This window comes from Triturus cristatus, chromosome 12 (assembly GCF_964204655.1).
Source record: "Triturus cristatus chromosome 12, aTriCri1.1, whole genome shotgun sequence".
Lineage (NCBI taxonomy): Eukaryota > Metazoa > Chordata > Amphibia > Caudata > Salamandridae > Triturus > Triturus cristatus.
The window spans coordinates 71,090,099-71,666,814 of NC_140595.1; the positions used below are offsets into that span (position 1 = coordinate 71,090,099).

The 576,716-nt window shown below is 44.8% G+C and overlaps 4 protein-coding genes and 1 non-coding gene across 6 annotated transcripts; 2 read left to right on the forward strand and 3 right to left on the reverse strand.

The window, feature by feature from the left end:
- Positions 1-2,402: 2,402 nt before the first annotated feature.
- SPPL2B (signal peptide peptidase like 2B) lies at positions 2,403-118,715 on the reverse strand. Of its 2 annotated transcripts, none has more exons than XM_085639663.1 (16): positions 118,522-118,715; positions 114,717-115,562; positions 73,303-73,422; positions 66,257-66,439; positions 64,481-64,570; positions 61,714-61,853; positions 59,711-59,853; positions 58,574-58,670; positions 58,044-58,160; positions 49,898-49,979; positions 48,498-48,572; positions 47,558-47,620; positions 40,504-40,603; positions 11,853-11,930; positions 8,354-8,514; positions 2,403-5,011 (listed from the first exon to the last, which is right to left on the reverse strand). In XM_085639663.1, exons 2-16 carry the CDS (start codon positions 114,765-114,767, stop codon positions 4,748-4,750), a joined length of 1,764 nt encoding a protein of 587 aa, XP_085495789.1. In that variant the 5' UTR covers positions 114,768-115,562; positions 118,522-118,715; the 3' UTR covers positions 2,403-4,747. The 2 variants fall into 2 exon arrangements, with proteins under 2 accessions (XP_085495789.1, XP_085495790.1); XM_085639664.1 differs by having other exon boundaries at positions 8,286-8,514.
- A 590-nt stretch (positions 118,716-119,305) lies between these two features.
- LOC146772542 (U6 snRNA-associated Sm-like protein LSm7) lies at positions 119,306-131,086 on the forward strand. The gene is made up of 4 exons (XM_085639665.1): positions 119,306-119,452; positions 124,526-124,616; positions 127,986-128,057; positions 130,689-131,086. Exons 1-4 carry the CDS (start codon positions 119,321-119,323, stop codon positions 130,829-130,831), a joined length of 438 nt encoding a protein of 145 aa, XP_085495791.1. The 5' UTR covers positions 119,306-119,320; the 3' UTR covers positions 130,832-131,086.
- Positions 131,087-175,160: 44,074 nt separating this feature from the next.
- On the reverse strand, positions 175,161-175,282 carry LOC146772543 (U6atac minor spliceosomal RNA). The gene has a single exon (XR_014974899.1). It is a non-coding gene; the product is annotated as a U6atac minor spliceosomal RNA (small nuclear RNA).
- Positions 175,283-176,200: 918 nt separating this feature from the next.
- Positions 176,201-187,446, forward strand: LOC146772544 (kelch-like protein 23). The gene is made up of 3 exons (XM_085638548.1): positions 176,201-177,132; positions 180,874-181,285; positions 183,995-187,446. Exons 1-3 carry the CDS (start codon positions 176,205-176,207, stop codon positions 184,308-184,310), a joined length of 1,656 nt encoding a protein of 551 aa, XP_085494674.1. The 5' UTR covers positions 176,201-176,204; the 3' UTR covers positions 184,311-187,446.
- A 2,549-nt stretch (positions 187,447-189,995) lies between these two features.
- LOC146772545 (ceramide synthase 2-like) lies at positions 189,996-434,512 on the reverse strand. The gene is made up of 11 exons (XM_085638549.1): positions 434,017-434,512; positions 344,237-344,410; positions 309,143-309,260; positions 288,756-288,874; positions 260,677-260,734; positions 234,526-234,576; positions 229,581-229,673; positions 225,457-225,585; positions 210,672-210,778; positions 198,601-198,757; positions 189,996-194,277 (listed from the first exon to the last, which is right to left on the reverse strand). The coding sequence occupies exons 2-11, from the start codon at positions 344,407-344,409 to the stop codon at positions 194,077-194,079; spliced, it is 1,206 nt and encodes a 401-aa protein (XP_085494675.1). The 5' UTR covers position 344,410; positions 434,017-434,512; the 3' UTR covers positions 189,996-194,076.
- Positions 434,513-576,716: the final 142,204 nt, after the last annotated feature.

Here is a 576,716-nt window from a genome sequence, read left to right on the forward strand (position 1 = left end):
ATTTTTCTTTTCAGGAGTGTACGCATGCCAATAGTTTGCAGAATTAACACTTTGTAGCTGGATTTGTTTATGCGGTGACGCAGGATACCGCTCTTCACGCATGCTCTTTCCAAGCGCAAAACTGGAGAAGATGTTGACAGTAACTATTCACCTGCACTCACTCTTACCGAAGCCACTTACTTGATATGGCAGTAGTAACATGTATGCTCCACTAGTACTGCTAGCGTTAACAAACAAGTAAGAAAGTGTCCACCCCGCCTGTAACGCATGCGGGAATTGAAGTTCTGGAATGAGGTTAGTTAATAATCATACATTAGCAAGCAAATGTTAACCCAACTTATATAACTTGCCATGAAGATGGTCGGTAGTAAAAAATTCCACTTTGTTTTTTTAATACTGTTGTGATTTTATTTGATGCTGCACCTAACACGACGGCAGCTCTTGATATTACGCAAACAAGTGTGAATCCTCCATCCTTAAAAAAGGTCACACAAGGCAAAGCAAGGCTGCAGGTACAGCAGAAAATTGAATGGTTGATTAGCATCACTTGCAAAGTAATGTAGCTCTGAAAAATAACACTTTCGCGGTAAACCGAGAAGCCATCTTGGTGAGGTCTCTTAGCCTTGGAGCATGCCCAGAGGCATAAAGAGCTAACCATAAGAGCTATGCTGATGGTGCCTCTCCGAGATCGTTCCCTGTATACATATGCGGACCATGTTCAGGTGTGAGCCTGCAGTTCCATATGACCAGACCTGCCAAACTTAAGTTTAACTTGTGGATTCATGTGAGGGCTGACCAGTGCAGACAAAGCTCCCGTCTGGATCAGGTTGTTTATAGGCATTACATGGTCCCTGAGAGCGTGTGAGGCAGGGCCGTGATCTTAGTGCAAAAAGTTAAAAAAGAAAACAACAGAACAGGTCAATGCTCATTTCTCCTCCCAGCCGCCTGGCTCAATGTAAAAGATGATGAGAAAGAACCTCCACGTCACATACACTACATGAGGATTTGAGCTTGAGAAAACTAGGGATGCATACAACTATCAAGGATTACAGCTAACTTTTCACGGTGAAAATGCATAGAAAACACACTTGCTTAGCCTCCACCACACGCACAAAGTTAGGCTGATTAATACAGCACGGAAGATTTGCGCTCAAGAAAAGCAGGGATGTATACAACTCAACAAGGATTACAGCTAATTTTTCACAGTAGAACGTCCAGAAGACAACGCCTATGTTGCGTTATGTTTAGTAACATCACAACTGGGATTTGTACGTGTGCAGTGAATCAGCTTAAAGCCCCGCCCCCTGCAAGTCATGCTTGTTGAGAGTAGCCAAAGCACGTAAATAAAAAAAAAAATATGATGAAGCATGAAGCGATGCGGCCTGCCATGGAGCGAGTGTCTAACAGCAGATTTGACTTGTTTACGTGATGGAAAGCGTTATCTGTTGTTTCCTAAACAGTGTGCTTGGAGCCGCACCCCTCGCTATCTTTTACGCGCACTGGGGTGCCACGAAACACATGTTGGGAACCACTGAAAAACTGTTAATTTGAATTAAACAAAAAAAAAAAAAAAACACGATCTCAGAGGGATCCTGAAGGTTGGCAAGCAGTGTTGTGGGAGGGGTTAGAGGGTCGGCATGCTCAAAGCGAAAGCAACTAATTAACAATAATCTGATGAAGCATAAAACAAGGCGGCCAGCAGGGAGGGAACATCTTTAAAAGATCAAGCGTTACGTCCATGATCAGGTGCCACAAAAACACATGGACTCGGATTTGCTGAAGCGGAGAGCAGAGAGCCTGTTGTGCCTGCAACAGCAGCTAGGAGAAAGTGATTAAGAAAACACTGCTCACAAACAGTAAACAAAACATACAGAGTAACAACACATGTAACAGGGGTAGACCAGTAAACATCTGTTATTCAACGCCTTGAGACCCTAGCTTGGGTGATACGTGCGCTTTACAAACTCACATGTTATGTTAAACGGGAGGTTACAACAGGAGAAAAGGAGTTACTCAGGAGGGACTACTAAGCCTATTAACGAATCAAAAGCCCCCATATACAAAGGACAGTAACGGGAGCCAATTAAAAAGATGGGCGGAAAGTGTGCATAGCCTAAAGTCCATACATGAATACAGCCCGTCTCGAAGAGAAAGTGCAAGCGCTGCCTAGGCGAGATGTAATAAGGGAACTGAAGACGATAAATTGCTGTATAAGTGTGCACACAGTATCAATCTGGCAAATATCTGGATTGAACAGCTTTGAGAAGCCGATTTCTGCCCAACCGATACCCATGCGTTACATGACGAGCAATCCCACTCCTAAGGTGTACAATGAAGTAAACATGAGCGGTTCTAGGTGCTAAGATAAGTAAAACATCCACAAGAAACAAAGTAGACTATAAAACATTTGAAAAAGTATTTTTAATGCAAATTGAACATACATGATGGATCACTGACCTTTACCTTGAAGGACAGTGTTGGGAGGCACATGACCGGATTTCAAGTCTTACATTCAAGTAATAAAAATGTAATAAATTAAAAAAAGATCAACACTGTAGTGAACATAAAATCCTCCCTACAGATTCTCCTCGCTGCAGATCTTATTCTCCATCTCCAGGTTCTAAAGTTTATTCACTCTGTGAATTGCTTAAAAAACAAACAACTGCGCGTTCCATACATCGGATGAAACACCCTTTCTTTTCATATAGCACAAAGCAAAGACTGCAGAAGAGGGCCATGCTTCAAATGTGTGTACCACTTGCGGCTTCTTTTGGAACCAAGCCATAAAACGGCATCAGCGACATTAACAGCAATAGGAAATGGAGATCATACTTGCTTAAAGTGTGGCAGCCCTGCTCTTACAAAACAATGCTCTCTTTGGCAGCGGCTGCATAATCAACAGAGACAAATGATCCAGGCTGCTCATCTACAAAAGTCTTGTATGCCACCCCCAGATATTTCTACACATCTCACTCTGCCAACTAGCCCTTGCAAGATAACCAGGCAACCAGTAGGACACCCTTGCAGGACATCCATTGTTCATTTTTATGAGGGTTTTTGGAGGGGGTGGGGGTAGTGGGATATGGCTCACTGCTAAGAGGTGAAAATTATCCTTTGGAGAGGATAAGTAGTGACTATTCCACCTCCCCCATCCAATGTAGCTGGACACCCATGAGCTGGCACCCATCAGGAGAGAAGGCTCGGGACATGCATACAAGCACAGAGTTAGGGCGTACTCCGGGCTGCCGTAGAGGGGATCTGTCTCAACAATGAGTCACAAAAGTTAAAACCGAAGTAGCAGAAAGTAATAAAAAGTAACTGGCTTTTGGACATGGACAGCTATAAACATGAGGGAAACAAGCAAAAAGAAGAACTTCTGAAGGATTCGAAAGTAAAGTCAGGAACAAAGAGAGGAAGTGAAAAGCAAGGGTGACCTACAAAGGATACTATATAAAAGCAAATGAGAGAAACTGCACAGGCCACAGAAGAAAAGTGAATGGTATGGAAAGAAAAGGTGGAAGAAATTAAACAGGTAGAAAGCATTGAGGTCAGAGCGAGAAATGGAATGAAAAATGCAAATATTGCTGTAGACGAGACAAGCAACAAACACAAGAGAAATATGGAGAGCAAAGTAAAGAAAAAACAAGGGCAGAATCTTCTGAAAAATGGTTAAAAAAGAAGAGATAGGAATAGCGGTACAGATAAAAGAGATGAAAGCAGAGCAGTAGGCAAAGTCGCATAAGAGAATGAAATCAAGAAAAGGAGAGCGGCAATAGAATGAGGTGATGGGGCGAAGTGCTGAACTGAAACATCGAGCTAAACAATGGAAAGGACACTCACAGCTGTAGAAAGACAAGCCAGAGGAGAAACATTCCAGGATAAAATTAATAGATCACATTGTGGAAGATGAAAATTCACATGGGCAAGACATGCTGAGGAAACCAGGAGACAGAATGTGGTAATTGCTAAGGAGCACAGATGGAAAGCTATGCACTTCTTTGAGATTGGTAGATCCAAATGTCAAATGCAGGAGTTACATTAATGTGAGACTAGCGGAGAAGAAAATAAGACGTACTGGGGTTCTATTTCGGAAAATATTCCAAAGCTGCTACATACCTGAACAGCCAAATACCACCCAATTGTCCCTATAATCCAGGTGTCTCTTAATTAACCACAGATGCAACTTTGTACGTCCCTCAAGGCCGGAAGCCAAGGCTATTTTGCAAGTATGAGTCCTTTTTCATATCACTTAAAAAAATAATAATAATAATACCGAAACAAAAGTAAAGTGCTATAAAGGGAAAATGCTAAATCCAATTGTTACACAATCTCCCTCCCCTATTTTTATCCTTTAAATCCTTCCTGTCAGTCAACTCAATCTCTACATTTTTGCCGGATGGTCATCCTATGCTGAAAAAAAAGCCCAAAAACTAAAGCACAACAGCCAAAAGCGCAGAAAATACATTCAGAGAGAAAAACAATTGTGATTCTACTAGCCTGGTATAACGGAATAGAAAAATAAGTTGTAGTTATTGACTAAAATTTTATAGCTGAAGTTCGTACATAGGAACCTTCTTAGAGTATAATCAAAAAAAAGCACCATATCTCATGAAGACGATCATGACCTATAAACACTTCCTTTAACCTATGCTTCAGAGATTGAACATTTCCAGACATTTATTATCAAAATTCCACGTGAAATGCATCGCGGCATGGCGTAGAAGCTTTATTGCCCCTCTCCTTTGCTCTAGATCTTTTCTGAAAGAGCTTCATTTTCATGTTCATCAATATCTGGCTTTACAGGCTCTTCGGAATGCCGCCTGCAATCCTCCTCGATGGACCCAGCCTGGTCCTCTGGACATGGGGAGGAGTCTGTCAGTTCTTCTACTTGAAGCCTGGGATTGGTCAGCTGGTCCTCTCCCTCAAGTTGAGAAGAAGGTCCATCTGAATCTTTAAGGGGTTCGAGGCAGCCGACAGGAGCCATGACCAAAGGGGAAGGAGGCAGCTCCTTCTGCAAAACAGGAAGTTGGTAAACTATGGTTAGGTGCCTGCAAACCACACTAAGAAGATATTACACTGAACAGGAGGAAGCTGCAATGAGGACTGATGGGAAGATGGAGCTTGAGACATAAGACACAATCTAAGGTGCATTCTTTTTAATTATTCTATTACAGCGCTTTAGATCATATTGAAAAGTTTAGGATGGAGAAGTTCACACGGTGGTACACGTAAGGCTAAATGGGTAGGATATACACTCAGGCTTTCCAGCCAAGACAATTGCTCTTACCAAGTACACCACCAATGATTTCTCCAACCATTATAAATAAGAAGGGAATGCACAGCAAATTAGGTTTTACTGGGGTTATCTCACAATAACAAGGAGTAGTTGCTTGCAGAAGAGTGGTTAGGTATGGCAAGTCCCTATTCCTACATATCTAACTACTATCTCTTGCGCTGATGATGGCACACCTGCCCACCAGCTCACAAGATAAATGTGCATTCTGTCTTAGAATATAATGTTGTTGTGATGTGAAATTTAACTCGGGAGGCAACATATTGCATGCCGCTCGGACTACTCCATAGAATGACTTTCTGTGCATTGGCTGTTGTGTTTTCAGGTATTGTGTTTTCAGGTAATTCTAGAAGTGTTGGCTGACAGCTAATGCTCCCTGAACCACTGGAGGTGGTGAGTAGGTTGATTAGGAAGGGTATTCACGCAACAGGCGGTGTTTATGTATGAGGCACCAGATTTCGAATGTGATTCTGGCTGACCTCAGTAGCCAGTGGAGTTTACTTACTATGGAGTAATGTGGTCCTATCTAGCCACAGAATTAACTAGTCTTGCCACAGAATTTAGAACAGCTCTGAGTGGAACAAGGGAAAGTTGGGGTGCTACTGCCAGGCCGAAGTGGATTCTTACGACTGTACTGCAGTTTTCAGATTTTGATGGGGATGAGGGGTTGGAGTTTTTCAGGTTACTCAGGTGAAAGTTTTCAAATTTTGCCACAACGCGCTATTTATAACAAACACTGGACAGCACAACAATCTATTGTGTTGGTAACAATAGGGAGTGAAGTCCAAGATGGTGTGAGCTGTGCACAGGAAGGACAGCACATCACCAATAAGGCACTCAAATGTGCTGTTAAAAGCAACCGGAGCATCCAATGGAGTTTGGATACATACTCAACAAATGTGGTCTTTTACGCTTTAGCGACTTTCTTTATGGATCTTTTTTTAGTTCAGATATATTTATGAAGATGTAAAGAGTTTTAAAACTAACCAGAGACATAAAATGCAGGAGCATCTGCAGGAGGAAATAAACCAGAACAATGAGACAATGAGGGAGCGGACAACCAAGTGAAGTCAAAGAGCTATGTCCACAAAAAGCAGTAATAAGGCACCGGGGCCTTCCACAGAATGATGCCTCTATGTAGCATTGAAAAGATCAGTAACCTGAAAAGAATAGGACAGTCCAAAGGATTAAGCTCCCAAAATTATTGCTGTCGCAGTGTTTACTATTTACGTTATGAGCAAACCCAATTAAAGTTGAATGACCACAGAGGTAGTTAAAGCCAGTTACAGCAACAGGGTTGCGAAAACCTCGGTTTGCCCTTTGCAAAGCAGTGCCGACTTGCTTCACAAGGAACAGTCCATCTCAAGATGCTGAGGCCTCAACCCTTGGAGAAAGCACCCCAGAGAGGCAGATAGGCTGCTTACCATCACAAGAGCAACACTCGGCCAACGCTTGGCACAGCTCTCGGAAATATCAACTGAGGTAAGACTATTTGCTCTCCAAAGTGACAGACTCCAGAGAGGGTGGCACTGGTAAACTCAGCTTACTCAAGTGGTTGGTCTTCAACATTTAAGACAAAGTATTTTAGCGATACACGCCTTGCGGGACAAATGGTTATTCTAAAGGCTCTCTGCACTCCTGGTGAGTCAAGGATGGATGGTGATCAGCAGGTGAGCATTTGCGAACTGGCGGGCTGTCAGTGGTATTACTCAATTGGACTGTGCAAGATTTAATTACGAGATCACATCTAAAACATCAACATTCTCCACCTTAGAGAGAAAGCCTAAATTTTTCTCATCTCCAGTTCGAGGATGAACAAGGCTTATGGTAGCCAGACAAATACTCAATTCACAGAGACAGGTTAGACGATCAGCCACCTAGTCCAAAGAGGACAGTTTTAATCAAGAATCCCGTGGGATAATAGAGTACAGCGTCTCTTTTTAGTAATTAAATTGGCACCTTAAGTTAGCATTGAAAATATGATGCAAATAAAAAAAAATTAAAAAATTCACACCATGATGCAAAAAACGATGCTCATTGTGAGGTGACAAAAACACAGACAACAAGGACAGACAAGAAAAAATGAACTGTATATTCTCAAGTAGTGAAACCATCTTTAATGAGTTAAGAGGCTAGTTCACCCTCCTGCCACCCCCACAACCCATACGCAATCATTAAAACACTTTGCTGAACAACTTGCAAAATCTAACTTCAGAAAATTAGGAAAAAAGAAAAACTTAACTACGAGACTCTTTCGTAACTACAACTCCATTTTGTTTTTTTGTCTGAACAATACTAAGTCGTCTGTCGATGCTACTACTGCTCATCTAAGGCCTAAGGAGTTAAGAGTGCTATCCTCCACAGGCAAGCACAAGTCTGGTCTGGTCGCTGGCCATGTGGCACGCTTACACTGACCCTCAGCAATCGTCAACGGGCCCATGGTAACATGCAGTCAGAAAGCAGCACAGATCCCTCAATTGTGGTCTAATCTCTTGAATAATAGAATATGGACATTTGAAAAACAAATAAAGTGGTGCTTTCATAGAAAGCATTTACATTCAGAGTTTCTGTTTTATGGTTAAAAAAAAGTCAGTTCTTTAAATAAAAAAAGGGAGGACTGAATACATTATGGAATGCCTTCACCAACTCTCCACAAGTGTATCTAATTTAGCTGGTAAATTAAATATTCCAGCACATCTCAAATAGAGATTAAGGTCTATCATGAATGCACTCTTTTCACCTCAAAAGTCTTCTTAAAAGTCTTTTCCAATGTTATACTATATTACATTACGAGAAAAAAAAATGTGCTTTCAGTCACTGCCAATTTCTAATCTCTATCAAAGTCACATTTAATGATTTTAAGCAGTCCACATAAACTATAATTCAGTTAGGGAAGAATGACCGACAGTGGAAAACAATACACTACAAATGAAACAAAAAATGAGAGGTTATTTGTTGAATAGGGTTATAATACTACAATGCTTTACTCAACTTTAATTTTTAGTAAGAGTTTAAAATATTAGTATTTCTTGTAGACACTCATATCAAACTGGTATTCACCACAAAGCCGCTGCCCGTCCAAAACATGGTGAATTCCTTGCGACATAATGAGACGGCAAAGCTGGTGATCAGAGTGCAGGGCACCAGGTACAGAAGAGCCGGCTGACCCATTTGCATCAACGCCAAGGCCACAAAAGTCACGAGGAGTCCAATTCCGTAGGCTGCGTAAGACAAGAAAAAGGCCATTGCTCTTCATCAATCCAGCCAGCAGAAGACAAACATAAATAAGAACAGGCACAGAAATGTGACGTAAAGCAGGTCATCCTTTTGAGACAGCAAGGGTTGCCAACCAAACTAAAGCTTGGGTGGAAAACACATGGACATGTCTGGGGAAAAAACATAACAGGAGATTTCCTCAATCTGCGACAGGCTTCAATGGGGCTAGAAAGGACCCAACAACACCGAGCATGGCAAAAGAGTCTGTACTTCTTTCTCACAGTTACATCTCCCAAAACAATATTGTGAGCAATATATCCATTGAAGAACAGGTTTGTGTCTGGGTGATAGAGGGACTTTCTAAATTTTTGAGGTGGGACAAGGAGGAAAAGAGTTGTCTACAATCTCATCTGCAATAGCAAAGGATATGTTCTCTTTGGAATGTTTAGCAAACAAATTAGCTCAAAATAATATTAAATACAACAGATTTAAGTCATTAGCATGTACAAAAAGTGGAATTTTTTACCATACTTGCTATGTTCAATATTTGTTCAAACATAATGTGTGGAAAGTATCAAATAATAAACGTATGAGATATAGGGAAATCAATCTTATAATATTTTTCAACATGTTCAATAAAGAATTAAGTTAGCATTTCAATTTCTTGTAAGTGTCCAAGAAGACAGAAAACCTGAGATGCAGAGGGTAGGAAACAACAAGGAGCTGGCTTTGATAGTGGAAGCAACGCAGAGCTGGAGGGAGAGGCAGTAGCAACAGAGAGTGGACAAGAGGGGGCTAGTGAACAGGGAGCGGGCAGGAGTGGATAGGAGGGGTGGGATCTACTAGGAGCTGTCAGGAGGGGGTGGGAGCTACACAGAGCAGGCATGGGGGAAGCTACAGGGAGCAGGTGGAAGCTGCAGGAGGAGGGAAGCTAGGTCAGCGGGTAGGAGTAGGGAAGTTACAGGGAGAGGGAGGGGGGAGCTACAGGGAACAGGCTGGAGGGTGGGATGCAACGGTAAGTGGATCGGGCGAATTAGAGGGGAGCGGACAGGAGGGGTGAATCAACCCAGATTGGGGAAGCAACGGTTGGGGGGGATATACGGGGAGTGGGCAGGATCAGAGATGCAAGAGGGAGCGGGTTGAAAGCAATGGGGAGCTGTCAGGAGTTCTGGAAGAAACAGGGAGCAGGCAGGAGTGCAGTAAGCAATGAGAAGTGTGTGGAAGTAGGAAAGCAACCGGAGCAGGTGGGAAAGTGGGAAGCAATGAGAGCTTAAGCAATGGGAGCAAAAGAAACAAGGAGCAGGCAGGAGTGGGGTAAGTAATGAGAAGTGGGTGGAAGTAGGGAAGCAACCAGAGCAAGTGGAAAAGTGGGAAGCATTGAGAGCTTGAGCAACGGGAGCAGGCGGGAGGGTGAGAAGAAAAGGGGAGCTAATGGAAGGGGTGGGAGCAACGTGTTGTATCCTGTTATGTCTTAGTTTCCTGCTTCTCAGCCAGTATGAATGCAATGTAATAAAATGTTCATGAGTGCATGGTTTGTATGAGTTGTCACCTGGAATAAGTGGGGCTGAGCGGCAACATACTGCTCCCGGTGGGCATTCTGACCATCTTACTTGAAACTGAATAAACCAGCTCTTATAATCTACACAACTGGCTACTCGACTTATTACCTACAAGGGCCTTACTCCGCTTTCAAAAAACAACGGTGATCGGTCCGGATGTGGAAGCAATGAGGAACAGGCATAAGGTCTGAGCAAACTGTGAGATGCCCGAGGGGTCAAAGCAATGGGGAGAAGGTGGGAGTGAGGAAGCAACGAGGAGCGACAAGGAGGCGGAAGCAATGGGGGAGGCAAGAGTGAGACAGAGGGTGGAAGCAAAAGAGAGAAGGTGGGAGGGAAGCCGTGGGGTAGTGGGGAGGAAGACGGAAGAAACAGAGTTAAGCAGCGGGCAGAGTCAGCAGATTGGTACTCCAACATATAAAGTGATAGTGTAGCCTACTCAGGGTCTGATCAATGCAGGGACAGCCCATCCTTTTAGGTCTGTGTTTAGAAATTGAAAGATTTCACTCAGCACGCTCAGTAGGTGCATTTGTAGATTAATGTGTAAAACTGATCATCTAGAAAGCAGGTTAGTGTCAAATTCGACCACTAAGCCTTTAGCAGTAGATACTGGAATGGATAAGTTACCAATTTTTATAACAATACAAGACTGACAATTCACTGTTTTAACTAACTAGGACTACTTTGTTTTGTGAGTTTTTAGGTTGAACCAGTTGCTTCCATTTTTAAAACTTGGTGAGCAGACCTAGTTCTTATAGACACAACAGGACGTGGTGGAAAAAAGAACATCTGAAAATGGTCTTGTTTTGTCAACGTAGTCTGTGCCAAAGTCTGGAAACATAGCAAGATTAGATATAGGGGGCCTGGTACACAGAGAAGGTAAACATAAGTCAAACCTGCCTGCCTATACACTTCAGAGTGATTAAATCCAGTAAACATGTAGGTAGTTTTTATCCCTCATAGGTGTGATAACGGTAAGCACTACTCGGGAATAGAAGAGGTAACGGACTACGTCGATAATTTTGCGGAGATCAAACGGATCTCTTGTTGAGTTCCAAATGGGAATGTGCACGCAAAACTGAAGATCGGGAAAGTGACCTTAATTTTGTGACTGCTCTTTATGACATTCCAGGCATAGGACTAGAAATTCAATGCTCTAGGGCAGAATATATAAAGGAAGCTGTTTATATGGGAAATTGAAAAATACAGAAGTACATACAAAAACATTTCGTACATCATCAGAAGATCCGTAATTCCACAAAATCTACAAAATTGCAAAGTGCAGTACAGTATATATAGTATGTACACAAAGTGTCTAGTTAATATTGCATTACACGCCATTACTTGTAACATTCTGTGCCTTTGCTCTCTGCAAAACATTTCAAAGTGTGAGTCAAATAGCAATCACAGCAGAGAATTCATATTATTCAGGAAATTTATCAGGCCAAGAAACTACTATTTGAGTTGTCAAGGTCCTTTCTTTTATAATAAATGTGACATCAACCATATCCTAATGTTATGTTGAACCACCATAGATGTAAAACATTTTTTTTTATACTGTCACACATACACTAATAGAAATTCAAAATCAGGTTGATACAGGAATGTTGTCCTAGCTGATTTTTTTAAAATAACATTGGAATATTTTTTTAATCCTTCTTGCACTGATTATCAGCGTCCCCAGTGGACTTTTTATATGCAATTTTCAAAAATGAAAAATCAAGTTGATACAACATAAAAAGTGTAACATTATTTGATGTAGTTACGTCTGTTCCCTTAATACGAACCAATTGTGCAGGCTACAAAATATATCCTTGAAGACTGCATCTGAATATCAAATCTGTGGCAGTAGGCGACCAATAATCCTACCAAAAGAAACAAACAAGAAACATATTACAAATGTTCACAATTCATCCATCGGAATAAGAACATGATCCAACTTGCAAAAATTAAAAACTGTGAGTTTGAGTCTAAGTCAATCATTCATTCATTTCGTTTGATGGTATCAGGGCTTGCTATATTCAGAAGAAGTGTTTATTGCATTCTGTACATCTAACATTGCACAAACTCTCAGCACTCAACAGGGTTAAGGTATAGATTCTTCAATCAGAATGTACATATTTTGTGGAAAAGCTAAAGCAAGCTCATGAGTAACAATTTGTTCTTTTATGCACCCAGCTCTCGAGGGCCTCTAGATGTCTAAAGTCCTAACCACCAACTGCAAATAGGACTGCCTCCTAACTTGTGCACTGGCCACGATACAAGAAAATGAGCCACCACACAGAAATGACAATGTTACCTACCTCATAATCATCTGTTCATAACTTATAGTGCTGTATTCACATGCTCTGCGTACACCTGCCATCTGGTGTTGGGCTCAGACTTTGCAAGTTGTTTTTGTTTGAAGGAGTCTTTTCGACTAACAAGATAAAGGACAGTTATGAAGAGGCTCAAAGGGAGCACATATTAAGTATGTGAGAACTAGGCTCATGTCCCACTGTGGCATCACAAAAGGAAAAGGAGGGAAAAGGCGAGTAATGCCATTGAGAAATCTGTGGACAACTGCCTGAAAAAGGCTGAAAGAGCAGAGAGGTAGCATTTAACAGTGCTCAAAGCAGAGCCCTGCAAGGCCAAAGAGAGAAGAAACAATAGGACCTCAGAAAGAGGGGTCCACAGCTTTCACTGTGCACCATGCCACAAATTTGTTCCACCGGCAGGCGTATACAGTTAAGGTGAGGGATGCCTGGCTGCCAGAATCACATTACAAACTTCAGGAGGCAAGTCAAATGGAATCCACTGTCGCCGCTCAATCTCCACGCAAGGAGGTGGAGGCTGGACAGATTCGGGTGGAGGACCGTTCCCTGTTGCTGCGACAGAGGATCCTACTGACGAGGCAGTCGGATCGGAGGATTCACTCTCATACTGAGTAGCTCGGGATACCAAACTCTTCGAGCCCAATCCGGTGCCACAAGAATAACTTGGGCCCGGTTGTGTCTGATTTTCTTCAGCACTATGGGTATAAGTGGTATAGGCCGAAAGGCGTACAACAGACCGCAACTCCACTCGCGACGAAAAGTGTCTCCGAGCGAGTGCCGCTTTGGAAACTCCAACGCGCAGAACTGCTGGCATTGCGCGTTCTGTTTGGTGGCAAATAGATCTAACCAAGGTTCTCCCCATTGCTGAAAGAGACCTTGTGCCACCGCCGAGTGAAGATGCCATTCGTGATCCATGATGCACCAGCGGCAGAGTTCGTCCGCCCCGGCGTGCACAGAACCTGCCAAGTGTTGAACCACCAGTAGAATGCCCTGGCAGTCCAGCCATGTCCAGAGGTGCTGAGTCTCTTGACATAGGGTCCACGACCCCACCCCGCCTTGCTAGTTGCAGTACCACATGGCGGTGGTGCTGTTCGAGAACCCCTGCACTACTGTCGTCTTGATAGAGGGAAGGAATGGTTCGAGGGCAAGCAGGACCGCCGTAAGCTCCAACTGATTGATAAGGACCTCGGACTCCGCTGGAGACCAGAGGCCCCTGATCTCCACCTCCCCCATATGGCCCCCCCATCCCCGGAGGGACACATTTGTTACCACTGTGTGCTTAGGTTGGGGAAGGAAGAGGAATCTGCTGCTGACCCAACTCATAGGCCAAATGATCCGGACGCGCTGTTCAGGAAGATAAACCCGAAATCGCAACGTGTCCAGAACCGCTCCGATGAAGAGGAGCTTCGGATGCGACTTTGGCACGTGGATGGAGAACCCCAGCAAATGGAGGAGGTTGGCCATAGTTTAGAGGTGTGAGACGACTGCTCGGGGCGAGCCTGCCGTCAACAGCCAGTAGTTGAGATAGGGGAAGACTGAAACCCCCGCCATCACTTCTGTGAACACCCGAGGGGCACTCGTAAGGCTGAAAGGAAGTACGGTGAACTGAAAGCGGGAGCATTTTGAACTTTTCCTTCCGAAGGAAGTAAGTGACGTACCGGAGGCCTAAAAGAGGACGCAGGCCTTTGTCCTTCTTTGGAATCAAGAAGTAGTGGGAATATCAACCACGGCCAACTACTGGCGTCGGAACGCGCTTGATGGCCCCCTCTGGCCAAGAGGACCAGAACGTCCTCCTGGAGAAGCGCCAAGTGATCCCCCGACATGCGGTGGTACAGAGGGGGCACTGCCGGAGGGGCAGTCCTGAATGGGAGGGAGTAGCCCCCTCCGGGCTATCTGCAAAACCCAACTGTCCCAAGTAATGGTGCGCCAGTGGGGGAGGCGATGGCGAATCGTGCCGCCCACGGCCGTTTGGTGGACCCAAAAATCCCGGTCTAGGAAGGTTTGTAGGCCGTGGTGGCAGGGACGGTGGCGGACTGATCCAGCCGCTGGCTCCGTGACCCACCTCTGTGGGTCCCCTTTCAGCGGCTGCGCAGAGAGTGCTGCTGTGCAGGCCTTTGGCTTTGAAAAGGAACGCGTTTGTGCGCCTCGTCGCTGCCAGTAAAGGAACGAAAAGCAGACCCGAGGGAGTGCGCGCCGCGGAAAGGCCCAAGGACTGGGCCTTTGCCGGGAGTCCTTAAAACGTTCCAATGTGCCATCCGGGTTGTCAACAAAGAGGCACGTGCCATCAAAGGACATGTCCAACAAAGCATTCTGGACATCCACCGAGAAGCCAGTGGCTCAGAGTTAGGCGGAACAGCGGAGCGCCACAGTTGTGGAAATTTCCCTGCCGAGGGAGTCGGCGGTATCAAGCCCACCACGTATAGTAAACGTTGCCGCATCTCTCCCCTCGGAAATTGCTTGGGAGAGTACCGTCCGAGCATCCGGACATCGAGGCAGCACCAGCGCCACTGTGTCCCACACAGAGTGGGAATAGCGGGCCAAAAGGCACGCAGTATGCACTGTCCCGAAGTGGCAGGGCAGAGGTAAAACCTTGTTCCCAGACCGCTCAAATTTTTCTTGGGGTACCCTATCTGGATGTGCGGAAGGGCATGCGCTGGGAGAAGCAGAGGCCTGGACAACCAGACTCTCCGGCGTCGGGTGGTATGTGAGGAAACTGGGGTAGCCCGGGGCCGGGCAATCCCGTCGTGCCACACTCCTATCCACAGGAGTAACAGTGGGAGGCGTGGACCAGGCACCCAAGAGGATGTCTGTAAGAGTGTCATTAAAGGGCAGCAGCGGCTCCTTGGAGGAGGCCCCTGGCCGAATCACCTCAGTCAGGAGATTGGTCCTGAGAGACACCGTAGGGAGCTTGAGGTTAAGAGCCTCAGCCGCCCTGCGCAACACCACAGAAAATGTAACATCCAGCTCCGTAGCCACGGAGGAAGGGGACAGTGTACCGGGGCGTGGAGATAAATCCAGAACTCTCAGATCCTCCACATTGGCATCTTAGTGTGGTGCATCCTCACACTGAGCTGCGAGAGGGTCCTCAGACCCCTCCCAGTCTTTGCCGTCAGCGGCCGGCTGTTTGAGAGGCCGAGAAGGCAAAGGAAAGGGAGAACATTTCCTCTCCCGGGCTAGAAAATGGTGGACAATAGGTCAATCCAAGTCCGTCATGGTCCGGCCATGGAGGCAACGGCGCAGTGTCCGAAGCCGGGCCCGGAGCCAGCCGGCGGCACTGAGGCCGGAGCCAGCCGGCAGGCGAGGCCAGAGCCAGCCGAGGCCAGGAGCCAACGGTGGAGCCGAGGCCAGGAGCCAACGGCACCCCAGGGTATCTTGCCGGCGTAGCCGCAGCCATAGGTGGGGGCACGGAGGCAGAACCACCAAACGGTTCCACGGGGCCCGAAGGAGCTCCGGAGGGACCCGAAGGGGCAAATAAACAGCCCATGGCCGATAGGAACACCTGTATCCGGTGTCACGTACGGCCACGGGGAAGGCGGATAGGCCGCAGGCAACAGCGAAGGCTCCACCGGAGCTGCGGGGGAATGACCACCCGCCCCCCTCCACCGCGTCCCGCGACCGGTGAGGGGTAGGCGAAGAGCGACGCCGTGTCTTCGACCTGCTATGGCGCTTTTAACTTACCTGACCCCGATGCCGATTAACAATGGTGTCGGCTCCGCGACCGGCCCCTCGACTGCCCACGGGCAGGGGACCTTGAGCGGTGCGGAGGAATTGCCAGGCCTCAAAGAGCTGTCGGAAACGCTCCAGCAAGTCTTCGGCGCCATGGCCCGACAACCGGGGCACGTCTCAAGGTTATGGACATACCCGAAGCAGAAGAGACATGACATGCAGGTCCTCTGACATGTTTCGACGGCAGTCCAGACAGGGCCGAGACCCGGACATCCCTACCGCACCAGAATTCGAGTATTCGACAAACAAGAGAAACAAGTTTCAGAAAACAAGTCAAAAATAGGACTAGGAGTACCGCTATCAGAAGGGGTCCCAGATATCCGGGAGGCAAGATGGCCGCCGTGGTGTAGGCTGTGTCACAGCCCGGCTCCCTCTCCTCGCTTTTGGAGAAGATTTCAGAACGGTGATTAATCCCGGAAAAAAAGGGCTGGAGAAATATCTGCATGGAACTCCACATCTAACTAATTTTGTTACTAATCATTAAACTTCTGAATGTTCGTCGGCGCTCCCAAACCCTTCTTTGCCGCCAAAATCTGCAACGGTTGGAAGGTACTTACCAGCCGATACTGGAGAGAAGTCTGTGCTCGCTTCCCCACTGTTCACGTGTGGCGTGTCCTTCGGAGCTCTGTCGGTGGACGTGGTAGCAGCGTTTGGTCCAAGATGCCGCCGAAATCGACGACGCGTAGCGCGAAGACCCAGGCAGCAGCTACGGAGAACTTTCTGCCGGGGGAGCCAGCAGATGGTGCGGTGGGCGCGCAGCGTTCGAGCAACCCACCTCCGAGGAAGGGGGATCGAGGTGCAGGAAAAGAGAAAGCCCGCGCGGGAAAGCATGGAGGAATGACTTTGCCGGAGTTGTTTGGTAAACAGACGGCTAAGGGAGATACTTTGTTGCAGACTGAACGGAATGAACAGACAGGTGAGACATGTTTGACTCTTTCTGATGCTGGCAACATTGTGTCCGGCAGTATTTCACCGTTGGCAGAATCTGCTGCTTTACCTCCACCTATCCCGGAAAAAACAGCTTCAGTGGTGGCGCAATTAACAGATGAAACCCGGGCATTCTCTGAACCTTGCAGGGGGGTTCTGGGAGTTGAAGTATCTAATACCTCTCTCTCTAAAGACTCAATTGATGATCTTGTTGGTTTAACAGCTGAAACAGTCCCAGCAGAGTTGAATAAGGAAGTGCTACTACAGGTTAATGCTGGTTCTCAAGAAATCACTGAGAATTTCTATTCCCTGTCTGATTTTTCATCGGATGAAAGCAGCAAGGAATGGTCTGAGAATGAGGCAGAAAATAGCACGGAGAATGAAGCTGACTCAAGTAAGGTCTCTCCGATTACTACAGTAAAAAAAGTTAAAAAAGGAAAGGAATGCCCTGTAAATGGTAATATATCCATAGGATCCATAGGATCTACAAAAACTGGCCCGATTTCGGAAGAAACTTCTGCTTTTGGTACTGAAAGTGATTCTGCCATACAACCATCTGAACATGGGATTACGTGGTCAACAATTTACAATACTATGTTGGATCATAGGGCCGAGATCAAAGCAGAAAATGTTCGTATGCAAGCAACCTGTAGGAAAGTGCAAAATTCTGTGCGACGGGTAATTAAGATTTGTTCGGACACAGCTTTAAGAATGACTGAAGCAGAGTCAAGAATCTCGGCTCTAGAAGATATAGTAGCGGCGCAGAAAACTGAAATCAGCACTATATGTGATCATAAGGATGATGTAGTATTCAAACTGGCAGAATTAGAAAATCAGGCCAGGAGAAAGAATCTTCGTATTTTGGGCGTTCCAGAGAAAAAAGAAGGAGTCGATGTTCGAAAATTTGTGTGTGATTTATTTGTTGAAGCCTTTCCGGAACTTATTTCATGGGACTGGTCTATAGAGATTCAGAGGGCCCATAGGATTCCTTTTAATGTGAGGAAAGTGAGGTTGGGAGAGGCAGAGAAACCTCGCGCTATTTTGGTTCGATTCAATAACTTTCTGGCTAGAGAGGCTGTGTTTGGCCTGGCTAGACCGGATAAGAAAAGACTGGCAAAAGATTGTTATTTTTTTGTCAGACCTGATTTTTGTAAGGAAACTGTTTCAAGACGCTGGCATTTACGACAGTTAATATCTAGGTTTCAAGAGAAAGGTGCTGTCGTCTATTTGCAAAATCCTGCCAAGCTGAAAGTTATGTATAAAGGCCAAACTAGGTTTTTTTTCCCGAGGTTATGGCCGCTGAATTTCTACATTCCTTGTAACATAGGATTTAATATGTATAAGGGATCTGGTCCCTATTAAGGTTCTCCTTGCAGCTGGGGGAGGGAAAGCTGTAGACCATCTTATTAGGGCTGCTTGTCCCTATGCCTCATGTGGTGGTTTGGGTGGGATGGGTGGGTTGGGTGGGATGTGGGGGGCGGAGGGGAGGTTTGGGTTTCTGGGGTTGTGGGGGGGTGTTGAGGGAAGGGTGCACGGGGGGTGAAAAATCATCAACTGCCTGGACACACAAATTTTTTGAGTTGGGAAATTCTAATTTTCATGTTAAGGGTAAAAAAAGCTATAAACAACATATCTTAATTACTTCGGTTGAGTATTGTGAGAAGATGTTGGTCTTATTAATCAAACCCGGTTTCTCAAATTGGTCTCATGGCTAAGAAAATAAAAATGTGTTCACTTAACATTTGCGGGCTAAACGATGTGAAAAAAAGAGGTTTTTACTAAATTTATTCAGATTATAAATGTTGATTTACTTTGCTTACAAGAAACTCATATTCCATGGGCTAAAAGGAACTGCTTGAGGAAACTTGGATTATAACTGATCGCATGTTCTAAACAAACAGGAGTGAAGAGGGGAGTTGCTACCCTCATGAAACGAGGTCTGGGGGTATGTGTCAAATCGGCAGTGGATAAATGGGGGCGTTGGGCGATCAGTCTATGTCAGATTGGACATTGCAGATTTACAGTATGCAATCTTTATGGACCTAATCTGGATGATACGGAACTTATTCATTTTCTTAACCTCGAGCTAGCTCAATGGCCTCAGCCTTTAGTGTTATGTGGAGACTTGAATATCCATCTCGATGCTAATTTAAATATTAGGACATTTTCATCATATAAGGGTAGGAAGCCCCGTTTATTTACAGCGTTAAGGGATTTAATTATAGATCATGGTCTGTTTGATACTTGGAATGCAACTCATGTGAATGACTTAGGATATACTTTCTATTCCGCTCCGCACAAAAAATTCGTTAGATTAGATTATTTTTTTGTCTCTTTACAATATCGAGGTAAAATTGAGTTAGAGATTTTACCTAAACTTATATCTGATCATAATCCTTTAGTTTTGGGATTTTTTATTGATGCACAAATAGATAATAGACAACCTCTATGGTCTTTTGAACGGAGCTTGCTCGGAGATAGGGAATATCGCCAATTTATGGTTAAAGTGTTACAGGAGTTTTTTTTGCTCAATAAAGGCACAGCATCCATACAAACTATATGGGATGCTTTTAAAGCAGTAGTCCGAGGGGAAACTCTTAGCTTCTCCCTATCACGACGTAAACAACTGTTAAGTAAATATAAAGAAGATTTTAGGATGGTTATGTTATCCGAACAGAAACTGGCTGAGACAATTAGGTTGGGTAAGGATCTAGAATGTGCTCAAAAAGAACTTGCTGTGAATAGGGCTAGAGCGTATTCTAATCTGGCGGATAAAATAGCCTTAAAATATAAACAATATAAGGAGCTGGCATACGAATTTGGCGAAAAAACTGGAAAAGTTCTGGCTAAAAGAATAAGGCAAAAAGCTGCATATAATGATATAACAAAAATTAGAGACGTTAATGGGGTTTTGCAAGAAACGAGAGAAGGGGTTCTGGGGGCGTTTCAAAACTTCTATCAATCCCTCTATAAACCTCCGTCTACTGAGATTTTAGACTATGATGGGAAGGATTATTTGTCGGGTATTCCAACCACAGGACTTACCGAAGCACAGGCAATATGTTTAAGGGCCCCAATAACGTGGGAGGAAGTTGAAAGAGCTATATTAGCATTAGCTCTGGGCAAAGCAATGGGTCCGGATCAGATCCCTTTGGAGTTCTATCGTACCTTTAGGAATATGCTAAAAAATGATTTATTGCTAGTGTGCCAACAAGCTTTTTTGGGTAATTCTCCGGCTTCTTGGTCAATGGCCACTATAGTAATTTTTTTGAAGAAAGGGAAGCTAGATACGGATATGGGATCTTATAGACCTATATCCCTCCTTAACGCGGATAGCAAAATTTACTCCAAAATTATTGCAAACAGATTAAATAATCTTATGCCTCTACTGGTATCTAAGAGACAACATGGATTTATTTCACGGCGTGATACGATAGATCATATTAAGAGGATTATTTCTTTATTAGATTGGGCGCAAGCTACGAGTTCTTCTGTCGCAGTAGCTTTATTGGACGCTGAAAAAGCGTTTGACCGGGTATGTTGGAAATGTTTGTGGTCAACTTTAGTTTGGAAGGGCTTTCCGGTGGAATTTATTAAGGCTATTCAGGCTTTATATAAAAATCCAAAAGCAGCGCTTCGTATAGCAGGCCAACTCTCTGGTAATATCATAATCACTAGGGGGACAAGGCAAGGCTGTCCTACATCGCCTCTGCTATTTGCTTTGTATATCGAGCCATTTTTAAGTAGCCTGGATGATAATGCTGGAATAAAACCAGTTTGTATACATGACATAGCTTACAAGGTTTTTGCATATGCAGACGATATAGCTATTGTTACCTCAGATATTAAGTCTGCCCTCCCCAAGTTAATACAAGCTTCGGAGTGTTTTGGTAGGTACTCTGGATATAAGCTTAACGTTGCTAAGACCCAACTGCTTCACTCAGAGTTTGGATGCCCACAAGATATGCATTTCGAGGCGGAATCTATATATCTTGGAATAAAAATAACTGCTGATATCGACAAAATTGTTCAAATAAACACTGATACTGTAATTGCCTCTGCTAACAAAACCTTAGAGAAATTGGATAACCTTCATTTATCACTATATGGTCGCAGTAACGTTTTGAAATGCTTATTTTTCCAAAGTTCTTGTACCTATTTAGAACTATCCCACTCTTATTCTCTATGTCCATATTTAATCGGATTGAAAGAATGTGTTCCAGGTTTCTCTGGAGCTATCATAGATCTAGAAGAGCTTTAAAAAAATGTACTTTACCTAGAGATAGAGGGGGTTGGGCAATTCCTAATTTTCAATTATATTATTGGTCCATTTTTTTTACAGAATATGGGTGTCTTATTGTCTAAAGAAATTTATTTGGATGAGGCAATAAGACCTTCAATCTATGAGATGCTACTGGGACAGGAAGCTCGTCAATGTTTAGTTCGCATTATTGAACAGAGTTATTATAAGAAAACCAAATTTAAAATAGTTTTAACCGTTTTTGAGATCTGGAAGAAAATTAAAAAGAAAAATTGGATTTACTACTAATTTAAACTATTATACACCTTTAATTAATTGCCCTTTGCTACCAGATATCTTTAAAGACCCTATTATGCATAGATGGCATCGGGCTGGCATAAGTCAACTGGGTGATTTGATGGAGGGCCAACATATAGCGTCTTTTTTGTCTTTACAACAAAAATATGGTCTCTCACGATTAGAATTCTTTAAGTTTTTACAAGTTCGGAGTTTTTTTAAATAGAAATTGTTCTGAAAATCAAAATGTGTTTCAGAAGGTCAAAATTATTGAAGCACTTCGGAAACGACCAAGAATTGGCCATATTTATCAATTGTTGATGGCGAATTATCAAGATGACATACCGATGCTGGAAGATAAATGGATAAAGAAATTTAATGTGCAAAGACTTGACATGCATAGAGTTATAGAAATTTCTCTTAAAACGCTTTATAATGGATCATTAATGAGTCAACATTTTATGTCCATGTATGATTTATACTATACACCTGCTAAACTAACGAGATGGGCACCAGGTAGAGTGAACAAGTGTAACTGTTGTGATTTAAACGCTGCAGACACGATACATATGTTTTTTTTGTGTCCAAAGTTAAGTCAATTTATTAGAGACATAGAGAATTTCTTGTCAAACTATTTAGGTGTCCAAACACAAATATCAGCAGAACTTGTTATTTTGGGTGTACAAACTAGCAGCGTTTGTTTAAGAACTGATTTGGAGGATAGATTTTTATTTATATGCATGTCAATCTTTCGTTGCTGTATCACTACGCACTGGCTGGATGTTGAACCACCCGTCTTTAGCTACTGGCGAGCTAAATTACTGTCTGTTTATCATTTGGAAACTGCTGTTTATAAAACAAAGGGCAAGAATAGAAGGGCACTTGGGTTAAAATTATGGTCTCCAGTTCTCAATTGGCTATGAATAGAATTTTACGTTTCTGTATTGGTTATGTTGTGATCTATTTGATGATATAACTAATTGGCTCACATTTAATATAATGTTTGTGTCCTGGCTTTTTGATGATATAAAAATCAATAAAGAAAATGTTTTAAAAAAAAGGAGTACCGCTATCCTCTTGGATCTGCGCTTGCTGGCGCGGAAAAAGAAAGAACTGACGTCAGCGTGCGTGGGCGCGTCGAAGTAGCTCCGACGACATCTCGACGGCTACGACACCAGCGATGTACGCAGAGCCGCACGACGACGCCTACCGACGCGCAGGGGTACTGCTGACGAGGGACTTTCCGAATCCAGTCTGACGCCTTGGGATATTCTAAGGTAAGGAATCTATCACTAACGTGTCTCTTTCAGATCTGGGAGACGAGTCAGGCTGAACCAACCAGAGGGCTCAGGTATCATGGTGGCAGGCTGGAATGATCAGTCAGCCAGCACACTAGAGGGCTGGCAGGTGTCAGGGGGTACTCTAGGTACCCTCTGGGTGTATGTACTAATAAATATATCACTAGAATCAGTGTGGGTTTATTAATACTGGGTGTTTGATACTAAACACCGTGTTTCAGTAAAGCCATTATGTAGTTGGGAACTCGTTTTGACCAGTGCCCAGTACATACCTTAAGATGGCTTGCCTGCTCACTTGCAATATCCAGTAATAGAACTAGACATCACAGGGGCATATCTGCTCATGCAGATAGGTCCTCACATAAAATATAATGCACCCTGCCTTAGGGCTCAAAGGCCTGCTGTAGGGGTGACTTACATTTATTAGATACAGTGACTTTGGCATCACACAAAAGGAGTGTGCTATGTCATGTTTTCACTTATGGTTTGCACCATGTCACCCAGCCTACAATGGCAGTCTGAGTGGAATTTGTGTGTGGGTCCCTTAGGAAGGCACTTATGCCCTGGGTACCTGGGATACCATGTACTAGGGACTTACAGGGGAGCTAATGTCCTTAGCCAACTGGAGCATAATTAGACAACACCTTGTTTTGGGGAAGGAGCACTGGCACAGAGGTCTGGTTAGCAGGCCTCAGAGCACTGTCAGCGTCGAAAATCCGCATCTATGGGTTCCAGAGTAGCGTGCTACTCGCCGAAATAGTGCTTAAACACCTTATATGGGGTAGTAAGCGCTATATAAATGCAAACGTTTTTCCTGGTCTATCTCGTCTATATGTTTCTCAATCCAAATAACGGACTAACATATCCACCACTCAAATTACTTTCCTATTTCACTATACTAATTCACCACTAATCTTTTATGGGTTCCAGAGTAGCGTGCTACTCGCAGAAATAGTGCTTAAACACCTTGTCAGGGGTAGTAAGCACTATATAAATGCAAACCTTTTTCCTGGTCTATCCCTCCTCTATCTTTCTCAATCCAAATAACGGACTAACATATCCACCACTCAAATTACTTTCCTATTTCACTATACTAATTCACCACTAATACTTTAGGGTTTCCGAAGTAGCGTGCTACTCGCTGAAAAAGCGCTTATATAAATGCAATTACAATACAATCTAGTAGCTAAAATGGGAACAAAAAGTGGGGAGGATAACTGCAACAAAAGCCTAGTTTCCTTCACAAGGTACGTACCACTTGAGCCCAGAAGGCAGCAATCTTAGGGCATAGCCATGGAAGAAGTCCGCCGTAGGGGCAGCACATCTAAAGCAGATGGGGTCAGATGGTAGCCCATATTTGAATAGGCTGGCAGGATCGTGATATGCCCCATGTAAATATTTGAAATGGATCCGTTGATACTTCCCATTAGAGAGATATCTTTTGTAAGCGCACAACAGAAGGACAATTGTTTATCAGTAATATCGAGGGCTAAATCAGCCAACCATTGCATACGGGTCTGCCATTCTGGTTCAGAAGCAGCCTAAGAAATCATAGAGTACATGTGGGTTACAATGTGTGTGGGCACGTGATTGGCCAGCAGGAAAGACAAGCGCTGCAAATCCTCTGTGGCCTCAGGAAAAGCAGGGAGCAGCTTCTTTAAGACATATTTGAGGTTAATGTAACTAAGCACATCTCCCACAAGAGAAGAATTTGAATCAATGAATTCCTCCAAGGAAAGGAGCTTATGATTAGGAAACAAATCTCCCATTAAGCGAAACGGTTAACGTCCCAACACAGTAAAGAGCGCCGAATAAGAAGCGACATGTGGGAACAGATAATGGGCGACTTCAGCCTGCATTGCAAACCGGGAGCAAAGTCCACTGAGGTCTGCCAGCCACATCAACGCCCAGCTCGAGCATTTAATCGTATAAATCTCCCTATCTGGACGGGACGATTGGGTGTAGCGATATACTTGCATAGGAGCCAGATCCGACAAGCCACATTCTAAATCTACATGCAGTGCCCAATGGACATTATAGATACAATGGTGAGCAAACTGTGCTTGTGCCACTAGATAATACAATTCAAAATTCGGTGCCTCAAAGCTCCCCTTGTCATAAGGCTTTTGTAGCCTAGCCCACCCAATCCTTGGTTGCCTGCCAGCCCATGCTAAGGTAATCATAAGGGAACGTAATTGAGAAAAGAAGGATTTGTGAAGAATAGGGATATTTTGAAATGGGTAGCTTAGGCAGGACGACCATTTTCATTAGGGCAACTCTACCAGCAACCGATAGGGGCAACTTAATTCACCGCTGAATTGAGTCTGTAATCCAAGATTTACACGTACCATAGTTCGCCCTCATAATGGTATCTATTTCTCTGTGGTACATGACACCAAGATAGCAAATCGGTTCTGTCGTCCAGCATAGGGGAAAGTCAAGCTCCTGTTTGGCAGTGGAATTTATGAGAGGCACTAAGAGTGATTTATTCCAATTAATTTGAAGCCCAGACCACCGCCCATAAGCAATAATGTCCCGGATGAAGGGTAAGTTGTCAGCAGGATTGCAGACAAAAAGCTGAATTTTCTCCGCGTACATAGATAAAAAGACATTCAGTCTACCAAATCTAATGCCCCTGTGGTGATCTAGATCTCGCAACAGGCAAGCCAAGGGCTCCATAACAATGGCAAAGCGGAGAGGCGATAAAGGACACCCCCTGCCTCCTGCCCCGCTCAACAGGGAGCAGGTCTGCCAATAAATCATTCACCCGCAACCTAACCCGTGGAGTAGTACAGATAAGCCAAACCCACTGTAAATAGGCCTTACCCACATCAATTCACTCAAGGACTGCGTACATATAGCACCTTTCAATAGAATCAAATGCTGGAGCAGCATCTAAGAAAGTCTGACCTCGAGTTGGGGATCCAATTGGTGTGTAACAGCAAAAAGAGTAAGGAGATTGTCTGCTATGGAGCGGCGAGGGATGAACCCCAATTGGTCAGGACGGACTAAAGCATACATCAACGGTAGAAGCCTATTAGCAAAGAATTTAATAAGGAGTTTGCTGTCCACGTTAATGAGGGATAAGGATCGGTAAAAGCCATATTGATTAGTGGGCTAGCCTGGTTTTAGAAGCACAATTCTAATAGCTTCTGCCACAGAGCAAGGGAGGCGGCCCGTCCTGAAAGATTCCTCATACACAGCGAGAAGAATTGGGGCCAGTTCCACAGCATAAGTTTTGTAAAACTCACCCGGGAGACCATCACTCCCGGGAGCTCTCCCATTATTTAAGTGAGCAATAACCTCTTTATTTTCTTCCGGCGTAATTGGTTGATAAAGACCCTTCCCTCTGATCAGAAGTGGGCCATGCCAGAAAGGCATCATCCAGGAACTCATGGATAGCAGGCGGAGGGTCCAGAGCAAGGGAGCTGTTTAAGTGTTTATAATAAGCAGTAAAGCCTTCCAGGAGAGCTCTCGAGCCATGAAGCAGCTGTCCATCCTCTCCCAAGATTGCATGAACATGATTCACCACCCAATTAGGATGAATCATTGATGCAAGGGTGTCCCCAAGACTGTTTCCCTCACCATAGGAGTGGGAACCCTAATACTTGCTACAGAAGCATATCTTCCTGCCAGCCGCAACCTTGTATTCCCAATTTAAAATGCAGAGATTCCAGGACTTGAATGTCCCTATCTCGAACTTATGCCTCTTCAAGTGCCTTGATAGCACATTCTAGCTGCCGCAGCTCACCTCTAAGGGAGTTCAGGATTCCACCACTTTTGCTGATGCATTCTCCCCGGACTACTACCTTACAGGCCTTCCAGAGGGTCAAGGCCAAGCTCACAGAGCCCTCGTTTCCACTTAAGTAATTGCTAGTGGCATTGCGTATTTCTCCCCTAAATACACTATCCAGTAAATTCTCCAAGGGGAGCTGCCAGAGTCTAGTGGGTGGCACCTTTCCCAGAAGCTCCAGTAACAGAACCACTGTGGAGTGATCTGATAATGTTTGGGCCAAGTGAGTACAAGCAGTAGTCCACCCAATCATGTCCTTAGTGCCAGATCATGCATCCAGTCTAGAGGAAGAGCCATGTACAGATGAATGAATTGTGTAGTTACGAATCTGAGGGTGTAAGGCCCTGCAATTATCAACCATGTCTTTAGCCTGGAGCAAGTCAGCCAAGACACCACCCGCCTTATTATGGGAATGAGTCGTACCCCTGGTGCAGCCCATAGATACGTCCAAGACTGCAATATGGTCTCCCCAACTTAAGCCACGCTTGCACATGAAGCGAGCAGAGGCGCAAAATGATTTGTGCAAAGAAATCAGGAAAATCTACATTGGGGGGCATACGATTTCACTAAAGCAACATGTACAGAGTCAAACATTACCAGAACCAATAAGAACCTTTTGAACCATACGAGCCTTATGGGTCAGAAAGTGTGAGCAGATAGTGACAGTTGAGTGATCTGTGAATTAAAATAGCCACCCCTTGTGAATCGGCTGAATAGGAAGCTAAGTATCTATGATCCCCACCAGGACTTGGCCAGAGGTGGCGTCAAGCCAGGAGCAAAATATGTTCCTTGAAGAAAGGCCACACTGATATTATGACAAGTCAGATAGGCTAAAATGTGGCAGCATTTCCGTGGATTGCCAAGGCCTCTAATGTTCCATGCAACACATTTTAAGGTCATGTGGAGGCTTGATAAAAAAAATAGCTGGCATGGAGCTGGTACAGCCTCTATAAAGACCGCACTGGGCAAGTCGGCAGCTCTAGATATAGAGTAAACAGCAGGAGCTAAGGGGAAAGCATGTTGAAAACAAACAGTAACAAACCCTCTGACATACCCTCACCCACACTGGGCCACAATCTCCCTGTAAATGTACTCTAGTCGAATAACCTAATCAAGTACAGAACAGCAAATACCTATGCAGCAAAACAAACAGGCATATAGTCTAGAAGGGCCCGAGAACCTAATAACCAATAGTTCTGTACAGTCCTCACAAAAGCAGGGGGAACAATAGTACCCTTTACCCAGACGGATTTTTGTTAATGGCAATTAAAAAGGCACGGGTCAAAACCCCATGACTGTATTGAACAAGCACACCACTCAGCAAAGCTAATCGCATCCGCCTACAGATGAGATCCGGCTGAGCACATTCAACATCACTCAGACCATGAACCCATTAACTGGAATCAACTGAAGGAGGACTTAAGGCAGCTCTGCAGTAATTATGGAGCAGGAAAGAAGTCTCCTTTGGCTCAGAAAAATCAATGTCTTGCCCTTGAGTGTGAAACGGAACCCGGCTAGATACAACATCGAGCAGGAGATGTTGAGTTCCTGTAGCTTTTTCTTGAGTGGAGCAAATTTGCCCTGTGCATCGTGCACACTCTGGGTAAAGTCAAAAAAGATATATGAGGACATGCCTTCATAAGTGAGAGAGTGAGTCTCCCTCACCAGAGACAGGATAGTATGACGATCTTTATAATTAAGCAATTCAGCAATAACAGGTCATGGAGCGGTGCGCGCGTTCCACAACAAGCATGCACTAGAGGGAGTCAGATTAAAAAATATCTCCTTCCTCCCCATCGCTGTAGTTTCAGCAACGCCCAGAATGCAGAGGTTGCTTCTGCATGAACAGGCCTCCAAATCTTCATTCTTGAGTTTGATACATTCCATTTCCTTAGCCATTTCTTTGATCACAGAGTTATGTTGTGCCATATCATCTATCTCTACGATTCTATGCTCTGTGTGATCAATGCGCTGTTAGGGACGATTGAAGCAGAGGCGTAACAAAGGCCCCCGCTGTGTGGGGTGGCACTCTGGCTTACCCATACAAGAGGGGGCCCCCTCAGCCCCTACACATGTGAGTGTGTGGGGCCCCTTTAGCATATCTTGCAGGGGCCCCCCCGTCACGTTTTGTTACGCCACTGGATCGAGGCACTCCTTCATGTCATCCATATGGCAGGTGAGGGAGTCAATTTTCGCATCAATAGTGGAGAGGCTTGTTTTCATCTCCCGCTATAGGCCAACAACTTAGTTGAGGTAATAGCACCACGCGCTACCGCTCTTTCCTCACATGGGTCCCCTCTAGCATCCACTGTCTGTTTATGACTTTTGCAGGCTTCCAAGGTTAAGTCATAACGGTTTATCATGCTTGCCCACAGCGCACGAGATGAGGGGTGACCAGTACAACAACCAGTCAGAGTCAAGTCCGACTAAAACAGGCAGCAGTCGGCAGTAGTAAGAGCCGAATAAGGAAGAGCCGTCTTCTCACTGTAGAGCGGCAAGCCGGTCCATCTGCTAGAACAATAGGCAGTTGTTCACGCACCAGGCTAGCAAGGTGGCCGCTGAGTACGGGGGGGGGGGTCGCAAAGCCCAGGCACAAGAGCAAAACTTTAGTGTCTCAGCAAGTCTCACCTCATCTGAGGAACAGGCCACAAGAACTCCAGGACAACATCATAAGGCCCTTAAAGGCCCCCACAGGGCACCAGGGGTCAGAGCACCTCGCAGGTACTCCCCCATTGCACTGCAGAGGCTGGTGCCAAATGGCGATCAGTAAGGCACAATATCCAGAGTCTGCCATGCACTCAGTAATCTAGCAGGTAGGCTGCTTTCCGCAAGGGAATCACACCCAACGAGCGGCTAAAGTTCTGGAGGCATCATCAATATGCCCCCAGTAGGGAATGAGGCCAGGAGAAGTGAAGAAAAAGTTTCCAACACGTTAGAATGGCATCACAGGCCCACACAGTTCACCAGGTGGCAGAGAATTGCACAACCCTTCTCCGCATTTCAGGAGGCCGGAGCCCGAGAGGGAAGGCCAGCTGCATCAGGATAATCAAAGTTATACTGGATAGTTAGTAGCCCTGGGCCTCCTGGCCAAGCATATCAAACTCATGGCAGATGGTGCAGGGACCTCTGGCGCCCCCTCAGCTTCACTGGACCTCGCCCTGCTGGCTCTCGTGGCAGCTGCCGCCCAGGGGTGTACAGGCCGCACTACAGACACGCCTCCTCCAGCAATGAGGAACCGCATCGCTGCAGTGGCCGGCAAACAACGGACAAGCCGCCTTCCTGCTTCAGGACAGAGAGTTAATAAATTATGGTGGCAGCAGCGTAGTAGGAAGGATGTTGCGGAAGGATTAGTGCCTAGGAGCCGATTCACAGAACCACCACCATTGAGACAAGGCCTCTCTATAGCACTCCCTAGGGTTTTTTTTAAATGTGTAAGGAGTGTAGGGCCCTTTGGGCAAACTAGTCTTCGTGAGGAAAAAAAGACTGGTAGCTCAACTGTTTGGTTGACATGGAAAGGAGAGACCACCTTAAAATGGAAATTAAGCTAGTTTCTAAGCTCAATCCTGTCTGCACGTAATGTGAGGCTCTATAACTAACTCATATGCCTTAGAGAGCTATCAAGAAAACTACTTTCAAGGATAGGAGCTTCAAAGAACAGGAGGACAATGGCTCAAAGTGGATACGCGTGAGTCTTGTGAGCACAATATTAATATTCCAGAAATCTGCAGGTGGAACTCTGGGTGGGATACATCTTTTAAGGCCTTCCATGAAGACTTTAATTACTTGGATTCTAAAAGGGAAGAGTGTCCCTCTTTTACAATAGTCGCAAGGTGCAGGCTTGTGCTGTGAAGGTATACAATAACTCAGATTTTGTGGGTGGAGCAAATAACAGACATGTTCTGGTTTGCTAGTTTTAGGGGGTGTAGGTGTTTGGACTTTCAGTAATCAACCAACTTTGCTGCATAGTATGCTCTATCAGTGGGTCTGCGGGCTTCCTGTAGGGTGTTCATGTACTCCTGTTGGAGGCTTAGATAGGGAAACATTAGGGGCACAGGTGCCTAATGGCTCGATTGAGTTACCTTGGGTTTTGGGGAGCTTGTGTGGGGAGAAAATGGACATCTTGACCCAGAACTGTCAAACTGTGGAGATGCACTTCCCAGCCAACAAGAGAGGAGTCTGTGGGGATGGTCACTTGCAAAATGGGGTCGCTGAAGGGCCTGCCATTCAGAAGGTTGTTGCTGCTCCAACACTACAGAGAGATCATCTCTAGTAAACACATCACTCTTCGGACTGAAGGACGACGATTTGGCTGAAAAAGAGATACAGAAGCTCCTAGAAAGCTAGCACTCTTTGAAGGTGAAAATATGCCTTGCCAGTGACATCACTGAGAATCCATCGTAAAAAAAGGCTGAATTTGTAGAGGGTGATGGTGGAATTTGCTGGCATTTACAGTAAATCCCAAACATTGGGGAAGGTAGATGGCACATTGAGAGTGTGCTAGGCACTCTTGTCTGTCCGCGCTCTTGATTAGCCAATCGTCTAGATTTGGAAAAGTGTATGTGTCCTCACTTCTGAGGTGAGCAGCCACAGCTGCTAGGCATTATGTAAACACCCATGAGGCTGTGGGAACCCTGAAGGGTAGCACCTCGAATTGGTAGTTTTGTCCACTTACCATGGAATGAAGGTAGCGCAAATGAAGGAATGAACGGGTACGTGGTAGTAGATTTCCTTCAGGTCATGAAGTTGCCTTGCTGCTGTAAGGAGATAACATACTGTAGAATTCTCATACGGAAATGTTCGAACAGGATGTATTTGTTAAAGGGGCCTGAGGTAGGGAATTGGTCTGAGTGAGCGTCCTTTTTGGGGATATGAAAATACGGGGAGTAAACCCTTCTGCCCAGACGTTTTAAGGGCAATAGCTTAATGCCTCAACCCCCCTGCCGTGTGTACCCCTTCTTGGATGAGACAGCAAAGTTGTTAAGTGCTCAGGGTGCGTGGAAGAGGTGGAATATTTGGTGGGGTTTAGTGGAGCTCTAAGGAATATCCATGTTGAATTATGCTTGAAACATAATGATCTGAGGTGTTTTCGTACCAGCGAGGAAGAAATTGTTACAATTTTCCCTCAACAGGTGTAAATTGATTGGGAATGATGAATGGCAAGTCAATGTTTTGAGGTGGAGGTTACCTTAGTGAGAGTACTTCTAATCTCGACCCTGTTAGAGTTACTGCCCAGTGTGTTCCACATCCCTTGCCTGCTTGTTGGTGGTAGGATTGCTGCAAGAGTAGGTAGGACTGAGGCTGTTCTGGAGAAGTGGCCTTTGCTGCGACGCTGTACTGCTGCCTATAAAAGAGAAGTGGATGGTGTTTGGAGGTCCCGTATAATCTTAGATATCTTATCTTTCTTAATTTTTATCAACATTTGGTCTGCTTGTGGACCAACGAGGTACCCACCATCAAAAGGTTCAAAAGGTAGATTGATGGGGTGTTCGTGCACCTGTGGATTAACGCCAGAGATATGGAGCCATTAGTGCCATCATAGTATGACAGAGTTGTTCACCTCTAGGCTGCTGTATCGGCAGCATCCAATGGGCACCATATGGTGGCCTTAGAGATAATTTTGCCCTCTGATTCAATTTCCTCCACCCTTTTCGTAAACTGTTCTGGGAGCTATTATAGCAAGCCCTTCATCTCCTTCCACTGTCCCCTATTCTACTGTGAGGCGAGACCCACGAAATAAGCGATCTGCCAATGTGTGGCGACCCCACCTTGACCATTTTATTTGCAGCATCAATACTTTTGCTCTCCTTATCGGGGGCATCCCCCAGTGGCTTGTGCAACCGCACGTTTACAGGTGGTGTGCACCAACAGAGTCTGGAGGAATGTGTCCTATCGCACAGGTTACTTACTTGTGTAACAATATATCTGTAAGAGACATTGGTTAGTGATAGATTCCTTACCTTAGAATATCCCCAGACGTCAGACTGGATCCGGAAAGTTTTCGGCAGCAGTACCCCTGCGCGTTGGAAGGTGGCGTTATGCGGCTCCGCGTCCGTCGCTGGCGTCGTAAGCGCAGAGATGAAATCACGGAGACTACTTAAGCACAACCCATGTACGCTGATGTCAGTTCTGTGCATGACTTTCTGCGCCAGGAACGCAGAGCCATGCAAGAAACTGACGACTGGTGCCATGAAACTAGGGCCCTGAAAGGGATGACCTTAACCCTAGAAATCAGTTCGCAGAACGGGGAGGATGGGTGGGGCGGTAAGGAATCTATCACTAACTAATGTCTCTTACAGATATATCGTTACACAAGTAGGTAACTTGTGCATCTGAAAGAGACATGTTAGTGATAGATTCCTTACCTTAAAATAGATACCCCAGCAATACTAACCCCGGTGGAGGGTCTGCGAACCAAGATCACACCAGAAAGTCACAGAGAACAGAACGACCAAAGAAGCCGTCTCTCCGGACTTGGCTGTCCAGGCAATAATGCTTGGTAAAAGTGTGCAGCGAGGACCAAGTAGCTGCCTGACAGATGTCCAGAAGGAACACCGCGTCCCAAGGCAGTAGTGGCTGCCGTTGCCCTGGTAGAATGGGCACGCAGCGCCAAAGGAGGCTCCTACTTAGCCAACGAGTAACAGGCTTTGATGTACAGAACGACAGCAAGAGATGGTCCATTTGTGCACGGCCTGACCTTTCCTGGCGCCTACATAGCCAACATAAAGTTGGTCATCCACCCGGAACTGTTGTGTGTGCTTTAGATAGAACGAGAGCTCCAGACAGTGGAGCCTCTCTTCCTCTTTTGAAGGATGCGGAGGCAGAAAGAAAGTGGGAAAGTGATGGTCTGCCCGATGTGGAAGGGCATGACAACCTTTGGCAAGAAAGAAGGACGAGTCTTTAAAACCACTTTGTCCGGATGAACAGAGAGAAAAGGAGGTTTAGAAGAAAGAGCCTGAAGCTCACTCACTCGTCTGGCAGAGGTGATAGCTACCAGGAAAGTCGTCTTGAGAGTGAGAAGACGTAAGGGACAGTTATGAAGTGGCTCAAAGGGAGCGCACATCAGATAGGTCAAGACAAGATTTAAGTCCCATTGAGGCATGATGAAAGGCACGGGAGGAAACGTGTGTGTAATGCCTTTCAGGAAGTGATTAACAACCGGGGACTTAAAAAGAGAAAAGAAAAAGAGAAGGCTGATCTGGAAGCCGTAGAAAGGCAGAAATGGCCGAGAGATAACCCTTGATATTGCCCAGAGCAGAGCCCTGCTGGGCCAAAGAGAGAAGGAGCAAAAGAACCTCGGAAAGAGGGGCCAAAAGGGGATCCACAGCCTTTGCCGTGCACCAAGCCACAAATTTGTTCCACCTGCAGGCGTATACCACTTCAGTGGAGGGACGCCTGGCTGCCAGAATAATATCACAGACTTCGGAAGGCAGGTCAAAAGCTGTCAACTGTCGCCGCTCAATCTCCACGCATGGAGGTGGAGGCTGGACAGGTTCGGGTGGAGGACCGTCCCCTGCTGCTGCGACAGAAGATCCTCCCGAAGAGGTAGCCGGATCGGGGGATCGCTCGCCATGCTTAGTAGCTCGGGATACCAGTATCTTCGTGCCCAATCCGGAGCCACAAGAATGACTTGGGCCCGATCGCGCCGGATCTTCTTCAGCACTCTGGGCAGAAGTGGTATAGGCGGAAAGGCGTACAACAGACAGCAACTCCACTCGCAACGAAAAGCGTTGCCGAGCGAGTGCCGCCTTGGAAATTCCTACGCGCAGAACTGATGACATTGCGCGTTCTCTTCGGTGGCGAATAGATCTAACCAAGGCTCTCCCCACTGCAGAAAGAGACCAAGCACCACGTCAGAGTTCAGACGCCATTCGTGATCCGTTGTATACAACAAAGACCTGTTCACACTGTGAACCAATATTTCATACATCCGGATTATTGGCCATAAATATTAGACCCTCATTTGTAGCTTGCGATTCTGTCGTCTAAGCTATTCTACGGTGTGGTTCATTAAAAAGAAGAAAGAGACAAATTGCCTACGAGGAATGTCAAATTAACTATTTATGTATAATAACCTTATGTCTCCCACACCCAAATGTGGTGAAAAAGGAGTGAGCAGGAGTGTTGGTGCCTCACGGTAGCGCCACCAAGGAGGGTTAAGCAGGATGGTACTCGCCTGCTACCTCAATTTCTCATCACCAGTTCCTGGGCTGAGTCAACGCCAGTTTCGAACAGTTACACGACTCACGTTTGGAGTGGTACATTCCTCGTAGGCAATTTGTCTCTTTCTTCTTTTTAATGAACCACACCGTAGAATAGCTTAGACGACAGAATCGCAAGCTACAAATGAGGGTCTAATATTTATGGCCAATAATCCGGATGTATGAAATATTGGTTCACAGTGTGAACAGGTCTTTGTTGTATACAATGCATTGAGTGGGGGATGACCTGTTCTCTGCCCCTTTAGCTCCTTTTTGTAGACTGGCCATTCGTGATCCACCATGCACCGGCGGCTGAGTTCAGACGCCCTAGCGTTCAGAGAACCTACCAGGTGTTGAACCACCAGGGAAATGCCCTGATGTTCCAGCCATGTCCAGAGGCACAGAGCCTCCGACAGAGGGTCCACGACCCCACACCGCCCTGTTTGTTGCAGTACCACATGGTGGTAGTGTTGTCCGTGAACACCTGCACTACACTTCTGCTCTCAGTGCAAGTCAGATCGCCCGAAGCTCCAAAAGGTTGATATGGAGCCGGGACTCCGCCGGAGACCAGAGGCCTCTGATCTCCGCCTCTCCCATGTGGCCGCCCCATCCCAGGAGGGACGCGTCCGTCACCACTGTATGCTCCGGTTGGGGAACGGAGAGGGATCTGCCATTGACCCAATTGCGATTCGTGAGCCACCACTGCAATTGTCGTGCAGTGCCCTCCGAGATCTGGACGTGATTGGACAGAGTGCCCTGATGTTGTGCCCACTGGAACTTCAGGTCCCACTGCAGAGCCTGCATATGCCATCTGGCATGTCGCACAAACAGGAGGCCATCAGGCCCAGGAGCCGGAGGGTCATCCTGACAAACCTGGGATAGAGACTGAAAGATTGGAATCATAGCCTGAATATCCTGGACTCGCTGCTCGGGAGGATAAAACCGAAACTGCGTCGAATCCAGAACCGCTCCGATGAAGGGGAGCTTCTGAGAATGACTCTGGTGCGACTTCTGCTCGTAGATGGAGAACCCCAGCAAATGCAGGAGGTCGGCCATAGTCTGGAGGTGGGAGACGACTGCCTGGGGCGAGCCCGCCTTACACAACCAGTCGTCGAGTCAGGGGAAGACTGAAATCCCTGATCTGCGCAGATGAGCTGCGACCACCGCCATCACTTTCGTGAACACCCGGGGGGCACTGGTAAGGCCAAAGGGGAGCACAGCAAACAAAGTGCTCGTGGCCTACTGTGAACCGCAGGTAACGCCGGTGGGCCGGCAGGACGGGGATATGAAAATATGCGTCCTGTAAGTCCAACGCTACCATCCAGTTTCCGGGCTAGAGGGCAGCCAAGACCTGAGCTAGAGTCAACATCTTGAACTTCTCCTTCCGGAGGAAGCGGTTAACGTTCCTGAGTCCAAGATGGGAAGCAGGCCCCCTTTGTCCTTCTTGGGGTCCAGAAAGTAGTGGGAATAACAACCACGTCCTACTTCTGGCACAGGAACGCGCTCAATGGCCCCCTTGGCCAAGAGGGCCATGACTTCCCGCTGGATAAGCGCGAAATGGTCCCCCGACATGCAGTGGTACTGAGGTGGCACGGCTGGAGGGGCAGTCTCAAAGGAGAGGGAGTAGCCCCTTCGAACTATTTGCAGCACCCATCTGTCCGAGCTAACGGCACACCAGTGGGGGAGGTGATGGCGAATCCTGCAACCCACCGGCGTGGGGTGAGGCCCAAAGCTCGGAGTAGGAAGGCTTTGAGGCGGATGCTGCGGTAGTGGAGGTTGACTGACCCGCAGGCTGGCACCCTGTGCCGCCGCAACGGGAACCACGTCTGCAGCTGCGCTGTGTCGGGGTGCCCCTTCCGTGGCCACGAAAGGAACGAAAAGCAGACATGGCCGGGCGCGTGGTGGAGAGACCCAAGGACTTGGCTGTAGCCCGGGAGTCCTTAAAACGCTTCAGCGCACCATCTGCCTTATCGCCAAACAGGCGAGTGCCATCAAAGGGCACGTCCATAAGAGAACTTTGCACATTCCCTGAAAAACCAGTGGACCGCAACTAGGCGTGGCGACGGAGGGCCACTGTCGTGGAAATCGCCATACCCAGTGAGTCCGCGGTGTCCAATCCACACCTGATGGCGAACTTTGCTGCATCTTTCCCCTCAGCAACAGCTTGGGAATGCACTGTCCGAGCCTCCTCCGGACACTGAGGCAGCACCTGCGCAACCGTGTCCCACACAGCGTGGGAATAGCAGCCCAAGAGGCATGCGGTGTTCACCGACAGCAGCCCTAAGCTGGCAGATGAAAACAGTTTATTGCCGAACTGTTCCAGCTTCTTGGATTCCTTATCCGGCAGAGCGGTAGGAAATGCGCTCTGGGAAGTTGAGGCCTGGATGACCAGGCTCCCCGGGGTTGGGTGGGTAGACAGAAAATCAGGATCACCCGAGGCGGGGCGATGGCACCTGGCTACGTTCCTATCCACGGGAACCCCCGTGGCTGGTCTATAGCAGGTGACCATCAAGACGTCAGTTAAGGCCTCATTGAACGGAAGCAGGGGCTCCAAAAGAGCTTGCCGCTGGCTGAGGCACTTCAGTGAGGAGATTAGTCTTGAGGGTCACCGTAGGCAGGTCGAGGTTAAGGGCCTCAGCTGATCTACAGAGCACCACAGTGTATGCAGCCCCCTCCTCCGTGGCCACCGCAGGAGGAGAAAGAAAACCAGGGTCAGAGGAGAGGTCAAGGCCACCTGCATCCTCTAGCTCTTCTGTCCTTTCCACCACGTCCCCTTCCTCCACTGCTCATTGGAACAGGCTGCGGAGGTGGGGGGAGGGACAGGGAAATACAAATTGTCGAATGGCGCCGGACGGCGTCGGTCCGGCTCAGTGTCCCAATTAGGGGCAAAATTGTCCGGAAACCCGGGCAAAGGCAGTGGCGGAACGAACGGAACCCACTGCGGTGCCAGGATCGGAGCCACGGGCGGACAAGGGAGGGCCCTCAACTGGGACCGCGGGGCCCGAAGACGCGTCGGCGGGAGCCCGAGGCCTGAAGAGGGCGGTCTATGGCTGCAAGAAAATCTTGCACCAGGGCAGGAGTCGCCGGCAGACCCGGATAGGGCAGGTAGGCCGCGGGACTCACAAGCTCCAAAGGAACCGCGGGGGCAGTACCCCCGGCCCCCTCGTCTGCGTCCGGAGACCAATGGGGGGACGTCTGAGAGCGAAAACGCTTCTTCGACTTCTTATGTCGTCTCTTACCCGATTACAAGTGTGAAGGCTTCGACCCAGAGGAGTGATGATGATGGCTCCGCGATCGGTCGCTCGATCGACCCCTGGACCTCGAACGGCACGGAGACAACTGCCGGGCCTCTAGCAGCTTACGGGACCGCTCCCGGAATGCCTTCGGAGCCATGGCCAGACAGTCGTAACATGACCGGGAGTCATGGTCGCGCTCCAGACAGTAGAGACAGACGCCATGGGGGTCGGCCACCGACATCGTGCGGCGACAGGCCCCGCAGGACTTCAACCCAGGCATCCCTACGTGGAACCAGGAGTCAAAGACTCAAAAGGAGAAGACAAAAAGTCTCAAAAGTATGGTCAAAAAGTGACTAGGGTACGTGCTCTAACCGGATCTGCGCTTGCTGGCGTGGAAAAAGAAAGAACTGACGTTAGCGTGCATGGGTGGTGCCTAAGTAGTCTCCGTGACGTCATCTTGGCGCTTACAACGCCAGGGACGGACGTGGAGCCACACGACGCCACCATCCGACGCGCAGGGGTACTGCTGACGAAAACTTTCCGGATCCAGTCTGACGCCTGGAGATATTTTAAGGTAAGGAATCAATCACCAACGTGTCTCTTTCAGATATAAAGGTAGGATTAGTGGGAGAAGGTCTGTCTTTTTATCCATGCTCGAAGTAACCACCCAGGTACTGACAGACTCTGACTGTCTGTGGTAGACTTAAGCATCGGAAGAAACTGCATAGAGTGGTCCACCTTTGAGAGTGTTTTTACAAGGAAGTCTCTTCCTCAGGGATGACGTGCATGCCTACCCTGTGGTAATCTGCAGCTCTTTGTATGACCCCATGATATGCGACTGTTCCATCTTTGGAGGAGGATCTGAGTGGAAATGACTAGGTTTGTTTCCCTTGGAGGTTCTACGTAATAATATTGTGGGCTGCAGATAAAACAGTAGTCATCTGGTGTGGTATAGATACTGGGGATGTCCGTATTCAAGTAAGAATGTGGCGTCCCTGGTGGAGATAGTGATGGTAAGCGGAGCAAGTTGAGTTTGGGGGCCTCGTCGGTACGTGTTCCAACCCGATGAAAAAAAACATTTTAACAATGGAGTTAATGCCCATGCACATTATTACCAACTAAGGGAGGAGTCACAGGGCACTCCATGACTTGAAAAGATTTATTTGAACAAAATCAACTTGTAACATCTATGACCAACACTAGATGGCCGATGTATGCAGAGCATGTGTATCTACGGCCATACATGATACGAAAATATGGATTACATTTTGTCTCTGAGATGCACTTAATTGGCAGGCTCACTCTACATATGAAGTAGCCTGAAACTTCAATACTCGATTAAAAAAATACAGCACAAAAATGTGAATTGTGTTCTTTTGGTGCTGCCTCAGTCCGATACTGGGTCTACTTTTCCAGAAAGGTTTGGAAATGTAACTAGAACCACAAGATGTCATTAAGCGAACATAGTCGAGCGATTAAACATTATGTTTTTTGTATATCACATGTTAATTTTGATGTAGCTGGCCTACAAATGATTTTCCAAATATGGAATTTCTTATAGAAAACAACAACGGAATGTTGCCTTTTACCATCTGATGGTCTGCAGTAAAAAGTAGAAAAAGGCATTTAATGAGGTAGATTAAAATAAAAGAGTTTTCAAAATAAAAAAGCTTTGCTTTGTTGTAAAGCACTTAGCCTGTAGCACTCACATTTTTGCAACTGCTGACTTAAAGGCACAATCATCAAAAGGCCCAAACAGGAATTATAAGTGTGGCATCTGCTAGCTTTCATGATTGCTGATTAAACCCAAAGGGCAATGGTAAAGCTGTAAACAGAGGTTTGTGGTGGTCATTATCTAAATGCCCTGTCACGCTTAGAGACTACTTTAATGGAGTGTAGAAAATCAAGGAGGCACTTGGTGCCCTGTTGACTGAAACCTTTATTCAACAGAAATGATGTCATATCCACAAAATAATATTCCTTGTCTGCGAAATATGGAGCTTTTAAACTCTGTTTTTGTGCAATAAAAGCACCAAACTTATGTATGTGTTATTAAAAGGAGAAGCCAATTGGGACTAGAGTTAGAGTCCCAAACGTGTAAGAGGTTTAGTTCTGAAACTGTTCCTTTTCAGAGAAATAAGATTACATAGGCTACCCAGACGGACGCTGAAAACATGCATACAAAAAGTTATGATTTTAGAGTCAGATATTTACTTCTTGGCCATGTGGAATGAAAGATTACATGTACACCAATGTCTACAACCTTACAAGGAGCCTTCCCTGATTTGGTCCACCTCACTGCAAATTGTGAAATTTAAAAAAACACCATGGGCTCCCCTCATTCCTTCACCCAAGAGACATGGGTACAATTGTTATGCCACCCTCCTGCTGCCCATTCTTCACATTACCTGGAACTAGGACGTCTCCAAAACCAAGGAGAGAGAATGGTCTGTCACACAGTGCCAAGGGTGAGAAGTTAAGTCTGGGTACTTTTAAGACCATAGGAAGCTGCAAAGAGGAGGAAAAGATGGATTAACAAAGTACTTTTGGCAAAACAAGGCATTGGAAAAAATGAAAGAACTAGGCGAGAGGACCCTTGCTAATCATACTGGAGAGCAAGCATTTGGTACGCACCGCATTCTTCACTTTCCTCTTAGGTCATTGATGCCACTAAATTATAGCCCAATGCTTATGGGGTTCCAGGGCACATAAATATGTCAATGGAACACGGCTGCAAGAGCAGTTAATTTGTATGCCAACCACAGTGATGTAACCACAAGGGGTACAATAACACCCAAAAAGGAAGGCAATAAATGTAATTGAGGTTTAAATCCACACGACAAACACCCAAACATCCTGGACCCTGCTGCCCTTCACATATGAATAAATAGATGAAGTTGACAAATGTAATATGGTAGGGGGCAAGAATATTTCACAATAACAGAAAAATGCCCTGAAAAACCCTTATGACCAATAAGTAATGTACATTTCACGCAAAGCCACTAAATCTAGCGGGAGAACCAATGGCTAAGGCAATGGAGGCGGTATGCCCGATTGTGTGCTATAGGTTTTGGGTAGGATGTCACATATGTTGGGTGGGTGGTAGATCCTTTTTAGGTCGAGCATTCACACTTTAGTATATACTTATATGTGTATGTACTTTGTGGGCTCTGGAGATCAGCCCTGGGACTGGTCTGCTTCCGCTTGGGGACTTTTTTTCTGTTCCACTGCCTCTATTTAACTGTCTTGATAGAAAACGACCAGTAGGGGTCAGTAAAATACCAGAATTGCTTTCTGCTGAGGGACTTTCTTTTTTTAAATTTTTCTGGCAACTGCCTCTATTTACCTTTTTGAAAAGAAACGACCAGCAGAGGTCAGTAAAATATCAGAACCACTTTAGCAAGCTCTAGATTCCAGTCCACAGAAATTCTCTTCCATGAACACTCGTAGACAATAATATTTTTTTCAAATCTTGTATTTTCAGTGATATGACCACCGTAGGCCCTGATTTTATAATAAAAACAGAGCTTTGACTATACCATTCTCAGCTGAAAGACAATATTTCTCTCCATGTGTTCCCATACCTGGCGTGTCACGCAGTTTGGTGCTTACTTTCCCTCCATGTTAAAGAACAGTAGATGTTTCAGCACCCAGGCTAATGTGCTGCATAGCTAAATACATATAAGGTCCCAAAGGCGAGACCACTTGCATTGCAAATGCTTGTTATAAGGATGTCGTGACTATCTGTGATGGTGGCGCACAACCATATGTGTCACATACAGCTGCCCATGGGGTCTACACTTCAGAAATCTGGTTAAAGTCTTCAATATAGATGGGGCTAAGCAGGAATATACACTCAGCCAATCCTCTGCCCATCATCAGTGAAAGGTAACTGCATCAGAAAGCCATCTATTCCTAGCGCAGATGTTGGAGTTGAGATGATCAATACACAATTTAACTTTTACATCTGTTCAAGTCATTCTCGCCCTCCCAAGGGAAGAGGAAAGGAAACTCAGAATGTAGTAAAACTCAAACCTAGGCCAGACAACCTTTTACCTGTAGTAAAATTTAGGATATTTTCTGGCCTTCAAGAGCAATTAGTTTGCACTTGTTTCACCGTTGCCAAGAACTCTGCTAACAGACTAAAAGAAGGGTAGCTAAGAGCTGAATTTTCAGGACTATTCTCTGAAAGCCAACATGAAAAATAAAGTACAGCTTGAGACAGCACTGTCCTGGGGGAAGAAGGGAAGCTGATCTACTCTGACTGAACTTCCTCTGACCTGAGGGCAAGTGCAAAGTCCAGTTCTCTCAATGGCGTGTACTAGACCGAATGAAGGAACTGACTTAGACTGGCCATGAAAAAACACTCACAAGGGGCAGGTTTCTCATCTATCCAATACTGAAGAGCCACACGTAAGCTTGAGCAGGGACTGTACCCATAGAACAGATTTACAACATTCAACTACCTGCGGATAACAGAGTACGCAGAGCCTATGTATCAAAGGTACTCGGCCTAATGGACAAAAGCGATCCCACCTACTAATCCACTTGCAGCTCCAATGACTCACCCACCCTCCCTATTTTCTCAACAATGTTCTTCTGTCCAAAATCTGTTCATAGGTGCAGATAAATCCAAAGCAGTTTCCAAGCCTTCAAAGATTATAAGAAGGGTGGCCATTCACAGTCTCACTGCACCCTTTCTTTTGATTTTGGACCAATCAGTCATGAATACTGGAATGAAACCTATAGCTGGGTTAGTACCTTTCGAGAAGCCTTATTGAATCTTTTAACTGATAATGACAGAACAGGGATAGGCAGCCAATTCGCAAGGTGACATCATTAACCTTCATTCATAAATCTGTATTTGTTCAGAGCAGAGGTGGCTTGCATGCCTTCAACCACTACTCATATTAGTGCAGCTCAAAGCACTAAACCATTACCACCTCCTTGTGCACGAGTATCAACGTGAGTTTCACACACATACACCTCAACATTCAATCAAAAAGGAATGGACGGTACTGAATTTTTTTATTCCCACAAGCTCAATGAAGAGTAAACATCAGCTTTACGGAGAAACATTACGCTGAGACTCACTGAAAGGAAAGAAAGGCAGCACAGGTGAATAGCAAGTAGACGCTATGTGGCGATAAAGGACTCTTCTTATTTAGTTATCTTGCAAGTTCATATAAATGGGTTTATTAAGAGTGAGCCTGGAGAAGGGTCAGATGAATGTGAAGGCATCCAATTAAAATTATTTTGTTAGCCTTATATATGGACCCAAACGTTGCTTTCTTTGGATGAATGATACAATTCGATAGATTCAGACCACACTCTAGTGCTGTAAAGAAAGACATCAGCCATTACCATGGAGGCGGTGACCGATATGGGTCAGCAGGTAAAATTTGCATTTTGCAGTAAGTACCAACAAAGAAACCTGCCCGAGTCCTCCAAGAGTGGACCCTCTGATTTAAGCATCTACCTTTAGGTGCATCGAGATTATAAAAAGCAATGTGGCAGAAGGGTGTGGCGATGGTGTATGGTATGCTATACAAAAACAAGTAGAATACAACAGGGAACAAAGAAAATGATCCAGTCATTTATTTACGGCTACAGAGCGTTTAGCTATATCTTGCAAGACATTGTTACCATTAAAAACGGTTATATGGACAGGACATTAGATGATGACAACAGCACACAAACATGCTACAAAGGCTTCTCATAAACAATTGACAGGTGTTGAAGGCAGCAATATTTTCTAAAGCACAACCTAAAACACTTAAGCACAACGTAAGAAAAAAAATCTGACAGGAAATTAACTTAAGACAAGTGTCTAAACTCCAAGGATTCACAACTAGCCGTAACAAATTCTTTTTGTAATCAAAAACGAACGTAAACATACCTATATTAATAGCATAATATTGGAAGGCCAATACAATTAGTGGGCAGACATTGTTCCTAAGAATGCCTTACAAATATAACATCTATAGAGTGTATTTTAACTTTAAATATCGGTCCATTACGAAATCTTAAGATACTATTCTTCTCTAATAGTACAATGTATTTACTGTTTACGCCCAATTCCAAGTATGGGCAAAGACCACTTCTTGAGTACAAGGAGTTTCTCTTCAAATTAATTTACATCAGTGATACCCAAAGTAGAGCCCAGGGGCCGCTTGCGGCACTCCTGGGCTTCACATGCGCCCCCAGCTGAACAACGCACTGGACTGCTTGAGACAGCACCAACAGTCAAAAAGACAAGAAATAAACAGGCAAGAGTTTATTTACGTGTTAACCAAAGTAAAAGAGAGGAAGGAAATAAGGTGGCGTTCAGCACTTAACTTAGGAGCACATTCATTTTTGAAAAAATCTTGGAAAACGTGTAATAACGCATAATGCAGTTTCTTCATAATTCAAAAGATATATTTCATGGACATGCAGACATGTTTCACATTAGTACATCAGATTTTATCCGTGCATTCAGTAGTATATTTTTTAAAACTGATCATTTAAGAAAATGAATGTACAAACATTCACGCCTTCTCCTACTCGTACAATGCCAATAGCGAACTAAGAGGCAAGTCGTTTGTTACATGGAACCCTGTGGGAGGCCTGGGTTGTTATTACACATGGACAACATCACAGTTTATTAAACACAAGAGAAGGTTTTGTACAGTGGAGATCTTTTTGAAAAACTCTTTATCAAACATCGCCCAGCATACAGCTAATACAGTAACTGAATTGCAGCAATCTTTTAGCATACATTTTGATCAGAGCAGAGAATATATCAAGATAAGGACCTGCTTATGCATGTGGAATGGAGCCTTTATGGCTATTGACATTTTCAGTCCACGGCAGGTAATTTAAAATGCGGTGCTCCCCCTTCCCAGCACCCCCCCACTTAGTACCCTCAGAAAGCGGTGCCTGTTGCCCCACACCTTTTCCCACTTCTTGGGCCGGCCCCTGCTTTGAACAACTGCATGCTCCGCCCGGTGTCACCAGTACAAATCAGATTCCCAGTCTTCGACTCGTGGGGGAAATCACTGTACCCCAGGCCCGGGGAATACAGTGCTTAGCCACCCCATCTGCAACCATCAGCCAAATCTTCTGGTATTTTGGCCAGGATGCCATCCCTGTTATAGTCAAAAGGAGCCATTTTGCGTCTAGGGGAACCCCTAGAGCTGGCACTCAAGTCATTCTCTGTACTACTTCTCCCCAATAGAGTTGTATTATTGGGCACCCCAAAGGATTTTAAATAATGTGTCTTCCTGCCCTCACCCCCACAGGCAGAGAGTAGAGTCTCCCAATCCTATCTTCTGAAGTAGCACTCTAGGGCAGTATGATCTATATAGGATTCTCAGTTGCACCAATCTAAAATGGGTACAAATCGCTGTCTCTCGCGGTCTTTGCAGGGCCTTTGTCCAATCATCATCGTCGTCAAAGGCTCCAGGGCTCTCTTCCTAGGCTTTCCTCAATGCCACCATTGGGTTAGGGGAGTTCTTAACCAGCTTTTTGTAAACAGTAGAAATGGCCCTATCCGTTTTCGGTTCTGGGAGTAGGCGATCCCCAAGTGGCGCCACCTCTGGCAATTGCTCCCCCGACACTATATGTCTTCTAAGGACGTGCCCAAGCTGTAGGTCTCAATATCGCTCGTTCTCTGCCATTTCATATTCTTGATGTAAGACCTCAAACTTTACTAGTACTTGCTCTCTCCAGATATCACCTAGGCGCTCTATGCCAATCAGGGCCCATTTCGAAAAGCCCATAAGTTCGACCTCTGCGAAACCATAATAGAGTTTGAATAGCGAGCTTAACCCCTCCCCAATCCTAAGTCGTTAGTGGCTTCTCTCCATGCTCACCACCGTTTGGGTATGTATTGGTAAGTTTTGCTACCATTACCGTCGATACAGAACAACCCGCATGGCCCCAGCGGTCCATAGTCTCTTTATCCACCCAGTGCAATGGTCCATCGTGATCAGCAAACACCCAGTCGTTGACTTCCACCAATTGTCCAGCTAAGATTTATTTAAATATGTCCGGGACTGCCAGTCCCCCCATCATATACCCCATTTGGAGCTTACAGTGTACATCTTGAACTCATGTATTTCAATGTGCTCTTATATGTTAGAACGAAGAAAAAGGAGGCAAAATGAAATTTGACAATTGCCTAGGATCACACAGGAAGGCTGGGATTGATACTAGTTTTTCTGGTTTTACATTGTACAATTCCGCTTCTTTCAGATTCCTTAATGAAGTTACTTCTTTTTTTTACACTGGACTTTCTCAAGGTGATTATAGCAGCAAAGAAGCCTTACCCCAAGGTGCAGTACAGGGATAGCGATTCAGAGACCACATAACAGTATTGTCAAATCTATGACTTATTAGAGAATAGTGGCTTCCTTTAGAGGACAGTATGGAGTGCAACCCTCAAAAGCACTCCATGACTCACTGACCACACCATGATTTGCTTTACCTACAAGCACATAAACTCCTTCCCCCACACAAAGCCCCACTTTCACCGTGCTGGCATTAATGCGGCCCTCTGGCACATAACAAACCATACTTTCTGGCCCTTTGGAAAATGTTTGCGAGTACCCATGATTTAGATGCTACTTTTTTCAGAGTTGACTGTGCCAGACCAACACCTTCTTGGATTCTCTCAATAGCTGACAAGCAATGGAAGAAACCTCAACTGTCTCCTGCCTTACAAAGTTTTAGAATCTGGGCCACGAAGAATATTTCCAAGGAAAGGCAGGCAGGTAGTGTCAACAGCACCAAATAATCTTGCACCGCAGCAACCTACGAGCTAACAAATCCTCAAAGGTTGGATTGGCTAGCACTGAATTCATAACATGAAAACCACATGAATCCTTGCACAATGGGAGAGTTACTTTGCACTAAATACTCCACAAACAGTCAACGGACTATTTCCAAGGGATTGCAAAGCAGCTGCACAGCCTCCTGCTTTATGCAAATTACATCAAAATGCAAATCACCATTTTGGAAGATCTGGATGCCAAGGTACCCTTTTACCAGAAAATCTTGCATGGAACAGATATTTTTCTCCTGCAGGGAAGTGCACGATTTTATTAAGCTCTGGGATCTCATTGACACATTAGCATGAAGGGGAGATTTTTAGGTGGTTACATGTCTTAGAGGGAATATTGAGCACGCTCCTTGAAAGGGCACACTCCCTTTGCCCCGTGTAATTCATTTTAAAACGAGAGTCTGAACGGTTACTCTGTAACGCTAAACCATCACAACGCGGGCTGTGTGTTGATCACTAAATTAAGTATCCATCCATGCTGCTGTAATGCCATCTTCATATGCTATTTGGTGCCACAGACTCTAAACCTTTTAGACAATGAGAAAATCCGAACAACCAAGGCTTCCATGCTAACGTTGTCTACAAGATTTCATAAAGTGAACTATTTCTGAAAACTGAAAAGGAGTTTGATACAATACCTTTTCTTGCGTGGAGGACCCAGACGGGCCTGCAGCCACCTCCACCATTATGCTTTCACCACTCTGGGAAACAATAAAAGGAGCAGTTGAGTCAAAATCAACACATGACCTTAAAGTCCATCAATCGATCTACAAACAGGATGACAGCAGTCAGGTACAGAGGGTCAGGGGGACACACTTTTACATACAATTTTACCTGCGGACATCTACATCTTTAATAGCACAACATTTCACTTGCAATAACTGTTTCTAGCTTCACATAAGATACCACTAAATTACAGTACCACTGGAGAGGGCCTCACAACGAACAAGGATTTAAGATTAGGATTAAAATAAATTAGTATCAACGTTCTGCAAAAATATAACAACTGTGTATTTGTATAGAAGCATTGTTTACTTAAGCAGAATATTCCCAGGTTAGGACCCCTTAAGTAGTCTGGTGAGGCTCTCAACAGAAACATATTTCATATGTTGCCACAAACAACTGAACAGTCACTCCAAAACCCATATTACAGTAGCAGACAACCTTCATGTATTCAGTATGTAATTGAAATCCCAAAACAAAAAAGTCTATATTATCCAAACGTGTGCCAGTTGTGAATGGCAGCAAAAGTCAATACACCTAATGGACTCTTGTTAGCAAAGGCCATTGATAAATACATTCTGGTAAACAAATGGTTGCCCCACAGTACAAATGCATGTCCCACAGTACAATTGGAAGTAGAAGTGTGAAGCAACAATGAAATGGACTTCAGTTTCCAAGGTCCCCTCCCTTATGTTGACTTCTGAGTAAGTTCTACTTCAAATCAGATGCCTTCCACTGTCAAAACATATATTATGATATACATATTATTTTTAAAGTAAAACTAAGTGAGAACATGTTACGATATAGTGCAGAGAGTAAGAAGGAGTAACGTTTATTACAGTGCGAAGAACCTACCTTTGTAATAAATGGAGTGATGAACACAAAAAACACATCATAGATAAAAAGTACTACTAGAAGTAAAGTGCAGGCCTGGGAGAAACAACAAATAAAAGAAATTAGTGGTTACTTCAAAGAACGTGGGGACTAGACAAAGAACAACGTTCATCTCAAAATTCATGCTTCGCCTTTACTGTCAGTAATGAATCGCTTAACCACAGTTGCAATCATTTAACAGTTGTATTTGCTTACTAAACACAATGTAGCATTAAAAGGTGGTTTAATAATACATTTGTTCTTTAAAAAAAAAATAGCTACTTAAAAGGTCTGCCATTTTAAAATGCTGTAAAAAGTGAAACCATGATCCAGATCAATGATAACCCATTTTATTTACACATTTGACAAAGTTAAATGTTAGTTAAGTCCTTCATCCGGATTTAATCCGGAAACTGCCATCATTAACAATGATTTCTGCAGAGAGCAAATTCATCCCCCTGCTACCTAAAAATAACTTTATCTTTATAAGTAATCAATGACAACTATTTTAAGTGAATAGTTACATCTCTTTTAAAGCCAGGCTGACTCTTCCCAAAACTCAATGTAGTTCTCTACATTGACTCACCAACCCAGAGCTCAACACTACACACAAAACATAATGATACGTAACCTAATTATCTGTGAACTGATGAATTAGTACCACAAATTTTTTCGAACAAGAGACTTTATTTTTCTGGATTTCTCATCTGCAAAGGTGAATGTTTTTGAATGAACAGAGTATGTAATCTCTGGCCACTTCCTAGATCTTGGATCACTTGCAACTCCACCTGCCCAAGAATTAAGGTGCACAGATGCATCAACAATGGGAGAACAGGTCTGTGGGACCAGGGGCAGAAAAGATTAGGATTAAAGTGGTCAATACACTCCAAAGAGGTTATCTTTGCTTTAGGAACACGTTGCCATTCCCAGCTATCCTGCCATACTCAGGTGACCCATAAACTGGAGTACGGCACGGAAGAGATCTGGATTTGCAAAGTCTTGCTACAAACGTAAGGTGACCTTAATCTGTGCAGCTTAATACTTTTCCTTTTGTTCTAGATATTCTATGGGGATACATTAACACATCAAAACCCATGCCAGGAAATCACACATATTTATGTAAATCATATTGAATCTGATCAAAAGCGTTTGGTTTGTGCCTCCATTCTTGGTGGCTATATGATGATATAGCCACCAAGAATTCATACTTCTAAAAGATAGTTCTAATACTCGAGTGAATGCTTTCCTCAATCTCGACAATCGTGGGGGCAACCCAACCGAGGCTCATACAAAATCCTACAATATTTACGTTTATGGCAATTTTTCTAACCCAAATGCGTGCCCATTCATTATTTTGGTAATCCACTGGCCGATTATCTTACCTTGAAAGTAGGCAGGCGTATTGTTTTCAACATATAGAGGCAAAAGGCGATTCCCAAAATGTCTTGAAGGATCCAGGCCCACCTAAGAAAAACAGAAACATAACTGATGGTGTTGTGCCTGTTGTATGGATCACACAATCTGTAGAAGGGCCGGGATTAAAGACTGCCCATTAAGTAGTCAGAAGAAGACAGATTCTCTAGGCTGGGAAGGGTACCTTCTTCAGGTTTTCAGTATAACAAATCAATACATAAATGACCCCTCACTTGAATACATTTTATTCAGTTTCATAACATTAACAATAATTGTGGAATTCCTAAAACCAGTCTGGAAAAGGCCTTTAGTGATATACATCTAGAACTTATATTGTAGACAGGATCACACGTTCTATTCCAACATCACTGATCGAAGCATTCCACAGTTTGTAACATTGATACTCCAGTAACCACAGTGGCACAAATATCTGAACAAACACTTCAAATATTAGGCAAATCAGTACAAGCTGTAAATAGTTAAGATTAGGTTGTCTCAACGTGGAAAGGGTGACTTCCAAAGCCTATTTGCTGGTGTGAAATGCATTCTGTCCTACCATGATCAAGTCATTCTTTTCTGAAGTGCAGATCTCCAGCTGTACGGAGCTCTGCACATGGAACATGCCACAGCACCGCACACAAAATAATTACGTACTTGTTAGCATATTAGACCTTTAATGGACACATTCACTTTTTTTAATAGTTCATGTGTTTAATCTAGGCATCATCAAAATTTATTTTTACATTAGTCCAATATAAGCAATGACCGGTATGCATACTTCTCTCATTTACGTACACCCATGTGCCTCAACCAGGTTGTTCCACACCTAGCCAATCGGTGTAATTTTGCCTGAACTCCTCAGACAAATTTCATTTTAATTCATTCTTGCCTCAGTGGCAAGAACCTTAGATATGTTATGATTGGGTGATGCTGGGTATTTAATGTAAATCTATGAAAGATTCAAGTGCTAGTGAACTACACTTACACGTAAGAAATTCTCCTCTAGCAGGAATATTCCATTGGCTGATATGCTTTTATGAACAGATAAGAAACCTGCGTTATGAGGGATTACCAAAAAGCGAGTTCATTGCTCTTTGACATAGTCTGATGCGGCCCATCATATGGCAGGCTACTGTCCATACGAAGATGGATTTTCCTTTGTTGACCATACCAAATGCGCCCTCTGACAGGAAGGGCGGATCTGGACATATGGCTGTTTGAACACGCTAAAGATAGGTCAATAAATGTCTGCTCTACGATACGGTCAGAGACAGAAATGCTGGCAGAAATTATTTGCATAATTTCAAACTGTGAACACAAGAGAAAGAGTGCCAACATTTTCTAGTTACACAGGTAGTCCTTCCAAAATCACTCATTTATAGATTGTACACATGGTCCCATACTAATGCAGACAAATATACTGCATTTATTTCTAGAAATGCATGGAGTGCAAGTTCTTTAGTGCATTAATGAAAAGAATCTTCAGGGCTTTAATGAAATGAGTGAGGAAAGGAATTTGCGAGAAGGCACATGACAAGCCTGCACAACGATTTGCAAGACCACAGAGTAGGTCCAATCTGTTACTACGCTTAAGATCGCCGATGAGGTGGCCTGGTAATTCATTCTTGGGTCTGGGATTAATTTTTGCTAACAGGAGTATATTATGTTTGAATGCTCATATGCATAATTTGTGACCGTATTTTTCCTAGTCTGTGGCTGTAAAACATGTCGGTCACATTCTTGGTCGCAGTTTAAATGGGTCCATCCTTAACTCTTTTTCAGGACAACAGGAAAGGATTAGGTATTTTCTTTTCTTTTGGCTAAAACAGAGTGGCCAAGAGACTGAAAATAAAACCACTAAAGAAAATCGGATGATTAAATGATTGTATATTAAACTGCCATTTCAATTTCTTGCGTGTGCTTAAGGTTGTGATACAATTTATGATTTTTTTTTGATTGAACTGGGGAAGTTGGGTGAATCTTTCCCCCTTTGAGAGCACCGCGGGTTGTTACTTGATCTAATTAGAAACTGTGTACGGTCTAGTGAGCGCTAAGGTCCTCTCAGTCACCCATCTTAGAGCTTCTTTCTTAAAGAGACCACAGACCTTTTTTCCCCCTCAGCTGTGGTCCTCATGCAGTCAGGAAGGTACCTGACAATTTAAGTGGATCCGCTGAGAGTTGTGAGGAGGCAAGAGTTTATGTTGTGTGATCTGTACAGTTCAATCATGTTGAGTAGCAGACTGTCTTTTCCATACAGGCTGGGGGTGATTCCATTGTTTGTGAAACTCTTGCTGCAACAGACTCATGTAAATTCTGCGTGAAAAGATCAGTGATGCACTGGAACATTAGGCTCAGTAAGACGTAGAACTGCCAGAAAGCACAGCTGTGTGCATACGGAAGACTCTTGTGAGCCTTCAGTACTAAATGGCATAGGTCTATGGTGCGAAAGTTTTAATTTACTATGTCCAAAACTATTTGGCATATTGAGTAGCGAGATATGTGATGCAAACTCATACTGCATGCACCAATAATTCCACAAATTAAAAGGTTCTGCTGAGTTGCAATTCTGCAGGAAAAAAACAGTAATTTCAAGATTAAGTTACTCACTGCCTCAGAGGTTTGCAGCACCAGCCTGGTAAATCATGGTGATTCACATGCTTCAGGGACTTGCAGCAAACCTATTTTGAAGTTAAAATGTTATTAAAAAGAAATTTTGTTTTACTTTCTTTGGGCGAGGTCCAACTTAGCCAAGGAGCACTATATGAGGGGCTTATGTTTTTTTTTTTAGACAGAAAAAAAGCTCAAATGATCAACTGCTTGCCTCACTGGATTCCTTTATGAAATAGTCACTTCAGTTTGTTGCAACAGGAGCGTCACAAACAATTTTGACAACCACAGGCTGTAGAGAAGATAGCATGCCTTCAAGAACCTTGAAAGGTGACAGAACATAGAAGACCGCTCTTCAAACCCTCAGCCAGACCCACAATAAAGTGGTCAGGTGCCGCTCTGAAATGATTGTGCTAAGGCATCTCCATGCCTACTTCCTTTGAGCTACACAAACTGTGGTCCACGGACCCCCAGGGGTCCATGACACATTCCCAGGTGATCCACAGGCAGCAGTTTTAAAAGCACTGCAAAGGTCTTTTTATAATCAACAGTTTTCAGGCAACAATGAAAGTGTCAAGATACCGCTGTAATTAATGTATCTGCTGGAGGGGGATGGGAGTTTTGTCCAGTGGCAGCTCTGATTCATCTAAAGTAGTGCAGAGGGTTGATATGCCTGCTTCAAAGACGTGTAGCTTGCATTAAAAAAAACAACCTATTTTATGTGCATAGCTCAGTGGGTGACAGCTTTTGTCGCAGAGAGTCTTTTGTTACTGTGCCATTCATAGCTAAGTGAGCTATGAACTGCCAACAAAGAGCTGCATGCAAACTGCATGGTACCAGTTAGTAAGTTCTGTATTTTCCCAGTCTTTCATTATCCTGATGCTGCTAAAAAGGTTTGTTTTGGTAGAAATCAATTCTTATCATTAAAGTCAACGCTAACCACTGTGTTATGTTCTGAATCCGGAGTTTGTGCTTCTCCAGACCAAGCACTCTTAAAACAATGCCCACCAGTATGGAAGGCATGTGAATCCGGTAGGAAGCTTGCTCTGTATATACTACACCAAAGTGAGGTATAGTGAGCACAGAGTCCAGTGGGACCCCCAAAGGTAGGTGAAGTTAAGAATTAAGCATTTGTTGTACACATTCGGTCAGCAAATGAATTCACACACTCAAAGACGGAACTTCAGACCACTTGTTTTTGTATGAAAATATTATTTTAGACATTTTATTTTCTAGAACCAAGTAAGCCTGGCCCAGGTAAGCAATACTACTTTTCAATAGTAATGCAGTTTGTAAACAGTTTGTATTGGAATTGTGTATGCACTTTGTTTTGACTTACAGTATGGTTTCGGAGAAATGCAATACTTTGTAAATACAGTACATAGGCTTGAATGGGATTTTCAGTAAAATTACAGGTAAGTTACTTTTGAGATTACTTTTCTTACTCAGAGTACTATACCTGAAGACTACTCTGGGACATTTCCTGCAAGCAGGTAAGTAAAATCGTTTTTGTTAGATAGTGCAATTTTAAAGAATTTAAGGTTTTCAAACTTTACACTTAGAAACTTTTCAGAGAAAACAGTCAATGTTATCCTACGGAGGAAAATAGTGTTATCGGTTTTGAGGTAAGTATTTGGTAGTGGGAGTTTAGGTTCTGGACGTAGACTCAGGGGTCCCCCAGGGTCAAGGATGCACTCTAGTTACACCTTCAGTGGCACTTGGGCGGCCGGGTGCAGGGTTCTGTTTCGACTTCGGGCGCCCTGTTGTTTTCAATGGGGAATCTCTGGTTTGCAAAGACACTGTAGGCTTGGGGACGAAAATCTTCTGGGTGCAACCACCACTTCAAAAGGTGTGTTGGGAAGTTAGGGGTTGGTTAGGCATCGTCGGTTTGCGCACACAAGGCCGTGGGGCGTCGGGTGCAGGGGTGCCTTTTGGGGTCGGATCTTCTTACCAGCTCCTGGTCGCGGTTAGGAGGCCTTCTGGATTTAGACTGCAGGCGTCGGCTGGATACTTGAGGCAGGTCAGTGGTCGCCTGATCTCATTCAGGATCGCCGGAGTGACCTCCTCTTGGTGTTTGCCCACTCGAGCTCGGGCAGTGGGAGCAGAGTGGGGCGGATTTATGGTGTCCGGCCAGAGGTTGCAGATGAACAAATGTGGTGTTCACAGGAGACAAAGTCTTTGTAGTTGAAGGCAGGCAGGTCCTCTGGGGTTTTTGAGGTTGCTGGCTGCAAGACACACCGGGATTTCGCAGGAGCAGGTTCGAGGTGGAGACAGGCCGGTTGGGCTGGGGGCCAAGTCAGTGGGCGTCTTCCTTTTGTTAGCTGCTGCACGGCTGTTCGATCCTTCTTCTTGTAGTTCCTTGTCTGAGGAAGCAAGGTTCAGGGGTGTCCCTAAATACTAGATTTAGGGGCGTCACAAGTAGGTAAAAGGCAGGGACCAATGGGTCCCTTCCCTGGGGTGGGTACATCCCCCTATTATGCCACCCTCCAGTGGGAGGGGGGCATGAGCCTGTCCCTGGTTGGCTGAGTACCCCCCATCTTCAAGATGACGTGGACTGAGAGTTGTGCTTCACCTCGCCTCCCCCACCTGAGGGGTGGAGTTGGCAGAGATGGGCACACCTCTCTTCCTCACTTGTTTTTCCCGCCGGTTCTCCCGCCCAAAGTGGGGGTCAGAACCAGTGGGGACCAGTTGCTGAAAGCAGCAAGTGGCCTGGGGAAGCTCACAAAGGCGACAAGCCTTTGAAGCTTCCCCTTCGGGAAACCTGCCCATCCTGGGGGAGGAGGTTTGGCACCTTGTCCCAGGATATGCATGGTTTCAGGCCCCAGAGAGCAGCAGGCTCTCGACCCAAGTGTCCAGAAACATGTCTGGTGGTGGCAGCTGAAAGCAGCCACTCAGCCTGGACACTAGTGATAGGTTTGTTGTCAGGGGGCACCCCTCTGTGTGCATTTTTCATTAAATCCCACACTGGCATCAGTGTGGGTTTAACGTGCTGAGAAGTTTGATACCAAACTTCTCAGTTTTCAGTGTAGCCATTATGGTGCTGTGGAGTTCGTAAAGACAAACTCCCAGCGCCATATACTCTTAATGGCAGCACTGCACTTACAATGTCTAAGAATGTACTTAGAGACTGTAGGGGTACAGGGCTCATGCACCTGTACCCTCACCACTGGTGTAGTGTACCCAGCTAGAGGGGTGACTGATCTATGCCAGGGCAGTGGGTTGTAGGCATGGCACACATATGTGCCATGTCGACTCTTCACTTTGTTCTGCACCAAAACATGCAGCCTGCAAAGGCAGTGTGTGATTGTAAGGGTACAGGACATCTAAGGGTGGCACAATGAGTGCTGCAGCCCGTAGAGGCCTTCTATGGTCACAGTGCCCTGGGTACCTATGGTACCAGTTACCAAGGGCTGACTTGCGGCCAGAGATGTCAATTTGGTTTAGGTTACAATGTAGTTTTAGGAAAAGAACATAGGCCCTGGGTACCCGATTAGCAGGAGCCCAAGGCACACTTAGTCAAGTATATCAGCAATTCAGCAAAAAGTGGGGGCAACCATGCAGAAAGATGAAACTTTCTCACAAATCCTGCATCTTGGAGTCCCCTTTACCTGTTGTAACATTTTCAATACACTGATTTATACACGTATGATTCAGTCTCTGTATGTGTGTGAGGTAAAGTGCTCTGAAACCCTACATTGGTATGAGAGGTGCTATAAAACAAATGAAATACCGGTGACAGAGGGGCTATGGGGAGATGAGAGACACTGTTGGAGGGTGATAAGGGAATCATTGAAGAACCCCTACAGAGATTGTCATATCCTGGTGCATAGTAATGTTATCAGTTACTAAGCTTTAAAAGCTTATAGAATTCAATATATGATGACAAATGTGTTGTAGTATGCACTATTTTTCCCTAAAATTTCTTGGGGGAAGGGACCTCCAAAGCCTTCTTTGCAGTGGTCAGTCTCAATCGCTGCACTTGGGGTGCACTGTACGAGGACTGGTCTGACAATTTTTGCCAAAGCAGCTTCGGGTTTCCAGTCCAGCCCTGGCAGGAGCAGGAGCCTCGAACTGTGAAATAAAACCAAACATTGAAAAGTTAGTTGCCAAAATGGAACACCAACCTTCCCATTTTTTAGATTTTCAATGTAAAATACTGAAAACGTTAGTAAATTGAGTATTTGTTTGATGTGCACAGGTGTGTGTTTAATTTTTTTTAAATTACTATTTTAATGTTTGAAATTTAAATGGTACAAATTGCTTGTGGGTCCTCAGCTTCCAGTAGTAACTCAACGGGGGTCCTCAGGAAGCAAAAGTTTGGGAACCACTGGTCTAACGTATGTGGGCACCCTGCAAGTCAAGATAAATTGATGATGTATAGATGCTGTTGCTGATCAGTGCTGGAAATGTAAAAATAAAGAAAATAAGTATGCAGAACCTCACCTGACCGTGAGAAAAATGTTAAAGCATGCAAAGCAATAAAAGATTCAATGCTGGTGAGTTTAAGGTTTGCTTCCAAGAACTTAGTAAAAAATAGAAGAGGGAAAAAAGTTTTTTAAACACATTTGAAATCTGGTTCACTTACAATTCGGGCATACAGGATATATATATATATATATATATATATATATATATATATATATATATATATATATATATATATATATATATATATATATATATATATATATATATATATATATATATATATATATATATATATATATATATATATATATATATATATATATATATATATATATATATATATATATATATATATATATATATATATATATATATATATATATATATATATATATATCCATCCTAACTTGTACCTTTCACTTTTTTCGTTTTGGGGTGCAGAAAGGACATCAAATTTATTCTGAAAAGCTCAGTATGAATTACAGTTTAATGAATAGCGCTGCATATATACAAGAAAATCCACTATTTTAACCCCAGACGTTAGCCTCACCTTTTTCTGGAAGTACAACTAGGTTTCAAATGTATCCGCTTTTCAGCAGGCAATTAATCTCAATTTCCATTTTTTTTTAAACTCTGAATTCCCAGCACCCCACTACCCCTTCTCCCACCTTGCCAACTTTCCATTTAAAAGATAAACACCTCCAGCCCTCAAAACGTTTCACACAGAGGAAGGTATGGGAGTTTTATGGTGCATATTCCACATTTTATTGCCTATATTTGCATTTTTATCTTTTTAAAAAAAAAAAAATCGTGTAATTAATATCTTTAACTCTATTACAAGTCCAGTAAAATATTTAATTAAAAATGTGTTTATAAAACTCTCAAGCTGTCCTCTGACCTCAGAAAAACGAATCATATTTTTATTAGCATTTTAGTACAGTCATTTTGTTTCCCCGTGTTTAAATGTAAGTCTGTGAGTAGCAGCAGGAACAAATAAAAAAAATAAAAAAACAGAATCGAATTATCTACTCATGACAACTAACACCTTGAGATGAGGAGTGGGGGGTTCCCATCACTTACTGGTCCTCATTTCGAAAGACACCCCACACCACGCTGACGGAGATACAGAACACAGCCAGCAGCAGCATCCGAACCTGCGGACGCTTGTGGAAATAGGGCAAGTTGTTGTCTGGGACTCTAGAATGGCAAGCAAAGAAACAGATAAAATATTAGCAAAGAGCATGAATGGCACTTTTCACAAAATCAGGCACAGCATTATAAATAGAAATTATACTTTTCATGCAGAATTCTCAAGTACAAGTTATTACATTTCAATAGCCTATATGTTAATATGCATTCATGTATGGAGCACATTATCCATTAACTTTGGTATACAATTTTTTCATAGAGGTCTAATTTTATATAATAGAACTATATACGTGAAATATTCCTAATGAAACTGCTGCACACAACAATATCTAAGTAATCAATATTTGCTTTTATGACAGATGGATTTGGTGGATATAGCTGAAAATAAATCTTGTTGTCCCGTTAGGACAAAATAAATCGACAAGCAGGTCAATGGCCCAATCACTTAAAGAGATGCATACCTGCATTTTCCAAAAGGCAATCTGCGCACAAATGGCCAAAGGCAACTGTACAATCCGATTGAGGCAGCCAGGCAGAATATAGCAATAATGACATATACTGCAAAAAAACAGACAAAAAGGAATAATGACTAGAAATAAATCTCACATCACTTCAATGGCAGGCAGAAAGAACTGATTTAACTGGCTAACTTACAGCATAAGGAGTTATAAACCAAATCACTTGGTGCATTGGAAAAAGCAGACTTTCAGCCAAGAACTTTTTTTATTTTAAGTTTTATATTTCCAAGATTGTTGGCATTACAAAGTGAATGACGACAACGCGATGTTCTAATAAACATATTCTTTCATCACAGTGGCCTCGAGGAGGACAGTAAAGATTCCCAAGATTACTATTGCACAACTTAATAGCATCCACTTTACAGACCTCACAACAAAATGGAATCCTTCATGGCGAAGGGCTGAGATTCATCGCAGCATCGTCTTACTAATGGCGTGGAAAGCAAATCTATTTTTCCTGCTAAATGAATCAATTAAAAGGGCAATATATGAACAGCTAGGAATCAATTTCGAAATTAATGTTCTCTAGCAAACACCTTTCTTTTTACTACAGTACTAATGTAACAAGCATTTACAATGCAATCGGTCTCGCAATTGCGAGATTCTGAGCTATTGGCATTGTAAATGGCAATACCTTTTATAATATTAACAGACATTGTCATTTACAATACCAATAGGTCAAACTTTGGCAAAAGCAAGGCCTATTGTATTGCAGAGTGCGGTGTCCATGAAGCAGGCGCTACGCTCACCAATAAAGTAACTTTAAAAAAGAAACAGAGCGCAGTGTCCCCGAAGAGGCAGCACGCTCACCATTAAAGTACAGAGCGCAGTGTCCCTAAAGCGGGTGCCGCGCTCAGCATGCAGGTTTATAAAAAATCTCCGGATCCAGACCGACGCCTGGGGTAAATTCTAAGGTATCAAATCTACAACTAACAGTCTATCAGATCACCCTCTTCAAGGGCTGCTCCTACATTTGTTTACGAAAAAGTTCAGTCATGAAAAAGAGAGAAGGTGCAATAGAACATGTTTGTTTGAGTTTTTTTAAAGCTACAATCCAAGTTGACAAATGAAGAATGGTACCTAATTGATCATAGAAGAAGTAGAGAAGGACCAGCATGGAGCAGCACATCACTACGAACACACAGATCATGATGGGTGTAACATCGACTGTCTCGTCATCCTGCTTTTCTGCACCGTCGTCTCTCTTGTGCTTCATGTATCGTCTGGAAAAGAAGAGGCCCTTTGTGAATCCATCAAGTAGCTGAGCCTTATCTGAGTTAGTAATTAACTAATTAGTGATTAAAATGTGTTTAAAGTTTAAAATTATTATTATAGTTGAATTACATTTTCTTGAGAGTAACCAAACCACAACGAAACACTGACTGGACTATTTATTATGCTTGCTTAAGATACACAGCTTCCAAAGACAGAACATTTAGCTAGTAGATCCCATTGAAAAGTAAACATCTATTCTTGCCCCAAAAAATGCTTTAATGACACCGCATTATCTTTTTGTAGGTTGTTGGATTTGACCACAGAAATCAAATCTTTAGCAACTGGAATAGATTTGACATGTAGTGCCCTTAGTCTGATTTCAATACATATAAAGAACATGAAAGAGTACGATAAAGGGGCACAAACTGCCTGATGGTGGATGAAAGAGACATGGAATATAATTAAGGCCATGCAGCCTTGGTGTTCAGCATCCCCCTATTCGACACTATCATCTGCGGGCTTCTGATGTGCAAGTTTGAAACAGTCTTAACTCAGAACGGTCTAGCTGGCCTTTTTTGCCCCATTTGCAAACAACTATTTCAGTAGTCACGAGCTCAAAACCTAGGTCAGAAGTTATGCTTGTAGTCTCTATTTTCTATTGAATAATCAACACATTTAGGATTTCTGCGATTCTGTGATGCAAGCTGAAAAAGGATAATGAGCTGTCTTTGCCAACTCGGGCAAGCCAGACAATGAACAACCCTGGACATCCCAAGAGCCCAAGATTAAGAAGTCAAATTCTACAGAGCTTTTATTGTACCTAAACCAGGATTGATCTAAGACTTACAAATACATGGATCAGTAGTAGAATGTACGTACTAGAAGATAGGGAGATTATAAAAAACAAAAGCAGTAGCATGGGAGAAATAGGACACTGTATATCTGTGTTAGAGAGGAACTTTAAAAAATAAAGGATGTGTACAAATTAAGGCAAAGAAGTGCATAAGCCTATATACAAAATTTCCCCAGATATTTTTTAATGAGGAATCTTCGGTGGGAAATCTCACAAGAGAAAATAAACTGGCCATACACTTGTCGCACACAAACTAAGAACAATCTCATCTCAAGCAAATTTTTTATTATATGGAGTAATAACAAAGTAAGACAATTTGGTAAGCATAAAAAACGAAGGCCAGAAGAGGAGGGTTGAGAGGAGCTACATCTTTATGGTGCTGTTTTTTTTTTATAGCCCATAATACGCAAACCCAGTCACAGTGGTGTTTTTTCCCATGAAAACATGTGGAGTCAAGAAGACCGAGTACTGTCCTGGACTGTTCCAGGGATTCAAAGATTACTCAATTTAACCGAGGCACTTCATTGTATGTTTGGCCTGTGTCAATGAAATTCCAGCTCTAAAACAACACAATCATGGGAGAGCATCCAGATGCATACTTATCTCCAAGGCATCAGACCTGGGACGTAAGGTGTTCGAACTATCGAGTAAAAAAGAAAATATTTTCATTCTAAAACTATATGGTTGATGTTGAGGCACTAAAAGACCAATTTTGATATTACTGAACACGTATTTGAATCACGGAGATGTTTGTCACCAAAAGATACATATAATAATGCTAAAAAGTTAGGTATTAAATCTCAACATTAAACCTCTGGCACAGCTGAAAATGGTTATGGGTGGAGGATGAGCAAGGTAGCCAAGGATATTAAAGCGAACCCCAGTTTAAAATTTAAAGCGTAGAGCAGTTTTTTTTTAAAAAAAGGTCCACTATACTTGCACGGCAAGGTGCTATTGCATTCTATTATTAATTTATGAATGTGGTTGCCACGGCAACTGATTTTGCTTTACTTACTTTTTCACGTCTCTGCTTCCTGCCCAATAGCCACCGATCGCTACGGTGCCCACTGCCATCACAAAGATGATAACCATATTGTAGTCCAGGACAGGCTCATTGGAGGCATACATTGCCACCTTCACTGACTTGCCGAATGTCTGTCAGGAAAAAAGGAACGGTACAGGGTTACCTCAATACTTGGAGGAACCCAAACAAAAAAATAGCCAGTCTAGCACATCTTTATAGAAAGTCATTTAGTCCCACGGAAGAGTCATCAGTACAGTGCCATGAGATAAAACCAGGTGGTGAGAAACTATTAAAGTTAATTTATTTTTCTTGCTTTAGATTTATGCACTAGGTATTACCTCACGTTCTTCAACAAAATGATTTTTTCTTGGCCAACCACAGGTTCGGTTTCCCACTTATCACAACAGGCTACAAAGCAACAGGCAAAGAAAGCAAAAGAGGAAGGTGCACCAGTCAAAAGAAGTCCAGATCCAAGTAGGTATCTTTAGTATTCCCTTTTTATTTTCTTTAAAAGACTCAGCCAACGCGTTTCGTTCCACACAAGAACTTCTTCAAGGCAAATTCAATTCTTTATGGCAAACGGAAGCGAAATGCAATGTGACTCAATCCCACATGCATAAAAGATTTCCAAAATCAATGATCCACAGTATTAGTATTGGTCGTCTTAAGGTAAAATCACCTCAAACATCCAGAGCTGTTAGTTTATATTTAGAATTGGCTCCATAGTAAGAGCGCGGTCAAAAAGGGTTCCAGTAATCTTGGAAGTCCCATAGCCCCAACAATCCAGGGGGAAAATAGTAACAAGCGAACAAAGTCCAATTCTAAAGATACCTATTTGGATCTGGACTTCTTTTGACTGGTGCACCTTCCTCTTTTGCTTTCTTCTTCTTCATCTGATCTCCAGTGGAGTTGTCCTACGGCGCACTCCGGAAGATTTGTGCACAGGAATTGAATATTAACCTTGAGACTTTGGGATTTTAAGTGCTAAACTAGTAGTCAGTCGTAGTTTCTTTTTGCACAAGGCAACAGGCAACCCTGAACAAAAGAAGCAGATCTTTCAGTCCAGGAATATGGTGGTTTTCTACTGCAACTAAAAATCCCCACACTAGGTCTCGTACAGGACGCTTTTGTGATGAGAGATGGATTAAAGTCAGTCACACCCCATGAGATAAGACACTCTGGAACGCAAAAAAGCATAATTGAATCAAATAATTAAGAAAAATGTATGACTTACCTGCAATGGTTGTGCTTCACTACATAGCAAAACTGTAACCAAACGTTTTGATTACTTTGCTGTTTCTATGCAAAATATGGAGTTCCACTCTAGATTTTGATAACATCAATTTCACAAACCATTGAAGAAAGATGCCATGGCACGTGCAGGGTGGGTCAGCGCACGGTGCACTTGTTCAACTAAGTTTTCCAAAAAGCTTCACTATACATAAATATGTTGGTTACTACTACTACTTATCTGGAATTGAGCAAAGGCCTCTTATTCACACTCCATGGTTGCAATCAATTAAAGGGCTTAAGGGTTCTACACTATCATGGCAAGGGAGTGCACTCTGTACTCACTCTGCAGCGAAGATGGAGGTATGTACCTTTTTGTAAAGAAAAGGTGTTCTATAGCTTTGATGTAGCTCTCACCTCTTACATATATTCACAACCTACATGTCACATATTTAATGTCTAGCAGGGCCAAGGCAGCCTTTTAGCAGAGGGTGACCACTGGTATACCATAGAAATGGGAAATAGAAAAATCTGTCTTTTGCATACCTATGAAGTTTCTGATATCTTTGGTATAAAAAGTTAGAATATTACCAATAATAATGAAACCCTCAACATTGCTTCTTTCATGATTTTTGTGGAAAACAAGTCTTGTAAGACAGTCCTGTTCAAGACACTTTCAAAGACTAGTCTTCTCTTCCTAACAATGGATTACAAAGTCGGTGAAAACTCACTGGCTTGTTTTCAGATTAGCGACCTTATGAACACAACCCATTTCAGAGAAAGCTTTGGCCTCAGTCTTGGTGCCACTGGATGGATATGTGTCATTACACTGCCTTCTATTACAACAAATCTATTTAATGGAAACTTGGGATTCGTTTTTTTTCTTAAATTCAGCATTAGTGTGTGAAGAGAGAAACTCCTGAAAATATATTTTCCTTAACAATAAGCTTTCCCATTTTCCTGAATTTGTTTTATTCATATAACTTTTCAATGACTCCACTCACAAGCCACCTCTTTGTAATCCACTGTACTCTGCTTTGTACACCATCTTAGCTTTATACAGTCTTTTACAATTATTTTCCAGGTGGGTCCATATTCGCCCTTTACACTTCATTAGTTTGGCACACCTGTCCATGTCCATCTCTCTCTCCGTCCTTCCCACTCATGACTTACCATGCTGCAGGTCACAATCTCTTAGCGACTTCACCTATCAAATGGTCTGCAATGGTTATCAACTTTTTTATTTCTATAAAAACATACGCCGCTGATTTTCGATGCAAATAAGGAATAGTGAGTCAACTCAGACCGTAAGGCATTTTTATATTTTTAGATTTGTAGCAGGATTCAAGCTCAACATTTACATTTCTTAATTACATTTCTATAAATGTGTTTTTTTATTTTGTTAAGATGGTACATTTCATTCCTGGAGACCTACTTTAAGCAGGTTGGTACATTCAAAAGAAAGAACACCTTTATCAACTGGACTGTCGTTGGGAAATAATGAGAAACAAATAGTAGCAGAACGTACTTCACCAATATCCAGCATGTCACTGTAGCTGAGCAAAGCCACTGGAATATCAATCTCCTCATACTGCGTATTATTGCCAGCAGGGGGGACCTATTAAATAAGAAAAAACACAATTAGAATGTCATTACTTGTATATACATTTTCATTGTGTAAAGGGAGCTGGTGAAAAAATGGGAGTTCAATGTTTAACAATATATGGGATAAAAAGCAGTGAGTATTCAATAAGTACTACAGGTAAGAAAAGGGTATTTTTCCAAAAAGAACATTTATTCACCTCTCACTTGTAGTGTATAGTAAACCAAATAATCCATTAGGTTACCAACTTTAGGGATACTTCGGGATACTGGCATTATTTTGTCACAACCAGTGTAATTAACAAACAGGTGCACGGCAGGGTGTGTGGAAATATTAGGACTATAAACACTACCACCTTCTACCACCCTAATATATTTTGTGTTACAAGCTGAAACCAAGCCTATGGATAGCCATATAATAGGAAAGCTGGGTCTACTAAGACTTAGCTAACACTTGTAGAAGCTGCTATATGGGAAAAAATCTCATGCCTACTACACTTTAGTAGAGCGCCTGTAGTTGCTCAGCATATCTCGGACAGCAACATGCATTGAGACCGCCAAGCAAGCCCTCTTAACATTGGTAGAGTGCGCCCAGAGACGCCTTCTTCCACCCAGTGGAGGGATCCAAGTTGCATTGGGCATACAATCAATATCGATATGAGCCGCTTTTGAAAACAAGGAGTCAACAAGCAACGGCAAAGCAAAGAGGTCTGGCCTTGGCTGCAGACCTTTCAAATTTGCCAACACTTATTTTGTGCAGGAGCAAGCCTGTAGCCTTCTTGGGGGAGATGGTGGTTCTTTGTCTAAGTAAAGTAAGCACTGTCTAAAAACCAACGTATATATACACCTTTTTATATAAAAGCACACACACCACACCAGTACTCTGAGACTAAAGAGGGCTTCTTATTGTGTAGACTCCCACGTTGTGCATGAGGAGTATGCTCTCACTCCCAGGCAGGTAAGTCAGCGGTTGACATGGGCTGACCCTGCGCCACATCCTACAAGCTGTGGTGGGTGGAAACAAGATCTTGATGATATTGCAACAGACTAATGGATTAAATGGCTCGACTGGAAGCACATGCAAGTAAGTATGCATTGAAAGTAGAACTGTATTAAAAACAAACTGTCTTGGTTAGCTCCAGAAATAAAATCCATAGCCAAGTCGTTCCTCAGGGAACGCTTCTATTCCAAACAAAATTGAGACATATTGTGCACCAAGATTTATTAGGTATTTGAAACAAAATCAATGCCATAATGAGTATCTCATTTGTCAGAATCCGAGGTCCGGTTTTGAGGATATTTTCCAAAAGTAGATTTTCACAAACCACTGTGGGAGCCGTCAGAGGTGAGTATCCCATTATGGTCAGCAGTTTTAAGGAATGCATATGTGATGCAGATGGAGGAAACTAGTGAGCTTATCGCGTGGGGTTCTTTAGTAAAACAAAATTGCGATATTTCATTGGCTGGAAGTAAATTAAGAAACCAATATGCATCGAGAGAGGTGAAGCTTTGTTTGCAATCTCTTCATGTGGACAATTCTGCTAGATTTGCAATGTCGTCAAGTAAAATGCAAACTATTTTGAAACAATTATCTAAACATTATATGCACGTCATTGTAGAACGTATCTGGATTTGCTCAAATAAATACAATATTTTACACAATTTTGATAAAATAAATATAGGACTGAGAAACTAAACTTACCAGGTTCTCTTTGCTGACAATAACGAGACCTCGTGCACCATTGGTCTGAGCGAGTCTCACTTTATGATAGAAGGTGCAATTGCCGCGCATGACCATGGGAATTCTATTGACGAATCCCCCATACGGTACATCAGAAGGCGAGCACAAGACCGAAGGCGTCTGATCCTGCAGCTGCAACAAAGACTGATGGAAAAGAGAAAGACATTCATTAACTCGGAGAAGATCACATGACAATATTAATACAACTTTCGTATTTTCATTCAGGAAGGGCAATTGGACAGATGCCATGAGGTTCCTGTGCAGTTAAGTTCACATGAGAGACTTCCCGCCCAAAAAGACACCGCACAGACTGAAATGCAGCAACCGAGCTATATGATGGAACGGGGCTACTGGATGAAGCCACTACCAATGTAGATGAATTTAAAAAAAGGAAGGCAGCAAAAATAAGATCAAGGATCACTGATGGCTCTACCCAAGGCTATATGAATGCTAAAATGGTTCAGGTTCCTATTTTAAAGCAAAAACCTATATAACTTCAAATAATTCATTTAAAGAATCAAATACCAAAATACCCTCAAACAGTTAAACATTTTTTTTTACATGAATGAAAAAATAAAAATATACATTATTACATAAGGTGCTCACAAGGTTACACAAACAAGTATCAATGACAAAGGACAAACTATAGTGTAAACGAAAATGTCAAAAAAGGAAATATTATATACAATAACATTTTTATGGGATCACAAAGACAAAATACACTTAATGCTTCCTCTTATTTTTTTGCCAAGGAAGGCGATGATGTTTTGACCTTATTGGTTTGACAGGTCATCATCAGGACAAAACAGATAGAGAGCAACCATCAATTGTTCAGCCGGAGCTAATTCCATTCCAAACGTCAAATAGATGCAAATAATGCACTACGATCAATTTCGAAGTATAATATACACAAAACCACGAAGGATTTAATGTGGCTTAAGGGCTACCGAAATCTTAAATTGCGTGTGCCTCCCGAATCCAGTCCATATATGTAATTGAGATTACTGTGTCACAGTCCACTCCTCTCGTCAGTGCATTCCGAAATACGTGACCACTACCAATGAAGATGAATTTAAAAAAGGAAGGCAGCAAAAACAAGATTAAGGGTCACTGATGGCTCTACCCGAGGCTCGCCATCTCACTTCCTGCCATAAGAACACAATGTTTCTGCTTGGATTTTTCACTTGACAGCCTGATACCTTTGTGGAGTTGCAGACTTGATTGGATTCTATAAAAAAAAAAAAATGACTAGTACCTGGTAATAATCAGTTCTGACAACTGCAGCAAACAGGGAGCAAGGTGGCAACCCATCCAATGACATGGGTTCTTACAGACATGCCGCCACAACACTGACGTCCTTTGGGCTCATATCAGACATGCAAATTGGCTGTGCGGCGGGAGACAGGTTAATCAAAAAACACAGGCACGGTACATTTCCTCAAATGCCTCTTCCCGTTGCTTAAATATTTAGGGTCTATCTGATTATCGTGCAAAATATTCCTACTTGTACTTTTAAAATATACTTTACTTATGTTGATTTTTTCCCACATTGTAACACAATAAAATGGTTTTGTTTGCTGTCCAATCATAGGATGAAGCAGATAAAATGGAATGAAGAGGAAATTCACGTGAAGCTAGTAACAGTGTCACGTTGCATCAGCAGAGACTTTAAAATGACTCCTGCAAATGTTTATAGAATGCCCACACAGGTAGCACCATTCCCCGAGATGTGCCACCGCAGAATATGCCCACGCTAGCATTGGGGGTAACCAGGAGTAATGCTTGAATTGGTCACATTTCGAGTTAACACAAAAGAACAGGGATTAACAGAAGGCCTCATTTTGAGGACTTTAAAATTTTGCATGGTTCTTGACCAACTGTGAGTCATGGGGAGAAAGCTCTACATCAAAGTTTAAGAACAGAGAATGGAGAACTTCATGGACAACATGTGCTATTTTGGGTTATGTTTGCTAAGTATATTCTTCATTCAAAATCAGCCCTTACATGAAAAAAATTGTACTGAAGGCAGGCAATATAGTCACAAGTAATGAGTTGTGACTGGAGCAAAGATACAGAAAAGCCTGGACCTCTCTTTCAAGGTATGTAATCAAAACAAAATAGCACATGCACATGTCTAATCAGGAAGGACCTCACTTTTCTTTTCAATGCCCTCATTCTAGCATATTTAGGATAAGCTCACATACATGGATGGCTTCAGTTTTGCAAAAAGCTCACTTTACACACAGCAAGACCTCAATTTGCAGGGTTGCCAGTCCAGTATGGCCTCACTGTGAGAAAGTGTCTCTGTATATACTGTTCCTCAATAGGTACAGGGTGTACACAGTCCACAGTCCCCCAGGGTTTGACAGAGGTTAAAGTTAGATATAACCTTACTCTCTAAAGTGGTAGCTTGGTCGAGCAGTAAGGCAGTATCAGAGGACAGTGTAAAGGATTTGTTGTACACACTCAGTCAGCAAATGGTCTCACACACTCAATAACTGAACTCTAGGCCAATGGTTTATATATAAAAAAATATATGCTTGTTTTATTTTAGACCAACACTTGGATTTAAAATATACTTTCTCAGAATGAGATGCTTCATATAAATACTTTTGCAATATGCAATTGACTTTTGTAAACAGTTACAAGTGGTTGCAATAGGCAACTCTATTTTAAACATAACAATGCATTGAGCTCAATGGAAAATTCAAGTTATTTGCAACAGATTACTTTTTAGATTACTTTTGGAATTCCAGGACTGGATCCTAGATTCAGTCCTGGGTCAGTACTCAGAATCAAGTGATGAAAGTCGACTTAGTTACTGTAATGATTTTTAAACAATATTTAGCTATTTTAAAAGTTGACACTTAGAAAATATTTCAAAGAAAACAGTCAATGATTCCCTATGGAAGAATATTCAAGTTGCAGGTACAGTATGTTCTCGTTACTTTTGTAATCCAGTACTGGGTGCCTAGACTCAGTATTGGGACCTTTATCCAAAACAGGTAAGTAATTACGTTTTCAGATATTGTACGATTTTTGAAGAATATCTAAAGATTGCAGAAATTGACACTTAGAAGAAATTTCACAGAAAAACAGTCAATGATTTCCTACGGAAGAAAATTGGGTTACGGGTAAGTACAGTTGTAAGTATTTTTCAGAGTCAGTGCTGGGCACCAAGATCCAGCACTGGGAGCTCACTTAAGAGCAGGTGAGTAATTTCGTTTTCGTTACTCGGCTGATTTTTGGTGAATATTTTAAGATTTGAAAAGTCCACACTTAGAAGAAATTTCAGGAAAAAGCCAGTCAATGTTACCCTATGAGGAAAATAGAGTTATCGGTTTAAGGGTAAGTACTCGACTGGCAGAGTTGAGGTTCTGGGCATAGACTCAGGGGTCCCCCAGGGTCAGGTAGGTACAGTTAGTTCACCCTCAGCGGCACAGGACAGCCGGGTGCAGAGAGAGTTAGGCCCAATGTTATCCTATGAGGGATAGGGGGGCCTTGGTTGGTGGCTGCTGACTGGCAAGCCACGCGGCTGTGGGAGCTGGGCTCATGGTCACTTGCTCAGGGCAAGTGGGGAAGTAGGTAGGTGTAGAGGTTTCACTGCCAGGGCCACTCGGGCGGCTGGGTGCAGGGTGCTTTTGAGCCTTGGGGAGCTCAATTGATTTCAATGGGAAATCTCCGGTTTGGAAAAAGACTGCAAGCTCGGGGACGAGGATTCTTCAGGTGCCACCACCACTTCGAGAGGTAAGTTGGGTAGTTGGAGGATAGGTAGGTACCCCGGGAGTGGGCACAGGGGGCCGCCGCGTGCAGAGGTGCCTTTTGGTGTCGGGCAATCTTACCCTCTGTTGATCGCGGTTGGGGGGGCACCTTGTTCTGAGGCTGCAGGCTCCTTCAGGAGTGTCGAGGGAGGTCCTTGGGTGCCGGACTCGGGGTCACAGTCGCCATGGGGTCGTCCTCGTGGTCTTTGTCCACTCCGGCACTGGCCAGGCTTGGCTGGCGCAGAGTGTGCTGGGTTTGCGGTTCCGGGCTGCTGCCAGGGATTAGAGGTAGGTTTTGAGTAGAGCCTCTACTCATGGGAGTCCCAGGGGCTTAGAGCCAAAAGGTAGCCAGGTCCTCCGGGGTTTGTGAGGTTGCTGGCCAGAAGAGATGCCGGGTTGGAGCAGGAGCAGGTTCGAGGGTCGACAGGCCGGTAGGGCTGGGGCCAAAGCAGTTGGTGTCTTCCTCTTTTTAGCAGCTGCAGGGCAGGTCTTCTTTCTTCTTGCTCTTCTTTGTAGTTTTGAATCTGGAATCTGGGTAAGGAAGGTTCAGGGTGCCCCTAAATACTAGATTTAGGGACGTTACAGGTAGGTGAAGGGCAGGGACCAATGGGTCCCTGTCCTGGGGTGGGTACACCCCCTATCCTGCCTCTATCCTGTGGGAGGGGGGCAGTAGCCTAGTCCTGATTGGGTAGGGCTCCCCATCTTCAAGATGGCGAGAGCCCGGAGATGTGCTTCACCTTGCCTCCCCCCACCTGAGGGGTGGGATTGGCAGGCTGGCACATCTCCTGTCCTTATTTGGGATTTCCGGCCAAAGCTTCCCGCCAGAGTGGGGGTTGCAGTGGCCTGGGGAAGCTCACAGAGGCAGCATGCCTTTGAAGCTTCCCCCTGCCCATCCTGGGGGAGAAGATTTAGCACCTCGCCCAGGATGTGCATTGTTGCAGGCCCAAGAGAGCAGGGGCTCTCCTACCCAGGGGTCCAGCAACATGTCTGCTGGGTGGCAGCCTAGGCAGCCTCAAAGCAGACGTGGATTGTAGGTTAGGTTGAAGGGGGCACCTCTAAGATGCTCTCTGGGGTGCTTGGTACATTAAATCCCACATATCAAACTTCTCAGTCTTCAGTGTTGCCATTATGGTGCTGTGGAGCTTGTGTTGACGAGCTCTCAGCACCATGTACTCTTAAATGGCAGCACTGCACTTACAGTGCTCAGGAATGGACCTGGGCACTGTAGGGGCACAGGGCTCCTGCTCATGTGCCCACACCTTTGTCATAAGGCACCCAGCTAGAGGGGTGGCTGATGTATGCCATGGCAGTGTAGGTGATGGGCATGGCACACAGGGATGTGTGTCATGTCGACTTTGTTTTTGTCTTGCACCCAAACACTCAGCCTGCAAAGGCAGTGTGTGTGTGTGTGTGTGTGTGTGTGTAAGGGTACAGGGCCTCTAAGGGTGGCACAATGAGTGCTGCAGCCCTTAGAGGCCTTCCCTGGTCACAAGGCCCTGGGTACCTAGGGTACCCTTTACCAGGGGCTGACATGTGGCCAGGGTTTGCCAATTTAGGTTTTGTTTGTTTTAGGGAAGGAATATAGGCCCTGGGCACCTGATTGACTGAGTGTGCCCTGGACTCCTGCCAAAGTACATTCAGCAATTCGTGGGGGCATACCATGCAAGAAAGATGGCACTTTCTCACACTCACTTCTCAAATGTTCTTAGTTTAAAAGACATTATATTCACGGTCCTCAACTTGAGGGGACTTTGATTTCATGATTTTAATTAGGCACCTTTCAGGATACTCAATTTCCAGCGCCATTTGGATTATTCAAAACGTTCAAAAACCTCTAATGAGCCAGCAAATAAAATGTCTACTTTCTTCTTAGAAAAGGTTCCAAAGATCACAGCCAACCTGGATGCCTCGTGGTTTAATGCTACTCTTCGCTCAAAAAAGAAAAGAAATACACAGGTAGGTGCCCATGCAGAAGGATACAACAAGCATTGGCAATGCCAATAGGTATGGCTTGTAAATGAAATTGCCTCTTCATTCATTCGTTGAGGCACACAAACGTCACTGTACATGCATTGTCACTGATCCTTGCACACATGCATCCATTTACCCACGCATGGACTCATTCTTACATTGACCCACTTAAATAAGATGCACACAAACTCAACAATATATAGAAGATAAATTGAAAGAACAAAAGAATAAGGAAACCGTGCTATTCGCCATGTTACAGTTTGCCTGCATCAATTTATTTTTAATTGCTGGCTGGGGGGCCTGGAGGTAGGCATGTTTGAGGAATGCTGTGAAACACGGAAGGTGTAGATGCCACTCGCCTCACCCTCCATCCAGCAATAAAAAAAGTGATATGCTGCAGCCAGTGCTGTTGCGTCATGGCTTTAAAAAACAAAAAACAAAAAAAAAATATATATATATATATATATATATATATATATATATATATATATATATATATATATATATAAATATATTTTTTTTTCAGCTTTACAGAGTCAGAGAAGAGGCACTGAACCAACACTGTTTGAATAGTAGTGCTTTAATGGAAGATTTTTGTACAGTGCCCACACATTTAAAGAGTAATGACAGTGCAGTGCATAATGTACCAAATAGGCAGATAAACTCCTCTTGCCTTATTCAGTCAAGGAGTGGCCGAACAACCCGATGTCATGTTAGAAGCAGAACGAGATGGAAGCCGACCATGTCAACATCTTCAGTAGGAAGAGCAAAGGGTGGGAACCGCACTGGCTGCCTTAGTATCATCCCCAAAACTTTAAATGAATAAATAAAAGCTGGATGGCCAGGTGCTGTAATGTGGTAGGATCTTGGGCAATCATCCCTAAATGCCCCATCCTTCCACAACAGGTAGATGTAAACCTTGGAAAATATACTTTTACGAGTTGAGCTGTGGACCTTGAGTTTTGTAGCCAGAGTAAACAGATTTTCAGTGTCACGACTAAAGCATACTACATATCCACTGATGACCGTGCCCCCCATTTCTCCTGCTTTTGTTGCAGTAGCTTGCATTTATCGTGGAAAAGTATGGAGTATCACCTTGAACCATGGACTCAACTATGCCTTTACTTCCATAACATCTTCTTCAGCTGGACTATTTGTCCCAGTCCTCTCGAAGACACGCCCTTTCTTTAGTCAGTCCTTTAAGACTGGGCCTACCTGCGGTATCACAGGTAATAACAATGTATATAACAAGTTCACCTCTGTCTGTATACTTACTGCTTTGGCAAGATCATGAGGCAAGCGTGCCCACTGCGAGTTGAAGAGGATGCAGTAATCTTTTCCATTGCTGTTTACCTTCTCAGAGATGACATGGAGCATACCATATTCACAAGACACCTAGAAAAAAAACCAAAGGAGTGGTTAGTTATAGTAACATACAAAGAAGTATGTCACAGGGTCATTTTCCAAAACAGTCACTAAGAATTTAAGTGCCACATTCAGACTTGGTGTGCCTCCCAATTTCTCAAAGTTAATCTTAAAAGGAGGTCATTTTGTATTTATGAATTCTGGTAAGGACAGGTGTGCAGAGGGAAAAGCAGTGGAATTTGAACTAGTTTTATTTCTCATCACCCATTTTTTAAAGATTGACAAGATGGACCTAGATGAAACTCTTTGGTTCTTTGATAACACGACCAATGAAAGCTGATATGGGTAAGAACAACCTGGTACTTCAGAACTAATTGGTTACATGGCTGATTCGAACTGATTCAACAGTGCCAAATAATTGGGATAAACAGAACACCTCCTGAAAATGTTTGAGCCAATCCGGGACACAGGCAGAGTCTGGGTAAGATCTGCAGTACTACGGCGAGCAGAGATGATCTTCAGATCCTAATGTCTAGTTAAATCCTAGGCTAGCAGTCATTTCTACTTACAAGAACTGAGCTTTACAAACAGTACATAAATGAAGCGAGCAGTAACAAATGGTAACTCAAATAAACATGGAGATGAAATTGAACTATAGTATCTGGCACTGCATAACGAGGAGCTCTTCTCTGTTTACAGGGCTCTATCTGGACCTCGTAGACTGATTTTCACATAGGCCAATGTCAAACCGGATGGGGGTGTCACACATAGCTCCTGTATGTCTACTAGGTATGACTGCATATTAACGCGCTCAAAACCACAAGGAGGTACCTGACCAATTCAACATGTGTGGAAAAGTGACTGGCTTGTGCGTAAATGAAAAGGGTGGTTAATGTTGGTGTAGTAGAGAATTTTTCCCAGCCACCACGCACCTGCCTCTCTTCCCTCCCTACACCTATTGCCCTCTTCCACCTCCTTCTCACTTCCAACCAGGCTATCCTCCCAAGAGCTGATAAGTGCAACTTAAGTGTTTATAGACGGGAGGTCCTACGGCCATGTCCTGATGTACCCACCGGACAAAAGACCGCTGCTATTATGCAGATATTTGTAAGTCTGTATTTCTATTGATGCGCATACTAAAGACTAGAAAATTTGTAATTCTACTAAAATACATATTCAAAAGTGCCACGGGAGGTTATTGTGTGGACCTATCAGAACCAGGGAATAGTGCAATCCAGGTAGTTTGTATGTGCATTGCTGACTGCCATTATTACACATTCCTTCTCTTCTTTGATACCCCCTATTTATATGATGTTGTACGTGCTTGTGAATGTCTAAAAACCTTCAATTAAGATAACTTAAAAAAAAAAAATACCACAAAGCATTATTCATATTGTGTAGATTTGATTGGGGAAGGAAAGTGGTCAAAACATCATTATATTCAGAACCCATGAATAAAATAACACAGATGAGTAGACATGCAAGTCATTTCAGCTGGTGCCCGATACATATGGGAGGAGCAGACATTAGAAGGAGTTCATTTAATACATACTTTCCGTAAAGGGGTAATGCTGGGAGAAATGGGCAAGAGTGCCATTAAACCTTGGTTCAATTACAGAAGATCTATTTGTTAAAATAATGTAAGTATGCACTAGGAAACGTCAGGTGGGTCATTAATCACTCACAAACATCACTTTATACACTACGAATGGATGCATTAATTGCATGAATGATGAGCTAACTTTTTTTTATCAGAGAGAGAGAGAGAGAGAGAGAGAGAGAGAGAGAGAGAGAGAGAGAGAGAGAGAGAGAGAGAGAGAGAGAGAGAGAGAGAGAGAGAATAGCTAGCAAGATCGCTACCCAAATTTGCTATTGTAAGTAAAAAAAGAAAATGGTTATTCTTTTCAAAAGTTTCTAGCTGAATTCACCAGTTCCCTCAACATCTCAATACCTCACTCACATCTCTTCCGTCATATTTAAATCTCTCCAGTCTATTACTGCCCTGCCAGACGAACTGTCCGCTTACCCACGTTCAATTCCCTGAAACATGACATAAAAGATTAAGACACCATTCCTTCACACACCATCCATCCCTGAAATATCTATGTCCTCTTGCCTACCCTCCTCTTCATCCTTTCATCCCCCTCCCTCTTCGCTTCTAATTCTCAGCTCAACCGTCCAGCTTACTTACCCTTTTGACATCCATTTCCTATTTATCCTTCCTCCCTTATAGGTCTGTCAAATGTCTGTCCAGCTCCCTAGGTCTATGATGCAGTATGATGCCCCCTACCACTACTGTCTCTGCACGCTACAGCTCCTACTTACCACTATTCATCAATAACCTGCATCCTTATCTACAGACCCCATCTTGACCCTTCTCATCATCAAAATTTGCCTTCTCCAGGCCATCCCACCTGATCACCAAATAAAGTCCGGCTAAGAGCACTGGAAGAGGAAAGGCAATTGTCTTCAGAAACTCTTTAGCCAGGACCAGCTTTCTAGAATACTAAGCTTCAGAATTAAAACCTTTAGTCGTTTGCTACTCCCCCATTACAAATCTAGTCACTTTCAGTTCAAATATCTTACATGCCACCACGCAATTCAGTCTTCGGCACCTTCCTTCACACCGTCCCTGATCTCACCTTCAACACAATAATCTATGCATCCTCAGCAACGTCAACATTTAGTCTGATCATGAAGACTCAAACCAAAAGCATTGAACTTCATACAAGTCTCTGGTCCTACGAACACGGTAAAACATAACCCCAATGCAATCTTTGCCAAATCAGGATACATTACGGCAACAATAACCTTCTTGTCCAGTCTTGCTGACCACAATCTCCCCCCTGTTTCCACAACACCATAAACTAGATTCTCTTTAAACTATGCAAGGCACTTGCTTCCACCACGTGGCAGTCGGTGGCTATATGACCAATCAATCCCTATAACAAAGTCCAATGGTTATACCTCTGACTCTCCACTGCAAGGACACAAACGTCACACCCTGCACATACAGCCAGCTCTGAAATGCCATAGACTGCACACAGAGGACTCTAAGAGCAAGGGCAAAGTTCAAACCCTGCAAATAGAGTCTGTGGCACAGGGCCTACAGGAAGTAGGGTGTCTGGGGACAGCCAAAAAGGCATGTCCCACACATGCTCTGCAAAGGTGTAGAACATGGAAGTGGGATCTGCAGAAGAGGAAGGGTGAAATCCAAAGCCTTTCGATAAAGATTGCTACTGGAAGAAAGAGCACCATACCAAAACCAAAAGGTATTTTATTTTATTAAAGAGAAGTCATGGTCTTTAAAACATTGCAAAATCATTGTTTATACCACAACAAAGCAGCTATTCTAATAAACTTAATTTGAGGTAGTTTCGTTAACTATCCAAAAGTTTTTTTAAACCTGCAATTCGACATTCATGGTTAGCTTGGCAACCCAAATCCAGCAATGCCTTTGATTTCACATCACAAATGGAATCACTGACGACATGGCACAGACCTTAATGAAGCCTGAAGTGATAACTCACACACACTTGTTGACTGCTAATCAGTCATGCTTCTAGTGATGCCCTGTGTTTTCTCACTTTTGGAGGAAGATGCGTACGTGGCATCTGGAACTGCTTCAAAACTTTGCTGTGAACGATTACCATCATGTTCAAAGTTATTACTAGGAGCTTTAACAGATAAAACTAAAATGGATACTGCATATACGGCAATAACTGTCTCTTGTTTGAACACTGAGTATTACTATCTGCAAACTCAACAGTAGCATCCGCATTAAATTGCAGATAGATGCCCCTGCTATGATTCAAACTGGTAACCAGCACGGTTATGTGCCTGCTACTCAACTATTCGATGGACTATTTTTCAAATATGATGTCTCTTGAAGATTTAGTGTGTAAAAAGAGAGGCTGTGCTTGTAAGTATGCGAAAAATAAAACATTTAGGGAAGAATCCAGATAAACACTGGTGACGCAAACCTTAAACACACCAAAAAGATATCGCCAACTGGCTTGCATAAACATTTGTGGTGTGTTTTTAACACCCACTTAAATATTAAATTGCGTTTCAATACATATATCAGCCTCTCGCTGCAAGTACTCTCAAAATTACATTCTGTCTCTCTGAATAGCAGCTCTGTAATGTGGACTACAAAGCCCCCATTGTGGCTAGCTGGGATGGCCAGGCAGCCACACTCACCATCTAAGTCGCTTAAGTGGGACCGCTGTTCTGAGAAAATACAGCGTACTTTATTTGTCGATGAACATGATGCTTCGAGGTCAAGCACTGGCATTGCGCAGTATTGGTGTTGTATGTACTTAAAGGTTCTGCTAATGCACTAAATGTGATTGAAGTCAGAGCCTTCTTTAAATTCACGCCACCAATTTCCTGGATTAAGTGAAAAAAATGCACCACAATTCCAGGAATCTCTAAATGCCATTTATCGGACACTTCAGTTAAAACGTGGGAAAATTAAGTTTGCGGATAAAATTTTACTTGGAGTGCTACATATGAAATGGAACTAGAGCCACACAAACCCATGGACGCCAGCTCACTTCATGGGAAAATGTTCCTACTGTTGAAACTGCCAAAGTTTTTAATGTGAGCTTTTGCTCAATTCAGTTTTCATTAAATTGACTATTTAGAAAGAGCTTCGAAGGTTAATAAAATATATATATATATATATTACCTACTGGCGGTCGCCAGTAGGTAGTTATAGTTAGGACCCCTTTTCCATAGGAAATCCGCAACATTCTATTTGGAATAACTTTGGCCCCGGTCGACGAATGTTCGCGAATTTCTCAAAATAGGTGGGGCGCTACGCTCCGCTCCTACCCTGAAAGTCTCGGGGGGATTCGTCAAGCGGGGGCTGAGATAAAAGGGGGGTCCCAAAACGCGTTTTTCCCATGCATTTTGCCATAGGACCTTTAGACAGGGCTACAGCCCGAACGGCTGAACAGAATTACTAGAAATTTGGCAGAGAGGTAGTCCCCAGGTCAAGGAAGTGCCTTTTGTAGGTTTGGTGTAAATCTGTTCAGTAGATTCTGAGAAAATAGCCTTTAAATCAATATATATATATATAAGCGCGCTGGGTGCGCGCACCTAGACGTGCGCGAGCGCAATTCTGATTGGTTGTTAGATCTTAGTAAACATTCGAATCGGTGGAAATCAGGAAGCGGCGGCCGCCATTTTGTCAATCGCATAAAGAGGGGGTGATAAACAAAGGGGGAGAACTTGAAAAGGGGGCAGAGTGGGTAAAAATAGACCCAGTAGGCATTGTAAGGGGGTTAAAGTAGGACCTTGTAGGGCAAAAAAAAAGGTTAATATTTTGTAAAAAAATATCGCTGAGTGCGCGCACCCAGCGCGCACCCGAAAAAAAACTTAATAAAACAAAATAAAAAAAAAACGCATTTAAGCGAGTGGGGTTTTGAGGTTTGTACTTCTGTACAATCACATTTTCAATTTTTAATTGTAGTCTCTCAAAAAAAAAAAAAATTAAAACAAACATGGGTGCGCGCACCTCAAAAAAATTTCAAAAAAAAATTCTAAAAACAAAATTTGTTTGATTAAGTTTATAAGTGGCTCTTAAAAGAGCCCTTGAGTTAATGGAGGGAAACAGGAAGAGAAAAACGCAAAAAAAGAAAAAACATCTATGGCCTAGTGCACGTATGCGCATCAAATTTTCTCTGAAGGAGATCAAGACTGGTCTCCCCCACAGAAATAAGAGAACCGCAATCAGTGCACCGTGTAGACAACCTCGCCAAACAAGGTGGACCAACAAGAGGTAAAGAAACAGGTGAAGGCACCATCGCAGCTGAAGTGCTCCCCTGAGCTGCCGAAGATGTGCTCGGCTGAGCTGCTGCTGATGTCGTCGGCTGAGCAGGTGGAGGGTTTTCTCCAGAAGCTCGACGATAAGATACTGGATGCATTTTGTAAACATGTCTCAACATAGTGTGAATGCTAAAAGAATATTTCTTGTTAGGATTCCCACGAGATAAGACTTTTTTACAAAGTACACATGTAACTTTCGGTGCATTTACCTTTTTCTCATTCTCTGGAAAAGTGAAAAACTGCCATATAAAGCTGTCTTTCTGCTTCCTGTTCCTCTGCCTCTCAAGAGTGTCCTGCTCACTGTCTGAAGTAGGTTGCTGTTCAGCCATTGTCTCTCAACAACAGAATAGCTCCTTCTCCAAAGGAATCAGAACTAATAATGAGGGGAGTAGGTGTGGTTTGGGAAGAATCTGGAACAGAAAGTACTTCAAACCAATCAAAAGTGAAGATTCTTGATCACATGACTTGCCATGAGGGGATTGGGTGTGGTATTGATACAATTAGAAACTGAAAGTAATGATAACCAATAAGAAATATTGTTTTATTATGTATAAACCCGAGGTGCGCGCACTGCGCAAGCTCCGTGCGCGCACCCCGCGATGACGTATGCACGAACGCGTAAACGCGAAGGTGCATACGTCATATACGCGTACCTAGCGCGCATACGTTGAACACGCGTATACGCGACCGTTATTGCGCATAATTTTAGCGTATGCGGAAGTAAACCGCGTCGAGGGCGTAGGACGCATGCGTACGTACGTACGCATACGTACTGGGTGCGCGCTCCCAGCGCGCACCATTAAGTATATTTGCGTACGTAAATAACGTACGCCGGAATTCATAAAATAGTTACGAAATAGTACTAGGTGCGCGCTCAGAGCGCGCACCCCAAGAATTTATAAAAAAAAAAAAAGTGGACATAAAATAATTTAAAAAATTAAATAAAAAAAAATATCCAAATTGAATTTTTAAAAAAAATAATTTATAAAAAAATACAGATAATATATAAATGAATATAAAGTAATTTTATTTAAATAAAAAAAAATATCTTTAATTAAAAATACATAACTTAGCATATAAAAAACCATACAAATTCTCTGAAAAAACCAAAGGTTTCAAAAACGATATAGTTAGGGATTAGCATTTAAAAAACCTTGCAAATTCAGTGAAAAAACCATAGGTTTAACACATGTTATAGTTAGCTGGACATTTTACTCGTAAAAAACCAATGAAATTCCCCCGTTATAGTTAGTTCAGCTAACTATAACTCGCGCGCCCGCAATGCACTGCTGATGACGTCACATATTACATCACTCATGACATGGTCAGTGACATCACTCATGACATCACTGATGACATCTCAAATGACATCACTGATGACATCACTGATGACATCATCCTTGAGATAGAGTGGCAGAGCTCCTCTTCCCCTAATATAACCTTTGATACACACACTCAAAAATACAAACTAACATTTTCAAAACAATGGACATACCAATACCAATTACAACAACCTCTTCAGTAATTCTAAGATTCACATACACATCCACTCATTCACCAACAGTCCTATACAGTCACTCATACATGTACTCACTCATCATATGTACTCATACACCTATACACCCTGTTACACAATGCCACTCATCCATGGAGTTACTCACACACATAGTCACTCATGCTAATAAAGAATCAAACATCCATTTACTTAAATATACAGTTATACACACACCACCACACTTACTTTTACGGAAACTTACACATACTTACTCTTTTAAACAATCACTTATAGAACCACATACTTATTCATTCAGGAACTCTTTCAATCTCTCACTCTCACATATACTCACTTATATACACCAATAGTCACATATACTAGTTTAAAACATATGTAGTTACTCATAAAGACACTATAGAGACAGTCAATCACTCACTAACACACCCATACACACTCATGCACCCATAGAGTCCTGCACACATGCTGACTTCAACACATACAAAGACTGAGTCATTCATTCATGCACCTATGCACTACGTAATACCCCCCACCAAACCATACAGACATCAGACACTGATACTCAAAAAACCAACAAATAACCTATATAGACACTCATGTAGCTACTCACCAACCCATGCAGCCACTTATACACAGAGAGAGACTGATACAGATATTTAAATATTTAAACATTACTCACTAAGCCATGTATTCACTATGATACACTTAATCAGTCAGTTACACAATCAATTTTTCAAATAAAAATCATCCATTTAGACACTTATATACCCATTTATTCTTCCATCGACCTTGAGATATACATATATAAAACATATTTAATTTTCAGAAAAACACACATTTACTGGATGATGTCATCAGTGATGTCATCAGTGATGTCATTCGAGATGTCATCAGTGATGTCATGAGTGATGTCACTGACCATGTCATGAGTGATGTAATATGTGACGTCATCAGCAGTGCATTGCGGGCGCGCGAGTTATAGTTAGCTGAACTAACTATAACGGGGGAATTTCATTGGTTTTTTACGAGTAAAATGTCCAGCTAACTATAACATGTGTGAAACCTATGGTTTTTTCACTGAATTTCTAAGGTTTTTTAAATGCTAATTCCTAACTATAACGTGTGTGAAACCCATGGTTTTTTCAGTGAATATATATATATATATATATAATCATCTACTGGCCAGTAGATAGTTATAGTTACAACCTAGTTTCCATAGGAAATCTAAAAATTCTATTTTGAATAACTTTGGCGCCGGTTGACGAATCCTCACGAAATTTTCAAAACTAATGGGGCGCTCCGTTCAGCTATTACATCACTGATGACATGTGTCTTTCTGAAAAATAAATATTTGTAATATATGTATAGCTAAAGATTAATGGAAGAAGACATGGGTAAATAAGTGTTTAAATACAGTGATGTAATATCTGACGTCATCAGCAGAGGATTGCGGTCGCGCGAGTTATAGTTGCCTGCAGTAACTATAACGGGGGAATTTCATTGGTTTTTTACGAGTGAAATGTCCAGCTAACTATAACATGTGTGAAACCTATGGTTTTTTAAGTGAATTTGCAAGGTTTTTTAAATGCTAATTCGTAACTATAACGTGTGTGAAACCTATGGTTTTTTCAGTGAATATATATATATATATATATATATATATATATATATATATGAAACTGCTGATCAAATATGCATTAAAAGATACTGAAAGATTGGCGATAGAAATTGATCAAATTACATTGCAACTTAAAAGTCAATATTCCGAAAATGAATTTGAAACAGAAATGAAAAAACTCACTTCAAGGTTGGAAAAGGCTGAAGAGGAAATTAAAATGAAAAAACAAAGTAAATTTTATCGCGATCAACTGGACTACGAAAGGGGCCAAATTTTTACGTTTGGTAAGAAATTTGACTATTTGAGAGAACTTAATCAAAAAGTATTGGGAACCTCAGATAGAGATCAAACCAATCCAATTGTGGAAATACCAGAAACAAGTGGAACCAGTAGATCACAGGACACCACCGTCCATTCAGCAAAACTGGATGAACCAACTGGAAAGCAACCAAACAGTGAGGGAGTAAAATCCAACATTTTAAAGGAATTCTCGCTTCTGGCACAAGGCCGACAAGGGATGGGAAGCCCAGGGCCACAAGAATCGCCAAGTCGAGGTCGAGGTCGAGGCGCCAGAGGAGGAAGCAGAAGAGGCGCAAAGAAACAAGGAGTATTGGATGCCTACGTGGGAATGACGACAAGAGGCAAGACGGACAGAAAATGAAAGACAACCGCACTGTGGTAAATTTATCGAACTTCCAGTTAACATGTGATCAGATTGAAGTATTGTCGCTAGGTCTCACATTTTGCCCCACAAGTAATTTTAATTATACAGAGGGAAGAATAGATCTCTTCCATTTTGTAAGAAAGTTAAAATTACGTAAATGGTTTCAAAATAGAAAATTGTCTACCATAAGTAATCCGGTAGAACCCAACATTTTAACCATTGCTGATATAGACTTACTCCAGACAATGAGGGGGCTAGAAAATGATGATGACAATCCGATAGATGCGCGAACTTGTTTAACGGAGGAAAATGTAATTTTTAATTGCAGTAGCGACAGTAATTTTAAACCAAAATCCAGATTCTTGCCTCAAATCCACAATGAAATTATTGATGTGTTTGATAAAGGTGTAACTCAAGAATTTAAAAAATTGAACAAATCCAGTAAATTGAAATATACCAATTTGAGCAACAAACAAGCCACAGCAATCAGAGAATTACAGAACAACAATGAAATTGTAATTAAAAAATCAGACAAGGGTGGCAATGTTGTGGTATGGCCTACCGAATTGTATCTGAATGAAGGTAGACGACAACTGGATGACGTCAACAGTTACACAATTAGTAACAGAAGCTGTTACGAGAACAGCAACATTGAATACCAACTACAACTAGCTGAGTGGAAATGTCAAAAAGTGTTATCAGATGAGGAATACAGATTTCTCAAATGTGATCACCCCAAATTACCGGCACTCTATTTACTGCCCAAGTTACATAAAGACAGGACCAATCCTCCAGGAAGACCCATTGTGTCTTCCATAGGAAGCACCTATGAAAACACCTCCAAATACATTGATCACTTTTTACGCCCTTTTGTTCAGAAACTCCCCTCTTACCTACAGGACACTCGAGATTTTTTAAGAGTTATTGAAAAGGTCCAGTGGGAAGATGACATGTGGCTAATGACACTTGATGTCAACAGCTTATATACGTGTATACCACACGATTTGGGAGTACAAGCCAATCAGCATTTTTTGAAGCAGAGAGACATCAAGTACCTTTCACACACTGAAATGCTAGTATGCATGATGCAAAGGTGTCTTTCAAATAATTTCTTTCTGTTTGATCACGTCATCTATTGCCAGGCCCGGGGTACGGCGATGGGAACCTGCTTCGCCCCCAGTTACGCGGGTCTTTACCTGGGCTGGTGGGAGGAGCAGGTGGCCAGTAAGATCTCAGCCTTTACCCAGAACGTCTGCCTCTGGGCAAGATATATAGATGACGTTTTCTGTCTCTGGAAGGGAGAAAAAGATAGTGCTTTGGAATTCGTGGCCAGTTTAAATGCAAATGAGTGCAATTTGACATTCACGTGTACAATTGAAAAGGAAACCATCGAATTCCTCGATGTGATTGTCAATGTCAGAAATGGCAAAATAGAAAGCAAGTTGTTCCGAAAGCCAACAGCTGGCAACAGCCTACTACATGCGGACAGCTGCCACCCAAAGAATCTGATTCGAAGTATCCCCTATGGGGAACTTTTAAGGGCCAAAAGAAATTGCAGCACACCGTCAGACTTTGAATCAGAGATGAAAAACATGAAAGAGAGATTTGAGGAAAGGGGTTACTCAAACAAAATAATCAAACAGGCATGTGCTAAAGTTAGAACTGTTTTGAGGGAAGATCTTTTGAACCCAAAAATCCCCAAAGATGACCAAGATGAACCAATAAGATTCATCACTGCATACTCTAGCCAGTCATGGCAGGTCAGAAAATGTCTGAAAAAATTCTGGCATGTCCTAAACATTGACCCAGAGTTGAAAAAAGCAGTGGGAAGTCAGCCAAAAGTCACATTCAGGAAATGTCCAGCTCTTAAAGATCTTCTGTGCAGTAGCACGGTGAATATTAAAGAGCAAAAATGGAATGAGATAAAGGGATTTTACACATGCAATTCATGCAAGGCATGTAAAAATAGTGTGAATCGGAAAGAACTAATTTTATCAAAAAACCAAAAACCTTACATAATTCAAAAACATCTAACATGTAAATCGGATTTTTGTGTGTATGCTTTGTGTTGTCCCTGCCCTCTAGTATACATCGGGAGCACTATTCACCAGGTGAAAAAAAGAATTTTGGAACACACGAGGGCCATTATAAATGAAGACAGGCAATATCCCATTGCTAGACATTTTAAAGAAACACATGGAAAGAATATAAATGTCCTACAATTCTGTGCCCTAGATAGAATTCCAAAATCGGAGAGGGGAGGTGACAGAGTGAGGGAGCTACGAAAACTGGAGTCCAAAATAATTATTAAATATGACACCGTACAACCACCAGGTTTAAACAAAGATGAAGAGATGTCGGTTCATTTGGGCTAATTAACTTTAATAAGCTGTACATTTGACACTCTAATCAAAAGATATTATAGATGTAAATATGAAGCCATAAGTTTGTTTTTAAATTATCTGTATTAGTATAGTGATTGCAAAATTTGTTTATGTTTTGTAGGAGACCAAACTGTCAGCATGCCATTATGAAGATCAACTTTCAAAGGCTCTATGAAATTATGATTTGGTTCGCACATAGTGAAAGAATGAAATGTATAAGTGACTGATGACTTTGGGCCCACTGGGGCATTATTTGAGAAGAAATAGAACATAAACTCACGAGACAGCCCACTTGGGCATTAATCAAGTATAATAGAGCGAGATTGGTTAACTGCGTAAAATTATTGGTTTGTAGTAATATGCTCACTTGAGCTGGATTTATCACTACTTTTGTTCAGAAATTACCACGCATCCAATCTGCACAAGTATGTTTATGTTGCTTTTACAAGATGTTGTAATCAGTGAAAGTACAAAATGTTTTGAATAAGAACTAGTGACGAGTTGACCATTACAAAATGGATGCCAAATTTGAAAGCCCTTTTGTTGAGTTGGGACAGGTAGTCCTACTTTTATGTTTATGTTTTGTTTACACACTATATGTAGCACTTTTCACAAACTACTGACTACCCGTGACCAAGGTGCAGTGGCACCGAAACGCGTCGGGCGTTTGTTTGCTATTTCTAAATAAATAAGCACGCTAAGGAACTGGGCTCAAGAACGCTTTTTTTCATTGTGGAAAGGCTTGTGGAGAATTGAAGGAGGATCGCTACCTCGCTTGAGCCCGCCACCGCAAAAGTGGCAGGGAAACCAGCGAACTGTTTACAAAATATATATATATATATATATATATATATATATAGCAGCTAAGTTATTGCTGGGTCGGCAAGACAGAATAATGTGTAATGCAGATATCAGCTGTGTAACTAAAAGATATAAGGCCAGAATTCCTGTGGTTCTATTACAGGCTCAGTCTTCCAAGTCCAATAAATATGGTTGAAACCGAACTTCATAGTGCTACTCAGTTGCACTGTATGTTTTTTAATTAAACGACACAACCCTGAAAAAAAGGAACAACGGTATGCATATTTGGCCAAATTCGGCCAACAGCTAGTATTATGCAATTCCAATGAGTAATCCACATAACCATGTACTTGACAAATTTGCCACATAATCGGCCATTTACCAAAACTCTACTTTTTTAATTTAATATAGCGCCCAACACACTGCGCATCTAGACTCCAGCACAGACTTTATCCAATAACTAAATGACCACTGACCCACTCATTTAAATTTGTTTAGAGTTCTACATGATACAAGTGGGTGGCAATTTTTTTAATTCCCTTTTATTCCTTTTTTAGGTCTCGCTGAGCCAGACATTTAGTAAGGGAGTTTTCAAAGTGCTACTGCTGGCATAGAGCTACAGTGCACGAGGCGTGCATGCGCGCAAAGCAGCCATATGGCTTTACGTCGCTCTCCCTCAGAGCCTCCTCTCCACCCCCTTCCCTGCTGCTATTTCACACCAGTTTTCTTATCCACACGGCAGCAGATAGAACAATTAGAGAAGGGGCCAAGTGCGCGCACAGGACTCCCGCTCCCCAGATCGCGTCTCGCAGCCGCTCGCGCAGCCAATGCTTGTTTATACTGTTGATGTTTTCTATACATGAAACAATCATTTTTTGCTTTGTTATCTCAATGCAGCAGGCTCTTTTTATATTAGTAAGAACTCAAAATCAAGCTAAACCTATTGACTTTGTCAATAACTATTACTCTAGAATGCTTGGTTCTCCTGTTACACTCCGTGTACTCCTGTTCTGTCACTGTTTTTGCAGCTACCTAACCTGCCCCTATACAGTTTCATAGAATCAATGTAAATAACTTCTTTACCCTCCCAACTCCCTAACTTTCCTCACTTCCAGAAGTGGAGAGAACTTCTTCCATAAGGCGAAGTACTGATACTGCCCTAAGGTACCCCCACTGGGTGGCGCTTTATCGCAAGCATAGGCCCGAAAATGGCCAATTTATTAGGAAGCAGCCTGGCACTGCACGTGCGAAAAGCACTAACACTCCTTTTACTGTTCCTGTCCGCAAGTCTTAGAGAATCTTTCTTCAAAGACATCTCACTGCTGCAATGTGTTCACCAGATGTGCTGTATTTATTCCACGAGCCACATCCCCTTTAATCATTTTCCTCCGAGGGTTGCAGTGGAATGTTTCTGTGCATCCTTTTCTCAGTCGTGTGCAGTATCCAGCACAGTGGTGAGCAGCTAAATGTGCCATCATAGCGTTCAAACTACAGCTTCTGAGGAGGGAAGGTGGGAATGAACCCAACATTTATTTTTAGAACTGCAGACAGCATAAGAAAATTTAATCAGCTGCTTCTTACAGTGGTACAGTTCGACGCCTTGTTTAAGTGAAATAACCAGACCTTGAAAGGGTTTATAATTGATGCTCGCCAACTGTACTTAGCAAACCTCTGCCCATGTGCGGAAAGCTCTGGGTAACAAGCAATAGCATAGCCAATAGGTCTCGCTTTTGGGACCTTATAAGTATTTAGTTATGCAGCACAATATCCTTGGTGCAACAACATCAACTGTTGCATGGCTAAACACTTATAAGGTCCCAAAAGCGAGACCTATTGGCTATGCCAATGCTTGTTCCACTTGTGGTGGTTTTTTGTAATATTGGGATGCACTTTCCTCTTTTGGTATGTATTTTGCTCTTTTTCTTTTTTTCAATGTTACCATTGCATATTTAAAATGGCGACTTTGGATTTTAACTCCGTAGTTGATAATGCTTTTATAGTTAACACTGGGTTGGTGAAACAATGGTGTTGCTGGTGAATTTTTCTTCTCTTTGAGTAATGTATTAGCTAAGCCTCCATGGAGGCATTATGAATGATGACGGTTTTTCCACATCCTGCGCCTTTTGAGTCTCTTTAGGAGTTGAATGTCTAGCCTACTGGTAACTCATGTGAGTGCCTGGCCTTTGATTTAACACTGCCATTAATTGATTTCTAAGTCTCCTTGATACCCACCTATATATTTATGTATATAATTGTTGTGTTTTGAGATTGATTTTTGTGTGGTTGCTCTTAAAGTATGTCTTGTGTTGTGATGATGACCCAACTAGTTGTAAAGGTTCGAAACGCCCTAGACACACTGTTGGCAAATGGGAAACGCATTAATGGTACCATGTTCCTGTTGTAATATGGACAAACTTCACTGAATTGAAAAACTCTTTAAACACAATGGGGCAAGGTGGGGGCACAAGGGTGGATCCGGGGAATTGAACAGAAGGTTCCGGGGAGCGTATCCAAATGATGAGATCAGAATTTCCTCTCACACCCAGGAGTTGTCGTGCTTTATCATAGGGCACTCCTTGTCGAGTCGACGCTGCAATGCTAGACTCTTTAGCGGAGATCTTTTGATCTAGCCATATGGTGAATGTAAGTGAGAGGGTAATGGTGTAGGGTGGTTCTCAAGTGAATTAAGAGTCTAAAGAGGACCATGGAAGAATTTAAACTGGTGGTCCACTTGATGCAATAAAACAGTGGGGCTATCTGCTGCAATAATATACTGAGACAGCTCAAAAGGTCAACATGTTTTATGCTTATTGCTCAGAGACATTCACCAACAGGATGGATTAAACAGAAGGATTTTCTCAGCTTAGTTACCCCTTTGGAGGCTTGCAAGTGAAGCAATGCAAACATCTATTGGAGCATCAAGATCATTCAGGGCCAAGAAAACCAACAACAAGCTTAAAGGCAAACTGTGATTCACACAGTACAAAGATTACAAATGCATCCCTAAGCTGAAATTACATCAGCCTTTTCATTAGCAGCGGTCCTTTGTACTTTTTCATGAACATTCCTGTTTTCAGATGAGTTCTCAATTTTAGAATTGCTGAACTGTGAATGGGAAAGATGAGGTTATTGCATCTGTGTATTTACATTTAGGTATGTATTCTAGTTGTGACTTCACTCTAAGGACTTTTGAACTCTATCTGCCCTCCAGCCAGAGCCTCTGGGTGGCGGTACTCGAAAAACCCACAATGAATTAGGAACCCAGCTGAAAAGAACTGGGCAAGACCAGTTTGATTAAAGATTGTTTGTCAAACATGCTTGGACATTGAGTCTGACAACAACATATGTTATGTGTGAAGAGAAGAAAGTTAAACACAAATAATGTATGGTAAGAAAACAATGTAGTTAAGCTATTTTGGTCAACTGGAAGGGGGCTGAAACAGAACTTACTTCCTTTCCAAGTCATCCAGCCACAATCATATAGAATGCCATCCTCTAATGCAGAGCACATTATCCCCTACAGCAGTAAAAGCATATAATGGAACAGTAATGCATGTTAGAGGCCAGGTCTAGTAGTTGGCATTTCTTTTTTTACACAGGCAGCCATTTATAAGTTGACGTTCTTTTTTTCAAAAATAGCTCTTTACAACTTGAGGAACAGACAGATGGTGATTTTCCCAGCCACTAACTTTCTGTAGCCAAGGGTCAATGCCAGGAAAATAGTTCAGGTGGTTCCAAGGTTGACAACTTTGGACCTAAACTACATCTCAACTGGGACCCTCGGTGCCGCTTCATGTTTTACGCACTGTTGCAGCTCTTCAGAGGCAAACCAAGTGTCAAATTATAATTATCCACAAGTATAATTGAGTTCGCTTTGTTGCAGCGGGAATATGCTGTGGCAGACTCAGAAAAATGTTGATACGGTCAAGTAAGACACGCCCTATACGCTCACATACCAAAGGGAGAAACTCTGCCTGAAGCAACGCCGCTGAGGACAAGGTCCTTGATGACTATATGGCCACTAAGTCAATCTCCCTCATGTACCGTAAATTAATTAACAACGCAACAGATCCCCAGATAAATATTAAGAGAGAAGTGGACAGAAGACCTGTCAGAGTAAGAGGATGAGGATTGGGTGGAGGCCCTTGCATCTCTACGGGAAGTGACAATCTCATCGAGACTCAAGCTAGTACAGTTGAAAATATTACATAGAACGTACTATTCACGAACAGCCCTGGCCCGAATGGGCTGTGGAGAGGACGCCAGGTGTAAGAGAACATGTGGAGGTGATGGATCGTTCTTCTACATTCTGTGGGAATGCCAGATCATACGCAACTACTGGATGAGGGTGCTGGGATGTATGACGGAGGTGCTGGGTCACAAACTATCTGGAGGGCAGAAGGTTTCTACTTAACATATGGGGACCGACAGATCTAAACAGCAAGGAGAAATTGTGGGTCACTTTGGGACACATGATAGCTAAACGCAACATTGCTAGATTCTGGCCTTGTGGAAGCAAGACATGGACTGGTGTATGTTCCGAGAAAAAACAGTCTATGTATCCAGGGGGTGCCCAAAGAAATGCTCTCAAGTATGGGCGAAATGGAACTAATATCTTGGTTCAATATGTGCTCCCCCGCTGCTCCCTACCCTCCCCACCCTTGATGAAGAGGTGTCACCTGATTAAGGTACATTTTAAAGGTGTGTGAATTTGCTTGCTTAATGTATCATCGCAATCTCTTGTTAGAGTTATGTAAGAACCCCTTTTTTCATGTTAATGTCATAGCATGTATCTTTGAAATACTACTTTCAATAAAAAGTTATCAAAAAATAAAAAAAAGCATCCAGCAGTAGGTTTTGACACTTCTACTCCCTATCGTGAATGCTATGAAAGGAAACTATTTTGCTACTTGGTCGGTGACCTATATGGTGGTCACAAGAACATTTTCACCCAAATCAAAATGGTAGCCCACCTACAATGCATGTGGAAAGTGTGCAAGCCCAATGAACTTCAGTTGCTATTGGAATACAAAAAGCCCACCTGAAAACGACATCAGCAGAGTGGGTTATCACAATCAGCAGAGTGGGTTATCACAATAACCAGATGGATTTAAAAAGTTATTGTAGAATCCTTGAGTGTCTCTCACTTGTTGATGCTAGACACCGATCTTTGCAGAGTGGATCAAGTCATGCCCAGATCATACGAATGAAGTCACTGGATTCAGAGACAGGGCTTTGTATTAAGAAAGCAGGGTGACGAGAGAAGTTGCCCAAGAACAATTTCAGCATTATTATTATTTTTTAAACACAAGAAATTCTCACACGCTGGTAAAATGTTTGGGAGCTCGGAGTTATGTTGTAACGGATGCGGGAAATGGGGCATTTTCATACACACATGGTGGGCATGCCCTAGTGTGCAAATATTTGGGAAGAGGTCCTACTCACAGTACACTTCATTCTGGCATTTCATTGCCCCTTCTGAGCGATCCAGGAGCTGATAGGCTCGTTCCAACGTCGACTCCACAAGGGCGGCTGTTTTCTCGCCTACTCCTAGCAGCACATCTGTGCACAGCACAGATGTGGAAGCAACCTCAGGTGCACTCACTAAATATGTGGGTAAGGTATGGAATCTTTACACCATGGAAAAACTTACAGCCACCATGAATCAACATGGCATCCATTTACCACTTACATACGACACCAACATAGAACGGGAGGAATACACTTAACGATGCCCAAAACACTAAGGGCTTCAGATTTATGGGTGACGTCCCCCTCAGACACAGAGGGTGACTCGCCCTGACCCTCACGAATGCAAAGGCTATCAACAAGACGTATTCCTGCTCCATTGGTGGTTTCCGTTGCTGTACATTTTTGCATGATATGGAATGTTTAAACCTGGATGGGTGGGGGGGCAACAGTTACCGTGAGTTGGGAAATAATGCTGGATTTTGCTTGATCAAGCCTATTGTACAAGTCAGGGGTATGGATTTGTGCCAAATAACTCCAGATATTCGTCTTCACCAATACTTATGATGACTCTGCAATGTGTGTTGTGTTTCTTTAAACCAAAATGCTAAATAATTTTTTTTTTTTAAACCAAACCATAAGAATAGCATTTCCGGACAGAACGCTGGGACTTTTTCAAAGATAAGAAACCAAAGGAAAACAATTGCCACATGTACACTCTTGTCGGTATAAATAAAACACTCCGGAACCAAGTGTGAATTACTGCCCAAAATATGAACCAAAGAAAAAAACCAAAAAAAAAAAAAATTAAAAAAAATAAAAAAAAAAAAAGAATCGGGGAGATCATAATGTAATCTTCGGCGGTGAGCACTCCGAGTGAGACTTTTGCATCTATAAGAGTTACCCTGGTTTACCAGCTCATTTTGATTGAGGTGTTAGAACCAGACAAAAAAGAAATATTACAGAGAGCTAAATACGAAAAGGTGAACCATGGTATCAGCTGACAAATGCCAATAGTTGACTCAGTTTCCAATTGTGTGTGTGGTGTTACAGGTCTCCTCACTTACATGGAACCCAGGCAAGAACTTCCTTTCAAGGAGCAAATGTTAACAGAAACATGGGCTTGTCAAGCTATAAAGTAGAGTACAAGGTTAACAGTTCATTATAGGCTGAATACTACTACTGTCTGTGGACCTCACTGTTCCCATGCTGCACTTCGAGTGTCTGGCGCCCCATTAAGTTTCATGTGTAGGTGGCGCGCACCCTGAAACTTAGACCAGGCATTTGCTGTTCACTGTGGGGCAACCAAGCAAGAGGGAAGGTGCGGTTTGCTGCTGGAAGGTCCATCATAACAATAACCAAGACATCGAATTCTGGTCAATTCGGAATGTGAATCTCTGAATTCGGCCCACTGCAATTATGAGGAAGGGGAGGGCCAAATTATGAGATAGTGTTGAGTAAGTTTTGCGACAACAAAAGGCAAATTATGTGGGTGACACTTTTTGTGATAGTATTACTTAATTTGTCATTTTTACATGTGATCACGCCTTCTGGACCCTGGGTGCACCTCATTAGTGTCAATTCAACAGCCAACTACAGCAATAAGCAACAGAAAAATGATCAGTGAACATTTGCAAAGGGCGGAACTAAAAACACAGTGGCGTGGGTTGCCACTGTGTTTTAGTGACTTTTGAACCGTCTGAGCTAGGAACTATTTTTTCTGTCAAATATGCACATTATGTAGCAAATGGTGGATTATGTGGCAAATGCAGCACATCCATAATTTCGTGAAAAACGCTACAGCCACACAATCGCATAATTCCAGTGGCCCTGCTCCGAATGGCGAAGAAATGCACACACAGATTACTAGCCCAACTGGGGTAGCGACCCAGCCAGGTCTGTCCACATTTGAGTGTGTGTGAAAAGCAGGGTGAGCAGCGATACAAATTCTCGCTCACAACTTGCCTTTTCCTGTCATGAAGAATGGAAATGAGTTGGCTACAGGAAACGGCGGCCAATAAATGAACAGAATGCCTCCAGTGAACATAGGCCACACTAGGATTGCTGCGACTGGCCATGTTGCACAAGTTCTGACATCGTTTTGAGCATCCACGCCTGCTTGCAGCAACTTAAAGTTGTCTAATACTTTTGAAGGGCAGCTTGCTGGCACAACACAAAACCCATAATAAAAGCTTTGCCCACATGCTCGCTGCTTAAATGCGCAATACTGCTTTTGTCTACAATCTATTTACAAAATGAACCTTTAGTAATTATTTTAATAGCAAAGACAAAATATACACATCACTCTTCCAATTAATAATTTATGTTAAGTTCACCCACTTACTTCATTCACCTGCACCACAAACGCATGGCAGATGGGCCTGGAGAACCGACAGGCGGACAGAACAGTGGTATATTTAGTCCTGAAACAAATGCATCCCTTGTCTCTGTGTAGTCTGCAGTTGGCTTAGACCTCAAAATGGCCACCACCAGCATGCATAATTTATGTCAGCAGACATTAAAAACAATATCCATTAACGAACATCGCCTCCGCCAAGATAAATGACAAACTACCTGTATAGGCAAAGTCTGTTAATCTGAACTCTTGGATATTTTTACTTGAATTTTTTATTTCAATTACATTTTCCCTGAAGTTTACTGTATGCCTTCCAGTCTGGATCCAGACTCATGACAACAGTGCACCCTATGAGGTCTCCACTGACCTGAGCTGAAAGGAGTGATGCTGCTGCGAAGCATGGTACCAGAGGTATCTGCAGGTGTGTTATGTGTGGGCTCCCTAAACATCTCCCGAGTTAAAATAAAAGCAAGACGTAGGGCATCTTTTCATGCTGGAAGTGCAGTGGTAACTGGTTATGGTTTGGCTTGACAGTGCAGCTGTCGCCAGACAATTATGTCAGCATCACTAGAAAGGGACTTTGGCTACGCCCACGTTGGGAGCTAGGAGCACAGGTTTTAATTGAGTAGAAGTTGTGTGCTTCCACACAAAAAGTGCTTGCCTTCAATGCAGCAGTGATCATTTTATTTCTTCAGCTGCCCAAGCTTGAACTTTCAGGGGCACACGCAAGAAACTGAAATGCTTTTAAAGTGTCTAGGAAAACGTATAGATAATTTATGTTCATTTTCTCTGGCAGCAGCACAGATTGGAGGAGGGCAGTTATTAATCTACACATATTTTTTGGTCTGACTTGACAGTGCAACTGTTACCAAACATACAAACCTACACAAATACTATTCTACAGTTCTTTGCTTCGACAAATGCATATCTATCCCGATGCTATTTACATGTAATGCTTCACATTACCACGGAACATTCCTTAAAGCCAGACCTATTGGCATTGCCAATGCTCGCTTTATATTATTTTATTTACTTCCACCAGATTTTTGTACTGCAATGCTTTACACAGATGAAACCTGAAAGTACGTCGGAGGAGTTTGAGACGGGTATGCAACTCAAGAAGCACAATGACAGTGGGTTAGAGTCGAGAGCACTGCTGTCTAACGGCTCACCCACGTTTCATCTCCAATCCCAGCAATTAGATGTATACTACTAGCGAAAGTACTGTATTTAAAATTCAGGTACGGTACTCTCCAGATTAAGGCTTTTACATCTAAATGGGGGTCCGCTCAGAGAGAGAGAGGGGAAACTGATGATAGGTGTACCCAATGCCACACAGGAAGTAAAGAGGATGTAGCGCATGTTTTATTTTTCTGTCCCGTTTACAGAGTGCCAAGAAACAAATGGATAAAACCCTTGGGCAGGAAGTTATGTGTTGGAAAATATCTTGAAATGCTGCGCATCTTAAAAACTGACACCTCAAAACTCATTGTATTTGGTACCAGCAGATTTTTATTGGCAGTTAATTTTATAAGGATCAAAAAGGGGCTCAAATTGTAATTTTTTTTATTTTATTTTTTTATCGTGAATCATGTGAAATTTTTAACACATTGTAATCATGCGTGATTCCTACAAGCAAACAAAAATTATGTTATTTAAAGTTCATGTTCGACTGTAAATATACTTAGGGAAGTCATGTTCATACGCTTTTATGTAAAAACCCTAGTATCTTTAGATTAAGCACTTTGCACTTTATGGAAAACCAATCCTGGTTATTCTCGAATATTTTGATTTCAAGCCAGTTCGGAGTCATTTATATGTTAAAGCTGCCAAAAGTATACAGGCATTATACACTTCGAGCGTTAGGGAAATAGTTATGTTGCAGCTTATGATAGTGCCAGGCTTTTAACCGCTATAATGTGAATTTTAATGAGGGACCAGTTCCTTATATGTAAATAGACTATATATATTCTTTCTTTGTCTGTATTGATGCTTTTATGATTCTGTGAATCGAATAAAGATATATATTGTATATCATTAACAGCGTCCCCACTGAAAGTGCCAAGCTAAGTGTATACTAACCGCACACAGCATCACCACTATTTTCATGATTCCAATCTACTTTCAGGAAATGTCATTCTTATCAAGGCAAAATGGCAGTTAATGTTGTGTTTGCTCGTTTCGCATTATTTAGTAGTAAAAATAAAGGTGCGTGTAGAAATCCACCGTTTTGCGCGGTCTCCGCATATTTTTCACCTTTTGCTAGGACCCATATATTTTTTTTTTTAATTCTTTTTATTAAAGGACCCATATTTTTGATGGCTTTAGAACCCGGTGCACTTTTCTCCTGCTTACCAGTATTAAAGGGCCTGTATTCCCACTTAAACTATAGACGGATTGGCATATTCCTAATTCGTATATTTAGCTTGCCAATAAGTGCCAAGTGTATAGTACAAAGTAAACCTAGGGCCTGGAAGTTAAATGACTCTAGTGGACTGCAGCACTACTGTGCCATCCTCTACAGTGAAAGTGCAAACATGGCTCCAGGCCTACCAGTATAGCCTGACTCCAAAGCAGTGTAAAAACTGCAATTCGACCAGTCAAAATGCACCATTTTGACGGATCAAAAACTCCCTTTCAAATTACAATAAGTCACCGTTAGAAATGGGGGTCTCTAGTTGGCAAGGGCCTGCACATTTGTCCAAATAGGGACCCTTCTTCCTAGTCAGGATAAGGGAGTTACACTCCTAAAATAACCCCTGCTCACCCCCTTGGTAGCTTGGCACGAGCAGTCCGGCTTATCTTAGAGGCAGTGTGTAAAGCATTTGTACATAACCAACAGTAATACAGTGTAAGCACTACAAAAGACACCACACCAGTTTTGAAAACTATCAAATATTTGTATATACTTAAGACAAAACCAAAAACAATAAAAATTCACAATACAGTCCTTAAAAGTCTATAGTTACCAAAATACACTTTAAAAACAGCTATCAGGGCGTCATGATAAAATAAATCCAAACAGTTCTGGCTGACAGCGGCGTCACGGGCCAGCTACGGTGTCGGGTAGTCCCGCAAACAGTACCTTTTAGAAATGCACGGCGTTTATGACCTCTGGTTGAGCTTCCAAAAACACGGCGTGCGCAGGCGTCGGTTCTGGAGGTCGGGGCCCTCGAAGTCACGCGCGTTGCAGGTTGATCTCCTCTCTGTTGGAGTCAGGAGCGCTGACGTCGGCAGGCGTCGTGTGCTGCGGTGCGAAGTGCAGCAGTGCAGCGTGCGGTGCCCCCAGGTCACGGTGTGAGCAGTGGCTCGGTGGCGGCGTCAGATGGCATCGTCTGTGAGACCAGGGTCGCAGTGCGAGATGAAGGCGGTGCTCATCACGATGCTAGCAGGTCACGGTGCAAGCAGCGTCGTCGTTGTTGCTGAAGCACTGTCGTCGGCTGACGAAGTGGAGTTGATGGCACCGGCGTGTGGGATGAGGGCGGTGCGTGGTGTAACTTTACGAGCAGTGCCCTCGAACCACGGTGCAAGCAGCGGCGTCTATTTCAGCATGGAGCAGCGGCGTCGGGGATACCAAGGCATCGTCGTGAAGTGAGGCGGTGCAGAGTGCGGTGCCCACAGGTCGCGGTGCGAACAGCGGCTCGGTAGCGGCGTCAGCAGGTGTCGGTGAGACCAGGGTCGCGGTTCGGCATTGCCTTCTGTGGTGCCAAGGCATCGTCGTGAAGCGAGGCAGTGCGGAGTGCAGTGCGAGCAGCGGCTCGGTGGCGGCATCAGCAGGCGGCGGTGAGACCAGGGTCGCGTTGTGGCAGTGCCCTCTGCAGTGCCTTCAGGACACGGAGTCGGCAGCGGCATTGTAGATGTCGGCGGGTTGCTTTTCTTCTGTTGCAGCACAAAACACACAGTCCCCAGTGCTGAAGGCAAAAGAGCTTGAAGTCTTTGCTGTTCATGAGACTTCTTGAACAGGGGGCAAGCTCTACCTCAAGCCCTTAGAGAAACTCAAAAAAGTAGATTGCAGAAAGTCCAGTCCAGTCCAGTCCTTTCACTGCCCAAGACGGAAGCAGCCACTGCAGGTCAACACAGCGAAGCACACAGCAGAGTGGTAGTTCCTCCTCACAGCTTCTCCAGCTCTTCTTCTTTGCAGTCTTCTTGATCCAAAAGAGTTCTAAAAATCAGGGGTCTGGGCCCCAATACTTATAGCCCGAAATCCTTTGATCTCTTAGGCAGAGAGTGTCTGGCCCAGCCAGAACCAGTTCTGCCTTCTCTGGTGTGATTTCCTGGCAGGAGGTGGAGACGGCATTGTCAGAGGCAGACCAGGCCCTTTGAGGTGCAAGGAAATCTCCTCCCCCTTCCCCCAGCCCAGGTCCATTCAGCCCTCTCCTGACCCACCTAGACTATCTGGAGCCACTCCTGCTCCCCAGCCTTCTGTCATCCAAAACCGAGACAGGTAATCTACATTCCAGCAGAGGCACACGGGATGACTGAGCAAGAAAATACCTACTTTCTAAAAGTGGTATTTTCAAATACAGAATGTAAAAAATCACCTTCACTAAACGATGCATCTTTAGATTCTGAGTTCAGGCATACTAAATTACATTTTCCTACCTAGTTACCAGGCCAGTTATGTTTATAAGATGTTATAAACAAACATCCCATTCTGTCCTATGGGGAACAGGTAGCCTTGCAATAGTGAAAAACGAAATGGGCTGTAATTCACTATCAGGACATGCCACACACGCCAGGGCATGTCCTACCTTTCACATACACTGCACCCTGCCCACAGGGGTACCTTGGGCCTACCTTAGGGGTGACTAACATGTAGAAAAGGGAAGGTTTAGGGCCTTGCAAGTGGGTGCACTTGCCAAGTCGACATGGCAGTCCCAGACTGCACACAGGCTCTGCAATGCTAGGCCGGAGCCACACTTTACAGGCTGCTTGTGTGGGTGGCACAATCCAGTGCTGCAGCCCACCAAACGCATTTGATTTACAGGCCCTGGCACACCCAGTGCACTTTACTAGGAACTGACAATCAAATAGGCCAATCATGAAAACACCAATCCATAACACAATTAACCACAGGAGCACTTGCACTTTACCAGTGACCAGCAGCGAGAAAAGTGCGCAGAAACACAACGCAAGCAAAAACAGAGTAAAAACCGGGAGGGCAGAAAGCAAAAACTCTGGGGAAACACGCCAAAAGATGCCAAGTCTAACAGTCACCGACAAGGCAGCGTAGATGGGATTTAAAAGTAGGATATGTATAACAGTAATATGAATGTGTCCTTACAGTGACTAGTATCCAAAAATTATTTTCTAATGCAGAGGACTAGCTACCCTTCGCAAAAAACCAAAGTACAGATTAAAAATCCTAATAGTGTATCTTGTGAACAGGACTTGCTAAAAAAGTAATTAAACCAGTTATTAAAAATATGGTGAAGGCAGATATTACATATTAGGAAAAATTACTTTTAGAAAGTTACCTTTTCCCTGCCTGAAGTTCCTGGAGGCTAATCTGCATTTGCTCTCATACATCTCCTTGCAAGTGATTATCATTAGAAAAGGTTTAAAAAAAAAAAAAAGTGTGAAATGTCTCCCAGGAACAAACAATAGGCAGGCCAGAACGGGCAGAGAGGACTCCTCTAACCACACAGTATATAAAGGGTGGGTGATGTGACCATCCATTTCGACATTACAATGTCAAATTCTGCCTGAATCTCAAATTATGCTGGACAGGTCTGCTCGGTTTACATATAACACTTTGGATGCACTTGAACAGAAGGTAAACAGTATGCGTAAACAATTCTTGTGAATCCAGTCCAAGAGCTGGAAACCCCTACTTCTATTCTACCAGATTTCAGTTTATGGGTTTATTGTGGTTACAGTGGCTGCTCCAAACTATATATTAGTGTTAGGTGCAGCAAGACACTAGGATTTCCACTGGGCGGGCGGGCGGGCACACACACACACTGGCACACACACATGGGCACACACACACACATTGTTTGGCTGAAGACTTTCGCCATCTTGAAAATGCCCAAAGAAGTGGGATTGGCCCAGTGAACTTTTACCCCATTGAATAGGGCATGCCAAGTGTCATTCCTACTCACAAGCTTGTGCGAGGCATAAATGAAGCACCCCCAGGGACACACTTCCAAACATTCCTGGATCTCTGGAAGAACAAAACAAGACTGGATTAGCTGTGTGTGATCTGAGAGGAACCCAGAAGGAGTGGACCGGCTCCCTCTTGCACTGAGGGCATTGAAGTTGACACCTAGTTAGAAGGCTGACCTCTAGTTCAAGCTACAGAGATACCCCAGCTATAAGAGGTCTTTCCTGCAACTACACAGCTGACCTGTGTCTACTGGAACAGGACTTGGACTGCCAGTGGCTGAGATTAATTCAAGCATTCCATCCATCACTTTTTTGATGCCCCGAGTGTAACGGGTACGTCCAGACGTGTCTCCCATGCTCACTGTGCCACTAGACTCAAGCTATACCTGGCTCATGAGCCCTAATAAGGGTGGAACTGTCCCAGCTGCTGCTAGTGTTCCCGGTCAGGGAGGACCTGGCATGGCAGTTTGGGCAGGCCTGCTCCTACTAGAGCAGGGTCAAGACTGATTTGCATATGGCTGGATCCAAACCGAGGGGTTGCATGGAGGGCGGAAAATGATGGAGTGGGATGCGGCGGCAAGTGGTTGTCAGTGGCTGAGATAAATTCAAGCATTTCATCCATCACTTTGTTTTTAATGCCCTCGAACCTACTATTGGCATCTGTCGGACACCTATGATTCTCTCAGTGCAACCCTTGAGGCCCTGGAAGGATTTAGAAGTGTACTCCTGTGGTGGAGTGGGACTTAATGAGCTAAGAACAGAAGGTAAATTCATTGACAAGGATGACTTGGTTGGTGTATATGACCCGCGCTCCATCGAGGTCAAGACCAAATTGCGACTATTTCCTTGTCTTCTGTGACCATTGACTATCCCAGGCGCTTCCTGCTTTTTGGAGCTGTTCCTACTTACAACTATACAAATTCATATCTCCGGTTCACCTTTTTGGATTTTTGTCATTTTATTTATTAAATGTTACTCCTCCTTTCTAATCCGATTTTGATTTTTTTGCATTTTGACTTTATTACTGTTTTGGTACTGTATAAATATTTTACACAATGCCCAGAGTAAGCCTTGTTTGCTCTGTGCCATGGCCAACAGAGGTTTGAGCTCAGGTTCCTTTAGTGACTTTGTGGAGTCACCCCAAGTGTTGCAATTTTTCCACAAGTTAGTTACGCACCACTAATAATAATAATAAACCTATTTCTTACAATAGCCATTTTTGTTTTCCGAGCAGTGCAAGGATAGTGATGTGACAGGCCTTTAATTTCATTAAGTTAGTAGCTAAAAAAACCAAAGTAGTCATAATCAGTAATATTATAAAGCGCAACTACTCACCTGTGAGGGTCTCATGGCGCTGAATGCAGATAGAGGTTAAAAGAGGAAATGACAGTTACAGTCTGGTCTATTTTATGGGGAAATCCCAAGGTAGATCTTCTATGATTCAAAGTAAATGCATACCTTACAAACACCTACATTTCTTTGCAGCAACTGTGTCTATTTTCCAGGTCATTAATCAGGAGGATTTTTTTTGCTAACAGGCAATACCTTTTACGTCACATGCTGGGTACTGGAGTGGCAGGTAGTGAGCAGTCTATTACAGCTTTTAGGTTCCTCCAGATGATTACGGGAGCTGGGAGTGTAGAGCAGGCAGCAGAAGACAGAAGTAGGGGCATTTACTTTCAAAGCAGCCAGGAAGCAGCAGACTGCAAAGGTCACTAAACGGTATGATTACGTTTTTGGTTTATAAGATGAACACTAAAGTCACTCTCAGGGACAGTCGGTCTGCACAGTAAATAAAAGAGCTCTTTACGTGTTCTAAGAGGAATGACAATAACAAAATACCCCAAAAGGCAAAAATTACAAAATGCACATCAGGCTTTCAGCAAGAAGACTGGATGGGTGTCTCCAACTGCCAGCACTTGCCCAACTAATAAAAAGGAACAAGCAATGGTAAAGCCAACAGGTTTCACCTTTGGGACCTATTGCCAATGGTTTTTAGCAATGCTGCAGAGCATCCTTGTTGCTGTGCAGCATGGCTAAAGAATAATTTAGAAAAAGGCTAAGACCACGCCGCCTGCTTCATTTTGTAGGAGAGCACACCATGCTTGCATACACCAAGTAAATGACACAGGCACCATTTGTTTTCTTCTCATTCACATATCTGATTAGGATTGGTAAATAACAAAAATAAAGTGGAAAATAGTTTCCTTTTTTAAGTCAGGTGGGGCAATATCAATATCAATACAATGGAAGCGCCATGATGGGTGTGGGTAGTGGAAGCAACGCAGAGGGCACAAGTTAGGGGTGGGGGGGTAGGAGGGCGGAGGAAAGGAAATGGGTGACAGAGAGAGAGCAACGGGTGTCGCAGCGGGAAGAAAAGCAAATGGACTTGAGAGATGGCAAGGTAGACCTAGAAAAGGACAGGCACCCAGACACAAACTAAGTGTTGGGGGAACACACAATGGTGAGTACATCGTAGAAGGGACAGGGAGAAGCACAAGGCTGAAAAACTCAAGCACTCTAATGGAGTGTGTAGGAAAGGGCCCTTTTTGACATGGTCACTGCCCCTTTTTTCATGGTATACGATGTGATTTCGACTGGAAGTGCATTGGGTTCCTTATAATCAGGTCCCCAGTTCCAGATCTCTTTCGTAAAAACTGTGCAATTGTACCCCAATTGGCAATACCTTTAGCACCCTCTGTAAGTCGCTAGTAGAAGGTACCCTTGGTACCTAGGGTCTGAGGTACTAAAGAGGGACCACTAGGGCTGCAACAACAATTGTGCCACCCTAAAGGAGCCCTCAGTAAGATCTTGCAAATCTGCCATAGCAGGCTGCGTGTGTTGGTACATACAAAAGTGAAAGCACAACATTGCACACAGCCTGTGTGCCATGACGGCAGACACTGCATGCAATACAGGCAAGCCCCTCCTACTGCAGGCCTTATAGCCCTAAGGCAGTGTGCACTGTACTACATGTGAGGGCATACCTGCATAAGCAGATGTACCCCTGTACTGGCCTGTTCAATTACTGGCCATGCAAGCGAACAGGGAAGCCATTTTAAAGCATGTGCTGGACACAGATGAAAACAAGTTCTCCAGCTACATGATGGCTTCACTGAAAATTGGGATGTTTGGTATCAAACATCTCATATTGATAAACCCCCACTGATGACAGTGGTGGGTTTGTTAATACATGCACCCAGAGGGCACCTTAGAGGTGCCCTCTGAAAACCTACCAGCTGCTGGTGTGCAGACTGAATATTTACTGCCAGCCCGCCACCAGAGATTGGTTTCTGACCCCCAAGGGTGAGGGCCTCTGCTCTCAGGGGGCCATAAACCAAGTCTTCTCAGGCAGAGGGTGCTTTGCATTTCCGGCCCACAGGATGAACTGCGAATTAGCATTCCAAGGCAGGGGAGCTTCAAAGTGGCAACCACCTTTGGTATGCAAATCCGACTTCTCTCACAGGAGAGGAAACCAAACCCCTTTGTCCAGAACCCTTTGGCACCTGGAATGGCGGGATCATTAGCTAGTATAGACAGGCGTATAAAACCTCAGGCTAGTACCACCCCTGAACTGGGCTACTTGAAGTGGATGCGACTTTTCAGCAGTGACCCTCGTAGTGACGGCAAATTGAGGATCTCAGGGACAAGGTTATGCCCTTTTTCCCCAGGAAACGGTCATATAGAGGGCAGAGTCGCCCCAGGGGTCAGTAGCTCATTGGCTACTACCCTACACTACCCTAACACCCCTAAATTCAGTATTTTGGGAAGGCCCTGGGACCAGGAAATCAGATCCTGACGACCTACAATGAAGGAAGACACTGAAGGGCCGCAAAAGAAAAGACTGAAGAATAGCAACTGACTTGCCCTCCTCAACCACAAGTGCTCCCGAAATAAGACACCCGACATCTAAAACACCCTCTGCACCCGGCCGCCCTGGCCCAAGGAAAAGAGGACCATTGGTGTCCCTACATCCCCTAGCATCGCAAGACCCGAACCCGCTGGTTGGTTCTGCCCGAATGGCCTCCCAGTACAATTCCGCAGCCTCTTTTTCGGCAGATTGATCTCCACTGAGTAACCTTGGGCACCCGACGCTGTTTAGCACCACGGCACCTGGCCGCCCTTGTGCTACTGGAGTTGACCTGCTGGTGTTGCCTTGGAATGTGCCCCTATTCACCTTAAGCCTTTGAGACTGGTCGCGTAAATCGCTGTACTATACTGAAATGCCGTGCTTATTTGACTTCTCCTATGATAACATTGTAGCTTCCGAAAAATGCATGAAGTGTTTAAACGCAAAAGTATTTCTCATGCAAAAACTGGATAGTATAGATTCTGGTGCCCAAACATTTATAAAGACACGTGTTTTTTTTTTTTTTTTAAATAAATTTCCTTATTGATGTGTGCATCATTTATTGACCTTTGTGTGCATTTGCCGATGTTGAACACTCCTCTCTGATAAGCCTTATGCTGCTCGACCACACTACCCCCTAGAAGAGCACATTGGGATTGCTAGAGCAAGTCCCTGTCCATTAATCTGGGAATTCCCGGACTCTTCGGACGATAGACCTCCTCTTGGTATATCATATAAGCAGCTGGCTTCCTACATAGTGCCTAAAATAAAAGAAAAAAGTAGTTCGCAAAACGTGAGCAGTAGAAGGACACGAGTAATTGGTAATACTTCATGTGAGGAAAAGACACACGATGGGTAAGGCAAGCCATTGAACATGAAGCAGACAAATGAGAATGACTAAAGCCAACCAATGGTATGCACTGGGTGGGCTGCAAGCCCCTCTATTATCTTGGTAATCCCACGATCTGTATTTCACAACCACACAGCTATGCTGCCTGGTAGGCTCGACCCATACACAAAATCTGCCCTTTGTCACCATGCTCCATACAACCCGCCAAACACTGGAATTTGTATGTAAAAATAAGTAACTTTCACAGGGAAAGAGCTCAAACTGAGCACATCTCTGGTTCATCCAATTAATATTTGGTGTATTTGCATTTTTATACATCTCACCTCTGATGAAGAAAGCGTTTTGTCCACAATGGATTATCCCTGCAGCAGACGTTATTGGCAGAGGACTGCAAGCAATATGACCAGAGGTTGTCAATTTGAAAGGCCAGACCTGGGGTCATATGTTTGCTTCTACATATAGTATTTGAGGAAAGGAACTCTTCAAAGGACAACACCCCTTACCAGGCAGTGGGAGAGTCCATGACAATTTACAATTGCTTTCGCCGCAATTAAATGATTTCTCTTCCAAAGAGGAGCGACACATACATGATTCTATTTCATGTTTCGGTGAGGCACCCTGCATCAATAAAAACATGCAGCCTCTTAAGGAAAAATCCCCACAGGGGAAAAAGTGTCAAAGCCTGCTAACATGTCTGTCATCCTTCAAACGTGACGCTATAGTGTGTAAATTAGCAGTATTTCTAAAATGGAGAAAAGGATGCCATACAAAGCCACAAGGCAGAATTTTTTTACTACAGTGATGTACAAAGGCACACAGAAAGCACATTATACAAAGACCATACGAATCGTGTAGGTTAGCCATCCCACTGATATTTAAGTTGTAGAATCAAAGTATTCGCCAACTTTACCACAACTCTAATAGCCATTTTATATCCCTGCACATTTTGTTCTCATAGAGGCCATATTTAATGCTTTAAAACAACCTAAAGTACTACTGAAGTGATTATTCAACAAGCCCCTTCCGATTAGAAGTAACCAATAAATTATACTAAACCTTTTAAATGACTGATGTATTAGGCATCCATTTTGGTGTTGTGAATAAGCAATCGGGTGTGCCAATGTAGGCCTTTCATGTTCTGCCCTCTGTAGTCTACAATATCACAGACACAAAAGCAGTGCATGGAGGGAGCACCCGCCTAGAAGACTCTGCAGATAAACTATTGAATGGTTAGTCATTCAAAATTATGTGGTAATGATCACCATATGAGTGATAAAGTACTAGATGTTTTCCTCTTGTTAGGAGGAAGGACTTCCTGAATGTGGCAGTCTTAAATGACTGTTTGCCCGGAGATACTCCTAACATACCTGGTCAAAAGGTAGTTATGGTTACACTCCACAGACTAGAGTTTTGTTTCCTAAGCGCTGTGTACATGTAATAATATTTTTATAATAACCAAAGCTACAAGTGACCTTTCAAGCCAATCATGTGAAAACTCAGTGGAGGAACTACATGCATCATATGATCATACTAAAAAACAAAAAGCTTATCTCTGGTCAGAACATTCTTTTCTCTATACCCATTTAGTAAGATTATTTATGACCATCTATGGAGTATCTCACTATAAAAATTGGATAAGTAAAACGTACAAAAAAACATCATCTGACAAAATACAGAAAGGCAGGCCATGATTTACCCACTGTACAGTCAGGGACTTCGGCAAAGACTGGTGACTGGGTAGAAAATGAAGCAGAAAAAGGAGTACAGCACTGCCCAGGATCACACAGGAAGTCACAGAAGAAAAGGGATCCAAAGGGGAAGCCTGAACGAAGGAACAAGATGCCTAAGACTCAGAAAGGACAGGCACTCATGAGGCGTTTCAGTATTCAGAATCACTACACAGAGGACGGATGTGCAATAGACATATATAAAACAACATTTACAATAACACACCGGTAAAACAGAAGCTCAGTAAGTTCGTCACCCACAATTGCGGTTACAGATACTGACTGCAAATACCCCTTGTTCTGTCCTAACTCTATTACGCCAATAGCCTCGACCACGGATCACCTTTAACAACTATGAAAAGACTACAACAGATTCAGAACAGGAAATTACTGTAACTCAGGAGTCAAGATAGCACTGCAGGCAGTGCTAGTTCAAGGAAACAGGAAATAGCTACAGCTCAGGAAACAAGGAGTCAAGAGGGCACTGCAAGCAGTGCAAATCAGTAACAAGAAATAGCTGAAGCTTGGAAACAAAGAAGAACTATAGTTCAGGAAACAAGGTAGCACTGCTGGCAGTCCTAATTCAGGCACAAGGAATAGCTATAGCTCAGAAATTCTAGAAACAATGATATCAAAAGCTCAGGAAACAAGGATCGGTCTCTCCGGAACATGGCTGCAATGACCAACGCTGGACTGAAGGAAGCTGGGGCTTAAAAGAGCTCACAGTAATAACAGGCATCAGGTGAGAGCAGGCTAGTAGCAGCGAGCCACAGGTGAGCTTAATTCCTTCACCCATCCTTGGCCTGCTGGGGTGGAGACGTAACAGTGAGCAGGGAATTCTAAGTAATGGAGTTTCCAGCATGAGCAGACTGGCTTCCACAAAACCCGGCATGGATTGGGAATGGATGTCAATTCCCAAATAGTGTCCAAATGGCTGGAAGTCAGTATATGCATGATGGGGAGGGTCTGGAAGCTTATTAGAACACTGGAGAGCCCCACAATTCAGATACCTAGTGGTGGGCACGAGAATGCAGGGAGCGAGTCGCAACACCCATCATGACTAAGAGGAACAAATAAAATTATGGCATGCTCAGTATCATATTCTAGGAAGCTCCTACACCCCTTAAAAAAAAATTCAGACTATAAGGAAAAATAAGCTAGAACTACTGAAAGATCCGGAGTACAAAACTGAACTAAGCATCTTACTGCAGCGCTTCAAAATAACATGCAGATCTGGAGAGGTGTCATGGAATCTCGAGGAGACGTTGAGGATATTGCTCCATTGGTGAAGAGCAATGGTCAAGCTCCATTCCAGGGCTGTACTCTCCAAAAACAGTGTTATGCTCAGCATATCTTTTAGTTGTCACAATAATGCAGTTTTAAACCCCCCCCCCCCCCAAGTACAAAGATTTTGTTCCCGTAGTTAAAAGATTTAAGTCTTCAAGTGTGCAAGAATGTGATGGGGTTCCCATTAGAATTTCTACGAAAAACCCAGAGAAATTAGCGAAACAGCAGTCACTTCTTTAGGAGGAATGCATAAGATTGAAGCCAGAACCAATATCTCAGAAAGGTAGCTTAGTCTTATAAGATCAATTCTCATCAGCTGATTTGCCTTAAAACACCTTGCTTGGTTGTTTTTGTTATCACATTTGGATACTTTGGCATTTGGTAACAAAATAACGCCTTTTGACCAAACTGGCTTTCGTCATTGAGAAGTATCCAGCCTTCGTGCTACGGAGTGCTCTGCGAATTCTTCTGCTAAGTATTCAAGAAGTAAAAGCAAAGCATTGCATACTCTTTATATTTTAGCACAGTTTTTGATTTCGGTAAACGTTTACTAATGTAAGCTCTTGATTCAAGAATTATATAATTTTGATCAACTTCTGGTCGGGAGAATTAGAATGGGACATAAACCCTAATTCAATACAAGATGGTGTTAACCTGAGTAGGAGGTGGAATTGTTATTGCTTTCTGGAAAACACTGGGTGGCTTAACCTCTGAAGTGAGGTAAAATGTGTTTCTGAGAATGTTCAACTAATCAGAATGACTGTCCTCCAATGAGGGTTAGCTAATTGGGTTTAACATGTCTGCAAGATAAAATGCATGGAGGACGGGGATTGCGCGAGTGTGAGAGAGCTCAATCTAACCAAATTTCAAACAGGAAACTGGCTTAGTACTGGTCAGATCATGGTTTTGGTGCCTAAGGACAGCTACTTGCCTGGCTGCAATGTTCTGGACAGCTTTTAGTACATGACAGTACATTTCTCATGCCGCTGTTAACTATCAAAATTATTCTAAAGAAGGAACCAATGAAGAACATAGAAGCATATCCATTTTTATGATCAAATAATTCTTATCAGTTGTCTAATAAACATGCTCTGTCTGCACCTCAAAATCAGAAGTCTGATTAAAAGTGTGCTGGTTTGGTCTCACAAGTTATTTCTCCATTTGAATCCCTTTTCGTATAAAGACGGTGTCTGCTAAAGTCAAATTTGTCTGCTGAGTCCCTTGCCCTACATTCTTACCTTTGCCTCCAATTTCCACTTGTACATTTACAGTAGAAAATATATAGAAGAGAATTGAGTTGCAAACAGATACAATTTCTTATTGTGGCAATGAAAGCAGCCCGCTAGCGTCTGAGATAAACCTTTTATTGGAGATTGAAAACCTCCTCAATGTTTTGTCAATTAGCTGTACAGCACTCAATACAACTCAATCAAGCCAGTCTCAGACATACATCAAAAGCATCTTGTGACCTCCAGCCGGTCATGTAAGCCTGTGATTCTGTATGCAGTAAAGTCACACTGTAATCAATAAATCCGTTTTAAAACTAAACCTGCCATGCCCAAGTCTGTCAAAATGATTAAATCAGGACATAAGAGGATAAAAAGCATTTTCAAATGCAAGAAACATTGAAAACGTAAAATATGTAATCCTAGTAAAAGATCAGTTCAGAATACAAAAACGTTTTGAGGAGAAAAAATATATAAATACAAAACAATCCTATACTCTGACTTAATGACAGTCAACACAATTTAAATCCCATTTTAAATTAATCATTTCATGAAACCGAAATATTTCAAATTCAAGAACCTTAGTTCATGCCAAATGCATCTGCAAATCATCAAAATGGATGCTTTAATAGATGTTAAACACAAAGGTTCTGCTCTCTTAAGTCTTACATAAGCACCACTGTCTAGGATTTTTTTTTAAAGTTGCAACACGATCCTATGATATTTATCATTACAAAATACCCACAGGACAGTGTTTTTTTTATTTTTATATACAAGACTTCATGTGAACTGAACAAGTATTATTTAGGGACAACACTGAATGCACTTTTCCTTGGAGAATCCTTCCAACTCTCCCCTTTGACAAGAATGATTGCATGAATGCCAATACTAAGCAGGACTTAATTGTTACTTAAGCAGTGAGCGGATGGCCAAATTCTGAATTCACTCGAGCCCAGCAAAGCAACATGCAGTGCTTTATATGTAAATGTATTGTGTAGTCAACTGCACAACACACATGCAGGACACTCATTAAGTAATTAACAACATACCTAACTATATACAATGTAGCGAAAAATAGTCTTTGGATTCAAAAACCCTAGACAGCACATGGTTTATTACGAACAAAGGAACTCTTTGTATGAAAGGCAAAACTTCGAATTGGACATCCTACATACTGAATGTGTGACAAGTCTCACCCTAGCTGATACTCCATTGCATTTTTCGTTGCCTCCCTCGCTCATATAACTCTCAAAGCACACAACTTTTATACCCATGTGTCACTTTCATTAATTTCTCTCGAAGTAATAAATGCATAGATTTATTTGAAAATATGGGTTTAATGGAAGACAGTGCAAACATGATGTTTTTTTTTTCTTTAATGCCCCTCTTCGGTTACATTACACGATTGTTTAAGCACAGTGCGTGTAAGGCTCCTATCAGAACAGAAGTGGTCTTTGAACACATAATGCCTTTAAACACAATTATCCTTGGTGGCTAATGTGATTAAGTACAGCAACTGCCCTTTAGTTGTGATATCGTTATGTACAGCAATTCTCTTTGGTGGAGAATTTTATTGTGTCGAGCAACTGAATGTGTTTTTTTCATGACATCATGTGCAATTACTCTTTCTGTATAATGTATAAGTTTATTTGCATAGTTAATTAAAACCGTTGCAAAATGCCAACATGATCAAAAAAGGAAAAGAACACAATTATATACATTTACAACGCATTCCTTCATAATTATTAAGTTTAAAAGCTTTTTTTTTTTTATCTAAAATTAAGCAGCTTTAACAACGAAGTGTATAATTACTCTCCAATTGCTGCCCCGAAACTTTTTGCCGACCATTGACAAGCCCTTCTAACCTTAGCGAACAGCCCCTTTTAAAAAACTGCCGACTCCGTGTGACATGCCCTCAGGTATTGTACTGTACGACCACCGCGTACTTCAGATGTAAAAGTTCATTTCTTTGAGGGGAATTACTCTTTCTGATTTTCCTTGAATACACAAGTAAAACAACAATCCTTAGTGGCCGGATTTCCCAAGCGTAATGTATCTATTCTGCAATTTTACACATGTGCTTAACTTAAGGGTTGGGCGCGATGCAATCACAAAATTAATTATATGAATTTAGGGGATGCCTAATACTGGGTATTACACAGCATTATGTAGTATTAAAGTCTCATCTTGAAGTATCATCTTTCCTATCGTCACAGAAGTTCTCAGTGATAGCCGGCATCATAATTAAGGGCAGTCGGAGACACTGTGGCCAAGATACACACGACTCTTGCGTAAAACAGGAACTGTAACTCTCCTGTAACTGGAAAGCTATATTGCACCGATAGAAGAGAGATTGGCTCCTGTGATTTTTGTTATGCTAAATATTAAACTACACTGCCCCCAACGGAAAAGGGGTCGGAAAATAGTGTGGCAAATTTTGTATATATGCTTTAGGGGATACAAAACTGGAACACAATACATCATAGAAGGATAAAAAGCCAACAGTGGTAAAAAAATTGCATTCAATTGTAGAAATGACTATGTATTGCAGCAACCTGCATATGTCCCTTAAATTAGCATAACCCCTGTCCACCACAAACTTTCAAGACAATTCTTTAAAACAACCTCTGCTGCCACTCCAGTAAGAAGAATCATCAACAATTCCTTAACTACCAGAATATTTCCAGAAGAACTCAAAAAGTCACACATACGCCCTTTACTGAAGAAAACAAACTTGGACCCGCTGAACCTTCACAACTACAGACCCATTACAAATGGACCTTTCCTGGGCAAACGGATAGAAAGAGCAGCGTTCGCCCAGATGTCACAATTCATTGAAGAGAATGACATACTTTCAGACTTCCAAAGAGGATTCCATCTGGATAGAGGCACTAAATCTGCCTTCCTTGCCATCTGGCCTGAAGGATACAGAAGACCGCAACGGGATTGCTGCTCTACTCCTCTTGGACCTCTCGGCTGCCTTTGACACGGTTGACCATGACACTCTGAAACAAAGACTCTATGAAGCTGGCATAGAGGGCACTGCTCTAGACTGGATCGCGTCCTACCTTCGAAACAGAACTTATGTCATCCATACCCCACCTTTCTCATCCAAACCATAATCCACAAAAGCTGGGGTCCCTCAAGGCTCTATCATCTCGCCCATGCTTTTCAACATCTACATGAAGTCATTACCGGAACTGATCAATCAATTTCACCTCACGTGCTAGAACTATGCAGATGACACGCGTATACTACTTCAACTGGAATGCCCCAAAGACATTGGAAAATACCCCAATTTTCAGATGTCTCAGAGCCGTAGATCAGTGGATGACATGGAGCCATCTCAAATTGAATGCTTTCAAAATGGAAATACTCACGTGTGGCGATTGGAAACATTATGACCCGCTTGCTGCCTGGCCTGATGAACTGGGATCATCGCCTAAAGTATCGAAGGAAGTAAGAAACCTCAGAATGACCATGGACTCCAAGCTGTCGATGAATGCCCAAGTGGACAAACTAGCAAGATCAAGCTTTGTCACTATAAAAAAGCTGCGACTAATTTGGCCTCATTTGGGATTTCCACACAAAGTCCAAGCTACCATCTCCCTTGTTCTGTCCAAACTCGATTACGCCAATAGCCTGTACCACAGATCACCTTCAACGACCATGAAAAGACTACAACGGATTCAGAACTTGGTTGCCAGACTACTCTTGCATATCAAACCGCGAGACCACATCTCACCTGCCTTGAAACCCCCCTGCATTGGTTACCGGTTGCCAGAAGCTCCACGTTCAAGGTACTTTTTAATCACCCACAAAGCAATACATGAAATGGAACTGCTCTTTATCAGGAATAAAATCACCAAACACATTCAACAAAGGAACCTCCGCTCTAAAGGGGCATCTTGCCTCAAAATCCCAAGATAGGGTGGCACATCCTTGTCTGTTTAGGCAGTCAAACTATGGAACTCTTTACCCCTCAACATAAGATCCACCGACAACCACCCTATCTTCAGAAAACTATTCAAGAATTGGATTTTCCCCACATAAGCACCATACGCAAACATACATTTACAGCATATCCCTCTGTATATAAGCATTTATTTTCACTATATATATGTACCTATCTTTGTGTATTGCTTTGTATAAACATGTAGAATAACAATGTTGTTAAAAAAAAAAAATCATCTTTGGTCTACATGTACTTGCTTCCGTTGTGCATCTATGTACCTCCATCTGTGTGTGTTACTTTTCTCCTGCAAAAGCACATCCAATGCACTACCCTATTTCTCATCCTGTACCTCTATCAATATCTTTAATCTACATATAATTGCCTCCTTTATGCATCTATATACTTTTAATGTACTTATGGAGGTTATATATCACTTTACTCCAATTTGGCATTTCCAATGCACTACTCTATTTTTCAGCCTATGCTCCACTATCAAGCCCCTCATTTCTGTATAACTAGGAGTTGTGACAGAAAGGGAAATGTGGCAGTTATCATTAACCTGTGGGGATTTTTTACAGGTTAATTGAATACAAAAATATCCTGTGACAAAAAGTTTCCATTCAGCCAGGAAGCACACCTTCAGATTGCTTACATCTTGGCATAGTAGTGCGCACACAATCACGATTTTATTATGCCAAGTCCCTGTCCAATGCCGGACAATCCGCTTTCAGCGCTCATTAAATTATCAAGCAGACGAAAACGACCCCTCAAGTTTGATTGAGTTCCGATTCAGAATACTTGACTCTATATAAGTGACATCCCTAGGTTAAAAAAATAAATTAAATCCAATAGTACGCGAAAAGTAATAATTGTGTTTATTGTCTTTGCGAAAAAAGAGGCTGAATTTAAAAGAAAGCTACAAAACGCCTACACGGCATATAACAAACATTTACGTTGATATGAATTTTTTTTTTTTTTTTTAAAGGCATGTTTGGCAAATTTATCGGTTTTCCTGGGGGCTGTTTATATTCCATATCTACCACCATTGAAGACCAACTGTGTGACAAGCAGTCTGGTTGAGAAGGGAGCACAAGCAACCGTTTTTAGGCATTTTTGGGTCTCGCCTAGGCAGCCCATATGCCTATTACTGTCAAAGCCTCCACGTTAAAGAACAGTAGATGGTGTAGCACCCAGGATAATGAGCTGCATAGCTAAAAACTTATAAGGTCCCAAAGGCAAAGCCTATTGTATATGTCAATGCTTGTTTTAGCGGTTGTGTGTCGCTTTGAAAAGTAAATGCAGCTATGTCTTCAGTCGAGGGCCACCTCCTTGAAGAACAGTGATGTGGTACGGGTTGTTTCAGTTGTCATTAGACTCTTCTTCATAACACGGGTAATATTGAAGTCTTATCATTTCCTAGGCTAAGAGGACTTCGAAATCTGCTACATGCAGTTTCACGGTTCACATCTTTAAAAAAAAAATTGTAAACTTGCTTGTACCAGCAAGAGGAGAGCAGTTGGTTGAATCGCTGTGACAACACAGAGGTTCATAACATCACTTGGGTACATATAATTAGTAGGCCAGTGATTACTCATAGGGATCTCTATGAAAAGCAATCTATGAAGGTCACAACAAGTCTCTCTTAGAAAACTGAAGCCACCCCTGCCCCATTAACACTCACCTGCTTGGCGGCCAGCACCAGCAAGCAGGGCACCAGGCCGAGAACCCTCATACCGCCCGCCGGACTGAACGACTGGCGGAGACTGAGCACCAGCAGCAGCACTCCCTGCTGACCGGAAATTCAGCCTGACTGCAACAGAGGGAGACAAACACACCGACAGGGTAGGGCTATAGAGTTGTGCTGCGCGTCCGCCATGTTGGAGTGGGGAAACTTACAGTTCAGGATCAGGAGTGATGCTAGTCCTCAGTAAAGAAACGCAAAACTAAATCACTAAATCTGACGTCACAAGCAGAGTGCTCTGTGCACAGCATAGTCCAGCTTAAAAGGGAAGAGTTGGGAGCCGCAGCTATAACGACGCATTTTGGGGGTTATTCTTGCAGCGCTGCTCGACACAGACCAGAGGTTAATTTAAGCTCCGAGAGAAGGGTATTTCGGACAGTCTGATTAATTGAGCGTTGGACCCCGCGCCTCCATGAGGAAAATATCCTCCTCTGGATCTGTTTCACCGCGCGGGTCTTGCCAAGCAGAGAGAAAACTCCCAAACCAAAATGGCCACCGCGATAACAACGGAGCAAAATAACATCTTCCCAAAAATATCATACACCACCATCGACCAATCACTCCCCTGTATGCTCCTCGAATACGGCCAGCACCATCTCGACTGCCACTTTCTTTGTGTGTGCTCAGTTCCAGCAGTTCAGCTAGCAATTAACGGGTGCCAGCCATCTGTGTCAACATGAAACCGCAACGGCGGTGGAACTCCGCATGATTAGACAAGCAAAGTCTCCTTCCCGAATATCCACATCTCCCAGCAGAGGCCTGTTCAATCTTGTTCCTGTTCACCTCCTAGAAAAAACAGAAAGCATCGTATAAACAATGTTTCTCTAAAGAGAAATCATGATATCCACATCCAACAGGAATCATATGGAATTGTTTATCATCAATAGGGAGAGCGCAGGGCCGGCTCATAGGACGGTGCGACCAGTGTAGCCGCACTGGGCGCTGACCTGGGAGTGGGGCACTGACCTCAAGAGAGGGGGGGGGGGGGGGGGGGTGTTTAGCAACAATTTACACATTAAAAGTCAAGTGCCCGCTGCAGAGATCCTTGTGAGTCCAGTTTTCAGGCAGCATTAAAGATGTCAAGATAAGTCCTGTGATTAATGTTTATGCTAGACAGTGAGATCAGAGTTTTGTCTAATGACAGTTTTGACTCGAGCGCCATAAAGCAGCGCAGAGGAATTAATATGCCTGCTGCAAAGAACAGATCTGTATTTTATGTGGATAGCTGAGTGGGTTAGTAAAGCCAGCCTTTACCAGCGCTTTAAAACAAATGAAATATATGTGAGAGAGGGGCTATGGAGAGATGAGGGGCACTTTTGCTGGGTGGTAATGGGGCAATCTGAGGAAGGGGAGAGGATGTGGTCCGTCGGCTGCGCTGCCGCCTCTGGTGCAGGAAACCAGGGTTCGAGCCTCGAGGTCGCGTCCACATCCTGTGATTCTGGGCAAATCACTTAATCTCCCCGTGCCTGAATGTGTAATGTAAATACGGTGCTATGTAAAGCGCTCCAATACCTTCGGGTCGAGTTCGTGCTATATAAATATGCAAGAAAAAGGGGGGGGTCATAGGGGGGCCAAAAAAGATTGTCGCACCAGGCTGCACCAGCGCTAAAGCTGGCCATGGAAGTTATTAGGAAAAGCAGAAAATATAAGAAATCTGATTTAGTTTTATTATGTGTAAAACATTAAAATTCACTCCATCAGGAAAGAAACTACCTGTAATATCCAGTGCTGGAATGTCCGACACCCTTTTACAGGAGATTTGGTGTAACAACATGGGCAACTTGCCAAATCTTTATTTGCGAGACAGATCCAAGTAATCCGGCTAGCGTTAAAAAAAATTCAAGACCACATTGACGGAAAACATTATTGAATAGTGTGGTTGAGGAGGACTGGAAAACCTAATTCTCCATGCCCTAAGATGAAGGCAATTGCCCTGAATCAGGGAATGAAGCCCACTGGGTCTCAGAGGACCATTGTGAAGTATGGGAACCAAATCAGAACTTTGCAAGACATTTGAAGGAGGACTGGAAATCAAAATTGCATTCTCCAGGAAGGAGTCACTAGAATCAACTCCGCCTCTTGCCTCTGCATCTGAGTCGCTAGTCTTGGAATCATCATGAATGGAGGGAACGCATTATAAAGTTCTCTCACCAATATTGCAGGAATGCATCTGTCGACCACAGCTTCTGGATCCGGTCTCCAACTGAAAAAAATCCATCAGTTGTCGATTCAACCGTTATGCAAAAAGGTCCATTTTGCATGGATCCTAATCGTGATCGCTCTTCATGCACTTGGGCATCCAATCGCTGAAATTGTTCAGATGCTGGAGTGTCAATATACCACATGGTCTGGCAGATACTCCACTATCACAGAGATACAGTTCTGAAAGCAGTGATGTCAAAAATCCTTGGCTATCTCCACCAGTATTCGCAGTCTTATGCCCCCACTGAAACTTTGTCCATTCTCAACAAGATACAGCAACTTGCTTTGCTCAGGCCAATGACTTTATTGCTAAGGAGCCAGTAACAATTCCAGGCAATTGATATGCATTCGAAGTTCCTCCATCAACCATCTGCCGCACGTAGAGACCATTCCACACCGGACACCCCAGCCCCAAAGGCTAGCATCTGACTCTATCGTGACATTCTGCAGCGATCTGAATATCTCCCGGCCATTACACACCTCCGTGTGCTCAAGCCACGATGTCAATTCTGTTTTGACTTTGCAGGTTAATTGAACTAGGGGAGTGTATGTTAAGCCCTTGCACAGATGGAGAATCTTCAGTCCCTGCAATGCTCTGTAATAGAGCAGGCCTTGAAAAATTACTTGGATCGACAAGGCCAAGGGACACACTATCCTGGTTAAATGCCTCAAGGACACAGTCTCTTTGTTCAACACATTTTGAAGTTCCCTCTTAATCGCTTTCATTTTGTGAGATGGAAGAAGCAATTGGGTTGTCCGTAAATCCCCAGGAAATCCCTGGAATTCTTTGGATTGCGTCGAGGGCAATATTGGATTCTCTGAGTTTATCACAAACCCTAGATCCTGAAGTGATTTAATTGTCCATGAGATATGTTGAATCACTAAGGTTAGATTTTGTGTCAAAGTGATGAAATCGTCAAGATATATTATGAGATGCACACCTTTGGTCCGTAGAAGTTCTACGACAGGTCTCATCAGTTTCAGGAAACACCACGGGGCTGAGGACAGCCCGAATAAAAGAACTTTGTATTCGAACCACTTGTTTCTCCACTGGAACAGGAGAAAACGTTGATGGGGAGCAAAATTGGAATTGTCAGAAACACATCCTTTAAATCCAACCTGACTATCCACTCCCCGGCTTGGAGGAGATCCCGTAAGAGATGTATCCTTCCATCTTGAAGTGCTGGTGAACTATGAAACAACTGAATTCTCGCAGACTTAAGAACTCGCAGATTTGAGACCAGACGGAAGCCTCTGCCTTTATTTGCACCAATAAAATTGAACTGCAAAGTCCCATGGGATGTGGTTGGGACCTTGATATAGCTTATTTTTGCAAAATAGTCCGAATTTCTGCCTCTATAAAAGTCTGTGCTGCTTGGGGTAAAACGAGAGGGTGCAGTTTGCCAGACTGTACTGTAAAACCCCAATTTGAAACCTGGTACCGTATCTAGTATTCGGGAAGCTTGAGAATACATTTCCCAATTGTGCAGGAAGAGGCCCACTCTGCCTCCAATGTAACATAGGATTATGGAATGATCTGTACCTGTAAAACTGGAGTAGAAGCCTCCGGTTTGACTCCTCAGTAATCCTCTAGGTGTCCTCCTCTGTTCCTGCTGCCTCAATAATGAGAGGGAAAGAAGGTTCCACCTCTGTGACTCTTCTGCCCATGTACCTCGGTGTCTCGGCTGGTAACCTCTTTGGGGACCCGAGACAGAGGTTCTCTTGGGCTCTATCAACCTCACTTATATCTCATCTTCTCCAAAATCGAATATTGTTAAATTCCCAGTCTCTGTGAGACTCCTAACTGCTATCAAGCTGGCAATTTTAGCATTGACATGCGTTTTTAGTCCTGAAGTTGACAGGTTATGGTTAGTCTGTGCTTCAGATGCACTATTCACCTGTATGTCATTCTGCCACACAGCTGCCAAGTTTCCCAGGTGTCCTGCTCCAGTTCAGATTTTTATCTTTGAATTCTGGGCCATATAGTGTTATTTTCTAATGGAATAAACAGGACTACAAGTCCCAGAATTCAAAGAAAGATCCTGGACTGGACTAGCAAACCATGCATGGACCTGGGAAACTGCTCCCTGGCTCTTCCATGTCACCTGTTTCAACTGTTTGTAGTCTGGCTATGGCTGGGTCACTCTAGCAAACCCTATTCTGGCTCACTTCTGTCCATATATAAGGCTCTCTCAAGTTACAGCAGACTCACAGCACAGTACTCTGCCTACTGCTTTTTCTGTCCCCATTGATCTAACGCAGACTCCTCTAGCCTCTGGAAACCCCCTCTGTCACGAGTTTCTGCAGGATCCGATGCCTTTACCACAGCTTTCAAGTGTATCATGAAAACGAGTCCCTTTTTTATCTCCATGGCTAACAAGTTAGTCTTTCTTCTATTTCTCAATCCTTGTGTCGCACGTCAACGTCAAGAGGAGGTGAAAGGTGAGAGGTCAGAGGGGAGTTTGAAGATGGCGGTAAGTAATGTGCGCTGTTTCGACCCCCCCTTTTTGGAACAATTATTTTTGAATGAAATATATTTAGCGCTTTCCAGGGGAGGGAGAGGGCTGAATGAACAGCTGGTACCGGTAGAAAAGCTTCAGTGTGGGAAGCAACATTCCAAGTTGGCGACTTGATATTCGCAGGTCTCTAAATCTTGTAAATTTCTAAATTTGAGACTCCGCTTTCCTCCTCTCAAGTGGTAAAACACTGTTGCCGATGTGTGTCTTACTAACGCTTGGCACTTAAGAAATAGTGCATGGGTATTGTTGGTATGTAATGGTGGTAGTGGAGTGAGACCTCAAGTGATGAACAAGCAGTCATCAATTCAACTATTCATAATAGTTTATAATGAGGCAGACTGTCCTTGCTGGGTACGTAGGAGTAGGCGTTTCTGAAGAGGCGTGTTTTCAGTCACTTTCAGATTGCTATGAGATTGGGAACATCGAGGTGTGTTGTTCATTCATTAATGGAGGAAGCCAGCTTTATGATTCACTCTTTTTTAATGTATATATTTCTAATCTGGTGATGTCTTCGCTACTGGTTTTTGTTGTTCTGCTGCTGGCCTTGTGATTTTCCGTAGATGGTATTCAAGGGTGCTGGTCCTGCTAGCCTTTAACATGAAGCTTGTGGAGGAAGGGGGGTTCTTTTAATGACGGGTGACGTGGTCACACTTATATCAGATCTATCAAAAATGTGCTGCAGCATACAGTCTGATTTTCAGAGTGCCACGGTGTTGTCTGGAAGTGCCTTGAGGAGAACTGTGCCTCCTTACAGGTAAGAGAGGAGTAAGGTTCAGCCACAAACTCCTGAAAAGCAGGAGGGCACCGTGCTGATATATGCTAACTTATTTGGGCTTGTCGTGTCCAGCCCTCATCGATATTATGTTAGTACTGGATGGACCTTTCAAATTACTTGTACTGACACAACCTGTCCGATATGTTCTCCTCTATTGTAAGACTATGATAACGAATACCTAGAAAAGACTGTAGAGAACCCTTTTATCCACAGTTTGACTTTGTATCTGGTGCCTGCTTTCTAAAAAGACCGTCTAAAGTTAATAGGGTGATTGGCAAAAACTGCTTTTTCAAGGCAGAACTACTCAAACTGCAACTGAAACCAGTATTTCACTTATATGAGAGTAGGCACCAAGGCATTATCATTTTAAACTCAGAACATTTGTTTTACTCCTCAGCACATGGCCTTTTTAAGTACACCAACTAAGCTGAACTTATTTTCTTTCAAAGTTCAGCAATGAAGTCATTTATAGAAAAACACTTGCATATAAAAAGGAACATAATTTACAATAAGTAAAATAACTTGCTCTTTATTTGTTTTTTTTGTTGAGAATGTCTAGTCTGTTGGACTTGTACAGTGCACATGTAGTATGTGGCCACTACAGAGCACTAATACAAACTTATCATGATAGTAAAGCTCTGTGTTCCCTGCATTTAAAACATCACTCATGTCCCACGACACACTTTCTGTAATATATCTCCAGTAAATTAATTTGACAAATTTGATCATTGATATTAACTTGATAAGGTTCAGTTCTAGAGGCTAATAGGAGTGTAAAGCTTCTTAAAGCAACATTTGAATGTTTGTGTTTTATTGCTTAGAATGTATTACTGCATGTTTAACACGTTTATGTATTTACTCAGACATTCGCTGCTTTGCAGTGATAATGACCACGATCTTGTGGTTTATTTATTGCATATTATCGATTTAACATTTACACACAGCATAGTTTGTATCTCACGATTCCCTGCAGTTGACGTTATGATAATGTTGAAGAAAGAGCACGAACTGTTATGATTATACCCCCCCCCCCCCCCCTTTCCAATTTCAGGTGAGGGAGGCTTGTATTTTCAAAGCTGGTTGGTTGACACTAACACAAATTCTTAGATCTGTGCATGTTTTGGGGGGTTGTCCTTCCAATTGCTTTTTATTACTATTTTTTATTTTACAGAGTTTTACTTAGCGCGAACTTGACCAAAATTAGGTATCCAAGCGCTTTACATAGCGTCAGTTGCATTACATGAGGACACATTAATTTTTGTTAGGCACGGGGAGATTGTGAATTGCCCAGAATCACAGGATGTTCAGCGTCATTGCCGAGACTCCTACCCAGGTCCCCAGATTCGAGGTCGACCGCCCTAGCCGTTAGGCCAACTCCTCTCCCCATTAAATTTGACAATGAAAGGCTGGGTCAAACACTTGGCCTGAGAACAGCTTTGTTAGTGGTACAAAATAAACACAAAACTAATTATTTCTGCTTTAATCAGATGCATTACATTTCGTCCCAGTAAGGGCCGTCGGAACTCTCCATTTTCTTTGTAGCAGGACCAATTGGTTCAGGTGTTACTTTCTTCAACTAGGGCAGTGTGTAGGAAGATGGCTCTTTATGTGTGATATAAAGAATCTGGTATACTGTGTAAAGAGTACAGGGGTTCCCTTACTACTTAACATGGCTTGCTACACAATTGGAAAGTGCTCCCTTAGGGGGTAGTGTGGTCAAGCAGCCTTGGGCTTAACACAGAGTAGTGTAAGACATTAGCAAATACACACAAAGATTAATAAATTACACTCATGACTCAAGAAGGAGATCCACACCAAATGATAAAAATACCAAGTAACTTTATATATGTTCAGGCATTCCAGAAAAATCATTCAGGTAAGTATATTTTTAAATAATTATTTTCACTTTAAAAAGTGAACAGCTGGTGCAATTTCTGAGTTCTGCAATGTTATCCTATAGAAGGAAGAACAAGTTCTACAAACAGGTACAGTACATCGACTTGCAAGACCAATCTCCAGGAGTTAAGGTGAGTGGTGGGCAAGTCACCAGTGCATGAGGGCGGACAGGTGCAAATCAGCGTTGGGAGCCCAATGAGTTTCAATGGCGATCGGTTACTGTGAAAAGAGACTGCAGGCTCTGGCTAGGAAGCCAGTCGGGCTGAACCAGCCAGTGGGCTCAGTCCTTGCGAAGCTTGTGGATGTGGGGGCACCTTTGGTCCCCTTCTCCACAGGCCAGGGTTGACCGATGCAGAGGTGTCTTTAAGCATCAAGTTTTGCCTTATTGGAGCAGTCATGACAGAGGGGGACTGAGTGCAGAAGCTGCAAGCGATGTTGGGGAGTCCAGGAGGGATGAAACCACGATGGGCTGAGGCTCTGGAGGGCTTGGGAACCTTCTTGGCACCGTTGGCCTACTTCAGCTCGGGCCGGAGGCGATAGGTGCAGTGGTTGCTTAAGTTGACTGGTTTTTACGGTTCCGGAGGCCTCAGATTCTTTTCTTTGGAGTTTCTTCTGAACAGGTATACTGTTCATGGGAGGTCTTGGTCTTTATTGCAGGCAGTTCTCCCAGGTTCTAGAGGCACACAGCTGCATGACGAGTCGTCTTTGGCGCTGGTTCGACAGAGAACGGCAGACAGAACAGCAGGGGTGGGACAGTCAGGTGCTCTCATCAGTCTTCTGCAGCTCTACGTGCCCTTCTTCAGCTCTTCGTGCCCTTCTTCATATGAGGTCAGGATCTGCTTCTCTAGTGCCAAGGGCTCCCCTAAATACTGAATTTAGGTGAGTGTAGAGTAGTAGATCCCCCTAAGGGGGTGTCACTTTGTCCCCTATATGACCACTTCCTGCGGGAAGCGGGCATAGTCCAGCCCCAGAATTCATAAGTATGCCATCACAAAGATAGCTACTTCTGCAAAATCGTGTTTACCTCTCAGTAGCTCAGCTTAGGGGTGGTACTAGCCTGGAGGTGGCCCGCCTACTTACTAGCTAATTTTCCCACCTGTTGATGTGCCAAGGGGGTACTAGATATAGGGGTGGCTTGATCTCCTATGAGGAAAGCCAGATTCGCATTCCCAAGGCTGCAGCTTCTTTGAAGCTCGCTGGCCCAAGGAGGCTAATCAGCAGGTCATCCTGTGGGAGGTGTGTTGCACCCTCTTCCTGGCCAGGCCTTTGTTCTGGGTCTCCTGAGAGCAAAGGCTCCAACCCTAGGAGGTCAGAACAGTGTCTCTGGTGGCAGGCTGGCAGAAACCAGTCAGCAAGCACACCAGAGGGGTCTAAAAGAGTGACAAAAAGTGTACCTATGAAATAAAATCTTCTGGAATCATAAATACTGACCGCTAGACAAACTTGAACAGAGCAATCAAATAATCTCTGGTGGTTCTCTGCATGCCCACAGCCAGGACACCATTAGACTGCAGACTATGAAGTATGAAAAAGAAAAAATGGCAGAAAGCCTTTTCCATCTATGAACCCAGGATCTGGAAAAACATACCTGTGTCGATAAAGACAGCCCCAAGACTTATCCAATTTAGGAAATGGGTGAAGACATACCTATTTAAAGAACACTGCATTAACAGTCAGCAAACCAGCTACCTCTGAAATCAGTTCTTGACTTTATGCTTGCCTTTGACCCTACGGTGCTCCACTGTCTTTTGACTAGGTTCACACTATAGAAGTACCACATAGATACCTACAAACAAAGTACAACATTTACATAAAAACTACAGTTCCATTATTGTTTTTTGTATGTGTTATATGATAACCATACTAAATAAAAATTAATACAGGCTGTACACTTTATATGATGCTACTGTGTGTCACAAAACCACACAAAGAGCCAAAATCACATGGTGAGCTAGAAACCCTGGAAGAAAATAGATTTCCAGCTCCTGCATGAATAATCTGCGCTGCTGGACTCTAATCATAGTCTCACCGGCACTTAAAAGGTGGCACGAGATGTTTTAGTGCTTGCTTTTGGGGTAGGTAGCAGTGCATTGGGTCTACATCCCCGTACTCTTTGGCCATGCCTCTCTCCAAGATTGCACTTCTTTCTCCCTGTGCAGTCACAGTTTTCAAAATTATTTGAATATTGACTTGTATGTCTAATGCAAATATTGATATTGTATCACTGAAACCCGGAGCATTTAAGTGGCAAATGTGTTTTTGCATCTTAACATCTCATATTTAAGCCGAGCCAGGTAAGATACCTAGCTACACTCGCTCTGTCCTAACTAATTGTATTTATTGTTGTCTTTGTACAGGATAAAGAGAAGAAAAAGAAAGAGAGTATCCTAGATCTCTCTAAATACATCGACAAAACTATTCGTGTGAAATTTCAAGGTGGAAGGGAAGGTAGGTGACTATTTTTAAAAACTTCTGTCATTATCTCTTAACAAATTAATTGTACATCTCCTACGGAAGTAAAACCTTTCAAACTGTCCCTTTATTTATTTTGCAAAAAATGCGTTCTAAAATATATATTTTTTTAAGTTGGCATTTATTCAGGCTCTGAAGTGTGCATGACAAATTAGCCGGCTGTAGATAGCCGCCAATCTGTCATGTGCACTGAGCACTTGAAGCAGTCCTCCTGCAGTACGCAGGAATCTGCCTGCTCTGCTCCCACCAACACGCTTGCGCTAGCGTGGCTGGCAGCACACCGAATAATAAAATGGGAATGATCATTTTATTATTCGGTGTGTACCTGCTGCGCTCGCAGCAGGCGGGGAGATGCTCCTCCGCTTTAACATAGGAGCTGCCACTGGTTTCATGCACCCTTCTAATCAGCCGCGGTTGGTGCAGGTAACAGCGGTGGGGCGGGGTAAGGGGGTATTTCGAGGGACGATGCAGAGGGCAAATTATTATTCATTTAATTTTCCCTCGGCATCCCCCCTAGCGCTGTTACCTGCATGGACCGCGGCTGCTTCTAATTCAACTGCCCATTTAACTTTATCAGTTTACTCTTATATTAAAATGTCAGGTAATTTCTAACTTGAATCCCTCAATTCTATATGTAAAAGTTCAATTGAATGTCATAGTTTCAGGATTGCCTTTTTTGCTTAATTGTTATAGTAATGTAGGTCTCTAGAACATAATTTGTTCTGATTACAAGAAAATAATTTTTTCTTTTCTTTAGTTTGGTGTCTAAAAGTGGTACATTCTTGCATGTCCAGTTGTGTAATTGACAGAGGGGCAAGTCCAACACAGCTTTAATAAGCCTCCCTAAACACCCCTATGGTAACTACAGGTAATCCTCTTTTACAGGTAATCCTCTTTAACCCACACCTCCCCCAAACACGCAGTTCAAATGGCGTGAGATTATTCTGGATACTCCTTGATCCTCATGGACAGTAGATTGTTAGGCCGGGTTTTTAACTGCACCACAAACAATATACTTTAAGTAAGCTTGGATCTGCCATATTTAACCATTGGATTTTTTTTTCCCCAGGAGCCTCTTTCATCCATTGGCTTGAGACTTTGTCAATTACATCTTGGCTCGGCCACTGGAGTCTTACCTAATTCTATTAGCTGTTTGTATCTATCTGTCCACCTCAACTAGAGTGCTCGCATTGAACTGCACGCGCATCTACTTAACATCTGGAGTCCGCTCTTGCGGGTTTACTCCCATGTGCTATGTAATGTGCTAACCCTGTGGGAGTTGGCACATCAAACCCATACCTATTGGTTTTGCCGATGCGGTTTCTAAGTCTGGTTAGAGATAGTCTTCTTACCAACTGTGAATTAGACAGTAACATTCCAAGCCTATGAACATTTTGTCTTTAATGTAGGAAGCTGGCAACTTTATATAGTAAACCAAAAAGAGGTTCACTGTGCAAAGAGTCCAGGTATTCCCTTATGAGGGGACAGGGGCTTGCTCTAGCAATCCTAAGGTGCTCTTTTAGGGTGTAGCGTGGTAGAGAAGCCTTAGGCTTATCAGAGAGGAGTGTTAGACATACAATAGTCAATAAATGATGCACAGGATTCAAGAAGGAAGGAGAGCCACACTAATTTATAAAAATAACATTTTATCTTGCAGAACTTACTTACCTGAGCGTATGGATTCTGATGTGTATGTATATGTGTATATATATATATATATATATATATTTGATATAGGCATCAGATCCATACGATCAGGTAAGTTCTGCAAGATAAATTATTTACGTTTTCAAAAGTTGACTCCGTGCATTTTTTTCAGAAGCTGCAATGTTATCATATGGGATGAAAGACAAGTGTGGCTTACAGGTAGAGTTCAGGTCTTCACGAAAAGAGGCTGCAGGTTTCGACTGAGAGGCAAGTTGGACTGAACCAAGAGGGGGGCTCAGACCTCACGATGTTTAGGGACTCCTTTGGTTCTCTTCTTCATAGGCCAGGGTGACGGTGCAGAGGTGTCTTTAGGTGTCGGTTTTTCGTCACTGGGAGCAGTCGCTGTAGAGGGGGCCTGCAAACAGGCTACAGACAGCTTGAGAAGGTGGGCTTTGAGCCTGGAGGGTTTGAGGACCACAGTGGCACTGTTGGCCTACTTCAGCTTGGGTACAGTGGTGCTTTCCGGTGTCTGGTTTTCTCGGTCTAGAAGCCTCACCACTCAGTTTTGGTTCCTGTAGGTTTATTAATAAGATGTTTGATACCAAACATTCCTATTTTCAGTAAAGCCATCACAGGGCTCGACAAATCCACTCGCCCCCTCGCATTTGCGAGGGAGAATTGATGAGGACGGGCTATTTTTAGGTCCTCCTCGCCCTTTCTGGCGAGTAGGAAGAGAAACTAACTTTTGTCCTCTGTCTGTGAAAACGAAGCAAAAGTGACAAGATAACCAGATTTAAAGGCATTTGTATTGCTCACAAAGGGAATGAGCAATAAAGATGCCTTTAAATCTTGTTATCTTGTCACTTTTGCTTCGTTTTCGGAGATGGAGGTCAAGCAGGTTGAAGTGAGGTCGAGGGTATTTTCCAAGGCACTAGACCTGCAGGACTAGTACCATTTTTCGAGCCCTGCATCATGTAGCTGCGGAGCTCATTTTCACCAGTGCCCAGCACTTGTTTTAAAATGGCTTTCCTGTTCACTTGTACTGGTAGTAATGAAACTGACCAGCACAGGGGCATATCAGCTCAGATCATGCAGATATGTCCTCACATGTAATATGAGGGACCCTGCCTTAGGACTGTAAGGCCTGCTGTATGGGTGACTTACAAATATTACACGCATTGTTAGGGGACATGGCACACAAGGTTGTGTCATGTTGTGTTTTCACTTTTGTCTGCACCAAAATATGCAGCCTGCAATGGCAATCTTGCATGAGTTTGGTGGGAGGTCCCTTAAGGTGGCACTATTTGTGCTGCATCCCTTAGGGACTGTCTTTAGTACCTCAGCCCCTAGGTATCAGGGGAACCATTTACTAGGGACTTACAGAGGGTACTAAAGGTATTGCCAGTTGGGGAAACAATTGCAGTTTTGGGAAACAAATCTGGCACTGGGGGACCTGGTTGGCAGGAACCTTGTGCACTTCCAGTCGAAATCACATCAAATACCTGGCAAAAAGTGGGAATGACCATGTCCAAAGGGGCACATTCCTACATTTAATAGTAAACATTGAAAACCTAAGTGATGAATGTTTGTTTGTGTTAAAAATTGATGTTTTATTATTATAAGGAAACTATCTAATTGATAATGAATAGAAATTTTTGTGATGTGCTCTAACTATTTGGTATATTATTTTTTTTCTAGCAAGCGGGGTCTTGAAAGGCTTTGACCCTCTGCTTAACCTGGTACTCGATGGCACCATAGAGTATATGAGAGGTATGAACATTTTGTGATAAATCTGTCAGCAGGACTTGGAGGCTCCATTAGAGGGCTGTATCACCTTAGACATTTTTGTTTATGCGGCCTTTCAAATAAGGGAAGAGAGCTGTGTTATGTAACCTCAGGTCACCAAAAAGTATTGATGGCAGGACAGTAGACTTAAAAGAGTGATGGAAAAGAGGGGCAAGACTTAAAAGGCAGCCGTGTGAAAATAGTAGGCTTCTTTCACATGTGCTACATGTCACCTGCAACGGCAATGGTAAGATGGGCGTAGGTAGTCTTAGGTGTCTGATGTGCAGGAAGAGAGGATATGGCAAGGAGGTTTGGATGTTAGGAGTAGAGGTTATTTTTGAACTCGTATCTCACCATTTTATCCCCCGCTGCACGATCCAAATAGTGTTTCTATTGGGTTGTGGCAGCAAGGGGTCACGCAAAAAACAAAGCGCTAACTTTGTGAGCTGCTTGGCATGGTAGGAGTTGGATTATTTTGGTAAATGTTTTTTAATAGCGCTGGCTTGTGACACGGTTAATTCCTAGTGCTGTTTCTGCATCCAAAAGAGCCACGTGGTGTGCTGGTGAATCCTTAAATAATGACCACATTATCACAGGAGCACACTGAATGAAAAGCGAGCTTGGTTGGTTTAAAAAAGAAAAAAAGGTTTGAGGTCAAACTGTTTGCACAGTGTTAGAATGTTTGTTCCTCCTCAAAGGGAAGGTTGACTTATCTATCTATATATATATATATATATATATATATATATATATATATATATATATATCTCTATATCAAAGCTATTGGCTTTTGTAGTTAGATTTGACATAAATGCACTTTAACACAGCTGGGAGTCAACTATTGCATGGGATTTATAAGATAATGGATGGTCCAGGATTCGAAACAACTAATTGCATCACATGTCCTAGCTGTGCAGAAGAGTATCTCTATTGGTGTACATGAACTGTATATTGATGTAAACACAGCTCAAAATTGTTTTGTAAAGTCAGTGGGCAACATAAATTAGAACTTTGCCTGGCATTTTTGAGCGAAACTGTTCAGGAAGAGACTCCCTCTACGTGGCGTTCATTCTTCTCAAACTTAAAACGCTCAACTAAACTGCATTTGTGACTTAAAGTAGGAAAACCTGCACGTGTACAAAATAGAACTGACGCTTTATTCCATCACTTAAGTCAAGTCGAGTGCAAGCATCTACTGAAAGCCAAATGAAAAGGGAATTTAATAGTTGGAGGGTCCAGGATTAATGTCTAAGACCATAAAACGCAAAACTAAAGGCATTCCCTCTCACGCTGATGTGGAATCTAGACCATATTCTGCTTTTTACATGTGTCATAAGGACGAATTTACAGTGGATGAATTGTGTGAAAAGTATGTATGACGGTACATCGCTATACTCAGGTGATATTGGCAACTTAGTCTGCTGCTAAAACTGGGCCTACATAATATTAATCAGTCCGCACTGCACCTTACACGAAATCTCACCGTGACTTCACAAACTCAAAGAATGGTTCAACGTCTTTTCTCTGCTTGTCCCCATTGATTAAAGGTTAAGTATAAGGAGCTTTTAAAAAGAAACACCAGATGTTTTGGTGTCGATCAGGTTACTCAAGATCCAAACTTGCCCCCCAATTTGCACATTCTAGAGTACAGTGTCAATTTCAATCCTCTTCCTCAATGATTGGCAAAGCCATGTAGACCAGGGTCATACACCCCCCCCCTCTCACCCAGTCCAAGGCTGTTTAGTGTGCTGTTCACCTGATTACTACCTATAGCATATGCATCAAAATCAAGTCAATTTGCCTGTGTTTCAAGGCTATCCACATAAGCAAAACAGCCTGTCTTGAAGAACAGATCACTTTCTGTATCCACACAATTCACTGATAATGGAAACTTTCAGAGCACAAAATATAAGACTGGATGACAGGCCCTCTGGAACAATCCGACTTATGCAAGGTGAACATGCATCACCCATTACCAATAGCATGTTGGATGACTGTACCCTAACTGGGCGCTAAGTAAAGCACTGTCCTTGATATTTACCAAAATTCATGTACCTACCCCAACCGTTGTTTGAACTATGTGTAGACAATACCCATCCCTAGTTGGAGCCAAACTCCAGACAATGAGCTGACCTCTCCTACTTCTAATGATTCTGAATCTTCCACATCTTCTGCAATCACCTTCCTAAGCACAAAATGGTCATGTAAGAAATCTATATTGCATCTATGATATTTTTTTGTCCCCTCTTGCCCCACCCATTACATCTTCTATCGCGTAATGCATGCACCAAATATACCATGTACAATGTTTTGATGGAAATTTTTTCTCAAAAAGCATTCAAACTGCTTCACATGCCAGCAAGTAATAGCTAGGCTATTTATTTGTAACATAATTGCCCTAGTGAATTTTAATATTGGTTTTGATAAAGTGAATTTGTTTCTCTCTTCATGATCCTAGTTAAAACGCATGTTATGTAATCTATGGTTTTCTCTGATCTTTAAGCTCAGTAGTTTTTCTTTATAGAGCACTACCCTAGGAGTGGTCTAAGTGCAACTTTTATCTCCAGTTAACAGCTGTATTCTTTAAATTATGTATCTTAATGTGTTTTCTTTCAGATCCAGATGACCAATACAAATTAACAGAAGACACGCGGCAGCTGGGTCTGGTTGTGTGTCGAGGGACATCTGTGGTTCTGATCTGCCCACAGGACGGCATGGAGGCCATCCCCAACCCCTTTATCCAGCAGCAGGATGGATAGTATTTTCTTTTCATGTGTTCTAGCGACTCATCCGGGACCCATTTGATAAAATAGCCAGAATGGACCGTCTAAAGATTCCATGAGCAAAAAATGTCTTTTGGAATGTTTCAACACAGATAGGATTTTCTTTGGCGACAAATTGGGAAGGCCATTCTTTTAGTTTTTTTTTTTAGGGGGTTGCGTTAGCAGAAGAATGCAATTTTCGTATTGCGATTGTTACTTTGTACAATAAATAGTCTACTTTTTGTTGAAAAACCGTGTGTCTGTTAATCACTACAGTATGCTTGAAGCTGGGGATTGTTTCTTGCTATTTGTCGGGGAATAAGTGCTGTGCTTGCCTCGTTTAAGTGCCCAGTTGCCAAGGAACTTGAATTGTTAGTTGCACTACATTTAATAAGATGAGGCTTTGAAACACACACTGGTTGTGGAGACAAAAATTGTTCTTCTGTGGGAAGAGGCATGGCAAACAGAAGTGTTGTAGAACTTGATAGGCACTGGCGGGAAGTGGTCTTAGGTAAATTAAAACACAACCATTAAACTATTTTTTTTCTCCCGATTGATTTTTATTCTAAAGAACACCATGCTATTTCCCCACTTTATTGGGAAGTGCGCTACTAGAGTGCATTTTAGATTGGCTGCTTATTTTCTGCGCAAGTTCTTCTTCAAAATATTTCTAAAAATGGGGAACCAAAAACAGTCTGATAACAGGTAACAAAGATGAATCCGCCACTCTTTTTTCTTGTTAACTTGCTTTTCTTCAAAAGTTGAGTGATCCAGTGTTTTCCTTTACGTAGGTCTTGTAAATGGTAATCTGATTTGCTTTGCATGCTCCAATTACTTTAAAGGGAGAGATGGCCAAGAGGAACCAACTGCTCCTATTCTACACTCTTATCAACACTGATTTAAATTCTTTGCAGGTCTCCTGTTTTGTGTTGCACCATTGTGCCACTAAATACTTCTCATTCGCATAATGGTATTGGTCACCAATGGTCTACATAAAACCATCTCAATACCCATTGTAATAAAGGACATTGTGGCTGGGAAGAAAAAATCTACAATAATTGAGACATATACTGTTACCTAGTATAGTAAGATCACCGTTTTTATTTGACTAGATTAAAAGTTAGCTTAAAAGTGATGGATGCATTCACTCCGATTCTATTTGATTCCAAGTTCCAACACTGATACAAGGACCGAGGCTCACAGAGGGAGTGAACACGGAGGCAAGATTCCTGCTGCTCTATGACAGGCCTACTATCTACTACATTGGCTGTCCCAATGAGTTAAGGCCTTTTTCCCTTCTGAAGCAACCAAAATGGCTGTTCCGCCTAACAGGAATGAGTCCTTCCACCTCTAGCTTTTTTCATTCAAGAAATTCTTTGTGACCCAAACTAAGAAGCCCACATCGTTTATTTTCCCTTTCTGGGGCTGATCCTATTGCGAAGCTATGAGACGTCCAATAGAAGACCCAAGTACCTGACCTGAGGAAATAAACATTCTGCACTGTGAATAGTTAGTTTGTACATTTTGTTCATGGCAATACAATCTGCCGCAGGGTTTGTTGGAGTAAAGCAGAGTTGGCTTGCTAATGGGGCATCTACATTTACACTAGCAAACCACCTGCCTCCCCATTCCAGCACCGAAAACAAAACCGGGAAAGGGTATAGCAATCAATTCACTTCTGGCTCAAAGATTTTGGTTCTGGGTGGAAGGTTCTACTTCTGGTGCCAAGTTGATTACCCAGACCTTGGTCAGAGCCTCATTTGAATTACTTTATTTCCCAGAATCAAATAAAAATGCTTGGATCATATCTGTTACGGCAGTTTGTATAAATGGTCCAATCATTGAAAAAATATCAACTTTATTTTACAAATTACAAACCATACACAGCGATCTATATTGGACTATAAAGCAGGGTCTGAAGAAGGTGCAGTGTTCAAGCATTGCTAGAGTACCCAGGTCCTCTACATATTGGACATCCCACATGAACGAGTGGGTAGGTGAGATCTTGTGCTACTTTTTTTATTTTTTGCTATTCGCAATGTTATGTAAATCAGAACCCAGCTGTTTATGTTCCTCAAGATGGAAGCAATCAAAATTTCATTAGTCACATTCCGTTTAGGACCAAACAAAGAAAATTGATTAGTGGGCTGTAACAGAAAACAATAGTAATAGCAATCATGAGTGAATGTGTGTCTCTACCACATGCAATAGAATGCAAGATACTAAAAATGCCATTACATTTTCAAATTTTCTTTGCTATGATTGGAGAAAATAATTTGATTCTGGACTCTTTGTTGAAGTTGAAGGAGCAGTGTTACAGGAAACCGGCCATTAAAATACCCTGTTTTGTGTGGAAAGAACAATGATTGTTTAAAAGTAATATTCCCTTTCTAAGATGTAGCTAAACAGACAAGCATTGGCATAGCCATATAGGTCTCGCCTATACAAGAACTATTGGCTTTGTCATTGTGTTTTGATATGTTGTACATCAGTGTGGCTGCTGATCAGCATGGCTTAAAGTTAGTGGCGTAGAGTATCCTAGAATGGAGTCGGGGACGTAGAGTTTAGTGGAGTGTGTCGTGGAGTGGAACAGGGTTGAGTGGATTGAGATAGTGAGGTATATTGGGATAGGGTGGATTGGATTGGAGTGAGGTGGATTGAAATGGGGTGAGCGAGGTGGATTTGAGTGTGGTGGGCTGGATAGATTGGTTAGGGTGGAATGAATTGGAGTAGAGGGGGTGGTTTGAACTGGCGTGGGGTGAACTGGGTGGAGTGGGTTGGTCTGGAGTGGGGTGAACTGGGTGGAGTAGATTGGAGTAGATTGGATTGGGGTGGATTTGAGTGGAGTAGTTTGGATCTGGCGGGAGTGCGGCAGATTGTTTTCAATTGGAGTGTGGTGGATTGGGGTGAGTGGACTGTAGTAAGGTGGGGTGTATTGGGGTGGACTGGAGTGGGGCGAATTGGAGTGGGGTGTATGGCACGATTATGTGTTAAAGCATCATCTCAGAAATTACACAAGAAAGAAACCATGTCACTTTCAAAGTGAGAAAAGGATACTTGCCAATAAAAGTCACTATAGAAAAAAAAAAGATTTTTAATTTTGTCCTGCTGGGCATGTTTTTGCCAGTCACGCCTTCTGTTTGCAGGGCACTAAAAGTTAAACAGAACAAAAGTCACTATTAATCACTTTGGGATTAGCGGATGGACACCGATTTAAGTTGAATCTATTCGTGCTTGGTCCCTGCTCCACAGAGAGGAACACAAATGAGGTTAGGCCTGCCTTGACAAATTACGAGGCTGTAAGCAACGGGCGGGCTCAAAGCCCTTTTATGCATATAACAGTGTCTCGCTAGCACAGGCCTGAAAATCAACACTGGGTTCTGTGTTTTATGATGAAATGAAACGCATAGAAAACAAAAATGAAGGTTGTTTTAAGCACATTTAGGTAGCAAGGTTATTCATTCAGTTGATAAATACATAGAAGCAACTTTGTAGGTTGGAAAATTAGTAAATGTAAATCCGTGACACCAAATCCAAAAAGTAATATAAATTTAAATTTCAATCGGGCTAGGAGCATAATTCAAAGTGCCTCCTTGGTTACCTTTATGCTTTTGGGCGCAGATACATTCAGAGATACCTTGGAGCGCCCATGCCTTTAAAGTGGTCACTGATGTCTAATTTAGTAGGGGGAAAAAGGCGTGCATTTTCTAATATCTATCACATAGACTAGTGAATGAGAGAAAATGCAAGCATAGGGGGTGATTGAGGTACTAGTAATAGAAAAATACTTCCTAATGTGATTATTACATTTCTGGGGGTGAGACAATGCCGGTTATAGACACACAAGAAAGCTAACAGCTATATGTAAAGAAAAGGTATTCTAAATGTCCTATGATGCCGAATTTAGTGCCATCTCTGATTAAAAATATTATTTTCTCAGAAAACTACAAATGTCACTGTTTTATGGTATGAATCAGGTAAATATAAAAGTAAAGACCTAATTTAGAGGTGGTAACAACCCGCTACAATGAGAAACGTGAAAATGTAACCAACTACAAAAACGGATTTGTTAGATCCAAAGTTGTAAGTGGCGTATAGCCTTAGGAGTTTAACTTGTAATAGCTCAGAAAATTCGTATACAATAGCTGTCTTAGTAGTTATGCATAGGAGACAGTCTGCACCAAATCATCTAGATTATATTTTGAATGTCCAGTTGTAATCCTTTTCGAGTTTGATGTTAAATGAGACAGAGAAACTTCCTAACATCTAGTTACTGTCAAGTGAGGGTGTGTGGAGAGGTTGGGGGATTAAAGTTTTTTTGCAAGTGATTTTTAGATTGGGTTTAAATATATGCGTATACAAATTGACTTTCAGTTGCCTATGCCGCTATAAAGTTGTGTTTTTTGAATTTCTATTTTAAATCTGCCCATTTTTAGAATGCACTAAATTTTAGTTTTTTAATTTCTGGATTTTGTTTATGGAGGTGGTGACGTAGGGTCTTTGGATCTGTAGTTAGCAAACAGGTGAGGATGTTGGAATTACAAAATCAAATAATGTTTTTGTCCTTTTAATGAGGCAAATGGTATTCTTAACTTTTAAGTATAGAACGTTAGATATCTGAATATGCAATGTACGCATAAAGAATTATCCAAATTTAAAATTTCTTTGCTGCTTACTTGTATATGCCAAAATTGTAGTATTTTCAGTCCGCTTTGTGTAGAGACTCATACAAGTTGTCATTCTTATGCAATAAATAGTAACAGACAAAGCTGTGAATTCGAAGCACACTGAAAAGTTAAGGTACAGCTCTTACTACATATATCAAGCAAAGCGTGAAAGGTTTATACCATTGCACCACATTGTATTAGTAGAAAGTTGTGCGATGATAGCCTGGATGGAGTGCAAACTGAAAACCTTATAAAGCTTCTCATTCAGTTAACCGGATTGAAGAGCAGTGTCTATCTTCCACCCTGGGTGGATAGAGTAAAGACTGCCTGTGTACTGAAGGGTGCCTGGGAGTAGGAAAGGAACAGGAGTAGCTCCTACATTAGGGTGGAGGAGTGGCGCCCCACTAATAAAAATGCCCTGAGATGAAAAATAAAATGGTAATAAAGTTCATTTATTACCATTTTATTTTTACTAAGCCGCGTCCCTATCCGTATGTCAGGGCAGGGCGAGACCATTGCTGCCGAGTGGCAGCGGCAGAAGTGAGGAGTGGTGCGCAGGGCACTCAAGTTTAAAGTGTGCATGTCACTTTGGCCTTCTGTCTTGAGACGGCCAGCTAGACATGTGCATTTTAAACCTCTCCAAGCTGTGTGGAAAGCAGTCCTGGCGCTTCACTCTTGCTGGTTAATAGCATGAGAACAGCACCAAGATTGGTTAGGGGAGGTGGCTGGGGCCTGCGCTGGATGAGAGAACAACACTGGGACCGTAGCCAGGACATGCAGCAAGGTAAGTGAATTTTTATTTACTTTTTTTTATGTATTTAATGTGCTAATGTGCACTAAATTGTCGACATGAAATACATTACTGTTTTAAAGTTAAACATTTTAACTTTAAAATGATATTGTAATGCATGTCAGCAATTTAGATAGTTATGTGATTGCGTGCATGCACCCACCCTGGCATCTGCCCGCCCCACCACTCCCCATAGTTTGCAGTCACCACTGGGGAGGAATCTACAGTATTTTGAACCCGAGGTGATCTCACATAGCCAGGAAGTAGTCCTGTAAGGTTTTATCATGATGCAGTTTTGGGGCGTTTTTTTTTTTTTGCAACGGGAGGGGATACCCAGCATTTAACTATGCATCATGGAAATGTGCAGCTAAGCAAACCTTTAAAAGGAAGATGGTAGCTGGTAAAATGAATATGCTTGGTGATGACTTATTATTGAGAATGATACAACTACTGTACACTGATACCTGGATTAGAGTAAGAATTGGTGACGGGCAAACATTAACCAACAAGATACTTACAACGGGAGGTCTAAAACAAGGGTGTGTCCTTGCACCTCTGCTATTTAATCTTTTTTTAGCGGATCTTTCAACTACATTGAATAAGGTAAATGCACATCCGTCTAGATTAGCAGATAAACAAATATCTAATCTCCTTTACGCGGACGATGTTGTACTTATAAGTCACACTAAAGTTGGGTTGCAAAGGCTAATAGATTGTATATCCGTGTATGCAAAACAAAATGATAAGGTGATAAATGAAACAAAGACCAAAGTAATGGTAGTTACGAAAAATATAAGGCTTAAAAATAAATATAATTGGAAGCTGGAGGGAACGAAATTAGAACAAATTGATTTCTACCGGTATCTTGGAGTTATATTCAACGATAGTGGAAATTTTCTCCCGCAAAAAAGAGAAATTACAAGACAAGCTAATACTATGACTGCTGCATTTAGGATAATTCAGAATTCAATATCTGATTTGTCTTTTCGTCCTTTACTAAAGATCATCTCAGCAAAGCTATTACCTACACTAACATATGGTTCTGAGGTATTAAATGGGAAAGACGCAGAGATTATTAATAATGCAATTTCAAAAACGTATAAAATTCTATTGTGCCTGCCAAAAAATGCTTCGCAAGCTCAGGTGAGGCTCGAATTTGGGATAAATAACCAGCTTCTAGCAAGAAAAGGACAAGCTCTTAAAGTTTGGAATCGAATAAAAAACGACCAAGAAAATCAAATGTCCCAGCTATTATGGCAAGAAGTCAAACATAATAAGAAGTTACAGGCTTGGTCCTACCTAAATAAAGCAAAAGAAGAATTTGGTGTAATATCGATCTGGGAGAATACGATTACCCTAGAAAGTTTTTTAAAAAAAAACAATTAAACTTACTAATCATTTTTCACTGATAAAAGATAAGGATAAATTTGCGAAAAGAAAACATGCATGGCCAATCATAAATGGATATATCAAAAAACATGTTCAAGAATATTTAGAAATACCATGGTCATTGAAAAACAAGAAAATCTTTATCAGAGCACGCTTTGGGTTACTGCGGGGTTTATGTCCTGTTCCCATATGGAAAAAAACAGCAGTCAATACTGATTGTAGATCATGTAAATGTGGTCACGAGAATATTATACATCTACTATGTCTTTGCCCTGGGTTAGAAACGGAAAGGAAAGCCATTTTAAAGAGACAATTTAACGAACGCGGACTAAGGTCATGCAGACAAGCAGTGATGGCATGCCTAAACTCTAAAGATATATTCATGATTTCTGCATTTGTAAAAATTTTGAGCGCTGTGGATAAAAAATTAGGGGAGTAATAATTTATTCTACATTTTTATATATTGTATTAGAGGCATGATAGCAATTGTGATTATAGCGTTTTAATTATTTTATATTTGAGGATATTTAATAATTTTTTGTAAGATTTTAATTAATCAAACAAATAAATAAACTAATGTGATAAGGCTTGGTGATGATTGTGGTGTAAGTACATGATAATGTTAAAATTGCACAGAAGTCCGTTTGCACAACTGGGAACTCCTGCTGCAGTGGGCAGGGTGGTATAAACCTGAAGTATGCGTGTAACAAGAGGGAGAGAGAGGACTAGAAAGCTAGTCCATGTCCCCGAGGGATTTATATGTGATTAAACAAAGAAGACTAGCTTAAGTTGACCAAAGTGATGCAGTACTCTAAGTAGTTCTGTCACAGACACCTTGTAGGTGTATTCATGAAGCCCTCACCCACCAACCTAGTTGGTGGCATGCTTCATCATCGGGCCCACCCAGTGACACCTAGTATGTCCCGGGTGTGCTACGACGCCTGATTACAGCGGAGCTGGTATATTGCTGAGAGTGCAGTGAGGTTGGGTGAATTGTGATTTAAAACGGCTTGGTTGTGGTCCCAGTACCCAAGGGTAAATTAAATTTTAATAACTGGGCCGACACCAGCGGTTAAAAGTAAGGCTACAGGACGTGTAAGGGTGGAGAGTTACTGCCCCCTGCGTCCACCGGAGGACGACGGCGGGACAACAGGTACAAGGCAGGCACTGACCAGAAAGACTGGTCATCCCCTTACCGCTTCCCTCCAGGAAGCCTTGGCTAATAACCCAAAGCGTATGCATGAGAAGGGAATCCCCCTCTCACACATAGAAAAACGCCTTAGTGAGTGTATCACATAGTCTGTACCACAACACTAAGTCTGTTTTATTTTCACCACACCCTTTTAAAAACGGTCCTGAGGAAAGCCAGAATACTCTAAGGCACTGGCTGAAACATGTCGACCATCTGAAGGACGCAGGGGGCAGTAACTCTCCACCCTTACACGTCCTGTAGCCTTACTTTTAACCGCTGGTGTCGGCCCAGTTATTAAAATTTAATTTACCCTTGGGTACTGGGACCACCACCAAGCCGTTTTAAATCACAATTCACCCAACCTCACTGCACTCTCAGCAATATACCAGCTCCGCTGTAATCAGGCGTCGTAGCACACCCGGGACATACTAGGTGTCACTGGGTGGGCCCGATGATGAAGCATGCCACCAACTAGGTTGGTGGGTGAGGGCTTCATGAATACACCTACAAGGTGTCTGTGACAGAACTACTTTGAGTACTGCATCACTTTGGTCAACATAAACCTGAAGTAGACACCTGAAGAACTAGTTTGCCACTTGCCTGTGGCCTCCAGTTCCTGACTGTTCGAGACTGATCCAGTAACACTGCAGCTGCCTGGGTTTTCACGCTGGGATTTTTCCAGCCGGGTTTTCCCACTCACCGCTCTTCCCACCAACAGATGCCTCACCCACCCCAGGGCCTACTCAATGCAGGCCGCAGCGTGACTGTGCCACTGGCATGCCAAAGGCAAGGCCGAGCACCATGACCCCTGACCCTCCTGCCCCCTGAAGATACACCCTCAACCCCGGTCTCCACAACAAACACTGCCACCGCGCCGACCCATGCTCCATGGTAGGACCTGTCACCTGTGCACACTGCCACTTCACCTGCCACTGCGCATGCAGCAGACCAGCCCCACCCCACCCCAAACACCACCTCAACAAAAATACCAACTTGCATTGAAGGAAGTGACCCGATTAGGGCCACACGGGTCACTTGCGACCACCTCTCAGCCTTCCATACAAATGAAGAGTCGGTCAGACAGTAGAGAATACAAACCAAGTACTTATTCAGGTACACTTGAGCGGAGCCCAATCTGCCCAGTCTCAGGATTGCTGCAGAGGTACTGACATCAGAAAACATGGTCATACATTATTAACGTTTCAGAACCAATGAAGGCACGCCCAGACTGGAAATTTCCAGATGGAGGCAGCTACACAAAGGAGTTACAGAAGAATACGTTTCGATCCTGAGACTGGGCACACACTATCTCTATGCCAAGGTTGTTCTGCCTGTGCCCATCACTGGACTAGTGGGAGCAGGCCTCTATCTAGTGGGAAAGGTATGCACTAATAAGGACAGTGTATTCATTAGTACAGCAGGGCCCAACCTTGGAGAAAACAAAAATTACCAAAGCTGCTTCTCACAGAGGCAGGTAGACATTAGTGTAGCTCATGGGTCAAAAAGGCGGCAAAACATAAAATGGTGCAAGAAATGCTAACTTATGCAGAACAATATATATACAACACGGCTCGAACATTTTTATTCTAACAGACCCTCCTTTTAGCAGTAGCTAACAATTGTATGTTACTATCAAGAAACGTATAACATGTTGCAAGGATAAGAAACATCACTATAAGCTGGTGCTCACATAATCAGTCGTCAAAGACACCCTCATCGATCAGCATCATGTCCTTCTGCAACATGATTGCAGCACTAGTATCATGAACTGATATTTTCTGTTTAGGGGTGAGAACATTTATACAATATGTGTAACAAGACGGGAGACAGTGTATACAGAGGCAACATGTAAAAATAATACTAGCAACCACAATAAAAGAAAATGAGGAACTTCCAACCCCATATTGTTAGCATATTCCAGAACCACCCCGATAGGGTCCAAGTACCTGTCTCTTGGTGTATGTTAGACGAAAGTCTATGCAATGTTTGTATAGCTGCATACACGCTAGGGGTGTGGTCAGGTATGTAAACACAACAGCTGCTGCCAATGATGTGACAAGCCCCTCCCCAATCTGCAAAGATGACGTCTAACACCATCCTGTTCTGCAAAGTGGCTAATCTCATAGCCTGGAGCTCAGCAGTGATGTTTGTCACTATCCCAGCAGTTGTATTGATAACCCCTTAAAACAACTCTTGTTAGCTGACACATTTTAAGGCTATTAGCCATTGGAGCCCAATAAGGTAGTAGGCCCTTCAAAGCATCCCCAAATTGTTGGGCAGTGGTATCTGTCTGATCTATATCCTTTGTGTCAACAACCCTTCTGACTCGGGACAAGTATGTACTCCTACGATGCAGCTGATGATCTTTATAATAATTGGGCGGGGCAACATACACAAGGGGAAGGAGGAAAGAGAGGTAACATCTGCCTGACCATCCCCTTGGAAGCCAGACATGAACTTGGGATCCACAGACAAAATAGACATTATGGGGTAGGATCAAAGGCGGGTTATTAATCATTCTCAGTCTGTAGGTGAAATTGCATTTACTCTCCTCCGCCTTTACCTCCCCAGTCCCCTGGACACAGAAACTATCTGTTGTATTGACTACGGACAACAGCATCGGTTTGTCCTTAGTAATATTGAGAGCTTGGAAAGACTGAAAATACTGAAAGGTGATGAACTTTTGGAAATCAGTCATTTCCATTAGAAGCCATGTTACGTTCTTCACTTTTTCTTATGTGCTCATACAGGATTTTGGGGACAATGTACAGAAGGTCCCTTGTCCTGCCGGTCCTACTGTAGAACTGTCCCCCGAAGACTTCCCACTAGTTACAGTGAGGTACAGGCCAGCGGCGCAGGGCACGCCTAAATCTACGTTTCACCTTTCCAGGAAAAGACAAAGTAGACACGGGACTCCAGGCTCGAAACGGGAACACCAGCTTTATTTTGCTAACCCGGGTTAGGGCAGTCTCCTGAAGTAAAAACACGAAACTTGTCTGCAAAGACTGCCACTTCATTCTGTGGCGTACAATCTCTTATACCCATAGCTCCACCCCTCCCGCCTTTGATGTCCGAACACAAGAGTCTTAAAGCAGGATGGAGGGAAACAGAGGGTTTGATGTTGGTTGTATTTCCCAGGTCGTAAAGGGCCTGATTCCGCTGTTCACAGGGAGGGGGTGTTAAGTCCGCACAGGAAGAGTGTTTGATGGTCCTGTTCACAGCTTTTAGCTGTTGTCGAAGGCAGGTGTGTGTACCCAGGAGCAGGGTGTGGGAAACAGTCCAGGGCCATCTTCCCGAGTTGGCTTGGCGGCAGATGGCATGTAGGGGGGTTCTTGTGTGCACAGCTGTGCCTGTGGTGGGGAGGGCACGGGACTGGCAGGGTTTGGGCATTCAAGGGCAACGTTCGTGCAAACCTTTCTAAATTGCGACACGATAGCCATGTTAGCGTTTTTCCACAGTCCTTCAGTCCTTCCTTTTGCCATTGAATGGCAAACCCTATAGGCGTATCTGCATGAGTTCATGGATTTCTTGTTGTTGTTGTTTCTGTTCGTTCCGTTTGTGAATGTTGACAGGTGTGGGTGTCAGACACGTGGCACAAAATCCACAGAGTGCCGGTCCGCACTGGATACAGAGGCAGCATGAGAACAAACCAACGAGGATGGCTCCGACAACAGTCATTAGTCTCCAGCCCCAGCTTGCGATTAGCCCCCATGCCCAGTTCGTTAAGGACCAACTCCTGTCCTCTGTGTGTGTGATTTCAGCGATTTTATGCAGTCTCTGGATGGCCTGATACACTGTTGGTGCGTTGTCTGGAATGTACACACAGCAGCTGGATCCGATCAGTTTGCATACACCACCACGATCTGCCAGGATGATGTCTAAGACCATGCGGTGTTGAAGTGTCATGAGACGGTCCGCTTGGACCTCTGCCGTGATGTTGCTCAGTGCTCCTGCTGTTTCGTTGATAGTGGCTTCGACCACTCTGGACAGATGCCTGACCTCTTGGCTGTTGACCATCAGACCCCAGAAAGGAATGAGTCCCTTGAAGAAGTCGCCTGCGATTTGGCCAGCAGTGCTTTCGGAATTCAGAGTGTCTCTTTTCTTTTGTCTTTTGTATCCCACCTGATGATGGGTAGCGGTGGCAGTATATGTTGGTGGAAGGAGGAAGGCAATGTAACAAGTCCCTGTGAAGTTGGCTGGGAGCCATGTATGTGCTTTGTCACCGCAGACAAAGTAGGTGCCCTGTGCTGACACCAGTGGCGGGGATGCTGTTTCGGAGAAGGCGTATGTGTCGTCGCATATGCTGGTGCCTAGTTGGGCCTTGCTGTTCCCGCCTTTCCCTTGGAGGCACAGATTTCCTTTGTGTGGCACCACCCAGACATCAGGCAGTGCCTTCCTGTTGCGTTCTCTTTCTTTGAAGCTGGCCACATAGTATGTTAAGTTCCACAGTTCATATTTTTCGTTTTCGTCTGGAGTCCCGGTATTATTGTTTTTAAGATAGTTCATCATTGCCATTACTCCGTTTACTATTGCTCTTCTCTGAGGTCCAAATGAAGTGCCAGGGGCCTGGTTTGGAGTGCTTAGATATGCACCTGCGAATATGTTGTAAAGGGCCCATGCGGACCCATTCTCTGAGAATGGCAGGGGAAGGAAGGGCGTTCCCCGTTGAGTGGAATGCGGTATCAGGCCGCACACCCAGCAGTTTGTAACGTTCATGACAAGCTGGTGTTGATCTAACATTTGGAGGAATGTGTTGTTCACATATTCTCGTCGTCTGTGGCCCTCAGGTGGTGGCATTGTGGCATATTCATGTTCTGTCAGATTTTGGGGTACTGTTTTTGGGAGAAGGTCATGTAGTACCCATCCGATGATAGTCAGTGCCATACAGACGATCAGTAGTAAGCCCAGACATATAGTGAACCTTCTGTGTATCATCTTATAATACTTCTCCTTCTTCAGTTGTTCTGTTGCTTGTGCTTCGATTTTTCCGGTCATCCTGTATCTGAGTCTTGACCGAGCCACTTGACCCCTAGTTGCTGCCCGTGATGGTTGGTTGCTTCACCCGGTAGCGATACCTGCAGCCCTATTGGCACTTTCTCGAGTCGTGTCCCAGGACATCTATCACGACCGTTCCAGCGGTCAGGTCAGTGGTGTCAGAAATTTGTCAGAGGATGACACGTATCATGTCCCACTTTTTGGTTTTCTGGGCCTTAAGTCGTATCTTCCTTTGCCTGGAGTGGTGTGATCATCAAATAATTGTTCGTTTCTTAGGTGAGGAGGTATGGCCTCCAGCGGTGTGTCGTCCGTTTCGTTTTGTGTCTCCGTGTCTCTTAGTTGTTCATCACTGAAGGTTATGGACCTTGGAACCGCCTCCCTTTCTTGGTCTGGCAAGTCGTCATCTACCCATCGGTCATTGGGCAATGGCAGAGGCACACGCCTGCAGTGAGTGGCATGTATCCAGTTCTTTCGCCCCTCGACCTTGACGGCAGTTCTCGTGGCCAGGAGCACTTGCTGTGGTTCTTTCCAGCGGGGTTCGAGGCTCTTCTTCCTCTGGAAGTTCCAGGTCAGCACCCAATCGCCCGGCCGTATGGTGTGGCCAGGTCCTTCAGGAAGCGGGGGGAGGACATCCTTCACCTGTGCATGTATAGAACGTAAACTGTCAGTGAGCTGTTTCAGGCAATCTATCAACACTGGGTATTCTATTTCGGAAAACCTCCTCGGTCTGGGTACTGCCCATAAATTGGCGGGTCTACCGAAGACCACCTCATGTGGCGAGAGTCCGGACCGTGTGTGTGGGGTGGTTCTTGTGGACAGCAAGGCCAGTGGTAGTGCATCTGGCCATGGCAATCCGGTGCTGGCACAGATCTTTGATATTTTAAGCTTAAGGGTGCCATTGTATTTTTCCACCAATCCGGCGGATTGCGGATGATTTGCGGCATGAAATTTCTGCCTGATGCCTAGGCCAGTGCAGACGCTCTTTATGACTAGGCCTGTGAAGTGACTTCCGTTGTCACTCCATATTAGGCGGGGTAACCCAAATCGCGGAAAGAATTCCTTCAGGAGGAGTTTGGCTGTCGTGGTGGCTGTACAATTTTTAGCGGGGTACGCTTCTACCCACTTGCTGAAAGAGCAGACCACTACCAACACATATTTTAGAGTGTTCACCCGTTCCATCTCAATGAAGTCCATCTGTAGGGCTTCGAAGGGGAAGGAAGGAGGAGCGAAGTTGCCAGCAGGTGTTGGGGTGCCTTTGCCGGGATTGTGCATGAGGCATATCATACAGTTCTTAACCAGGTGTGTGGCTGTCTTGGAGATGTTCTCGTTGGCCCAGGTCGGTGCCAGGAGTCTGCATATTCCCTTTACGCTGATATGTGCTGGTCCGTGGGCCATTGTTACTACCGGGAGGACATAGGCGTCTGGGAGCATCCATCTCTGATGTTCAGAGAGGTCTGTCCAACATCCCTAGTTGTCTAATTGGGCGGTCTTGTCAGCCCATACCTCTCTCTCTGTCTCAGTTGCTTCTGCCTGTATTTCCTTCACACTGTCTATTGAATCTTCAATCATCCCTCCCTCGGGTACCCATCTGGCCGGACCTGCCACATACATTCTGTCTGATCTTTGTTTTGCTGTCTCCCTGGCTGTCTGGTCAGCGAAGGCATTCCCTCGTCCTATGTCATCTGTGATCCGTTTGTGAGCAATGCATTTCACTATGGCCAGTTTCTTGGGGCGTGTCAGGGCATCGAGCAAATTGCCTATTAAGACACCATGCTGGATACGTGTTCCATGGGATGTGAGGAACCCTCTGTTTGTCCATAGTCGGCCAAAGTTATGTGCTACCCCGAACGCGTACTGACTGTCTGTATAAATAGTCACCCGCAGATCAGCGCTAAGTTCGCAAGCTCTGGTGAGCGCTACGAGTTCGGCTGCCTGTGCTGATTGTTGGGGTATCCTAGCTGTCTCTACTTTCGTCTGTAATGTGGTTACTGCATAGGCTGCTGTGGTTCTCCCATCAGGTAGCTTGAAGCAAGACCCGTCTACATAGAGTATGCCATCCGGTGTACTTAGGGGAAGGTCTGTCAGGTCAATTCGCCCTTTTGTTTCTTCCTCCGTCCGGAGAAGGCAGTCATGCGGATCAGTAGTATTCTGGTGCTCGCCAGTAGCGGGCAATGAGGTGGCTGGGTTAAGTGTGGTGCATCTCTGTATGGTAATGTGAGTGGCCACGAGTGTTAGCTTGTAACTGGTCAAGCGTGCACTAGTCAGATGTTGGGTCTTTGTCTTGTTCAAGAGGGCTTCAACAGAGTGTGGTACCATCACGGTGAGGGTATGACCCATTACTAGCCCGGCACTCTGTCGTATCGACACAGCTGTAGCAGCAGCGGCTCTTAAACAACTCAGGAGCCCTTGGGCAACTGGGTCTAGGGTTGCTGAGAAATAGGAGCATGGGCGTTGTTTGTCGGCGTAGGGCTGAGTCAGCACGGATAATGCACATCCGCCTTGTTCATGTGTGAAAAGGAAAAATGGCTTGGTGTAGCAGGGGGAACCTAATACGGGTGCAGAGCATAAGTCTTGTTTGAGTGTCTGGAAGGCTTGCTCGCTTTCAGAAGACCATGGTATTACATTGGGGACTTCCTTTGTGATCAGTGCGAGTAAAGGTTTGACTGTGAGAGAGTAATTTGGGATCCACTGATGGCAATATGAAGTGATACCTATGAAGCCTCGGACTGCTGTTTGAGTACGAGGTCTGCTCATGTTAAAAATTAACTGTATCCTATCTGCTGTGAGACGTCTCTCTTCCTTTGATAGGAGGTGTCCGAGATACGTAACTTCTTCCTGGTAGTACTGCAATTTGGGAAGGGAAACTTTATGTTTGTGTTTGTGTAGATGTAGTAGCAGTATGGTGGTGCATTCGCGACATTCCTTTTCGGAAGGGGAAGCGACGAGTAGGTCATCGAGGTACTGTATAAGTGCTGAAGTGGGGGGTAAGGTCATGGTGTCCAACTGACTTTTCAAGGCTTGGCTGTAGATGCTAGGGCTCTCTGTGTACCCCTGCGGAGCTTGGCAGAACCGGAAGCTTCTGCCGGCTAACGTGAATCCAAATAAATCACGGCTGGCCGGGTGTATGGGGATGGAGAAAAATGCATTTTTGAGGTCTATGACAGTGAAATGTGTGGCAGTAGGAGGGATCATAGTTAGTAACGTGGTAATATCGGGCACTACAGGGTATTGGGGAATGACTATCTTGTTGATAGCGCGTAGGTCAATTATCAGTCGGTAGACATGTGGGGTACCTGCTGGACCTTTCTTCTTGACCGGTATAAGGGGGCTGTTGCATACATTCACTCTCGTCTCCTCTACTACCCCTTTCTCGATTAGATCATGTACTATTTGGATGAGTGCTTGCTGACCGTCTGCAGGTATTTTATACTGGGGAATGCGAGGCATGTGAGCATTCTCCTTTAGCTGTACATGGTAGGGTGGTATGTCTAGGCATCCAACATCAGTGTCAGACTGGGCCCATAGGGCGTCTGGGAGCGTGGACAACTCAGGCGGTAATTGACACGCGGAGGTAAAACAGGCTTTTGTAACCTCAGGGGCATTCATAGTCACCTGTACACCATCTGGGGAACATTGTATGGTAGCGTGTAAGGCCTTCAACAAGTCTAGGCCTAGTAGGTTCTCCGCACAGCCAGACGTGAGAACCACTGGAGCATGGGCGGTGTATGGGCCTATCTGCAAGGGGATGGGTAGTGAAACGGGGCTGGCTACAGGGATACCTGCAAAACCTACTGAAACATTTGTTATGCCTGACAGGGGTGCCCCAGGGACCAGAGCGTGTGATACAGAAGTTCTTGTTGCCCCAGTATCTACTAGGAAATTGTCCTGCTTTCCATTTGGAAGGCCTACACGAATGTAAGGTCCCTTCTGGTCAGTTGGAATCTGTACTGGCCCATTTCCCCCCACTTGGCTGTCCTATGCTGTCTGGTAACCCTCACCTTCCTCAGGGTCATAATCTTCCGTTTAATAGTTCCGGGACCTTTCAGTGGATTTGTCAAAGTAATTTGATACCTGTTTGGGTTGCCGATGTGGTGTAACCTGTCCTCTACCTCTACCCTGCCCCTGCCCCTGCCCCTGCATTGGTTGAGTGTCTAATGGCCAGGGTGCACGTGGTCGTGTTATGCCAGCGGCTATGTTGGCGGCGAGAACAGGGCAGTGTTTAGACCAGTGACCATCCTGTTTACAATATGAACACTGGTTCTCTCCTAAGGGTGGTCTTTGTCTATTCATTGGGTGTGGCCTATTGGTCTGAACCGTGGCTACTTGGGGTGTAGGATAAGCTTGTTGGAGCAATGCTTTTGTCTTTAGGTCCTTCAACTTTTTACCTTCCTTTTCCTGTTTCTCATGTACCCTCTGCTCGTAGTAGTTTGCCATAAAGAGCAACCGGCTCTTAGTAGCCGCCTGCCAAGAGCTTTCGGACGTTTTTAAGAGGACGGATATGTCGGGTGATAAATTTTCAACAAGTTTGTCCACAAAGGGGCGAAGGCTGCCTTCAGTGGATGGATCTTGACCGCTATAATCAGTGAAAGTCTGTTCAAAGCGGGTAAAGAAGTCCGAGACGCTTTCGTCTCTGCCCTGCTTGCACGCCTTCAGTTTGTCCTATATTATATTTTTAGGTTTCAGTATTTCTTTCATCAGGGTGACTATTTTCTTTGGTAAGTCAAGTATTATTTGTGGCGGTTTATCTCCTACCTTTCGATCTAGGTCTGCCTGTTCTAAAGCCTTCCATGTATCTCCTAATTGTGTTGCACGATCGGTTCCGTGTATCTCTGTCCATATGTCTGTTGGGACTACGCTACCAAAGAACATCACTATGTCCGTGTACGTCATGATGGAGGCGTTAAGCTGTTGTTCTAGTTCCTTGCAATAGGCTGTGGGGTTTTTACGTGGGTCCGGTAACGCTGCCTTGAACTGCAATATGTCAGACCGTTGCCAAGGCATGTGTACCCATTGTCGGACCATGTGGGAACCTATCTCTGGTCGGCCAAGGATTGGGGGATTGGCAGTTGGGTCTGGAGTAATGGCCGGAGTACCTGGGTGAAAGAAGGGGGGTACCTCTGGCATAGGGTTCATCCGTGATAGCTCGCTTCCAGTCATGCGTGTTATGAGCTCGTTCCTATACTGCACGAGTGTCAACAGGAAGTGTTCTAATTTGTGTGACGCTACATGGCCCATTTTTACCTCGTCCTTCATCTTCTGTAAGGGAATGGGTGTCAGGGGGGATAGGAATGTCGTCCAGTCTTCCTGTATCTCTGTGCACATGCTGAGAAATACCATAAACTGTTGTTCGGGAGTGTATTGACTCATTGTCTGCCAAATGTCATCGAATGTGTAGTTTGAGTCAGACATCCATTTATGTCCCTGTTGTAATATAACCCCGTTTTCTTCTGTCTGATTCCGATGGGACCGGAGATAATATGCATTGGGGGTAAATAGGGTTCTTGCCAACACTTAATGCTTGATCTTTCCACCCATCTGCTGCGCCTTTTGCCTTGGACATGCTGTGTCTAGGAGTATGTGTGCTGGGATCCTCGACTAGCTGTGTGTCCGTTATTGGTGATTCCAAGGTCAACGCGTGTGTAGCGGTGTGCTGTACCGCGCTTGCTGTAATGGGCTGATGTTGAATGGGGAATTGGGGTGGGTGCGGGACAGTTCGGAGCGCTGGGCTGAAGCTGGAGGCAGTGGGCCGACTTTCAATTACTGGCTGACGCGGGGTTTCGGGTGCGGGAGCGTTTGGCTGTTGCGAACGGTCATGTTGATCATTCCGTTGTACTAGAATAGGGTAGATAGGTGAGGGATTATAAGGGGGTGGTTTCCTATCCTCCAATAGCTGCCTCATAAGGAGATCTTGATTTTCTGTTTCTACATCCTTTTCTTTGGATACATAGCATCCTTCCATTTCTGCTCTAAACTTCCTGTCCTGTCATATTATTTCTTCCTCTTTCGTATCTTTCTCGGTCTGCCTGTTCTTGCCCTCTTCTAATGTCTTTTGGTGCCGGCGAGCATGTTTCTCGGCTTTCTTTTGCTGTTGATTAGCTTCTTTCTGCCAGGCTCGAAAAGATTCAAACATAGTCTGACGAGCTCTATTTAAAAACAATGTCTGCTCGAGGTATTCTAATATGCTTTGATCGAAGGACCCATGTTCTGGCCATTGACGTTCGCGGTCCTTTTTGGTCCACTTCCACCAAATAGACGTCCATATTATGTGAGCTATTCCCGTCTTGACATACATCTCATAAAGAGGTGTACCAGGAGGGGGTACCGGTTGGTTCTCTTCTAACCTCTCTTCTAAACTTAAACAACAACAACAACACAGTTTTTTAAACTTACTGAGCTTTGGCATTTTCTCTTTCTTTCTTATCCGAAATCCGATTTACCAAAAATAATCAGCAGTGTATCAAAAGCCCAATCACTACTGGCTTTGGACTTTGCAAAGGCCGAAGACTACCGAATTACCCGACATACACTGACTTGGTTGCAATTCTGAATTAAAATAGGTGGGTTTGTAAGACCCACCCTTACCTGACCGATTTAAAGGTGTTGTCGTTTCAGCCGTGGGTCCCGGTCCTTTTCCTGGAATCCGACCGTCCGACAGGAACCCCAGCCAGGGTCGTAGTCAATTAGCCCAGACCGGGTGGCAGGGATCGGTTTCTCGAGATCCGCAGGTCTACAAGCTGACAACTTGGACAGAATCGGTGTAGGGCGCCTCCCTTGGATGTTGATCACCGGACCCTTCCACAACCACCGGGCTTGACCTACGACCTCTGGAGGTGTCCACTTTCGGGCGCCATTCTGTAGAACTGTCCCCCGAAGACTTCCCACTAGTTACAGTGAGGTACAGGCCAGCGGCGCAGGGCACGCCTAAATCTACGTTTCACCTTTCCAGGAAAAGACAAAGTAGACACGGGACTCCAGGCTCGAAACGGGAACACCAGCTTTATTTTGCTAACCCGGGTTAGGGCAGTCTCCTGAAGTAAAAACACGAAACTTGTCTGCAAAGACTGCCACTTCATTCTGTGGCGTACAATCTCTTATACCCATAGCTCCACCCCTCCCGCCTTTGATGTCCGGACATAAGAGTCTTAAAGCAGGATGGAGGGAAACAGAGGGTTTGATGTTGGTTGTATTTCCCAGGTCGTAAAGGGCCTGATTCTGCTGTTCACAGGGAGGGGGTGTTAAGTCCGCACAGGAAGAGTGTTTGATGGTCCTGTTCACAGCTTTTAGCTGTTGTCGAAGGCAGGTGTGTGTACCCAGGAGCAGGGTGTGGGAAACAGTCCAGGGCCATCTTCCCGAGTTGGCTTGGCGGCAGATGGCGTGTAGGGGGGTTCTTGTGTGCACAGCTGTGCCTGTGGTGGGGAGGGTACGGGACTGGCAGGGTTTGGGCATTCAAGGGCAACATTCGTGCAAACCTTTCTAAATGGCGGCACGATAGCCATGTTAGCGTTTTTCCACAGTCCTTCACTACAGGAGTAAACCCGTGATGAAAACGTATATACTCTACCACAGTGCGAGAATCAGCAGGTGACATAACCAGAGTAGAGAGTTAGAAATGGTAGTGCACCATAATGAACAATTCAAACCAACCTTCACAGCTACCAATACATGACAATGGCATGGACAACAAATTGTCGCTCTTATGAGTAACTGAGGGGAGCAATCCCCAAACCCAACAAATAGTTATATTGGGCACATTATGGGCTTGATGCAACATTTGTATAAATACATTGTCTGTGTATGACAACCTATGCGCTGCTTTGTGTGGAGCCAAAGTGACAAAAACATGCTCAGGGGGAGTGGGCGTAATACCAACCAGAGAGTGTACAGGATACTTCTCCTCTAGAAACCAGGATATTCCAAGTATTATCATTAGCGTAATCACACCAATTAATATGCAAACTTTTTTACTCTTTGTTGACCAATCCCGCGCTAAACGCAGTGGTGCAAACGGCTGTTCCTCATCCTCAATAGGTCAATCAAACAGATGCATTATGAAGCAAGAAGAGGAATGCAATAAACTGATAGCAAAAGTAAGTGTTCCCAGTGTCCGTCAGAGCCTCACTGGTACAGGCTGCTATTGTTCATCAACGTTGGCGCTCTTGAGCACCAGCGGTGGAGCTTGCTCAGTCCTAAGCTCACGATAAATGACATGACGCTCAGGATAAGGTACCCCCTTCGTAGGGAGCACGTTCGATTTACCCTGTCCAATGTCAGAACAGTGCACCAATCTCATGACACCCTGAACTAACACCGTTGGTGCTATAGCAAAGTACACCCTAACTTACACAGTCCATCCCTAACTAATCTGATTTCTCCTTTTGTGCACTATTCCTCAGCCAAAGGTGTGAATTGTACCTGGTGACTCCAGGCACAGAGGGGTCAACAAACAGTGGCTCTTTAATGGCTCGGATTTCTGGAGGGACCACTGCATTTAGTGCGTCATCATTCTCTACATCTGTTTGGGTCCATGTTAACTTTGCGTCGCTGAAGGGGACAAACTGAGGCACCTTCTCACACTCAGTGTACCCAATGCCATCCCTCACCCACTGGTCATAGGGCAAGGGTTAGGGTGTCCTGCAACAATGGCTGGCATGAATCCAGTTCTTTCAGCCAGTGACCTTCCAACGGGGCTCCAAACTCTTCTTCCGCTGGAAATTCTTCACTAGGGCGAAGTCTCCAGGCCGAATCTCGTGTCCGGGCTGCTCAGTTATGGGTGGAAGGGACTCGCGGACCAGTTGGTGAATAGAACACTGATTTTAAGTTAACTGGTAAAGATAGTCTGTCAATGATGGATACTCAATATCGGAAAACGTACGAGGGCGCGGGATGTCCCAAACGTTTGGCGGGCATCCAAACATGACCTCGGAGGGTGATAATCCTGTTCTAGAATGTGCTGCTGTTCTTGTAGACAAAAGAGCTAATGGTAAAGCATCTGGCCACTGTAACCCTGTTGTCTCCTGAATCTTTGCAACTTCAGTTTGAGAGTACCATTGTACTTCTCAACCAAACCTGCAGATTGCGTTTAGTTTGCAGCATGGAATTTCTGTTTTATGTGCAAACCGTCACAAATTAACTATATGACTTTGGCATTAAAGTGACTTCTGTTATCCCTCCAGATCAAACTGGGCAAGCCAAAACTAGGAAAGAACTCATTCAGGAGTACCTTTGCAGTCGCAATGGCTGTATTGCCTTTAGTGGGGTAAGCCTCAACCCATCTACTGAACGCACAAACAACCACCAACACGTACTTCAAATTATTGACCCAGTCCAATTCAATATAGACTAACCGAAGGACCTCAAAAGGGAAAGTAGGTGGTGAAAAATTACCAGATGGGGTAGGGGTACCCTTTCCTGGATTGTGCATCATGCACACCATGCAATACTTCATTAAATGTGCAGCAGTTTTGGAGATGTTATCATTCTGCCACACAGGGTCTAACTGCTAGCAAATACCCTTAGCACTGATGTGGGCTGGGCCATTGAGACTACAGGAAGAACATATGCATCTGGCAACATCCATCTTTGCTTCCCTGTCTTGTCAATCCAACATCCCTCATCGTTCAATTGTGCTGTACTTTCTTGCCACACTGCTAATTCCTCCACTGTGGCCTCACTCTGTATTTCCTTCACATTCTCAAGTGTATCCTCAAACATGGTGACCTAGGGCACCCACCTAGCGGGACCTGCTACGAACATTCTTTTCATCCTTGTCCGGGCCGTCTCCTTAGCTGTCTGATCTGAAAAAGCGTTCCCTTTACCCACATCGTCAGTAACTTTCCTATGGATGCTGCACTTTACTATTGCCAATTTCTTAGGGAGTGTCAAACCGGACAAAAGCCTATAGATAAGATGACCGTGCTGAATCTTCGTCCCATGGGAAGTAAGGAACCCTCTCTCTGCCCAGAGTTGCCCAACATTATGGGCGACTCCAAAGGCGTACTGGCGGTCAGTATAAATATTAACAACCAGTCCCTCACTCAATTCGCAGGCTCATATTAGGGCAACGAGCTCTGCAGCTTGGGCCGACTGATAGGGAACTCGTGATGTCTCAACTACTATACGCAGCGTAGCAATAGCATATGCGTCAGTTGTAGGGCCATCTGGTAATTTAAAGCAAGAGCCATCGACATATAGTTCCCCTTGGGGATCAGATAAGGGAACATCAGTCAAGTCTACCCGTCCTTTCATCTCTTCTTCCGTCCGGAAGATACAATCATGTATGTCAATCTCCTCATTCTCAGAAGGGAGGGGTACTAACGTGGCTGGGTTCAGAGTGGCACATCGTTTGATCGTAGTATGTTTGGCGAACAGCGTTAACTCATAACCTGTCAGACATGCACTGGTGAGGTGATGCGTCTTTGTCTTATTCAAAAGTGTATCCACAGCATGGGGCACCATGACTGGGAGGTCAGTATCAAGTATGAGTCCAGCCGATTGCTTATCGAGACAGCCAAAGCCGCAAACGCTCGTAGACAGCTCGGGAGGGCTCGTGCGACTGGATCGAGCACACCAGAGAAGTAAGCACACAGCCTTTGCCAATCTCCAAAGTTTTGTGTTAGAACAAAAAGGGCGCAGCCGGCCATCTCATGGACGTACAACACAAACTGTTTAGCATAGTCAGGGGTGCCGAGTACTGGAGCCGAACAAAGCGCTGTTTTCAATTGCTATAAAGACTGCTGACATTCAGGCATCCAGGACTGGGGTTCATGCACATCTTTTAGTGTTAAAGCAAGCAGGGGTTTGATTAACAGCGAATAGCTAGGTATCCAATACCTGTAATAGGAAGGGATACCTATGAAAGCGCGCACATCTTTCTGAGTTTGCGGAATGGGCATTTTAACAATGGTACTGATGCGCTCAGGGGTCAATCTCCTACCCTCCCTTGACAGTAGGTGACCTTAGTAGATGACCTCCTGTCGACAATACTGAAATTTGAAAAGGGATACTTTATGGCCATGTTGAGCTAAATGTAACAACAATTTAACTGTACTGTCTCTGCAACCTTGTTCTGTATCCGAGGCGATGAGCAAGTCATCGACATACTGAAGCAATACATTACCTGTAGGGAGCAACAAGGAATCCAGCTGACCTTTCAATGCCTGACTATAGATACTCGGACTCTCTGTATAGCCTTGAAGAGCGCGACAGAATCTAAAGCTTCTACCAGCTAGGGTGAACCCAAACAGATACCTGCTGTCAGGATGAATGGGAATACTGAAGAATCCGCTTTTCAAGTCAATGACAGAAAAGTATGTAGCAGAAGAAGGAATCATTGTCAAAAGAGTCGTAATGTCAGGGACCACCGGAAACTGGGGAATCGCTATTTCATTAACTTCCTGCAAGTCAATCACAAAGCTATAATAATCTGCATGATCATCAGAGGAACTCGGAGGTGTCTGTGGAAGAATAGGGCTATTGCAAACATTAGCAGTCGTCTCCTCAACCACTCCTTTCTCAATCAAGTCCTGTATAATGTGCAATAAGGCTCGCTCACCTGCCTGTGGTATTTTATACTGAGGGGTGCGAGGTAAAATAGCATTGTCTTTAACTCGGATCGAAACTGGCAGTATCTGTAACAGTCCCACATCTGGGTCACCTGCCTTCCAAAGAGTGGGCAGTACATCTTTAAACTGCGCAGGAAGAGCCAAATCTTTGGACAGGCACTGCGTAACGTGCACTACATCCGGACCCATTGTCATGTAAACACCTGATTGAGAGCAATAAGTGGTGGCATGCAATTTCTTCAACAAGTCCAAACCCATCAAATTTTCTCCACAATTAGATGTTTACAAGAATGGCGAATCCACAGTGAAAGGGCCAATAGTCAACACAAGAGGTTTTGAAATGGGGCTCACAACCGGTACACCAGAAAAACCTACCGAAACACTATAATGGCCAGACGGAGCCGCCCCAGGCACCAAAGAATGAAAAATAGAACTGTTTGTTGCACCTTTATCCACCAAGAACTCCTTAGTCGAACCATGTACATCAGCACAAACGTACGGACCAAGTTGATCTACAGGTATCGGAACTGGTCCCTCACTCTGTCCCTGGCTGTCCTAGCTATAAGACATCCTTGTCACCTCATCCTTGTCGTAATCATCATTATAATACTGTCCTCCCCAAGGGTCATCAAAATAATTTTGATCAGAACGACCCAGCGAGGCTACAGAATTCTGAGCCCTGTGCTGACCACCAGCTCCACGACCTCATCCACGAGAACCTCGTCCTCTCGGGACCGCCACCTTCTGCAAAAGCACTGGACACTCGCCATGCGAGTGTCCCTCCTCTTTACATTACGCACACTGATTCGGCCCTAAATGCGTAGTATTTGTAGGCCTGCTAGTGCGTGGAAGCTGTCGAATCGAACCACCACGCCCGCTACCATTTCCCCTAGAAGCCTGCTGCAACAACACCTTCGTCATCAAATCCTTGTGCTTCTTCTTTGTCCTCTCCTTATCCTCATTTTCAAAAGTCAGACACACTCCTCTTTCTTTTGATGGCAAGCTGATAACTTGTCCCAATCAACTTTTCTCTGTGGGATAAGAGAATGCATATACGTAATGATACGGCAAGGCAAAGCAAGTATCTCTGGTCTAGGCTTATCACCCAGCTTTCGTTCCTGATCCCATACTTTCATTTGATCTCAGGTACCACCCAATTCTGCAGCATGATCCTGTGTGTGAACTTGTCTCCAAATATCATACGGAACTAGTAACCCAAAGAACATTTTTAATATCAGCAAGTGTCATCACTGTAGAAGAGGCAGCTTCAGTCAGTCAGTCAGTCAATTTAACTTTATTTAGTTTGTTACAACCATAAAAGTGTACATTACATCTGTTTCATCTATTAAAATACATATATAAAATATATCACATATTCATCATAGCTAAAATAATCCATATCCTATAAAATATTCTAAAATTAATAAAACCAGGTGATTCCTGCGTTTGTAGCTTTACATCCAGTATTTCCGATAGATCAATTGCAGGACTGATGTCTTTTCGTTGTGCCATCTCATAACAACGTTTAAGTATCCATACAAAGGTTACTCTAAGCCCTTAAGAATCGTTTTGACCTTACACGTAAATTTCCCCATGGCGCAAGCTATGTCTAAATTCCTCATTTCCATTAAAAGTTCAACAGCTTGCGTCCTACTCATTATTCTGTATTTTATGAATATTGGGCGTAGAATCTCCTTTCGTAAATCTAAAAATTTCATACAATCCAGTAAAATGTGTAGAATTTCACAGGGGGTCCCCAAAGTGCAAGTGCATTTCCCCCTAAGATCTATCATGAGATTTTTCACCCTATTATTCATATAACAGGGGTTTATCCCCATTCGCACTCTTAGCACCTCTCGTCGTAAATAGTGACTTGGTAACCTATCTATATAAGGGTAATGTTTATCCTTTTCCCAAGCCAAAATCATATGTGATACTGAAATTTTTCGTGAGAGATACTCCCGGTCATGTATACATGACGTATCAAAACCCAATGACCTGAGTTCTTTCTTATCTATTCGAGGGTGACCTAACTGCGGATCCAGCAATAAACCTAATATGCCATACGCTTCCTTTATTACAGATTTTGCCTCTTTTGCCCAGGACAGCTCACTCGTGGCAATTTCTGCTTTACACCACTGGGACACTTTATGAGACTCCTCTGCCCCTAAGCGCTGCCAGAAGCGTATTAGTGCCATACAGGCTGTTATGGCCCATGAGGTGATTCCCAACTCAAGCCTTGCTGCTTGTACCATTGATGATTTTGGCAGCGAGAACAAACTTTTTAAGATATTTCCCTCTTCTTTATCCCAGCTGGATTTTCCGCTTAAATATAGTACTTCTATCCCGTACAGGAATTGTGGCGGAACCATTGCTATATAGGCCTTTATAACCGGCCTATCCGACATCTCCCCATATACGCTATTAAATCTTTTTAGGCCCTTCACAGACGCCGCTGCCCGTATTTTTAGCGCTTCCAGATGAGTATTCCATTTTAGATTACTCGTAAACCATATACCTAGATATCTATACTCCGTAACTCTCTCGAGGCGTTCTATACCAAGATTCCATTGAAACTTTGTTTTATTCTTTCCGAAGCATAACATTTTTGTCTTCTCCATATTCACTACTAGTTTTTTATTCACACAGTAGTCTTTAAACCTATTTAATTTTCTCTGGAGACCTATCTCCGTCTGGTCCATAATCACCAGGTCGTCTGCATATAGTAAACAGGTACCACCCAATTCTGCAGCATGATCCTGTGTGTGAACTTGTCTCCAAATATCATACGGAACTAGTAACCCAAAGAATATTTTTAATATCAGCAAGTGTCATCACTGTAGAAGAGGCAGCTTCAGTCAATTCTTTATAATAAGCAGTCTGATTCTTCCTAGGATCAGGCAACCGAGTCTTAAGAGACAAGACTTCACTCCTTTTCCACAGAGTATAAACCCATTGTACTTGGAAACGTGCTGCTGCCCCTGGTCTAGTAACATTATGCTGATCCCTTAGCTCTGGTATTTCAGGATGATAGACAGGATTAAACTCCCACATCGGAAACTGGGATACCGGGGTGGGACTCTTCTCAAGCAGTCTATCCCGATAAGCAACCAACGTCGCAACATTACCAAAACTTGACCAGGCGCCATATTAGTAACATATACATGCTCCTTAATATCATACAGAATTTGCGGTGCTGCATCATTGAAGCACTGCTCCCAAAGATTGATCAAAGTAGCCGACACATGCTTAAGGGCGTGGTGTTGTACAAAAGGCTCATACTCTTTCATCACACTGCACACATCTTCCACACCATAATTGGGATTCTGAGCCCACTGGGCAGGCTGATTAGCTGCTTCCCTTTTCTCCTCATCTCCCACATCAGATCGGACTAACGTCTGCCCCATACGTTCCTTAAATTTCGTCCAGTCTCTATCCTCAAATCCACGTAGTGGTGTCCCACTACTTTGTAATGTCGGGGATGGAAGAACACAGTGGGAGTAGAAACAGAAGTAGCAGGCACTAACGCCACTACTGGATGTGCCGCGGGTGTAAGAGCTGGCGACAGAGATGCCGAAGCAATAGGTGTTGCAGGAGTAGAAACAGTCATAGTTACCACAGACGGCGAGGACAAAGAGAGGACAGGAGGTGCTGTGAACAAGGCAGTCCGATCAACAGTCACAGAAGCAGAAACAGCAGGAGACAGAAGAACTGGGTAGCTGAGCCTGTGAGGGAAGAGCGGGATATATCCTCGGCGGGGATCGAGTATCTAACAATTGTTCCACAAATTATTCATTTTCGTCTGGGTCACATAAGATTTATCAATATTCAATCAAAACGTCCTATCTTCACATTCAATTCCTATCTCTTGTTTCTCTCTGTCATGTGCTACAGCTTGCTGAGTCAATGTTTGCATTCTCCCCTTTTGGGCCTCTTTCTCTGCTTTCATTCACCTCTGTTTGCCTACTTTTGCCACGTTCGAAGAGACTCAAACATAGACTGTCTACTTCTTTTTGCAAACACCTTCTCCTGTAAAAACACAATTTTTTGTTCATCAAAAGTGCCCGTCAATGGCCGCGGCAACTCTGCATTGTCCCTCGTATATTTGTGCCATAGCGTACTAAACATAATGGGGCCAAGGCCATGCTTCACATACATATCAAAGTTCGGAATGCCTTCTGGAGGCGCTGGCTGAATTTCTTCCAATCGAGCATCTGAAGAGCAACAACGATATCAAGAAACTAAGACACGGCTAAATCCAGGCATTTTCAAAAGTGAGCCTGTGGTTGCCTGGTAAAGTGTTCACAAGCACCTCGTACCAAAATGGGTCCTCAGACCGCACCAAATACAAACCAAAATGGTACCATATCCACAAAGAACCAAAACAAACTCACCTGGTGCCCACATGTCAAACAAAGTTATTCTCCATTGCCGACTCTTCGGACCAAACAGTGAAATCCAAGGGTTTTGCCGATCCGGACCCCAGTCGGGATGACCGTTGGGCGAGGCACCATCTGGCCGGACAGAAGGGGCAGCTGCTAGTTCAGGAACTCTCTAATGCAGGGATCCCTGGTCCGTCCATCCAACCCGATGACAGCCTTGTCCTACCCACCCATCCTCAGGAGGGGATGGGCCACTCGCCCGATGGGGTCCCTGTTCGAGCGCCAACTGAAGGAAGTGACCCGATTAGGGCCACCCGGGTCACTCGCGACCACCTCTCAGCCTTCCATACAAATGAAGAGTTGGTCAGACAGTAGAGAATACAAACCAAGTATTTATTCAGGTACACTCGAGCGAAGCCTAATCTGCCCAGTCTCTTAGGATTGCTGCAGAGGAACTGACATCAGAAGACATGGTGATACATTATGTACGATTCAGAACCAATGAAGGCACACCCAGACTGGAAATTTCCAGATGGAGGCAGCTACACAAAGGAGGTACAGAAGGATTAGTTTCGATCCTGAGACCGGGCACACACTATCTCTATGCCAAAGTCGTTCTGCCTGTGCCCATCGCTGGACTAGTGGGAGCAGGCCTCTATCTAGTGGGAAAGGTATGCGCTAATAAGAACAGTGTATTCATTAGAACAGCAGGGCCCAACCTTGGAGAAAAGGAAAATTACCAAAGCTGCTTCTCGCCGAGGCAGAGAGAGATTAGTTTCGCTCATGGGTCTAAATGGCGGCCAAACATAAAACGGTGCAGCGAATGCTAACTTATGCAGAACAATATATAAACAAAACGGCTAAGACGTTTTTATTCTAACAGAATGAGCCCTTCTCAACATGTTCACTACGCAAGCATTCCACCGAATTATGGGACCTCATCGCCACCCACATACCCGACATAGCCTTCCTCACGGAGACCTGGCTCTACCCCATATCTGCCCCAGAAATTTGCACAGCGATCCCAAACGGATATACAATCACTCACCAGGACCATACAAGCAAGCCAGGAGGAGGAACAACCATCATCCAACAGGGAAACCATACAGTGTACCACCACCACCGACAACCCCACCACCCCCATGGAACATCTCAACTTCAAGCTCCACACAGATGAGAAGACAACCATCAGGGGCACCCTTGCATACCAACTCCCAGGCCTGCTTTCCAGCTTCTGCAACACCACCTCAGACTTTATTGAGCACCTAGCCTTAGACTCCAAGGACTAAATCTTCCTCAGTGAGCTAAATTTCCACATCAATGACCCCAACAACAAAAACACAGCACACCTCCTCGGCAGTATGAGCAGCCTCAGATTGACCTAGATCGTCCACAACCCTACACACACCGCAGGACACATGCTGGACCCAATTTTCACCTCCAGCAACCGTGTCAAAAACAGCCATGCCACAACTCATTGTTCACTTCAGCATGTCCAGCCCCTGTACCACCACCCAAAAGATGACCAACGCCCCCCATCAGAGGTGGAACAGCTGGGTAAATGCCCTCAACACCTCCAACCCTACTACCACCACCAACCTTGAGCAGGAAGTGAAAAACTTCAATGCCTGGATCACCAATTGCACAGACTGCATCGTCCCCATCAAGAGCAACATCAAGAGAAAAACCTCCCAAAAGGCTAGGTGGTACACCCAAGAACTCAGAACAGTGAAACAAGACAGTAAACAGTTGGAGAGGACATGGCGCACCAGCAAGGACAATTCTGTCAAGGCAGCCTTCAATAGCTCCCTCAAGCTCTACCAATGCCTGCTGTGGGCAACAAAGTAGATAGTCCTTGCTGCACACATCGAAACCAGCGTCAACAACACCAAGGAACTTTTCAACACTGTTAAGAAATTCTCCAAGGTGGCTGCCAGCTGAAACATCATCACACCATCACAGGAGCTGTGTGTCAACCTCACTCCCTCCTTCCATGACAAAATTGAACCATATAAAGAAACTTCATACCCCCATCCACACCTACGGATTTCAACAGATACGCCACCACCGTATATGACACAAAACACACACTGACCACCTGGAGTATCCTCTCCATCCAGGGCACCACTTCCACTATGGAGTCCATCCACTCTGGAGCTCCCACAGACCCATGCCCACACCACTTCTCCAACCACAGAAACCAAAGGTTCTACCAGGAACTCACCACTCTACTCAACACCTCTATCACCACTGCAACATTTCCCGCCACCTGGAAATAAGCAAATGTCAGACCGCTACTCAAAAAGCCTTCCGCTGACCCCAGCAAACTCAAACTACTGCCCATTCCCAGCGATGTTCCTGGAAAAGATCATCACTAATCAGCTCATGACACACCTGGAGCAGACAAATAAAGGGATCCTCCCTCGTGAAAAAATAGGGTAGTGTTCTTCCAAACTAGTGTGTCTCCTAAAATGATGGACAGCACACAGCTTTGTTGAAATACCCCTCACCCACCAAAAGGGCCCTTGGTGGCATGCTTCATCATCGGGGATTTCCCTTCCCGCTGCGGGACGGGGCATGCTGCCACCAACCACTGCGTGGGAGCACTGATTTTTTAACAATACTATGTGTGGTGTAGGAGTGTGAGTGGAAGGGTCAAGAATGAGTGACGGTGATGTATGATTAAAAAATATCTGGCTCTACGGAAAAATAATTTAATGTTCCTTTGAGCTGATATTATTAAAAGTGAGGAATAAGATGGAGGTACTATGCTTTAATGGGCAGTACTTCCTGTGTCAACATGTTTCGAAGCGCTCCCCTGGCTTCTCATCAGGACCTACAAGAGATCCCTTTTACACTCAAGATTTATAAGGATGAAACTTGTGATATTATGAGTTAAATACTACGTTGCGCACATAACATTATACATGGATTGTATACTATACCCCAATAGGTCTTTTGGCTGATATGGCTTCTGGAAGAACAAGAACCTGGTTAAAAAATTACATAACACAGATGCCCAGCACCATTTGTGGTGTTCACCTGTAAGGAAAAGTGATATATTTTTGTGTGATATATTTTTCTCTTTTTCTTATCCTTTACGCTCTTATACTGGTGCTGTGTTATGCCGGTGAAGTGAGACAGTACATGATACAGACAAAACATTTAACATAAAACACACACTCTATAGAGAGTGGACCGCGTATTTTGCGTGTCCGCTTTGTAAAATTCCACGAGTCTGTTATATATTCAAGATTCACTCTCAAGTGTAGAGCATCCAAAAACAAATCTATTGAATAGGTTGTTTACGTACTTTTAATTAGCCCAATAATTGCCTCATGAGCCTGCAAAACGAGTGGGAAGGAGCACCTATAGTCAGACAGTGAAAATAGAAAGACCGCCGTTAGTTATGAAAAACAAACATTCTGTCTTTAGCAGCAATTCTCTGCTCGTATGCTCCTTGCCTGGCTACTATCTCCTCGCGGCTCCGTGGAACACGGAGCCTGCGTGGGGGGGCCTTTTAATTGGTGTTAAGCGTGCCAAACCTGCACTGATTGTTTTCTGACACTGGACCGCTATCGTTCCTGGACCGTAACCGTTCTCATCTTCACTTCCTGTTAGTCATGAGGAAGACTAGAGCGTCAATGTCCATGGAGCAGAACCAGCTACTCAACGCCTTCCAATCTGGCTTCCGCAGCAATCACAGCACCAAAACTGCCCTGATTGCAGCCACCGACATCCGAACCCTCCTCAGCTGAGGAGAAACAGCAGCTTTGATCCTCCTCTACCTCTCGTCAAACTTCGACACAGTATCCCACCACACACTGATCGAAAGACTCCACCACATCCGCATCCAAAGGGACGCGCTCACGTTTGGCCTCTTTCCTCACTGGAAGAACCCAGAGCATTCACCTTTCACCTCTGAACCCAAGGAGATCACCTGCAGTGTCCCCCAGGGCTCCTCCCTCAGCCCCATGCTCTTAAATGCATATATGACCCCCGCTGCCCAACATCGTCAGATCCCACAGTCTCAACATAATTGCCTACGAAGATGACACCCGTCTCATCCTCTCACTCACGGACGACCCCACCAGAACCAGCTTCCACAGACGCATGACAAACATTGCCAACTGGATGAAGAACAACTGCCTGCAGCTGAACACAGACAAGACGGAAGTACTGATCTTTGGCAGCAGCACATGGAAGGGCTCCTGATGGCTAGCAGACCTAGGACCCGCACCTGCTCCCTCCAACCACGGCAAAAATCTCAGAATCATGATTGAGAACAAGCTCATTATGAAATCACAGATCAACGCCATCTCCTCCGCCTGCTTCCTCACTCTGTGCATGCTATGTAAGATCTTCAAGTGACTACCCCTACACACGAGACTCACTGTGACACAAGCCCTCTTCACCAGCCGACTGGACTATGGCAATGCCCTCTACGCAGGAATTGCTGCACACCTCCTACAGAGACTTCAGTCCAAACAGAATGCCACGTCCAGACTCGTACTCTGTCTTCCCTGACGAACCCACTTCACAACCACCTCTGGAAACCCCACTGGCTCCCCGTACAGAAGAGATGCCAATTCAAGCTGCTGACCCATGCACACAAGGCTCTACATAACCAAGGACCTGCCTACATTTACCACTGGCTGAACTTCCACCAACTCTTGAGAGGACTACACTCTGCCTCTCTTTCACTTGCCCATACTCCACAACATCTACTAAAGCAGAAGTGGAGGACGCTTCTCTTCCCACATCACAGCAAAGACCTGGAACAGCCTTCCCACGCACATCCGGACCATCACCTCTCTTCCGGAATTCCGAATAGCCCTCAAGACCTGGCTGCTCAAATAAGACTCTGTGACCAGCAAGTGCCTGGATACCCTATCGGGTGATTAGTTGTGCTTTATAAATCCTGTTTGACTGATTGACCCTCGCCTTTTTTTTTCTTCTCCATGTCCTGTTCTTAGCCTGGCCATATTTCTTGTTCTGTGACCAATGTATTCTCGAGAGGACCAGACCATGCAAGAGGTGGTTCTTGTATGTTTGTTTGACCTACTTTTGTGCCATTATTAGGAATAAGATTTCCCACTATCCAGGCATTCCCACCTACCACCACCTCCATTAAGGCATAGATAGGAACGTTTAGGGTCTGCTTGGAGAGTGTCATTAATCTGTGAGGACAGGACATGATCGATTTGGGAATCAGGTGCCTCAGCCATGTTATGTGCTGCGCCTTGCAGGACTGAATTTTATTGGAACAAGACCAAGACTGATTTGCATGTGGCTGGGTCCACACTGAGGGGGCATAGTGTGCAAAATAACAATGAACTGGGATGCGGCCACCAGTGGCTGGGATTAATTCAAGCATTCCATTCATTACTTTTCTGTTCACTTCAGTGTGATACTCTAAATGCATGACCAGATGTTAGTCCCGTCCTCACTGTGCCACTGGAACCCTCATTCTACACCTGACTGAGAAGCCTGAACCTGGATGAAACTGATCTTGGGTTGCTTGTGTTCCCTTCACAGTGGACCTGGTCTGGCAGTTCAGACAGGCTGTTCCTATTAGAGCAAGGTCAAAAGTGATTTGCATATGGTTGGGTTCAAACTGGGGTGGCAGGGTGTGCAAAATAGCGATGGACTGGGATGTGTCCTAGAGTAGTTATGAGTAGCAAAGATTAATTCAAACATTCCACCCATCACTGTTTTTTACATTTTAGTGCAATGCCCAAAGTATGACTTGTATGCCAGACAAGGGTGCTTTTGCCACCTGGTCCACTGGAACCAAGCTGCATCTGACTGAAGAGCTTCGACCATGTGAAACTGCTCTTGGGTTGCCCGTGTTACTGTTAAGGAAGGACCTGTTATGGCTAGACTGTGCCTATTGGAACAGGGTCCAAAATAATTTGCATATAGCTGGGTCCAAACTAAGGTGAGATGGTATGCAAAATAACAATGGGTTGGGATGTGGCCTAGAGTAATCCACCCATCAATTTTTTTTTTTTGTAAACTAGCTCCCAGGCAGAATACGACTGCAGGCCCCGTGAGCGAGTCGTTCGAGTTGGGCCCAGCTGGAAATAAGAATAATAGACCCCCTTCACCCCATGCAGGTTGCTGATCTGAACGCAAAGCAGACAGTGGTGTAGATTTACAAAACGAATAGAGCAACCAAATTTGCTGAGCTTGGTTGCACTAGACGGAGAGAGGAGCATATACCCATATTTAATAAATGTGGCTAGTTGCTGCACTATTTTTGCACTTAGCACCTTTTAAGGTTGTCTAGAGCTATGCAAACACATTTGCTCTATAGCGTGTGTTGTCTAATATAGTTTTTTTAAATTAAATATTACACTTTCAGTACAAAACCCTATGCCTAGACATATTTTTTTTTAACATTTCACATGTTGAATGCCTGCTGCACATCGCAGCACACGTGTAATGTCTGAAATATTAGGAGAAATAAAAACATTTCTCCATCTTTGCACCTGTCTCATGGAGGCATCATTTTTTTTATACAAAACCTGGTCTAACTATTTTAGTAGATAGAGCTCTGAATCAAAAAGCATGCTTGTTGTCCTGGAACACCTATGTACCACCCATGGAACACCTACTTGCCCTAAAAAACACAGCCCTTTTTATTTACACTGGATAGTAAAAACCCAATGAAGATTAAACATCACTTTGCCGGTGCGCAAAGACTTGATGAATTGGCCCCTATAGTGCAGATGCTGCTGATTGGGACTCAGCTCGTTTCCCTGGAATGGCGCGGCGGGTCCTGGATCCGGCTCCGTGACCTCACATAGCTGCACCTAATTATCACAACTACCTCCTATTAAGTTAATCTACAACTGAGAAACTGGAGTAAATGCACGGACTGGTTTCCATGAGAGTAATCTCAATAATCGACAATAAAAGATGGATTATGACCCTGCTACTCCTGGTAGTAAGCGCAATCACACAACCATACCACTCAATAATAGCATCTGGATCATGCTTTTCCAACCCTCAGAGGTACTCAACAATGATAGTCGTTTTGATCCACTTTGGAGTTCATTAGTGCGATGTCCTTTGGCAGTAATAAAGCACGACAGCGACCTATACAATAATGTAGATATTAGAGGTGACTTATTAAGGCCTTTTTCCTACGAATGCAGGCACCAGTAGAACCAAATACACCGTGTGATTCTTGAGTGCAATAGCTTGAACTGGAGCGGCCAGGAATGTATGTTTTTTTCTACTACTTAGTACAGAAGAGCGTGTGGCATAGTACCCCCAGGGGCACCCCGCTTTCCCCCCTCCCCCAAATTAGGTTACCCAATGAAACACAAGAAACAGTTGTAAGTGGGTAACAAATGCTGCAGGTTTATTACATAATTCCAGTATATGTAATGGGTGGGTTATCTTACGGGCGATCCAAGGGCAGGCGGCCATCTACTTCACCTGCCCGCCTGATGAGCCGGGCAGCGCGGGAACGACCCGCAGTGCTGCCCCCCAAGTGATTCTTTCTACGATCACGTGCCGTTGGTAATTCTACTCACGCCCCCCCTCTCGGGGCGGAGCGTCGCATAGCAAGCCCCCGGTTGTTCAGGCCCACAACCGCCCGCAGGATAGCGGGGCGCCGACCGGCTTCCAGGACCTCTCTGGAGGCTCCTTGTTTTGGCTCAGGCACCACGTGGTGCCGCGCAGAGGTACTCTTTGTACCGGCCTGCTTCCAGATCGCCCTGTAACTCCGCCTGCAACGAAAAAGGAAAACATTACAACGCTCAGAAAATCCCCCCCCCCAACCACGCCTACGCCGGGTAAGCGGTAGGGAGGGAAAAGGCGAGGTGGGCGACAAAAGAGATCGCCAGTGAGGGTGGGGGAAGGCTAAATAGCCTCCCCCTCACACCTGGGCCCGGAAGTGACGCGCATTGCACGTCACTTCCGGCCCTGACACGGAGGGGGGCACCAGTCTGTGTCCCTGCCCCCCCCCCGAAGGGAGGGAGTGGGGAGGGGTGACCGGGGCCCCGGGGCCACTAAGGCGCCGACCGCCGAGTGGCCCCCTGCGGGGGCCGCGGTCAGCGGCATAGTACCCCCAGGGGCACCCCGCTTTCCCCCCTCCCCCAAATTAGGTTACCCAATGAAACACAAGAAACAGTTGTAAGTGGGTAACAAATGCTGCAGGTTTATTACATAATTCCAGTATATGTAATGGGTGGGTTATCTTACGGGCGATCCAAGGGCAGGCGACCATCTACTTCACCTGCCCGCCTGATGAGCCGGGCAGCGCGGGAACGACCCGCAGTGCTGCCCCCCAAGTGATTCTTTCTACGATCACGTGCCGTTGGTAATTCTACTCACGCCCCCCCTCTCAGGGCGGAGCGTCGCATAGCAAGCCCCCGGTTGTTCAGGCCCACAACCGCCCGCAGGATAGCGGGGCGCCGACCGGCTTCCAGGACCTCTCTGGAGGCTCCTCATTTTGGCTCAGGCACCACGTGGTGCCGCGCAGAGGTACTCTTTGTACCGGCCTGCTTCCAGATCGCCCTGTAACTCCGCCACAGCCCTGGAGGCGGCTAACCGTCGCAGCCAGGGCCCCCCACCAACCCGCTATAGTTTTACCTGCACCTCTCCTATCTAGGGCTTCCTGCAACTAGCTGGAAGGGAACCATCCCTGCAGACAGAAGAGTTTGACATTCTGCCACTTCATGACAGTTAGACAGTGCTAGCGGGACTCAAACCCTGTGAGATCCCTTATAACCACAGGCCCAAGGCTTACCAGTGAGCTATTGCTCCTGGAGTTGTAGATGGCCCCATCTATGTCCCCAATCCCTAGACGCTATCCATAATCGGATAGGGTCTGTTGAAATAAAGGGGCCTGTGAAGATGTGCAATAACTATTCGCCCCCCAGCGGGAAGGTTGCACCTATTCACAATCCTGGGCCTGCCCGCTTTGACTATTATGACGAGAGGGTTTTACTTGACATTTGTACAGTCCCCTCAGATAGTTAACCTGGGGCACGGGAGTGCACCTAACTGCCAGCGCGTGGCCATGGGCAAGGGGCGACTCTTGCCCCTGCCCACCATCCCTTATACCTTATAGGATCCCTCAGTGATGATCCCTTAGGCATACCAGCTTCGGGAATCTGTTTGGCTTAAGCATTGCGCGCTGTCATAATGTCCCCTTGTGTTTGCCCCGCTGACACCCCAGTTATTGGGACAGCAGCACCCATAGCGCGGTAAAAGTGTCCGTAAACCAGGATCCCAGTCTCCTGCAGCTGCCGTACGCGACCAGTGATTCCGGTGGGGGGTGCCACCAACCGCAATGGTCCTCCAAGCATTATGGAAAGCCCATTTTTACCTGGGCCTATCTCCAATTGATGGTGATTACACCCAGCTGAAGGCCAGAGGCCCGCCTAAGGAGCCTATTCACTTGTTTTGCTACCCGGCTCCCCTCTGGGAGGGCCTCAGAGTTAGGGCAACGCGTGTGCTCCCAGGGCACGGTGCTGCTGGAAAGCAGATATCTGATACTCACACGCTGGTACCTTATCTGTGGCTAAATGCCCTACTGCAGGAAGTTTCCCAAGAACCGTAGACTTCGCGGTCCCACCTAACTTGATCCCATCACCTGGGGGGAACCCAGTGGTGGCAGGACCTGCATGGTAACTCCACCCCGGCGTAGCTATCGCTTATTTGTGCCGCCGAAGCAGGCAATGCCCCCTTAGTCTCAAGTTCTACCCCTAGAGGATAACCTTGGGGGCAGACAAGTCTGTGGGAACCAACCGGAAACTTTGGTGCAAATATCGGCCCTATTCTGAACGTAGCGAATGCTGCACGGTCAATAATGCCCTGATGCCCTGGGGCTCTACGTGGTCTTTACCAAACTTTGAACGACCGCACACTTGCTATATAACAACCATACCACCCACAAGCCGGGTGGAAGGTCTTAAATCTGTCTTTGGTTGCAGGGGAATACCCCCCAAAGTACATCTGGACCTATTCATATATTGTTCCTTCAGCTACTCCTCCTGCAGGCCTAACTCTTGGTTATGGTGCCCAGCTCAGTGTTCTGCAGGCCAATCGGCTTAACCATGAACTATCGGTCGATTTGGGACAGAGGTAAACCACGGGTTGCAATCGCTCGCGAGCGGCGCACCCGCAACCACTTGGACAATCACGCCGGTAACCTTGTGCCGTGATTTGGCCCTAGTGATGCGCTATGTGGTGACCACTTATTCTTTTGCCGCTATGTCAGTGCGTCCCCGTATTCAATGCGATAGGGGCACTGAGCTGCACCCATATCTAACCCATCTAGTGGCTCAATCCAGACTTCCTTTAGCATTAGATAATAACTACCATTCTATCTCGGTTGCGTTGCCCTGCCCGACTAGGCACCCACCCGGGTGTCTAGGTTACAGTTAGATATGTGTGAGTTCCCCATATCAGTGACCGTTGAAGGCGGCCCACATAAGCATGTTGGCGGGGCCGAGTTGCGGGCTTAAGCATACCTCTTTTAGACTGTCGGCAGCGACCCGTGTTTAACTGTTACTAACATGGCAATGACAGTTCTACGTTAGGACTATCCCCACACTGGTCCGCCCTGCCCAAGGACTGATGCACCTGGGAGGGTGAGGCCGTAAGCAAAAGGTTGGAGACGAGCGACACGTGGTCACGTGTGGTCAGGATCGGACTGCGCGACCCTTGCTGTAATTAGCACCTTTATGACGTGCGAACTCAACCCGAAGGTATGGCAACGCTGTGCATGAGTAACATATTTACACACATATTCGGGCACGGGAGTGAGATCATGAGCCGCCAGGTCCGCGACCCTCGGGAACCCGGGCATACCAGGTCCAGCAGCTCGCATACATATTCGGGAACGGCGATATTCATTGATTTACCCAGCGTCACAAACCCAGCGCGAACTCGATCCGAAGGTATAGGCGCGCAGTTCATGAGCACCGTATTTACATACATAATCGGGCACTGAGAGATTGTCAGGAATCCCCTCCCGCACATGGATTCCCTCCCACGATGCCACTTCCGTGAACCTGGTGCGCTTGGAGGAGAGCGGACTACAACTCCCAGAATGCCCTCCGGCAACAATTGCCTCATGGAACTCAAGAGTTCTGGTTACATAACACCAAGGGTAACGCCTAGTTTTCATGTTATGCAACTCAAGAGTTCTGGTTGCATAACACCAAGGGTAACGCCTAGTTTGCATGTTATGCAACTCAAGAGTTCTGGTTACATAACACCAAGGGTAACGCCTAGTTTTCATGTTATACAACGCCGAGAGTACTACTTAAGGAGAAGATCACTGGGACTCGGCGTCGGATATTCTGATCTTTGCCGGAGTACCTGGTTGAGGTACACGGACCCGTTGGAGAGTGGAGCGGCGGAAGGAACATTCTAAGGAGCGGAGGAGAGGTGCTGGCGTGTGCTTCCTGCCCGTGTCCTGTCCCGTTCTGAGAGCCGTATTCAACGTCATTGGGCACAAGTACCGTTGGTAGAGCCGAAGCTCCCAACGGCCTGACAATTTGGAGAAATCGAGGTTGGTGCGAGCCGAAGCTCCCAACCCTCGTTACTTGGGTGAACACACGCTTAGAGCTAAGACGCTATCCAGGAGGTGTTTCCGCGTCTTAGCCATCGACACTCGTAGGAGAACTGGGATAGGTAGAGCGGCTGCTCCCATCCATTCTCTGCACCACCTTGGGTATCATCACTTAAACCCGGATACAAGAGACGCACACTAGGAGGTGTTCCCAGCGTCTTTGTGTTGTGGCAGTACTCTGGGGGAAACTGGTAGAGCGGCTGTTCCCAGGTGGTAGAGAGCCCGGCCGGGTGACTCCCACGTGCCCCCCGTATATTCCACAACCTTGGAACTACCCTTCACAGCGGTCGAGTGGCATTGTCGGCCACTGCTTAGCACTGTGCCCTCCGTTGGAGCATACCGGGACCGGTGTGCATGCGGAGGACGGTTAGAAGAGCTGTGAATGGGTATCGTACTTTAACTGGTGATTCCAGTACCGGTATTCTTTGTTGTCTGTAGTTGTTTATCTGTTTATTAAATCCTCCTTAACCTCCCTTTCTCTGGTCCGTTGTCTGTTTGTCCCAACCCCGAGAAAGCCAGGACGTTACAGAGATTAAGTGATCTGCCCGCAGTCACAGCGCGACTCGGCCGACGGTATATGGAGCGCAGTCCATGCGCCCCGTATCTACATACATATTCGGGCACGGAAGTGTGATCATGAGTCGCGACCCTCGGGGGGGCCAGGTAGACCAGGCCCGGCAGCACCCGTGCATATTCGCGACCCTCGGGGGTCCAGGTGGACCAGGCCCAGCAGCACGTATGCATATCTGGGCATGGGGTGATCAGTGATTTGCCCGGAGTCACAACCACAGCGCGAACTCGATCCGAAGGTAATGGTGCGCCGTTCATGAGCACCGATATACATACATCATCAGGCACGTGGATAATAATTATCTGTCCAGAGTCACAGCGTGACCCGCCCGAAGGTGTTGGGAGAGCAGTACATGAGCCCCGTATTACATACCTATTAGGGCACGGTCGATTAGTGATTAGCTCAAGCCGTAATGCGCGCAAAATTATTAGAGCGCTGGACACAAGCACCAACCAAATACCATTCATGTGCAGGAGTCGTCGCAATGCCCGGAATCACCTAATGCGCGCGAATGTGGGCACAAGCAAATTCTTGTGAGTAATACATGCACTTGAATCATGTGTCTGCATTATAGGAAGCCCACCACTACCTGTTGAATATTTATCTAGCGTGAACTCGACCGGAAGATATTGGAGCAAAATCTTGTGAACAATGCCTGCACTTGTATCAAGTATCTGCCTTATAGGAAGCCAGCACATACATGTTGCATATTTGTATAGCGCGAACTCGACGCCAAAGGTATTGGAGCGCTTTATATGAGCACCGTATCTACATTACACAAACCGGCACGGGGAGCGTAGGAGATTAGTACCCATAACACGAACCCCGTGGCAGGTCACGCGAGCACCACACCAGATTAACCCTTGAGGTGCGGGGGGGGGATTCGTAATACCCGTAGTCGCGTGATGTGGACAGTGCATGTACTGGTATCATGTATCTGCCTTGTAGGAAGCCTGCAATTACATGATGAATATTTATATAGCGCGAACTCGACCGGAAGGCATTGGAGCACTTTACATGAGCACCGTATTTACTTTACATCTACACGCAGGGGGTGCTTAAGACATTCATACCATATTACCAGCTCCCCGAACCAGATCATGCGAGTACCGCACCAGATTATCCATTGACGTGCGGGGGGTTTATTAATGCCCGTAATCGCGTATGTGAACAATGCATGCACTTGTATCATTTATCTGCCTTATAGGAAGCCAGCAATACATGTTGCATAATTATATGGCGCGAACGCGACCTGAAGGTGTTGGTGGCGCCTTACTTAAGTCTCGCAGTACAATATTAACATGCTTGAATGCCCCAGATCACGTGAGCTCCACACGAACGCATTGAAGCGCTTGCAAGAGCCCAGAATCACGGGATGTTTCGAACCTCGTTTCCTATTACCAATGTCAGCAGCGCCCCATCAGGAGCTCTACCAATCGGGGCTATGTCCCTCGGTACACCGATAAATTCGGCCGGCGGACCGCGTCGCTGCCCTTTAAAGTCGCCACCCACGCCCTAATCTTGCGCCCCCTCCGCCCGTGGCCCACCGCGCCACAGGGCCCTGTCGATCTGGTACTGCCCAGGGCCAGGGCGGAGTGGGTGCAGCAAGACTCACTGCAATCTGGAGACCCGACGACGACCGATCGAAAAGATGTGAGCTGCACCTCTTTGAAAGGTTGTTACGATTGTTGCCTATTTATAGCGCGAACTCGACCCAAATGTATTGGAGCGCTTTACACGAGCACCGTATTTACATTACGCATTCAGGCCTGGGGAACTTAAATGATTTGGCCGGAATCACAGGATGTTGACGCGACCCGAGAATGATTGAAACCTGGTTACCAGCACCAAAATCGGCAGGAAATCAAAATATTCATTCAATGCAGGTTTGTGCCGCGCGACGGAATGACGGCGCTTTAAATGAACACCCGTTACATTCCGGCGCGGGGAGATTAAGTGATTCACCCAGAAGCACAGGATGTGGAGTCGACCACTAGGCTCGAACCTTGGTTTCCTGCCCCAAAGTCGAAAACCAACCGTCAGACCACAATCGCTCTCCTACAAGGCACGATGCGGACGCGGGCCCGAGACTCGAAGACCCCGCCCCCCTGATTGAGGACATGAGCCACGGCCTTTCTAAAGGTTTGCTTTTTAAGCCTTTATTCGTTATCGAGCAGCCGCGCGACCCGAAGACCTTGTAGCACGCAGCACCGTCATTAAATCAATATTAGGCACGGGATTCGCCCCTAATCACAGAATGCGGACGCGGGCCCAGGATTCAAACGCACCAAGCCGATTGAGATCGCGAACCTGGGCATGCCTGTATCCGTTATGCAGCGGGATAAAAGGCCGCAGTTATTGGAGATTGAGGTTAAGGTATTGATGCCCTTCACATGAGTGCCGCATTTTCTCTCCCGTGTAGGCACTGGGCGCTTCGCTCCCAAGGCAATCTTGTGAGCTCGAGTTTCTTGGAGCAACAACCCGCGAGCAATGCCTGCACCGGCATCGTGCCACGCATATATGGGCAGCCACGATTACCTGTTGCCATATGTATGTAGCGCGCCATCGGCCCACAGGTATTGGAGCGCTTTACCTGAGTGCCCTGTTTTCCTACCCCATGCAGGCACTAGGCGCGTCATTCGGAATACAATAGAATGAGAGCACATACATTTTGTTAGGCCCGGGCAAATTAAGTGATTTGCACAGAATCAAAGGCTGTCCCAACGTCGAAACGGGTATAAACCAGCGACCCGGGATAATTTACATATACACGTATTTAAACGAGCGAGCGCGAACTCGCCGCAATGGTGACGCAACCGCCGGGTCAACACCAACAAAGCCCCCCCCCTCCCCCATACTTCGGAGCTCGCGGGGGAGGGGGGTGTTATAAATCGACAGTGAAAAGCTCGTTGCCCCGCCCACCCGAATCAAAAAGAGCTTTGGAAAGCTGTGAGTAGATCCCTAAGTTGAACACATGCCACGGAAACCGTGCGCCTGTTCTAGACCCAGAGAGTTAGCGCAGGACGTTGAATATCTGCCGCAATGGACTGGGTACCCGCATACCGCGGCAAATCCAAACCCTTCCGGAGCCCAGCTCGATACACGGGGCTGCTGGGTGTACTCATTAACCGGGATCGCCAGCGAGAGAAAGATAAGCGCGACCCCCAAAAGCATGGACGCCAAAAGCGGGGGGGAGCGAAGTAAGTGGCAGTGCCTTAACCGTATATGCGTTGTCAAGGCCACTGGGACCTCTTCCATCCTTTTCAAGGGGAGTGCTAACCTCCTCTCCTTTAGTACAACACAATAGTCCCAAGCCTTATCCATAACCACCGTAACGCTCGGCACCAAACGTGCCCTACACGCTGAAACTTCCGACGGCGCACCCGACAATAATGCTCTCACTCCCCCACGGGCGCCCGCAGGCGCTTAAACATACTGCTCATCGCCGCACAAATCCACGCCGCACTACATACAAATTCAGCTCCCGCTTTGATCTTGTGCCCCCTCCGCCCGTGGTCATCCAAGCCACAGGGCCCCGTCGACCTGGTACTGCCCAGGGACGGGGCCGGGGCGGAGCGGAAGCAACAAGACTCACCGGTAAAGGGGGGCAGCGACGATGACCGATGCGGCGTGGAACCCGGGAATCAGCGACGAGCAGCCAGCGACCGTCCAAAAGGCGAGGTGGGCGACAAAAGAGGTCGCCAGTGAGGGTGGGGGAAGGCTAAATAGCCTCCCCCTCACACCTGGGCCCGGAAGTGACGCGCATTGCACGTCACTTCCGGTCCTGACACGGAGGGGGGCACCAGTCTGTGTCCCTGCCCCCCCCCCCCCCAAGGGAGGGAGTGGGGAGGGGTGACCGGGGCCCCGGGGCCACTAAGGCGCCGACCGCCGAGTGGCCCCCTGCGGGGGCCGCGGTCAGCGGCATATATTACAGAGTCTTCCATCACCTCGCGGCACTATAAAACTTCAAAATAAAAAATAAATAAAGCCTGAATTCGGAAATGAGTAAGGGCAATTTTACACTTCGTCATAAATACCTATATATCTCTATCTGGACTGTGATTAGTAGTGTTTCATGAAAATTTGAAGGAGGCGCTGGGCCTGAGTCAGCTGTGTTATTTTTGCACGTAGCAAGACCTATCTCATGTCCGAGAGCTGGGCACGTGGGCAACACACGCCGTGCCAGGGAGAGTTAATTTTAACTCAAAAACAGCAACAGACAAAATGGAGCGTCCTCGGGAGACGAGGGAAGCGCCGGAGGGGGAGGACTCTTCCCCAGACGCCGTGCTTCAGGTGGGCCAGCGGCGCTTCCGCGTGCACCGGAGGGCCCTGGCCTCCCACAGCCGCTACTTCGAGGCGCTGTTCTACGGAGGTGCCAAGGAAAGCTCCCAGAGGCACATCGTGCTGAGCGGGGTCGACGTCGAGGCCTTCAAGCTCCTGCTGGGGTTTGTGCAGACGTCCCGAGTGGCCCTGACCCGAGACAACGTGTCCAGTGTGCTCGAGACCGCCGACTTCCTCCAGTTCCACAGGGTCAAGCGCCTCTGCGTGAAGTTCTTGGAGAAGGAGCTACATGTGTCCAACTGCCTGGACATGATGTCCTACGCCCAGCAGTTCGCCTGCCCGGAGCTCTATGAATCGGCCCTCTACGTGGCCCTGACGCACTTTGCAGACTTGACGTCGCAGGAAGACTGGGGGCTCCTCCGGCACCCCAAGGAAACGCTGACGCAGCTGCTGGCGCGCGACGAGCTCTTCGTGGCGCGCGAGGACGTCGTCTTCGACGCCGTGCTCAAGTGGATCATGGAAGACGCCGAGCGCGAGGAGGACCTCTTCGAGCTGATGGGCCTGGTCAGGATGCCCTTCCTGAGCCTGTCCTTCCTGAACGTGCTCATTAAGCGCAGCCAGCGCGCGCCGCAGCATGATGCTTATGCCCGGCTGGTAAAGAAGCTGGATAGTGGCCCCCCCGAGGGGTCAGGGAGCGAGGACCCCATGCTGCCCTGCACCAGCAGAAGCTACGAAACCCTCTACATCCTGGGAGGGAAACACGACAAGGAGCAGCAAGAGCTCTTCCAGTTCCACCCCAAGATGGACACCTGGCAGCCATGTTCTCCTCTGCAGCGTAAGAATCTGACCCAGTATGCCGTGGCAGCAGTAGGTAACTTCCGTTGCAGTATTGTACTCATGCACGTCACACTCTTTTCCTACTTGGATTGCTAATTCGATTGTCTGTTAAATGTATGCTCTCATTTAGTTGAGGTGCTGAACATCTTTTACTTGAAATGACAAATTCTGCAGTCAAAAGTGCTATATATGAAGTGCCAGTGTCACAAAGTTTTTGGGTAGGCGTGTGTGGCACTGTCTCAGGCCCTCATTTTTTGTCTGCCAAAGTGGTATTCCCTGGGGCGGGATACATCCACAGCCGACTCAACTGGCCTGGTGTCCCCCCACTTTAAACTACAATGTGCGGAAACACCAGGTAAAACTGCCCACCAGTCTGGGGCAGGCCGAGGGTACAGATGCAGGATAGTTGATTTTGTGTTAGCGAAATTGGCATTAACTGGGATGGAGAAGTTATGGCTACAGTTGATTCCAATTGGCCATGAGTTCCTCCACGCTAAATTACCACAAGTGGGACCACTAGTAAAAATACTCGCAGGTCTTTGGTATGTAGAGGGCGTAGATACAGCACAGCTCCCACCTGGCCCACCTCCTAGAACGCCGGTAGGGAATGGATTCAACACTGCCGCCTACACAGCAGGCTCCCCGTCACCTTTGCCTCAAATAAAACATGTGTATTTATTTATGCGTGTTCACCCGAACGGGGTCTCTTGGCGCCGAATAACATGTTTTATTGTTACTCAACTCAATGGTACTCATTGTATCGACCTCAGATGGATGAAAGGCTGAGTGGTCCCGCCTGGATTTGAACCTGTGACCATGAGGTCGAACCCAAGCCCTCTTCAGTGGATGCATTAATCCACTGAGCCACCAGACCCAGCCACCACTACCCACTGGAAACCTCATCTGGCAACCCTCATCTGGCAACCCTCATTATCACCGCACTTTCTCAATTGTTACCTGCTCAGAGCTGGTGGTAAATGGGAGTGAAAAGTTCCCAGAACCAGGAAAAACTATGAGGAGAAGTGTAACGCCCTGAACGTCTCAGGATCGTTTAACAGACACGATAATGAGAACGCAACCACTTGTGAAGGTTTAGTTATTTTAATGAAGGCAAAAATAATACAAGGAATAAACAAAGGTTATAGCCACTGGAATCCTCCAGGCTAAGTACGTTACCAGCCCACAGCACGGATGGTCCTAACCGTCCTCTGCATATACGCCGATCCCGGCGTATGCCAACAGAGGGCAGAAATGAAATGGCCGACAATGCCAATCGGTAGGCTGTGAGGGGCACGAAGAGTGTTGGGGAGAATCGAGGAGTCAGGGAAACACCCAGCCGGGGTCTCTACCTGAAGGGAGCAGCCGCTCAACCTCTTCCTCAGACTGCACCGGGACGCGGAGTCACCTCCTGGTGATGCGTCACCGATACCCCAATCACAAGCAAAGAAGACTGAACCGAGAGCAGCCGCTCGATCGATCCTGTGGACTTCCGAGTCTGTAACGCGGCAAACACCTCCTGGTGTGCGTTACAGCTGGCAGTCCCTGTATCTCTGGTCGGGCTGGGAGTTACGACTCCAACCAGCAAAAGCGCCACTGCGCTTTGACTCAGCCGAGTCAAAAGGCGAAGCTCAATGGTTATCCGGTAGAGCTTCCGGGTCCTTCACAGGTGACGATGGGGCAAGACACGGCCCAGGGAGTAACGACTCGACCTACCTCCGTTCTTGCCTTACTGGAGCACCACTCCGGAACACTGCTCTTCACTAAGCAGGTACGTCGGTGTAGACACAATATCCGACAGCGTTGTACCTCCCGGTTCCTCCCTTTATAGGGCGTGTTTTCTTTGAGTTATGTAACAGCTCTCCTGTTTACATAAGGGCGTGTTTTCCTTGAGTTATGTAACAGCTCTCCTGTTTACATAAGGGCGTGTTTTCCTTGAGTTATGTAACAGCTCTCCTGTTTACATAAGGGTGTGTTTTCCTTGAGTTATGTAACAGCTCTCCTGTTTACATAACCTCTCAACCGCTAAGCATCCTGGGAGATGTAGTCCGTTTTCGCTGGTTACCGTTTTCCTCCCCTCGCATGACAGGAATTCTTGACAAGAAGAACCTTGTAATACTGTTATCACAAAACACTGATGCATTTAACATCTAGGAAATCTGTAATTGCTGTATTTGTGAGTACTTACCTTTTTAGGCATGCGAGTACCACTTCAAAGCTACAACGATCACAGCTTCTCAGGGGTACTCCTGGAATGCTTTTGGAATTCCAATGAAGTGTGACAATTACTTAAATCCCAGGGGTAACCCTACTAGAGTATAGCTTTGGCTTTCTGTGAGAATAGGACTCATTATGGTTAAATATGAGTAAGTAGCAAGGGAACGAGCGGTCCGCGGAGTAGCAGGGAAGAGGGCAGACCTGAAGTAAGAATAGGTCCAATGGAATTATGTAGGAATGAAGCACAATAGTGCACCAGCAAGGGCCAAGGCCAGACTGTTGGTTTTGCCAATGATTGTTTTGGGCTTGAATTTACATTTGCTAGACTTGAGACACATACTATTATCATGAATCTATCATCTTGTGCCTATGGGTTTTTTGATCGTGCCCATCAGTAATTTGCTCGATTCCACTGTGCATCTGGTTTGCATATACAGGCACTGGGCTTCCTTCTTCTGGCTTCATGTCATTGACATGACTCTACGCATCCTCTGATTCATTCTACATGCGTTCGGCTTGTTCCTGCATGCATAAAGCGCAAGTCTTTGGCCCTCACTATGAGCGTCATGGTAGGTGAGATCGAGCCATTAACAGGAGTTACCCTTCATTAGAATTATGAGATCTGCAGTAACGCCCAGGATCAGGGACTTTTCACCTGAGGACGTCGCCAGCAGGGAGCAGACAACATCTTTGGGTGAACCATCAGGTGAAAATGAATGAGGAATATCCTGGAAACACACAACAGTACAATAGACACCCTAAACAATTACTCAGTTTTCCTCAATCCAGAGTGTACCCTCAGGGTACACCCCGTAATCCCCAAAGTATCCCTCCCCCCAAGAAATCAATATATCAATATCCTAGTATTCACATGGCGGGTTATAAGTACTTGGACAAAAAGTGAGTTTGTCTTGATGAGGCCCTCAGTGTTCTTGTATTAAATAACCTATCTTTAGCTCTTGTCTGTGCAAATATATAATTTTGTCTTAACAACAGGTTATGACTGGTATACACAAACCTTTTCCTTGTTTTTTAAGCCTCGAAGTCCTTGATTTTCTTTACCTTTTGTTATCTCTTATGCGCTTTTTCCCTGATTCTATATGCCGTTGGCTTGAGCCTGTATTCCTTTGTCTTGACGATGTATCTCTTCGCATGATCTAGTTTTCTTTAATGTAAGTCTCAGTGACTTTGGCTTGAGTGTGCAGGTCTTTGACTTGAATGACTGTCTGATATATCTTTTTTTGGGGTGGCTCCTAGTGCTCCAGCAAAGTTGCTGTTTTGCTCTTACATGTTTATGGTTTGACTTACGTCTTTGACTGGAGTTGGGTGAAAATGAAATACCCCATGATTTCTGAAGTCATAAAATCATCCACAGAACCCACCAGCGAAATCTCCCACACCACACCATGCCTAGAGCAGAGACAATTCTGCCTTATAAATTTTCATCTGAATTAAACCCTTCCTCCCGAAAGCAGAGGCTCTGTTCCCACCCAGCTCTGAACCAGGCTTTGTAGGTCAAGTTTAAGTAGAAGTCAAGTCTAAGTTCCATTTTCTTTTCTAGGAAACCTGTTGTTTGTGACAGGAGGACATTTCAGAGGTGACTTTGTATGGTACAGTGTGGACTGGGTCCTCATCTACAACTGCTGGGAGAACCACTGGATCGAGGGCCCTCCAATGAAGAAATCTCGGGACTGCCACTGTGCCGTCGGCGTGGGAATTCACCTGTACGTACTGGGTGGCAGCACCGACTCGGGGGTCATCCCTGACGTGGAGCGCCTGGCGCTGACAGACCTGCAGTGGGAAAGCACCAGCCCCATGGTCCGGCCAGTGGAGAGGGCTGCTGCTGTGAGCTTGGGGACCAAACTGTATGTTATCTGCGGTCGAGATGATCACGGGGATGTTTATGGAGGTGTGCAAAGACTGGACATCGAAACTGATGTGTGGGATGTGGTCTCCTTCTCCCCCCTTCCCAGGTAAGTAGTTCCATTTTGAGCATGTGCCAATGAAATTGTGACATCCACCAATACCCATTTTTTGTGAGTTGGGGAAGGAGGGAATTGATTATCTAATCCTGAGGAACAAAAGCAAATTTGGCAGCATGTATAACTAGTGCTTAAATAGCAAACAAAATGAAGATATTGTATATATACCCATGCATAAATGGGTGTGCTGCCTGCTAGGATAGTGTGAAATCTCCTATTAGGTCTGCACTTCTGAAAGCTAGTATGTTTGGAGGAGATTAATTTACAAAGAAGATTGAGTCTGTCTTATTGCTGTTGGCACCAGGCTTGTTGGGAGTCCTCGGTTCTTCTTTTGGCATTTGGACCGGATAGACAGCGGAGGTGCTTGGGCTAAAAGGCATGAAGGGCTATTCATACGCAGTTCAGATTAAATCATCATCTCTGGTATGCTGCAATTTATTATAATTATGCCATCTTAATTGGTAGAAATTCATACATTTAAATTCTGTGTTTGCTAAATTCTGGCATTGTACTGGAAAATGCACCTGAAGTCAATTGGCCTGATGTTTTTCAATGCGAACAAAGTCATTTTACAGGTTCTTATTCTTGCAAAATTTAGCTTTAATTACTTTTTCTCCTACTAATGATTTATAAAAATGTCAGTAAATTTCAGATTAAATTTACTAAGTGTTGCAAGAAGCTAAATTATGCGCACACACTTCCTATCAGCAGATGAATTTATATACACATAAACCTAAAAATCTCTAAAATTCACCTGTTACAGTTAGGTAAACTAAACAAAATTGCACCCCATCACGTACAGGTTAAGAACTTACATATAACTTCACTAATGACAGGGCAAGTGATATCATTGATGGTATCATCGATGACATCACTTATGAAATTAACTATTAGCGCTTGTGACGTTAGACTGTAAACAAAATAAAAAAGAAACAGGGCCTACAGTTGTTTTCAGACAAGGTTATGCCCAACCCTTGCTGAACTTGACTAAAGACTGTGGTGTGCAGTAGGGGGGGAACCTGCAGAAGGTTAGGGTCAGGGAATGGCTTTAGATAAGGCCCTGTAGCCAGCCACTATGCACACAGCTGAAGGCCCTGCTCAGCAGAGATTGGAGACTTCAGGCCAGATTCATCACTTAATCACGCAGCGTATCAGCCGCAAATGCTGCGCTGCGTGAAGAGGAAAGCTCCATATTTACAGAAATATGGCACTCTCCTCCCCTTTCCCTAGCGCAGGCACTGAAATCAGCTGCTGTGAGCCACGAAGACACCTTTGCGCCATAGTGCAAGGGTGTCTCTTTGAGTCTAGCATAGGTTTTGTACTGGAAGGGTACCCTGCTAATAAAAAAACAATCATAGACTGTCTTTAATTCTTTGTATGTGTGTTAAAAAGTACAGCACCCGTACAAAGTCGGAAAAGAAAGGAGAAATGAAAGCATATCTCCTTTGTTGCGCCTACTTCAAAAGCGTGCAGTTTTCTGAAGCTAAACCCGGTCTACTTTATTTAGTAAATAGGTTTTAGCATCAGAAACCATGGGTGGAGCATGGGAACACCCATGCTCCACCCATGGTAAGCCCACTTGGTGCTAAGTAATGCGAAGCAGCGCTATGTTCTGCTTTGCGTTGCTTTCACATAATTTCTAGCAAGGTTAGCAGTGGAAAGTAAAGTGAAAAAAAAGATCTTGCGCCAATTTGTGTCACTTCACTTTTGTGATGCAAACACGGCGTAAAGTCTTAGTAAATTACACCCTTAGAGAGGGTTGCTTAAGCTTCCCAGCAAATATTAGTGAGTGTGAAAAAGAAACGCACACAAAACATTTATGTCCGTTAGTCCACATTTTTCAAAAAACCTTGTAAATCAGGTGCAAAAATACAGTCCAAACCTATCACAAATCTTATTTGCTCTCAGTATTTACTCCATAATGACTGTAATATAAAATAGAACTACAAATTCCAACATAAGTACTGTTTAGAGATTTATATTATTGCATCATATTTTGAAGAAATCTGAATAAAGTGGTCAACACAATACATCATACAGAATCAAATAAAGTCACGGGAAAGTTGAGGTAGTGAACAAAGTAGCCAAAAAAAGACTTGTTTCCATGTTTTGAAAAGATCAAAACATGTTAGACAAGATAGAAGAAAAAAGAACAAACTTGGTGGGAAGAAATTTTGGTCAATGACACTATAGTTTACCACCTTCAGTGTCTAAAGGCTTGTTTTATCAGCTCTTAACATCATCCAAGCAAACCTCTCTCATGGGGGTCGTTGGCTCTGCAGGGCTCAAAACATCAAAGCAAACTCATGTTTTAATATAATATGACTGTGTCTCAACTGTTACTGCTGTAAAGGTTTATTACCTAGAGGGCCACTGGAATTATGAGGCAAAGAGGGACAAAATTGTGCATCATTGTTGACTAAATAAGAGAGTAAAAAAGATAAACTGACATCGTATGTCAAATTCTGTAGCAGTATTACTTCACTATCATGCTTAGTGCTTCCTTTTTGTAGTAACTTTTAACCTGGAAGCAAATGTTATTTTTGGTGAAATCTGCAAATCATGCACAGGTTCTGGATTAAGTAGCAAGCCTGGTACAGCCACAGTTATGTTGACAACACCCCAGCAGCAGAAACAGAATGTCAGTGGCCCTGACTACATACCTCATAATTAAGTTCTAGCCTTCTCTTTTGACCACAGGTATGACCTTTGTGCTACCGTGCTGAACGGGGCTATCTACACCATTGGCGGGCAGACATTTCGCTTCGATGTGGATACAGACGAGTGGAGTCAAGTGGACGAAGAGTGCCTCGACCGGAAGTTCTTCATGGCTTGCAGTAGTGCTAACGGCCGGGTGTATGCTGTGGGACAGAGCAGGGGCAGTGTGGCACAGCCAGTGTCCAGCATGGTCTTGTATGACCCCTACACAGATATCTGTCAGGTCGTGGAGGACAGTGTCCCATGCCCCCTCCCAATCCATGGTTGTGTGACAGTGCGACGTTTCGATATGTGGTGAGAAACCTGCACTAAAGACACTTGTTTTGCGATGATACCCATGACCTTTTTTTGAGGAAGAACTATGTACAATTGGCAATTATGGAATTAATTCAGCATTATATACAATAATAAGTTGCATTTATATAGTACGTACCATGCATGCACCGAATGGCCCGCTGCAACCTAAGAATTTAGTCCTTTGACTCTCCTACTGTCCTTTGAAGGATGAGAGGCTTGTTTGGTTCTGAAGTGATTTTAGCTGGTGGTCAGCAGGTCACAACAGCCTGTGCTCAACACCTAAGCAATCTTAAACACCAGTGTAGCATATCATTTTCAGTACTATATTTACTACATATACAAAGTTATTTGTTGGTATTCTCCATGTTGGTGTTGTTTATGATTTACACTGTTCTCGTGGTTGGTTTAGCAAATGCTTCTTCCCAGGAGTATATGGCTTTGTTCTTACTGCATGTATGGCCTGATGCATGAACGACATTTTCCTAATCTCTGTGTATGGGAAAATGTGTTGGTACATATGGCCGTACTTCACCAAACCGTGTTCACCCTGCTGAATTCCGAGAGTCATTTACGCAGAGTAAAGGAACACAGCAGTATACTACCAACCAAACTTAAGACACTCACCACCGGTATGAATGAAATCAGTTAGCAAACAGACCACACAATCTTGTAGAAACATTAATAAACTTTTACATAAAACCTCCTTGGCACATCAAAAAAAACCTGACAAAACAAATATTAATGTTACAATCTCCATTCAAAACATACACCTAGCTCTTGGTATTGTACATTTTATTTTGCTCCTCTCTTTCAAATTGTTTTCTCTATTTATATTTTTTACCTTGTAATGCTAACTTCTATTGAACTTCTCGATTATTGCTTTTGTCGATGCAAACTTATTCTTGAATGCTTAATTATCACCTTTTGAGAAGGTTTTCACTACCTCCGCTGCCTTTAAAACTAGTCCCATGAGCATCTGGGACTGAGTATAATTATACAATGACTATATAAATCTATATTGTTTTAGATCTCATTGCACAGTACTCGTGCATCCATCTGTTGTGACTTACAGTGACAGCTATATGCCAATGTTGCACTTGTATCTTGGAAGAAGTCTAGTACTGCATAGAGGAGGACTGCTTGTCCCCTCATTACTTGTATTTGCTGCTATAAATGTTGTATACCTTTGCCACAGAAAACCTCTGCCTTGACTGTGCATTGTTCTGAAATTTGCCTAGGGAGGAGCCCAGTCTGTAAAAGACAATTAATAAAAATAAATGAACAGAACAAAGGTTACAGATAGCAATGGGAAGTCCTTATTCAACTCAGTTTTGCAAAATAAAATTACTGTAGCAAACCTTGTTCAGCCCATAGATCTTCAAGACAAGACTGCGGAGACTTTGGTCTTAGGACTGAGAAATCCATCAGGGACAAAGAAGGGTAGATCCAAGCCAAATATTCAAGCTGTCCACCTACGATGAATTTGCTTAAAATGGATCCAAGTGGACCACAATTACAAAGCCAGACGTCAACCTAAAAATCTCTCATGAATCCTGAACTTCTGGACTGTATTGGACTCCCCCGTCTCGGGAATGGATGATGCCACTTCTAGTTCACTTCATATGAGGATTCGAATCACTACTTTACGTGTGGTCAAGTGAGAGATGCTTAGCAATACTACACAATTATTTTATAAACAGTTCTGCTTTACAGCAGAATTCCCAAAATCCAGAAATGTAATAAAAATAAATGATCTGATTTGATCAAAATAACAACATGTAATTGTGTCAACTTTTGATGTTATGCTTCTAAGCATCTATTGATACCTCCATCTTAACAAGAAATCACATTTTCTTTTTGAAAATATGCCCAAACTCAAGAAAGTGTGCTTTGCAATCCATGTATATCTACCTGAACATCCTAATATTGTGGGACTATAGAGCACGTTCTAGGTGGCGGAAGTTTGGGAGGAAAATGATTCCATGTGAAGAATTAAATGTAATACATTTCATCAGTAGGATTTCGATTTTAGAATTGTGTGGAAAAGAAAGGCTTCAATCAAATTCCCTCAATTGTATCATAAAATATAGTAACAGTTATATTAGTGAGGTGAATTTTTTCTCCAAATAAGTTTTCTGTTTTTATCGGGGGAGCTACAGCCGTTATTCTTTCTACTTGTCCATGTATGGAGGAAAACAAATCATGGAAAAACATTCAGGAAATAAGAACAAAGTGAAAATTAAAGGAAACATTTTAAAGGAAAGACAGTTGAAGGAAAAATCCATTACTATTTTAAACTTGGGTGGAGTTCAGAGTTGTGAGGGGTTTTGGGTTCAGGGATGGGTGGAGGTTAGTTCAGGTGAAGATTTTTTAGGGTTCAGGAATGAGTGGAGTTTAGGAGTGGTGAGTAGTTATACAGGTCAGGGATGGGTGGAGTTTATGGTAGAAAGTTTTTTGATAAAGGAATGGGTGGAGTTTAGGGTGGTCGGGGATTTTAAGGGCTCTGGGATGGGTGGAGTTCTGGGGATGGCGACAGGTTTTTAGAGGTCTGGAATGGGTGATGTTGAGAGTTGGTGAGTGTCTTTTTAGGGTTCAGGGATGTGTTGAGTTAAGGTGTGGCGAGGGATTTTAGAGTGCGGCAATGGGTAGATTGTAGGCATATAAGGGGATTTTAGGGTTCAGGAATGGGTGGAGTTTAGGCATAGCAAGAGGGTTTGGGGATGGGTGGATGTAAGGGGTAGAAACGAATTTAGGGTTCAGGATTGAGTTTAGGTGCGATTAGGTATTTAAATGGTTTGGGAAGGGTGGAGTTTAGGGGTCAGGGATTTTTTTTTAGGTGGCAGGGATGGAAGATGTTTAGGGTTGTGAGGGTTCAGCAAATTGAAAGCATTCAAAGTAATTGTTTGACAATCTAAAAGATGTAAAACTGAAATAATGACCCCCTGTTCCAGAGCACTGAAATAAATACCTCAAACAAAAATGTTTCTGAAAGTAAGACTGTAACCATTATATTTACACTTTAAAAAATAAGCATGAAAAAGCCTATTTTGAAAAAAAAAAAAGATATTCTACGTATTGGTTTCTATGAAATGGTAAATGCCATTCATCTTGAAAATTCCCATTAAACAGTTTAGATGAAATGGTTTCTTAGTTATGGTAATCCACGAAATAGTTTTTCTATGAAATCACATACAACCCTTTAGAACATCTTTATCGCTCCTTCTGACGTAAGTTCAATGTGGCAACAGATCTACATTTCGGCCCTCAACTCCTCCTCCACTTTCTGTTTAGCGGGACCTTTGATGGGTTTTTCATACCCTCTTGATGGGTTACAAATTCAAGATAGCACAACCGGCTGCCACCTAGCCTTGGCCTGCTGATCTGCAGCATCCAGGCAGTTTGCAGGAGCCAGTGTACAAGGTAGCAGGTGAGCAGCCTACTGCCCTTTTCCTGACGTTGCCATAGTAGCTTCAGCTCCCTCCCATAAGTGAAGCGCCAGAAGAGAGCCGCACCACAGCACCGATTTACCGCTCCAAAGCAGAAACTAAGGACAGCCATAGAATTCAGTGCCTGAAAGTGGATGTAGCAATGCAGCGGCAAAGGGAACACTTGATATTACTGTTGAACAAATAAATGTGTGCTTTAGAATACATGCTTTCCAAGAAAATATTTTTGATGCATTAAGTGTATGATGAATTCATCAGTTTTTAGATAAGAGGTCAAAATCATCTGATGCTTCAGGTTTTGTAAGTTTCTACCAAAGCCCTGTTAAAGTCCCAGTGATTAGATTGAGAGCACATAGAAGAGTTCTGTTACATTCTCTATGTGGAAGGGGCAGGGGTAACACTTCAGTCTATGATGAGGACACACAGCTGTTTGCCCACCTTTAGGGGCTTCTGCGGTTTAGGAACTGTTGAATGAACACTCAAAGAAAACAAAAAACCTAGGTGGAATAAAAATCAGATTGCATTAAGCAGCATTTAAGATTTAACTCGTGTTGGTTGGCCCTAAACATAACATTGCACTGCAGGGCTTGATTATTTGTCTTATTTATGTGAACAAATAAGTTTGCTGAAAACTCAAATTACAGAACTTGAACAGTAGCCGAGACGCCCTTACAGGCTGAGCTCTTGCCCACACATAGATTACAGTAGGTTTCCATTGTCATTTTCCATCAACAGCCTTCTTAGGTCACCTAGAAAATCATACATTACTATATTTACAATGAGGAATTTAGTGAAGAATTAAATATGACGGAAGAAGTCAAATAATTCCATATATTTGATCCATTCCTGAATGAGGGGAGCATAGGTTCCTCCTCTTGTGACAACATACTCAGAGTTTTTGGGGTTTAATTCCAGGTACACTGAAGACATTCACGTTTGGATGAAGTTCAGATAGGTTCTAAGTTTAAGGGTGTTGTAAACCAACAACACTTTATTAAATAGATAAGAGTTACCTGTGCATTTGCAGATCACCACATCTTATCTGGGTAGTACTCCTGGTGGCTCCATGTACATGTTGGACACCATTGGGTGTGGAGTAGACCCCACCCACACCTGCCATGTAGAGCTCCATCGAAGACAGGAATACCTGGGGTTATTGATGATTCTGTGTGTACACATTGTTTCGCAAACAATGTATGAAGTAAAGTAATTTAAGACATTCATGCCCATGCGTGAATAAAAGAGTCTAAAGTAAGACCTCACATTGGGGGAAATCAATGGATGCTGACAGCTCAAGCACCACCAAGTGACACGGTTCATTCGCCCTTATCCCTGTCCAGTAGAATGTCACCCAGTAACTGCATGGTGGTAGTCTTTTTCCTTCAGAAGGGGTGATCCCTATCTTGGTACAGATGGAAGAGGTGAGTGCAGTGACATCCCAAAGAGCTGCTGAACAGAGTGCAAAACAATGAAAAGCAAAACAGCAACTCTGTGTCAAAGAGGAGCAGATTTGAGCCAATTTCGCCAACTTTAATGAAGCATAACTTGGTGTTGGGTGCAGCCAGAATGAAATTCAAGGAATTTATGATTTTCTCTAAAATCAGATACATCAATACTGGTTTATATAACAACACGGGCATGCATCCAATCAAATTTCCACCAAGGCTCTGAGAACAAAGCTTTAATTTTTTGGTAGTAATTAAATGCAGAAGAATAATGTAAATGACCAGAGCCCTCCATAGCAGGTCGTTGCCCATTAACCAAAAAGAAACCCCCTCCGTTTTATTGACAGTGGACCTCAGGCCTTGCGTCTTTGCTAGTGGACCTGTTTTTAATGGCGAGTTGGATCTTGTCTTCTATTCGTGTCGATGGAATTCCCCCGCACCTTTGTTTTTACTTAAAGCGTGAAACTGACCTATTCCCACTCTCAGCGGCCATCATTACAATAACAGCGGTGTTCTGGTCTGCGGTCTCTTTGAGTACTCCAGGACGCGTCTGCCTAACTGCGACCCCCTTCAGGATGTCCTGTTGTACTAGACTGCAAGGATGCACACCTTATTAGATACACTAATAATACTATTGGAGGCGGCGACGTGCACCGCCTCTACAACTAAGCAGCGATGAGCTGTAGGGACTCCTGCCGGAGCATTATGCGGTTCGTACTCCAACGATATAGCAATAGGTTTCACAATTAAGTGGTATAAAAATGCAAATCAAATAAAATCAAACAAGAAACCATATGACATAGGTGAGTGAATTTATTGTGTAAATACATCACAGAGAAAAGACAGGAACACAAGTCTGTAGATGGCCCAGTATCAGGACACATTTCTGTACACTTCATCCTCTGCGGTCAGTGGTGACAGATTTCACTCTTGGTTTCGCCTGGCGCTCCCAGTGGAACGCTTCCTCTTGAGACAAACGTGGGAAAGCATGCACTAAAACACCAAGTGCCTTTGCATTACAGAGGTAGTTATACAAGTGAAGATAAGTGTGTCACACTATAGACCTGTAATCACAACCTCTCTAAATATTAACATGTTTTAATGCCATGGATTAGGATTAGCAAAAAAATATAGCTACAAAAATATAATAGCGGTTTCTATCTTATAAGTGGCACGTTTTCTCCTTCCATCAAAGGATTACACAAATATTCAAGCTCACAGTCTTTTCGCAAGACCTTCGTATGCAAAGCATAGTCATTCGGTCTGGAAAGGTTTAGGCCAGTCCTTGCTAAGCTCCTGTAAACCCACCAATGAGCGCATCCACTCTACTTGAGCCGACCATTGATAATGGCTCCCCGCACAAACCTCCAAGAGTGTCTTCATTACTCTGATGGAAGTTTTAGGTGCAAGGAAGGTGGGTGCCCACCCTACTTAGAGATCCATGACTGCATTTATTCTGTTCAGTGCCCTTCTTGGCAGAAACTTACGCCATTCACCCACCGTCTATGATGGGCAACCACCCATGACCAAGGCTACTTGCTTACATCAGAGGCCTCTGGTGTCAGAGGTCCAGAATATAATTTTATATCCTTTACCCTAGAGACCCATGTCATATCCTGGCACCGATATCGAAAATGGCAGCTCATCCTATGGCCTTCTGTAGGAGGAATCCGTGTGAGCAGGACTGCAGACATTCTGGCAAGAGAACCCTGTGAAAATCAGCTAGCAAGAGGTGCAAGCTGTTGAAAACTGAACACTCTTCCAGGCACCCCCTTTGAAAGTCTGATCCTGAAGGATGCAGCATGTCCTAAACTAGTCCCCCCTCCTGACTATGACGCCCGAGACTGCAGGGTACTATGAATGCCACATTTATTAATCTTTACCCGGTCTACTTCGTGTGCCCTAGGATAGTCGGGTATGTGTGTATTCAACACATCTTAAGCTGCCTTTAACCAGTCTGCTTCCTATAGTGACGAATGATCGATCAAGTGCATTTCTACCGTGCACACTGTCAAGGGGTCTATTGGTGTGGGTCTTATTGAGGTGATAATAGGTGCCTTTTCAGAGTTTTTTTTTTTTTGCAGATCGACAGAGTGGAAGTATCACTTATGAGTTGTGGTAGTAGATCCACGGCAGGTAATGCTGTAACTCCTTCTGATTTAAGGTTACCTTGGGGTATACTCAAAAACCTCTTATCCAGACTTTTTAAAAAAAAACCTGAACAGGGCACCCAAAGAAATCAGGGCAAGATTGTTGATGCATCAGACTATCATTTCACCCCCCTTGGGACCAAAAAATATTCCTAACTCGGAGCCAATTAAGAGACCCAAAGCTGCACCTTCTTTGCTCAACACCATACTGCAAACTTCCAAAATGGCGTCCTATCCACTCAGCTTAGATCTTGCTTTGAAGACATGCGCAGCCATGGGTGTAGGATATTTACAACTGCCTCCAATAGGAGTCCATAAGAGATGGGTGGTCTGCAACAAAGCGTAACAATCTGTGGGTGCAGAAATAACAAACATTAAATGTAGGGTATATAAGTTAAAATATATGGCGGCGGTATAAACCCAAAAGGTATGAGCTGTTTTTATCTAGATATGTAGCTGCGGGATCCCAAACTGCTATTGGGCATTCCTGATGCTCATCAATTTCCCCGTTTCAACCTCCTCTGGTCCCTCCTACATACTTCAATACAGTCAATGTCAAGAACAACCAGTCGGCAAGAAGAACAGTCCAAATTCAGACAAGCGCAGACACGAACAGCAAATAATCACCCTATGCGCATTAGGTCACTACATCTTATCAAACTTCAACTCGTTCATATCACACTTGGCCAATATGCAATTCATAGTTTACATAATAAGAACTTCTACAACTCAGTAGACCTACAGGGGCCACCTTTTTTCTCATTGGGTTTACCCTCTTACCAATCTGTCTGGAAACTTATGAATTCAGGAAGACTAAAGAGGTCTACAGTTCCTTCAGCCAACGTTGGACAAGTGCCATCACCGGCGCAAGGCTGCCTATTTCTTAAGCCGATGGTGAAGTTAAGTATGACTACACTCCTCTTTCAATTCCCAACACTAAATGCCCATAGCAACAAATCTATTGAATAGGCTTGGACTGTGGCATTGCCTTTAATTTAGAATAGTAGGGTTAAAATCTTTCCTGTTGGTTTGAAATATGTCTAGAATATGCATGCAGTTTCTGAACAAAGTACAGGTCAGTGGTAGGGTCTTAGCTCAAGTTCATCCTCCTATTATAATTTAGTTGTTACCGCCCCTGAATCAATGCTTGCATTCCTTAAAATGCAGCATTCACCCTTGGCCTGACTACTGGTCTTGGGATATGCATGTTACATCTCAGTGTACGGTGCATGGAAGTCGTTCTTCGCCTGCTTGCAAGCATTCTCTTAACAAGTGTCCTGAATGCTGCTTCTGACATAGTGGCACACAATGTTTGTGATTGCAATGTTCAGCAGATAAAGCAACATGATGTTTACTTACATCTACGGCAGCTCCAGAGTCTTACATTTCCCTTCTCGTCCCACGTTCTACGACCTCCCTTAACCTACTCCCTCACCAAACATGCTTCGTCTCTCTCCTAACCAGCTTCAATGTGCCTGTCCAAACAAAGCAATGTTGCACCAGCTGGCATCTAGTTCCTCTGGTTTCTCCTGAGTCTAGTCCCACCAAGTCTCATATCATGAGTCAAATACCACAAGCCGAGAGACTTCTTTAGTAGAAAATACTTGTGTTTGATACATTAATTATAAAGCAAAACCAAAGGGGATGATGGACGTAGTGTTGAACATTGCAAGCACTCACCCCCAGTCAACTGATCTGGGTTTAATCCGTCATCATTCTTTAGCTCACTCCACCACCCCAGTTCAGACATGGCCATATGCAAATCAGTCTGACCCTGTGCCTCATGGGAAGAGTCCAGCCCGAACTGCCAAGCCATTTATTATACCTTGGAGGCATTTCAATGTTTCTCGTATAACCACTGTGACACCAACTACCAGGTGCATATTTGCACCTTAGCATTACAGCTGAATGTGCCCGCTGGCCTATTTGTGCTGTGAGATTTTATGTCAATGCACATACTTAACCCTTCTGAGAGGTTTTATATTTGACTGGCAGTTCAACCAGACATTATGTGGCATGAAAGTGGAGCAAGAGTTTTTCCTTAACTTGTGCCCTACATTTAGTACTGTTTATCATGTACATCTCTAACTGAATACATCATTTTGATTTAAGATCCGTGAATTTGACATTGTAGGCTTAAGTTAGTCTCCGATAACGAAGAGTAATAACAGCGTAATCAATCGTTCACTAACGTGATTAGACTTAATAAAGTGATTAGCTGGTCCCAACTAACCATTAAAACAGAGAGGCCCGATGAAAGTAAATCTCGTAAGGACCTGTGATGTACGGCTTGAGCTGATATTGCTAGCACTCTGGTTCCATCGAGTTATTCTTGCAAACGGGTTCCTCAACATACTGTATACAATGTAATACATTAAAGGAGCATGACCAGCATCAATCCTTCATTGAATAATATAACCAAGAGGTATTAAAGTATATTTTTGGGTTCAATGTTCTAGGCATCTTAGAATTTAATTAAGAAAAAAAACCAAAAAAAACGGATGACTCCGAATTAAAAAATGATGTGGAAAGTAATAAAAATGGTGCCCGCCAGTTCATTCAACTGCAGACATATTAAAATATATACTTTGAAAACGTGTAAAATTGTTAAAAAGAAAGGGGATCACATCTTGTAGGTACAAGAGTTCATGGGTACCAGCGCGCTGCTCTTTGTCCTCCACCTTGCTAGTCCAATAATAAGCATGCCTTGTAGGATGTCTCCCAAGCTAGCTGGAAATGGAATGGCCATTTGTGAGGGATGCAACACCGTTGACCAGGCTGGAATTTTTTTGTAGGTCATTTTGCTTGCTGTTGACTATTGCCTTGCGCTGGTGGATGGCGCCGTTTTGTTTTGAACCCACAGGAGTTTCATCTTCTTTGCCGCTTCCGTCACTCTCCTCTACATCACTTCTCAAGTCCTGCTCCACCTATAGGGAGAAGGTTGGAGGACAGAAAGTAAAAATAAAGAAAACCGCATTTGACGTCCTACATCATCAAAAAAACGTCTGAGCAATAGTATTTAGTTATTTGGTTCATGTTTGAGCTTTTAAATAATCAAACAAGTCCTTATAGGACGTCAAAGCATTGTGCGATGGGTGCTAAATATTGTCAGTTTATAAACACTATGTTACACCTTCAAAGTTACCACCATATAATTGTATCCAAACTGAAAATAATCTCAAAATATGGGCCAACCTATATAATCAGCGACTCCATTTCACGGATGATGCCATACTCCAGACCAGATTCTCTTCTGGAAACAGCTACAATATAGAATGTTAGTCTAATGGAGGTGATTCAGGAATAAAACAGAAAGAATTCAGTTGCTTTTTTAGTGAAATCCAAGGACTAGAACATTATGTCTCTGTAGAAGATGGGGGTCCTGTGAGAACCTTAAAATTGGGGATACATCAGAGATTACCCCACCATAAGTGGTCCCTCAGGTTATGGAAATGGTGAAGAGTCAGACCTGGCCGACATCTCTACCACAGATAAGACAAATTATTTATTAAACAATCAAACTAATAAAATTAACAAAAATTTTAAAACTATTAGACGGTCTAAGGATAAAGTGTAGAGAAATATGGAAAAATACCACTCTCTTGGTAAAATTTCTAAATACACTGAACACCTTCTTGAATACACATCTCATCTACTCCGGGTCTGGTGGCTCAGTGGACTAATGCATCCACTGCAGGGGCCTGTGCTCGACCTCATGGTCACAGGTTCAAATCCCGGCGGGTCCACTCAGCTTTTCGTCCATTTGAGGTCGATAAAATGAGTACCATTGAGTTGGGTAACAATATACATCTGTTATTCAGCGCCAAAATGCCCCGTTGCTGGGGTAAACGTGCGCTTTACAAATACACATGTTATGTTATGTTACTCATGTCACACAACTCAAACTTTTCACAGGGAGATGTTAATCTTGTGTGGGAACTCACAGCCATATAATCTGTCAGTAAATCTTGGCTGAGCCTCTCAATGGTGAAAAGTGGGAGGATGACAGTAACGTATGCGTTGAAATAGGATGCCTTCTGAAGGCGCACTTGCGAGACGCATTAACCAGCAGGTTTTCTATGGTTTGTTTTTGTTTAGTAGGACTCTTCACACCATGTAAATGTGCTTTCTTGCAGTGCCCTCTCTGCTTTAAAGGTCTTAAGTGATGCTGTAAACACACAGCCTTTAAAAGCCCTTAGATCTCCCCTGCACCTGGCTGGGCTGCTAGCCACAGTGATACACACCCTTGAACCATGCTGACAGCCTCTCTGTTCGCTTCTTTTCCACATAAAATCTCTGTGGCACAGCTTCACCTCCAGTGACACCAAAGCATTTACCAACAAAGACAACACAGTTGAGTGGCACAATGTGGGAGCCTTCTAGTGAAAGTCTGCTTGAAGAGTGTGTGTGTCCGCTATATGTGCTCACAGCAGCACCACAATATTTTGAGGTTGTTACAATCTGCCAACACCTCTTTCCCTTTGAGGTATAATCCTTTTGTCATCAGTGAACAATTTCCCCACCTTTTCACAATAATTTTGAATCCGTATGATGACGTCCTATCTAGTTAGCGCAATAACATAACTAAGCAATACTGGACTATCACAAATAATCTATCACAAAGATACTACAGATTTTCCAAAAATGCCAGCATGAATCACACTTTCACATACTCGACACGAGTCAGGGAAGCATACGTGTTGCGATGAAGGGTGACGTGGGAACCCGTCTCAAAGACCATCAGCCTGGTCTGGGTTTGCTGTGTCATCCAACTTTGTAATATCAACACGTGCCCTTCAGCCATACCATGTGGGTGCATGAGTCACCTATGCAGACTGTACAGAGCTAGGGCTGTGTGGTACCCTATTGTTCAACGGATAATTGTGTGAATATTAAAATGCTTTGTGTGTGTATAGCTTGTATTTCATTGTATGTCATCATCTGTCCTCGAGACACCCTCTTGTTATTGGTATTGTGTGAATATTAAAATGCTTTGTGTGTGTATAGCTTGTATTTCATTGTATGTCATCATCTGTCCTCGAGACCCCCTCTTGTTATTGGTGTTGTATTCTGGTCTTCTCCTTCCCTGCTACTCAGCCTGTGTGTGTAATGTAATCAGAATGTTTGTGAATGCATGGTTTGAATGAGTGGTCATTTTGAGTGAGTGGGGCTGAGCAGCAGGACGCTGCTCCCGGTGGGGCCTTCCTTACCATCTTACTTATAACTAATAAACCTACTTAACTACACCTTTGGCTACTGGATTAGTTACTTACGAGAGCACCTACTTCGATGTAAAAATTGGTCATCCTTGAAGGAACATTTTATTTTCCACATTCTGCTAGCAATGCCAGTAGAAGTGGTGAAAAGCCCTGGATGATGGCACACACGGGTGGATGTGCTTCTATTAAGTTTCTAATTACATATATAAATATATATATACACACATACATATATAAATATATATACACACACATACATATATATATATATATATATATATATATATATATATATATATATTACCTATCTTCAAGTCTCCTGTGATTTCTGGCATTATCGGGACCTTGCAGCATGTATTTATTTCCACCAAATTATTTAAAATTCCAATCATCCTATTTGAGTAATAACCACTTGTAGTAAGGGCCACTAGAATTATGAGATTTTACAGCTGCAGTATTTTCCGCATAATTATGGAATTGCTGCATTTGTCACATAATCTGGTGCATAATATGTAGATTCTCTAGTTTAAAGAATCAAAAGTTACTAAAAATGCAGCAACGTGTATTGCCGTACAGGGGAAGGCCATTCGCAAAAGCTGACAGGTCACCTTTCTGTTACTTATTTCTGTATTTTGGTGTCATAGTGGAGCTAATGAGGTGCAATGTCTGCCCAGATAGTGTTAACAAGTGTAAAAACGCCAAAATATTGACATAACAATAACACAAAATGTGCCACATTAAGCTGCATTTGTCTTTTCTTGCCGCATAACTTAGTCAACCCTGCCATATAAGATAGTCCGCTCCTGCCACTGCTTTAGTTAGACCATTGTATCACCCTGCAGTAGTGATAGTATCTTGTAAAATTGACTGCACACATCTGTAGTTGTATGACCGAACCCCGCAGACATTTACCACATTTATGCCTTTACCACGCAGTCAGTACCCTACGTGTGCCTTTACCTTGCGTTACTTTAGCACGCAAGTCATTACAATGAGTTGCTTCAGGGGCACAGGACTTAAGAATAGTATAAATTACTATTCCAACTCCAGCCTACGCAACAGTAGGGAAGGTGTTGGACTTAAAAACCCAACACCAGTCTAACAAAGCGCCCCCTACAACAAGTCGTTGTAAAGGCTTGCGTGCTAAAGTAACACATGGTAACTTTGCATGCAGGATACTAAAATCGTTGTAAATGTAAAGACTGAGGGGTAAAGGATGTTTCCCCACATCTGTACTCCCACTCGTTCCAACACCACGCCCCAAGCGTTATTTTAGTGCCTCTTCACTTTATATTATTTTACCCCTTTTCAACATTTCACCTATCCAGAATTAAGGTCTTTTCACCCATTCATCTCCCAATCATCTGCTTTTCTGATACATTATTAAGTTTCACCACTGCTGCTGGTACTGAAAGCTAGGTTTGCGGATGAGGTGGTGACCCCTAATTCTGGAGCAATCGTACAGTTTTAGCAAGAGTGAAGTTGTAGACCCAATGTACAGTCTGGGGGTCATGAGAAGACCGACATGAACCGTGTGGTTGGGTCTTCATTGCCTTACTGCTCACTGCTCCTCACCGACTCCCTCACATCGTCAGCGTGGTGCCATCCAGTTGTATGGATTTAAGGCATCTATTCTCAACCTTGGAAACCAGAGTGGATATGTGCTCCCAGAGTTCATTCACTTTGCTCTGGTGGTTGCAGGAGGCGGACACAGACACTCATTTCCGGAGACCGAGATTTATTTTTTATCATCAGACTTTAAGCCAGAGTGAGAGGAAGAAATACAGAAAAGGGAAACAGGAGGAGGAAACATGGAAAACAGTGACAAAGCCAAGAGGTAATGATAAAGAAGAAAGGGCAAGAGAGTGAAAAAGAGACAGAAGTGTGGGGCAGTGAAAGAAAGATTCACGAAAGTGAGTAATGTCTAGGAAGCTTTGTTATTAGCTACCCCGGCATTCGGCAGAGGGCCCTAAGAAACATTTCAGGCATCTTTCTTTTAAGTAGTTTAGCACAGTGTAGCAGCATCCTCACCGTGCCAACTGCAGTGAGCCGGTAGGCCACGCGCAGAATGAGGTAGGCCCAGAACACGTGCAGCAGCTGTAGGATCATCAGCAGAACGTTGAAGAAGTAGTATCCGAAGAAGGGCTGGAACAGCTCCATGGACTGGTAGTAGGTGCTGTAGATCACCCTGCAGAGGAGAGGACAAGCAGGAAGTGTTTAGCAAACAAAGCAAAGCATGGTGGGACTTGTAGGCCCATTCTCATAATGGAAAGTGCAAAACTACAGGTCTCGGCAAACACAGGACTGGTTGAAAATCATCCAAGTGACAGTTGTCAGCTCTTGGTGTGGGGACCTTAACCTGCAGACGTCAGACTCCTTTAACAGTCAAGAGGCACTGCAGCCCAACCCCGCACCACAGGGAGGCGCTCATGCATATGATTGACTTAATGTGTCTATAGGGCTAACTATGGCTTGACTGCTGTTTTTGTATTTGTAGGCCCAATTATGGCTCTACCATCATTGATCTATTTGAGGTTCAACATCATCTATCTATGCCTCTAGTATTGTCCATCTATGGTTCTGCCACTGTCTGTCCATGCATGGCTCAATCTGTGGCCCGACTAATGTATATCTGTTTGTGGCATCACCTATGGCTCTATCGCTATCTATTTTATAGCTCGGACACTGGTGATCTATATATGGGTCTACCATTATATATCCTTCTGACATAGTCTATTTCTAGCTCTATCACTGTCCAGCTTTGGTATCTATCGAGCTCATAAATGTCACCCCCCCCCGTAATAATTAGAAAGGCAGCAAGGTGATGCCTACTATAATTGCATCCTCAATCCTATCATACCTATAAAGTGTTCCATCGCAGGTAAAATTAAGCACAATTTTGCAAAAATATTAAATGATACCAGGAAGTAGGCAGAAAGGTAGAATTAGTTTCTTAAGGAGTAAACGGTTCCACTCAATGTAAAACACGTGAACTAATTTCTTAATAAGGCCCCATACCGAAAACATTGCTCTTTTGGTACCCACATAAGGTAAAAAAAAATCACATTTAGCAAATGTAATTTAAATCAACGTGGATTAGTTTCAAATGAAGGGCTTCTCTACCCCCAGTCAACTCTGTCTCCTCATCCGAACTGATATTCAGTTTCCATCTCCCCTTGTCTGATATTGAAGAAACCTTGCTATTCCCTTTTAACCAGCAAAGTGACAAGCCACCTGGACTCCATCAGCTTCCCCGGATTATTATGCAACAGAGCACTGCATGATGGGGCTGTAGGCACAAACGTTGTATGAAAAAAGTGCATGGCGTGCAAAAAGTGGCTTTGGCCACAAAGCCACAGTGCGACATGTGAAGAGTTGTTCCAACCCAATTCAACATTTTTGTTTTTGCTTTTGAGACCCTGTTTTAATTTGCTTCTTTTATTTTTGCAAAATGTACACTACTGACATGTTACATATTTTAACACAGAAACGTATACCCTTCTCCTCTTCTTTCGAGTGTGGTTTAACAAATGCTATAAATATAACACACCACACAAAACATGTTTTCACAAAACAACTCAGATACGGTCTGTGATTGAAAGATCTGCGCTATCGAAGATGGCCAACCAGAAAACCGACTTTGCTACAGAGCATTTTTGGCTGAGATTCCTCCACACATGTATCAGTAAAGTAGTACATTTTAACATTTTAGTTTTTTAAATTATTTATACTGTGTTGTCTTTTTACAGTAGGAAATGTATTGTAATATGCCTTTTGTATGAATTTTGATAGTATTTCACACCTTTTTTTTATAGTTATGCATCTATTAAGAATTTGTTTATAAATTCGAATAAAGATTTACTTGATTACTGAGCCATCCTTTTACACCGAGCAAATCCTTTTTGCACAATATTAATAAAAAAGAACCATTTGAGGTCGAAGTTCGTTTGTTTACACATTCACGATTTGTTCTGCATTACCTATTACTGGCCACCAGAGGGTACTCCTACACCATGATCAGCTTTAATAGACTTAACACAGGCTATAGCAGTAAAATGCATTTTCATTCTTCACCCTCTTTAAGTGTGAAGCCCCTCACCTCCTCCTCAGAGAGTGTGGGACACAAGGTGGGTACCGGGGAATTATAACCCCACTCCCTCCCTCTCCAGGATAGCAAGGCTCACGGGTGCACCGCTGCATTAACACTCACTCACACACACTCCATTTGGACACTGACATGAAAACTGACGAACACCCCATCTCAACGATGGTTTGATTTGTAAATGTATTTATATAGAACTTACTACCCCTGATGAGGTGTCAAAGTGCTTTTCGGCGAGTAGCATGCTATTCCGGAACCCAAAAAGGATTAGTGGTGGATTAGTATAGGGAAATATGAGTATAGTATTGGTATAGGGAGGTAAGAGTTAATTTGAGCGGAGAACATGTGAGATGTGTGTCATGAGACACAATGTGGACAGCTTGGTGCTACAAAAGCTCACATTCCACCTCGTTGTAAATAAACTGGCTGGATTCTAGTTCCGGAAACTATTTTTGAGCTGGAAACTAGGTTCTGGACCAGCCCTAGTGATTTTATTTGCCTTTTGTCCGGTGCAGTGTCTCGGCACTAGGACACCGGTAGCATTGTCTGTGCAAACTGAGTCTGCTTCACTACAGAGGGCTGCCAAGGGGTATTATTTTGCTTTCCCATGTGGCTGGCTGTATGTTGCTGGGTGGGTGGAGGTCAAACACTACACCAGTGGACCATCAAACCAGGCCAACACACCCAGAAGCCCGCCAAGAGACACAGAGTGACCCCTGCCGTGTAACTTACCCAGGCGCTTAGCCAATTATTGACATTTTAAAGGGTTTTGTACTTTCTCAAGCAGTGGGTCTATGCAAGATGTAGAACTATGTATGCACTTTGGGAAGTGCATGTTTTTATTTGTACTAATAATCGTTTATATAGCACATAATACAAACTGAATTTCTTGCAAAATAAATGAAGTTATTGATATCAATTGAAAACAATTTGATCCATTTTATAACAATCAAAGATTAAGTACAAACCTGCAAGTACCTTGCAGATTTCAATGAGCCTTTTGAAGAGGGTGCATAACTAACCAAGCTATTTTCCCAGAATTGTAAATTGAAGGGAACTTCTGAACAAAACCGTGAACCCACTGAGCTAACATAAAACAGACATCTGTGACCTGCACGTACGTCCTATGTTCTCTGTAGCTGGCACATTGGCCATCTTTGTCGGAGTGCGCACAGATCTCTCCTGCAAATGCATTAACCACCAGAGCTCTCTTATCAGTATTATACTCAGAAACTTGCTGGGTACACCAGTCTCAGTAGTGGACTCTTAGCTCACGATGTTAGAGTAAAGTGCAGTTTGTGACCAGTTAAGCCAGATTCGCGTTACTATCACATTTCCCATGGTGCATATTTTGAGTAGCTGAGTTTGTGCAACATAATGACATGATGTCAATCACTCTTCTCCTTATGGCGCGGACCCGCATAACTCACTCTTTTCCAATGCCGACTCCACTTTATCGGTTCAGGAGAATTTCTTCTCTTATTCCCAGAACTGAAACAAGCTCAGGAATTTACTTGTTAGGGAAAGAAAAAAGAATAAAAGGCTTTCACCCCCTACCCGGAGATAGGGAGGGGGCAGTGGAAACAAAACTCCATTCATTCTCCCTGGGAAGGCCACCAGATATAGGACATGTTAACTATAGCTTAGTGCACAATGTCCCAGACGCCCTCGTCTGCCAGTTAAACATTGACCTCGGCCGCAGCATTTCAGTGGAAAGTTACAGTGGAAACAATCAGGATAACGGTGATTCACCTTTAATCACACCTTTCTCAAGTTGGAGCTTACGTGACTTTAGGCTGCCATGCATGGCCTGCTCTGCCGCTCTCTGGCCTCCCCGTGAGCCACTGGGGAAACGCTGACGCTGTGTGTTTGGGTTAGGATTTGCAAATTAAATGACGTCCTTCACAGCTGACCTGGTCATCGTCTACAGGTTTGCCAATTAGTTTGCCAGTTAGTACAGGTCGGTGGGACACAATTTGTCTAGTCCTGGCTTTTTCTGTTGCAAATCATTGTTATCTGGTGTTTTAGTTACATTGGCTCGATGCAAGTTAACCGTGACCAGAACTCCCTGAACATGTCAGGGGCTGTATTACAGAAAGTTACCCATGGGTGAAATGGCATTTGCATCATTTTGTTGTGCCCCTGGAAAACTTTGGTATTACAGAAGGACCGTAGAAGCTTGTGCAACCCGTTCTTTAAATATGGATTATATGAATGCACTATTTGTGCCAGGGCGACCCCAATGGCATACACTCTTGTTTCAGCAGAGGTGTGTCACCATGCAAATGAGGGAAGGTGCTTTGCCCATCCACGATAATAAAAGTGGGTGCAAGGGTAAACAGACCGACATGAGAACTCTAATTATTTTTAGCAGCCGGGACCCAGGGAGCTGCAGTAGGTTTAAAATGGGAACCACCAACAGATCCAAAGTGGGACCAGAGGCAGTTCCTCTCCCGGGCCTCCGATCGGCTGCCTAACACTACAATTTAGTGTACCTCAATTTTGGTTGTTTGGCGCCGTCCAAACACTCCTATTTTTCCAAACACACCTTAGCGAGTGTGTTGGGGCCATTCTATACACATGACATAATTTTGCAATCCACATTTCACACTTTTCACCTGGTCCTGATGAAAGCCCCTCATACCTTTAATTGTGGGCTGAAACATGTTGACCCAAGTCGACAACTAAGAGACTAATCACTCCACGAGTTGTTTTTCGTCATTTTGAACATACCCTGGGCCACCACGAATAAAATTCCCATGGTCAGGATTCCCAGAGGTCCTTTTAACTCACACTTCACTTCATCACACCACTGCACCACACCTGCTCCGCTGTAATCAGGCGTCGTAGCACAACCGGGCGGCATTCGGCCACCTGGTTGGGACCCCGATGATGAAGCATGACACCAACTAGGTTGGTGTGTGGGGGGTCTTTTAAAAGAATCTAAGGATTCCTTGGCACTGTAAATCAACTACAGTGAGTCCAATCCCTACACAGGTCTGGGGATGTCCACATTGTTTACTTAACTCTAATTGTGTGCCACATATGAAGTGGTGGAGGCAGACTGCCACCAGGAGTGTCCCGTGGGAGAGGGTATTTATTGAACTATGGGAACCAAAAAGCATCCAGTGCGCGTGGGTTCAGTCACACACTGCCCTGTCCTGCAGCAGGCATCCTTGCCCTGCGTCGTGCATTTCTTGCCTCAGGGTCGGATTGGGCCAGAGAATAGGCCATGGGCAACAAAATAAATGTTGCCCCCATTACCAAGTCAGATAGGGGCAGATTTCAACTGTATAAGTGTTTAGCAAGGATATGAAACTGCTTGCAATTGTGCTTGCTGCAGACAGTTTTTATGGTAATTTCAAGGAAGTAAAAAGTAAAAACAGGCACATAAATCCATGAAAGAGGCCCAAAAAAGCCAGAAGAGGGGCTACACCCTGATCTGTCAGACCCTTATAGCAATGCCTGGTTGACCTACAGGCCAGTCTGACCCTGCCGGCCTCTCTGTATTCAACTACAGACCAGCCGATTGGTCGGTCTTTCAATGCTGGTCTCTCCCTAGAGCTTGGCCCCAGTATTTTGTATATGATGGGGTCCACTTTGATGGTGCAGACAGGGACAACGTCGGATTACAATGTTGCACAGATCCAGATTACATAATGGTAACACCAGATGGGAAATTTGGATGTCCTACCAGCATGGCAACTATATTGACAACCTTAAAAGTGGTGCATCAACTTCCCAATTTCTCCATCCTTCCCTAAAATAACATGAATAATTTGTGCACCGTTTTGCGAGTTCTTTCTTATATTTTCGTCAGATAGAAGAGAAAGTATAGCGCCCCTTCAACCTATTCTCACTTTATATCCACCGTCTGTTTGCTACTCAGACTTAGAGGTCTTTACTTAAAATTGGAAAAGCAAGCCTGCTTCTGGCTAAAATGCCAGACTGACTCAGGGACTCAAGTTGGGCCACTTGAATGATCTGTGCTGGGGTCTAGGGTAGGTGGCCTCCTACTGGTGTGGTGCACCTATAAGGTGCGACTACAGCATGCACTCAAGCGCTTTCCAAAAACAGTACCTCACACTCAGCAGAAGGTGTTTCGGAGTGTTAAGGGTTAATGAAAAGTCAGCACTCATAACTCTGCAATATTTGAGTGTACACAAACAGGCTCCCACCAGGGCAGGATATTGCATCATCTCCCTCTCCAGCACAAAGGAAAATAGCCATCCTTGCGCAAGAGAAACCACAATGTAAAGGGCATAGCCAAGCAAACCACAGAGTAATCACCGAAAGGTAAAATACCTCCTATTCCACTCACAAATTCATCTCCCAAATCATAACAGCCCACTTCTGTGAGCCGGCGGTCTTGTTAGCGGCACTGATGCTAATGAACTAAAGTAGTCTGCGATATTCCTTCATGGAGCCCTCAGTCCAGCCAGGGGCCTTGACTGACCTTGACTTATTATGGGCACTTCAATTGGCCTTTGCTTGAAGATCTATTGACCCATAGCCTGTGTAGTACCACAGTCCCAGGGACTCCTGCACGCACGGGGTGGGGGGGGGGGGGGGGGGGGGGGGTTGCGCCAAGCAGTGAATTTCATATTAAGGTTTGAGAGCGATTTGGTAATTGTTTGAGGATTTTAGTAGGACTCAGTTTGGTGGCTTAATTTCCAGGGATTTTAATTTGACCAAATGGTCACAGGTTTGAATCTCAGCTGGTCCACTAAGCCTTTAGGAAGCAATACCCATCAGTTATCTGAGAGTAACTCCAAGAAACTCCCTCAGTAATGAATAAGCACTCTGTGAATTTGGCTGTTTTATCGGTGGCTATTCAGTATAATCAAACACTTGATTATGAGTGGGTGCAAGCCAAATAGCATCGCCGTTTACATTATGCATGAGCGTAAACAAATGTGGCCAAAATTGGTGACTTTTGCACCTCAGAAAACCCAAGTAGTGTATGAATGTATATATCACTCAGAAGCACAGACATTAATATGATTTATTTTATTTATTTATTTATTTATTTATTTTACTGATTTGTAGAGCGCATGGCTGCCCGTGAGCGTCCCAGCGCTAATGACGAGAACCTGCTGAGGGCGAACCTCATGGAAATAGCCAAGTTTTGAGTGCTCTGCGAAATTAAAGAAGATTGGGTTGAGCTCTGAGGTTTGGGGGGAAGAGTGTTCCATAATTTGGACGCATTATACGAGAACATTCGACCACCCGAGCGAGCTTTCCTAATTCTAGGTACAGAGGCTAGATTGCAGTTGGAAGATCGAAGCGTTCTACTAGTGGTGTGAGGTGAGATGAAGTTTTTTAGTATAGGGGGGGCCTTACCGTGTAAAATTTTGTGAGTGGTACAGAGAGACTTAAATTGTATTCTTTCCTTGATGGGAAGTCAGTGTAAGGCACTCAAGGAGGGTTTGGCTGAGCAACGCCGATGGGTACCTGTGAGAATGCGGGCTGCGGCGTTTTGTATTGTCTGAAGTTTAGACAGTACTTTTTTGGGGGCGCCCAGATACAGGGCATTCCCATAGTCCAGGCGAGACCGCACAAGGCCGTGAACAAGGAGTTTGCGGGACTGTGCCGGAAGTAGGGGTAGAATTTTCCTAGCTGACTTTAGGAGGCCGTAGCATGTACCAGCCGTTTTCCTTGCCTGGGCTGAGAAGTTGAGGCCTTCGTCTAGCCATATCCCCAGGCTCTTAATTTCTTGTTTGGGAACAGGGGGAGGACCCATGGTTGGAGGCCATAAGGATGTGGATTGATAAAGGGATTTATTGCCTAAAATCATTATCTCTGTTTTGTCGTTATTTAGTTTGAGATGGGAAGTATTCATCCACTTTGTTATTTCAAAAAGGCAGGTTTGGAGGTTGGGGAGGGAATGGTCTTGCTGGCTTAAGGATACCACCAGCTGAGTGTCGTCGGCGTAGGTCAAGAGCTTAATTCCAAAGGGAGTGACGACTTTCTCAAGGGGGGACATATAGACATTAAAAAGGGTCGGGCTCAAAGATGAGCCCTGAGGGACCCCGCAGCTGATGGCCGTGGGTCTGGATGTAAAGGTGCCATCGGCCACCTGGAAGGATCTGTTCTTGAGGAAGGACTCTAGCCAGGCTAAGGCCGTACCTGTGATACCAAGGTTACTGAGCCTTTGGATCAGCATTGAGTGGTTGACGGTGTCGAAGGCAGCACTGAGGTCCAGGAGGATCACTGCCACTGATCCTCCTGAATCCATGATTTTCCTTGCTTCTTCGACTACCGCCAATATTGCGGTTTCTGTGCCTGGCCTGATTCCCGTTTGAGAGGGTTCCAGTAGTCCATAAGTTTCGAGATGGTGGGAGAGGCTGAGGTTGACGTGCTTCTCAGCTATTTTACTGATGCCTGGGAGCAGGGAGATCGGTCTATAGTTATCTAGTTCCAGCGGGTCAAGATGAGGTTTTTTGAGCAGTGCTTTAACCATTGCTCTTTTCCAGCTAGGAGGGACGATGCCAAGGGTGAGTGAGCTGTTAATTAGTTTAGTCAGATAGGGTAGAATGGTGGGTCCGACTAGTTTCAGGGTGTTAAGTGGAGCAGGGTCAATGGGGCTACCACTTTTGATGGAATTGAGTATAAGAAGAGTGGTGTCAGTTGTTAGAGGAGTGATGTCTGACAGTAAAACAGTAGTTGCTATTTGTGAGTGAGGGGGTTGATCAGCGTCAGGGAGGGCTGAGTAGGCATCCAGAGAAGTTGGGGGAAGGGATTTAATAATGTTGGTGATTTTTAAATTAAAGAATTCTGCAAGTTCATTGCAGCGAGTGGTTGAAGGCTCTACCAAAGGGGGGGCTCCGGTACTTTGAGGAGTTTCTTGGCTATTTGAAACGTATCTCGTGATGAGTTGGTAGCTGATCTTATTTTCTCCTCAAAGTAATTGACTTGGGCGGCTTTAAGTGCTCTTTTGTAGGTAAGGAGGGTTATTTTGTATTCAGTTTTTGGAGATTTCTTTCGGGAGAGTTTTGTCCAGAGTATCGCTTATCCAAGCTGAGAATTCTGCATCAGCGCAAATAGGGTTGGTATCAAGTTCCGGGGGGGAGCTCTCAAGATGATGTTTCCAGGTTTCTACATCTAATTTGGACCAGGAACGAGAAAGTTTGCTAGGAGGGGCAGTAGAATGCGGGGTACGGATTAACTGCCAGTTAATTGGGACTAAGAAATGGTCAGTCCAGGGTACCGGAATGGGGTCGAGGACAGTGAGATCGATGATGTTGGTAAATACCGGATCTAACAGATGTCCCCTTGTATGGGTGGAAAGATGGCCTAGTAACTTTAGTTGTAGAGTTTCGAGATCTGCTATCAGGTTGGCGGTTGGTTTGGCTTCCTTATTATCGAAATGGATGTTCAGATCACCCAAAATCAGGCATGTGGGGTTAGTCGCTGCCAGTGTGTATGTATGCTCCATAAGGGATTCGCAAAATTGACCTAGGGGTCCTGGGGGGCGGTAGATGAGAAAGCCTGATATAGATCGACAAGGGGAGACCTGAATAGAGAACATGACGTTTTCACAGTCTAGGAGTGGGCTGCCTTGAAGACGACAGGAGAAACGGTCTTTGTAAATTATGGCAATACCCCCACCTTTTCCCTTGGGACGGTCCATGTGGTGGATAAGGAAGCTAGGAGGTAAAGAGTTTATAATGTCAGGATCAGAGTCCGGTCCTAACCACGTTTCTGTTAAGAAGAGAACTTCAAGGCCGTAGTTTTCCAGTAGTTGGTAGATTTCTATGGAGTGCTTGGGAAGGGATCTGCAGTTGATTAAGGCCATGCGTATTGGGGTGGGGGAGGGGTTTTTAGGTGCAGTGAGTGTGAATCTGTACGGGCAGTGGGAGCATCGGTTGAGGGGGTGATCCCCAAATACACTGTGTAGGCATGAGTCGTGTATCTTTTTATTAAGATGGAGTAATGTGTCCCTTGCGTAACTGCGCGTTTGGTCGGTGGTTATAGATGTAGGGTCTGGCTCTGCGCTCTGCCTAGCGCGGACGAGCGCAGACGAGCTTGCCTTAAGCGCGCCTTCGGCGCGCCATCGCCGCGCCCGCTGCGCTCGTCCGCTGCGCTTCCTGTACAAACACATGATTTATGGATGGTGTCGTGTGCGTTGAAGGGTGGGCGTGGCCACCTGGGTGGGCGTGTCCCGTGGCTCCTCGAGGCAGGTAATGGCGGCGGGAGAACAATTTCAGCCCCTAACAGCGTTCCAATCGGCTGTTCAAGAGTGCAAGGTAAGTGCTGGGGGGTCGGTGGAGGGTGTTTAAAAAACAGAGTAATACACAAGTTTTAAAATGAAGCTTCTTTTAGCAGCGCGACTCCCGGCTTTTCGCCTCAGGAGGTTCGAGTTACAGTGAGGCGCTAGGGTTTAGCGTGCACTGTTATACCTGGCGAGGGTGGGCGTGGCCACCTGGGTGGGCGTGTCCCGTGGCTCCTCGAGGCAGGTAATGGCGGCGGGAGAACAATTTCAGCCCCTAACAGCGTTCCGATCGGCTGTTCAAGAGTGCAGGGTAAGTGCTGGGGGGTCGGTGGAGGGTGTTTAAAAAACAGAGTAATACACAAGTTTTAAAATTAAGCTTCTTTTAGCAGCGCGACTCCCGGCTTTTCGCCTCAGGAGGTTCGAGTTGCAGTGAGGCGCTAGGGTTCAGCGTGCACTGTTATACCTGGCGAGGGTGGGCGTGGCCACCTGGGTGGGCGTGTCCCGTGGCTCCTCGAGGCAGGTAATGGCGGCGGGAGAACAATTTCAGCCCCTAACAGCGTTCCGATCGGCTGTTCAAGAGTGCAGGGTAAGTGCTGGGGGGTCGGTGGAGGGTGTTTAAAAAACTGAGTAATACACAAGTTTTAAAATTAAGTTTCTTTTAGCAGCGCGACTCCTGGCTTTTCGCCTCAGGAGGTTCGAGTTACATGATTCTGAATACTGTTGGGTCCTTGCGTTTGCCTTTCCATTGAAAGTGTGAAACAGGTCTCAGAAGAGACCCACATAATGGTGAGAGGTGTGCATCACCAATACAAATCTCAGAAATAATTTAAAAAAACTACATTATGAGTTTTTCAGACCACCTGGAAAATGTTTTGGGGAGTTCGCATGGAGGCGATGTGAATTAGTAGTTAAGCTTCTGACCAAAAGCCAGGAACCTGATTCAAATCCCGGCCTCAGCGCTTGATTGAAAATCATGTGATTTTGGACAAATCATCATGTGTCTCATTAAGACATGCCTGAAGTTTTGAAGTATAGATATCTGAGCTGAAATGACTGAAACCGGCCAATATCTTGCCCCTCAAGATGTGTGCATCACATGTTGTTACTCCTATAATGGGAAATCACATGTGGGAGTGTTATTACCAAGTGTACTTTACCACATGCAGATCTCTGTTCTTGGTCCTATCATATAAACCTTTTGAACTTTCATTCAGCCCCTGCTCCAAGTAGATGGTAAATTGGAGCAGGGAGGGGGCATTGTGGGTCATGATAAATGGGCTGGGTGTTAGGAGGGTTTAAGAGGCCAGGATTTGTTTTTTGGTGGGTGGGGTATAATAACATGCGCACCCAGAGATCGCTTGGAGTCTAGGTTGTGCATGTAAGCCCCTGCTCCACCACTAATGGTGGTTTTACTGTGTGCAGATCCTCTCCTGGTAAAACCATGCACTGGACTGGAATCAATAATCCTGGTCTTGTAACAACAGGCCATTTGTGCCCAGGCATGGTCACCTGCCACTGGTGAATGAGTTGCTCTGTGTCCTCCTTTGGGTACCACTCAAACACCCAACAATGTTCTTAGCTCGAAGTGCTAAAAAATGAAAATATGTGAAATGCAATTGTAAATATCTGAAATGCAATTGTGTAAATCCTCTCTTGATGTACCATACCACGTATCATCTCCTATCACTGTACCAGTGGATAATGTGCAGCGCTCCTTTGCGCCCTGGGGCCTTATAAACTCTACGCGTAAGCACAAAGGAGATATTACCCTGGATCCCGACTCACCTGAAAGGGAGCAGCACCAGGCGAGTGATGATGAAGACCGCGGCAAAGATGACAAAGAGGACATCGCAGACTTTCTTATATTTGGTGTAGTTGAACATCTTTGCTGGCTAGAAGTGAAACAAGCAACATTAGGCCACATGTTGAGTAGAGGTACCTCCGGATGGCACTATGGTCAAACGAGAACAATGAAATAGCCTTGTTTTTCCAACAAAACGTTATCCTTTACTTCAACTTTATGTTTTGGGTGGCCAGAACCTGTGAATTTTGTCTCCGCAAAGTTCTCAAAACACTAGAAAAAGTACTCAAGATTTTTGTCTTTGGTGTTGTTTATTATCTTCTATAATACACAGTCTGCCGTTAGTATGCACGTATAAATGGGGAAAAAATTAAAATAGCAACAAATTCTATTGCATAGTGTCTTTTTCAGACCAATGAATGCACAGGAAATACTGCATTTTGAAAGTTATCACAGGGATTTCCAAAATACTTTAATTTTTATTATTGGACTAGTATCAGTAATATAATAACCTATGATATTGACAAATTATGAATAATTTAAAAAACACAATAAATGGACACATTAATGATCATATTAAATCGACTATTAAAAATAATAAAGACTTGAACAATAATAAAGATACCAATAATAACAATAATAAACAAAATGTACTAACAAAAAAATACATAATACCTATATACAGTAAATATAATTCTAAAAATTGTACTAATGGTAAATTACTGCAGTATTAGGAGGATGCTCAATTGTTAAGTCTTGGATGTCAATCTAGGCAGCGCACTGCTCGATTCCAGGCTCCTCTGGCCATTTTCAATATTTTTGGCAGGCCATTCAATATAATTTGGTCTATGCACAACATTTTTTGAAATAAATATATATGCATGTACACAAATAGAGTATTGTGATCAATGAATCAGGTAGACATAATGCACAAAAAACCTTTTTATAGAGATCTTTTCCAAAATGCTGTATCAACATCGACAAGCAGCAGTAGTGGAAATTCTGGTTGGGCGGAATGGTATACTTAAAAATGATGGATGCAAATGCTTGAGCAAATACATTCTAACCAGTGAGTATTTCCGATATTATTCCATTTCGTTGTATTTTAGTTTATCGAGGGATCAACATATATGCGAATTTCTCTTAAGTAATGCAGCCCAAAGTGCTTGGAAATAGTCAAACTCTAAAGGCACATTTATTGACAATATGACACCAGAAGATGTTGGTTGCTTTGCCAATTGCTACAGTGTCATTACGTCTAAGAGCTACACGTTGGGGCCATATGGAATTTCCTGGGAAGGAAAACATGCTGAGACATACATTTTATTTTTTTAAATAAACATCCTGCTTTTGATGAATCATATGATTGTTGGCTCAGCAAAGGCGGCCCGGAGCATCATGAAGTAGAGTGCAAATAAATTGAATATAGGATGTTGTCTACTCTGAGCTTTATGAAATATACAGACTGGGGGAATGTTTTTGCTCTCATTGTCTATATGCCGTCTCTCCGAACCCCTTAGTGAGAAATGTTGCTGTTATTCCCAGTTGCCCATCTAGAATTCTGTTATCATTTTATCATCATCATCATTTGTAATATTAGTCTTATTATCATAACAAGTATTAGTGAATGGCTTGCACTTAGGTGTATAAATTACAAAATACATAGCCTACTCATATGTAAGTCTGAAGATTTTGCGAATTGAGAGAAGGCGTATACCTATCTTTCACTTGTTTTTGTGAATCGAGTCTAAAATGATGGTGCTTTATCACATGCACTAGGAACCTTCCTAACATATCATTTACACCACGGTTATTTTATAAACATTTCTGCCCCGTAGTCAACTACACATCAGGACTAAGAGCCTCGGCGGAGGGCGGTCTACCTTCTCCACCCGCACCCCCTTGATCGCACTGAAAGTTTGCAGAGTGGGTGCCATGTTCAAAGCGCTTGCTAAACAAATCCTTTTGTACATAGAAAACCAACTCCCAAAGTTGGAGTTTTTTTCTCTTAACGAACGCAAATGGCCTCAATGCACAGGGAGGTTTTTCTCTGTGTCTAGGGTTCACCTAACATTTTCTGTGTTTCTGCTCTGCCTTGCGTGGAGGTCACGAGTAGGGAAAATGAGGGCTCGCATTCTGGACCTCAATAGAGTGGGATAAACATCACTGCGACCCGGCAGTACTTTGGCAAATGGAATACTGGTGCAAAAGTTATCATCGACGGGGCCTAATAATGGTAACTGTGCCAATACCCTGACCCTAAAAAGATCATGAGAACTGTGTGCTTGCTATTTTATGGCATTCATCCCACCGAACTAATCCCTAAATGAGACCACAAACCTATACTGATACACCAATTCCATATGCTGAAAACTTGGCAGATTGCTAAATTGAAATAGTTGGTAGCCTTTTAGTTTTTTTTGGCTGGTATTAGTACAGACAACTCCAATCTTTTAAATCGCAAAATTAATAAAATGTTGTTGATTTTAACAACATGAATGTAACGAGTCTGGGGTAAAATGGTTTTGAAGACCTGTGTCATACAGTGCAATTAAATGTTTCTTTTTTTGAGTACGGGTGAAAAAAGTTGCTCAACCTGTACCTAGAATGAGGTACCATTATTTCTTTTTAATTTTCTTAGATTTTTTATTTATGAAGAGGCATGCAAGGAACTAAAACCTTGACATCTGATACCGATAGTATCAGTCCAGGATAGACATATAGACTTTTTCATAGACTTCCATATCTGATAAGAAGTCTCTTCTCCAAAGGTAGACCTGGGGACTCTAGATCTGTCAAATATGGTGTAAAGCCTGACCTCTCAGGGGTAGAACTGCATGAACCAGAGATTCGAACCAGATTCCAAACCCAGCCGACCAAGAGTAGACTTACATAGAGCTACATCGTCAACATCTAACAAGCGAAGATATCCTAGAGGCGACCTAATTAGAGCTAAAGTTTTCAAACCCAAGGTCAATCCCAAACACTCAGATGACCAACATGGATTTAGACTTTTTAAATTAATTGCCAAGCCCAACCAATCAGAGATAACCCTGCCTATAGATAGATCTTTTAAATACACAACCAAGTCGAGTCATCGGGTGATAGACACACGGAGGTAGCTCTTTCTACTAGGGATAATGTAGGGAATCTCGCCCCTCTATGACAGTGCAAGGAATGCCAGCCCACTGTGCAAGCATTGAAGAATCCCAGCCTACTGTAAGAGTGTACTGAACCATAACCCACTCCGGGAGTGTGGCTAATCGCTGCCGACTATGAAGACCCCAAGTAATCGGAGTCCACTGTGAAAGCTGTAAGGAATTTCAAGCCACTGTGAGAGTGTAGGGAATCTTAACACACTGTGAGCGTGCATGGACTCTCGGCCCACGGCGAGAGCATAGAGAGTCCCGATCTACTTTGAGAATGCATGGAATATCAGCCCACTTCACTAGCCCTGGAGATGTATCACATTTACAGAATGCCCCAAAGCTCAGTCTATTGTGAGATTTCCACATAATCTGAGCCCACATGGAGAGGAAATGGAATATCAGTCAAAGTGCGGTTTAACTGGGGTTTTGGCACCAGAAGAAACATTTGTGAATGACAAGAGACCCACTTACTGACCTCCCCATTGGAGACTGGCCCAGCGAGGTAAGTGTTGGCCTGAGTAGAGACACGGAAGGAGCGCCATTCTGAAAATTGCCTCCAGGAGAGTTTGCACAAAATTTGCCCTCCTGGTTTTGGATGTGTGTGATGTGAGTGTCACCTTACCTTGGGCCTCCAAAGCCCTCGGATGCCCACAGAATATCAAAAAAAAGAGAGGTGAGTAGAATCCTGGTAATAAAAAATACTATAAGCAATCGTAGGGGAACATAATTACCAGTGAACTTTGAACAGAGGCAAATGAATGTCGATTCTAAAGAGATGGGCCAATGAGCTCAGCCACAACCCAATAGTCTTGGCTTGATGCCATGCTTGAAGGCCCCTTGCAAACGTCAAGCTGTCCTGCTGCATTTCCCACATTGTGGATTAGATTGGGAGCATTTCCGAGCGTGTGCCTTTTATGACACAACTAAAGAATAACACAATTCAGAGCTCAGAGCTCCCTTCTTACTGCCCAGTACCGCAGTGTTTTATACTGAATTAGTTGGGTGTAGAGTAGGGGTGGGTGGAATTTGCGTAGTCGCGCTACGCAAAGCTCCGCGAAACAGTAAAAAATCTCCGTGAGCACGCAAAACACGTGGAATGAATAGTTTCTTACCTGTCGGTGTAGTTTTGCAGCTTGAAGATCTTTCTGGATTCACTATGCTGTGCATTATTCCGCGATCTGGTGGTTGGGTCCGGATTCATAGTCTTTTTTTTTTTTTGTAGCCCAGGTGGGCGTCGACGTCCCACCATTTGGTGCACCTCTCGTGACGTCATCCCACCTTTGGGGCGCCATCTTCGGGTTCTTTTTTCCTCTCGTTTTTTTAACCCTAGGCGAATGATTAAATTATATGTCCACTTTTCTGTAGTATTTCATTCCTTCTGAACTTCTCTGTTTTTCCCCCTCTTCCTCCAGCCTCATCTTCCTGGCGGAGGTGGGTGGGTTCGCTAGTGAATCCAGAAAGATCTTCAAGCTGCAAAACTACACCGACAGGTAAGAAACTATTCGTTTTGCAGCGTGAATCTTTCTGGATTCACTATGCTGTGCATAGACTTTGTAGCGGTTTGTTATCTTTGTGGCGGCTGGGTGGTAGATGAGCGTTGGTCGTTGAATATGTGTTGAAGCACCTTCTGACCTACTTGTGCTTCCTTGTTCATCTGTATGTCCACGCAGTAGGGCTTGGTGAACGTGTGCACCGAAGCCCATGTTGCCGCCAGGCATATGTCCTGAATGGGCGTGTTTGCCAGAAAGGCAATGGTTGCCCCCTTCTTCCTTGTGGAGTGAGCTTGAGGCCCCTCCGTTAGCTCCTGTCCTGCCTGTTTGTGGCAAAACTGTATAGTTAGTGCAATCCACCTAGCAATGGTGCCCTTTGTCACTGGTCTCCCCATGAAACTCGATGCAAAGGACACAAAGAGCTGCTGAGTTTTTCTGTGCTCCTTGGTCCTCTCAATGTAGTGCATCACCGCTCTCCTAGCGTCTAGAGCAGGGGTACTCACAAACTTTCTGTCGGGGGCCAAAATTACAGTGTGGTTAGTGGCCGAGGGCCGCACTGGTAGGGGTGGAGTCAGTGGGGGCGGGATCAGTGGGGGCGGAGCTAGAGTAAAAAAAAAACCTTTCAAAACATTAGACAATGCTGTATTTCACAATCAGATGCAACTACAAAGAGCACATTTTGATAATACATTTTTATTTGAAGGCATTTAGTGAAAGTAGAACAGCAAGTACAAAGGCAAACATACTATGAGTAACCCTGCACTAGACAAAACACCATCTCTCTCTAATAAGAACAGTAATCACTGGAATTAGCAAGACATTTTTATTGTTGCCCAAAAATGTTGGAGACCAGGAAGGAGGCAGCAAGTGCTTTTAAAACCATATTATACATACAAACACTTCAGCAGCTCTGCCCATAGCACCACATCCTCTCCCCCACTGATCACCATACTGTCCCACTTAGAGAAACTTGCAGTGCACTGACCCGCTATAAACACCTGGATGTGACTCAATTCTAATTACGCACTTGACAAGAACAATATGCTGCCTACAAAAAATTAACATCCTAGAAAAAGCAAACACTCATAGGGAATGCAAGATTAAGTAAAGCATGTGAAATGTAAGCAGCGAGTGCTTTCGCATGAAAAGGTAAGGCCATGAATACAGGGGCCGGAAAGGACCCGTTTCAGTGCCCATTGCTTATAATTATATCCTTCAAAACATAGGCGTATGGCATAAAAAGACCACATTCGTAAACACACAGACGCTGTATACATTTTGTTTTCCAATTCACCCATCAAGCAGGTATTTCAGTACCTCCAGGCAAGGTGCACTTTCCCACACAGGGAAAACAATGTTGTTCAAAGAGGGGAGAAAACAAAAGTATCACTTCACTGGCAAACACTTTAGTGGCGCTAATGTGTTGGGGTGTAAATAAATCAATCTGGCCACCTTGCAACCACTCGGTCTTGCTTTAATTAGTTATTTTTTACATTTGGGATGTTTTATTCCTCTCCACCCCCGAGGCTGCACTGGTGTCAGAAAAAGACGTTCCCAGCAAAAATGTTTCACAGGGCAGCAAATAAGGAAAGGAGGAAAGAGAAGGTAATACCCGTTGCCTGGAGTCTTGGTTTTCACTGAGGAGCGAGACCGAAAGAGAGGGAAGACTCGGATGCTTAGAGGCCGTCACCGGGGCATGCGCTCACAGTTTAATTTATAGGGGGGAGGCTGCGCGCAGGAGCCAAATGTACATAACGATTACAAAAACATACCTGTGCAGGCACTGCTGCGAAGGTTCTCTGGGGCTGGAAGGACGTCGTGACACCAGGGGCACAGGAAGCTCACCAAAAGGTCCTTTAAAAGTCAGCTGTAACTAGCGCTAGTTACCGCTGACTTTTAAAGGGCCTGAGCTTCCTGTGATGTCAGAGGCAGGCAGGCCAATCGGAGGAAAGCAGAAAACAGAGACAATGGCCGCAGGAGGAAACGTTGTGATTACGTATTAAACGCGTATTCACAACGTTTGCTCCTGCGGCCATCTTCCCTGCTTACTCCAGAGAAGTGTACTGTACTCGATCTCGATCAAGGTCCGCGGGCCGCCAATGAAGGCCTGGCGGGCCGCCAGCGGCCCGCGGGCCGTACTATGAGGAACACTGGTCTAGAGTGTGTAGAGCCTTTTCTGCGTTCGAAGTTGGGTTTTGAAAGAAACTCGGTATCTGAATACTCTGGTTCATATGGAACGCCGACACGACTTTAGGCATGAAGTGTGGGTCCGTTCTCAGGACAACCCTATCCTTGTGTATCTGTATGTAGGGCTCTTGTAGCGTTAGTGCTTGCAGTTCGCTCACCCTGCGTAGCGAGGGTATGGCTACCAGAAATGCCGTTTTCATAGTCAACATTTGCATTGAGGCCTTGTGTAAGGGTTCAAACGGTGCCTTCATAAGCTCCGTCAGGACCACGTTGAGGTTCCATGCCGGCGGCGGCAACCTTTTAGGTGGCGCGATTCTTTTCGCTCCTTCCATGAATCTCTTTACTACCTGCGACGTAAAGAAACTTCCACCCTTCTCCCCTCTTGTGTAGGCTACTATCGCCGCTAGGGAGGTCGAGCATAGGTTACTTTTCAGAAGGTGCGTGAGGTATCTCAGCACTGTTGAGTCCTTTGTCATTTTATTTTGCAGCCCATTTTTCCTACACTATATTGTAAATCTTTTCCATTTCGCACTATAGCATTTGCGTGTAGTTGGTCTCCTTGCCTCTCGCAGCACTCGCATAGTGCTTGGAGGCAATCTAAGGTCCGCAAACTCTAAGTCTTCAGGAGCCATGCCGCCAGGCTGAGACTCTCTGGTTCTGGATGTAGAACCTCTCCGTTCTGCATGGAGAGCAGGTCCTTTCTTCTTGTGAATCTGTGTGGATTCCCTTGAGCCATTTCTAGAATTTGGGAGAACCAAGTCTGCCTTGCCCACCGTGGTGCCACCAGGATCAGTGTCATGTTGCTGGTTCTGCATTTCTCGAGCACCGTGTGTAACAGGGGTATCGGCGGAAAAGCGTAGGCAAATGTCCTTTACCAGTTTATCCATAGGGCATTCCCTTGGGATTGTTGATCTGGTTGCCTGGACGCGAAGCTTCGGCATTTTGCATTCTGGCGTGTTGCAAACAGGTCTATTGTGGGAGTTCCCCATTTCTGGAAAAGCTTCTGCGTTTCGTGCCCATTGAGCTCCCATTCGTGTGAAGCCGAGGTCTGCCTGCTTAGCCAGTCTGCCTCCACATTGTCCTTCCCTGGTAGGTGAATTGCCAGCAGGTCTATCTTGAGAGGTATGGCCCATCTCCAAATCTCCTGTGCCAGAGTGGAAAGGGGGAACGACTGTGTCCCACCCTGTTTGTTGATATAAAACATGGTTGTGGTGTTGTCCGTTTGAATCAACACTCTCTGGTTGTACAGGTGCTTCTGGAATGCCTTCAGGGCTAGCAGGACAGTCTTCAATTCCAGGTAATTGATATGTCTGACCGCATCTGCCGGAGCCCACAGACCCCTCACTCTGAGTTTGTCCACGTGTGCTCCCCATCCCCTTTGAGATGCGTCCGTGGTGATGGTCACAGTTGGGCTTGGTGGTGCCAGGCTTTTCCCTGTAGTTATGTTGTCCCTGTTCCACCAAGTTCTCTCTACCTGCACTGCGTGCGTAACAACCACTAGATCTTCCCAACTTCCGCTTGCCTGTGACCATTGCTGTTGTAGCCATTCTTGGAATGGTCTCATGTGAAGACGTACATTTGGGACCAGGTGGATATATGATGCCATCATCCCCATGATCTTGCTCACTGTTCTCACTGTCAGAACTCGCCCCTTCTGGTAGAGGCGCGTCTCCCTCAGTAGGGCTGCTGCTCTCCTGTCGCTGGGCACAACCGTTCTGTTTATGGTGTTGATTTTTGCTCCCAGGAAAATCTTCACCTATTCTGGCTTCATTGATGACTTCCCCCAGTGTATAGAGAACCCCAGGTTCGTCAGTGTCTTTGTCACCTGTGCTGCGTGTTTCTCGCACTTCTCGTGGGTGTTTGCTTTGATCAGCCAGTCGTCTAGGTAAGGGTACACATGAATCCCCTTCCTTCGTAGGTATGCTGCGACTGCCGACAGGCATTTCGTGAATACCCTTGGTGCTGATTTTAGCCCGAAGGCCAGGGTCGTGAATTGGTAATGATCCTGGTTGATGCTGAATCTTAAAAGTCTTTTGTGCCTTCTGTTTATTGGGATGTGCAGGTAGGCATCTTTGAGATCCACGGTGGACATGAAGTCTCCGTCCCTTATTTGGGGCAGCACCTCCTGTAGCGATGTCATTTTGAACTTTTGTGTTCTGATGTATTTGTTTAGGTATCGCAGATCCAGGATGGGTCTGAGTTTCGTCTACTTTTGGTACCACGAAGTAGTTCGAGTAGACCCCTTTGTTCCTTTCCTTGTAAGGCACTGGCTCGATGGCTCTCTTTTCGAGCAGCTTCTGTGTTTCCTCTCTGAGTTGAGCAAGCTCCTGACCTGAGCGTTGCCTTCTTTTTGGTTTTCTGTTTGGAGGCGTCCCCTCCAAGTCCACACAGTAACCGTGTTGTATGACGTTCAGTATCCACTTGTCCGTGGTTATACGTTGCCATTCCTGTAGGTAGAGGCCCAGTCTTCCGCCTACTGGTGTTGGATGCTCGTAGGCGATCGGGTCTCTTCCCCCCCCTCGTTGTTTTTGCATTGCGCCTCACCCCTGGGGGTATGTTGGGGGTGAGCGTCCCCATGCGTGCCGAGTCACTTAGATGAGGGTTGGTCACCCCCTCGTCTCCTTTGGCCACGTCCGTTTCCCCTCCCGCGAAAGGACTGGCCCGAGGCTGGTACTGCCACTTTTGTTTTTGCTGATTTTGCTGGCCGTGACATTCACCCTGCTGTCCTTGCTGGAACGTCTGGTGCGACGCTCCCTGCTGGTTACCCCCTCTACCGTAGGGTCTCCTGGTTGGAGTGCCTCTTCTCATCCCCCTGAACTGTAGGGCCCCCATGGACCTTGCCGTCTCGTTCTCTTTCTTCAGCTGGGTGAGCTTTTCGTCCACTGTCGCCCCGAATAGTGTTTCCCCATTGAAAGGGGTGTTTAATATGTTGCTCTGCACCTCCTGTTTGAATCCAGAGATTCTCAGCCAGGCCGGTCTTCGTTCGGTGATCCCTATGGCCATTAGTCTGCTTGAAGTTTCCACCCCGTCCAATGCAGTCTTAATGCATGAGTTGGCTATGTTTTTACTTTCTTCCACAAGGTGGGAGGCTCTTTGGCGGTACTCTTCAGGGAGGTGTTTGACTAATTCCCCCATCTCGTCCCAGTGCTGGTACTGGTGTCGATTGAGAAGCGCATTGGAGTTCGCCATGCGCCAGTGCATTGCAGCGTTCCTTTCGACCTTCCTTCCAGTGAGGTCCATTCTCCTGCTTTCCTTATCGGGGGGTGGTCCCGAGGTCGCTGGCACGTTGGCCCTTCTCCTGGCCGTGGAAGCGATGATGGAGTCGGCAGTGACCGCTCCCTTGCTGTAAGGCGGGTCCAGGGAGGAGTGCTTGTACTTCTTCTCCGTCCTGGGCGTGATGGACCGGCATGTTGCTGGTTCCTTAAAGGCCTCCTTCCCCTGGTTCATTACGCTTTGGAGCATGGGAAGGAACTGGCTCCTCGTCTGAATGGGGAGCAGAGTCTCGAGAAGGAAATCAGGTTTTGGCTTCTCCTCGTCCAGTTTTACCCCAAAGGCTGCTGCAGCACTCCTGACGACCACATTGTACACCCCGATGTTGTCGGGCGGCGAAGGCCTCGAAGGATACGTGTCCACGGGCTCTTCGGGATTTTCGGCGTCGATGTCTTGCCATTCCAGCTCGTGAGTGGTTGATGGCGCCGAGCCGTAGAACGACTGCTGGTCGCCTTCCTGGTCTTCGCCTTCATAGTAGGTGCCTTCTTCCTCCTCCTCAGGATCTCTCGGCAGCCCTTCGGCGTCGAATTCATCCTGTTCCTCGATCTCGACGACGTCCGTCGACGGAGTCGTTGGAATTCTGAATTGTTTCAATTTGGCGTCGAACTCCTTCTTCCTCTGAAGGATGCTCTCCATCTCCGCCTCGAGCCTTCTCTTCTTCTTCTCCATTTCGGAGATGCTTTCGACGTCAACCGCGGCTCTTTTCGACAGAGCTTGCGTCGACGCTGGCTTGTCTTTCTGCGTCGAACGCCCCGTTTGGTGGGCTGTTCTCGACGAACTCTGCCTTTCGGCGTCCTTCGGCACCAGGGAGTCCTTCTCGCAGGATCCGCTCGGCCTTTTGTCCATGGATCCACCCTTGGTCGTCGAAATTTTCGGCGCCGGTGCTCCTTTTGAGGACTTTGACTCAGATTTTCGAGAGTCCGTCTCGGGTTTTCGAGGCCCTTTCGGGGTTTTTGAACTCGACGATTCTCTTACCTCGTCAGGCGTTTTCGTATCGGTCTCTGCGACCGTGAAGACGTCGGGTCCTTCGGCGATGTTGTCCTCATCGTCGGTGGAGAGGCCCAGATCGTAAAGCGACGGGGCCTTACCCTTGCCTTCCATGCTGCAGTTAGCTCTTCTCTGGCGTTCTTTCACCCGGAGCGTCTTCGGCGCGAAAGCTGAACAGGCGTTGCAGTCCTTGCTCGGGTGGTCGATCGGTAGGCAAAGGTTGCAGACCGGATGCTGGTCCTTCTGCGCGAACTTGTGGTGGCAATTAGGGCAGAATTTGAATGGTGTCTTGTCCATTGCGCTCAGAGCCTCTGAGTGCGCATCTTCGAAGGGCGTCGAAGAAAATTCTTAGGAATTCTTCCTTATTCGCGTCCCGGATGTAAGTTATTCCTCTCTGTGATCTCAGTAGTTCTTTCTCGACGAAACTCGTGTTTTCTCCTTCTTCCTTCGATTGAAATCCTGGAGCTTCTCGATGACGATCCAGACCCAACGGCGGAAAAAAGAATCTGAAGATGGCGCCCCAAAGGTGGGACTTCCGCAGGAAGCACGACGACGTCACGAGAGGTGCACCAAATGGTGTGACGTCGACGCCCACCTGTGCTACAAAAACAAAATACAAAAAACAAAAGAAAGACTACGAATCCGGACCCAACCACCAGATCGCGGAATAATGCACAGCATAGTGAATCCAGAAAGATTCACGCTGCAAAATTGCTTGTTCCGCCCATTCGCGATGCTTTTTTCCTGTTCGCGAATGCTGTTTGCGTGCTTGGGGAGAAATATCTCGCGAACACGCATTTTTAAAGCGCGAACAAGCAAAAAATTTCGCGAAGCTGCGGGTCGCGCAATTTTTGGCAATTTCGCCTTCTCCGTGGAACGCAAAATTACCCAAATTCCGTGAGCGGAACGGAATTTACCGCCCAGACCTAGTGTAGAGCAGCAGGTGCAGTGGCATCAGGGACCAGGAGTTTGAGAGTTCCACTACATGTCAATTATGGCTGTCCTGACCCACACAAATGGGGGAGTGGTGGCCATATTCTGCTTATAATAGGGCCATGGCACCCCTTGCTATGCCACTGTTGTGTTACCCAACTTGGGAGCCCATTCTGCTTCTATGAAGGTGTGTAGGCCAAATCCGGCTTGGAGGAGAGGTGAGGTTGTCATAGTTACACCAGCCACACTGTGGACCACGTGCCGGTACAGGAAATGATGAGACTTATTTTTGTTACCGTGCTGGCCAGCTAAGGCTGGCGGTATGCCAAGGACATTTCCACATTCACAGAGGCTTGGTGTGTGATAAGCAGATCTGCCTTTTATGTTGAGACCTCTTTGTACGATAGCACTGCTTGCCTCTGATGAGAAATGAACAAGCTATGAAAAAGCCATTAATTTCCAAATTTTCGACCTTTTGGGTTTGCAAATTTTTTTTTTTACTATTGGTGAGTGGCATCAATCAAAATAAAAACATTGAATTAAAAATACTGCAATATTGTGTATGCGCTCACGCACGGATACACCTCATGCAGCTGTGGTAACCTAGTGTGATGACATATGTGTGAATGCCATTTTGTTTAATTTTTATTTACTGTTCCAAAATGGTGAACCCTACTTGGAGTAGTTAAGAAAAAATAATTTCAACTCATGCTAAAGAACTTTTAAAAAATGGAGCACCCTGGCAGCTGCCGGGGCCTTCCAAAAATCTGAATAAAAAAAAAAAAACAATAAATAAAAAAAATATATATATATACATATATATACATGCTATGGGAGCAGTAGGTAGCAATGGAGGAATGGGTAAGGGTAAAAGGTGGGGAAGAGTTGGTAGAAGGGTGATTAGGGAAACAGTGGAGGAGATTATGGCTGGGGTGTTAGCACCAAAAATGGAAAGACAGGATGGGAAAGCAAAGCCCGACATGGGAGTTGAGGGAGAAAGAAGCAACATGGAACCTTAGGGTGGTATTTGCCGAGGAAGCACCAAATGAGAGAAGGAAAGTTCTGAGAAGGAAAGAAAGAGGTAGTTCCTCAAAAGTGAGCAGTGGAAGCATACAAGTCATTCAGGCAAAAGAATGGGAAAGAAGCTATGCTCCAAGGTAAGGACAAACACAAGAAGACAAATGTCCTTGAGGCATTAGAAATAACGTATGGGACAGTGTTTATCATCCCGGACAAACCTCTCATCTTAGTTTATTTTCTCCACTCCAATTCGACCCCTCTTCCAATGTGCCGATGTGCGTTTGTGTATTCTGAAATGTGCAACCCAGATCCTGCAGTATTTGCTTTGTGGGGAGAGCCATCCACCCCACCACTAACACCCACAAAATGGGCCTCAGCTCCTGCTCTATGCCCATGGCATAAACCAGAAGGTCTGGGTTAAAAATTATTATCTTCAATTTACTAGGAGCCTTCACTCCTGTATGTTGTCGGCTGAAGTGCGGGTCTCGTCTAGAGCACCGTCTGGGTCAATCAGCCCCATCTTCACTCCCGTTGTGGAGATTTGCAGTAATGTAAACTACAGCAATGAGTTTATTGGTGATAAAGCTCTAAACGAGAGTGATATTCTTCAGAATATGCCGGTGATCCCCTTCTGTGAAGATCGGCCTATACCTTGTGTGTTGCCTTTTTCAACCCAAGGTCATTACGCAGGGTACAGTTGGTAATGGCTAGCCAGGTGAGCCCTCAGAGTGTACTGAGAACCCCTGAACTCTTGGAACCCCCAGAACTGTATGAGATTCCTTTAACTATCACAAAGCTGAGATTCCTTGTGTCTGTCACAGAGGCCGGAAATTTTCCTGATCTCTCACAGTGAACCGTGATTCCCTCAACCCCCTACAATTGGATGGGAATGAACAACAGGTTGGGATTCCATGAACTCTAACAATTGGTCCACGTTCCATACACTCACAGTGGGATGAGATTCCATGAGCCCTAACAATTGGTTTAGATTCCACATACTTCCAGTCGGATAAGATTCTGTGAACTCTCACAGTGGGATGGGATTCCCAGAAACCCAACAGTGAAGTGACATTCCCTGAACTCTCACAATTCAATTGCTTTTTTTTTTATTCCATACACCCACAGTGGGATGGGATTCTGTAAATTCTCATTATACGCTGAGATCCTTTGAACTTTCAAAGTGACCTGAGATTGCTGAACTCAGTGAGTGTTGAATTGCTACCACCTTACAAGGAGCTTTAGATCGCATACACTTGCTGTGGGTTGAGATTCCATGATTTCGCATGGCTGCTTGACATTCCCTGAGCTCTCAGTGGGCAGAGAGTCCATGATCTCTCGCAGGAGGCCAGATTCTTGCATCTCTCACACTTGGCCGAATTTTCCTGCACTGTCCCAGTGGAATGAGATTTCCTGCACCTCCCCAGTAGGTTGTGAGTCTATGCACACACCCAGTGGACTGTACTCTCACAAAAGGCTGAGCTTTACTGCACTGTCACAGAATATGCGATGCCCTGTGCTCACAGCGGGCTACGTTTGCAGTATACTGGCTGTGAGCTGTGATCTGCTATGCAGTAATGGAGTCACTTAAGAGTACCAATTAATAAAGTAGATATTAAAAAGTAATATCGCCCATCATGAGCTTGGAGTTTGCACTGTTGGGCCATGTTTGTTGTTCTGTAAGTGTATAGAAAGACAGTAACGGTGGAACAGAACACATGTGGCCATACACTCACCTCTAATATGAAATCCGATGCATCATGTAGAACCATCACAAATGTGCCAGCACGGACGTAGTTGGAAGCGTAGGAGAAGACGATCAGGAAGATGGTAGCGAAGTGGTGGATAACTTGCTCTTTCAAGTCCTGGAATCAGAAGAATAGATTACCTTGTCAGGGTCACGCCTCCTGAACATAAAAATTCACAAAGAATCCAAAAACGAATAGCATCATACATACTAACCCCTCTACTCTTTCTAGGACCAACCCCAGGAAACGGCTAGTACGGAGTTGGCCAAGCCATCATTCAATGACGAAATCGAAATACACGTCAATGCCCAATCCAACAAGACCACTAGTTACACATGGATCTTAACCCCACTCTATTTAAACAGCATGCCACTAAATTAGAATTTCTCAGCATTGCCTACTTCCCCTCAAAATGTCCTAGCTCCATTCACAAATGATCGTGCTCCTTACCAAACATTTTCCCATATAATTATATGACGTTTGAATCTTACCCGAATGCCCATGTTGTGTAAAAGAGTCCATCTCGGACGCTGGCTCATATGGTGTTGGCCAAATATGTACACACATCTCTACATACCAATACATTCCAGCCCTTTGCCTTCAATTGACCGGTAATGTGTTCAATTTTTAACTTTTGCCTCAGTCTTTGTGTTGTGCAAAACAACCTCTTGAAGAAACAATTTTTGGAGATTTGAACCAAATGCCTTCACAAATTCCCATGCCACGTACAGATCCCTAGTGTGTCATACATTTTAGTGATGTACAGGCTCATGTTTGTAGCCTTGTTTTTAACCTTTGTAATGCGCGGAAGTCATTCCTTGAAAGCCCTAATACATAATGAAGATTAATGAGCATCTCATGTGTCATGGGGGAAGGGAGTGGGTCAGAAGATACCAGGGTAATGTAAATTGATACTTGTATAGCGCACTACTCACCCTCAAGGGTCTCAAGGCGCTTGTACGAATACCGCTGTGGAACCCATCCTGGCTTTCCCTGTGAGGCGTCCACTCCTGGGCACCCCCAAGGTGGAGGCCAAGCATCCTTAGCGTTGTGGGGGCCGTTGTGGAGATTAAGCAAGCTATTGCCCAGAGTTGCAGAGTGGGACTCCATGAATGGAATGGCACCGAGGCGAGAATTATCAGGTCCGTGGAATTTTTGAGCCCAAGACCCGCCGAGGCGGGGAATTGAACCCTGGTCCCGGGCTAGACCTCTGCATCAGGGTCTGCCGCTCTAACCATTGAGCCACACTTCTCCACTGATTGGTGACTTAGGTTACCTCTGCAGAGTCTCTCGCATGGGATGAGAGTCTGATACATGGGTGTTAGTAAGTGGCTATCTATCGATTGACAAACCTTGGAAATGTAAAGCGGTCTTTCCATTGCAGCCTTTGTGGAATAACATGCTCGGTGTCCTCCCTCTGTCTTAAGAAATACGAAGCATTTCACACCTCCTCTATTCTGCCCTAACCTTCCTCCCATCACGGCAGGCTGCATTTCAGCTAGTACTAAAATGAAAAATAATTTTTAATTTTTATTTTATTTTTTAGAGTTTTATATAGCGCGAACTAGACCAGAGACATCGGGTATCAGAGCGCTTTACAAGAGCACCAGTTTCGTTACAGAAGGACACATACATTTTTGTTAGGCACAGGGAGATTAATTGATTTGCCCAGAATCACAGGATGTTGAGCGTCGTTGCTGAGACTCGAACCCGGTTCCCCACTCCGAGGTCCACCGCTCTAGCCGTAAGGGTACATCTTCTCGCCTTAATTAAAACGTTTGAAGACAATTACCTTAGTCACAGTGTGCAACACCCCTTGTTTATGCCCACTGACTTATTTGTGGCCCGAAACATCAATTTATGACAAACACAATGGTCTTGCTTCACAAAACATTTTGAAAAAATCAGAGTCCATTGCAGTTGGAAAATGTTGCCCTTTTTTTCTAGTCATTGCTGCTGTTACTGAGGTAAGTAAAAAAACATTTAATATGACACAGTACCAGTGGATCTTAGATCTGAGAGAGTAGGGAACACATTCACAAGGGATAAGTCAAATGACAATGTTCTTTTCTGTTCTAAAGAAATATTTGCCGTCATCAGATGCAGGACCTGCCAGGGTAAGAAAGATTGTCTCGACATCTGCCTTGGAACTCAGTATATGTCTGTTTGTATGCGAGTATATATGTATTTGACATGCGGTACTTCTCTTGGCCAAACATGGTTGGTCTTGACCCCTACCTTGGAACTCAGTGTAGGTCTGTTTGTATGTGAGTATATATGTATTTGACTTGCGGTACTTCTCTTGGTCAAGCCTAGTTGGGCAGCAACAGAGCATTCAACGATGGGGGAGAGCTCACGGATATGAGTTTCATCTTTTACGGTGAGGCAAGTAACATGTAGAGTCTTAGCCAGGTCTGAAAAGGTATCATTCCTGTTGGCCTTGTAGGTGATCAGCTGATTTTGAAGCTAATATGGCTCTGTCGGCAGTGCCACTGTAGTTCAGTGAGTCCCGGGCTGATGATTAACTTTCTATACTTTGGTACAGTTTCCCATGGTGTACTGGATAGATAGATTTCAGGGGGAGTCTGTATGGTGTTTTTAAGACCACTGAGAAGAGTGTTATCTCTGTTCTGGAGGGAAAGGACCAGGGCTTTCACAGTTATTCTGAAATTTGCTTCTGGATCAAACAGATTTAAATACTCCAAGAGTGAGAGCTGGTCCCTTGCTGATGTTTTTCTTTTTGATGTGTTATTTGAATGCGAGGCCCTTGTCCAGGACGAATCGAAGTAATTTAAAATTGTCAGCTGAGGGTGAAGCAATCTACATACAAGCCAGAGAGTCATGCTTGTTTTCAGTTATTGATACCGAAAGTAACTCAGTCTTTGTGGGGGTGAGCGTCAGGATGATGTTCGCCTTCCTATTCTGGATTAACATGAAACATGAATTGAGTCACTAAATGACACTGGTAGAAGTGATTTTGAGACTGAGTTGTATGGTTGACATATTAATGGATTTTGATGATGTTGATGGTGACTAAAGATACGAGAAATTCCATATAGAGTATGAAGATGATGGCGGTGAGGATGGAATCCCGAGGTACTTCCTAAGAGATGATTGTGATGGTGACTGGTGAGTTATTATGGGAATCATTTCAATACTGTGTTATAGAAGATCATTCAAAATGTGGGTCAGTGCTGGATGGTTGGCTGTGTTAAAGGCCGCAGAGGGATTGAGCCATACGTGGAGGCAGAGGTTGTTTCTGTTCTTGATGAAGTAGTCATGGCCTACTCGGAGGGCAGCAGTCTCCGTGTTGCAGCATTGTCTGAAGTTGGACTGGTGCTCCTGTAAAACACAGTTCTGGCGGATCTGGCCTTGCAGTTGAGATGTGGTTCCTTTTTCAGTGATGTGATTTTTGCTATGTAGCTTATGTGAGTGATGTGCTGGAAGCTGGCGAGATCATCTGGGTTTAGGGTTGGTTTCTTCGGAGGAGAAAGGTATCTGTTTCATCTTGAGGGCACCAGGAAATGTTCATCAGTTGAGTGAGCAGTGGCCAATATTGAGGATGGGCATTTCATCAAGAGATAGTCCAAGGAGGTATATATTTATAGTATTAGACCATTTACAGAAAAAGTTGGGAAACAGTCATATACACATTTGAAAAAAAACTCCTGACCAGTTGGAACTCTTAAAAGGTATTTAACCACACAGTACAGCTTAAATATGCACCACAGCCCAGTCTGAGCTCATTCCAGCCAGCATGGTTTAGAACTGATTATGAAGTGCATAGAGGATCCTGACCACATGCTGTAAATGGATTGGTTAGATGGATAACAAAGGGAACGTGGAAGAGGCGTGAATAAGCCCGAGCCAAAGTAAATGTGCATGTTCTAAAGGCGACAGATGAAGGGGTTAGAGTAACATATGGAGCAAATGGGTAAATAGAAATTTGTCAGGCAGGGATAAGTCAATACCAGTGAATGTTCTAAAACAAACCACAAAAACAATGCATCCCTCCTGGCAAACTAGCTGGGCAAACATAACACAAAATAAACCACCCAACCTCCAAATCCACACCATTCCTGAGCAAGTTCCAACTAATGTACGTCACTTACCTTTCTTTTCACATCGAAGGCGACAGTGAGGAGCAGCGAGCTGTAGAACCCCAGTTCTAATATGTAGTACCAGTACAGCGATGGAATCAAAGGCTGCAACAAAAATGAAGCGTAGGAGTGGAATACATAACACCACTTGAGTGCAAACAGGACAAACAGCACGTGTTACTACAGCAGTGATGGCCATACAGAAGGGGAAAAGATTTTCTCCCTACCAGGTTTACATTTTTCAAAGGTTTGCATACAACCATTCCAAAGGTTGTTAAGATATTTTTTAACATGCAGGAAACACATCAAAGAAAAAAGTAGGTTTTTTCACAATAAAAAATTAACTACAAACACTACTTGTAGCAGGTTGTGCCAGCATTTTTCATTTCATATTATAAGAGAGGGAGGCAATGTCCAGGAAAGCTTTACATTCTTATTTTACTGTAGAACACAGTATTTACTGCTGAATGTGTAGAATGAGGCATTAAATGTTACTTTGTTATAGTAAAAGCCCCACACCTGACACTTTTTGGAGGGGAGAAGATGTATTCTAAGAACACACAGACACCATAACACAGAATCAAAGAGAGTAGCAGCAGTACCCAGCAAATGCAAGGAAACCTCTAGGCCTTGTGGACACATAACATCCGAATTACAAACAGAAGGAAGAAAAACAAAAACAAAATTCCAATGGAATAGGGTTTATGTCCATTACAACTTTTTTAAGGTGGGAGGTGGACAATTTGGTATTAGTAATGCTTGTTAAGGGTGGCTAGTGTTTCTAAAAAAAACGGTGTTGGTTGATGCAAAACATTGTGCTCCAATCACTAGGGCCGTGGGGACGTTGTAGAAGTGGCACATCGCTTCCTAAGATGATGCCAATCCGGGGCCTAGCCTTGGCTGATTATTCTGGTTGGACTAGCTTGGAAATATTTTATGAACCCACAATTCATCAGAAATTAGAGAGCACACTGAAGGAGGAACATAGGCCATTAGAGACCCATAAAGCTTCACAGAAGCATCGAGGAGGTTCAGCGAGCTGTCTCTTACGGTGAGCACGATTAACCTGCATTGCCCCAGAGCATATGTGCTTGGATGATATCTCAAGTCATGCACTCAGGAAGCATCATATTGATGAGCCTAGTACATGTGCAAGGTGGGTTGCATCCCTTCCTGAGGTGCATCACTTCAAACTCAAGGAACCCTAATAAGATATTTCCCTCCCCTCACAAACTAGAACTTGAGAAATGTAAATACTGAAATATTTAACAAAGAGAAACCTGCAATGTGGTATTTTATCTTACCCCAACCCAGGAATGTAAGACCACACATAGAGATGATGAAACCCCACTAATGCCCACCCACAACCACTAGGTAGATCATATGTCTAGGGTCACAGAGGTCTTGTCACCTGTGAACTGTTGGGAGTTGGCATGAGATCAAAGGGCCTTTTTACCTACAACCTGAATGAGGAAGATGTTTTCAGATCATACATGTAGGAGCGTGTTTCAGATCATGCCGGTCATATTACTTGACAAGCTCTGTGTGAGAGTCCGCCTCAGGTCATGGAGGTCTTCTCACCTGAAAACTGTGTGTGAGAATTATTCTCAGGAGATACATATCTTATTACTTGTAATCTCTGTTTGAGTATCGGTCTCATGTCATATGAGTCTTATTACCCACAAATTCTGTGTGAGAGCTGCTTTCAGGTCACACAGGTCGTATTATCTGTACACTGTAAGTGATTTGGACTAAGTTCATATGAGTAGTGTTACCTGTAAACTCTATTTGAGAGTTGGTCTCATGTTATATGGGTCTTATTACCTATGACCTCTGTGTGAGTGTTGGTCTTATTACATATGAGTCTTATCATCTGAAATCTCAATGTATACCTCAACTCATACCAGTATTATATTTGCAAGCCTTGCAAGCTCTGAGCAGAATGCAATCAAGGGCGTTAGCCAATGGCTGAAATGGGCCGACCCACTGGCCCATAACATAACAGACTAATAGATGATGAGAGATGGCTGAAAGTATATCACACATATAAACATAGCTGAATTTAGCTGATGTATTAATAAAATCAGCTGGACTTAGCTAATCCCAGACCTTAAACGAATAGCTACATCTGCCCAAACTTAGCCAGCATTGGATGCAAACACAAACTACTGGAACTGTGAGTTGCCTCAAAGTGGTTGTATCTTTATGCTGCCAGTGGTCATAGTGTGGAGTTACCCTATCAAAGATTTAGTACCAACCTACGCTTATGTGGACTCCACAATATTGACTACTGCAGTATCATCAATGTAAGCCGATGTGGGGTTACGGTTCATAAACCAACACTTCCCAATGTATACTGGTTTGTTGGAAGTTTATATGGTGGAGTGAATTTATGTGCAGGTTGATATTATTATCCTCAATATTAAGACCTACAACCATAGTCAGTAAACCTTTGGCCCTAAACTGCTTCTGTGTCAAAGTACTTTTTTTTTGTTGAAACATTTTTTATTAGTTTCCAAATCAACAACAACTGTTCATTACATCACGGGTTCCCTCGTGCCGCAAGAGCAGCCCCCCTCCCAATCCCAACTCGCCCCCCCCCTTCCCACCCCTATGTCAGTGCACCCCTGTCCCCCATTTCACCCTTGATGTGCCCCCCCGACCTTGGAGTTCAATTGCAGTTGCTCACCTCCTCTCTACGTAAGCAAATCGTCCCTCGTGGCCAGGCCTCTGGCATTTGTCTGGGGGCCGCCCTCATCCCCTTCCTAACTCAATCCCCAGGTCCCCTCGCCTCATGCCGATCCGAAGCGCTCCCTTCTTCCTCCACCTCAGACATCAGCCCCTGGAGCTCCATTACCAACGCTTCCCATGCCCTTGCCGTCGCTAACGCTTTCTCATCGTCACCCCTCAGGGCCATCTGCACCCGGAGCGTACCCTCCGCCCCCGCCCATCTCACTAGCGCTGCCCTCCACCGCACATAGCTAGGCCCCCCCCTGGATTTCCAGTGCAGGGTCAATTCTCTCTTAGCTAATATCAGCCCCAGATCATAGAACCTACTAGTGACCTTCGTGCGGCGGGTGTGGGGAAACCATAGCAACAAGCATGTCCCCATCTCTGGAGTGAGAGAGCGGTCTGTCACCTGGTTCAGGCAATCCACTACCTCAGCCCAATAATCGCCTAACTGTGGACAGGCCCAAAACATGTGGCGAAAATCTACCCCCTCTCCCCCACATCGAGGGCATGGAGATTGCGCTCCACCAAAGTATTGCAGGATCTTGGCCGGCGTCATATACGCCCTATGTAATGTGAAAAACTGAACGAGCTGGTATCGTGCGTTCCGAGTCCCCTTCCAGGCCCTCCGCACTAGCGTAGACCATGTGGTTTCCGGTATCGGTTTCCCGAGGTCCCTTTCCCACTTTTCTCGCAGGGCGGCCAGTGGTTGCAAACCCTCCATCGATAATCTGCGGTATAAGCATGTTATGGCTTTGGCCGTCCCTGCTGCCATTACGACATACTGACAACCCGCCGCGGTCGGGGGTTCCGACAGCCCCATGTTCCAATGCTTCTGAATGCTCGCCACCAAAGCCGCATGGAGCTGAAAGTCCCCCTGCGGGAGCCCATAGGCGTCCAGCAATTCCTGGAAAGACAATAACGCACCGTCCCGGTAAAGATCCCCTACCATCTGTACCCCTAGCTCCTCCCAAATCGCTAGCCCCGACCAATCTCCCCCATGCGGGAGCGCTGTACACATCCCAAGGGGGATTTCCGGAGCGTACGGGCGGACTATAGCTGCTCGCCTCTGGCACCTATTCCAGCACTGCCGGAGGGTTCGTTCCTCCAGGGTCAGCTGAGTCAGATCCAGTCGCTGCTGGAGAACAATGAAGGCCAGCACATGCCGTGGGATCAACCTGTCCCGCGGGCCCTCAGGGCCTCGATACTCCCGGGCCACCGCCTGTGTGAGCCACTGGAGCTGCGCCGCCAGATAGTACCATTCAAAGTCGGGGTCTGCCAGGCCCCCCTCCGCTCGTGGCCTCCGCAACGTGGCCAGCACCATCCGTCGCCGTCCCGACCCTCAAATGAACCACGTCGAAAGAGCCCGTAAGCGCGCAAAATATGACGCCGGGATCCATATAGGAAGTGTGCGGAAAAAATAAAGAAGGCGTGGCAGCGCCACCATTTTCAGCAACGCCACCCTCCCGGCACATGAGAGCGGGAGTGTACTCCAAAATCCCATACTACCCCGTAGTCCCCGAAGCGCCCTGCCGACATTCCCCTCCAACAAGTCTGCCTGGGTATGATAAATGTTAACCCCCAGGTAGCGCAAGCAGCTGCTCTCCCATCGGATATGTCCCGCCGTCCGCGGTGTCCCGCCGCCCCGCGACAATGGGAACAGACACGTCTTACCCCAATTGACCTTCGGCCGGACATGCGGCCGAACTCCTTCAACAGCGCGGTCGCGCCCCGTAACGCATCAGTCGCGTCCCTCAAAAACAACAGCAGGTCATCTGCATAGAGGGAGATGTAGTGGGCGTCCCCCCTCAGGGAGACTCCGGAATAAGCACCCCCCTGTTGGGCGTGAGCGGCCAGCGGTTCCACAGCCAGCGCAAACAACAAGGGGGAGAGGGAACAGCCCTGCCTCGTCCCCCTCCACACTTGGTAGGAAGCCGAGATATTAGTCCCCGTCTTCACCCGGGCCGTGGCCCCGCTATACAACAAGGCGGTCCAACGGACAAAGTCCTACCCGAAGCCGAATTCCCGCAACACGCGGTACAAATACGGCCACTCCACACTATCGAAGGCCTTTCTGTGTCAAAGTACTTGCTCAAGTTTTGAGTAATTGTTGAGAAAGGCTGTGGCCTGAGGGCAATCACTTCAAAGGCTCACGGAAAGAAGTAATATATAACATTTACTGTTGCTAGTTAAAGTTTGTGAAATATAAATTATCTATTCTGCTCACCTGATGTGGAAATCCCGTCCAAAACTCTTTTTGGTCCCAAAACCATGGTTTCTGTAGGAAAAGAAGCCAAACAAGTTTGAGTTGTGGATCAAATGAAAAATAGATTTAGTTAGGAAGCAATACTTTTTTGTATAAACAAGAAGGTGGTAAACATACTTTAGTGATGTACCCGTTTTATCCTAAAGAAATATAGGCATACATTAAGATTTTTGGTGAAACCTGCCAGACAATGAGGGAAGGCTTTAGAACACCTTGAGGTGTCCCCAAACATTCACGACAGTATAAGGTTAGCCTCTTTGAGGCTGAAAGAGAACATACTGGGTGAAAACAATGTGGGTAGTAAACTCATTAAGTGCTTGAGAAGGAAATAGAGGCCATGTTTCAGACATTTTGATGGCGCAATGGGCCTGTACGTTGAGATCAAAGAGAAACTTTGATTGTGGAAGTGTCTGGCTGCCTTGGCGTCAATGTATTAATCGAGTATCCTTTTGCAGGTATAAAAAACTGATTATCCCTTAGATCAGTGGTTCCCAAACTTTTCACTCCTGAGGACCCCCATTGAGTCACTACTGGAATCCGGGGACCCCTAACCAATTTGTATGATTTAAATCTCAAACATTAAAACTGTAATGTGAAGAAAAAAAACACGTGTGCACATCAAAGACTGACTTGAATTACTAAAGATTTTAGATTTTTATATTAAAAATATTAGCAAAAATTGAAAAATCCTAATGGGAAGGTATCTTGCGACTAACTTTTCATTGTTTGGTTTTATTTCGTCGCCCGAGGCTCCTGCTACTGCCAAGGCTGGGCTGGAAACCTAAAGCTGCGCTGGCAAATGTTGTCAGACCAGTCCCTGTACAGTACACAAGTGCAGCGAGTGAGCCTGACCACTACAAAGGGGGCTTTAGGGAGCTCTCCCCCAAGAAAATTTTGGGGAAAATGGTGCATTTTACAACAAATTTGTCATTATATATTAAATTGTATTGGCTTTTAAAGCATAGTAAACAATGACCTTACTATGCACCAGGATACAACAATCTTTTGTCAATCTTCAATGATTTACAATCTTCAATGATTCCCTCACTACTACCCTCCAACAGTACCTCTCATCTCTCCATAGCCCCAATGTCACATGTATTTAATTTATTTTATAGCACCTGTCATACCACTGTAGGGTGTAATAGCACTTTACATCACACACAAAGAGAGACCATGAATCGTATGTGTGTAAATCAGTGAACAGAAAATGTTACATAAGGCAAAGAGGACTACAAGGTGTAGGATTCACATGTCATCTATACTGGTAGGTATTTTTTAGGAGTGCTTGGTCTGGAGAAGCAGAAACTCAGGATTCATAATATAACACAGGGATTAGCATTGACTTTATTTATAAGGATTTATTTCTACCCAAACAAACCTTTTTAGCAGCATTGGGATAATGAAAGACTGGGAAAAAGCATAACTTACTAACTTGTACTGTGCAGTTTGCATGCAGCTCTTTGATGGCAGATCATAGCTCGCTGTCCTAGACTACGATTGGAACTTGTGAACTGTACAATAACAAAAGAATCTCTGTGGCAAAAGCAGGAACCCACTGAGCTATGCACAAAACAAAATAGACATTCTTTGTAGCAGGCATATTGACCACCAGCGCTTCCTAAGATGAGTCAAAGCTGCCACTGGACAAAACCTCCTTCTCTCTACAGCAGGTACATTAATCACCGGAGTTATCTTGACACTTTTATTGCTACCCAAAAACTGCTGATTATTCAAGGAACTTTGCAGTGCTTTTAAAACTGCTGCCTGGGGACCCCCTAGGAATGTGTCACAGACCCCTGGGGGTCCGCGGACCCCAGTTTGGGAACCACTGCCTTAGATTTTTTCAGCCACTTCACAGATTCTATGTTTGTGGTGCTTCACCCATATTTCCTGGTCGGCCTCAGCCATATAAACCTACACATAAGTATTTATAAAGTACCTTTTCGCACCTGCGGGGCCTCATGGTGCTATATGACTCACTTATTGTTACTCAACTAAAGGGTATTCAGTTTAAGGACCTAGGAAGATTTAAAACTTGAGTACACCAAACAGAATTTGAACCTGTGACCTTTGCAGGGAAGCGTTAGTGACTAAAGCCAACTACTCGATATCTTCTAAACCCTGTTAACAAAAATTGCATATATGCCCCTACAATGAAGAAGGCTTATACTGTTGCAGCTCTAAGCAGAGCTTATATTCACTTAACTCGACATGACGTCTACCATCCGGCCTCACCAACCCTAAGTGCAACATCTCTGAATTCTCCAATAGCCAGACATTTTATTGTGGTAGGTCCTTCGTAATGGATTGTTGTGCAATGGAAGTGATTTTACCTTAAGTGCATGCCATTTCAGAAGAGTAGAACTGAGATCAAGATGCCTCACTTCTCCTGCTAACACCAATATTGACTTGACATTTGTTTTACAACAAATGAAAACAAATCAATAAAAATAGGAATACAAACCGCCCCCCCCTCCCAACATGGTACTTTAGATGAAACGGTGCACTTGTGATTTTTTGAGTTGACGCTGTCAATATTAAATAATTTGGGCTGCTTGAATTAAAGATATAGCTCTGGTTCCAAGCGTCCCTATATTTCTTTCAAAGAGCCCAAAACAACAAAAAAGAATAATCATCACTCTCACCCAGGGCCCTGCACGGGAGCTTTGTTTTTAAATATTTACATTTCCTGCTCAGGAGATAATTTCTTATGAAAATTAAGGTTTGCTTACGCGGTTAGAATTTTATCAGTCTCACTGGGGCAGCTTATCTCCATCTTTAGAGATTTGAAGGCTGCTCTAGGCGTCTGAATTGTATTATCATTGATGTGGTTTTATACAGTGTGTGCCTACCCGAGAAGCAGGTTTCCTCATGCTAGGCTTATAAGTAAAAAAATAACACCGAAAAGGAAAATTTTAAGGAGGGAAAAGGTAAGTTTTGAGATGTTTGTGGAAAGCAAGAAAATCGTCTTGCTTGTGGATGGAGAATGTTTTACTGTTTAGGGCTAGTTAGGAAAGGTCACGGTCACCTAATCCTGATCAATGACTCTAGTCTTCTGGGTTACCAATTGGGGGAGCACAGCTGAGCGGGGAAGTTGGGAAGGCTGATGTGGGAGAATTCTTTCTTGAAGACAGTGAGGGCTAGTGCCATGAACGGCCTAGTGGCAAACACTACAAAGGAAAGGGGATAAAACAGAATATTTGGAAACAGGAAACCAATGAAGTTTGGCTAAGTGATGGAAAGTAGAGTAGTGAGTAAGTAATTTAAAAACTAGATGGACAGCAGTGTTTTGCAGGATTTGAAGTTGTAGATGTGGTTGTGCACAAGCCCAAGGAAGAGTGTTACCGTAGTCCAGGTGTGAGCAGTTCCCCGCTTGGACCAAGTTGGTTTTCCATAGGAGACAGATGAAAAATAAGCAGGGAGCAGAGGTTTTAGTAATGTAAGGCAAAAAAGAATGAGCAGTGACAAAGTGGATACCCAGATTGTGCACAATGGTGAGGAAGTAATAAGAGAGGAGCCAAGATTAGAAGGTCACTTATACAAGGACCTGAAAGACGAGAATCACCAACGATCAGAACCTCTGTTTTATCTGAGCTGAGCTTGAGCCAGTTAAGAGTCATCCATTCTTCAACAAGAGTAAAAAGTTGTTACTGCAATATCGAACGTTACCATCAAGTCGGAGTATATTCTGGGTGCAGTCTGCGTAGGTTGTATGCTTAAGACAAACAGTTTGAGGATGGAAGCCCCAGGAGGCATGGATGTTAAACAGAGTAGGGCTCAATGAATAGACCTACTTTCATCAGCAATGAAGAAGAAGAGATGAAGATGGACCGCCTGAGAATCATCACGGTGAGCCAGGAGAGTAGAAGGGAATGAGCGACTAACTCGAATGCAGCAAACCGTTCGAGGAGGATGAAAGTGGTTGTGTCACCCTGATCCGTTATCATGTGAAGGTCGTCTGCCACTGCAAGAAGGGCAGATTCCATACAATGAAGATCTTGAAACCCTGATTGCAAACAATCAAGATAAGAGTGGGTCTCAATAAAGAAATAGAGATGTAGATTGATGTTCTTTTCCACTATCTTGGATGTCGAGGGCAAGAGCGACAAAGGAGTGTAGTTGAAAAGGTACAGTAAGTTCAGCTGAAGTTTTCTTTCTTAGAAGAGTTACAACTGATGTAGGTTTCCAGGTGGAGGAAATAATAGCTGAGCTGATAGCGCAATTGCAAAGTTGAGTAAGTGTGGAGGGCAATGGTAGGGATAGTTCCAGGATAATAAACGAGGGCATGGATCACAAGGCGCACCAGATTGGATACTGAAAAGCAGAGCTGACCAGAAAGCAGAGGAAAGTGCGGAAGAGTGGGAATATAGGCCAGCAAGGTATGAGAAGAGGGAGAATGAGCAGAAGGGAGTACGTGTTGAATAAAATTAGATGCGATATTGGCTATTTTTTCATGGAAGGAGTCAGAGAGGGATTCACAGACACAAGGGGGAAGGCACAAAGGATAAGCTCTTGCAGAAATCAAGGAAAAAAAAAACTTCTGAACTTTTGAAAAAACTTTGCAAGTTGAATTCTGGCTGTTTCGATTCTGGTGCAGGAATACATGAAATGTGCCCTCTTCACAGCTTTTTTGTAACGTTTTAGGGAAGTGATGTAATGTAAACGGTCATCGGGAAAATGGTCATGATTCCAGCCCCGCTTTAAGACTTTGCAAAGGCATTTACCAGCAGTCAACTCAGGGGTGTATCAAGGAGCCAGAGGATGAGCTGAGTTTTAGAAAGCTTTCTTAATGGTTATGAACGAATCAAGGGTGGGGGAGATCCAAGAATTATGATTGCTAGCAAACTCAGTCGGGAGCTTCTGCAGTTACAAGCATCAGATTGCAGAGCCCCAGGCAGTCGAATGGTTTGCAGAGATGCCCAATGGCGTTAATTACAGACAGCAGCCAGAATGGACATGGACACGTTACTCTGGGGTAATCTTAAAGGAAATGAGGCAGTTATCAGTACCGTTAAACTGTTGGGAGGGGGTATGAGAGACTGAGATTACGGACAGAGGTAAAGATGTGATTGAAGAGGCATATGTGGGGAAGGACAACCATCTGGAACAGATGTTGAGCAGATGGAGGTGCTGAGATTAAAACTTTTCTCTAAACAAAGATTAAGGTCCCCTAGAAAAAACATTTGGAGGCAGCCACCACCAAGGTGGTTGTATGGGAACAACAGAGACGTCGGCAGAGTGCAACAGCGTGCGTCAAGGTGGGAGAGAAGTAGATGGAGAGCAGGCTAATTCTGGCACAGACTTGACAGCTTGTCAGAACCTCCTCCATGCCACTACCTGAGGTGGGCGGCTGAATGCTAGTGGTTGGCTTGTATTTACCACCAACGTCTGCAGCAACTACCTTCTCTTTAAGCTCTCAATCAAATATTTGTACATGAGGTACTAGAGAGAATCCGTGGAGGAGTTGCACCTTGTTGAAGAAGTAACAAGGCCTACACTCAGAAAAAGAAAATAACCCAATTCAGATGCAAGTAACTGTCAGGGTTTACCTTTTGGGAATTCAAATAAATGGTAATTCATTTGTGCCAGTAATTGTAGGTGGTTGCACAGGGACTCTGTTTTGGGAATCTAGGACTATTTTTCATCATTGGGCTTTGGCACAGAGCACAAGAGAGAATGAAAGGAAAACAAGGAAGGAGGACGAGGAAGAGAAAGAAGGGAAAACAGAGACAGTGGAAAAAGCAGGGATGACAAAGAACTGGTAAGGGGATAAAGGGAAAAAAAGTGTAAGGTGATGGAAGATGACAGCAGCAGGTGGAATGAAATCTATGCAGGCTTGATATTTTGTGAACCTGGCATTGGGCACCTCTTCTGGCATGCTCCTAACAAAAACTTTGTGCCTAAGCATGTATCTCTTTTTTCCTTTTCTTCCCTTTCTTTTTTAAAGGAAATTAAGGACTGAATATGTGTGCTTTGTACCACTGTCACAATGCTGCATATGGTATAGTGCTGCTGCAGCTTTTACTTTGGCATAATTGGCCCATCAAAAAGACCTGGATAACCAGCTCAGAAACATAAATGTTTCTAGCTTGGGGATACCGGAAAAGTAAAAGTTGCGAAACTCTTCTTCCCCCAAAACAGAGGCATTATGAAATACATTTAACTGAGAAACTATTGAAAATCGAGCGATTAAGTGGGCAGTTTATTGGTATTACAATTGTGGCTTATATTTGCATGTTGGATAATTTAATGTGGCTTGACAAAAAGAAGTTATATGATTAATGAGTTGGTGTCAACATTGTTCTAGCCAGCACATGGAAGGGATACTGTGTTTTGTTAGACAAGAAACCTTAATGTGCATTACAGCATGTCCATTTTTCTTAAATGTTTGCTTTTGGATAAGTTCCTGGAGGACATTTCCAGTGCAATTAAATCCTTTTGCTCGGGCTTCTGAAACATACCTTGTTGTGTCCATGTTCATTAAAGACCGGCCATTAGTAGCAGAGATATGCGTTTAATCTTTGTATTCATATTAATAAACCCTATTTTACCCACTTCCAGTTTTAAAGGCAACCATAAACAAATAATGCCAGCAGATGGTGAAAGTCTCAGGAGCATAAGAAGGGGTATCTGGGGGGCGTGGCCAACTGCCGTGGGAGATGGCTGCACAGTAGCGAAGCTCCGTTGCGCCACTCCTGATATATCCGTAAATTTCAGTTTTGCCCCGAGCAAAACCTCCTGAAAAACTGCCTGGTTGCTTCCCGCGAGGTGGTGTGTTACTCCACTGATCGTGGTCTTAAACTGCCAGAAGCTGCTGAAGATCCTGCACCGGACCCGGGCCGTGCTCGCTGTGACATGGGGTGCGGCCCGTAGGAGACGGGCTAAACGATTACGCAGCTCCGACGGCTGGGGTGCGGCACCCGCTTGTTGTCTCCTGGGGGGCCACCTTGCTACATCCATCGATCACCGCCGATCCGGTGAGTCCGCTGAAACTGCGTCCTCTGTGGGGTAGCGGCCGGGCAGGGGGTGAGCCCTGCAGCCCTTTCACAGCCAGAACACCGACGAGTAACGGCGGTGAAACAAATTGACCAGCGAGCGCCAACCGGTGTGAATAGGGGAGAAGTTACTCCACTACTGCTCGTTTTAAACAGGGCTACGACTCCAGGCGCCAAGCCTGCTACCGGCAGTTGCCCCGGCGGGGCCGGCTGAAGGCCGATAAGCGACAACAAATATACTGGGGTGACTGTACAGCGAGTGGGCCCCTTAACGGAGGCAGCCCTCATTGGCGCATTGAAGATACGGTTATCCTGGACATTGAGTGGTACCCGTCGGGTCCGTATTGACGCGAGTTCCTGGCTTCACCCACGGCCGGCAGGCACGGCCTGGCACCTAAAGCGTGACTGAATCTTCACTGCCACCATACCAGACCTACCAGGTACATAACGCGCAGCAGCGGGGCAGCGATGTTTCAAGTAGAGTGAGATCCTTCACACAGCATGGCAGAGGCCCCCCATGAACCCTAACCCTTAGTGAGACTTGCGCCATCAAGATAATTTGCCATACTGGCTCGGAGGCAAACGTATACTGTGGCCATTATCGTAATGAACTGTTCGTAACGAGCAAGAACTGCACTACGCCAGCCTCATCTCACCGGCCCATAGCCTCCATCCGAGTCGCATTGTACCTGCAAGGGACCGCCGTATTGGCCGCGTGGGAGACTGGGTCACAGCCGGCCCCTCCCCCCTCAACTTAGACTGAGTGCAGCCTAGAACACGCCATCCCTGGTGCCACCTGGCTGGTGAAACCTGACAGGCCGGATTGGGCTCGGTCCCATATGCAGGCGGCAGTAATTAGCCAGCTGGTCTCACCTTCTTCTCTGCTGAGCCCGGCGCACTGTTAATACCATAGCGAGCAGCCGTAACTCGCTCCAGACCAAATTGGAAAAATTTGCCTGGCAAACGGGGCAAGAAGAGGCGCAGACTACTCCTAAAACAAAAAAAATGGGGGACCCACCAGAACCCACGCTACAAGATATACTAGCAGCCATCACAACAGTGAGCACTTCCCTGGAGGACGGAATTGACACCATTGCGTCGGAAGTCTCCCTGATCAGGGCGGACATGGGAAAAACAGCCTAGCATCTCACTGCAGTGGAATCCATGATGGAAGGACCTAGCGGCAGACTCTGACCTTCTCATACGCCAAGTCACTGATCTTCAAGGTAGGCAGGACCTGTTAGAACGCCAGCTCGATGATTAGGAGAGCCATATGCGCCGCAACCACATCTGCTTACTAGGGCCTGAACGAGTGGAGGGGCAGGCGGCAGACTTATTTATAGAGGACCTGGTGCTGCAGCATCTCTAACCTAAGGGTTTATCTAAATATCGAGAGGACGCACAGAGTGCCAGGCGGCAGACCCAAACCAGGAGCACCACCCCAACCCCTTCTGGCACGAGTGTTTAACCGGGATGTCATATTGCACACAGCGAGAGCGGCCCTGCCTGTTACCATAGATAACAGTAAAGTTACTTTCTTCTGGACTTCACGCTCAGGGTGCAGAGACAGCACCGTAGTTTCCTGGAAGTGAAACGCACCTTGCGTGATCAAGAATTCAGATACGCTATGCTCTTCCCTGCAAAACTGCGTGTCGAATCCGAAGGAAGAACCTGGTTCTTCTCCAGCCCTGAGGACGCGTGGGACTGGCTTGAGGGCTGGTGCACAGTCGGGAAGCGTAATAACAAAGTTTGTCGTGGGACCGGACATCAAGATCGACCGGACTACCATCATGGGTCCCCGAGGGGAGGTGACACCGAACGAAAGCTTCACCGGAACAGCGTCAAACAGACTAGGAAAAGGATCCTGTGGCCTTGGTCTATGAGGTCAACCCTGTAGTGCCCTTGCAGACACCGGTCTATGCACATTTGAACTGCTCTGTGGTGGTAATTTATGATCGCCTGCTGCTGGTACCGGTGAATTCAGAGACGTAACTATACAACTAATGGGGGGTACTAGGAGCGTACTGTACATATAATGAGTCACGACTCGACTTTCTCTCCGGGTATACTAGTTTGGGTGAATGCTATTCACGAATCGTTGCCCCAGGGAGTGAGGTTGGTTCATGAAGTGAAAATATTAGCTAAACTGCTGGCCAACAGACTTATCCCCTATATTACTAGATTGGTGCACCCTGACTAATCCGGCTTTATGCCCTGGGTAAATACGGCCCTGAATTTAAGAAGATTACATCGGGTACTTGGGTAGACACAATACGATCAGGGAGGATGCAACCCTGTTATCATTGGATGCCATGATGGCATTCGACACAATCGAATGGGACTTTCTGTTCGCGGTACTGGTGAGGATGGGATTTGGACCCAACTTTATAAAATGGATCCAATTACTGTATGCCTGCCCAACCGCACAGGTAGTGGTAAATAGGCATACCTCCACACAATTTCAATCAGCAAGGGGAACCAGGCAGGGGGGCCCTCTTTCACCCTTGCTCTTCACCCTGGTGCTAGAGCCACTTGCGGTCTGGGTCAGGGGGGACCCACTGATCCGTGGACTGAAGTGGACGGAGAGCCATGAGGACGGCATTTCATTATATGCGGATGATATCCTTTTATATATGGCCTCACCATTGCAGTCCCTCCGCCGGGTTCTACACATATTCCACATATTCAGCACTCATTCAAGATACACCATTAACTGGACCAAATCTCAGCTCTATGTACTGTGGGGGGCACCACCATGCAACCCAAGAGGACAGGACATCCCAGTGGCATTGAGGGGCTTCCGATACCTAGGCATATACATTACACTTGATCCGGCCCTATTCTATGAGGCAAATCTGCTTGAACCCGTGGCATGTTTCCGTGCCGACACAAAACACTGGCGCTCCCTCCCCCTCACTCTCTTGGGACGTGCAGCCCTCTTTAAGATGCTAGCACTGCCGTGCTTCCTCTATGTGATGCAAAACTCCCCAGACAAGATCCCTGACACTTATTTTACGAACATCGAGGGTACCGTACGAGCGTTGTTATGGGACGGTCGAGCCCCTCGGATAGCCATGAAAAAATTAATGGCGGGGTGGTACGACGGGGGAATTGCACAACCTGACATTAGACTCTACTACCAAGCCTCTCATCTGGTCGCAATTAACAGATGGGCACATGGGGCCCACAAAGACCCGCATTTCCGCACAGATTGGTGGCTTATGGGGCAGGGGAATACAACAGGACACTGTACACAAACCCCCGGAAGTTAAACCTCCCGGGGCCCACTGCACGTACAGTAGACACATGGCACAGAGTGAACAGACAACTGGGCTGGCATAATAAATTTACACGGGCCACACCACTCTGGGAACCAGATCTCTTGGGACATCTTAGCACCTGTCCAGGGTTCGATAAATGGAACCTTATCGGCATCTCAACAGTGGGGGATATGTGGATCTCAGGGAGGTTAGCCACCTTCGCAGCTTGCACAAACCGAAACATTTCGATACCTACAAATTAGCCATGCAATCAAAGCAGTTTTGCCCAAGGATGACCCACTGCCGAGGCCTCCTCACTGGAAGACCGGCTTTTACTTGACCCTATGAACATAAAAGCTATATCCCTCACGTATAAAAAATTACTAAATAATCTCACGGACCCCTTGATACGCCTGAGGCACTATTGGGAGACGGACTTGGGCGATCTCGATGATGAAGATTGGCGAGATGCGCTGGCGTCCCCCAGGGAAGTGGCTATTCCCATGAGATTACGCTTGGTCCAATTGAAAATCCTCCATCGCGTATACTTAGATGCGGGGGTACTAGTCAAAATGGGTAGAAGGGTTGACCCTCTGTGCCTTAGACTATGTTATCAAAAGGGAACCTTTTTCCACATTATTTGGGATTGCCCAGCTGTGCAGACATACTGGGATGCAGTCACCAAACAAATGGAAAGGGCCGGAGGTAAGACCCTAAAGGCCTCCCCACAGCTCTGCTCATTAAACATCTGCGATGCCACTGACCTTACTCAAACGGAGAAAACATGGGCCTCGCTGGGATGGGCCATTGCCAAATGGAATATTGCACAGAACTGGGGGGTGGGGGTAATCCCTGCTGTGTGTGACTGGGCAGCTGATATGGATAGAGCAATGATAGCTGAAAAGGTTGTCTTCAAACACAGGGGATGCCCCAGAAAATGGGATCGCAAGTGGGGTGGGTGAAATAGATAGAGGTGACATGTGCCTGTCTCCGACAGTTGAATTGCGACGCGACCAACACAACATTGTGGACGTACCGGATATCAACAATGTGATTCCGCATGAGGATGGGTAATGTGATTGTCTATATGTCAACCAATATATGCCATATATAGGTGTATCGCGACCTTGGTGCAATGTTGCATCTAAATTGGTGGGCGTAGCTGGTATTGGCAATATGATTTTACATGGGGATGTGTAACGTGATTCCCGAATACAAATCAATTCAATGGCAAATATGTTTACTGTGACCCTGATATATTTCTGTATTGCTGCTTTATGTTTTTCTTTTGATCAATAAAAAGTTTGCACCAAAAAAAAAAGAAGGGGTACCAGTGCTCTAAAAGCATTACTGTTCTATACATTAGGAGATGCGTGCCGTGCCTATATTGATGACATCACATGTTGTACGACAAGATTAAATAAGTTACCATAATATAAGGCATAAAGTGGCTTAAATGGAATACCAACATAAAATAAGAAAACAATACATAGCATTTCATTACACAATATTATAAAATATGATAATATAGCACGGCATAAGATGAGATAAGCTGATATCTGCATTACCTTTAAGCAATTGAAAAGATTGAACTTGCTCAGTGGTACTTATGTTATCAACCTTAGAAGGATGAAAGCGTAAATGAGCAATGTCAGGACTTAAACCTATTCCCACATGTCATTCAACAGGTACTTAGCTCTCTGAGCCATATGACGGTCCTATGAAGGCTTAGAAACAAGGTTCCCCTGTTGGAGGGTTTACTGCCAGAATGCATTAGGGTGTGTTACTCATGAAACTTGACGCGTGGTGCGCGTGGTGTCCTGCATGCCATTCAGAAGGATGCAGGATCCTTGTCTGCACAATGGAGAGACCATGTGACTTGTGATTTTTTGGGCAATCACTGAAGCATGTGCTCATTCCAGAGACTCTTTTTTCATCAGATTTATTTATTTTCTGCTTCACCACTAGCAGCCTGAAGCCTACTTCCGGAAGCTTTTAGGCCGGCGTCTGTTAGACCTCATGCACAATTAACACTCTGATTCCTGACTGTAGAGCCTGTCACAAGAGTTTTTTTTAAATTTAATCGACTTATTTTTAGAATCTGTATATTGTCTCCAGTGTTTAACTCTCTAAGGTTTCCCAGGTGTGGGGTCGCTTGCTTATCTAATTCCTGCTTATTGTGTTTTCCAAGTATAAACACCCCCATTAATAGAAGGGAAACACCCACCGCGGGAAGGCGCCGTGTATTGTACTGTACCGTGTGGTAATTGAATTTATCCCGCCCCTACTATCCCTGACGAGGTGATGAAGTGCTTTCCTACAAGTAGTACACCACTCTGGAACCCTGGTTAGTAGTTAATCCAATAGTTATTGATTATTGTTGGTTACTGGCATTAGTCTTCTGGTCCGAAGGACAACATTTCATTCATTTAATCTTTTGCTTTTTGTGGTAGATTAAATTAATAGGATTTAAGCGTGATCACTAATTGGGACTGGGTGAGTTCATGCAAGCGGTTTTTGGGAGGAGTAGACAGGCTCGAGAGTAGGAATTGTTTAATTGCATGGCTACGATTGGACAGATAAGCCTGATAATGCTTCAGGGGTGCCACAAGTTTCAGTTCCAAGCCCTTGTTCACATCTGTGGCTGTGCACAAAGACATCAGAGAGCTTGAGGGGATTTCAATCCCTTCGGGCTCCCTGAAGCCTTTATTTTATATGTTAGAACATTCTGCCCTCTAGTGGCAGAATGTTCTAATAGTCTTAGAGCCCTTCATAGCTGGGCTATACCGGTTATTAAAGTCCCGCTCCCTTGGTAAAGGCCCTCGCCTTCGGCTCGGGCATTTAACCCTGGAGCGGGCCTTTAATAGCCGGTATAGACCATATGGCAGTCCAAGGAAGAGAGTTATTGTAGTCCAAGTGTGAGTAGATGACTGCTTGGACCAAGTTGGTTTTCCATAGGAGACAGATGAAGAAGAAGCAGGGAGCAGAGGTTTTAGGAATATAAGACAAAAAAGAATGAGAAGCGACACAGTGGTGAGGAAGTAAAAAGAGAAGAGTCAAGATTAGAAGGTCACTTAGACAAGCACCTGAAAGAGGAGAATCGCCAACGATCAGAACCTCCGTTTTATCGGAGCTGAGCTTGAGCCAGTTAAGAGTCATCCATTCTTCAAGAAGAGTAAAAAGTTGTTACTGCAATATCGAACGTTACCATCAAGTTGGAGTATGTTCTGGGTGCCGTCTGCGTAGGATGTAAGCTCAAGACCAACAGTTTGAGGATTGAAGGTCAAGGAGGCAAGGATGTTGAACAGAGCGGGGCTCAGTGAATTGCCTCACTTTAATCAGCAACAGGGTTTACTGTTAAAGAAGAAGAGATGAAGATGGACAGCCAGGATGGAAGATGGACAGATGGACAGCCTGAGCATCATCACTCAGAACGGAGGCAGGCGGACAGGGTGAGCCAGGACAGTAGAAGAGAACGAGGGACCAAGTCGAATGCAGCAAACAGTTCGAGGAGGATGAAAGTAGTTGTGACACCCTGATCCTTTACGTGAAGGCCGTCGGTCACTGAAAGAAGAGCAGATTCCATACAATGAAGATCTTGAAACCCTGATTGCGAGGAATCAAGATGAGAGTGGGACTCAATGAAAGAATAGAGATGTAGATGGATGTTCTTTTCCACTATCTTGGATGCAGGGGGCAAGAGCGACAAAGGTGTGTAGTTGAAAAGTACAGTAAGTTCAGCTGAAGTTTTCTTTCCTAGAAGAGTTACAACTGGTGTTGGTTTCCAGATGGAGGAAACAATAGCTGAGCTGATAGCGCAATTGCAAAGTTGAGTATGTGAGGAGGGCAATGGTAGGGATAGTTCCAGGACGATAAATGAGGGCATGGATCACGAGGAGCACCAGACTGGATACTGAAAAGCAGAGCTGACCAGAAAGCAGAAGAAAGTGGGGAGGAGTGGGAATATAGGACAGCAAGGTATGAGAAGAGGGAGAATGAGCAGACGGGAGTAAGCATTGGATAAAATCGGATGCGATATTGGTAATTTTTTTCATGGAAGGAGTCAGAGGGGGATTCACAGACACGAGGGGAATGCAGAAAGGATAAGGAAGCTCTTGCAGTGAGGGAGGAAAAACTTTGAACTTTTGAAAAAACTTTACAAGTTGAATTCTGGCTGTTTCGATTCTGGTGCAGTAATACATGGATGTGCCCTCTTCAGGACTTTCTTGTAACATCTTAGGGAAGTGATGAAATGTAAATGGTCATCAGAAAAATGGTCTTGATTCCAGCCCTGCTTTAAGACTTTGCAAAGGCATTTAGCAGCAGTCAACTCAGTGCTGTACCAAGGAGCCATGGGACGAGCCAAGGTTTAGAAATCTTTAATGCTTATGAACGAATCAAGGGTGGGGGAAAAAGCAAGAATGATAAAAGCTAGCAAACTCAGTCGGGAGCTTCTGCGGATACAAGCATCAGATTGCAGAGCCTCAGGCAGTCGAATGGTTTGCAGAGATGCCCAATGGCGTGAAGCAGCCAGAACGGGCATGGACACAGTTACTCTGGGGTAATCTTAAAGGAAATGAGGCAGTAATCAGTATTGGTAGGCTGCCGGGAGGGGGTATGGGAGACTGTGAGCTCACGGACAGAGGTAAAGATGTGATTGAAGAGGCGCATGTGGGAAGGACAACCATCTGGAACAGATGTTGAGCGGATGGAGGCGCTGATATTAGAAGGATTCTCTAAACAAAGAAAGAAACATTTGGAGACAGCCATCACCAACGGGGCAGATGGTTGTATGGAAACTACGGGGACTTCAGCAGAGTGCAACAGTGTGGGTCAAAGTGGGAGAGAAGGAGATGGAGAGAGCTTGCTAATTCCGGCACAGACTTCACAGCTTGTCACAGCCTCCGACATGCCACTAAATGGGGTGGTAAAAGCAAAAAGAACAATTGAAGGACAGAATGCAGAACAATGTCATACATTCACCCCACTACATGGGGTGGTGGCAGAATGCTAGAGGGTGGCTTTATTTACCACCACCGTCTGCTGTAACTACCTTCTCTTTAGGCTCTCAAATATTTGTAGAAATGGTCCTAGAGAGACTCAGTGGAGCGGTTTGCTTTATCTGAGTTCACCTTTTGAAGTTAAAAGGCCTAAACTCAGAAAAAGAAAATAACCCAATTCAGATGCAAGTAACTGTCAGGGTTTATTTTTGGGGAATCCAAATAAATGGTGCTCAATTTGTGCCAGTAATTGTAGGTGGTGTGCACAGGGTCACTGTTTTGGGAACCCAGGCCTATTTTGCATCATCAGGCTTTGGCACAGATCACAAGAGAGAATGAAAGGAAAACAAGAAAGGAGGAACAGAAAGAAGGGAAATCGGAGACAATGGAGAAAGCAGGGTTGACAAAGAACTTGCAAGGGGAATAAAGGGACAAGAAGTGTAAGGTGATGGAAGACGAAGGCAGCAGGTGGAATGAAGTCTATGCAGGCTTGATATTTGGTGAACCTGGAATTGGGCACCTCTTCTGGCATGCTCCTAACAAAAACTGTTGCCCCAGCACGCATCTTTTTTCCCTTTCTTTTTTAAGGAAATTAACGACTTAATACGTGTGCTTTGTACCAATGTCAAAATGATGCATATAGTATAGTGCAGCTTTTCCTTTGGAAGAACTGCCCCATCAAAAAGACCTGAATAACTTGCTCAGAAATATAAATGTTTGTAGCTTGGGGATACCGGAAAAGTGAGAGTTGCCAAACTTTTCTTCCCTGGAAAAAACATATAACTGAGAAACTATTGAAGATGGAAGAAAATCTAAGAAACGAAGTGAGAGGCGATGAAGTGGACAGTTTATTGGCATTACAATTGTGACTTATACTTATGTGTATTAAATAATTTAGTGTGACTTGACGAAAAGAAACCATATGATTACTGACTTGGTGTCAACACTGTTTTAGCTAGCACATGGAAGGGATGCTGTGTTTTGTTAGACAGGAAACTTTAATATGCATTACATCATGTCCATGTTTCTTAACTGTTTGCTTTTGGACAAGTTCCTGGAGAACATTTTTTGTGCAATTAAATCCATTAACTTGGGTTCTAAATTATACCTTGTGTGTCCATGTTCATTAAAGACAGGCCATTAGTAGCAGAGATATGCCTTAACTCTCTGTATTAATATTAATAAATCCTTTTTTACCCACTGCCAGTTTCAAAAATAACCATAAACAACTAAATGGCAGCAGATGGTGTAAGTCTCAGAAGCATAACAAGGGGTACAGGGCTCTAAAAGCCTTTCTGTTCTATACATTTTGAGATGCGTGCCAGGCCTATATTGATGACATAACATGTTGTATAACAAGATTAAATAAGTTAGCATAATATAAGGCATAAAGTGGCTTAAATGGCATACCAACATAAAATAAGAAAATGATATATGGCATTTCATAACTCAATAATATAAAATATGATAATATAGCATGGCATAAGATGAGATAAGTTGAAATATGCATCACCTTTAGGCAATTGAAAAGATTTAACTGGCTCAGTGGTACTTATGTTATCAAACTTAGAAGGATGAAAGCGTAAATGAGCACTGTCAGGACTTAAACCTGTGTCCCACTGTCATTAAACAGGTACTTAGCTCTCCGAGCCACAAGACGGGTCTATGAAGGCTTAGAAACCAGGTACCCTCATGGAGGGTTTAACGACAGAATATATTAGGGTGTGTTACTTGTTGATACTTGACTCGTGGTGCGCATGGTGTCCTGCATGCCATGCAGAAGGATGCAGGATCCTTGTTTGCTCAATGGAAAGGCCATGTGACTTGTGATCACTTTGGTAATCACTGAAGCATGTGTTCATTTCACAGACTCTTTTTTCACCCCATTTATTTATTTTCTGCTACACCATCAGCAGCCTGAAGTCTACATCCGGAAGCTTTTAGGTCGGCGTCTGTTAGACCTCATGCACTATTAACACTCTGGTTCCTGACTGTAAAGAGCCTGTCACTAGAGGTTGTTTTTTTAAATTGCCTTTTTTTAGAATCTGTATATTGTCTCCAGTGTTTGACTCTCTAAGATTTCCCAGTTATGGGTTCACTTGATTGTCTAATTCTAATTCTAATTTCTAATTTAAAACATTTATAAAGCGCAGCGTACACCGAACGGTTTCTTGGCGCTAGTGGAGGGTATTGGCAACAGAGGCAAAGTAGGAGCCTATGGGAGAGCAAGGGGGGGAGGTTAAACAGGGAAGGCCTGTTCAAACAGAAACGTTTTTAGTTCCTTGCGGAAGGGCACATAATGGGTAGCCGCCCGAAGATGGTCAGGGAGGGAGTTCCAGAGAGTGGGGGCCAAGGTAGAGAAGTTGGTCCCTCCCCACTTTTTACGTCTGAAGCGTGGGATTTGAAGGAGGGACTTGGAAGAAGAGCGAAGCTCTCTGGTGGGAACGTATTCTTTTATTAATGAAGAAATAAAGGCGGGGGCAGTGCCTTGGCGGGCCTGGAAAACCGTACATGCGGTTTTAAAAAGGGAGCATTCCTTGACAGGGAGCCAATGGAACTCCCTGAGAAGGGGTGTGGAGTGGTGGTAACGTGGGAGACCAAAGACCAACCGAGCAGCCTGGTTTTGGACCATCTGGAGCCTCCTCAGGCTGTATGCTGATATGCCGTTGTAAAGGGCATTGGCGTAGTCCAGCCGGGATATTACCAATGCGGCCATGATCATTTTGAGTGCCTGGGGGAAAAAGAAGCGAGAGACAGTGCGGATAGTTCGGAGGGTGAGGAAGCAGGAAGAGACTACAGAGCTGACTTGAGAGTGGAGGGTGAGCTGATTGTTCATTTTGACCCCCAATGTTTTGACCGTGGTAGAAGGAATGGGGGCGGGACCAAGAGAGGAGGGCCAGAAGAGAGAATTCCAGGGACTGGAAGAACCCCCGGTGAGAACCAACTCGGTTTTATCCGGGTTCAACTTGAGATGGTTGTGGTTCATCCAGTCCCTGATGAATGTCATGGTGGACTGGAAGCTAGAGACAGAGAAGGAAGAAGAGGATAAGTCAAAGATGAGCTGGAGGTCATCCGCGTAATTGTACACGGTAACCTCCAGCTGCTGGAGAGCGAAGATGAGGGAAGAGATATAGAGATTGAATAGTAAGGGAGACAGAGAGGAACCCTGGGGAACACCACAAGTGACGGGAAGTGGGGTGGTAGTGAAGTCTCCCAGCCGGACCGCCTGGGTACGGTCCCTCAGGAAGGAGGAAAGCCACACCAGGGCTGATCCCTCAATTCCAGCCGCCTTGACACGGGACAGTAAGATGGTGTGGTCCACCGTGTCAAATGCGGCGGAGAGATCGAGGAGTACCAGCGCCTGGTGTTTGTTATGATCCATACCCTTCTTGAGGTTGTCAAGGACTGATACCACGACTGATTCAGTCGAGTGCCTGGGTCGGAAGCCAGCCTGGCGGGAGGCCAGTCCCCCATTGGCCTCTACGTGGGCGCTGAATACCGCGGTGACATGGCGCTCCAGCACCTTGCCCAGATAGGGCAGCAGGGAAATGGGGCGATAATTGGCTGAGATGGACGGGTCAGCGCCAGGCTTCTTTAAGATGGGCACTATGGTAGCTGATTTGAGCGCGGGGGTCACTACTCCCTGCGCTAGTGAACTATTGAGGAAAATGATGGGGGGTTCAGGGCAGGAGGAGTAAATTTGTTGCAGGATTCGCGCCGGACAGATGTCTGCCGGGGAACCAGACTTAACTTTGGGGAGAATCTCCAGAAATACCTCCTCAGTGAGGGGAGGGATGGAAGTAAGATGATTTTGGACAGTAGTTCCTGCTTATTGGGTTGTCCAAGTATAAACACCCCCATTAATAGAAAGGAAACACGGCGGAAAGATGGCATATATTGTCTTGTATTGTATTGTATTGTAATTGGATTTATCCCGCCCCTACTATCCCTGACGAGGTGATGAAGTCTTTTCAACAAGTAGTACACCACTCTGGAACCCAGGTTAGTATTTAATCCAATAGTTATTGATTATTGTTGGTTACTGGCATTAGTCTTGTGGTCCGAAGGACACCATTCCATTCATTTAGTCTTTTCTTTTTTGTGGTAGATTAGATTAATAGGAGTTAAGAGCGATCACTACTTGGGACTGTGTGAGTTAATGCAAGCTGTTGTTGGGATGAGTAGACAGGCTCAAGAGTAGGAATTGTTAAGTTGCATGGCTACGATTGGACAGATAAAGCTAGCTGATAATGCGTCAGGGGTGCCACAAGGTTCAGTTCCAAGCCCTATTAGAACATTGGAATGTGGAGCACTCCATTGAAGACAATGGAGTGCTCCCTGCTTCTACGGGCCGGTAAAGGCCCGCAGAGCAACATTCCAATTTTTTTACAAAGGCCTCTCGGTGCTCGAGGGGATTTAAATCCCCTCGAGCTTCGAGAAGCCTTTGTTTTTATTTGTTAGAACATTCTGCCCTCTAGTGGCAGAATGTTCTAATAGCCTTATAGCCCTTCGTAGCAGGGCTAAACCGGCTATTAAAGTCCCGTCCCTTGTTAAAGTCTCTCGCCGAACACGGGAGAAGGCCTTTAATAGCCGGTATAGCCCGCTACAGCGGGTTACAAGGCTATATTAGAACATTGGAATGTTGAGCGTTGCATTGAAGAGAATTGAGTTCTCCGGGCTTATAATGGCTGGTAGAAGCCCAGAGCATCAACATTCCAATATTTAACAAAAGCCTCATGGAGCTCGATGGGATTTCAACCCCCTCTGGTTCTGTGAGGCCTTTTATTTACAAATGAGAGCATTCTGCCCTCTAGGGGCAGAATGTTCTAATAGCTTTAGAGCCCTTCGTAGCTGGCTCTACCGGCCAATAAAGGCCCACTCCCTTGTTAAAGGCCCGAGCCGACTGCTGAAGTGGGCCTTTAATGGCCGCAGCAGGCTCTAGGGCTATTGTCTTTTCAATTTATATGTGTAACCCCCATCCCCCCCCCCCCCCCCCGAGTCATCTGGTCAAATTGTTCGCCATTTCTTTGTTTACAGATGCTGATGCCAACCAATTACTAGTCAGAGTAGAGGGGGGACTCATAGAACAATGTCTCCAACCTTACAAACTGTCAACAAGAAGTCGATAGCGGGATAGACACAAATTCTCTCACTCTCTATGGAAATAAAAAAGGGATTGTTTCTGGTTATAACACAGAGCGGTCAGCTGATTTGTGGCTGGAAAAGTTAGGAGCGTTGCAGATTCCAGCACCTTTTGCCAGGAATTTAGGGATAACTGTCGACAAAGAGCTGAATCTTGAAAGACAAGTTAAAGCCATATGCACAACAGGTTCTCAGATGCTTTATTTAATCAAAAATAATATCCTGCCATTCATCCCTCAGTCAGCTAGAAGGACATAGTCCACAAGGTAAAGCACATCACAATTGGACCACTGTAACTCTCTTTGGTGCTCCAAAATACATCATCCTAAACTGCTGCAAAATACTGGACCTAGGCTGATCCTCGGTCTGAGAGATACCCTGAACTTAAAACTTCTGGACCAAATACACTGGCTCCAGAACACCGAAGATGTCTGTCTAATGCTCTCTATTCATGTCATAAAACAATGTACTCAATTATAACAGGGACCACCCAATACGCCTATAGGGCGAGGGTAATATACAATCAAAATCGCAACAATTGTCATGTGGGACTCACTCAGCAAGAGCTGGCGACCCCCTCGGGACCGCGAGCTTCTGTAATCGATTTACAGATTATTCAAAATCAATTTAATTGGTATGCACATGTTCATAAGATTCTTGAACAAATGTTAGTGTTGGACACATGATCGATTGAGATATACATATTCTTATTATATTTGATTCATAGTCCAGTATACAGACAATCAAAATAAAAGTGCTGGAAGGTGAAATGATAGTGCAGACGACGCAGTGCTAACATAAATTAAAAAGTTCAAATGACACACAAAAACAACACACTGTACATTCACCAATGGTTATATTATTCGAAGTCAGTCCTATGAGAAGCCTATGCAATAGGTTAAATCCTCACACTTGAGTAAATCCATAAAGTTGAATATTGTTGACGTCGTCCACCTAACACACGTGAATGTTTCGGTTCATCCAATGCCCCACAAAACTCACTAATCCTTGCTTCAGCATTAATTCAACAAACAAACGTTGTAATGTAAAGTTGTTGAGATATTGATAAAACAATTACCTTCCATGCTTCTCACTCACAGTATCAACGCTGTGAGAGAAGCGCAGAAGGTACTGAGATGGATTCTTATATAACCCATTTACATTACAACTTTTGTTAAAATTTTGATTGCCTGTAAAGTGAAATTTAAAACAAACAGAAGAATATACATATATGAATTGATCAAGTGTCCCGGACTAACATTTGTACAAGAGTGGTATTATGAATTTGATGTATGTGCATACCAATTGGATTTGAATAATCAATAAATCGATTACAGAAGCTCCAAGACCTGAGGGGTTGCCAGCTCCGGCAGAGTAAGTCCCGCATGACAATTGTTGAGATAAACTCGTATATGAAGTCTATTTTTCGTGGTACGTTCCCTCCAGAGTACTTCGATCTAAACACAGAGCTCTAATTATTATGCTAAGATTCTGGAAAGTAAGACGGGTTGGACGTCGGTTGGCTGCTATTAGATATCATATGCAGTCAAACCTTCTCTCCTTCAAGAATCAGATTTTAATAAAATTGTATTAATTTAAAATGCAATATGGGGTGTAGATTTGGGTGCCTTTCCCCGTCTCCTGCAGCTGGGCGCTCGCTCGATCTCCCTAGTTCCCGACCTGGGTCGCTTTAGTCGTTAGATTGGTGCGCTTGATAAGTCTTGCCTTTTCTTTCCCCTTAGCACCTTGAACCTTCTTGAGAAGTAGCTGTTTGTGCTATATAAATTGCTAAAATCAAATATAATGTAATGTAATACCTCTAGCTGCTTACATTTCCCTAACCAGTGAATATCAGTTCCTTCATAAAAGACGAGCACCAATATACAGGCAGCGAGTAGGATTCAAGCATCCATAGGCCACCAAGTTATTGCCCATCTGACTATGGAAGGATTCTATGCATTTCAATTGTGCCAATAGGATCTTAATGCTCTAAGGGCCCGATTTAGATCTTGGCGGATGGGTTACTCGGTCACAATGGTGACGAATATCCTGTTCGCCAAAATATAAATCCCATTATTTTCTATAGGATTTATATTTTGGCGGACAGGATATCCGTCACCGTTGTGATGGAGTAACCTGTTTGCCAAGATCTAAATCAGGGCCAAAGTGTTTCTGGACAGGTCAGACGTGCATAATTTGAGCCGGTGGTTTCCGGTGCTCGGCACCGGCACTTAATTGGTTTCCGGTGCTCAATACTGGCACTTAATTGTCAACACTGCAATTATGACAGTCTGCCACATGGTGGCGCTGCTCATCTAATTTAGAGATAAGCAGAACAATGGTTGTTTATGAATACAATATATATTAAAAATAAATAATACCTGCCTCCCCAGCCATTCCTTTAGCTCTGGGGACCTGGAATAATCTGAATCGTCGCCCTTGCAGGTGAGAGCGATGGTCAGTAGTTGTGTTGTTCCTGTCATTGGCAGAGAGGACAGGGGCAACGGGTGGTGCAAGCTGCAGTGGTCTCCTGGTCAGGGCCCTGGCACTTATTTTACAAATTAAGCACTGTTTTCAGTGTGGCAATCTTAACATAGTTGAACTGCGGGCACCATATGGCTCCATCTATCAGGAGCATGTAGTATTGAATGTCTGCAAATTTATTGTCTGCAGAACCGGCCTCCGAATAATTCACTTTCTATTTGCCCAAACCCCTGTAAGCGAGGGACTTTTCTGCCTAGAGCTGGAATCTCTCTCTGTGTTTGCCTTGACTAGCATGTTGGTCAAAATTAATTCTGGATGAGTCACAGGCCATAAGTTCCAAATTGGTATCCCATTATGCAAAGTGTGCAAGTGCTTAGTTTTCAATTACTGGGGACCAAATCACATTTCTTTAAAAAGGTGTCTCAGTTCGGGGCAAGAATCTCTATGCATATGTAGAGCAGTAGCATCGATGACAGATCCCTACACCCCTTGCGTACGTATTGAGAAGGAAAATGTTACTTAACTGAAACAATCGGTTCGCAGTTTGTAGGGATGTAGAGATGTGCTTTGCACAGTTCTGCCATCTTGAATTTGGTGCAGAGGTTGAAACTCTTGCTTAAACATAGATTTTTCAGATTCAAGGGGACTCCTGATTCCTTCCCTGAAGACCAAAATGTACCAGTAAAATGACTTTACCCCAGTATATTTTTTCCAAACCAGCAGATATGGACATACCTTTTGGTAGTGTGTGACCAACACACTATACAAGCATAATCCTGACCATGAACTCACTGGAGATGAGACCAGCATCGAACAATTGTACGATGGTTGAATCAAATTATTCTGAACTGAATCAGATGGAATAATTTTAGGACATTTTCATTTCTTCAAGAGTTTGGGTGTCAAGTACCTATGAGTTATAATACTGTAATGTATTTTCTTGTGCTGCAGGCAACTCAAGACCTGCAACAACTTCTCCAACTTCACCAAACGTAGATCCACTTTGAGCACAGCTCTAACTTAGTGTACAGGAAAATGCTGCCATGGCTCGCCTTTCCCCCAAGTTTGATACATATCTTTTTTTAAACTTCTAGAGATATAGTAAGTTCTCAGGTAAGTATCGTTATTAACAAATGCCCTCTTATTTGCTTTCATAACCCAGTGGTGAATTTGGATGAGGCTTATCCGAAACATTTTTTTTTTTTTAAATCTAATTAGTAACTCTCTCTACTTGCACCTATCATGACAGAAAGACAGAAGAGGAGAATAAAAGTAGAAAAGAATGAGAGGTAAGAAAATAAAGCTAGACAAATGATGTGACATAAATGCGAAAGAGAGATCTAAAGATGCAGGAAGTATACGGTGGTGGAAGAAAGACACGAGGTGGGAACAAGACCAGGAAGCATTGGTAATTGGCGAGCCTGGCATACAGCAGCGGGACCCGAAGACAAACTATAGGCACCTGCACTCATTATTATCCATAATTTAAGCACTGAAACTACCTAAAATACAGCTGGAATTCCTGCAGCAGCAAATTAAAGGGCACTTGAAAGTTGTCTCTCTGTGGGAGAGCTCTTTTGATGCCTCTGTTTACGCAGCTGAAGCAAATAGTGGTTGACTGCTCCTGTAAACAGTGGTGTTAGTTTACGCCGGTACAGTAAGATTCATTACTGCCACACAATGGGGTGAGAAACATGTCCAGGAAAAATGGGAGGTAAACACACCCTGAAAGGGACAGTTAATCCATCCTAAACAGTGCAAGGCACTGGTGATACCAATGACTTATGGTTGAGTGTGTATGAAGTTAAATCTCAACGCTAAGAATATGGCAGCTATAACTGTACAACTGCAACCACTGAGCCACATCTATATATGTGTGTATATACACACACACACATATACACACATATATACTTACATACACACACACACACACATACACAGTTTGCAATGTGCAATATGCTATTTGTTACAATTGTTGAGGGTCGAGAGGCGCCACAGCTCACAAGAGATGGAGGTAAAAATGGGTCAGACAAAGTGGTAAAGTATGCACTTGAGGTCTAACTAACAGAGTAACTCCACACTAAGTCATAACCTGCACATGGAGCCGTAACCTTTACACAGACTCACCTGCTTATGAGTGGATCTTTTCTTTGGCTACAATTATTTAACTATTTTTGAGTTTATGCAGTTTTGGTTTGAATATTGTTTGTGCTTTTTTACTCAACAAAGATGTTCAAGAGCATATATTGTAATGTACCCTTCTCTCAAATAATCTTATAAATTTAACACAAAATATATTTAGAAATGACCCAGATGGGGTAAAAGAAATATCTCTTGCATAACATAGTGAAGATACTCTGCAGGTCTAGTGAGAGTATATCTTCAAACACAACAATAAACTTATAGGCGGTCAATAAAATCAGAGATGAAAGAAAAGAACTATACAAGGATATAGAAAAATGGTAAAGTATGCCCTTAAGGTCTAAAAATCCAAGATTAAATTACAAAGCGATTGCTAGAAGACTGGCAGGAGGTGTTTCTGAGTAGGACGTGGGTGTAATAATGGACAACAAATTATTTATAAGCAGCTGATGTAATTCAGTAGCAAAGATAGAACATTCAATACTAGGTCGATTAAAAGGCAAAACACGATCAGAGCCAAAAAAAGTAATTATTAGACGTTAAAACACATTAGTGAGCTGCCCTTTAAAAACTGCATTCACTTTTGTACACCGCAAAACAGCATTGACAACCACTAGAAATCAGGACTACGGGCTGGCATCGGGTAAAGGAATGGAAAATTTGCTATGAAAAAAATGAAAGAGCAATGCAGCGGAGAGGGAAGACATGTTTTCAGTAAAGCGCAATAATTATTGTAGGAGTTAAAAAATGACCTCCTGGAATTTGAAACATGACACATCAACAGAGGGTTGGAGCAAGTGTCTGTTTCTCATCTAGTACATTCTATTTTAAAAGTATTCAATTTATAAAGGTAATACCAGTTGTATATCAATTAACACAACCCTACAGAGTACAACTCTGAAGAAATTATAGGTTTAGCAATATTCATTCTTGGTATCGCAGTCTTGGTCTATTTATATTATGCATGCCTCACCTTTATTTTCTAATGTAGCACACCAAAGACAATTATATTGACATTAAAATGATGCTGGCTCCCTCCATGCACTTTAGCTCACTGTGGTACGGAGGATGATATATACTCACATCATGCAGGAGAGCCAGTCCAAAGAAGAAGGAAAAGACATAGAACACAAACCTCCAGCTGCGTAGAAAAAGAAAAGACACTTAAAGGAAACAGAAAACAGACTACAGGAAATGGAAAATGCGTCTAGCATTTGTTTTATGAAATTTGACAACGTGATCATATAATTAGGTCATCATACATATTTAAATCAAAAACTAAAATTGTTAAGCAAATTCAATTCTGTATATTAACTAGATGAGGCACAACGCAATGAAGCGATGTACTTAGGTTGACAGAATATGCTTAACTGCAGATGGCGAATTTAGAACTCAATCTTACTGAATCACTGCCCACTCAATCAGTTATTCTACAGGTGGCACAGTGTCTGCTGTTTATCAATGGGTAGTATGGTGCATCCAAGTTGATAGGACATTTATCTCAGCATTCAACAGAATTGTGCAACTCCTGTATACTTTGAAGAGCAATTAGTAGTTCTTTATATTTTCTTTACTCTGTCACAGTTCTCTACCCTATCAGTGGTGTCTCTGTAGGTGAATTTTACATGGCAGAAGCCCACTGTCTGGGTCACCTAGAGGGGGCAATCAAAGTGTAAAGATGGTATATATATATATATATATATATATATATATATATATCCACACACACGCACACATATAAATATATATATATACTCATAAATATACACATTTACATATAACTATATACATACATATAGATAGATAAATACAAAAAATATATAAACATGTATAAGTTTGCTTAAGATGTATAAAACTCACTTTGTATTTATGTGTGTATATATGCACACACAATGAAACTGTTTGGCCCACCTAGAAAGGGAAGGGCAATCAAAGTCTATATACATACTTGAAAGTCAGAGTTTATTAAATACATCTTTAATCTACATATACTACCTTCCATTATATACATATATTTATTCTGCAAAAAAAAGCCCCGAGCTTTGAAGTAGCACTCGACGAGGGTAAAGTTCACAAAACCTTTTATTCAGGAAAAGCGGATGTGAATCCAAATGAGTCTCTCTCCCTTACGCGTTTCGGTGCTCCAAGCACCTTAATCATAGGGCGGCGCCTCAGTAACCATGGAATGGACCTCCATCTATAATTCCCACGTTGCACTCGCTTTCCAGTAAGCGGTATGCCAGTGTAACGCCCTGAACGTCTCAGGATCGTTTAACAGACACGACAATGAGGACGCAACCACTAGTGAAGGGTTAGTTGTTTTAATGAAGGCAAATATAATACAAAGAATAAACAAGTTATAGTCACTGGAATCCTCCAGGCTAAGTACGTTACCAGCCCACAGCACGGATGGTCCTAACCGTCCTCTGCATATACGCCGGTCCCGGCGTATGCCAACAGAGGGCAGAAATGAAATGGCCGACAATGCCAATCGGTAGGCTGTGAGGGGCACGAAGAGTGTTGGGGAGAATCGAGGAGTCAGGGAAACACCCAGCCGGGGTCTCTACCTGAAGGGAGCAGCCGCTCAACCTCTTCCTCAGACTGCACCGGGACGCGGAGTCACCGCCTGGTGATGCGTCACCGATACCCCAATCACAAGCAAGAAGACTGAACCGAGAGCAGCCGCTCGATCGATCCTGTGGACTTCCGAGTCTGTAACGCGGCAAACACCTCCTGGTGTGCGTTACAGCTGGCAGTCCCTGTGTCTCTGGTCGGGCTGGGAGTTACGACTCCAACCAGCAAAAGCGCCACTGCGCTTGGACTCAGCCGAGTCAAAAAGCGAAGCTCAATGGTTGACCGGTAGAGCTTCCGGGTCCTTCACAGGTGACGATGGGGCAAGACACGGCCCAGGGAGTAACGACTCGACCTACCTCCGTTCTTGCCTTACTGGAGCACCACTCCGGAACACTGCTCTTCACGAAGCAGGTACGTCGGTGTGAACACAATATCCGACAGCGTTGTACCTCCCGGTTCCTCCCTTTATAGGGCGTGTTTTCCTTGAGTTATGTAACAGCTCTCCTGTTTACATAAGGGCGTGTTTCCTTGAGTTATGTAACAGCTCTCCTGTTTACATAAGGGCGTGTTTCCCTTGTATGACAGGAATTCTTGACAGTACATCCTCCCTCTCAGCGGCTCCCCACGGGTCCAGCGCTGGCAGGAAAACGCCGATGGAACAAGGAGACCAAGCGCGGAGCATGAACCCCTTCAGCCGGTTCCCATGAATGCTCCTCCGGGCCATAGCCTTTCCACGCAACCAGGTACCACAGCTTCCCCCTGCGCCATTTGGACGCCCGTATGCCCGACACTTCATACTCCACCTCCGACTCCACGCATACCGGCCGAGGTGTCCCAGACGGCTTGGAGGGTGCTGGTTTGAGCAATGATACATGAAAGACAGGGTGTATCCGCAATGACTGGGGCAAGCACACCTTCACGTTCACGGGACCCATACACTTGGTAATTCGATAGGGGCCCATGTACTTGGGATGGAACACACTGTTCTTTCGAAACCTCATGTTTCTTGTGGATATCCAGACGTAGTCTCCAGTGCGGTACAGTGGCCCGGGCCTTCTCTTCCTATCTGCCGCAGCCTTGTATCTTCTCTTGGCCTCTATTAGGACAGCCCTTGAGCGCATCAATGTGTCTTTTATGTGTGCCACCCTGTCCGCTGTGGCGGGAATCCTGTCCTCTCTGAACGGATGTAGAAATGGCAAGAACCTGGGATGTTGGCCATAGTTGCTATAGAACGGAGATGACTGTGTGGAGCTGTGAGTGGCGTTGTTATAGGCTATCTCTGCAACCCATAGCAAGTCGACCCATTCTTCCCTGCCCTGGTCCACAAAACATCGCAGATACTGTTTGAGCGTTTGGTTCAGGCGCTCGGTTTGGCCGTCCGTTTGAGGGTGGTAGCTGGTGGACAGGGCGGTCTTAACATGCAGCGCAGTGCACCAAGTCTTCCAGAATTGCGCAGTAAACTGCGACCCCCGGTCCGACACGATCACCCCAGGTAATCCATGCAGTCATCTCCGTTCTATAGCAACTATGGCCAACATCCCAGGTTCTTGCCATTTCTACATCCGTTCAGAGAGGACAGGATTCCCGCCACAGCGGACAGGGTGGCACACATAAAAGACACGTTGATGCGCTCAAGGGCTGTCCTAATAGAGGCCAAGAGAAGATACAAGGCTGCGGCAGATAGGAAGAGAAGGCCCGGGCCACTGTACCGCACTGGAGACTACGTCTGGATATCCACAAGAAACATGAGGTTTCGAAAGAACAGTGTGTTCCATCCCAAGTACATGGGCCCCTATCGAATTACCAAGTGTATGGGTCCCGTGAACGTGAAGGTGTGCTTGCCCCAGTCATTGCGGATACACCCTGTCTTTCATGTATCATTGCTCAAACCAGCACCCTCCAAGCCGTCTGGGACACCTCGGCCGGTATGCGTGGAGTCGGAGGTGGAGTATGAAGTGTCGGGCATACGGGCGTCCAAATGGCGCAGGGGGAAGCTGTGGTACCTGGTTGCGTGGAAAGGCTATGGCCCGGAGGAGCATTCATGGGAACCGGCTGAAGGGGTTCATGCTCCGCGCTTGGTCTCCTTGTTCCATCGGCGTTTTCCTGCCAGCGCTGGACCCGTGGGGAGCCGCTGAGAGGGAGGATGTACTGTCAAGAATTCCTGTCATACAAGGGAAACACGCCCTTATGTAAACAGGAGAGCTGTTACATAACTCAAGGAAACACGCCCTTATGTAAACAGGAGAGCTGTTACATAACTCAAGGAAAACACGCCCTATAAAGGGAGGAACCGGGAGGTACAACGCGGTCGGATATTTTGTAACGCCCTGAACGTCTCAGGATCGTTTAACAGACACGACAATGAGGACGCAACCACTAGTGAAGGGTTAGTTGTTTTAATGAAGGCAAATATAATACAAAGAATAAACAAGTTATAGTCACTGGAATCCTCCAGGCTAAGTACGTTACCAGCCCACAGCACGGATGGTCCTAACCGTCCTCTGCATATACGCCGGTCCCGGCGTATGCCAACAGAGGGCAGAAATGAAATGGCCGACAATGCCAATCGGTAGGCTGTGAGGGGCACGAAGAGTGTTGGGGAGAATCGAGGAGTCAGGGAAACACCCAGCCGGGGTCTCTACCTGAAGGGAGCAGCCGCTCAACCTCTTCCTCAGACTGCACCGGGACGCGGAGTCACCTCCTGGTGATGCGTCACCGATACCCCAATCACAAGCAAGAAGACTGAACCGAGAGCAGCCGCTCGATCGATCCTGTGGACTTCCGAGTCTGTAACGCGGCAAACACCTCCTGGTGTGCGTTACAGCTGGCAGTCCCTGTGTCTCTGGTCGGGCTGGGAGTTACGACTCCAACCAGCAAAAGCGCCACTGCGCTTGGACTCAGCCGAGTCAAAAAGCGAAGCTCAATGGTTGACCGGTAGAGCTTCCGGGTCCTTCACAGGTGACGATGGGGCAAGACACGGCCCAGGGAGTAACGACTCGACCTACCTCCGTTCTTGCCTTACTGGAGCACCACTCCGGAACACTGCTCTTCACGAAGCAGGTACGTCGGTGTGAACACAATATCCGACAGCGTTGTACCTCCCGGTTCCTCCCTTTATAGGGCGTGTTTTCCTTGAGTTATGTAACAGCTCTCCTGTTTACATAAGGGCGTGTTTCCTTGAGTTATGTAACAGCTCTCCTGTTTACATAAGGGCGTGTTTCCCTTGTATGACAGGAATTCTTGACAGCCAGGAGTAGAAGTCCCGATCCTTCCATTCAAATATGACCACGTTTACCAATTATTTTTACTGCTGATTGAATTTCATTTCTTTCACAGCCCTCCAGTGGGCCTCAGAGCCACAAGTCCATTTTTCAATCTGGATACCCCCATGCTGTAAAGAGGCTGCAGTTAATTAACCGGCCCCACAGACAAAGTCCAGTTGCAAGAAGCGGTGCATACTTCCACGGCCGGATTCACATCCGCTTTTCCTGAATAAAAGGGTTTGTGAACTTTACCCTCGTGGAGTGCTACTTCAATATATATATATATATATATATATATATATATATATATATATATATATATATATATATATATATATATATATATATATATATATATATATATATATATATATATATATATATATATATATATATATATATATATATATATATATATATATATATATATATATATATATATATATATATATATATATATATATATATATATATATATATATATATATATATATATATATATATATATATATATATATATATATATATATATATATATATATATATATATTTCACGTTTTCCTGCCACTAGCTCCGAACTCAGGGCGGGTGCTCTCCCCCACAGCGAGGGCAGAAACTCGCTTGCTAGTCAACAACCTCCAAGAAAAATCGGGAGCACTCACTGGGTCACTTTTGTTATAAAATCTTATTCTGCCACAGCTATTCCCTCCACAAACTGTTTCAGCGTCATTGCCTTTCTCAAGTGCTGGAAATAGTCATGTCTCGGCATAATCACATCTTCAAATGCTGGAATTGCAGAAAATGAAACACAGAGTCTGGCTGGCTATAAAAGGTGGAATCACTACTGCCATTGGTGAGTTGTAAACCAATGGGAGAATAGTATGGTCGGGAACTCCTACGGCTTTCATGCCGTTTGCGCACCATGATTTCCCCACCGCATGACACATTCAGTCCATATGGTGACAATCCAGAAACCCATTCCCCGATGGGAATACAGGGGGGATCATGGCGTCTGCACCTCTTCCCGACCCATGCCGTGAGTGCAACATTTCACTCCAGCTGCCATTTATCCCTTGTTTAGGGGTAACCAGTGCTCCGTGAGCTGAACCCCTTGCCACAGCCCCTAGATGTAAAACCACGACGTCCCAGCAGGTGTCCATTAAATAACAGCGGCACCACAAGTTCGATAACTCGCACCCTCCATGGGCGACTCGGAAAGTCCTTTAGCGGCAGTTCACAAGCTTTCTAATTGCATTGTTCACGTTATATATATATATATATATATATATATATTCCAAAAACGCTGCAAAAGCAGTTCTCCTTCCTCCGACGTTGGTGCCAGCCAGTGGCAGCTGCAGCCACTTGGATATTTGTAAGGTTCTCAATTCTCAACCAGATGATTGAAATTAAAAGGCGGCACACCAGGAAACGGCACAACAAGTTTATTGTGCACCAAACTTAAGGACAATGCGTTTCGGCGTTAGCCTTTGTCAAGTAACTTCCCATACTTCAATTTCCTTTAGAAATAGGCTTCACGGTTGATAGACATATCTTTACACTCTTCGATCCGTAATTCATTCAATGCAACAGTTACAATTGAATCATTGTTTTTTCAAAATTATATAGATATATGAATCCTAACACGTAAATTAATAGTTGTGGAAATTAGGTGTAAAACAGAATACTGGGTTACGCACATCATAAATATCTTCCGAACCGTTCATGGACATAGTAAAGTTCAGGACGATACCTCTTTTCATGTGCTGCAGTGTGACAAATTCGCATTACACATTTATGGTCCTCTCAATATTAAAGACAATGAGTACTGGAATGCGTCTATTTACAATCTTTCATTGTGCGGCAGTGTGACCGATTCACATTGCATATTTGTTTTGTGTAATACACTCCTGTGGACTTCACAATATTAAAACCACTATAAACAGAGAATGAGAAAAATGAAATACATCTATTCACAGTCATGATTCAATATGCTTCTATTGCAATTATCATAAAACATTATTTTAGAGTTCTATGCGCTGCATATCGGATAAATCAATTGCCACACCTATGTTTGTCCCTCCCAGGATGTTACCGGTCTATGCGCTGGCACTGTTGCTACATGTCTGCAATGGTAATATGGGAGACCTTGCCTAAAGGTAAGCTCTATTATAGCTGCATTACCTTCCTTCCAAGTACTTATGTATCTATATTTATTACTTTTCTTCTAATTCAGCATCTCCAATGCACTACCCTATTTCTCACCCTATGCCTCTATCAATATATCCACTACCTACACTCTCTCATTCATCCCAAACCCCATACCACTACTATGATACCCAAAATAACCCTTTCTAGACTCTTCCCTCCTCTACCCCTACTTGCATCATCTCATACCTTTTTTACTATTCAGATCTCCCAAACAAGCTTTTCTAAACCCTTAGCTCTGACTCTTCCACCTCCCATTTACTCATTCCAAGCCTCCTCCTACTGCTATGAACTCAACAACAACAAAAAAAAAGATTATAGACCCTTCCCTCTTCTATCCCTCCACTATTCATTTTCAATCCAAAAAACAGAATAATTTGTCCACCACTAAAATTAATTTCACATTTCCATATACTTACTCCCCTCCACCTCCCCTTTACTCACTCCAAACCCCTCCTACGGCTGCAACCTAAAAATAAATACATAAAAAAATAATAAATAAAATTAAAATTCTAGGTCTTTCCCTCTTCCTTCTCAATGCAAATTACTCCCTGAAAAAGCACTTCACACCTCATCAGGGGAAGCAATCGCCATATAAATGCATACTTCCCCCCCCCCCTCTTCTATCCCTCCACTATCCTTCTCAATCCAAATAACTGGCATTTTGGCCCGGGTATTATGGGGGGCCATCGGGACATTGAACCGACACGTGCCATGGGGTGGTCTGTAAGGATCATTGCCCAGGTGCTGCTGCTGTACCCAATGTGCTGAACAAAAGAATTGTCTCTTCTCCCTCTCAGTTGGATGAAGCCACCAATTTACCACAGGATTTTATCTGTAGAGTCGGTTGTGGCGGATCCAGATATCAAGATTCTTTGCTGGAACGTCGCGGGTCTTTCAAGGAAGCTGGGACTCCCGGACTGGAATAGGCTTGTGGAGGGCTACTCCATTTGCATTTTCCAGGAAACATGGTGTAGGGAACCCTGTCACAAGGTAGGTTATTCGACTTACTTTGTCCCTGCTGTCCCCTCAGTTTCAGGGAAGGGACGCCCTTCGGGTGGTCTACTCATATGGGTTGATATTGCTCTTGACTGTCAGGTGGTTCAGCATCCTACCAATTCTCCCGACCTCCTCAACATTACTATAAAGGGTGCACGGGGTGGCCTCTTCTTGGACATTTTTAACGTCTATGCCAGAGGCACGAAGGGTGGTATACTATCGGCCACAATATCCTTACTAGAAGGTCTACTTAGGCAGCGCCCCAATAAATCTCGCATCTTGGTGGCAGGAGATCTGAATTGCACGTTTGAGCCCCTGGGCCTGGACGATATATTGGAAAGTGGTGAGGAGGACTCCAGGAGGGGTATTCCTGCCCTTGCGCTGCCTCCCATCAAGAGGTGGACCCAAGTGGCGGTACAGATCAACTCACTTAACATGGAATTTGATCTTAGGGCTGTCAATGGGAGGTCCAAGTCTGACCTAGTGGGTGCCCATACTTATAATAGGCCAAATCATACGTCCAGAATTGATTACATTCTTCTTGACTAGGGCATTGAGTAACCTATTTATTCTCCCTAGCATGGCCTCCCGTGTTAATAACAGGAAGTTGCTGCCGAAATCGAGGGGTTGGTTTACAAAAAAATGCAGAGTCAAGAAAAAAGCGCTGGTAGGGGCTGTTAAATCTAAATCCCAGGTAGCTATCAGGCTCGCAAGGAAAGATTACTCCCAGACTTTAAAGGCAGCAAAAAGAGAGGGGGAGGAGAAGTTCTGGGCGGACCTCTTGGCTGCAAGCTTGGACAGGAATGCTAGGGGATTTTAGAGTTTGGTAAGATCCAGGGATAGGCCTGTTGACACTTTGCTGACATGTAATATCCCAGCCCAGAATTGGTTTAGCCACTTCCTGCCCCTTTATACCCCTGTTGAGGGGGTTCTTAATGACTCCTTTACCCTGATGGTTGAGGCAGTGGACACTGAGGCTTATCCCTTTACCGACAGAGAAGTGGAGCTCGTAATCAAGTCCCTGGTCCCCCTAAAAGCTGCTGGGCCTGATGGGATACCCGGTGACTTGTTACGTGCTAATCCTAAGCAATGGGGGAAGTTGGTTTCCACCCTATTGAATGCAATCATGGGGGGAGCATCTGTACCGGAATCTTGGAAAGGGGCGGAGGTTGTCCCGATATTCAAGAAGGGATGCCGGGACAACCCCGCCAACTACAGGCCCATAAGCCTTATTGATTCATCCCAAAAGGTGGTAGGGAAGGTGATTCTGGGGAGAATCCTCCAATGGGTAGATGACAATAAGATTTTATCTGATTTCCAGGCTGGTTTTCGCTCTGGAACCGGGACTATCGAGCAAGTCTTCAGACTGGCCCTCTTGTATTGGAAGGTGGTGGTGCTGGGCAAGGGCAGTCTCTATTTGGCCTTTATTGACCTCAAGACCGCCTTTGACCTGGTACCTAGAGAGGAACTGTGGAGGGTCTTGCAGGGTTTGGGGGTGCCGTCCTATATCCTATCACTTCTGATAAAACTACACACAGACAGGTGCGGTGGGGTAAGAATGGGGAGAAAACTGATAGAATTCCAGTAAGTAGGGGTGTCCGCCAGGGATGTGTGTTAGCTCCCACCCTATTCTCTCTTTATGTGAATGGGGTGGTTGAGTATTTGCTACAAGAACCTGCTGATGCACCGTCCCTGGCGGGCACTCGGATCCCCACACTGCTCTTTGCAGATGATACCCTCCTTATTGCAAAGTCCCCCCAGGGCCTCCAAAAACTTCTTAAACGCTTCCAGGAGTTTTGTTCCCTTAGGGGATTGGTAATCAATGTCAATAAGACCAAATATTTGATCAGGAATCCACCTGGGAAACTGGGGCGCCCTCCCGTGTTGAACTCTGCTTACCTGGAGAGGGTATCAGAGTTTGATTACCTGGGAATCCGCCTTAGTGATTCTATGTGTTGGACTCCGCACATCAATAAGATGCTCCTTAACCACAAAAGGGTGGGTGGTGCTTTGCTCAGGGAACATCGTATTTCCACAAAACAATTTATTGCCCCAGTTGTGGAGATTTATAAAGCTAGAGGGGTTAGTGCTGCTTTATATGGGGCAGAGTTGTGGGGCATAGGCAATCTTGACGTGCTTGCAAAATCAGAGAGCAAATTTTTGAAAGATCGGATGGCTCTCCCTTCGAGTACACCTCCAGTTTAGTTGGACTTAGGCTGTAGATCAATTGCGGACCAAGCTCGACTACGTCCCTTGCTCTTGTGGGCCCACTTGTGGAGGGTCCCTGAACTAGCCTCCTATGCGGAGGGACTGTCCGAGGTGATGTCTATGGGGGGCTGGTGTAATATTAAATGGTTGAGGGACGTTAAACATCTTATGGGGGAGTTGGGCCTAGGTGAAGCTTGGGTTACTCGATCTGCCCCTCCCAAAGCCACTCTAAAGAAATTGTATTGGGATTGGGTTTCGTTTAAACTTGCTGTTGATCCACGCCAATGTAAGTCAACTGTAGCCTTTTTGAGGATTAAAGACGTGGTAGCTTACGAACCATATCTCGATATGATTTCTATTCCTTTTGATAGGGCCTTATATTCTAAATTCAGAGTAGGGATCCTACCTGTAGGTGATTTGATATCCCGGTGGAAATTGTCCCCCCAGCCTTCCCCCTTTTGTGCCCTCTGCTCCACGCGGGTCGAGACTGTGGCACATATTCTTTTTGAATGCCCTGACTATTGCTCTCCCAGGAGGTATTGGCTCAGACCACTTTGTAGACAGTTGGGAACTCGCAATCACACAGTCGCCCTGCGTATGTTACTGTCCGACACATCCACTTTGGTGGTTTGTGCTCTGTCTAAATGTTTAAAGTGGTCCTGGTTGATTCGTGCAAAAAGGCTTTCTATATCAATTTAATTCTGATTTTACTGTACTAATTGTATTTATTAAGTATTGTTTTTATTGTCATGTTGGAAAAGTGTTTTTTCTGCTGTTTTTCTTAACTGTTGAATTGCTTTCAAGATATTTTATGTATCGAAATAAAGCCTATAAGTGACAAATAACTGACTAACATATCCACCACTCAAATTACTTTCATATTTCCCTATACTAATTCACCACTAATCCTTTATGGGTTCCGAAGTAGCATGCTGCTCGCTGAAAAAGCACTTCAACACCTCATCAGGGGAAGCAAGCACTATATAAATGCAAACCTTTTTCCTTCTTTTATCAATCCACTATCATTTTCAATCCAAATAACTGACTAACATATCCACCACTCAAATGACTTTCATATTTCACTATACTAATTCACCACTAATCCTCTATGGGTTCTGGAGTAGCGTGCTACTCGCTGAAAAAGCAATTTGACACCTCGTCAGGGGTAGTAAGCGCTATATAAATCCAATTACAATACTAAATATATATGTGTGTGTATGTATGTGTAAGTTTGCTTATAATGTTTACATGTCAGTATGTATGTGTACACACAGAAACACACTCATTCATACATACAATGTCAGATTTAAACATTTTAAGCAAACATGTAGGCTCATGTATTGTCTCAAATAATAGCTGCTTTGAGGTTATAGGTTGCGTGGAGAATCATCTAGTTCAAGCTGTTTGTCTGTTGCTTGCATTCGATCTTTCTATCCATTTACTACTTTATCTTTGATAAGTTCCACTCTGTCCTTTATGGTGTGATCTTACAATGCCATGCGTGTGTTGAATGTTAGTGAACTGCCCATTATTCTTAGTCTGCACACAAGATGCTGCACATTCACAGTACCCACTGGACATCCACACTAGAAGACGCATCAGTAAAGATAAGTGTGGAACTGATGTCACGGACACTAGATTATTTTTATTGAGGCGTACCAATGGAAAGCCTGGGCGGTGTTAGTATGAACATTGATTGTACCACTATCTTATGTACACACTGTATTCATGCATAAAAGGCTAAAACAGAGGTGCTCTGGGTAACTAGGCACACTTCAGGCATTCCTCATGCATAAGGCTGCTTAGGGGATTACTCTAACTAGGGATACAAAATTGTCCTCGTAAGAAAGATTAGAGTGAGTCCTTCTCATTGTCCGACAAACACAAATGTTTCTAGTTATGCTCTTCACAGGTAATCTTGATCTTGCCAACATGTACTTTGTCAGGTGGGTGTAACCCTTTGATTCCCTCAGGGCTTAATATCACGTCTAGTAAATGTACGTCCACACTACAGACGACAGCTAATTCTCAGTAAGGACAGCACCCATGTAAAGGCTCTGTCAGATTTCCAATTTAAACTGATTTTATGCCATGCGGAGTAGTACTTTGCGGCGGTGTCAACTGTAAGATAATAAAACAACTCTTAGACCATTTGTTTCAATACCTTGCAGAATACACTATGCTATAGAATGATTTTTAACTGGTCAAGAAGTTATGCCGCACTGAAAGAACAAATGTCGGTGAGATCAGGATTATCTGTAAAGAATATTAGAAAGATTTGCTCTTGACCAACGGTACGAGAGACTCACTCTAATATCTTCTGGTCTGCTTACAAGGGCCATATTCTATACCTTGAGTTTTACCTCTAGAGTGTGGAAATCATTTGTGTTGCTACTCTCTTTCTCTGCACAGCACCCTATAAGGACTATATACCAAGAATCTTTCTATGAATTAATGCTGTTTGGATAAGATGTGTGCCAACATAATTCTGGTCACATAACTGGATTGGGAAATCAAATGTGGCTTAAATAGCTTGGCTAATCACAGTCATACTGTACTACAAACAACAATCACAAGGAACTCATTCAAAGATATTTTTCTAATACATGCAACATTAATGGTTGCTTTTGAATTAATCTAGCACATGTAAAACAAAAGACAATAAAGAATGAAAAATAAAGTAAGACCAAATCAAGTCAAAACAGTAAGTCCATACACAGCCTATTTTCTTATTGAAATCTACCAAACCTCAGCCGAGGTCTTTATTTAATGTACACTTTTCAAATCACATATAAAAACATTTTATATATACATAATACCTCTCTTTCTTACAATTATAGTGCAATGTGAACCCCAGTGAAAACAAAAAAAACATAACCTGTTATAAAGTAACCAAACAAGAAGAGGGAGAATATAGAAGGTTATTGGAAAAATTATAAGGACAGTTTATATACAATTAACAATAATTCAGTCAGGGCTGTCTCTTATTATGTTGTCTACGGCGTTTCGACCCACTTTTAAACATCGGGTACATCTATGGGCAGTGTTTTTGCCCCCAGCCTGGCCAATCTGTACGTACACTTGTTCGAACAACAATGTGTCTTGTGCACTGACAACCCCTTCCGTGACCATATTGTCATATGGAAACGCTATATTGACGATATTTTCGTCATATGGCGAGGTGACTTTGCAACCCTAGAGACCTTTCACCTTTGGCTCAATGAACAGAATTCCTTCCTTAATTTCACCATGGAAGCGAGCAAACTGAGTTTACCATTCTTAGACCTTCTCATCTTTCCCACTGCCAACGGATTAGGGAGTGAGCTGTATACTAAACCTATGGCAAGGAATTCTCTCCTGTCATATGAAAGTTTCCATCCCAAGTCACTCAGGTCCGGCTTACCATTTGGACAGTTTCTCCGCTTGAGACGTAACTGTTCTGACACTGATAAATTCAAAGAACATGCTGACGTTCTCTCGAGGAATTTAAGGGCCAGGCAGTACCCCTCGAAATTGATCAAACAATCCTATTAGCGGGCTAGCAACAACAATCGCGATGCCCTATTAGAACCATCGGTACCCAAGGCCTCTCTGGATAGATTGACATGTGTCCAGACGTTCAGCACTCACTCTAATCAACTTCAGAAAATCATACGAAAAAACTGGCGCATTCTGAATGTGGGACAGATACATCTTAGCCCTCCACTTTTTTCGTTCAAGAGAAGTGCGAATTTGCGAGACACACTAGTACACACGCGCCCAAAGAACAGAGTGATCTCTAAGACCAACACCTTGTGGAATTTGCCACCTGTCCAAGGGCATTATGCATGTGGCAACTGTGCAGTATGCCCTAACACCAGACACACTACAGAAGTAGACATAGGGACAAACAAACCCTGGAGGCAGATTAAACACACTAACTGCAATAGTGAGAGGGTAATCTACTTGATCACTTGCCCCTGCGATTTAAGATACGTAGGTATGACCACGAGAAAGGTCAAACTCAGGATAATGGAACACAAAAGTACCATTAGATGCCAAAGGCAGGCAACCCGGATGACGAGACACTTTGTGGAATCCAAACACAGCCCTGACGACATTAGGTGGACGATCATAGAACAACCCTTCATCCCGTCCCAAATAACAGATGTGTCCACTTTCCTATTCAGAAAGGAGCAACGCTGGGTTTTTACACTCCAAAGCGACACGATAGGGCTCAACGAGTCAATTCCTTGGACTTCGTTGTGATACTGCAGGATCTAAGCCCAGGTTGCTGACGATGGGGCTTTTCCCTTTCCTTTCCAGTGAAGTCTCACGAAACAGCATATCAGTAGAATTAACATAAAAACTTTAGTTGTATCTATTGGTACTTCAGTCCACTATGAGAAGCATGGGAGAGTGGCATACATCATTCCAACCTTCTCATTAAGCCATCTCTTAATACATAACATCTCCTCAGGTAGAGGGACACTCATATGTATTACAGCCAAAGACTGACTCGGACTTTCCTAGGGAAATTTGAATCCTCGTCCAGTCAGACACAAGAGGATGTACGTTCAGTCCATTGTAATTCTATCTAGAATGTTTTCAGTTCTTCCTGCACCTCTGACTCTTAGAGCGTCCTGTCACTGAATTGCTACAACTTAGGACGCATCTATCCCGGACGCAAACGTACCTTCTTCTATTCCGATTATGTTTGGGTTAATAACCACAATCATGTGACACAAGAGTGTAGATTTTCACAGCGGGGCCAGATGGGACTGTGTTTCCACTCATAAGATATATTTCTGTCTACTACATCGCACAATTCCGGCCATAAGCGCGCTAAATAATTTGTGAAGACCACAATCCCCAGCATTCGTTGCGTTCTTGACGCACGTTTGTTTAGCGTGTTGCGTCATCGCGCATCTGCACGATGATTGGTCCGACGCCCGGAACTTCATACAGATGACTGTTATGAAGGGCAGGCTTACGATGCTCCGGTTACGCTCGGTACAACTAGGTAGAAGGTCCGGGGTAACGACGGACAGGTAAGCCTGCTCTCTGCTCATCTGTACACAACGACTTAGTCTCTTTACTAAATCCTACCTTAGAGATTGGTCTTGGAGTCATTTCTGGCTATATTCAGTTATATGGTTTGACATTCGCCTGCTGTTGGTGATTTCAGTATCATTCTTGTCATGGACATGCTTACTTAAGACCCTGGTTAATCTGGTTTCCAGTACTTTAGTAGCATGGTTGTATATATTTTACAGTCAGTCAACATACCTATGTCTGTTTTTAGGTTTTTTAATTTTCATGGTTATACAGCTTTTTGCTCACACAGTTGAATATACCATCTTCTGTTGTCTATGGCATTAGCTAGTTCTTTCTCCCCTTCCCTCTTGTCTTCTAGAGCGTTGCCTCACGCCCTGAGTTGTAACCAGGAGTGTAGGTGCATCCCTGACTTTTTGCGGGTAAGAGGACAATGCAGTCTGTACGCTTGACAAATGTTTATGCACGAGACATTTGTATTATGTTTAAGAAAACGTAGTAGATATGTTCAGCACATTCATGTATTACTATTCTGTTTTGTCTCCAGGTGATTAAATTACATCACTACGGTGCCACATATCAACGGATAAGTAGGTACTCTGATAGGTTGTATCGTTCCTCTTTATTTCACTTATCACTTATTCACATTTTTTGCAGTAGTGTTACCTTTTTGGTCCTGACGAAAGCCACAGTCATTGGGTAGACACAGGTTGGCTGAAACATGTTGACCCACGAGGGCGCGGCCCTATAACGTTTGTGGACGCGCTCCCCTCACAAATTTCTGCTGTTTTTAGTTTGGTGTCATTGGATACAGAATAAAATTTATTTTCCGATGATGATCAATTTTAAATCACTTTCTCATTTCACACACTGCATCTAGAATTCACCACACTTATGACAGTCTTCCTCATGCTGAGATAATCCGTCCTCCCAACCACAGGAATCAAAACATCCCTGAGCTCCTCCTTGTTATAGTAATCGAAGGAGTCGTAGCTCTATAACTACACCAGGTGTAGTTATGGGAGGTCCCAGATGATGAAGCATGCCACCTCGGTGGGTGATGGGACTTGGCCCTCTTTATGAGGACTTCTTCTTTTTTGTTTGAACGTGCTGACATGTCGCTTCTTTTCTTTTGAGAGATTGGTTTAGACCCGTAGACTCTACTTGTTGTGTTTCATCTCTAAATTAGCCACACAGCGCCACATTGTGGCAGACTGTTACAAGTGCCAATGTTGAAAATTTAGTGGTAGTGCTGAGCACCTGAAACCACTGGCTCAAATCAAGCACTGGGGCAAATGCTGGAGTATGATTCACTTAGTTGTTCATAAGAAAATCTAACATGACTGAGGGTTAGGGAAGGTAACACCATCAAAACTGAGTTGTTCAAAATTCCTATCCACGTCTTTATTTAACTTCCTTTTGCCGATGAAAAGATCCCCATGCTCACTTAACATTCTCTTGCCAAGACATGTTTTGTGGTATGTTTTGATACTCTGGATTACATGATACACAGACAAAAAACACATAATCCATTTAATCCTGGACAGGAAGTTTGAATTGGCAAGATGTTCTTTAAATTACCCAAAATCTTTGAAATTATAAGAATTGGAAATAAAATAATAAACTAAATAAAAGGAACATAGTATCTCAAATGGTGAATCTTTGGATCATTGTGTTGGTTCCTCAACTAAAGTGAACTTAATTTTTGCAGTGTAGGAAGGTGGAATCTGACTATATGGCTGCCCCCACTTTTTCCCTGGTGTTTGAATGGTTTTTGACTAGTCTGGCTGGGATCCTGCTATCCAGGACCCCAGCCTATCTGCTTACTCCCTTAAATGATTGGTGTGCATATTAGATGCACTAGTGATTGGATACTGTGGTACTTTATGAGCCCCGAGTATATGGTACCTTAGGTACCTAGGGCATTGGTACTTCAAAGGCCTACCAGGGGCTGCAGCATGTATTATGCCACCCCTGGGAAGCATTCTCAATCTGACACCACAGGCCTGCTACTGCATCCTGTGTGAGGTAGTGTTAGCACTCCTCACTGAGGTATAGGTTCCTATATCTCAGCATACACACACATATAAACCTATCAGCCACCCCTCTTGCAGGCCCTAACAATCCTGAGGGCAGGGTGCTTGGTTTACTATGTGAGGGGGTGCTTCTGCATAAGCAGGACCCCTCTGCAGCTGGCAGAGTCTATTCTCTGCTGCTGTTTGTGGATGCGGTTAAACCATATTCTCTTAAGTGCATTATAACCTTGCGGTAAATGCTAACTTTGGAATGACTGCATCAAAACATGTCGTGTTTGGTGTCAAACAACTTGGAATCATACCCCCACACCAGTAACTGGTGTGGGAGTATGATCCCACCCTTCTAGAGAGGATGACATGTACCCACTGTACTAAACAGTAGAAATCTCCTAGAGCCCTGGCATCACAAAATGGATGCCACCAGCACAGACACTGGGCTGCCCTCCTGCTGCTGACCGAAACTCGCAGTGGAGGAAGCCCAACAAAAGGTATCCTGTCACAGGAAGGTGTCACCACCCCCCAGACAGGATTTAGTGTATTGGAGCTGGGTGGGTGCACTCTCAAAGTGCTTTGAAGTCCTGCACTGGGGGAGCAGTAGGCTCCTCTGTGCATATGCCAGCTCAAACCGGTTCAGGGGCTACCTGCCCCTGCTCTTGGGCAAAACTGGATAAAGGGAAGTTGGTATAACCACCCACTACCCTGACACTCCTAGAGGAGTGGTCATAGAGCTAGTCCCTCCCCTATCTTCACTATAAGATAGCAAGCATTGCCAATGCAATTCAGATTACCCTGGACGACACTCTACAAAGAAGAATCCTGGCCCTTTGACATTCCACTATCTCGGGAAGACTGAAGAATCTCCCTTGGAGTCAAGGAGTGACTCCCCTGCTTAGCAGGCACCTATAACTTCAAACAACGGTTGCAAACTTCACCGCTCCCGCAGGAGTCCGAAGTCCCTGCGTCCCCAGAAGCAGATTTCCTGACCTCTCGATGGTCATTTTGAGTCCCCAGTGAAGCTGTGGCATCTGGACCCCACGAGTGACGAGGAACAGCAATACCTGGGAACCATTCACTGATTTCGAGTGCAAACCCTAAACAATGTTCTACGAACTTGTGCTTTGGACCATTTGTAGTCCAAGTCCCTAGCAGGTCTGGTTCCAGAAATCAGCTGCCTACCCCGTCCCGAGTGACCGTGGGCTCCTGTGAAACTTTTCCTGTGAAGGAGTCTTCGCGGTTACTTGCCCGTTGGCTAGTGACTCTCCCGAAGACTTTCTAACAAACTTCTAGGGCTCTCCTGGTTGCTCCAGGCCTGCCCACACTTCCCCTTGCTGGGTAAGTCCATCAGACCTTGCTGGTCTGCATCACCAACTATCTTCAGTCCACACAAGACTTGCAGTTGCCAAGGCTTGTTGGCTCCAATCCGGTTGCCGACACCGTCATCAGCTGCAGACATCGTGGGACACTCTGAATCCAGCTGCTGGTCATCATCGATCCCTCCTGGACCTCGTGAGCGAAGAGACAAATCACCATTGACGACCTGAAACGACACGACATCTGTGATCATCCATCCTGCTGGCCACCGGTCACTGGCAAGTGACTTTGAACACTGTCCCCTCAATTTTCAGGTCCTCTTCATCTTCAGTCCACCTTTGGATTCCAGCGAACACCTCTTCAGTCGTCTCAAGCAGCAAGTCTTCATTGGTCTCCATTGAAAACAGCATCGCGACCCGACACCAAAAGACACCTATGCACCCGGCTTCCCTGGGTGAGGTAACTCGTGCACTCCGGTGCCCAAGTGTGTGTTTGCCCTCGAAATACTTACCTTGTAAGTGGCTTGCTTGTTGACTTCTTCGAAGTACCCTAAAACTTTAAAATACAAACCACGACTTGCTCCATTGTAACCTATAGGAAACCCGCGGCTGTGTTTAGACACTGCACGCGTCTCCCGTGGGCTTGTTACTTACCTGCTAACACTGCAGTAGTGAAGCCACAGCGATTCCCAAGGCCCTAGGCTTTGTCATTTTGCAAGTCGACTTTGTTAAACCATTTTCTTAGTATATGGTCTGGTACGCCCCTAGGGCTCCAGCCATATTTGTGCTTCATTTATTGAGAACTGTTGACGACGATGTATTGCAATTAAACAATGCTATCGGAACCACTATAGACTTAATCGCCCCGCTTCAGAACATTAGGCCTAAGACTAGAAACTCTCCTTGGTTCACTGATTCACTTAAGGCCACTAAACATTTGTGCCGTATTGCAGAAAAATTGTGGAGGAAAACTAGAAATCTCGCTAATCGCGATAACTATAAAAAGATGCATAATAGTTATATGCTCGATATCAAGCTAGCCAAGAAATCATATTTGGTTACTAGAATAAATATGGCAGAGAACTCCTCTAAGGAGCTATACCATATTCTCAAAGAATTTACAACTCCTACAAATGCATCTGCAGTACCCGTCTCTCAAACATGGACGGACTCCCTCTCTGACTTTTTTGAGGCCAAAATCATGAATATCCATAGTACTTTTCCCTCGGTCTCTGCACACATAGACACAGACCCGGTAGTACTCTCACAGTCCCCTCTGATTCCAGACGACTATCTACAGAATTTTAAGGAATGTGACCTCAAGTCGGTCACTGATGCCATCACAAAGATTAAATCTGGCTCCCCTGATGACCCTTTCCCTCCTAAAATATTCCCTTTGCTAGCCCCTACAATTCTAACCAGGCTAGTTGAAATCTTCAATAAGTCGCTAGCAAAAGCCGATTTTCCACTGTGTTGGAAAAAAGCCAGAATCAGGCCTATTCTAAAAAAAACTTCAGCGGACCCAGATATATTCCTGAATTATCGGCCAATCTCCCTGCTACCATATTTTGGAAAAAATTTTGAGTCTTTAGTAAATAAGCAGCTCGTAAATCATCTCGAGAGCCATGAGCTTCTAGATTCCTCTCAATCCGGTTTCCGTGCGGCACACAGCACAGAGACAACACTGATTGAGATCTCGGATAATATTAGATTAGCCTTGGATAAGCAGCAGTCAGCTATCCTTATTCTGCTTGACTTGTCGGCGGCCTTCGATACCGTCTCCCATCACATACTTGAACGCCGTCTCTGGGAGATGGGAGTCAGGGGGTCGGCCCTAAACTGGTTCAGCTGCTATCTGAGAGATCGTAAAACCGTGGTTCAGGTGGGCAACATCACAGCTAGTGAACGAACAGTAAAGATGGGTGTTCCTCAGGGCTCCATATTAAGCCCCACCCTTTTTAACCTCTATATGACTCCATTGGCCGCTGTGATTAGACAATATGGCTTCGATGTCATATCTTACGCAGATGATACTCAGATTCTAATCACCCTGGGCCCCGACCCAGATGAAACCAAGCAGCGTTTTAAAGACTGTCTGATCCAGGTGGACGAATGGATGTCATCAAACCATCTCCAATTAAATGGAACCAAAACAGAGATCATGCTGTTCGGTAATGCAGCGGACCATTGGACGCATGAGTGGTGGCCACCCAAGCTCGGTCCTTGCCCTGCATATAAGAACATGGTCCGAAACTTGGGCTTTCATATTGACAATAATTTGTCTATGAGTGGCCACGTAAAGCATGTGATTAGCACATGCTATGGTGTTATGCGGAGCCTGCGTAAAGTGTTTAGGTGGCTTCCTTTAGAGGCCCGCAGACCTCTAATACAAGGCCTCATCATGAACAGAGTGGATTATGGCAATTCGCTTCTGCATGCCATTAATTCAGATCTTTTGGCTAAACTCCAAGTCCTTCAAAATACGGCCGCCAGGCTAGTCCTGGACTGCCCATACAGGACTTCGGCCCGCCTCTGCTTAAACTCCCTTCATTGGCTCCCAATAAAGAAACGAACCCTGTTTAAAATACTATGCTTAACTCATAAGCAAATGTATGGAAATGGCCCCAAGTATTGGCAGCCAAAGCTCCGTTGGTATAAACCTTCCAGGGCCCTGCGATCCAGTGATGCTGCCCTGCTTATCCCCCGAAGGATTCGTACAGCTAGGCAGGGAGGCCGTGCTTTCTCCTATCTGGCCCCCTTTTCATGGAACAAAATGCCTTACCATCTCCGTATCATGCCCAATCACGGTGATTTCCGTAAAAAGCTAAAGACCTGGCTTTTTGCCAATTAATCTGTGGCCCTCTGTTTCTTTTCGGAGTGTCTGCAAGCGCCATGAGACTCTCTGAGTGATATGTGCGCGATATAAGTATCTCTGACTTGACTTGACTTGACTTGACTTGAACTGTTGACATTTAAATGTGTATCTGGGTTCTAATCTCATAAAGAGATTAGTAGAGTGTATCTAGAAATAAATACATATATATTTGATATATATACCGGTGTGGTGTCCTTTTCATTTGGTAATTCAAGAGATTATAAGGTAAAACAAGCTGCTTTACATTCCTCAGAGACTTAGCCTGAAGGCTGCTCTCCACAGCTACCACTAGGATAGCTTTCTTTAAAAGGTTGTCTTAAACCTATCTACCATAAGAGTCGAATTGGACTGGTGCAAGGTGGCCACTATAACTAGTGGCCAGCATATGCCAGGCCAACTTCTCACATGCAGTAACAATCCAGATAATGTTTGTGAACTACTAGGGGAGTAGGCATCACTGTTCAGTGGAGGTACCTCATCTATATCATTGCTGCCACCAACCAGAACCCATAGAATTGGGGATCTGAGATGCTAGGTTTTCAAGACTAAGTGGTGGGGTACCAGTTTAAGGTCTTTCCTGTCCCATGGTATTCTAGATTTGTAGTTCATGTCTTCAATTGGGGTTACGGCTCTCTCAAAATAAGCCTGAAATGAAGAGGTACAGAGGAACGTACCGGACAAAGGGAAGGAGATAAAAGGAAGTATTCTATTTGGTGATGAACCTGGCAAGCTCTTGTCATCTGTGGCACCAGCATAAAAATAATTAACTTCAAGTTCAATAAAGAGATACAATTTTATTAGGGTAATTATGCCTTATATTCGAAAGATAATGTTGAATTGAAGGCTGCTGTGTGATGCTTGAAGGCTCTGGTATTATGATTCTAATGTACAAACTGCGATTGTGGTTATAAAATTGCATGATAAGGCTTTAGCCAGGATTTTATTGTGTATCAATTGATATGTGTAACTGAGGGTCATTGAGTTGTATTGCTTGCCTGCGCAATAAAAACATTGTCAACAATAGTAACAACATCAGACATGTCATTGCAGTTAATGCAATGACTCAGGTTGCCGGGTGTCATAGTGAGTTAGTTATGCAAATGAATGCATCATTTTGTAGGAAAGGGATGTGCTACTGTTAATATAGTTTGGTGCTCAGTCCATTATCCCTCGCGATGTGTCCCATCCACCGCTATCTACTGCAACCTTGCGATGTGCTATAAATCAGAGACATGTAATATGAAAATTGTATGTTTCAATGGAAAACCTTGGGTCTCTGTGCGAAGACCAATTCTGTTAGCCCAGATGCAATATTAATTGTCCGCACATTTAGAGACTAAGGATCCATTCAATTCTCAAATGCTTAATATTAAGCTGTAAAGTGTGAACACACGCATTCTGGTTTATTTAACTACTCTAGCACTGGGACTAAGAACCAAGGTGCACTTTAGTTTCTGCGAATCCTCCTGACTGGATCAGGATTTAGCATGTGCTGTATGTCAGCATTCCCACTGAATGGGATATTAGTAATTCATTCTGTCTCCGTTTCCTTGTTCGGATCAGGTGTTCCAAATAGGGTCTGGCTGAAACTCAAACATGGCCCCCAGACTAAGCTGCATCTCAGTGATACATAACTAAGGAAGGGTCCTACTTCCTCAAGCACTGTAATATGTAGTTCTACATGTTTGTGTCAATACAACACCATGGATCATTTGTGTTGCACTAGTGCTTAATTTCAGCCAGTGGTTTCCGGTGCTCGGCGCCGGCACTTAAATGTAAACACTAGCACTTATGATATTCTGACACATGGTGCCGCTGTTTGTCTAATTTAGAGAGAACAACAACAGTAGTAGTCTTAGTGTGATGGCCAGTAGTTATGTTGTTACAGTAATTGGCAGCGCTGACTGCGACAATGGGTGGTGGAAGTGGCCTTCTCACGAGAGCCCTGGCAGTTATATTTTTACAAATTAAGCACTCTGTAGCACACAATGGAAATTAGATAACGTTTGGACCTTAATAAGTGTTTATTACCACCCAAAAGAGTGAGACCCATTTTATCACCTTTCTTTCTAGGCGAGAGAGAGTAAAAGCGCGCATGTGTTCCAATGCATGCCTTTCCGGCTGTCTGCAGTGGTTCGCTTGGAGTACAAAATCTGATCATATTAAGTAGGAATGGGAAATGTGATCTGCAGGTTACACAGGGATCTTTGAGACTAAGTCATGAACCACCCAGATATCTTACACATGGATTCCTACAGGTTACACATGATACTTTACAGGCACAATGGACCCTGTCAAATACGTTAGGAGTCAAACCTGTAACCAGAGATTGCACACAGATATCTATAGCAAGAGCATTAGATCCGTAGACATATCATTAGATTTTAAAATGTAGTTTGTGAGCAACAAAGTGAGCCATAACTCCTTTATTATTTCATTTTCCTTATTAATTTCTTTTGGACATACTTTGTAAAAATAATGCTTATGATCTTGCAGACTACTCGCTAGGACTGCTGAGACTCCTCTTGATACCTCCCCTTTTTTGGTGACGTCAAGTATTTTTCCATCCCCAGCACTGATCAAATCTCTGGTTTGTTTATTACATTATACGAATGACCTGTGGCTGCATTGGCAGAAAGCGGATGATGACAGAACGCGTTGTGGGTTAGACAAGACTTCTTCACTGATTGTCAAGCCTAATTGAAAAGGACTTCCATAGAATGCAACCACATAAAGTATATAAATTGTAAAAGAAATTATACTAGTGCAAACGATTGAAAACAGTGCTTAATTTGAGCCAGTGGTTTCCGGTGCTCAGCACTGGCAATTAATCGTCAGCACCGGCACTTATAGCGCAAACTCGACCCAAAGGTATTGGAGTGCATTTCATGAGCACCAGTTGAGGACATATTTATTTTTTGTAGACACGGGGAGATAAAGTGATTTGCCCAGAATTACAGGATGTTGAGCCTATGCTGAGACTCAAACCTGGTTCCCAAGCTCCAATATCGGCAGCTCTGGCCCTTACGCCACATGCTCTCCCCACTTGTAGGGTTTCATGGTTAGTTCTGTTATAGGCGGCGCTAATAGGAGCAATGGGCTGGTGCAAGCTGCCTCCTGACGAGAGCCCCAACACTTTTTTCCCCCACAAATTAACCACAGATTGAAAACCTTGTGAACTATATGAACAAATGTTGTTAATGTTACTTATGATTTAGGTACCCTAATGCACACAGGTAAAATAAAAGCTGAATTCATTGCAATTCACCACCTCACAAATGTTTCAAAATTATTTTTTGCCTCACTGGAAAACTGCTCATGCCACCAATGAGGGAAAACATCTTCCCAACACCGCTTCGCTTTCTTTCTCTGGAACTGTACCTTTAAATAAATAAGCGTTGCGGTTCAACCTAGCCTGATAGTGACAACAATTCTGTACACAACAGGCTTCAGTCACAGTTGTGTAGTCACATGGTGTTATCACACGATGTCCACCTTTAAAAGAATACACCCGCCCCGATGCAGAACAGCTGGGGAGCATTGTAACAAGAAGACGCTGCAAGAGCAGATTTTTCATCACATCCCTATCCGGATAACAGGGTTGTATGTGTGTGTGTATGTGCCACTCGTGCAGCGCAAACATTCAAAAAGTGCTTTATGTTCCTGGTGAGGAACCAAGGTGCAATAGTAGCACGTTACACAATAAAGGCGCTCTTGTAAGACCGATCAATGTTGGCTGAAATTTATCTTTATAAAAAGCACTTTTTCTTTTTAATTTCTGTCTAAGCACATTTAGTTGTATTCTAATGACATCTCCCCTAATGCCCGCAGTTGCCGCCCAGGATTCCTTCACTAACAACAAAAACAAAACATTGATACACAATAAAGCCTGACAGGAAATGTGAATTAATGCGGCTAGGGAGAAAAAGTTAACAAGAGAACTGAGTTACAATGATAAGAAATTTAAATATTTGGTATCACTTGGTAGACTGACACCAAATAATTCAGTGCAAGAGGAACTGTGAATGCGGATACAAAGTAGTATCACCCAGGATAAAAATCACACAAAGGAATTGACCCTTAGAGAAATATAAAGTTGCATGCATACTAACTCACCCCAAAAGGAATGGCGAGCATTGATACAAAGTAAGTGTGCCCCAGGGGAAAAGTGGAATTTGAAACCCAGTTACTTTGCTCCAGAGAGCTTTGATAAAGAACAAATAAGCTCCACAGAAAATATGAAAATTGATACAAGTAACTAAGCTCTGAAGTAAACATGAAACAAAGTAGATAAGCCCTAGGGGGATAAATAAGTGAAACCGGAAACAGAGTATATTAACTCCAGATATCCTGTATACATGGATACAATGTAACTCAGGCCCAGAGGCCCTGTATACTTTAAGTTATGAACAACTCATTTACTGAAGAAAAGGGAAGAATGAAACAAGTAATGCCCAGAGTAAATCTAAACATTGAAACAAAGTAAGTGAGTCACAGGGGAAAGTACCCATTCAAAGTCTGACTAGGCTCCGCACAACTTGTGAATATTGAAACAAAGTAACCCCGTTCCAGGGTTTCTGTGACCACTGACACAGAGCAACTCAGCTCCAGGGGGACAAGGGAACATGGATACAAATAACAAAGCCCTGGACTAAATGTGAACACTGATTAAAAATAAATAACTGAGCCCCATGAAAAAAGTGAATATTGAAACAGAGTAACTTAGTGCCACAGACCTTGTGAATATTGAAACAAAGTTACCCAGCTCTAGAGGCAAAGTGACCACTGATACAGAGTAACACAGCTCCAAAGAAAAAGGTAACATTGATACAAGTAACTAAGCCCCAGTGTAAATATTAAATATAAAGTTACCCAGCAATAGAGGAATCTCTTGTAATAGACAGACATAAATATATTTTAAGTGTTGATAAGGCAAGATGCCTCCACCTCCCCCAAGCCCTGGTGGTCGAGGGGGCAGAAAACTGTTTTCCCTTATGTGGATGAAAAGGCTAGCCAGCGTGAGCGAACGTATGCGTTACATTCATACAATTGGCAGCTTACGACTTCTGCACTTTTTTGTGGTTTTATATAGCACAAATGTGGCCAAAGAGAATTACATTACAAGAGTTCACAGTTAGTATTTTCCCAGAACCACAAGAGCTTTAGGCTACGCCGGAGCTTAAACCTGGTTCCCCAGTCCCAGAGTTGGAAGCTCTGCTGTTAGGCCGCATCACCTCTTCCAAATGCATAAACATTTACACATATTGGTAATCCTTGGGCACTGACATTGCTGCACATTAATGAGTACTACAGCGAGAAAGATGATAGAAAGAGAGGATGAGGATGCATCTGGCCACCCAACTTTAACAGTGCAGGCCCCAGGGCAGGCGGAGGGAAGCTGCACGGCCGCTCCTCTTTATTTTAAGGAGCCGCCCTGGAGCATGGGTACCCAGGGCCTAACAAGGTTCGAGGAGGGTGGCCACATGCCCCCTTCCCTTTAATTAATGAAAAACGGCCCAGGGGGATGGGGTCCCCAGGGCCTTACAAGGCTAGGGGTGGGGGGTGTGAGCATTTGTCCCTTCTCTCCTTTAATTAAAAAAAATGGCCCTAAAGTGATGGCTTCCCCAGAGCCTAGTAAGACTTAATGAGAGGGGCCGCGTTGTCCCCCCTCCCCTTTAATGCAAAAAAGGGCCCTGGGGATAGAGTCCCAAGGGCCTAAGAGGGCTCCGAAAGGGAGGCACTTGTCCCCCTCCCCTTTAAAAAAAAAATAAAGGGCCTGTGGGATGGGATCCCCAGGGCCTAAAATGGCTGATGTCATCATGTTGTCATCAATGATATTATTTGTGATGTCATCAGTGATTCATAAATGTCATGAGTGATGTAATACGTGAGGTCATATGCAGTGCATGGCAGGGGTGTAAGTTAGAGTTAGCTCTGCTTACTATGATCTGGTGCATTTCTATGTTTTTTTTTTAGTTAAAAACTTTATTGTTGCCACTGACATAACCATAAAGAAGGAAATAGAGTGCAATAAAGTTAGCCAAAGGGAGAGGACCTCTATCAATCTGGTCAGTGATCAATGAGTTTGACTTTTCCAGAAAGGTCCTCACAGTGAACAAAGACACAGAAATTAAGGTTAGATTTTGTGTTGTAGGGGCATTTAGCAATACACATCACACACCCATGGGGGTTCAGATTGTTCCATAGAATGGAAGCTTACATATTAGGATTGAAAGTCTTTTTCCGTGATAAGAAGTAACATATGTACCTATTACTCAACACATCTTGTGTGCGACAGTAAGTTATATGGGAAAATACAGGAATTTTCATATAAGGCGAGTTGGAGATGTAGACCACTTGGAACAAGTTATAATCCAGATGAGTGAACTAAAGCAGAAACAGAATGTCCTGGCAATTGTCTAAATCATTCTAGCATGGAGAAGGAGAACACACGGATTCATCATGAGATAGTGGGCCTTGTGATAGAGTTTTTTTTTTTTTAATAATTCATTTTCCACCTTTTTAACTGATAAGGTTCACTATGCTATCATCAATGTCAGTTTGCCATTTTATTTTCTATCAAATAATAATTTCATCAGATTGACTATTTGTGAAATCTCGAAGAGTGTCGATGGATTCTGTAAGGTTAAAAACTCACTTGGCCTCACAGAACTTTTTTGTCAAGCTGGACCGGTCTTGATTCCGTCGCACCCGGAACCACCTGTGGACTTGCCTCGTGCGCAGGTCGCTTTGCTTGGACAAGCTGCAGGCCTCTGCCTAGAAGAGAAAGATGAATGTGTATTAAAATTACCACCTTCTGTATCTTTGTGGTCATTGTCAATTAGCAATTGTACAGAGCTCAATCTACTGTTAGTGTTTATCGTGGGTTTTATTTTCTAAATGTTTCATCGCATTCTGCAAACTTAGCCAACAGAAGCCAAAGTGCTGTAGGGAGTCAAAGGCAAAGAGTTGTTTAAGAGGTACATGGCTTCTGGGATGGAATTTGGACAGTGAGAGCGTTGTGATGAAGTGTTCCTTAACACAGAGTGTCTGCAGCTGTCTCTAAAATGGAGCAGTGCCACCCTGGGTGCATTTAGATACAAGTCATATGATATTGTGTTCTCTTTTTTGCAGTAGGTGGCTATCATTTATTAAGAGTTGTCAAGATATTTTTGGTATCAATGGACTGAGGCTGGAGGGCTGCACCACATTGCTTATGTTTTTGTTCTCACAGGTCTACACAACCCTGAAAGACAGTCAATGTAAAGCTTGTAAATGTCCCACAAAGAGATCAAACAACTTAGCACTACTTATAATGATCGACAAACTAGAGAAGACTTCAGGTGGTTTCACCAGAATGCTGTGCAGAAAACAACACGTGGCAGAAGCAGACAGCCTGTTGTGGTTGCTAAAGCAGTGATCTGTAGGTGTATGAATCAGTGTTGTATCTCGCTAGTACTTCCGTAGGCCTGTTATTTATTGCATAGCTCGGGTCAAATTTCTCTTGAAAGACGCATGCATCCATTCGTACTCTACTGTTCCTTAAAAGGGACCAGCTATGTGGACACCCACCTTCATTTTTACGTTTCTGCCTTAATTAGCTTTTTCCAAATGTTTGCTCATTTGGCTTAGATGCTCACCTTTTTTTTCTTTTGAAATGGCACCTTTGAGATGGTGCTACAATTGGGCCTGGGCGAAATTTAAATTATGCTGGTGTCATTTGTATAATTATGGAAATTTTGTTATGCTCGTTACGTGAAATCCTAGAAATTACGCCATTACACCACTTAAGGTAACGATGCACCATTTGTGGTAAAAAAAAAAAAAAACTTACCACGAATTGCAGCATTCCCGGTAAAGATTTACTGTGAACACAGAACGCATTGTGTTGAAATTTCCCAGCACACTCCCAGCTTCAATGTCCATTACTCTCAGTAAAGTGACCATCTTGTGAGCCAGGACAAGAGGCTGAAAGAACAGTAAACACACCTAACATGTACCCTACTCACCTCTTAAACTAAATGTAAGCAGGAGCAAAGGGGACCAGAAATCAATTACTTTTATTTTCACTGCTATATAATTCTATTACACTTTACAAGCATTATAAATCTACTGGTAGATTTCTTTTTTATTACAGTATAGTCCCTCCATCTTTAGAATGTTGTCTTTGAAGCTGTTCCAGGTGAGTTTGGGGGCACAGTCTGAGCCTGGAGTGGCGAATGGAGGCCTGCACCTGTCCTAATGTTTTAAGATATCCACCTAGGTTATTTTGTTGTGCCATCACTTTAAATGACGATAATTTGCATATTAAGTGATTATTATGAAAGTCGGGCTTGCATCTGATCCTCCTGGACCTGCGCTTTGAACCAATGATCAAATTCTCCTGCTCCACCTGCTAAATTTAAGGCAGTGTTCACAGTTTCACAAATTTATTTGTTAAACTTGAGCTTCAGGATATACCATAATACCAAAAATTACTAAAATAACTTGAAAATGACGTACTACTTCACGCCCTGTGATGAGACCTTTTTCAAGATGCAAAGTGCTATACATTCTTAGACGAAGTATTTCACAAACACGTGTCCTGCATTGCACAGAAGAGAAATTTCCCCAAAGGTCCAGTGTTAAACCGTCCAGAATGACAATGGCCATTCCTACTTCAAACATAGAGCCTATTCCCGAATGAAGGCCCTGTGCTAAACAAGCAAGCATCACGGCTATGAACTAATTATGTATCACATAGACCAACAAATCCTGCATGTAGTGCTTGAGTTAAACATTCCTACAAAGGGTATGGAGCAAATATTTATACGACAGACAGATGGAACATCAATCTAGAAATGTCTAGTGTTTAATATAGATTCCAAAACACTTACATACTGGCACTAAACAGAGCCAACGCTATTACACAAAGCCCTGCGCTAAATATTCCCATGTCAAAGCAAGCAGTTTTTTTGCATCACACTGAGTGGTCATTTCTGTGCAGATACTAATGGTATAAACAGTCCTACATCACACAAAGCAATCATTGATGGAGAATGCACACTGGTACACATTCCTACATCACTCTGAGCAGTTACTGATTGATAAATTCACAGTACTACTCAGTCCTACATCAGATAGAGTGCTTGTGGGACAAAGGCACTGTGTCGCACATTCCTTCGTCGCCCAGAACGATCACTGATGAATAATGCACATTATTACAAATTCCAATATAACACATAGGAATTGTAAATCAACAGCGTTGCCTACCAAAAACCATGCTTCCTGCATTACACTGAGCTCTTGTAGATGGATAAAGACTTAGTGTAGCGCATTACTGCATTACACAGAGCGATAATCAAAATACACGTTCTTGCATTGAAAACAGTTTTGTAAGTGCTTATATTAAACATTTTCTTTTTTAGTATATTAATAGAATGCCAAAGTAACCACTGATTTATTAGTTACCATGTGTGGTGCTCATTCATTTTGATTGATAAAAAGCAATGATTTTTAGCTACAAAAAATTACAAATATACTCTAACGGAACGTCTTATTATTGTCTTTGTTCATAGAACAGTATTGTGTCTGTGTGTACAGCGGTTTTGTGTCGGCACAAGGTGGCCTTACCCCTACGGGAGCCAGCTGAACAAGAGTTAGAACCTACGATGCTATTAGGGAAAGGATTGGAGAACTACTAGACATTACACAATTACATAGGCTTACGGATAATTACAGCTTGAGTCTCATTGACATCAGCCATTTTGCTCAGCATGACACACATTTTCAACAAATGTGGTTCCCTTTATCAGAACATAGACTTCTGGCCATATAGGAAGTAATAAACCCATTGGACCACATTCACCCTCATTTATCTTAGAATTTTGTCTGTTTAGGACTTTGTAAAAAAATATTATTACTACAGTTTGGTTGTCCACCATCTTAGGCTAACAAAAGACCATGTTAAAGGTTACTGAATATTTACTATTTTTATTCTCAATAAGGAATGTTTTCCTTTGTGGCGGACCGGTTCCCTACCCTAGACTTAACTTGGTGTTAACTACTAACCCTTTAGAAACCCACTTAAACCTATGTTTTATGGTTGCACATTTACAAGCGCTGGGGAAGAAACTACCTTTCAAATCTTGTTGAATCCAACTAACTTCTTGAAAGGGAAAGGCCTGCCAAGTAGCACGACACTTCCATTTAAGTAAATGGATGCTCACTCCCAAATTTTTCTCAATTTGCCCGAACCTCTATCCAGGAATTCGGTGTACAAGCAAACTTCAAACATTATCTTATTGTACCAGAGAGGATATGTTGATGCATATGCTAGGCTTGGGATACATTTTAGTTATGCCAGCAAAGTTCGTGAAGTACATAAAATTCACTTTAATAATTTACAAGATTTTTACAAATTTTAAATTATGCAATTTCATGCCACTTGTTACCCAAGCATGCACATTGTTTAAAAAAAAATAAAAACGTTCAGTGATAAGAGTGGGAAAATTGTTTACACAGAAATAAGATACTGGTCAACCAAATTTCATTACAATGGTATAATTTCCAGAAATGCTCCCAGAATTCTATAAAATTCATGGGCAAAGAATTTTGCTATTTCGACCGGCCAGCAAATTACCATCATCATACACACCTGCACAAGGGAAGGCGTGCACCCATGGCAGGAGAGAGTATACTGTTTGTGTTAGAGCAGTGACACACAGCTAGTTTGATTAGCTTTGAAAAAGAAGGACAAACATGAAAAAGAATTGTGTACCTCTGAGATGACACTTTTCATTATTCTTTTTTCCTTAAATGAACCAAAATGACACAGGGACCATAGCCAGACTGGAAACCAAAAGCCGCCCTGGCCAGTTTTGGCCACCATGCTGCATGTAGTGGGTAAACAAGTGCAGCGAGCGGGCCTGACCACTGCAAGGTGTGTTTGTGAGGGTTCTCACCACAAAAACCTTTTGAAACAAATTTCGAATATTTTGCAACTTAACAAAAACCTTTTTCATTACTGTACCTTGGCCAATCATTGAATGGTTGTTTAGAGACAGGGCTGCACGGCCCAATGAATGAGTAGTTGGATGATGAGGGGAGGGTGAATGGAATTTTAGTTAAGTGGGGCAAGTTGTCTCAATGCACTGACCAAGGGTGGCTGCTCTGGTTTTCATTTTAGCGTCTACATTTAAAAAAATCACCCTCCCCAAACACTACACCTACCTCCAATACTTATGAAACATGGATAATCTGGATGTGATTAACACAGTACACTGGTTTGGCACCTCAAAGAGTTAAACACAACAGGCTTCCACTTGACTACATTGTGTGATCCTAGGCAATTACTTTTTTCACAGTGCCCCTTTTTCCTTCATCAGCACATGGCAGCCTCTTGAAATAGATCTTTTCGGGGAGGGCGCTGCACACAATCAAAGACTATAATATTACTCAATTTATACTAACACTCCGAGCCAGATTAGGGCACATAAAATAGCTTTCCTCTCGGTTCACTTATAGTATTGTAGTCAGGGCAGTGGTGGTAGGCATGAATGCTTCAAAGTTTCAGATAGATATATATTATATATAGCGAACTAGACCCGAAGATATCAGGTATCAGTGCGCTTTACATGAGCACCAGTTGCATTACAGACGGACACATTCATTTCTGGTAGGCACGGGGAGATTAAGTGATTTGCCCAGAATCACAGGATGTTGAGCGTCCCTGCTGAGACTCGAACCCAGTTCCCCAGTTCCAAAGTCGACTGCTCTAGCCGTAAGGATTCATCCTCTAGAAACTGTCACTTCTAACAAATGCCACTCTATGTATTTAATCTGAAATACTCCATTCAAATGTGTTTCAAAGATTACATTATAAAGAAATACACTGTTTTAAAATGTTTGAAGAGTCTTTATCATATGTGTGCTAGACTCCATCAGGCAAGCAATAGTGCACCCCTCACCTCCTCCTCTCCCAGCCCAGAAAACCAAATCCCTGATCTGCTGAGGATCACAACTTGCAAATTTGATCTACTCAACTGGCGAGCACCCATTTGGGAAGAATAGCTCGCAAATGCACAAAACCCTTTCTGAGCACCACTTGCCGAGACGGCAAAGCTGCTAAAATTGCAATGAAGCCACAGACGGCATTTAAATTCCTGAGTGATGTTATTATCGAACTCTCCATTTATTTGGGAGGAGACAACTGTCCAAAAAAGAGGTCATGAAAAAGCTGCATGTACCGCTGCAGAAGTGCTTATTATTATCTGTGGTAATAACCCTTGATGACTTGAGTTTACAAATATGAAACTATTTAGCATTTCTGAAAAACAGAAGATGTGTCATTAAGATTGATCTAAGCAGTTTCACCAAGGCAGTTGAAAGTAACTACTCACAGGGCACCAAATGTTTTGCCGTAAACCATGTAATATTTGTTTCGTCCAATAAGTTGGGGGTCATAAATTTTACAGATCTCCTACATCGAACGGACAAAACCCTTCGCACACAGCCACGAACAGAACCAGTGACAGAGGATTATGTGGACTTAGATGTCACATGCGGCTAGCAAATGAAACTGCAAGTCAAACTCTCATTGAAAGGACAACCGGTCCCTGAATGGACGTAGGCAGCAGCTGAGTCCAGTTTTTTTGCGGAAGGAGTACCGGTGGGCAGTGAAGTAGCGTGGGCGGGGCCACAGGGGCATTTGCCCCGGGTGCAAAATTCTTAGGTTGCACAAATTTTTAAAAGAAAAAAAAAATGAATACTACAATTTTTTTTTGTTTTATAATTTTGCGCCAGGACGTGCACTCTCTCCATGGGTTAGGGGGCGCAATACCTGCCTGGCCTCGGGTGCTGGCCACCCACGCTACGCCGCTGCCGGTGAGCAGTGCTGGAATGACAGAGGCCAACTGTACTGTAGTGTTCGCTGCTTTATCACACAAAGGGAAAATGCCAGCATTGTTGTGTGCAGTTTATCACACAACACAGGGGCTGGTAGAGTGTAGCTGTACCAAAAATGCACTAATATAATTGGTGAATAGTGAGTACTGCTTGATGAGAAAGTACAAGGGTCAGCAGATGTACTGAGTTCAGCTTCACTAAAAAGTCAACAGATCAACAGAGTTGATCTGCTGACTTTTTAATACCTCCTCAGAGTAGCCGTGTGCTCTATAAATCTATCATTCATTTATCACAACAGTACAGAGTGTTACTTTACTACAATATGCACAAGAGCTAGCTGTCCCAGCCTAGCTACAGCTTTATCATGTGCTGCAAAGGGTGGTGGTAAAGGAAGAGGTTTTTTACAGAGCATGGGGATCAGTCGAGCTCAGCATTGTACTTGTATAGAGAATGTTTGAACCCGGCTCCCACAGGGCGCTTTGCCTTGAGGGCTGCTCTTCGAAACAACTGCAGTTATAGGAACATGACGCAGCAGTGCCGCTGCAATGAATATGCAACCTTGGTCACCCCAACCTTCCCTAACGGAGCACGATGCAGCGCTGCGCTTGTGTCAATCATTACACTATGCATGAACAGTCTCCAATCAAAGGAATCAACTCTTGAAACTTGAAAGACACATTTGTTATGTTATCAGTATTTTTATAGCGCGCTAATCACCCAGGAGGGAATGAAGGCATTTGATGTTACAAGTTGATTTTCATTGTAGAAGTGGCTGGTAAATTCTTTACTGCACTTGGCACTGCATCGCTCCAGTGCAGAGCCATGACATTCTACACCTGGAGGATACTGGTGGTCCTGAACACTGGGATTTGTCTATCCATGGATGCACAAAGAAGGTCAGATCGGAAGGGATGCACGGGTTCGAGGACAGAGAGACGAGTGCAATGCTCTGCCCCGTTGAGCCCACTCGCTGAAGGTATCAATGAAAGGGAAGGCGGAGCAACACTGCAGTAAAAGTGAAACTGGAAAAGGATGGTCATGTGACACAGTCACCAATATTATGCTACAGTGAGGGGGAACAACTTTCAGTAAAAAACAAAGGAAAGCAACCACTGGCAATGCAAAAAACATTTTTTGCATTGTTTATTTTGAAAGCACCAAAGTACTGCAGTCAGAAAACATGGCCAGCACGTTCCCACTTCCAGCAACAAAAACTGGCCCACACAAGCAGTCAACATGGCCCCACACTGCCAGTCCACCAGGAAAATGCTCTGTACCCGGTATACCCTATACGGACCAGAATGCGTATTGAGACTGAGTACAAACCCGTTACACCCCAAGTTGAGTGAACAAAAACATATGTCATATTATCATCGGATTTGCTAACAAATGGTCTTCAGAAAACGCGATATACTTATTTTCACATGAAGTAGAATTTTGTTAAGTAGGTTGCATGCCCAGATTTTTGAATAGCAACATTGTGTGTCTTTGAACCCAGCATGCCTGGCCCATTGTTAAAAAGGTGTGTATTACAATATTGGAATCGGTCCTGCATAAAATGAACAATTAAACAGATTTGCGAGGTAACTGAATTGACTCTTTAATAGCAATCGTAAATTTCTGCAGGGTACGAGATGCAAATACATAATATTAAGAGTGTATTTATTTGTTGACACAAATTAAATCTTCCCACAACATAGTTTATTTTAGCATTTTTATAAATTGCTCATACATCCAAAGTAAGTGACAGATCCCCAACGGAACAGGACTTTGTATAAGTTAAGTTCGGAGAGGGTGTTTGTTGATACATAAGATGTTGGCTTCCTGACAGATGTGGAAGAGAGCTGCGGAAGTCGGAGCCTTGGTGATTCAAAGATCTGCCCCCAGCGTTGACGGAAGTAGTAAGTGGCGTTGCGAGGAGGCGGACCTTAGCCTACTGGAGCATTCTAGTACATTCTAAATTCTATACTATAGCCGCGCACAATAATGTACGATCACCAACACGCCTCAATAAACGGGAATCCACTTTGAATACCCTCTCTTAGGTATTCACCTGGTATACACAAACCAGAACCTCTTTACCTTGTACCAAGGCTTAATTTTTGCAGGTGTCAGGCACCGGCACTAATTCGTAGTGAGTGGGGCTTATTTTTGGCTATCAGACTTTAATCCAGAGCAACAGACAGAAAAGTGGAAAGAGGGAGAGAGTAGGTAGAAGAGAAGAAAAAGTGACAAAGGGGTGGAGGCAGAAATGAAAAAGAACCTACCTCAAAAAGTGTGATAAAGAGACAGGAAGTGTAAGCTGGTGGAAAAATGAGGCATGGGGTGGAATCAAAACGAGGATGACTTGCAAATTGGAATCCCTGGCTTTCACCACACTAGCCGGCTTATGAGAAACAAATTTGTGGCCCTAGAATTTGTTTGACTAATGTGGCACGGCCTCTGACTCTGCGGTTAAAATCAGAGGATCACAATTTTGCCTTACCCTTTATCCATTTAAATATTATAATGTGGACAACATGTCCCTTATTAAAACTTTTAGCATTCCCTGCTGCCCTGGCCTCATAATACTGCTTAATCCAACTGCATTTTCCCAATTTACGGCCAAGTGACTCAAGTACACGTCACATGCTCAGTACTTCCTCAACCAACCTCTACTCTTTGGACCCAAGACGTGTGCACCAACTAGAAGGAGGCATTGCAAAAGACATAACATGGACGGCACACCAAACTGCACATATTCACACACCGCCCAATACAGGCCCTCCACCATGAACTCCTTTCTCTTTTTGTTCTCTACACAAAGTTCAACAAGCCCCTTATTTCAGCAGATGCACAGCACATCCCATTGTTGCAGAATGACTAAAACTGTTCTTGAAAACATGCTGGAGAAGAATTAGACTAGACTTCTAGGATGATTATCAGTAACTTGGGGATATGGAATGACAGAAAGTAACAGATATTTAATTTCTTGAAACTCTCTGCGGTTGGGGTGCTAAACAAATGCCAACCTCGTGCAGAGGGTTAAAAGCACAGAGGAGGCTCCCGTTGAAGAGTGAAGGTGTAACAATATGCCAGGTGAAGAGGATTGTGTTTATCGTTATAGATGCGGGTGATGCTGCGAAGAAAACTGTTTCCATCTTGAATGAGTCTAACAAAAGAAACTAGTGAGCTGGCCGACGCCAGAGAGCAAAGAGGGTCTAGGATTCAGGCAAGTGGTGGGAAGTAAGAGATAAGAGGAACATGAAAATGTGTGCATTTCCACCTTAAAGGTGGTAAAAGAGGCATCAAGAGGGTAATGATGCCAGTGAGAGTAGAATGGCAGGGGAGGAGGATACGCTGGTTCAGGAGTAGACAAGAAGTGCAAGACATACCCGAGGATTGAGATGAAATAATTCAATGATTACTTGGGACACAACCAAGTGTAAGATCAAGTGATGCTAGTGGAGGCAAGACTAACTAGCAGGGTAGGTTGGTTTATTATGTCAAGTGCAGCCAAAACGTCTGGGAAGATGAGCACAGAGGGGAAATGAAGCGATAGGTATGTGCAAGGATGACCTCACTGGAATGGAGTTGGTGGAAACCAGGATCCGAGAACCTAGTAGGATATAGCGTAGAAGGAAAACTCATTGAATAAATGGCATTTTATTGACCCTCTTGGAAAAAGGGAGGTGAGAAACAGTGCAACAGACACAGAGACAACGACTATTCATTAGCAGGCGAGAGAGAGTGGTGAAAGAGTTTAAAGCACTGTGACTGAATGTTGGAGGAGAGGATCAGCCATTTGCGGCCTTGAGGACCAAAGCAGTATTGCTTGACTTACAGAACCAGAGTGAGCTTCGCAGGGAGTTGGGGATAAAGGAGTAGAGATGAAACAATGGGGGAGAGAGGGACGGCAGGAATCACTGGGAAGAGGTCCAGTAAGGAGTGTCCTCAACTGACGATGGCATGTTTAGGATGGATGGGAGGCTGTAACTAAAAATGTGGAAAATAAACAACAAGTTGAAGCAATAGCATAGTGAAGTAAACTTGGAGAACTTCGGATGTGTGGAATGTAAGGAAATGTTGAATAAACAGGGCAATAAACTTGGAGAACTACAGATGTAGGGAAGGAAATATCATGTTGAACAACTAAGGCCAGAATTGTGGTAGTTAATACCAAGAGGAGCAACTGATGTAGAGACCTACAAATGGCATACTCCAGATGTAGCGAAGTAAAGTTTTATCAAAGAAATAGGGTAGTGAAGTAAGCACTGGCTGGGATGGAAAGGTTACGCTGGGGAAATGGTACTGGCATCAAACATTTTAAACTACTGCTGTGGGAAAGTAAAGTTCATGTTGGAAAAATTGGTGCGGAGAACTGAACAAGGCGAACTGACACCGCCTACTAAGGATGATAATGAAATCGATATACCTTAATTCTGATTGAATGTGGTAGTTCTCTACTAATTTGCCTATTGAAATAAATCCGGCTTCCCAGGATATGGAACACCCACAAAAAATTGCTGCTTTAGAAAAATCTATCTGAGACCTGCAATTTCAGTGGTAATTATATTTAATTATAATAGGCAAGCAGTTAGGGTTTAAAATCCCAGTGAACGTGCTTTGTACTCAATGAAAACTCCTGGCAGAGAACTTCTTCTTACAGAGAATGGTGCTCCCGAGAAGTCGCTACGGGTAAACACATTTTTTGTGTGGCAAAAATTGAAGACGAGGTCAATTATTTTTAAGGAGGGTTTGTTTGAAGAGATAACAGGTTGTAGTTTAATAATGTAATCCTCCAGGGACCACTGTAGCCCAGCAGCACTTGACCCAGTGCTGAGTCATGCTACCAGCTGAAAATGTATCCTGGCCAAATGATTTCATTAATCTATGCCTAAGTAGGGAAGCAGCCTTTACCACAAAGGTTTTTCTATGCGTTACGTTTACAACGGTACACTTACCACGTAAACATCATAACAACGCGTATTGCTTCCACGACCGTCTTTTCCACGCAAGCAGGACGGAATGTCTTCTTCCTCATCCTCAGTCCTTTTTTAGTGTCGGCGAAGACGCGAGTAAAAGGCACAAAAAAGAAAAAAGGGGGCTTGGGATGGTCTCCCACAAAAAAAAGTGAGAAAAAAAGGGGGCTTGGGGGGGGGCTTCCCCCCCCCCTCCAAAAAAAACAAAGAAGCAATGTCGGGTCGGGGAGGAAATCGACGTCGTTTTAAGTGAAAGGGAATGACGCATCAACTTTAAGACGTAAAACGTCAACAAGGAAGAACGAGGAGACGACATGAAGAGGTAAGGGGAATATAAATATAAAAAATAAATATATGGATTGAGGGTAACAGGCAGGGGTAATTATAAAAAGTATTGGGGCCCGGGGGGTCAGGTAAGGGTACAGGGGAGGGGTAGAACCTTTACCAAGAGTATGCCATTACCATGCATAAATTTACAACAAAAATCGTTGTAAAACTATGCTTGGTAAAGGAATAATCGTGGTAAAGGTTATGGGTAGAAAAATCATTCCATTGTAACACATGCGTGGTAAAGGAGTGCGTTGCAACGGAATGCATAGTAACGACATACATTCGCCTAAGTATCCATATCTGTCATGATTGGGAGTGCTTATAAACCGGAAAATTCAAGTATTGATTGCTGTATAATTAAATGTCCACTTTCTTGCACTGACTCACATTTCTGTATTTTAATTGCTGGTAGCAGAGTGAAATGTTATTAACAACTAAAAATGGTAGAATGGATTGCTGGCGCGATGCATTATCCAGGTAAGCTACGGAATTGAAAGACTTGTTCTAACATCTGCCCTTTGACACATTTCTGCCTCTAAGCGAAGGTTAAACTACCATCCTGTTAATGACATTATAATAGATGTTACATTATACCAGACGTCCTGAAAGGGACATTCTGGAACCCTTTTGTTGGGAAGTGTTCTATTGCTTTGTAATGTAGCATTTGTATAGCGCTTACTACTCCTATGTGATGCACTAAAGAGCTTACCAGCAGGGATACCAAGTTAAACCATGTAGGGTGTGTGGTTAGGAGTGTGTTGGTTTTGTTTAGAGCCTATATGGGAATTGTTGTAATGTTGTAGGTGAGAGGTGTGACGCAGCAGCTAGGGCGGCTGACACCGGAGCACGGGGTTCACAATTCGTTCCCCAGCACCGGAGGCAGATCAGCTCAGTCTCATGTGACTCTGGGCAATAGCTCACTTAATCTCCCCGATGGCCCCCGGCACCTTGAGACCCTTACAGGTGATTAGTTTGCGCTTTAGAAATACTGGGTTGTGTGTGATGACCATTGCTGTGTGGCTATTGTTTTATGGGACGCAGCGCCTGATAGTGTGATGGGAGAAGTTAGGCAAGATGTGCAAAGCAAAGAAAAAGGGGGTAGTCAGAGAACGCCCAGTAATCCAAATAGCGGCACACACCAGGCAGAGATGCTGTTGAATAAGTAAAAGGATGTCTAAGGGCACAATTGGCGTCAAAAGCAGTAGCCATGCACCATCTTAATTTATTTATTAAATACTGCCTATTTCTAAACAGATGCAGCCAATAAAGGAGGAAGGGTGTGGGACAGCGAAGAAGGCTGGCAACCCGAGTTATGGAACTACATACGTTTTTAAATGATTTAGTAGCCCTTTGCACATTGCCCTTTTAATGTTGACATAAAATCAAGAAAATAATGTTTTGTACAATTATTATAGCCTTATAGCCCGCCGTAGCTGGCTATTAAAGGCCCGTTGCATCGTTAAAGGCCCGAGCCGAAGGAGAGGGACTTTAACAAGGCAGCGGGACTTTACTAGCTGGTATAGCCCTGCTACGAAGGGCTATTAGAACATTCTGCCACTAGAGGGCAGAGTGTTCTAACAAATTAAACAAAGGCTTCAGGGAGCGCGAGGGGATTGAAATCCCCTCAGGCTCCCTGAAGCCTTTCTTCACAGCCACAATGAAGCATTGGAATGTTGGAGCTCCGGGTTTATACCAGCCAGGCGCGCAACGCCCATTGGACTCAAAGGGCTTCAGCCCCCTCCGTCGTGTTTGGCAGCCCGGGCTGAGACAGCTTCAGGGGCACACACACAGCCGCACCCGAGTACTTCACAGTTCTTTAAAAGACCTTTGGCTTGTTAATGAGGCTTTTATGGTTTTCACCCCTGCTTAGAGCCCCTGCATCTCCACTCTGCCTTTTGCTTGAATAATTAGCCCCCCCCGAAATTTTTTCCTAGCCCCCCCCCGAAATTTGACTCTAGTTGCGCCTCTGATACCAACCATTATAAGCCCGGAGAACTCCATTGTTTTCAATGGAGCTTACAACGTTCCAATGTTCTAATAAAAGCTTAAAGTAGCAGAGATGATGCCATAGTGATTTAAACGCTCGCCACCAGCATCTGCTTATCTGCCTTCCTGTTAGGTTCGTGCTTTTTAAATACCAAGTTACATCTATTGTAATCTGCAGATAACACACTCAGATCCCGGCAAGAGTAACTCAGCGTTCCATCCTCCGGAGGGAGGGCAGAACAATCGAGTATCATTAAATTGTGCAAAACCTCTTTTTACAGTGCTTAGACACAGCACGTTTTATATAAAGCACCATCTTAAATATATCACCCATATTATTTGTATTCTAGCTACCGAATGTCCTTCCTAGCGCATGATACTGAATGCGATATTCAATCAATATTTGTTTTACTCCAGACTACCGCTGATGGAAGCCCTGTCTGCCCGGGCTAACCATTTGCTCCGAAAATGCATTTCATAAGTGCACACTTGATAATTACGCCTCTGTCTCACTAAGTGCAATACATGTTGACGCCAATGTCCTTGGCAGCAATATGGACCTACAGCCCCAGACGAATCCTTGGCGAGAGCCGCCTCGGAGAGCCCTGCCGCCGCCTGCAAAGGTAGGCCTGGCACAGCGGGCCTCTGCAGATTAGGAGCCACGTTTTCTTGGCGCCTGACTGTAAATGCATCTTGGCGCTGCTGAGCTGTAGCACTGCAGCATCCCTCGGTCGCCGGCTTTGAAATGCCAGCCTGACCCGAAGCTTCGAGGGCATGGGAGGGGGTTGGTGCCAGGCTGCGGCACCACAGAACCACGCAATAACTCCTGCGCATGCTTTTGTTTGGGCAAACTCCATTGTTGTGCTGTGATTGGCCCGGGGCCACGAGGACATGAGGGGAGTTTCTGCGCATGCGCGAGCGTAGCACATCCGGCCTGGCTGCCTTTCCTTGTGCATATAGTTGAGAGGCAGAGTGCGAAGACCGCGTGACATACCCCTCGGAGATGGAGAGGCTTAAAGTTACCCTTTCATCATTGACGTACCTACCTGAACTTTCTCATGGGAGATTATGAAAAATGGCACAATGGTGTGCAATCTAATCACTCTAGAAACATCTTTCTAAATTTAATCGGTAGAAAAGGGCCGGGAAGTGGGGTTCACTCTGCTGTGTCATTTGCTTGCAAAGGCATGGACAAACAATTGCAGAAAAAGTTACAGTTGCGTAAAGCAAAATTATAGGGCCTCCACGCAGAATGGGCTCAATGGGGACTTCATGAACTGGAGCCCCCCCTACACTGCAGGGGCCTATTTGGTAAAGCAGAGTGGCTTTCCTAAGCATTCACCTATTTCTTATTCCATGCCATTGCATGCTTTCTGCAAGGTATTTAATGGCATGGCTTAGAAGGTGAGGCCCCCCCTACAAAATAAGAAACCATGACCCGCCCCCGAAACACATGGGCCTTTGTTACGCCCCTGCCCCCCACACCGCATGGGCCTTAGTTACACCCCTGGCTTCTTTCTGTAATTACATTGCAAACTCTTACAAATCAGTGTCAAATGCCACTCATAAGAAGCAGGCCGAGAGTTTGCCCTAGAGGCCAGGTTTGACATAAACTGAACTGCATGTAATACAGATTATGGATAGGTTGATAGGCGAGTAACAAGTATTTTGTACAATATTACTCCAGAAGTTGCCAATTTATGGCCAACTCAACCCTCACCATCCCCAGTCACCCAGACACATGGACCTGTTCCTTCAGTACCAGAGGAACCTATTGTAAGAGAGAATTAAGCGTTGGCTTTTGACGCACCTGACAGCAAGCAGGTATTTCTGTGACTAGATAGGTGACGGCCGATATGCAAATTTGTCACCACATCTGGTTTCTATCCATGCTTCTCCTCCTGATTGGTCGACATGTAAAAACATGAGGATTAACAATTTTTGGAAAAAAACCAAACAAGTTCAAATTAAATTTAAAATATTAAAAAACAATCAATTTTGAACTAAATTTTGAACAGCACTCTTTAAATGTCAATACCTTGTTATGTTCCAGGTGTGTTAAATACTTCTCTCGCCATCCTTGAAGACTAAATTGAGCAGAAACATTCAGATGTATTTATCACACTAAAAATCTTCAAATTTTTCATAAACATATTTTTGACCAGTCGAAATTTATTAGTGAAAAATTGAAGTAGGCTGGTAAACGCAGTGTTTACTTCACAAATACCAATGGCCAGCACAGACTGTGATGTTAATTTATTTCATTAAGGACCCTTCAAGATGTGTAATAATATATTCTGATGGCTGAGATCAGTACACATGGCATGGGCCGCAAATTATTCTCTCAGTCTTTCAGCTGATTTCTTTCACACCCGGTCATTCATTTGGGTTGAATTTTTGGCTGTTGAATGAACTGTAATTCAAATATAAACCAACAAGAACAGACTTTGTTAAATTCAAATTCAGCCACACAAAGCAAGTTCTCATACATGGGCAGTCATTTCTTTCAAGAGCCTATTCTGAAATTAGTGGCTTTTCAAACCTTGGAACGGCGACTAGAGTACAGTTAAACTAAAAAATAATTTGAGCATTTTTACCTTCTTTAATATTTGCAGAAAATATTTTTATGGGTGACAAAGTGCCTTCCATCACACAGTAGGACAATGTATGGAGGCTTGCAGTTTAGAATTTAATATCATACTTACTCCAGCCTTTTTCGCACTAAAGTTAAGTGAGAAAATTGGTTGTGAAACCCATTGGGAATGTTGACGAATTACAAGTGAGTTAAGATTTTGTGAATTTTACTAACATTTATGATGACCACCATATTTTACACGCACCCCACGGCTTCTTCAAAAAAAGATCTCCGCTAAAGAGCCCCGTTTACGGTGAGCCCGTCGGGCATTGCAGCTACGGCCCGACGAGGAGCAAAGCCCAATGATGAAGCAGGACACCTCTCGGGGTGTGTGAGGACATTACGAAGAAAGACCTGTCTTTCCCATCCCCTTAGGAACTGCATACCCCTTGTAGTACAGTTAACTTGGAGCCCTTTATGCAGGACTTAGTTAAATAACGGCTCCTGGTCACAAAACCCTTCTTTTGACGCACCATATTTTACAACCATATCGTCATTAAGGAGAATTGAAGCTTTCCAATCTTTGGAAAATACAGGGTTAAAACTCTGTGATGTCAGAATGTCAGATAGATTTGATTATTTACAAACCTGCCTGGAGAAAATACTTAGTGTGCTATTAGCATTACATATATTAAACAATGCATGCCTCAGGGTGGTGAATGTATGCAGATCTGTTCATCTAGAGTCTTTTTTCTGGATAAACATGATAAGCATTACCTTATGGTCTTGGCACCCAATTATCAGATGAATAACACACAACTGGCAGTGGGAAGGGTTCTGAAAGGAGGAAATATCCTAGGATATAGGTTTCAACAAATTATTTAATGCTGTGAATTTAAAAATGACATACACTGGATAGACACACAGGGTGAGGTGGGGAGAAGGTATAGCACACGGCAGCAGGTTGAGTAATAATATGGCAAAAAGCCCCTACTAGGGTTCATGTTACCTTGAGACCACGAGGAATGAGCCTTGCGGCATCACCACAAATGGAAGCAAGAGACCACATGATAACAAATGGGTACAAAAGGCCTAGCCATAAAAAAGGGAGTACCTCAAATGCAAAAATGTAATTTTGCCCAAGGCTAATAAAATTATTTCACCAAGTCTACACTGTTCCTCGCAAGTGGATGCCTCATGGGTCGCTGTGCTAGTGATGCGTATTATGTACCACTAAAGCTCAACCATTCCAGTTCCTAGCCACTCAACTGGATAATCACGATAAAACCACTGAAAAACCTCGAATGACGTTTTTCATGGTTTCAGTGGAGGCTTTTTCAAGTTGATGAACCATTCTGCAAGTATCGGGCTCTTCCACACAACTATCAATTTGTTTCTTGTACTATGTTTTTGTCCACAGGAGATCCAAAAACTAGATAATTACTGGTAAATATGCTGAATTACACAGCTCTCTTGGGAAGGGTAGCTATTTCTACAAACTAATCAAGGCAACCTACCTAGGAATATTTACCTAGCCATGTAAACCACATTATGGCACGTAGACTCTACAATATACAAAGTCAAATAAGCTAGGGCGCCGCTCCTCGTTCTGTGTCAGGATAGTAACCTCAGTAATATTGACCTACACATTTATTGGCTCCACAATATTACCTATCAACATATCGTCAAGTATATATTGCTAAGTATATATCAGGAACTATAGATTTACTATTCTTTACTCCAATCCAAATTACCTTGACAAAGTTTTGGAAGTTAAAACTATAGAGTCAAATATACGGCGGCCATTTTGTTAGAACAACCTCAGCAAAGCTGCAACGCTGACTGTTAAGATATCATATTACTTAAAAAATATATGATAAACAATGTGGGACTTACAAATACACATCAGGTGACGCTGCTTCCTAAGACCATCTCTCCACACCCCGCACATTGCTGATTCTGGGAATTACCACAACTGAGATGAAGTGGCGTTTTGCTGACCCACCATCAGCAATGGAACAATATTTGGTATTTCTGAGAGCACTCTGGTACCCGCCTACTTGTGGTGCCATTGAAGGCTGCCCAGGACTGACCCTACTCTCATGGTCTTTATTGCTGAGCAAAGGCTAGACAGTGGTGCCACAAAATCCCAACTCTCCAATGATTACTGGAAATAAGAGATAACAGGAAATCTAGCAGTGAAAATAAAAAGAAACCACCTGATGGTTCCATGCTTGTGATGTACAGCAGTAGCCTGTTAGAGAAAGCTTTGCGCATCACCACATCAGCCAACATCAGCTTCAAACATTGTTTCTTGACATTGAGCCGGGTTCTGAGAACACGAAGTGCGATGGAAAGAATAGACTGAGAAAAATCGAAGAAAGAAGAATAGAAGACTCCAGGTCATCGCCACTGCTCGGCATCTCCTCTACTCCAAATAGCAAAAGTGTTAACAGTCGGGAGAAGATGCTGGTGCAGGATTAGTACTTAGGCCACACAAAGTCCACATCATGCTTTGGTGCACAAACTTCATAGGATAAATACAGGTCCTCTACAAAGATGCACGTCACGGCCATGACACGCCGCAGGCCAATCTGATGGTTGACTCTGCGCTAGTGTATTTGGTGCAAGTACCGTCAATTTTTGGAATAGCAGAACCCCAATATAGCATCCGACTGTCTGAAAAGGATGCATGCCAACGCAATTGGTTACCAAGGTGCTTCAAACCCTTAACACTAATTCAGATGTGGTATTATGTGGAGAAGCTTTTAGGCTATTGTGACCCCACTGCAGAAGACAGCTAATTGTGGGAGACATACATAGTAAGTATATTTCCAACAGGCACATTAATGTACATCATTTAAGATAAGACTTTGGAAAACACGAACTAAGTTAATTCGTATTGTATTTGCAGCTTGGATCAATAGGAAATGTAACAAAAAAGCTTGGGTTATAACAGAAGGGTTTGCATTGGGGGACAAGTAGAGAAAACTGATGCGTTGTTATCACTACCTATCTACAACGGTGTATAGACCACAAAGGGAGGTATTCGGCCTTGGGGAGTTTAGAAGAGCAGATTGCTAACGGCTTGATAACGTCTCTTGTTTTAAAAAGTCTCTTAAATACATTTATAAACATACATGTACACATCCTCTCTCACTCATTCTGCCACAGAAAGACCGAATTTGGACACAAATAAATGTTTGTGCCTGGCCATAGAATGACAGTAGTGTGGTAATTTAGCACACCTGGCAATTTACATTTTGCCAGGTGAACACCTATTAAAATTTTAAAGGATAAAACAGGTCTAAAGGGCTCAAAATATGCAGAAATTGTCTGCGGTATGACTGCACTTGAAAACTTTGAGAGGAACAGTAAATGCAGTAGAATCATCAGTGGCTTCAAGGGTCCACCGCCCCTCGCTTGCATCTCTCCACCTGTGCTTTGTTGCTTTACAGCCATATTTGCTCTGTACACATACAAATATACACTTATTTCTACCACTTAGTTTGATGTTTTGTTACCTATTCGAATCTGCCCTCTGTTAATCTACTCATCACTATGTCCTACCGCATTGCTCTTGGATTCTGGTCACAATTTTGATGTTCTCAAATTTGCCAAATAACAACCGTCTTGCCAATTCACAGGTGGCATCCAACGCGCGATCCTTTGTAGATTTTTACAACAGCCACCGCATCAACCGGTTGGTGAAAGAAGTTCCAGATGAATCTACACCAAAAGTTCTCAGAGGGTAAACAGCCATTACAACAAGGCTGTTACCCCGCAAGTCATTAGATCGCATGCGTTACAACGCATGCTATGTAACAACGCCTTGCCATTACTATGCATACCATTACATTGCATGCGCTTTTACAACACATGTGCTGTAATGGCTATCCACATCGTTGTAAGGAAACTGAGGCTGTTCTGTTTCCTCGCAACAACGTGCCACCCAGGACTGAAAACCAACAAGCACCGCCCTCCAGCCACTCATCCAGTCTATCCTTAATCAGGTGTCGGGTAGCTGTGGTTTCAGGTTGGGGTGTTGTGTCAATCAATCCCTTTGTGATGAGTGACCTTCATGTTCACACAAACACAAAAGGATACTCGGTTCTCTTTTTGGTGATTTCAAGTTCCTGATAGTAAACCTCATCACCAATGAGACAATAAGTGTTCGCTTATTAACTTTCTAAAACCATGAGGCCCCCCTCCAGAACAGGATGCCTGGCGATTGTATGAACGACGCAGGGCACTTTAGAAGTTTCCATTTGAACAGGGGTTACAGGATGAGAAATTGAAGAAACGCACCTCTGTTGGGCACTTGCTTTGAGTGGAATAGAAGTTCTCCAAAACCTTGTTGGGCTCGGCTTTCGTTCTGGATTTTTCCCTTATACCCAGTCGCCTGCTTAAAGGTAGCGCTATGTACCTGAAACAAAACAAAGACAATTGAGATTTCTTTCTAACACTTAAAAAGTCTATTGCAAATGTATTAGATGGCCTTTCAAGAAACAAACTACAAAATAACAAATTACAGAATGAATCGCTTACGGAAGTACTAGGAACTTTATTAATAATAGACATGGAAAGACCCGCCTCTGAAACATAATAGAATTGCCTTATCAAACAGTGTCGAAAATAATTAACCTGTTGCTCTATAGCTGTGAAATACTCTGAGAAAAATATTACCGTATCATCTAAATGAATATTTGGAAAAGATAGCTGGGACTCCCAAGGCGCACGTGCCTTAAGGCTTGAGTGGGGACTGATTACCATTCTATTTAAGTTATGGCAAAACAGTCCTGAACTACTGGCTTTGTCTTACCACCATGACTGAAGGATCTCTGAGGAACCACATTAAGTGCCTTCTACAGTCAAGCAATTTATCTCCATGGATTGTGAATTTCCATAAAATTAGGAGAGAGATGTCCATTTTATTCACAACAAACAAAGGTTTTAGCCCAATGCCCTATAGGAAGAACATGATAAAACTCCACAATAAAATATTTGCTATGATTGTGATTTATAAGACAAGGGCAAAAAAAGTCAAATGGCGCATTTTGTTGTTTACAGAGTGTAGAGGTGATCTACCATCCTATTCAAAAGATATAGGAGCAACCCATATAAGAAGGTGGCTGCGGAGGGAAAACTTTGTCAATTACCCGCTTTTATGAAATGGAGGGGGATAATTCTGGATGGTATTGATATGGCCATGTGTCCCCTCTGTAAAACCTGTTTGTTGACATTGTCTCACCTCCTTGTATTTGGCACTCCCTTTGGGGCAGAGAGAAAGACACCGATGCTTCTAGTTTTTAGAGATCAACACATTCCTCATTTACAGGACTTGATGGCATCTACCATGACCTGTCACAGAATGAGATTATGCTCCAGTATGGGAAGAGTTTTAGCTACTGTGGTGAATAGTTGTTAGAGGTAGCATAGACATTGGGATCAGTGGTTACTAGAGCACATTGCACTCTATTACAATATGTTCCTTCAATAATTTATGCTCTGCTCTCTTGTAAAATAAGTGTGATGCCATTTCCTATTTGCTGGAAACTTGCACAGCTGTATGGGCCATAGAAGCCTGGCTGTCCCCTTCGGTAATTACAAGCTCTAAGGAATTTGAGTAATGAAAAGAATTTAATTCATATGCTTTGCTATTTTAATTATGTATAACTGTTTTCCTATTAAGCTCTTTTCTAGTAGTTGTGTAATTACTTAAATTGTTTAGTTTAAGGCAAATGTGTACCATGAGACAACTAGCACACACAACCCACCAGAAGTGAGTTCACTCTGTATACCCATTCAATCCTTGGCCTCTTGACGTGGTGAACAAGGTGCCAATTTGAGACAGTCTAGCTTTTTAATATGTGTCTCAGAATGGTTACCACCAAAGTACTCCAGTCGGGACGCGACCACTCACGATATGGCTGTTATTTCAGCTGTAGAAAGAAAAATACAAATGTGAATATGGCCTCTCGCCCTTGTTGGATATTTGCAAATGTGAGCAGCAAGGACTGCACGTTGTTGGTGTCAGCTCCCTTGGGCCTCTGTCGCGAGTGCACCCAGAAGGTATCTTTAAATTCTGTTTATGTTTTTAAAAAGCCCGATTACAGTACTGCTATGGCTGGCGATACAGAGAAGAACTTCCGCAGTGATGGCCTGGCCGTGGCCCCCTGCCAGGAAACAGCTCACCTGTGTTTACCTCTCTTCACCAAAGAGGAACACGTCTCTCCAGGGTAGCTAGGGAGTGTGCCCACTAGCCGACCCACAACCGGGACACCTTCCAGCCCATGCAGCTATAGGGGGAGGAGAGACTCGACTTGGACTCTCAGTGGAGGACTTTCTTTTTGTCTGTTGGTGTCCAAGTCTCAGCCCCTCAGTTGTCACCTCCTGTGATCTTGGCTAGAACAGGCTATCCATTAGGTTGAGTACACCAGTGTCAGCTGCCCGCTGCCTCTAAACCACTGCGCTGCAGGGACGCGAACCTTGATATTTGTTCAGATGGTGCATTGAACCAGAGTCTGAGGCAAGATTTAATCTGTGAGCACCCCCTACCCCAAGTCCTCCTGACCCATCTGGAGAGACAACACTAAACGCTCTCTGAGGACGCCCAGCTTAGCGATTGACAATGGTGGCCCTTGAGGAACTAAATGTATAGGGATTCCCTCTGCAATGCAAGAGCATACATTACGTGTGTAGACCTCTTTACCGCATACGCTTTCAAAGTTTCCTATAATTTGGAATACAAGGCAAGCAAGGCCCTGAGATGTACAGATATTTGTCCAGGGTCCCCCAAAGTTAACAGGTGCAGAAGCTAAGTCGCTGGGATGAGATCTAGGCCCCACTGATTATACCAATCGGCATCCAGTTTCACCCAACAGTGGGTAATCCCTCCAACATGGAAGATGGACCATCCATTAGGGTGGTGCCGCGGCCAGGGCGACTGACGCTGGGGATCACGGTTCCATCCCTGGCTCCGGCGGCAGGGGTCTGCCCAGCACCATGCAACTCTAGGCAATAGCTCGCTTAATCTTCCCAACGGCCCCCAGCGCCGGGATACCCCTTCGGGGGTGATTCAAGTACTGGATTTACATTTACATTACTCCAAACCCGCCAGAGATCAGTGTATGCACCAACCAATGAAAGACTCCATCCGTCACCTCCAAAGAGAATATTTTATACCAAAGCAGGTGGGTTTAAATAAAGCACCCCGATTGCTCAACCGTGTTCCGGTACCTCTCGTTTTGATGCTGCTGTGTTTTTGATTGGTCGATGGAAGATCAGGTAAGAAGGTTAAAAATGAAGAGGTACACCCTATCAAGTGCCTACAAATTTGCCTATCCAAATGGAATTCCATGAAATAGGGTGCTTTTTTCCATGCTCCAAGGTGAAAACCAAGACTATAAAAACACGCCTCAAACAAATGACCAGATAATGGCTTGATTTGAATAAGAGCTTAAAAGCGTGCAGCTGTAGACGTGTAAGCAGCACTGAATATATGTAAAGGTTATGTAAAACATGTCTAAATTCACCAGTCCCCACCAACCCCAACAGTTGGAAAAAAATCCCTTGAAGCAACATTAACTGCTGCAAGCAATGTTCATCTATCCTCTAGTCCGTACAAACCAAACTTACAACACGTGCCACAACGCTTCCACCCAGGTTTCCAACCATGCATGCTTGCAAATGGCACGAAAGCCCTATACAAATGCACATAGTATAAAAACCTGCATAAACCATAGCATGACACTACAAAAAAATCATAACATAGAACTCATTAAACACAACATAACAGATATGACGTACAATAAAAATAAAAAATTAAAAAAACGTACATAAAACACAGCAAAACAAACACAAACTAGCATACAACAGAACATAATATATAAAAAAAACTCATAACTTAAAACAGAACATAACACATCACACAAAATACCACACAACACACAACAAAACATAAAACACAACATAAAATCTAAGATATAGCAAAGCATAACACATAACTTAAAACAATGTAAGACATAGTTAGAGCTCCGAGTTTTCCATGTTTACTGATTTTTAAAGATAAATACAGACCTAAAACAATGTGCTTTCTGTCTGCATTTATTTTTTAAAAAAATGGAAAAATACAGAAAATTGGGCTTCTTATGAGTTCCTTTCCATACTGTCTTTCATTAATTCCAGGACAACAGCTGAGCATGGGAAGTTTATTTATTGATTTATACATTTATAGAGCGCTTGATTATACCATCGGTGTGTTAAAAAACAGGATGAGGTTTCATTAAAGAATGACATATGTCAACATCCAATTGTAGAATAATTTCATTATTTACCTGTGGGTGTATGGTTATGTTATATTTGGCTGCTTAATTTGCTAAAACAGGACAGGGATCAAACTATGATCAAATATTTATTAGTGAAATAAATGTGGAAATATACCATATTATAATTTCATCTATTTAGAGAGCACAAAAAATATGTCTAAATACTGACAAGATGGGCAAAAAATAAATATGGATACAGATGGAAATATTAAAAAAAAGAAATGCCATAAAAGCGGGAGCCCTAGACATAATACGACTTAAATTCCTGTCAGAAATATTAATCCTTTCAAGTTTTTCAAGTCACTACTCCAGTTCATTGTCGGTTCATCCTGATCTCTCCGCGAGGTTGGCGTTGTGTGCCAGAGGGCCTTCAAAAGATAGTGCCATGACATTCAGGAAAAGATGGCCAATACACCAATGATGTGTGTGTGTGTGTGTGGGTAGGTTAACAATGTGTTGTGAACACTGGCTAATTGTACATTTTAGGCAGCAGACACTACAGCACGTACCTACCGATGTAGCTGCCTACAACGTGTTCAACAATCTGCTCCAAGGCACAGTCAATGCACGCACCACAGTATATCTTTGGTGTGGCATTGGTGGCAATAATAGGGTTGGCTATCCACATCAATGCCCAGACAGCACATATCACAATACATATATAGAGTAATTTTAGTGCCCAAAGTGCGGTGACTATTTGCATCAAGGCACAGACTGTACATACCATTATACACATGTAGAGTGATGTGGTGCCTACAATGTGGCACTCCCAGGCAGTGCAAATACCACTGTGCGTACAGAGGGTGATGTAGGAGCCTATATTGTTGTTGACATCCAGGCATCGTGCAGACTACAGAACATAGAATGACGTAGGCGCCTACAATATAGTGACTATCTGCTCCAGGGCATAGGCAGCGTGAGTACACACCACCGTAGATCTGTGGAGTGGCTTAGAAGCCTTAAAGGTACAGACGGCAAATACCACCATACATAGGTAGAGGAACTCAGGAGCCTAAAATGTGGTTGGCTATACGCATCTAAGCACTGTCAGTAAACAAACTGCCATTAAATAAACTGCCATACCCATAGTGTAACATGGGTGCCTGTGCAATGTGAGGACACTAACAGCCAAGCTTAGATCTTCTCTCTGCACACGATAAACAATAGTGACCCTAGTGGAAAGAGCTGAAAGTACCAGATTTCATGCACCTCAAACAATAAAGTCTGAGCAGGTTCTGCTGGGCTCAAAATTGTGATCATATCAAACGTACAGCCCTTCACTATTCTATTAATACTTTTAACTTCTTGAACTATTAATAGCCAAGCTTTCTCGCCATCCTCGGCCAGATCTGGCGCCTGTGCTTCTTCATCTCACACCTCTGCACTGGGGGGGGGGGGGGGGTTCAGCTGCTTCCACATACACTCATACTGACAGGGCACAGCATCACAGCTGATCCTGTGCTTTGCACCCACAGGGCGAAGGAGCCCTTCTTATTACAAGAGGCTGGCATTTTGGGGCAAAGTGGTTACACCAGTCCTCTTGTTTGATGTTTAATCCAACAATTCTGTGTTTATATTAATCAGGGAATAAATACATGTAATGTCCTTGTGCCACATGTCAATCAAAGCTGATGTAAAGCAAACCTCCTCTAATCTGTTGGAGGTGATAGCAGGAGAGACCAGTGATGTGCCTGGCATGCAGAAATAAACAAATATAGCAAAATTTTACATACAATAAAAAGCATAATATAAAACACATCATAAAAAGCAACATTACAGTGCAAAACACAAAAGAAAACAAAACAAAACATAACAAAGCATGAAATAAAGGAACATAAAACACAAATAGGAACCACCTCTATTCCTCGATAATTTTTTAATCTGTTTATGGTCTCAATGGCAGCGTGGGGTTTGGAATTCCACATTGCACCCCCATGATTTAGTAGTTAAACCACTATAGGTGCTCTATAGTTTGTTTCCCTGCTAACAGTCTTGACCTTTAAGTGGCTGCAGCACAGAAGACTATGTGATGGTTGTGAAGGTGTCAACAAGCTGGATGACTTGGAATCATGGCACAGATGGAATAAAATGTGAATACTGGGATTACCGGAAGAACGCAAACTTGGACCCACAAAATGTTTTTTTTTAAGTCCTGCTCACCAGGATGCTCAATATGGACAATGCACATAATTTTAACACATGCACAACACTTATGTACCAAAAAAAATCTAAAACTGTAAAAATTACAAAAACATTGTCAAACACACTAAAACAAAATAGCATCTCAAAGGCTCCCCAGTTCCTTATCAGACAGGATGCTACATGTGAAGAAAAGTTCTCCCAACCTGCTTTCTGTATTAGCAAGAAACACATGGTCACATTACTCGTCATTAATACATCTCACAGTGACACTTATTCACCTACATTATGAAACACAATGCCTCTTAAAACAAATGCATTTCCGTAGCTATAAATTGAAATCCATATCTACAATTTGGGTTCTCACAAGTGTGACAACAGGGTTTGTTTGCCCCTGGCCATTCATTTTTCAACTCTCAGGCTGTTGCTGTAAAATGTATTTATATATTTATAAATCATGTCATCCCTATTTATTAATGAGGAGACCGCTAACAGCTTGTATCTAAGCACCTGACTAAAATGTAAGAAAAGACGTACTACAGAGAAGAATTACTGATTTCTGTATACAATGCATCTATGAGAACAAATGTAATACATTTAAGATGCAAATGAGTCCCTCATGCATTCCAAAGAATGGTCTCCATGGGAGGCGTAATAATACATCAAACGGCCAATGGTATAAGGTGAAAGAGACATACTCTTCCGAGTGGAGCCAAAGCCCCCTCTTCCCCCATGGCTGCTATCTAGTAAGATATCACAACATGTACTTAAATTGTTTACATTCTTGTTCCTCAAACTCATTCTGCCCAGAACTAATCTATTGAGTGGGAAAAGATGGATCCTAGGTAGGACTAGAGCGGGACCTCAAAAGATCATTAATATGAGGGAAATAGAACACCAAACAATGTGCCGGAACTTGATTGTAATCCTCCTATGCCTCCCCTTTTTGCAGTGATCACCAACTATACACATTTGACATCAATTGTTTGAAACCCCTGCCAACTATTCATGGGCGTGGGTAGCAGGTGAACCGATTGTTATGAACTGCGGTTTGATTTTTCCTTTTTTGAATGATGGATGCCTCGGACTAGACAAAACAAGGTGCCTAGGCATAGACCAAATAGACATTTGGAGCAATTTGTATGGGGTCAAAAAGGTAGTACTTGGTTAAATGCTAAAAGATTAGGATATAGACTGTGGGGACACAAATAACAATCAGTTAAAAATAATTTCCCCGGTCAGGATAATAGGGTGGGCGGAACGCCTTGAGTTTCACTCTGCGGAATACCGTGGAGTTACATAACACCTAGTCGGAGTTTCTGTGCGGGCGGAATTTGGAACTTCATGCTGCCCATGCTGGTTTTTAGTGCCAGGAGCGTGTTCTGCACTATAAAATAAGAGCGAGCCACTCCATGTGGCGTGCCAAAGGGCGCTGCTTTCTTTCTGCCGTTCGCCATCTTAACTTTGGCAAGCCACACACAATAAACTCCTCCACGCGGCGGTTGGCGGAGTAATGTTGGATCTCCACGTTACAAGCATAACATGGAATGGGCAAAACTCCGCCGTCGGAGTAGAATTTATTGTCCACCCTTCAATAATAGAGGTTGTTTGCAGGTAGATTTGAAAGCAGAGGGTTCTCCAGCAACCTGCAATAAAGGCATTATTATATTGGCTGGCACAATATCTAGGTACAACATCAGATTTTAGAATCATTTAGGAAAAAGATTCTAAAATCAGATGTTGTACCTCGATATTGATTACTTATAATGATGTTTGACCCGGTGCAGTAGCCGTGAGCTACTCAGGCATCAATCAGGAACTAATTTACCAATAACATTTAAAACCCAATTTGGCCCTCAGTAGCCAGAATCCTTAAGGAATGTGTACTCTGGGAACTTTATGGTCTTAAGGTCCACTGAGTGGAGGTGTCCCTTGTTATTTGAAATCTCTACACACATCAGCTATCGCTGTCAGGTGAGATTTCAAAATTAGAAAAATTAATGATCAAAATGGCTAAGGAAAATACTACTTTATTAGAAAGTGGTCTACTAGTCATTAGGCAGCAATGTTCTGAGAAAGTGCCATCTGAGTTGGGGCTTAGTTTTGCATAGCTGTGGGTGTGTGAAAAGATGTGATAGCTCCAGTCAGGTCACAGCTAAGACCCAGATAGAGGGGCAAACACTGCATGTAAGAAGGTGAGAGACAAAGCGCTTGGTAGGGTGCTGCTTTAACAGCACGCGAGCAAACTGGCTTGTCCGGTGTCATCTTGTTGTTCTCTTCCCTCCATGCAAGTCATTCGCCTTCATTGATCCCAGAGACCTTTGTTCTTTCCCATTTCCAAATGAGGCATCCCTCTGTACTTTTTAGTATTTTGTCCCAAAAATCCTTCACTTTCATTAGGAGCAGTGAAGGACACTTCAAGGTTAAAAGGAGAAAATACACTGAGAGGAGACTCACCCTGCTTTGTTTATTTTGGCTAGGACAGCAGCATGGCACCAATTTGGAAGTTCTCAATTTGATCAATCTTAGCCCAGTTCTTCTCTGACCTGTGAGCTTTTTGAAAAACACTTCATCATGGATCCAAAAGTTAACCTCCCTTCCAGGCTCTTTTCCATGGTCTATTCCCAGTTTTCCCTCCTCCCTCAACCCCATCTTAACTCTGCCCCCACCTGTAGCCAGAGACCTTTGAACTAAAACAATAGTATTGATGGGTGTTGTTTCCTGTCCTGGACAACTCCTGATTCCACCCCTCTGAATCCTGGCTCCATCCAGCAGAGATTGCGGATTGAGTCCATAGGGTATTACAGCTTCGGTCTGCTCTGACCTTACTTCCTGAAAAATACATTCACGATTTATTGCATTGCAGCAATCTGGGCTTGTCAATGAGAATCAAAAAACCCTCATCGCAAAACTGAAGCATCATCCAAGCCAGAATGTAATCTGTTGCCAAGCTACTCCGGAACATCCGTCAACTTCGAGGTATTGGAAGGCAGGGCTCTCTGCAGCAATATCGTGATGTGCGGCACCAATAGAATGAAGCAGTTAATCCCACCACAGACACTCCATGTTCCTTCCCAATCCCCTACATTTCTCAGGCGCAACATGTAGCGATATTGGTTATTTAATGTCCACTGCCCAGGAGAACACCAGGAGCTCTAAGTTAAGTTTGAAAGAAGATAAAAACGAATAAAGGAGTGGGTCGGCAGATCTGTACTGACGTAAGAGACCGGTCTGGAGCTGATCCCAAACAGATCTGACTTCGGCACACTAAGCCGATGGGAGCCATTTCTCATCCATGACTCAGTACAGTCAAGACGTTCACAAACAAAGGCGAACAATTTCTTTTGGAGGAGACCTAAAAATAGATAGGAATGTCATCCTAAGACTTATGGGACTTGCAACCTTAGATCAACACTTGTGATGAAAGAAAATAACAGGATATTACAATCTCTGCCAAAGCATGGCGGTTACAGCCAAAAGAAAACACAGTCGCTGCAAAGAACTCCAAAATTATCATCAGGGAATGGAGCAGGCAGTTCATCTAAAGGTGTGACCCCAGATTTGTAATTTGATTTCCGTGAACCCCTAAGCAGGGGATATCTTGCACTAGCTTGAAGAGCTTGCCAACTGAAATCCTCTTATATGTTGTTTTCAGAGAGCGATGTTGTGCAGCTGAGGGGGTATCTTGGGAACCAGTTCTAGAGAACAAACTAAAGAAATACATAGCCAAAAGAAAATGTACTTGGATAGGCAGTTTCCAAACCCAAGGACTACCTGTCTCCCCTCTCCACCAGCCTGTGAGAGGGCTCTGCTCTCTAGGAGATACTGGTCAACATGCTTCAGGCGGGCTGCAGCCCCAGTCCAACCGCCTTTGGTAGTTTCAGCACTCTGCTGCCTTTCGGCTAAGTTTGACCTATAGGATCACAATTTACATACATCAATAACAGACTTATTCTCACCAGTTTTGTTCTTGTTTTCTTTAAATCCATTATCCACTAACAGGCTAAATTTGATTCCATTCTAACATTTCAATTCTTTTTGAATTGGTTTGTATTATTCTTTCAATTGTCTTATTCAATATTTATCTTTTTACTTAAATTAAGTTCTCCCATGTACCTTTTTAGGTTGTGTTGTGAAACAGCTGCAAAGTAGCTTGCTAACACACTAGATATATTATTTCTTTTGGGCAAGACCTTGTCGCTCGGGCTTGCTACTAAAGGTGAGCAAAGGTACCTCTGAGGATTCTGCTTGCCGGGTAGTGGGGGCGCTTAATCACAGCTTGCATCAATTCTGTGAGTTCTCTTGTCAGGGTCAAAAAAGTGGCCATCTTTCTAAGATGCCTACCTGGCGGATAATGGCCAAGCCATGCATGCTAACCGAGCCATGGGGATCGATGAGATCTATATGATGAAGGAATTGCAGTGGTACTTGTAAACCGCCTTTAGGGCCCCTCATTAAAACATATACATATACATACATATATATAAATATATACATACATGTATATATACATGTGTATATATATATATATATATATATATATATACACATATATATACATATACATATATATAAAACAAGAGTATACATATCCGATGTTTCTAATAGGTATGGGGAAATTATGGAGCAATTAACCTTTCCATATAACAATCAAACTCCCATTAGAATTCATTAATTTATTTTGTGACGCTAGCGAGAGAACGAAATTATCAAAAAGGTTACACAACAAACAGAACCGGCTTCAGAATAAAAAAAACATTGGAAAATCCAATGCGTCTCTCTTTGCAATAGGCCATTTTGACCCTGTGGCTCTGTAACGCTTTTTACTGATGCGGTTCAGTATTTGGCAAAACAAAAAAACTGGTGTTTTTGCCAAAGTGGATCATCATTGCTAAAAACAAAGCCTGCAGCTGCAGTGTGATGACATACGTGAGCATGGGTCGCCAGGCATGCACGCGTATGTGTCATGATACATCAACCATTGTTTTCATTTACCATTCCAATATGGCAGACGGCAAACATGGAGCAGGAAAGTAAAATAAAAAATAGGTGGAAAGTGCATTAAACAAAAAGAGTGCCTGGTAGCAACCTGCCAGGCATTCCTATATTTGTTTTTTTATTACACAATGTTAAAAGGAGCAGGAACACTGATGGGTGATTGCAGGGAAGAGAGTGGAAATAGTGCTGTCGCATGGGGAGCAGCGGAGGAGCTGTGGAGGTTGTGTGGAAAATAATGGACAACCAGGGTGAGGGAGTAACAAGGAAAGTGCTGTGGATTGAGGGGGAGGAAGCAGTACACCAGAAAGAGAGTAGACAACACATGCACTTCATAGAGTGCTGAAAGAGAAAAAGTAGTTCACTGAACGAACCCGGAAGGATGTATGTCATCAGTTCAAAAGAATTGTACAGAAGCTGCGTGAAAACACAATTACAGCAAGAAAGCCGTCAAATAAGTAAGCACATGAGACTGAAAAGAAAGCTACCAAATGGAAAGCAATGGGCTGACCCAAAGCGATCTTTGACAACAGACAACTAAAAGTTGTCCTTAGGCAAGACCTAAAAAAAGGATATGCGTTTGTTGTATACTACAAATAAAAAAAGTCAGTTCGTCACCAAAGAGTGTCCCAAAATTCAATTGAACCAATCAACAATGAACAATGATTAAAAGCTAAGAATCACTCTCACCATCATAATGTTGTTCAAAAGTAAAAAACAACCAGGCTCATGCAAAAATATAAATACACAGTTCTTTGACAGTATAAGTCAACAGGTAAAATTAACCAACTTGATTCAACAAAGTAAACTATTGCCTTACCAATGAGAAGCAACCCAACAACCCCTGAGCAAATTAGGCCGAACAACCTCAAGAGACAGATCCACAACCAAGTTACCTACACCCGGATTGCCAAGAAGTCTATCCAGATAACTTAACCAACCCATTAAACTGACTAACCACACAACACTGCTGCTGTTTGACTTAACAACATTAAATAGCCTATGCCCTTCTACCACAAGAGCAGCAAGCTATGTGTTTTGCACTTAGGGAGTTACAGAAGTAGAAACAGAGGGGCACCAAACCAGCAAGGATAGAAATGAGCCAGACATATATACAATAAAACCCAGGTATTTACCCAGTACATAAGGGTTAAGATACCCATGACACTCTTCCTCTGCTGTTGCCACGCTTGTTGCAGATATCTGCACCAGTTACATTACACAAGGACTTTTCTTTTTTTTTTTGGTAGGCACGGGATGTTAAGCCAAACCCGAGCCAAACCCGAGACTTGAACCTGGCTCTGCAGCTCCAGAGTTGGCAGCTCTGACCTTTAGGCCACATCTTTTATCGGTTGATAGTTCACATTCTCTATCGTTCATGCCCTCACAGACACTCTAGTTCTGCTGATATGTACATGCGCAGAGTTCATATCAACAAGCCTGGGATTAATAAGGTATCATGCTCCCTGTGACAGCAGAATCTCAAGGCTGCAGGCTTGTTTGCATCTGCCAGGATGTCAAAGGCACAAGCTGCTGTAAGATGTGCCAACCCAGGAGCACCTGCTCCATGGTCAGTAAAGGTCACGCTGCAATACGCAGAGAGGCGATGAACTGGACAATGGGCATCTCCAGACCGGCGGGCGGAATACACTAGTCTCTTGTTGAACTTCTAAGATTATGGGGAATAAAAGATCATTTTTAAGATCTACAGACACAAATTTTAGGTAGTTAGAGGTAAGTTGGCAAATGCAGAAACTATGTACGGCAAAAGAAAGGTTAATTTTCCTGACTAAGCCACATGCAAAATGTTTGTCCTTCAGTATTGCAATGTTTGTGAACTTTGCAAACCTCTGCAACCTCCTTAGAAGCTTTCCATTAAAAAGTTTCTGAAAGATATTTGCCACAAAACCCTTTTTGTTGGACAATACTACTGCTAAAAGTTGGCTGTGCAAGGCGTTTTCCAACAAAAATACAAAATTTGTTGAATTGTTGGCCTTTTTTCATGCTTTGCCAACCTTAGTAATTCATAGACATCAAAAGTAAAAAAAGAAAAAAATCTTCATTTAATTTCAGGACCTTGTCCAACCGAGGTAAAAGCGCTCCAGCAGAGAGGTTCTTGGCCATTTCTAGGAGTCCCTTTGACTCACATTTATGGTTGCACCTACAAATGTATGGAAATTGCCTCATTAATGTAATTATTTTTAACTCTGGCTTTTTCAGCATTCAGGTGCTCCTCAGTGATATAACATTTCTAAAGTGAAAATAAGCCATTTGCAAGGCCTATAGGCTCCAGAGTCTTGGCTGCCAAAAAAAGCCACAACTGTGTGATTATCAGAGTGATGATCTCATCCAGAAGGTCAAGGTTTTGGTGCTTTCCCAACATGCATGGATCCCCAACCAGTCAAATATGCAGGGCAGGACAGTTGCGAAGCATCAGTGGCCTGAACAAATGCAACTCTTTCCTTCTGACATTCGCGAGCCTTGCAAGTAATGGCTGCGATTTGTTCTAGAAAAAACAATCAAAATAAATTAAAGAAATATACAAATATATTAAGGCATGAAAGCCCTCATTTCTTTCATGAAAGTGACCCACATGTTCATTCATTTGTGTGTGCTGGAATGGCCAGAAGAATCCTCACCAGGTTACACACTAATTAACCATTTAGTTATCTCTGCCAACTACTGGATTAGTAATTTACACCTTTTTGAGAAGAGTCTAGGAGATTTAACAAACTTTAGCTCAAACATTTCAAAAGTAACTAACATCACTCGGGATGTTAGCGAGTCAGTGTTACTTTACAAAGGGAGAAAGTTATTGCAACGTTTCTCTCAATACCTCACATAGCCACAGGGGCCTTCATCAGGACGCTTTCTGTGGTTAGACGTAAAGAGGCCCCGCCAAGTAAATGGCATAATGGCAATACACATTTGTGTATGAACTGCAGCTCTAAAAAGATTTGCTACTGGTATGTCAGATGAAAAAAAATCTAAATAAAAAACATTGCCACATAGCATTGACCAATGATTTTATTCCTCAAAACCGTTTGCCACAACCGGAGGAGCATTTTGTGAATTAAAAAAAAACTCAAAAGGGTGGGGAAATTTGCAAAGCATGACAAAACAAACTAAAGAAAGATTGGAGGAAGGAAAGGCAAAACACGATAAAAAAAAGAAACCTACAACCTACCATATTCTTGTTGTAAGATATTCACAACCAACGACACTGCATCTATAGCCCCTCTGCATCCTCTTTGAAAGCGCTATTTTACAAAAAACTTGACATCCACTGTAGTTCATCAGTACCCAACACCACCGATCTATTTTTCTACGTCCGTACTATTTCCCAGAACCATGGGGTAAATACAAGTTGACGGAGAGTCTATCCCCCCTTTTTGAAGACGATTAGTGGGAGGGCAAATATACAACTCTCCATTCTCCATCAGCAACAGTGCTATAGGACTTGTTTAAAAACAGTCTTGTTATCACGTTGATCTTTTGTACTGTGTGATTATTATGGATTGTTGGAGATTTGATGCATCATTTATTTGTTTATTTGCAACTCAATGAGAAATTGACGCTATCCACCTCCTCCTTATTGGTGGAGGAATACATTCCGCCCTTCTTGTCCACTGATGACAATGAGCGGCCCTTGTTGGACACCACCCAATAGGTCTGACTCTCTTCAGAAGCAAACAGTAGGCAGACCTAAAATAACACGTCCCTGTAATTGGGCAATTCCGAGCAGAAGTTCAATAAAAGACAAGTTTAATCAGCAATATAAATATAGAAGTTTTGTTTGGCTGCCAGCTGACGCTGGCAGAAAGGCATGGGATACAATAACAGACAGAGGTTTTATGGGCACCTTTGGGTGCCAGGAAAACAAACATTGATTTGTGGAAGCGCTGCTGATGTGCAAACAACAACCAAGGAGAGATCAAGGATTGAGTAACAGGCAACCTTCAGTAGGTTCTTTTAAAATAGCCTTCTTTCGTAAGCACAAGAAAAGAGATGAAACAGGAAGTACGTCCTCCCTCAAACCCGCAAAGCGCTCCGGGTAGACCAATGCAGCGATCAGGGTATGGCGGGACATTCAACACTGGCGCTTCTATTGAGGTTGAAGGGCTTGGAGGCGGCTTTGAGAGAGTGATGGGCTACCTACTCGAGCCCTCACCTCGCCCAAGGCTGCGCTCTAGCAGTGGCCCCTGCGCATGCCTGCACCGAGTGAGGGGCGTGCTTGCTCCCCCGACTCACTGCAGCGTCTTCTTCAGTGCAGGGAAAACCAGTAAAATGACAAAAGTGACTGTGCCCATACAATATACTAGTAACTCAGGTGTAAACAGGGAGAAGTTGGGGCCCCTCTGCGTTCCAGCAACAGCTAATAGGAACACACAGTGGAGAAGTAAGGAAGTGCAGGCTAGCATAGGACCACCCAGAGTGACGTGCTGCTGCTTGAACACAGACTACACAGAGTGCAGTGCTGCTGCTTGAACACAGACTGCCCAGAGTGAAGTGCTGCTGCTCGAACACAGACTGCCCAGAGTGAAGTGCTGCTGCTTGAACACAGGACCACCCAGAGTGAAGTGCTGCTGCTTGAACACAGACCACCCAGAGTGAAGTGCTACTGCTTGAACACAGACTACACAGAGTGCAGTGCTGCTGCTTGAACACAGACTGCCCAGAGTGAAGTGCTGCTTCTTGAACACAGGACCACCCAGAGTGAAGTGATGCTGCTTGAACACAGACCACCCAGAGGGAAGTGCTGCTGCTTGAACACAGACCACCCAGAGTGAAGTGCTACTGCTTGAACACAGACCGCCCAAAGAAAAGTGCTACTGCTTGAGCACAGACCACTCAGAGTGAAGTGCTGCTGCTTGAACACGGACCGCCCAGAGTGAAGTGCTGCTGCTTGAACACAGACCGCTCAGAGCAGGGGCGTAACACAGGCCCCCGCATCCCCCGCTGTGCGGGGGGCCCCCCGAGCTGCAGGGGGCCCCCTCAGCCCAGTAATAAAACCCGAGCGCTCCGTATTAAATGCGGATCGGGGCCCCTCTGTGTACATTGCAGGGGGGCCCCTTAAACTTTCGTTACGCCACTGGCTCAGAGTGAAGTGCTGCTACTTGAAAACAGACTACACAGAGTGAAGTGCTGCTACTTGAACACAGAACACACACAGTGAAGTGCTGCTACTTGAACACAGACTGCCCAGAGTGAAGTGCTGCTGCTTGAACACAGACCACACAGAGTGAAGTGCTGCTATTTGAACACAGACCACACAGAGTGAAGTGCTGCTACTTGAACACAGACCACACAGAGTGAAGTGCTGCTGCTTGAACACAGACCACACAGAGTGAAGTGCTGCTACTTGAACGCAGACCACACAGAGTGAAGTGATACTACTTGAGCACAGACCTCCCAAAGTGAAGTGCTACTGCTTGAACACAGACCACACAGAGTGAAGTGCTGCTACTTGAACACAGACTGCCCAGAGTGAAGTGCTGCTGCTTGAACACAGACCACAGAGTGAAGTGCTGCTACTTGAGCACAGACTACACAGAGTGAAGTGCTGCTACTTGAACACAGAACACACAGAGTGAAGTGCTGCTACTTGAACACAGACTGCCCAGAGTGAAGTGCTGCTGCTTGAACACAGACCACAGAGTGAAGTGCTGCTACTTGAGCACAGACTACACAGAGTGAAGTACTGCTACTTGAACACAGAACACACAGAGTGAAGTGCTGCTACTTGAACACAGACTGCCCAGAGTGAGGTACTGCTGCTTGAACACAGACCACACCGAGTGAAGTGCTGCTACTTGAACACAGACCGCCCAGAGTGAAGTGCTGCTGCTTGAACACAGACCACACAGAGTGAAGTGCTGCTGCTTGAACGCAGACCGCCCAAAGTGAAGTGCTACTGCTTGAACACAGACCACAAAGAGTGAAGTGCTACTACTGGAGCACAGACCTCCCAAAGTGAAGTGCTACTGCTTGAACACAGACCACACAGAGTGAAGTGCTGCTGCTTGAACACAGACTGCCCAAAGTGAAGTGCTACTGCTTGAACACAGACCACACAGAGTGAAGTGCTGCTGCTTGAACACAGACCGCCCAGAGTGAAGTGCTGCTGCTTGAACACAGACCACACAGAGTGAAGTGCTGCTGCTTGAACACAGACTGCCCAAAGTGAAGTGCTACTGCTTGAACACAGACCACACAGAGTGAAGTGCTGCTGCTTGAACACAGACCGCCCAGAGTGAAGTGCTGCTGCTTGAACACAGACCATCCAGAGTGAAGTGCTGCTGCTTGAACAGAGACCGCCCAGAGTGAAGTGCTGCTGCCTGAACACAGACCACACATAGTTTAGTGCTGCTGCTTGAACACAGACCACCCAGAGTGAAGTGCTGCTGCTTGAACACAGACCACACAGTGATGTGCTGCTGCTTGAACACAGACCGCCCAGAGTGAAGTGCTTCTACTTGAACACAGACCGCCCAGAGTGAAGGGCTGCTACTTGAACACAGACCACCCAAAGTGAAGTGCTGCTACTTGAACAGACTGCCCAGAGTGAAGTGCTGCTACTTGAACACAGACCACACAGTGATGTGCTTCTGCTTCAACACAGATCACCCAGAGTGAAGTGCTGCTGCCTGAACGAAAGTATACAAAACAGTGATGGATGGAATGCTTGAATTGATCTCAGCCACTGGTAATTACTTGGGTCTGCATCCCAGCGCATTCTTATTTTGCCCACCATGCCACTTCAGTCGGGACCCAGCCATATGCAAACCTATCTGGACCCTTCTCCGGTGTGAACAGTCCACGTCCCCCCTGATCCGGAGTTGCTGATCCAGCACAGACAATGAGATTAGCACAGAGAGAAACCAACATAGTCACTCTATAGAGCTCCGGAGAGTTGAGCACAATAAAGAGCTGGAGCTCGTTACATGACACTTGGATCCAGACTTTGGTCGACCCTCATCGATAAGCATTAAAGTCATCCAAAATGGTTTTGGCCACAGCAGGCTGGACCAGTGCGGCGCCGTAGGTCTCCTGGAGTCCATTCAGGTAAATCATATCTAAAAGCCAATCATGAAACCTGGGCCTCCAAGTCATCACAATGACATCTCTCTAGGCTGAGGTGGCCCCATAGCATCTTCCAAGGGAGGCTGTTTATCAGAGATGCCCACCAACCAGGGCGTAGAGCTAAACATTTGGCAACCATCTCAAAAAAACCCTTAATGGTTTCCTACCTGTAGACATTTATGACTATGAAAGTTGTTGGAAATTCACCACTGCGGCCACTTCCAGGACAGCTATCAGGAATTGCAGGAGCAAACTTATGCCGAGGGGATAAAGACCTGATGGAGGCACTTAAAGTTAAAACAATGTCTGCTTATCCTTGAGAGAAATGTTCTTGGTTTGGAACCATGCTCTGGCCTACTGATAATCTTTTAATGGGTGTCCCAAATCTCCCTCCCATCTCTCCCTTGAGTTTCTCAGCGATGGAGGTTTGGTCTCTGTTAGACTCTTGCAGTTTAACCACTCCTGATTCTGTGACACAAAATGTAGAATAACAAGGGGGTAGATTGTTTTTTGAGCTCCTGAGTTAGACTTAAAGACACAAAACATTTGTAAATAAACCCAAATTGATTGTCTAGATGGCTTCCTTCAGAATTAAAATTCATCATTTCAAATATTGAATATCCCAGCAGCTACAAATACTATGAAAGAATCTCTCACTATAAATTATCTGGAACTCTACAACAAGCAAAATAGATCTTTTCCGGATTTAAAGCTGAATAGTATTTAAAATAGGCTACACATGATCTGAAAGTTCCCGTCCGAGCTGCTCCAAGCTGCCCGGATCAGGGATTGTGATCTACGGTGGGTGGCATCCTCTGTGAACCCGGCTACCCTTCCTGCTTACTAGGTGCCCACCTGCTGAAGTGAGAGGGTGTTCATCAACGCCAGCCGGGGACACTGGCATCTGAGGGGTGAAGGAGAGGAGGAGATGTGCCATACTGGCTGAACTGCAGCCTGCGAATAAGAAGGAATGGCATTTAAACGTGGGTTCCCCCCCTTCTGCGAGCCTGTGATCCAGGGTATCGTGTTGTTCTTGTGCCTTGGATCCCATGACTGCCAACCCTTGATGCGCTTCAAGTCTTTCACTTCACTACATTCGCTCAGTACAGTCACCCGAGGTTCTCTGGTGCTCAACGTGATCTCCCTTCTGCCTTCTCCCTACATATGCAGTTAAAACAAGCATTGCAGCCTTGCACAGGCACGCTTTCCACCTGTCAGCCCAAGCCTGCGATGCACCTGCGGTGGAGGAAGCGGTCAAATAGTATTTCTGGCAGCTTTTCTACCCTATGGTCTGAACAGCGAGCGTCTGTTTAGAAGATAGCAGCACAAAAAGATGATGGATGGAATGCTGAACATAGTCAAACATTCACCCCCGTCACAGATCTGGGTTAAATACATCAATTTTTGCTCACTATGCCACCTCAGTTTGGATCCAGCCATATGCAAATCAGTCTTGACCCTGTGCCCAATGGGAACAGTCCAGCCCGAACTGCCAGGCCAGGCCCTCCCTGGACCAGAAAGAACCATCCTTGGACCAGTTTAGGAGGATAACATAAGACAGTTCTTTTGGGTACTGCTGCTGTGGAGAATAGCGGTAGGTGTGGGTTGCTTTGTACGAGGATTAGATTTCAACTTCTGAATCAATTTACCGATATGCTACACTGTTTGGAAGACTGCTTTTCGTAACTAGAGAAAAGTTTAGTGTACTTCCAAGCAGTCGCCATCATAGTTGTTCCTGTCCAGTGCCCCACCTTCGTACCTGTACTAATTTAAAAGATGAAAGAAGCTTGGGCTAGGTGAAACTTTGGGCTGGGCGAACTGAATTGGTTCTTGAGGCTTCCGTATTTAACATACTGATCTTGTATAATGTTATTGGCATGCTGGCTGGCGGTTGGCGTCCCCTGTGGTGTGGTCAGGGGAGCTGAAGAGCAGGAAATGGTAGTAGGCGGGCTCGATATTCTATTTCCGCTCTCTAGCCACTTCACCCTTACCTCTGGAGCTTTACGGTCCTCATACATCGGCAACTTCTCGGAAATGCTCGGCTATGCGGAAACAGTACACCTGCAAATCATGGGCTAGATGCATACTCCTTTTTTGAGAGGAAGAAATGGCTTTGCAAATAATTCTTGTAGATAATTCATTGTCTCCAATCTTCTCTGTCCAATTGCATCTTAAACAATCAGTCTATAGTTGTTTAAAAACATACTTTTTACTTAACTTAAGCTGCAAGTGCATCCACGCTCTCCTGCGTCAGAACCGGTTTTGGGTAGTCCTCCTTTCAAATGTCCTTTCCAGGCTTCTCTCCAGACACAGACTTTGTGTAGTGAAGCCTCTTACTGCAAGACTGTCTCTGGCCTGGAGCAGCGGCAGCTCCTCCGTTAAGGCGCAGGAGCGCCGCCCCACTGCTCTCCGAGCAGTGCAAAAAGAAACAAGCATTTGCAATACAATAGGTCTTGCGTTTGCAAGATTTTGAGCCATTGACATTGTAAATGGCAATGCCTTTTATTTATGTGTTTTGAAAACCTGCAAGCAGTGCGTAAACATGCATTTTGTACGTATAGTCCTTGCTTACGAGACGTGTGTGTTTAAACACCGCTAGCCTCCTTCATCCTTAACTCCCAGGAAAGTAGCTGAATTGGAAATCCCAATACATAATAACTAGCAAGAGAAAAAAGACATGCAGAACTGGAAGCTGAATACTGAAGTATAATGGAGGGTAACAATACATGCACTATAGTTCAATTCAGTCTTCGGAAAGGGGTTGCTGCAGAAAAGAGCCACCAGAAATCACGGTAGGTAGTATGTAGTAAGTAAGTAAGTAATAGTTTATTGTCTGGTCAATTAAAAGCTTTACAATTTCTCATAAAAGAAAAGTTATAGTAGCACAGTCAATGATTTAAGACCAATTAAAAATAACATTTCATAAAACATCCATGTAGGTAGTATGTGGGGTTCATAAACATTGGGGCAAATGCACAAACTTCGAAATGCTGGGTTATGTTTCCATGACTGAAGTGCCTTTTTTATGAAAATGCACAATGTAACCTTAACTCTACAGAGACATCTATACATTCGCTGTACACATATTAAATGAGAGTTATCAGTATCCTTTGTGCACATTATTTTTGCTCCATTACCAACTGCCTGGCCTCTCCTGTGATGATAATGCTTTCGGTGAATACGACACTGCAGGGCATGATTTACCACGTCATTCTGAGTTCTGCATCTTAGAACAGGCGTCAAAGCAGTGCTTAATTTGAACCGGTGCTTTCCTGTGCTGAGCACCAGCACTCAATTGTCAACAACGGCACTTAGACAAACAGCGCCACCATGTGGCATACTGCCCTAAATTAGAGAACAGCACAATAACATTTGTTTGTTGATTCAATATACATTAAAATGACTAATACCTGTTGCACAAGCCATTCTTATAGCTACGGGGGGCTAGAATAGTCTTAATGGTCACACTGCTAAGTGTGTGGTGGATGGTAGGTGTGGTGATACGGTTATTGGCAGCGTGATTAGGAGAAATGAGTGGTGCAAGTTGCAGTGGCCTCCTGACTAGAGCCCTGGCACTTATTATTTTACAAATTAAGCACAGCATCGAAGCATAATTGCACGTTCCGAAGGCCTAATCTCCAAATTTAATGCATGGCAACAGGGCCGGACGGGCCATATCGTGGGCACCGGGCATTTCCCCGGTGGGCCGCCAAGGTGGAGGCCGGTTTTGGGCCCCTGGGGGCCGGTTTTGTTATAGGGACGTTTTCGGCCCCTGTAACAAAATTGGCCTAAACCAGCCCCGGCAAACAGCTCTGCCTCATCCCCAACCCCTTGGGGGCCGGGCGAGCACTTTGCCAGGGACGCTCTTGTTTCCCGGTCCGGGCCTGCATGGCTATCATTACTGCAAATCGCGGAATCCAGGTACGAGGGCGAAGCGGCGTTTGTGACAAAAATACAGATTAACTAAATTGGCCGAATGAGGGCCTATGTGATATACAGCTGACTTTGTCTGTCCAGGACATGAACAGAGCCTGCTGCCCTAAGCTAACATCCATTACTTTTAAGCAGTGTACATATTCCGTACACTATCTATTTGAAAGCACCGATCCAAATTCGAGCAGTAATCGTTCTGTAAATCCCAGCAGTAAACAAACTTGTTTCACATTTAGATTTTCTTCCCTTAAGAGGGTACCGGTCTACTGGTTGAGGCCAAAACAATGTTGACACAGTTGCACACCGAATTATTACATGGGGATATTGAGAAACAAAGCACAACAAATATTTTTCCTCTTAGTGAAAAAGCTAGACTGTTTACATGCTTAAGTGGCTAAAGACCCTTCTGTCTGTGTGTGTGTGTGGTCTCATGACACGGATGTGAAGGCATAGCAGCCTTTGACTATGTACCAAGTGCAGTCGACGCCTGGCAGTAAATTATCCGCAGCCAGAACAAATGCTGGAGTTCAGATACCTTAAATGGGCATTTCAAAATCAGGATTTGGTTTCATATCTACGCTTCTTATTGTAAGCAGTGGTTTCGCTTCATAACCGTTTAGCTCAAAGCAGAGAACATACAAGCATTTACGAAACTCTTGTAAATGCGAGACCTATTGCATTGCAAGTGCTTGTTCGTAAAATCACTCATGACGCGCTTTCACCTAAATGTCGCTGCGCCCATTTCTTTAGATGAGCCGCGTCTAAGGAAAGGGGCGTTGCCGCCATTAAAGTGAAACCATGATATAGGGCACTTTTACAAAAAAAGCATTTGTTTGTCAAGTTGACAAACAATTTTTTTTTGTAAAGGCACCCTATGCTGCCCTTTCACTTTAATGATTGCTCATTTAAGAAAAGGGGCGTGGCTGTCATTAAAGTATAAGTGCGGCATGGAGCAGTTTACAAAAATAAATAAATTATAAATAGTTTTTTTTTTAAAACATGCGGCTGTGTTTGGCGCCGCAAATAGACCAAAGGCGAGGCTGTCACTATTAGCGTGGCGTGCCCTGCTATGTACAAAAAATAATAAAGCGTTGGGAGAGAGCGTGTCCTGCCTGCAACAGCAGGCAGCTGAAAACCATTTGGAGGCTGTAATTAAAGCTTACCGAGTAACAACACATGTAAACAGGGGTGTCCTCATGGGAGGTTATAAAATGAGACAAGGGGGTACTAAGGAGGGAATGCTAAGCCTATTGACCAATAAAAAGCCACAGTTTACAAAGGACAATGACACAAGCCAATGAAAACTATGGGCGGAGAGTGGGAGGAGCTTCAACGTCATACCTGAATACAGCATGACTCGCAGAGTAGCGCATGCACTACCCAGGCTCGACCTAAAAAAGGGATTTGCCTCTTCTTTTAAAGAGACTACCGTGATGAAGAACTCTGTACTTTCCCGGACATCCTTACATAGCACCAGGCACACCACACTTGTTGATATCACGCTTGAGTGTTTAGAAGGAGTGACCAGGAACTACCTTGAGAAACCTTCTTACACCACAGATATCTCTCCCTGTGGTCATTAAACTACAGCTAAGCCAAGATGAGAATCTCTGACACATATAGTTACAAAAAAGGAAACATAGTTGGGATGTTTAAACTAAAACCAACAAAAATGTATTAATCTGCACAGTAGGTGCATAAACCGGTCATAAGCCATCACTAAATTGGATCTGGGGTTGGGGGGGGCCAAGGAAAGAAAGCACAGACATGACAACCATGACCCACTTTAGTGATGACGCATCGACAGATAAAGGTCCTGATCAGAGCTTGGAGTAACAAAAACCTGTTCCTTAATTCTGAATGGATATTTCTATTTTTGGGGGGTATGGGTGAAAGGGTTTGTTAATAGGGTGTGGGAGAATTCGTTTTTATGGGGCAGGAAGGAATTCGAGCCCATCAGTGGACTGCTTTAAAGCATAGGTGCTTAGGCTTAAATCCTGTGCGTGGCTCCATTGAAAGATTCACACAACGCTGAACAATCCCATTCATGGGACTCTGCAGCAGCCTCCAACTTCATGCAGAAGTGGAGAAGTAACACTCAAAAGCAATCGACAGGACAAAGGAAGAGGTGCAAGGTGAAGAAAACACTCGGCCGGAGTTACTGAGTGGTTCTGTTGGCTTGCCCATTCTCTGTTAAGAATAAAAACGCATGTTGGATGGGTGAGAGAACTCCCTCTTTTGTGAACTGGCTAAGGGATGCAGCCGAGTGGGCTTTGGCTGAGGAGTTGCATATCAAGGCCTGTCGAAGAGACGAAAAGCTGGAGGAGGACATAGCAAGTTGGAGAGAATTGAGTAGAGAACTGTTGTCTTCAGTGGGATCGGGCGGTGAGCAGCCTAGTGGGTCTGATGGGGATAACAGTATGTGAGGTCAGCCCAGACATTCTTTGTATTATGTCACTGAATGCGCTGCTATGCCACGGGAAGTGTAAAAGTATAATAATCTGTAATGGGCACCTGGGACTCATGCGTGAACTAAAGATATGTCGATGAGTACTGTCTCGAAGGATTCTGTAAACGACTCGTCAAGTTTGTTTTTTCAATGTTGAAAATAAAAAATAAAAAAAAGAATGAAAATGCATTCCTTTCAAGACTTAATATAAATTTCTTGTAAAAATAATAATAAAATTAACTGAAATGAGTGCCGCGTCAAGTCCTTTAGAGAGAAAAAAGTGACTCCTGTTCTGTTATAAAAGTACACTTGTTTGCATAAAACAAGATAGGTGTAAGATGTTTGAACTGATATTTTCTTTGAAACAAATGGATGAACGGATGCAAAAGACTTCATAAAGGAATAAAATGTGTTGATGTAATCCACCACAAAAAAACTGGAGGGCCTGCATAGAATGGTTTTCTTGGGCACTCTGGACTGAGGCCATCAGCAAACAGTCGCCAATAAAGCGGGACCAACCACTGGGCTCCACCATAGGGATCGCACAATCACGAACAAAGTTTCATTAAAAAACTTTTTTGTAAAAGCATAAAATGGAATGTTATGAAGCAAAATTAAATGTCAATAAATAAATGCTCAATTTGATCTAATAAATAAGATATAAGAACTTTGAGCAACGGGAAACAAAGAAATTTAAAATTTCACCACTAATGAATGAGTCACCGAGAGCGTGGCAACAAATTTAAGGAACTCACTGCCGGCCACCATGCTACTGCTCAACAACCTTCTTTCTTTAATGAAATCCTTAAAAAAAGTTTTTCGGTTTCATCTAAAAAAAAAAAACCTCTAATGTCATGCTATATATGCAACAGTAGTGCTAGCAGATAAATAAATATAACAAACTTTAGCCCAAGCACCCTTCAGCTCTTAATTGTCAGATTTATATTTCTGTTTTTTTTGCCTTTCCCCCCTAAAAAACAGAACCTGCATTAGGATTTTCTGAACATATGCTATTGTTGTGGGTAAAAAATAAATTGGTTGACATTATGATTAGTTAAAAATTGCTTGATTTAATATTATATAATTCATTTATACGTTTCTACTCATGTCTGGTTATTATGTACTAAAAAGAATTAAGAAAAATACACACAAAAGTTCAAGGTCTGCAAAGGATTTATTTGTAAAAAATGCTGCCTTTCTCGTTTATACTGACTGTAACTCTCAAAATAATAATAATATAGATGCAATTGTTTCAATATTAATTATCTGTGAAATAAATGTTTCCAGCTATAAATATTTGTTCACGCCAGTTGTGCAGGATGTTCTAGTGTAGGGGACCACACATTTCTCCACAAAAGCATCAAATATGACTACTATTTCCTAGGTCGAGTGGCTCCAGGGACCCAAAGACGGTTCCTACTACTAGTTTGTAAACCGATTTGTGCACTGCACTTATTTTGACTAAATAAACAAATGAAAAGTGAATTGGTCAAAAGTTATTCTCAGGACATGCCTGCTAATTTAAAGTAAGTTATGCCTCAAATAGGAGTGGCTGCCACCTAGAACACCAGCACAAATTAAGCACTAGGTGTTTAGGACTGTCTTAAAGTTTTAAGGCTCATTGTGGATCTGACATTTGTCACTGGTATTAAAGAGGCCTTCACAGTGGCGCTGGCAGTAGCCAGTGACAAACCCAGTGGTACTTGGCACAAGATTATACATTTTCCAGCACCCGCTCTGTTTTTGGAGTGAGTTCATGAAAGGACACATTTAATCTCTAAATTAAATACAGCACTTTATATAATTGGAGGACAGGCCTGTGGATGCAGCTGAAACAGGCTGCTTTATTTGCTGCATTAAGGACTGCTGCAAAGAAATGTAAGAAAGTACTTTAAAATGGACGAAAATCATATTTTGAGAATCAGGCCCAGGATATCTATACATTGCTAGTTTACAAGCCTTAAATTCATGATTAAAGGACACCAGATCTGAAAATGTGGCTGGTTTGCTAGAATGTGGTATTATCACTTGCAATCCAAGACTTATTTACTGTGAAACACTTGAACAGCATCCCTTATACTCTGAACCGTTTGCCGTTATAACCCTACCGGACTACAGTTTATATGTGTGGGAAGTATCGCATGAACACTGTACTGTAAGACTCATCACAAGAGGTGCAGGAAAACCACAGAGATAAATCTGTATCCAGATTAACGGATTCCAGAGGAGAGGTACTTCCAGGATGCGGGATTACCAGACTATTACAAGCGAGGAATGAGGGATTATCAGGTAATCTGTGTTTCCGCACCCGCGTCATGGTTTCTCCAAGTTCAATGCCTTTTCCCTGGACACATTCCATCAGGTTTTACCTTACAAAATGTGTTGGCGGAAAGTCCCTTTGGTGCAGTATTTCCATAATTCTTGCAAATTCCTGCTTCTACCGGATTGCCATTTAAACCAGCCAAGCTTGGAGCTATGGCCCCGGTACTTTGAATGGGCTTAACGGCATTTACCCACTCAATTTACTTTCATATTTTCACTATACTAATTCACCACTAATCCTTCATGGGTTTCAGAGCAGCGTGCTACTCGCCGAAAAAACGATTTGACGCCTCGTCAGGGGTAGTAAGCGCGATATAAATGCAAATACAATACAATACCACAAGCGGTCCTCTTCCTGTATAGGAGGGTGTTTTCATAAACTCCCGGATAAAACCATTTATCTCTCCTATCACTTGTTGACTTATGCTGGCCTTTGACCCCGTGGAGTGCTCCATTGCCTTTTGACTAGGTTCGTGCTATTGAAATACTACAAACATACACACATAGTATAATACATTGGAGCTTATCAGCAGTACATGATATTAGGTATTGACAAAGCAAACAGGTCTATTGTGTCCAATCAGTAGATAAGTAAGCCTGATAACACAGACCTAAACTGTCGGGCAAGCACATGCTGTATGGCTCACTGTTCATTGGATCACCGGCCTACAGGGAAACCTGGAGTTATCCTAATAAACTGGACTTCTGAAGTGTGTTACGGCCAGTAAACTCCCAGTGCTGCTGGGAAGGTAAGGCAGCGGCCTTAGGTCCCAACTAATAGTGGTGCTAAAATAATGCAAAAGCCTGGAAAATCCCAAATCACTCTTTGCAGTGCATGGTGGTTACTCCAGGGCGCTAAAATAATGCAAAAGCCTGGAAAATCCCAAATCACTCTTTGCAGCGCATGGCGGTTACTCCAGGGCGCTAAAATAACGCAAAAGCCTGGAAAATCCAACATCACTCTTTGCAGCGCATGGGGGTACTCCAGCCGGTAAATTCCTATTTTGACCAAAGTGATTAAATTCATTGAATGGTTCAATGAGTATCCGTTACATGCCAGGCTACTCAGCTGGCATATATTGATGCCAGGAGGCATGCTCAACCACCACATGATGTTTGCAAACAGCTCTCATTTTAGAGGTTCGGGAACCATTCTTACAATAGCAAAATGTGGCCTAACGGCTAGAGCGGTCAACCTCGAAGCTGTGGTACCGGGTTAGATTCTCGGCAGAGACACTCAACATCCTGTGATTCTGAGCAAATAACTTAATCTCCCCATGCCTAAAAAAAGGGATGTGTCCGTCTGTAATGCAACTGGTGCTCATGTAAAGCGCTCTGATACCTTCGGGTCCAGTTCGCTCTATATAAAACACGTAAACTCCGCAAGAGAAGTCAGCATATAATAAGATGTATGAATTCAACTACCTTTAAATAGAAGCCCTTGGGAATCATAGACCTCGGAACAGGAAGGATGAAACTCAGAATGTGGCCTGACAGGTGAAACGTGGCTACAACCACTGCACTTCCAAGGTGAGATATGTTTACTGCTGTTAGCCCAGAAGACAACCCCACATGTTAATTCACCTCCTGCCATGATATGCATGCATACACTGGCTCCAAGGACCCGAACTGGGAGCTTCTCACTGGGTTAAAAAGAACACCCAGAGTTTGGTGATGGTAACATCACTGGTTAGCACCAAACACATTGCCTTTTTAGTATGCACTAAGTGGTCTGTATTATGATCAACATGGCACCTGCAGCAGAAACCCCACCAAACATTTGCAATTCACTCACTTCAGCGCGCTTGTCCCATATCAAATGTAAACAGTTCAGCTAGCCCTGAGATATATATATATATATATATATATATATATATATATATATATATATATATATATATATATATTTATTATCAAGCTTGTTATTTGCTTATCAGAAAAACACTACAGGGCAAGCTACACACAACTGAGCTCTTTGGAACATACCATTTTGTGCATGAGGTGAGTATTGTCAGGTCTTCACTACACCACTTGCATGTCGGAAACAAACTTCAACAGCCTTACAGATTAGAACATTTTAAGAATGACACCAGCCAACCATATATTTTTTTCAACATGTTACGTATGCATACAAATCAGCCAGTACACATAAAAAATAACAGTCAACCAGCACCTGCTTGTTTTTAAATTAAATTATTAATAATACAGTGGAAGAGCAGCTTTAGACAGTCATTAGCTCCCCAGAAAGTCCCAACCCTTCAGTTTTCTAAGCCAAAGTTGAAGCAGCCTGCATATCAGTAAAGCACACATACAAATCTATGTGCAGACTCATGTTAATACAGTCTCACCTCCCAACACAAACACGGTGTGTCTATAGGTTCTTCGGAGGGAGTATTCTCGCGTCACACTAAAATAATGAGAAAATAATTTGCATTTCTAAATTTTAATGTCAGAAAATCTAACGTCAGGCTACACGGACCCTCTCTCTTTCTCACTATTCAAGGTAGAGGAGGGTGAGGCCAACAAATTAACAGGGAGAGCTGAGCCAAGGGTCGGGCTCGGCTCTTAGAGCAGAGCCAAGGGTCGGGCTCGGCTCTTAGAGCCACGCCATGGGTCGGGCTCGGCTCTTAGAGCAGAGCCAAGGGTCGGGCTCGGCTCTTAGAGCCACGCCAAGGGTCGGGCTCGGCTCTTAGAGCCACGCCATGGGTCGGGCTCGACTCTTAGAGCAGAGCCAAGGGTCTGGCTCGGCTCTTAGAGCCACGCCAAGGGTCTGGCTCGGCTCTTAGAGCCACGCCAAGGGTCGGGCTCGGCTCTTAGAGCCACGCCAAGGGTCGGGCTCGGCTCTTAGAGCCACACCAAGGGTCGGGCTCGGCTCTTAGAGCGGAGCCAAGGGTCGGGCTCGGCTCTTAGAGCGGAGCCAAGGGTCGGGCTCGGCTCTTAGAGCCACGCCAAGGGTCTGGCTCGGCTCTAAGAGCAGAGCCAAGGGTCTGGCTCGGCTCTTAGAGCAGAGCCACGGGTCGGGGTCGGCTCTTAGAGCAGAGCCAAGGGTCTGGCTCGGCTCTTAGAGCCACACCAAGGGTCTGGCTCGGCTCTAAGAGCAGAGCCAAGGGTCGGGCTCGGCTCTTAGAGCAGAGCCAAGGGTCGGGCTCGGCCAGCCACGTCAAGGGTCGGGCTCGGCTCTTAGAGCCACGCCAATGGTCGGGCTCGGCTCTTAGAGCTGAGCCAAGGATCGGGCTCGGCTCTTAGAGCTGAGCCAAGGATCGGGCTCGGCTCTTAGAGCTGAGCCAAGGATCGGGCTCGGCTCTTAGAGCCACGCCAAGGGTCTGGAGAGCCAAGGGTCTGGCTCGGCTCTTAGAGCCACGCCAAGGGTCTGGCTCGGCTCTAAGAGCAGAGCCAAGGGTCTGGCTCGGCTCTTAGAGCCCGTGCAAGAGCCAAGCTCTGAAAATGTTTGCTACATAAATCATACAACAAACATCTTTAACATGTGGAAACTTTGACATTAATACATCACATTATAGCAATGTACCGAGAAATACTTCTTAAAAATGATAGTTTTTAAACATGAAACAGTAGAGACCTAAGAGGCGAGACAGCTGTCACGTAAACCCTGTTGGTGACCCAGATTATTATAGAGAAACATTATACTCTATTGAATAAAACACAACCGGTTTTTATATAACTGGTATTCTGAACTCACATATTTGAAAGTGTTTTCATATACAATGATGAAGAAAAAGAAGTTTTAGTAAAATAAAATATCAGTCTAAGATCACGCAATTTAAGCAGAGAAGCCGCAGTTTACCCAGGTTTTATGGGTACAAATCAGCCACTAAATGTGCATCTATTTGGCTTTCCTTTTTTATGATATTGATTTCTTTTCAGCTCTTTGTGCAGTTTTTATTTCGTGAAGGGAATTAGGGGCACTTTCCATGAGCACCATTTCCATTACACAAAGTCACATTCATTTTAATTTTGCTTTTTTAAACACAGGGAGATTTCAGTTATTTGCCCAGAATCACAGGTCGTTGAGTTGATGCCGAGACTCGAACCTGGTTCACCAGGTCTAAAGTCAGCAGGTCTGGCCCTAACGCCACATCCTGGGTAGAGAGGGTTGGAGGAAGGCACATGAAAGCTCGCTGGCATGGATTCAGGGTATGAAAGGGCTTCTAAAGGTCTTAAGTGTATCTACATAGGAACGCGCTTTACACCAGAAGGAGAACAGGCGGCCCTGCAAACAGCCTCCTACCCTCAAAGTCATACTTTCTCCTTCCAGAGGCTCCCATCAGGACTGTTACGGAAGAGCGGGGAGGATCCCATCAGGACTGTTATGGAAGAGCGGGGAGGATCCCATCAGGACTGTTACGGAAGAGCGGGGAGGATCCCATCAGGACTGTTATGGAAGAGCGGGGAGGATCCCATCAGGACTGTTATGGAAGAGCGGAGAGGATCCCATCAGGACTGTTATGGAAGAGCGGGGAGGATCCCATCAGGACTGTTATGGAAGAGCGGGTGTACTGCCCCTATAACCGCATGCACCGAAAAGCTTGGGGAGACTTTCATTTGATGGGCACTCCAGCCGAGGCCCTGCACGACTGGAAAGAGTAGGGTGCGCATGTGCGCACCCTAACAAGAACATAGTGTCTGACTATGCACGAATAAGTGACCTATATTTAGGATTTTGTAGGACCACTCTGACCATGGTGGGGGCCTGTGGTGAGCCTTATAGGAAATCTGCAATAACATATTTTCTTTCAATTCTTTTTATTCAACTTCTGCTCAATACAATTGGAACGTTTCACATCTACATTTTTGACTCAATACAAATAACCGTATTTTCCTTGTTTACAATGTACAATAATCTTCTCTAAAGGAATAGAGCAAGTGTCTGGATAAAGTACGCCTTTATACATTGCTGGCTAGTCTAACAAATCTCATTATATTTGCAATCTCGCTTCTCCAAGGTGTATGTTCAATAACCCATATAAGCTTCTCACAGACCCCAACAATTCTCACACTTTTTCGGGAACAAATTCAGACGGAAAGCAGAGTCAGTAGTGAGCCACAGGTCAAGCTCTTCCTTAGGAGCCAAAATACAGGTTTAATTACTCTAAATAAAGGCATTTTCAAATCTGTCAAGTCAGCATTTTATATTTTTTTAGGACTGTACTGAACGGCATCTATAAAAATGAAGACTTTCTGAACCTAAACGTAAACTTTCAGTAAAGATCACCCTCTTTCCCACAATGCCTTGATGACCTTGCAAAGAGTGAGTCAATAGATTTAAGTACCGCACATAAATATCTATAATCTAATATACATAGGTATGTAGTCATTATGTCCATATTTAAAAATAAATACAGGGAACTGTATGGTGTTTATCTTTAAAAATCTCTGCATTTGTCTGTAGACATCAGTAACAATAGAAAACTGAGAGCCTTAAATGTAATGCAGAAAAGTGCAAGGATTAAATTGGCAGCCTTGTTATTTGTTAAAGTAAAGGCAGAGCAGTGTGTTTAAATGGAACAATGAAAGATCTCTCTAACTTAACACTCAGAAGCCCAACCCCTCAGTAAAGATAACTGAATAAACAGAAAAACCATCAGATGAGTTGCCCTGTGGTGCCTGCTCCCCCATGCCAAGCTTTCGGTGGGACCGAGCTTCGAAATGCACCTTCAGCCTGTAGATAAACTCTTGATTGTTGAATCTAAACTACGGTTATACTGTTAGACGCGCAATTAAAATAATGCACATTTCGAACCACATGAATCCTCACGTGCAACCTGCTTGCAATCTCACCTTCCTTTGGCAGGTTGTTGCCTTTTTTCTTTCCAAAACTCAGACCTGAATTTGGAGGGCTGCAGTGTGTGTAAAGCCCCCAGGATGCGTAAAACAAGCATGTTCGAAAAGTACATCCTAGATTCATTTATAACTCTAGACTTAGAGGTTGAGTTGTAAGAGTTTCTTTGTGGACATCTTGCTGGAGTGAAAACCTAACTAGCATTGGCATAGCCAATAGGTCTCGCCTTTGGGACCTTTTAAGTGTTTAGCCATGCAACAGTTGCATAACTAAATACTTATAAGGTCCCAAAAGCGAGACCTATTGGCTAAGCTAAGCAGCCGCGAAAGTGATCGCGATCAAACATCAAAGCGGCCGCGAAAGTGAAAGTAATCGCGGTCAAGCGGGGCGCGCGCGCCCGCGCACATACGCTGTAGCTCTAGGCTGGCCTGGTAGCACTTTCTGGAGCCCTCTCAATAAATCTCGCCAGACCAGCGCATGCGCTGGGTCAGGCGAGACCTAAAAATGTGTGGGAATTCACATGCCACTACCAGGTTGTTTGTCAACCTGAAAGCATATGTAAATTTGCTCCTACCAGCCAAAAGCAGGGCAAATATCTAACCTGGGGACAACACACATTTTAAAAGGGGTGTCAGAGTCGAAGGTTCTCCACGGGGGGAAATATTTTCCCAATGGAGGCAAAAACAAGTGTTGCATGTGCCAATGGACAGTTAGGTATGTTTGATTTTCTTCCCGGTGGGCATTCTGTATGTATAGGTTAGTATAGGATTTGCACTTCGGAGTACTAGCGGGAATCTATGCCTATCTTCGTTTGTCTAAGAACTTCTACGACTCTTCGAGAGTCCCTAAGAAGTAGGAACTTTTCTCTAAACACAAGAATAACCCTACAGGAACAGATTTCTAACTTTCTCGGCAGATGCTTTGTTATTTGGACCCTGTGTGATGAGCACCTTCAGGGCACATTCACTGACAAAGGAAAGGACCCACTGGTTTCATGCAGGAGCCCTTTCTTTGCTGTACAGCCATGTCCTGCCTGTGCAGAAATGATGAAATAATGCGCCTGTGTCCTTCCCTCCTTCTATTCTTTTATGAAGCGGGACAAGTGGGTTTTTCAAAAGAGCGAAGTTGGCGAAAACTTCAAATTCAGTTACAAAGACTGATATTGAAAGCACTATTCATTTTAAAGACATGAATAAGATGTTGCGGAGGGCTCAATGTCAATGGGACACCTGCTTTCCAATCCTTTCCAATTCATTCTTACACAGTGCGTTAGTCTATTTGGATTAACTGAAGCACTCGGACTATGATTCCCGAAATGCATTTTTCAATGAAAGCCAAGGACTGGAACCAACGCTTAATTTGAGCCCGTGGGGTCCGGCGCTCCGCACCCGCACGTAATTGTCTACACCTGCACTTTTGACTGTCTAACACATGGTGGTGCTGTCTGTCTAAGTTAGAGATGAGCACAACGGCAGTTTATTTTTCTATATACATTGCAAATAACTTATACCTGCAGCCCAAGCCATTCTTATAGCTTTGGGGGCATGGAGTAGTCTGAATTGTCACACTTGTAACCGTGTGATGGTTAGTGGTTGTGTTGGTACTGACATTGGCAACGCTGGAAGAACCAACGTGTGGTGTGAGCTGCAGTGATCTCCTGACGAGGGCCCAGGCACGTATTTTTTTGACTAATGAAGCACTGGTGGTCCAGTGTCGGCATGGAACAACCTGGCACATCTACTGAAAACGAAGAACCTCTTCGCCGTACTGGTTTTGTTACATTTGTACGGTTCTTCCAAAGTGCCATCAGAATGACATTTGCGGTAAGTGATATAGCTGATCATGCACACATGTATTATGTAAGAAAAATAAATGTATTTGATCACAGAACCATAGCAGGCAGCCGGCCCGATGCAATTAGAGCGGTATTTCAACCCTTATTGGTTGGTTCTTCAGCCAATAGCATTTAGGAGATTGAAATACGCAGTATAAAGTTTCTTATCAGCAGTATGGGCATAAAAATTCCAGGATTCATCACAGATGTGCAGGATCTATGACTGAAAGTTTGTATGCAAGTCGATGTTTACCCAATGTCACAATCCGCTATAATGCACAGATACATACTATACGTTAAACTTATCCACATTATAACTTAAAATACAATGAATCTTGAAGAAACCCGTTCACACGGCTCATGATAAATGTGAAAGTTTGGTATTGTAAAGTCCATCCTGAACCTACATCAAACAGCTCTAGTCTGAACAGGTACATTGGTGCTGCAGTTTTGTGGTCTAGTGAATCAGGTAGAATGGAAAAAATCTGTAAATAGTAAAGAGGTAACATATGAAATATCTTACTTTTCAAAGACAAGACGAACACCAGTGAAGATCAACGCACAAGGGATTGCCAGCAGCAGGTCTCTGGGCTTCGGATAACGCACCTCTTCCGTTTCCTTCATGTCTTCCCATGACACGCCCGGCGGGAGCCAGTACTCCTGGCGCCAAAGCCACCTATCCAGGACCGACTCCATCCTAAAGGAAACAAACGAAAGAGCTCAGGACTCAAGGAAACGAGTTCAACCCAATGGTGCCGTAAAACTGGTCCTGATGTTGGGGTATCATGAACCGAGGACTCCAGGACACCATGACACAATGTTTCCAGAACAGACTGTCTCTAACTTATGCACTTGGAGTAACAGTTCTAGGTAACTTTAATTGAATACCAACAACCTCCAGCCTTAACACTAGCACAATGACCATCAAACACTGTAATTAGTCCATTATAACTACCCTGACCAAATTAACCTCACAGGTAGCGCAGTCACCCCATTACACCTCCAGTTTTTATTATATAAATGTGAGCTAGGTGCTCAACCTTGCTGGACGGTTGCATGTTGACATGGACAAAAAATGGATATTTGCTATTCAGGAAGAGAGACCGCTCCACCCCCCCCCACCACCACCCGAGCGTGGCATAAGAGCACAAGGTGAGGCTCTTAGGACAGTGGAGGGTGATTGCACTGTGGGATTTGATCGGAATCTGCACCAGCACTAGTGACACCACTAGGGGGGGCACTGGTGATGCGCCTCGTCGGAGCATTGGGCACTGTGAAACCAGAGGTCACTGGGTGAGGTAAAAATAATGGGTACAGGACAGCGAACATCACGCGAGTACAGGACAGTGTACATTATGGTGGTACATGACAATGTGCAGTAGGTGGAGAAGGATGATGTGCAGCAATGGGTACAAGGTAGTAGGAAACGAGGGTCAACATATTGATTTCCTCTTGTTATGCACAGACACCCTCAGACAACACTGGGTTTTCCAGCGGAAGTTTTTGATACACTCAGAAAATTAACCTCTACTTATAATGATAAAACTGAAACCACAACTCTCACAAAGAAAAGTTCAAGGATCAACTTACAGTGTGATACATGGTCCAATTGGTGTGCATGCACATGGAAGGATCAGAAAAATACACATATACACAGTTCCTCTTTTTGATGTTGACATGTTTTTGTTTTACTTTTTTTTTTGTTTTTAAGAGGGTGCTGCTTTTCCTTTTTCTGCGTCTTGCATTCGGATTAAAAGAAAATGATGTCTTGACCAAGAATCAATTTGTTAAGGGTGCCACTGCAATGACGAAACGCGGTAAGCAAATGAAGGTGCAAAAGGTTTGTGGAGCCTCTCAGGCCAAACTGTTTAGCAAAGAAATATAAGTTTTTCCTAGAGAATATTCAGAGGTTCTAGTAGGCAAGAGCTTCTCCCTTATGCTCTTTATTAGTAAAATCCAGAGCCCTTCCTAAAGAGAAAAAAACATTTGACGTTACATACCAAGGTGTTTCCCAACATATCTATTAGTGTGGCACATCAGCAAAAATTGCGGTCTGTGAAAGAACTTTAAATCCAGATTATTTCATTTTTGTTGATATTTTATTGCGGCACGGATATGAAGAGAACGTCCTAATTCCAAACGATACTTTTTTGTAGTTTTGTTTTTGGCTAGTGTGATTATCCAACTTTTAAAACAATCACCCTCGCTTTTACATATGCTGCTTGAAACTCTGCCCTGGTTGCTCTTTGCCTGTCTTGGTCACAACCTCCAAGCGTGCATGGTTAGCTGTTCCACAGATCACCATATTGGTTACAATAGCAGAGAGGGCCACAGTGACACCACCAGGAAACCCTCATAGTGAACCCCCTTCATAATTTATTGCACCGTAAGTTCCTACCCATCACTCACATGCTGGCTTTATTATGACCGGGTTGGGTACATGACAACCAGTGTCCATGCTCTGCTGGGGACCAGAGGCATTAGAGAACTCTCTTCTGAAACAGTGTCTTATGAGCTAGAGAGGCTGTCAAAGAAACCAATCAAGAAATGTGCAAGTGTTGAAGGCTGGTGCTACATTAAGGCCACTCTAAGCGGGTGCCTTATTTCACGCTCAAAACATTGGTCACAAAAGGGTGACATATTGCAACATAAACAAAACAAAAAAAAAGTTGCTTCTGCAAAATGGAGCAACTTTGTGGTGGTGTGGAGGCGGGACCCTGGTGTGGCTGCCTGCTGCCACACCGCCAAACTCATAATAAGGCCCAAAAAATTGCTCTACCATAGGGATGCTCATTGTTGATATACAGGGTGTGAATCCAAGCCATATTTTGAAGATGTCGGGCTGAGATGTATTTACATATGATGATTAAAAATGGAAATCCTTCAAACAGTCATTCACCTTGAAAATGTTGTATGATCAGAAAGTCACGGACAAAGGTTGGACTCCACTCTTAAAGTCAAAGATAGAAAAATAGTAAAGTCACCATCACCTGTGGTTTGACAGAGAATAAGGGTTTGTAGATTTTGACTAAAGCCGGTCCTGGCTTAAACTAAGAAGCCTGACTGACCAGTGTGGAGGATAGAAGTCAGTCTAAGGTGTCATTGCGATTTTGGCCAGAACTAAAAGTTTTGTTCTAGATCTGTAGTGTTCAAGAATGTTTTGGTTGGGGGGGGCACCATGGCCTTCTTCAGGGCATTTGAGATGCGCTATTTCTAGTGCGTGTTCCCTGGTCTTATTACAAATAGAGAAACAGAAATGGACTAGGTTGTTTGAATGGGCCAGTTAAAAATATAGGATCCTTTTTAAGCCCAAATTGGCCGTGGGTTTATATCTCAATCCCTCAAAATGTGAAAAGAGTAAATTGATGGTCCCTGGCCGAAACCTGGGAATTTGACTACCTTAAGCATAACTCAAGTATGCTAATGTTAGTCCAATTCATGTCATATTTTCAGTACATTTATAAGATTAAATTAACATGAACCCAAATGGAAATCATTTGCATAAACAACCGCTATAATCCTAATAATGGGGAACAACCTTTACAACGCAACTTTTACAACGCACTACACTTACAACGCATTTTTTACAACGCAAAATCCATTACAACGCATTCCATTACATCGCAGGACACTACAACGCATTTTTAAAAACTACCTTTACAACGCATTCCATTACAGCGCATACTACCTTTACAACGCATACCATTACAACGCATAATATTACACTACACTATCCAACACTTATCCTACTGTTGCACCCCCTGGAGTTAGAATAGTAATTTTTACCCCTATACTATCCAACACTTACCCTACTGTTGCACCCCCTGGAGTTAGAATAGTAATTTTTACCCCTATACTATCCAACACTTACCCTACTGTTGCACCCCCTGGAGTTAGAATAGTAATTTTTACCCCTACACTATCCAACACTTTCCCTACTGTTGCACCCCCTGGAGTTAGAATAGTAATTTTTACCCCTATACTATCCAACACTTACCCTACTGTTGCACCCCCTGGAGTTAGAATAGTCATTTTTATCCCTATACTATCCAACACTTACCCTACTGTTGCACCCCCTGGAGTTAGAAAAGTAATTTTTACCCCTATACTATCTAATACTTACCTTAAATGCAATTTAATATAATGCGTTGTAATGGTATGCATTGTAAAGGTAGTATGCGTTGTAATGGAATGCGTTGTAAAGGTAGTTTCTAAAAATGCGTTCTAGTGTCCTGAGATGTAATGGAATGCGTTGTAATGGATTTTGCGTTGTAAAAAATGCGTTGTAAAGGTATGCGTTGTAATAGCATGCGTTGTAACGTCATACATCCCCTAATAATATGTCATGAATCCAACACACTGGGAACGACGCTGGACTCCACTTATCTTCTCGTCACAGTAAGGTTCCCAAACTTCACCACAGTTTCCTAGGAAATTCTAGACAGTTTTGAATTAAATGTTCAGATGGTAGTTCAAAATCACAACTCTAACAGCGATGCAAGGCGCCTGCCCATTCTATAGGGAACTTCACTCATAATGAAATCTGCAGTCTACGACAGCATACACTGAACGTTTCAATTTCTCACTCATGAAGTTTCCCATATACATAAAGACGAACCTTATCCAGTCCAGGTTTTTTTTTCATATTCTGGTAGCTGTAGTCTATTTATTCCATGATAATGCAGGACTAAATGTCCTAGAATGCAAAGAAAATGTCTGGACTGGATCACCGTTTTATGCATAGACCTGGGAACCGTAAGAGTCCTACAACCACCACATTGTCATTGCAATGATGATATTCACCGAAAGCGGTCTGTCGCTGGCGGTATCACTGATGTTTAGACTTAACAATGAGTCTACTGTAACTCTCTTTTTTTTAGGGTTTATTGGAGTACACCTAATTGTCAATCAATCAATCAATCAGGATTTATAAAGCGCGGCTAATCACCATATAGGGTATCCAGGTGCTAATAAGTTTGCTATAGTTAACATCAACAAAACAGAGAAGAAAACATATTATTAAACGGCTGAGAGGAGAAGAGGTGTATTTCCTCTATGTAACTTTCCCTGACTCACTCCTAGTTAAACCACACTGCCACTCAAATAAAGAAAAATGCAAAACCTGCACACATGAGGGGTTCTGAAACGCCTGCCCATACCTGAATGCATTACACCCAATGGAGACCAGGCACTTGCGGAATGTTATACCATGGAGGGTGGACTGTGTCGGGATCATAGGTCAGGGGGGTGGGGACGAGGGTAGATCTGCTCCATCTATCTAATGAGGAAAGATCAGTTTCATTTTGGGCCGTGGTTGTCAGCAGTGGCCATCGGCACTCAGTCTTGGAATCCAGGATTTATTTTTCATCATCAGACTTCAACTCGGACTAAGTGAGAGAAAGGCAGAAAGAAAGAGGAATGGAAAGATAGAAAACAATGACAGAGTGAGAAAGCATAGATGAAAAGGAACCTGCAAGAGTGAGATAAAGGAACAGCAGATATATACCAGGCCTAAGACGAGACAATGCTCGGTCTTCTCCCCGGTGGTGGAAAATGACTTAGCCCAATCTGCTTTAATAGGCTCTATCCGAGCTTCGTTGACTGGAAGTAAGGGCTCCGACGACAAAGCAATCTAGTAAATCATCTTCATCAGGAGGTTGGCCTTCTTTTCCTCCATGGATAGAGGCACTTCTAGGACCTCCGTGGCTGTTTTATGAACTGAGATACAAGATGTCACTTCTGCAGACGGCAGCTCAAAAGGGCACTCAAATTCTACCTCAAGAGTGGTATCTACGCTGCTTGTCTTTTGAAGTGAGCAAAGAGGTAATGGGTATCCGGGGGGTGGATGTTCGACCTATGAAAATATATTACAAAAATCCAAATGTAAACACAAATGGTAAACTGTTGAAAAGAGAGGAATTGCATTGACTTACTAATAATAATGTTTGGGTTATAAATTGATGTTTTTGATATTGTTTACACGATGACGCAGACAGGCAATTGAAGAAATTGCATTAACATGGAAAATGTAGTCATTAGGTAATTAAGAATAATTTACAGCTAAAGAAACGTAACACAGGATTATCACAAATTATTATAATGGAAATTAAGACAATACTATGCACGAGACAAAGCATTAAAAACAAAATAAATGAGATAAAGAGACACAACATGCAGGGTGGTCAAAGAAAGAGGTATGACGTGGAATCAAAACGAGTCAACTTTGCATTCGGCAAACCAGACATTTGGCAGGATCCGTCGAGGGTTCTAGGGTGGGTGCCATGCTCCGGTCTTCTTTTGCTTCTATTGAACTAATCAGACGAACACACTGGGAATCAATGATTTGAAGGTGAAACGCGTAGGACTGGAGACGGTGTCCACAATCACCACGAGTGAGGAGCGGTGCAGCGGACTGATGACCGGACCAGGAAGGAAGACCAGAGACCGTTCTAAATTTGAGCCAGTGGTTGCGGGCGGGGCCCTCAGGCACTCATATTTCGGGACCAGCACTTATTTTCATATAATTGATGCGATGGCGGTATTATATTGCAATAGGGAAAGCGCTCCAGGATAATTTCACTCCAAATATCTATTCAGGATAAGTGTAGGGTGTGGTGCTAAAAGGGTAGATGAGAACCACCAAACTCTTCTAATAAACCGTGGCTAGCCACAGTCAACACATAAATGCAAAAACCCTAGCACACAACAAAGATATTAACACAGTGGTCGTCATATCCGAATTACAACGATCACACTTCTGAAAGAATCTTTTGATGCGAGACTTGTCCTTATTGGTTATCTTCACGGTCCTCTTTAATAGCCAAAACTGTGATTCGGTTAGAGAGCCAATGTCAAATGCCAACACTTGATATGACGAACACCGTGTTAATATCTTTGTTGTGTGCCAGGGTTTTTGTATTCAGCACTTATTTTCCCTTTTTTTCTCCTCCTCACAGTTTCACCCAGAGAATGAGAGAGAGAAACACAAAAAGATGAAATAAGTGGAAATCTAAAGATGGAAAAACAGTGAGAATGGGAGAAAGCAGGGATGAAAAGAGTCTGGAAGAGTGAGATAAAGCTGCCTGGAGGGTCTGGCGGTGGATGAGAGCGGCATAAAGTAGAACCAAGATTAACATCCTGGGAATTTGGTGCACCAACATTTAACAGCGCTGGCAACGAGCCTCTCAGCAAACCTTTGGGCACCAGCACGTATTATTTTACAAATTAAACTCTGGCCAGAGGCGCTTTAACAGACAATCAGCCCTGGAAAACTGCTGTAGCCTGAACAAAGGTCCACCCAGGGAGAAGGGCTGCTGTTTGTAAACAGGCCCACCCAGAGGACATAGGACTCCCCAGGGGTAGCATTTCTGCCTGGACACATGATAACTGAGGGAGGACCCCATCCCCAATGCAGAAGTACTGAAAACAGAGACACTCAGGGAGATATTCTGCCACGTGAACACAGGACCAAACAGGGAGACGTGGTGTTGCTTGAACTCATGACCACTCAGAGGAGTGCTGCTGCTGCCTGGGCACACAGTCACCCAGGGAAAGTGTGGCAAAAAGAACATCAGACAACACAGGATGAAGTTCTGCTGGACCACAGGACCACCCGGAGAGAAGTGCTGCTGCCTGGAGGACACATGACCACTCAGGGTGGGTTACTGCAACAAGAACACATGCCCACCCGGAGAGAAGTACTACTGCCTGAAAACAGGATCACTCAAGGAGGAGAGCTGCTGCTTGAACACAGGATCACCAAGGACTGACAGCTGCTGCTTGAACACAGGATCACCCATGATGGAGAGTTGCTGTCGTAACACAGGATCACGCAAGAAGGAGATCTGCTGCCTGAACACAGGATCACCCTGAAAGGAGAGCTGCTGCCTGAACACAGGATCACCCAAGAAGGAGAGCTGCTACCTGAACAAAGGACCACCCAGGAAGGAGGGCTGCTGCCTGAACAAAGGACCACCCAGGATGGAGAGCTGCTGCCTGAACACAGGATCACACAAGAAGGAGAGCTGCTGCCTGAACACAGGATCACCCAGTATGGAGAGCTGCTGCCTGAACGAAGGACCAACCAGGAAGGGAGCTGCTGCCTGAACACAAATCACCCAGGAAGGAGAGCTGGTGCCTGAACACAAGATCACCCAGGAAGGAGCTCTGCTGTCTGAACACAGGACCACCCGGAGAGAAGTGCTGCTGCCTGGAGGACACATGACCACTCAGGGTGGAGTACTGCAACAGGAACACATGACCACCCGTAGAGAAGTACTGCTCACTGAACACAGGATCACCCAGAAAGGAGATCTGCTGCCTGAACACAGGATCACCATGGATGGAGAGCTGTTGACTGAACAAAGGACCACCCAGGAAGGAAGCTGCTGCCTGAACATAGATAGCCATTACAAAAAATGGGGTTTTCCCAAAAAAATCAGGGACCTGGGAATTGAATTAATACAACAAACAATGGTCCTGACTCAATACTTAGCGAATCAGCAGTAGGTTGCCCCCCTCCTTTGTTGTCCTGAAGAAGACCCGCATGGTCAAGGCATCAAATTACCTTTGTACCCTAAGACGGGTCGAAACGTCGACACCCCCTCATAAATGAGCCTGGTACACGTCCCTCACCCAACGTGCTAAAATATGAATTGGATTCTGTATATAAAATTGTGACTGTATTCGTTGACACGTGACCAGGACACTTTGTACGGTGAATTGTAATACCGTGTATTTTGTTACTTATCTTAATTCTTTATTGCTCTCTGAAATTTCTCTTCCTACACATTCACTTCTCAGCACCCTTATCTTATGCACGTTCCCTCTGGAGCAACCATGCGCCGAACTTTATATAATCAAAAAATTGTTGTAAATGAATAAATATCGCTTAATCAAACAGTGGATGTTGTATCGCTTCATGGTGAAGTGTCAAAATTGAGTTTTTTGAGCTTTGCGAAATGTTATTTAGCTCTAAATTTAACAAAGAACTAACTGGATGACATACTGCCTGAACATAGAATCACCCAGAAGGGAGAGCTGCTGCCTGAACACAGGATCACCCAGAAGCGAGAGCTGCTGCCTGAACACAGGATCATGCAAGGACAAGAGCTGCTGCCTGAACACAGGATCACCCAGGAAGGAGCTCTGCTGCCTGAACACAGGATCACCCAGGACAGAGAGCTGCTGCCTGAACACAGGCTCACGCAAGGACGAGAGCTGCTGCCTGAACACAGGATCACCCAGGAAGGAGCTCTGCTGCCTGAACACAGGATCACCCAGACAGAGAGCTGCTGCCTGAACACAGGCTCACGCAAGGACGAGAGCTGCTGCCTGAACACAGAATTACCCAAGAAGTAGAGCTGCTGCCTAAACAGAGGATCACCCTGGATGGAGAGCTGCTGCCTGAACAAAGGACCACCCAGGACGGAGAGCTGCTGCCTGAACACAGGATCACGCAAGGACGAGAGCTGCTGCCTGAACACAGGATCATCCAAGAAGGAGAGCGGCTGCCTGAACAAAGGATCACAGAAAAAAAGGACTACCCAAGAAGGAGAGCTGCTGCCTGAACACAGGATCACGCAAGGGCGAGAGCTGCTGCCTGAACACAGGATCACCCAGGAAGGAGCTCTGCTGCCTGAACACAGGATCACCCAGGACAGAGGGCTGCTGCCTGAACAGAGGATCACCCAGGATGGAGAGCTGCTCCCTGAACCAAGGACCACCCAGGACGGAGAGCTGCTGCCTGAACACTGGATCATGCAAGGACGAGAGTTGCTGCCTGAACACAGGATCATCCAAGAAGGAGAGCGGCTGCCTGAACAAAGGATCACCCGAACAAAGGATCCCCCAAAAAAAGGAACACCCAAGAAGGAGAGCTTCTGCCTGAACACAGGATCACGCAAGGATGAGAGCTGCTGCCTGAACAGAGGATCACCCAGGAAGAAGCTCTGCTGCCTGAACACAGGATCACCCAGGACGGAGAGCTGTTGCCTGAACACAGGATCACCGATGGAGAGCTTCTGAAATGGTTTCTGATTACAGGATCATCGAGGAGAGAAATCTGCTGCTTGAACAAAGGATCAACTAGGGAAGAGTGCTAATGACTGAACACGGGCCCAGCCAGGGAGGAGTTCTGCGGCCTGGACACATGGCCAACGCACCCACAGAACACCGGCTCAATCAAATTGGCGTACCACTGCTGAACAAAAGACTACCTAGACGACAAGACGAACACAAGAACAGTGTGGAAAGCCACAGTACCAAGAACAAGGAACTAACAAAGACAAGAAAGCCGTTGTATCATCCGGAGCACGGGGTGGACAGAAAGCGCTCTTTAAGTCTATACCAAATACAATGTCAGTTTGCCAACAGAATGGGGACAGACGCGACTTAAAATGTCATACATGGTAGAATGATGTTGCTGTATGTACACATGATCGTAAAAAGGATGAGTTACATTAACACAGGATCACCCAGGAAAGGAGCTGTAGCCTGAACACAAATCACCCAGGAAGGAGAGCTGGTGCCTGAACACAGGATCACCCAGGAAGGAGTTTGCTGTCTGAACACAGGACCACCCGGAGAGAAGTGCTGCTGCCTGGAGGACACATGACCACTCAGGGTGGAGTACAGCAACAGGAACACATGACCACCTGGAGAGAAGTACTGCTCACTGAACACAGGATCACCCAGGACAGAGGGCTGCTGCCTGAACACAGGATCACCCAAGACGGAGAGCTGCTGCCTGAACACAGGATCACCCAAGACGGAGAGCTGCTGCCTGAACACAGGATCACCCAGGACAGAGGGCTGCTGCCTGAACACAGGATCACCCAGGACGGAGAGCTGCTGCCTGAACACAGGATCACCCAGGACAGAGAGATGGTGTCTGATTACAGGATCACCAAGGAAAGACATCTGCTGCTTGAACAAAGGATCAACCAGGGAAGAGTGCTAATGACTGAAAGCCCGCTTTACGTCTATATCGAATACAATGTCAGTTCGCCAACAGAATGGGGACAGACGAGACTTAAAAAGTCATACATGGTAGAATGATGTTGCTGTATGTACACATGATCACAAAAAGGACGACTGTTACATGAACACAAGACCACCCAGGGAGGCCTGATGTTGGGGCAGGATTACATGACTAGCCACATAGGACCGATAACACCAGGTGGGCTCTAGGGCTAATCAATTATCAGAAATGTGAACCCTCCTATACAACGCCACCTTGAAGAGGAACGTCTTGCGCCCCTAATGACAAGGACATGGTCACTGAGCGGCAAATACTACATTGCTGTTGCACCTTCCCACTGGGAGGTGTCCCTCGAATGCACTGACGTGCTTAATTAGACTGTAAAATCGGATTTAATCAAGCTTCACGTACATGAGTTTCAATAAAGGCTCTTTATTTTCATTGGTTGCGGTTCCTTTATGTTTCATGAATTAATCACATCATTCATGTGGAACCATTACATTTGTTGCGGGTGAAGCGTAGACATAGGGCGCAAATCAATACATTTCAGACATGTTTAGATGATCGTCGTCAGGCGGTGGGTTTTCTAAAAGAATCCAAGAAAGAATGACAATGAAATGACTGGACCAGGTTGTGGGCGGGCCACTTTCCCCAGTGATTCATGCGAAATGCCGGACTGAAGGACCCACGTGCATTTTCTGTAGATTTAAACACAAACTACTCGCTCTACACGGGGTTTCTCGAGTTTATCTTGCGAACACGCATTTTGAAAACGCGAAAAAGCAAAAGATTCCGCGAAGCCGTGGATCGCGGAATTTTTGACAATTCAGCGTTCTCCGCGAAACTACCCAAATTCCGCAAATTCCGCAAGCAGAACGGAATTTACCGCCCAGGCCTAGTTTATTGTAAATCCCCGACTTGCTTAGAAAACGATTTATACGCATACCGAGAGTGGTAAAGTATTCCCGTTGTTGCATGCACTCACTTTGACGCCTGACAACTTTACCTTGTCACACTCGCATATTAACATCATGCGATGATAACGCTCCAGTAACCCAAGGTACACTCGAGACTCGTGTGAAGTGCGACATTTCCATTCCCATTATTTTCACACACTTTTATTGACTTTATGTTTAAATCTACGGAAAATGCACGTGGGTCCTTCAGTCCGGCATTTCGCATGAATCACAGGGGAAAGTGGCCCGCCCACAACCTGGTCCAGTCATTTCATTGTCGTTCTTTCTTGGATTCTTTTAGGAAGCCCACCCCCTGACGAAGGGCATCTAAACATGTCTGAAATGCATTGGGGATGATTTGTGCCCTATGTCATACGCATCATCAGCAACAAATGTAATGGTTCCACATGAATGATGTGATTAATTCATGAAACATAAAGGAGTCGCAACCAATTAAAATAAAGAGCATTTATTGAAACTCATATACGTGAAGCTTGATTAAATCCGATTTTACAGTCTAATTAAGCACGTCAGTGCATTCGAGGGACACTTCCCAGTGGGGAAATGCAACAGTGTTTATCTTATTCTCACGCCCCTGGTTCATACCTTTCTGCACGCCCACAAAACTTATACCCTTGCTACACAAAGTGGAATCAAATTCCTAGATTAGACCGGAGTGCGGGATCCATGGCCTTTTAATATACTACATTGCACCACACACTGAACTATGGACCATTCGACAAGGATGAGTCCAGATACCTCGTATTTTGCTAATGGCAGATGAGTGTATTCCTTATATATGTTGTTTTTCTTTCAATTATAGTCAGGGCCACTGAAATTGTGGGGCAGGGGAGGGACAAATTATACGGCAGGGCAGAATAAATTATGAGGCACGAAAAGGCAATTTATGCTGCATTATGCAGCACATTTTGGGATAGTATTAGTTCAGTATTTTTAAATTTGTTTAACAGCCAAACACAGCAACAAGATACAGAAAGGAGACCAGGCAACCTTTGCAATGGGCCTTCCACTGCGGGGCAACATGTATCGCTGCGTTTTTAGTAACCTTTGAACTGCCCGAGCTAGAAACAAAACATTTTTTGGTTAAAATCTACAGATTATGCAGCAGATGATGGATTATGAGGCAAATGTGGCAAATTTATAATTATATGGAAATTGCTGCGGCCGCACAATTGCATAATTCCAGTGGCCCGGATAATAGTGAGTGTAATTATCTTGCCATATAATAAGGTGAGACTACAAGTACCAGAATGCCTAGGGACAAAAAGCACATGATGGGCTACTCCTAGATGACATGGTGCAATTTGAACTCAGTGTGAGCTTCACCGCTTAATAATTTGCATTGCAGCCTCCTGTGCTACACCCAGCTCGAATTAGCTGCAAGGCCACAGAAAAGACATCTTTGTGCCATGTTGGCCCGGACGCATTCTAGAGCGCGCAAGAATTCAGAACAGCAAACTGCCAAAACACAGCTCTTTTGTTGCACGAATAAAGAGCTACTGTTAGATGGCGAAGGAGGACTCCAAGCGGCACTGAACTTCCATTAATATTGTTTCAGGTGCTCCACAGGAGGAAACAAGCATTGCCAAAGCCATTAGGTTGTATTTGCATTTTGTTTCTTGACTATGGAGAACACTGCTAGAGAGCACAACATGGTAAAAAATGATTACTTTCTGAATACAATGCATCTACAAAGGAGAGATTGTAATCTCTCACAATACAGTATACTTGTGTGATGTAAAATAGTCCCTCTTCTATTTCAATACCTGCTCTCCACGGGAGGTGGAATGAGGTTCCAAGATGCTAACAGCATGATGGTGGAGTGAAATGCTCCTGTGGGAGTGTGGGAGGAACCAAAGTCCACTCTTTTCGTTTTTTAAACCTCTGTTTATTTGCATTTATAATAAACACCCGAGAACCAAAGTTCACTCTATGTACATTTCAATGATTTGTAAAATTAGAGCTAGCAGACACTAACTCAAGCTGGACAGCCTAAGACGAATAAAGTCAGCAAACAGAAAGCAAGCAACTGTGAGTGACAAAACACCAGGACAATGGTAAGCAATGGAGTGCCTACAAGAAGTCATGGCAAACCAGACAGTGGCACTTTCTGTAAGGCTTCGACCTAATTAGGGGCAAAGGATGTGGGGGAGAAGGGAGAGGTTTAATAACATGCTGTATTCTCATTCCAGACCCCCAAAACGCTCCTCTGCAGCAGACACGGTAAAGTACAGAGCAAAACCACTGCAGCCCTACCCAACCACCTTAATATTTACTGGATCAAAACCAGTGCTCCTTGGGAGAGATAACCACACCATCTCTGAAGAGGTATAAAGTGTTTTTTGTTAGAGTGATTGTCCAAACACCTCTCTTGCAGCTTTATTTTGCGATTAAAAACCAGAAGTCAGTTTGTTGATGACCATAGGGCCTGTTTATACATCAGTCACAAGAAGGACATTTTCACCCCTGGAAGCTGAACCATGACGTGAGATCACGTGACTTTAGGGAACACATGATGGGGTGTGAATCATGCTGCTGTGAAGATTTACACCAGACTGCCTCTGTCACAAGGTCACCAGTTCACCTGATAGAATCACAACATCATAAAAACCAAATAAAATGCTATCAGGTGAACTGGTGAGAGTTTTGGGAAGTGAAAGTAAAGCAACACTCAGGAGAAGCGGTTTTTCTAATTATAACTAAATTCGGAAATGGAAATTTGATTTTAAAACGAAATATGGCGCAGTGTTTTCATCATAGGGCGATTGCAATATTCCATTCAGAAGTAATCAGTTTCAGGTTTGTGACTCAGATAACAGAAAACATTTTGGATGAAACATTTGCACCCTGCATTCAAGTCAGGTACCAATATTTCTATATTGATATGTGTTTAGAATCCACCATAGGTCCTGAAATGAATACATGGCCACCCCCAAAGACATGACATAAAACAAAAAAGTCTTGATAGACGATATAAAAAACAAGCATTGGCATAGCCAATAGGTCTCGCCTTTGGGACCTTATAAGTGTTTAGCCATGCAACAGTTGCATAACTAAATACTTATAAGGTCCCAAAACCAAAAGTGAGACCTATTGGCTATGCAAAGCGGCCGTGGGGCCGCGAAAGTGAAAGTGATCACGATCAAACATCAAAGTGGCCTTGCGGCCACGTAAGTGAAAGTAATTGCGGTAAAGCGCGGCGCCCGCGCACATGCACTGTAGCTCTATGCTGGCCTGGTAGCACTTTTTGGAGCCCTCTCAATAAGTCTCGCCTGACCAGCGCAAGCGCTGGGTCAGGCGAGACCTAAAAATATTGATACACGGTATTTTGGGTACTTGAATTTCAGTTGGTATGCCAAGTGTTTTTTTTTTTTGCAACACCCCTGCTTACTACCCAGAAAAATACATCAGCCGATACAGAGAGTGAGGAAAACCAATTAGGTTGAGGAGACCCATTGTGCCGTGGAAAGTGTTAAAAGTGTGGAGGGAAAGGTTAGGACTGTATCTGTTGGGGAAAGAGTAGACCTGTTGGGGGTAAAAGTAGAGCTGTTGGGGTAAGAGTAGAGCTGTTGGGGTAAGTGTAGACCTGTTGGGGTAAGTGTAGACCTGTTGGGGTAGGTGTAGACCTGTTGGGGTAGGTGTAGACCTGTTGGGGTAAGCGTAGACCTGTTGGGGTAAGCGTAGACCTGTTGGGGTAAGTGTAGACCTGTTGGGGTAAGTGTAGACCTGTTGGGGTAAGTGTAGACCTGTTGGGGTAAGTGTAGACATGTTGGGGTAAGAGTAGACCTGTTGGGGTAAGTGTAGACCTGTTGGGGTAAGAGTAGACCTGTTGGGGTAAGAGTAGACCTGTTGGGGTAAGAGTAGAGCTGTTGGGGGTAAGAGGAGACCTGTTGGGGGTAAGAGGAGACCTGTTGGGGGTAAGAGGAGACCTGTTGGGGGTAAGAGGAGACCTGTTGGGGGTAAGAGGAGACCTGTTGGGATAAGAGGAGACCTGTTGGGATAAGAGGAGACCTGTTGGGGAAAGAGTAGACCTTTTTGGTCTGCCAAGGAGGGAGAGTTTCCAAAAAGTGAGGATGGTGTTGTACTGCACTGTATGTGTTTCATCTCCATCAGTAACTGCATCATGAAACCATGATCTGGGTATGGATCGCCTTTCAGGTCTTTAGTAAATTAGTTTCAGAAGTAATTCAATTTCTCACATTTCAGAACAAAGATGTTTAAATACAATTAATACATCATCGGCAAAGAAATTTGGGGCACTTAATTTTCACCAAAAGTGAAATACTGATTTCATGGCTATGAGGCACAGTTATTACCGGGTTTGTGGGAAAAACAAATTGCCAAGTTAAGATGATTAATTTCTATCCGTCTCTAAGATCACAGCTGTGTGTGATTGGCCATAGATATTGCCTTCTGATGAGCACCAGACAAACCATGCACACTTTGAGATACCAGAAAAATGTGAAGCATGAAACTTCTCTCTTCAGCAATGTATGGTCTGTGATTACCATTTAAAAAATTTGCTATTCTCCATTCTCATTTAGGAATTGTTTTTGAAGTGCAATAATCATTAGTACATTCAACCCAGTCCCTACGAAGGTTCTTCAATTCGCATCAGAGCAGAAAGACGTTGATACTTCAGTCCAGAACTTATAACTCTCAAAGTCAGGTAAGAGTAAGTCTTACAGTATTTAACTGTTATATTCATGTCATTAAAATAACAAGCATATTCAGATCTATCAGAATCACACTCATACCCAGAGGTCACGTTTAAATGTATTATACATGACATGAACTAAACAAACTTTAGCACAGATCATATGGACAAAAAAGACAGTTTTGAATCTGTTTTATATTACTTGCAATTAATAAACTGCTGACCTTTTGACTACTCTAAATGTGTGACTTGTTTATTGATTGATTCTGCATTAGATTTTCACCTCTTTCGCACTACATGCAATTAGTATACTGGTGATCTTGTTACTTATGTAGACGTGTTTACTGCTTCAGGATGAGATTACAATATTATATTTTTGCTAAAAGTTTCTAAATTGGTATCGTCTCTACTGAAATTTACTATGACTTTATGGTCTCTATTAGGACTTCAAGGTTGCAATATGTATTTGTAATTCTACGACTCGTATTCTTAATAACCATTTGTTGGTTACTTCAAGTCGTTCAGAGAAATGCTATATTTATTTGCGTCTTGTGAGAGAGGCCTCGATGGAGGGTACGACTCTGAACAGCCTTTGTGCTGGTGATGCACAGCGCACTTTGAACGGTGAGAGGTCAGCACACAATATTGCACTAATTCTGATAAAACTTTAGATACAGTTTACAATCTGTGTGGCATCAGCAGTTTCTGTCCTTTCAATGCCCTCAACTGCCCTACGTATATCTCTTCAAAGCACACGGCTAAATATTTCCACCTGCAATACCATTAGCTGGATTTTTTTTTAAATAAAAATCCTGAAAATACAAATTTTCTATTATTTTTAAAATTACTCTTTTCTTTAAAAAACAACATATTTTAAAATATATATTATTATTAGTGTGGATACTAAGATAATTGAACATAAATATGTGGCCAGTACTCTATACCAACCCCAACCGAAAACCCATAGTCTCCTTTACAATTGTTTATGGCATTTTTAAAATTATTTATTTTATTGAGGATGTCAAATGAAATGAAAATGTTACCCACCAGAAAAAAGTTTATATTAAAGTGTGCATTGCCTTTCTTAAGAGTGGAGCGGTCACAGTTTTGGAAATCGGTGGAATAGCGTCTCGGGTCTACTAGTGCTCTAGCAAAGACCGTCTAGATCTTTGAAACAGACGATGCTCGGGTGCACCAATGTAGAGAATAATTTAATTTAGCGGCATATTATTTTTTTCTATTAGTGACAGGCCTGTCGTGAGTAGGAAATATTTGTGAGTGTTTTTAAGTGTGAGGATTAGGAGGCGGTGTAGTGGGACATTGGAGGGGGCACTGCCAAGGAGAGAGGATTAGACTTAAAAACAGGTAAAACCTCCAACGCTCCATTACAAATACAAACAAAAGCTTTTTAGACCTCGGTTGATGTCTCAGGGAGGAAGTAAACCCCATGAAGGACATTGGCTGTGCAGGGCCGCCAGCCACAGACATAATATCTTCACCAGTATAGAGAACTATTGAATTAGTTAAATCCACACCTCCCATTCTAAGAATTGCACACAAACACAGTACTGTCAGTTCCTGTTGGGTGCTGAAATAGTCGTGGATATAGGGTTGCTCAATGTGTAATCCACTTGAATATTACTATTTAAGTAAATAAACAATAAATTCTATCAGCCACCTTCAAGATTATTCCTGTGATGTAGCAGTTCATGTTAATGTTCTACATTAGTAGCAATGTGCTCATCAATGTAGTTTAATCATCTTCTGTCTTTATTTCATCTTTAAATGCCTACAAAAATGTTTAAAAAGTTCCTCCTACACGTGTTTTGTTCCAGGACGACTATTTCACAGGACTTCATCAGGGCATTCTGCCACACTGGTCAACTGAGGTAGCAATAAGGTTGCAGAGTTTATTTCTCGCAAACCTTTGCTTGTAAAATTACAATTTCCCACACCTCCAATTTAAAGTTTTGGAATAGGGAATTTAAAGTAATCCTGATATCTATGTTTTCAGTACTACCTAGAAAGAATTAAGGAACCTCAAAATAGTCCTAAGTCGATCACAAAAATTTCAAGAGTCAAATGCACCAAGGTGTTGAGGTTTGTGGAATAGTGCACGGAGCATCGGGTGCCAAATGCATTCCCTCTATTAGGCAAAGATCTTCCTGCTGAGGACGTCTGGTTCCATCAGAAGTCACCACTATCTGCAGAAATATAGGGCTACTCAACGGTCTTTGTTTTAAGGCACGTACTCTAGCAACAACCCTGGCTCCAAATGTTCTTCTTATGTGAATGCGAGTCTAGTTTCAAGATGACACATTAGCTCCTGTGTGATTGACCCTAGATGATCAGCGATCCAATCAAAACATTAGCCAGAGGGATATTGAACAGATTGCCTAAGGGTGAACTCTGGGAACATCAGTTGCACAGCAGGAACCAGATAACTCTGGAATGTAAAAAAAAATCAGATCCAGAAGAGGTACATTGGGTTGCCGGTCATATTCCAGTGAAGCAGCACGAAGGTCAATGGAACCTCAGATGCAACGTCCTCCCTAGAGAGTACAGTGGGATGCAGATAAGTTGGGTGATACGTTTTGCAGATGTTCTCTGCAATGAACAATTGAGGTTAATTAGCAGGAGCAAGATGGCGATCCAAGTTATTGTTCAGTACAAATCATTCTTATGAAAAGTAAACAAAGGAAAGAGCCAAAGGAAGAAGACACGAAGGCCAAGGAACCATTTCATCCAGAAGTTGATTGGAAGACCTCTAGAGGTCACGCTTTCAAAAGGCGCAGAACCCATTTCAGATATGTTCAACAGACACCCGTGTTCTCCTTGAACTTGAAATACAAATAACTTGATTTCTGCCCTTTCAAGCAAAATGTATGAGAAGCGAGAATATGTGGAACCACGGTGGAGGTTTCACAAGAACCCAGAAACTTCAAAAGGTTGGTACCAGAGACTTTTAAAACAAACAGGAGGAGGGTGGGCGCACACTGCCTTACATCCCAGCATTCAATTTGCCCCAATGCATGATTCACAGAACCACATTTAGTACAGAAACTCAATGCTTCTTAAAGCGCACAATTTCTTTGAGGTTATTTTGAGCTTCCTTTCCACATCTAAGGAGCCCCCTTTTTCCTCACAGAGGGCTGCAGCTTGGCTCATCTAGTGCAACAGTTCTCTGCTGGTGGGGCCAAACTTCTAAGCTTTTGAGCAGGGCCAGACTGGGGAGCAACACCGGCCCTGGCAAAGTGCTCGGATGGCCCCCCTAGGGTGGTTGGGGGTGCGGCCGAGCTGTTTGTCAGGGCCGGTTTCGGCCGATTTTTTTTTACAGAGGCCGATATTGCAGCTATGCTGCAAAATCGGCCTCTGTAAAAAAACCGGCCCCCACCCTGGTGACCCATCTGGGAAATACCCAGTGCCCCCTACGGCCAGTCCAGCCCTGCTTTTGAGTCTGGTTTGGAAACTGAAGAGCTGCTTCCTGGACCCTGTCCATACCCGAGAAGATCCTTCCTCTACTCCGAGCGGCAGCATGAAGCAGCATGGCCCTTCAGCCGCGCATCTTCATGCCACTGAAATAGAACTTTCGGTTACTTGCAGTCAGATATGAAGATCTGAGCTGAAAGATGATGAGCATGTTGCATGCCTTGTGCTTGCTCCAGGGTCATTACTTCCAGTAACATCTCAACCCTTGCAGGAGGCGGAGTCACTCACTTCCACATGCTGCAGCATTTTGGTTTCACTGAAGCTGTTAATTGGGTAATGTAAGAAAATAAACAAAGTTTGGGCTGGACTCTTCCCACTGGGGCAGAATCTAGGAGGACGTGTTGAGATCGTGATCCTCTTCTGCAGTGGCAAAGATCAAATAAAACGATGGAATTGAATTCACCCAACAAGGTTACCAGTGGTTGATATTATATCCAGCATTTCAATCTATCACTTTTTTTCTCAAAGTACAACAACTCATTAAATTGAGTTACCGATGCCCACTGAATTTGTTATCAACTGATACAATCATCACAAGGCTGCTAGCCGCTGGTACCATAAGAAGGGGTAGACAAGGAGTGGTGTTTGATAGCGCTACACTCATGGACGACATTTAGAGGTCACAGCTGAGACCCCTGGCTTGCGACCCCTGGCACTTCCTTTGCGACCTGGCCTCGGGGGGGGGGGGGGGGGTGTGCCAAAATCAGTGTAAGGAAGACGGGGCAGCTGGTCCTTATGGACGATAGCTAGGGCTCCAGGTTCCTTTTTTGCTGTCTATTTTCTTTTACACTAATAGTGAATAATATTGTAATATTCACTATTAGTGTGATAAAGAATGGGATACAATTAAATGGAATATGACCATTCCTGCCGCAGAGATAAGTAAAAAAATGTTTATTATATATTTTGCTTGCATGCTTGTGTGTGAGAGTGTGTATGTTAGAGAGAGCGTGTGCATGTGTATGTCTGTGTAAGCATGTTTGAATGAGTGAAATTAAAATTCAAATGAGGTGTGATGTCACTTCCACTACCCCTGGCATTTTTAGTGAATTGACTCACTGCACATGCTGTTTCCAAACTTTGATACCCAGGGAAGTGTAAAGATACTTAATGCAATACACAATTAGGATTAGCTCCTAAAGCAGATGGAATCATGTCCAATACACAATGAATTGTCCAATAGACAAACCTAGACTTCTCCTCTCTGTAAACAAGGTGAATTTAAAGGGGCTTTACAACCTTTTTGTTACATAAATTCGTGGGTTGGTTCAACTAAAATCAATGTAGTGGGAGAAGGAGTAAAACACTTGAGCAAACTCAACAGCGGCGACCCTGCTATCCACTAGTGCTAATCTTGTTTTTCAGAAAGAGCTTCCCGACTGCGATTATGATAAGCAAGAATGCAATGATCAGCAGAAGTAGAAAACTGAGGTCGCGCTTCTCTTAGACCTTCTTCCGGTACACCAAGGCATGCAAAGCACAAACAGCAGCTTTAAAAATAAATATAAAAGTTAGTGCCTGCCAAATCACCAGTAAAAAAAAGAAAGAAATATACAAAGTTGTTCTTAGGAGCCCTCCGATGGAGAAGCTGAATATCAGGTTGCGAAATACCAAGGCGGGTTGCCTTGCCATAGGGTCCAAGCTGTACCTCATTGACGAGGCCGAATAAGGGAGAAACCTGTCAGGGGCTCCTTGTGCTCCCTCCTGGTGGAGGCCTCGCTTAGCAGTTCGGGTTGGGTTGTTCCCAAGAGGAACAGGGTCAGTACTGATTTGCTGAAGGCAGGCCTGTGCTTGGAGAGTCACAATGGGTGAAAACAATGTGATGGAATGCTACCTAGAGTGATTGCCAGAGGTTAGACTATATGCAAGCATTCCTCCCATCACCTTTTGTTTGTTTGATACCAAGCAGTGAAGCTTGATTCTGTCTTATGCTTCTTTCTTCTAGAACCCTACACTTCCTGCCTCTTTATCTTATTCTTACAGGTTCCTTCACGTGCCCACTTTCTCCTGTTGTCACTGAGTTCCTATCTTTTGCTTCCTCCTAGCTCTGCCTCCCACTCCCCACCAAGTCAAAGATCTGATGATGAAAAAACAGTCCTGGTCTATAAAAATGAGTACTGATGCCCCCGCCAACAAGCACCGGCCCGGGTAACATTGCAAACAACCAAACTTTCTTTTCAACAGCATTATAATCAAAAGTGCGCCACCTGTCTGTGACCTGATTGAAAACATTCAAGAACACTGCGGAAAGTCACCAAGTGTATTCAACGTCGATGATATATCTTAAAGCTATTTACTACTCAGATTTATTTTGCCTTTTGAGTTATTCCAATGACTCTAAACTATAAAACAGTTGCAGATGTGACCATTGGGATTTTCTTAGAGCCTTGGTGCACTCTGGGAAACCACTTTCTCTGACTTTGCAGTGATGTCATAACAACAGTAGACAAAGTTAGTGACAGGGTGAGTGCCTGTATATATCTGCGCACTGTTCACAAAGTGTCTAGACCGACACTATATATCCTTTAGGTAAGTTGTACTTTTATTTGTCAAAGTTACAACCGACTCTATTTACACGAGCAAGTCAATATGTACAGTGTAAAATTATTACAATAGTGCTTGTCAATAAAGATTAACATATTGAAACTTTACAGTAATTGTTGTTCATTGTACTTTCATGACCACGTAAAACAATGATGTATCACATTAAGAGATTTATAACAACATATGTGTAAATGCCCAATGCATTTCGGAACCCGCCGGTTCCTTCATCAGGGGCCAATCTGAAACAGAGACGAACAATTACCAATAAATGTGGTTTAGGGCTCTCAATCTCATGGTTTTGTTAGTGAAAACGCCAATAGGATATGTGTTACCTGTGTGATCGTTCTGTAAGGTGCACTCTGAGATAAACAAAAAAAGATGAAATGTAAATTGGCATCAAACGTGTGGTGTACAAGATGATGCGGTGTGACGAGGGAGAAAATCCCTCGCTTACCTGAAAGAATGAGAGACGCTGTCTGCTAGAAAGAGAAAAAAAGAGAGTAGGGCTCTAGATATCTGAGTCTCACCATGCACAGTATACATAAAATGTACCGAGTGGTTTGTTAGAAGAATGCAAGATGCTAAGTCTTACCTCACTGTAGAGAGGTTGGTAAAGTTCTAAAGGACAAAAGCACATGAAAAGATCAATGAGCATAGGAAAACTTAGGAAAAAACGAGAGAGTCGGACTGTAGGGTGAAGAGCGCCATCTGAGCCTTACCTTGTGACACAAAAATCATGAGTGGAACCGCAGTGCACCGCTACTGGAAAAGCATGTGGAACGTGAAAAAATGTTAGGCATTAAAAGGTGAGCGAAAACCCGGAAGTGAAACCGGACTAAAGACATGGTGGGCGGACTAATACTGAGGTGACAGCGTTGCGGCCAAAAAGGGCGCCATGATGAAACAGTTGAAAGATCAATAGCGCGGATGCGTATGTGTAGAATGCGACAATAAATATAAAAACTAAAACAAGCGGTGAGAAAAAAAGCGAGACGAATACGGGAAAATGTTCGCACTTATGAATGAGCGTAAACACGGTGATGAAACCGGACTGAATACATGGTGGGCGGACTGGTACTGGAGTAACAGCGTAGCGGCCAAAATGGGCGCCATGATGGAGCAGTTAAAGAAGCAATAGTGCGATATGAAATACTATGAACAGGAACGTGATACGTATCTAAAGATTGCAATGATGAATATGAAAAACGAAACAATCGTACCAAATGTGGTATAGTTAGAGGAAAAATGTAAAGGTTGAATGGGAGAAAAAAATGCAATAGGAATATTGAATGAATGTGGGAGGATGTATGGAATAAAGGAACATGGCTCGATGAAAGCAGCTGGGGTAATAAGGGGTGTGTCCATGGAAAAGACAAAAGACACAAATGGGTATAAATAGTGATATTAGAGTATTAATATAACGCCAGGTGTAAAGATCGGATGATATCAAGAAAGAACATATAGATATGGGTTATATGAGTGCAATGATGATATTGGTGAGTATAAGGGGTGAGCAAAACCCTAGAGGATCCAATGTGAGGAATGTCAAGAGATATGAGTGAAGTGTAGTGGTCTGTGTGGTAAATAAAACACGACATGTCTAGCCTGTCATTCAAACCTTTTGGGAGCATTGTATCTAGATATTTTATCCAGTAAACCTCCCGCTGCAATAATTTAAGGTGATTATTTACTCCATGTTGTGGTGGAATGTGTTCAATAATCTGAAACCTAAGTTGAGATATGGAGTGATTAGCTTCATTCCAGTGTGTAGCCAATGGGGAGTTTACGTTCTTGGTTCTTATGCGGCTTTTATATTCTGTGAGGCGTACTTTGATTTTGCGTTTCGTCTTTCCCACATACATTTTGCCACATGGGCACTTAATAGCATATACTACATTGGTAGTATTGCAATCGCTGGTGTGTCGAAGGGTTATGTCTTTGCCTGTGGTGGGATGTGTTAGGACATTGCCCAGAATTATATTGTTGCAATTTTAACAATTTTGGCACTTCAAGGTTCCTTTTTGGGGTGTTGTTGTTTTGTACGTTCTGGTTGGTGCTATCAGTTCACGGAGGTTTTGACCTCTTGTGTAAGCATGCAGTGGTGGTTCCCTGAAGATATTATTAAAATCGGGTTCATTGGATAAAAGTTCCCATCGTTTGTTGATAATTTTCTTAATAGCTATAGAGCTAGTTGAAAATTTAGATATGAACACCACATTGTTTTTTCCAGATGACTTAGTGGTTGTAAGTAATTCTCTTCGTTGTTTTTGCATAGCTTTTTTTTCACACTCATGTAGGATTTTTTCAGGGTAACCTCTGTGCTGGTATTTCTTTTTATACTCTGCGATCTTTGCTTGACAATCCTGTGTGTCAGAGCAAATTCGTTTAATCCTAATGAATTGTGAGTAAGGAAGATTGTTGATAAGGCTGGTGGGATGGAAGCTGGAGTGATCTAGTGCGTTGTTCCGGTCCGTAGGTTTAATGTAAACTGATGTTATCAGGCTATGGCCTTCAGAGGGTTTATTGATTATGACGTCCAAGTATTCAATGGTTTGTGCGTGAATTTTGTAAGTGAATTGAATCCTGGGGTCATGAGAATTCAGTGTTGCGATCATGCTCTCAAAAAGTTGTTTGGAGTTAGTCCAGATGAGGAAGATATCGTCAATATAACGACAATATGTGTAGATATTGGACCACCATTGAGGAATGTTCATGATGTATTCCTGTTCAAACAATCCCATAAAAATGTTGGCGTACGATGGCGCCCCTGAAAAACCCATGGAGGTTCCCGAGAGCTGAGCGTAATACACATCATCCCATGTGAAGTAGCTGTGGTGTAGACAAAAGTGTAAGAGCTGAAGTAAAAACACTTTATCTGCTGTGATGTCGTCTCTTTGTAGAATAGCCCATTCAACCGCCTCCATTCCTGCCATGTGGGATATTGAGGTATACAGTGCTACAACGTCTATGGTACAAAGTAGCCAAGATGGTTGAATGTTGGATTGTATGTTGTCCAATTTTGTAAGAAAATCAGTTGTGTCTTTAACATATGACCACCAGTTTTGTACGAACTTTTGAAGATAGTGATCCAAATATCTGCCAATTGGATCAAATAATGACCCGCATCCTGATACAATAGGTCTAAATGTTTGGTTTTTGCAGATCTTTATGTATCTTAGGTATCATGTATAAGTGGGGTCTGCGTGGATTCAAGGTGGTGAGGAACTGTTTAGTGGATTCATCAATCCAGCCCAATGTGAGGGCTTTGTCTAAAATTGCTTGTAGGATGACTTGGAGTTGCATTGTTGGATCTGCTTGTAAACGTAACACAAGGTAAGGCTCAGATGGCGCTCATCACCCTACAGTCCGACTCTCTCGTTTTTTCCTAAGATTTCCTATGCTCATTGATCTTTTCATGTGCTTTTGTCCTTTAGAACTTTACCAACCTCTCTACAGTGAGGTAAGACTTAGCATCTTGCATTCTTCTAACAAACCACTCGGTACATTTTATGTATACTGTGCATGGTGAGACTCAGATATCTAGAGCCCTACTCTCTTTTTTTCTCTTTCTAGCAGAGAGCGTCTCTCATTCTTTCAGGAAAGCGAGGGATTTTCTCCCTCGTCACACCGCATCATCTTGTACACCACACGTTTGATGCCAATTTACATTTCATCTTTTTTTGTTTCTCTCAGAGTGCACCTTACAGAACGATCACACAGGTAACACATATCCTATTGGCGTTTTCACTAACAAAACCATGAGATTGAGACCCCTAAACCACATTTATTGGTAATTGCTCGTCTCTGTTTCAGATTGGCCCCTGATGAAGGAACCGGCGGGTTCCGAAATGCATTGGGCATTTACATATATGTTGTTATAAATCTGTTAATGTGATACATCATTGTTTTATGTGTTCATGAAAGTACATTGAACAACAATTACTGTAAAGTTTCAATATGTTAATCTTTATTGACAAGCACTATTGTAATAATGTTACACTGTACATATTGACTTGCTCATGTAAATAGAGTCGGTTGTAACTTTGACAAATAAAAGTACAACTTACCTAAAGGATATATAGTGTCGGTCTAGACACTTTGTGAACAGTGCACAGATATATACAGGCTCTCACCCTGTCACTAACTTTGTATGCCAATGGTAGCAGTGGACAAACTTCTACATAACTGCCGCACCACGCATCATAATTTCTGGTTTAAATAGGATAATTAGATTAACAAGGAGTGCTCCCCTGTTTTCATAACTACTCATAACAACAGTAGAGGCACCTGCATGACAGGACAAAATGGTGCCGAATATGGGTTATGGTCCTATTACATTGGGTGAAAGGAACAATGTTTTTATTTTGGGGGTGGTCCAATTTGAAAAATAAATCTAACCCCATAAATGACATTTAGCAGACTCCAAAAGTATGTACAGCTGGACCTATGCACCCTATTTATAAATAAATAATAATTATCCAAATGTCTTGGCTTGACATTACCACAAGGTTATGTGATTTTAAAGCCAGTCTCTACTGAGATTAATTCACTAAAAAGGCACTAAAAGGGATTAAGAGTTGAATAGGACACACAGAGTTTTGCTATTCTGTGCTGGAGTTGTGATGAATCCCAATATTGAGGGCTACGCAAACTTGCGTGTTTGGGGCAGGGGTCCTACTCTTAGCAAGGCGCCCTCTATTCGAATGATAGCTGAGCATCTGAGTGAGCGGATTTTCTAACACTTATACATATTCTGAAACGGTGGTAATTTTACCAACGAGTGCACAATTACACGAGAGTGCATACCTTAAAGTGAGCTAAGCGAATCTAGCCTGTGTCTCTCATGCTGGCAGGTTACTCCCTTTCTCTAATCCACCTTCCCCCACTTTCCATATTAATCTTGTAGAGTCTAATTTTCTCAATTTTTATTTCTTTTTCCTTCTGGTACCCTTTTTAGGTTTCGCCAAGCGTTGCAGCGTGCATGCGCTGCCCGCTCTGCGAGAGCTATAGTTAAGGATATTTCAGAAGGGGACTTCAAGCCCCGCCGCTGTTTTCTATAGGGTCCCGTCGTACTTTATGGTAAACGCTGCATCGCCATTAGGTTTCGGCAATTTTGGTTGCCGTCCTGTGGCCTTTTGGGACGGCCCACCCGGACAAATGCACGCCATCTTTGTTTTTTATAACGTTTAAAGGGTGTGCGCAGACACCGCTGACAGCCAGCCATGCGAGCCGTGACAAGCATTTGTTCACTATTATGTGTTGTCTTGGAGGCTTGCCAGGGAGGCAGCATGGAGACACTCAAATCCCTCCTGAACAAGCATTTACAATGCAATGGTCTCGGCATTGGTAAAGTTAGAGCTATTGGCATTGCTCATGACATTATTTTTGTGTATGTTTTTGTTTTTAAAACATTTAAAGAAACGGCATTGTCACGAGCAATGCCAATAGCTCTAACTTTAACTTGTCTTGTTTTCCTGAAGGTTTGTATTACTCCATCTGTGAAAGGAAACGGAAAGGTAAATGGCTCAAAAGGATTCTTGCATTTCAAAATCCCCATCTGTGATGTGCTCTGTAAACCCATGCTTGTCAAACAGGGAGGGTGTGTGGGAGCCATCACACTTCATACCCATTTGATATGTGATCATGATTCATTATTCTACCAGAGCAATTTTTTCTGTATCATCTCTGGTGAGGTGGGGATATGAGTCGCATTCTGCCACTAATCCAAGTACAGTGAAAGTGAATTCGGTTAAACTGTATCTCAACACCACATCCTTATTGCTCACACTTCACGCTACACACATATTGTCATTCACCAAGGTTACGCTTATACTGCACAGCATACCCTTTACCCCAATTAGGGAGAGTGCACGCTTCACAAGGGATTGCAGCATTGCAGGGGGTAGCCCTTTAGTCAGACTCTGATGTCAGTCCGACGAAGGCAACAAGGTGATTAAAAAATCAGGGGAAACAAAGGAGAGCCGCTCGTGCTTTTAGAGAATTGCAATGGTTGTCAGAGCTCAATCATACGTGTGTGGTGATTGCTTTGCAGTCTGATGTGCGGAATACTTACTACACCAAAGGTCCTGCCCCATAAGCACACCTACTTGGTCTGCGTCCCCGGGCTTTCGCAAGGTTCTCAGGCTGCCCTCGCTATTTTTTAAGGGCGTGTGGAAGTGGTTCCAGGTGGAATGAGAGCCCAGTCCCACCCGCGATGACGTGTCAGCACGGTACATTGCTTGCTACCGCACCACGTGACCGTGTTGAACTACTCATTTTTGGAGTAGACTTGGGAATTGTAGTTTGTCTGCGGTCACGATTATGAGAATCAATAAAGTTTTTTTAAACTGCAGTGCTTGAGCAGTGTTATGTAAATATTGGAGAGAAATGCCACATAAGGGCGCATGAAACTCAGCACATTACTTCTAAGACCAAATTTATTGTATCGTGACAATAACTTACAAAAACCACTTCTAACCTACACATTAAACATAGTCTCGACTAAACACAGACCAAAACGACTAACTCACAATTGTTTGATGGGATAATCAAGTCGGCATAAAAAATAAAGGACCCAACTAGAAATGTGCTAGGATGCCATTAACAGCGGTGAGCTCGACATAAACACACACAAGGCAGAAACTGTGAGGGTGGAGCATGATCTCTAAAAATGAATAAAATTATATATATATATATTAAAAAAAAAATCTGAATATGGCCAAATCAACTTCCTAACAATTAGTAAGATCTAAACAGACATTTTTAAAATAGCCAAATGTTGACCTTTGTCATAATCTCAGCCATGCGGAACTTCCAAACTACGAATCGCAAGAAAGCAGCAATTACCAGCCTGTGCCCATATCCGTTGCCACACCCTGAACCCACATTCTGGGAAGGAACGAGGACCCCAAACAGAAGATCCTTTATTTTTTACCTACAAAAACCTCACCTCAAAGCATAACGCCAACCACCACCATGTGGGAAAATTCCTTTGAAGAATCCAGCCAGTATTGCCAAGACAATGAAAGCATGTAGAAATGTTTCTGCATTGGCCAGTTAGCCTCCAATCATAAGACAGATAAAATACTAACACATACAGACTTGTGACCCCGAGTTCAACTGAACCCACAGAATTTGGAACTCTCAAATAAGAATCCAGGGTCCAACATTGACTTCAAATCAAACCCTCATTTATTCAAAGAAAAATCCAATATTGATCCAAGACCATAAAGCAAAAGCCACTGTCATTGATACTCATAACTCCAGGCCAGCTCGACAGGTTCCTGAGCGCCACGGATTCCACGTGGTACCGTGTGAGTTTTATGTTTTTTAGGGAGAGCAGTGCGCTCGCTAAAAATAGGCTTCATGAGACTAAAGTGACATTTTCAGAAATATTCCTGCCGTTATCAAAGTTTCGCCCAGGCAGCTGCGCCTGGTAGGGCTGGGTTAAAGCCAGTCACGTGGGCAAGGATGGCATCTGCCCGAGTTGGTGTGGTGCCTGGACTGCCGGCCTCAAGAGCACCGCGCGCCACTAGTCTTGGGGAGTATCTGTGCCCCCATGTAGCGCCTCGAAGCTTGTAGTCTCGCCTCACTGGCTATCCAGGTGAACGGCCAATGGAAAGTCATTGTACAGTGTGGCGGTAACGACTCTGCTTGTATGGAAGACGCACGATGAGTGCTGGGGGGGGGGGGGGGATACATGCCGGGCACTTGACAATAGAAGGGTGAAACCAGGTGTGCCTGGTCGGGGGGGGGGGCATTTCACACATGTCTACAGAGTAAGCAATTACAGAAGGGCAAGCGGACACTGCCCGCGAAAAGTGGCAGCTGTCCTCTGAGTGCGAAGTATCAGCCTGGCCCCCACCCGCCTTAAGCAGGGTCCGCATCATGGCGGTAAGCTTAGATAGCACCCTTGAAACAGTATTGGGGGAGGCTAATTCGACTTATTCAGTACACGTAGTAGTGGTGTACACAGCAGGCTCCACACTTAACCCTCACCGGGACACGTACCCCACCGCCCGCTGTGTGCCCAGTTTGGCCACAAGGGGCAGCGGCGGAGCAGAGTTAATCATTAAACTATTAACAGGGGCCGAAGGGAGTGGTCACTGAGGCGGGCAGAAAAGGGCCGCAGGGAGTGGTCACTGAAGCGGGAAGAACAGGGGCCGCAGAGAGAGGGGTCAATTAGGCGGACAGAACAGGGAGTGGTCAGGTCAGGTGGATAGACTCGTCACAGGACCCAATACGGAACATTCATCAGCGCCAAGAAGCCGAACTAAACACTTTAAAAAGAAGCGACAATTATTTCTGCGCATTTAGTTGATAAACCAGGGTAGATCGGACCCGAGACCTCGAAAACCGTAAGATTGCAAACATTGCTGACAATCCCAAGGGGTCAAATTAAAGAGCCAGGCAGCGAGTAACCGGCTCCGGTTCAAGCACCATCAGGCAGGGGGTGCCACATCACACAAAGTCTGCCAACGTGGAGCAAAACGAGCTGGCGCTGCGAGTAATAGGTTGGAGAGAGAAAGACAAGAGAGGCGAGAGAAAAAGATTAGAAGTGAGAAAATTACGCAGAATGTAGAAAACGGCTTTAAATATTTCGGTGCGGCTGTGGTACAGGATAAGCGAGCATTAATTACCAACATTAAGCGTGGAAGGGGCCAGGGCGCACGAGAGCTGAATCACAGAGCAGCAGCCAAACACGGGAGCCAACAGCACCACCGCCTTTCTCCGAGGCAGAGCAGAAATGCCTCGGAGAAACGCAGCGTCCTTTTCGGATTCGGGGACGTGTTTTGCTGTTGTCTCCTCCCTGAGACTTCTCGCAAAAAACACGCCCCCCGATCCGAAAAGGACGGGGCCTAATAGGAATGACTGACCTCTTCTCCAATGGCTGGCCAGCATTCAAGAGGCCAGCCAATGGAGAACAGGGGAGAAGAGGGGCGGGTTCAAGCCCCTCTTCTTCAAGTCATTAAATCTCGGAGCGAGACTGCGCAAGCGCAGCCTTCGCAGCCGAGACCTAAAAAGGGCGCCCCCCACTCTCCCGAAGAGCAGGAAGGTGGAAAGGGAAGCCTGTGCAATGGGGGCATAGAATAATACGATTTCACTCATACGCACTTTTGCGTGGCATAAAATTAAGGCTCTGGTGCTGAGTGCCATATCCAACGGCAGGGTCAATTTTTTTAAAAAAAACCTTCCTATAAAGTGGCAACAACCCTACGAACGCAGCTGGTCAAAGTTCCAGCCTTAACTAAAAATTTAGTAGAAAAAAGATTAAGATGCAGCTTTATGGGCCAGGAGATTTATTTATGTTTTAAAAACTTCCTATAGGGTGGCAACAACCCTACGAAAGCAGCTGGTCAGAGTTCCAACCTTAACTAAAAATGTAGTAGGAAAAAGATTAAAATATTGCTTTATGGGCCAGGAGATTTAGAGCTTAACCACACTGTGTGATCCTGGGCGTATCGCTTAACTGCCTACTGCCTTGGTTCCGTCCTCTGCCAAAACTGGGAATGTAAAAGATGAGACAATTAAAATGTTTGTGCTTTTATATGTGCCTGTGTGTACACTTTTAACACGTGTGTGCACAATCTACCCCATGTGTGACCCCCTCCTCTCTAAAAACACTTCTACAGACACCACTGGCACCCGGCGACCCTGGGACCGGTGAGCGCTGCACTATACAGACACATTGTAACATTTCACTTTCACACTTCTAACAAGTGCACCAAATGCTGTGCACTGCCCACTTGTGATTATAAGTGCGCCTCCCACAGCCCTAGTGCACAGTGGCCCAGGGCCATGCCTCAGGCCGCATTTTTCTAAATCTAACTAAATTCTCTTTGTGTCTGGAGCATTCTCACCCATATATGATTAAGATATGTAATAGTGCTAGTTATATAGCGCAAAGTTAATCGGAAGGTATGGCAGCGCTTTTACATGAGCACTAGTTACATAATGTTACACAAAAAGAAATTTTCATTTTTAATTGGCACAGGAAGATTAAATAACTGAGCCAATGCTCAGGGTCGCCTCGAACCCTGTTCCCCAGCTCCAAAGCCGGCTACAGCTGCTATCAGGCTACGATATCCTCGCCTTTTTCTGTTGCAGCATTTAGAGTTCAGGAGTTGCTGGGCAGAACTACTTCGAATGTTAATTCCTGTCCAGTCTTTAGTTCAAATGTTGTCCTTATTGGCGGTGAGGGACAGGCAGGACGCACACGAGTGTCAGGCTGGTGGCGCGGCGGCACCTAGAGCCACAAACAGCCAAGATCGTCATAAATGAATTAATGCCAGGCCTGGGCCCTGGGGTGAAGGTTAAGAGCCTCAGCCACGCAGACACACAGTTTTGGGATGGAATGGGGAGAGCACAGCATAAGATAGGGAGGCTTCTCACACACACGTACAAAGTGGACTGTAGCAGTGCAAGCTTCCATCACCTGCCAGAGGCAAACTTGGGTTCAGAAAGCACATGAGCTGTAACAGTGCAAGCCTCCGCAAAAGATGAGACAATTTAAATGTTTGTGACTTTATATGTGCCTGTGTGTACACTTGTTACACGCGTGTGCACATTCTACCCCATGTGTGACCCCCTCCTCTGTAAAAACACTTCTACAGACACCACTGGCACCCGGCGACCCTGGGACCGGTGAGCGCTGCACTATACGGATGCAGTGTAACTTATCACTTTCACACTTCTAACAAGTACACCAAGGCTGTTTTAAAGAGGTGATAAAGAGCCCCTGGGGTTACCCAGCTCTGCCAGGAGGGCAGAGCTCTGCTACATTGGAATGCCAGAGCAGGGGGTGGAGTCGTAAACCATGCTCATGAAAGGAGGAAGGGAGGCCTGGTGTCAGTTAAAATATGTTATGTTTTTATACATAATTGAGGCTCTGGTGTTAACCATGTAAATTACGTTCTTTGGCAGGAGTACCTGTATTTACACGCTACATATAAAAATATGCTCTCTGTATATATTGCACCCATCAACTGATGGTGCAATCAAGTGCTTATTTCAAGTTTCAGATCTAAGCGCTATACCCAACACGATAGCAGCAAAGCGCAGTGGCAGACGTGTTGATTTGCAACTTATACAATTTAACCCATATGCATTTCCCCCTGCCCTGGAACATTACTTATGGGCCATAAGCCTCTTAAGCCAGGGATACTGCAAAGCGTGCAATATGTTAGGTTTCAAAACAAAATTCACACAATGATATAAGCCATACAAATAAGAAATGACATATGTCACCCTACCCCTATTAACATACAAATATATTACGTTACAAATCTCCTTTTATTTTGGGTCAAACTTTACTCTGATTAACTCCCAATATTGTTTAGCGGGACTGCCTGTCCCTACACGCTACATGTACAAATATGCTTTGTATATATATATATATTGCTTCCATCAACTTGTGTTGGAATACAGTGCTTATTGCAAGGTTTCAATGTAAGCGCTATGGCCAACAACAAAAAAACGTTTAAAAACTCCAGCTCGCAGTTAAAGCTTGAAGCTAATGTTGTGCAGTAGTTCACATACTGAACTAAACTAGTAAATAAAACCCTACCCCATGGCGCTATTATATGTGCACAGTACCACCTGCCTGTATAGTGTGTATAAATAAACTATGTCTTTATAGTCTGAAACTTATATGTGTGGCTCACGTTCACACTTCTAACAAGTGCACCGAATGCTGTGCACTGCCCGCTTGTGAATATAAGTGCGCCTCCCACAGCCCTAGCGCACAATGTTTTGGCATAGACAGCATGTGGTGTTGCAGGTATTGTCATAATTTAACAATTTATAGGTCACTTTAATGTAATTTGTCAATGAAACACAGACCCCTCTCAAATACGTGAAACAATCGCATATGCATGTAATCCAGTTTGTTTTATCAATATATTATAGATGAGATTTCCTGTTGCTTTATCTTTTTTTTTCTCAATAATTCATCTCCAGTCTAATAGCGCATAATTGATAATATATACTGTTTACTTTTTAGAAAAGAAAAACAATATAAAAAAAACACTAATTTACAATGCTAACAGCTTTAAACAAGGTCAATACGAGACCGATTGCATTGTAAATGCTTGTTTTTCATCCTCTAGCTCTTTCTCTCCTTTTCACTTGTATAGACTTCCAGGGCTTTTTCCTCCCTATTCCCTCAAAGAGCCTTATTTGGTGGGGTATCAAAAGTTGAACCCTACTTTACGCCCTTCGCCTATATCAGATATGAAATGGATATGGTAGTGCTACAATCCAAAGATTCTTATGAAAGCCAGCAATTAGAAATATAAGAACAAACTTTAAACCTAACAGTTGGGAGAGCTGGAGCGAATTCAGTCGCTTGCTTGGCAAGTGGAAAGAGAGTGACCTTGAAAAGTCCTTCTGGGGTATTGCACCGTCTCTCATATACCATACCCCTTCATAAAAGGGTCTATTATCCCTATAAAGAAGTCCACCCACACCAACAGCACTCTTGAATCCTACCAAACACTTCACCTCTGGCGCTTGCAGGGTTTCCTTCTGTATTTTCTTAGGACAGCTCAGGGTCTTGAACGCTCAACATCGCCCTACATGAGGCACTTCACCTGCGTTATCTTCGGGGGCACCGATGAAAAAGGCCCCAAGCAAGTGAGATAAGGGGACAGGAAGTGTAGGGTGGTGGAAGAAAGAGGCAAGAGGTGGAATCAAGTCTCGGCCGCCTTGGGATTCAGTATCTGGCATCACCAAGTACCTAACAAAAACTTACGATCGCTACACATTTAATTATTATTTTACAAACAAAACACTATTTTACTGTCCAATGTGAGGTTGCGGGAGATTTTTGGAGGAGCTTGGGTTTTGTCAGTGTAGCTGTCAAACATACCTATTGCTAATAAAATATAGAGAGCGGGCTTTAGATTTTCCGTTTTCACCGCTGGATTTCGTCGACATGCCTCTTTCCGCCATCGACATGAGACTTTGTCAATCAAGTCTTGGCTCAGCCCAGTGGAATATTCATCTCTCATGAAATGCTATTAGCTCTGTGGGTGGATACTTCCACTTCCGCTCGAATGCTTGCATTGAACTGCATGAGGGACTACTTTACAACTGCAGCCCGAGGCACTGAAGTGACAAAGATTAGAAGTGCCAAGAAGACTTTGTTAGGAAGAGGCTGCTGATATGTTCTTCCTGAACACTGCCCTTTAGTAAGTAACTGGTAGGGCTGAAGGGTAGGACCGCAGTATCTTTTGTTCAGATTGCAGACATTTCTAGGTCAACCATTTACTTACTGCTTCAGACGACTAAAAACAGTCAGCTGCAGAAAACTCCCTTTTCATTTTGTTCTATTTTGTGACTGCCCCTGCTTAAAGACAGCCCCAGTGCTACCCACTGTGAGAAGCATCACTTTACACAAATGCTGTGTCTGTAAATCAGCCTGAAAAGGACACTTGAAAGAGAACCACCCCAAACTGATTCGGAAGTTTGAGATCCTCATTCTTGTTTGAAGTATTTTCCTAAGAACGGATCTAAAGTACCCCAATTTAGTTCCAACCTCGAAGTTCTTCTTGGCCAAGGAAGGGGGTGATCCACAGAATCCTCAAAGAGTCGCAGTGTAACGTGGGTGGCTGTCTGCCTGATAGTCAAATCTTCCAGAGGTGATGTGGCATCAACTGAAAGCTTCACTTTCTTCTGGAGAAGAAGAGGGTCTCCCTATTATCTAGGAGTCTGCTTTCCTGTTGAGAGGTGGAAGGAGTAGGCCTTGATCTTCAAACTGAGAGGCTGTCAAGGAGAAGAATCCCAGGGTGTTCCCGGCATGAGGGGAACCAGAGCAAGTGCAAAGCCAGGAGCAACCAGTATCATGAGTTCCAAAATGGGAACCACCCAAAAGACTACACTAAAATAAGCCTGGCCTCAACCGCTCTCAGACTATGGAGGCTGTGAAGCAACATGGCCACCAAGGGGACAAAAGACCAAGATATTGTTTCACAGATATTAGCCTGACTGACCTTGGAAACCGCAATTGCCCGTATCTGCTGGGAGCCTAGATCAGCCTACGAGGCCAGAATTGCGGGAAAAGCAGTTCTGTAACCCCTGGACTTGCTTTGTTGCAATGGGTAGCAATGTTGGAACCAAAAAGAAGCAACCTCAAACTTAGAAGGGGCGGGCTGCACCCATGTCGCCAGCTGAGCTGCAAGAACTGAGGCGCAGGTGCCACAAGGCTTTCTTAGTTACCAGATCAAAAGGCTGAGGAATGAGCCAAGGAAAGAGAGCGCGAGGACTAGACTTCCTGCCAAGAGTTAGCCAAGCCTAAGAATGATTGACTAAGTTTCGCTTCTAAACCCAGCGTGGGTAACAGCGATATAATCTACACCAGCGCCCAGTTCATGCTGCAGCCCCAGATTCCAGGGACCGTACTCCTAGGGGTACACGGATGAGGAAAGGACATTAGAGTGGGAGGGGGAAGCACTTTCTGTGAACACAACACGGGATACAGCCCTGCATTTGCTTAACACAACTGAGCTGTGCGGTACCGAGTTTGTTGTGTGATTAAAACTCTTGCATGTACTAAAATACTAAAGCACTAGGCTGGACATTGAGTTATTGGGCCTGTTGGCTCACTGATGGTTTTTGAGTTTTTGTCCTCCGCACTATCTACATGTGAAGCCTGCGACTGCTCTCCCTTGCAACCCCAAGGGTGCGGGAAGTGTTGAACTTGGCCCAGTTTGCAGAGCTGTAGTAGGACAGACCTCAAGACTGTAGTGGAAAACAACCACAGCTACCGCAGTTGGGGCACAGAAGCCCGTCTGTCTGGTGGACCCCGATTGGGGTCTGACAGACTTAACTATGATTTCATCAAATACATAAACAGGGAATATTACAAAAATTAATATAAAATTGGAACACCACAGTAAATCACTCTAACATTAATAAGTTATGATTCATAATAATTACTCAAATTTCAAATTTATTTATTTATTTGATTTAGTTCTCTACTGAGAACAACAAATAGAATGATAGAACAATAAAATTACATTTATAATTAGTAAAATTGTGAACGCTTATCCTAATACAAATTTTAAAAAGTTTTAAAAAATTTAAATAGATTATAACATACAAATTCATGGGGAGGTGATTTAAGAATGGAAATCAAACTCTGTACACTTGTAGGATTACACTTTGTTTGCATTGATTTTAAAAATCGCTTTCTTGCAACGACTACTGTAGAATTAGGACAAACAAACAAAATATGCATGATTAATAAAACATTAATAACATACGATTAATAACAAAGTTATTGCCACAAAAAACAGACACAGAATAAAGGGCAAAGCTATTATTAATACAGCAGGTACAGGTGTACCTGAGGAAGGCGTGTCATGGCCCTCTGCATCTTATTTACGGCTGTCTTGTACAATCCAGTGGGTGGCTGGGGCGGCCTCTTTCTTGCTTTATGTTGGGCACAATACATATTTCACGCCACTGCCATACCACTCCATCAGTGTCATTAATCATCTCAATCCATCAGTAGATGCACAAAGACCACGTCTTGCCACCTGCAGAAAGTCCATATGTGGTCTATGCAGAGAGCTGTCACGGACTTGCATGCAGAAAGCCCACTCTAAAATGTATATGAAAGTCCACCATTGAGACGTCTATAGAATGAAAACTGACGAGGGCTGCAGAAAGCCTAAAATGACCATCGGATGTCTCAGGAACACCCATAAGAGTAGTAAAATGATAAAGCCCACCTTTTAGGTGGCTGCAGAAAGGTCACCACAATATGATGTTTGCAGGAAAACGACTCGAAAGATGCAGCAAAGTGATCACGCAAGTGGTGGTGTAAGAACATACCAAGATATCTGTTGAAAGAGCACTGCTGAGAGAACACCCCAAGATGGCTGCCTTGAGAACAATCCAAGATAGCTGTTGAATGCGTCCACAACAAGTTCCTCAAAACCCACCCCAAGATGTCTGCTGAAAGAACACCCCAAGATGTCTGCTCAAAGAACATCTCTAGGCGTTTTCAGAAAGAACACACTACAACATTTGCAGGCAGGAAACCCAAATATATTTGCCAAAAGTACACCCTAATATGTCTGCCTACAGCACACTACATGATGTGTGTCCAGAGCACACTCCAAGATGCCTGCCCAGTCTGCACCCCATGATGTTTACTAAAAACTCCCCACAAGTTTGCTCAAAGCAAACTCCAAGATGTCTGCCAAAAGAACACAGAAGATGCCTGCTGAAGGAACAACCTAAGATGTGCCTGCTGAAAGACCCCGAAAGAAGTCATTCGAAAGCGTATCTGCAAGGCATCCTAGGATTATCTGAAGAATTCCAACTCAAAGTCGCTTCCAGAAAGCCAACTCCAGTGATGCCTGCAGAAAGAGCCTTGCAGAGGGGTCTGTATGTGCGGAATGTAAACTGCACCCTGCCTTCTCGAATATGAGTGTGACCTTGTCTTCCCTGCCCCAGTGACAGGTGATGGCGTGGGAATGCCCGTTCCCGGCTGGCCTGTCCTCGGCATGCTGCCTGCCACGCCTGGAATGCCCCCAGCCTGCACTGAGGCCCTCCAAGACATGTCCAGTCCCCCTCAGATGTGAGAGGGCTGAAGACAGTGGCGAGAGCAGCAGCTTCTATCTGAGGCCAGTGAATGCCTTTAAACATCTAACTCGACCAGCCATGAGGCTATTTTTAGCAGTCTCATGACTTGTGAGGTCACATGAAGTACCACGTTCAGAAGAGCGGGTGGGCGCGCGAGCAATGTCGCACTCACGCAGGCAACGGGCGTCTGCTCTGCTCCAGGTGGCAAATGTGTGTCAGAAATAGAGATCTAAGTGGGGCAGGGAGGAAGGGAGGGCATCTTTCCCATACACATAGCTGCCAAGTTTCCCAGGTCCATGTGTGATGTGCTGCTCCAGTCCCTTTTCTCCCCTTGAATTGTGGGATTTGTAGTCCTGCTTTATAATGAAAATTAAGACTACAAGTCCCAGAATTCAAAATAAAAACCTGGACTGGAGCAGCACTGATTATATGTTTTTTAACGAAACGACTCGCCCCAGCCAAGTTGGACCTTGAGACACACTGACCCCGCCCCATTAGCTTGCTGAAGAATCTAGGGCTTCACAAGAAACAGAAGGTGGATTTGGGGAAAGAGTGACATCATACACCCTTTGACCTCCGATGCCTCAAAGGGTTGACCCCTTGCTCCACCCTTCGTCTCTCAAGAGTCTCTCCAGTCTCCATTGCTGTTGAAGTGATAATGCATTTTTGCCAGACGTACTGATTTATTTATTTGCAGTTTTTTAGCACAAATTCAACCCGAAGATATTGGAGCGCTTTACTTGAGCACCAGTTGCATTGCACAAGGACACATTCATGTTTTTGGTAGGCACGGGGAGATAAGTGATTTGCCCACAATCACAGGATGTTGAACCGACGCTGAGACTCGAACCTGGTTTCCAATTTCTAAAGTCGGCAGCTCTGAGTGTAACGCCACATCCTCATCTCACAACACAGATTTAGCAGAATTGTGCTACTTTTAAAGTAGTGGCATCATATATCCTTTTCAAACTCACCCTACTGATTGTTAGGGAGGCTCTGGGTTGAATCTATTATGTCAAAGTGAGCTCTCCAAGCGGGAACTGAAAACAGTGAACTCCACGATGCACAATCGCTAGTGAAGGGATGTGGTGGTGTGGTTAAGTTTAGCCAAAGCGCTCAAAAGTCACAAATTCATGCCACCATTTACTGGGGTGGCGTGGTGAGCAAAATAACGACGGAATAAACCCAGATCTGTGACTGGGGGTGAATGTTTTGCCAATGTGCAACATTCCGTTCATCATCTTGTGTGTTTTACCATTTATTAGGCTGGCACAAGCCAAGATCTTTTGATTTTCACAAAATAATATGTATAGCATACATAGTGGTCTTTCTGCCACTCCTCTTCATCCATTGGTCTGTTATCGTGTCATTCACATTTTTCTTCTGGCTCCTACAGCATACAGCGTATGGAAGTGGGTCGGCCCCCTTCAGCCATTGGCTAGCGTCTCTGTCAGTTCTTCCCTTTCACTAGGCGCACACCCACACACAAAAGATAGTTCTCTCCAGTGCAGGTTCTACTATGACACTGTGCACTTTTTGAAAGCGTCACTTCCCCAACAATAAAGTTTAAAAACACATAAGAAAACAAACCTTGCATCAACAAATCCAAAAGGCTGGCAGCCAATGACGACCTAATGGCTCTGCCGATGCTGGTTTCTCATAGTGTGAACTTGCCTGGATTTGGGTCCATGCCATGTGATTTCTATCCTGTGACATAATCTTTCAAACCAAGGTCATATGATGTGATTTCCGATGATGTTTTCATTATGCCAATTAGTTATTTAAAACTTGCAAAATACTTCCTCTTGTTGGTCACTGAATGTTTGCAAGTATGGAAAAGTCGAGAAATAGAAATGGCAGAAATCAAAGATGGCTCCTGGAGTCATGGTTACCCTCAGTTCTGCTGCTTTTAAAGGGTGTCGCAAGCTGGGCCAGAGGAGTTCGACCAGGAAGGGAGTGATTTGCTCATCTTTTCAACAAGCGGTCAACGATTAGCAGCTCATTGGCGGGTTTCTCAAACTTCTGAGTAGCCATCCCTGATGAGAAATGTGACATAAGTGGGGTTGGCCCATGTGACTCTCGCCAGGTTAATACATGTCAGATAATGACATCCCTTCCGGAGAATGAGCCAACACCGTGGCCCCTCCCGGCCTCGTGCCAAGTCCTACAGGTTCAACCAGTCTCAGCTTTTTAGCCAACAGAGGTTTGAATACAGAGGGCTCTAAGGCCTAATGGGAAAAAGCAAAACTACAAGTCCCAGAAGGCAAAGTGTTGCTGGATAAAATGAAATACGAATGCCTTTTTCACACATGGTATAGACGCTGATACATGCTACATCATACGTAGAAGTTCCACTGGCAAAAACTGACGTCACAGCAAACAAATTATTTGAAAAAATCAATTTTATGTGAGCAAAGAACTGGAATGTGGTTGCTATGCTAATGGTAATAAATTGAAATTTTTTTAATGATTCTTACACAGCCGAATACTGTCCTCATTTTGATAGCACCGGGCAATGCGCTCATGCTGTAGAATATATAAGTTGTTTCGAATTTTCCTCCACTTTATTAACAAAGTTTCATTTTCTCTGGTCGCTTTCATGTCTGTTACCAACTAGCTCCCTGACGCGGGGCACCGTTTCCAGCTCTGCGTGTTTAACAGAAGTGCATTTTGGGATTTGCAGTTTAGGGTGTTAAAACTGAACAAAATGTCTAATTTGCTTGAAACAATGTTTTATAAAAGAATAGTTCAGAACTGAAAAATGTTGGGACCAGGCACTTGAAGGTATGATAACCGTATCGACATGCCACACAGTGCAACATTTAAACTTTCACTTACTATTTTTAACTCTATAAAGGCACAAGTAGAACAACTCATAAAATGTCATAATGTCACAAAGTAATGGCAGAGTCCCATTTACATAGGTTTATTAATTATTACAGACAGCTCTCAAACATGTTCAATAACCATAGACCTATTTTACTCTCTTTGTGGCTCCTCATTATGATGGGGCTGGGGTGCACTCAGAATAGTTGATCTCTAGTTGATCTCTAATGGCGATTACCACAATTCACTAAAAAATGAGTAATAGAACCTAATGAAAAGAGCAGTCTCTTTAGAGTGCAGTACAAAAATAATACACTCGGCATGAATGCCAGTGAACAGCCGCCCTCATCAGCTCTTTATTAAATAGAGCATGCAAACTGCAGTGCACTGAATACACCCCCTCTACTCCCACACAACAGAAGAACAGACAATAAGTTGCAAACTCAATAAGCAGAGTGGAAAATCTGAGGTCCGCCCACCTAATTTCAACAAAAACTACCGGACAAAACCACCAACTAGACAAACTGGATCATAAGCATATTTTAAATCCCTACCGCCATTAGCAAATAAAATTAATAGTTATTTCAGTACAAAGACAAGATACAGGGCTACCAAAGGTACTGAACGCAGGTCTTCGAAGCATTCAAAATGTCGTTAACAGCCAGGACCCAAACATTTTTTTCATTTTTTTTTTTTAGAGTTTTATATAGCGCGAACTAGACTTGAAGACATCGGGTATCAGCGCGCTTTACATAGCACCAGTTTCGTTACATAAGGACACATTCATTTTTGTTAGGCAAGGACGCATTCATTTTTGTTAGGCACGGGGAGATTACGTGATTTGCCCAGAATCACAGGATGTTGAGCGTCTTTGCAGAGACTCGAGCCCGGTGCCCCAGCTTCGACGTCGACCGCTCTAGCCGTAAGGTTACATCCTCTCCCGGATTAGCGAAGGGATGCAACAGACACCCAGACCTGAAAAAAAAAAAAGAAAAATCCAACTCCAAAGGAAACTCCTCAAAACCTAATTATTCTGTGGAGCATTAGGTAACCAGCTCATGATTGTCTCTTAGATACGGTAAGGCCCTATACCTTGTCTGCGAAGCTTGCCATAGAGATGGATCCAACACTGTATTAAATATCCAGAGGCCAACATACGTACAGAGTAATATTACCCTACAAAAACATTTAAAAGCAAAGTCTCTTGGTACATATGCCTTTTACCATGAGGTTGGACAATAGGACCCAACCCGCGAGACCCTAAGTAGAAAGAGTTTGGGACCTTTGGATGTGAAATACCCCCTTTGAGTTTAGTGCGATCCACATCAGAATGCCACAATAATGGTTCTTGCGTTTGTCGCTTGTTTTGGTGTCTGCAGTTGAAAGCTCCCAGATTACACATAGATGCTCCACATCACTGCCCACACCATCCAAACAAGGCGACCTTAAGCTCTTGCCTTTAATTCGCCCCTGAGGTAAGTAAGGAAGGATAGCACCACTCTAAAGACCTGTGCTGCAATATTTGGGCAAACAGTTCATGAGGCTAATTTACTATCCGAACTCCAGTCTTGGAATATTTGAAACAAATGTCCCACATTTTGTCAAACAGTGTTGAAATGCTGTACCTTGGCAACTCTACATAATGGTGGCAGATGATGCAACGGGGGCTTAACTGAATGCAAAAAGCCAGGAGAACCACCGTCAAGCTTGGCCGCCAGGATCAATGACTATAGAGATTGCGTTTGCTGCTCTCACATATGTTTAATGTGAGCTGGTGGAAAGCTGGGTGGATCCAAGGCAAATGTCTTACCACGGTAGAGGACCACAATGGAGATAGTGCGAAGCAGATAGCAGCTACAAACCTAAAGATTGGCTTTCTCTTCCAGGGCACTCCATTTTTTATTTTTTTATTTAAAAAAAGTGGTCTTAAACAGGTGTGGCACGGTGTCACATTCTCACCGTAGAAACAAAATGTACCTCATCATTGCACTTTACGTTTCTTCACATGATCGCAGATACTTTCCTCTTGGTGTTTGCTGGTTAATCTTCACTTGGGGCTTGAGCCTGGTTATTGTTTGTTGAATAGTTTGTGCATTTGAGAGTTTTATGGTGGATTTTGTTCGAGTGTTTTGCTGGATTCTCTCTGCCTCTGGAACCACCTCTACGTGATGTCCTGCTTGGGTGTTGGAATGCAATGTTACGCTTGTATAGAACACCACACCCCCCTTAAAAGAGTCCAAGTCCTTCCTTTTGGGCAGTAGCATACCACATCATTCACTGCACTTGCTTATAGGAGGATGAGTTGATAGTATGCCCGTGGGATGGGTTTTGGTGTTGTGCGTAAGAGCTGAATGCATGTTTTTTAACAAACCTGTTGATGTGCCTTGGCATGGCGTGAACCGAATTGGAGTAAGATATATTTATTTTATTTATATTAATTAGTTGTTATAGCGCAAACATGACCCTTGCGGGTATTTGAGCACTTTATACAATTACAGCCTGCCGAGTAGTAAAAGCAGTAATACTACTTTCACTGCAAGATTCACTAACAGTCGAATAGCATGGTTCCATCATTAGTAACATGTCATAGTTAATCCACGGCAAATACCAGGCAGAGTTGAGAAGCAGGGGTAACATCAGTACAACACGGCAGAGAGCATTAGGGAGCCAGAAATAGTTATACATGGGCGCGACTGGGGAGAATTGAGTCATGTGATCTAGGGAAGAAATTTGTTCATGAGCAATGCTTTAACTTCTTTCTTAAATGAAATGATCGAGGGATTTGTTCTGATTTCAGGAGGTAAAGAGTTCTAGATTCTTGAGGCAATCCCACAGAAGGCATGGTTGTAGGTTTTCTTCTTGTGGAATTTCTGAGGTTTCAGAAGAAAGGTGTTTGAGCTTCTGGATGTTCTGGAACCTCCGGAGAGTTCACGCTTCTGGACGAGATAGTTAGGGGTATTATGGTGGAGGGCTTTGTGTGTCATGCAGGCAATTTTTAGCTGGATTCTTGCCTGGTATGGGAGCCAGTTGAGGGATTTGAGATCCGGGGTGATGTGGTTGTATCTTTTTGAGCCAGTGAGGAGTCTAGAGTCAGAGTTCAGCGAGGCCCTTAGAGGAGCAAATTTGGATCTGGTTACTCCAGAAAGGGTTGTACTACCATAACCCAGCTTGGGAATCGACCAGCATGTTTGAAATCATTGTGGGGGAGCAATGGTTTTAACTTTCTTAAAAACTCATTTGATGATTTGCTGCTTTGGTGGAGGCACTGATGCGTTTCTGCATGTTGAGATTTTTGTCAAGAGTAATGCCCAGTGATTTTGCAGAGTCAATGATTTGTGGGGTGCAGTTGAGTGCTGTAAACTGTTTCAGCCATTCTTCGATCACCAGTGCCTGGTTGGGTGGGGCGATAGGAAGGAGCTCAGGTTTTTGAGTATTTAGTTTGAGGTGAATAGTTGCTAGCCAATTTTGAGTTTCCATTAGTGTTATGTTCAGCGAGCTGATGTCATCCGGAATAAAGGTTAAAGCTTGTCCTATGACGCCATCTTATATCATTAACAATTAACAATTAATAGTTCCGGGATGATCTTTTGAGGACATCTGGCTGGGGTGTAAAACCTTAGGTGACATGATGAAACAACAGGCCCCTTTAATACTAACCATCTTTGTGTGGATAACAAATTCTCTGTTTGAGGGCATAGAGCAGTGTGGTTACAGAATTTTTTGTTTGTAAGGTAGTCATAATTGGACACTGGTTTAGCTTGCTTATGATAAAGGTGTTGCTTTTGGGAATAGCCATGTCTTTACCTCCTCCTGAGTTCTAGGTGATATATGTTGCTTCTATCAATTTGTACTTGCAGGATATCGAAACAATGACTGGGTGGCGTATCCTTTATAAATAAACAAATCAAATGACTTGTGGTTGTGCCAGGCTCAGAACCTCCTGTAACGTGTTGTTCATCCAGTTCCTTCAACTGAGGCTCTTTGCATCAGTGATAGGCTCGTGGTTTGACGGTGGTGATGTACAGTGACAGGCTCGTGGTTGGACGGTGGTGATGTACAAAGGTATCCTTGTGGTTTGATGGAATTACTCTAGAGTAGCAGCATCATGGTTTGATATAAAATCTGGTCTAGTGGTTTGATGTCATCGATGTACAACGTTAGCCCATGGCTTGGTGTCGGAGCTTAACCAGCCCAGATTTAATAATGATGTTAGCGCTGACAAACCGAGCCTCATGATTTAATGCCAGTGATCGACAGGGTTCTACTTGTTGGATTTGATGGCAGAGCTTCAAAAGGCTAGCCTCGCAGTTTTAAAGTAGAAGTGAGCAAACCTAGATCAGAGTTTCATGGCAATGGCCACAAGAAGGCCATAGAGTTTGATGTCCGTGCTGGACAGAGCTAGCAGTGTGGTGTGAAGGCAGAGAAACCCCCTTTAAATATTGTGTGGTCCACATTAGGTTCTTCAACAACAGGCGACTAAAGCTGTTTTCAGGAGAGACCTAAAGATGATCGGTTATCCACAAGAAGTGACATCTAAACTGAAGCAGAGGTAAAAAACAGACACGAGGAAGCACACTAAAGTGGAAAACTCAAATAACTTCAGCCTCTCCACTGTGCCTTGTCTGACTTGCCTACCTCCTAAAATCTGCCAACATATGTGCGTGCCAAGCAACCATTGTCAGTGCACGTACATTGAAGGCGCATTCATTGAATATTCATGCAGTTGTCTTGCTTTTTGCATCCTAAACCAAGATGGATGGCACCACATTTTCACACATCTCTTAGCTTCTTCTGTCCAAAACCAACATGGTGGCCACCATGTCTTCCTGAATATCTTTTGAGTTCTTGCACACAAATCCAAGATGGCAGCCACCATGTGCACCTGATCAGGTTAGAACATGTGTTGCACCAAACCCCAATGCCCTGGCACTACATTGCTAGGCAAACTTCAACACACAATACCGCCAATCTGCACTTTGCAAGTTGGTTGGGGGGCAGGGGAGGCTGGTTACAGCTCTCAAGTGACCACGACTCCAGACCAATAGTCTAAGGCAATGGAGTGCCTTGCATTATACACAGGACCTGCAAAGCACAGGTGTGCCATTGGAGCAGCAGCCTGGACCTCTAGAATGTGTCACCGGGCCGGCAGCACACAGCTCTACGTATGAAGCACTGGGCTGCTAGCAAACGGTTCTGCTGTTGCAGGGATTCTGCGAGTACGATCGCGCAAATCATAAGTGCGTTCACTATACGACTGAACTGGTGAGGCAGGACGAGAAACCTGTTTCTGTTGCTGCTTCTCTTGTTTTTTGGCTCGCCAACTTTGTTTAGGAAAGTTGGGCTTTTCGTCTTTTGTAGACGAACTCACCTTAGTTTGTTGTACTACATCTGGAATTTTGATGGTGGGTTTTACACCTAAGGCACTACGTCCAACCATCCTGTAGGCTTTCGCAATAATTTTTGCGAATTGCCGAGGCTTGTCTTCATCAGCCAGAAGCTCCAGCATATTGCCAACTTGGAACTGCATGGCATCTCCTTTGAGGTTGCCCATTACCATGGAACAAACCACATTGAAACTGTCGACAAGCCTCATTCCCAACTCAATAGCTGCCTCCGCACCATGACTTTCTTGAACTTTCTTGATGACGGAGGGTAGTACAGCCATAGACGGAGTGCCGTAGCACTTTGAATATGTCACAGCAAAGACCTTGCCCCAATTGTCACAATCAACAAGCTCAGGGACCAGGTCTTTGGGCAAAGTAATGGTGAGTATCCTGTGTTTATCCACAGGTGTAGTGTTTGGAAACACGGCTTCTAATTGATCAAATTTTTCTGCAAGCCAGTAAGGGAATTCATCCTTACTGAGGGGGCGCTTGCCGACAACCGCGTTAACCATAACAGGGCTCATCACCACCGCGTGATGGTGATCCGCCCCGTGTCCAGCAAACGCAGGTGCTCCCACCTGAACTGTGCGTGACACATACTGCACTAAAGCCCTATGGACCGTAATCAGGGCAGTGTGTAGTGTTCGTAAATCACCCCCTCCCACCGTCAGGTAGCGTGGGTGTGGAGTATATCCGGCCAGTACCGGCCATGTAGCTCCCGCAATTGATAACGGGCCCATTCTCGCCGGTACGACCTCATGGGGGAGGGCGCCATTAAACCAAATTGTATGCTGCCAGGCAGTAATAGGAATTTCCAGAGTCCGATATGGGGCATAAGCCGCAGGTACAGCCGAGGCTGTATATTCGTGGAACAAATTATCGTCTGCATCCACCCCCGCAAAGGTCACCCATGAGTAAAACAACTCATACAGGTAGGTGGTATCAGCACTGACCACAAAAACTACGGACATCCCGTCATCAGGTACCCCATACGCCCTCAGATGAGTGCGCAGAGGGACCCTACTATGAGCTGGAATATTAACCGCCATAAGGACTCCTTAAAAGAATAACAACGATTTACTCAGTCGCACTTGGGCTCAAAAACTATAACCTTTTTAATTTACAAGCTTGATAGAACCTTTAGTCTAAACCTAGGTAGGTTAAACCGTCACTCAAGTTTTCCGGAAACGAGAGTGAGGGTTATTGTGGACTAAAATCAGCACTACTAAAGCGTCTCAGACGTTAAGACCAAACGTTAGGTGCGCCATGTTGCAGGGATTCTGCTTTTGCACAGAACTATGCGCAGGAGACCAGGACCTCAGAGAATTGTGGTGTACCAGAAAATCCTCCTCAGAACCCAGAACCCCTTATCCGACTAGCTTAGTATCCCATTCGTTAGCCTAGATCTAGCTAGGTGGTCCCAATGTATAGACAAACCAGAACAAGCGACTTAGATATTTCTCAGGAGTGGTGGGAATCTGAAATACCTGTTCGTACTTATTTATTAGTCCACAACTGAATAATACAGACACGGTAAAGTTTAAAGAGTTTATTTTATAAACCTCGCGTCCTAAGATGCAGTACTTTGGCTAACACTAGCAGACTTACGATACAGATCAGAATCATGAGCATTATTACAATACCATATAGAATGAAAGGAGCAATCATACTATTAATGACAGTGGTATATGGCCACACTCCTTTCACTATAATCTAACACATTATTATTATTAGACTATTAGAAGGTCTCTTAGGCTAACAGGGGGGACCCCATACCGTATAGATCAGCTTAGTCGAATCACATCAAAGGATCAGCTCTCACAGCATACACCAGCTCTTCTTGTTCGAATGAATGAAAACCAAACTGTTCTGCAATATTAAAGACGCTTGTCCTTCAAACATTGGCAGCTGTATGCATGATATGTCTAACAAGTGTCTACGATCAATCTAAACACAACACTCTGTACCTTCTAGTGACCCAGACGCGTTCTTTGCATGATGTACAGACCAAGGGCACATTTCACGGTTAAGAATGTATAACAACCGTTTGTTATTCTGTAGGGCAAAGACGAGTCAGCATTTTACAAAATGAATAACACATAACAACAGTCTCGTGTGCAGCGCAGCAGAAACAACAAGCTTGCTTGTTAACTATGATCTCGGTTATGCTAACTTAGTGTTGTAAATAGGGCGTGGCTTAGTCCATCTCACACTGCCACAGAGATACAAGGCGGCAGCACACAACTCTTCCATAAGTGCACTGGCATAAGAGCACACGGGGCATTCAACACATAGTATTGTCACCAAAGTAGATCTCCACCACCACACTGCTTCAACTAAGAGATGCAGGGAAAGCAGCCCAGAGCTCTGCTAGCAAAATACTGAGCACACATTTCTATTATCACTAAGCACCAGTGGCGGCTCCTCCACTAAGGCGGTGGGGCCTCTCCCCACTGCTTTTTGCAGTGTAAAGAAAGGAAAAAAGGAAATAATAACTCAAAGCTATTATCATTTTGTTTTTTCCTGCTGCTGTAGCATGGCGGGCTGCTCTGCTCTCAGAGCAGGGGGAGGAGTGGTGGGCACTCCAAGTGCGCATGAATGTTTGGCCGGGCATCTCTGGCCAAACATGCGTACTTTGCACTCAGGTTGCATTACAGCCTAGGTGGAGAATGTGCCCAGGCTTCCATTTCCTGGCTGAGCGCCGAACCACTGTGTTCAGACCAATCACAACGCTGAATTGCAGCATTGTGACTGGCTTAGGGGAGCCTGGGTGCTTCCTGTTTCTGGCCCGATGCGAGAGACGACGGAGGAGAGACGTGGCGATAAGGTAAGTTGATTTTTTATTTTTTTTACACCCCCTCTGCCAGCCGCCACTGCTAAGCATACAGCTCTACTATTGTGATACTGAGCACACAGCTCTGCTTTCATGATACTGAGCTCACAGCTCTACTATCATAATACTGAGCACACAGCACCACTATCCTGATACTGAGCACACAGCTCCATCATGGATCAGGCCACCTGCTTACACCTGTGTACTTCAGGTATAGGGTTAGAAGCACACAGCTCCATCTAGCAGGCGCAAGGCACGACACCAGAGCGCAGATCCACTGTAGAGTCACAACACAGGCAGTGCCCAGCTCGACCATTGTATAAAGATACGGGGCCAGCCCTGCATAAGTGTAGCCACTTGTATTTATTAATTTATTTATTTATAACATTTATTAAGCGCTACTGTTACCCGTAGGTGTCCTGGCGCTGTGTGAGATCTACCCAAGGCTTGTACACACTGACAACATGTAAGCAGGATTATGCCATATGCAGACAACTTCAAAACACTTGAGCCAGAAAGCACGCCACATTCATACATTCATTCTCCATCCATACATCACCGTACAAGCCCAGGCACCCTACCTACTGCACATACAAGCCAAGGTGCAGCATTCGAAAGCTGACAGAACTCTGGTCCTCAGAACATCACAACACTAGCCACAAGGACCACAACAGAGACACACGTACTTGAACGTCAGCATGCTCATGGAGCAGCGGGCCAGTATGAAACAACAACGCAATGCAGCAGAAGAGTGCACGCCTCCCTCGAGGAATACTCTGCCTCAACCAGATGCCGAGGGCCCGGCTGCCTTCTCCCTCCGCTTCCAAGTTACCTTGCGTAGAGCCTTATGCTGAACTACTCAGGGAGCTAGAGGCAAAGTAGCAGCAGCTGCAGAGCTCAGGAGCCTGCTGGCCTTTTGTAGGAGAAGTCTTGAGCAGACCAAGGACTGGTCCAACCCAACAAAACAAGGAATAAATGGAATATGCATAAACTTTGTTTTAAGTTTGGCTTACCAGTGTAGCTAGCTGAGAGGCATATTGTTACCACTCTTCAAAATACACAGAGAGTGGCAACTGACAACACCCAGGAGTATTACCTTATGGTGTCCTCCTATTGGACATTAGGTTTATCATTCCGCCTTCTGTGGAGCGCTTGCATTGCAATGCATGATGAACTATTTTACATCTAAAAAGTACACCTAGTCATCATGCTACTTTTCACAGTGAACTCTGCATCTCTTGTATGCGCTCTATACACTTCTTTGAATGTGATAAACATCATTTGTGCAGGCAAGACATGTAAATAGAATTTCTAATTCCTTGTCTTACTAAAGCTGGATTCATGGGGTTTGCCAATGCTTGTTTCAATAGGAAGTTGGCAACATCCTACCACCATCTCAAGGCTGTTGAACATGAAAGCAGGGGCACCTGGCTGTCTTACAAATCACTATAAATCACAATAATATGGTGCCATACTGCAGCAAATGGTTAAAAAGTGATTTGCTTCTGGGGTGAAACAGAGCACACAAACAGCAAACTATCAACTTGGCAGAGGGTATGTAACTACTCTCATAAGCAGCTACTTTTCACAACAAAATAAACCTGGGTGGTTCTGATGAGCTACTTTCCTAATAGTAATAACAGGTGGTTTAAGTATCCATCTGTTATGTTACCAGTCCAAGGCGAGCCTCAACACCCGCCTCTGAGATCAAAGCGCTTGTAGATCAGGAGTAACTCACTTCCAACTGCAGATCTGGTCTTCTGAGGTCCATTTAGTGTGGGAATGATGCCTTCATCATAGAAGCTTTCCACAGGGAAACAGGCAATCACTAGGGAGAAGCCCAATGTGGGTCAACATCACCAGAACAGGAGTACCGACAAACTACCTTCTCCGCGCCCTTTGTAGAATGTGAACTTTCCTCAGAATAAGCTTGGAAAAGTATACATTACATATAGGCATGTTACTACAGCCATGGACTGAACCTGTTTCTATCCATGCCTCCTGATTCACCACATTGGAGCATTCCCAAATATGCATTAATTACACACCTATCCTGTTACTACGCCTATTAAACTAAATTTGCTTCGGTCAATTCCTCCTTAGGCCTAAAATTTCCAACCTTTTTGCAAAACGAGTGACAACACTTCGATCATTGGATAAAACAGTGCCCCAGGGCAACTCATTATGGTGCGGCGCGCACACACTTGCCAGGAATTCCCCCATTTACTGCCAAATCCCAGAAACACCCTTCAGTCATCAGTGCTTCCATAACAAACTTCTGTATGTATCAATTGACAACAATAACACCCAACTCCTTCTAAACTATAAACTGCATCTGAGAAATCAGCCTAGCAAGCTTTAAGAGTGTGTCTTAATAGAAGACTTGCAAAAATACCTACAAGCAGTACTAGAAAATAAGGCTGGGTTCAACTGAGAACTGTGCTGCCCATCCACAAAGCGCTGCAACACATCATCAGGGGGAATACGTGCTATGTAAACTCATAAACATCATCAGGGGGAATACGTGCTATGTAAACTCACAGTAGATTGCAATACACGAGTACCACTTTTATAGCATTTTGCAAGGTATCAAGTGCTGTGAAGCATCAGTAAGCTCTTAGCGCTATGTGTAATACCTACACAAACTATTCATCGCAAAGAAAGTTACATTGTTCAGAGCAGAAAAGATAAGCGCATAGCACCTTCTTCCCATATTTGAGCGTGAATTGGTTTTACAAGCAGTTTTTAAATATATTGTATTGTAATTGTTTCTATATAGCGCTTCCTATTTGCGATGAGTAGTTGAAGACCTTTACACTGAGCACCATGCTCCTCTGAAACCTAAGGCTAGTGGTAAATCCAGTGGTGATTGTTAGCTGGGTCTGGTGGCTAAGTAAAATGTAAATTTGATACTTGTATAGCGCACTACTCACCCGCAAGGGTCTCAAGGCGCTTGTACGAATACCGCTGTGGAACCCATCCTGGCTTTCCCCGTGAGGCGTCCACTCCTGGGCACCCCCAAGGTGGAGGCCAGGCATCCTTAGCGTTGTGGGGGCCGTTGTGGAGATTAAGCAAGCTATTGCCCAGAGTTGCAGAGTGGGACTCCATGATTGGAATAGGCACCGAGGCGAGAATTATCAGGTCCGTGGAATTTTTGAGTCCAAGACCCGCCGAGGCGGGGAATTGAACCCTGGTCCCGGGCTAGATCTCTGCATCAGGGTCTGCCGCTCTAACCATTGAGCCACACTTCTCCACAAGTGGACTAATGCGTCCACTGTAGGGGCCCGTGTTTGACCTCATGCTCACAGGTTCATATCCCGTCGGGTCCATTCAGCCTTTCATTCTTCGGAGGCCGATAAAATTAGCACCATTGAGTTGATACAATAAACATCTGTTATCCAGATCCAAGATACCATTCTGGGTGAACGTGCGCTTTACAAATACTTATGTTGTGGTAAAGGATATAGCTCCTGGGGAGGCGCTAGATAACCAATAGTGGCTGGAGGGAAGAGTTGGGATTGCTGTTCATATATTAACTATTGCCCACCTCTCAATCGGCCTTGTTCATCCATCCAACGAGAAGCGGACTTTAGCCTCGGAACTGGTTCGCTGACGGAGGAGAGGAAGGCAGGAATACAGAGTTCTCGTACACGTATCAGTGCGCCGTAGCGCTCTAAAAGAACCTTAGCTGTGAATAAAGATGGATGTTGTTCAGAAGATGCACTGCCCTCCGACCCCGCATGCCTCTCACTTCTTCATGGACCCACATTTGCCAGAATCCCTCAACACCAGCGAGCCCAGCTCCTCTCATCCAAGGAGGAAGCTCAACAAAGGCCGCCGCTTTCCCCATTTCTGCCGCGGTTCACCTTTAACTTGGTGATCCCACACAAACGCGGACGGGCCCCCTAGTACAGTAAACGCGCTCCCCCTCGCAGCTGCGCATTAGTAAAAAGTCGCACCAGGTGTTTGAAGCAGCCGTCCCATGTTCCACTGTGCATGCGGCAATCCGGCCTCATTTGAAACAGTGGCAGAGATTTCCATGAAGGCGGGTGCAGTGAATGAGCGCTCCTCTCATGAGAATGCACAGGGGCCTCTGGGATAGGGTGACCAACCGTCCGTAAATTTCACGGACAGTCCGTAAATTGGACCTCACGTCCGTTGTCCGTGAGGATGCTTTTTACGGACGCCTTTTGTCCGTAATTTTAGGCATTACAGAGAACAGACCTGTTCCCCTGCGAGAGGCCTCCGCTCCCTGATGGGGCCGCCTCGCACTCCTCTGAGTGCAAGAGCAGCCCCACCCGCCCATTGTCATTCTGTTTACGGTTGATTGTCACATACAGAATGACAATGGGCCAGTCTGGGCTGTTACAGCATATGGTGGCCTCCTCCTATCTCAGTCTAGGGCAGGCATTCTGTGTGGGGCGATTGTCACATACAGAATGACAATGGGTCAGTCTGGGCTGGCACAGCATGCGGTGGCCTCCTCCAGCCTCGGTCCAGGGCAGGGCATTCTGTCACCTGGAAGTGCAAAAACGCCCGAGCTGCTGCTAACTGAGAATCCAGTTAATGAAGGAAGGCAGTTAAAGAAGTTCAAAGGAAAGGATAGTAGTTATAGTATAGCAGCCATGGTTGCTGCTTTTTTATATTATGCAACTAACAACCATTGACAAAGCCAATAGTTCTGGCTTGTTGTAGGTGTAATGTTACTTGTTCCAAGTGTAACGTTACTTGTATTATAGATCTGGATGCAATGACACAAGCAACAAAAATAACAGTCGGGCGGCACATTATATTAAGCACAGATTTTTAGCTCATGTGTTTTAAGCCACGCATTTTATTACATTAAACACCCTTTTGGAGAGACCCCCCCTAGTTTTTACATCCCACTTAAAGCTCTGGAAACACCATGTCACAGTCGCCCCACGTCAAGGCACTGTGCATGACTCATGGCTTCCACTTTTTCAGATTGCCTAAGTGCAGGGGCATAGTGAACCCTGCCCCACCCCACCCCTTGCTTTAGGAACTACAGCAAGGGTGGAGTTATTGATGGGTCTCATAATTAATGTGAAAAGGTGAGTGAGTAAGTAAGTGAAGGGATGGGTGGATGGAAGGCTGGATAGATGAGTGAAATGATGGATTGATGGATGAGTGAAAGGGTGGATGACGGGCGAGAGAATGGGTGGATGGATGAGTGAAATGATGGATGGATTGATGAATTGATAAGTGAAAGGGTGGATTGCTGAATTGATAAGTGAAAGGGTGAATGGATGTACGGATGAGTGAAAGGGTGGATGTAAGGCTGGATGAGTGAGTGAAAGGACGGGTAGATGGACAAAAGGATGGATAGATGAGTGAAGGAGTGAAAGGCTGGATGGATGAGTGAAAGGATGAATGGATGAGTGAAAGGACGGATGAATGATAGGTTCAATGGATGGATTCATGAGTGGATGAGTAGATGGATGGGTGGGTGGATGGATGGAAGGATGGATGGCTAAGTGAAAGGGGAATTGAAAGTGAAAGGGGGATGGGTAAATGGATGGCTGAACGGGTGAATGGGTAGAAGGATGAGTGACTGGATGGATGAATGAATGAGTAAGTGAAAGGATGGCTGGATAGGTAAATGGCTGGATGGATGAGTGAATGGATGGGTGGGTGGAAGACTGGATGGATGAGTGTACGGATGGATAGGGTGAAAGGGTGGATGGATGGATGAGTAAAAGGGTGGATTGAGGGATGGATGAGTGAAATGATGGATGGAAGGATACATGATGGATAGGTTTGTAAATGGTTGAACATGGACGGGCACAGATGGAAGGACAGAATGAATGGTGAAAGACTGAATGACGGATGAAAGTATGATTACACATTGTAAGCCCCATTTCCTTAAGCAACATTTCCTATACATTGACTTTCACATTTATATGAGTGATTGTCTCTTTATAATATGTGTGTGTTGTAACGCACTCCAACACTCTGCCCTACATACTTGGGATGAGTAGGACTATAGAAGAAATTAAATACACATGAGAGAGGGTCTATGTGAAGATGAGGGGAGCCATTGGAGGGTGGTAGCAAGGCCAGACTGGCCGGACCGGGCATCAGGCGTTTTCTCTGGGAGCTGGAAAGGTGGGGGCGGTTTTGTTACCACAAAAAGACCTGCACATTTGCTTAAAGCTGCGCGCACACTGACAAACCATGAAGTGCACAATTGTCTCAACCTAATATAAACTTATTTTCACTTGTACTTTAGTAGTTGTCTATTTACTTACTTGTATACTATTGCGCAACCTTCTCTGATATGTCTGTAAAACGTACCTTTTGTCCTGCATTTTGACCTCCTGTCCTGAATTTTTGTCCTGAATTTTGACCCCTTGTCCTGAATTTTTACACTCACTGTCCTGAATTTGCACCCATGTCAGTTGGTCACCCTACTCTGGGATGCCCTTTCCACCCCTTCTGGGGGACACCTCATGGGGCATGCCTGACAGTCGCCCATACCGTGCCATGCAAATGACGTAACACCCCCTTGTGATTGCACTGGCAAAAAATGTGCATTGATTCAATCAGTATTACGGAAGGGGTGCACAAGCATCCGTTGGCGTTTATAGAATACCAATGGGGCGCAAGAAGCATGCACAACCCCACGCAGCTCCCCACAGGCACTTACAGAAATATGACCTCAGATCCAATATTATGCTGGAGTAACACTGGTAAAGTCCTTGGCCACACTAAGAGCGACTTAAAACTGAAGGGGGCAACTACAGCAGACGGGGGAAGGGTCAGTTTACAGGAATAGACCTCAGATTTATTTATTTTTACTTAGTTTTATTTTTAGTGCTGCGGTCTCCTCCCAGTTACTTCAGAGCGCTGTACAGCTTGAAGCCAAGGGTTCTGTTTTTTTTTTTTAAAGCTCCGACTTTTCTTCTAATATGCTTTGTTTACACTGCAGAGGATTTTAAACACTGTCTATCTGCACCTTTCTGTAGTTTCTGCATCCTTTCAGCCACAAGAGTATAACTCCAACCCAGAATGAACTAAGTCCCCATAGGGTGGTCCCAAGGCTGCTTGTAGGACATGTGCATGGCCCAGGGTCTTCGCAATATGAGAACCCTTAGCCTGAAGTTGGATGCGTCACAAGTCACATGTAGGTCATATACTATTAGAAACTGGCTGTCGCCGGGCCCTATCGGGGTGTTCAATTCAAGGACCACGAGGGAGTAAAACATGTAATCTCTTCCCCTCCCCACCCCAAAGCTTGAGGCTCACTTTTTGGGTGAGCTTAGCAATCCTGCATTCTTACAATATCTTACAGCGCCATGATGTACAAAAGCTAAACACAGATACCAACTATGATTTTTCATGCATCCTTGCCATGGGCAGTGACGGCGAGCGGAAGGGGGTTGCTAAGACCCTTGGGTGATGGGAAGGCCCATAGACATTACAAGATGGAACACATCATTCGGCATCGCATTGGTCGCTGCTGCAAAATCAAACGAGCTATAAAGCATCAAGAAATAGCGGACCGTTGGCCATAGCACGACTTTCTATCGGCCACTATCACAGCTGGGGGTTGGCAGGCAGGTGCTTGGCCTCTATGGTGGGGGTAAGAAAGAGACTCTTAGCCAAGTCAAGGTCTCCGCTCACCTGAACCAAACTCTAGGTCACCTGAATTTTTTTTAGCAGCATATTAATTGTGAGTCACCCTTAACTCCATCAGAGGCCCAATTTTCTCAAAACTTTGTAATAGTATGGGAAGCAATTAAGCAATTTCATCCACCCAACAAATCTGGAATGGATTACAGCAGCAGTACTAATGGGAAAGTGCTATACGAGATGTAAAAACGAATTTTACAAAGAATGTTTAAGAAATTAGCACATGCAACAATTTCTGGACCACATGATTTGTTGCTGGGAGGGACTTAGTGTTCACTATGTAAATGGTGCACTTAAGCTCATGTTAGGGAGGACCGGATGCTCATGCAGGAAGCACGTGGAGGGAGCAGGAAGTGGCCCTTTGCACAAACCCTCCCAATCTCTAACCGCGTGCATAGATCTGGTGATGCACCGCTGAGCTCTTCACTGTATACTCTTAACGTGCAACACAATCATTCCGAGTTGGAGGTTTGCGTGCCAAATGATCAAGGTGTTTGAGCGCTTTACATTTTTTAAGAAAAACAGAAATGAAAGGAGAAACTCCAAAACTAGTCAAACAGCCAATATCCAATATGAATTCATACTAAAACACTGATTTATTATGAAATAATGTATGCATGGAGTAATCACATGCTAAGCACTTTACATAGATCATATATTAGGTTTCTATAATTACCCAATTAAAACTTGATATTCAATTTGTTATACTTGGAACAGTTGAGGTTAAATTAATCTCGCTGGGATTCAAAATCGTGATCTGCAGAGGACAATGGTGATAATTTATGCTTTCATATCACCATCCAGGACTCAATCCTGTGTATCACCAATGAGCACTTGGTTTCACACTCACCCGCGTAACACTACCAAGCCAGACACCAATAAATGCAATCTTGCAACCCGAGATTAGAAACGGGTTGGAATTCACAAGAGGTAAAGATTCCCTTCACCACATCAACTTTCTGCAACAGGATATCCTACCCAAGATGGATGGGACTTCAGGCTGGAAGGAACTGTGTTTCCATGTCCCAGTGGAAGCGGAGCACCACAATATTTACCGCTCGGCAGCCGATAACCTCTATTCTGCATATCTTTCAATGTCCCGTACGAGGACACCAAGATCCAGGGAATGGAAGGTTTGGCGTTCTGTCATCAGGCTGATGGTAAGTAGCGGTTGAACGACATGATTGCGCCCCACTCCGCAATATTCCTGTTGCCGCACAGGGCAATTAATTTTTTTCCGCCAACATTACAAAGAATGAAGAGGGCCCTGCTCTCCAAGATAAGATAATGTTGGTGAGATAGAAATGAGTAGTGTAAGCATAATCAGGAACCTATGTTGAACACACAGCCTCGTGTTAAATTAACTCTACAGCTCGAGCCATGGTTGTATAGCATGCCAGCACCAATCATAGGTCATTTTCTGACCCGCGTTCTACATCCATTTATCAGTTGTAATATATGTAGCCAAATTATTTTGCATCTTTTGTTTCTACAAACAGATTTTGCCTCAAACACAAATTATATATCACAATTAAAGATGGACGTTTATTTATCACTTTAATATGTCAACAACCACCAACAATGTTAAATCAATTTAGTACACCATCATCACTGTTTTACTTCTGTCATATTACACAGCGTTAAGCTCAAAAAATTGATTTGCACTGTTTTTCCACAAGTGTACATACTTCTGTGATATGGCACCAGGGCCATTTTTAAATTATTTGTAAAACCTCTATTGTCAGCGTGCTAAGATCTATTCAGTGAGCTTAAGCGCGTGCATCTCTCTCTATTGGTTGGATTTATTGCAATTCTGATTTGCTCGCTTCCTATTCGATGGCTTGCCTTGTCCATATTGTGTTTGTGACTCTCTTTACTTGTGTCCTTCCACTGCTCACTTTCAGGGAAATACTACTGTCCTTTTTGCTCGAGCACTCCATGAGAGTGCACGCGTTTTCAAAATGTCTCCCATGAATGGCTCTCTCTCTCCCCCGCTCAATGTAGCTCTCTGCGGTCCTGTGCTTTTCTCCCCCATGCGCTGGTCTTGCTCACCTAAGTGCTTTTCTTCCATCACCCTGTGCGCTTGTTTGCTTCTGTGGTGTTCTCTCGCTCTTCTCCTGCCTGCACTCCATGTGAACGCTTTTATCCTTCCCCAATTCACTCCTACATTTTCCCCACTTCCTCAATATTGACAGTCTTTCATTTTTTAGGTCTCGCCTGACCCAGCGCATGCGCTGGTCTGGCGAGACTTATTGAGAGGGCTCCAAAAAGTGCTACCAGGCCAGCCTAGAGCTACAGTGCATGTGCGCGCGCGCTGCGCGCGCCGCGCTTTACCGCGATTACTTTAACTTTCGCAGCCGCACGGCCGCTTTGATGTTTGATCGTGATCGCGCTCACTTTCACTGCATAGCCAATAGGTCTCGCTTTTGGGACCTTATAAGTATTTAGTTATGCAACTGTTGCATGGCTAAACACTTATAAGGTCCCAAATGCGAGACCTATTGGCTATGCCAATGCTTGTTTTAATTGGTACTTTCATGCTAAAAAAATAACTTTAAATTTTTTTATGTACAGATAAGAGGTTCTGCCATCTTGAAATTTTAAATAACAATTCGAAGCAACTGGCGTCCGCGTCGTAGTGCGGGCACTCGCATGAGTTCTTACTAACATGACCACCATTGCATCTTTTTTTTTAATTATATTTTGAGGACGCTGTACAACTCCACCAAATGCAATCAGCAAATACAATAGATCCCAAAGATGAGATCTTTTGGCTTTACTAATGGTTTTTCGGTAAAGATCTGTAATTTTACAGCCTGTGGAAAATGTGGTGGTCATGTTAGCACCAGTGATAAATGTCACTTGAAGTTTTTTTATCTCTGGTTGTAAAGCCAGAATAGCAACACAAAAAGATGATGGACGGAATGCTGAATGTTGTCAAACATTCACCCCCAGTTACAGATCTGGGTTTAATCCATCCTTATTTTGCTCGCTTCGCCACCCCAGTTTGGACCCAGCCATATTCAAATCAGTCTTGACCCTGCTCCTAATGGGAACAGTCCAGCCCGAACTGCCAGGACAGGTCCACCCTGGACTGGAAACAAGTATCCTCGGACCGGTAAAGCCACAATGTCAGCAGGAAGAGAAGAACCATTATATTGACATCACCACCTGTCACATAGGTCCCCTTGACAATGTGGTAATTTACCACAGGCTCTGTTTCTTCCAGCATAAGATAATATGTTCAGCTCCTGTGTCCATTTAACAAATCAGTGCATTCTGGGAGCTGTAGTGGTTGTTTGCTTTAATGGCAAAATTGGACCAACACACCTGATAACAGTGAGACCAACACACCTGATAACAGTGATCTGCGAAAGGAAAGCACAGAACAGGAAACGCGGTGTCCTGCCAACACTGGGAGACCGGCCAGCTCTAGATGTGTGTCAGAGGAGAAGGAAGGGGCTGGCTTGGATCTGAAGCTGTTTACAGACTGCGCCACCAGCCCGAGGGGAATCAGCGTTAATTGGTACCTGCGCTAATTGTATGACTGATCCCTCAAGGAGGGGGGGGCACCATCTGCCTTATGAGCAGTGAGGGCCCTTAGGGATAACATCCTTGAGGGATCTTCTTAAGGCGCTTATAAGCTTTTTCACTCAGCAGGTGGGGAATTCCTCACGCCCGGCTTCACACGTCGGCCATTTCTCAAGCCCAGTTATACATTCCATGTAGGGTCCACAATGCATGCTAGCATGAATACAAATGCTTTCTATTTCTTTTTTATCACTTTTTATGTCACTGTTTTATACATTTGTCTTGGAACTGTGATTTTCTTTTCCATCAGGAGGCTTTTTCGCCCTGCCCTGTAGTGTGAAACGGGGAACAGAGTGGTGAGAGGTCTTGAATTTATTATTTTTGTTTTAGATAGGCAGACTTGCATTTAATCATGTAAAGGTGTATTAAACACTCAATGAAAACACTGGATACACATCCTATGAGACACAGGCAGAGGAAATAGTCTGTACCGAAGTACTCAATACCCAGAGGAAAATCGAAAGTAGGTGTGCAGGTGAAGGGGACACAGCGTCCTCCAAACACCAGCAGCATTTGTTAGACCACGCCCACCTAACTTAGGGCTGCCTGGTGTATCAAAGAGTTTTACCCATTCTGTGTCTATAGGAAACTGAATCAATACACAAAGACCATAGGATCTTCGTCGGATCAGGAAGCTTCCACAGATTGATAACAAGCATTGGCATAGCCAATAGGTCTCGCCTTTGGGACCTTATAAGTGTTTAGCCATGCAACAGTTGCATAACTAAATACTTATAAGGTCCCAAAAGCGAGACCTATTGGCTATGCCAAGCGGCCGTGCGGCCGCGAAAGTGAAAGTGATCGCGATCACAATCAAACATCAAAGCGGCCGTGAAAGTAATCGCGGTAAAGAGCTGAGCCCGCGCACATGCACTGTAGATCTAGGCTGGCCTGGCAGCACTTTTTGGAGCCCTCTCAATAAGTCTCGCCAGACCAGTGCATGCGCTGGGTCAGGCGAGACCTAATAAGTGAATTTTCAAGTGTCTTTGAATGTGTGTGTATTGGTATTCATATTCATAGAGCATGAACCTCGCTAGGGAGTGATGGAGCGCAGCACATTGTGTGGTGTACTAGGAGACAATGCAGAGTGTGCACATCACGGCCCTGATTTACAAACACTTTGTAACGAGTTTGTGGTGATTTTAATGCAGACCTGACGTAAACTCTACTGGTGGGATTTAGAATCAAAATCACAATTCGAGTTGGACTCAAAACCACCTTGTTTTGGGGTAACACGCTGGTAGGACGAGCAGTGTGCGACCAATTGGAGTTATGTTAATATTCAGGCTCCCTTGAGCCGGTGGGGCTGACAAGCTCATGTTTACGCACCTGAGTGCCACGAGCGGTACTGGACCTGAGAACAATTTTTGGCAGCCTACGCAGCAACCCTACACACATGCCTATTCCCTGCTGACGAGAGGTAATAACCTCAAAACACATGTCCAGGGATGGCCAACGCGACTTTAATTTTGCTTAATACTCTGGCGGAGGCGCACTCGCTGATGCTGACTTCATGGACCACAATGCTTTGGGGTAACACGCTGGTAGGACGAGCAGTGTGCGACCAATTGGAGTTATGTTAATATTCAGGCTCCCTTGAGCCGGTGGGGCTGACGAGCTCATGGTTACGCACCTGAGTGCCACGAGCGGTACTGGACCTGAGAACAATTTTTGGCAGCCTACGCAGCAACCCTACACACATGCCTATTCCCTGCTGACGAGAGGTAATAACCTCAAAACACGTGTCCAGGGATGGCCAACGCGACTTTAATTTTGCTTAATACTCTGGCGGAGGCGCACTCGCTGATGCTGACTTCATGGACGACAATGCTTTGGGGTAACACGCTGGTAGGACGAGCAGTGTGCGACCAATTGGAGTTATGTTAATATTCAGGCTCCCTTGAGCCGGTGGGGCTGACGAGCTCATGGTTACGCACCTGAGTGCCACGAGCGGTACTGGACCTGAGAACAATTTTTGGCAGCCTACGCAGCAACCCTACACACATGCCTATTCCCTGCTGACGAGAGGTAATAACCTCGAAACACGTGTCCAGGGATGGCCAACGCGACTTTAATTTTGCTTAATACTCTGGCGGAGGCGCACTCGCTGATGCTGACTTCATGGACCACAATGCTTTGGGGTAACACGCTGGTAGGATGAGCAGTGTGCGACCAATTGGAGTTATTAAAACCACCTTAAGACAACTTAGTGTAATGTGCTTCCTTGCTGTACGTTGGGTCAAGGTGGAGTTCCATAGGTATATAAAGTTATACAACAACCCTATGGAGCAGCATTATTGCTTAAATATTCTATGTGGGCAAGTCTTGGGTCACACAATATCTCAGAACTGCCATCATGTTCACATTGGTGCATGCTGTGCAGCATATAAGACCACTGGAATCAAGCTAGCCTGGCTGAAGAGGGGTACCGCTACTACGCAGGGGCCGCCGTTAACGCAAATCCATCCACTCTCCAAAGAGCCGTCTCATATGAGGGAACTATCGACCTCTAAGAACAAACCTGAGATGCTGTGACTACTAAGAAACAAATATAGAGGACAGCATTAGAAGATATCCAGAGATACAAAAGTGGACAAGGAGTGTACAGATGATAAAACGAAGGATGGCACCGTAGCTGAAGCCGCACGACTATGCTGTAGAATTCTCAGCTCATGGGAAGACAAACCCACTTTATTTCAAGAACAAGAAGTAGTTGTAAAGAACATTTATCCCCCACCGACTTGCCCGTTACCAAATTGTTAAGTAACAGGTCTTGAAGAATATGGCATTCAAAGAGGATTAAGCCATCGAAACGCGCGTCGACCAGTCTGTATGACACGCCTCAGCGTTCAGCACAACATCAGAGGGTTGAGCACTTCACCCCTGTTAGCTTGTCTTTGTGCATGCTATTTGGCTCTGGGGTGTGTAGTATGCATGAGATGAATGTCAGTGATATGAATGTGAAGTGTGTAGAGGTATCAATGGTATGGGGATTTTTTGTTTTTTGTTACTTGATTAATGTCAATATTTGGATATTGGTTCTAACAGATATAATTATTCCTTTCATCTATTTTGGTATAACATTTAGGTCTCTTCAAATTTAATATATATATGTATAGATTGTCTTATTCTTGTTTGACTTGGACTGCTTGTTAGATGAAAAGAATTTGCTGTATGTTCTCTTTTTACAAAAAAGAGATGAATTGTACTTACACGCTAAAATGACAAAAAAATACAAATTTAAAAATAGACACAAGTAATATGTTTCTTGTTTGTTATGTGTGAGCCCACTAAAACAATGTGATATAAAGCAATTTAGGTCTAGAGGGATATTGTATATTGTAGTCTGAAGAGGGGTGAGACCCCCGAAACCGGTCCTAGGATGCATGTTTCCGGTCCAGGGAGGACCTGGCTTGGCAGTTCAGGCTGGACTGTTCCCATGAGGCACAGGGTCAAGACTGATTTGCATATGGCCAGGTCTGAACTAGGGTGGCATGGTGAGCAAAAGAATGATGGATTTAACCTAGATCTCTTGACTGGGTGTGAATGTTTTGATTTGTTCTGCATTCCGTCCATCTATTGTGTGTCTTTTGCATGTAAGACCTCAGCGCTTTAGTTCTACTTTTTATTTGATGAACGGATTACCTGGTCATACATATAACATTTACTGTACTAATTGGTAGCTACTAGGGTCACAAAAATACTGCAAACATGGTAACACCACAACAAATCGAACACTGATTGGATGATTGTCCTTTTTCATTCTGATCCCACCACTAGGTGGCATCCTATCACGGCTGCCCCACCTCGCTTTATGGAATCTTCGTTCCTGTCTTTGAGAAGGCTTGGTAACTCGATTTTGAGAGCAGAAACAGCCTCATCCATCTAAAATACCAAGGGCTAAAAACATCCAGAACTTCACAGACCAAAGTTTTCCGATCGAGTGTTAGGTTCACAGGAAGCTGGTTCCTACAGCGGAGAGATGGGAGTCGTGATTCACAGGAGCAACTTGTCTCAATGTTCAAGCATTGGTGGCTGTACAAGCTGAAGCTTCCCGTCACTCATAGGGACCATACAGCGATCAGAAAGGGGGCAGGTGGTTCCTACCCCTGGCTTGGCCTTTGGTAGCCTGGCACTGCCACCTCCAGTCTTGGTAGTCATGAAGACAGAAGTAGCAGGAGCTCATGGTCAACAGGGCTCTCATAGCCCAGTTGAGGTGTTGTGGTTTCTGCTTCCTGACCCTAATCAGGATCCCACAAACAGAATATCTGATTGGTTGAGGGCTAAAGTTGGTCCAAATCTTGTGATGTCATCAGGGGTCAAAGAGTGCAAGATGCTTCAACCCTTGCTCTTGGTATTTTGGTGAATCATTGTCCATGAGTGGCTCATCTACACATAGATCATTTCCAAACTCTAAAAGCATCGGTATAAAACTAAGAGCCAATAAGTCGAGGCACCGAGCTTTGACGTACTCTGGGATGATAACGCCACTTTGAGCACAGCTGCTATCTGGCTCCACCTGGATAGGTCCAGAGTTTATGAACCTTGGTCCTCTGAAAGACAGCATCCCTTCTCCATGCAACAATATCATTCAGTACTCGGAACATACAATGATCAACCCTGTCTGGTTCAGCCTCAGTCTGCAACCATCCAGCAGGCCACCTCAGTCAACGCAACAACATCCAAGTCCGTGTTATCAATTGTTCCCAGGTGGACTGTCTTAAGAGTTTCCAATGAGAACTGAAACCGCGGGACCACATTTTGCGGTGTCCATTCACCTCCTGTGAAGCACTGCATTGAACCCTAAACCTAACGCTCAGAGCAGAGTAGAGTGAGTCTCCCAACAACTTTTGCAAAAGTGTCAAGGCCATCAGAATGCCAAGGTCTCATTCTGACAACTATGTGGTAAATCCATGGCTTAATAAACAATGATGTATCGGGCGGATAACAGCAGTTCTGGGTCTACTCCGATGGAACTCACTTTGCCCCGCAGGTGGCACAGGATCTTCAGGGTGGGGTCAAAACACATTCTTTTCTTCTACACCCCCTAGCAAAGCAGTCTTCCGCTTGGATAACATGGTTAGTATATGCATTTAGATTGTACGATCGGGTGTACCACATAATTGGAAGTGGCTGAAAGCACCATGAAAGGTATTGTATGGTAACACAATACCATAATGTGATAACATAGCAAGGAGTCATGCATAGTTTAATAACACCTAGACATGCAAGACTGCAGTGATGTACAACAGATCATGCCTTCAGCTAGCTTCCGCCATGTCCTCCTAGTCACATAGTGGGCAGCATGGATCACTGCGGAAGCGTAACATTTGTTATGTTATGCTATTGGGGCTTTTAAAGCGCACTTATACCCAAAGGTGTCCTGGCGCTGAGCACTGTCTCACTGAATCCAAAGGGAAAATGTCTTATACCGAAAATAGCCATGTCTTCAGCCCCTTCCTAAAAGGAAGGAGCTCAGTGCGTGCCTAACATTGTGAGGTCTTTGCATCTCAATCCACACTCACCAGATGGGACCTCTTTTAAAGGAATGAGGGAAACCACAGATATGCCAATACCCCAACTTAGAGGTCCCACAACATCCAAAGCCGAGAGCCCAATATAGTATTTCATGACACTGCTTTCAAGGTCACTGACAGGGGAAACATGCTAAAGGTCAAACATTGCATCTGCTTTAGACCTTAAGAAGTTGTCTGACACTCAAACAATGGCAGACTCAGAAGTTCCAGCAATTACACAAGTTTATGGACTAGAGCAGGAAGTGTCTTAGTGGAAAAGTCAATTTTCTTATCCGGCCAACAGCGTGATCTGAATTACTTAAAAGGCACTAAGTGTATGCATTTGGCACTCCGGAAAGGAGTCTTATGATATCAGGAGAAAATGGAACCTTTGGCAGGGGAGCAGCTTCGGACAGTTTAATCGCTGCCTGCCAGAATGCATCAAGGTGCTGAGGGCTCCTGGAACCTTTGGCAGGGGCGCAGCTTCAGACAGTTTCATCGCTGCCTGCCAGAATGCATCAAGGTGATGAGGGCTCCTGGAACATGTTATTCTATTTGTGAACACTCCCAAGGGGCTTCCAACAGTGGCGGCCATTTTATGGCGATTGTGGCTCATCAGATGTAACGTAGCCGAAGCGATGAAGGGATCATACTGCACCGCGGCGGAGGTTCCCAGAGTAATATGGGTTTTATATCACTTAATTTTATCAAATAATTGAACCTAAACATGCAATATATATTATATACACACATATACACATAATTTATTTTTATATATTAAGCACCTTGTTTAGTGCTGCCATTTTTCCTTCTGAAGTTGAAAAATAGTCATTTTTTTCAGCAGTTGTAGAATCTGCTGAAAGATACTCTTCTTTGACCTGAAAGCAGTATGAAGGATTCATTTTATTTTTAATACATCCGGGACTTTACGACGTCACTGATGCAGTGCATAACCTCGTGGTGGAACCCGAGAGGATGTTTACAGGCGTTTCACACCTGACTGTTGGGATCTTTTACTTTTTATACTATACTAACATTTTTCTTGGCTGGTTTATTCTTTTTTTCACTCTAATGGAAGATTCGGTCCATTATATTTAGCTTCTTGTGTGATTATTTCCGAATCCGGTGCTCTGAACTGGTGCCCCGGAAGCAGAAGCTACTGGGCCGAACAGGCGGCTGATGGAGCCGAGTCTGACAGCACGTGTGCACAGAGAATACTCACTGGAGGAGAGTGCACAAGATGTGAAGGGATGGGGATGGGGAGGGTGGTGTATGGGACAACGTGCCAGCCAAAGGGAACACGTATGTCTTAAATAACTAGGGTGAGCAGACGTCCCGGATTGGCCCGAACAGTCCCAGTTTTTCGCCAGCTGTCCCGGCAGATTTCAGGAAATGTACCTCATGTCCCGGTTTTTAGTGAAGGTCGACTGAAAACGGTGGGAGGTGCTTTTTTTATATGTTTTATAAGTAGGGCTTCCGATTTTATGATATTTTTCTTTTTTTAACATTTCCATCTGTATTTATCCATCTTTATTTTTTGCCCATCTTTTTGGTATTTATCCATCTTTATTTTGTGTTTTGCGAATATACGGAGTGATAAAATGGTATATTTCCACATTTATTTAACTGATAAACATGCCTGTCGCGTCGTAGCAAATTAAGCAGCGAAATATAGCAAAACACTACACCTTCAGATAAATATGAGCATTATAATACCAATATATGTTACCATACACCTGCATTTAGGGAAATCTCAACCTATTTTTTACCTTCTCATGTGGCCTAACTCCTCAGCTGTTGTCTTAGAAATCATGAAAAACAGCATGGAGAGTCACCAACAAAAACCACAATTTTCTGCATTTTTCCGCTTTTAAAAATAAATACAGACAGGAAACACTTTGTACAAATCTGTAAAAACGGAAAACCGGGAGCCTTATTTATATACCAGGGATAGTTAGCAGTTGTTTCAAGAAACCAATTTAATCAACAGGCAAGCTACTGGGTATAAAAATTACATTTTATGTATGTTTTGACTGCCTGTTCTGTAATTCTCGGCTGAGGAGCGCATTCATTCTGTGCCCTCACTTGAAGTAAAATTGTAGTCCTCCTTCTATTTTTGTAGAATGTCCCGGTTTTTGGCTTTAAAATTCTGGTCACCCTATAAATAACTGAGTACGAACCGGACACCTTGAAGCCCAGTCTCAATCTCCACGGACCTCCGTGCACATTCCGTGCTCTCATCGTTCAAGAATAAACTGCAAACTTTCTTTCTAATTAATGAATGTGTGCCCGGTCATTATCTACATTATCCAGGGTGTGTTTTATTCTACAGTGCCAAGAAGCCCGGGGGTATTTGAACACTCTAAAAATCCTAACAACATAAGTCATTGTAATCACATGCACAGTTAGTTTGAAAGAACAGCCCTGTGCAGTACATGCACATGATCAGCACTCTGCAGGGCATGTGAAAGACCACATATGTGCACAACCACTGCGGAACAAGCGGAGATAGTTCGGTACATGTGCCGGACAAGCCGCAACATGATTGTATTTTCTTTGGTCCAACAATTCTTTTGTTCAATAAATGAAAAAAAAGTGTTCCCACAGGCTACAAAAGCTCTGTACAATGACAGCAGGAACGTCCCAGCCCAGGCGCGGCCAAAAATAGGTTGATCTATAGTCTTGCAAAGAGTTGCTCCTTTCAGCAAACCAACACAGATGCATTGTACTGCATCCGTGTGCCACTATCCTGTGTGTAGGCCTACAGGGACACAGATGCCTTCTCAATGACGGCCTAGGACTGGCCTATAGGGCAACCAGGCAGTGCCCAATGGGCTGGTCTGACAGGTCAGTGTTTCGGCCTGTGTTCTGGCTGTGTGTGGGCCTTCTGCTGGGCTGTCTTTACTGCTGAGTCCCCGATATTAAAACAAACATTGCAAGCTCAAATCCATGCAGCCTTCCATACCTGGCAAAACAATATACACCGTGCCTTTAAAAGTCCAAAACTGCCTCAATTTGAAAACTTGTGCCACCTTTTAGCTATCTGATTTGCTAATGAGGGTAACTTTTATTTTGGTGCCCGGGCCTATTTTCTGTCCCAGCCCGACCCTGGTCCGTAAAAATAAATGTCCTCTGATAACATGTTATTTGGAGTAGTTGTAGTAATAAAAGTGGATTCGGACATTTGCTGCTGAAGCAGAAAGGTGGCACCCATGGCATCACCACAGCACAGTGGACACACTCTGAACCAGGACAGACCCCTCGAGTGCGGGCCCGTGCAATGAGATGTATGCCCTGCTTCTGTTAGCATACCTATTTTAAGAAATAATGTATGTGAAACATCAGAAAGGCATAAACCATTGCGTGATACACCGTGTTGATCACATATTACCTTCATTAGAACTTCCAATCCCTGTATAAAAGCCGGTCTCCAATTACAGGTGACTTGTGAGGCATCTGGTCACCTATAATAAACAAATGACGCACCTTACCCACAGCTAGTGGTCTCGAAGCACAGGGCCGGACTGGCCGTAGCGGGCACCGGTTGTTTCTCCTGTGGGCCGGAAGGGTGGGGGCCAGTTTTGTAGTGGTGGGGGCTGTTTTTGTTAGTGGGGGCCGGTTTTGCAGCACAGCTGCAATATCGTTCCCTGTAACAAAGTGCAGCAGCAGTGTTTCCTGACCATCAACCCCCACCTCCGCCTCCCCCCCCCCCCCAAACGGCCGGTCCGACGTCATTGCCAGGGCTGGTTTGCGTTATCTCTCCTTTTCATATTGGCAGCCCCACCCTCCTTACGGCATTTCATCATTGCCCTTTGTTTAATTAGTACCATCTCTTGGAAAGCTGGACACAATCTCAACCTTCTAATTGCAATCAGGCTCCATTGTTGGCTGAGTCTTGCAAGCAACAGCTTCAAAGATCTCCAACTTCCTTGGACAGATTATGTCTTTTACCAAAGTGCAGTGTTCTTTTTCCACACACCCTGCATTCTCAGCCACATAATTGTGTATTTTACTTTTTGTTTTATCATGGACAACTAGCCCAATCTGACACCAGTGTTTTCAATAAACATTTCTCGGTGTAGTAAAAACACATTTCTAATGCTAAACTCACCATGACAGCTAATATGAACAAGCATTGGCAAAGCCAATACGGCTGGTTTGCATTTGAGTCTGGAACACAACATTAAAAGCAGACTGCTGCAGTGAACACAAGACAAAAACGATTGCTTTCTGTATACAAATGCATCTATGAAGACACATTTAATTTGAGTTGATCCAGAGTGCTTTGCAGATTAAAAATACTGCATTGTGTAGAACAATGGAAGGGCTCCAAGGCAGGAGGAATGACACCAAACAGCCTATAACATGAGGTGAGATGGTAATACTCTTTTACGATTGGTCTTGCAAGCGCTAGCAGATCTGCATATGTAGCTTATGCACTGCTATTTTTTATGTACAGCAGTCATTAATACAAGTATTGCCGCAAAGGCACAGAGAGCTAAATCAGCATAGTGAGATAAAACTCATAGGATGTGTTCTGCACCATATTCTTTCGTAGGACAAACATATGGTTATTTTCTTGCTTCTCTATAGCAATGATCAACCATAATGCCTCAGCAACCCCAGGTGATGTTACATGGCTGGAATCAGAGATCAACATTTCATAGCTGACTAACACCCGCTGTGTTCTTCTCCCTCCCCTGCACTGTATGCCTAATGATTGTTTTTGCTTTATCTTTTTGCATCCTTATGTCCTGCTGTGCAATGCAATTTTTCTTTGTATATGTAAAGCGCTCTGATACCCACGGGTCAAGCTAGCGCTATATAAAACTTTTACAATTAAAATAAATAAAAGAAAAAGCGGCAGCATAAAGAGGGCCCTCTTAATGGAGGTAACATGAAGAGGTTTTACCCAGGAAATGCATGTGGTGGCTTCAAAAACTGAAGCCACCAAAGTAGGTCCAGGTGCACCCTATCCCATTAAGTCTGGTGCAGAGATAGACTACATTTACCTTTTGTCATGGTAGATTGAAGTATGCAGCAGGGTAGGACCAGATTATATGCCAAGGTATGGGTGGACCAAATTATGTGGCAAGAAAAAAAGAGATTATGTGGCGCAGCATGGCACATTTTGTGGCAGTATTGGTTCACAATATTGTCACTTTAACCTGCGTTAACACCGTCTGGTGTTAACACTGTCTGGGCATTTTGTAAGGTCATTAGTACTAGTTTAATACCTAGACAGCAATCAGGAACTGATATGTGGTGAAAGAACCTTAGTAAAGGGCATGCCACTGAACCAACAAGGGTAGCAGCGTTCAGTAACTTTTCATCTATCTGATCTACAAACACGTTTGTTTCGTTAAATATCTAGATATTATGCAGTAGTTGAAGGATTATGTCTCAAATTGCATAAAATTCATTGTTAGGTGTAAAGCATACACTATTGAATAATTCTAGAGTACTGATCTTCTGCATGTTTTTAGCACAATTACTATTTATTGGTAGTTCTGTTTGACTATAGTTTCTTATCACTGCCATTATTTGCTAGTAATACTCTTTTACTATTAGTTCTTATCATGGCCTTATTTGCTACTAGTAAGGTTTTACTATTAGTTCTTACAACAACCATTATTTGTTAACATTACTCTTTTACTATTAATTCTTATAATAACCATTATCTGCTAGTAGTACTCTTTTACTATTAGTTCTTATCACTGCCTTATTTGCTAGTATAAATGTTTTACTACAAGTTCTTACAACAACCATTATTTGCTAGTATTACTCTTTTACTATTAGTTCTTACAACAACCATTATTTGCTAGTATTACTCTTTTACTATTAGTTCTTACAACAACCATTATTTGCTATTATTACTCTTTTACTATTAGTTCTTACAACAACCATTATTTGCTAGTATTACTCTTTTACTATTAGTTCTTACAACAACCATTATTTTCTAGTATTTCTCCTTAACTATTAGTTCTTACAACAACAATTATTTTCTAGTATTACTCTTTTACTATTAGTTCTTACAACAACCATTATTTGCTAGTATTACTCTTTTACTATTAGTTCTTACAAGAACCATTATTTTCTAGTATTACTCTTTTACTATTAGTTCTTACAACAACCATTATTTGCAAGTATTACTCTTACTATTAGTTCTTATAACAACCATTATTTGCTAGCATTACTCTTAATATTAATTCTTATAATAACCATTATTTGCTAGTATTACTCTTTTACTATTAATTCTTATAACAACCATTATTTGCTAGTATTACTCTTTTACTATTAATTCTTACAACAACCATTATTTGCTAGTATTACTCTTTAACTATTAATTCTTATCACAACCACTATTTGCTAGTATTACTCTTTTACTATTAGTTCTTACAACAACCATTATTTGCTATTATTACTCTTTTACTATTAGTTCTTACAACAACCATTATTTGCTAGTATTACTCTTTTACTATTAGTTCTTACAACAACCATTATTTTCTAGTATTACTCCTTTACTATTAGTTCTTACAACAACCATTATTTGCTGGTATTACTCTTACTATTAGTTCTTACAACAACCATTATTTGCTAGTATTACTCTTTTACTATTAGTTCTTATAACAACCATTATTTGCTAGCATTACTCTTACTATTAATTCTTATAATAACCATTATTTGCTAGTATTACTCTTTTACTATTAGTTCTTATAACAACCATTATTTGCTAGTAGTACTGTTTAAGTACAGGTTCTTCTCGCAATACTATTGTCAGTGAACATTACTGTTTACTGTAGATTCTTCTCATAAAATGATTAATGACACTGTATTGTTTTAATTTATGTTCTTATCACAATACTAATATTTGCTAGTAGTACTGTTTTACTGTACATGCAAGTAATAGTGGCGGTAACATAGCACCAAAAGGTATTGTGGATTTTCCTAGATAAAATGAATTTGACTGGGACAGATTTCAATGCTTGTTGGGCCACATCCAGACTTTCATCCTTCCAAGCTAAAAATCACTAAGCATCTTCAAACTAATTGAAGACAGTTGTATTTTTAGTAATATTGTCTGTAGTTGTTGTATGTTTAATGGACTGTTTGTTTAATAAAAGTATTTCCTTATGCTAATATCCGTATATTATAGCTCTACGGGTGAGTCTTTCCAGCCAAAACATCACAAAAAAATGATGGTGGCGGAGACAGTCACACTCTGTCATCCACAGCACTCCCACGGAGTAGGGTACAACCTATAGTAAAATGTGCTTCGGCGCTCTTAAGCACTACTATGCAAGGGAGATGATGCAACTACAATACAATACTGCGCATAGACCCTACAAAGGTTTCAGATGTGGCGTCTGGTCTCCAATTACCTACTTGTGACATAAGTCAATCTATAGATGTCTTTCTGCAAAAGTCTAAATGGTGCAAAATCTGCCTGATGTCGAGTGGTCCAGGGTTTGGGACCCCACAAGAAAGATTGTGGACCCCTAACTGTCCACCTACATAGGGGGCCAACATGGAGGAGAATGACAAGGCAGATTTAGGGGAGAAACCTTATCTAACTAGTTGGATCATTGGATGGGGGTCAACCCAATATTCAGTACTCAACCCACTCTGGGAATTCAAAATGTGGCTAGTGACCTTGCGGTTAACATGAAGTCACTGGTAGCCAATGAATGGCTCTGCTATCTACAGAACTGTGTTCTAAAAAAACAAAAATCACAGGGGGAAAAAAAAAACACAGAAAGGATGTACTTTCTTTCCACTGTCTGTCTGTCCAGGGTGTATCAATAAATAATTGCCTGGATACCGCCCAAGACTTCGAACAGAAATCAGCCCTCGTGGAAGCTCCACACGAGCCCACTTTGCTTCTCGTGAGTGACTAAATCCAGCATCCTATCTGTGTGGGCTTTGTATGTGGGGAGGTCGAGAGATCTCCTCCAAAGAAAGTTCTACAAAATATTGTCTCCAATGGTGCAAATGAGATCACTGTTAGTTGTGTTAGTTAAGCACTTCCTGGCTGATTCAGCAGCAGCCCCCGTACCTTGGAACCCACTGGTGGGATGCAAGAGCCCCCGAAAAGCAAGTCCTAGAACCCCGTCTAGAAAAGTGCTCTTCTCTGGGATCTGTTGGTCAAAATCCTTCGCTGTACAAATGTACACATCATTCAACATTCCTCCATGTGGCACTAAGTAGGCAAAGGTTGGCTCGCCACGAAATGGACAGATTTCGTGATGCGTGGTCCTCCCGTCCCAAGATTGTGCAACACTAAATTGTGAAATGTTGTTTTACTCAATTAGTTTCCTCTGGAAACATCCTTGCGGAGTGTGCCTGTCCTTTCCATGGCCCATGTGCTGTGACCACCCTCAGCATAAGAGCAATGATCTGGTCAACCACACACAACACAGGAATACGTCCTCAATAGGCCACCCTGCAATCCAACACTCTTCGAACCAAGGTATAAGTCGGGTCTGGTGGCTCAGTGGACTAATGTATCCACTGCAAGGGTCTGTGTTCGACCTCATGGTCACAGGTTCAAATCCCAGCGGGTGCACTCAGCCGTTCATGCATCCGAGGTCGATAATACGAGTACCATTGAGTTGGGTAACAATAAACATCTGTTATTCAGCGCCAAGATACCCAAGGGTGAACGTGCGCTTTACAAATACACGTGTTATGTTATAACCATGGTGTTATGTGCTATCGGTCCACAGATATGCTTAAATCAAGTGTATGTAGCGCTACATAAATCTATACATTTTTTATGGACTAGGCGCAGGCTGTGACCTCACTTCGTTCATTCCACTGAACCAATGAGCTCCTATCATAAAGTCTTAATCCAGTGAGCGCCATTTGTGATTACCCCAGAGCTCTATTCCCACTTCCAGCTGGCACCCGTGGGGGCGGGTACCTTAAATGAACATACACCGGTGGAAGCGGAGCTAGAATTATTCCCACGTGGACTGCTCTTGTACAAGGGAACGAAAAGCTGGATGAAACCTGGAGGTATGCCGCATTAAGGAGGGGCTTAAGGACCATGAGTGTGTCATTAGGGAACCACTTAACCTCTTACATATTAATGCATCTTTCCATAAACATAGAGTGAAGTAAACTCGTTCATTCATCCGGCCATTGGAGTGCAACCCAGTGAAAGAAACGAGGCTGAATGGGGTTAATCCCGAATCCAACAGCTATTATTCACAAGGATCCGGGATGGCTGCAGTGAAATATGCTGAATTTGTTCCAGGTTAGCTTGCCGACGCCTGGCCAGATTTAGCATCACCCGCACATTGTCGAGAAGTGTGTCTCAATGGTTAGAGAGGCAGACCCTGATGCAGAGGTCTGGCCCGGGACCAGGGTTCAATTCCCGCCTCGGCGGCTCTTGGATTCAATTTCCCCGGACCTGATAATTCTCACCTCGTGCCCATTCTAATCATGGGTCCCACTGTGCAACTCTGGGCAATAGCTTGCTTAATTTCCACAACGGCCCCCACAGCGCTAGGATGCCTGGCTTCACCTTGGGGGTGCCTAGGAGTGGACATCTCACAGGAAAACCAGGAAGGGTTCCACAGCGGTATGAATACAGCGCTACGAGACCCCTGGGTAGAAGTGCGCTATACAAGTACAAATACATTTACATTTACATTGCCTGTTTTCTGTTCCGAGCAGCAACCTGAAGGCGGAGAGAGGGATTCTTATTTTCTCTACCAGCTTGGTCCAAATAAAAGGCCTGATTTAAAGGGCCAACAACGCCTTTTTTATTCGATTATGATCCATGCTGGCCCCTACCTTGAGTCTAACACTTGGATGACACACAGCTTGTTGTCACTTCGCAAGTACTTAAGAGAAGGTAGTATTTGGAGGCAGGATTTTGACTCTGTTGAACTCTGGTATATAGAGATATGCATGCACTGCAAGAATGTTGGATGTATAGGTTTGTATGAAAAGTTGCACATATACGGAAAAAAAACAAAGATCTAAACCAATGCCTTGCAGTTTGATGTTGCTACTTGAGGCTGGTTCATAGCTCACTGTGCTACATTACCAGCAAGGAACAAAAGTATATGTGTATCAAACCTGGAACCCTCTTACCTATCTAAATAAAACATAGATCTGTGATCTGCATGTTGCACAGTGTGCAGTGCAGCAGGTATTTTAACCCTACGTGCTAGCTTATGAGTCAAAGCGGTGATTGGATAAAACACAGCTCTCTCCAGCAAGGGCATTAACCACCAGAGTCATCTTTAAAAATAATCATAACTATTCTCGTTATTATTCACTGACATTTGCTGGGCGTACACAGATCTCTGCAGCAGGTGATTTAACCCCATGAGATATTTTAAAAGCAGCCTCTTTGGGACATATTGTGTACAGCAGAAGAGATTTACTGTAAGGTTTGTTCTTATTGCCAATTTCTTTGTGGCAGAGTTTTTTTTTAAATGAATGCCCAAGTTCACCGTCAGACTCTGCTTATCAAGCTCCGCCCCTGCGGACTCCACCCCCTTTCCTCTGCCATACCTTGATCCTCAGTTTATGGGTTCCCGAAGTACATTTTTCCAGTTCAAGCACTGGTGTAACCGGAATTGTAACATCTACTTATATTTCTATTTCGGAGCTCTGTATATAGCGCCAACATGTTTCAGTGAATTTCGACACCCTGTAGAGAGCCGGAGAAGGGGACGCAGAGGTTCTGAGGAGAATAAGTAATTTTACTGTTTTGTAATCTCTAACTCAACACAGTGTAAAATGCAGAGTGGTTAAGGGGTTGATATATTGAGCTGGCTGCGTTCCAAACCCAAATGTGTCACTATCGGGCACAGATAAGCGTGCCAGCGTGTGAAAGCCCGGGACGAGGCGCTATTATAGCGTGCGGATCTTCCGGAAAAAGGGTCCCGAAATCCTGTTTATAAAGAACAAACACAGCTTTGTTTGGAGCCAGCACCAGAGTCGCACAAAGGCACCCGGGGAGTTCTCTTTTTACAGCGGCGCTGAGTGGGAGTCACCGCGGCAGCCTGTGGCTGGCAGGCCGCCAAGCAACAGCACCACATCCCGGGGGCCGGGGCCCGCGGGGGACTAGGGCCCCCGAGTCTGGGCAGCGCCCGCACAGGCCTCACCGGTGGGCACGTTCAAGACGGAGGTAGCAGGGACCCTCGGACTTCTACTCAACCACACTCACACGGGCCTCCAGGTGGGCCCCCCTATCACCAAGCCACTACGCATACACGGGGGTCATAGGCACGCAGGCACAGGTCGGCCACGTGGGCGTAAATATAGAGACCTCCACGTGCAAAGGCCACGTCACTACGCACGCTCACCCAGATCTCGTGCGTGGACATAGACACAGAGGCCAGGCAGGTGTCAGGGTTGGAATGGGATAAAAATTAGAAGTGGCCCAAATCTTTTTTGCAAAACACTGAAGCAGTGTTTTAAGTATGATGAAAAGAAGGGGGAGGGGGGGGCGAGTTCTGTAAAAGAGGCCTGTTCTCTTAACTTCACTATGAAATTTTATTTTTTAATGTTGCCAGGACTCTTTGTGCGCGGATTAGTTCACAATGGTGAGCCACATCTGAATACAAGTGAGGCCACTTCTGCGCAGCCCTGCTACCCCTGCTCAATCTGCGTACATTAATGGGCCGGCCCAGCCAGAGACCGGGAATGACTCCCCCGCACAATTGGTAAAAGGGAGGTAGCAGAGGCCCATCTGCCTCCGGGAAAGGCCACTCCGGCCCCCACTGGTGGCATCTGAACAGCACTGAAACAGCCCAAACCGGCCACCATGCTGGTCAAAACAGCGGCCCACAGCTGCAACTCAGATACTGGCCCGCCCGAGTGCCCGCCGTACCAATCCGACCCTGGTGCCGGGGACACATATTCACTTTACACACACAGGTCGTACTGTTGGGTGAAGACCCTGGGCACAAATCTCACTGCTGAATATGCATACACACACACACACACACACACACACCAGCACTAACTTATATACGCCTTGGATACAGCTCAACACACACTCACAGACCAGCAGGCACATTCACACAAACCTTATCGAAGGGTGCATTCAGAGGGGTGGAGGCACGCCTACCCAGGCCTCGCTGGTGCGGCACCAACTGGTGCTCACTGTTGTATACACTCAACATGACAGGGCAAGCTTATACAGGCCACGAAGGTGGACACTCTCACAAAGAGGGTGGTGACCCGGTGGCGGTTGCCTCAGAATAGGGGTGGTGGTGGGGGAGGGGAGGAGGGAAAGGTTAAAAAAAATAAATACTTTCCTTCAGTCCACTTAATCTCACTAAATCTTGGAAAAACAAACTGTGTAATACAATCTCGTTCTGTTGTACTCTTTTAAAGTACTCGGATATGGGGCAATTCAGCGCTATGCAAGACTGCAAGAAAAATACAATTTAAAAACCTCCATCGCCACATTCTAGTCGTGGTCTCGTGCTGTGTGGGGATGGTTTGAACACTGTTGTTGTGGCTGTTTCTGCTTTTCAGTCCTTGCAGTGAAACCTGAGCAGAATCTCCCAGACTATACTGGCCCAGATGCAGGCTCACTCATGTAGCAGTTTTCAGAAAACATTGAAACATGTAGAGAGTTTGCATTTGTTACGTGTAGCAGAGAAGCCAGGGTGTTGGTATTGCCAAAGTCAATTTTGTTAATGTGTTTTATTTTATGTATGCAAACTTTATATTAGCTTTTTATAACTTAGCCTAACTCGTGGCTAGTCAGTGGGTGTGGTGAGCAGTGGGTGTGGTGAGCTTCGCCCATCCGGGTTCACTGTAATGTTGTGTGTGTTTCTGTCGTAGATGTGACAGTTCAGTATGCCAATGTGAGAGTTTTGCCACTGATGTTTGCACCCACTGATGGTCATGCATTAATTTTATTAAAATGTTTTTCATTGAGTCGATAGACACACTTGCAACGACCTAGCACATGGCCACCATGGTACGTTTTCATAAACGCAGATAGTTGGGCACGTGCACAACGTTGGCATAGTCACATTGGATTTTCATTGAATATTTTGAGAACGAATGGGGACAAATTTAAGAAAGCAAGAGAATGATCTAAAGTTGGCTGGAGTTCCATTTTTGAGTTGCTTGTGCAAAACAGTTATCTGTAACCATCTCCTTGTTATTTGTAAATGGCACACATTTTCCAAACGCGCCCCTATATTGTGTTTTTATACCTTTGACAAATGTATACCACGCAGTGGCGTAATGAAAGTTGAGGGGGCCCCCCAGCAAGGTACACGGAGGGGCCCTGCTCCAAATTTAATCCATAGGTCTGAATACACGCCCCTTATGCCACATGCTTGATGGAATTTCTGATGGAGTGAATTATCAATCTTAACTCTAGAGGAACAACTGAACCTGTCGAATATGTTTTAGCGCCTAGAGTTTGGGGCTGAGGAATTGGACTCAAATTCGGTCTCTACTTGGGACAAATCACTTAATGTCAGCTTACCTTTAAAAAATTACTTAATATAGTCTGGTTCTGCTGCAAAGTGCTCTAATGCCCTCGGGGAAAGTTTGTGCTATAAAAAAACCTGCAAACAAAAAATAAATGCAAATAACAATCAAATGTAAAACTGCCAGTGTAACCTAAGAAGAAAACCACAGACACCAGGCTCTACAACCAGGGTAACCAGAGAAGACAACCACCGATGCCAGGCTCTGTACCCAGAGTACTGTAGAAGAGAACCATAGAGTCTGGGCTCTGCTGCCAGCGTATCAGGAGAAGAGAGAATCAGACACCGGGCTCTGCTGCTTGCGTATCAGGAGAAGGGAGAATCAAAGACACCGGGCTCTGCTGCCAGCGTATCAGAAGAGAGAATCATAGACACCGGACTCTGCTGCCAGCTTATCAGGAGAAGAGAGAATCAGACACCATGCTCTCCTGCCAGCGTATCAGAAGAGAGAATCATAGACACCGGGCTCTGCTGCCAGCGTATCGGGAGAAGAGAGAATCAGACACTGGGCTCTGCTGCCAGCGTATCGGGAGAAGAGAGAATCAGACACCGGGCTCTGCTGCCAGCGTATCAGAAGAGAGAATCATAGACACCGGGCTCTGCTGCCAGCGTATCGGGAGAAGAGAGAATCAGACACCATGCTCTGCTGCCAGCGTATCAGGAGAAGAGAGAATCAGACACCGGGCTATACTGCCCGCGTATCAGGAGAAGAGAGAATCAGACACCGGGCTCTGCTGCCAGCGTATCAGAAGAGAGAATCATAGTCACCGGGCTCTGCTGCCAGCGTATCAGGAAAAGAGAGAATCATAGACACCGGGCTCTGCTGCCTGCGTATCAGGAGAAGAGAGAATCAGACACCGGTCTCTGCTGCCAGCGTATCAGAAGAGAGAATCCTAGACACCGGGCTCTGCTGCCAGCGTATCAGGAGAAGAGAGAATCATATACACCGGGCTCTGCTGCCTGCGTATCAGGAGAAGAGAGAATCAGACACCGGGCTCTGCTGCCAGCGTATCAGAAGAGAGAAACATAGACACCGGGCTCTGCTGCCAGCGTATCCGGAGAAGAGAGAATCAGACACCGGGCTCTGCTGCCAGTGTATCAGGATAAGAGAGAATCAGACACCGGGCTCTGCTTCTTGCGTATCAGGAGAAGAGAGAATCATAGACACCGGGCTCTGCTGCCAGCGTATCAGGAAAAGAGAGAATCATAGACACCGGGCTCTGCAGCCAGAGTACTGGAGAAGAGAGAATCATAGACACCGGGCTATACTGCCCGCGTATCAGGAGAAGAAAGAATCAGACAGCAGGCTTTGCTGCCAGCCTATCAGCAGAAGAGAGAATCATAGATAGCAGGCATTGCTGCCAGCGTATCAGGAGAAGAGAGAATCATAGACACCGGGTTCTGCTGCCTGCGTATCAGGAGAAAAGAGAATCAGACACCGGGCTCTGCTGCTAGCCTTATCAAGAAAAGAGAGAATCAGACACCGGGCTCTGCTGCCTGCCTATCAGGAGAAGAGAGAATCAAACACCGGGCTCTGCTGCCAGCATATCAGGAGAAGAGAGAATCATAGACACCGGGCTCTGCTGCCAGCGTATCAGGAGAAGAGAGAATCATAGACACCGGGCTATACTGCCCGCGTATCAGGAGAAGAAAGAATCATAGACACCGGGCTCTGCTGCAAGCGTATCAGGAGAAGAGAGAATCATAGACACCGGCCTATACTGCCCGAGAATCAGGAGAAGAAAGAATCATAGACACCGGGCTCTGCTGTCAGCGTATCAGGAGAAGAGAGAATCATAGACTCCGGGCTCTGCTGCCAGCGTATCAGGAGAAGAAGGAATCAGACACCGGGCTCTGTTGCCAGTGTATCAGGAGCAGAGAGAAGCAGACACCGGGCTCTGCTGCCTGTGTATTAGGAGCAGAGAGAATCAGACACCGGGCTCTGCTGCCAGCGTATCAGGAGAAGAGAGAATCATAGACACCGGGCTATACTGCCCGCGTATCAGGAGAAGAAAGAATCATAGACACCGGGCTCTGCTGCCAGCGTATCAGGAGAAAAGAGAATCATAGACACCGGGCTCTGCTGCCAGCGTCTCAGGAGAAGAGAGAATCATAGACACCGGGCTATACTGCCCGCGTATCAGGAGAAGAAAGAATCATAGACACCGGGCTCTGCTGCAAGCGTATCAGGAGAAGAGAGAATCATAGACACCGGCCTATACTGCCCGCGTATCAGGAGAAGAAAGAATCATAGACACCGGGCTCTGCTGCCAGCGTATCAGGAGAAGAGAGAATCATAGACACCGGCCTATACTGCCCGATAATCAGGAGAAGAAAGAATCATAGACATCGGGCTTTGCTGCCAGCGTATCAGGAGAAGAGAGAATCATAGACATCGGGCTCTGCTGCCAGCGTATCAGGAGAAGAGCGAATCATAGACACCGGGCTCTGCTGCCAGCGTATCAGGAAAAGAAGGAATCAGACACCGGGCTCTGCTGCCAGCGTATCAGGAGAAGAAAGAATCATAGACACCGGGCTCTGCTGCTAGCGTTATCAAGAGAAGAAAGAATCAGACAGCAGGCTCTGCTGCCAGCGTATCAGGAGAAGAGAGAATCATAGACAGCAGGCTTTGCTGCCAGCGTATCAGGAGAAGAAAGAATCATAGACAGCAGGCTTTGCTGCCAGCGTATCAGGAGAAGAGAGAATCATAGACACCGGGGTCTGCTGCCTGCGTATCAGGAGAAAAGAGAATCAGACACCGGGCTCTGCTGCTAGCGTTATCAAGGGAAGAGAGAATCAGACACCGGGCTCTGCTGCCTGCCTATCAGGAGAAGAGAGAATCAAACACCGGGCTCTGCTGCTAGCGTTATCTAGAGAAGAGGGAATCAGACACCGGGCTCTGCTGCCAGCGTATCAGGAGATGAAGGAATCATAGACATCGGGCTCTGCTGCCAGCGTATCAGGAGAAGAGAGAATCATAGACACCGGGCTCTGCTGCCAGCGTATCAGGAGAAGAAGGAATCAGACACCGGGCTCTGTTGCCAGCGTATCAGGAGAAGCAAGAATCATAGACACCGGGCTCTGCTGCCAGCGTATCAGGAGAAGAGAGAATCAGACACCGGGCTCTGCTGCCAGCGTATCAGGAGAAGAGAGAATCAGACACCGGGCTCTGCTGCCTGCGTATTAGGAGCAGAGAGAATCAGACACCGGGCTCTGCTGCCAGCGCATCAGGAGAAGAAAGAATCATAGACACCGGGCTCTGCTGCCAGCGTATCAGGAGAAGAGAGAATCATAGACACCGGCCTATACTGCTCGATAATCAGGAGAAGAAAGAATCATAGACACCGGGCTTTGCTGCCAGCGTATCAGGAGAAGAGAGAGTCATAGACACCGGGCTCTGCTGCCAGCGTATCAAGAGAAGAGAGAATCATAGCGGACAGATGCTGTAGCCAGCATAGCAGGAGAAGAGAGAACCATAAAGGACAGGCCCTGCAGCCTGAGTAGGAGGAGAAAAGAGAACCATTGGGGACAGGCTCTGCAGCCAGCATAGCAGGAGAAGAGAGAAAAGAGAACCATAGAGGACAGGCCCTGCAGCCAGAGTAGCAGGAGAGGGAACCATAGAGGACAGGCTCGGTTGCCAGTGTGACATAGAGATCTTGCACTAGAGGCTGTGATAGAGTGAAAGAGGAGTGAGCCGGAGAGACCCTGGACGGCAAAGGACGGCCTCTGCAGCCAGAGCACCAGTGGAGGAGACCCACAGACACCTTGCACTGCAGGTGGTGGCGGGGGGGTGAAAGAGGGATGAGGGTAAGAGCGGCACTGCACCTCAGACAGTGTTTCAAAAGACAGGCTCTGCAGCAGTGCAACAGGGAACAACAGCCATGCAGGCAGTGTGACAAGGGACAGTCCCAGAAGCACCTGCTCTAAACTCAGTGCCACATGATGGACCCAGAAAGGCCAGGCTTTACAACAGAGTAAGCATTCCCTGCAGACGGTGCAGCACTGCCGAGAAGCCACAAAGACCTGCTGCCTACACACGATAAACATAGAAACAATACTGTAGACAGGAAAACCACCTACCGCCCCCAATAAGATGGAACAGGTTTACTGATGAAAATGTCTTTGCTTTGCACACTTTGGCCTCCTGCCCTGCACTAGTGCACTGCATAGCGTGACGTGGAGGCCTCCGAGATGCACCTTTAGGAAGAGATAACACTTATCAGGTCCCAAGGTCACCCTGGGGCTTTGCTGCTGGTGTTTTCCTCAGATAAGGGTTCACATACTGAAGAATCCGAGAGCGCCGGCACACTTAGGAGGTGCTTATTAACCAGGCAAGGGGGGAGAAACAATGGTTAACGATAGAACACGTGCAGCAATCGGTGAAGAGGGTTCACAAGAGGTCACGAGAGAGGGTGGATGAAAGGAAGAAGGGAAGAGAGCCGGCTGGGCAGTGGTTAATTTGAGCCAGTGGTTTCCAGTGCTCAGCACTGGCACTTAATTGTCAACACCGGTACTTATGACAGCTGCCACATGGTGGCGCTGCTTGTGAAATTTAGAGATAAGCAGAACAGCAGTTATTTATTAATTCAACATACATTAAAAACAACTGAAACTGGCCTTCCAAACCATTCTTTATGGCTTTGGGGGCCTGGAATAGTCTGAACTGTCACACTGAATTGTAGGAGTTTAATGGCTAGTAGTTGTGTTGGTAATGTCGTTGGCAGCGGCAATGGGCGGTGCATGTTACGGTGCTCCTGTGGCACTTTTTTTTTTTTTTTTAACAAATTGGTACTGCAAGTGGGACCAGAGAAGAGGTGAAGGGGAAAACCCTTGTGTCAGACCTTACACAGTTTATCATCCATATTCATGGCTTCTAAGCACTATTACTGGCATGGGAGTGTCACAAGGAGGAGGGGTTATGTTTATTAACGACCCCAATAACCATGAACGTGAGGTCTCACCAGCAAATACTCTGTTTTAGGGTGTCACATTTGACGTCTGGAGCTGGCACTTTGTGATACAGGTGGCATTCGGGGCGTAAGATAAAGGGGACTTGTATGATGCAACGTTGTTCATATGGTGCCATCTTCGCAATGGCCTCAGTGGGAGGTGTCAGTCCAAGGTAAAGAAGAATAGGGTCTTCAGTCGCTAGGGAAGGGACGTCTGCTGGTTCTAGCTGTCAACATTGGGAAGAACTTCGTAAATTGGAGGTAAAGTTACCAGATGGCCCCATGCCACTGCCTTAGCAGTCCAGACGGCGTAATGACTCGAGTTAGTTAGATTGAGGCAACTAGGACCACAAGCCACACAAGACACCAAAGTAATATTATGACCTTTCTTTAAGGGCGCTTCTTTTTAATGTTATGAAGGGCAGGTATGGGGTGCAAGGGAATGAGCGTCGCTTTGGAAGCAACTAGGGTAAACAAGCATTTGCAATGCAATAGGTCTCACATTTGCAAGAGTTTGAGCTATTAGCATTGTAAATGACCATGTCTTTTATTTATCTGTTTTGATAATTAACACATAAATAAAAGGCATTGTCATTTAAAAAACCAATAGCTCAAACTCTTGTAAATGCGAGACCTATTTCATTTCAAAGAAGCGTCCGCCATTGTCCGGGGCTGCTCGGAAAGTGAACGCACACATGGCCCGCTGAATGTTGCAGGAAAGCATGTCGTGCCTGCAGTACGAGAAACGTGTAACAACTGAAGTAAAAGGGCAAGTCCTCATGGGAGGTTACAAATGAAAACAAGGCGGTAGAAAGTTGGGACTAATAAGTTTATTAACCCCTTCTGTGCCACGCCCTTTCCCCCTCCTGTGCCGGGCGTTTTATTAGTGGGTGGGGTTCATGACGAGATAGTCTCGTCATGGGCACAGCGCGACCGTGCTCCATGACGAGACTATCTCGTCATGGGCACTGAAGAGGTTAATGAATCAGAAGCCAGCATTTACAAAGGACAATGACACAAGTCAATGAAAAATATGGGCGAAGATGGAGCGGGGCTTTAAGTCCATACTCGAATACAGCATGCCTCGCAGCGCATGCGCTGCCCAGGCTCGACCTAAAAAAAGATTACAGCCATAGATATGTCTTATGCAGTAAACTTTCATAAAGAGCCTTTCTCCTGCTGCTTCAGTAGAAATAAAAAATAAACACAATTCCCAGAATGCACCGAGCTGAGTAGTAAAAGGATAGTCCTGGACTAAAATCACAGTGTCTTGTGAACAGGTGTGGTAACCCTGGACACAATATGAAAAAGATATGAACTGGGAAAGGACTTGAGAGGTAGAAAAAGGAGCTGTGCTGGTAGGATGCAAGCCACTGGTCAGCATTTACAGTTTTAGGCCCGTATCCGGATATCCGGTCTCCAAAAAGTAAAGGTGCCAAGACTTTGCAGAGGGGAGATGCCAGATTAGTACAAGATGTATGGGCTCAAGTAAAGAAAACATGTGCAAGGTCTCAAACCTGTTCCTATAGAGTCAGGGCTGGGATATTTGTCAGTCTAGACAAGAGGACGAATGAAAAACATTAAGGACATCTATTTTGGGTGGGCTTAACCACAATCAATCTAAACTGAAGTTCTACATAATACATATAAAGTATGGCCCCTGCCCTCCTGGGCCAAGGTTGGACATCCCTGTAATAAAATCACAAAAGGATAACCCAGTAAAAATATGACTTTCACCAGGAAGGGGTGCTATTAAACCTTGAGAAAGAGCGAGGACCCACATCCCCATTCTGTATGCTCTTGTGGGTGAAAACAGCATGTGATGAATAGATGACGGGGGCTACCCTACGTTGTAGGTGTAAAGGTATATTTTTCTAATTGTGTATTTTTGTATTGGCCCTGGCTTGTGAAATAACTAAAGGTGTCTCCAGACCAGGTCTAAAAGGCCTAGCACAGATGCAGGGAGTAAGTAGCCAGAGCGAAAAGCAGGGGTGCCCAACATTGGTTTATGAAGGCCAAACCCACTGTGGATTTGCAGGATTACCATCGACTTTATCATTTCATGCAATTTACTTTCAGGAAATATATCTTTTATGGACAGTCTGAGAATCAGGGACAGATCAGATCCTAGCTGGACCCACTGGAGTAATGTCAAGTGCAGAAGAATAAATAGGTAATGCACAGCAACCAGAGGGACCAACTAACTCCAGGCCATGTCACACAGGTTCCGGTCATAGGCTTTTATGCATCAGCCAAATGCATTCTGGGAGTCGCAGTTGCTTCCATTGAAATAATTAAATGAACTAAACTGATTACTATGATTTGTAGGTAAATATTTCAGTACTAGAAACAGTGTGTGTGATGTCCTGGTGTGAGACCCCCCCCCCCCGCCCCCACCCACCAAACACCCAGCGACTGACCTGTCTATTCATTTATGAATCAGAAAGGAAATACGAGGCGGAGGGAAACTGGCAGTTTGAGGATGTGGTGTGAAGAGGTGGGAGGGGAAATACACACTCACAATTTCCTACGCACCTCGCATTCCTTTGCGGAAAACTGTGTTATAATGAGCACGCGTTTCTGTGTGTCAAAACTTTCAGCCCCCAAGGTTTCACAACCCCCGCCCTGTCCAGCCAGCATTGTATTTTGTTTGCTTTTGATACATGCACTACGGCCACCACTGCCTCATGTAACGTAACTTCTGTTTTAGTGTTCTGAGTGTCGGCCATTTATTGCAATTTGTTTTCCTTTTACCTCTACGTGTACTTTGTATGCTCTTGTAACCTGCACACATCACTTTTTCCGTTTGTAACTATCGTTTGCTACCTCTTGTATTTTGTTTGCCCTTGATACTTGCACAATTGTCACTATTGCCTCATGTAAACTACCGTTTGATTTTGTAACATGCTCACTTGTATTTTTGCTCCTTATGTATCATTACTGCTGCTATTGTGAAGCGCTCTGACACCTTCGGGTAAAGTCCGCGCTATATAAAAACGCATTAAATAAATAAATAAATAAAATAAATAGAAGCACAGCAGTGACTGCGCCCAGCCCCTCAGACAGCGGCAGACCCTCTTTACCACCACTGGCAGACCACGTGCCATCCACACCGACTGCACCAGTCACTGACACACCCTCCCCGGGGCTTCATTTGTGAAAGAGAAAGTGCGGGGCCGAAAGTTTTGCTCAGAAGCCCGTGGCCAGCGCGGTTGAAAGCCAGTCAGGGTGACTCCACCTCACGCCCCTTTAAATCAACCACCAGACACTCCCCGCCCTATATCTCAGCCTTGCAGACTTTTTATTCTCTACTTTCTTTCGTCACTATCTTTGCGTTTTTCTTCTTCTTCATCCTTTCGTTTTACTCCCTCTTGCTCTGGGTAAAAGTCCGAGGAGGAAGAATTAGTGCTGGTCCCTATAAAATGAGTAGTGGTGGGCCCCACCGGCTCAAAGTAAGCCCCGCCCCTCCCGCTCGTGCCCAGCCATCAGTGGCAGCTCCCTGTAGCTGCAGTGAGTACGTCACGTGTTGGGCACCGTTAGGGAGCCCTGGCTTCATAACAGTGTTCATTATGGAACTGCCACGCGTGTCACACAATGTACGGACCGTCTGGCTCCTGCAGGCCCCTGCCGCGCTAGAGGGGCAGATCCGTGCCCAGTTTCACCACATATGACCTCAACAAGAGCAGCCCCCAACTATAGGGTGACCTGACTTCCCGTATATCCCTGGACAGTCCCGCTGTTCAACAACTATTTCGGCATATTTGGCTCATGTCCCGGTTTTTACAGTGTCTCAGCTGAAAACCGTGAGAGGCACTTTTTAGGTGTTCCAAAATCAGGGCTGGTTAGCAGCTGTTACAAGAACGCACTTTTATTAACGGAAATGATGCAGATTTAAAAAATGTTTTTTTTATTTATTTGCTTAGTGCCCCTTCTGGGTTGATGAGGGCTGTTATTCCTTGCCACTTGGCTGATGTATAATTGTAGTCCTTCCTCTATTTTTGCTAAATGCCCCAGTTTGTGGGTCATAAAATCTGGTCACCCTACCCACCGCCCAGATGAGTCAGGCCCCGTCCATGTCCTCTGCTCGCAATTAAAAGGAAGTCTCCTGCCCCCTCCATCATCAGTGAAAGTCTCCGTCCCCACCCGGTAGTGACGTCACTTCCAAGTAACCCCGTGCTCTGTCACCTTGGGTCAGTCGCAGCTTGTCAGCCAACAACCCCCCCCCCCCCCCAACCCACATGCTAGATATTTCTAAGCCCACACTTGTATTTATGAATGCGATGAGAAAACAGGTCCCACAATACAGACATGGGTCACGTGACTCAGTGGACAGCTGCCTGAGCCGGAGACCCCATGGTTAGGGGTTCCAAACCGGAGGGGGTGCCACAGATTTTCATTGATGGACAAAATAAGCACTACTTATTAGGTTAACGGTAGCTAGCGCCTTCAAACACATCCCGCTGGACGTGCGCTTTAAAATACGTATGTTATGCGGCTGGCTCAAAAGCCTGGACTCACTGGCTACAGGTGTCAGACATGACTGAATCTAAACTGACAGCTCAGGAATGACGCCCCCTCCCACCACAAAATCACCGACAGTCTCAGAAGCCTCTCTCAGGGGAGCAGAGCACGTCCCTGTTAACTCTTCCAGAGGGGACGCACCTCCCAATCACACTCCATCTCCCACAATCCCTTGCTCTGCGAGGACAGCGCCCCCTCTCAGCAGGACCAACCGCCAGCAGCTTTACAGCCCCTGCCTTGACCCCCCCAAGCTGGCGCTCTTTTCCACACCTCAGCCGTGCACGCCCCCCACGACCTCTCTCCCTCACCTCCGGGTGCTGCTGCGATGGTCCTCGGGTGCTGGGTGAAGTTAAGGGGGCTCCAGACTCAGGCAGCAGGGGCCTGCCTGTTCCTGCAGTCAGCGCCCCCTTCCGGTGGCTGCACGCCCTCCTGCAGACAGTACAAGTCCCGCGAGCGCACTCAGTCCTCCTGCGGACTGCACTCCCTCCCTCGAGCAGGATGCGCGGCAGGACCAGCCCCTCGGGCTCTAAGCTCCGGACTCTCCACCCCCAGCAGGCAGAGAGCCCTCCTGCCGGCAGCACCGCCTTCCTGCACACACAACTTCCCCTCGCAGGCGCTCCCTCGCAGTCCAGATCCGGGAGCCGTGGCTCAGATCCCGTGCGCCGAGCTCCGGCTAGGGAGGAGGGCCCCGCCCAGGATCGAGGGACCGGTGGGGAGGGGCGGAGGAGGTGGGGAGATGGGGAACACCAAGGGGTGAGAAGAAGAAATGCTGGTGGGCAAGGAGAGCCATACAAGAAGAGCTGGGGGGAAGGGGGGAGATATTTTGGGGTGGTTCTGGGAGGGAGCTCTGTGGAGAAAGGATGAAGAGAGGGAGGAGCTCGCAGAAGGGATGGAGCGTTGTGCGAGCTGACCAGGCTCTGTGTTTAATCCCCTGCCCAGGCTCCCTCTGCCAGGGCCGGGCATGGGCGAGGTGGGCACAGGCCCAGGGCGCCAGTATTCCGACGGGCGCAGCAGGGAGCTGCCTGACTTAATGTCACGCAAACAGCTGCTCGTCCATCCCACTTGGTCTCAATCGGGTTCCGTTAAAGACTTTGTAATCAGCCCTTTATTTTTATTTTTTGTGTGTGCAGATTTATATAGAGTGAACTCAACCCGAAGGTATTGGAGCACTTTACAATATGCACCAGTTATGTTACACAAGGACACGTAATTGTTAGCACCCATCAACCCCCTGCCCTCCTCACACCTCCTGCCGTCACACTGCAACAGCACCCCGCCCCCACAACAAACACCACCATTTCTTTCCACCCAGGGCGCTGTCCCGGTCACTCCGATTTATGGCCGCCCTGCCGGGCACAGAATCGGGCTGAAGGCAGTATGTGCCTACTGCCTAAGTGCCCTGATCCTGGAGCGTCAAGACCCGCTGCACAGCGAGACTTGGACCGATCTGCATCTGTACGCTCGGTGGCACGACAACGTAGATAATGGATGGGCATGCAGAAGGCAAGCCAAATATCGCTATGGCGAGAATCGGTGGCATAGCACAAGATGATGCCACCGTGCAAAATGTGTTGAGGGGCCCCCGAGACTCACTCCTCACAGGTATTCATAGACCTTGTGGTGAAGTGGGGGGGCCTGTACTGCAGCTCTGCGACGTCTAAAGCTTCTTCTGGGACTAGTCCTTATGTGATAATTGGCAAACGGGTGAGGGGCTAGGAGTTTGATGGCCAAGAAGCCATGGGCACCTAGCTTGCCACTAGCCGGTGGCCTCTAGTTCCTGCTTGTTCCAGACTGATCCAGTGACACCGCAGCTGCCTGGGTTTTCCCACTGGGGATTTCTCGACCGGGTTTTCCCACTCCCTGTTCTTCCCGCCAACCGAATCCTCACCCACCCCAGGAGTTACTTAATGCAGCCCCAGTGCGACCGCGCAGCGGGCACACCGCTGGCACTCCAATGTTGTACCAAAGGTAAGCCCATCTGCACCCGTCCTCATCTGGACTGCGCCCAGCGACTCAACCCTTGGCCCTCCCACCCCTCGAAGATACGCCATCACCGAGCTCCACACCCTCGACCAAGGACGCCGCAACTAACGCTGCCATTGCGTCAACCCACATTCCACTGTAGGACCTTCACCCACTGCCACTTCACCTGCCACTCGACACACACACCAGCCCACCGACCAGCCCCTCCCCCAAACACACCAAAGACGCCGCCTGAAGAAAAACACCAACTCGCAAGCGCCCTTCTCAAGACACGCTCACGATGCAAGCATTCCACTGAATAATGGGACCTCATCGCTACCCTTGCACCCGACATTGTCTTCCTTACTGAGACTTGGCTCAACCCCACATCCGCCCCAGACATTTCCACAGCCATCCTGACTATAAAATGACTCACCAGGACACACCCACAAGCCGGGAGAAGGAACAGCCATCATCCACAGAGACCATGCAATGTACCACCACCACCCCCATGGAGCAGCTCAACTTTAAGCTCCACACAGATGACAAGACAACCATCAGAGGCAGCCTGGCATACTGACCCTCAGGCCCATGCTCCAGCGTCTGCAACACCTTCACAGACTTCATTGCGGCCCTAGCCTTAGACTCCAAGGACTACATCTTTCTTGGTGACCTAAGTTTCCAAATCGATGACCCCAGTGACAAAAGCACCGCACACCTCCACAACAGTATGAGCAACCTTGGATTGACCCAGATCATCCAAGACCCTACACACACAGCAGGAAACATGCTGGGCCCATCTTTCACCTCCAGCAACCATGTCGAATACAGCCATGTTGCAGAACTCGCATGGACCGATCATTCCATCGTCCACTTCAGCATCTCAAGCCCCTGCACCGGCACCCCCCAAGAGGACCAACACCCCCCCTCCGGAGGTGGAACTAAATCTGAGACCTGCTGGGTGAACACCCTCAACACCTCCAGCCTTGCTACTGCCACCAACCTCAAACAGGACTGAAAAACATCAATGCCTGTATCACTAATTGGGCAGACAGGATCGTCCCCATCAAGAGCAACATCCAGAGAAAACCCTCCAAAAGGGCTAGCTGATACATTCAAGAACTCAGAACAGCGAAACAGGCCAGCAAACAGTTGGAGAGGATATGGAGTGCCAGCAAGGACACCTGCGACACAGCAGCCTTCAAGACCTCCCTCAACCTCTGCTGAGGGCAAAAAAGAAGACAGCTCTTGCCGCACACATTGAAACCACCTCCAACAACACCAAGGAACTTTTCAACATCGTTAAGGAATTTTCCAACCAGAATTCCCAGCGAAAAGAACATCATACCTTCACAGGAGCTGTGCAACAACTTCGCCCACTTCTTCCACAACAAGATCACAGCCATATATAGAAACTTTGAACCCCAACCCACATGCATGGACTTCCTCAACAGATACCCCACCACAGTAACTGACACAATCCACACACTGACCACCTGGAACATCCTCTCCACACAGGACACCACCTCCACCATGAAATCTATCCGCTCTGGAACTCCCACAGCCCCATGCTCACACCACATCTTCAACCTCGGAAACCAAAGGATCGGCCAGGAACTCGCCACCCTGCTCAATACCTCAATCACCATTGCAATATTTCCTGATGTCTGGAAACACACTGACATCAGACCACAACTCAAAGGACCCTCCACTGACCCCAGCAAACTCAAAAACTACCAGCCAATCTCCCGCTCTCATTCCCTGTGAAGGTACTGGAAAAAATCATCAACAATCAACCCATGAAACACCCAGAGCAGAATCAGCTATACAATGCCTCCCAATCCAGCCTCCATAGCAATCACAGCACCAAAACTGCCCTGATCGCAGACACTGACGACATCCTCCTCGACTGAGTAGAAACTGCAGCTTTGGTCCTCCTTGACCTCTCAGCAGCCTTCGACACCATATCCCATCACACGCTGATCGAAAGACTCCACCACAGCGACATCCAAGGGGACACGCCTATATGGATCACCTCCTTCCTAACTGGAAGAAACAAGAGGATCCACCTTTCACCTATGAACCCAAGGAGATCACCTGCGATGTCCCCCAGGGCTCATCCCTTAGCCCCACGCTCTTCAATGCATATATGACCCCACTGGCCAACATCGTTAGATCCCATGGTTTCAAAATCATTTCCTATGGAGATGACCCCACCGCCACCAGAACCAGCTTCCATAGATGCATGACAAACGTCACCAACTGGATGAAGAACAACTGCCTGCAGCTGAATACAGACAAGATGAAAGACCTGAACTTTGGCAACATCAGCAACACCTGGAACGACTCCTGGTGGCCATTAGACCTAGGACCTGCACCCATTCCTTCCGACCACGCCAGAAACCTTGTCTCCTCTACTTGCTTCCTCACTCTGCGCACGCTGCGCAAAATCTTCAAGTGGCTACCCCTACATGCGAGACGCACTGTGACACACGCCCTCATCACCAGCTGACTGGACTATGGCAACGCCCTCTATGTAGGAATCGCCACACATCTCCTACAGAGACTTCAGACCATAAAGAACGCTACACCCAGACTCATCCTTAGCCTTCCCCAACAAACCCACATCACACCCCACCTCGGGAATCCCCACTGGCTCCACGTACAGAAGAGATGCCAATTCAAGCTGCTGACCCACACACACAAGGCTCTACACACCAAGGACCCACATAAATTAACCACCGCCTGAGCTTCCACCAACTGTTGAGACGACTACACTCCGCCTCCCTTTCACTTGCCCATACTACCCACATTTACTGAAGCAGAAGTGGAGGACGCTCTTTCTCCCTCATCTCAGCAAAGACCTGGAACAGTCTCTCCACGCACCTCCAGACCATCACCTCACTTCTGGAATTCCGAATGGCCCTCAAGACCTGGCTGTTCAAATAAGCCTCTGGAGCATGCAAGCGCCTTGATACCCTATTGGGTGAATAGATGTGCTTTATAAATCCTGATTAATTGATTGAAGAGGCTGAAAATAGGGCCATGCTGAGGAGGGCATGGACCAGGAGGAGCAGGGAGATGGATGGTAAGGAGGAAGAGAAGGACCAGAAGGAGGAGGACCTGGAGGCAAATAAGGTGAATGAGAAGGACAGGGACAGGAGAACAAGGACCAAGAGGCCCTTGACCACGGGGACCAGGAAAACTATGGCTTTACCCACTTAACAGTCTTCAAATCCAGGCTGTAACCAATTAAAGCAGAACCGATTTAATATCATATTTACCTTGCTGCCCATTTATTGGGGTGGCAGAGTTCCGAAAAAATAATGGAATGACTGCATGTCATTGGTACCATTCCTCAACATGTTGCCACTCGTGACTCCACCACACCACTGCCACACCCAATTTATCGGATCCCAGCTTAAACGTTTTCCACCACTGCCAACAAGTATATTTCATGTAGTTATCAGCAGTAGCAAAACAACAAGACGCCTCGAAAACCACACCACCTACAAAAACGCCATGACAGAATATCACCAACACATTTGAACCACCAAAAAAACCTTTATCCACAACAAAATCCTAGCCAATGCAAGCAACTCCAAGGAGCTCTTCATTGTAATCCAGGAATTCACCAAAACCCCCAGCGAAACCACAAACATCACTCCCTCACAGGACCTCGGCGACATTCTCAGATCTTACTTCCACCTGAAAATCAAGAACCTTTATGACCAATTAAACAACCAAACACCTGACTCTGCAACCACCCAGCCCACCATCGCCTCCTGGACACCGATCCCGACCGAAGAGACTGCCTCAACCATGAAAGGCATCCACTCCGGGGCCCCCACGGACCCCTGCTCACCACACATTTACCACAGAGCCGCCACCACCATTGCACCAGAATTACGACACACCATCTACGCCACCTTCATGACCGGCACCTCCCCCAACGACTGGAAATGTGCAGAAGTCCAACCCCTGCTTAAGAAACCCACAGCTGATCCCACGGACCTCAAAAACTACCGGCCCATCTCTCTCCTCCCCTCCATGGCAAAAGTCACGGTGAAGTCCGTCAACGCACAGATAGCAAAGTTCATCGAAGACAACTCTATCCTCGACCCCTCCCAATCTGGATTCAGCAGCAACCACAGCACCGAGACCGCCCTACTCGCCGCCAAAGACGACATCCGCACCCTTCTCGACCAAGGCCACACCACAGCTCTGATCCTACTCGACCTGTCAGTAGCTTTCAACACTGTCTCCCACCGCACACTCGCTGCCGGCATACAAGGAACCACCCTCAACTAGATCCGCTCGTTCCTCACCGGCTGAAGCCAAACAATCAGACTGCCTCCTTCCTCTCCGAACCTACGGAAATCAACTGCGGAGTACCCCAGGTTTCATCACTCAGCCCAACTCTCTTCAACATATACACTGCCCTCCTCGCCGCCTACGTCAGACAGCACGGCCTCACCATAGTATCCTACGCCGACGACACCCAGCTCATCCTCTCCCTCACCAAGGACCCCACCACCACCAAACTCAACTTCCAGGAAGGAATGCAGGACGTCGCATCCTGGATGAGTAACAGCTGCCTGAAGCTCAACTTGGAGAAGACAGCAGTCCTCGTACTCGGAACCACCCCATCAGCATGGAACAACACCTGGTGGCCCACCACACTTTGGAGCCCTCCGGCCCCCACTGACCACGCCAGAAACGTCAGCATCGTACTGGACACCTCCCTCTCCATGAACAAGCAGGTCAACGTAGTCACATCCAGCTGTTTCAACACCCTCCGCAAGACCTTCAAATGGATCCCCCTGGAGTCAAGGAAGACAGTCACCCACACACTCATAACCAGCAGATTGGACTACGGAAACGCCCACCTACACCGGCATCAAAAAGTCTCTACTCCGCAAGCTCCAATTGATACAGAACACCGCAGCCAGACTCGTCCTAGGCATCCCCTGACAGGAGCACATCAGCCAACACCTACGGAACCTCCACTGGCTCTCTGTCGAGAAGAGACTGACATTCAAGATACTCACCTACGCCTACAAATGCCTCCATAACACAGGACCTCAGTACCCCAACGAGAGAACTGAGTTCCGCGTACCCAAACGAAACCTCCGATCCACCAACCTCGCCCTCTCCGAAACCCCGCGCATCCGCAGAGCCAGAACAGGGGGAAGAGCCTTCTCCTACATCACAGCCAAGACCTGGAACAAGCTCCCTATCGACATCAGACGCGCCCCCTCCCTGAACACCTTCAGGAAGGCGCTCAAGACCTGGCAAAAAAAACACACACTCACATCCATCCATTCACAAGCGCACAAGCACACACATACTACCCATCCATTCACAAGCGCACAATTATGCACACACTCACTCATCCATTAATGGGTTCACAAGTACACGCATACTCATACATCCTTTCCCAGGCACACATGCAGCACATCCATTTAAAAGCCCACAAGTGTGTGTATATATTCACACCTCCATTCACATGCATACACACCCACCCACCTGTTCACAAGCATATACAGAGACACACAAACGCTGCCAGACACCAGTTTATTCAGATTACTCCTTTCATATACTTAGGGAGCCTCAAAAAGTGAAAACCATAACTATTTCTAGCAATCGATCCAACATGTGTAGTTTGGCTCTGTGGTGCTCAGATGATTTCAAATGTTTAACAAAACAACAATGTCTCAACTGGATGTCATTAAAAAGACAAATTTCAAAGCAATGATGAAATCACAAGGGGAAGGAAGGGAGACCACAAAGAAATTCATGAAAAAAGTATATTGTAAGTAGTTAGAACAGTACTACGGTACAATAAAAGTACAAATGACCAAAACACACAAGTGAGCACTGGGCGTGCTAGTGATGGTGAACGGCGCAGTGAACACAATAGGTGAAGACAGCGTGAACGGCGATGAAATAATAATGACAATGTGGTCATAAGAATATAATTATATACAATCTAATTTGAACAAATTTACAAGTGACCACAGAAAAGCCAAAGTTCTTTGCTGAGGATTGTCGACGGCGTTTCAGCCTGATTGATTTCAGGCCATCATCAGGACAATGGTCATAAATAAACGTGTGCTGTGAGGAAAGGAAAAAGAAAAGGGAGGCTTTTGAGTTATCTCAAAGAGAAAGGCCCAAATAGAAAAGTAACCCCAAGAATGAGGGAAAAAGGAGAAAATTACCTGGACGTAGTACAGGTAAATACGGAGAATCCAATAAAGATAAATCTGGATACAAATCAGCGTATAATCTAAGGGGGAACAGAAGGGCGAAGGGAGCGGGATTAGTAACCAAAATCATAAATACAATGGGAAGGCGGGGGGGGAATTGGGGTTGTACTTGTAGTTACCAGTAGTTTAGTAATCAGGGGTAAACATTACTGGGGTCTGCAACCGGGAAACACTCGAAGTCCGGGAGCCAGGTGTAGGCATCAAAAAGTACGTGCCTGAAGGGACGGAAGGGGAGAAAGGAATGAAGTGGAATTGTCTAAGATAATAAGGAGCGGAATCATGAACGGCTCCTACATTGTATAATCTTACCTCGGGGGAAGAATCAAATCTGACTCGATCGAAGGGCTGGAACAAATCCTCAAAGAATGCGGGACGGAGCGGGCGAATCAAGCGTCCATGCCGGTAGCAGCAAAACACTTCGCAACACTATTAAGAGTCAGTTACAGCGTGTCACATGATCGGGACAAAACGGGGAAATGTATTCCAGCTATCACCCAAGAGGCCTAAGAGATGGTTTACCTTATGGCCAGTTCCTTCGAATTCGAAGAAATTGCAAATGGCGAAAGGACTATTTCAGGGAAGCTGCGATTCTATCTGAAAAATTGGTCTCAAGAGGTTATCCAAAACGCATCGTCTCTCGTGCTCAAAAACGAGCTTGGTATTGCCACAGGGAGATCCTACATCAGTGACACTCCCCCACAACATCAAAGGAAGGCTCTTGCAGGGCTTTGATGGGCTGATGATGTCACTGCCCTAAGGAATTAAATGGTTAGCCCAGCCAACCAACGCCCAGGCTACCTGGAGCGGATGTATGACGTTACAACGCATACTATTACAACGCATACCTTTACAACGCATTTTTTACAACGCACAATCCATTACAACGCATGACATTACAACGCAGTACACTACAACGCATTTTTAAAAACTACCTTTACAACGCATATCCATTACAACGCATACTACCTTTACAACGCATACCATTACAACGCATAATATTAAATTGCATTTAAGGTAAGTATTAGATAGTATAGGGTTAAAAATTAGTATTCTAACTCCAGGGGGTGCAACAGTAGGGTAACTGTTGGATAGTATAGGGGTAAAAATTACTATTCTAACTCCAGGGGGTGCAACAGTAGGGTAAGTGTTGGATAGTATAGGGGTAAAAATTACTATTCTAACTCCAGGGGGTGCAACAGTAGGGAAAGTGTTGGATAGTATAGGGGTAAAAATTACTATTCTAACTCCAGGGGGTGCAACAGTAGGGTAAGTGTTGGATAGTATAGGGGTAAAAATTAGTATTCTAACTCCAGGGGGTGCAACAGTAGGGTAAGTGTTGGATAGTATAGGGGTAAAAATTACTATTCTAACTCCAGGGGGTGCAACAGTAGGGAAAGTGTTGGATAGTATAGGGGTAAAAATTACTATTCTAACTCCAGGGGGTGCAACAGTAGGGTAAGTGTTGGATAGTATAGGGGTAAAAATTACTATTCTAACTCCAGGGGGTGCAACAGTAGGGTAAGTGTTGGATAGTATAGGGGTAAAAATTACTATTCTAACTCCAGGGGGTGCAACAGTAGGGAAAGTGTTGGATAGTATAGGGGTAAAAATTACTATTCTAACTCCAGGGGGTGCAACAGTAGGGTAAGTGTTGGATAGTATAGGGGTAAAAATTACTATTCTAACTCCAGGGGGTGCAACAGTAGGGAAAGTGTTGGATAGTATAGGGGTAAAAATTACTATTCTAACTCCAGGGGGTGCAACAGTAGGGAAAGTGTTGGATAGTATAGGGGTAAAAATTACTATTCTAACTCCAGGGGGTGCAACAGTAGGGTAAGTGTTGGATAGTATAGGGGTAAAAATTACTATTCTAACTCCAGGGGGTGCAACAGTAGGGTAAGTGTTGGATAGTATAGGGGTAAAAATTACTATTCTAACTCCAGGGGGTGCAACAGTAGGGTAAGTGTTGGATAGTATATTACTATATTATGCGTTGTAATGGTATGCGTTGTAATGGTAGTATGCGTTGTAATGGAATGCGTTGTAAAGGTAGTATTTAGAAATGCGTTGTAGTGTCCTGCGTTGTAATGTCATGCGTTGTAATGGATTGTGCGTTGTAAAAAATGCGTTGTAAAGGTAGTGCGTTGTAAAAGTTGCGTTGTAAAGGTTGTTCCCCACCTGGAGCCTGCACATTAGCGCCTAAAAGCGATTGGGTGCCTGACCCTACCATGATGAGTGTCTGTCAGACTGACCTCTGCTCAGCCATCAGGGTTGGGAAGGGTCAGAGCCCCAGTGCCTGTATTGACATGGTGCCACTGGTCATCAGACATATAATTGCATGGATACAGCAAAGTGCAGCTATCACCCGTCCATCCTGTTAGTTTGAGAAATTTATCATGGTAAAATTGTACAAACTATCCTCTTTGGATAGGTAGATATTAACTAACCAGTAGGAGTGGGAGAAATATTCTGTTCTGCCCCTGGATTTGGTGTAATTTGGGCCACTCTGCAATACTCTTTAATGTGGAGTTCTGGCCAAACGCCACCAATCGCCATGTGGCACAATTTATTTCCTGCAAGGCTCCAGAATATGCGAGCAGGCAAGCGAGATTTGGTGTCCCCTAGTGCGATTTTCTAACACAGGCGGTAACTGGCGTTTGCAAGCGGTCGCGGTCAGAGGGCTGCCATTCGAATAGATTTGTTGCCGCTCTAGTAGATTTTCTATAAGAGCGGAAGCAAATTCAAATCAAATGACTGCGCACTCTTGCACTGTGCATGGTGCAGTTTGCACTGATTTTCAGTGCTGCTTGCACTTCTGGCACTAGATTACAGCGTGAGCTGCATGTTTTCTGCCCGTTGGCAGAATTTCCCAAGATCTTGCAGAGTTTTTCTGTTTCACTCTGCGAGATCCGCCCTCCCCTACTAACCAGTAACAATCTTAAGCACATGGTCGTTGTCGTGCAATGTCAAAGTTAGGAAGGAGCGAGCTGGGTTCTGCTACTACGCAATAAAGGGATGCATGCAAGGTGCAGAAGGAGAAGAGAACTGTAGATCTGCTGGTGCATCAAGATACAATTGTGATTGGTTTGTGATTATGGGAACACTCCAGTAATACTCCCAGAAACCAGTGTAGCAACTCCATGGAGCTCCTGTATTCATATGAACATATTGAAGTAATGTTACCCATATAGACTTCAGTGACAGCAGAAGAGCTGTTCTGTAGCTTGTCTATCATTCATGGCTCTTGGAAGTTTGAGGGGTCATACGTGGCAGCTTATACAGGTCGACTTTGTATTCACTATGTATTCTGGAACCTGTAGTTTTGCAAATAACAACAACTGCAACTTGGGAAATGGTGGTCACTAACAAGCCAAGCCTGGTTGAAGGTGTCACACATCACAAGGTCCAACTTATTCTGATCTGTAGGTTCATAGAAATAGAATCTTTCCTAAGAACTATGTTCCATTAAAAACAATCAGGACTACACGCCCCAGAATGCCAAGATAAGATCTTCAATTGATAAGCAGCTCATAGATTTCTAATGTAAGCCCTTCTACCTTTTATACACATTGACATACTTATGTCCAAACAGACCCTCTAGTTCAGCCACCCAGATAATAATCTATGCCCATCTGGCGAGATCCAAACATTTGGTGGCCAGAAAGGACCACAACAAGCTTCTCTCAGAACTCACTCCCTTTATCCTCCTGCCTTCGAATTCATCGCCCTGAGATGCAAGAATATCTTAAAGATGCTTCCTTTGAGGCAGACCCTTAGATTACACCAAAGATGACCAGTCAATGTGGAGGAGATGTGGCGCAGTGACCAGAGCTGCTGACCTTAGAACCTCTGCTGAACGTCATCGGATCCTGGGAAAATCACTTAATCTTCCACTTAATTTGTCAAAAAGAAATGTAATGTAAACTGGTTCTTCTGTAAAGCTCTCTGTTGACCCAGGACCCGGTCAATGCTATAAAAATGCACACCAAAAAAATGAACAGTGGAGCTCTGATTATTTGACATTCCTTCCCTGACCTCCAGTAATCTACATTCAACTATCTTTCAAAGTGCTTTGAAGTGATCTCCTTCAGCACTATAACAATAAAATAATTAAAGAAGCCCAGTGTAACACATGGGACACCAAGGTGGCACAAGTGTGGATCATCTCTTGCTCCTTGCTAAAGTGCCCATGGAACAAGGACTATTCAGAGAAGTGTAACACCCTGAAGTGTGTAAACGTGAAAGATAAGTGGGAGAGATCTACACACTGCTCGCGTGAAGCGATAAAGAAGGCATTGTGAGTAACACTCGCTTTATATAGCTAAGCATGTTTACAGTCCTTAACAAGGCTATTTGCACATTTATGTCAATTCAATCAATCGACACTTTATTAGTGCGCGTTCTATCATCCGTAAAAGTATACACAATAAAACAATACAAATAACGGTTGAAGCAGCAAGTCACCGTACATGTTAAAACAATAATATGCATAATTTAAAACAGCATGAACTTAAGATCACAAGCAGAATGTTTTAAAAAAGACCCAACATACAGAACAGCTTTCTCATTTATGAGCAACAAAAAAAATCTAAAAGCTGGAATTAAAAACAGTCTACATAAAATTTACAGAAGAACACAAAATGAGGCATAGGTTGGCCAGATAGTTCATCACAAGGACGGGGCTTGGATTCAAGATTTTGTACATAGCCTGAGGGAAAACAGAGCAAGTATTTCATGGTTCCAGATCTAATGCAAAAGAGCGAAGAACGTTCCAGATGGGTGCGGACCAACCTAATATGATCAGTAGTACTGTCAGTTTCATACAAATAAGGATACTGGATCACCCTAGTCCCGCCCTCCTCATCCCTCAGGCGCCTTGCTTCCTCACCGACATAAATTGCGACAGGCTTCTTGTTGACACCATCACTTGTTAGTGGGTCAGTAAAAACGGATTGCATCCCAATTTCAGCCTTTACGAACACAGGGTTGGGAATTGATAATCCCTCATCTAAAGAGAGACAGTCCTCAATGATCTCCTTAGTTAAGGCAGACTCAGAATTTCGACAAATGGCGAGCCATAACAGGACTGGCCGAGCCCTAATCAGACGTGCTATGTAGGGAATCCCTAGTTCCTTATGACAAATCAAATGCGAGGCTGAGATGGGGACAGTGTTCTACAAAACCAATTACCCTCGCGCTGGATAGCCATGCAGTTTGAACCCCCCACACCTCAGCCCCGTACATGACGATGGGTACAAATTGCAATCTGTATATTTGCAGCATTGGGGCGAGGGAGCACCCCCTCTTTAGGTTGTGGGAGACTAGATAAATGACCCATTGGCCAGTGAGAACTTAGAGGTGCGGAGGGCAATTTTGGAAGACCAAGAGCCTTGAGTAGAAAAAGTCAACCCAAGTAAGAAAATATGTTATCACTACTCAGGCATTGGATGCCAAATGACATATTCGAGAGGGAACCACACTTAGGGCCACATGACCTGATATGGGATTTTGAAACGTTGGTCTGAAGATCAAGGGAGGACATAAAGTCGACAAAAGCGTGTACAAGCAGACGCAATGCCCTGGGGTGCGAGCCATAAGCACTGCGTCATCCGCATAGAGGAGCGAAGGGAGTGGACTGCCTTTTATGATGGGTACATCGGGGGTGGCCCTTATTAAGTGAGAGTGTAAATCATTAATATAAAGAAAAAATACATGAGGGGCCAGCACACAACCCAGTCTCACTCCGCGGTGAATCTCAATATCCATGGACACCTTGCCCTGGGTGCTAATGCGAACCCTGGCCCTCATGTCCATGGGCAAATAAGTAAGGAAACATACCAAAACTATGTCCAAACCTCGTGCAGAAAGCAGATGCCACAATTTGGCCCGGGTCACACAATCAACTGCTGATGAGAGGTCCACAAAAGCTAAATAAAGCGGAGATTGTTTTGCGACTCTGTATTTTTAGATTGAGGCACTGCTCTATGGTTCCTACTGTGCGCCTGAACCCGTATTGGCAAAGATGGAGAATAGACTCCTCTGTCGCCCCAGCCGTAAGCCTATTATAAATGATTCTGCCCAGCATCTTAGCGGTATTATCAAAGAGAGAGATTGGCCAGTAGCAACCAGGGAGTGAACGATTCCCTTTTTAAAAAAATGGGGACTTTTAGGGAGGTACCCCAAGTGTCAGGTAGGGGGGAATGGGCGAGATCATTAAAAACATTTATAGGCAGCGGGACCCATATGGAGATATTACCTTTAATAAGATCAATGGGAACCCATCAGGGCCTGGCGCTTTACTGCCCACACTTTCACAAACAGCATCCGCAAGTTCCTCTAGGGTTACCTGAAAACACAACACTAGACAATAATCTATGATAAAAGAGATATTACCATATATGCTCCATATATTGTGCTAAAATGTTCTTCCCAAGTACTACTAACAATATGACAAGAAATGGTGCTAGATGGTCTATTATTAAATTTTATAGCAGCCACAGAGGCATAAATGACGCGCTATTGTCTAGTTGTCCGGCCTGAGCTAGCGTTTCCCACTGGACTGTAACAACCTCCTGTCGTCGCTTGGCAGTGTTTTTTTTATATTGTTTGCGTAGGAAAACCACTAAGATGAAATCCCTAGGATTAGAAACCAATGCTGATTGAAGAGCCCCGTTTCCTACGGAGCATTAGAAATTAAACCATCTGGGAGCGCCAGACACAGGTTTAGCCGGTTTCAAGAGAGTCCTCCTAACCGCTCAACATAGATTGGTAAAGGCTTCCACCACCCGCAAGCCTAGAACATCTACCGTCAAGCACAGATTGAACAGCTCCAAGTTAGCCGTGAGTATCTCTTTTAGAAATTGAGCTGGGTCATTCAGTCTCCAGACCAGTCTCAAGTTATGGGTACTGGGTTGCAAGTTGAAGGCCCCTATATCCTGGCTAAACGTTCTCTTAGAACACAGTGAGAAAGCGGCCTCAATGGGATTGTGGTCATTATCACATGATGAAATAACCATACCATGATAAAACAAATACTCTAGGTTGCGAGTAACAAAGACATAATCTATTATAGAGAAGCTGCAGCAGCCATTAAAAGTGTGGACCTCGCCACCAGGCAAAACAGAAATAGCCCTTACATTTATCAGTCAAGAGGGGCAAGAAAAGAAACTAATTACGCCCTCTGAGGGGCGATATGACCAAGAGAACAGGATTCAGAAGGAAGGACCTCATAAATGGAAGGCACCCGCACGTTAAAATCACCAGACAAAGATACAATGTATGCTCTAAACACATCAAGCCGTCTGCTAATTCAGAGATACATTTAAATAAATAAATGAATTAATAAATAAATACATTAATTAATAAAGGAGGAAATTTGGTATTGGGCATTCCACTAAAATCATTATTATAAAAATTCACACTGTGCAAAGTCAAAGATAATTTAACAACTGTGAATTGGAAGCTGCTGTCAATATGCTCATTGATTTTAACATGCCCACCTAGTGTAGTGCTCACCCAGGTCGCCAGCCCCCCGATACACGCCCACTTCGTGAATGAATAGTAGTGACGCTGAAACAGTGAAAACCATCCACGGACGCAGGCAGTATGCCCTATGTTTTGTGGAATAAAACAATATAGTAACCCCCTAATGAAATGAAGCAATCCGGTAGCACAACCTTGGATCTAAGAGCGGCCACATTCCAGCTTAGTATTTTAAGGGGCGCGGTACCCATATCCATGATATCACCACTAGCCCTGTCAGGAACCCATAGGTTGGACCCAGTTGGGGGTCTTACCAAGTCCTCAATACAAGCATCTAATATAAGGTGATCCAGCACCCCGTTATCAACTTCTGTAACAGGAGTAACGTTACAAAGACGCTCCCCAGACCCATCTATCTTAGTGGGCGCCTGTGCAGTTGATGGGGCACCCTTGCCGAGTCAGTCTACCTTTTCCAGGCCGCTAAGAGCAGAAAACGTATAGGTGCAAAGGACGTTGCAGGTGGTGTTGCAGGGGTGTTCAATGTCTTTAAATGGGGGTGCGGAAAAGCGGTTGGTGGTCTATAGAAAAATTCCAAGGGGAGGGTAACAACCTCTGTGTCTATTGGGCTGTACAATTCTTTTAAGCCAAGCATTTCACGAACACAGGCAGTCATATGGAAATTTACAACAATACAGTCCCACAAAATACCGTTTGCTGAGTGACCGAGCCAACCAACCCGCCTCACCAGGAATATCTCGTTGGGGCCTCAGGCGTTAAAGCTTTGCATGTGTACCCAGTGAGTGCCTTGTTCCTGAGTTGAACCCAAGACTCCTGTTGGCCGCTTTTTAAGGACAGGACCCCAGCCAAAATTAGCACATAAGGACATGACGAGGGTGGAAGGCTCAGAGTCACTTGACTAGGAGCAACAGCAAAACCTCCAGCAGAAGCAAGGGAAGGGTGGGTAGGTATTAGAAACCGGCTGGTGCGAAGTAAGTGTGGTAGACTTGTCCTCACTCCGGCCCCACCCGGAGAATCTGAAAAACTCCCACTGTTGCTTGTGGTGGGCACAGCAGAACTCCCAGTTGCCCTCTGGGTAGGAGTGTTGATGGCATTACTCACAGGCTGTGAATCAGGTGCTGGCGGACTGCTAACTTTGTCGCTAGTTGCACTAAAGGAAAGACAATTAGGAGCTGTGCCTAGGAGACCCTCTAGCCGATCCCAACGTTCAATCAGGGGCTTTAGTTTCTCATCAAGAATTATACTTAAATTTGCACACAGAACCTCATATAGGTGGAATCATGATGGAAAGAGTCACCAGTCTGACAAGCAATAGATTGTTTGGAAGGGACTGTGTGGGAATCGCATTGAAGTTGCGATGCCACCGAAAGATGGATCCAGGTAAATAACTTATTGATATTGGAAGGGGTGCGTGAGGGTTGTTTACGCTTTGCAGCCACTGGTTGACCCAGTTCTCTCTTACTCTTGGCAGCAGTAGGAGAGGAGGCCTGCAAAGCAGAAAGATTGCCCGCTCAGAAACTGGCTCATAATGGACACCCATGTCAACAATATTATCCGCACAAGCAGTTACAAATTGATGGTCAGCCCTGTTCACAGGCATGGGGTTGCTTGCTGAAGTACTATTTGCTGTAGTATTGCCGTTTGCAGATGGAGCCGATACCACTCCAAGGTCCAGAGACAGTCTTCGCTCCGTCAGTTCAATCTCATTCGTGACAATCCCAACAAGCCTTTCTAGCAATGCTGTTAATAGTCACAGAGGGGCGAGCGGCAGCCGTTCCTCCATTAGCCTTACGCTTCCCATTTGTGACGGCAATGGATTCAACAGAAACCTTTCACCTTCCCACAGAAAAGCGCCTTACTCTCACAGGCTTAATAGGTCCTTTGGGGCGTGAATCCAAGAGGGGGGCCCAGTCCAGACATTTTTGGGTGCAGATGGGCCCGCCCTTTGCCCGGGCTTCTCCCAGGCACAGCACAGGCTCGTCCGCTCACATCCCGCACTACGGGACTGCGGCATGCTCTTCTAGTGCTCTTGATGCCAAGAATTGAATGTAGGTGCGGCCTCCAACAGGGATTGTGGGACTTGTGGTCCCCTGCGGCTCCCTGCACAGCAGCTCTCCTCGCCACTTTCCCAGGATATGTCACTTTGGAGGGAGAAATGTCCAGCCCCTCAAGGCCCTCCTCTCAGTAGCCCAGATTGTGTGTAGCACTTGTGTCATACTTATACTTACTTTGTGAATTGGGCCCATTGTATGTCCTTTGTAGAGATTAGACTCAGTGCTCCTTGGACCATCAGGTCTCCTGCACCCTCTTTTAAAATCCAATAAAGCACATTGCATTCTACACTGCAAATGGTAAAGTTTGTCTGGTTATCTTCATAACACTCAGTTCATGCAGTTTAATTGCCTGATTCTTCTGCTTTAACAGACAGTGCATTAAGCCTGACATGAGTTCTATTTTATTTTTAATCACGTGGAGGTACAAGACTAATAACTGAGAATTACAGTGCATGGATTGTATCTTTAGTAAGAGGATTTCTTATTGCAATGCTGGGAGGAACAGTTCCATTGCAATGCCCAGTACAGTACCAGTCCAGTGCAGTATGCACAAGCATTGGTGCTTTCAAAAGTGCTGCAAGAATTATCTGCTGTCATGGCAGACAATTGGGAAACAGACCAAAGATACAAAATGGCGGTGGGAAGGGAGAGGGGGAGTAATGGCGGTTTAGCAAAGATCAGGAAGATAACAGAGTTTGCTGCATATTCCCCTATAGCAACAATGCATAGTTGATTGGAACATACAATGGCTCTTGTGTGGACAAGATGGAGAGAGGAGACAATGCCCAGCAGATTCAGCTGGAGCACAGCGAAGGGCAGTTGGACATACATGGGAACAATAACATGACTGTGCATTGTGGAATTAATTAGCCACTGCACAACAATGTGAATAAAAGCAATGTGAGTCTTGGGCCTGTTGTACTAAAAACTGGGTGCAAGAACCTGGTTACAATTAGCAACCAATATTTGCACTAGTAAAGTATTTTACAAACTGACATATGCATACTAACAGGTGGGTTCATGCAATTGTGGTTCAGAGCTGTTCGCACTCCACCATTCCTCATGAATATTAATCAGATAGTTACCAAATTGCAACTCAATCCGAATGGTGGCCATCATAAGGACGGTGGCTTGCTAGGAACATCAGACCACCACGTCTGTGATAGCCGTTAAATAATGTAAAGTTTTTTACAATGCAGTTTTCTTGGAATGTTGCTCCATTAAAAACAGTATACTTGTTTTCAAAGTTTGAGAGTGGGCAGTTGTCCACAGGACCATAGCCTACTCTCCAGCAAACTTTGTTTACATTTGCAAATGAGAATGGCTTACTACCCCACTTGAGAGTTGGTCATTTTCCAAGGCTGGATTTCCGTAGCAAAACTTTGATACATCTCATATCAAAACACTATTTGGAAGTGACTCGTAGAACACGCCCCTTTCAAATACTGATTCTGCATGGAGTTCCAAACTACTTTTAGGAGTCTGGAAATATTTACAGACTCCTAAAATATCATTAGTGCATGGCAAACCACATTTTTGCACATGGAAACGGTGCTTAATTTGAGCTGGTGGTTTCCGGTGCTCAGCACCTACACTTATTTGTCAGCACCGGCATTTATGACAGTCTGCCACATGATGGCACTGTCTGTCTAATTTTGAATTGAGTGCAACAGTTGTTTTGCAATTCAATGTACAATAAAAATGACTAATATCCGCCGACCAAGCCATCCTTATAGCTTTGGGGGCCTGGAATAGACTGAATTGTCACACTTGTAGGGGTATGATGGTTAGCGGTTGTGTTGGTACTGTCATTGGCAGCGCTGGCAAGGGTAACAGGTGGAGCAAACTGTAGTTGTCTCCTGACGAGGGCCTGGCACTCATTTTTTAAAATAAATTCAGCACTATTCTCAAACAGCGATTTAGACTGCGAGCATAAAAACATTTTGTACATCTGGCCTCATATTTTGTTCCATGATTTACTCCATACTCTAACCTAGCCATGCTGTGTGCCGTCTGTTTAGATATACCGCGAATATACATGCCCGATGTGGAAATAGCACACCCTGAATCAGGCCTTGTCGCTACCTGTAGGATTCAATATTGCTGTACTCAAAGGTCATCCTACTTTTGCTGACCTTGATAATGCCAAAGTTTTATTCATCCAGCATGTGTACCAGTGATGGTCAGGTGCAAGTGCATTACTCTCCTGAGCTGCCTCATCACCCCCCTCACTCTCAGGAGTTACGCATGTCTTGTCTGAGACTCAGATTTCGGTTTGTTATTTGCACGTCCAGTACGTGTTGTCACATGGTTGGTAAGAGATGCTTCAGGGATGAGGCAATCACAGCTGTGGTCTTCTGCATGCATCACCCAGGCATAAATGTATATCAGGAGGTCCCACATCACATGTAACTGTCAACGAAAAAAAAGACAAAAATTAAATACATTTACAAAAATCTTAAATCCCTGGTAATCTAAGTCCCTTTAGCACTTTATGTCAATGCATCTTTAAGGCATGTCTTGTCCTATTCTTCCAGGTAAATAGAATGTGAGAGAGGCCCCCCCACTGCAAGGGAACAAGGTCCCATTTTAAACCGTAGAAAATGAATTTCGCCTTGTGAGATACAGTACCACAAATGCGTGCAGCAGTCAACTCACCGCTCAGTCAGACCTTATCATTAATGTGTTATATCCATATGTATATATTACAACCCTTAGTATCACTGCAGTATGCAAAAGACACTGGGTCACAACGAAAATCTTTCAGCTAAAAATCTTCCATAATTGTATCAGTAAACAATGTACTCACAAATACATATCAACTCATAAAATGAAGGAATCTAAAAACACTTAGAAAAGTTAAAAACAGATCTCGCGTGTCTGGTATTTTAATTTAAAAAAACTCATTCACATAATGTGATTTAACCACATTATTTTTTGTTTTGAAAAAGGTGGTTAAATCACAGAAATCTACTGAAACGCGTCGATGAACTAAAAAAAAAAAGACTGTATCTGTAATATATCTGATACGATGAAGGGTGATTTTTAAGTTTACGTACCATGCACGATGTTAAAACAGAGCAGTAATAGAAAATAGACTGTTCAGTATTGTCTTGTTGTGTCTCTCCCAGTATTAAATATTCGTGCATGTGATTTAGGGTTATATTTATTTATGTTGTGCCGTAATGTGGATTGAATGAGTGAGTTTTTTTAAAATTAAAATACCCGACAAGCGAGAACTGTTTTTAACTTTGCAAAGTGTTTTTAGATTGCTTCATTGTATGAGTTGATATGCATTTGCCATTACATTGTTTACTAATAAAATTATGGAAGATTATTAATTCATTTATTTTCTTGTGAGCTAAATAATGTATTTTCTATACTGCAGTGGTACTAAGGGGTATGAGATATACATGTGGAGATAACACATTAATGATAAGGTCTGACCGGGCAGTGGATTGACTGCTGCTCACATTTGTGGTATTGTATCTCCCAAGGGGAAATTCATTTTCTACTATTCTCTCAAATAATATATAGTAAAATTTTTGGCAAAAAGCATGGGGGTAAGGGAAACATTGTGAGGTAAAAGCTGTCACAAAGTTAATGTCTCATTATCAGGTGGGAATCTGGAACACAAAACCAACCTGATACCGCGCGGTAACAGTATGATCCGATGTTACCAGTGGCACTTTTAATAAGGTAAATAGTAAATATTCACCTAAACGTGGATGTACACCTCTCACACCTGGCTGGCAGAAGGGTAATCTGCTTAGATTTTTGTTTCTATGTCTCACGAGGCCAATTTTGTAATTTGGCATCCTTGAATTCAACATGGCAGTCACTGTGGTGAGCAAAACTAAAGGATGTAGAAGGAACAGTTTACAATGGTCCATGGTTGCGCCTGGAGACATTCACGGCCCTATTCTGGGTAAAAACTTAAAAATACATTCCTGCATGAAAGTATTTTTGTTGTTGCTTTTTTCTATTCAGATATATTCCCACTTCTGTTCCGCTGCACATTTTTTTTCTTCTTGGAGAAATAATTTTTCCCTTGAAGAAATCTCTTCTAATACACCCCCTGCAAATCCAGGGGTAATCTGTTTCTCTACCCATCTAGGAAGTGGAGATACTTGGCTGCAGTAAACCTCCGACCATTTCCAGTGTGGAAAGAGGTCAGGTTGGAGGTTGTGGATACCCACAAATGTACATATTGTGATCTTTTCCAAATAGCCACACTTTGGAATGACCACTCTCCACCTCTCCAGTGGGATTGAGTTTATCCACACTATTGAAATGACCACTCTCCACCCCTCCAGTGGGATTGAATTTATCCACACTTCGGAATAACCAATTTCCACCCCTCCAGTGGGATTGAATTTATCCACACTATTGAAATGACCACTCTCCACCCCTCCAGTGGGATTGAATTTATCCACCACTTTCGAATGACCACTCTCCACCCCTCCAGTGGGATTGAATTTATCCACACTTTGGAATGACCAATTTCCACCCCTCCAGTGGGATTGAATTTATCCACACTTTGGAATGACCACTCTCCACCCCTACAGTGGGATTGAATTTATCCACACTTTGGAATTGCAACTCTCCACCCCTCCAGTGGGATTGAATTTATCCACACTTTGGAATGACCAATTTCCACCCCTCCAGTGGGATTGAATTTATCCACACTTTAGAATGACCATTCTCCACCCCTCCAGTGGGATTGAATTTATCCACACTTTGGAATGGCCACTCTCCACCCCTCCAGTGGGATTGAATGTATCCACACTTTGGAATGACCACTCTCCACCCCTCCAGTGGGATTGAATTTATCCACACTTTGGAATGACCACTTTCCACCTCTCCAGTGGGATTGAATTTATCCACACTTTGGAATGACAACTCTCCACCCCTCCAGTGGGATTGAATGTATCCACACTTTGGAATGACCACTATCCACCCTCCAGTGGGATTGAATGTATCCACCACTTTGGAATGGCCACTCTCTACCCCTCCAGTGGGATTGAATTTATCCGCACTTTGGAATGACCAATTTCCACCTCTCCAGTGGGATTGAATTTATCCACACTTTGGAATGACCACTCTCCACCCCTCCAGTGGGATTGAATTTATCCACACTTTGGAATGACCAATTTCCACCCCTCCAGTGGGATTGAATTTATCCACACTTTGGAATGACGACCCCTCTAGTGGGATTGAATTTATCCACACTTTGGAATGTCCACTTTCCACCCCTCCAGTGGGATTGAATTTTGAGGACATTTCTGCCCTTGTGATTGAGAAATCCACATTAATAAATGCATTTAAACCTGCCAGGATCCTCTTTGTGAATTGCTAGAAGGCGTAGAAGAGGTAGTTTTAGCCAGGAAAAATAGGTTTATGACTGAAAATACCTTTGTGAATAAGGCCCCCTGTTTTTATAACTCTTCTTCAGTCCTTTACATACAGGATTGCAAGTGATGCCTAAGCTGCTTTAGGGTGATATTGAAATGGCCGGTCCGCGCGAACAGGCGCATTCACTGCTCAGTGGTATCGCCAGAAGAGACACTTCCATCCTGTGCCTTTGTCGCCATCATACCATCTCCAGATATCGAAAGCATGCCACACATCTATGTGAGGGCCTGTGATGCAAAGGGCCTCTAACAAATTAGAAAAAGACTTACAAAAAGCTGGTGTTAACATCTATAAATGGTAAAAATATATGCAGAAAGAACCTTTCTACACATCATTCCAGATCTAATCTCAAGATGTGGTAATTTCATGTGTTGCGGTAACGCTGTCACTGGAATTGCACCAGTGACAAACATGGCCGATCACTTCATTTTACATATTGGTCTCTTGCAGACATGGAGCAGAAAAAAAGGGTGGACTCCTGTATACTTGATTATTGGTCAGTTTGAGCAGAAAGTCAAGCTTCAGCTCTTTCCTCTTTGTTGCTGCTTAGTTATTCCTGACTCCACCTTACTACTCTGTTGCATAAAGCAACACAATGGGATGCCGAGAATCCGCCTTGCACCATGTCACCCATGTCTCCATATACCCTCAAAATGATGTATTCTGGGAGCTGTAGTCTAGTTTGCTTCCATTGAACCAATGAGAGTAACACACGTGATTATGGTTTATAAATGCAAGTCCTAGGTTTGGAAACATGGCACAGTGATGGTATAAAGGGCCAGATGTACGACTCTATCAATCTGCGAGTTGCAAATTGTGTCGTTTGTGACTCGCAAATAGGAATTTACAACAGTGTCTCAGACACTCTTTTCGATTCCTAATGGGGTCGTAAATTGCCTGCCTCAATAATATTCATAAGGCAGGTGCAATTTGCAACCGCATTAGGAATGGCTAGCTTTTCCAGGGATGGTGGCCTGCTGGGGTCAGCAGACCTTCATGTCTGTGACTGCTTTTTAAATAAAGCAGTTTAAAAAAAAATGCAGCTCGTTTTCCTCAAAGGAAAACGCGATGCATTTGAAAAAGAAACATTTCACGTTTCAGTTTCATTTTGTAAGAGTAGGCAGTGGTCCATGGGACCACTACCTGCTCTTAAAAAATATTTTCGCACACACTCACAAAGGGGAAGTGGTCCCCTGGGAACCCCTTTCCATTTGCGTGTGGCTTACCACCTACTTTAAGTAGGTGGTAAACTGCAAGTGTTTTGCGACCGCAATTGCGGTCACAAAGCAATTATACATTTAAGTGAGGCTTGTTATTAGGAAGGGACACCCCTTCCTAAAAGGGAAGTCACAAACCTTATTTTGCGGGTCGGTAACCGGTTACCGACTCGCAAAATAGGGTTTGTACATGGGGCAGGCCAATTTTGAAGTCACAAACGGGCCGATTTCCCGTTTGCAACGGCAAAATATAGTCATACATTTGGCCCAAAGAGTGGTGGCAACCTTAATAAGGCTCCATACAAATTGGGTAGGTGAACTCTTCGAATGACCATTATCTGTAATCCAGTGCTTTCTTCTATATCTACCATTACGACTCCGCACCCGTTTCTATTAGGGACGCCACTATTCCTTCTCTTACAACAATGAATGAAATGAAATGAAATGAAATGAATGAAATGAAATGAAAAAAGATTTCTAAAGCGCATGGCTGCCCTAGAGCGTCCCAGCGCTAGCAATGTACTGAACCACTACCCCAAGATACAGGGGGAGACCTACAGAGGAAAGAGGTAAGTCTTCAATGCTTTGCGGAATTTTGCCAAGTTGGGTTCTTTACGCAGAGCCATCGGCAAAGCATTCCAAAGTTGACCTGCATTAATGGAAAACCGACGTCCACCCGATTTCGCCTTTTTAGCTCTGGGTATCATTACTAGATTCCCATCTTCAGAGCGAAGGGCTCACGTAGGTTTGTAGGAGAGAACCAAATCTCTTAGAATGGGAGGACCCGATCCTTGTAAGGCTTTGAACACTATGCATAGAGATTTAAATTTAATGCGCTCTCTAATAGGTAGCCAGTGCAAGGCCTTCAAGGCGGGCCGAGCTGAAGAGCATTTGGCAGTACCAGTGAGCATCCGTGCCGCTGCATTTTGAGCTCTTTGGAGAACATTCAGTGAGGATTCAGGTGCCGCCAGGAAAAGGGCATTGCTATAATCAAGCCTGGAAAGCACCAATCCCTGAACTAATAGTTTCCTGGAATTATCAGGGAGAAGCGACAGGACTTTTCGGGCTGACCGGAGCAGCCCATAACACGTCCCTGCCACTCGTTTGGCTTGTGTGATCATAGACAGCTCTGGTTCGAGCCATACGCCTAGACTTTTAATGGTGCCCTTAGGGGCTGGGGGGGCGCCTAGACTAGCTGGCCACATACATTTGGGCAATGATGAGCATAAATTGCCAAGGAGCATAAGCTCCGATTTCGTCCCATTCAGTTTTAGCCGGGAGTCCGACATCCATGCCATAATGTTGGTAAGGCAAGCCGCAAACTTCGCCCCCTGGCGTTCCGACGGGGACAGAGAGACAATCAGTTGAGTGTCGTCTGCGTAGGTTGCCATTGTCACCCCGAAGGGGGCCACCACCTCCTCCAATGGGGCCATATAGACGTTAAAGAGCGTCGGGCTCAATGAGGAGCCCTGCGGGACTCCACATAGGAGGGGGGTAGGCAGAGATCTAAGATCGCCATCGCAGACCTGATAGGAACGATCACTCAAATAAGACTGAAGCCACTGGAGGGCCGACCCTCCTATCCCCATCTTTCCCAGACGGTGGATCAAGATATTATGGTCCACCGTGTCGAAAGCAGCGCTTAGGTCCAGGAGGACCATTGCAGCAGATCCTCCTGAATCCAAGATACATCTGCCTTCTTCGACCATTGCTATCAAAGCCGAGTCGGTTCCCTGGCCAGGTCGAAAGCCAGTCTGAGTCCGACCTAGTAAGTTGTTAGTTTCTAGGAAACAGGAGAGCTGGCGATTGACAAACTTCTCAGCGATCTTATTCAGGCCAGGCAGAAGCGAGATGGGATGGTAATTTGCCAAGTCAGCAGGGTCAAGGTCGGGCTTTTTCAAAAGAGCCTTGACAGTGGCCTGCTTCCAGCTAGGTGGAACTATGCCATAGGTGAAGGAGGCATTCAGGAGATCAGTTGCGGGACCAGCAATGAGATCAGCAAGTTGTTTGAGGATCCGGATGGGCATGGGGTCCGAGGGGGAGCCACTCTTCAGCGCCGAAAGCTCCTTACAGAAATCTTCCCTTGTAATGGGAGAGATGGTGTCATGCATACAATATAGGTATGCATGTACACGTATGGTCAACGAGGCTTGCGCTATTGTCCCTGCACTGGGCACTTCATGGCCATTGTGAACTCAACATAGGAACACCAGAAAGTATCATATGAGTGTTTATAATCAGTGTGGGGACAAGTCCGAACAGGGGAGGAAAAGCAGCCGTGGTAAAAAAGTTCATACCAGCCATATTCCCCTCCTCGTCTCTTCTTCTCTTTCCATTTATCTCTCTCTCTCTCTCTCTCTCCCTCTCCCTTCCTGCTTACCTCCCAACATTCAAAGGCTCCTCGGTAGAGACCTTAGAACACATTGGAAAGTGGCCAATTGCCCAGATCCTGAACCTTCAAAGAGATCCAATGGGAAAGTGATCTCTCTTTCTCTCACACACACACACACACATTTCTCTCTCTCTCTCTCTCTCTCTCTCTCTCTCTCTCTCTCTCTCTCTCTCTCTCCCTCTCTCTCTCTCTCACACACACTTCTCTCTTTCTCTCACTTCTCTCTCTCTCACACACACACATTTCTCTCTCTCTCTCTCCCCCTCTCTCTCTCACACACTTCTCTCTTTCTCTCACTTCTCTCTCTCTCACACACACACACATCTCTCTCTCTCTCTCCCTCTCTCTCTCACATACTTCTCTCTTTCTCTCACTTCTCTCTCTCTCACTTCTTTCTCTCTCACTTCTCTCTCTCACACCTCTCTCTCACACACACACACATACACACACATCTCTCTCGCTCTCTTTCTCTCTCTCTCTCCCTCTCTCTCTCACACTTCTCTCTTTCTCTCACTTCTCTCTCTCTCTCTCTCTCTCTCTCTCTCTCTCTCTCTCTCTCACACACACACATTTCTCTCTCTCACACACACATGTCTCTCTTTCTCTCACTTCTCTCTCTCTCACTTCTTTCTCTCTCACACTTCTCTCTTTCTCTCACTTCTCTCTCTCTCACTTCTTTCTCTCTCACTTCTCTCTCTCACACTTCTCTCTCTCACACACATTTCTCTCTCTCTCTCTCCCCCCTCTCTCTCTCACACACTTCTCTCTTTCTCTCACTTCTCTCTCTCACACACACACACACATCTCTCTCTCTCTCTCCCTCTCTCTCTCACATACTTCTCTCTTTCTCTCACTTCTCTCTCTCTCACTTCTTTCTCTCTCACTTCTCTCTCTCACACCTCTCTCTCACACACACATCTCTCTCGCTCTCTTTCTCTCTCTCTCTCCCTCTCTCTCTCACACTTCTCTCTTTCTCTCACTTCTCTCTCTCTCTCTCTCTCTCTCTCTCTCTCTCTCTCACACACACACACACATTTCTCTCTCTCACACACACGTCTCTCTTTCTCTCACTTCTCTCTCTCTCACTTCTTTCTCTCTCACTTCTCTCTCTCACACTTCTCTCTCTCACACACACATACACACACATCTCTCTCGCTCTCTTTCTCTCTCTCTCTCTCCCTCTCTCTCTCACACTTCTCTCTTTCTCTCACTTCTCTCTCTCTCACTTCTTTCTCTCTCACTTCTCTCTCTCACACTTCTCTCTCTCACACACATTTCTCTCTCTCTCTCTCCCCCCTCTCTCTCTCACAAACTTCTCTCTTTCTCTCACTTCTCTCTCTAACACACACACACACATCTCTCTCTCTCTCTCCCTCTCTCTCTCACATACTTCTCTCTTTCTCTCACTTCTCTCTCTCTCACTTCTTTCTCTCTCACTTCTCTCTCTCACACCTCTCTCTCACACACACATACACACACATCTCTCTCGCTCTCTTTCTCTCTCTCTCTCCCTCTCTCTCTCACACTTCTCTCTTTCTCTCACTTCTCTCTCTCTCTCTCTCTCTCTCTCTCTCTCTCTCACACACACACACACATTTCTCTCTCTCACACACACGTCTCTCTTTCTCTCACTTCTCTCTCTCTCACTTCTTTCTCTCTCACTTCTCTCTCTCACACTTCTCTCTCTCACACACACATACACACACATCTCTCTTGCTCTCTTTCTCTCTCTCTCTCCCTCTCTCTCTCACACTTCTCTCTTTCTCTCACTTCTCTCTCTCTCACTTCTTTCTCTCTCACTTCTCTCTCTCACACTTCTCTCTCTCACACACATTTCTCTCTCTCTCTCCCCCCTCTCTCTCTCACACACTTCTCTCTTTCTCTCACTTCTCTCTCTCTCACACACACACACACATCTCTCTCTCTCTCTCACATACTTCTCTCTTTCTCTCACTTCTCTCTCTCTCACTTCTTTCTCTCTCACTTCTCTCTCTCACACTTCTCTCTCTCACACACACATACACACACATCTCTCTCTCTCTCTCTCTCTCACACACACACACACACATTTCTCTCTCTCACACACACACATGTCTCTCTTTCTCTTCCTCTCTCTCCCCCCTCTCTCTCTCACACACTTCTCTCTTTCTCTCACTTCTCTCTCTCTCACACACATACACGTCTCTCTCTCTCTCTCTCACATACACATATCTCTCTCTCTCCCTCTCCCCCCTCTCTCTCTCTCTCACTCACACACTTCTCTCTTTCTCTCACTTCTCTCTCTCCCTTCTCTCTCTCTTACTTCCCTCTCTCTCTCACAAACAAACACACCTTTGCCTATTTCTGTATGTCGACCTCTCCCTATTGCCAGTGCCATTTTAAAGATGTTTGGTGCCCCAGGTAGTTTTTGTGTAATCCTGTTTATGAACAGGCGTAATAATTATGCAACGTGGCATATTGCCATGATTTAGGGAAATATGCGTAACAAGCGTAACCCGAAATGAGGCGAATCATGCCATTGTAATGTACATTTTGCCAAAGCACGACGGAGAGGATACTTTGGGATCTGTGGTCAGTACCTGTTTCACTGAAAGAATGTCTAAACTTGGATAATCTTGAGTCTGCTAATGAAACAAGAGACTTCAGGCCTTGCCTTGCATTGACAACCTGGTGCCATGATTTTATTTTTCTATTGCAAGTATATGTCAGAAAAGAAAAAAAAAACATGCCACCACCTAAATGCAGCTGTCATATGCTTGTAATAAAAATAACATTTGATAAAAATTAACTATTGCCCATCATTTAATAACAAAGCTAGGGTTCTTTGTAAAAGGTGGCCGTTGAACAGGTGTAGAAACCCTTTTTTTAATGAACATCACAAAAAAAAGGAATTTTCCTACTGGTACAAAATACGGAATGGTAAGAAAGCAATTTGGAAAAGTGAATGACAGGCCCACCAGCCCTGGCACTGAAGTCCACTTCTATTTGAGGCGGGTCCACTCACAGAGCAAGAGAGCCAGCGGGTGAAGAGGGCTGCATTATTGCCCCTTGCTGTATGCTGTGGTTGGAGGAAGCAACATTTGAATGATGCTTGAACGAACCAATGGATGAAGACGGCTAACGAATTGCTCTTTTATCTATATGTATACACGTACATATTTTTATGTCTTTCACGTTTGTTTTTATTACATGAGGCTCATGACTCAGTTAGGGAGGCCTAAAAAACGAAATACTACATGAGGGGTCTGGTAGCTCAGTGGACTAATGCACCCACTGCAGCGACATGTGTTTAACCTCATGGTCAGGGTTTGAATCCTGGTGGGTCCACTCAGGTTCTCATCCTTTCTGTGGTCAATAAAATGAGTACCATTGAGTTGGGTAACAATAAAAGATCTGTTATTCAGCGCCAGGATGCCCCTTTGATGGTGAACATGTGCTTTACAAATACACCTGTTATGTTATTCTTGGACTGATTCAGATAATAGAGAAGATTCCTGGCAGGGTCACACGCAGGGAATGTTTGAAATGGTGGATTCATATTTCAGAAGAAGACCGGCAAAGCCAAAATGATCACCATAGTCTACAGAAGAGGTCAGCAGTTTGGAAGCGAGTGTAGCATCGGCAAGACCTCACTTGTGGAGGGCGTGTTTACTATTAGACGTATTATTTGAGAAATGAATTTTATACGACTGAACGTGGTTGGACGCGAAACATGAGCGCTTATGGGTGGATTAGCGGTGTTGCACAACAATGCTAGCATTCACAAAGAAGGGAGGAAGGAGCAGGAGCTGGCCATTTAGAAGTTTCACAACAGCATCACTAAATGTTTACCAAGACTCTATGCAATGCTGCTAATGGGAATGTGTGTGCGGAGTAGCACGGGTGCAACGAGTGTCTGTTGAGCTGTGTGACTTTAGTCCGTAGCTTAGCGGTATCTGATAAAAAGTTGAGTGGGTTGCATGAAGGTACTGTGGTGTCTGGAGGGTGGAAGGGCATAGTGTCATCCAAACAATGTTATTCTAGAGCATAGGTACTCACAACGATTTTCCCAGGGGCCAAAAAATTCGGTTAGTGATGTGACCGAGGGCTGCATTGATTCCAGCCAGGGTGGCAGTCGGCGGTAAGGTGGGTGTAGGAGATGCGAAGCATATCCATCTAGTGGCTTAATTGTACAGTGTGAAACCAGAAAACCTCGGATTAATCTGGCTTCCCCACTTCACCAAATTGTGTGATACTAGGCAATTGTTTTCTTTCACTTTTCCTCCTTTTTCTTCATTATCACATATAAAAAGACATCAAAATACATAATTTTAGGAATTGCGCTGTACAAAACCATCTCCTGTGTTGGATTTAATAAACTATAATGTTGATCATGTATTACCCTGGGCGTAGTTTGCATAGTAGCGCTACGCTACGTTACGCGAAGTGCACTTCGCACTATGCAAGCTACGCGTAGATACGTGAGTTGCGTAGTGCAGTAGGGAAAATGCTGTTCGCACTTATTGCACTGTGCCGGATGCTTGTCCGCACTGTGCAATCATTGCAAACGGTATCTTGCGTAGTGCAAGCAGGCGTTTTCTGCCGCTTGAGTAGATTTGTACTCGTGCTTCAGTTTTCTCAACGCGGACTGGTAGTTTCACATAGTGAGCGGTCGTGAGCATACGCAACCACTCGTAATGAGAAACCTGACCTCCCCGCGTTGAGAATCTCGCCGGGAGGTTTATTTTCCACGCTCATGATCGGCAACTTGATGTTGCTGATCGCGAGCGAGGAAAAGGTCTCGCCGGGATGTCATTTTGCTCGCTCGCGGTCGCCAACTTGACGTTAAGGACCGCGAGCAAGCAAGGCCTGCTACGCGTTTTTGCACTGTGCTATGTGCAATTTGCGTAGTGCGTAGTTGCGCAAACTACACGAGCGTAGCGTAGTCCTACGCCCTGGGTTAATCATGTATAATCGGAAACCCAAGCCACCCAAATAGTGCACATAACAACCGACGTGCCTCTTAGTTCACCATTGGAACTGTTGTGAGGGGGAGGAATAATGTTTCTATATTCATGCTTGAAAACTATCACTTTAAAAAAAAATACTTCTCAACGCACTGAGACACTGATGTACTAAGGTGAGACGGTGTTAATGTAATACACTTTCTGAATTTTGAAGAGACTTCATATTTTTACACTTTTGCTGCAAGATGCCTTAAAAAATCAAAGTGCTCCTAAAGTTACGTTTTGCAGGACACCCTAGTTATTTCCTTTCTTTAACCTCAATTACCCTTTAAATAAATGCTTGCCTGTTTACCTAACATTTCCATGATGTTAGTGGTGAGTTGAGTTAAAATCAGCCCAGTGTTGCTGTTGAAAAGGGGGCTGCATGTAAAGGTCAGGAGGGCCGCATGCGACCCCCGGGCCGTACTTTGAGTATCACTGTATCTAGAGTAAAATAGAAGAATGGATGTTTTACTTTGAGGGCACGGTTGGAATGTTGACAGTTTCCATATATTGGTGGTGGCCATATTAGGGATCAAATAATATTGAAGATACAAAATCCAGAAATACAGAAGATGCTGCAATCAGAAAAGAGCCTAACATTTAAAGAGGCGAGGGGAAGCCACTGGGTACCAGTTATACAGAAGTGGGTGAGATAAGATGGGAGTAAGGGAAACTGGGCGAAGGCTGTTTGCCCAGTGTGACAATAGGACAGCGAAGGACAAATGATATGTAAGCCAATAAGAAGAATCGTAAATAAAATATCTGAGCCAGAAGGCGCTTACGGACGAGAATTTCATCGTAACGTCTATCGACCTGATATGTGTATGGTTAGTGCCAAGATGTGCCGTTCTTTGAAGCAGGTGAGAAGAACGTGTGGGAGAGGACATTGCCCAGAATGAGTAAGGATGACTACTCAGGCCAGGTGAGGGGACTTGGCGAATGGTAATGTAATGAAAATGATATGATATGGGCGTGAATCTTGTTTTTGTTGGTGAAGAGTGAAAAGAGGATGAGATCACGCATTTTTATGGTGAATGTTGGACTTGCTCACATAAAGTTTTCAACAGACTCACAATTGCTGTTTATCACAGCACACAGAGAGCGGGTCACCAGAGCTCTTGGACAAATACATGAGATAAAACCTTCCTAAACTCAGGAGCATGTGAAGTTGGAGGGATTGACATATTGTGTTGTGTAGAGATGGATACCACTTTAAAGGAAGATGTACAAGAAAGGGGGTCCTTTTTACTTTATCTCAGACATGTTTAACCAGTGACCTGGTTGCTGGATGTCCTCACTGTCTATTTCTTTTGCAAAAACAGAGCAGTCAGGCCTTCTATGATTCCTTGGGTTGGATCTGGAAATGGAGTTGCCCACAGAAGATAAAGTACTCAAAAACATGAAACTTCTTACGACTGATTCGTTTCTCAGTAGGATCTAAAAATCCGGTGGGTGACTTATTGTTGTTTTCCATTTCTTTGCCTCCTTATTTATGACTGCCTCAGAGCTCGCACTGTCATTTGACATCTGCCAAAGAAGCACAGTCTATCAGCAGCTCATAAATAGATGTTCCTTCCTTTCTTCTTCTCGTTGGGTGATGCGCCTTTTTTGTTATAGGTGAACCCTGCATGAGCGTTCAGTTCACAGGTTTGAGGTGAGTTGTCGTCAACCTGTAGCACCTCCTTGGATTCATTTTGTTTCTGGAATTCTGCAGCTTTGACTTGAAAGGTTTATCCTCATCCCTGGTCTATCACCCTAAGTGAATAGATGAAGAGCTTCTAGCTTTGACTTCTGGTCATCACGCTGATTCCCTGCCTGCTCTGTGGACATTGGTGATTTGGCCCATGTCGCTCCCCCACCAGGACTTAATCCACCACTGCGTCTGGGGTGGGACTTCGGTCCCCAGACCTCCAGGCAGCAAGGAGGGGCTTAGAGTGTCTCGCGCTATAAGCGCCGGAGTGCTCCCACTGCATGGCTGTCTATCACTCTCTTTACCTGCCCTCATTTTGGACATTGATGATTTGGCCCATGCCGCTCACCCACCTGGACTAACCTCACCACTCTGTCTGGGGTGGGACTTCGTCCCTCAGACTTCCAGGTGGCTAGGATGGGCCAATAGTGTCTCACGCTATAAATGTCAGAGAGATTCCACTGCGCGAGATGCAAGTGGGATATGGCCGTGTGCTGTCCCGGGTGAAGACCTGGCCATGAGTCAGCCCGTCTGCAAACATCTGTGGCTGAACGGGGCTGGGCTGGGCCTACTCGCTTGGATCTTGGTTTTGGCTCAGCCCTTCGTTGGTGGTTTGGCCTCCTACCAATACTGAACTGCCTTCCTGCTCTGGATTTGACATTTAGGAAGTAAGTGGGATTTGCATCCACGTACTCTTCCAAAGTAAGGTACGTTGTTGCCTTTTATCTTTGACGCTTGACTGGGATATACTGTATTAGGGGACCACTACCTTTGCAAGCCGAGGCATTTGCTCTGGGCTTGTCTGCCACCATGGGCAAGCGCAAAGTTGGGAGTGTGAAACCAGCAATTGATCCAAAACTCACCACTATAGACTAATTTCTTGCGTGAGCTGTGGGAGTCACCTCTAAGGAAATAGATCTAGCGGAGCGTCATCTATCCTTGGGCCTTTGGAAGAAACGGAGGGTTGAATGACCACAGCCAGTTAGGTCAGGGAGCAGAATCAAGATGAGAGGCTTAATACTAGCGAGGTCCCGGATGAGCTCCTCCATCATCAATCCCCTCCTCGGACAGTGATAGCAGCTTCTACTTTGGCCGCTTTTCTACAGTTCGCTCACCATCAGCCAAACGCAAGACGAAAAGCCGGAGGGTTATTGCCGCTAGCCTAAGCCCTGTTGTTTTCCCCGGCCCGGTCCGTTCTGGGGGAGACAACTATTCTGCTCCTCTAAATAGGTCTCTCTGGGCCCCTATCTTATGCAAACTGATGGACACTATTAAGGATTTTTTATCTTCACTTAGGGAGAAGTTGGATAGGCTGGGAGGAAAACTGGAGAAAGCCACCCCCCCTCAGCCAGAATATGACAGACCGGAATAAGATCCATGTCACTTTAGCGGTGCTTACCCCTGAATCAGGGGCCGAATAATTCCATCTCCAGTCAGGGTTGTGCTCAACTTTATGCCAGGAAGCATTCTGGGATTGGTGTATTAACAGGGCCGACTACTCAGAGCTCGATGGGAGAGTGGGACTGAGCGGTTGACCTGGGGCACCATATTTCTCAGCATCTAACTACGCAACAGTCGATAGCTATGGGTAAATCACATTCGAATCAATTACAACCCTTATCTTCCCAGCCACAGAAGCAAGTAGAGCACCGTGATGTCCCTTATGTCTGCTCGGCTTCCTGTGATCCTGTGACGATTCATTTACCCCCGGCTTGCTGCCCGTATGTGGCTGTTATGGTCAATGCCCTTCTTTGAATCCTGGATCAATGAAACCCTGGAGTCCTTGATGAATAAAGTCGTTCACTGGCTTAATGTGAGTCATATATTTTTATCCGATAGAGAACATCAAATTTTATTAACTAGGAGAGTAGGATGGATAGGGCAGTTGAGGAAACTTTTTAAGGAGGATTGTATTGTCATCAGCTTTCAGCATCCACGCTTCACGGGTGAATCTCTGGCAAGATCTACGCTGTACTACCGTTTGTCAGGAATATGGCTCTTTTCCCGTTGGGATTCTTTTATCGACAGCTGCATAGCACTGAATCAATGCATCATGTTAATCCTTTCCCTCAGAGAGTGACCGGGCAAGACCTCCCCTATGGTTCCCCTCTGGCCATGAAGATGAGGTTTCAGATATTGAGCTCAATACAAGAAAATGATTACCTTAACCACACTGAGTCTTGCCCACTGATGCGTGGGGCTGACAACTCGGGAGACAATCTGATGGACGCTGCTATGGATTTGCCCACTATTGGGACCGGAGGTGTTGTAGGTGCTACTTGGTCAGAGAAAAGATTTGAAAATGTCACCCATAGCCCCCTGGAAATAATTGTGATTCTAACCCTAGCCCAAGCTGTTTGTATGCCAAAGACACAAACGTGAGTAGTACTCTAGCTCTGGGTGGGTGTTATAAATTTGCCACCTGGATTGTGGACGGGTTATCGAATAAGCCGGGAACTACTGGGTGTGTCAATACAATTTCTGGTTTTGATGCTATTTGTTTACAGGAAATATAGTGTACGACCTCGAAACACGTTGAGGATTTTCCCTCCTACTGTCTAGGTGCTGTACCCTCCCACGTTGGGTGGGCCAAAGGAGAGTTACAAATCTTTATTTCTAATAAGCGCTCAGTAGCCAGTAAAAAGCTTTCTTTGGTAGGCCCAGACTCTCAGTTATTATGGTTATCTATAAAGGGGGGGTCCTGATTTGGTTTTGGTCAACTTCTATAATAATGTTTTTGATTCCACACGTAGTATGGTGGCCTATGCAGTTGACTATGGTCTGGATGCTTTTTTACACCCTATTCATACCAACTAAATATTGCTATGGGCAGGTGATTTCAATATCCAGTCCTGCCCCCTTCCAGCTAAACTAGTCTGTGGCTATACCAATTCGGATGGGGTGGGCTCTGCACATTTCTACCATAACGAGTGTGGGGGTGTATTAAACTCAATTATCTCCAAGCACAAATTACTGTTGCTGAAGCGTGAATGCTGTGATAACAGGAAACAAATCCCATCTTTCATAGGTAGAAATACCTCATCGGTTATTGATCACGTGTTGGTACCTGCTTCTGCCAGCCATGTGTGTGGTACCCCTAGGGTCGTATAGTCTGCGATATGTGTTCATGATCCAATCATGTTGCCTTTTGTTTTCTGGTGCAAGAAATGTGTAGTATTTCGTACATCCAACAATATTATTCCTACCAGGCCCCCCCATGGTATGCAAATGAAATAGGCAGGAACTGACCACAATAGAATACTTCCGGGAATAGTCATTAGGATTCTAACCGATATTAGCTACTGTTTAAATGACGAGGTATAACTAAATATGAATAAACTAAGATGTTGCTGTCTAGCTTTAAACACATCACTTGCTCTATTAATTTACTCTTGGATTTGAACCCCTCCCGAGTAAGGAGTAGGGGATGGTTTGATCCTTCATGTACACAGGCTTCCCAGTGACTGAAAGTGGCTTTACACCGCTTCCCCCGGGATAATACCTTCATGAAGCTCCTTTGCCTCGAATATAGACCGACTCTTGCAGTAAGGAAGAAGGTATTACAGGAGGAGGCATGGACTAAATTAACCTTAGCAGTGGAGTCCAAAGACCACAAGCTATTTTGGGATACGGTCAATGCAACTTAAAAAAAAAAAATACTATCCATGAGTTTAACTCCTTCATTTCCTGTGAAACATGGGTGGCACATTTCTCTGAAATCTTTACACAGAGCAGTGAGATTAGTGGTCCAGATGCACGTGCTGTGAGGGGCAGTTGGGACCATCTTCTATTAGATATTACTAAGGATGAAATTAACCCGAGAATTGCATGGTAGTGCAAGTGGAAGGGCCCCGGGGCCTGATGGGGTGCTTGTGGTTGCATTCAAATCAGCGGAAGAATTATAATAATAATAAAAGAGCTTGTAAAGCGCCTGGTTACACTAGCTAGTGTGTCCCCGCGCTGCGGCCGGAAGATGCTACATGAGATGCGATAAAAAGCAGGCAGAAACATACAGAAGCTCTATATCTGGAAGAGCCATGTCTTCAGTTTTTTCTGAAAAATGTTTTCAGATTGTTCCATCCGAAGATCCAGGGGTAGCGTATTCCACTGTTTAGCGGCCAGGTAGCGAAAAGATCGACCCCCCATTCTCATTTTTTTTATAACTAGGACTTGAACCAGCCCAGAGCCCCAATAATGTAAGGCCCTGGTAGAAGTATAAGGGGACAGTAGGATGTATAGGTAATTCGGACCTTTCCTCATCAGGATCCATTGCTAATGCATAGGGCCTTAAATAGAATTCTTTCCTTTACTGGGAGCCAATGTAAAGTAGTTTGGGCATTTTTGGACGAGGCTCTCCTAGGGAGCATCAGGATTAGGCGGGCAGCCGCATTTTGAATGTATTGTAATCTTTGAACGCTCTTGCTACTGGCTCCTATGTAGAGTGCATTCCCGTTGTCCAGGCGAGAGGTGACAAGTGCGTGGACTAGTGTTTTTCTGACAGCTACCGGGAGCACATCTAAGGTCTTCCGAAGGCCTTTCATTATGCCAAAGCACTTTCCAGCCACAGTCCTGGTGTGGTGATCAAAAGAGAGATTAGAGTCTAGCCATATCCCCAGGTTCTTTACCTGCTCCTTTGGGGTGGGGTTGGTACCCAGAGTCTGCGGCCACCATCTAGGTGACCATAACGCGGGAGCCTTACCCACAATTAGGACCTCGGTCTTGCCGCCATTTAACTTTAAGCAGTTGTTAGACATCCAGACTGTAAGTTCTTGTAGGCACGCAGAGAAGTTAGCGGCAGCTTCTTCCTGAGATTGGGACAGAGATACTACAAGCTGCGTGTCATCCGCATATGACACGACACTAATACCGTTTTTTTTTCCAATGATTTTAGACAGAGGGGCCATATACAGATTAAAAAGCGTAGGGCTTCGTATAGAGCCCTGGGGGACCCCTGACCTAACCTGATATTCTTGGAGTAGTACGGCCCTTGGGATACTTGAAAACTCCTGTCCTGTAGGAAAGAGCTTAACCATTTCAGCGCCAGGTTGGTCAGTCCACTTTCCTTAAGGCGCTGCAGGAGTATGGGATGGGCCATGGTGTCGAACGCGGCACTGAGATCCAGCAGAATCAGCGCCACTGTTTGTCCTGCATCGACCTGTCTGCAGATGGTTTCAGTGGACAGAAGCAGCGCCGACTCTGGTGGAATATGTTGCCCGAAAGCCCGATAGCATGGGGTGGAGTAGACTGGCCTGGTTCATGTGCATTGTTAATTGAGCATTGACCGACTTTTCAGCAATTTTGGCAACAAAAGGAAGAAGTGAGATCAGTCGTAGATTCTCCAACTGGCTGGCACTAATCCCGTTTTATTTTTAATGGGGACAACCACTGTCTCTTTCCAGCTTTGGGGGACTGCTCCTGCCTCAAAAGAGAGTCTGATGAGGTGCCTAATGTAGGCAACCAGAATGTCCATACTCTCCCTCATATTTCTCGGTTTCATAGGATCTCTCGGGGAGCCTGACTTGATGCTCAAAGCTATGGTTTTGAGGTCGTCCAAGGAGGGAAGGTTAAAACTGGAGAGGCAGGAAGCCTCCTCCATGTTACATGCTCCCGTCCTATCAGACCTCCCGTTACGTGCCTCCTCCGGGAAGGTTGAGTAGATCCTCTCTACTTTATCAGAAAAATAATCAGCTATCAAGTTGCACGATTCTACTGAATCATTACTAGGGGCGGAGATTCTGTCAAGAGACGATAACTCTTTAAAGATCATAAATAACTCTCTAGAAGAATTTTCGGCTAGTACAATCTTCATATTGTAGTACGCAGCTCGCGTCTTCCTTATTAAATAATGATAATGCTTGAGACTGATCTTATAAGTGGCCTTTCTGTTTTCTGAGAAATCTTCTCTCCACCTTCGTTTCAGACGTTTACAGGAGGATTTCACAGTCTTCAGCTCCTCGTTGAACCAAGGTGCGGATCTAGCCTGTCTCCATGGAGAACTGTAGGCCCATGACACCACCTTGTCAAGCGCCTCACTAATACGTTGATCTAAAGCACTACAGGCAGTTTCTACATCACTCCCTCCTGGTGGTCCCCCCTGCTGTAGAGCAAGATTGAACGTGGTTGCCGGAAAACTGGCCCATTTCCTCTGGGGTCTACCTGTGTCTGATTTTAACACATCTTGGGCTTTAAGAATCAAAATACTAAAGGGAATCATATAATGATCTGTCCATGGGACTGGAATCGGAGTATCAACCCTGAGCTCTCCCCAGTTGGCAAAAATAGGGTCTACTAAGTGTCCATGTTGATGAGTCGGGAGAGTGGATTGTAGCATTAATTGAAGCGCGGCCAGCTCCTGACAGAGCTCTTGCGCTGGGACATTATCCCTATCGTCAAAGTGTAGGTTTAGGTCACCCAGCACCAGCACTTTGGCATATCGCAGTGCTAGTTGTATGACATGTTCTCTACGACTGGTAGTGAATTGTGAAACTGGACCAGGTGGTCGATATATCAAAAGGCCTTTAATAACATGGGTATTGTCTGCTGCAATTGTGAAGAGACCCGCCTCACTGGCCTCTACTGCCACCCTCTCCAGGGAGCATTCTATCGACAGTTTATGGGTCATAGCAATCCCACCCCCTCTGCTTATAGGGCGGTCCAGTCTTAAGATCCCATAATTCAGGGGGAGGGCCTCAAGGATATCAGGTGCAGAATCCTCGTTCAGCCATGTTTCGGTTAATAGCATGATGTCTGGTTGGTTATCCATGAGAAGATCGTGGAGCTCATGTTTATGCTTGCTTAGGGACCTACAATTGACCAGTGTCATTTGGAAGTCGTGTTCCTTACCAAACTTCCCCTGGTTTATCATCAATGAATAGGGGCAGTGATCAAATTTTTGCACTGTGAGACCTATCTGTATACTATGTGCACATAAGTTGGATATGGGGGGGGGGGGGGGGGCATCATGTGAAGTTCTTCAGAGGTGTAATTATAGGCGGTTAAAAAGTGGGCAGGAGTTCTGGCCCCGAGCCCCGGCCAGCCGCGGACGGGCGCAGATGGGCTTGCCTTTGGCACGCCTGCGGCGCGTCCACTGCGCGTCCATCCTGGCATGCGTCCTAAGTAGTCCTCTCTCGCCTCCACACTAGACTGCTGACTGGGTCCAGAACCGGGAGACCGGAAGCACTACTCCTTCCTTCCCTGCCCTCCGTTCAATCAGCACTGAAAAAGCTGTGACAGACCGGGGCGTGGAGGAGTTGCACAGAATCAAGAAAGTGAGTGATTTTAAAACTTTTAAAAATGCAATTCACAAAACATTCAGCGCTATAGATGCCCAGTTAGTTTTACCGCGAGTCAAAGCAGCTCCCAACAGACTCTGCCACCGTCTGTCTTTGACGCAGCGTGCACTTCCTGGCATGCCCCCTAAGTAGTCCCCTCCCGCCTCCACACTAAACCACTGACTAGGTCCGGAACTGGGAGACCGGAAGCACTACTCCTTCCTTCCCTGCCCTCCGTTCAATCAGCACTGAAAAAGCTGTGACGGACCGGGGCGTGGAGGAGTTGCACAGAATCAAGAAAGTGAGTGATTTTAAAACTTTTAAAAATGCAATTCACAAAACATTCAGCGCTATAGATGCCCATTTAGTTTTACCGCGAGTCAAAGCAGCTCCCAACAGACTCTGCCACCGTCTGTCTTTGCCGCAGGACCCATCTTGATGAGAACGTTTAATGCAGCAGCTGTCAGTATGATTCCAACTTTTTGGGTCACTTCAATAGTTATACCTATCTTTAAGAATGGCCTTAAGTCAGACCCTAAAAACTATCGTCCAATCTCGCTTTTGGATCCATCAGGTAAATTGATGAGTAGGATTATACTTATGAGGTTGGAGAAGTAGGCGCAGGAATTTTCTGTTTTATCAACAGCTCATTTGGGTTTTAGAAAAGGCATAGTTACTATTGAACAGTAGGTTAACTTAAACCAGCTGATTGGGAAATACACCAGAGCTAAACCAGGATCCCTGCATCGCTGCTTCGCGGATCTCAGTAGCGGATTTGATTTAGTCGACCATGCACTCCTTTGGACATCATTGCTCTCTCCTGATGCTCCTAAGACTAATATTAGTTTCCTTGCAAGCACACATGAGAACTTACCAAGTGAAGTTTGGTACGATCCCCAGGCTGCATGTTCCCCTTCTTTTAAAGTAGGGCGAGGTATCCGACAGGGCTGCGTTTTGGCCCCTTTGCTGTACTCACTTTTTATCAATGGGGTTGATAAAGTTCTGCAGTCCATACAAGCTGATGCACCGTGCACCGCTGGACGCCCCATACTAGTGTTATTACAATCTGATGACGCTGTTTTGCTATCTACGACCCTGGTTGGCTTGCAGAAATTGATGAGTGCTTTTGGGAACTTTCTGCCCTAAACAAAATGGTGATTAATAAATCGAAAACTTTCACTATTATTGGTGACCACAAACCAAGAAAACATAGATTTTTTTTATTGATAATACCGTAATTACCAGAGTTGATTCCTTCTGCTGCCTGGGAGTCCTATTTACAAGTAACGGCTCCTGGGCCCAACAGATTTTAAATGCTGAAGCAAAAATGAGCCGGAATTCTCATGGGATTCTTTGGTTTTATTCTAAATTGGTTTACTGGCCCATCAAAGAGATGGTAGTGTTTTACAAGGCCAGAGGGGTGGCTACTCTACCTATGGGCCTGGCCTCGGTGGCCATGTTCACTGTAAGCCATTGCAAGTTGAGGGAAACTGCTTACCGGCCTCTGACTCAACCTTAATGTTCATTGAGAGGTGGTTGTACAGTATTTGTTGGATCTGATTTCGGCGAGACCTCTACTACTTTGGTTTTCCATATGGTCAAAAGAGGAAATCTGTTTTACCAAATCAATTATTCTAGATTGTCCAGCACTGGAAAACGTTTTGCATATTCCCTGGCTAGCATATATACATTCCTCTCTTAGCACTTTATTTAAATCGTTTGTGTGGCCAGACCCCCTTCAAGTGTTATTTCTCACCAAGAAATCCAGCAAAGATACTTTTCTCCAAAATAGAACTGAATATCCCGTGGGTATTGAAAAGAAGACACCCACAGTAGCGTTCTATATGTCATTTTGTTTTGATGATGGCTGTCAAAATGATTTATCCTGTGTTACTAACATCCAACGCCGTTTGTTCTGACCGGGTTCAGGCTTGGTATTGTGCATCATCTGGTTGCTTTTCCTATTAGGAAGTTTTGTCCTTCAGTCTCAATTCCTTGTCCATGTGATGGTACAAGCAAACAAAGCACGCTGCACTGTATGTTGTTCTGTAAATTATAGTCCCAGTATAGGTGCTACTATCTGAAGCTGATGTTGGTTGCACAGAACATCAGAAATTATAAAGATGCTCTTAAGTTTTTGCTTGCACTAAATGATCATCTAGTTACATATGTTTTAATGTTGCTTTTTTATCTTGAAAGCTATAAATTTAGGAAAAGTGTCATGCATTACATAATTTTTTATTTGGTAATAACATATACAAATGGATATAAGGCAATGATGGTCAACCTGTTTTTAACTTGCCGAGTAAAGTTTTCTAACCGAACCAACTTATTTGAGCGTCCACTGACAGTTTGCTTCAAAAGCCTTATCTTATCAATGGAAATCGATGCCTACCTCACTTGGATCATGTGATCAGGAAACGAATACGCCCGGGTACTAAAAGTTAATGTATCTCTTTTCACTGCTTGTCTGTGCATGCATGCCTATCTCTCTGACTTCCTTCTCCATCACATTGTTGGCGTTGCTCCCGACGATAACATAAGATGACCTCTAAGAGTCACTCATGCACAACATCAATTTTTTGTCAACACTGGCTCACAGAAAGTACACAATATCAAGCAAGCACTCTGTAGCATGCTACTTGTCCGAAAATGCATTTTGGCAATGTACATATTAGTATAAAGCTCTATATAAATGCTCCAAAATCATAAAATACTATATATATATACATATACTGATGAAGCATAAAATAAAGAATCCACTTAAACTTACCATGGACTCTTGTTGATTCTCTTCCTGAAGTTTTGGCTCCAGCGTCTCTAAATTAAATTTTCATTCAAAGGCTACCAGAACCAACCATGGACAATACAGAGGCATGCACATCTTGGGTATGACAGACATTGTTGTCTATAACCAGCCATCATCCTCGTCATACGCACATGTCAAGACTGGTTTTATCCCACTTCCAATTCCTGCTACCTTGACGTGTAAGTTAGGCCTCCTGTTTAACAGTCACCTCTCATTTGCCAAACATGTTAATAAGCTAGTATTAACTTGTTTATTTATGTTTAGGCTGTCCGGTTTTAGGTTTAAACCTATTATAACTGATAAAACACCACTGTAGGAGAGTAGGATCTGCACTTATGTTGCCCCCACTTTTTTTCTGATGTATGCACTGGTTTCTGGCTATAGTCTGGCTGGGTCCCTGCTAATCAGGGCCCCAGTCTCTCTGTTCTCTCTAAACGACTTGGTGTGCATATTAGATGCACTAGTGATTGGATACTGTGGTACCTTATGAGCCCCTAGTATATGGTACCTTAGGTACCTAGGGCATAGGCACTTCACAGGCCTACCAGGGGCTAAAGCATGTATTATTCCACCCCTGGGAAGCAGACTCAATCTGACACCACAGGCCTGCTACTGCAGCCTGGGTGAGGTAGTGTTAGCACTCCTCACTGACGTATAGGTTCCTATATCTCACCATACACACACATATAAACCTATCAGTCACCCCTAAGGCAGGCCCTGTCAATCCTGAGGGCAGGGTGCTTGGTTTACAATGTGAGGGGGTGCCTCTGCATGAGCAGGACGCCTCTGCAGCTGGCAGAGTCTATTCTCTGTGGCTGTTTGTGGATGCGGTTAAACCATATACTCTTTTTTTTTTTTTTTTTTTTTTTTTTGAAAAAACCTTTATTGACGTTTCAATCATTTACACGTATGGGCCTACAACCCCCCGGGGCCGGCCGCTAAGCAATCAGAACAATAAAAGCACATGTAAACACAGGCGGCACCTCGGAGAGCAAAGTCTACAATACAGTATAGTCCGGCCGATGAGCCGCTCAGGTAGGACACCAGGAGAGAAAGGGTTTTTCATTTTATAATAAAACAAAACAGTAGGATCAGGTGCCAAACAGTTTCCCAACAGCGATAAGGGGCAAGGATAAGAGACGCAAGCAGCAAGCAGCAATACATTGAATCAATGGCGCAGACACGGGAAAGTACGGATGGGGAGAAATAGCAAAGATAGTTGCGCCTACAGGTCCCCGTACCTAAAGCCCAGCGAACCCCCCGGAAACTGTGGCACACATTAAGAGCAAGCGATTCACAATAAGAGAGGTGTACCGCGCTGATCCCAGAAAAACAAGCAAAAAGAAACAGAGAAGAAAAAGGAGGCCATGGAAAAAGAGATAAAGACTAAAGAGTCCCCTCCCCCATCCCCCCACCCTGCACCTCTGCGAATGAGTATGGCCCCACCCCCCAGCAGTGTGCCTGTCGCCCTGGAACTAGACCCGAAATATAGAAGAGACAGGGAAAAAAGGAGTAAGAAAGAGCCCCCCCAAACGGGGGGGCGGAAGGAATGTAATAAACTGGAGGAGGGCCTTCAAAAACATACCCCCGGCTTCTCCCTCCCGCACGGTGAAGTCTCCCCACAGCAAACAATTAGCAGCACCAAGTTGATCATATCAAAAAAGGAGGGGGGGAGTGGGGAGCATTATGCACCAACTATGCGAATAACCATGAGAGCACGCAACCATGAGTCCGCCTGTCTACTAGGTGACCACTCCCGAAGGATCAGCCTCAGCCTTGACCGCTCTTTGCGATTCTGCCCATGCCTGCCCCTCAACCCAGCACCATGTCCGATGTCCCAAGGTACAGGAGTGTCCAAAAACAGTCGGGAAGCGACGCACACAGGTGGGGTGGAAGTCTCTGAGCATCAGCACGGACCGCTTCATGGGGGGGCGTCTTTTCCAGTGCTGCCCCAGGATCTGCACTGCACACAAGGTCCAGACAGGCTGAAGCAGTCAAATGAGACACACGTTGCTGGAATCGTCCCTGGGCCGCCGGAGACCGCGCACGGGACAAGGCCACCATCTTCCGCTCAGGCCCAATACCTCCGGAGCAGATCAAGCCCACAGTTAGCCGACCACACGGTAGCATACTGTCCGGAGTGTCCGGCTGTACACTAATCGCGGGGGGGGCCACAACATCTTCCTCCTGTGTGCAGTGTGGAAGGCCACTGTGTACTTGTGGACCAGCATGCCGCCACTGTCCCAACGCTGATACCACACCATCTAGCTTCCTCCCCAGGACCCCGGCGCCATGAGCCAAGGAGTAATGAAGGGCACCAAGGGCCTCCAGGAGGTCGCCGTACCCCAGAGCAGCTCTCTCCGATCGCTCTGCCACACTCCCGACCGTCACACACCCCCAGTCCCGCTGCGTCCCAGCGGACAGGATGGTAGGCTGCATAGTGACAAAATGGCCACTGGGAAGGCCCGACTCGTATTGGGGCCAGGACCCCGGGACCAACGCCTCAAGGTCCACGTCGCTGAAGACAGGGATCCTGGGGGAGGAACAGATTCAACCGTTGCGCGGTCACGGGCAATAGTCGTCTCCGCCACGGACCAGCTCCCGCAAAAAGCCGGGAGCAGCCCGCAAGGATCAGGGCGAGCCAGGGACGGCGTCCGGGCAGCTCACCGTCAAAGGCAGGGGCAAACACCACAGAATCCGAGAATTGCACACCCGGGCATGTCCTCGGTCCGCAGCGCTCAGCAGGGGGGGAGCGACCACAGCAAAATGCAGGCCGAGGGGAGCACCACTCCGGCGGACCGACTCCACCCAGTCACCACAGGCCGCTGTTGTTAAACTGCCGCCCGGCCAAGGCGTCCACTCGAGGTCCCGGCTTCGGGACCGCACGGGCCGCAAAGTTCAATCGCTGATTTCTCCGGCGGTACTGCAGTCAGAAACCTCAGGGTCACACGATCGGTTGCCACTTTCGTTTACGAACACGATCTCGTAGCGCAGAATAAGGATCTCATGCAGGATATCCGTGCGGGATGCGGAGGTTCACGGAGCCGGGAATCTACGCTGCCGTCCCGGTCGCCATCTTGGCTCCTCCAAACCATATACTCTTAAGTGCATTATAACCTCCCGGTTAAAGCTAACTTTGGAATGACTGCATCAAAACATGTCGTGTTTGGTGTCAAACAACTTGGAATCATACCCCCACACCAGTAACTGGTGTGGGAGTATGATCCCACCCTTCTAGAGGGGACGACATGTACCTACTGTGGTAACACAGTAGAAATCTGAAAGAGCCCTGGCACCACAAAATGGATGCCACCATCACAGACACTGGGCTTCCCTCCTGCTGCTGATTGAAACTCGCAGTGGAGGAGGCCCAACAATAGGCATCCTGTCACAGGGAGGTGTCACTACCTTCCAGACAGGATTTAGTGTATTGGGGCTGGGTGGGTGCACTCCAAGAGTGCTTTGAAGTCCTGCACTGGGGGAGTAGTAGGCTCCTCTGTGCATATGCCAGTTCAAACACGTTCAGGGGCTACCTGTCCCAGCTCTGGTGCAAAACTGGACAAAGGGAAGTGGGTTTAACCACCCCCTACCCTGACCCTCCCAGAGGAGTGGTCATAAAGCTAGTCCCTCCCCTACCTTCAGTGTAAGATAGGGAAAGCTTGCCATTGCAAATCAGATAACCCTGGACGATGCTTTACAAAGAAGAATCCTGGCCCTTCGACATTCCACTACCTTTGGAAGACAGAAGAATCTCCCTTGAAGTCAAGGAGTGACTCCCCTGCTTGGCAGGCACCAAAACCTCTAATCAACAGTCGCAAACTTTCCCGCTCCCGCCGGAGTCCGAAGTCCCTGCAGCCCTGGAAGTAGATTTCCTGACTTCTTGATGGCCATTGTGAGTCCCCAGCAGAGCTGAGGTGAGTGGACCCCACGAGTGACGAGAAACAGCAATACCCGGGTACCATGCACTATTGTCAAGTGCAACCCCTTCACAACAATCTATGAACTTGTGCTTTGGTCTGTTTGTGGCCCAACCCTCCAGCAGGTTTAGCAGTGAAAATCAGAGGCCTACCCCATCCCGAGTGACCGTGGGCTCCTGTGAAGCATTTCCTCAAGAGGCGTCTTTGCGATCACTTGTCCGTTGGCTTGTGGGTCTCCTGAAGACTTTCTGATCAAAGCAAAGGACTCCCCTGATTGCACCAGGCCTGCCCTCACTCGCCCTTGCTGGGTGAGTCCCTCAGACCTTGCTGGTCTGCACCGCTGACTTTATTCACTTTCCACAAGACTTGCTGTTGCCAAGGCTTGTTGGCTCCAATCCGGTTGCCCACACATCAGTAAGCTGCAGACGTCATAGGACACGCCGAATCCAGCTGCTGGTCATCGTCGATCCCTCCTCGTTCTCGTGAGCGAAGAGTCAAAACACCCTTGCTCACCTGAAATCACCCGACTTTCGTGGGCATCCATCTTCCTGGCCCCGGGTCACTGGCAAGCGACTGTGAACACTGTCCCTTCAATTTTCAGGTCATCTTCATCTTGAACCAGCCTTGGATTCCACCGGACACTTCTTCAGTCTTCGCAAGCAGCAAATCTTCTTTGGTCTCCATAGAAAACTGCAACGCGACCCGACACTAAAAGACACCTATGCCCCCGGCTTCCCTGGGTGAGGTAACTCGTGCACTCCGGTGCCCTAGTGTGTGTTGGCCCTCGAATTACTTACCTTGTAAGTGGCTTGCTTGTAGACTTCCTCGAAGTACCCTAAAACTTTAAAAATCAAACCGCGACTTGCTCCATTGTAATCAATAGGGAACCCGCGGCTGTGTTCTCACACTGCATGCGTCTCCCGTGGGTCTGTTAATTACCTGCTTTTGTTGCATTAGTGAAGCCCCAGTGATTCTACAGACCATTGGCCTTGTCATTCTGCAAGTCGACTTTCCTAAACCTCTTTTTTAGTATATGGTCTGGTACTCCCTAGGGCCCTAGCCATATTTGTGCTTAACTTATTGTGAAACGTTGATATTTGAATGTGTTCCTGACTGAGTGTGTCTAGAAATAAATATATATATATTTGATATATATACCTGTGTGGTGTCCTTTCATTTGGTAATTCAAGAGATTATAAGGTAAAACAAGCTGCTTTACATTCCTCAGAGACTTAGCCTGAAGGCTGCTCTCCACAGCTACCACTAGGATAGCTTTCTTTAAAAGGTTGTCTTAAACCTATCTACCATAAGAGTCGAATTGGACTGGTGCAAGGTGGCCCCTATAACTAATGACCAGCATATGCCAGGCCAACTTCTCGCAGTCATGGAATGGAATGTCATGAATGTCATATAATGGAATGTCAGTCATGTCATGGAATGGAATATCAAGAATGTCATGCCAAGGAATGGAATATCAGGAATGTCATGTCTTGGAATGCAATGTCAGGAATGTCATGTCATGGAATGGAATGTCATGTCAGGAATGTCATCAGGAATGTCAGGAATGTCATGTCATGGAATGGAATGTCATGAATGTCATATATGTCATGTCAGGAATGTCAGGAATGTCATGGATGGAATGTCAAGAATGTCATGGAATGGAATATCAGGAATGTCATGGAATGGAATGTCATGAATGTCAGTCATCTCATGTCATGGAATAGAATGTGAGGAATGTGATGCCAAGGAATGGAATGTCAGGAATGTCATGTCTTAGAATGTAATGTCAGGAATGTAATGTCATGGAATGGAATGTCATGTCATGTCAGGAATGTCATCCAGAATGTCATGAATGTCATGGAATGGAATGTCATGGAATGGAATGTCATGAATGTCATACAATGGAATGTCGGGAATGTCAGGAATGTCATGTCATGGAATGGAATGTCAGGAATGTCATGTCAAGGAATGGAATGTCAGTAATGTCATGTCAAGGAATGGAATGTCAGGAATGTCATGTCTTGGATTGCAGTGTCAGGAATGTCATGTCATGGAATGGAATATCATGAATGGAATGTCATGTCATGAATGTCAGGAATGTCATCAGGAATGTCAGGAAAGTCATGTAATTGAATGGAATGTCAGGAATATCATGTCATGAATGTCAGGAATGTCACGTCATGAATGTCATGGAATGGAATGTCATGAATGCAATGTAATGGAATGTCAGGTCATGGAATAGAATGTCATGAATGTCATAAATGTCATGTCAGGAATGTCATGTCATGGAATGGAATGTCAGAATGTCATGTCATGAATGTCAGGAATGTCATGGAATGGAATGTCAGGAATGTCATGGAATGGAATGTCATGAATATAATGGAATGGAATGTCAGGAATGTCATGTCATGGAATAGAATGTCATGTCATGGAATGGAATGTCATGTCAAGGAATGGAACATCAGGAAAGTCATGTCATGGAATGGAATGTCATGTCAAGGAATGGAATGTCAGAAATATCATGTCTTGGAATGCAATGTCAGGAATGTCATGTCATGGAATGGAATGTCATGAATAGAATGTCATGTCATGAATGTCAGGAATGTCATCAGGAATGTCATGTAAGGCACTGTTCCAGGGTCGGTCTGATTGAAAATCAACTCAGACCGTACCTCAACAGAGAGAAAGTAAAGAGAAGGATCTATATGATAGAGGTCTAGGGTGGGGTACTTAGGAAGGGGGGAGACAGCATGAGTGTCTCATGTTGCCCTCACACATCCCGAGGGATGTCATGCTTCATCATCGGGCGGTGCTCCTCGTCGGGCCGGCGGTGCAATGCCCTACGGGTCCCCCGAAGGGTCTCTTTAGCGGAGATCTTTTAAGAGCGCTGCCGTTTGGTGCATGCGGGTATGTGGAGGGGAAGTACCAAGGTCAGTGGTGCTAGTGGTGTGTGCAGGAATAAAAATACCTAAGGGTTACCAGGGAAGCTAGTTTAATAAGAAGGTACCCTTGGTACATTAAAATACGTGGCAAAAGTGTTACTAATTAAAACGTGATGTGTTTAGTAGTAACTAAAGGTACAGGTCAAATGGTCGACATGTTTCGCGCCTAGTGGTGGTCAAAATGATCCGGGGCGCTTCATCAGGACCAGTAGAGGTGAATAGTGTGGGGAGAGGTGCCCAGACTATGTGTAGTGGCGGGGGGTAAAATATCGCCCTCCCACTCGGCAAAAAAAGGGGGGTTTAGTGTCTCCTAAACAGGTGGTGTCTGCAGGGAGAGGTATGTTATGCCCCCTTTGAATTAGACCTAGATCAAAGGGAAGATAAAAGAAGGAGAAATGCAGAAGTTAAAAACATATGCGGACTGGCCTTGTCGGTCCGCATAAGTACATAGTGATCCTGAGAGATCACACTTTTACAATGAGACAGTCATAATGTCGTGCACCCTGAAGCCCAGGCTATTCTCAGATTTCTATAGGAGCGAGGAGGCGTGGGTGTGGTCCCATGCCAGTCAAGATGTGGTTGGTCCCGGGCCCCGGTGGCGGTCACAGAACCCAGCTAGAGGTTTGATAGGTAAACTGCTGTACCCCGTGGGGCCCAGACACCTCCAACCTGGCTGTGCAACGGGCTCACCCGGCGTGTCATCCACTGGGAGAGTCAAGTAGACACGTGTGTTGTATGTCCAACTCGAATCGTAGTTACAACACAGAAAGGTGCATTTAGAGTAATCTTACCTAAAGAAGGAGCTGGAGTTGCTCCTTGAGTTTAAAAAGCGGCGTAGGAGGCCCACACCATCTAGGGCTGTAAGTTGGAAAGAAAGCATAACAGTAGGAAATACCCAAAGGGTAAAAAGAACAAAAGTGAGGCGTTAGATTTAACTTACATCATAGCCGTTTGTAGAGCAGGAGATTTTGCTTACGTAGTGATCTGGGTAGCCTCGAATCATACTCACGGGTTGCTCAGGTGACGGCACTGGAAACCTGCCCGGTCCTGACGCCTGCTCGAAGGTGAATGTTGTTTGCCTTCCCCATTGTATTTAAAGACTGAGCCCCGTGATTGAAGGAGGTACCTGTTTCCGGTTCTGACGGCACGGAAGGTCATGAGAGGCCGGAGCTGCGCATGCGCGGTGAACTAAGATGTTTCCAGTGTTCTCTTGAGCATGCGTGAGGAGGTGCTTTTGGCGCATGCGTGGTGTGTGTTAGTTACTAGCGCATGCGGGCCTTGTTTACAAAATGTAAAGCCAGGAGCCAAAGACCAGATCACAAAAAAGTGGTAAAACATGGGTGTGACATTATCTACCCATCCTGTAAGATTGCCCGGGTCGAGGAGGTGATGGTGTGTGGGCGGGGGCATATGTGAACTCGCTCACGGGTGTAAAAGGTGTGAAAGTTCACATCCGTTGCAGGCTAATGTTTACAATTGAGCAGTGCGCCTAAACGCTAATGTGACACACTAATTATTCAGTTATGTTGCTTCAGGCCGGTGTAGAGCGGTTTACACATAGTACATGCACATAACAGTGTCAATGTCAGAGCTCAGTCCATGGGATATCGTCATTAAGCCCCTGGGTGTCTGTGTGCAGACGGTGCACCCAGCGTTGTTCACGCCTAAAGAGCGACTCACTACTCCAGTTATTATTGGATTCCAGAATGGTCCATTGGATCGCTTCGCACGGGTGTCCTTTTTCCAGAAAGTGGTTTGTCAGTTTTGTGGCTGCGCGCGCTCGTCTGATGGTACTTTTGTGTTCGCTGATCCTAGTTTTGATGGGTCTGGTGGTCATGCCTACATAGTAAAGTTCGCAGGGACACGAGATCAAGTATACACAATTTGTGGTGTTACAATTCGTGTGCTTCCTTTGTTCCCACTTCAGCTCGCCAATTTCTAAGACTTTCGTGTGTCGTGTCGTGGTGCAAGCACTGCATGAGCCACATGGGTAGTGCCCCTTGACTGCTGGCAAATCCCAGAGAGTGTTCTCTATTCTCGCTGGTTTCTGGCGTGGCCGTGTATTGATCAGTTGGTCTCTCAAATTGCTGGTTCTTTTGAAGGCAAACCGAGGTGCTGGGATGTTAAGTGTATCACTATTGATGATTTTCCAGTTGCGGTTGATGATTTTTTTAATTTTGTTGGAGAGTGGGGTAAAGGTTGTGACGCAGGTGATCACGTTGTTGGTCTCGGGCTCTCTTGTTTCCAGGAGGCCCTCACGAGTGTTGTTTCTAGCCCGTTTTTTGGCTTGGTTAATTACTTTTACTGGATAGTGCCTCTTCGCCAGATTGTCAGATAGGGTGTAGGCTTGTCTCTCAAAATCCTGTAGTTTGCTGCAATTTCGCCTGATCCTGAGAAATTGGCCATAGGGTAGGTTCTCCCGTAGAGCTTTAGGGTGGTGGCTCTTAAAGCTCAGGAGGCTGTTGCAGTCAGTCTCTTTTTTGTACGTGCTGGTGTGAAGTATCCCATTTTCTAGTTGGATCAATAGGTCCAGGAAGGGGATTTTCTCGTCACTGGAAGTCATGGTGAAGCGTAAATGGGGGTCCAGATTGTTGATCCACTCAAAGAATTTTATTGTCTTAGAAGCCTGTCCTCTCCATAGGATCAGCACATCGTCTATATACCGTTTCCAAGTGACCATATGTCGATGAAATGGGTTGGCGTCTGTGAAGATGTGGTTGGCCTCAAAGTGTGACATGTACAGTCCCGCCAAGCTCGGCGCAAAAGTGCTCCCCATGCTGGTCCCTTGTACCTGGTGGTAGATGGTGGTTTTGTACATAAAATAGTTGTTAGTGAGAGCAAGGGTAATGAGGGCCGAGATGAAGCTTGCCGGTGTCGAAGTTGGAAGTTCTGAGTTATGTAACAGACTGCTTACCACTTCGATGGTTGCTTCCTGCGGGATATTTGTATACAGTGCTTCCACATCCAATGTGAGCAGTAAGTTGATTTCCTCAGTGTTTTCATCATTGATGGTTTGGATGAGGTTGAGCACATCTCTGGTGTCTTTGAGGTAAGCTGGAGTGGCCTGGACCAAAGGGCGCAAAAAGAAGTCACTGAACTGACTCAAGGGTTCCAGAAGGGAGCCTATCCCTGACACGATCGGACGGCCGGGGCAAGGGGTAACCCCCTTATGAATTTTGGGTAGAAGGTAGAAGTAGGGCATCCTAGGAGACGAATTCACCAGAAAGGCTGCTTCTTTTGAGGTGATCCATCCCTCTGTGGCTGCTTCGTTGACCATGGTCCTGATCTGATTCAGTAGCCTTGAAGTAGGATCGGTCTCTAGAATCTCGTAGTACTCAGTGTTGTTGAGTTGGCGCAAGCACTCCTTCTCATAATCCTGTATGTCGAGGATCACAGTGGCTCCCCCTTTGTCCGCAGGTTTTATTATGATGGAATCATCATTCTGAAGGGTGGTCACCGCCCTCCGTAGTTTTTTGGGGAAGTTGTTGTAGGCGTTAGGAGGTTCTAGTCGGTTAACCTCCTTGAGGACAGCTTTTTCGAAAGTGAGGACCTCGTGTGGGACCATACCAGCGCTGGGGGTGAATTTCGACGGAGGTCTCAGGCCAGTGTCGTCCTCAGTCTGTGTTTGGTTGTCTTTGAAAAAGGCCCTCAGTCTCACTTTGCGAAACAGTTGATGCAGTTCCTCGTTGGTTCTGAAGTTATCCTCCTGTGGGGTGGGCACAAACCCAAGTCCTAGTTCCAAGGCTGTGGTCTCGTCGGTGCTCAGAGGTCTCGAAGACAGGTTGACGATCAGTTTTTTTGTTGGTGTTGTGCCATGCTTCTCGTTGTTCTCTGTTGGTTGTCCGGATCTTGCCAATGTACCTGTTTGTTCCCTCTTCTTCTTCCTCTGCCTCTGCCCCTGCCTCTGTTCTGAAAAGGTGGAGGAGGGTTATGGAGGAACGGTTGCTGAAAACCCTGTTGTAGTGGGTTGTATGGTGGGTACCACATGGGTCCGTGTTGTGGGAATGGTTGGGGCGGGAAACCATAAAAAGGTGGTGGCCCTAGTGGTGGTGGTAATAGACCCTGTGGGTTGGAACGACGACCCCAGCTATTGTTACTCGAGTTGCTACCCGAAGAGTGACCTGAACGGTTGGACGTGGATGATCCATCGTCAGAGATTGTGTCGGTCTCTGTGGGTTGGAAATCCTCTTTTGTATAGGGATAGATTTTCTCCCTATCGAATCTCTTCAGGTCCTTTTGTAGTTTGTTTATCTTCTGGTTAAGCAGGTAATCTCGGTGGTCAGAGATTTCTGAGTTTATTTCTGCTAAGCGAGTTTTATATGCAGAAAGGCTGATACTGGTTTTTAGGCCGTTCTCAGCTATATTAATTTTGACAATCAAGGCATCCGACAACCGTTTTGCGGTACTGATGATCAAAATGATCCAATCTCGAGTGCATTTCCATGCAATTTGGCTCCATTCGCGTCTGAATATAAGGTCTTCCAAAAAGATCCTTGGTGCCGTGCGGACCAACAATCCGTTAGGTGCTGAGTTTGCTCTGAGGTATTCGGTCATAATAGAACCGTGAAGAGCGGTCTTAACCTGAAGTTTTTTGAGAGAAGTAAGGGTATTCCAGTCGCCTTGTGCGCTGGTCCCTGCTGTGTTGCCATCACCATCTAAGAGTGATGGAGTTCTCAGGATTTCAGCCACAATGTCCTCACCGTAGCTGAGGCCTAGGTTCTCCCCCAGGGTTGAAAAAGACATGTCTCGGGGAGAGTAAGGTTCAGGGAGTGGAAAAGGGAGTGGGAGAGGAAGAGGAAAGAAAGGAGAGGGAGAAGAAAAAAGGGGGGAAAAGACAGGTGAAAGAGAGGGTCCCTCGGCTGATCCGCCGTGCTAAATACTGTATCCAAAAAAGGAGGGAGGGGGGGGACCAGGAGCAGGTTAGTGGTCCAGTGCCTGTGCTCCGAAAAGTCAATTGGGTAATTACTGTAAGGCACTGTTCCAGGGTCGGTCTGATTGAAAATCAACTCAGACCGTACCTCAACAGAGAGAAAGTAAAGAGAAGGATCTATATGATAGAGGTCTAGGGTGGGGTACTTAGGAAGGGGGGAGACAGCATGAGTGTCTCATGTTGCCCTCACACATCCCGAGGGATGTCATGCTTCATCATCGGGCGGTGCTCCTCGTCGGGCCGGCGGTGCAATGCCCTACGGGTCCCCCGAAGGGTCTCTTTAGCGGAGATCTTTTAAGAGCGCTGCCGTTTGGTGCATGCGGGTATGTGGAGGGGAAGTACCAAGGTCAGTGGTGCTAGTGGTGTGTGCAGGAATAAAAATACCTAAGGGTTACCAGGGAAGCTAGTTTAATAAGAAGGTACCCTTGGTACATTAAAATACGTGGCAAAAGTGTTACTAATTAAAACGTGATGTGTTTAGTAGTAACTAAAGGTACAGGTCAAATGGTCGACATGTTTCGCGCCTAGTGGTGGTCAAAATGATCCGGGGCGCTTCATCAGGACCAGTAGAGGTGAATAGTGTGGGGAGAGGTGCCCAGACTATGTGTAGTGGCGGGGGGTAAAATATCGCCCTCCCACTCGGCAAAAAAAGGGGGGTTTAGTGTCTCCTAAACAGGTGGTGTCTGCAGGGAGAGGTATGTTATGCCCCCTTTGAATTAGACCTAGATCAAAGGGAAGATAAAAGAAGGAGAAATGCAGAAGTTAAAAACATATGCGGACTGGCCTTGTCGGTCCGCATAAGTACATAGTGATCCTGAGAGATCACACTTTTACAATGAGACAGTCATAATGTCGTGCACCCTGAAGCCCAGGCTATTCTCAGATTTCTATAGGAGCGAGGAGGCGTGGGTGTGGTCCCATGCCAGTCAAGATGTGGTTGGTCCCGGGCCCCGGTGGCGGTCACAGAACCCAGCTAGAGGTTTGATAGGTAAACTGCTGTACCCCGTGGGGCCCAGACACCTCCAACCTGGCTGTGCAACGGGCTCACCCGGCGTGTCATCCACTGGGAGAGTCAAGTAGACACGTGTGTTGTATGTCCAACTCGAATCGTAGTTACAACACAGAAAGGTGCATTTAGAGTAATCTTACCTAAAGAAGGAGCTGGAGTTGCTCCTTGAGTTTAAAAAGCGGCGTAGGAGGCCCACACCATCTAGGGCTGTAAGTTGGAAAGAAAGCATAACAGTAGGAAATACCCAAAGGGTAAAAAGAACAAAAGTGAGGCGTTAGATTTAACTTACATCATAGCCGTTTGTAGAGCAGGAGATTTTGCTTACGTAGTGATCTGGGTAGCCTCGAATCATACTCACGGGTTGCTCAGGTGACGGCACTGGAAACCTGCCCGGTCCTGACGCCTGCTCGAAGGTGAATGTTGTTTGCCTTCCCCATTGTATTTAAAGACTGAGCCCCGTGATTGAAGGAGGTACCTGTTTCCGGTTCTGACGGCACGGAAGGTCATGAGAGGCCGGAGCTGCGCATGCGCGGTGAACTAAGATGTTTCCAGTGTTCTCTTGAGCATGCGTGAGGAGGTGCTTTTGGCGCATGCGTGGTGTGTGTTAGTTACTAGCGCATGCGGGCCTTGTTTACAAAATGTAAAGCCAGGAGCCAAAGACCAGATCACAAAAAAGTGGTAAAACATGGGTGTGACATTATCTACCCATCCTGTAAGATTGCCCGGGTCGAGGAGGTGATGGTGTGTGGGCGGGGGCATATGTGAACTCGCTCACGGGTGTAAAAGGTGTGAAAGTTCACATCCGTTGCAGGCTAATGTTTACAATTGAGCAGTGCGCCTAAACGCTAATGTGACACACTAATTATTCAGTTATGTTGCTTCAGGCCGGTGTAGAGCGGTTTACACATAGTACATGCACATAACAGTGTCAATGTCAGAGCTCAGTCCATGGGATATCGTCATTAAGCCCCTGGGTGTCTGTGTGCAGACGGTGCACCCAGCGTTGTTCACGCCTAAAGAGCGACTCACTACTCCAGTTATTATTGGATTCCAGAATGGTCCATTGGATCGCTTCGCACGGGTGTCCTTTTTCCAGAAAGTGGTTTGTCAGTTTTGTGGCTGCGCGCGCTCGTCTGATGGTACTTTTGTGTTCGCTGATCCTAGTTTTGATGGGTCTGGTGGTCATGCCTACATAGTAAAGTTCGCAGGGACACGAGATCAAGTATACACAATTTGTGGTGTTACAATTCGTGTGCTTCCTTTGTTCCCACTTCAGCTCGCCAATTTCTAAGACTTTCGTGTGTCGTGTCGTGGTGCAAGCACTGCATGAGCCACATGGGTAGTGCCCCTTGACTGCTGGCAAATCCCAGAGAGTGTTCTCTATTCTCGCTGGTTTCTGGCGTGGCCGTGTATTGATCAGTTGGTCTCTCAAATTGCTGGTTCTTTTGAAGGCAAACCGAGGTGCTGGGATGTTAAGTGTATCACTATTGATGATTTTCCAGTTGCGGTTGATGATTTTTTTAATTTTGTTGGAGAGTGGGGTAAAGGTTGTGACGCAGGTGATCACGTTGTTGGTCTCGGGCTCTCTTGTTTCCAGGAGGCCCTCACGAGTGTTGTTTCTAGCCCGTTTTTTGGCTTGGTTAATTACTTTTACTGGATAGTGCCTCTTCGCCAGATTGTCAGATAGGGTGTAGGCTTGTCTCTCAAAATCCTGTAGTTTGCTGCAATTTCGCCTGATCCTGAGAAATTGGCCATAGGGTAGGTTCTCCCGTAGAGCTTTAGGGTGGTGGCTCTTAAAGCTCAGGAGGCTGTTGCAGTCAGTCTCTTTTTTGTACGTGCTGGTGTGAAGTATCCCATTTTCTAGTTGGATCAATAGGTCCAGGAAGGGGATTTTCTCGTCACTGGAAGTCATGGTGAAGCGTAAATGGGGGTCCAGATTGTTGATCCACTCAAAGAATTTTATTGTCTTAGAAGCCTGTCCTCTCCATAGGATCAGCACATCGTCTATATACCGTTTCCAAGTGACCATATGTCGATGAAATGGGTTGGCGTCTGTGAAGATGTGGTTGGCCTCAAAGTGTGACATGTACAGTCCCGCCAAGCTCGGCGCAAAAGTGCTCCCCATGCTGGTCCCTTGTACCTGGTGGTAGATGGTGGTTTTGTACATAAAATAGTTGTTAGTGAGAGCAAGGGTAATGAGGGCCGAGATGAAGCTTGCCGGTGTCGAAGTTGGAAGTTCTGAGTTATGTAACAGACTGCTTACCACTTCGATGGTTGCTTCCTGCGGGATATTTGTATACAGTGCTTCCACATCCAATGTGAGCAGTAAGTTGATTTCCTCAGTGTTTTCATCATTGATGGTTTGGATGAGGTTGAGCACATCTCTGGTGTCTTTGAGGTAAGCTGGAGTGGCCTGGACCAAAGGGCGCAAAAAGAAGTCACTGAACTGACTCAAGGGTTCCAGAAGGGAGCCTATCCCTGACACGATCGGACGGCCGGGGCAAGGGGTAACCCCCTTATGAATTTTGGGTAGAAGGTAGAAGTAGGGCATCCTAGGAGACGAATTCACCAGAAAGGCTGCTTCTTTTGAGGTGATCCATCCCTCTGTGGCTGCTTCGTTGACCATGGTCCTGATCTGATTCAGTAGCCTTGAAGTAGGATCGGTCTCTAGAATCTCGTAGTACTCAGTGTTGTTGAGTTGGCGCAAGCACTCCTTCTCATAATCCTGTATGTCGAGGATCACAGTGGCTCCCCCTTTGTCCGCAGGTTTTATTATGATGGAATCATCATTCTGAAGGGTGGTCACCGCCCTCCGTAGTTTTTTGGGGAAGTTGTTGTAGGCGTTAGGAGGTTCTAGTCGGTTAACCTCCTTGAGGACAGCTTTTTCGAAAGTGAGGACCTCGTGTGGGACCATACCAGCGCTGGGGGTGAATTTCGACGGAGGTCTCAGGCCAGTGTCGTCCTCAGTCTGTGTTTGGTTGTCTTTGAAAAAGGCCCTCAGTCTCACTTTGCGAAACAGTTGATGCAGTTCCTCGTTGGTTCTGAAGTTATCCTCCTGTGGGGTGGGCACAAACCCAAGTCCTAGTTCCAAGGCTGTGGTCTCGTCGGTGCTCAGAGGTCTCGAAGACAGGTTGACGATCAGTTTTTTTGTTGGTGTTGTGCCATGCTTCTCGTTGTTCTCTGTTGGTTGTCCGGATCTTGCCAATGTACCTGTTTGTTCCCTCTTCTTCTTCCTCTGCCTCTGCCCCTGCCTCTGTTCTGAAAAGGTGGAGGAGGGTTATGGAGGAACGGTTGCTGAAAACCCTGTTGTAGTGGGTTGTATGGTGGGTACCACATGGGTCCGTGTTGTGGGAATGGTTGGGGCGGGAAACCATAAAAAGGTGGTGGCCCTAGTGGTGGTGGTAATAGACCCTGTGGGTTGGAACGACGACCCCAGCTATTGTTACTCGAGTTGCTACCCGAAGAGTGACCTGAACGGTTGGACGTGGATGATCCATCGTCAGAGATTGTGTCGGTCTCTGTAGGTTGGAAATCCTCTTTTGTATAGGGATAGATTTTCTCCCTATCGAATCTCTTCAGGTCCTTTTGTAGTTTGTTTATCTTCTGGTTAAGCAGGTAATCTCGGTGGTCAGAGATTTCTGAGTTTATTTCTGCTAAGCGAGTTTTATATGCAGAAAGGCTGATACTGGTTTTTAGGCCGTTCTCAGCTATATTAATTTTGACAATCAAGGCATCCGACAACCGTTTTGCGGTACTGATGATCAAAATGATCCAATCTCGAGTGCATTTCCATGCAATTTGGCTCCATTCGCGTCTGAATATAAGGTCTTCCAAAAAGATCCTTGGTGCCGTGCGGACCAACAATCCGTTAGGTGCTGAGTTTGCTCTGAGGTATTCGGTCATAATAGAACCGTGAAGAGCGGTCTTAACCTGAAGTTTTTTGAGAGAAGTAAGGGTATTCCAGTCGCCTTGTGCGCTGGTCCCTGCTGTGTTGCCATCACCATCTAAGAGTGATGGAGTTCTCAGGATTTCAGCCACAATGTCCTCACCGTAGCTGAGGCCTAGGTTCTCCCCCAGGGTTGAAAAAGACATGTCTTTTTCAACCCTGGGGGAGTTGACGGCACTGGTTTCCAGTGCCGTCACCTGAGCAACCCGTGAGTATGATTCGAGGCTACCCAGATCACTACGTAAGCAAAATCTCCTGCTCTACAAACGGCTATGATGTAAGTTAAATCTAACGCCTCACTTTTGTTCTTTTTACCCTTTGGGTATTTCCTACTGTTATGCTTTCTTTCCAACTTACAGCCCTAGATGGTGTGGGCCTCCTACGCCGCTTTTTAAACTCAAGGAGCAACTCCAGCTCCTTCTTTAGGTAAGATTACTCTAAATGCACCTTTCTGTGTTGTAACTACGATTCGAGTTGGACATACAACACACGTGTCTACTTGACTCTCCCAGTGGATGACACGCCGGGTGAGCCCGTTGCACAGCCAGGTTGGAGGTGTCTGGGCCCCACGGGGTACAGCAGTTTACCTATCAAACCTCTAGCTGGGTTCTGTGACCGCCACCGGGGCCCGGGACCAACCACATCTTGACTGGCATGGGACCACACCCACGCCTCCTCGCTCCTATAGAAATCTGAGAATAGCCTGGGCTTCAGGGTGCACGACATTATGACTGTCTCATTGTAAAAGTGTGATCTCTCAGGATCACTATGTACTTATGCGGACCGACAAGGCCAGTCCGCATATGTTTTTAACTTCTGCATTTCTCCTTCTTTTATCTTCCCTTTGATCTAGGTCTAATTCAAAGGGGGCATAACATACCTCTCCCTGCAGACACCACCTGTTTAGGAGACACTAAACCCCCCTTTTTTTGCCGAGTGGGAGGGCGATATTTTACCCCCCGCCACTACACATAGTCTGGGCACCTCTCCCCACACTATTCACCTCTACTGGTCCTGATGAAGCGCCCCGGATCATTTTGACCACCACTAGGCGCGAAACATGTCGACCATTTGACCTGTACCTTTAGTTACTACTAAACACATCACGTTTTAATTAGTAACACTTTTGCCACGTATTTTAATGTACCAAGGGTACCTTCTTATTAAACTAGCTTCCCTGGTAACCCTTAGGTATTTTTATTCCTGCACACACCACTAGCACCACTGACCTTGGTACTTCCCCTCCACATACCCGCATGCACCAAACGGCAGCGCTCTTAAAAGATCTCCGCTAAAGAGACCCTTCGGGGGACCCGTAGGGCATTGCACCGCCGGCCCGACGAGGAGCACCGCCCGATGATGAAGCATGACATCCCTCGGGATGTGTGAGGGCAACATGAGACACTCATGCTGTCTCCCCCCTTCCTAAGTACCCCACCCTAGACCTCTATCATATAGATCCTTCTCTTTACTTTCTCTCTGTTGAGGTACGGTCTGAGTTGATTTTCAATCAGACCGACCCTGGAACAGTGCCTTACAGTAATTACCCAATTGACTTTTCGGAGCACAGGCACTGGACCACTAACCTGCTCCTGGTCCCCCCCCTCCCTCCTTTTTTGGATACAGTATTTAGCACGGCGGATCAGCCGAGGGACCCTCTCTTTCACCTGTCTTTTCCCCCCTTTTTTCTTCTCCCTCTCCTTTCTTTCCTCTTCCTCTCCCACTCCCTTTTCCACTCCCTGAACCTTACTCTCCCCGAGACATGTCTTTTTCAACCCTGGGGGAGAACCTAGGCCTCAGCTACGGTGAGGACATTGTGGCTGAAATCCTGAGAACTCCATCACTCTTAGATGGTGATGGCAACACAGCAGGGACCAGCGCACAAGGCGACTGGAATACCCTTACTTCTCTCAAAAAACTTCAGGTTAAGACCGCTCTTCACGGTTCTATTATGACCGAATACCTCAGAGCAAACTCAGCACCTAACGGATTGTTGGTCCGCACGGCACCAAGGATCTTTTTGGAAGACCTTATATTCAGACGCGAATGGAGCCAAATTGCATGGAAATGCACTCGAGATTGGATCATTTTGATCATCAGTACCGCAAAACGGTTGTCGGATGCCTTGATTGTCAAAATTAATATAGCTGAGAACGGCCTAAAAACCAGTATCAGCCTTTCTGCATATAAAACTCGCTTAGCAGAAATAAACTCAGAAATCTCTGACCACCGAGATTACCTGCTTAACCAGAAGATAAACAAACTACAAAAGGACCTGAAGAGATTCGATAGGGAGAAAATCTATCCCTATACAAAAGAGGATTTCCAACCCACAGAGACCGACACAATCTCTGACGATGGATCATCCACGTCCAACCGTTCAGGTCACTCTTCGGGTAGCAACTCGAGTAACAATAGCTGGGGTCGTCGTTCCAACCCACAGGGTCTATTACCACCACCACTAGGGCCACCACCTTTTTATGGTTTCCCGCCCCAACCATTCCCACAACACGGACCCATGTGGTACCCACCATACAACCCACTACAACAGGGTTTTCAGCAACCGTTCCTCCATAACCCTCCTCCACCTTTTCAGAACAGAGGCAGGGGCAGAGGCAGAGGAAGAAGAAGAGGGAACAAACAGGTACATTGGCAAGATCCGGACAACCAACAGAGAACAACGAGAAGCATGGCACAACACCAACAAAAAAACTGATCGTCAACCTGTCTTCGAGACCTCTGAGCACCGACGAGACCACAGCCTTGGAACTAGGACTTGGGTTTGTGCCCACCCCACAGGAGGATAACTTCAGAACCAACGAGGAACTGCATCAACTGTTTCGCAAAGTGAGACTGAGGGCCTTTTTCAAAGACAACCAAACACAGACTGAGGACGACACTGGCCTGAGACCTCCGTCGAAATTCACCCCCAGCGCTGGTATGGTCCCACACGAGGTCCTCACTTTCGAAAAAGCTGTCCTCAAGGAGGTTAACCGACTAGAACCTCCTAACGCCTACAACAACTTCCCCAAAAAACTACGGAGGGCGGTGACCACCCTTCAGAATGATGATTCCATCATAATAAAACCTGCGGACAAAGGGGGAGCCACTGTGATCCTCGACATACAGGATTATGAGAAGGAGTGCTTGCGCCAACTCAACAACACTGAGTACTACGAGATTCTAGAGACCGATCCTACTTCAAGGCTACTGAATCAGATCAGGACCATGGTCAACGAAGCAGCCACAGAGGGATGGATCACCTCAAAAGAAGCAGCCTTTCTGGTGAATTCGTCTCCTAGGATGCCCTACTTCTACCTTCTACCCAAAATTCATAAGGGGGTTACCCCTTGCCCCGGCCGTCCGATCGTGTCAGGGATAGGCTCCCTTCTGGAACCCTTGAGTCAGTTCAGTGACTTCTTTTTGCGCCCTTTGGTCCAGGCCACTCCAGCTTACCTCAAAGACACCAGAGATGTGCTCAACCTCATCCAAACCATCAATGATGAAAACACTGAGGAAATCAACTTACTGCTCACATTGGATGTGGAAGCACTGTATACAAATATCCCGCAGGAAGCAACCATCGAAGTGGTAAGCAGTCTGTTACATAACTCAGAACTTCCAACTTCGACACCGGCAAGCTTCATCTCGGCCCTCATTACCCTTGCTCTCACTAACAACTATTTTATGTACAAAACCACCATCTACCACCAGGTACAAGGGACCAGCATGGGGAGCACTTTTGCGCCGAGCTTGGCGGGACTGTACATGTCACACTTTGAGGCCAACCACATCTTCACAGACGCCAACCCATTTCATCGACATATGGTCACTTGGAAACGGTATATAGACGATGTGCTGATCCTATGGAGAGGACAGGCTTCTAAGACAATAAAATTCTTTGAGTGGATCAACAATCTGGACCCCCATTTACGCTTCACCATGACTTCCAGTGACGAGAAAATCCCCTTCCTGGACCTATTGATCCAACTAGAAAATGGGATACTTCACACCAGCACGTACAAAAAAGAGACTGACTGCAACAGCCTCCTGAGCTTTAAGAGCCACCACCCTAAAGCTCTACGGGAGAACCTACCCTATGGCCAATTTCTCAGGATCAGGCGAAATTGCAGCAAACTACAGGATTTTGAGAGACAAGCCTACACCCTATCTGACAATCTGGCGAAGAGGCACTATCCAGTAAAAGTAATTAACCAAGCCAAAAAACGGGCTAGAAACAACACTCGTGAGGGCCTCCTGGAAACAAGAGAGCCCGAGACCAACAACGTGATCACCTGCGTCACAACCTTTACCCCACTCTCCAACAAAATTAAAAAAATCATCAACCGCAACTGGAAAATCATCAATAGTGATACACTTAACATCCCAGCACCTCGGTTTGCCTTCAAAAGAACCAGCAATTTGAGAGACCAACTGATCAATACACGGCCACGCCAGAAACCAGCGAGAATAGAGAACACTCTCTGGGATTTGCCAGCAGTCAAGGGGCACTACCCATGTGGCTCATGCAGTGCTTGCACCACGACACGACACACGAAAGTCTTAGAAATTGGCGAGCTGAAGTGGGAACAAAGGAAGCACACGAATTGTAACACCACAAATTGTGTATACTTGATCTCGTGTCCCTGCGAACTTTACTATGTAGGCATGACCACCAGACCCATCAAAACTAGGATCAGCGAACACAAAAGTACCATCAGACGAGCGCGCGCAGCCACAAAACTGACAAACCACTTTCTGGAAAAAGGACACCCGTGCGAAGCGATCCAATGGACCATTCTGGAATCCAATAATAACTGGAGTAGTGAGTCGCTCTTTAGGCGTGAACAACGCTGGGTGCACCGTCTGCACACAGACACCCAGGGGCTTAATGACGATATCCCATGGACTGAGCTCTGACATTGACACTGTTATGTGCATGTACTATGTGTAAACCGCTCTACACCGGCCTGAAGCAACATAACTGAATAATTAGTGTGTCACATTAGCGTTTAGGCGCACTGCTCAATTGTAAACATTAGCCTGCAACGGATGTGAACTTTCACACCTTTTACACCCGTGAGCGAGTTCACATATGCCCCCGCCCACACACCATCACCTCCTCGACCCGGGCAATCTTACAGGATGGGTAGATAATGTCACACCCATGTTTTACCACTTTTTTGTGATCTGGTCTTTGGCTCCTGGCTTTACATTTTGTAAACAAGGCCCGCATGCGCTAGTAACTAACACACACCACGCATGCGCCAAAAGCACCTCCTCACGCATGCTCAAGAGAACACTGGAAACATCTTAGTTCACCGCGCATGCGCAGCTCCGGCCTCTCATGACCTTCCGTGCCGTCAGAACCGGAAACAGGTACCTCCTTCAATCACGGGGCTCAGTCTTTAAATACAATGGGGAAGGCAAACAACATTCACCTTCGAGCAGGCGTCAGGACCGGGCAGGTTTCCAGTGCCGTCACCTGAGCAACCCGTGAGTATGATTCGAGGCTACCCAGATCACTACGTAAGCAAAATCTCCTGCTCTACAAACGGCTATGATGTAAGTTAAATCTAACGCCTCACTTTTGTTCTTTTTACCCTTTGGGTATTTCCTACTGTTATGCTTTCTTTCCAACTTACAGCCCTAGATGGTGTGGGCCTCCTACGCCGCTTTTTAAACTCAAGGAGCAACTCCAGCTCCTTCTTTAGGTAAGATTACTCTAAATGCACCTTTCTGTGTTGTAACTACGATTCGAGTTGGACATACAACACACGTGTCTACTTGACTCTCCCAGTGGATGACACGCCGGGTGAGCCCGTTGCACAGCCAGGTTGGAGGTGTCTGGGCCCCACGGGGTACAGCAGTTTACCTATCAAACCTCTAGCTGGGTTCTGTGACCGCCACCGGGGCCCGGGACCAACCACATCTTGACTGGCATGGGACCACACCCACGCCTCCTCGCTCCTATAGAAATCTGAGAATAGCCTGGGCTTCAGGGTGCACGACATTATGACTGTCTCATTGTAAAAGTGTGATCTCTCAGGATCACTATGTACTTATGCGGACCGACAAGGCCAGTCCGCATATGTTTTTAACTTCTGCATTTCTCCTTCTTTTATCTTCCCTTTGATCTAGGTCTAATTCAAAGGGGGCATAACATACCTCTCCCTGCAGACACCACCTGTTTAGGAGACACTAAACCCCCCTTTTTTTGCCGAGTGGGAGGGCGATATTTTACCCCCCGCCACTACACATAGTCTGGGCACCTCTCCCCACACTATTCACCTCTACTGGTCCTGATGAAGCGCCCCGGATCATTTTGACCACCACTAGGCGCGAAACATGTCGACCATTTGACCTGTACCTTTAGTTACTACTAAACACATCACGTTTTAATTAGTAACACTTTTGCCACGTATTTTAATGTACCAAGGGTACCTTCTTATTAAACTAGCTTCCCTGGTAACCCTTAGGTATTTTTATTCCTGCACACACCACTAGCACCACTGACCTTGGTACTTCCCCTCCACATACCCGCATGCACCAAACGGCAGCGCTCTTAAAAGATCTCCGCTAAAGAGACCCTTCGGGGGACCCGTAGGGCATTGCACCGCCGGCCCGACGAGGAGCACCGCCCGATGATGAAGCATGACATCCCTCGGGATGTGTGAGGGCAACATGAGACACTCATGCTGTCTCCCCCCTTCCTAAGTACCCCACCCTAGACCTCTATCATATAGATCCTTCTCTTTACTTTCTCTCTGTTGAGGTACGGTCTGAGTTGATTTTCAATCAGACCGACCCTGGAACAGTGCCTTACAGTAATTACCCAATTGACTTTTCGGAGCACAGGCACTGGACCACTAACCTGCTCCTGGTCCCCCCCCTCCCTCCTTTTTTGGATACAACAATCAGGAATGTCATGTCATGGAATGGAGTGTCATGAATGTCATGGAATGGTATGTCGGGAATGTAAGGAATGTCATGTCAAGGAATGGAATGTCAGGACTGTCATGTCTTCAAATGCAATGTCAGGAATGTCATGTCATGAATGTCAGGAATGTCATCAGGAAGATCAAGAATGTCATGTCATGGAATGGAATGTCAGGAATATCATGTCATGAATGTCATGGAATGTCATGAATGTTATGGAATGGAATTTCATGAATGTCATGGAATGTCAGGAATGTTAGGAATGTCATAACATGGAATGTCAGGAATGTCATGGAATAGAATGTCAGGAATGTCATGAATATCATGGAATGTCATGAATGTCATGAATGTCATGGAATGTCAGAAATGTCATGGAATGGAATGTCAAGAATGGCATGTCTTGGAATGCAATGTTAGGAATGTCATGTCATGGAATGGAATGTCATGAATGGAATGTCATGTCATGAATATCAGGAATGTCATCAGGAATGTCATGTCATGGAATGTCATGAATGTCATGGAATGGTATGTCATGAATGTCATGGAATGGAATGTCAGGAATATCAGGAATGCAATGTCAAGCAATGGAATGTCAGGAATGTCATGTCTTGGAATGCAATGTCAGGAATGTCATGTCATGAATGGAATGTCATGTCACGAATGTCAGGAATGTCATCAGGAATGTCAGGAATGTCATGGAATGGACTGTCAGGAATATCATGGAATGTCAGGAATGTCATGGAATGGAATATCAGGAATGTCATAAATATCATGGACCGGAATGTCATGGAGTAGAATGTCAGGAATGTCAGGAATGTCATGTCAAGGAATGGCATGTAAGGAATGTCATGGAATGGAATGTCAGAAATGTCATGTCAGGAATGTCAGGAATGTCATGGAATGGAATGAAATGTCAGGACTGTCAGAAATATCATGGAATGTAATGAATGTCATGGAATGTCAGGAATGTCATTGAATGGAATATCAGGAATGTCATAAATATCATGGAACGGAATGTCATGGAATGGAATGTCAGGAATGTCATGTCAAGGAATGGAATGTGAGGAATGTCATGGAATGGAATGTCATGAATATCAGGAATGTCATGTCATGGAATGGAATGTCAACAATGTCATGGAATGGAATGTCAGGAATGTCATGTCATGGAATGGAATGTCAGGAATGTCATGTCAAGGAATGGAATATCAGGAATATCATGGAATGGAATGTCAGGAATGTCATGTAAAGGAATGGAATGTCATGTCTTGGAATGCAATGTCAGGAATGTTATGTCTTGGAATGCAATGTCATGAATGGAATGTCATGAATGTCAGGAATGTCATCAGTAATGTCAGGAATGTCATGTCATGGAATGGAATGTCAGGAATGTCATGTCATGAATGGAGGGAATGGCATGGAATGGAATGTCATGAATGTCATGGAATGGAATGTCATGAATGTCACGGAATGGAATGTCATGTCATGTCATGGAATGGAATGTCAGGAATGTCTTGTCTTAGAATGCAATGTCAGTAATGTCATGTCATGGAATGGAATGTCTTGTATGGAATGTCATGTCATGAATGTCAGGAATGTCATCAGGAATGTCAGGAATGTCATGGAATGGAATGTCATGAATGTCATGGAATGGAATGTCATGAATATCAGGAATGTCATGTTATGGAATGGAATGTCATGAATGTCATGGAATGGAATGTCAGGAATGTCATGTCATGGAATGGAATGTCAGGAATGTCATGTCAAGGAATGGAATATCAGTAATGTCATGGAATGTCAGGAATTTCATGTCATGGAATGGAATGTCAGGAATGTCATGTCAAGGAATGGAATGTCTGGAATTTCATATCTTGGAATGCAATGTCAGGAATGTTATGTCATGGAATGGAATATCATGAATGGAATGTCATGTCATGAATGTCAGGAATGTCATCAGGAATGTCAGGAATGTTATGGAATGGAATGTCAGGAATGTCATGGAATGGAATTACATGAATGTCATGGAATGTCAGGAATGTCAAGTCATGGAATGGAATGTCAGGAATGTCATGTCAAGGAATGGAATGTCAGGAATGTCATGTCAAGGAATGGAATGTCAGGAATGTCATGTCTTGGAATACAATATCAGGAATGTCATGTCATGGAATGGAATGACATGTCATAAATGTCAGGAATGTCATCAAGAATGTCAGGAATGTCATCAAGAATGTCAGGAATGTCAGGAATGTCATGTCATGAATGTCATGAATGTCATAGAATGGAATGTCATGAATGTCATGGAATGGAATGTCATAAATGTCATGGAATGGAATGTCATGAATGTCATGGAAAGGAATGTCAGGAATGTCATGTTATGGAATGGAATGTCAGGAATGTCATGGAATGGAATGTCAGGAATGTCAGGAATGTCATGTTATGGAATGTCATGAGTATCATGTCATGGAATGGAATGTGATGAATGTCATGTCAGGAATGTCATGTCACGGAATGTCAGGAATGTCATGCCATGGAATATCATGTCATGAATGTCATGGAATATCCGGAATATCAGGAATGTCAGGAATGTCATGTCATGAATGTCATGGAATGTCAGGAATGTCATGTTATGGAATGGAATGTCAGGAATGTCATGTCAAGGAATGGAATGTAAGGAATGTCATGTCTTGGAATACAATTTCAGGAATGTCATGAACGGAATGTCATGTCATGAATGTTAGGAATGTCATCAAGAATGTCAGGAATGTCATGTCATGAATGTCAGGAATGTCATGGAATGGAATGTCATGAATGTCATGGAATAGAATGTCATGAATGTCATGGCATGGAATATCAGGAATGTCATGTCATGGAATGTCAGGAATGTCATGCATGGAATGGAATGACATGAATGTCATAAATGTCATGTCAGGAATGTCAGGAATGTCATGGAATGTCAGGAATGTCATGGAATGGAATGTCAGGAATGTCATGGAAGGGAATGTCAGGAATGTCATGAATGTCATGGAATGGAAGGTCAGGAATGTCATGAATGAATGTCATGAATGTCATGGAATGGAATGTCAGGAATGTCTGGAATGTCATGTCATGGAACTGAATGTCAGGAATGTCATATCAAGGAATGGAATGTCAGGAATGTCATGTTTTAGAATGCAATGTCAGGAATGTCACATCATGGAATGGCATGAATGTCAGGAATGTCATCAGGAATGTCAGGAATGTCATGTCATGGAATGGAATGTCAGGAATGTCATTTCATGATTGTTAGGAATGTCATGGAATGGAATGTCATGTCATGAATGTCATCAGGAATGTCAGGAATGTCATGTCATGGAATGGAATGTCAGGAATGTCATATCATGAATGTCAGGAATGTCATGGAATGGAATGTGATGAATGCAATGGAATGTCATGAATGTCATGGAATAGAATGCCAGGAATGTCTGGAATGTCATGTCATGGAATTGAATGTCAGGAATGTCATGTCAAGGAATGGAATGTCAGGAATGTCATGTTTTAGAATGCAATGTCAGGAATGTCACATCATGGAATGGAATAGCATGAATGTCAGGAATGTGATCAGGAATGTCAGGAAGGGAATGTCATGGAATGGAATGTCAGGAATGTCATTTCATGATTGTCAGGAATGTCATGGAATGGAATGTCATGTCATGAATATCATCAGGAATGTCAGGAATGTCATGGAATGGAATGTCAGGAATGTCATATCATGAATGTCAAGAAAGTCATGGAATGGAATGGCATGAATGCAATGGAATGTCATGAATGTCATGGAATAGAATGTCAGGAATGTCATGTAAAGTAATGGAATGTCATGTCATGAATGGAATGTCATGGCAGAAATGTCATCAGGAATGTCGGGAATGTCATGTCATGGAATGTCAGGAATGTCATGTCAAGGAATGGAATGTCAAGAATGTCATGTCATGGAATGGAATGTCAGGAATGGAATGTCATGAAGGGAATGTCATATCATGAATGTCATGTCATCAAACGAAATGTCAGGAATATCATGTTGTGAATGTCAGGAATGTCAGGGAATGGAATGGAATCTCATGAATGTCATGGAATGGAATGTCAGGAGTGACATGTCATGGAATATCAGGAATGGAATGGAATGTCAGGAATGTCAAGAATGTCATGGAATGGAATGTCAGGAATATCATGAAATGGAATGTCAGGAATGTCAGGAATGTCATGAATGTCATGGAATAGAATGTCAGGAATTTCATGTCATGAATGTCAGGAATGGAATGGAATCTCATGAATGTCATGGAATGGAATGTCAGGAATGTCATGTAATGGAAGATCAGGAATGTCATGGAATGGAATGTCAGGAATATCATGGAATGGAATGTCAGGAATGTCATGAATGTCATGGAATGGAATGTCATGGAATGGAATGGAATGGAATGTCAGGAATGTCATGTAAAGGAATGGAATGTCAGGAATGTCATGCCTTGGAATGCAATGTCAGGAATGTCATTTCATGGAATGGAATGTCATGAATGGAATGTCATGTCATGAATGTCAGGAATGTCATGGAATGGAGTGTCAGAAATGTCATGGAATGGAATGTCAGGAATATCATGGATGTCATGGAATGTCATGAATGTCATGGAATTGAATGTCATAAGTGTCTTGGAATGCAATGTTAGGAATGTCATGTCATGGAATGGAATGTCTTGAATGGAATGTCATGTCATGAATGTCAGGAATGTCATCAGGAATGTCAGGAATGTCATGGAATGGAATGTCATGAATGTCATGGAATGGAATGTCATGAATATCAGGAATGTCATGTTATGGAATGGAATGTCATGAATGTCATGGAATGGAATGTCAGGAATGTCATGTCATGGAATGGAATGTCAGGAATGTCATGTCAAGGAATGGAATATCAGTAATGTCATGGAATGTCAGGAATTTCATGTCATGGAATGGAATGTCAGGAATGTCATGTCAAGGAATGGAATGTCTGGAATTTCATATCTTGGAATGCAATGTCAGGAATGTTATGTCATGGAATGGAATATCATGAATGGAATGTCATGTCATGAATGTCAGGAATGTCATCAGGAATGTCAGGAATGTTATGGAATGGAATGTCAGGAATGTCATGGAATGGAATTACATGAATGTCATGGAATGTCAGGAATGTCATGTCATGGAATGGAATGTCAGGAATGTCATGTCAAGGAATGGAATGTCAGGAATGTCATGTCAAGGAATGGAATGTCAGGAATGTCATGTCTTGGAATACAATATCAGGAATGTCATGTCATGGAATGGAATGACATGTCATAAATGTCAGGAATGTCATCAAGAATGTCAGGAATGTCAGGAATGTCATGTCATGAATGTCATAGAATGGAATGTCATGAATGTCATGGAATGGAATGTCATAAATGTCATGGAATGGAATGTCATGAATGTCATGGAAAGGAATGTCAGGAATATCATGTTATGGAATGGAATGTCAGGAATGTCATGGAATGGAATGTCAGGAATGTCATGTTATGGAATGTCATGAGTATCATGTCATGGAATGGAATGTGATGAATGTCATGTCAGGAATGTCATGTCACGGAATGTCAGGAATGTCATGCCATGGAATATCATGTCATGAATGTCATGGAATATCCGGAATATCAGGAATGTCAGGAATGTCATGTCATGAATGTCATGGAATGTCAGGAATGTCATGTTATGGAATGGAATGTCAGGAATGTCATGTCAAGGAATGGAATGTAAGGAATGTCATGTCTTGGAATACAATTTCAGGAATGTCATGAATGGAATGTCATGTCATGAATGTTAGGAATGTCATCAAGAATGTCAGGAATGTCATGTCATGAATGTCAGGAATGTCATGGAATGGAATGTCATGAATGTCATGGAATAGAATGTCATGAATGTCATGGCATGGAATATCAGGAATGTCATGGCATGGAATGTCAGGAATGTCATGCATGGAATGGAATGACATGAATGTCATAAATGTCATGTCAGGAATGTCATGGAATGTCAGGAATGTCATGGAATGGAATGTCAGGAATGTCATGGAAGGGAATGTCAGAAATGTCATGAATGTCATGGAATGGAAGGTCAGGAATGTCATGAATGAATGTCATGAATGTCATGGAATGGAATGTCAGGAATGTCTGGAATGTCATGTAATGGAACTGAATGTCAGGAATGTCATATCAAGGAATGGAATGTCAGGAATGTCATGTTTTAGAATGCAATGTCAGGAATGTCACATCATGGAATGGCATGAATGTCAGGAATGTCATCAGGAATGTCAGGAATGTCATGTCATGGAATGGAATGTCAGGAATGTCATTTCATGATTGTTAGGAATGTCATGGAATGGAATGTCATGTCATGAATGTCATCAGGAATGTCAGGAATGTCATGTCATGGAATGGAATGTCAGGAATGTCATTTCATGAATGTCAGGAATGTCATGGAATGGAATGTGATGAATGGAATGTCATGAATGTCATGGAATAGAATGCCAGGAATGTCTGGAATGTCATGTCATGGAATTGAATGTCAGGAATGTCATGTCAAGGAATGGAATGTCAGGAATGTCATGTTTTAGAATGCAATGTCAGGAATGTCACATCATGGAATGGAATAGCATGAATGTCAGGAATGTGATCAGGAATGTCAGGAAGGGAATGTCATGGAATGGAATGTCAGGAATGTCATTTCATGATTGTCAGGAATGTCATGGAATGGAATGTCAGGAATGTCATGGAATGGAATGTCAGGAATGTCTGGAATGTCATGTCATGGAACTGAATGTCAGGAATGTCATATCAAGGAATGGAATGTCAGGAATGTCATGTTTTAGAATGCAATGTCAGGAATGTCACATCATGGAATGGCATGAATGTCAGGAATGTCATCAGGAATGTCAGGAATGTCATGTCATGGAATGGAATGTCAGGAATGTCATTTCATGATTGTTAGGAATGTCATGGAATGGAATGTCATGTCATGAATGTCATCAGGAATGTCAGGAATGTCATGTCATGGAATGGAATGTCAGGAATGTCATTTCATGAATGTCAGGAATGTCATGGAATGGAATGTCAGGAATGTCATGGAATGGAATGTCAGGAATGTCTGGAATGTCATGTCATGGAACTGAATGTCAGGAATGTCATATCAAGGAATGGAATGTCAGGAATGTCATGTTTTAGAATGCAATGTCAGGAATGTCACATCATGGAATGGCATGAATGTCAGGAATGTCATCAGGAATGTCAGGAATGTCATGTCATGGAATGGAATGTCAGGAATGTCATTTCATGATTGTTAGGAATGTCATGGAATGGAATGTCATGTCATGAATGTCATCAGGAATGTCAGGAATGTCATGTCATGGAATGGAATGTCAGGAATGTCATTTCATGAATGTCAGGAATGTCATGGAATGGAATGTGATGAATGGAATGTCATGAATGTCATGGAATAGAATGCCAGGAATGTCTGGAATGTCATGTCATGGGATTGAATGTCAGGAATGTCATGTCAAGGAATGGAATGTCAGGAATGTCATGTTTTAGAATGCAATGTCAGGAATGTCACATCATGGAATGGAATAGCATGAATGTCAGGAATGTGATCAGGAATGTCAGGAAGGGAATGTCATGGAATGGAATGTCAGGAATGTCATTTCATGATTGTCAGGAATGTCATGGAATGGAATGTCATGTCATGAATATCATCAGGAATGTCAGGAATGTCATGGAATGGAATGTCAGGAATGTCATATCATGAATGTCAAGAAAGTCATGGAATGGAATGGCATGAATGCAATGGAATGTCATGAATGTCATGGAATAGAATGTCAGGAATGTCATGTAAAGGAATGGAATGTCATGTCATGAATGGAATGTCATGGCAGAAATTTCATCAGGAATGTCGGGAATGTCATGTCATGGAATGTCAGGAATGTCATGTCAAGGAATGTCATGTCAGGAATGTCATGTCATGGAATGGAATGTCAGGAATGGAAAGTCATGAAGGGAATGTCATATCATGAATGTCAGGGATGTCATGTCATCAAACGAAATGTCAGGAATATCATGTTGTGAATGTCAGGAATGTCAGGGAATGGAATGGAACCTCATGAATGTCATGGAATGGAATGTCAGGAGTGACATGTCATGGAATATCAGGAATGGAATGGAATGTCAGGAATGTCAAGAATGTCATGGAATGGAATATCAGGAATATCATGAAATGGAATGTCAGGAATGTCATGAATGTCATGAATGTCATGGAATGGAATGTCAGGAATGTCATGTCATGAATGTCAGGAATGGAATGGAATCTCATGAATGTCATGGAATGGAATGTCAGGAATGTCATGTAATGGAAGATCAGGAATGTCATGGAATGGAATGTCAGGAATATCATGGAATGGAATGTCAGGAATGTCATGAATGTCATGGAATGGAATGTCATGGAATGGAATGGAATGTCAGGAATGTCATGTAAAGGAATGGAATGTCAGGAATGTCATGCCTTGGAATGCAATGTCAGGAATGTCATTTCATGGAATGGAATGTCATGAATGGAATGTCATGTCATGAATGTCAGGAATGTCATGGAATGGAGTGTCAGAAATGTCATGGAATGGAATGTCAGGAATATCATGGATGTCATGGAATGTCATGAATGTCATGGAATTGAATGTCATGAGTGTCATGGAATGGAATATTAGGAATGTCATGAATGAATGTCATGAATGCCATGGAATGGAATGTCAGGAATGCCATGTCATGGAATGGAATGTCAGGAATGTCATTTCATGGAATAGAATGTCAGGAATGTCATGTCTTGAAATGCAATGTCAGGAATGTCATGTCATGAATGGAATGTCATGTCATGAATGTCAGGAATGGAATGTCATGGAATGTCATGTCAAGGAATGGAATGTCAGGAATGTCATGTCTTGGAATGGAATGTCATTGGATGGAGTGTCATGTCATGAAGGTCATGAATGTCATCAAGAATGTCAGGAATGTCAGGAATGTCAGGAATGTCATGTCATGAATGTCATGGAATGGAATGGAATGTCAGGAATATCATGTCATGGAATGGAATGTCATGAATGTCATAAATGTCATGTCAGGAATGTCAGGAATGTCATGTCATGGAATGTCATTGAATGGAATGTCAGAAATGTCAAGGAATGGAATGTCAGAAATGTCAAGGATGTCATGAATGGAATGTCATGTCATGAATATCAGGAATGTCATGGAATGGAATATCAGAAATGTCATGGAATGGAATGTCAGAAATATCATGAATGTCATGTAATGTCATGAATGTCATAGAATGGAATGTCATGAGTGTTATGGAATGGAATGTCAGGAATGTCATGAATGAATGTCATGAATGCCATGGAATGGAATGTCAGAAATGTCATGTCATGGAATGAAATGTCAGGAATGTCATTTCATGGAATGGAATGTCAGGAATGTCATGTTAAGGAATGGAATGTCAGGAATGTCATGTCATGGAATGTCAGGAATATCATCTTAAAGAATGGAATGTCAGGAATGCCATGTCTTGGAATGCAATGTCAGGAATGTCATGTCATGGAATGGAATGTAATGAATGGAATGTCATGTCATGAATGTCATGGAATGATATGTCATGAATGTCATGGAATGGAACGTCAGGAATGTCAAAGAATGGAATGTGAGGAATGTCATGTCTTGAAATGCAATGTCAGGAATGTCATGTCATGAATAGAATGTCATGTCATGAATGTCAGGAATGTCATGTCATGGAATGTCAGGAATGTCATGTCAAGGAATGGAATGTCAGGAATGTCATGTCAAGGAACGGAATGTTAGGAATGTCATGTCTTGGAATACAGTGTCAGGAATGTCATGTCATGGAATGGAATGTCATGGAATGGAGTGTCATGTCATGAATGTCAGGAATGTCATCAAGAATGTCAGGAATGTCATGTCATGGAATGGAATGTCATGGAATGGAATGTCATGAATGGAATGTCATGTCATGAATGTCAGGAATGTCAGGAATATCATGTCATGGTATGTCAGGAATGTCATGTCATGGAATGTCAAGATTGTCATGTCATGAATGTCAGGAATGTCATGGAATGTCAGGAATGTCACAGAATGGAATGTTAGGAATGTCATGAATGTCATGGAATTGAATGTCATGAATGTAATGAATGTCATGGAATGGAATGTCAGGAATGTCATGTCATAGAATGGAATGTCAAGGGATGAAATGTCAGGAATTTCATGGAATGGATTGTCATAAATGTCATGGAATGGAATGTCAGGAATGGAATGTCAGGAATGTCAAGGGATGTCAAGAATGTGAGGAATGTCATGTCATGGAATATCAGGAATGTCATGTCATGAATGTCATGGAATATCAGGAATGGAATGTCATGAATGAAATGTCAGGAATTTCATGACATGTCATGGAATGTCAGGAATGTCATGTCAAGGAATGGAATGTTAGGAATGTCATGTCTTGAAATACACTGTCAAGAATGTCATGTCATGGAATGGAATATCAGGAATGTCATGGAATGAAATGTCAGGAATATCATGGAATGTCAGGAATGTCATGTCAAGGAATGGAATGTCAGGAATGTCATGTCTTGGAATGGAATATCATGAATGGAATGTCATGTCTTGAATGTCATGAATGCTATCGGGAATATCAGGAATATCATGTCATAGAACGTCAGGAATTTCATGTCATGGAATGTAATGTCAAGGAATGGAATCTCATGTCATGGAAAGGAATGTCATGAATTGAATGTCATGTCATGAATGTCAGGAATGTCGTCAGGAATGTCATGTCATGGAATGGAATGTCAGGAATGTCATGTCATGAATGTCAGGAATGGAATGGAAATTCATGAATGTCATGGAATGTAATGTCAGGAATGTCATGTAATGGAAGGTCAGGAATGTCATGGAATGGAATGTCAGGAATGTCATGAATGTAATGTCATGTCATGGAATGGAATGTCTGGAATGTCATGTAAAGGAATGGAATGTCATGTCATGAATGTCAGGAATGTCATTGAATGGAATGTCAGAAATGTCATGGAATGGAATGTCAGGAATATCATGGATGTCATGGAATGTCATGGAATTGAATGTCATGAGTGTCATGGAATGGAATGTCAGGAATGTCATGAATGAATGTCATGAATGCCATGGAATGGAATGTCAGGAATGCCATATCATGAAATGGAATGTCAGGAATGTCATTTCATAGAATGGAATGTCGGGAATGTCATGTCAAGGAATGGAATGTCAAGGATATCATGTTAAAGAATGAAATGTCAGGAATGTCATGTCTTGGAATGCAATGTCAGGAATGTCATGTCATGGAATGGAATGTCATGAATGAAATGTCATGTCATGAATATCAGGAATGTCATGTCATGCAATGGAATGTCATGAAGGTCATGGAATGGTATGTCATGAATGTCAAGGAATGGAATGTCAGGAATGTCATGTCTTGAAATGCAATGTCAGGAATGTCATGTCATGAATGGAATGTCATGTCATGAATGTCAGGAATGGAATGTCATGGAATGTCAGGAATGTCATGTCAAGGAATGGAATGTCAGGAATGTCATGTCTTGGAATGGAATGTCATGGAATGGAATGTCATGTCATGAATGTCAGGAATGCCATGAAGAATGTCAGGAATGTCAGGAATGTCATGTCATGAATGTCATGAATGTCATGGAATGAAATGTCATGGAATGGAATGTCAGGAATATCATGTCATGGAATGGAATGTCATGAATGTCATAAATGTCATGTCAGGAATGTCATGGAATGTCAGGAATGTCATGGAATGGTATGTCAGAAATGTCAAGGAATGGGACTTCATGGAATGGAATGTCAGGAATATCATGAATGTCATGGAACGTCATGAATGTCATAGAACGGATTGTCATGAGTGTCATGGAATGGAATGTCAAGAATGTCATGAATGAATGTCATGAATGCCATGGAATGGAATGTCAGGAATGTCATTTCATGGAATGGAATGTCAGGAATGTCATTTCATGTAATGGAATGTCAGGAATGTCATGTCAAGGAATGGAATGTTGGGAATGTCATGTCATGGAATCGAATGTCAGGAATATCATCTTAAAGAATGGAATGTCAGGAATGCCATGTCTTGGAATGCAATGTCAGGAATGTCATGTCATGGAATGGAATGTCATGAATGGAATGTCATGTCATTAATGTCATGGAATGGTATGTCATGAATGTCATGGAATGGAACATCAGGAATGTCAAGGAATGGAATGTCAGGAATGTCATGTCTTGAAATGCAATGTCAGGAATGTCATGTCATGAATGGAATGTCATGACATGAATGTCAGGAATGTCATGTCATGGAATGTCAGGAATGTCATTTCAAGGAATGGAATGTCAGAAATGTCATGTCAAGGAATGGAATCCCAGGAATGTCATGTCTTGGAATACAGTGTCAGGAATGTCATGTCATGGAATGGAATGTCATGGAATGGAGTGTCATGTCATGAATGTCAGGAATATCATCAAGAATGTCAGGAATGTCATGTCATGAATGTCATGAATGTCATGAATGTCATGGAATGGAATGTCATGGAATGGAATGTCAGGAATATCATGTCATTGAATGTCATGAATGTCATAAATGTCATGTCAGGAATGTCATGTCATGAAATGTCAGGAATGTCATGTCATGGAATGTCAGGAATGTCATGGAATGTCAGAAATTTCAAGGAATGGAATGTCAGAAATGTCAGGGAATGGAATGTCATGAGTGTCATTGAATGGAATGTCATGAATGAATGTCATGAATGCCATGGAATGGAATGTCAGGAATGCCATGTCATGGAATGGAATGTCAGGAATGCCATGTCATGGAATGTCATGTCATGAATGGAATGTCATGTCATGAATGTCAGGAATGTCATGTCATGGAATGTCAGGAATGTCATTTCAAGGAATGGAATGTCAGAAATGTCATGTCAAGGAATGGAATGCCAGGAATGTCATGTCTTGGAATACAGTGTCAGGAATGTCATGTCATGGAATGGAGTGTCATGTCATGAATGTTAGGAATATCATCAAGAATGTCAGGAATGTCATGTCATGAATGTCATGAATGTCATGAATGTCATGGAATGGAATGTCATGGAATGGAATGTCAGGAATATCATGTCATTGAATGTCATGAATGTCATAAATGTCATGTCAGGAATGTCATGTCATGGAATGTCAGGAATGTCATGGAATGTCAGAAATGTCAAGGAATGGAATGTCAGAAATGTCATGGAATGGAATGTCATGAGTGTCATTGAATGGAATGTCATGAATGAATGTCATGAATGCCATGGAATGGAATGTCAGGAATGCCATGTCATGGAATGGAATGTCAGGAATGTCATTTCATGGAATGGAGTGTCAGGAATGTCATGTCAAGGAATGGAATGTCAGGAATATCATGTTAAAGAATGAAATGTCAGGAATGTCATGTCTTGGAATGCAATGTCAGGAATGTCATGTCATGGAATGGAATGTCATGAATGGAATGTCATGTCATGAATATCAGGAATGTCATGTCATGCAATGGAATGTCATGAAGGTCATGGAATGACATGTCATGGAATGGAATGTCAGGAATATCATGTTATGGAATGGAATGTCATGAATGTCATAAATGTCATGTCAGGAATGTCATGTCATGGAATGTCAGGAATGTAATAGAATGGAATGTCAGAAATATCAAGAAATGGAATGTCACAAATATCATGGAATGTCATCAATGGAATGTCATGTCATGAATGTCAGGAATGTCATAGAATGGAATGTCAGAAATGTCATAGAATGGAATGTCAGGAATATCATTAATGTCATGGAATGCCATGAATGTCATGGAATGGAATGTCATGAGTGTCATGGAATGGAATGTCAGGAATGTCATGAATGAATGTCATGAATGCCATGGAATGGAATGTCAGGAATGTCATATGATGGAATGGAATGTCAGGAATGTCATTTCATGGAATGGAATGTCAGGAATTTCATGTCAAGGAATGGAATGTTGGGAATGTCATGTCATGGAATCGAATGTCAGGAATATCATCGTAAAGAATGGAATGTCAGGAATGCCATGTCTTGGAATGCAATGTCAAGAATGTCATGTCATGGAATGGAATGTCATGAATGGAATGTCATGTCATGAATGTCATGGAATGGTATGTCATGAATGTCATGGAATGGAACGTCAGGAATGTCAAGGAATGGAATGTCAGGAATGTCATATCTTGAAATGCAATGTCAGGAATGTCATGTCATGAATGGAATGTCATGTCATGAATGTCAGGAATGTCATGTCATGGAATGTCAGGAATGTCATGTCAAGGAATGGAATGTCAGGAATGTCATGTCAAGGAATGGAATGTCAGGAATGTTATGTCTTGGAATACAGTGTCAGGAATGTCATGTCATGGAATGGAGTGTAATGTCATGAATGTCAGGAATGTCATCAAGAATGTCATGAATGTCATGAATGTCATGAATGTCATGAAATGGAATGTCATGGAATGGAATGTCAGGAATATGTCATGGAATGTCATGAATGTCATAAATGTCATGTCAGGAATGTCATGTCATGGAATGTTAGGAATGTCATGGAATGGAATGTCAGAAATGTCAAGGAATGGAATGTCAGAGATGTCATGGAATGGAATGTCATGAGTGTCATTGAATGGAATGTCAGGAATGTCATGAATGAATGTCATGAATTTCATGGAATGGAATGTCAGGAATGTCAGAATGTCATGTCATGGAATGGAATGTCACGAATGTCATGTCATGGAATGTCAGGTATGTTGTGTCAAGCAATGGAATGTCAGGAATGTCATGTCATGGAATGGAATGTCAGGAATATCATGTTAAAGAATGGAATGTCAAGAATGCCATGTCATAGAACGGAATGTCATGAATGGAATGTCATGTCATGAATGGCAGGAATGTCATCAGGAATGTCATGTCATGGAATGGAATCTCATGAATGTCATGGAATGGTATGTCATGAATGTCATAGAATGGAACGTCAGGAATGTCATGTCAAGGAATGGAATGTCAGGAATGTCATGTCTTGAAATGCAATATCAGGAATGTCCTGTCATGAATAGAATGTAATGTCAGGAATGTCAGGAATGTCATGTCATGGAATGGAATGTCATGTCATGGAATGTCAGGAATGTCATAGAATGGAATGTCATGGAATGTCAGGTATGTTAGGAATGTCATAACAGGGAATGTGAGGAATGTCATGGAATGGAATGTCAGGAATATCATGGAATGGAATGTCAAGCATGTCAGGAATGTCATGTCATGGAATGTCAGGAATGTCATGTCATGGAATGTCAGGAATGTCATGTCAAGGAATGGAATGTCAAGAATGTCATGTCTTGGAATGCAATGTCAGGAATGTCATGTCATGGAATGGAATGTCATGTCATGAATGTCAGGAATGTCATCAGGAATGTCAGGAATGTCATGTCATGAATGTCAGGAATGTCATGTCATGGAATGGAATGTCAGGAATGGAATGTCATGGAATGGAATGTCAGGAATGGAATGTCATGGAATGTCAAGAATGTGAGGAATGTCATGTCATGGAATATCAGGATTGTCATGTCATGAATATCATGGAATATCAGGAATGTCATGTCATGAATGAAATGAAATGTCAGGAATTTCATGTCATGTCATGGAATGTCAGGAATGTCATGTCAAGGAATGGAATGTCAGGAATGTCATGTCTTGAAATACAATGTCAGGAATGTCATGTCATGGAATGGAATGTCATGAATGGAATGTCATGTCATGAATGTCAGGAATGTCATGTCATGAATGTCATGGAATGTCATGAATGTCATGGAATGGAATGTCATGAATGTCATGGAATGGAATGTCATGAATGTCATAAATGTCATGTCAAGGAATGGAATGCCAGGAATGTCATGTCTTGGAATACAGTGTCAGGAATGTCATGTCATGGAATGGAATGTCATGGAATGGAGTGTCATGTCATGAATGTCAGGAATATCATCAAGAATGTCAGGAATGTCATGTCATGAATGTCATGAATGTCATGAATGTCATGGAATGGAATGTCATGGAATGGAATGTCAGGAATATCATGTCATTGAATGTCATGAATGTCATAAATGTCATGTCAGGAATGTCATGTCATGGAATGTCAGGAATGTCATGGAATGTCAGAAATGTCAAGGAATGGAATATCAGAAATGTCATGGAATGGAATGTCATGAGTGTCATTTAATGGAATGTCATGAATGAATGTCATGAATGCCATGGAATGGAATGTCAGGAATATCATGTTAAAGAATGAAATGTCAGGAATGTCATGTCTTGGAATGCAATGTCAGGAATGTCATGTCATGGAATGGAATGTCATGAATGGAATGTCATGTCATGAATATCAGGAATGTCATGTCATGCAATGGAATGTCATGAAGGTCATGGAATGACATGTCATGGAATGGAATGTCAGGAATATCATGTTATGGAATGGAATGTCATGAATGTCATAAATGTCATGTCAGGAATGTCATGTCATGGAATGTCAGGAATGTAATGGAATGGAATGTCAGAAATGTCAAGGAATGGAATGTCAGAAATATCATGGAATGTCATCAATGGAATGTCATGTCATGAATGTCAGGAATGTCATAGAATGGAATGTCAGAAATGTCATGGAATGGAATGTCAGGAATATCATTAATGTAATGGAATGCCATGAATGTCATGGAATGGAATGTCATGAGTGTCATGGAATGGAATGTCAGGAATGTCATGAATGAATGTCATGAATGCCATGGAATGGAATGTCAGGAATGTCACATGATGGAATGGAATGTCAGGAATGTCATTTCATGGAATGGAATGTCGGGAATTTCATGTCAAGGAATGGAATGTCGGGAATGTCATGTCATGGAATCGAATGTCAGGAATATCATCTTAAAGAATGGAATGTCAGGAATGCCATGTCTTGGAATGCAATGTCAGGAATGTCATGTCATGGAATGGAATGTCATGAATGGAATGTCATGTCATGAATGTCATGGAATGGTATGTCATGAATGTCATGGAATGGAACGTCAGGAATGTCAAGGAATGGAATGTCAGGAATGTCATATCTTGAAATGCAATGTCAGGAATGTCATGTCATGAATGGAATGTCATGTCATGAATGTCAGGAATGTCATGTCATGGAATGTCAGGAATGTCATGTCAAGGAATGGAATGTCAGGAATGTCATGTCAAGGAATGGAATGTCAGGAATGTTATGTCTTGGAATACAGTGTCAGGAATGTCATGTCATGGAATGGAGTGTAATGTCAAGAATGTCAGGAATGTCATCAAGAATGTCATGAATGTCATGAATGTCATGAATGTCATGGAATGGAATGTCATGGAATGGAATGTCAGGAATATCATGTCATGGAATGTCATGAATGTCATAAATGTCATGTCAGGAATGTCATGTCATGGAATGTCAGGAATGTCATGGAATGGAATGTCAGAAATGTCAAGGAATGGAATGTCAGCGATGTCATGGAATGGAATGTCATGAGTGTCATGGAATGGAATGTCAGGAATGTCATGAATGAATGTCAGGAATTTCATGGAATGGAATGTCAGGACTGTCAGAATGTCATGTCATGGAATGGAATGTCACGAATGTCATGTCATGGAATGTCAGGTATGTTGTGTCAAGCAATGGAATGTCAGGAATGTCATGTCATGGAATGGAATGTCAGGAATATCATGTTAAAGACTGGAATGTCAGGAATGTCATGTCATAGAACGGAATGTCATGAATGGAATGTCATGTCATGAATGGCAGGAATGTCATCAGGAATGTCATGTCATGGAATGGAATCTCATGAATGTCATGGAATGGTATGTCATGAATGTCATATAATGGAACGTCAGGAATGTCATGTCAAGGAATGGAATGTCAGGAATGTCATGTCTTGAAATGCAATATCAGGAATGTCATGTCATGCATAGAATGTAATGTCAGGAATGTCAGGAATGTCATGTCATGGAATGGAATGTCATGTCAGGAATGTCATGGAATGTCATGAATGTCATAGAATGGAATGTCATGGAATGTCAGGAATGTTAGGAATGTCATAACAGGGAATGTGAGGAATGTCATGGAATGGAATGTCAGGAATATCATGGAATGGAATGTCAAGCATGTCAGGAATGTCATGTCATGGAATGTCAGGAATGTCATGTCATGGAATGTCAGGAATGTCATGTCAAGGAATGGAATGTCAAGAATGTCATGTCTTGGAATGCAATGTCAGGAATGTCATGTCATGGAATGGAATGTCATGTCATGAATGTCAGGAATGTCATCAGGAATGTCAGGAATGTCATGTCATGAATGTCAGGAATGTCATGTCATGGAATGGAATGTCAGGAATGGAATGTCATGGAATGGAATGTCAGGAATGGAATGTCATGAATGTCATGGAATGTCAAGAATGTGAGGAATGTCATGTCATGGAATATCAGGATTGTCATGTCATGAATATCATGGAATATCAGGAATGTCATGTCATGAATGAAATGAAATGTCAGGAATTTCATGTCATGTCATGGAATGTCAGGAATGTCATGTCAAGGAATGGAATGTCAGGAATGTCATGTCTTGGAATGGAATGTCATGAATGGAATGTCATGTCATGAATGTCAGGAATGTCATGTCATGAATGTCATGGAATATCATGAATGTCATGGAATGGAATGTCATGAATGTCATGGAATGGAATGTCACGAATGTCATAAATGTCATGTCAGGAATGTCAGGAATGTCATGTCATGGAATATCAGGAATGTCATGTCAGGGATGTCATGGAATGGAATGTCAGGAATATCATGAATGTCATGAAATGTCATGAATGTCATGGAATGGAATGTCATGAATATCATGTCATGGAATGGAATGTCAGGAATGTCATGTCAAGGAATGGAATGTCAAAAATGTCATGTCTTGGAATGCAATATCAAGAATGTCATGTCATGGAATGGAATGTCATGAATGGAATGTCATGTCATGAATGTCAGGAATGTCATCAGGAATGTCAGGAATGTCAGGTCATGGAATGGAATGTCCGGAATGTCATGTCAGGAATGTCAGGAATGTCATGGAATGGAATGTCATGAATGTCATGGAATGGAATGTCATGAATGACTTGGAATGGAATGTCAGGTATGTCAGGAATGTCATATCATGGAATGGAATGTCAAGAATGTCATGTCAAGGAATGGAATGTCCGGAATGTCATGTCTTGGAATGCAATGTCAAGAATGTCATGTCACGGAATGGAATGTCCTGAATGGAATGTCATGTCATGAATGTTATCAGGAATGTCAAGAATGTCATGTAATGGAATGGAATGCCAGGAATGTCATGTCATGGAATATCAGGAATGTCATGTCAGGGATGTCATGGAATGGAATGTCAGGAATATCATGAATGTCATGAAATGTCATGAATGTCATGGAATGGAATGTCATGAATATCATGTCATGGAATGGAATGTCAGGAATGTCATGTCAAGGAATGGAATGTCAAAAATGTCATGTCTTGGAATGCAATATCAAGAATGTCATGTCATGGAATGGAATGTCATGAATGGAATGTCATGTCATGAATGTCAGGAATGTCATCAGGAATGTCAGGAATGTCAGGTCATGGAATGGAATGTCCGGAATGTCATGTCAGGAATGTCAGGAATGTCATGGAATGGAATGTCATGAATGTCATGGAATGGAATGTCATGAATGACTTGGAATGGAATGTCAGGTATGTCAGGAATGTCATATCATGGAATGGAATGTCAAGAATGTCATGTCAAGGAATGGAATGTCCGGAATGTCATGTCTTGGAATGCAATGTCAAGAATGTCATGTCACGGAATGGAATGTCCTGAATGGAATGTCATGTCATGAATGTTATCAGGAATGTCAAGAATGTCATGTAATGGAATGGAATGCCAGGAATATCATGTCATGAATGTCAGGAATGTCATGGAATTGAATGGAATGTCATGAAATGGAATGCCATGAATGTCATGGAATGGAATATCAGGAATGTCATGTCTTGGAATGTCAGGAATATCATGTCATGGAATGGAATGTCATGAATGTCATAAATGTCATGTCAGGAATGTCAAGAATGAGTATTTGGCTCAGATACTTGTAATTATTAGGGATGTGGTGAATTTTCACAACTTATTTTTCCCCAAAGTTACGCAATATTTCAGAAAAATAGTTGCTCAATTACACAATGTGCACCTCACATGACTTTTCTAGATGATAGGTGATGGCTGTGGGCATACCCAGAACAGAAAAGTTACAAAATGTGCAGACAGGCAGAGATTGGCTTAAGCAGAAATTGACTAGTTCATGGATAAAAGGCCTCCCTGCTAGACAACTTCTATTCAAACCAGCATCCAACAGGCGAATATAAGTATAAACTTTACATCATGTGAAATGGTGAGCATTTTGCAAATTTTACATAATGTGACATTTATAAATCACTTAGGATTTCACCCAACTAATGAATATTATGCACGGGCCTAAATGTTACCTGACACTTCGATAGCTCACAGTTTACTAGGCAAAGTAGCACTTGATCTGAACCATTGTACTGACCTATGATGAGTCATACCTTTTGGAATGGGAAATAACTATGCAGATGCCAAATTACAGTGTGGAATTCTGCACATTATTCCCAGCTAGTTTTAGCAGATTATAAGTAGAAGCGGTGGCTTCCGAGTGGGTGGAGGAGTTTGGAAGGTTGAGGAGACAAAGGGAAGAACAGTTCTGGCGGGAGGGGGGGGGGCAAGTGAATGTTTTCCTGTTACCTGACAAAATGCTTGTCCAGGATTGGGGATGAGGATTGTATGCTGTTGCAGCCAAAGCTTCATTCAATTTTTCCAGCTGGAAATTTCAACCAGGAAAATAAGATCTGGTGTTCTTGTAGCCAGGAAAACTATGTGTGCGAAACCTGTCCCAGTCGTGATAGGGCAGATCTGATTTCCAAATGAGAATTCTGCTGTCAGACACATAATCAGTACCTTACAGGTTATCTTCATTACCCACTGTCATACTCTTTCTCATCACAGGCCGTACTAATGAGGTGGATTACACCTCAGAGAAAATAACTTGCATTTATAAACACTAAAAATCTGTAGAAGTTAGTTTTCTTGCCCACCAAATAAATTTGCTAAAAGAGAAGCTGGCCAATTATAGAAGCATTCCAGGCAAAGCAAAGCTCTAGGTGGAAAGATGTTTGGTAGGATGTAAAGACTATGACAGAGAAGCTTGGACTAGAAGAATTGGAGATTACCATTAAGCAATCTAGGCTTTACATAAATACTGCTATTCCCTGTCACATTCTTACTAATCAGGTATGCTAAAGTAGAGTTGTTCTGGCCTCAGACTATCCTGTACATGAACTAAGAGGTTTGAACCTGCTTTGGAACTGGACCAAAGTAAGCAGCTCTGCTGCAGCACCACATCCTCTCTCCTGTAGCACTCTGAAAACCCATTGTGGTTCAAGGTTTCTGACTTGACTTCAGTCTAAGTAGTCAGTCAGCATTGTATTTGTGGAACAACAGGGCCAGTGAATGTTACATTTTAAGACCGCAATTGATAAAGTATGCAGCAATCTGAAGATTAGACCTCCCTCTTTCTTCAAACGCCAAAATATTCACATACCATCCATAGTAAAGGAAGTGTTGCTGCTAACAAACAAATACCATACATGAATTATAGTGGCCTGACAAAGCAAGAAGTAAGTCAATATAACGAGGACACTGAGTTAGGGGTGGCACTTAGACTTTTCCTTGCTTCCAAAATTATGTGTATTTGAAGGGCAGTGGCAGATCGCCTCCAACTCCTTACTTACCAGCTGCTTCGTGGGTCAGGCTGAAGTATTTATCCACGTAGGTGTATGAAGTTATCCTCCAAGTAGCAGGAAGGCTACTACCTCAGACAGGAACTCCATGTAAATCTCTAGGGTGAGTTGGCTTGAAGCCAACAAGTTGGACCACATACTACTAATGACAACCAAGAGTAGCAAACAACATGGATCCCTTATGCTGAAATATTTTTAACACAGCCAAGAATCAACTGAGCAGTTATACTGTCAGATTTCTCTTTTATCGTTCTGGGGATCTTGATGGATCATATCAGAGTGTCTAGTTCAGCCACCAATCTTCAACATACTGAGACTTTGTATCTAGCAGGTCAGCAGAAATGTTTTACTTTTATGGTGTATTGGTATCGGAAGACAAGACAATTTCTACACTGAGCCTAGGCAGCTCTTCAAGAAGCTTACTTTGGTTTAAGGGTACAGAGATTCAGTCACTCTTAATTCCATGGTTTGGTAGAAAAAAAAGTGAACATAATTAATCTCCAAGACTCAAACATCTACAGGAGGTTTATGCTTGATGTGCATGGCCAGATCATCAAGGAATTAATAACAACTCTAACATCAGTCTCAAACTATTGTTGCTATTCTTAATTAGTTCCCAGGTTGTACCTTCTGTGCAGTTTCACAGTGCCTGCTTGCTGTTGCTGGAAAGGATGAAAAACATACATACCATATTACAAAGATGGATTCAGTTAAAGTCTCAAACTAGAGGAGTATTCCATGTGAGGATTCATCTCCTCTAACTTCTGTGCAAATCATTTTGATTGCAGGAGAGCCCTTTTCAGACCCGCAAAGGTCTATCCAGATACCAGATTCCAATAAGGAGGTGTTGCTATTACGGTTTCTATGAACAATGTAGTACGTTCTGAGTGGGTTAAGGGCAAAACTTGTACAGATTTATAATCTGCTATTTATTTAACTCTAAACATGTACCCCTGGACAGTGTGCTACTGGCCTCAAAATGCATCAATGCCTCATCAAGGGTAGTAAGCGTTATATCAATACAATTTACAATTACATGACAAAATATGCCGCCATATTTCTAAATATGCAGATGTACAAAGTAAATTATGCTATTTTATGTCATACTTAAGGGAGGGGCGTCCTGACTCATGAGAACCCAAAGACAACGTTGACAGGTTTGTACCCTGTCCAAGTAGGGAACTTTCCTTCTAGTCAGGGTAAGGGGGCTTACACTTGTAAAATAACCTTTGCTCACCCCCTTGGTACCTTGGCATGAGCAGACAGGCTTATATCAGAGGCAATGTGTAAAGCATTTGTACATAAAACACATAGTAACACAGTGAAAACACTACAAATGGACACCACACCAATTTAGAAAATTAAAATACCTTTATCCAAACCAAACAATGACAAGAATCCAGCACACATATCTCAAGATATCACTTTTAGAATGAGTATTGCAAAAATAATGCTTGTAACAACATATAGGTCCAACTGGGGCTATTACGACATTGTGACAGGCACAAATCCCAAGTACGCCGCTGACTGCAAGGTGTACAGGCCGGCCACCTATTCACATTGATCCCTAAGTAACAGTACCTTGGAAATCAGAGTCAATGGATGGTGCACAGAATCATGGAGGTGAAGCGGCAATGGGCCAAGGCGAGGGCCGGCTCCTTACTGCCACAGGGAGGCGAGACATTGAGTCCATGAGGGATCGATTCCATTCAGCAGTCAGTGTCGATGAGTTCGGAAAGTCACCCACATCGGTTATTGGCTTCGCGTTGATGAGATGCAGTCGCTGGCGACGTCAGGTGTCAGTGCTAGCGCTGGCGTCGGGAAGAACGATAACTTGCAGGTATCGGCGGTTGTCAGAGCTGCGGTGCAGTCAGGGCAGTGCGTCGTATACTTCACGAACAGGTGCCCACGGCCTCGGTGTATGTTGCAGCATTGCTGGCAGCATCGCTCCCCCAGGATCTGGAATTGGCACCCTTTGGCAACCAGGAGTCCAGCAGAGGAAGCCAGGTGTTGTTTAGCAAGTTGCAGGTAAAGTCTTTGTGTCCCTGAATCAAGCTCTACTTCAAGCCCTTAGAAAATCTTCTTAAATAGGATACCACAGCAAGGCAAAAGTCCATCCTTTCCACTGCCCACAGACAGAAGGAGCAAATGCAGGCCAACCCAACAAAGCAACACTTGTTCCCATCGCTCCGTGTGCTGCACAGAGTCCACGCATTCGATCAGCATGTAATATGCACACATTTATGACCCAATGCCATGCGATGTGAGAAACTCTCACTGCCCTCATCTTCAACTACACAGCCCTCAACTGAGCCCCAATAGGAATTGCCATCCCCAACCCAAATTCACCCAGACACCTATGGGCGACTCAGTTCACAGTATGCACAAGACAAGAATTCTATGTTGCATGAAAAAACCTACAGAAAAATAACATCTGGCAAAACTAAATTACACTTGGGGAATGCAGCATGAAAAAAATGTTAAATGTAAACAGGGACTGCATTGTTAACATGGATTACTGTACGTTTAGTGCCAAGGCTTAAAACTGGTTACCCAGTTGCACAGTCTACAGCGCTGGCCATAACATCACATCCTGGGAAGAGGGAGTAAAGCAGGCAAAAGCCACATGAAAGATCGACTTGTTTTTGGATCAAGGTTCCAACAGAACTTCAAGCTGATGCAGAGCCAGGATTCAGGCTCAAGCCTGACTCAAAATTTCAGTATCCTGAGCCATCTCTAGTTTGTTTGATTGGAGAATCAGGTCTTCAGCTTCTTGCAGAATTCAAGAAGAGAAGAAAGAAGGTCGTTCCGCGCTTTAGGAGTGATGTAATAGAACGCACATCATCCTAGTTCTGCGTATGCATGAAATGTATGCAGATCGGAGTCCTGTGGAACAGTGGTGTCTAGTCTGTCTGGTGCAAGGAGATGCAACTATTCAGATACGTGGTGTCTCAGTTGGCTAGTGCCTTCGGTGAGTGTGTGAGGTGTTTAAAATGAGTGTGTTTGTGTATCAGGAGTCAGTGGAGCTCCCTGAGGTGTGGTGTGATGTGAGCACTATGTGGGATGCTGTGGATGAGTCAGACTGCTGAGTTCTGAATGGATTGTAGTCTTCTAGTGGGTTGCTTGGTGATCTCAGAGTAGAGGCTGTTCCGGTAGTCTAACTTACTAGTGACCATTTTTCTAGTGTTGCTTAGAAGCCATTTTGAAAATACTCCTCAGCATTTCCAGTGTGTGGTGATGGTGCTGACTTGTGCATTTATGTCCAGTATGCTGTTGATGATTTTGAGGTTCCTGGTATAGGTGCTGGGTGTGGTTGCGGGTCCAAGCTTGGCTGGTTACCAGTTGGAGTCCTATGGCGAGGTGTTCTTTATGAAAATCACTAGTTCTATTGTATCAGTGTTTAGCTTGAGGCAGTTGACTCTCATCCATTTAGCAACTTTGGTCATGCATGCGGTGAACTTGACTCTTCCGTTGGGTCTCTTGTCGGAGAGGGAGAGAATGAGTTGTGTGTATTCGGCCAGGTTCAGTTGGTGACATTTAAAAGTAGCATTTTGTACACGTTGGTTATGGTTTTTATGTAGGGAGCAAAGAGAGCAAGCTTAAAGGACAAACATGAAGGTTTGGTGAACCTCCTCCCAAGAATAAAAAAAAAAACAATTGGCAAATGGTGCAAACGAATTTAGTTAGAATGCAAGGTTTCTAAAGCAGTGGAAACATATAATCTTAAAATGTTAAACACATTGAAAATGTCCCTGTATCTTACTGCATTAAAAAGCTCAACAGTGCCTACATGCAGCATCGACTTGGAAGAAAATGATGCTCTAACCAGGTTTCAGGAAGCACCCACACCTGCTGGCTGCAATCAGTCATATGGAAATATGTGCAGACAGGTTTGAAAGTGGGATGAAAAAAGAGGGGGCTCGCTAAAAAGGGAAATGTAAAATACATTTTTGTTTCCCATAGTTTGTCACTCGAGCAGCATTTTGGTTTCTTTCTGAGATGTTTCTGTATCCTTGTATATGCTAATCCCTAAAACAATCCCTTGCCATCCAAAAACCCATACAAATGCAAAACCCTAATAAAATCATTATCACCCAAAAACCATACCCAACCTAAACCCTAAAAATTCCTTATCACACAAAAACCCATACCCACCCTAAACCATATAATTTCCCTTGCCCCACAAAAACCCACACCCACCCTAAACCTTAAAAATTCCACTGCCACCCAAAAACCCATACCCACCGTTAATCATACAAAATCCCTTGCCACCAAAAATCCCACACCCACCTTAAATTATAGAAATCCCTTGCTACCCATAAAAACCCATACCCACCCTAAACCCTAAAAAAAACCTTACCACCCAAAAACCTACACCCACCCTAAACCCTAAAAATTCACTTGCCACCCATAAATCATACCCATCCTAAACCTAAAAAAGCTCTTACCACCCAAAAACCTATACCCACCCTAAACCTTGAAAAATCCCTTTCCACCCAAATACCCATACCCACCCTAAATCTAAAAAATGCAGTTGTTGCCCAAAAACCCATACCCACCCTAAACCCTAAAAAATACCTTGCCACTCAAAAATCCATACTCACCCTAAACCCTAAAAAAGCTCTTATCACCTCAAAACCTATAATCAACCTAAACCCTAGAGGGGCGTGGCCACGGAGCTGATGGGGAAAGACACGTGAGCCTGGAGCTCTGCACTGCCCCGTAACTTATCCTGCATGGGGACAGCAAATCGAGCCCCAGAGACCCCGTACCGGTGAAGTTAGGGGTCGGAGCACCCGGCGGGACTGCTGGCGAGGTTGGGTGCCCCCGCTTGCTGCGAAGTCAGAGAGGCGACGCGGAGCCCAGAGGAGTGGCCAAAATGGCGCTGACGGCGGAGGCGGGACCCTAGACGGCGGCGCAGGAGATCGGAACCCGGCCAGTACAGGGGGTGAGCGGGGACTGGCGAGCAAGACCTGCCCACCCCGCCTTGGTTGCTGACGGGGGAAACCCCACCGAGTCGGGACCTGTGACGGCCGATTTGGTGGGACTGGACCTGCCGTGGTGGCGGCCTCAGCCGGCCGAGTAGACTGTCCCGGAGAATGAGGAGGCCATATCGGAGAGCGGTATTCGGGAGGATCGAGGAAGGAGCGAGAAGGAGCACACAGGGATTGGAGGCGGCGGACTCTGGAAGAGCGACTCACAGTTTTGGATGTGCAGGGATCTGCACTGGGAAAGAGCGGCCGGGGCCCACTAGTGAGTCACCGATCTGAAGTGAGCTCAGGGAGGGCCCACTGGAATTGGAACTGAGGAGACGAGCGCAGCCCTCTAGCATAGAGCGGGGCCCCGGAGGAGGAGCGTCTGCCATTGTTGGTGCACGCGCGAACCGCTAGATGCGTACCTCTAGGTGAGAACTCGAGCCCCCGAGATACGGGCCGCCTGAGGGGGAAGTGGTGCTGCCACTGCTGGGAGCAGGGATTCCTGGCACGGTAGGCGGGATATTGGCTTGTGGACTGTGGCCCGAGCTGTTCTGGAGACACGCGACATGGCGGCGGCCATTTGGATCTGTAAACTGCTGATCTACTCACTTGGATGTGAGGAGGAGTCTGTGCTGAGGATATTGGAGGTCGTCGTTGGTCACAACCCTGAGGGAGGGTGAGGCCGACTGCTAGTTACAGGCCACAGCGGACACCAAGGCTGAGGCCTGACGAAATACCCTAATTGCGAGCACTGACCAAGGAGGTGGTCTCCTGGCACAGGCCTGCGTGGCGACCATTGACTGTCGGGGAGCCCTGCTGCGGAAAGATCTGGGGGGCACGATGTATGGCCCGCCGGCTGTGCCAGCACGCACCATACTCCCAGTGAAAGAGCAGGCAGATTGGGACAGGGAGTTGTCTGGTGCCTGAACCTGCCAGGGTGCGGGGAAACACTGGTTGTGGGTTGCCCGGCTGCGCAGGGCCCATTTGGGAACAATTGACGGCGGCACCTGGAGAACGAGGGCCTACTTGTGTAGGGTAGTGAACCCAGACAGCGGCGAAGGACTCGATCGGCCATTGCTCCCCTGTGGTGGGGACCGGGCATAAAGCCGGTAACCAGTGAGAAGACTGCATTGGATTGAGCCACGCTAAACTAGTTGATAGGGTAAAGCAGACGGAGGTCACCATTGAGGCCATTGAACCCGCCCAGCAGGCACTGGAAGCTTGGATGGCAGATGTCCAACACAGATTGGGTACATTGAAACGAACAACCGAAGACGCCGAAGGGAGAAATCGACGAAACAACGTCCGCGTGGTAGGGCTCCCAGAAGGAGTGGAGGGGGCCAGCATGGTGGACTATCTAGAAACTTGGTTGAAAACGGAAGTCGCCCCTGAGGGACTCTCCTCCTTTTATACCCTATAAAGAGCGCATAGAGTCCCAGCTCGGCCGCTGGCCCCCGGAAGGCCACCTAGGCCGGTAGTAGCAAGACTGCTTCACTACAAACACAGGGATCTCCTGCTGCGAAATGCCAGAACTCTGGGCCCCTACACAGTGGGCAACGGAAGAGTGACACTGTTCCCGGATTACACCATGGATGTACAGCGCGGCCGAGCTTCATACCTGGAAGTCAAGAAGGCACTCTGAGAAGAGGGCCTCCAATATTCGTTGATGTTCCCTGCACGCCTACGGGTGGCCGTGGATGATAAGTCCTTTTTTCATGATAGCCCTGAGGACGCTTGAACTTGGCTTGAGTTGTACAGGGTGGGCAGGGGTGCGGCTGGGGGCGCTGAAGATGCGCAGACGGAGGGGTTGCGCCTGCGTCGTCTGCAGCGCGACCGGCGGCGCCGCCCCCCGCCCAGAGGCCTACAGGAACACAGACAGAGAGAGAGCGTATGGCTGCACTGAAGGCCGTTACGGCCATTTTACGAGAGGAGGGAGCGACGTCATTAGCAGCTACGGAATCGGAGAAGGGCTCAGAGGAGTCGGGCACGGATGTATCAACGACAGGTAGTGGACTCTTGCTGCACGTGACACCGGGGACAGCGGACAAGCTCGTGGATGCCTAAAGGCTTGTAGTCAATCATGAGGGGGTTTGCATAGAAGGGGGCTTTGTTTTGCGCTTCATTGTCCTCCACTAGTTATGTGGGTGCCCGCCGGACAAAGCTGGAGGGGACACTGGGGACAAATACGGGAGTGATAACCATGGTTCCATTAGAGTAGTTGCCTCATGTGAGGCTGACTGCCTACTTTTAGGGGTATTGCGCACAACAACGGTAGGTTTGGGGGTCGTTACCTCACGGCTCTGGGCCGCCTCCCCCTGTGTTTGAGTGCGTATATTCCCTTGTGTTTACTGAGGGAATGTTTGTGAATCTAGTTTGGGGGAAGTTCTGGTGGGGTTTTGTTTGGGATTGTTAGAGCCACCGGTATATATGCCACTTGCGCACAACTGTTGCAAGGACATGTATTTCTGCATGGGGTCAACACTTGAATACGATGCATTACCTGGAATGTCCGAGGACTCCATACGATGATACGACATCATAAAGTGCATGCTTACTTGGTCCGTAGAGGGATACACATAGCCTTTCTACAGGAAACACACATTACTCAGGCGGAGAGCTTGGCATTGAAGCGCAGGTGGAGAGGACAATTATTTTGTAGAACTTATTCGGCCTTTGCTAGGGGGGCCTTGATATGGGTCAGAACGGGAATCCCTTTCCAGGTGACGCAGCAGTTAGTGGATCCAGAAGGGAGGTACGTTATGGTGGCGGGTCGCCTTAATGGTGTGGATGTGACGCTATGTAGTATCTATGCTCCTAATGTTGATCAGATTTCCTTCTTTAGTACATTATCAGGGAGGTTAGCACAGTACATGACTGGTCCTATATTGATGGGGGGGGACTTTAACACTGTTGTCGATACTGAAATGGATAGATCCCACCCACCACTGCCCGACGCTCCCATACACAGAAATGCTAAGGCCAGGCGACAGTGGCAGAACAGTTGGGGGTTGGTGGATACATGGCGCGCCCACTGTGAGAAGTTGGCCTGATATGTAGTGCTCACTATTCTAGTGATCACTGTGTATCATTCCAAACGACCCTTATTGATGATTGGTTGTAAGTCAACCTTTTAGACCAGCTATCCTAGTAGCGTGGATACGAGCAGTCTTTAGGCTAAACTCTAGAGGGCGTGTTAAGCCAGCTGTTTACCATCACATATACCCCTTGAACACCAAGTGAAAGGACACCACACAAGTTGTTATGAAAATAAAAGGATATTTATTTATAACAAGACTACCCTGGCTCTTTATGAGTCAGGGAGCTAAGCACACTACAAAACTCTTAGGAAAATACTTCAGTTGCACAATTTACACAAATGCCCGAGGGGCACGAGAAACCATCTACACTAACAGTGAAATGCGAATGGTTAGAGTCTGGAGGTACTGATTCCGGAGTGATCCGATCAGTGGGACTAAACGAAAAAGGAACTGGACACTTGTAGAGCGAACCTGCGATGGAGCACCGAGATGCTCGAGTTACCTAGCCCGGAGGCTGCGGCTGCGTGAAGTTCGGCAAGATGTCGGGAGTCCTCGTGTAGTCTCAGGAGCCTGAAAGAAGCAGTTGCTGGCAGGCGACCAGTGACGATGTTCAGAGCGATCCAAGCCTGGATCGGTGATGAAGGAAACCTGAAAGCAGAGGGGACTCAGTTCTCAACCGCTAGCCAGCGATCGTGTGGGTACCAGGAGGGTACCGGCTGAAGTCACCTCGACCAGGTGAGTGGGTGACGTCGGACTCGGCTGTTCCTCGGGCCAGGAGGCGCGGCGGCGACCAGGATGGAGGGCGAGCTGTCCCACGAAGGTGTCTGCTGTCGATGATGCTGGGCCCAGGCAGGGGCAGCGGATCTTGGCAGTGGCAACCCAAGCGGGGGAGTCAAGATGGCGTCGGGAGTGGACCAGGAGGGTCCGTGGTACTCCTCTGTTGAAGGGGAGCAAGAGCCAGTCTGGAGCAACCAGACTAGTGATGAAACAATCGTGGTGCGTCGTGAAGAGGGCCACAAGCCGGTCGGCAAGTGGTCGAACAACGCGGTGAACAGCAAGGAGCGGAAGGGCCCCCACGCAGATCTCGGGGATGCTGGGGAGGCAGACTTCGATGCTGGAGCTGCTCAGGGTTAGGGCTTCTCAAACCCTAGGTGCACTCACTCGAGGGTCCCTCGGTGGGCGTGCTAGATAAGCGTCGTGCAGGTTCTGAAGATAGCCGGTCCCGCAGGTCTCGTCACACCTACGTCTCTCAGCTGGGCTGATGAGGTAGGTAAAAGGTCAGAGATGGCAGGGTACTCGGGTCTCGTCGAGCTGGGCAGTCTTGATCCGTAGGAGAGACTTACAGCAAACCGCAAGCGCTTAGGTGGTGCCTGCTGGTGCAGGGTGGCTACTCCTTAGCCACAAGGGAGAGTCTTCAGAAATAGTCAAGAGTTACTTTCGTGGAAAGTGGTTCGTGATTCGGAGTTATCCGATTATCTGATTATCCAATTTGGGAAGGGGACTCGCTCCTACCTTTATTCTAAGAAAAGGGGCTGGCCCGTGACTAGGTTCTACCTATGGGTGGAGCCAGGAGGGGGGTGGTTACACCCCTAACCTTTGTCCGGCTTCGCGCCAGCTCAGGGGCTGGTGTGCCCCCGAAACTGGTTTGAGCCGGGCTATGCACAGTGAGCACCGGGGTGCCACTTGCAATCACCTTCCTTTCAGCCCTGCCTACCTGGGATACACAAACCCTGTCTGGGACGGTGCTAACACCGCCCTCGACAGGAAACCCTTTGTCCAAGCTCCCCTTGCTGGAAGGTCCCCCAGCAGCAGGAGGTCAGACTTGTGTCTGGTGGCAGCATCCATTTTGTGATGCTGAGGCTTGAGTCAACTTTAACCGGGGTTCAAGGTTACTTCCATGTTGTGTCCCTCTAAAAGGGGGGAATGCTAACCCCGTCACCAGGACTGGCGAGGGGTTCGCATTCCCATTCGTATGACACCTTACTCGACATGTATAGGTGAGGTGAGGCCAAAGTTAGCAATTGCATTAAAAGTAGTTGGCCCGCGTCACCATGGAACGGCTATTAGGACTTGGTTCCGCAAGCCGTCGACGGGCTCAGCTCGCGCCAGAGCACCGTCCCACATGATCCCCTGCACTCTGCCTTCAGGATTGATAAGGCCTGCTATAGGAGTGACTGATAGGAATCCATGTGTCCATTTTAGGGTTTAGGTGTAGGAATACTACACCTACAGCAACGGGTGATTACACCACGTGGCCCCAGCTGTCGTGCAGCCAGTTGTGTCAGATTTGGGCGGCCATTCCAGGGGTGGCATAATACATGCTTCAGCCCCTGGTAGGCCCTGGGTACACCGATGCCCTGGATACCTGTGGTATGCTGAGACAGGGACTGACAAGGCGGCCCAGTTCCAATTAGTGGATGCACCTAATGTACATGTGTGTTAATTTCGAGAGAGAACAGCTAGGCTGTGGGTCTGATTGGCAGGCCCACAGCCGGGGAAAGTCGTAAACCAATGAAGCAAAAGCAAAAAATCTGGGTGATCATAGGATTGCAGACCCTACTCTCCTACATGACCCCCCCCCCAAACTTCGGGACAATAAGCTAACCTTGACCAGGTGAGTCTTCTTGCTCTAAGTGGAAATACCTGGAGAGCCCATCTGCATTGCCATGATCAGTGCCAGGTCTATGCTCCACTGTGAAGTCCATCCCCTGTAGGGAAATGGACCACCTAAGTAGTTTGGGGTTTTCACCCTTCATTTGATTTAGCCACAAGAGGGGCTTATGGTCGGTCTGAATCTTGAAGTGAGTGCCAAACAAGTATGGCCTCAACTTCTTCAGGGCCCAAACCACAGCAAAGGCCTCCCTCTCAATAGCTGACCAATTCTTCTCTCTGGGGGTCAGCCTCCTGCTAATAAAAGCTATGGGCTGGTCATGACCATCAAAATTCAGTTGCGATAGAACAGCTCCCACACCCAGCTCCGAAGCGTCTGTTTGGACAATGAATGGTTTGGAGTAGTCTGGACTCTTTAGGATAGGTGCTGTGCACATGGCCTGCTTTAGGTCATCGAATGCCTTCTGACAGCTTGCTGTCCACTGAACTTTTTTTGGCATCTTTTTACTTGTCAGGTCGTTTAGCGGGGTCACAATGGATCCATAATTTCTGACAAATTTCCGGTAATAACCAGTCAGGCCCAAGAAAGCTCGAACCTGAGTCTGGGTGGTTGGAGGAGCCCAGTCCTGGATGGCCTGTATTTTGCTCTCCAATGGTTGAACCTGGCCTCCACCTACAAGGTGGCCCAGGTATACAACCTGTGTCTGCCCTATCTGGCACTTGGTGGCCTTGATAGTGAGGCCTGCCTTCTGCAGGGCCTCTAACACTTTCCTCAGGTGGACCAGGTGATCCTCCCAGGTGGAGCTAAAGACAGCGATATCGTCCAGATACGCCGCACAGAAGTCGTCCAACCCAGTGAGAACTCGATTCACCAGCCTTTGGAAGGTGGCAGGTGCCTTTTTCAAACCAAAGGGCATTACCACGAACTGATAATGCCCACCCGGGGTAGAAAATGCTGTTTTGGGCTTGGCCTCCTCAGCTAACCTGATTTGCCAATACCCAGCTGTCAGGTCAAACGTACTCAAGTAGTTGGCCGAGGCCAACCGGTCGATAAGTTCGTCTGCTCTTGGTATCGGGTGGGCGTCAGTCTTAGTGACCGCATTGAGACCTCTGTAGTCCACGCAAAACCTCATCTCTTTCTTACCGCCCTGGGTGTGAGGTTTCGGCACGAGCACTACGGGACTAGCCCAGGGGCTGTCCGAGGGTTCAATGACTCCCAGCTCCAACATTTTCTGCACCTCTGTCTTGATGCAGTCTCTGACATGATCAGGTTGCCGATAGATTTTACTCTTTACGGGCAGACTGTCCCCAGTGTCGACCTCGTGGGTACACCACTTGGTCTGACTGGGTGTCAGAGAGAACATATGTCGAAAGGATTGAAGAACCTGTTTACAATCCTCTTGTTGATGTCCAGAGAGGCTGCCACAAAAGACAACACCATCTACTGATCCATCGTCAGGGTTCTGAGAGAGCAGGTCTGGGAGAGGGTCACTCTCCTCCTCCTGTCCCTCAACTGTGGCCATGAGCAAGCCCATGCCCTCCCTGTCGACATATGCCTTGAGCCTGTTTACATGGAGCACCCTGTGGGGGCTCCGGGGAGTTCCCAGGTCTACCAAGTAGGTGACCTCTCCCTTTTGCTCAATGATCGTGTGGGGCCCAGACCATTTGTCTTTGAGTGCTGCTGGGGCCACTGGCTCCAGCACCCACACCTTCTGTCCAGGCTGGTACACAGTCAGAACAGCCTTTTGGTCGTGCCAAGCTTTCTGTAATTCTTGGCTCGCCTCCAGGTTTTTAGACGCCTTTTCCATGTACTCCGCCATCCGCGAGCGGAGACCGAGTACATAGTCCACAATGTTTGATGCCGGTTTTCTGAGAGGTCTCTCCCATCCTTCCTTTACCAAACAAAGGGGTCCCCTTACAGGATGTCCGAACAGAAGCTCAAAAGGGCTGTAGCCAACCCCCTTCTGCGGGACCTCTCTGTAGGCGAACAAGAGGCAGGGTATCAGGACATCCCATCTCCGCCGAAGCTTTTCAGGTAGTCCGTGAATCATCCCTTTTAGGGTCCTGTTGAATCTCTCAACAAGCCCATTGCATTGTGGGTGATAGGGTGTGGTGAACTTGTAGTTGACACCACATTCCTTCCACATAGCAGTTAGATATCCCGACATGAAGTTTGCACCTCTGTCTGAGACGACCTCCTTAGGGAAGCCCACTCTGGAGAACACTCCAAGTAGGGCCCGTGCCACCACAGGTGCTGTAGTGGTCCTAAGGGGGATAGCTTCAGGATACCTGGTGGCGTGGTCCACCACCACCAGTATAAACTTGTGCCCTGATGCTGTCTGGGGTTCCATTGGTCCGACAATGTCGATCCCCACTCGCTCAAAGGGTACCCCCACCACTGGTAGTGGTATGAGGGGGGCCTTTGTCGTGCCACCTGACTTACCACTGGCTTGGCAAGTGACACAGGAGCGGCAAAACTCCTTCGTATCTTCGGACATGTGGGGCCAGTGAAAGTGTGGAACAATTCTGTCCCAAGTCTTATTCTGGCCTAAGTGACCTGCAAGGGGAATCTCGTGGGCCAAGGTGAGAAGGAAACCTCTCAGAGACAAGGGGATGACCAGCCTCCTGGTCGCACCAGGTTTGGGGTCTCTTGCCTCAGAGTACAGGAGTCCATCGTCCCAGTACACTCTGTGGGTACCTGTGGCGTTCCCTGCAGCCTCAGCAGCGGCCTGCTGTCTGAGGGGTTCAAGTGAGGGGCAGTCTAACTGTGCCTTCCCCAGGTCTTCCCTGGAGGGTCCCCCTGAGCCCAGAAACTCAACCTGACCAGGTTCAAGCTCTTGCGGCTCAGTTTCCCTCAGTTCTTTAAGGTCAGCCTCCTTGGAGACTTGATCCACGACCTGGGGCAAGGGGGAAGGCGAAGCCTTACCCTTACTGCTCCTTTTCTTGGAAGGTGTCTGGTCCGTTCTTCCAGGATCCAGCACCTGTTCAGTGGGGCATCTTTTGGCCTGTGACCTGGTCACAGCAAGGACATGTGCTGGCAAACCTAACATTTCCATGTGAGTCCTCTGCTCCACTTCTGACCATTGTGACGTTTCCAAATCATTGCCCAACAGACATTCTACGGGGAGGTCTGAACTAACCACAACCTTTTTCGGGCCACTTACCCCTCCCCAGGAGAAATCAACAACTGCCATACTGTGATTGGTAGTGACGTTGCTGGCATTGGTCACTAGGTAACTGGTACCTAGCATGATCTGTCCAGGGTCCACGAAGTTAGGCGTCACCATGGTGACACTGGCACACGTGTCCCTGTAGGCCTGAGCCACTCTTCCATTTATCAAAGGTGTCTGCCTGTATTTGCCCAAAGTATTGGGACTGGCATCAGGGGACATATCCATATCCCCTGTACAGACAAGGACGGCCTGAGTGAGCGTGCCGACTAAGTCGTCACTCCCCTCGGTTCCCAAGGTTAACCCAACTAATGCCTTGGGAGGCGCACTACCACTGCTGACTGTACTAGGGGGCACAGGTGCCTTAGGGGCTGCAGTGGCAGGAGTTTGCCCTCCTTTCTTGGTGCACTCACTAAACCAGTGAGTCTTACTTTTACAGTATTGGCACCACCTTTTTGACTGGCCTTCTTGAGTCTTCTTCTTCTGTGAAGCCTGACCCCCACCCTCTTTGGTTTGTTGGGGACCTGTCGAAGACTTCTGGTCATTTTGTTCGTTCTTGTTACCCTTTTGGTCTGCTTTCTTCTGACCACCCTGGTTCTGATTCTGGTTCTGCTTGACCCTTGTTCTGACCCATCTGTCCGCCTTCTTTCCCAATTCTTGGGGAGAGGTCAGATCCGAGTCGACAAGGTGCTGATGCAACAATTGGTTCTGACAGTTATTTAAAATCTGTTCTCGCATGATAAGATTGTACAATCCTGTGTAATCAGTAACCTTGCTACCCAGCAACCAGCCTTCCAAAGCCTTAGTGGCACAATCGACAAAGTCAGCCCAATCCTGAGACTGAATTTTCTGGGTGTCCCGGAACAGCACCCGGTACTGTTCCGTGGTTAAGCCGAACCCATCAATCAGTGTGTTCTTCAGGACTTGGTAGTTGTTAGCATCCTCAGCTCTTGTAGTGAGGAGCTTGTCCCTTCCTTTACCTTCAAAGGAAAGCCACAGTATAGCTGCCCACTGACTTGGGGGGACGCACTGGACAGTGCAGGCCCTCTCCAAGGCAGTTATCCACTTGTGGATGTCGTCCCCTTGTTTAAAGGGGGGCACTATTTTACTCAGGTGTCTAGTGTCTATACCCCTGTCTTTCTCTCTATTGAGAATGCTGCCACCAGCGGGATCTAACCCACTTAATTTCTGCTCTCGGGCCAAGGCAAGTCTTTCTTTGGTGAGGGCAAGTTCTTCCCGCTCGATCCTCAGATTGACCTCCCGCATCTTTGCTTCATGCTCCCTCCTCTGAGGGGAAGTCATTCCTCTCTGAGAAGATGCCTGAGAGACATGTGTATGAACCGATCTGCCGGAGCCTCTGGAGAGAGACCTAGCTCGTCCGTTCCCAAGTTTAAGCCTGCTTGAGCGTGGGCCCGGGGCTCCCCCAGCTCCATTCTCATGCCTGCTTAAGTTGGTCCTCGTAAGCCTGCCGACTACCACTGGACCTTTGTCTGCCTCGTCTCCCGATAACTCGTCCTCGTCCTCCTCCTCTGTGTGGAGGTCGAGGTCTGGGTCACCGAGGGTTCCCTCTAAGGGCGGCATGTTCCCATCTGCACTGGGGGGACCTGTGTTAGAGGACCTCCTAGCATCGTACGCCTCTAAGAGACCTATCAGAATTGCGATGGTAGGGTTAGAACCCTGGTTTAGCTTCCTGGAGGCACACAGTTGTCGCATCTCCTTGAAGCTAAGAGTTGCATATCGTGACACGACCTGTGGAGGGTCACTGACCACTAAGGGAGTCTGCGAAGACTCTCCGTGGATCGACATGCTTTTCTAGTGAGGTGTAAGTGTTGCACCTACCTACACTATGGGTTTACCTACTGATCCCTTGCTAAGAGTTGTAGTCAGGGTGTGCTAAGCCCTGTTACACTACAACAGCCGGTTCAGTAGAACTCGGAGTATTCTAAGTTAAGTTATATGTACCTGGGTACTTATGTGATCTTTCACTGCGATATTCTTAGGATACGTGTGTGGTAAAACTCCAGCAAGCTCAAATCCCAACCGCTGCTCACCAATGTGAGAAGTTGGCCTGATATGTAGTGCTCACTATTCTAGTGATCACTGTGTATCATTCCAAACGACCCTTATTGATGATTGGTTGTAAGTCAACCTTTTAGACCAGCTATCCTAGTAGCGTGGATACGAGCAGTCTTTAGGCTAAACTCTAGAGGGCGTGTTAAGCCAGCTGTTTACCATCACATATACCCCTTGAACACCAAGTGAAAGGACACCACACAAGTTGTTATGAAAATAAAAGGATATTTATTTATAACAAGACTACCCTGGCTCTTTATGAGTCAGGGAGCTAAGCACACTACAAAACTCTTAGGAAAATACTTCAGTTGCACAATTTACACAAATGCCCGAGGGGCACGAGAAACCATCTACACTAACAGTGAAATGCGAATGGTTAGAGTCTGGAGGTACTGATTCCGGAGTGATCCGATCAGTGGGACTAAACGAAAAAGGAACTGGACACTTGTAGAGCGAACCTGCGATGGAGCACCGAGATGCTCGAGTTACCTAGCCCGGAGGCTGCGGCTGCGTGAAGTTCGGCAAGATGTCGGGAGTCCTCGTGTAGTCTCAGGAGCCTGAAAGAAGCAGTTGCTGGCAGGCGACCAGTGACGATGTTCAGAGCGATCCAAGCCTGGATCGGTGATGAAGGAAACCTGAAAGCAGAGGGGACTCAGTTCTCAACCGCTAGCCAGCGATCGTGTGGGTACCAGGAGGGTACCGGCTGAAGTCACCTCGACCAGGTGAGTGGGTGACGTCGGACTCGGCTGTTCCTCGGGCCAGGAGGCGCGGCGGCGACCAGGATGGAGGGCGAGCTGTCCCACGAAGGTGTCTGCTGTCGATGATGCTGGGCCCAGGCAGGGGCAGCGGATCTTGGCAGTGGCAACCCAAGCGGGGGAGTCAAGATGGCGTCGGGAGTGGACCAGGAGGGTCCGTGGTACTCCTCTGTTGAAGGGGAGCAAGAGCCAGTCTGGAGCAACCAGACTAGTGATGAAACAATCGTGGTGCGTCGTGAAGAGGGCCACAAGCCGGTCGGCAAGTGGTCGAACAACGCGGTGAACAGCAAGGAGCGGAAGGGCCCCCACGCAGATCTCGGGGATGCTGGGGAGGCAGACTTCGATGCTGGAGCTGCTCAGGGTTAGGGCTTCTCAAACCCTAGGTGCACTCACTCGAGGGTCCCTCGGTGGGCGTGCTAGATAAGCGTCGTGCAGGTTCTGAAGATAGCCGGTCCCGCAGGTCTCGTCACACCTACGTCTCTCAGCTGGGCTGATGAGGTAGGTAAAAGGTCAGAGATGCCAGGGTACTCGGGTCTCGTCGAGCTGGGCAGTCTTGATCCGTAGGAGAGACTTACAGCAAACCGCAAGCGCTTAGGTGGTGCCTGCTGGTGCAGGGTGGCTACTCCTTAGCCACAAGGGAGAGTCTTCAGAAATAGTCAAGAGTTACTTTCGTGGAAAGTGGTTCGTGATTCGGAGTTATCCGATTATCTGATTATCCAATTTGGGAAGGGGACTCGCTCCTACCTTTATTCTAAGAAAAGGGGCTGGCCCGTGACTAGGTTCTACCTATGGGTGGAGCCAGGAGGGGAGTGGTTACACCCCTAACCTTTGTCCGGCTTCGCGCCAGCTCAGGGGCTGGTGTGCCCCCGAAACTGGTTTGAGCCGGGCTATGCACAGTGAGCACCGGGGTGCCACTTGCAATCACCTTCCTTTCAGCCCTGCCTACCTGGGATACACAAACCCTGTCTGGGACGGTGCTAACACCGCCCTCGACAGGAAACCCTTTGTCCAAGCTCCCCTTGCTGGAAGGTCCCCCAGCAGCAGGAGGTCAGACTTGTCTCTGGTGGCAGCATCCATTTTGTGATGCTGAGGCTTGAGTCAACTTTAACCGGGGTTCAAGGTTACTTCCATGTCGTGTCCCTCTAAAAGGGGGGAATGCTAACCCCGTCACCAGGACTGGCGAGGGGTTCGTATTCCCATTCGTATGACACCTTACTCGACATGTATAGGTGAGGTGAGGCCAAAGTTAGCAATTGCATTAAAAGTAGTTGGCCCGCGTCACCATGGAACGGCTATTAGGACTTGGTTCCGCAAGCCGTCGACGGGCTCAGCTCGCGCCAGAGCACCGTCCCACATGATCCCCTGCACTCTGCCTTCAGGATTGATAAGGCCTGCTATAGGAGTGACTGATAGGAATCCATGTGTCCATTTTAGGGTTTAGGTGTAGGAATACTACACCTACAGCAACGGGTGATTACACCACGTGGCCCCAGCTGTCGTGCAGCCAGTTGTGTCAGATTTGGGCGGCCATTCCAGGGGTGGCATAATACATGCTTCAGCCCCTGGTAGGCCCTGGGTACACCGATGCCCTGGATACCTGTGGTATGCTGAGACAGGGACTGACAAGGCGGCCCAGTTCCAATTAGTGGATGCACCTAATGTACATGTGTGTTAATTTCGAGAGAGAACAGCTAGGCTGTGGGTCTGATTGGCAGGCCCACAGCCGGGGAAAGTCGTAAACCAATGAAGCAAAAGCAAAAAAATCTGGGTGATCATAGGATTGCAGACCCTACTCTCCTACACCCACCATTTGGAGGAGCGGGACTACTCTTACTATTCTGGCCTGCATGATCTGCATGTACGCCTCAACGCGATATTGTGCACGCCTGACGTTCATGCTAAGGTAGAGCATAGTGAATATCTTGCCAGAACGATATCGGATCATAATCCGTTGCTAGTTAAGTTACGATGGGTCCAGGAGAGATCAGTGTTACCGACCTGGCGGCTGCACCCGGAGATGCTGGAGGACCCAGTCTTTCGTGCTGAAATTAAGGCAGGCATTACCCATTACTTTAGCGAGAATGAGGGCACGGTGACCACAGTGGCGTTGGAGTGGGATGCGTTTAAGGTGGTGGTGCGGGGCCTATGTATCACTAAAACGGTGGGAGTGCGGAAGACACTATTGAATGGCATCAAGACCGCTGAACAGTGGTTGCGCGCAGCCGAGAGAGCTCGCCCGGAAAATCCGAGAGCCCAAGGGGAAGTCTCGGATGCTCGAGAGGTGGTCGTGACACAGGTGGAGAGGCTGCACTGTTTTGATCACCGAGCCTATATGGCATGCAGAGGGGGATAGGAAATATTTAAATAAACATACGCAGAACTCACTTCTCTCACTACTACTGAAAAAACCCACAAACACCAAGAAGATAAATTAAAATATAAATAAAACAATAATAAAATTAAAATAAATTAAACATAAAAATTATAAATATAATATACCCTTGCTGATATGTATTACTAATTATTTCTTGCATAGTCTAAATAAAACTATTCTTTCATTTTAAAGATTCAATGAAAAATTATATAATGATTTATACATTAAATATTTAAATAACAAAAAATTAATAAATACAAATATTTTCATTTAAATAATGTCTCACTCTATTCACCTACAAACTGAACATGCTGCTAAATTATCTATAACTAATTATACCATAAAAAATATAAATTAAAAATCTGAAATTAAACCCAAATAAATGAAAGAACAATTAAAACATTACATACTAACCATTTATATATTGATTTTACCATACATTACTTAACATTAAAAAAAATGTTAAAATGTAATTAACCTCCCACCATATTCCCCTAAAAACCCAATATCCCCCTACTAAATTATAAATCACTTAACATAGGTATTTGTTGATCGCACATCAACTCTTAGGTATCTTGGCGCTAACAGGTGTTTATTGTTACCCAATAGTACTGAGCCACCAGACCCATCTAATTACCTATTGAAAATTCAATTACACATTTAAAATTGCAAACTATATTTAAAAAAGACAATTTTACTAATATTATAAGTATATATATATATTTAATCAAAAACAATGTTTATGGAGGAGGAGCCTAGCGCTTGACCAAGATGGCCGCGTGAGCTCAGAGCTCCCGAGACCCTCGCGCCCTCCGTCGACTATCCTGTCTCTAATCCTGTCGGTATGCATGGCATCGTGTAGATGATTGGTCAGGGAGGCGATTGATGCTACCCGCGGTCGGATCGCCCACCGGGAACCGGACTTATGCCTGGCGGAAGACTGCGGCCTATCTCCCGGGGAAGCCAGGGGCTAGAGTTGGCTGGATGCCCGTCTCCTAGTTGAACAACAACGGCCAGGCGAGGTGTGAACTGTCGGACGGAGGTCCCCGCTCTTTCACTTTCGATTTCGCTCCCTTTGTCAGCCCTGCCACTGGAGAGCTCTGGGTGACTTTATTACCCCAAGGACGCTCTGCAGGCTATTCTGGCGGCCCACGGCAGAACTGATCACTCCTTATTCCTTTCCTTGAGAGGGACCTGTCTTAACTGAACCGACCTGCTTGGAGTCAATCATGACGGGCAAAGCAGAAGGGGATCGGCTGAAGGCTAAGTCTACCAGGCGGGGAACTTATACCCAAGTCAACAGCATGGACCGATATGCTCTGCAGAAGGGATCACCGAGTGGATCGAGCCAGGCGCCGGATGCCCAGAAGGAGGACTCGCCTGTGGCCCCGGAGCTCTCCCTACAGGATGTCATGGGCGCGCTCGAAGGGATGCAGACTTCGATTGGGAGACAGTTTGAGGCCCTGGCGCATAAGGTGGATGCCATCTTGGTGGATGTCAACCTGATCCGTGCGGACTTGGGCAAAACGAATGAACGTGTTAAGAGCTTGGACCTCAAGACCACGGGCCTCACTGATGATGTTACGGAACTGCAGACCGAGGTTCGTAAGCTGAGGACCGAGAGTGATCTCGTCGCCCGCCGGCTGGAGGACTTTGAGAGCCGGGCCAGGCGCAACAATGTGCGCGTCATCGGGGTCCCGGAGTCCTCGGATGAGGCTTCGGTTGACCTGCTTGTTGAGGACTTGGTCCTTAATCATCTGAAGCCTAAGGGCCTTGGGAAGTTCTTTGCGGTGGAAAGGGCCCATAGAGTGCCGGGCGGGAGGCCCAAGGCGGGTGCCCCGCCGAGGCCGATCGTCGCCCGGCTCTTTCATTTTCGAGATCGGGACGCTATCCTGCAAGCATCGAGGGTGACGGGCCCGGTCCCCTTCCAGAACGCGTCGGTGAATTTCTATCCGGACTTCACCCAGCAGGTGCAGAGGCAGAGACAGGGCTTCCTGGGGGTGAAGCGGCGGCTCCGGGAAAGAGACCTGAAGTATGCCATGCTCTTCCCTGCCAGACTGCGGGTGGTGCACGACGGTCGGACATTCTTTTTTGACTCTCCTGTTATGGCCGACGAATGGCTGGACGCTTTGCCCCGGCGACGGACGGGGGACGACATAGCCGAGGATGGAGACAGTGGCCGGGATGGACAGGGCTGATATCTCGGAGCCGGTCTGACTTGATTTGACTATACTTGAAGACTTGCATAGAGTGCAGTAACTGTGGAGGGTTGCGGGAGGACGAGGGGTGCTCTTTTCCTCCCTTAGGGTACTTTTTGTAGACTTTTGGTTTTGTAGGGCGACAGGCACACTGCAAGTTGGGGGGGCTTTGTAAGCTGCAGCAGGGGTGCAGGGTGGGGGGAGTTTCAGGGATTTTGGGTTTGTTGTTGGGGGGTTTATTTCTGCAAGGCATGATGATTATTTCCAGGGCTGTTCCATGGTGGCTCCTCGGGTGTGGGGTGGGCCTTTTTCCGTTTGAGGATGGGGGGTAGGGGCTTAAGTGTTATAAGCTGGAATGTTAATGGTTTGGGGGATCGCATTAAGCGGGGGATTGTTTTGCAACTCTTGAAACGATCAATGCCGGATGTTGCCCTGCTGCAGGAGACGCATCTTATAGGTAATACGTGCTATGCCCTGAATAGGAAGGGGTATAAATTCATTGCACATTCGGGATTCTCATCTGGGTCCAGGGGTGTGGGCATCCTAGTTAGAGCTTCGTTGCCATTTGAGGTGGACTCCACCATTGTTGATGATAGGGGGAGGTTTGTGGCGGTGGCGGGGCGGTGGGAAGGACGGACTTTGGTTTTAGTTTCGGTTTATGTCCCGCCGGCCCTGCAGGCCTCCACGTTTGCAGATCTGAGTAGGGCCCTGCTGGATCTCCCGGGGGGAATGCTTGTGGTGGGAGGGGATTTCAACGCTGTTGGCTCCGGCCTGCTGGATAGATACCCGCCCAGAGACACAGGGGGGGCTCAGAAATGGCTTCCAGACTTCCTAGACACGCTTGGCCTGATAGACTGCTGGAGGCTCCGGCACCCCACACATAGCCAATACACGTTCCACTCCGGGGCACATGGTAGCCTTTCCAGGATTGATTACCTGCTCACTCTGGCCGCGCATGCCTCGTTGGTATCCGAGGCGAGGCACATGGCGCGCGGTATATCTGACCACTCGCCAGTGTGGATCCGGCTGGATCTAGGTCGGGAGGGAGGAGGAAGGGTGGCCCCTATCAACCCATGGTATTTCCGAGACCCTAAGATGCGCAGCGCCCTGGTAAAGAAGGTAGATAATTTTTTCAAGGACAACCAGGGAACCGTGGACTCGGCAGTGTCGCTGTGGGAAGCTTTTAAGACCGTGCTTCGGGGGGAAGCCCTCTCCCTAGTAGTGGCTGCCAAGAGGCGGAGAGATGGCGAGGTTCTGCAGGTGGAGGAGGAGATCGCGGCTCTGGAGGGAGCGATGGAGGAGGAGGTTACAGAGTCCTCACTGCATGAGCTTTGTTTGAAGCAAACTGAGTATAAAGACCTGGTGACGAACGCCGCTAAGACCCTCAGTAGGGAACAGCAGGGCCGATTGTATGATGTTGGTGATAAGGCAGGGAAACTCCTGGCGTGGCTGGACAAAAAAGAACGGGTCAATAGAGTGGTGCCAGAGTTGACGGGAGAGAGGGGAGAGGCGATTGTGGAGCCTGAGGGGATTGTAAAGTGTTTCTCGGATTATTTCTGTAGGGTTTATGCCTCTGCGTCGGATAGGCCGCCCGAGGACTCGTGTAACCTCCTCCGTGATATCGAGTTGCCCTGCCTCTCTGCTATAGATCGGGACGATTTAGATGGTGACATAACGGTCGACGAGGTGGCGGGGGCTATCCGCGCGTTAAACTCGGGTAAGGCCTCGGGACCGAACGGCTTGCCGATCGACCTGTACAAGCTGTTCCCGGATAGGGTCGCCCCTCACCTGCGCGCCATGTTTTTGGAGGCGCGGGGGGGTGGGACCCTCCCGTTGGATCAGCGACTGGCGTCGATTGTGGTCATACACAAAGAGGGTAAACCCCGCGATAAGTGCGCCTCATATCGGCCTATTTCACTTCTTAACGCGGAGCCGAAAATTCTGGCTAAACTCCTGGCGACCCGTTTGATTAGGGTACTTGGCGAATTGGTCCACCCGGATCAATCCGGCTTCATCCCGCACCGAAACACAGCGTTGAATCTTAGGCGTCTTCATGGCGTAATCGCCAGGGCGGGCACGCTGCGTGAACCGGCTATTGTGGCGTCTCTTGATGCCACGATGGCCTTTGACACGGTGGAGTGGGCATACTTGTGGGCCGTGCTGGCCAAGCTCGGCTTTGGACGCGGTTTTGTGAGCTGGGTGAGGTTGCTGTACGAGGGGCCGCTAGCTAGTGTTGTGGTGAATGGTCGGGCGTCGACTCCGTTTCAGCTTGGGAGGGGTACTCGGCAGGGTTGCCCCCTGTCTCCTCTGTTGTTCGCCCTCGCCCTTGAGCCTCTGGCTGCGTGGATACGTTGGCACCCGGATATACGGGGCCTTCGGTGGTCGCCTGAACACGAGGACCGTATTTCGCTCTATGCCGATGATATCCTGTTGTATCTTGCCTCGCCTAAGAAGTCACTTATAGTGGTCTGTGACGTACTCACATCTTTTGGTAGGAACTCGGGTCTCGTCATCAATTGGAGCAAATCGTATTTGTATGTTCTTAGTGGCGAGGTTCCACCGATCCCTAGAACATGTTCGATACAGGTCGCCCAGCAGGGTTTCGTGTATTTGGGGATCTTTATCTCCAAGGACTCTGCTGTGCGCTATGAGAAGAATCTGCTCCCCCCCCTGGCACGCCTGAGGCGCGATGTTGAAGGTTGGCGGAGGCTGCCGCTCTCCCTCGTTGGGTGTGCGGCCCTGTTCAAAATGATGTCTCTTCCCCGCTTCCTCTACGCCTTACAGAATACCTTGGATTGGGTGCCGGCCAAATACTTTCGGGAGGTCGAAGGCCTCCAAAGGACGTTGCTGTGGGATGGGCGGCCGCGAATTGCTATTGCAAAGTTGACGCTTCCATGGTACGACGGGGGCATTGTGCTCCCAGACATCCGACGGTACTATTGGGCCACACAGCTGAGCGCGATCAATCATGGGTTTTATGGCCCTGCCCTCAGCCCTGGGTATGCCATGGACAGGTGGTTGCTGCGTGGTGGTAACTACTACAGGGCGTTGTACTCGCGGTCCCTAGACTCGTCCCTCACGGGGCCCACCGGTGTGGCAGTGCGGGTGTGGAAGATGGCAACTGACTCGCTGGGCTGGAAGGATAGGCTCACCCTCGCTACCCCGTTGTTTGAATCGGAGAGATTGGGAAGGCTTTGGCATTCAAAAGGCTTTGATAAGTGGGACCTGATTGGCATCTCCAGGGTGGGTGATGTGCTGCATAAGGGGAAGGTGAAGTCCTTTGAGGAGTTGCAGACTGAGTATGAGCTGGGGCCCTCCGAGTATTTCAGGTATATTCAGATGCGCCACGCCCTCCGATCAGTCCTCGTGGAGGGTGAGAAGGTGCCTGAGTCCTCCCCTTTGGAGGACCGGGTCCTTGATGGCCATATGCCCGAGAGCACGATCTCGCTCATATATAAGAAACTGATAAACGTCCGGGCGGACATGCTTCTGGGGCTGAGGGACCAGTGGACTAGGGATGGCCTCGAGTTGGATGATGAGGACTGGCAGTCAGCTGTTTCTTCTCCTAAGGAGGTTGCGATCCCGTCGCGTCTGAGGCTGGTGCAGCTTAAAATACTGCACCGAGTGTATGTGACGGGGCCAAGGCTGGTCCACATGGGGTTCTCGGAGGACGGCCTGTGCAGGAGGGGGTGTGGTATGGTGGGTACTTTCCTGCACATCATTTGGGAGTGTGGTGTCATTGTGGAATTCTGGAGGAGAGTCCATGCAGTTATGGGGGAGGTGACGGGCATTGCTGTGCAGCCGGAGGCGCGGTGTTGTCTCCTGAATGTCTGGGGGCCCACTGACCTTGATGAGGCGCGGACCCAATGGGTGACTGTGGGTAACATGGTCGCTAAGAGGGATATCGCGCGATTGTGGGGCTCCTCGGGGCCCCCCACACTGACTGCGTGGAAAGAAAACATGGACTGGAGCATGTTTAGGGAGAAGACGGTCTATTGCTCTAGAGGCCGCCCCCGGAAGTGGCACGCCATCTGGGGGAGATGGAATCAATACAGGGGGGGAATATGTCTTGCCCCTGATCTGGAACCTCCCGAGGAACAGCTTTCCCCCTGACCTTCTTTCCAGCACAGTCTGGTTTATGAACTATTTGGGCCTCTGCTGTCCCCCTTCTTCCTCCTTACACTATCTTGTAACTGGTAGATGAGTGGGGTCCGGCCTCCCCTGGGGGCTCTCACCATGGGCTTTTAGTGTTCTTGCCTTGCTGGGGTTTGTTGTGAGTTTTTGTGTTTACTTAAAATTGAACCTTTGCACTCCTCTTTGTACTGTACTGGGGACGCATCACTGTTTCTAATTATCGATGCTGCCGAACCTCCGGGTTGTCGGCTGAATAGCGGTGTCCTGATTTTTAAATAAAGGTTTTTCAAAAAAAACCAAAAACAAAAAAAAACAATGTTTATTACAAGTATACTAAAGTACCCAATAGTAATTACAACAATTGTCTTCATTACCATATTGTAGACATTAAAACCTGCATTCTTAGGGGCCGATTCCGATCTGGGTCGGAAAGCGCCGAGCCGGATCCGGAGTGTTTTCTGACCGAGCCGGAGTCCTGCAGTCCCACCGAGCGAGTACGATGCGGCCGTATGCTGTCGGACTCGGTTCGGTCGGACTTCCATAGAAGCCAATGGGAGCCGGTCGTACGACGCGTACATGGGCTCCCATTGACTGAATGGGTACGTTGCGGACAAGTGCGCCCCCTACAGTGAGTATGTGTCGGTGCCATTCGCACCGTACATGCCTGTGTTGGGGAAACCCATGGGTCTCCTCCTGTGTCCGAGTCGTAGGGCTGCGGGTGACAGGGGATCCGATGGGGACCCCCAAAGGCAACCACCAGGACGATTTGCGAGCCGGACACTCCGGCTTGCACAGGCTGTCCGACGCGTGCATCGTACTGGCTCGGTCGTGAATCGCATCTATTGCACGCCACGTTTAGCTTCCGACCGAGACGTACGGAGCGGTTCGAACCCGGAAACGAGTCAGTCGGTTAATTTCATGTAGCTCGCATCATACTTGCTCGCTCGTACAGCTGTACGAGTCGGGCGGAAAACACGCGTACAGCGCGTAGTTTTTCCGGCCGGGTCACGTTTGGTGCCCTTCCGACCCGGATCGGGATCAGCCTCTATATTTTGATATTCTGTTCCACTTTATTTTTGCAGTGGTGATATTTTTTACAACATATTTATGTCACATGATATTTTGGAAGGTTTCTTTTCTCACAAAAACAGCTAGTGCATGACTATCAAATTGTCCCTCTCTATTCCTGAACAAATGATTCACCGGCTCCTTTTAGGAAGCCTAGTTTTATACACCACACACACCGAAGCACAACATTTGGGCGGACTCCTCAAAAAAGTTTTGTTAACATTGTGAAAGATTCCTATAGTTAAAGCAGGCACATTCTGAGGTTTTTATTCCCATGAAAAAGACAGCTGCATGTCAGCCAAAGTGATTTTCTCTACTCTTACATTATGAGCATACAAGCTCAGTTCAGGAATACAATTTGTAAGACTCTTGTATAAGATTTGCCCTTCAAATAACAAGACCATCAACACTGAGAAAGTCTCTTGTAGCTAACATTGACACTTTTGAGAATGTTTCAGCCTTGTTTAAAGATTTCTATTTTACACTCCAGATATAAAAGGCTAAACAAATAGAGGTTTCAACGTGTGAAAGTTTCCCATGTTTCACCTTGTTTGGAAGGAATAAAGGCTGAGTGGTAGCACCAGGATTCAAACATGTGAGAAAGTGGTCAAACACATCCCTCAAGTGGAATCATTCATTTATGCCACCAGACTAATACGATCTGTATGTGTTCTCCAAGAAACCTATCAATACACACATCACTGTGGAGACTTGACTTGAATATGACTGTAATCACACATTATCACTGTGAGGACTTAAACCTCACTGTAATCGCACAATCTCTATGTGAGGACTTGTACATGACTTTAGTCATGCACTATCACTGTGTGCTATCCGCGTGCATCCCATTAATCATCTCTGTGGGGACCTGGGCATGTCTATAATTAAACACTATATCTGTGAGGACCTGGGCATGTCTTTAATCATACTCTATCTCTGTGGGGACCCGGGCATGTCTATAATCACACGCATTCTCTTTGGCAACCGTGGTAATACTATAGTCACACACCATCTCTTGAAGTACTGGGTTTTTCAGAACCCAGCGGTGCCAGGGAACACACCCTAAGACTTCGAGTTCTTCCTGTTTCAGACTACAGAAACACAGAGTCTTCTTGGTGAAGTCAAAGATCGTATTTATTGGCTGCAACCAGTAACAGGTATCCTATAAGTACAACACGGTGTATATTCTCAGGAGACTGCTCAAATTTACAAAGCCAGCCTTCTCCTTTTATACAAAATATTGTGTTTTAGGCAAACATTCCTTATTTTACAGTTGACCATTCACATATTTTCACTACAAAGAAAAAGCAGAGTCATGATGACAAGCCCATATTTCAGTTTGTCCAGCCCTCAATCAATTACCCGGCAAGGCCCGGTACTTTCATCAGATATCGACGGACCCCCAATAAAAACGGGCACCTCCTCCTCGTAAAGCAAGTCATAAAGTAAGAAACAGGGACAGGTGTGTGTGAGATTAGGCATGGTTTGTGTGTGATGAAAGGTTTTATGATATGTTGTGCCTTGATAGTAATCACATTCGGCCACTGGGAAAGGAACTGACCGAACAGGTTTTGGCTTCAGGCAGTGGAATCAGCTTGCCCAGGTCACAGAGGAGTCAGCAAAGGTGTACGTGTCCTTCAGACTCGATTTTTGGCCTAGTCATTGGCCTATGTGAGGGCAATCACAAAATGGCTGCCATACAATGGAAACCGAGGGATCAGAACGGAAACTATGATTTCAGGGTGATTTCTTTACCCGAATATGGCGTAAATGCTCATGCATAGTATCGTAATCATTTGCGGTCTGCTGATACCAAAATCGTCATGATACGACGATGTTTATAACACGGGTCTACAATTTTCAGTACCACACTCTGTGGGGACCGCAACATCTCTATAATCACACACTATCTCTGTGGGGACCCGGGCATATCTATAATCACACACTATCTCTGTGGGGTCCTGGGCATGTCTATAATCACACACATGCTTCTTGGCGACCGTGGTAATACTATAGTCATACACCATCTCTTTGGGGACTTGAGCATTCCTGTAATTACATGCAAGCTCGGTTTTGCCTTGAGGATCATCAGCTTCGCATTCTCTGTATGGGACTATGTGAATACAGAAAAGTAGTAAAGTTAGACTTTTGGTCTAAGTTTACATTTGTGAAACTGAAAAGTAGAAAAGTTAGATTTTTTGTCTAAGTTTACCTTTGTGAATAGGGCCCTATTTTAATGAGGACTTAAACACAATCATCTTCATGCACTATCACTGTGGGGACTTAAACATCGCTATAATAACACACTATCTTTGTGGGGACTTGAACAACACTGTAATAACACACCATCTCTGTGGGGACTTGAACATTTCTCTGATAACACACCATCTCTGTGGGGACTTGAACATCTCTATAACAACACACTATCTCTGTGGGGACTTGAACATCTCTATGATAACACACTATCTTTTTGGGGACTTAAACATCGCTATAATAACATACCATCTCTGTGGGGACTTGAGCGTTCCTATAATTACACACAACCTCTGTGTGGACTTGAACATCATTAGCTTCGCACTCTTTATAATGGGATTTAAGCTTTGAATGTACACATTATTTCTATGGAGACTTAAGCACAATGATATTCACCCACTATCTCTGTGGGGTCTTGAACATCTATTTTGGCAAAAATGGAATCAGCTAATCAAGCTCTGGACTCCACTTGACCATTTTCCTTGGTTCCATATGTTAATTTCTTTATGTATTAGTTCCATTATCACCTAAGATTTTAAGCACTAATAAATAGGATAAGTACAGCTTTAAGTGTCTTTCTTTAAGCATGATATGATATTTTCTGACACATTAACATAATCTGTCTTTAATGTATACCTCTAGTATATATGCATCAATTCATATATGAATAGATTATAATGTTGTTTGTGTATATTGTTGATAAAATAAACATTTAGCCATGTGCCTTTGACTGTATTCAATCACAAATAGTGTTACAGACTAGGTCCCCACAAGGATGGTTGCACGTGTTCAAGTCCCCACAAGGATGGTGCTGTGCGCACGATAAAATAACAATATATTTGCAAATTTGAAGCAGGATCCTGTATCATGAATTTTTATTAACATTTTTCTATTACTAGTGTAGTTTAAAAACATTGGGAAAGGTTAGTCCCCACAAGGCAGATATTCACACATAGTCCCCACAAGACTGGTAACACGTGTATGGGGTTGTGGTAGTGTGTGTGGTTGTGTGTGTGTGTGTGTGGTTGTCTGTGTGTGTGGTTGTGTGTGTGATTGTGTGTGTGGTTGTGTGTGTGCTTGTGTGTGTGGTTGTGTGTGTGGTTGTGGTTGTGGTTGTGTGGGTGGTTGCGGTTGTGTGTGGGTGTGGGTGTGGATGTGTGGTTGTGTGTGGTTGTGTGTGTGGTTGTGTGTGTGTGTGGTTGTGTGTGTGTGGCTGTGTGTGTGTGATTGTATGTGTGGTTGTGTGTGTGGTTGTGTGTGGTTGTGTGTGTGGTTGTGTGTGTGGTTGTATATGTGGTTGTGTATGTGGTTGTGTGTGTGGTTGTATATGTGGTTGTGTATGTGGTTGTGTGTGTGGTTGTATATGTGGTTGTGTATGTGGTTGTGTGTGTGGTTGTGTGTGTGTGGTTGTGTGTGTGTGTGGTTGTGTGTGTGGTTGTGTGCATGTGTGTGGTTGTGTGCATGTGTGTGGTTGTGTGTATGGCTGTGGTTGTGTGTGGTTGTGTGTGTGTGCTTGTGTATGTGCTTGTGTGTGTGGTTGTGGTAGTGTGTGTGGTTGTGGTTGTGTGTGGGTGCGGTTGTGGGTCCGTGTGTGGTTGTGTGTGTGTGTATGGTTGTGTGTGGTTGTGTGTGTGTGTGGTTGTGTGTGTGTGTGGGTATGTGTGTGTGTGGTTGTGTGTGTGTGGTTGTATGTGTGGTTGTGTGTGTGGTTGTGTGTGTGGTTGTGGTTGTGTGTGTGTGGTTGTGTGTGTGCTTGTGTGTGCGGTTGTGTGTGTGGTTGTGGTTGTGTGTGGGTACGGTTGTGGTTGTGGGTGTGGGTGTGTGTGGTTGTGTGTGTGGTTCTGTGTGGTTGTGGGTGTGTGTGGTTGTGTGTGGTTGTGTGTGTGTGTGTGGTTGTGTGTGTGGTTGTGTGTGTGGTTGTGGTTGTGTGTGGGTGCCGTTGTGGGTACGTGTGTGTGTGTGGGTGTGTGTGTGGATGTGTGGTTGGGTGTGGTTGGGTGTGTGGTTGTGTGTGATTGTGGTTGTGTGTGTGTGCGGTTGTGTGTGTGTGGTTGTGTGTGTGTGTGTGGTTGTATGTGTGGTTGTGTGTGTGGGTGTGTGTGTGGTTGTGTGTGTGGTTGTGTGTGTGTGGTTGTGTGTGTGTGGTTGTGTGTGTGTGTGGTTGTGTGTGTGGTTGTGTGTGTGTGTCTGGTTGTGTCTGTGTGTGTGGTTGTGTGTATGGTTGTGGTTGTGAGTGTGTGGCTGTGTGTGTGATTGTGTGTGTGGTTGTGTGTGTGGTTGTGTGTGTGGTTGTTGTTATGTGTGGGTGCGGTTGTGGGTGCGGGTGTGGTTGTAGGTGTGTGTGTGGGTGTGTTTGGATGTGTGGCTGTGTGTGTGTGTGGGTGTGGTTGTGTGTGTGTGGTTGTGTGTGTGTGGTTGTATATGTGGATGTGTGTGGTTGTGTGTGTGTATGTGTGGTTGTGTGTGTGTGTGGTGTGTGTGTCGTTGTGGTTGTGTGTGTGGTTGTGTGTGTGGTTGTGTGTGTGTGTGGTTGTGTATATGGTGGTGGTTGTGTGTGTGGTTGTGTGTGTGGTTGTGTGTGTGGTTGTGTGTGTGGTTGTGTGTGTGTGTGGTTGTGGGGTGTGTGGTTGTGGGTGTGGTTGTGTGTTTGGTTGTGTGCATGGTTGGGTGTGGTTGTGTGTGTGGTTGTGTGTGTGGTTGTGTGTGGTTGTGTGTGTGGTTGTGTGTGTGTGGTTGTGTGTGTGGCTGTGTGTCTGGGTGTGATTGTGTGTGTGGTTGTATTTGTGGTTGTGTGTGAGGTTGTATGTGTGGTTGCATGTGTGTGGTTGTGTGCGTGGTTGTGTGTGTGTGTGGTTTTGTGTGTGGTTGTGTGTGTGGGTGTGGTTGTGTGTGTGTGGTTGTATTTGTGGTTGTGTGTGTGTGTGGTTGTGTGTGTGGGTGTGGTTGTGTGTGTGTGGTTGTATTTGTGGTTGTGTGTGTGTTTGCATGTGTGTGGTTGTGTGTGTGTGGTTGTGTGTGTGGTTGTGGTTGTGGGTGTGTGTGTGGGTAGATGTGTGGTTGTGTGTGGTTGTGTGTGTGGTTGTGTGTGGTTGTGGTTGTGTGTGTGGCTGTGGGTGTGGTTGTGTGTCTGTGGTTGTGTGTGTGTGGTTGTATGTGTGGTTGTGTGTAGTTGTATATGTGGTTGTGGTTGTGGGTGTGTGTGTGGGTAGATGTGTGGTTGTGTGTGGTTGTGTGTGTGGTTGTGTGTGGTTGTGGTTGTGTGTGTGGCTGTGGGTGTGGTTGTGTGTCTGTGGTTGTGTGTGTGTGGTTGTATGTGTGGTTGTGTGTAGTTGTATATGTGGTTGTGTGTATGGTTGTGTGTGTGGCTGTGTGTGTGGCTGTTGTGGGTGGTTGTGTGTGTGGTTGTGTGTGTGTGGTTGTGTGGTTGTGGTTGTGTGTGTGGTTGTGTATGTGGTTGTGTGTTTGTGTGTGTTTGTGTGTGGTTGTGTGTGTGTGGTTGTATGTATGGTTGTGGTTGTGTGTGTGTGTGGTTGTGTGTGTGGTTGTGTTTGTGTGTGGGTGCAGTTGTGTGTGCGGGTGTGGTTGTGGGTGTGTGTGTGAGTGTGTGTGTGGATGTGTGGTTGTGTGTGGTTGTGTGTGGTTGTGTGTGATTGTTGGTTGTGTTGTGTGTGGGTGGGGTGTGTGTGTGGTTGTGTGTGTGTGTGTGGTTTGTGTGTGTGGTTGTGTGTGTAGTTGTTTGTGGTGTTGTGTGTGGTTGTGTGTGGTTGTGTGTGTGGTTGTGTGTGGGTGTGGTTGTGTGTGTGGTTGTGGGTGTGGTTGTGTGTGGTTGTGGTTGTGTGTGTGTGGTTGTGTACGTGTGTGTGGTTGTGTGTTGTGTGTGTGGTTGTGTGTGTGTGGTTGTGAATATGGTTGTGTGTGTGGTTGTGTGTGGTTTTGTGTGGTTGTGGGTGTGTGTGGTTGTGTGTGTGGTTGTGTGTGTGTGGTTGTGTGTGATTGTGTGTGTGGTTGTGTGTGTGTGGTTATATTTGTGGTTATGTGTGTGGTTTTGTGTGTGTGTGTGGTCGTGTGTGTGTGAGGTTGTGGTTGTGTGTGTTGTGTGTGTGGGTGTGGTTGTGTGTGTGTGGTTGTGTGTGTGGTTGTGTGTGTGTGGTTGTGGTTGTGTGTGTGTGGTTGTGGGTGTGGTTGTGTGTGTGTGTGGTTGTATGTATGGTTGTGGTTGTGTGTGTGTGTGGTTGTGTGTGTGGTTGTGTTTGTGGTTCTGGTTGTGTGTGTGGTTGTCTGTGGTTGTGGTTGTGTGTGGGTGCAGTTGTGTGTGTGGGTGTGGTTGGGGGTGTGTGGTTGTGTGTGGTTGTGTGTGTGGTTGGGTGTGGTTGTGTGGTTGTGGGTGTGGATGTGTGGTTGTGTGTGGTTGTGTGTGTGGTGTGTGTGGTTGTGTGTGTGTATGGTTGTATGTGTGGTTGTGTGTGTGTGTATGTGGTTGTGTGGCTGTGCATGGGGTTGTGGGTGTGGTTGTGTGTGTGGTTGTGTGTGTGGTTGTGGTTGTGTATGTTACAGTAATACTAAAAACATCTCAAAATAAAGGAACACAAACATCGAGTTTGTGGAAAGAGAAAGCACGTTGTAAGTCAAACAGGCGCAGCAAAACATTACCACAACAACAAAACTAACAAGATCATTTAGCGAAGACTGAGTGCTGATAATGGATACACACAGCCCATCATCTTAAGAGTTCGATTGCAGCCAATGTGCACTCAAACCTGCCCCCTCCTTGTGAGTTGCACCCCATATTTCATGAGTTGTAACTGCTGCACCCACCATAGCGCTTTGAGATCTAAAGCGCTACATAGGTCTAATCGATTAACCAGTCGCCAACATGCTGTGCTTTTAAAGAGAATGTGCCCAAAGTTTCCAGCTTCCTCATCATGTCCTCATGAAAGCGCCAACAAAAGGACTCCCTGAATGGTGCAACGGACATGAAGCAGCCGCTGCGATCAGAAATAAACACTGTGAATGTTGTCCAGTTTCACAGTAACATTTCCTTAATGTTCCTTAAGTCACAAAACAGTAATACTAAAAGCATCTCAAAATAAAGGAACACAAACATCGAGTTTGTGGAAAGAGAAAGCACATTGTAAGTCAAACGGGTGCAGCAAAGCATTAACACAACAACATGTTCTTTGATGTTTGATGTTCTTTGAACGAGAACATCAAAGGGACGCCGTGAAAGTGATCGCGGGCTAAAGTAAAAGTGATCGTGGGCACTTAATGAGCATGACGAGGTTTGCCAGCCTCTTCTCCTAAGTGCGCGCCCGCGCACATGCACTGTAGCTCTAGGCTGGCCATGGTAGCATTTTTTGAGCCCTCACAAAAAGTCTCGCCAGATCAGCGCATGCGCTGGGTCAGGCGAGACCTAAAAATCCCCACTAAGGGCAAAGATGCCCTGTCCTGTCTGTATACTTTTAAAAAACAAAGCTTTATTTTTGAACTTTTTTTAAATCGAATTGTCACGTTTTGGTTTAAAAGCAGCCTGGAGGCTGGATATCTTCATTTTATGCCACAGAGCCAGGCCGAGCTTCATGCACCTCAATCGAGCCAGATGAATATACTCCCACTGTCTGGGAAGCTACCCTCGCCCCCATCCAGTGCCACGCTAAACCGGGGGAATCCAAAGGGGCCCTATTTTGGTTTTGTAAATACTGCGATTCACACTTTAATGGTGGACATTAGAGACGTCTCCCCTCCAGCATTTGAAGACTGTGCTTTCCAATATTTGCATTATTTTCTCTGTACATGTTACTATGATCCACCGGTCACTGCTTCCCTTGAAAGCAGCCTAAAGCTCTTAACTATATTTTGGTCAGCCTTTACATTGCACCTCCCATCCATGACTTGGTTAGCTGTGTTTGCTAAAGCAGTGGTCTAGTGTCTACCAAAAGTACCTAATATAGCACCATCTCACCTGGAAATAATGTTTCTTCTTTCTAAAGTTTTGCTCCCTCAGATTCCGTGCTATGCCTCGTTAATGCTAAAACCCTGCATGAAAAACTGACCTTGATTTAACATTTCTGATTTGTGCCTCTCCATTTTCCGTCCTCTCCTCTCTTCTCCATCCTCTGCGTGCCTGCTCTCAGACCACAGCCTACCACAAACCATGTGCATTTTTGCCTCAATCTCTATTATTGTGTGTCTGTACATTTTTGCAAATTGCCCTTAACTCTTTTCAAAGACCACAATCTCTCCTTAATCGAAAGTCGTTCCTCTGGAACCTAAGCATACCTAAACTCCTCTGGCTCATCTTCTAATCTCAAAAACCATCTGCGTGAAATCATAAGCCACGCCCCCACTAATGATCACACCGAACTCCCATTCATTTAATCTACCACAAAGAAACTGGAGTAAACTAATAGAATCCTTTCCTTGAGAGCACAAGGCTAATAACAAACAAAATAGTCCAATGGTCTACATGTGGGAAACAGGATTAAATTACCAAATAACAAAAAGAGCTCTACAAGAAACCCAAAAGCAAGAAGAAAAGACATTTGCGAAAAGTAGGATTGCCATCAGTTACCAGAGCGGTCAGTGTCATCATCTGGATATCCTTCCTACCCTCCACTGTACCTCTTGAGCACAGAGGACAACCATGTGGCTCGGGTTTCGACCAGGTCATAAAGGTCATACGGGGAGGAAGAAAAGAAGAGAAGAGACCAATTCTCCCATAGTAATAGACATGATCATCGGGTGATGAAAATTCTTTAGTGATTGTGTGCAGTGCTTATAAGTGACTTAAAAAGGAGGTAAAAGAGAAAAACACTTTTATTCCAGGTATCCTTATTACTCCTGATTAAAAATAGTGCAAGAGACAGCTTTCAACAAATAAGCTGCCTCACAATCTGGTCGACATGTTTCAGCCTTATTGACTGTTGGTCATAGGCTTTCTTCAGGACCTTAACAAAGAACTGTATTGCTACTGCATCTTCAATTAACAATTGAGTGAGAAAGTAAAAAAGTGGATAAAAATATGCTTTCTATAAAGTTGGAATAAATACAACCTTATATGACAACGTTCCTCCATACAAGCAGAGTCCCTTTGACCCCTGTTTTGTACGAGGATAAAACCTCACCTCACCCGGTCACAACTCAGGTATAGGAGGCCCCGCCCTCTCCGTCGGTACCTCAGGCTCTGACTGAGCTGTATGGGAGGTCACAAGGCTGATCCCAATAACCACTGGATTAACCACCAAGACGGGGTTTCCGGAGAAGCGTGCTCCCCGGAATAAATCTCTTCGATGACTCTCCAACGGTAGTGACCGGTATATAACTGCAAATGGCATGCAATGTGATAGCATCAATAATCTGACCGTGGTCCTACACACGGAGGACATCATCGTGCAAAGAAATACAACATTCAATACAAACACTAAGGAGAAAATTGGAATTAGCCACAGTTACATTAGACCGTCCAGGACAATAGTATGCGGGTGATCTTGAATGTTCCGATTAATCATTATGATTGACTTTTTATAAACTGCTAAGTGTTTAATTTGTGCTGGTAGTTGCAGGCTGGGGGCACTAGCATTCCTTTGTGAGGACCAAAATGTATTTATCATCATCAGACGTTGACTCTGAGTAAGAGAGAGAAAGGGAGAACAAAATAGGAAAGAGGAGGCAGAGAAAGATAGAAAAATAGGGTGAACGGAGGAGTGCAAAAAAACCTGCAAGAGTGAACTAAACGGATAGGAAGCATATGGTGGAGAAAGAAAGAGGCATAAGGTGAATCAAGATTAAGTATCACAGGGAGCAACTCTAATAAAACTTTAGCCCTTGCAATTATTTTTATTTTTATAAATTAAGTGCTTGAAGACATGCAATGCTGGTTTGAAAAAGAGGAATTGCCTGAAAGTAACTAACCTGGGAGTACAGTGCCATGGGAACCCAAAAGTACCACATGCAACACTTGTTCCTACAAACTGGCCCTGGGCCTAGTTGTGCACCCACCACCTCAACCAGTTTTACCCTGCTGCCCTGAGTATTAAGCAAGCAAAATACATTTGCAACTAACCTGGATGACTATTGAACAAACAGGAATGCCTTGATGAGATCATTGACAACTGCTATACGTTAACTGGGTACCACAATGTGGGGCTTGCAAACACAGCAAGTGAACTGCAGGGAGGGTAAAAAAGTAAATCATCATGGATGGAGTAAATGTAAAACCAACAGAAAAGCCTTATTTGAACTTCCTCACCCCTCCTCACGCCCGGTCTATGGCAGAAGCGCATGAAGTACGTTTCTTTGCCCTGTTTTAATTTCTAAGAAGATAAGTCTTCACCACTAGAGATGTTTTGATATTCATCTAGCCTCCTACAAATGCAAGAGATTGTTTTTGCCATTTTATCTTTTTAACATCTTTTTAAACTGTGGTCTGTACGGAGCAGCACACATGCCCAGTTGGAACGTTTGGAAAGGGCTGTCTTTTTGACTGTAACAAGAACAATTCTTACTTTAAATGTTAATCATGAAATTAGATTTGTATTAATTATAGGTTTGTTTACTTCAATTTGAGGTTTTGAATTAAACACTGAGGAATCCATTGATGTGGAAAAACTCCAATGAGATCCAATTCAGAATTTTAAATCTATCATTTATTTATTTATTTATCATGAAGACATTCAAAAGTGTGTGCTCTGCAAAAATGAATAAATGAAAATGTATCTGTGTTCCCCTGTTTAGTATGGTACTGGAGTGGCACCTGGTGTTTCCTGTGGGTGACAAACTCTGGCTTTAAGGTGGCACGACCGGTACTGTGGTGCTGCACACCAAGATCTAGAGGGACCCCTTTGCATGACAGGCTGAGGCGAGATAAGAGAAGCCTGCAGAGATCTTTGCATGCCTGGCATTTTCAGGGGATAATAACAATGGTATGATAACTCTGGTTGTTAATGCACTTGATGGAGAGATATCTGGTGCGTCTAGTATCAGTTTTGACTCATGATAAAGTAGCATGCAAGGTTAATGTTCCTGCAAGAAAGCACAATCTGTAACAAGTAGATCACAGCTTTGTATTTTCTGTAGTCAGCTCAGTGGGTTATTGCTTTAGTTACAGAGATCCCTTTGCCACTTGCAGTTCATATGTTACAATCCTTCTAATATAGGGCTATCAACCGGCATCAAAGTTGCACCTGCAAATTTCAAGCACTGGTTTAGAACCTTATTATTTTTTCCTCAATCTTTTTTTAATCTACGATTGGTAAAAAGGGTTCCTATGGGTAGTAATATGATTTTTTTAGTATGACCCCCCAATCATCGTGCTACGTTTCAAATGCTGAGCTTATGGTGTGGATTTACTGACACTTTACACCTTTTTTGCACCACAAAAGTGATGCAAACCTGCTGCAAAGCTTTGTTTTGGGGTTTTACTTCCCAGCGCAAATCCATAATTGCATTTGAAAGCTGTCCTTAAGTAGCACAAAGGGGCCTATTACGATCATCGGTTTCAATTCCGACCGACTTATTACAATATAGGTGGTCGGAATTGAAACTGGCCAGTCATTCCAGCTGGATTCCGATAGGCTCACGGAGCCTGTCGGCCAGTCGTAGGCCGGCCTGTCATCCCAATGGATGGCGTTTCCGCCATTGAGATTACAATGCTCAGTTTCCGACAGGCTTTGCGACATGGAAAGCCTGTCGGAGAGCGAGTTTGGGGGCCCGGAGCAGGGCCCCCTTCTGTTTGCGGCCTCTGGTTCTGGGCAGAGGGAGCACCTATGGTTCTCCCCTGTTCATTCCTGAACCGTGTAGCAGGCACCGCGAGGTTCCTGCCACGCGGTGCATGGATGAACACAATCTCCCATTTCTCTATGGGAGCTTGTGCTACTGCCGGTTTATGGCCGCAGCACAAGCTCTCATAGAGAAATGGGAGTGTGCATTGCATCGTGATTCTGCGGTCAGGACCGCCGACCGGAGGTCGGTCGTTCCGATTCCACGATGATGTCGTCAGAGGCAACTCCGACCGACATCTTAATCGGGCCCAAAGTAGCACTATACTCTGCATCAAGGAGGCATTACATGGGTGTTACATGGACGCTTCCATGCATCCACTCTTTTATTTTGACGCCAATCCCCATCTACTAACTTTGGTTGAAAGGGATTTGCATAAAAAATTACCCCTCCTTGAGGCAGGCATAAAGTGGGAGAAAAGATGTATTTCTCCAAACCTTTCCAACTTTGCATGTGTGCCACACTGTACAGAACACAGACAAAGCATAGAATGTCATGCCATAAGGGTATCTTTCCAGTATAAAAAAAATGCTTTAAATATCACACATACACTCTTGTACTATAGTGCAACGGCGTCAGCATGGGTGCAAGCAGTGCCACACTGTTCAGAGCACAGAAAAAGGATAGAATTTCATGCCAGAAGGATATCTTTCCAGTATAAAGCCTATGCTTGACATCACACACATACACTCTTGTACTATAGTGCAATGGAGCCAGCATTGGTGCAAGGAGTGCCACACTGTTCAGAGCACAGAAAAAGGATAGAATTTCATGCCAGAAGTGTGAGACCGGCCTTGTGGCGTGGACCCTCCCGACCAGCAAGCAACCCTGCAGCCGCACCTGATCCCCGGTGTCACTGACTTTCGGCCACCATGACCCAACAAACCCGATGGCCGGCCGGGGCCCCAGCCGAACCCACGACACTACCACGCATGCCCGGCCGAGGGAGCGGGAAACCCCCAGGCAAGACCAGGAGACGCCGTCTCGGTCACACCTCTGATCTCCTCCCCAAGGAGGGTTTCGATCGGCCACCAGGCCCCCGGTGAGCGGGCGCCTCGCATGCTGGGCGTCTGGAGTCCCTCCCAGACCAACCTGAATAGATCGAAGGGCCGAGCGGCCGTAAATCCCGACACACCGCCCCCAGGCACCAAGACCCCTCTCCGCGAGGACTCCGGACTTCAAAGAGGAGGGGGAGTATAACAAGGGGTGCTGAAGGGACGGGAGGCAGAGAAGACCTGGACCTACGTGAGCCCTGATGATGCTGTCGCGGCTCCCCGAACTCTGAACCATCTGAGCCCTGCTGACGCTGTCGCGGCTCCCCGAACTCTGAACCATCTGAGCCCTGCTGACGCTGTCGCAGATCCCCGAACGCTGAACCATCTGAGCCCTGCTGAAGCTGTCGCGGCTCCCCGAACTCTGAACCATCTGAGCCCTGCTGACGCTGTCGCGGCTCCCCAAACTCTGAACCATCTGAGCCCTGCTGACGCCGTCGCGGCTCCCAAGAATCTGAAACCACCAGTGCCTGCTGAGGGACTCGCGGTGCTCCTATCCAGAAAGATTGGCGGAGATTGCCGAGTGAACCCAAATCCCCCAGCCGAGTCCCGAGACCGCCGCCGCTTGCGGCATTGATCTACGGCTGTATCATGGATCATAAAGATCCCCTGACCTTCTGATAAAGTATACTATCTTACTAAGAACTACTGTGTGGTGTTCCTCTGTCAGAGAGTGTAAGTTCAGCGTGTACGATCCTAGGAACGAGTCCCTTCCCGGAAGGGCCTCCCCGCCAGTGCTCGGCCTAACTCTGGGAGAGGTGGGTCAACGGGTGGTCAGGAACGTATTCCGAAGCCCCCCAGAGAACGCCCCTTCCAACAAGAAGGATATCTTTCCAGTATAAAGCCTATGCTTGACATCACACACATACACTCTTGTACTATAGTACAACGGCGTCAGCATTGGTGCAAGGTGTGCCACACTGTTCCGAGCACAGACAAAGGATAGAATTTCATGCCAGAAGGATATCTTTCCAGTATAAAGCCTATGCTTGACATCACACACATACACTCTTGTACTATAGTGCAACGGCGTCAGCATTGGTGCAAGGTGTGCCACACTGTTCCGAGCACAGACAAAGGATAGAATTTCATGCCAGAAGGATATCTTTCCAGTATAAAGCCTATGCTTGACATCACACACATACACTCTTGTACTATAGTGCAACGGCGTCAGCATTGGTGCAAGGTGTGCCACACTGTTCCGAGTACAGACAAAGGATAGAATTTCATGCCAGAAGGATATCTTTCCAGTATAAAGCCTATGCTTGACATCACACACATACACTCTTGTACTATAGTGCAACGGCGTCAGCATTGGTGCAAGGTGTGCCACACTGTTCCGAGTACAGACAAAGGATAGAATTTCATGCCAGAAGGATATCTTTCCAGTATAAAGCCTATGCTTGACATCACACACATACACTCTTGTACTATAGTGCAACGGTGTGAGCATTGGTGCAAGGAGTGCCACACTGTTCAGAGCACAGACAAAAGATTGAATTTCATGCCAGAAGGATATCTTTCCAGTATAAAGCCTATGCTTGACATCACACAAATACACTCTTGCACTATAGTGCAATGGTGTGTGTATTGGTGCAAGGCGTGCCACACTGTACAGAACAAAGACAAAGCATACAATTTTATGCACAAAAGGGTATCTTTACAGCATAAAACCTATGCTTGACATCACACACATACACTCTTGCACTATAGTGCAAAGGTGTGTGCATTGGTGCAAGGCGTGCCGCACTGTACAGAACAAAGACAAAGCATACAATTTTATGCACAAAGGGTATCTTTACAGCATAAAACATATGCTTGACATCACACACATACACTCTTGCACTATAGTGCAAAGGTGTGTGCATTGGTGCAAGGCTGCCTAAGGTACACCAGCACTAGACAAAAAAGCAACAGCACTATGTCTTACTAAATATGGTGCTATTGTACTCTCTCCTTTTCACGCAACGCAGCACAGCACGTTTGGTTACTGTGCATCATAAAAATTTGTTAATCTGGCCCTTCCTTTCTCTAAGGCACACTGCTAACAGAATGTCTACCAGTATGGATGACATGTGATTCCTACATCATGTAGTCCTAATTGTGTTAAGTAACATTTCTTATTCATTGATTTACACACTTGTATAACTCATTATCTCTGTGTTATATGTTTGTGATGTAAAGCTCTCTGACACTCTCCACTGGGATGAGTAGGGCTACAAAATGTGAAAAAATGTGAGAGGGGCGGTAGTGGGGAAACCCCGTGAAGAAGGAGGTCATGTGGTGAGGGTTGCCAACAAAGATTGTCACTACCAAAGCTAAAACCGGCCTCTGCACTTCAGAACAGATACAAAGCCACTTTATAAAGTACAACAGCGCCGCTTAGTGGAATAATTGATCAACTACAACTATTGTAAAATATATTTGTACGAAATCTTGAGACTCAGGTTCAAGGGTGTATCAGTAGTTGACATGGACCTACAGACTTTTTTTGCTTCGGGAAAGGTGGAGTTTGGGCTAAAGATTAGAGTAGCATAATTATAATTTGGCTTTCTCAACTTCTCAGCTTCTACTTCTGTGTGTCGGATTTTTACTTAACTTTAAAGTAATGTTTATTTCTCTAGGATGACACCACATTCTGCTCATATTAAGTTGTGTGAAAAATGTATTTATTGAAATGATGGGGTTGTACTTGCATGAACCCATATGTTGTGATCCTTTGGATTGATTTGTAGTCATCTTTAAACCTTTAGGCCCTGGGCAGATGTTAAACACCTCCCATTGCATTTGCTCTGACCCCTGAAACATTATGAGTAATTTGTATATTTGGCTTGTAATGCCAAGTTAAGAACTGCACAAGTGGCATAAAATCAAATGCCCCACAGGGGCCGCAGTGTGGCTTACCACTAAACACGCTGGGCTTTAAAACTTGCCATTAGGGCTGCTCTATCAGCCACGGACAGCTGTAGACCACGCGGCAGTATGGAGCTGTGCCTAGTGTGTGACTGACATGCCTGTGTAGTAACAGAATTCAAGTGCTACTTATTGCAGTCTCAATTCACATTCATGTGCATAGGCTTAGGAATGAAATTCAAAACATATTGCTGTTTATTAAAAATTTAATTAAGTGGTCAACTTTGATTTTCAGTGTAAAGTCTCAAAACACAAGGATAATTTTTCGAAAAGGTCTTCATCTCTGTCCAATCTCATTTAAGCCCCTAAACTGGCATCCCTAAACTCGAATCACCTAACATGGTTATATGCAGACTCTCTAAACATAAGGCTGCCTAGGAAAGAATTAGAATGACAGTCACCAGGGTGTGCCTGAAGAAGGAAGTGATCGTCTGGCGCAGAGGCCATAATGGGCGATTCCTAGCAGCAGAACAAGGGATGGGTAAGTAGACGGCCTAACACGCCCATACAACATCCTCATGTGTGGGGTAGGAGTGGGCCATATAAATGGCTTCTTCGCTGGTGGAGAGAAGCCCTTGCCTCATTTTCTTAGACAAGGCTGTGGCTGGGCTTGGGGAGCTCTATTAGTTGAGACAGCCTTTTACCACATCAGGAAACAACTATAATAGTGCTGTCATGGACAGACTTAACCATAAGTCACAAGAGATGTTGAAACATTGAAAAGTGTCATTTGCAGGAACATTCTGAGTAAAGTAGTAGCCAGAAAAATCAAATAAAAAATGGCACTGAGCGCATTGAGGCATTGTTCCTTCTAAATGTCTCAAAATCCCTTCTTGCGTCTCTCTTTTCTCTGCTAGTCTTTTGCCCTTCTTCCCATTTTTCTTTCCTTCCATCCTTCCTATACATTTCCATCCATTCATTCATTCTTCTTTGTCTTTATCCATCCATCTATCCACTGTGCCACCCATCCATACATCCATATTTTGCTTTGATCTATTATTCTTTCTCTCTGTGCTTGTATTTCCCTTCCTTTCTTTATCCATCCACTCTTTCTTCTTACCATGCATCAGTGCAGCCTTCACTCTCATCCATCCACACATCATTCCTTCCATCTTCTTCCTTCCTTCTTTCCACCCATCACTCCATTCATTGGTCCCTATTGAGCCTCTCTTCTCTGCATCCAGCTCTCTGTCTATCCTTTTCTCAGTACATCATTCTTTCCAGGCACCCTTCCATCCTTTCTAGATATCCATCTCTGCATCTGGCCATCCATCTCTGTATCCTACTAAATGCTGATCCTACTCCCCATCCTACTCTCTATTCCTCCCTCACTCCCACTGCCTCTCCAGTCCTTGCATTGCAAGGGACTGTGTATATGAGCATGAGCTTCTGATCAAAGTCAAAAGAGCCATAAACACCAAGGGAAATGTTTCATGTTACACAGATCTACTATTTGACACCTCAGCTCAAGTTGTAGAAGGTAAGGTTCATGGTGGCACTGCTTGTGAGGATAGTTCAGTATCTTCCACCAACTGATGAGTTACCACCACAGTTTGGTGTTCGTTACATCTGGAAATTAGTAGATGTGTTATAACCTGGAGAAACTAAGTAGGGGATGATTGAATGCTGAGCTGAGGCAGGAAGGGGAACTTAGACCTGGCCTGGCAGTTCAGGCTGGACTGTTCCCATGAGGCCTAGGGTCAAGACTGATTTGCATATGGCTGGGTCCAAACTGGAATGGCATGGTGAGCAAACAAAGGATGGATTTGGGCCCAGATTTCAGTACTGGGGTGAATGTATGACATTGTTCTGCATTCTGTCCATCAATAGTTCTTTTTGTGAATGCTGATCTGAGGCAGGAAGGGGAAGTTAGATTCTGATTTCTCTTAAACACAAAGCAGTGAACATTGTTCTCAAAGGGTCAGGGAAACTGGACAGGTAGGTCAACATGGAAATCAATGACAAGTTGGCACCTTAAAAGAGGAATCAGCAAGTGGAGGGTGGGTGGGGCGAGGACGGGACTTTTGACTGTGGACTTAAGGAAAAGTGGGTACAGAGGTGTGACTCCCACCTTGGATTTGTGGCTTATATGCCCAAGATCTCCATTTAGAGCATTAGAGCTTTAGAAGAAGATACCCAACTTTTGGAAAACTTGTTGCTTATTGTCAGCCTCTGGAGGGCCTGGATGATGTGGTGAGGTAGCCAGACAGAGGTGTGGCCAAGATGGGCAAAAATTCCTATTTTTGCTGAAAAGTCCGAGGCTCCACTGGGACTGCGGACATTCTGAAGCCCTGCACTGCTTGTCCCTTGGTCGTTTATTGGTGGATGAATTTGAGCTCCAGAAAAATGACTAATTCTAAATGTAGAGCGCAAAATCAGAAAAAGACAGAAAAAAAGACCCTGGTGATGAGTGGACTTCAGTGGTTTTCAAGTTTTGAAGTTTGACCTACTCAGAGCTTTTAGCTTTAACCCTCAAACTTCATCAGGGCCCCATATTTGATGTTGCTACATTGTGCTGTCTAACCTAACTAAAGGATTTTGACTTATATCAAATATTTTGATATTGTTTGTATATTATTATTTTGTGTCTTTACAATTTTTTATATTCTTCATTGGAAACAGAAAATGTTTTTTTAGGTCATAAATGTTTTCTACTGCCGTTCAGTTGTGAATTGGGAAATGTAAATATAATTTTTTTCAAATGTATATGAATTTTTTTATTTGTTTCTCTGTGTTTTTACATATATTTTTTGCTATTTAATTTTAAAATGTGTATTTATTTTAATTCTATATTTTTATTTTCATCAATATAGTTTCATATTTTGAGGGTTTATTCTATTAGCAATATTAGTTTTAGTAATGTATTCTTTATATAATTTTAATAATGTAATTATTACGTTTTATAATTATAATTTTGTTTATTTTATTACCTATATATCGTTTTTATCATGTCTATAGGTATTTGTATACATGTTTAATTATAAAAATTGTATTTAATTACATTATTTGAGAATTTATTAGCTTACACATTTGTTGTTTGAATTTATTGTGACGTTTTTTAAAATCATTAAATGTATGTTTATGTTTTATATTTTATATATGTACATATTGAAACATATTTTTAAGTATTTATTTTTTAAAGTTATTTTAATAAGTACTTTTAAATATATATACTGACCTATATATTTCCAATATTTTTGTTCTTGATATTCTTGTAGTCAATGTTTTTGTACCTTAGATAAAATATATGTAAATCGATATTTGTGTCCTCTAAATTTTTGAAGCAATATTTTAGTATTGCAATATATATTCCCTCTATGTTTTGTCATTGAAGCCCTTTTTTCTTAATTTCATTAATGTATGCAGGTTTAACCAACATGTTTGCAAGTCCTCTTGCTTTCTCAGGGCTTGATATGTATTGTGAATATGTTGCATACTATTTTTTTTATCATTGCTTTGATCTTTCTGTGCATCTTTTCTGTATCCAAGCAACTTGTGGTAGTAGAATCAATAATTAGCATGATGGGCCCTAAATCTCCATGGCCTTGTGTGTCTGGACCTGGAATATGAAAGATGTAATTCAAAAGACAGGTTATTTGATAGACTTATGATCTTAAAGGCTGTTATGTACATAATTCTGTCTTCACAGAATGACACATGAAAACAGGGGTTTTGTTAACATGCAAACTTGGAAAGACAGTGTTAGATTCAAACTACTTTGAACTTAAACCTCCCCAAAAAGTTTCAGAGTTTGACACATCTCAGATTGTGCCATTAATCAAGTGAGTTTGTAAAGACTCAAATTACCTACATCTCATAAGGTGCCCTAAGCGATATTACATCAATGTTTGTTCGAAGGGAAGTTATGCCTATTTGCAAAAGGTATAAAACATATTTCCAATTGCTCAAAGGAGAGGGGCAATAGAGATAAAAACACGAAGCCGGAAGCAATTTGAATTAGGAGATGGTGTGGTGGGCAAAGACACTCATTCAATTGTCTCCTATTTAGAGTCAAGAAGGAGTACCTTCAAAAATCATAGGATCCTTCTGATCAAATGTAGAGTTCCCAGTGTTTAATTTGAGCCAGTGGTGTCTGGTGCTCGGCACCGGCACTTAATTGTCAACATCAGCGTTTGTGACAGCCTGCCACAAGGTGGTGGTGTCTGGATAATTTAGAGATGACCACAACAACAATTGTTTATTAACTCAATACACATTAAAATGACTATTATCTGCCACACAATCCAGTCTAATAGCTTCAGGGGCTTGGAATAGTCGGAGTTGTCACACTTGTATGAGTGTGATGGTTAGAAGTTGTGTTGTTACTATCATTTGCAGCATAGCAGTGGCAATGTGTGGTGCAAGCTGCAGTGGCCTCCTGATGAGAGCCCTGGCACTGGTTTTACCGGCCAGTTCAGAGCAGGAGTAGCAGTGACGAGCACTGGCTGAGCCTCCGCTGGTGCATTAGAAGCATCATGTCCGTCACAGGGCTGCCACGTTTAGCGCTGCCCTATTTAGGGTGATTTTCCCTGTCCATGTTTGCCATTAGTTCATGGCAAATACAAATAGGGGAAATCAAAAATGGCTCGCATGCCCAGGAAGAAAACTTTTCATCTGAATCAAGGAAGCGTTTTATTTTTTATTTTTAAATCGAAACAAAAGGAAATTATAAAGAGACCCAAACAACGTGGCGACCTGCCCTGCATTCAGTTTTGCTGAAAGTGCTTCTACACACCATTGGAAGTAGTTTCATCAAAATGGACCCCACCAAGCAATATGGAGATGTTAATACCATGTGCACTCCTTCTCCTGCAAGTGAGATGGGAGTGTCACTATAAACCGGCCATCTAATGGCCTCCTAACAAGGTGTAACTCAACCCTATTTATGAGTGCCCTGGGGGGAGGATGAGACCTTTATTGCAAATGGTGAAATCTGAAACACCAGGAATTTGAAATTCATTCGTTAATGACCTCTTCTTACAAAATGAAGGATGATGTGCATTTTGGTGCTTTTTGGGTGGTTTTTATCAGTCCTTTTCTGCCAGTATATTTCAGCAAGTTCAACCAGCAGAAATATGCCCGGAGAAAATTGTGGGGTTGATCAGTTTATTGAACCAGGTAATTATCTGGGTGGTAAATTCCATACATGGGTGTGGGTTGACTATGAGAAAAAAATAAGCCACGTTGACAAAGAACACATCACAGTTGGGGACTCACAAGGTGGATCGAGTAACCAAATGGAACCCGCATCTCTAGAAGGATAAGGGCAATGTGGACATAGTTCAAATCTAGATATCAGAAATGGTTCTTTTTTTCGCAACAAGAAAATTCACCGGTGACTTAAAGGGGCCATCCAGTGAATTACATCAGCAGTGCTTAATTTGAGCAGCTGGCTGCTGATGGAGGCCACCGGCACTCCTTTTTAAGGACCGGTACTTACTTTATCTCACTAGAGATTTCAAAAGAGCAAGAGAGGGAAAGTCAACAAAGCAGAAAGACAGAGCAAGAGAAAGACGGAAAGCCATTACCTACAAAGGTAATGTTGGACCCGGCCTCGTGGCGTGGTCCTGGCCCCCTTTTCAGGCCGACCGGGGACCTCTTCACCCTTCGGGGTCCCCCCTGGATTGTACACATCTACCCGCACCAGCCAACGTGACCCGGCCCTCCCGGCCGCGGCCCCAGCGAAACCCCGACATCGAGGCACCAAGATCCGGCCAGGGGGGCACCACGTGGCCAATCCCCCGATCCCGAAGGAGGGGAGTTTCGATGGTACCCCCAACCGTCCCCCAACGCCTGGGTGCGATCGCTCTCCGGCCTCCCTGGGCACTGGCGCCTCTCCCGCTGGGCGTCTGGCCTCTCCCAGCCCGGCCTCTCCGCCCCCCGGACGCAAGGGTCCGGACATCAAAGGGCTCCAGACATATATCTGGGGCGAACCCGCACCAGGACAGCAGTTGTATCCTGGAGTCGAGAGCCCTGCTGATTGGATCGCGGCTGACCCTACGGAGAAAAGACTCTTGCCTGGAACTGTACCTTGAGCCCTGCTGACTGCGTCGCGGCTCCACCTTGCTGAGAATAAGATCCTCACGGAAACCTCGGGGCCCTGCTGACGCCGTCGCGGCCCAACATCGCTGAACTACCATCGGAGCCCTGCTGACCTCGTCGCGGCTCGACCTAGCGGAACTACCATCGGAGCCCTGCTGACTTCGTCGCGGCTCGAGCTAGCTGAACTGACCCTCCGAGCCCTGCTGACCCCGTCGCGGCTCGACCTCTTCGGGCCGCCCTTGTGTCCGGCACCCGACGCTCCGACTCCCGGAGTCCCTCCCAGCTTGAGGCTTAATACCTGGGCGCAGGGTACCCCCGTACCAGGCTGATACTGAGACTGTCCCGCTGCCCCTTCCCCACAAAGACATTGAGACTCTTTTCGGATCCCTCGATCCACCTGTACATATTGCCAAAGAAACCTACGATAATTACCGATAAAAATATATGAGAACTGATACCAGTGTCGAGTCCTGTGTGGTGGTGTTACTGGGCTAGTACGATTATAGGGGAAGGACCTCTCCTAGGAGGCTTCTCAGCGGCGCTCGGCTACTTCCTTGCAGTAAGGAGGCCCACTGGGTGGTCCTGCCGACTCCCCAGAGGTCTGCCTTCCAACATTTGGTGGCCAGCGACGGGGTCCGAGCCGGACGCAAATCGTACAGCAAGTAACTCACCCGCTACCTAACCAGACGCAGAATAACCATGAGCAGCCAGGAGACCACCAAGAACGGTTGGAGGAATATACCCACAAAGAACTCAAACAGTTCTGTAAAGACAAAGGCATTTCGACCACCGGATTAGGCTCAAAAGAGGACATGCAGAAAGCCCTAAGAGCCTGGGTAGAGTCCGAAGTAGTGTCACCCCAAAGCGAAGGAACGTCAGAACTAAACGTAGCCTTACAGCCAACCACGGCCCCGGCAAATGGGGGAAGAAACAGCATGGAAGCCGGCCTATCCCCAGAAGGGATACAGGAGCGGGAGAGGGTCCGGACCCATGAGTTAGAACTCGCACGACTCCGGCTGGACGGAGAACTCCTGCTGGCGGAAAAGAAGTTGGCCCTACGGTTGCAAGAAGAGATTGAGGAAAAAAAACGGCACAGAGAACTGGAGGAGAAAAGGCTAACCCTCGAGCACGAGCGGAGCCTCAAGGAGCTTGAACTTAAGTCCAAAAAGGGGGAGACCGGCACCCCCGGAAACAAGGACACTCCTCCGCCGACAGAGGCGAAGGTACATATCCCCAAGGATGTCGTCAAAGAATACTACAAGAACGACGACATCCAACAATGGTTCAAAGCCTACGAAGTGGCCATGACCTCCCATCGGGTACCCCGGAAGGATTGGGGTGCCGACCTATGGGGACGATTCCTCAGCGAGGGTCGAGACACCCTGCTACAGCTCCCGGACGACGTGATGACCTCGTACGATCACATGAAGGAGGCCCTGCTCACCCGCTATGGCCTCACCGCAGAAATGTACCGCCAGCGCTTCCGAGACTGCAAGAAACTCCCCGGTACCACTTGGGTGGAGTACGTCGACTTTTTTAGCAGAGCCCTGGAAGGGTGGGTCAAGGGCAGCAAAGTCACCTCCTACGAGCAGCTGTTCGACCTCATTGTCTGGGAGCATCTCTCCAACAACTGTTTCGTCGAGCTAAGACAGCACCTCCTCGACAGCAAACTGACCGAGCCGCGCAAGCTCGCCGCTGAGGCCGATCGGTGGGTGAACACCCGGGTCCCCCGGAACTCGATGGGGGAGTACCAGCGGAACGCCACAGGACCCCCCCGCCAGCGCGGCGGAGGAGGAGGGTCAAACCGGAACCGAGACTTTACAGCAGGGCCGCCCCGGAGTCCTTCTCGGGGCCCGCCCTCGAACCGCACGTCCCCGACCCTAGCACGAAGGGGGACGACCCCAGCCCGACCAGGACCTTGGCCAACGGTAACCTGCTACAGCTGCCAACAACCAGGGCACTATGCCAGTGACCCAACCTGCCCCATGAACCGACGAAGCGGGACCACCGGGCCCCCGCCCCGACAGCTGGCGGCCGCCGCCCTGGGGGAAGGGGAGGAGGAGGAAGAGAACACCGACGCCGGGTCCACCGAGTGGGAGCCGGCAGCCATGTCCCTCGTATGCTGGGCAGCCGAGAAATGGTGCCCCAAACCCCCATCCCGAGCAACACCCAGAAATACCAGCAGTGGGTCACCATTAATGGACGCCGGGCCGAAGCCATCCGTGACACTGGAGCCAGCGTGACCGCTGTCCGCTGCCACCTGGTGACCTCCGAACAGATCCTGCCTCATGTACTGTGCCCCGTCCGGACGGCCGACAACACCGAGAGCATGTGCCGGATGGCCCGGATTCCATTCGAGTGGGGAGGAGTGTCAGGCCTGCTGAAAGTGACCGTCCGCGACGACGCCCCGGTGGACTGCCTCCTGGGGAACGACCTGGAACGTTCCCCCTGGGCCCAGGTTGAGCGCCGGGAGCATCTAGGGATGCTGGGACTGCCCGAATGGGCCTGCGCCACCACCCGGTCCATGACCGCTCAGGACCACCGACCAACCGTAGCGGCGGCCCCCGACGAGCCCGAGGGGCCCGAACCACCACCTCCCTCTGTCGAAGGAGGAACCCGACGCGGATGCCGGGCCGTCCGAACTTCCCCAGAACGAGATCGCCTCCCTCGGCGAACTCCCTGAACTTGCACAATGGCGCCACAACGGGGGCCCCACAAGGGAACAGTTCCAGCAAGAACAGAAAACCTGCCCCTCCCTCGAGGGGACCCGACAGCAGGTGGCCGCCCAGGCCGCCGGTGACCAAACGGGAACTCACTGGGTCTATTGGGACAATGACCTGCTCTACAGCGAGCAGAAGATCGCAGAACTAGGGGCCGGTCGAGTGCTGGTGGTCCCCCTTCGATTCTGAGGTTTCCTCCTCAATCTGGCACATGATGTGCCCCTAGCCGGGCACCTGGGGCAAGACAAAACATACAGCCGCCTGGTGACCCACTTCTACTGTCCCCGAATGCGTAAGGACGTGGACAATCACTGCCGAACCTGCCAGACCTGCCAAGCCAGCGGGAAGACTGGGGGACGGGTCAAAGCCCCTCTCCAGCCCTTCCCGGCAGTCAACACCCCGTTCGAGCGAGTAGGGATCGACATAGTGGGGCCCCTGGACCCCCGAACCGCCCTGGGTGTTAATGTTAATGTTAGGGGGTACTTGTAAAGCGCAAACAATCATCCCAGATAGAATATCACGGCGCTATAGTTGCAGTAAAAAGTGAGTAGGTAGTGAGGGGAGAGTGCAAGATGGTTAAGTTTTAGTCGGGTTTAGGAAAAAGAAACGTTTTTAGCTGCTTTCTGAAGGACAGGTAATTAGTTATTAATCTAAGGTTCACTGGCAGATTGTTCCAACTGTTTGCCGCCAGGTGGGAGAAGGCTCGCCCCCCCATCTTTGCAGTTTTCACGCGTGTGGTTCTGGCTCTAGCAGTAGTTTGGGAGCGTAGATTTCTGGATGGGGTATAGAGTGTAACTTTGTTTTTTAGAATGCACGGGCCTGTATTATGCAGTGTTTTATGTGTTATGCACAGTAGCTTAAAAATAGCTCTTTGTCTCATCGGCAGCCAGTGCAAATCTCTCATACAGCTCTTGGCTGAGTCGTATTTTCTTTTGTTGCATATTGCCTTGGCTGCGGCATTTTGTACGGTTTGTAGTTTAGAGAAGAGATAGTCACTCATTCCAACAAACAGAGAGTTTCCGTAGTCCAGCCTGCTCATTAGTAGAGATTGGACCAGGATCTTTCTGCATTCCAATGGTATCCATGGAAAGACTCTTCTAAGCATTTTCAGTAATGCGAAGCCTTTACCACATATTGTGGATACGTGGGTTTTCATGCTTAAGATGGTGTCCAATGACACCCCTAGATTCTTGGCCGTTGTAGTCGGGTCCGGGGGGTGCCTAATGTTGTGGGCCACCAGCTGTTGTCCCATAGCTGGGAATGTCTGCCGAATAGCATTATTTCAGATTTGTCTGCATTAAGTTTAAGACAGTGACTATGCATCCAAGTGGCTAATTCTGTAAGGCAGTTGAGTAATTTGTCTTTGGGGTCATTCTCCTCGTCCAGTGAAATCATCAGTTGGGTGTCGTCTGCATAAGAGCAGATCCCGACGCCCCATTATCGTCCTATTTTGGCCAGTGAGGACACAAATATATTGAACAGAGTCGGGCTCAATGAAGCCCCCTGTGGGACTCCATACTTGATGTTCCGGGGAGGAGATAGGAAATCACCCATCTGTACTGATTGTGTCCTATCCTGGATGAAGGACTGTAGCCACCCTAGGGCTTTTTCCCGAATTCCCTTTGCTGCAAGGATTTCCAGTAGACGATTGTGGGGTACGGTATCGAATGCCGCCGAGAGGTCCAATAGTATCAGGGCAACAGTTTTCCTCTGATCTACCTTGATTCTGATGTTGTCCATTACTGCTAGGAGGGTTGTCTCTGTACTGTTATTCGTTCGGAACCCTGTTTGAGATATGTCCAATAAATCATTTGTTTCCAGGAAGTTGGACAACTGTCTGTTGACTAGTTTTTCCAGCACTTTAGATAAATAGGGTAGTTGAGATATAGGCCGGTAGTTAGCCGGGTTGTTAACATCAGTGCCCACTTTTTTTAGTAGAGGGGTCACTATGGCATTTTTCCAGGCTTTGGGAAATTCTGCGGAATTAAGAGAGGAGTTCAAAGCTTTTGTAACAGCCGGACATATTATCGGGGTTAATTGTGAAAAAATGAAGTGAGGGCATGGGTCTGAAGAGGAGCCTGATTTTACTTCTAGCATGACTTTGCTCACTTCTTCCTCTGAGAAGGGACCGAACTTGAGACAGTTCGCCTGCGTAGAGGGTGGCCCCTGAGGTTCTATGTGTTTCAGCTCGGTGCTGGAGAATGAAGTATAGATTGTGTCTATTTTGTCACAGAAATAATCATTGATTTTATTGCAATTTTCTTGAGAAGGAGAGAGGTTTGTTGAAAGACTCGTAGGACTGCATAGTTCTCTGACTATTTTAAAAAGTTCTTTCGAGGAGTTTTTGTTTTCTGTTATTCTATGCGAAAAGTATTCCTTCTTTGCTTTCCTAATAGCTTTATTGTAAAGTGTATGTTCTTTTTTGTAGATGGCTCTAGTTTCATCGGTTTTATTGAGTCTCCATTTATGTTCGCATAGTGTGCATTTCCTTTTCATTA

Bases quoted from the DNA above. Each gene is read 5' to 3' on its own strand.
- SPPL2B (XM_085639663.1), bottom strand. From the start codon at position 114,767: ATGAGGGTTCTCGGCCTGGTGCCCTGCTTGCTGGTGCTGGCCGCCAAG. The intron at 40,604-47,557 runs GTATTGTATCAA...TCCTCTTTGCAG, and splicing joins GGTCCTCCACGCAAGAAAAG to CTTCCTATGGTCTTAAAAGT. The intron at 5,012-8,353 runs GTGAATACCAGT...CCTGTTTTGCAG, and splicing joins GGACGGGCAGCGGCTTTGTG to AAGGAGCTGCCTCCTTCCCC.
- LOC146772542 (XM_085639665.1), top strand. From the start codon at position 119,321: ATGAAAACGAGTCCCTTTTTTATCTCCATGGCTAACAAGTTAGTCTTT. The intron at 119,453-124,525 runs GTAAGTAATGTG...GTCTTTGTACAG, and splicing joins AGGGGAGTTTGAAGATGGCG to GATAAAGAGAAGAAAAAGAA. The intron at 128,058-130,688 runs GTATGAACATTT...GTTTTCTTTCAG, and splicing joins CACCATAGAGTATATGAGAG to ATCCAGATGACCAATACAAA.
- LOC146772544 (XM_085638548.1), top strand. From the start codon at position 176,205: ATGGAGCGTCCTCGGGAGACGAGGGAAGCGCCGGAGGGGGAGGACTCT. The intron at 177,133-180,873 runs GTAACTTCCGTT...TTTCTTTTCTAG, and splicing joins GTATGCCGTGGCAGCAGTAG to GAAACCTGTTGTTTGTGACA. The intron at 181,286-183,994 runs GTAAGTAGTTCC...TTTTGACCACAG, and splicing joins TCCTTCTCCCCCCTTCCCAG to GTATGACCTTTGTGCTACCG.
- LOC146772545 (XM_085638549.1), bottom strand. From the start codon at position 344,409: ATGGAGTCGGTCCTGGATAGGTGGCTTTGGCGCCAGGAGTACTGGCTC. The intron at 309,261-344,236 runs GTAAGATATTTC...GTTTTGTTTCAG, and splicing joins GTTCGTCTTGTCTTTGAAAA to GTACATAGCGCTACCTTTAA. The intron at 229,674-234,525 runs GTGAGCAGAATA...TTTTTGTTGCAG, and splicing joins GGACGGGATTTCCACATCAG to CCTTTGATTCCATCGCTGTA.